General features: G+C 41.8%; 2 long non-coding RNA genes and 1 other non-coding gene across 4 annotated transcripts; 2 read left to right on the top strand and 1 right to left on the bottom strand.

The window, feature by feature from the left end:
- Window positions 1–119,458: 119,458 nt before the first annotated feature.
- Window positions 119,459–125,040, bottom strand: LOC142827640 (uncharacterized). The gene is made up of 3 exons (XR_012902341.1): window positions 124,989–125,040; window positions 123,072–123,176; window positions 119,459–119,851 (listed from the first exon to the last, which is right to left on the bottom strand). It is a non-coding gene; the product is annotated as an uncharacterized LOC142827640 (long non-coding RNA).
- Window positions 125,041–134,975: 9,935 nt separating this feature from the next.
- On the top strand, window positions 134,976–530,221 carry LOC112544035 (uncharacterized). Of its 2 annotated transcripts, XR_012902340.1 has the most exons (6): window positions 378,844–378,954; window positions 380,150–380,184; window positions 461,451–461,574; window positions 466,114–466,181; window positions 526,937–527,011; window positions 530,101–530,221. It is a non-coding gene; the product is annotated as an uncharacterized LOC112544035 (long non-coding RNA). The 2 variants fall into 2 exon arrangements; XR_012902339.1 differs by lacking the exons at window positions 378,844–378,954; window positions 380,150–380,184 and adding an exon at window positions 134,976–135,064.
- LOC112544037 (U4 spliceosomal RNA) lies at window positions 481,765–481,903 on the top strand. The gene has a single exon (XR_003087351.2). It is a non-coding gene; the product is annotated as a U4 spliceosomal RNA (small nuclear RNA).
- Window positions 530,222–576,716: the final 46,495 nt, after the last annotated feature.

Here is a 576,716-nt window from a genome sequence, read left to right as displayed (position 1 = left end):
CAGCCTCAAGTGAATTATGTAAATCATTTCATTATTATTTTTGACACACCTGATGCAATGAACTCAGTTCAATTTAATTATCAAACATATTGTTGCATTCTGTGGAACTTTCAATATAATCCCATTGCTTTTCCTTTGAGACTACCTTTGTGTTGTCTTACTAAAAATAGAATATGAATAAGATATCTTTCAAGGTTCAATAAATGCTATCAAAAGACATCTATAACGCTGCACTAAATAAACACTGAGTAGTTTCCTTAATTATAAAGTATTCTTTGCTTAGCACAATGATTTCAAGGAAAAACTGGCTATTACACAATAAGACTGAAAATTGTACTTCCAAACAAGAGCATTAAAAGCTTTTTGTTCCTTTTGTTTGCTATGGACTGCAACAGTCTCATGTCTGCACCTCCTGAGGAATGAATGACTTGGAAAGTGTAGTAATCAATCCTTCAAATATTTTGATAGATCAATAAAAATACAGTCAGTTTCTAATATGTTCCATAATCAAAATGTCAGTTTACTTTCTTAGTCAGATTTGATATGAAATATTAGCTGTGTGAATGCACAAATAAAGCCTTTGCAGACAAATTCAGCAGTTTTGTTTATATTTTATTTATTTTTTATAGCTATGCATCAGTTATTGATGATACCTAGTTTTCTCCATGGGTTGCGGTGAGTTTTTTTTCCATATTTCTTTATGTAATGAGTAAAATGCATGACAACAGATACTCCATGGAGGGGGTAAACAAACCCTTTCTAAAAGTTGGCAAGAAAGAAATGACTTTTTGTCCTGCTACTTGTTGCAAGTGCAGAAATTTGCTAGGTTGCTGCATTAGTCAACTGCATACAATGAATTCATCACCTCCCAGTATACTAGTAGAAAGGGATGTGTCAAGGGCATTAGAGGTTCTGTCTGCCAGTAAGAGTCAGCAAGGGTCTTCAAGGAAAGGTCTATGATTGAGGGAAGAACCATCAGGCTGAGTGCTGTTTTTTCATTTACTCTAGAACTTTGCTGAAATGATCCATATGCTAGATCTTTGTGCTTGGCTTTGGCTAAAGGCAACTCTTGTCGTGTTTTGTGTTTATCCACACAGGAGCACTACCCTTTCATATTCACTTCTCTGTGGTGCTCCACACACAATGGTATTTTAACTCTTCCCTATCCCGATTGGCTTTTTGCACACCCTGATAATGATGGCGTAAGGAAGAAACCTGGGTTGAGTGTTCCGTAACTGTCCGCTATGACATTTCTTGCATATCTTTTTCTGAAGTGGTCTTAGACTATGAGGCTACGTCTACACTGGCCCCTTTTCCGGAAGGGGCATGTAAATTTCACCTATCGTCGTAGGGAAATCCGCGGGGGATTTAAATATCCCCCGCGGCATTTAAATAAAAATGTCCGCCGCTTTTTTCCGGCTTTTAAAAAAGCCGGAAAAGAGCGTCTACACTGGCCCCGATCCTCCGGAAAAAGCGCCCTTTTCCGGAGGCTCTTATTCCTACTTTGAAGTAGGAATAAGAGCCTCCGGAAAAGGGTGCTTTTTCCGGAGGATCGGGGCCAGTGTAGACTCTCTTTTCCGGCTTTTTTAAAAGCCGGAAAAAAGCGGCGGACATTTTTATTTAAATGCCGCGGGGGATATTTAAATCCCCCGCGGATTTCCCTACGACGATAGGTGAAATTTACATGCCCCTTCCGGAAAAGGGGCCAGTGTAGACGTAGCCTGAGGGTTTAGAATGAGGGAATTACAGAGACAGATTAATCTGCAACAGGGTTTCTTGCTCCTTCCTCTGACGCTTCTGGTGCTGGCCATTGTCAATCCAGGTTACAGGGCTACTTGGACCACTATTCTGGTCCATTGTGACAATTCCCATGTTCCTGTTTTGATATGGTTATACTTGATATTTGCCATAGAGTATATTACCTTGGACACTAGCATCTGCTTTTTCTACCATATAAGATGAAATCCAAAATGCTTGATTCATATATGTATTGCATGCCCATGCAAATACGCATTTACAGTTTTCTGTGATGTTTGTTTATACTGTACCAATTTAACATAAATTGCTCACAAAACACATCTCTTCATTGCTCAAGAGGAATCTGAAAATATTCAGTTAGTTACATGTCATGTGCTCTCAAGCTGAATTTCCCATAGCTATTCTATCTAATTCATACCAATTAAAGGTAGGGACCTGGGATACTTTCATAGTAGTATTGCTTTAAAAATCTTGAAATATATTGTCCTTGATTTACGATTTTTCTTGTATCAATTAGGCAAACATCCGGAGACAGTTTATACCATAGATGCTAAATCTCTGCATACATTACTCAGGCGTAACCACATTTAAAGTCTGTGGAATTTAAGGCTGAGTAACGGCTGCAGAACTAACCCTTATTTAGAAAACAGATGATAGTCATGAAAAATTTAAATCAGCATTGCCTCATAATTGGAGCCTAATTTTGTAATGAACACCACATGGGTCACTTCCCATGCCTGCACAGTGTCCTACTGACTCCTTATGTTTGAATATATTGATGTATGTTAGCGTGTCTTGATCTTTACCGCAAGCAAACTTGTAATCTGCATAAGACCATTGTTGTCATGTGGTTAATGATAGCATAGATTTCCCTATTAAAAATGTGTTTATTGTGTGCAAAACAAGAAAGCTGCATTTTACAGTTTTAGGGTGCATGCTGCATTTATGTCACTATAATTTCAGGTTAAAAATACATATTTACAGAGAATCGAAGGGGAAAAGTGACCCAGGTGACAACCATTCAAAGCATATTATGGTCCTTGCAGTTCTGAAGCTGCCTAGGTCATCATGTTGTCCAAAACCATGGCTGTCTATTTCCTGACATTTTTGCCATTCCTGCTACACTAACTGAATTATTATCTTTTGTGAGGGTGATTTATTTTACAATAAATTGGAATAACTGTGCCAGTGGGCTCCCTACTATGCATTAACATTCAGCTACAAAGTCCCAAACATCTGGATATAAGATTTTTTTTTTGTTCACCAGACACTCTTCATAAATATTTAACAGATAAAATAATTAAAGAATGATATGATTCACCAGCTGTGGCACCATCCTACAGCAGCACATTTTCCTCTCTGATTACCTGACTCTCCCCCCCTCCCCCCCCCATGCATTCTGACCCTTGTCCTTTGTGTAATCGCCTACAGGGTAAGTCCATGTAGAAGCAGCTCATAATCAGAGGGAACAAGCAACATTTAAAGTAAATAAACAATCCAAGGTCATTTTATGTTGCATTCTAGTCAATTATCATGGGGTAAGAGAGGGAACAAGGAATGAGACTCCTGAAGCTAATGTCTGTAAATAAATAGGTTGATGTGAAAGATTTCGGTTGTAAGCACTTCAAGAATTTTCTTTATAAGTTACCTGAGATCTTAAACAATTGTTGCACTAAAACTTGTCTTCATGCCTAAGGAAGCCTTTCACATGTTACACAGTTCTTGAAGGTTATTTCTTCCATGCAACTCAACTTCTTGATGAAGTTTGGGACAGATAATCTTTTTGTTTATAGGTCAACTCCGAGCTCTTTGCAAAACTGAAAGTCACACGCATTGTGTTTTTTAATGCAGTATTTAGATGAATAAATTTAAGACCAGAAAGGACCAGTAGATCATCTAGTCTGACCTCCTGTATAACAGATGCCATTAAGTTTTCATCCTTTTGCCCATGCAGTGGACACCCACCCCCTCCCATGCCCCCCCTCCCCCCGAATGTGTTACACACAATCTGTCAATTTGTCCTTTTACAAATTTCAGCCTTTTCTCAGAAACAGGTAAACTTTGCAACTGGATATAAATGCAGTTGTCCCTGCTCTTTATAGTTGCAGTCAGCATCTGTCTTTGAGTTCACAAGCTGGGGAAGAGAGGCCTGGACTTCCTTCTCTTGCAATATACTGGAATTTTTGAACTTGGCATATTGATGAAATTAGTTAATTGGGGCTGGCAGGTGTGATTTTCACCCCATTAGGTATGTCACATCTGGCCTAAAGAATAGCTTTCTTTGTCTCTATTTAGTTGTGCTATTGAGTTTCTCATTCAAATTACACAAATTGTACGCATTGCTGTTTATACATATCCATTTAAGCCCTGCTAGATGCATAGGTCTTTTGCTGGCCTTCTGCTCAAGAACAAATTTTATCCTCAATTTCTGTAGATTTTGGAAGTAAAATTTCTTACTTATCTGGTATGTGATTTGTAAAGGGTGACCACATGAGTTGCTCTCTTGCATTTCAACCTATTCTAAAACTGCAATCATGTTTGCTTATGATAAATTCCAGTAGACTGCATGAATTCCTCTACAAGGGACTCCTGTATATCTTCCCATAGTACGAATAGAGAGTATAATTACCTTTCCCTTAATCCCAACCTTAGGTGAGTTCTGGGAGCGTATTCTAGTTGATCCACAGAGTGAGGCTGGAGGCCTTGCTTCTGACCTGCACTAGATAGATTTTAAATGATTTTTGCTGCATTTAAACCAATAGCATTATTCTGGTACAAAACTGGAAAAACATACTAAAAATTCAGCCTTATAGAGCTGTAATATGAAGTCCAATTAGCTATAAATGATACTCTAGTGAAAGAATCATAACATGTATTGCTGAGATCAGACTCCTTTTGGTTAATTTTACCAATATCTCAATTTAGATGGGGGCATTATTTGGAAGTTCTCTTTTTTTCGAAGTACTGTAAGCACATCCTGCATAGTATGAAGAGTAACAGCTTTTCATATGCCAGCTGTGAAGCCCTTTGCAGGCTTTTGAGAAGGAGAAGCAGATTGGCATTCAGTTCTTTATTTATAATCCTTTTAACAAGATGGCATGGGTAAAAGTTCAAATTAATGAGTTGTAACAGAAACTTCATTTTCTCTTTTCACAAGTCATCACCATGAATCATTAAGCTGCTCCTGCTTTTTAAGAACCCTGATATTTTTGATGAATTGGATTGTTAAACCGAAAATTAGGACTGGTGCTGGAGTGCGGGTTTTCAGAAGACTCACTCTCTAAACATTCCATCTGCAGTGGCCCCTGCTTCCAAATATCAGCATCTGCCAGCACTTACTAAAGTGTAGTATCTGACATAACGGCAGAATGTTGTTTTCCTGGGATAGACTGAATGCTCTGGATGGAAGTCCTAACTAATGGGTATTTGTGTCCAATCCTACAGAATGGAGACAGAGTTCCTATATTGTTCCTTTGTAAATAAAAGTTGGCCTGTTTCTTGTAACTTTCTGCCATGTTTGCAGCACCAGTCATGCCTTCTACCGGAAAAAGCCGATTCCCTTCCCCCTTTCCCCCTCCCCCCGATCTGTTCAGCATGAGGGCCTTTGATAAAAGATTTGTATTTCCTCTGGAAAATGAGTTTTCCTTTCTCTGTTTCATATCCCCAGAATGTTGCATCTGGAATGGTATTCTTTTGCTTTAGGGAGAAACGTCTGACTAATATCAATCTTGTAGTAGATGGCAGGAAATCCGGACAGAAAATGGCTTTCCTGTCCCTGGAAAAATGTTGATTTTTGCAAATTTTCCCATCCCAATTTGCGAGAAAAAGTTGAACTCTCAACAATTTTTCCAAACCAAAATTCCAATTTTTTTCATCATAAAGGCAGAGGGGACCAATGTGATCGGTTAGTCTGACCTTGTGCATAACCGAGGCCATGGGGCTTTCCTTAATTAATTCCTGTTTGGACGAGAGCATATCTTTTAAATAAATTGCAATCTTCCCACCAACTTTGGTAAATTGTTTCAATGTTAAGTTACACTCCTTATTTACAAATCTATGCCTTATTTTTAATCTGAGCTGATCTGACTTCATCTTGATCCCTTTGGCCTTTGATAGAATTTTAGCTGCTAAAAATTCATTATCAAATATTTGTTTTCAATGTAGTTACTTACGGATGGTGATCAAGTCACCCTTTGTCTTCTTCCTTTTGAAGCTACATTGACTGGGCTCCTCAAGTTTCTCACTACAAAGTATGTTTTCTAACCCTTTAATCATTTTGTGGCTCTTCTCTGAACCCTCTTCAATTTATCAACATTCTTCTTGAGTTGTGGATACCAGAACTAGACACAATATTCCGGCAGTGGTTGCACTAGTGCCAAATATAGAAGTGGTGTAACTTCTTTCCTTCTAATTGAGATTCCTTTGATCATATGACCAACGATCATGAACTTTTATCTATAACATTGCACTGGGAGCTCTGGAATAGCTGATTATTGCAAGTGTTTCATGTCTTGCACCTATACCTAGGAGTCCCCAGAGAGTTGCCATGTTCTAGCCTCCAAAAAATGGCTTCTGAAATTGGATGAGCCGAGAAACTACTAAGACCACAGCCCTAGCCAAGGCACCATCTATGGGAGGTCTGACAAGGATTTCCAGGCTCCACCAATTTTTCCAGCCATACACTATAGGTCAGGAGGATAAACAGGAAGTTTTTTCCAAGCAACAAATGGCTTCCTGGTGTGACTGCATTGGATTTTGCTTGTGTCTGCCTCCTATACCCAACGTGGTTCCTGCTGTTTGCTCTGCTCTTGGCTCTTGACTTATCCCAGCTTTCTCTACTGTTTTCATTATGTCTGAGGGTTACTTTTCTTCCCGTGTCTTCTCTTTGCCTTTGTGGAGTATCTTGCTAAAAATTGCACAAAACTCAAATTGCTGGATATTGGCAAGTGCCCACTGATGTCGGACGCTGGTCTGGAGTGCCTGGCCCTGAACTGCTTCAACTTGAAATGCCTGAATCTGAAGTCATGTGGGTGCAACATAGGCCAGGGCCCACAGATTGTAGCTGCAAACTGCTTTAACCTGCAGATGCTGGACTGTGAGGTTTCTGTGGATGCTCTGCATTTTGTTAAACACCATTGCAAGCCTTGTATTATTGAGCACACCAATCCTGCTTTTTTTGTGAAAGAACACCCTGCACCTGTTGATTAAAAAAATTAATATAAAAATGTATAAACACATGCTCTCATATACAGTACCCATCTCTTCTCTCTATAGATCATAAGAGTCAGCTTTCTTGTATGGTGCTGATGAGGTCTGTTTTTTTTTAAAGAATATATATTTTTTAAATGATCACTTTTTTTGTTTGATTGGGTATCTCTGGAGATGCTTCCTTAACCCAAAAGCAGTGAGTATTCCACAGCACTGTTACAGTGCTATTGCCCTGGTAACTCTGCCCATTTCCTAGCACAGATATGTGATTTGTCTCAAGAACTGCCCCCTTCCGCCCCCCCAATTTCCTCCAACATGGGTGTTGCAACACCATCTTGTCTAAGTAGCATCTTCTTGGAAGTTTCTTAACCACATTCCCGCAATCCCCGAGGGAACTTTGGGTGGGATTTGCAAATGTGTTGGTGTTGGTCTGGCTTTGCTCCCACTGACTTAAAGCAGTTAAAGTTAATGGGAGCAAAGTTAGCTAGCACCAAGCTCATTTGAAAATCCTGTCTCTAGAGGGATACTTCTTCAATAGCCTGTATGTGGTTCACTAATGTGCTAACTTACTACCCACATTGCAACAGGCCTTTTCTGTTTGGTTGGAAGCATCCTCCGCTAGTAATGTACTGGGGACCATTGGACCTCTGGCTCCATTTAGCATTTGAGAGGAAGGATTATTTTTATGAAATGTAGAAAGCAGCAGATGCTCCTTTCCAGGCCACAAAGAGGAAAAATTAACATTTTATTTAGATACAAATTGCTCTGAGAAATCCTATTTTGTTACTACAATATGAACTGGACACCATTGCTACACATGGTGTCCAGTCTGTCTGGCCGGGAGAGCTGGCAACTCAATCTGACATTTGGCCTCTGACCTTCAGCTTCAATTCTTGGTCCCGACTCTGGCTTAACTCCTGGCTCTGGTAACTGACCCTTGGCTTTGTTCACCAATTTTCATGCTTGCTTTGCTCACTAGACCTAACTGCCTATATCCCAGTCCATAACAGGTATCCACCATGACCTCCACACCTTTTTTATCATCTCCACTACCCAGGATAGAGCCCCTGGCCTACATTTTTTGTTCATAGATTTATACATTTAATGTTTGGCTGCATTCAAATGCATATTGTTTGCTTGTACCCAGCTTAACAGGTAATCTAAATCGCTCTGTATCAGTGACCTGTCCTCATTGTTATTTATTTCTCCCCCAGTTTTTGTATCCTTGGCAAACTTTATCAGTGATGATTTTGTGTATTCTTCCAAGTCATAGATTAGAAATGTTAAATAGCATCAGACCAAGCATGGGTCTTGCAGGACCCCCTCTTGAGAAGCATCTGCTCAATGATGATTCGCCATTTACAATTACATTTTGAGACCTGCCATTTTGCCAGTTTTTAATTCATTTAATATATGCCACATTTAATTTTAGATCACTCTAGTCTGGGATTTACATAGTGTGTAGACCTTGGCTTGGTTCTTTGCATAAGGGTGAATTTCTCCTGAAAAAGAATCCTGTTTTGTTACTAACTGTACCCAACATATGCTGCATGCGTTTTAGTAGGTCATGCCTAGACTTTTATTCTGAATCTAGATAAGATTTTATCTAGATCACCTGGAGCATGAATTAAAGTAGAATTGCTTTTATCCAATAAATGAGAACAAATGGTTGTGAAACATTTTAAAACTGAGTCCACATCTGAATGCTTTGAGGACAAAACTGACCCCTTTTGAGGGTTTTTTTTTAAAGGCATCAGTATCATGCCTATGCACCATTCACCTCCTAATTAGGGGGATTTAAGTGGTGCATAGGATTTGTGCTGGAACTCTACACAGGGGAGAATTTCTCCCTAAGCATATTGTAGGTAACCCAATGCGTTCTTGTCAAAAACAATCTGTGCAACCTCCTTCTTACTAACTGGTATCTCCCTGGCATGCAAGTAACTGTGTGTGGATTGAAAATATTAATCCTACTTTTGTGTAGTCTTTTGTTTTTAGGATCTTAGTTAATATTTTATAGCTAGCATTTAGCAGAGATATCTGATGATAGCTACAACATTTTGTTGAGCCCTTACCAGGCTTTAAAATTATGATCACTATTGAAAGTATTGCCTAGTTCATGGTGAGAGGCATTTCATTTCATTGTAAAGGTTTTATGACTCTCGTCCTCAAGTGGTGTAAATGTGTTTTAGTTCCATTACCGCCCATGTCGCTACACTGATTTGTGCCAGCCGAAGATCTGCTTCCACAAGTGCAGGCTTATATTTCTCTTGGTTTAACTCCTCAAGCAGTTCATTTCTGCCTCCCTTTATCTCATCTAGTATTGTAGCCACTTTGAAGTCTTTTGGTAATGTAATTTTAGGAAAGTAACTTAAAACTTCTTTTGTTCTGAAGAGAATCAGGATTTATACAGGTTCACATATCAGGTGCAAAGATTCCATTTGTGGTTGCAATAATCACTTTGCTAATTATATCTGCATTTGAGGTACCAGTTGAACTTTCTAATTTTCTTTAAATGCCAGGCTGGAAGCCTTGACAGCCTTACAGCCAGATTCATAATGGCTTTACTGTGCTCTAAATAAGGCACACTCTGCTTTATTGTCACAGATTTGTATTAATATCCTAGTTCACCTTACAAAGGTTTAGAGCCTCTCATTAGCTAGTTGATCCTCATAGTCTTATTTTTCTTCTTTCTAAATTTGCAGTTCAGTAAATTGTGGATTTTTTTTCTCTAACAGTGTTCTTTGATTATAACTCTTCTAAAGAAGTATTTTTTGTTTGTTTGTTTCACAGCGGCCTCATTATGTTTGTACTGAGCCTCAGCTGGATCCGGAAATGGACTTCAGTCCATTTTCTCTTGTGTGTAAGAATATTTTTTTTCTCTGAATACAGAGAGTTCATTCTTCACCTATTTGATCTCCCTTGACTGCCATCCAAATTTATTATTAAATCTTCAGGTGTATGAGCACTGAGAGCTGGGATCCCTATTTGTCATGCAGTCTTTCCTTGAAGCAATGAATGTGGCATTATGAGGAAATCTCTGCTTGTAAAAATGCTGAGCAGAATTAGAATAGTCTTTTGCTAGATGAATTAAAGCTTCTTCAAAAGCCACCAAACTCTTGCTGTGAGCAAAGTTTTTAAAGACCCTAAAGCCTGGTGATACTTTCGACTGTGATGGGTTTTTATTTGTTCTGTCAGTTTGAACTTTGGGGAACAGATAGATAGTTGCCTTTGCCTCATGTATAACTATCCCTAACAATTGCTTCTAGGCCATTGTTCATAATCACCTTCAGCCCCTGCCCCCATTATTCATGTTCGCATAAAATTATACATCTGATGCACATATTCAATGTGAATGATATTGTCAAACATGTCAAGATTTCTATACTTAAAATAGATAGATCTCAGAGTCATCTTATACCTTTTCAGATAATTTTCCTTAATTTTTTTATCTACCTTAGCATTGTCTTCCTCCATAGTATTAAAAACCTGTGTGGTGTTCCCAGTTAATATGATTAGGAGGATAAGCATCTTCTTATCCTCTCAGATTTTGTGCATCTCACAGTCTCTCAAAGGTGGACTAGTACTCTTCTATTGAGCCTCTTTGTAAATTGAGCAGACTTTCTCCTACTTCCTGGTGTTCTGGAGGGGTGTACTCATTGGATGGGAAACCTCCTTTTATTGCTCCAAAACTCTGAGCTGCAACATGTGAGCTTCCATCTTTCCTCAGGCTGTGCCCTTTCCTCATCTTCAGTGTTGGTTTTCACTTTTGCTATTTGTTCCATTCATCTTTGATGGGCTCTCTCCTTGACCTGTTTGCTGGCTGTTTGATTTTGGTGGTGTCTCTCCTGCAGCCTCTTTGTTGGTTTTGGCTGTTGCTTGGATTGCCTCATTCCTAACAATCAGGGCAGTTACTGGAATATATTGCCTAGGGAGGTTGTGGAATCTCCATCTCTGGAGATATAAGAGCATGTTAGATAGACATCTATCATGGATGGTCTAGATGGTACTGGGTCCTGCTGTGAGGGCAGGGGACTGGACTTGATGACCTCTCGAGGTCCCTCCCAGTTCTAGTGTTCTATGATTATGTGATTCTGTTCTCCTGTATATGTAATTCTTCCTGTGCTGTCAAGTTCTCCGGTCAGGACAATTCTATTGCAGCAGTCTCTGTGGCATCAGAGGCAGGAAGGTCCTTGTATGACTGATCAAAACTTATGAACCAAGCACTCTGTTTCCAATCTGGGTTTTTATTTCTAAAGAAATTCCTCTTTTCAAGCATAGATGCTCACTGTTTAGATTCACTAAAAAATAGGAGTGCTAAGCTCAGAGCAGACTCTTAAGAAACAGAGCACAGACTCCAAATTGGTTGTGTGTTCTATAATTAGATTTCTCCAACCAAATATCAAATACGAACTCTTCAAGCACTACAACATCTTTAATATGAAGGCAGATTGTCCCCTTGGTACTCTGGTCTATTTAGTATTTTTGATAGACAGTCCTTTACACCCAAAATCGCAATATTGAGGTTACTCCCAGTCCTAAAGGGCCATTCACTTATGTCAGGTCAATTGTACCTTACATCTCACACCGAAGACAACACTTGAAGCCAATCCTGTAATGAACTAAGTAAAGATTTATTAATGAAGGAAAAGCAATAAGAGTTATTTACAAAGTTAAAACAGGTAAACAGGCACACAAATTAACTATAATCATAGGTTCCAAAAAGTAATAACTCTATAATGTGCAAGTTCTGAATGCCCTTTAGGGTGAACTCAAGCTAAGGAGCTTGGGCATCACTTGCTTATGCTTAGAAATATTGCCATCTCCTAACTCCAAGTAGCACAGTGATAGTTCCCTTTTGTTCCTTTCCCCCAGAGTTCAAACTAAAGGAACAAGTATTGGTGCCAGTCTCCACTACATGGGTGTAGGCTACCAATAATCTGTCCTTTGTTTCACAATGGCTCATTTGGTTTCAGTGTTCCTTCTTGTACATTGGACCAAAACTTTATTGCTTCTTTCCTGTTTTGTGAGTTACACAATTACAGAGAAAACAACAAGCAATCCTATGGCACCTTAGAAATTAACAATTACAGAACTTTAAAATCCAAAAGCTCAATGTAACTTTATACCACAGATTACAGATGTTATAACTGAGATCAATACATAGAGCATCCTACAAGCATTTCCTCAAATCTAAACACTAAACACATACTCTTCAATTTATCATCTGTTTTAATAATCCTAACAGCCATGCTGGTTTCTAGCTATGCATATATCCGTGTTTATTGAGGCCTAGAGGCCTTGCCATGAGTTGGCACCTGGTCTACCCACATCATTTTAGAAACTTGGGGATATGTATCAACCTGGGCAATCTTAATTCTGGATTTTACTATTTTTGACTGCTTGGCATTGCAACTTTAACAAAATTATTTTAAAATATTTTAATGGAAATTCCTATGTACCACAAAAATTCAGTCACCTATAACTTTGAAACCTATAGATGTGAACAGTCCAAATCAATTCTTCGTTCATATAATTTACAGTAATACAGCTGAATAATGAGCCTCAGAAACATGCATGCAATTTTATGGTTGACTATGGAAAAAAATCACTTGTACTTGTGCAGTTAGGAGTACACAGATAACTTTCAAACCTGTGGAGGAGAGTCATAAGTTCTCTTCGTAGAATTAAATTAATAGAAAATGCACCTATTACTTGGATAAAGTAATATTTAAATTTTATTAAGACAGTTTGTATGTATTGGATACCCTTCTTCATAAGATATATAGCCAAACAAGACATTAAAAAATACACTATTAATTTATCCCTGTGTGCTTCTCTGAGAAATAGTTCATAAGACACTGTGGTAATAAATTATTGTACCAAGGCATCTCTCTCAAAGGGGTAGGAAGAAATATGCTGAAAATAGGATGAGTAATAAATATATTACAGTGAAATTATTGAAGAGTAAGTCTAAAATATGTAGTGGCCTGTTATCATGATGAAATTAGGGTAAGTATACAAGAAAAGGGGAAGGCTCCCTTCCCCCCCCTCCCCCCAGTGAATGTCAAATATGTGTAAGGGTCCAGTCCTGAAATCATTTGCACATTGTGGTCTCCTTTTCATATATTCTTTGGGTAAATTCTTGTTTTCACTGACCATAATGATTAATCATTCACTGATGTTGTTAGAGTCAGGACTTCACCTATAGACTCATGGTATTTGACCCTGCAGTTCTTGCATGTAGGAAAATAACTGGTGATTGAACTAATCATTTGGCAAGACATCCCATCTTGAATTAATGGCTTCAAGAGCCAGGATCTGCTGCATTCTTTGATAAACAGTTCCAGTGGCTAACTACCTTAGCTCTCAAAAATTGTTCTATATTTCTCTTCACTCTGAATAATCGATTTTTAAATGATATCTCAGGCTGTACATTTCAGAAACCTCCTACTTTGTCTTGGGGAAGTTTTATTTTTGGTTGGCCAGCTAGCTGCCTCCAACTCTCTGATTCCCAGGAGGATTCAAGCATTAAAAATCTCTTTCAGAAGTTTTCCAATAAATGTAATCACTGTAGTTCCTGATTTCTCTTCTACCTTTATTGCACCATATGCCATGACCTTGTTTCTCTAACTTTGATTTGCTAGTTCAAGTCTTCACCATGCATATTTTTTTTTCTTGCTAAAAGTTCCTCATCTAAAATTATTTTTACTCTTCAATAATATTATCCTCCAGGGAAGACGTGATCCTCTGCTTCCTTCAATAACATTTTGGCTCCATATTCAGGATATATATTTGACCTTTTATATCTCCTACATATAATGACATTTGTTTCATTATCTTTTGTAAAGATGAGTGACCTTTTAACTACCCCTCCATTATTCATCTCCTGTTTTCTTTCTTCTTCCTCTTCTCCTGCCAGAGAGGTAAGCAGTGTTTGTTGTTCTTGTTCTTGTTCTTGAAGGCTTGGGGTGAAATCCTGGTCCCATTTGAAGTCAGTGGCAAAATTCCCATTGACTTCAATTAAGCCAGGATTTCACCTACGGTGGTGATCTTATTGAACCAAAATCTGTTGCCACAACATCTTGATACTTTCCCCTCTGTTTTCAATTTAATTTTCTTTTTCCCTGTGTTTGAAAATAAGTCACTTAATGGGTCTTCTTGTCAGGTGAGGAGATGTAGGAGACTGTAACAAGTGATGTTATCATCTTCATGGAGATATGAACTTTTCACTAATGTCTGCTTGATCCTTTCTGGAAAGACATGTACACAAAGAACAGTTGAACAACTTTCTAACTCCATGGTAGTCTGCTTAGGCAACCACATACAGTCCATCTAAAGAAAACACTGAGTTTAATTTTAGGAGTATTTTTAGCGCCTGACTCTTCTTTTACTCATGATCACTGCTAAGGAAAGCCTGCAAGATCAAGCCTTTACATTTCCTCTATATTTGAAAATAGAAGAAAAATGCCACCACCTCAGATGCTATTTTTAAAATCCTTTTGATTTTAGGCAAAATACCCCACCCCTGATAATGGATGGAAGCAAAATTGAGCCTGCAGAGTAACTTTGAAACTTACAGGTGGGGGAAACTAGACTCCAGACACCCCTAAGCTTATGTACAGTATGAATGGCTTTGGGGGTAACACTTCTGTCTTGAGTTAATCTCACTGGGACGATGAAGTTTGTTAGGATAATATTTTTATTTCTGTTTGCTCACTCAGAACACTGAGTAAAATGGCTCAGTGCAAAAGGAATCTTTTACTTGAAGGGAGTGGTTTAGAGGGTCTTAATGTAAACAATCTGATGGAATCAAGGCAAGTGAGCATAGCAGCTTATGCTCCATGGGATACAACAGGATATCCCCATGTCCTGAAACTGCAGCTGACACCAACATCAGCTGGCCAACAGCTGTGCTTGTGCTGGTTCTCTTTCTAACTTCTGTCAATAATGAGAACTACCTTCTTCAAACGGTGACTGCATGCGCAATACTCCAGAATAATTTGAGGTTTCAAATTATGAATGGAAAAAAATTAAATGCAGCCTATTTTTGAATATAAAGTGTTACAAATCTGCAGGCCTTGATTGTTTTGAAATAAATTCAAACCCAGCAGCCATTGTATCTGAAGATAGCTGAGCATTGGGCTTACATCTACAAAGAGCAGCCATCCCCAGCCTCCCTGCAGTGCTGAGTGTACCAAATAACCGGACTATGTTTTGTTGCCAGAAATTTCTGTGTTTTTACCTAACCTCCTGTAATACTCTTTGTTTCATTAAAGTATGCAATTGCAGACAGCTGTCAAGACAGTTGTGCTCTTCTAATGTCCTGTCCCACACCACAACTGAACAACCAGGGCCAAATTCATCCATTGTATAATTCGACTACAGTCAATCAACTTGTACCAGTGATTAATTTAGTGTGTTGTATTTTGTTATTTGTTGGTTGTTTTTTTTTTTTTGTGCTAAAGTCTTCCATGGGTGAGTGGCACCAAAACACCACCCTTCCAACTCCACCTTTATTTTCAGTTTTCTTTTCTCCGGTACAGAGTTGGTACCTTTCATTATTCAGGCATACAACCAACCAACCCTCTGAGGCACTGGAAACCATCATAGCAAGGATATTTTTTTGCATTCACCTTTTTGTCCAAAAATATATTCAACACATACTGTATATACTTTTCCCAAGCTCCCTTGCATAAACAAGAAATCTTGCCAATAACTGAATTAATCTACTAGGTGAGGTTAGCTATGTGATGGGAACAAAGTTCCGACTTGTCCCTTCTGCTTCTTGAGCCGATGAGAGCTCTCAGCATGTGTGTTCATTTTATCCATAATTCATCACATGAAGCTGCTTTAGTTGACTGTTTTGGTCAAATCTGATCTTCTCAGATTCTTCCATCCTCGTTAATGACAAGAGGTAAACAGTCTAATTCTTGTTAGTTTATCCTCAGGGGAGCACTATTTACTTGTTATCCCTTTTCCTTCCCAAAAGCAAATGTTAGCATGGCACAACATCCTATTTAAAGAGCGTCAAAGAGTTTAATCCGAGAGTATTGGCAGGTGTGGGCTTAAATATTTCATTTTTGTGTTCCATGAGGGGTTATTTAAGAATGAAAGGGCTCCTGAAATTCTGGAATGTTGTAAGAACTTGATTGTAACAAAGTAGAGAAGGAATGACAGGCCCAGGCCCATAAAGAGCATTGAAAGTACCGGGAAGATATACCTAGACCTTGCATTGAGAAGGTGTGTTTCTAGTGGGATCACAAAGGGCTTAGACTTTGGCTTGGTCCTTCCCCTACTCTGAGCAATTTATCAATGACCTGGAAGGCAAGGTAAGATCACTACTGATGAAATTTGAAGGTGACACAAAAGTGGCAGAGAAGTAAATAATGGAGAGAACAGATCACTGATGTAGAATGAGTGCAAGCAAGCAATATGTATTTCAATTATGTCTAAATGCAACTGTATACATCTGGGAACAAAGAACGTAAGCCATACTTACAGAAGAGGGGATTCTTTCCTGGGAAACAGTGATTCTGAAAAAGACCTGAGAGTCCTGGTGGGTAATCAGCTGAACATAAGCTTCCAGTGCAACATTGTAGCCAAAGAGCTAGTACACAAACAGGAAAATCTTGAGTAGAAGTAGAAAGGTTACACTACTTCTGCATTTGGCACTGCTGGAATACTGTGCCCATTCTGGTGTTAATTTTGGAAGGATGTTAATAAATTAGACCAGTGTAATTAAAAGATTTGAAACATGCTTTAAAGTGATGGACTTGAACAATCTCAATCTATTGAGTTGAACAAAAAAGAAGGTTTAGGAGTGATTTAGTTATAGTCAATTAGTACCTACATGGGAAACAATTATTTGATACTGCGCTCTTCCCTCTGGTAGAGAAAGGTTGGACAAGGAATCCAGTGGCTGGAAAGCGAAACAAATTCAGACTGGAATTAAGGTGCATATTTCTCACAGTGAGAGTAGTTGTTCCAATGGTTAACTTACTAAGGATTGTGGTGAATTCTCTATCTGTGGTAATTTTTAAATTCAAGACTGGAAGTTAAGACATGATCTAGGAATTATTTTGTGGAATGTCTAAGACCTGTGCTCCACAGGAAGTCAGACTGGATGATCACAGTGGTCCCTTCTAGCCCTGTAGTGTGTGATTCAAGGGAGAAAATGTTTATCCCTTGTGTAAGCTTGTTGGACAGGGGTCCTTGCCTGGATGCCTGCTCAGTTCAAGGAACTTGGCCTGCAAGGGGAAGAAAATTATACTACATAAAGACTCTTTCATGGCTGAGTTAACCATTTTAACAGTCAGAAGGCTAGTCCTCAACATTTGGCATGGTAATAATTGCACATCTAAACTGATTAGGTGACCCTCTTGTTCTCTTGGGCATAGGTATTACTCACAGCAAGGCGCTATTCTTAGTATTATCTTCAATTACAATCTGCTATCTGCTGACGAGCAGATCAAACATTCTCCCTGGAGAGCAATACCTCATGGTGAAGGTCTGTTAGCAGAGTTCCCCAAGAATCAGGGTATCCCTAGTATAGCCTGTTGGCTACAAATTTCAATGTCTGTGCTCTTTATTTTTGGTGACTGGTATGGAGACCAAGCAATGTTGGACAAGGAAGTATATGCCAATTCCACGGTATTTCACCTGGCTTATGCATTTTTCTCCTCACATTGTTTTGTAAGATCCTAAACAAAGCTGCATGCCTGGGGAAGCACTATATCTTATTTGTCCTGAACTAGCAAGCAAGACCTGCTGATGGTTTTTCCATGGGGAAAAATCCCTCTTGATTGTCTATCAAAATCTCACTGTTAGCAGCTTCCTGTAATATCCTGAGATCCAGGTGCTCAATGGGTCTCACACAGCGCATAGTCAATCTGTGGAACTCCTTGCCTGAGGAGGTTGTGAAGGTTAGGACTATAACAGGGTTTAAAAGAGAACTAGATAAATTATGGAGGTTAAGTCCATAAATGGCTATTAGCCAGTATGGGTAAGGAATGGTGTCCCTAGACTCTATTTGTCAGAGGGTGGAGATGGATGGCAGGAGAGAGATCGCTTGATCATTACCTGTTGGATTCACTCCCTCTGGGACACCTGGCATTGGCCACTGTCAGCAGACAGGGTACTAGGCTGGATGGACCTTTGGTCTGACCCAGTATGGCCATTCTTATGTTCTTGTGTCTCAACCTGGGTCATGAAAGGACTCTCCCTAAGGAGCTGAGTAACTTCAGTAAGGTGGTACGCTTCAGTAAGCGTTATCCAAAGAGCAAGTGTGCCTCCTTTGCCTTCTAGTAAGTGTGGCTGACTTCTTCCCCTGAGGATGCAGGACAAAGAGTTTTTATACTTGAGTTAGAGCTGCTGGTGTTCAAGAGGCATATGTGTATGGTATATGAGCTGAATTCTGTTTTTTTTTTTTTTCCTCACATCCTTCATACTCCAAGAGATACAAATTGCTCCAAGGCCAACCTCAGCTAGGCCACAGAACTGATCTCCTGCCTAGGTTTAGGTACCTTTCTAAGGGGAAATTCAGCATGTGTACACTTTGTCTGAGCACCAAGCTGCCCTGAAAGGGATTGTGCCTCCTTGAGTCACAATCCTTCCCCAGAGCTTCCTGTAGTAAAATGTGATTTTTCTCTATTCCCAAAATAGGGCAGACTCACACTGGTAATAAGGAGATTTTTTTTCCCACAGTAAGTATGATTAATCATTGGAACAATTTATTCAGGGATGTGGTGTATTCTCCATCACTTGAAGTCTTTGAATCATGTCTGGATGTATTTCTATAAGACATGATATAAGACATCCAGTAGTTAGGGATGGATGTGGAAATCACTTGGCAAAATGCTGTGATGTGCAAGAGGTAATAGAAGATGGTCATAATCATTCCTTCTGGCGTTAAAACTTATACAATTGTATTGGGCCTATTTACTCAGTACATAAGTCTTGCTTTTATGACTGTGTTTCGAGAAGGAAGCTGGTTAATGAAGATGTGAACAAGTTACATGAGATTGGTAGCTGCTAGTCTTGGCAGGTGGCATGGTTGAGGAAGAGTATGCAGCTTAATACTGGTTTCTTTTTTGGGATTTCTAATTTTTTATATTAGACATACATGGGGGGAAGTGGATTGACTTATTAAAAAAATCAAAATGCACATACGTATGAGTTTCCTCTTTCTTGAGGTAAATTGGAGATGACTTTTTATTAAGTTACCTTTAAGGATGAAGTCTATCACACTCACTCACTGGACCAGATTCTCAGCTGTTGTGAATTTGTGAGTTCCATTGACTTCAGTGCAGCGATGCCTGCTTACACTGACGGAGGAAGTGCATTCATTCAAAAAACAAAATTGAGTGCCTTTCAATCTATCCTCACCTCCCGCCCTTTAGAATATATTGTAGTTAATTATATTGATTTAATATTTTTAAAAATGCACAAGCTGTGCATTTACTGCAGGAAACATTATTTGGGTTTAGAATAAATTTTCCACTGCCTCTTTGCCATTCTTCCTCACGCCTTCTGCCGGAAATGCATCAGAATACAAAAGAGAGGCTAATTGACAGGTCGGTGGAGGCTGAAGGTATGCTGTGACCTGAAATGAGGACTGTTCTCATAATGAGAGACAGCTGAAAGATTATGTATGTGGAGCCTCTAAAATAAATTTTCTGGCTCTTTTTCATGAGCCAGCAGATGGTAGCAGAGTCTATGGATTTCAGAGAAGGCAAATGTACATTAAATACTATAACTGCCCTTATTCATTTGCCATTCATCTTCACTTGTCAGCCTCTTCATAAGTGCCTTCTGTAGTGCTGACCTTGAAATTGCATCATTTAATCTGTAATCATATATTGCCAACATTTCTCCTTTTTTATCACTTATCAACTGCATTAATTCTGCTGCCTTTCAGACCAATAGCTTTAGGCAACTCTGTGTGGAAAAGAGATATTCATAAAATGTAACATACAGAAGAGGAAGAGCTGACATGCCTGAGAGAAAGGGAGGAATTTTAAAGGAAGAGGGAATGAAGGAAAAGAGAGAGGTGTGGGCAAAGATTTTCTTTTCTTCACCTTCCTGCTTAAAATATACTTTGAATTGTAAATGGTTTTAGTATTTCTATCACCTGAGAACAGCCCCTGAATTCACCTCCATACAAAGACAAAGAAGGGAAATCCAGGCCCTGCCCAAGGAGTTTATTATCTAAAGTGTGGCACAAGATAAGGTGTGGTAACAGAAGAGCCTGAAGAAGGCTTTGTCTATGAGGTTTATACATGTCTATATAATGGGTACTTAAGAGTGTTTCTAGTGAAGTAAGCATCCTGGAGACTGGGTGCAGAGAAGGGATCTGTGAGACCAGGATGGGTCTCTGGTGCATGAAGAGAGGGGAGGAATTGAATTTGGCCTGCTTGACTAGCTGGGACTGAGTCAAAACTCAGAAACCAAAAGCTGCCATACATTGGGCAATAGGCAGGTTGGAAGTTGTATCAAGATCTGAACTATGAACCATGAGCTCAGCGATAGTGATATTAAACTATACTCCACCAGGATGTGGGATGAAGCACTGAAGGATCAAACTGCCTAATATGCCAAGAAGATTAACAAAATAGACCACTGCGTACCTCTACCTCCTTCCTTGTGTGGCATTGGCAGTGTGATAGAGAAGCATCACAAGAACCGTATCTTGTAGGTATGTAATTAAGAAGGTAATATCTGTGGGATGGTTTGGGGACAAAGGGATGGCAAGTGCTAACTGCTAGTTTTTTATGACACCACAATAACTCAGGATATCTCTACGAAGATGTTACTGGAATAATTACAACACTTTCTTTGTTTACATACATATGGTATGTGGACCCTAGCAAGAGCCTATAGAATTACTTCATTTCCTTTTTAGGTCTGTCATAACCTCCTCAGACTCTAGGTGGTACTGTGTAATCATTGTATTATGTCTTACCTTTTGTAATGGTTTCTTACTTTTTTGAGCCTCTGCAAAATGAAAGGAAAACAGAGCAGCAAAATGAAGTCAGCAAGAAAACTACCAAATTAAAAAAAAAAAAGGTCATAGATTTTTGTTTGAGACGCCATATTTAGATTAGCTTTCATTTTTTTGTATAATGCACTAAGTATTCTAATAGCGCTTAGCATGTTAGGCTCTAGCATTAATGAGTTATGTTCTAGTGAAGGTATCATTTTCATGAAATTTACTGGCAAAAACAAAATGCAGAATTCCTTAAGAAAAATATTTTCCTTCATTTCAGTTTTCATTTATTTCTCATGTCCTGCTGCATATACGTTTTAATATCTATATGCACACAGGCAGGCACAGATGCATAAGCATACAAGATACAATAGTGTACATTAATATATACAGTCATCTCTGTATGAATAGGGATGCCCTATGCGTGAATTAATTTTATTACAAGGAGAAACATCAGTGGGAACATTTATTTTCAAACAGGGAGAGAGATGCGTACACACAGAGAGTGCTTATTTACAGAAGATTTCACATGACTATTTACTAGAGAATTCAGTGGGGGGAAAAGGTATTTGCCTGCTGATCATGTGGTGCATAAACTCTCTCGCTCTCACTCTCTCTCTGTGAGAATGTCTTTAACCCTTTGTGTCATTCAATTTTTAAAGGAAATCTGGCTCTGTTGCAAGAGACCAGGCTAAATTGCATGTTTTCCATGATCTACAATAGCGTTTCTCATCTAACACATAGCAGTTACTGTGTTGTGCATTTTTAAAGAAACAACAGAACACTAATCTTACCACCTTAGCATCTTATACCCCCAAACTCCTGAATTTAGAATTAAGATTTCTCAGGTGAAATACTCAGCAGCACAATTGTATTAGAACTCATGGAAAAACTCCAGTGACCATTAAGACTCGCATCCAGACCAATCACAGCTTGTGTGCCTTCCTACCCAAACACTGAGTCTCCTCACTTGCAAACAAACTTATTTCACACTTCCAGCACACAACTATGCATACACATCCCATTCCCGGTAATTGCATGCAAAGGCACAACCTGAACTCTGAACCTAGCAAGATGAAAATAGCTTTTAGACAAAACATTTGTCTCTTGAATGTGATCCCCCTCCTGTAAGTAAGTGTGTGTGTGTGTGTGTGTGTGTGTGTGTGTGTGTGTGTATTAGTTAAAAGGGAAGTTTATATTGGAGGTGAGGAATCTGTGTTGATCTGGAGGTTAATGATACCTTTACTGGTGTTTTTGTGAATGTAGGAATTTCCCTGCTTAACTAACAAATAAACAAAAAAGAAAACACTAAATCAAATCCTCCTACTCCTTGCATTGTGGCCCCTACTCTTGGGCACTGCCCCTTCCTCCCCCATGTACTTATGCTTCTGCTATTCTTCCCTGCATAGGCTCTTCTATCACTATCTGAACACCTGCCAGTAGAGTGTGAAGTGACATGACTAACATCTGTCACACGTGGTTCATTCTCATCATATCTCCAAAAGGAGAAATGCATGTGTAGTGTAGAGTTTTCTAGTGGTAGGGGTGTTAGTGTACGTTTTTCTTTAGGAAAAACTCAGCCCAGCATTTTTCATTATCTAAGTAATTCTGAAGTATTTTTATGACCATATCACATATTCAAAGATTTTTCTGGATATTCAAAACATTGCGATCGGATTTCCTTCCATGACTGAACACTAACAAAATCAAACACAATGCAAAGAAAAGCAAATAGCAAGGTTCTTGTTGTTTCTGATAGAAAACAGGAAATTATAATTAGAGGCGAAAGGGAATGCATGGAGAAATGGCTGTTATGTGCAATCAGCTATAATTCAGTTTTGGAGAGGAGAATGTACAGAGTTGTGAATTTTGGGCAGTGGCTCTAAAAACAATTCTCATTCTTATTCTCTGGCTTTTTCTAGAATCTTGAAATCTTTGGAATGTGTACATCTGATAATATAGGCTGGTATAAAGCATCTTATTTTTCAGTCTTCAGTGCTGAATTCACTAGGTGGTTGTTTCTCATTCTAACTGTAGCAAATGTGAAAGCTATTGATCAATACTGCAAATGGGTGATTAGTGTTCAGTGGTTACCAAACATCAGTGTATGAATTTATCTGGCTCAACATGCTTAACATTGAAGGAAATGATAGGAAACAAGGGATTAAATGGACTGAAGAAATAAGAACAGATAATTACTCTTAAGTCAAATGTAAAAGTTTGCAAAAGCTGTTAAAAAGCAAGATGGAAAATATTTGTGGTTATCTCAAGGTTCATAAAGTAATTTCTTCAGAGTCTTTCACATGGAATATGCTACAGTGAAATGTTGTCTACCAAATTGGAAGTATTATTGGTTTCTACAATGGGGACATTTTTTAAGCCATTCATATTCAAACCATACCTGTGATGATTAAATCTCAGTTACAGGAACAGTTCTTCCATATCAGTTCAATTCAGGAAAAATCTCGGTTTGTATCTGATATGCCCAACTTTACAAAAGCTAGTGCTTTTGTAACAAGCACATACAGTATAGTTGTACTTCCATTTTCAGTTATTGGTTCTGTTGGTAACCCATCTACTATATATTTGAGAGAGTTTGTCTGTCTGAGGGTCTGTCTATTTGTTCAAGAACAGTTCCTAAACAGAAAGAGCTAGTGCCACCAAATGCAGAATACAGTTTCTTATCATAACTTAAAGCAAGGTGAGGGTTTGATTGTGCCAGGGATATAGGATGTGCCTGGAATGAGATTGCTTCTCATTAAACCACAGAGAAAAGAGACAGATTCACCAGGCAGGTTAAAGGGGCTGGCTGGGGACATGTTTCCCCCTCTCCCATCTGGGACTTCCCCAGCCCTGAGCCTCTTATCCCCAGGTGCTCTTTAGGGAGGACAGGGGGCTGATGTGCCCCCTCCCCCCCAATTCATACAAGGACATTACAGGCTGTTCTTCTTTGTAAGAGATGAGGGGAAAGTGCACAATTTGCTGCATTCTTTGCTCTGGCTGCGACCACAGGAGCAGACGAACCTGGACTTGCTCTAGCTGGGGGACATGTACCCCACCCCCAGCTGTGCCCACTGGAGCTGCTTTTCACCTGGCTCCAAGCTGTTGCATTGAAGGCTAAGGTAATGCTCTCTTTCTCAGGAAAGCCTGCATACTGAACCCCTCATCCGCAGCCCCACCCCAGAGCAATGATTTAAATGAAGCACGTACATTTTCATTTTATTTAAAAAAATAAATCAAGTTAAGGACCCGAGCAATTCGAGGTAAATCTTCTAGTATTAAATATAGAGAATATGTATCAAGCTAGTGAAGTATTTCAAAATGAAAAAAATAGGTGCAATCAGTGTATGTGCTTATGCATATAGGGACATGCACAAATTACCATACTGGATGAAATTCATGATCTGTCTAGTTCAATATCTTATTTCCCACAGTGGTCAGTAATAGATACTTCAAAGGCAGGTGCAAGAAGCAGTTAAGAGAACCAATACAGGATAATTGATTTGCTATGGAAGTTTTAGCCTGACCTCTAATAAAGATTGACTTAAACCCTGCAGCATCAGTATTTACATCACTTCCAAAATTCTTTTTAAGCATTAACTCTTAAAATTGTCAATATACTTGTTTTCCATATAAATGCATAATCTCACTCTTAAAAAAGAAATAACTCTGCAACGTAAGTGGTTTTTAGGCTGGCTTTGGATAAATATCTACAAATTAGGATACTTATCTGAACATCAGAGTGTAAATCACATAAGTAACAGTATTATTTGTGAGATTTCCACTACTTCTTTATATCTAGCTTGGCAATATATAGCGAGTAATACCCTGAGTGAGAGGCTGTCTGCTTCCTCTCTTTGGTAAGACCAGGACTTAGAGAGTCACATGTAGTACCGGTGGTTTGTAGTATTAGGGAGAGAGCTTTCTGCTACCATCTGTTTGTGATCTGGAGGAAGACAGAATGAGCAGACCTTATTTGCCAGTTTGTTACCCACTATCTCAGTGTGAACTTCTTAGTGGTTGCTTTTAAAATTCATGTTAATTTTGTGTGTAAGCGTAGTGGAATATTGTTATCCTATGGGTATGTTTAGACTAATGCCTCTGCCGACGGAGGCATGTAAATTAGACATACCGACATAGTCAATGAATATCCCCTGCTTCATTAGAATAAAAATGGCCGCCACGTTGTGCCGGCTAAGCTGTTTGTCTGCACAAACCGGCAGTCAAGACAGGGATTGGTCGACGAGGAAAGTCTTTGCTGACTGCTCTCTTACGCCTCGTGAAACAGCTGAGCCGTCACAACGTGGTGGCCATTTTTATTCTAATGAAGCGGGGGATATTTAAATTCCTGCTTCATTGACTATGTCGGTCTGTCTAATTTACATGCCTCTGTCGGCAGAGAGAGATAATCTAGACATACCCATCTGACAAAAGGGAAGAGGAACTATATTTACTGTGATCTGAATGGTTAGTTGCTTTACTAACCACACCTCAATTCTGCAGTGCTGGGCGGTGGAGCTTGGACCCAACCATGGCAGAGAAGGAGAGGAAAGTAGTTCCTTACTTATGTTGAGGAGTGTGCCGTTTGAAATTGTTAGAGATACTGGGAATTAGGGATAGTGTTCTACTATTCACATAAGCATGTATTTGTTTTATTGTTTTGCCAAATTAATGTTGTGTGTTCTTCAGTGAAGTTCTCTTTGTTTTAGTCATAGAAAGGATGTGTTGCTCCCAGAGAGGATATGTTGCCTGTTAAGGTAACCTAGAGAAGGTATTTCATTTTCCCCTGGTGCTTGGTTGAGCGTTTGAGCTGGTGGTGTTTTCAGCATTTAAAAGGAATCTCTAGATACCTGAAAGAGCTCCGTGTTGCTGGGAACACCACAAGGCAGAAGGGTAACACAGAAACGTGCTTTTAAAAAATCCCAAAAGGTGTCATGCATTGCAAAAAGGTCACATCAGTTTTGGGACAGGCGTGAAAAATGAGCCAGCTCTTGGTTTTAGGTGTACATTTCCCTCGTTATCGCACCATGCTTCTCCTTATCACAGAGTGACTAGATTTTGTCATGTATTTCACAGCAAACTTCCTGCCTGAGCACTTAAATGTAAAGTGGGAGACTTGAGTTCTTTTAGCCCACCTAAGAGATTTGTCAGAAATTCTAAATCAGCTCCTGAGGGCATTTAAAACTAGATCAATGACACTGTTAACTTCTTTGCTCTTGATATTAAAAAAGAAAAAAGGTGGGGTGGGTGGGTGGGTGGGGGGGGGGGGGGGGAGAAGAAGGCATATAAAGGATTAGAGGCCAGTTGGATAAAATGAGAATTTGGTACTTAGGAGAGTTCCTGTGCTGCACTGGGAGGTTGGTTGTGGGCAGGAGAAGCCAGAAAATAAAAGAGAAGGAAGGAGAGGGGTGAGCTGCAGGAAGAGACGTGCCAAGCATGCAGGGAGCTAAAGCTGGAATAGAGGGTTCAAAGGCTGTAGGTTGCATGCGGATTGTATTGGTACTGCTGCTAATACATGTTGATAGGTGGATCTGAAAGATCCACTTCACTGAGGTTGTAGTCATATAACTAACAGCAGAGCTTAGCCCAAAGTGAGTTAGGACCAAACATGACTTTGTATTTAATTAATTGCCCAAGAACAGATTTAAGTGACCTGATTTCTGATGTTACACTTCAGTTCCAAGTTGAGCTCAGAGTGATGGTGAGATAGGTCCTCTGTTGGTATGCCAATCTTCATTTCTTGTCCCCAGTGGAGCAAAAATCTCTTGGTCTGAGTTGAGGCCCCAGGGCTGGAAGTATAGCGGAGTTGATAAAGATGCAGCTGTCTATCATTCTTACTTAGCTAATAAGCAGCATTAATTCCGGGTGATATTATTCTAAACCGAACTCTTTGGAGGAATTAAAAAAGAACAAAACCAAAAAAAACCTGGATAAAGAAATTAACTTGTTCATGCAATAATAAGAAAGGAGACGCAAAACTGGAGACTGGTCTGCTGGAAAGAAATCTCAACAGCCCAATAAACTGTGTGTTTTTATTATTTGGTATTCATCACATAAAAAGAACACAAATGAAAAGTCCTGACCTTTTCCCGGGCAACAGCAAAGCTCTGACAGTAGTCAATAGTTACAGCTAATAGTTGTGCAATTTAAGATCTGCAGTATAATGATACATTTGTAAACAGTCCCCCCACAGCAGAGCAATGTGAATAGCAAACCAGTGGCAGCAGGTATAAAAATAAACATCTCCTTCCTACCAGTTGTTATCTCTCTTATAATTAAAATTTCTCTGAATTATCCAGGAGACCACGATGAGTGAGGAAAGGGAAGGAGTCGGGGAAGCACCCTCTTGTTGATGGCATGTGTTGTGCTAAACCACTGCTATCCTATTATTCACTTGCATAAGAGTTCAGGGGTCTCAAAAATATAACAACTATTTGGAGTATACTTTGGGGTTGGGGGGGTGGGTATATGACTGTGATATGTTTGTTGTAACTGGGCATCTAAGACTATCCAGATGGAGCATCAAGCCTGAGGAAATTTAAAATAATATTTTATAGTAGTTATTTTTTCGGTTAACTGACTTTTCAGCTATTTCATTTTTAAAAATCATACACAGAACAAGAACAGCTTCTTTCCTTTTTTAAAAAATTGAAGTGCCTACCAGCTTTCCTGTGGGTAGAAGCTGGTAGTAGCTATTTCAGGACCTGCACATCTGGTGCCTCATAAAGGGATGTGCCAGACCCATCAGAAATGTTTAAAACAGTGTTTAGACCAAATACCCACTATCAATTCAGGTGTAGAGAGAGAGAGAGAACCCAGTTAGAATTAATTTCAGGGCCAAACTCTAGCAGATGTTCAATTACTTCTTCAACTTGCATTGAGTACACTGAAAGGGTGCAGTAGGCTTCATATACATAAGATTTCAAAACTCTTTTTTCCCCCCATCAGTACACAATGCCAACTGCAATAACACTGCAACTGCAAGCTACAATCCACCCTAAGACGCAAAATCTTTTTGTGATGGGCGTACTTGTATGAAGTTTAATATTCCACTGTGATTGCGCCTCACAACTGAAAACACTGTGGATTGTGTTGGTACGAATGGGCCAGTTACTTTTGCCACAGCCCTCCAGCACAACAGAAATCCTTCCTATCTGCAAAATTGTTCCTTGCAGTCTACCTATTTAAACTGTGTTTAGACAACTGAGAAACACAGCCCTGGCTGCTCTCACCTATGCTACGAAGTACTGAACCAAGACACTCTGGCATCCATCTAGTGTGTCGCTACATCTGTTGCAACCATAAAAGCATAGAAAAAAAATCCAGTGTGAAGAAATCTTTTGAAATAATGAACATGTTTAAAAGACGTGGGGTAGCTATTTTGGGCTACTTTTGTAGCCCGAAATAACCTTGCTGTCTAGACGTACCCTAAGCGTGCTTTTGAGAAAATAACCCTCTTATAGACAAGTGCCCTGTGGGTGAAATGGAGAACCTAGTATTGAACTGGTTACTGTTCTTTCACATTCAGAAGATCAAAGAAAAACCTTTTTGCTCTCCCCTCCTCAGGAAAAAATGTAGCTCAGACCAGTAAGTGAAACAAATGAGATTCTACAACCTCCGTTCTAGGAAATGTAATGTCTTTAAATAATGTAGAAGAAAAATGCTTCATTTTGTCATATTTTAATATTCCAGAGCTGAGGGTGATAACGACACATCAATCTCAAATTAAGCCAGCATAACCTTGGGAAAGTCTCCTTTTACTTTTGGAGGTGAATTAAGAAAAAGCTGCCCTTAAGGGGATGAGGAAGTGAATATTTCTTGTAGAGGATGGAGGGAATAGTAGGATTCTCCTTTTCATAAATGTGGCAAAATATTCAATAAGAATGGCCTGTCTGTAGGATTTCATCCCTGTGGGCTGCTCCTTTCCTTGCAAACCGTAGCTTGAGCCCAAAAGATAAAAAATGTGAAAATATTTGAATTCATAGGATTCAGAAAACTGCTTTTTGATGCAATAAGAACAGTAAGGAACCTTTCCCAACCTTGAACTATATCTGGTTTTTATAGTGCATTGAGGTATGTAACTATTTTACATGTTTTTGTATACTGTACCTTTTAAATCCCTAAGAACTCTGACATCTACCAGGAAAAGCAAGCCATTCTGGATAAACCATTCCATGTTCAGTTTAAGGCAGATTTATCAAAAAGGAGAGTAGCATACCATGCTCTTTCTTGGAGTCTTTACTTTTTATTTGCATTGCTATTCTCTTCAAAGGTTGCTATCAGCTAGAAAATAATATTCACAAGGGAATATTGTATGCATTCTGTTTATAAAAATGATTACAAATACCCCTTAAGATGACTAAATTAGTACAGGTCAGTACAGGTCAGAAAAATGTGACAAAATTTTTATGAAAAATTATGAACTTTAGAAGTTTTTGTCCTACTCTACTATATCTTAGCATGTTTGGGTGCGTCTACACAGCAGGGCTTAACTCCAAATAAGCCTCACAAATTGAGCTATGTCAATTGTGTAGCTTATTTCCAAATAGCTTATTTTGAAACTGGGAGCGTCTACACAGCACTTATTTTGAAACAGATCACTCTTCCTCTGACTTCCCTTACTCCTCATACAATGAGGGTTGCAGGAGCTGGAGTAAGAAGTCTTCCAGCTTGACAGTATTTCAACATTATTTCGAAATAACTGCCTGCTGTGTAGACACAGACTAAATTATTTTGAAATAATGTTAGTTATTTCAAAATAATGTTGCTGTGTAGCTGTACCCCTAGTGATGTGTAGTTTCAGTGGTTTTATTGGTGCTTTTTTTTATCTGTAACAGCAGCAGCACAGAAAACGGCTAGGAAAAAAACTGATTATTGGGTGATGTCAATCTTAGACCTGACCCAAACTCTATTGTAAACATCACCAGAGGAAAACTCTTCGTGCTTTATTAAAGGGAATTGTTTTCCAACCAGGATCTACTTTTGCCCAATATAGAAATTTGCGACTCGCTGCTGTAGCGCCTCCTGCTGGTGACTCCAGAAGTGAACTTAGTCCAGCCTCAGAGTTCCCTCACCTGGCAGTGTCTTGCCTGCTGTTACCTTTATGTCTGTCCTCCACCACTCGTCCAGACCCACATCTCTCCTAGACCACAGCACCCTTCCCTAAGGGTATTGCCCACAGCAGTATTCTGGGGCTTCCCCTTGTAGGGAACTCCAGATCCCTATATCCACCTTACCTAGCTAGTGATGAGTGACTGAAAATGTCCTGGAAATCTCTCAAGCACTTACTCTCGCATGACATTTCTGCTTCTAATAGAACTGGAAATACCAGGAGGACACCCACCTTACCACCACATTATCTAGCTGTTGCCATGGGGCAAACTGCAGTTTGAAATGGCCACTCATTGGCAAGGGAGTATGGGCCTGCTGCTTTCTCCTGTCCTGGTTGCTCCTCTGCAGCCCTAGTACCTTCCTGGGCCCCTGTAGCTGGGCCTCAGAGTTGGGTTTTTTCAGGCCTGGTCTCCTCTGGCTCACCCTGCCTTCCTCCAGTACTGCTTTGTCCAAGGTACCCCTTGCTAGCAGGCACAGCTCCTTCTTCCTCCAGAACTAAAGCCAGAGGGAGCTCCTCCTGGTTAGCCATCTTTTTTTATACAGCCCTGCTGGTCCCTGATTGGGTGCCACAAACCCTCTCCCATTTGGCTCCTAGCCATAATCCTCTCCCAGGTCTGTTTTAGCCCTTTATACTCCAATGTGGGGCAACTGCCCCATCACACCCAAGGGAAAAAAGCAACAACCCTAAACCACCCTCATATTTCAGAAACTTTGCCGAATAGTTTCCTCTTTATTTCAATGTCACTAAAATACTAAAGTAACTCTTTGCTACTTGTACGCGGGGGGAAAAATGTATGTTTCAGGCTAAAGAAAAAATGTTGATCTTCAAATAGAAAAAATGTCTGTGTGCTTGCAAAAACATGATGCGGTCAGCAACGTTGTCCTCCTGGTATTTCCAGTTTTATTAGAAGCAGAAATGTCATGCGAGAGTAAGTGCTTGAGAGATTTCCAGCCCATTTTCAGTCACTCATCACTAGCTTTTCAATTTAATGAGTAGTTTTCCCCATCAATAATAATAAAACTTAGCACTTGATGTATAGCATTTTGAGAGAGCACTAGTGATGTGTGCTGAACAGCTCTCTCTGAGCACTATGTGGACTCAGCATCTTCAGGATCAGACTCTGTCTTGTTAAGCCGTGAATCAAGTTTCAAGAGTATGGAAACAAAAAAGTTGGTTGCCTTCCCACCAAAAATATTTAACTTATTAGAGACTGTTGAATCTCATTCTCTATACTTTATATTCAGTTTCTCATGTAAGCAAAGCTAGCCACTTGGTTTAGACTTCATAGTCCCAAGGAAGAGTTGCATGAATAATTTAGAACAATTTATTTCACGAATTAGACATCTATCAGGGATGATCTAGAAGACGGTGCTTGGTCCTGCTGTGAGGGCAGGGGACTGGATTTGATGATCTCTCAAGGTCCCTTCCAGTTCTAGTATTCTATGAATTTTGCCTTTTTTTTGGTTAATGAATTGTCCAGAAGAGAATGTCACTTTTCTAATGCATTCATTTTTTAGAATGATTCAGTGAATAGTTTTTGGTCTGTCACAGGTCATCAGTGTTTTGATATTTGATATTCAGGCAATTTTGGTTGGACACATTGACCATACCATATATATATGATGCTGGACTGCAAGGGTATAGCTCTTAGAATAAGGTGTTCAGTCCAAATCATTCTAAATAAAAGCAGTATTTCTTTAAACTTTTTTAAAAAAAGAAAACTCTTGTCAGTAAGCTTGTTTTCTAGAGACTTCATAGTCAGTCAATGCAAAATGGGCATAAACCTTGTTGAGGTGACTTTGACTACACATAAAACTGCTGTAAAATTGGAAGACTAAACCAATACATCATAGTGTAGAATGTGTGCAGAGTTGCCAAAGTTCAGGGTGAGTACACCTGATTCTCAGTTATAGTCTTTGATCACCAAAATCAGTAGAGTCTTCTGAGTGGGAAGTAGTGCAAAAAATCTTCTCTCTTATTTGCAGAAATCTTCAACAGGAATTCATGCTGACTCTTCCTCCTCTGCTGAAATCACTCAGCTAACTGGTGAACTAACAACTCACATTAACTATTCAAATAAAACCAACTCTGTTACAAGCAAAAATAAATTGAGAATAGCAAAATATAAATCACTCTTTCCACCTCATCACATTTAAATAAAAGAAAAGTTGGTGAGTTATATGGTCTGAAACAATTTACCTAAAGCATTTGGCTACATCAAATAATATCCAAAGTATTCAATTAAAATAAACTAGTTTTCCCTCCCAGTTTCATTTTCTGTATTAATACTGCCAGGGCTTTCCTGTTAGATGATTAGCAATACCACTAACCTACTACATAATGCTTCAGAGTTAGGAAAAAAAAACCAGCCTGCTTCTGTGGCTCGCCTTCTACTGTCCTATGTAGGCCACATGACCTTTTGCAAAACAACTGTGCAGACAACTGGCTCTCAATGGACTCTGAGTCCAACTATAGGGTCTTACGCTGCAACTACAGGGACCTATTATCACATCTAATTTCAGAAACTTCTGGGTGTGGAAAAGCAATGGGGGGGGGGGGGGGGCATGCAGTTGGGGAGGAGGGGACAAAGAGAAGAACTTAGCCCAGAGACCCCTGCAAGAGGCCTCAAGATCTTGCCACATCCATATAAAAAAAGGAGCATTGGAGCAAAGTCCTCCAAGTGGTCTAGAGAGGACATGCAGTACAGCAGTCAGTCAGGGGATGCTATAAGGAGCTAGCCGAACAGAGTTGCAGGCTAGTATAAAAGGAACTGTACCGCAGAGAGGGAGCGAGAAAGAACTCTTGACTGGCTGCTGAGCCAAGAGCCCTGAGGTGAAGGTGAAGCATTGGCAAAGGTTGGGACAGTTGGGAAATGGCCCAGGGAACTGAAATCAGTTTAGCTAAAATGACATGGCTGTGTAAGGCTGCTCTCTTTAGGGTCCCTGGGCTGGGACCTGTAGTATTGGGCAGGTGGCCATGTCAATTGCCTAGACTAGGACAGTGATAAAGTTCCAGAACTATTTAGTGGCCCAGCTGGAGAATTGCCTTCAATGAGGAAGCTCTGGATACTAGGGCCAAGACTGTTTAAAGACTGCAGAAGCACCTGACTGAAAGGAAGCACTTGTGAGAGGTATCACACCATTGCAGGAGTGTGAATTGTGCATCTGCCTAGCACAGTGACCCAGACACAACTCATTCTTACCCTGCCCCCATAAATATTTTTGAGCGTGCACCTACAGTGCCCCGTAACTCGCAATAAGATACGCAATTTGAGCTACGCAAATTGCATACCCTTATTTTGATGCTATTTCAAAATAGCTTATTTCGTCATTTGGTGCTGTCTACACAGCACTAAATTTCAAAATAAAGCACTTTTCTGAAGTGTCCCTTACCCCTCCTTGAATGAGGTTTACAGGGGCGTTGGAATAGGAGCCTGAAATAATGAGCTTGCTGTGAAGATGCGGGATAGCTATTTCGGGGTACTCCAGTATCCTGAAATAGCGTTACAGTGTAGTTGCACTCTAAGAGATATCTCCCTGTTAGGCACTGGGTTAAATCATCATCTATGCATGCCCATCACCATACTAAACTTCAAAATGACTCTATAGCACTTGGTTAAGTGGTTAAACTGGAGAGTATAGCTACTACCCTCTTCTGTTCCCATGCAGGGGCGGCCTGAGGTGGGCTGCTGGCATCTGGCGCCCCAGGCGGAATGCGTGATTGGTGTCCCTGCCTCCACAGCCCTCAATGGCGTGTCATCATTATTGGGCTCCCCGTTTAACATGGCGCCCTAGGCGATGGTCTAGTCGGCCTATACACACGGGCCGCCCCTGTTCCCATGAACATCTACAGCTTGACCCCAAAAGTCTTATGATCACCTCTCTGTTTAGTGCTTTAGAAGCAGTTGCAACTTCCAGATGACACAGTCTACAATATTCTGCCATCCTGAAGGGCTAATAACAGGTTCAGAGGATTCAACAGGAAGTCAAGCTTACAAAAGAAATGAACAGTCATTGGTTCATCCTAGAGATCAGGATGAAGTAACACCTTAATTATTGTATATATCATATCATATTTGTATTTCTCATAGCATTCCATACAACCCATCTAAATAAAACAGGTTTCTTAGCTAACACAGAAATGTATTCTCTGTGTGTCTATTTCTTTTGTGATGTGAGAGTTTCTTAGCAGAACTGCAAGAGAAGCATAATTGGTGTTATACGGGGTAGTTAATAGAAGAGCAGAGTTGAGTCTTAATTTGTTGAAAAGCTCCTGAGTAACAAATATTCATTCATGTGGCTGTTGAAGACATAATTACATATAATCTGAATCCCTTATGGAACAAACTGTCTCCTGATCATGCATATACAGAGCTAATGTTAAATATTTTCCAACCATAGGTTCAGTGTGTATCTGGACCATCACATGGGCCAAAATATATGTAAGCAATGTGAATAAAATGATAGGAAGTTAGGCTGGATACCTGCACATTTCAGTCCTGAAATCCGAGATCAAAGATGAAGGGATGGAACATACACACCATGAAGGGGCATTGAATATGTTCTAAAGTACTTTGCTGGATTGGAGCCTTTGTGAGCTCTCAGATACAAGCTTGATGATAACTAAAAGTGTTTGAGATGCAACAGATTAACATGAATTATTTTCCAAATTACTGCGATGTTACTGGTGTATCTCTGCAAGTGTCCTGCCAACAAGTCTGCAGACTTGTAGGGTGGGGTGGGGGTAAGGAGTAAAATACATAGAATTGAAATAAATCTGCTATATGCTTAAGGAGAGTCTTGAAAAGTTAGAGCCAGCTCCTTGATGGAAATCTGCAAGATTTCATTGACTTCAGTGGAACTAGATCAATTTATAACAGCTAAGGATCTGGCTCGAAGGTCCTGTCAGCCCTGTCTTAGCAAGGATCCAAGGGTACTTTTACGTAGCGTGTCTGCCATTTTGTCAGAGGTTCTGCTCTTTAATGAGGAAAAAAATCCCTTACCCCAATATTTTGTGTCTTGCCTGGATTTCTCTATCTGACCACCCAGCAAACTGCATGCATTTCAATATGGCTGTGTGTGTGTGTTGCTTGTGAGAGCCTTTTTGGGATGGGAGGAGCTATAGAAATGTAAAATTGTATCTGTCACACACACTTCTCTCTCTCTCTCTCACACACACACACTCACACACATATGGAAAGGGTCTATGGAGCAAAAGAAAAACCATCTGTGAATCCCCAAAACATTGAAGCTCTACTGCCCAAATTAATGTCTCTGCTAAAACAAAGAGAATGATGCAATCCCATCCAATGAGAAAAGAGGTATGTGGCACAGAACAGAGCAAATGTAAGAGGATAAGGATATATTTTAAAGTATTATCAAGAATGGAAACTAAAGTGTAATGTTAATGGGGTTTGTGGTCATAAAACTACACACTTCTCTTCCCTCCATGCCCCTTTCCGCTAGATTATGGTGAAGTTTAGAAACAGAGAGAGTGCACACTTGCAATTACTGATAGTTGGGACACATCAATGAAAATAGTGGAACTTGGCTTTGTCATGTCAAAATTCAGAGTTCTTCCAAAGCACTGTATAGAACAGTTCAGCCTATCAGATCATCTAAGCAAGCCATTGCTGCAGAGCTATTATTTCTGCCTTTTATTATGTGCAGACAATTTCCACTGTGCATAAAGCAGCCTGATTCAGGAGTATCAGATCAGAGATCATCTTTTTTGCACCCAACTGCTAACACTGCAGTAATAATTTTGAGGTGTACATTTAACCAAAGTAACAGGGCGGTGATCATTGCAGAGGACTCTCTTTACTTTCTTATTCAAAGTCACTACTGCTGTAATAATAGCATTGATCTAATGCTTTCGCCCACAAAAAAGAGCGCCAGGTAAAACTAGAAATATTTTTTATAGCTCTCTAGTGGTCTGATCCAAAACTCAGCAAAGTCAATATTAAAACTGCATTGACTTCAGTGGACTTAGATCAGGCCTTAGAGAAGCCTGTTTCATCCCAGGAAATGTATAATCTGCATGGCAGTAGCATACTCCCTTGAGAGGAGACTTATGAGCTGTTATAATATCTGGACTCTATTCTACACACCACAAACCACACACACATGAATATTATCGTATCCTCCAAACTCCTGGGTAGCACTTACCAGTATGAAATATGCAGATAATTACATAGATAGTCACTGATCCTCACAGCGCCTCTGTGGCTTAGATAGATGTTTTCTCTCTTACAAGTGAGAAAACTGGAGCAGAGGAATGTAGTGATTTACTTAAGGCCACATATCTGGTCTGCTTCAGTGCTGAGGATTAAATGCAGGACTACCTATTACTCAGACCTGTGTTTTTTTTTCCCTCCTGGGAACTCATGCTGTGTTTCTCCATACCTGTACTCTATTAACAGTAGTTATTTATTTGTGACAAACATGGAAAAGTTAATTTGACAATGGCAGATTTCTGAAGCTGCCTTGTCATCTCAGTTTATGATCAGCCAAGTATAGCTTATTCTATGATGTAGTTCTTCAATTGGCCCACTGTCTTGTCCCTACATATTCTACTAGTGAGTTTTGGCAATGGCTATGATCTGAGCAGTATGCTGCATATGAAAAAACCTAATGAATAGATGAATGGTTCAAAAACTTCTTACTATGTGTCCTCTGCCCTGTTACCCCAAGTCTATAATTCCAGCCTTGGGGATAGGGAGGGGAGATGGAGCCTTCCCTGCATTCCTCTGACTGCAGTGGCTCCTGCACTGAGGCTGTGTCTAGACTGGCAAGTTTTTCCGCAAAATCATCTGCTTTTGCGGAAAAACTTGCCAGCTGTCTACACTGGCCGCTTGAATTTCCGCAAAAGCACTGACGATCTCATGTAAGATCGTCAGTGCTTTTCCAGAAATACTATGCTGCTCCTGTTCGGGCAAAAGTCTTTTTCCGAAAGACTTTTGCGCAAAAGGGCCAGTGTAGACAGCATAGTACTGTTTTCCGCAAAAAAGCCCCGATTGCGAAAATGGCGATCGGGGCTTTTTTGTGGAAAACCGCGTCTAGATTGGCCATGGATGCTTTTCCGCAAAAAGTGCTTTTGCGGAAAAGCATCCTGCCAATCTAGATGTGCTTTTCTGAAAAAGCGTTTAACGGAAAAGTTTTCTGTTTAAAAGCATTTTCGGAAAATCATGCCAGTGTAGACGTAGCGTGTCAGGGCCTGCCTCGCTGCTCCAGGCATTGTGAGTTAGCAGCCAAGCTACACCTGAATGGTGTGGTGATCCCATGCACCTGGTTGCAATTTGGAATGGAGAAATGGTGTTGATGAGAGGAGATTGTTGAATGGTTATGCTCTCCAACAGGGGCAGCTCTAGACTAGCTGCCAGCAACTGGAGCCCTAGGCGAACCATACAATTGGCGCCCCCACTTCCAAACCCCTCAATGATATTGCACCACCATTTGGCGCCCCATTTAACTTGGCACCCAAGGTGACTGCCTAGTTCACCTCTATGGACTGGCCGCCCCTTCTCTCCAGTCCCTCCCTTCCATACCGGGTGGGAGAAATATGTGTTTACCCAAAGCCTGTGCAACCCAGCATTTGGGGAACACTGCAATATATGAATGTGCTAAAATCGAATGGGCTGCTTTATGAAGTTACATTGTAACAATCAGATTGATACAGTTAAAAGGCAGCTAGGGGTTTATACTATATTGGAGAGATCACAAAAGAACCCCACATTTAGAAAGAAGGCAGCATGGGAATAGGAGGAAAATTTTTCCACCTTAAAAAAATAAATTTCAAAAATAAAACCCAAACCAAAAACTGTTCACCAGCTGAACTCAGCAACTCATCAACAGCTGTAGAATCAGGAAGTTGCATGTTTAAAGGAACTCACTTTCTATACTACAGACTTAGCTTAAGTGTTTTTGGATGGGCCTGTGTAATAATCCTTTTGGCAGTCTTTCTCCCTCATCAAAATGTAACTGAACCATTTACCATTATCTCTGTATTGTGGATAGGACCAACCAGAGAATTTTGCAGAAGATTGTAAGATGATTTTGGGGACACAAGCTAAACAAAACAGATTCGTGTTGATAAAAAGTGAGCTTCACTTCCCCCCTTGGGCTTCTGGTGCAGAAGTGGAGTCCTTTGTGAGCTCTGTGCTTAGCTGCCAGTATTCTAAAAGGTTTTTCAGAGACTCATTCTCCAGATAACTTTCCTAGTCCACTGTATTTCAGTAAACAGAAATCAGAAAATTGTAGAAACATAAGGCTGGAAGGGCACTCAAGGACAAGAAGTCCAGCCATCTGTACTGAGGCAGGACCAAGTAAACCTGGACCATCCCTGAAAAGTATTTGTCTGACCCGTGCTTCAAAACCTCCAATGTTGGGGATTCTACAACCTCCCTTAGCCCAACTACTCTTATAATTAAAGAACTTAAAAAAATAGTAATGGTCCTGTAGCACCTTAGAGACTAACAAAAAATATACTATCTATATATTTTTGTTAGTCTCTAAGGGTATGTCTACACTACCACCCTAGTTCAAACTAGGGTGGTAATGTAGGCAACCAGAGTTGCAAATGAAGCCCAGGATTTGAATTTCCCGGGCTTCATTTGCATAAAGCCGGGCGCCGCCATTTTTAAATGTCCGCTAGTGCGGACTCCGTGCCACGTGGCTACACGTGGCACGGACTAGGTAGTTCGGACTAGGCTTCCTAGTCCGAACTACCGTTTCTCCTTGTGAAATGAGGAGTAACGGTAGTTCGGACTAGGAAGCCTAGTCCGAACTACCTAGTCCGTGCCGCGTGTAGCCATGCGGCACGGAGTCCGCACTAGCGGACATTTAAAAATGGTGGCGCCCGGCTTTATGCAAATGAAGCCCGGGAAATTCAAATCCCGGGCTTCATTTGCAACTCCGGTTGCCTACATTACCACCCTAGTTCGAACTAGGGTGGTAGTGTAGACATACCCTTAGGTGGTACAGGACTACTGTTGTTTTTAAAGTTTTTTTTTTTTTTTTTTTTTTTAAGTTAGGCTAATAGGGCTACCCCTCTGATACTGTTATAATTGTAAAGTTTCTCCTAATATATAACCTAAACCTCCCTTGTAGATTAAGCCCATTACTTGTCCTATTTCCAATGGACAGGGAGAACAATTAATCACTCTCCTCTTTATAAGTGCCCTTAACATATTTGAAAATTTTTATTAAGACCCCCTGCAGTTTTCTTCTCTCATGACTGAACATGCCTAGTCTTTCCTTATAGGTCAGCTTTTCTAAACCTTTTATTATTTTTGTTGCTCTCCTCTGGACTCCCTCTAATTTATCCACATCCTTCCTAAGAAAATGGTACCCAGACTTGGATACAATACTCCATCTGAGGCCTCACAAGTGCTGAGTAAAACAATGCTCTCCCATGAATACGGCACTCCTGTTAATGCATCATTAATACATATTAGTCTCTTTTGCAATTGCATCACATTGTTGACTTATAGTCAATTTGTAATCTACTAAACCACCACATCTTTTCCAGCAGTACTACCACTGAGCCAGTTATTTCCCATTTTCTAGTTGTTCATTTGATTTTTATTCTTAAGTGTAATAATTTGTGCTTGTCTTTACTCAGTTTCATGGTGTTGATTTTAGACCAATGATTTTAATTTGTCAAGTTGTTTTGAATTCTAACCCTATTCCCCAAAATACTAGCAACCCCTCCCAGCTTGGCATCATCCCCAAATTTTATAAGTGAACTTTTCATTCCATTTTTCCAAGTAATTAATATCAATATCGAATAGCATTAGATCCAGGTTAAATCCCTCTGGGGCCCTACTAAACACATCCATACAGTTTGACAGTGAGCCATTGATAACTACTCTTTCAGTATGACTTTTCAATCAGTTTTGCACTAGTCTTATAATGCCTTCATTTAGCTCGCATTTTCCTAGGTTGCTTGCGAGAATGACATGTGGGGCTATCAAAAGCATCACTAAAATCTATATGTATTACATTTTTCAGCTTCCTTTCATTCAATAGACCAATATCCATGTCCAAGAAGGAAATTAGATTGATTTGGTATGGCTTGTTCTTGAGATATCATGCTGGCTATTCTTTATCCTTTAAGTGCTTGCAAATTAATTGTTTAAATAGTTTGTCCCAGTATCTTTTCAGGTATTGAAGTAAGGCTGACTGGTTATATTTCACTGGGTCTCTTTGTTTCCCTTATAATTGATACAGTGGTGCTGGTAAACCACATGCTAGCTTTTGCCAAGTCTGTAGGTATCAGCTGAGCACTGACAATTTCATAGCTGGAAGCCAGAACAGCTAACCTATATGTTAGTATTGTTCAAGAGGTGTGCCAGACTTGTAAGAATGTGTTTAATATTAAAGTAATAGAATGCTTGTAAGTGGCTGCATGCATTAGTCTTGTTTGTAATGTCTGTGATCCAGGAGTCCACATTGGGTTGATGAAATCTGATTATAGAACAAATCACCAGCTTGAGGTGTCTGCCCTGAAGTTAGCACTCAAGGTCATGAACTTGGCCAGAGAGTGTGATAGGCACTATGTTTGCCCATTTCCAGTCCTCTGGAATCTCACCCTTCTCCGTGAGATCTCAAGGATAGTTGCTAATGATTACGAGGGTGCTTCAGATAGTTCCTTGGATGAATTTCATTATATCCTGCCAACTTGAATATGGCTAATTGCTCTAACTCATCATTAACCTGTTCTGGACTACTACTCTCTATTTTGGTTTGTGTTCCTTATGCGCCATGTGAGGTGGAACTCATTTTGTGTCTTAACCTTTCTGATTTTGACCTTACCTGCTTTCACTGCTCCTCCTTAGCAATTCATCCATATTTCTTCTTCTTTGTCGATTTCTTTCTTTCTTTCTCCTTTTTGATTTTAGGTCATTAAAGAGTTCCTGATGGAGTCATATTGGGCTCTTACTATTCTTCCTATTTTACTTTGCATTGTGATACTTTGCACTTGTACTTTTGATACTGCATCCTATTTTTCTCCCTAATTACCTCTCTAGCTTTCACGTGCTGAGCTTTGATGTATTGCAGCCCAGTTGGAGAAAAAGCATGGTGTGTACTGCATCTGAATTGAGATTTTTCTTTTGGAAATATTAAGGATTCTGAATCTAGGTGTCAGAAATCTTGACGGGGGGGAAGCTTTGGTAGTTGCACCTAGTGGTCAGAACCATAGTTCAGAGCTGGAATCAGGAGTCCAGCGCAGGACTGGAGTAAGAATGAGGCCAGAGAAGGATGAGGAAATAGGGTGAGAAACAACATCAGGGCAGGGGCAGGACAAGGAACAGGCTTAGAGAGAGCAGGGCTAGAACAAGCTAAGGCTTGGGGAGTCTAATGCCACCATCACTCAGGAGAGAGTTCCAGGCCCTGGAGTGACACTAGGCAGACTGAGCTGCTATTCCTCCTATGGGGTTTATATTCAGGACATGAATGATTAACTGGTAAGCATCACCCTGTCCTGGGAGTCACCATACCAGTTCCTGGCTTGTGGGTTGGCAGGAGCCCAGCACAGGAATGGGTCATCACCTTGCACTAGGCTCGGCACAGAAATAACATTCTGCTGAACTTTTCTCAACTTGTCCGTGAACACTGGGTTTTTTTTGTTTTTTTGTTTTATTCTGTCCATTACTATATTTCATGAAAATGGAAGTTGGCAAAGTGTGCTATGCTCTTTGGAACAAATGAAAAAAGATGTCAAAACTTGTTAAGGTCAGTGAGCAAAACAGTGTGGATTTTAGGATTACATAGTTTTAACTATTATGGAATTATTAATTTAAAAATCTATATATGAATAAAGCATCTGGTGAATGAATAAGAGTAATTTCTCTCGCTTGGATAATTTAAATACCAGCTGTCTCTGTCCTAAACCATATTTTATCATAAAAGGTTTTACAGAGTCTGTCTGATGGTTGTGAGCATCTAGGATTTATGGATAATGTAAAGTCTGTCTATACAAAGATCTGAATCTCTGTTCATAATTGAAAGATACCTCTAGTGGCTGGCTGAAAACAAGGAGAAAAGGTCCATTTGAGGGGGGAAAAAAACTTCACAGACTTTCTAGTTTAAAGTCTTCTTAGAACGCTGAGAATCAATTTGTGATTTGGGAAGAAAAGCTAAAAGATAGAAAATATTGTTGGTTGTTCCATTTATCCAGTAAGTAAAGAAATGATGTCTCTAATTTCCTACAGTTGTTGCTGAGCAGCTCTCTCTGAGCACTATGTGGATCACAACTTCAACATGAGTCCATACTGCAATGATGTTGCAAAAAAAGCAAATGCAATATTATGTTGCATTACCAGAGGCAAAGCATGCAAATCACAGGAAGTGATAGTGCCATTCTATTCAGAGCTGATTAGGTTTCAGCTGGAGCACAATGTCTAATTTTGATCACCAGTGTACAAAAAGGATGCAAAGAAATTAGGAAGGATCCAGAGGCAAGCAATTAATAGGATTAAAGGGATGGAATGCGAGCCATAAGAACAAATGGTGAAGGAACTGGGTATGTTTAGTTTGGAAAAGAGATTGAGGGCATATTTTATTGGTCTTCAAACATTTGAAAGGCAACCATGAAAGATGCAGAAAAATGGTTCTCTCTTGCCACAGTGGGTAGGACAAAAGGCAATGAGTTCAAACAATACTGTATCAGATTTAGATTAAATCTCAGGGGGGGAAAAATCCTATTTCTAAACCGTAAGGTAATGGCACACATCTGCCTACGAAAGTCTAGGAAGCTCCTTCACTCAAGATTTTGTAAAGGAGGTTGGATAGCCATCTGTCTTGGATGGTTCATACTCAAATCCTGCCTCTTGGCCAGGAGTTAGAATAGATGATGCTTGTGGTCCCTTCAAAACTTATGGTTCTGAAATTCTGTGATTTCACAAAAGGAAAAACTATGTAGCACTTTAAAGTCTAACAAGATGGTTTAATAGGTAATGAGCTTTCGTGGGCCAGACCCACTTCCTCAGATCATATTCTGGAAGAGAACTGGCATGACCATATATACCAAAGGAATACAATGAAAAAAATGAACACATTATTAAACCGACAAATCAGATTTAGTACAGAAGGTGGGGTGAAGGAAATGGAGGGAGGGAATAGCTATTTATGATTCAATGAATGGCTGGCTAAGCAGGGGTGATAAGTAGGGAAGCTATCTTTGTAATGGTTAAGGTCATTAGCATCTTTAAGACCCATTCATAAAGTATCAAATTTAACCATGAAAGAAAGTTCTGAAGTTTCCCTCTGTAATCTGGTGTTAGTCTCTTTGAAGTAAGATGCATGTAGTAAGATCATTAAGACTATGTCCAGGTAGGCTGAAATGAAAAGCAACTGGTTTTTCCTTGTGAAGATGTCTGATGTCTGTCTGATTTGTGGCCATTAACTTTTTGGCGAAGTGTCTGAGAAGTCTGTCCAATATACATATCAGAAGGACACTGTTGGCACATGATGGCATAAATTATATTTCTGGATGAACAGGAATATGTGTTCTTGATCATATAACTGACATAGTTAGGTCCAGTGATGGTGTCACCAGAGTAAATATGTGGACAAAGTTGACAACGGGGTTTGTTGCAAGGGAAAGTTCCAGAGTTGGTATTAATGTGGTATGTTCTGTGGTTGTTGGTAAGAATGTTCCTGAGGTTAGGTGGTTGTCTATATAGGAGACTATGGTCTGTCCCCCAGATCCTCTCGGAGTATAGTATCCTGTTCCAGTATAGGTTGTAGGTTATTGATAATGCGTTGGAGGGGTTCAGGTTGGGGGCTATAGGTGATGACAAGTGGTGTTCTACTGTTGGTTTTCTTGGGCCTATCTTGAAGTAGATGGTTTCTGGGTATTCGTCTGGCTCTTTCAATTATTATTTTTTATTTCCCCCGGTGGGTAATTGAGATTTACAAATGCTTGGTAGAGATCTTGAAGTTTCTGGTCTCTGTCAGTAGGATTAGAGCAGATGGGGTTGTACCTAAGTTTCCATCCTGAGGTTGATGCACTGCTGTCACATTCTAGGAATTCAGGTATCTATCTTTTGCCTACGTCCCAAAGTGATCCACAAATCAGGGCAGATAGGCATAAGGCCTGACCCAGTATGCATTCTTAGATGCCATCTATTAGCTCAGAAGGCCAGATAAATAATTTTCTTCAATCTGTAATACCTTGGTTTGTAGGTGCTGACTCTGCCAGTGCTCCAGCACTAGAGCATCCACAGCAAAAAATAGCAGGTACTTAGTACCCACTGGCACCCAACCCCCACCCCCTCCACTTTTGCCCCCTGGTTCTCTTTACCCACTAGCAGCCTTGCTGATCAGCTCCTACCACTCCCTCCCACTGTGATCAGCTGCTTGGTAGTGTGCAGGAGGCACTGCGAGCAAGTGGGAGAGTGGGGTTGGGAGTGAGTGGCTCAGGGGAAGGAGCAAGGCAGAGAAGAGGTGGGGCAGAGGTGGAGCAGGAATGGGAAAAGGTGGGATCTGGGGAAAGGCTGAAGTAGAGGTGGGAAGAAGCAGGACAGTGGTGGAGCATTGGAGGAGGGGGTGGAGTGAGGGTGAGGACAGGCACAGACAGGGGGTTGAGCACCCCCCTACCCGGGGAAAGAGGAAGTTGGCACTGATGCCTCGGTCTAATTTTGATGGTAGCCAGAGGTGAATGTGGGCCAGAATGGGCAAGTACAGCATACCAGTAAGAAGTGACTGCTGGTGTGGGTCTGTACTAGCTGATGTTATGTTGCTTTAATGTCACTACCCTTTTGGCCCTCCCCCCAGTGCTGGTCTTGCTGGAAGGGACCAGCACCACTGCCATAGTAGTATTTTAATGTCATGGATTCTTTTGCCTCTACCTCTACCCTTGGGCTGCTGATGGGGTGTGGGAGGGAGAAAAGGGCAGCTGCTCTGGGGCCTGGCAATTTCAAAGGGCTCATTGGGCTCCCAAGTACCAGAACCTCGGGTCCTTTAAATAGCTGTTGGAGTCCTGGGCCGTGTGCACCATGCAGTACTGGGGGAGGCTTTGGGTTAGATTTTTAAATTACTTTCACCCCTGGTGGTGGCTTTAGTATGAGGGTGCCTGATAGGTGTGACAATCAGAAGAGATGATCCAGAGGTCCCTTCTAGGCTTCAACTCTATGATTCAAAGAGAAAAATCTGGTGGGGCTCCCTAAGGGTACGTCTAGACTACATGCCTCTGTCGCCAGAGGCATGTAGATTAGGCTACCCGACATAGTAAAATGAAGCGGCGATTTAAATAATCGCCGCTTCATTTAAATTTACATGGCTGCCGCGCTGAGCCGACAAACAGCTCATCAGCTGTTTGTCGGCTCAGCGCGAAAGTCTGGACATGCCAGTGTCGACATCAAAGGTATTTGTCGGCCACCCAGGTAAACCTTCTGGGATGAGGTTTACCTGGGTGGTCGACAAATACCTTTGATGTCGGCAGGGGAGCGTCCAGACTATCGCGCTGAGCCGACAAACAGCTGATCAGCTGTTTGTCGGCTCAGTGCGGCAGCCATGTAAATTTAAATGAAGCAGCGATTATTTAAATCGCCGCTTCATTTTACTATGTCGGGTAGCCTAATCTACATGCCTCTGGCGACAGAGGCATGTAGTCTAGACGTACCCTCACCTGTTGAACCTGTTCCATGGTGGGTAAATAATTACAAGTCGTGGAGCAGGGAGACTGGATCCTGGATCTTCCCAGCTCTCAAGCTTTCACCCCTAGGCTATTGAGTCTCACTTTTGCTTTTGGCAGTAAACTGGAAAAAGGAAAGAGTTCTGACAATGTCAAAATATCCTTTCTCAACATCACAAAACATTGTATTTCAGTTTTTCATTTTGCAAATATTTTATGTTGATACTTTCTGATATATATGTTGTAAGTTTAAAAATACTTAAAAGTTGAAATCAAGACAATATTTTGATGAACTTGAAACAATTTTGTTGTGTGTGAAACTTTCCTTTGTGGAGAATTTTTAAGCTTTTTGGTTTTGTTCCAATTTGCAATGAAGCCAAATTTCAAAATTTTGAAATTATTAGTCAAACTTAACTTCTGTTCTCTGCACAGCTCTAAACACAAAAGAATATTTGAGAAAAAAGTGGGGAACAAGAAAGAGATGACCAAGTAAAATTCTAAGAGTGCCCTAGTGACAATGCCAAAAACCCAGGATGAGATTCTTTGATCTAATTTGAAAAATAAAAGGATTTAGATTTAGCAGAAAGGATGCAACTTTCTGTGGTTTTTGGTTCTACCAAAATGCAATTTTTATATTGTTTTATGTATCTGATCATTCTTGTTCTGAATGTAGAACTAGTTTTAAAAACACTACGAACATAATATAAGAGTACTGTTTTAAATTACATCATCTAGTCTATGTATGCAGTCTTCTTATAGCTGAGTTGGACTTGGGTTATTGGATAGAAAAGAAGGGTGAGGTAATATCTTTTTTTTATTGGACCAACTTCCGTTGTTGATAGTTAGGCCAGTAAAAGATATTACCTCACACAACTTGTCTAATTTTCCAGTCCATTAAAAAAGAACATAGTTCATGGAAATTTGAAAAAGTTTTCGCAATTTCATAAAACCTAATTCTGGCTGACTATTTTCTGTTGTAGAAAGCAGTCTCTGAGATATTCCTGTAAATCTACATATGATTTTTTCACTATGATACACATTTGCTAAAATTTCTTAACAGGACAGCATTTGTTTGTCTAAGTTTCAGAAAAGTCCGATGAAAAAATTAATTATCTTGTAATTTTGTGTTGTAACTGATTGCATTGAAATGCTATGAGCTGTATTTCCACTGAATTTTTCTAAGTGCTGTCTGTGAGATAAAACATGAAGACTTTTATATTTTACATGAAAAGAACATTAGCTCCCTTTATATGAAGGAGAGGTTAATTCATTTCTGGACTGTAACAGAGGTTAAATGTAAAGCTTGAATGTTCTGGAGATCATCCCAAAACAATAATTCTCTCAGTGAAATAACTCACTTGAATTCCAACCAGATGAAATGGAAGAATTGATGAGACAATGTCTGTAAGCACTGACTGTTTAACAGTTATGAGGCAAACCTTATTAACTCAACATTTTTCAGACTTTGAAGTATGTCTTCAAATTGTGCGTGAGCTTAAATACCTTCCTTAGACACTGTATACCTGAAAGTATGTCCTCAAATTACTATAGCTTATTGAATGATCATGTCTTGTTAGATCACTTCCAGAATTTGATAGGTGCAAAAATTTCATTTGGAGACTGTTATATTGACATGCTAGTGCCTAACTATCATTTTAGTGATAATATCAGTTGAATTAGCAAATAATCTACACTGAAAAAATTAGCCATTGGTTTTGTTCACAAATGACTTGCAAACATTCCTGACATTTGTAATATATTGGTTATTCATAAATATTCACTTCAATGTTTGGATGAGCAATGGTCATGGATTTTTGCTGATCCATTGAAGTATTCACTATTCAATAGTTAGACTATGGGATTGATCTTCTATTTCACAGAGTATTCTGCTCCATGACAGAATATCTGATTCCTTTTTTTTAAAGCAGAATAGTGACTGTCAAATAGCAGGTAATGACTCTTGTTGGTTGTTTTTTATGCACAGACTGATAGTTGTATGAAGAATAGCCCTTCCTCGAGCATTTGTGTGGACAAATGCTTGTGAATAGTTGGGTGAACAAATATTGAACCTCAGGGGGGTATGAACATGGTTGAACTAAACAGTAATTTGGAATACAAATGAGGATTTGAAAAAGAAAAAGAGGGGAAAAAGAGACAGGCAAAATATCTGTCTCTGGCAGCTGAAGTGCAAACCCAGGACATACTGTGAATCAAACAACAAGAAAGTGATTAGGAGACAAATTTGAAGATGATGTGGGTTATTTTTTAAATATTAGCACCATCTTATAAAATTCTGTTTGATCTTTATCTCTAGTAGATGTTTAACATTCTCCTTGGTCCTAATGGAATGGAGAATCCTTCATCATCCTCATATGATAGAAATAAATAATCCTGCTTCTTTCCCAACAAAGTAACAGAACACAAATTTTACTGAACACATCTGCTTTTCGGTCATTAGGAACAGTTTACCATTTCCATTTAGCAGTGGGTCTATGCCATTACTAAGGTTTCTTTTGTTCCTTGTAGTGGTGCTGTAGCCTGTTCCAGCAGGGAGAGGGTTACAAGCAGGCCAGACAGAGCCTGCAGAAGCCCAGCCAATCCAGGAAATGAGTCAATCAGGACCAGGCTGGGCCCTATAGGAGCTTAGGTGAGCTCACTCTCACCCTGATCAGCAAGGGAGAAGGAGCTGGGTCGCAGAAGGGGAGGGAACCAGTAATACCTGGACAGAGTAGTGCTGGGCAGGCTCAGGGAAGCCAGAGAGAAGCTCTAATCTGATGGTGAGTAAAACACCACCCAGAAGTCAGCACACTCCCTCTGACAGAGCTAATTCCCAGTGGATATGTCTATACTGCATACTTATTTCGAAATAAGCTATTCCAGAGTAGTTATTCTGAAATAGCTTAATTCAAAATAGTACGTCTACACTGCAGGGAACCCTCAGAATTAGTCAGAGGCAGGCTTCCTTAATGTAGACGTGCTATCTCGATTTAGAGCCCAGAAGGCACTGGGGAGGAATAACTTAGAATGGCCCTGGTGAGGGGCTATTTCAAAATAGTAGAAGTGGGGCATCTACATCTGCCTTATTTCAAAATAACTATTTTGGAATAGGCTTTATTCTTCATAGAATGAGATTTACAGATTTCAGAATAAACCACCAGTTACTTTGAAATTATTTGAAAAACAGAATGACTGTGTGGACGCTCGCATAGTTATTTTGGAATAACGGCCATTATTCCGAATTAACGTTGCTGTGTGGACATACCTAGTGTGACCAGCTAGAGGTGCCATGATGGTGAGTACAACATTGGCTACGTCTGGTTTACTGAGTTTTTCCAGGATACTGGAGGCTTCCCAGGAAAAACTCCGCCGCGTCCAGGGAACGTGTCTACTCTTCTGACATTTTTTGCAGAAGAGCAGATACGCTCTTTCAGAAGCTCGTGTATTCCTCATTTCACAAGGAATAAGGACTCTTCTGAAAGAGGAGGTTTTTCCGAAATTTGGCCCAGTGTAGACAGGCCAAATTTTGGAAAAGCCTCTTCTGAAAAAACTATCGGAAAAAGTACCCCCATTTATACTGCTTTCTGGGCTTACTTAATTAGCACACCAATCTATATTGTGTGCTAGGGAGAATGAGGCCGAGAACAGCTGAAACGGGGATAAAGACTGTAGGTTTGAGTTCTGTTTTGAAAGATTTTGTGTGAGATTTTAGTAAACCGGATCTGTGAAAGGTCATTTTTGGGCTATCTAGACTATGTGGATTTCATAAGGGGCGCTGAGTAAAGGGGAAACTGAAGCAGGCCTTAGAGGGCGTGTCTAGACTACAGAGTTTTGTCGACATAAGTGAACTTTTGTCGACAAAACTATACCTGCGTCTACACTACCGCTGAGTTCTGTCGACATAACGTCGACAGAACTCAGCAGTTTTGTCGACGCTGGTAAACCTCATTTTACGAGGCATAACGCCTTCTGTCGACAGAAGGTGTTATTGCATGTAGGGTTGTGTCTAGACGACAGGGTTTTGTCGACAAAGCAGCTTGCTTTGTCGACAGAACTGAATGTAGTCTAGACGCTCTTTGTCGACAGAAGTTTTGTCGACAGTATCTATCGACAAAACTTCTGTCGACAAAACCCTGTAGTCTAGACGTACTCAGAGCTACAGCTAAAGGTTGCCCAGCTAAAGGTACTACAGGGGAGGCACCCTTGTTAGTATCATGTTGTTGGTTCCACTGGGTACCATCGGCTGCGTCTACACTAAAAGGTTTTTGTGCAAAAGCGCACACCTCAAGCACATTTTTGCGCAAGAAAATCTACAGTCAATTGACAGAACAGAGGTCTTTTTGCGGTGTAGGTATACCTCCTACTATGAGGCATAACTCCTTTTTGCGCTACAGCTCTTGTGCAAAAAGGCACATGTGGATGTTCCACACAGGTTTCTTGCGCAAGAGCATCCATGCAGTGTGGACACTCTCTTGCGCAAAAGCGCATTGTAAAAGTGGTATGCTTTGAGGTGTGGACGTGCTTTTGTGCAAGAAGTTTTTGCATAAGAACTCTTCCGCAAAAGGCTTCTTGCACAAAAACCCTGCACTGTAGACATAGCCATTGCCTCTGGAGACATGCCAGACAACATCCTAATTTCATCCGAGCTTGCATATTCTATTTTTGCTCCAGGGAGACAGCACATTGTCCTGTTCTTTTGTGCTTTGCTGAATTCTTCATCTATTTCTAACATGGAATCACCAGCGTAATACTTGTCTTCCTAGGATGCTTCAAGAATGTCTTTTTGCTAGCTGCTTGTGTCATACTACAATGAAACCCATCAGGTAGGTCCCTCGTAGATTTTTGATTTATTCTTCCACAGACAGGTTCCTTGTTAGACAAATCACTGAGTAGCTCATAACAATCTGATATTTTCATCTGGGTTATCTTTTCCCTCTTGGTCACAAATCCCGTCACAGGGTCCACATAGGTTAGCTCTCTCTCTGTCTGATACAGTGTTCCTTAAAATAGGACATGTGCCTCTGACAGGACCATGCCTTTTTTGAATAGAACAACTAATCGAGTCTAGTGAAAGGGACTACAGACCTGAACCCCCACAGATGGAAAACCGATAAAGGAAGACTGTCCAAGTGGGTGGATGGGAGGGAAGATTCTCATCTACACTTAGAAAAAGGGGCTAAAATTCAGATTGATACAATTGTTTTCTCAAATGCCATGCTCATGTCTAGTCACTAGGGCCTGGTCTACCCCAGGGGATAAGTTCAAATTAAGATAGTCCACTTAACCTCTGCAAGTAACGTAGTTTAAGTCGAAGTATCTTAACTTGAATTTTTGTGCTGGCCACACTGCGGGAAGTCAAGGGGAGTACACTGTCCCTTCGTCTTCCTTAGTCTTTGTAGAAGCAGGACTACCATCATTGACGGGAGTGCCCTCTCAGTTTGAATTAGTGTGTCTTCACTAGACCCACTAATTTGAACCCTGGAAGATTGACTGCGGTGGCTTCGATCTTATTTGTAGTGTAGACATGGCTAGGTTACCAATATCAAAACCTAGAATTTTGCACACACAAGAGCCAGTCAAGAAGCTGTCCCTTACTTAGTGAATCTCATTGATTTCATGTGAGTAATGGCTGTCCACAGAAACAAGAGTTCTTTAGCAATTCTGACCAAACAGGCAATGAATGCCCAAGACTCATATCTGTGATTTAGGATTTAATTACCAAAGCTTTACAATTTTTATTTATTTGCATATTCTTGGCACATCATTTTCAAATATGTTCAAAATAAAAATCTATTAAATCAAACATAAATTATTAGTCTTGTTTTTACAATACAAATCACTGGAGTGGATTAATAAAATTCCTTGTACGTACAGTATATTTGGTTTCCATTTAAAAAAAAATCCCAAGGAGAATCAGAGTTAGATCACACTGAAGACTTTATAACACTCAGTTTTACTACAATTTAAATTTTATTTTCCTGAGTTAATCTGCTCATGGTCCAGAGGACACTATATTCTGTTCCAGATGATTTATTAATTTATTACCATGAAACTGGCAATGTAATGGAGACGCAGAGCACATACTTACTGTGAGATATCACAATAGGATCTCTACTACTCAGGGATTTAATTCTTACAACTTTCACAACTTCTTTCTGTAAAGCTCCTCAAAAAGTAGCTATCTCCATTCTCAAAAGATACTTTTGACAACTGCAGAAAACACTACCGGTGAGTTGAGGCACAAAATTCCCCCTCCTCTGCATACACTCCCTTATCATGATAAGGAAGTTAAGCTTTATTCCACAAGATATTGGACTAGTCATGCACAGAATATCACCAAACTCTCTAGTATGCTGCTGTGGTCTTCTTGAAAGAGGAAATCTGATCATGCCGCTTGATCCAGGTTGGAGATTGTTGCCCTTTCAATGGCATAAGACACAACAGGAGTGGGTTGAGGAAAATCACTTAGGAAAGGTCATGAGATTGAAATGAGGGCTACTTAATACTTATTGGCTGTGTCTATACTGCACCCCTTTTCCGGAAAAGGGATGCAGATGAGACAAGTCGGAATTGCAAATGAAGCAGGGGATTTAAATATCCCCCGCTTCATTTGTATAAACATGGCTGCCGCTTTTTTCTGGCTCGGGGCTTTGCCGGAAAAAAGCACCAGTCTAGATGGGGATCTTTTGGAAAAAAAAAAGCCTTTTCCGAAAGGTCCCTTATTCCTCTTAAAATCAGGAATAAGGGACCTTTCGGAAAAGGCTTTATTTTCCGAAAGATCCCCGTCTAGACTGGCGCTTTTTTCTGGCAAAGCCCCGAGCCGGAAAAAAGCGGCAGCCATGTTTATACAAATGAAGCGGGGGATATTTAAATCCCCCGCTTCATTTGCAATTCCGACTTGTCTCATCTGCATCCCTTTTCCGGAAAAGGGGTGCAGTGTAGACACAGCCAATTGTGTTGGAAAGAGATGCATAAAAACATTTTCAAAAGTACATAGCTGACATGACTACCTAAATCCCATTGACTTTAATATTATTTCAGTGCTTTTGAAAATCTTACTCCCCCCAACTTTGTCTTCATATGTACCACTCCTTTCGCCTAAAATCAATCATTTTGACAGAGACTCTTGACTTATTGTATGTCTATTTTAGGGTTCAAAGTGAGCAAAGATGGACCTTAAATGTGTGTGCTCCTCAGGTTCTTCAGAATGGAAGATTTTTTTGTGAATTTTTTTGACCTACCTCAACTTTCCAATTCAGAATGTTAATTTGTGTTTTTGGGACTGTAGGCAGTCTAAAATCGTAGCTTTAAGCAAAGTGTCAAATGTGTCATTCCAATTAATTAGGTATTAAATAAAAAACAGGCATCAGAATTAAGTGTCAGCAGTGTTAACTTTTGCCTCTGTCCATTTTTGCCAACAAATCTGGCTCTGATGCTTCATTGTGGATGGATATAGTAAATATTAGAGGTGAAAAGGCCTGTAGTCTAATCCACCCCCCTATCAGGGCAGGATTGGTTCCTTTAATATGTTGTCTAATACTTTGTACAAACCCATTATAAGTGACTCAGGATATGGCAGTATCCACCATGGGAGACCATTTTGCAGCCTAACAGACCTCATCAGTTAGACATATTTCCTTATTCCAAGGTAACTTTCCTTGACATTTTCTCCAAGAGATAGAGTGGACAAGGTCATAAGGCCCTGGCTGGAGGTCCTGCCACACCCTTCCCCAGAGAAGCAATAGAGAGGTCCTTGTAGCAGGCTAGAGTGGCTGCAGGAAAAGCAGCCAATTAAGGGCCAGGAAGGCCTATAAAAAAGGATCCGAGGAATAGAACAGAAGTCAGTTCCTCTGGAAATCTCAAGATGTGTAGACACCATAGAGGGCTCTGAGATGGGCCCCAGATAGATATGTACCCGTATTTTGCACACAGGTTGTGTGACTCAGCCAGGGGGCTGAGTTGCCAAAGAGGCTTTGAACTGAGGACATGTCTACACTTCATTCCTCTCTCTTGAGAGGAATGCAAATGCAGACACAGACACACAAAATTGAAAATGAAGCGGGGATTTAAATATCCCGCATTTCATTTTCATAATCGTGTTATGGTGCTATTTCGAAATAGTGCTATTTCGAGAGAAAAAATTGGGTTATTTTGTGATAAAACCTCCTCAATGAGGAATAAGGGTTATTTTGAAGGAAGGGTTTTATCTCGAAATAACCCAGTTTTTTCTCTCGAAATAGCGTCATAATGCAATTCTGCAAATGAAGTGCAGGATATTTAAATCCCCACTTCATTTGCAATTTTGGGTGTCTGCATTTGCATTCCTCTCTCTCGAGAGGAATGAAGTGTAGATATACCCTGAGAGAATGCAGGCACACACACTTGGCTAGAGAAGGGTGCTTGTAGGAGGTGAACGCCACTTCATTATACCATCCCATTACTTATAAACCAGGTCTTACATTCAGCCTTGTAAAGTGAGCAATAAAGAAAAGGAGTCACTATACACTTGGCTGCAATGAGAGGCAGAAGCAGCCATCAAGGGGGGGCAGGGAAAGGGCAAGTAGGGATCCCCCAGGAAAGGGAGCAAAATTAGTTAGGCATGAGTATAGCTCTATCAGATCCCTTTTTCACTTCCCCCAGTATCTCTGCATTTCAAAGTCTGATCCGTTCTTTCTGTGAAGTATGGAAAGATAATTGAAGCCAAAACATTGAAATAGGAATTGCAGACTAGCAGGAGCAGCAGTGACATCTTTGGGTCATAAAAGTTGAGCAGAAGTAGGCAGAGTCAATGGGATAACAGCATGTGGATCATGAAGGACATCAGACACTTTGCAATGATATAGCAGTATCTGGCATGAAGAATTTTATTTCTTCTACATTGTCTCCTGAGGGCAGAAATGTTTGGGAAGATTTGTTTGCACTAGTTCTGTCTGCTCAATTTTTAAGTCGATCTGATCTATAGTAGACTGAAAAAAACCCCACCATAGGGACAATACTATGATTTGGGAGTAAGATTACAAGCAATTAGTTGTAACTGTGAAATCACTAATTGCGGATTAGTGCGCATTGACCGATACGATCAGCAAAACTCAAGATCTAGTTCTTAGATATTAAAGATGGTGAGTCAGAATCCAGCAGACTTTCTTGTGATGCTTCTTTGAAGTTCTATGAAAGTCAAGAATGGAGTAAAATAATTGCATCTTTCCCTCAATGGACAGTCAAGTAATGCAACACTTTTCAAGGACCAGGTGCTAAAATGCAATCTTGCAGATATTTAAATGTGGTGTAAAGCTTTCAAAAGTTTGCCCATAATCAGCCTGTGCCTTATCGACATGTGTGCAGATGGCAGACTGAAAATGTTCTCCTAACCATTCTCCTTTAGCCTATACTGTGAGAGGTGAATATGTTGAAGGAGATGGAGAATGTTTTGCTGATATGTGACTCAGCCAACAGACTAATTTTGGTGGCACAGCAGCAGGCTTAGTCATCTTATATCTGTTCTTTGTTTTTTCCAATATATACCATATGCAGAAAAAAGAGAACTCTTTTGGTCCATTTCTTTTGTTATACTACATTTACACAGATGTAACTCCCCATAAGTTGATGGAGACTCACCTATTTGTATGTAACTGAGAACAGAGTTTGGGCAGCTGTGCGTCTGTTTTTTATTGAGGGAGAAATTGGATAATTTAAAGTCTCTTGTAAGGCAAATGATTTTATGGCACAATATTTATGTACCAGAGAGAAATTGTTCTGTTGTAGAAAGGTGTTTTTCAATGGGCATTTCTGAGCCTAAAGGGTGGGTCAGAGTTCACATGCATGTCAAATCCCAATGAATAATGAAAAAGTTATACTAGTGAAGATTGTTACTGTCTAACAACTGTTTAGAGCAGGGGTTCCCAACCTGGGGTACGCGTACCCCCAGGGGGTATGAGAAGCTTGTCAAGGGGTTATGGGGAATATTTGGTAAATAACTAGATCATCCTACTTGAAATATTCCAAAAGTAGTAGTGTTAGTGAAAAAAATTGTGGATTCTAAATTCTAGAATTTATTTCCTTTCATATTGAATAGGGGGTACGGGAAGGTTTACTAAAAGCCAAGGGGGTATGGGGACTGAAAAAGATTGGGAACCCCTGGTTTAGAGGTTTATGAAAAATTACTAATTTAGTATCAATTCATTTCCTCACTGTCAAATGAGGTAAGATCCACCATTGCAATACAAAGGGCATAGATAATAAGCATAGGGATTCAGCCATTCTCCTGGGCTTCTGGCCTAGGGTTTAGGAGATTCATAAACAGGGGACGGGGAGGAAGTGAGGTCTGTTACTATTACAGGTTGAAACTGTATGGTCTGTATCTCTTTGGTCCAGCAACATAAGTGGTCTGGTAGGACCACCAACGTTGCTGGACCAGAGAGCCTAAGCCATAGAGGTTGCCAGTGACGGGGAGCTCAGCTGGTCTGGTGGCAGGCAGCCTGCAGGGACAGTGGCCTTGGTGGCAGGGAGCCCTGCTGGCCATGTGGGGAGCCCTGTTGGCCCAGGCCAGGGAGGCCTTGGTGCCAAGGGTGCATTGGTCTTAGGGACAGAGAGCCCTGCTGGGAACACACAACCCTGCGAGCTGCCAGGGGTACTGAGCCGCTGGAGGCAGGGAGCCCCTGTAGCTGTGGGCATGGAGCTGCTGCCAGAAGGGGACAGGGAGCCCCAGGGTTGTGAAGCCATGGGCTGCTGGGGGCAGGGAACCCTGCTGGCCGGAGTGGGCTAGTGGCCCAGAGTGGAATCCTGCCAGTGAGACAGACGCAAACTCATCCCGAGGGTGCCAGACCAGGGAGGTCCAAACTGTAGTACAATATCTGTTAGGACTTCAGTCTCTCAGGTTTTCTGTCTGGCTGTCATAATACTAAATTCAAATAGTGAAACTCCACATAAATAGTCTTTTTATAAAGTATGTTTAGTATCTGAACCTCTTTGAGATCTAAATTGATCTCCTCATATAAGATGTTCTTTCTCTATCTGTCGTCAGAAGAAGGTACACATAATACAGTACCTATCTCTAGTTCCACACTTTAACTTCATTATATACTGCATTAAAGCTTCTTATATCACCAGCCATATTCCATTGTGCCTGATTATTCAGTCCTCCTTTATATTAATAACTCTGAATGTAGATCGTTATGCACTTCTGTAGTGAAAGAGTACAACCCAATTTCATTTCCAAAGCGAAGGCCTTTTCTTAACTCTGTATTATATTAAAAATATTTGCTCTTGGATCGCTAGTGTGTGAGTACTATGACTTCTATCATGGTGGCAGGTAGCTTGTATTACCGACAAGCTGTGTGAACAATGACATAAGACTAAGCATACTGCCTTTACATGTATTTGAACATTAGTGAAGGTTTGCATAGCAAATATGTGCTGGTGTATTTCCTGCTGTCCTCTATCTATAAACTATACATCAGTGCAGCTGCACAGCCTTCATGTCTTTAGAAAACCAAAGGTCAATCAGATTTTTTTCTAAAAAACCTCTGCCACTTAACGTGCTCCTCTTAATTGTGTGTGTGTGTGTAATGCTGCATCCTGAGTTTCACGAGAATTGCACACAATTTTAATTTCTCCCACTCTGCTCATTGAACTGCTCCTGAGATGTGTAAGCTAATTTATTATTGTGCAGGTGAGTGCGTTTTCACCTGAATATACACAAGAGCATATTGTGCTGCGGAAGGGGAAGTGACAGTCATACAAGAAAGAAGCAGACTTCACACTTCTGCATAAATACTGGAATTCATGTTGAAGCAAAGGGGGCATAATTCACTCTGACAGCTGAGACATGTAATATAGTGTGTGTGCTTATTGACAAAGGTACTTAAAAAAAACCTAGTTTCCATGGTAACTGCCACAGTACATAATTCTAAGGCTAAGGGGAAATGGTTTTACCAAGATAGGACAGTCAAGATGCCTTAGATACTTTTAATGTTAATACTCCACATGTATATCCTGCTTTTCATTTATGGATCTCCCAGCATCACACAAAAGTGGTAGCCTAGTTGAGCTGGGCTCTCTGGCATGCATTCCCATGACTTCTGTGTCTAAGGGGTTAGAAATGGGATTTTTTTCAGTGGAAGATTTTTGACTTCCTCCCCCTGATCCGTTGCTCCCACAGAGCTCAAGTTGGTTAGGCTCCATTACTGTGCTCAGCATCTGTCATCTCATCTTTTTTCATAAGAAGGTGGTTTGAGGTCTGGGTCTGAGGGATTTTTGAAGGGGCAATGAGAAGTCTGTGTTAACTTACATCTCTTGATTTCTCTGTAAAACTCTATTAAATTGCGTGTGTGTGAAATATATATTATGTTTTCTACGTACATGTAGAGGGAACAATAGGCTTTTTTATAAACTGGAAAATAATTCTCCTTCGACACCCTGTAATGCACTTGACATACAAGAGAATTCGTTCTACTGATGAGTAAGCTAAGGCCCAGAAAGATTGTTAACTGCCCATTGTCAGACAGGAAGTCATTCTGATAGCTGTAAAAACAGCTCATGAGTCCTGACTCAAAGTCCCCTGTTCTGACTATTGAACACATTTCTCTTTATTTTGTCATGTCTGGTTCCAGCAGCTACTTAGACAGCTTTTTGATATTATCAGCTCTTCTCCACCTACTTCTTAGGGCCTGTATACATGAACTTTTTGTTCGGGGCAAGCTGGAATGTGAGTCTACCCACGCTAGCCTGTCACACACTAAGTGTTTGTGTGGCTTCTGCTGCTGGCACTAACAGTCCTTATTGGGGCAACAGTGGGGGGGAAAGGGGCAGTTGCTTTGGGGCCCAGCAATTTAAAAGGGCCCAGGCATCTGGGCTGTTATCCTCAGCAGCAGTGCCGGCTGGAGCCCCATGTGGTATGAAGTCGGCGACATTGAGGGCTGGCTGGGGGAGGTGCGGCATGGTCTTTGTAGTGCTGAGGGCTGGCTGCCCCTTAACTCTATCTCTTCTGTTCAAGGCCATGCCCCTACCCGGAGGGACTGGCCCTGAGCATCCCCCTCCCACATTGCCCAGGGCCAGGCAAAGTCTGCCAGCCCTCTTTCTTTCTTTGTGTGCTTTGATCTACTCCCATTTCAAAGTGGCATTGGCCAATGCGCATTACAGGACCAATACTGGGCAGTAGCAGGCTTCACATGACTACCTACAGTATGTCTGCACAGCAAAGAAAAATAAGGAGCTGGCTTCTGGGACTCAGGCTGCAGGGCTGTTTCATGGCTATGTAGACTTGTAAGCTTGTGCTGTAGCCTGGACTCTGGGACCTGGTGTGACAGGGTTCCCTGTAAGCGGCACACTTGGGTGGCCACTCAGGAGAGATTCTAATGACGCCCAATGGATTAGCAGAGCGCCCACACCTACGTTTTTTGATTCTACTGGTGGTGCACATGCGCACATACCTTGGTGCTCATAAAAATTTGTTCCACAATGGATGGGGAAAAAAATCCACACACAGAAGAAAAAGATTAAAGGGAACATTGCTGTGTGGCGTGAGGGTTTCAGAGCTAGGGCTCTAGTCTGAGCCCAGAAGTTTACACAGCAAGAACCCACCTCCTTCCCCACGTCCCAGCTGATGCCTTGAGGACCCAAGTTAGCTGTCATGGGGCAGCTGCAGGTTTTTCTTTGCTGTGTAGACATACCCCTAGTGCATGACAGGCCAGTGGGGGTAGATTTCAATTCCAGCTTGTTGCAACCTAAATATTCATGTAGACAAATCCTTATGTACCAAACACATTTCTAAAGAGGTACAAAGCAGCAGATACTAGAGCCAGAAGACTCCAGGACTTTCCTATAATACAGTGAGATGCAGAAGTCAATAAACTTGGGTTTTAACAAAAAAAAATCCTCACTAACCATTTTCAGCTCTTGAATATTTTAGTTTATACCCAAATTAAAATATGATTTAATACTGTAAGTAGAAAAGGATAAAGGAGGTTATGATCAAAAAAGGAGTTCCTCTGAAGTACATTCAGAATAATATTGGTAATATGAACTGGCATAATACAGGTTTGTTTTAATGGGCATGAGCCAAAGTCCCCCGTAGTCAGTTTTCTCCAGCAACTTCAAAGGGTTTGGATCAGACCCACGTGGTTAACCCACAGAAACCTTTTCCTTCTCCTAAGTCACACATGAAATGGCTAACAAACGAAGTGATCCAGCTATGTAAGTAGCTCCTTTTTTCCTTTAAATTGAAAAGGGCCCTAGGGTCTGAAAGTCAGATGCTATTTGCCTATTGAAGATTGTGCTACTTTTCTCCACACAGGAAAAATTATACATGTATCTGTGAAGAAGTAGTTTTCATATTAAAATAGATACTCGAGGCCAAAACCACTTCAAGTTTTCAGAGTAAATCGTTAAACATTTCCCTTTTTTACTTTAATATTGCTGACTTTTCTAAGCATTAGCATTGCTGCTGTTAAGAAATAACTCTGTTGATAATATCCTTTCTTAGTTAGTTTTTTAAATATAATTATTATTGGATAGTTAATAAAATAATTGCAAAAAAAATTCTAGGGAATATAATTTGTTTAGCCATCCAATAGCTTTAGATAAAGATCACTGATGGATTTTAAAGCGGTTGAGGACAAATAAGCAAAGAACATACTCACCAATGCAGGTGGTGGGCAACTGCTCCAAGGTCATGTGATTCAAAGGGCACTACTGCAGCAGTGGCTGGAGCAGTGAAATCCCTACCAGAGTGCAGCAATGTGCATGTTAGGCAGCTCTGAGGTTGGGGGGGCAGAGGGAAGCCAGGCACCAGGCAGCCTGGAGAGCTGGCTGCTTCCAGTCCCTTCCCGTCTCAAGACCCCACCGCTTCTGGGAGTGCAGAGCTGGGCCCTCTCCTACCTTGCCCAGGGGCTGTCAGTGCCCGGGCAGGAATATATATAAAAAAAAGTATAAACTGGTCCGGCCATAAAAATTCAATTTTAAATAATTATTTAAGATTGATACTTCATATTTTCAAATCATTATAAACATCTCATTATGGCATTGTTTGCATTGATCATTTGTTTTTCATATATGATATTACCAGTCAAAAGGTACATTAAAATGAAGCTAAGATTGAAAGTACAGATCAGCAATGTAAGGTAAAATATCAGTAATAAAGGGTAAAATCTAGACAAATATATTTAGGATAAAATATTTTAAAATATATAATTAAATTGTAATTATTCCCCAAACAAGTGGTACAAACACAGAAAATTAAGAATAAAGGTTAAATTTTAAAGAAATCCCACATGTTGAAATATAGAAATGGACATGTATGACACCCAATCTTCGTTCTGCCCTGAGTTACACCAGGAAAGGGAGTATAAGTGTGTGGGGGTTGGAGATAGGTGTGAGACTCATGAGCAGTATAAAATATAATTAAAAATCAGTTTGATCTAAACTGGGACCACAAATACTAAAATGCTGTCATTATAAACATGGTTATTGCATGTTTGTCATTGCTTTATCATATGCAAATACATAGACTTTCGTGTGTGTCCAAAGGATATCAAATAAAAGAGAAATTCTAATTTCTCAAATTAAACTTTTTTTGTCTGTAAATTATCATAAAACATATTTGAGTTTCACACATTCTTCTATATTTTTGAACAGTTTATGCAAATCTATATTTAACTTATGGTTGGGTGGTTTTGGTTTTTTGTAAAATACTTGCTTTGACTGTCATCAGTTTGTTCACAATGAGCAATTGGCCTTGTAAATATATGGTATTGTTTCTGCTTCCTCACTGAATGACTGAAGTGTACTCAGAGGACGAGAGAGATCAGATTTCAACATGACCTCTTGAATGCTATTGACTTATATCATAGTGTGAACACAAATTCATTAATATTTGCAAGATTTTTACTTCTGTGGACAGAAGTAGAAAATGCTGGCGCTATGAATATTTATGGAAACAAAAGAAGGTCAAGTTTTTCATTTAAATGATAGTTTGCACCATTTTTAGATACCAGTTTATGAAAACACCGAACCATGTGCTTATATTTAAGCACATAAATATTCCAATGTAATACAATACTATTCATCTGCTTAAAGTTGGACATAGTCTTAAGTACCTTGTGGAATCAGAGCAATTGGGAGGATATTATATAGCCTGAGGATACTGCATACCTAGTGCAATAGGGAATTAGCAGGCACACTTGGGCTATGTCTACATAGCTGCGTTATTTCAGAATAACTAACGTTATTCCAAAATAACAAAGAGCGTGTCTGCTCTGCAAGCCATTATTTCGAAATAATGTCGAGCTGGAGGGCTTCTTACTCCAACTCCTGTAACTCTCATTTTATGAGGAGTAAGGGAAGTTGAAGGAAGAATGCTCTTCCTTTGACTTCCTGCTGTGTAGACAGCACCAAAAGCCGAATTAAGCTATTTCGACTTAAACTATGCAATTGACATAGCTCAAGTTGCATAGCTTAATTTGACTTTAGCCCTGCTGTGTAGATGTACCCTTACTATTTTGTATCTATTCATGCAGAATGCTGAAATATATACCTCAGATATTTCTACAAATTAATCAAATGTTCTTATTTGAGGAAAGTGTTACTATCTCAAGTACTATCTTCATAAATGTGTAAGTTTTACTCAAAACGTTAGTGGGAGCTCTTCTTGAAAAGACTGCAGGGTTTGGCCTTATATCTGATTGGATACCTTGTGGTAAATAAGCATAAGTTTGTTAGAGTTATAGGATTTTTTTTCTGTAATACTAAAGTACTATATCAGCAAAAAAACAAACAACTCCTCTGCCACTTATTTACTATATGAATTGAACAAATTATCCTCCACTGAATAACTGTAACTTCTTCAGGATGGTCACCTGAATGGCTTAATGAAAGGAGAGTGGGGAGGAGAAAGGACTAAAAGTAAAAGACTGAGCTCCAGTGTGGCAAATACATGTAGCTCATTGATGATCTTAAAAACTATTACATCATCTCAGCCACTAAAGATGAAGCATCTCAGCCACTAGAGCCCAAATGAAGGTCTGTGGCCAGAATAATGGATCTTGGAATTATCCTTGAATGGAGACCGCTGCTAGTAAAGGAACGTAGACAATGGATGAAAGTTACTTTTATTTTTAATAAGTACTGACACCATTGAATTGACTTAACATGAAGTTCTGTGAGTGGTTACCTTCAGTTAAAATTAGACATATTCACAATTATAATTTATACTGTGTATTGTATCTATAAACAACAATGTTCCTTCTTGATTAACAAGAATCAAATCTTTCTCTCTACTCTTCTCAGAAAGGAAAATGAGAATACAATTCCCATGAATGTTCACATTAAATACTGGGTATTCTGATTTCCTCCCAATAACTTAAGTACGACGTTTCTGGTGAGCTAGTACAAATCGGGGTCGAAGTTTTACTCAGCAATATGGGATAAGTTAAATGTGATCCTTTGTTGGAAATTCTCTTTCACACAGAAAAATCAAAGCTGCCACTGCCTTCGGATATAGTAGTTTCCAATGACAGCAGCACTGCACCTCAATAATGCAACTGTACATAAATCAAAACTGTACATAAATCAAAACTGCTTTACAGTAAATGGACATTAATTGATGGTAATTCTAAATTTCAGTGGAATTCCTATGGAAATACGCACGAATGCCAAAAGAATTCTCATGATAGATGGTAGAACCATGAATGCAAAGGGAAACAATAATGCTATTATGAAAGGCATTGGCCAAAAATCACTGGAGTTTTTTTATCAGCTTTTTTCTAGATACCTGTTCCTGAACAGTAGCAATTTGTTATGACAGCATTTTCTATTCAGAAGAACTACAAAGAATCAGTCATTTGTCAATATGCATTCATACAATTACATACTGATGCATTCGTTTAACATAAACTGCACTCTGCAGCTGAGCATTAATCTGTTAGCATCTGCCACTTGACATGCTGACTACATGACTTAGAGGTTTCTCCTGCAGATCTCAGAATGTCAGGAGAAATAGTATCTTTTATGTTGTGTATGTATTTCTCCCCTCCTCACTTGTTCCTATTAAAAAGATCACTATTCGAAGTAAATGCAATATGCAAAGTAGAAGCATTTGGGGATTTAATGTTAAAGTTGCCTCGTTTGCAGATACTGATTGAAAGAAAATGGATTACCTGGCAGGGAGTATCCAGAAACCATCCCAGTCTTTGTGTCTCAGTTGCTGAGAAACTTTGACCTCAGGATAAGAATGGTCATACTGGGTCAGATCAAAGACCCATCTAGTGTAATAGTCTATCTTCTAACAGGGGACCAATGCCAGGTGCTTCCGAGGGAATGAACAGAACAGGTGATCATCAAGTAATCCCTCCCTTGTTGCCCATTCTCAACTTCCGGCAAACTGAGGCTAGGGACATCATTCCTACCCATCTTGGCCCATAGCCATTGATGGACCTAACCTCCCTGAATTTATCTAGTTTTTCTAAACTGTTATAGTGTTGGCCTTCACAGCACCCTCTGGCAAAAAGTTCCACAGGTTAACTGTGCATTGTGTGAATTACTTTATTTTGTCCTCTATTTTTCCTATTAATTTCATTTGGTGACCCTTTGTTCTTGTATTGTGAGATATAAATAACACTTCTTTATTTACTTTCTATATACCAGTCATGATTTTATAGACCTCTGTCATATCTCCCCTTAGTCATCTATTTTCCAAGTTGAAAAATCCCAGTCTTACTAATCTCTCCTCACATGGAAGCCATTCCATATCTCTAATCATTTTTATTACCCTTTTCTGTACCTTTTCTGATTCTAATATATCTTTTTTGAGATGTGGCAGCCATATCTGAATGCAATATTCAAGGTGGGCATACCATGGATTTGTATAGTGGCATTATTATATTTATTATCTATCCCTTTCCTAATGATTCCCAATATTCCTTTCACTTTTTTGACTTCCAGTGCATACTGAGTGGATGATTTCAGAGAACTATTCACAATGACTCCAAGAGCTCTCGTGAGTGGTAACAGATAATTTAGACCCCATCATTTGATGTGTATAGTTGGGTTTATTTTCCAGTGTGCACCACTTTGCACTTATCAGCACTGACTTTCACTTATCATTTTGTTGCCCGTCACCCAGTTTTGTGAGATCTCTTTGTGACACTTTGGAGTCTGCTTTATATCTTGAGCAGTTTTGTATCATCTGCAAATTTTGTCATTTTACTGTTTACCCCGTTTTCCAGATCCTTTATGAATATGTGGAATAAGACTGGTCCTAGTACAGACTGTTGGTGGACACAACTATTTATATCTGTCCATTCTGAAAACTGAAATCTGTTTCCTAACGTGCTTAATATGCCAAAAAACCCCAAACCCTCTTCATTCATTTTTAAGCATCAAGAGACTTGTACAACATTCCAAATCATGGAGCAGGTCCTCAAGGAAGGTGGAAGAACAGTCAACATGGATTCACCAAGGAAAAGTCATACCTGACCAACCTGTTTGCCTTCTGTGATGGGATAACTGGGTCTGTGGATATGGGGAAAGTCCTGGATGTGATATATCTTGACTTTAACAAAGTCTCCTAAAGTATTCTTGCCAGCAAGTAAAGTAGTATGGCCTGGATGAATGGCTGTAAGTTATCTAGATCCCCGGTCTCACTAAGTAGTGATCAACAGCATGATGTCTGACAGTCAGAATGAAACGGCGTGCCTCAGGGGTCAGTCCAAGTGCCGGCTTTATGTAACACCTTCATGAATGACCTGGATTATGGGTTGGTTTGCCCACTCAACAAATTCACAGATTATACTAATATGGGGGAAGAGGTATATACGCTGATGGATAGAGAGTCCAGAGTGATCTAGACAAACTGAAGGATTAGACCACAAGAAATCTGATGAGGTTTAACAAGGACAAGTTAAGAGCCCTACACTTAGGATGGAAGAATCCCATGTACTGCTACAGGCTGGGGACCAACTGGCTAAGCAGCAATTGCCCAGAAAAGGACCTTGGGGATCACAGTGGATGAGAAGCTGGATATGAGTGAACAGCATGCTCTTGTTGCCAAAAAGTCTAATGGCATATTGGGCTACATTCATAGAAGCATTGCTAGCATATTGAGGGAAGTGATTATTTCCCTCTATTGGGCACTAATAAGGCCACGTGTGGACCATAGTAGCCAATTTTGGGCCCCCTACTACAGAAAGAATGTGGGCAAATTGGAGAGAGTTTAGAGGAGGGCAATGAAAATGACTAGGGGGCTGACTTATGAGCAGAGGCTGAGGGAACTGGGCTTATTCAGTCTTCAGAAGAAAAGAATGAAGGGAGATTTGATAGCAGCCTTTAGCTACCTGAAAGTGGATACCAAAGAGAATGGAGTCAGGCTATTCTCAGTGGTGACAGATGACAGAACAAGAAGCAATGGTCTCAAGTTCAATGGGGGAGACATAGGTTGGGTATTAAGAAAAATTATTTCACTATGAAGGCAGTGAAGCACTGGAATGGGGAGGTGTTAGAATCTCCATCTTTAGAGGTTTTTTCAGGTGAGGCTTGACAAAGCCTGGATAGAATGATTTAGTTGGAATTGGTCCTGCTTTGAGCTATTTATTAGAGTTATTATTTCTTGTTTTTTAACTGTACTGTTTTTCTACTTTTTATTTGTATATTACACTGTCTTAAAAGAATCGAAGATAGTGAATTGATGTAAATGAAAAATTAATTATAAAGTAAACAGAAAAATAAAAATCTTCGTTTAATCCTAAAAAGAACTATTCCTCTGTCTGTGGTTTCAAATCCTTTAAAGAACCAAACCCAGTTACCGACAAAAATATATTTGGTTTCCTTAACTAGGGTAAGCAACTGGTGTCAACAATAGAAAGTGTATATGTGAACTATACTGTAGCCTATTGTAAGCTGTTTTTGCTGTTGCTTAATAACAATGATTTCAAGAATGCTATGTGCCCTTTTGGGCAGGGATTCTCTTCATTTTAATCTCTGTGAAAGTCAGTGTTTAATAATACCTTCATAATGAAAATCCCATGCATCCCAAGGAGCAGCCACAGCGGGGTTGTAACATGGTATAAAACAGAAAAAACTGTTACCAGCAAAGGCGCACTGGTAAACTAATTTGGAATAATTTAGACTGGGGCTGCTGACTAGATGGTAAATGCCTTTGTCCCAGAAGAAGACCCGGCCTGGAACCCACTGTATCTATCACCAGCAGATTTCTCAGATGGAAATAAACACAGACTCTGATATCAAATTTAAAAGATGTAAACATGTATTGAATACAACAGGCAAGCAATAAACTTGAATAAACACAGCACAACACTAAAGCCAACCCTACACCCTTTTAAAATATAGAGATGTTATGCAGTGTGTAAAGGAAATTATACTCAGTCTGTCCGGAGCTGGTAACCAGCAGCCGAGGCTCAGGACTTACAACCCTGTAGCTGAGAGAGCCTCGAGGGAGGAACACTGAAGAGTCCTTGTTGTTGCTCTGTCAATGGTGTGACAGTCAGTTTGGGTGTGTCTAGACTACTGAGTTTTGTCGACAAAAGTGGACTTTTGTTGACAAAACTATACCTGCGTCTACACTACCGCTGAGTTCTGTCGACGCTGGTAAACCTCATTTTACGAGGCATAACACCTTCTGTTGACAGAATTCTGTCGACAGAAGGTGTTATTGCCTGTAGGGTTGCGTCTAGACTACAGGGTTTTGTCGACAAAGCAGCTTGCTTTGTCGACAGAACTGAATGTGTCTAGATGCTCTATGTCGACAGAAGTTTTGTTGACAGTATCTGTCGACAAAACTTCCGTCGACAAAACCCTGTAGTCTAGATGTACCCTTTGTGAGTAGAACACAAGATGGTCTTCCCAGCTCCGGAGCAGAGGGCATTCACCACAGCAATCGGAGTTAGGTGGTGTGTCTGTTTCATCAGGACAGGTAGCTAGAGTTCACTTACACTGGGCTTTCACCACAGTGGTGGACTGAAGCACTCTGTGGGCAGCAGATGGCAGATCTTGGCCTTCGCCAGGGTCCTTTGGAGAACAGCAAGCTGCACGAACCAAACAATGAACCAGCAGGAGAGGACCAACAGAGGATGGAAGATGGAATGAAGGAACCCAAACTCTCTTGGGGTCCAAGCTTATAAGCGCCTCTGGGCGGGAAAGCAGCTGGAGTGCCGAGTGCAGAGAATGGTGCTGGGTGCAGACAAACTGGTGCAGTGTTCATGGACATGTGTGCAGAGGATGGTTTTGGCAGCAAAAGTCCTCTGTCTGTTGGGTTCCATTTTAAAATCCCATCATGCACCACAACTCCATTTTGAATTGTCCCTTTAGTCACAGTCTCCATTTTGGTTTTAGTGCATTTCTAATCACATTAAATTCCTGCTAACAAAACTTATGACAATGGAAACAAGAATTGTGTGTTAGTAGTTCTAATTTTGATGGTGTCCCCAATAAAAATAAGAGCAGAGACAACGCTTTGCAGACTGGATTATGGGGAGCTTTTTGGATCACTTTCATCTCTTGGGACTTAAAAACTGGATTCTATGAGTGCTCCAGAAGAAAATTCATAAAGGAAGGGATGATGCCAGAATCAGGGATCTGAGGAGCTGCCAAGAGTTCCAGTGCATACAGATGCTAACAGCATCAAGGGTATATGCAAAGAAATATGGCTTGTAATATATTGCCAGCCCCAAGTTCCTGTCAAGTTCTACTGGTAGCGCTAGACAATGAAGGCATATCATGATAAAATTCATCTTCAATATACTTAGAGACTTGTTCTTCCTTCCATCCTTTGAAGCAGAAGGGAGCCAAACCTGCTGAAAGCTGGTGGGCAGTGGAAAGGGAAATGGCACTATACAAGGTTCTGGTTCTGTGGCAGCTCACCACTTCTCTCCCTGACCAGGTCCCAGGAGCAGCTTCTCCATAAATTCTGGCCTCCGCGTGGACACAAAGACAAGGAAAGTGAGGTAAAGCCAGCAAGTCGCCTCACACTGTGACATGCTCCCTTATAGATCCTGTAGCTATCCTGTTGGATCAGGAATTAATACCGTTCCTAAGAACATTATCTACAACTGGTTCTACCTGAGCAACCAGGGAGAGGAAACAGCCAATTGATAACCTGGGAGAGGGGTATAAGCAGGGAAATATTAGGCCTTCATAGGGGTCTTGCTCTGTCTAAATCACAGCACACTGCTGATTTAAGGGGCTAATTCTCTGACCCCTGTGAAGAAGTGGATAAGGGAGGAGTGTAGATGAAGGTTGCAAATCTCACCTTCTCTCCCTCTCCATGGAATGATGACAAGCAATTTCAGAGTTGGAACTCATAATCTTTTGGGAGTCTTTCTTGGGTGTGAGGGGATGCAACCCTTAACGTTAGGGAGACCTACACAGAAACAGAACAGGAAAACCAGAGAGTTTGATTTTTTTTTAAATGCTTACAACAGTTACAGTTTGTCATAGGAAGGAACCCGTACTGTATGTTCTTAGATAGAATAGGGGAGTGTGTGACAGCTCATATGGTGTAATATACATCAAGGTCTTACATTAACAAAAATAAGAAGTCATCAGTGATTATTCACTGAAGATAAATAATCCTCTGAGTGATGGACCACTGCAGAGATGTGTGTTTCATACAGTGGTAGTGCTCTATTAGTAGTTTAATCATACACTGCTTGAGTGCTGTTGGATGGGTGGGTCTTGATAAAATAACATTTTTCAGATTCTGTAAATTCATTTCCAGGTTATGTCCAATAATCAGACTAATGAATAATGACCATGTGTGCTACAAGAAATGAAAACTCTGTCAGAAGGAAAAATGTGGATGGTCTTGTGGGATTAATTATTTAGTAATCTTGCTATTTCCTTAATGTCTCCTTTTCATTGGGACTTAAAGTGCTGAAAGTATTTATTTTCTGGGTAATATGTAAACTACTTTCCATTATATGAAGTTATTATCTTTCTGTGTGGCATGGTGGAGTGCTATCACAACCTAACTTTAGCTAAAGTTGTTTCCAACTACAGCTTCCTGGTTTTGATCATTTCAACTTTCTGAAACTCTCTTTATCCTGACATTTCTATGTTCAGTGAGAAGCTAAGTCAAGTCACACTCTGTGTAGCTATAAGTCAAACAGTGAATTGAATTCTTTGGACTCTTGAGTTATCCCAGCCTGCTCAGGGATCCCTTTCAAAATGTTACACACAAATATGAGACCTGGGTTAAGGGATCTTCCTGATCTTTCCTTTTCAAAATACTTCCTTCTTTTGATGGGTGAAGGCGAACCTGCCTGGAATCTGTTCTGAAATCTTCTACTACTGTAATTGGCAAAGGGCAGATTTGTTTCAGTGCATCACTAAAAAGTTCAGGATTATGGAACTGTGTAAAATAGTTGGAGCAGGGTTCAAGATTGAGCCCAATGATTTAATGATATACACATAACAAATTTAGGTCAAATTCAGAGCGGAGTCTTAGAATAAACTGATGAACATGTTCCTTCTTCTGACTCCATCAGTGTAGATAGTACACCATTTCAGGCTTTTGTAGACTCACCATGACTTCTTTGGCCCATTTTCAACAGAAGTGCAAAACAGAATGTGAACTGATGTTGGCAGACTTGAAAAAAAAAAAAACAATTTGCTATAATCCTACAAAGGGAATTTAGAAAAAGGAGAATGAGTTTTGGATATCTGTCAGCATAGTATTTGATGGATTTAGTGCATCAGCTCTATCAGTTTGTTTAATGATGATTTGTTCTGTTCCAAGAAGGAATGGGAACAAAAGGTGGGTCATAGTTAAGCTTTGGATATAGTGAATAACTCCATTACAATGGCTACACTGAGATTGAGCTTCTGTTTTCAAAGGCATCTGTGCCAAATTCATCATGAGTTTTACTCTCTTAACTTCAGTGATGGTACACTAGGAATTAATCTAGTTTATTTGTCTAGTAAACATCAGAGTGATCTGAATTTAGGTTGTTTTTGCCAGCTGCCAATTGTCAGTTCTTGATTATTTAACATTTTACTAAGCAATTGCCATTTTTAAGTAAACCTATCGAAATGTTTCCTTCCACTGATGACAAAGCAAGTTTGAGTGGTGAGAGGACTATAAAGCTCTTAATCTTTGGATCAACTTTACAAAATAAGAAAAGATGGTGTCTCAGTAATGATAGAATCCAGCCAAATATTATAGAAACAGTTTGGCTACAACTTTTTGTACTATAATCTACAAAAAATTAATAAATAGAAGCCTGATCTACAGCTCAGTGAAACTCCTGGGCAGTCTCTACTCTACTTCAATGGACTTATGATCAGATCCTTGAAGTGTAAAGGAATGGCAGCAAATTAAGACTCTGGAACCAGTGAGATCATTTTGGAAGGACTGTTGATTTCATTCAATTGCGCTTGACAGGTCACAAATTCAAAATTAAGGGTTCTGATTTTGACACAACTATAGTTTGATTCTAGGCACTAGGAGAACTCTGGCCTCTCATATTATATTAGCAATTGTTGATTATGGTTACATAATTTATGGTGTTGATTCATCTCTATAGTGCATTGAATAGAGAACATATCAGGCCGTAATAAAGGATGGTGATTGGTTTTGTTGGCAGCTGTGAGAAAGCATCATTGCTCATTATATGATAGGCTTAATTAGTTTTCTCCTGAATTACATGCACAATATTCTCTTAATCTGTTCATACACAGGGTAATTAATTTCAAAATCTCTGAATTATTGTATTATTGTTAACATATTTCAGATCATGTTGATTCTCAGGGATTGATTTATAATAAAAAAGCCGCTTTGTTCTTTATATGAAAAAAACCCACAAAATGGACACAAAGGCTGTATTCTTTATTAGCAGCAGCATCTACTTAGAATCAGGAAAGAATTCTACTGACAACTGTAACTTTTTTTAAAAAATGTGCTACAGATGGGGAAAAAAGTCTAGGATGGAAATGAAGGGTGGGGTTAAATCTGTGTCTAAAATCTTCAAAGATGTCCAACGAAAATGAGCTACCCTAATCCACACTTCTGCTCCTAAAGCAGTGACCTGGCTTTCAGAAATGCCGAGCACTTGCAGCTCCCATCTGAAATCTTTTATTTAGGCTCATTTAGGAGTTCATACATTTGAAAAATGGGAACAGATCAGAAGAATGCTGGAGTTGTTTGCCCAACTTGAGGGTTCTCCAACACTCTGGTTCCTGCCCATCACTCAGTCACTTACTCCATATTTCCCAAACCTACAAATCAGATATCCAAAAGGCAATACACAGAAACCTGTTGGAGAACACTTTAACCTGCCCAGGTACTCATTAATGGATCTCAAAGTCACCGTGTTGTTTCAGGCCAATTCCACAAGCCAAATACACAGGAACGCATTGGAATTGAACTTCATATACAGGTTTGGGATCCATCACAAAGGTATGAATAAAGACATTTCCTGGCTAGCACACTGTCTTCCATGGCTTAATGACTTAAAAAACCAAACAATGGGCACTTAAGAACAATTTGCACCTTCTCTATCAGCTTCCTGTAACATGAACACTCTAATTCACTATTTTTTCTCTTCCTTCTCCCGCCCCCTTTTCCCCTATTTATTTTGGAACTGGACTTTTAATAACTCCATTCATCTGAGGAAGTGAGTTCTACCCACGAAAGCTCATGATACCATCTACATGTTTTGTTAGTCTTTAAGGTACTGCAAGACTATTTGTTGTTTTTTAAGCTTTCTAGTTACAGACTTACTCAGCTACCCCTCTGAAGCTACCCCACCCAGACAGTCAACCTCCCACTGCCCCCCAAACATCATTGAGGCAGACTGTAATGGAGCCACACACTCTTGAACTGCTGGGCAGAAAGGCTGTTGATTGTGACTGCCTCCAAAGTCCTAGCTCTGCTGGAGGCCAGGAACAGCTCAGCTAGCCTCTTGGGTCTCTTGCCCCTGCTTGCTTACTCTCATTCCTGAGGAATGCAGGGGCTACTTCTTCAAGGGCCACTGCTCCTGAGAGATTCCGTGGAGGGCTTTAGCCCACCTGATGCTCCTGGAAGGGGAGTGAGGTTGCTAGTCATGTGACCTCAAAATCCTGTTTCCTGTCCTTACCATGTGTGTGTAAAATGCTACTGTTCTTCTACTCCGGGGGCATTTTATACTCACTCTGCACACGTATTAATGTTGACATAAAGTGCAAGGCACAAAGAATCAGGCTGCCCATCTCCTGAGTAGTGAGATTTGTTTGTTGTTTTTAGCGGTAAGACAATAAATTACAACGCTGCCTTATAAGTTGCCTGGATCTCTCAGTGAAAAGACAGGTTTTTCCCAAGGGACTTCAGTAGCCTGGATAAATAGATTCCACCTCTGCAAGAAGAGATGCCTTTCTGAAAGGGCTGTCTTAACCTTCCAGGTGGAGCTTTTCAAAGCAGCCTAAAGGATTTAGACACAAATCTCCCATTAACATTAGTGGAACGAATGTTGCTAAGTGCTGTAGAAAAGCTCGCTCCAAGAGTTGTTTCCCTGGCAAGGGAAAATGCAACTCGGTATCCAAGATGAAGAACAATGAAGCAAAATTTGTATTTTCTATATCAGCTCCCCGAGTGATTTGTGCCAAAGTCTCAGAAATTAAAAGAAAAAAAATCCAATCCAGATGATGGGAGGGATGGGGAGAATGTTCTCCAGAGAAGACGTGTCCAAATGACTGCAAAGTGGTAATCACTGTAATGTAACTGAATAGATTTTTGTGGCTGAGTTCTTACTGTGGGAGCAGCATAGCTTTCTGTATATGGCATTCGGCAATTAGGATGAAAGGAGCACTGACTGAAATGGTGGGGGAGGAGAGTAAAGAGTGGGTTTTTTTTAAAAAAAATCTGTTGCAGTTCTTACAATTCAGCATAAGGAATATTGGGAGCACTTATACAAAGCAAATCGAGGTGCCCTCCCTATTTATCCTGTTCCCTCGTGGCAGACTGAAAAGCAAATACATAGGTGGTGTTGTAAGACACAAAAGAGGCATGCATTAGCAACAGAACTTGTGGAAAGAGCACAGCTGGTATGCACAGAAGGAGGTCCAGAGCAATTCTCAGCACTGAAGACTGTCTCACCCTGACTGAGCTCATAGGGGAATAATAAAATGCCAGGAGTTTGCCATAGTAGCATAGTCCATTGCTGCTTTGAAAAATGAACAGAAACAATAGCCAAATAAAAGAGCTGTGTTCCACTAATTGAAATGGCTATCTGCTGTAAATTAAAAAAAAAAAGATTCCCCTTTACATGATGATGACTACACTTATAGAAAGGAAGGAGGAAACATTTCCTTGGTAAGAATCAGTCTGGACAGAGTAGTGTTGCTCTCAGCTCTCAAGCTTATGAGGAGCCTCAATGTCATGACCTTCCTCGGTCAGCAGAGAGAAAAGGGGATTAGGGAGATTGAGAAAGCCTCTTTGAATTCTGTGCTGAAAGCCTTGAAATAGCAACTGTGTACTGGAAAATGTCTCAGTAATTTAATTGGGTAGGTTGGTACCCTTCCACTAGCTATAATGGCACTCTAGAATGGGTTGGTGTAAATGGCTTTAGATGCAATTTACGTGATTACTATCTACAGATGTTTTCGTCTTAGATGAGAAATAAAATATCTGCTTTAAAGACCAGTAACTCTGATGTATACTCTGTCAAAAGAATTTTGCTCTAAGGGGGTAGAAGCAACTCAAAGAAAGCTGTAGAACAAACATCATTTCCTGAAAACGAAGGACATTGTGAACGCCAAAAGAAAAACAACTTTTCAGCCCTTATGTGTAGGCAAAGAGGAATTCTGCTTTGCGAAACATTTTGAAGTTGCAACATTTTGGTTTTGCACCAGGACAAAAACTACAATTGTAGAAAAATTTCACATCCACCTAACTCCAAATCGCAACTGTAAAGATAGTGAAGAGATTGGGGAAAAGGCAAAACAGGCCAAAAGAGCCCTATATTTGGCAATGCTAGACAGAAGCTGATGATCTGGAGCAGGAGTGGGGAACATTTTTTGGGTCAGGGGCTGCTTCCCCACAGAAAAATGTGTCAGGAGCCACGCACTAGCAAACAAACCCCTCATTGACACAGCCCCTGACTGAAGCAGAAAGGCGCTTTCCACACTCCCCTCGCACACCAGGCTAGTAGATTGTGTGTATACAGAAGCAGCTAGTCAAACACCATGCAAAGAAGCCAGCCCATTGTAAGAAAACCGCCAAGGGTCTGAGGCCTTGCACAAATAAACAAGTTTGGATTTGACTACCAAATAGTCCCAGAAATCAATGGCAAAAGGCAACAGTGCAAGCTGCAGCAGGACATATGTATTAGGGCATTTCTAAAGACACGGGATACCTGTAGAAATGAAGCTGAAGATGACTGCAGTATAGTGTCAGACAAATGGCACACCTGGAAGGGCAGGACCAAGGCCAGGATCAGGAAAACAAAGCCTCAACCATCAGGTGGCGTGGTGTAGGAGTGTCCGAAATGATGGATTTGAGCAACAGCAAGGACTCCATCTGACAGAATGAAGGCAACAATTATTTGGCACTAAGTCTCCCTCTAACAGCAATAACAGAGACAAGAAATGGGAGCACTGTGAGGTCTAAGAGCATACCCCTGCAGCGGCCTATATGCATATAGCTAGAACCCTGTGCAGGTACAAATGCATACCCATGGATGTGGACATCACAGATATAAATAGGTTGAAAGGAAAGATGCAACAACCTGCCTGGAACTTTGAAGGGAGGAACATGGAATCTGGAGAGAAAAGTTTGGAGGAAGTGCCAGTAAATTAATGTATGCATGTTTACTTGGACTGATAGCTGCAATTGCAGTACTTCTGTAAGTAGTTCTAGTAATAAAGAGCCAGTTTAGTTTTACAGGCCTGGTGTCTTCTGATGTTATCACCTAGCACACAGTACCTTTCCTCCCTCCCTGGGGAAGGCTACAATCATCCTGACCAGCTTTAAAAACTCAGAAACTTGGAGTGGTTCCTTAGTGGAGAGCCTGGTGTCCCATTGTATAATAGTTAAATAGCCTCAATTTGGCCTGCCTCATTTTTTTTCATTTAATTATGCTAAGCAAGGAAATCCTGCTATAGGACTCAATTGGAGCCCTATTTAAGCATGAACAGGCTCCCAAATAACTGTTGCTAGGGAAGCATGGAGACAGCCTTTTTCAGACCGAGCAGCCCTCTCAGCCAGTACTCATAAGAAGTGGGCGAATCAGTCCCTTATAACCAATCTTCATAACTCCACAAGGGATTGGGAAGTTCAGAGCTCTTTCATTTAGCTGAGGATGTTACAGCTGCTTTCTGCCACCACATAAACCAAGAATCACTGCTCATCTGCAGACTGTGTGTTTGTGCATGAGAGAGAGAGAGAGAGAGTTTTGCCTGCAGGATGGGGAAATGAGCATTTCATTAAGGTCAAATGGTCTCCAATTCTCTTTGTCTCTTCTCCTCTTCCAAGTGTATTAAACATATTACTTTGGTTTAACCAGGAGAACTGTATTGTTTTCCCGCTAAATATGAGCTGTGATTTCACTCAACATCGGTGGGGGTGGGGGGAAGGGAGTATCACTTTAGGTTTAAGGGCATTAATAACCTGAAATTACCTGAAATAACCATGGTAACAAGCTCTGAAGTAATGGCAGTTGCTCATATTACCATAGTAACAGGAGTTAAAAGTGGAAATTACCTATAATCTATCTCTGTTGCTTACAGTGACAATAATATAACATATATTTTGTGAAAAATACATACATATTTTGGCTACAGTAACTGTCAAGAAGTTATTCAAAAATTATTTAAAGATATTCAAAAGGTACCAGTTATTACTGTGTTGCCATGGTTATTTCTTGTTATTAGTCCCCTGAACAGAGTGACAAATAACAAAGGACAATTTTATTAAAATGTAAAATTTAGTAGGTGCCTATATAACAAACAATAATGCCAGACTGTGTTCCTCTTAAAAAGAAAATTATTTACTAAGAATTACATTAGAAATGGAAACTCTGAACCTGTGAGCACTGCTGTTTGTACAGTTTATACTGTACTGAGAGCAACTGACTGCATGCTAATGCTGTAGTGGGTGTGATCAACCATAACTTGGCAATAAGCCACTTTATACAGTAGTAGCATTTTGCCTAACCAATAAGGTCTGTCCATGATAGTAAATGCTAGATCCAAACTACATTGAGTTAATAGGAGTCTTTGCAGTGACTTTGTTTTTACAATACTGTTGTGCTATCATGTGTTTGTAGCATTACTGAAGTGGTCCCCAATGTTGCATGGCTGCCGGGCGCCCGGGGGCAGAGCCACTCACATGCCGGGCACATGGGGGCGGGGCAACGCATGCGCCGCGCACCCGGGGGCGGGGCCACCCAGGAGCCATGCGCCCGGGGTCGGCACTGCGCATGTGCCGCGCACCCAGGGGCGGGGCCACCCAGGAGCCATGCGCCCGGGGTCGGCACTGCGCATGTGCCGCACACCCGGGGCAGAGGCCGGCAACGCACCCCGGGCCGGCACCGCGCATGGGCCGCGCGCCCGGGGCCACCCACGAGCCATGCGCCCCAGGCTGGCACCGCACATGTGCCCTGGGGCTGGGGCCGCCCATGCGCCCTGGGCCGGCCCTGCGCATGTGCCGCGTGCCCAGGGGAGGGGCCGCCCATGCATCCCGCGCCTGGAGCTGGCACCATGCATGTGCCGCGCGCCGGGGGCGGGGCCAGCCCAGATGTTTCAGCGGGTGCACAGAAATCCCACGGCGGGTGCCATGGAACCCGTGGGCACCGCGTTGGGGACCACTGCATTACAGTGATCAATATTGCAATGTCTGTTGAGGTCCTACTTCTGCTATCCTCTTCCTTGAGGGATGAAGTCTAGGCCTATGTTTACACAGCAGCATTATTTTAAAAATTACTAGCATTATTTTTATATGCATCTGACGAAGGGGGTCTTTGCCCACAAAAGCTTATGTTCCAATACATCTGTTAGTCTATAAGGTGCCACAGGACTCCTTGTCCTTTAGCATTATTTTTAAATAACATAGTCTGTATCTACACAGCCGGCAGTTATTTCGACATATTGTCGAAATACTGTCAAGCTGGAGGACTTCTTACTCCAACTCCTATAACTATCATTTTATGACGAGTAAGGAAAGTCGGAGGAAGAGTGCTCTATTTTGAAATAAATGCTGTATAGACAGCACCAAAACTCGAAATAAGCTACACAATTGACATAGTTCAATTTGCCTAGCTTATTTCAAGTTAAGCCGGCTGAGTAGATGTGCCCTTGGAGATTGACTGAAGTTGGCAGAGGGAAGCGTCACTATCCTCTTAAAAACTGAAAAAACTTTTGGGGGGAGTGTCCTAGGATGTGTTGGCTCTGTAAGAAGATTAAATTCCTCTCCACCTGTGCCTAGTTATTTACTTCCTAAAGGATGGGTATGGACTTGGGCTGTTGGTTGGGTCAGATAACTAAGCCTCAATTACAGTATATTGAGGGTGGTGCTTGCTGTAAGAGGGAGCCTACTTAGACAGAGGAAGGCAGCGACAAGAGGAAAGCTTCCTACAATAAAGCCCACCTGGGTGAGAGGAAGTACTAAGAGGCTGTCTGAAGTGGCCAAGGAGAAGGCTCAGTAAACAGTCCAAAAAGGACTGAGGGGAGATCAGAGGACTCAGAGAAGGCCTCTCGAAAGAGGCCTGCGTCCAGAGTGGAACTAGCAGAGCTCCCTAGCTCAGAAGGAATGGGGAAACCAAGAGTAGTTTTCCTGATGCCTATTGTAAGCATGATTGAGAGATCCTGAAAAAGGGACCAACTGAACTTGTGAGGGACTGATACAATAGTGAACCATGGAGGAAGGCCAAAATGCTGTGAGGAATGCTGAGCCCAGCATGAAGGGTCGAAAGACTTTTTTTGGTGTATGATTATCTCCATAAGGTGGATGATGGTGGACTACAGTATCCAGTATCAGAGGGGTAGCCGTGTTAGTCTGAATCTGCAAAAGCGGCGAGGAGTCCTGCGGCACCTTATAGACTAACTGAAGTGTAGGAGCATAAGCTTTCGTGGGCAAAGACCCACTTCGTCAGATGCATGTAGTGGAAATTTCCAGAGGCAGGAATAAATATGCAGGCCAGGATCAGGCTGGAGATGAGGAGGTGGATCCAATCAAGGAGGATGAGGCCCACTTCTAGCAGCTGATCTGGATGTATGAATTCCAAGAGAGCAGAAGCTGCTTTTGTAGTTAGCAAGCCATTCACAGTCTTTGTTTAATCCAGAGTTGATTGTGTCAAACTTAAAGATGAACTGTAGCTCAGCAGTTTCTCTTTGAAGTCTGGTCCTGACGTTTTTTTGCTGCAGGATGGCTACTTTTAGATCTGCAATTGTGTGTCCAGGAAGATTGAAGTGTTCCCCTACAGGTTTTTGTATGTTGCCATTCCTAATATCAGATTTGTGTCCATTGATTCTTTTACGTAGGGACTTTCCTGTTTGGCCGATGTATATCAACCCGCCAACCTGAAGCATATTCTCACCAGCAACTACACACCGCACCATAATAACTCAAACTCAGGAACCAATCCTTGCAACAAACCTCGGTGCCAACTCTGCCCACATATATACACCAGCAACACCATCACAGGACCTAACCAGATCAGCCATACTGTCACTGGTACATTCTCCTGCACATCCACCAATGTAATATATGCCATCATGTGCCAACAATGCCCACTGCTATATACATCGGCCAAACAGGACAGTCCCTACGTAAAAGAATCTTTTTGTCTTGTAACCTTTTCTGGTTTTAATCCTTATACTTGTACTCACTTCAAATCGATTGCTTTGGAATGAAATAAACTTGCTTTATTTTTCATCTAAACAATGCAGTGCCATGTTTGAAAACAGTTTGGCAACTCCAATTAAAGGGACAAACTGTTGGATGGTGACCCTTTAGAGAAGCAATAAGCCTTAACTTTCCTCTGGTTGTTCCTGGAGAGGACTGGAGCATTTCAGAGCACATGTTTTGGCAGGGATATGTGGGGACTGGGAAGAGGGTGGAGCCACTTTACCAGTTCTAAAGCAAGGCTGGTGGAGACTAATGGAACTCTGTGGTATTGCAGGCAGGCTCTAGGATCCAAGGCATGGACGAGAGTTGCACAATACATAGATATAGGCTACATCTACACTACCACAGTGAGTTGGAGTAGACATAGCTGGAGCAGACATAGGTTAGGTCAACTATCTGTGGCAGACACACTAGTCTTGGGGTAGGTCTAGACTGCGGTGGTTTTCCAAGATACCAGAGGGAATGTGTTTGCTCTTCCGCCTTTTTTTTTTTCTAAAAGAGAAAATACGCTCTTTCAGGGAGCCCTGTACACCTGTTGCCGGCAAGAGTGAGTCTCAGGTCTGACACTGGGTTCTCAAAGTACAAAATAAGCTACACAGATATCTGTCAAACACAAGCAATTTATTTCCTGACAGCTAAAAGAACATGATAGGAAAAGCGGCATTTCTAACATCCCTTCTGCTAGCCGGGGAACTCGTTTCGGCTGCAGATGAATTGGAAGACTGTCTCAGCTTCTGAGGTGCCAGTACCCAAAGCCCATCAGTGCGGTCCAAATTGCTGTTGTCTGGTGCAGTTTTAAGTACTACGTCTCTACCTTGTTTGTGGCAGTTTGGAAATTTCCAGGGGTTACTCATTGCTTGTTACAGTACGGTTCAGCTGTACTGCTTGTACTTTGACTTTGTTTACATGATCAGTACATTTAGATAAACAAGATTGTTATGTTCCCACCCTTATCTACAATTCATTCTTGCTACAATGGCATACGTTGCTAGAGGCTTGCTTCTGGCACATCAGTAGTGGGGGTGGGGGGGTCAAAAGGGGAGAGGAATGCAGGCCTCACCACCCCTATACTTTACATGTACAGAGTTCTTCTGCAATTGACCCCTACACTACCTTGTTCTACAAGGAATAAGAGATCCTCCAAAAGAGGAGGCTTTTCCACCATTTGGCCCCATCTAGATGGGGCCAAATGGCAGAAAAGCCTCTTCCAGAAAAGCAATCGGAAAAAGCTATGCAAAAAAAAAAAAAAAAAAAAAAAAACAAAGCTATGAGAGACACTGTCCCAATGACTGACTTGACTCCTCTTTTTGGGGGGAGAGTACCAAAGCGATCTGTGATCAATTTGTCAGGTCTTCACTAGACCTGCTAAATATCCTCTGGTACATAAGTCACCTGAGCATTGATCCCAGCTCTGGTGTGTATGTAGCTCGAGCACATGCCAGCTGCTGACTTTGGTTATCCCAGGAAGAGAGCTACAGTAACAAGTCATTGTGAGGCAGTCAGGGTTTCAGGGTAAGAGGTAGCACTGGTGTGGATTGCATTCCAGAATGTGACACAGGTGCTACCAATTCTACTGATACTTAATAGCAACATAGACATTCTAATCATTAAGGCCAGTTGAAACAGGAAGATTTCACATTGTCCCTTACTTTTAAGAGACCTGATGGCAAGATCCAATTGAAATCTTAAGTCTATTAAAATTATTATTATTTTTAATCTTTAAATATAATTAAATATCCCCATTAAATAATTGTTTGGGAGAAGACACAAAAATATTGTCAGCCCCCCATTTCCATGAGATAAGTGAGAGATTTAACTTTGGTAATTCTTCCAGTGTTTTATAAACTGCATGTATTTATGTAGTAATGAAAAAATATAAACCTGCATATATTTCATTGCAGGGGAAACAAATGAAGCCAAGTCTGAGGAGGCTTGTGTTTAATCATGAAATGTGGAACATTTGGCTGCAGTGAATTAGCCATTTGTCTTACTAATGCAAAGCATCAAGAGAGCTGGAGGCCCAGTGGACAAATTCACGGCTTTGTGTATGTGTGCCCTCCAGGGACCTTGGAATGAATTCAGAATGGGCACAAAAAGACCTGCTCTCTTTGTCCCAGCTTATATCTTTGTCAATGTGGTCCCACAGTTCCGCAATAAAAAACCCCCCAGCATATCAATCAGTAGTGACACACAATTTGGGTCACAAGAAAATGAATAAGGCACAATGAGGTTTTGTTGCAGGATGATTTGTCATATGGCTTCCACAGATAAGAAATCCACTGTAGCTCCCATCCTCGTTATAGCATATCTGCACAATCCTTCGTCTTTCTTCCATACACTTCACAGGGCTTGCCATGCTGTAGTCTTGTGTCTTTTTTTTTTTTAAGGGAGTGAGGGAGTACTTGCTGGGTTTAAATACCAGAACATTTAAAAAAATCTTCTCTTTTAATAAAAGTGAATGTTTTGATTAACTCATTTCTTCTTTTATTAACACAAACTGTACCGATCAAATCAGACCATTTCTGAAAGTGCCATTAATATTTGAAGCTCTCTAGATAAGGCGGCAGCAGCCATATTAATCTTTTCATCTGCATAGTACCAGTGAGATTATCAGCATTCTGTTCCACCAGGCCTTCCCCAAACCCACACATTCCAATCATATATCATGACACTGTTAGATAACTTTTGACTAATTTAATAGACTGTGATTTAATTTCTTGTGAATCACTCCAAGTTGGTGAAGGCATTTTGTCCTGCATTTTGTTTCAACTTGCTAACTATTTATCCCTGTTATGTTTGCAATAGCTGGGCCAGCTTTGATCTAAGATAGCTTTTGACTCACCTAACATTTTCAATTTAGTACACCTATTTCTTGATGATGACATATGGCAATTAAAAATACTTGCAGTGCTTTTACACATTTAGGGAGGACTGTTAGTTCAGGAGTCCTGGCTAAATTCCAGTTAGGCAGCTATATTTTGCCTCTGAAGACATTTCCCTGCAGTTACAAATAGATAGGCAGCAGATCTCAAACTCTGGTCCATGAAGCCTTGTCTGGCAGTATGTAGAATGTAACCATTTAAGAGCCGTGCTTCTGGGGACTGGGAGATGAAGTGGAGTGTTGGTGAGAATCTCTCTGGTATGAAGAACTCAGCATTATGAAAAAGCTGTAGAACAAATCACTTACGTTTTATACTTCACCTTCTGTGCTGAAATGTTGTGTTTCTGCAGTGTGACTGCAGAATCTTTGAATAACTGAGGCTCTGGACAAAATCAATAAAGCTTATACTCTGCTTATGGTGTTTAAGGAACTTCTCCTGTTAACCTGAGTCATAGATATATTTTCACAAGAGGTTCCTGCATCTCTGCAATTGAGTCAACCTGGGGGGGAGGCGAGGATAGGTGTGTGTAGGGGCAATGTTTGAAAAATACTAAAGACCACTTGTGCCACCCTTAATTTTATTCATGTGAGTAGCCCATTGAACTAATTCTGAACACAAAGTTAGGTATGTGTATACCTTTGTAGGATTGAGAATTTAATTTTTACACATTTTTTGCATGTTTGTTTGATTAGGTTGTAAGTGTTTTGGGGGCAAGGACTATATTTTACAATGCCTAACTCAGTAGGGCCTTGATTCTTACTGGAGTTTTCAAGTGCTACCACAACACCAATATATGATATGAATTACTTCTCTGACTAAGTGGAGGAACACAATAGAGGATTGCATAGCATCACAGTAGCTCTCTCACTCAGAGCACAATAATAGCTCTTGTATTATTAGCTCTGAGATGGAGCTGACAAGTCAATCTCTCTAGAAAAATACATCTCTTTTGAAACTGTATTGCAATTAAAATTGGGTGGATATTTGAATAACTCATCCCGCTTGAGGTCCTATTTAAATATTAGCAATCATGAATATGATTAATGAAATGCAAATAGCTTAAATATGCTTCTGGGACATGTTTTAAAAAATTTAAATAGAACAATTTAGATCTGGCAGTTTTCTTTTCCTTTCCTTGTATCACACAACCTCCTACTATGTGTCCACCTCTGTTCCCCCTGGCCTGGGAGCTAGAATTCTCCTTTAGGTCCCCCGCTTCACCCTGCAATCATACAGAGCCCATGATGATCCTTTGTGTGTTGTCATACTCTGTCATTTTGCATTAGCACGTTGTCTTCTAGGTCAAAAATGTGAGATCCACTGCTTGGTTGTATTCTATATGACCCTTTGTACCCAATCCACAGAAAATCTGGGTCTGTTAAAGCCCTTAGCTTGATGGCCTGGCTGTTTAGCTCAAGCTGTAGAGACTCATGTTTTAACTCAGAAGCTTTCCAGTTGAATCCTTGATGGTAGCAAAGATTTTGGCTGTTATATTTCCCTGGCCAGAGGCTTTGCCTCTGAGGAATATTCACGAATCCACTGAATACTAGAAAATCCATGACTTTAATAAGAGAGCGTGTTGCAGAGCTGCAGAAATACTTCCAGGAATGAGTCTTTGTCCCAGAGAGAGTTCAGAAACAGGCAGAAGGGTCTCAGGGTGGTAAACAGGAAGCCAAGAGCCTTATATGAGGCTACAACAGAGAGAGAAAAGGTTAAGGGATACTGGGATGGTTGAGAAACTGGAAATCAAGAGCAACCATATCCCTCTAACTCATAACTTGAATCTGATATGCAGACTTGTGCATAGTCTTGTAATAGGCCCGTCAGTAAAGAGGAACTCAACTATTCTAGCAATGAACCCAGTATGGCTCCAGTGTTTGGTTCGTGATGAAATGATCACTCCTCAGCAGCTGCCTCAGGTCAGCTTTCTCTGTAATGAAACTTTCACCTAGCCAAGCAATGAACATGGAGCACTGCATGCAGATACATGCACAGCAGCATAGATGCAGTTCTGTGTCCCTGACAGGAGACAAGACTGGAGTTTGATTTGTGTATTCGTGTGCGTAAAATATTTATTCCTGTATTTTGGCAAGGGACGGGGAAATGGTCACAGACACAAAAAGTAAAGTCTATGACAAATTTTAATTGTTCTTGCTCCCCTCCTGTTCCTTCAACCCCTGTGGTGAAAACTGGAAGGGCAGATTTATAATAATCTGAGTTTTCCAGACTCATTTTTTTCCTCTTTTAGTTTTTTTAAGTGAAGTGTTATAAATTGGTAGCATTGATAAGCTGGTTCCTCCTCAGTCTAATATCAGATGTGTCTAATGATTAGATAACAGAATAGGGAGTAGCCACCAGTTCTGACCCCAATTCAGCCAGGTACATGAGCACATGCTTAATTTGAAGGAAAGGAGTCTCATGGAAGCTCGTCAGAGAGTGCGTGTGGATAATGTTAGGCACACACCTAATGTTAGGCCTTACTGCACTGACTTGTTGTGTGAGCCAGAGTATGTCTTTGAGTTTGCTTTGGGAAAGGGACATGATATTTTTGGTTCCCTGCCTTATAAAGATACTACTGAAAGCTGTCTGAGAGATGTGGAACAACCTTTACATCTATTGATTTCAACATTTTGCAATATCAGGCCCTTTGTAAGGTTTAATAAATGTTTTTAAAGGGTTTTGAGCTCCTTTGGAGAAAGGCACATTATTCTATAGTACAAACGATTATTAAATGAAAGAGCTGTGTGAATTCCTCTAAGTTGAAACACAGTGAAAGGCCAAAAACATTACCGCCTTGTCTCTAATATACAGACACAGCTACAGCTACACTGCATGCAACAGTGAAGTCTGACTTTTGGTGCATGACTCTGGTGCCATTTCAACAGCAGCACTTCAGATGTGCATGGAGGCCAAAACTAATCAAGCCAGGTTGAGGACATCAGAGTTATTTTTTCAGTTGCTAACCAGTGCTCCCAAAAGATAAGGGTGTAAATGTCAATGAAGACTGTCATCATAGATGTGTTCTGCTGATATAGAGGTAGACTGTTTTTAAGGATCTGCCTCTCTTTTTGTGGGGTAATGACAAAATGCCCAAATAATTTTTTTTAGGAAGTTTTGGTTTGGAAAAGAAAAGTGGAGGTGAAGCTATGAAAGAAGTTTTATAAATAGGCCCAATAAAAACTATAACTGAAAATTGCTTCTAGAATGTGAAGGCCCTGACAAAATTAAGGTGACATGATTAAAATGGATTTTTTAAAAATGATTTCTTGTCCATAGTTGAGAGACAAAATCTTTGTAGGATAAAAAAACCCAACAACCCCAAAACTAAACTGGGTTCCATTAATCTGAATAATGTCTGCCTTGCCAATAGAGCAAGATAAAAGTTACAGTGGGCTTATGCTGGCACAAAGGTGCTTCCAACATAATTGATAGCATTTGAACTGGGTCTGCACAAGTGTAAATGGGTCCATCAAGTGCAAGGCGGTGAGGAATTGGGCCCATGTCTATAAATCCTTATGTTCTGGATCATAAACTACATCATAGGGAGCCTAGGCAATGCCTCATCCCCATTGTACAAAGGGTTAAAATCAGCTTTAAGTTCCCTTACTCTTGTACAAGTCAGAAGCATGCTTGTGGGAAGACAGGTCTTTGTGTGCAGGTGCTCACTGAATTCCAGGAAGAGGAATCTTGTTGTGCATGTTTTGCTAACAGTAGCTTGTTTAAATGCTGATTATCACTGCTGTCTTATTTTGGCAGTGCCACCCTTCCAATTTATGAGCTGATAGCCAAGTGAAGGCAGGAACAAACCTCTTCCACCCTGATGTGATACTCTGGGAGTGGTGTGTGCTTTTTCTGTGAGGCATCTGGCATTAGGAAATGTTGGGGAGAAAATATCAGACTACATGGATCATGTGGTTGGTTCCATTATGATAGTTCCTGTAAAACAGTGTAGACATTGTAATAATAATTCTTACTAAGTGGCACTGTCAGTTAGGGTGGAGGGAGCAAATAAGCCATATAGGAATTGGTTCCACCCTTCATTTACTTGAAAAAGTAAACTGAAACCTTTTTTGTATTAAGGAAAAATTTCCCTTTCTTTAGTGATCTTTGCTGTCCCCTCTGGCATCACTTAAATGTGGTAAGCTTCTGTGTTATGCTGTCTCTGGTGCTCCTAGCTCGTTATCTGAGCTCCTTCGCTAATAGGGAAGACGCAGATAATGGGAAACTGGAATGATCATAGAATCATAGAATCATAGAATAATAGGACTGGAAGGGACCTCGAGAGGTCATCGAGTCCAGCCCCCCGCCCTCAAGGCAGGATCAAGCTCCGTCTACACCATCCCTGACAGATGTCTATCTAACCTGTTCTTAAATATCTCCAGAGAGGGAGATTCCACCACCTCCCTTGGCAATTTATTCCAATATTTGACCACCCTGACAGTTAGGAATTTTTTCCTAATGTCCAATCTAAACCTCCCCTGCTGCACTTTAAGCCCATTACTCCTTGTCCTGTCCTCAGAAACCAAGAGGAACAAATTTTCTCCTTCCTCCTTGTGACACCCTTTTAGATATTTGAAAACCGCTATCATGTCCCCCCTTAATCTTCTTTTTTCCAAACTAAACAAGCCCAGTTCATGAAGCCTAGCTTCATAGGTCATGTTCTCTAGACCTTTAATCATTCTTGTCGCTCTTCTCTGTACCCTTTCCAATTTCTCCACATCTTTCTTGAAATGTGGCGCCCAGAACTGGACACAGTACTCCAACTGAGGCCTAACTAGTGCAGAGTAGAGCGGCAGAATGACTTCACGAGTTTTGCTTACAACACACCTGTTGATACAACCTAGAATCATATTTGCTTTTTTGGCAACAGCATCACACTGTTGACTCATATTCAACTTGTGGTCCACTATGACCCCTAGATCCCTTTCCGCCATGCTCCTTCCTAGACAGTCGCTTCCCATCTTGTATGTATGGAACTGATTGTTCCTTCCTAAGTGGAGCACTTTGCATTTCTCCTTATTAAACCTCATCCTGTTTACCTCTGACCATTTCTCTAACTTGCTAAGGTCATTTTGAATTATGTCCCTATCCTCCAAAGAAGTTGCAACCCCACCCAGTTTGGTATCATCTGCAAACTTAATAAGCGTACTCTCTATCCCAATATCTACATCATTGATGAAGATATTGAACAGTACGGGTCCCAAAACAGACCCTTGAGGAACTCCACTTGTTATCCCTTTCCAGCAGGATTTAGAACCGTTAACAACAACTCTCTGACTACGGTTATCCAGCCAATTATGCACCCACCTTATCGTGGCCCTATCTAAGTTATATTTGCCTAGTTTATCAATAAGAATATCATGCGAGACCGTATCAAATGCCTTACTAAAGTCTAGGTATATGACATCCACCGCTTCTCCCTTATCCACAAGGCTCGTTATCTTATCAAAGAAAGCTATCAGATTAGTTTGGCATGACTTGTTCTTCACAAACCCATGCTGGCTATTCCCTATCACTTTATTACCTTCCAAGTGTTTGCATATGATTTCCTTAATTACCTGCTCCATTATCTTCCCTGGGACAGACGTTAAACTGACCGGTCTGTAGTTTCCTGGGTTGTTCTTATTCCCCTTTTTATAGATGGGCACAATATTTGTCCTTTTCCAGTCTGGATAACTCTCTTGGTAGAGTAGCTGAGCATATGGTGGTAGAAAATACTGAAATGGTCCTTCAGGGCCTCCAAAATGTACCACTTGTTTGCTTCGCCACCATACCAATTGTCATTTTTAGCCGCTTGGTATCACTGCCTTTGCTTTCATAGCTTCATTTTACCAGAGGCTGTTTTTTCCCCTTAAAGAGGTGATTCACTGCTGATATTCCCATATGTCCATCATCTTTTTCTCAGCTGACATTTTAGGTAGCAGATGGTTTACATAGTTGCTGCATGCATGTACCAGATTTCTGACTATTTTAATTTGGCACATTAGCAGTGGATGGCTGGTAAGAGTTGATGATATTAGATTATATTTGAAACAAAGATTACAGTGACCTTTGCAGTGACTCTGGTGTACATGGAACCTCCAAGTTATTTTTTTTCTTTGACACTTACTCATAACATCCCTTTCCTGTAGTGGTATTAGGTATTTAGAAATGGATTTTTCAGTTAGCATTTTCCCTGATTCTGGGTGAAGATCGGATTTTATTTACTCTTCTTCACAAGAATGAAATATAGTATGGGATGGAATCAAGAGTGCAGATGTCATACTGCTAAGGAGCTTGACCCTTTCTTTTCTTTTAATTCTCTTAATTGGTCATTTGAGATAATCATATTCAAAGATTTTGATGATGTTGCATGAATATATTTTTCTCAAGTTACCTGATACCAGAGGAAGAGAACTTTGTCTAGGTCCTCAAAGGGTTTCCGTCACCACCATAACTGAGCATCTGGAGAAATGCTAAATATTACTATGAATGTTTTATAATGAGTGCGGGTTGGAGAGATGAACACTTTCAAACTTTGGGAAACGTTAGATCTGAACATGAGCTCTATGGTTGTTTCTCACCCAAAAGTCTGAATCCCAAAACTTTGAATAAGTCTAAGTGTGTATGTACACTTTGTGTAGACTCCTACCTCTGAAGCTTACTGGATCAAATTCCTGGATCCAAGTACCCCTGAAATTTGGAAGGGTTTCAACAGGATTCAATTTTTGTTTATTCCGTCTGATGAACGGTATCCAATATGGAGGTGTTGTTAAGACCTGGTCTGTTTCATGGGAAACTCCAAGAATTCAAAAACTTTTCATTTCAAATGTGATCAAACCTCAAAATCTCAGAATTTTCCACAAAGTGAAATATTTAATTTAAAGTACTGAAACATTTCATTTTGACTTTCTCATTTCAATCTTAGTTATATTCAAGCCTATTTTATTATAATAGAAAAGGCAAAACTATTCAGTTTAAACACAATTTTTAGAACTTAATGGAATATGGAAATTTGACCAAATTGATACATTCCCGTGAAAAATTCTAATTTTAACACATCGCCTTTTTCTGATGAAATATTATTGTCAGAACATTTTTGAACAACTTTAATGCTGGCTTGCTCATTTAACTTAGAGTTCATTAATAGACCAGCAGCTGCATAGGCCATTAGTGTCAGATTCAGACAATTCTGTCTCTCTGTATTTATTTTATCAATTAAAATTATGCGGACCTCTTTAGATATGTATAATTTTGGTTATTACTGTTTTGGGATGGCCTGCTAAACAACGATTGTCTCTCTTTTTTTAAAACTTAACAGAAAATCTATTTAAAAGAGACATTATCTATAGAACAGTAACTGTCATAAGTTCTATTCAAATAGCAAGAGTTTCATGAATGATTTTCTTTTTAACATACCTCTCAAAGCACTAGGCAACATATTTAAAACATTATAAAGTAAAAATTAAAGATTGATGTGCCAGCAGAATTGCATCTAAAATCCATTATACTTAGTAGAGTTGCACCAGGGTTGAATCTGACTCTGTAGTAATACATTGAAAGCTTCTTTAAATTCAAACTAGATTAAGCATAGCAAAGGGAGCCAATATTATACAGTAAAACTCCAATAGTCCAGCATCCAATTGTACGGCACTCCCAATAGTCCGGCATCAAAATGGCAAGAGCCTAAGGAGTACGCTTCAGCAAAAAACTAGTCACAAGGCAACAACAGCAGCAGCTGAACCGAGCAAAACTAGATGGCACCGAGTCAGTGTGCCACTGGCATCGTGTGACACTGGACAGTGCTTGTGCTACAATAAAAAGGGTTAAAAGCACTTTATATATATATATATATATAAACCATCTTATAGTACCTCCTGATAGTCCGTCATATCCGATAATCCAGCACCACCTAGGTCCCAGAGGTTCTGGATTATTGGAAGTCTACTATATCTCAAATAGGACTGTATAGTGAAGTCAGGAAAAGATCCTACATCCCAGAGCTCTAGCTTGTCCATCAATTTCTATAATATATTTGGGAATAGAAGCTGATGGATAAGAACATACAAATAACTGTTAGGATCCTTTCTGTCTTCATGCATGGACTATTCATTGTAGAATCTTCTGCACCCTCTGGAGGTCTTCCACTTGTCAAAATGGTGGTGACCAATAAGAGCCTCTGACAAATGTTCATAGGGGCGCTGATAGGAATGTTTTTATTAGCCTGCAGTAGTACTCAGGATAGTGTCCATGCAATCTTTACTAACTCTTTCCACTTTCAGAGGGATTGGCTAGCCTCCAGTGAATGTAGTAGAGAGAGAACTTTATATCGGTGGGATAGAAATATATGTTTTGAAAAATACTTCTGTAAATCAGTTATATAAAATCAGCATTGTCCAGCCTATCACTTCAATGGGATGATGGCTTTGGGTTTGAGGAAATAATGTTAGGATCATGCATGCTTATCAAGTGTGGGTTATTTAGGATCAGCAGGGGAACATAAGAATGTCCATCCTGGGTCAGACAAAAGGTCCATCCAGCCCAGTACCCTGTCTGCCGACAGTGGCCAATGTCAGGTGTCCCAGAGGGAGTGAATCGACCAGGGAATGATCAAGCGATCTCTCTTCTGCCATCCATCTCCAACCTTTGACAAACAGAGGCCAGGGACACCATTCCTTACCCATACTGGCTAATAGCCATTTATGGACTTAACGTCCATGAATTATCTAGTTCTCTTTTAAATCCTGTTATAGTCTTAGCCTTCACAACCTCCTCAGGCAAGAAGTTCTACAGATTGACTATGTGCTGTGTGAAGAAGAACTTCCTTTTATTTATTTTAAACCTGCTGCCCATTAGTTTCATTTGGTGGCCCCTAGTTCTTATATTATGGGAACAAGTAAATACCTTTTTCCTTATTCACTTCTACACACCACTCATGATTTTATAGACCTCTGTCATATCCCCCCTTAGTCTCCTCTTTTCCAAGCTGAAAAGTCTCCGTCTCTTTAATCTCTCCTCATATGGGACCCGTTCCAAACCCCTAATCATTTTAGTTGCCCTTCTCTGAACCTTTTCTAATGCCAGTATATCATTTTAGAGATGAGACCACATCTATACACAGTAGTCAAGATGTGGGCGTACCATGGATTTATATAAGGGCAATAAGATATTCTCCATCTTATTCTCTATGCCTTTTTTATGATTCCTAACATACTGTTTGCTTTTTTGACTGCTGCTGCACACTGCATGGACGTCTTCAGAGAACTATCCACGATGACTCCAAGATCGCTTTCCTGATTAGCTGTAGCTAGATTAATCCCCATCATATTATATGCATAGTTGGGATTATTTTTTCCAATGTGCATTACTTTACATTTATCAACATTAAATTTCATTTGCCATTTTGTTGCCCAGTCACTTAGTTTGGTGGGAAATCAATATGCTAGACGATACTTAACAGCCATTTAATCAGTAGGATCTTTCTGAAGAGCAGGCTCTTGATCAGTTTACTGCTGATTTTGTCCTCCTTCCATGGTACCTAAATGTTTCAAGGTACATGAACCTTGAGCTCTGTTCCAGGTTACTTGAAGACAAAAAACATGGACCAATTATATAGATGCAATCTGAAATAATTAGGTTACGGGATTTATTTATAAAGAAAACTCTTCCAGTCCTATATGTTAGGTGCTGTAAATACTTGAGATATGTAATGCAACCAATCACAATTTTGCCTTTGTAACATTAATCCAAATCAACTTAATTATATATAGTAAATTCCCTATTTCTGAACATTTGCATTGAGAAGAAGGTGAGCTTTGCAGTATGCCTGGAAAGTTAATAACTTCAGGTTCTTAAGATACCCCAGGGAAAGCCAATTCTAAAATCAAGGAGCCTTCACAGAAAATGCTCATCAGCTCCTTCTGCTTTAAACTAAGAGGGCTCCTGCTTATGTGCCTCCATTGATCGTAACCATGGCGGTTTTACAAAAGATGTTTTTTATATATCATTGCATAAAAACAGAAACATTAGATTAAAACACAGAATACTCTTTCTGAAAGTTGCAAAATAACACTACTTTATTTCTTAAAATCCAGAGCCCCAACACACATGAACCAAAAACATAGGGACACAAAGTAGGCTTCACCATAAGGCACAGAGGCACAACTCACCTACCTGGTAGGCCCAGATTGTACACTTCCCTCCGGAGCCTACAAACAGGACCAGGAAATCCCTAACAGACTTAAAGGGATAGCTTATAATTATAATACAGTTTTCTGTACATCACAGGAGAGAGACAGTCTATCAAATAACCAAGTTCAAAACCATTAATTCTTCCATGGATTGAAACTAATACCTTGAAAAACCGAGAGCCAGTGAAAATCCAGAGCACTGTTGTAATGTCCCTGGGTGAAATACCTGTGGATGTATTCTGCCCAAGTTACAACTGCAAACGTGTCCTCTTATAGGCCCATGTAAAGTGTACTACTGTATCTTGTGGTGACAAGACAAACACATAGAATCATAGAATAATAGGACTGGAAGGGACCTCGAGAGGTCATCGAGTCCAGCCCCCCGCCCTCAAGGCAGGATCAAGCTCCGTCTACACCATCCCTGACAGATGTCTATCTAACCTGTTCTTAAATATCTCCAGAGAGGGAGATTCCACCACCTCCCTTGGCAATTTATTCCAATATTTGACCACCCTGACAGTTAGGAATTTTTTCCTAATGTCCAATCCAAACCTCCCCTGCTGCACTTTAAGCCCATTACTCCTTGTCCTGTCCTCAGAAACCAAGAGGAACAAATTTTCTCCTTCCTCCTTGTGACACCCTTTTAGATATTTGAAAACCGCTATCTTGTCCCCCCTTAATCTTCTTTTTTTCCAAACTAAACAAGCCCAGTTCATGAAGCCTAGCTTCATAGGTCATGTTCTCTAGACCTTTAATCATTCTTGTCGCTCTTCTCTGTACCCTTTCCAATTTCTCCACATCTTTCTTGAAATGTGGCGCCCAGAACTGGACACAGTACTCCAACTGAGGCCTAACTAGTGCAGAGTAGAGCGGCAGAATGACTTCACGAGTTTTGCTTACAACACACCTGTTGATACAACCTAGAATCATATTTGCTTTTTTGGCAACAGCATCACACTGTTGACTCATATTCAACTTGTGGTCCACTATGACCCCTAGATCTCTTTCCGCCATGCTCCTTCCTAGACAGTCGCTTCCCATCTTGTATGTATGGAACTGATTGTTCCTTCCTAAGTGGAGCACTTTGCATTTCTCTTTATTAAACTTCATCCTGTTTACCTCTGACCATTTCTCTAACTTGCTAAGGTCATTTTGAATTATGTCCCTATCCTCCAAAGAAGTTGCAACCCCACCCAGTTTGGTATCATCTGCAAACTTAATAAGCGTACTCTCTATCCCAATATCTACATCATTGAAGAAGATATTGAACAGTACGGGTCCCAAAACAGACCCTTGCGGAACTCCACTTGTTATCCCTTTCCAGCAGGATTTAGCACTGTTAACAACAACTCTCTGACTACAGTTATCCAGCCAATTATGCACCCACCTTATCGTGGCCCTATCTAAGTTATATTTGCCTAGTTTATCAATAAGAATATCATGCGAGAACATGGCTGGTTGAAACCATCTCAAAAACTAAGTCAAGTTCTTCTAGTTAAGTGCAGATGGAAAAAAATGGATGCTCAGCTACTGCTACTACCTACTCACTTAGGAATGCACCAGAATCTAATAAGATTGCCAGATTTTGAACTCATGTATCAATTACAGATGTACTCCTTGAATCAAGGGGGCCAGAGAGTTGGCAGAAACTTGTAACTTCCCATAATCTGCCACTGTTATCTCTGTTTATCCAGACTGAACTGTGGCCCACTATCCCTTACGTATGTCCTTAGTCTTGCAGAGGTGGATTGTTCTACTGTATTTGCATTTGTACCCTCGGTATCAACACACTGTTTAATACACTGCAGTCTGTCTATCCACACTGTCTTCCAGTATCTTCTGTATTAATAATGAATAGCAAGAGTGACTGACAAAACTGTCTCTGGCAGCACCCCAGGGGAGAGGTCCCTGGTGGCACTACTTTCTGAGACCTCTTGGAAAGACACATATGCAGCCTGCTAGAGAATATATGTTTATGCTTGACAGTGGCTGCAAATGTGTTAATAAAATCTTGTGGTCAGTAGTAATAAAAAAATCTGTTGATAAATAAAAGAAGACCCTTAGGATCATAGAAACTTGATACATTGCTTACAGGAGATAATCCATCAGGACAACCAATGCCGTTTCAATCCTGAATGGCCAGATATAAAATTTGACTGACTGAAACACTAGAATATTCTCTCTGATCTTTGCCAATACCAGGTGACTAGAAACAATTGGAACTGTTAACAAATGTGCTAAGATGACCCTACCCCTCGCAGTCTCCTGCCCTGGGGTAATGTTGACCTGCTCAGCCAACAGAGCCAGTACCTGTTGCTGACCTTCACTAACAATGAAGGATGTGGTTGTTGCCTGTGGGGTATTGCCTGAAGCACCCACAGCATTTCCTAAATCTCACTAAGCCACACTGGCCAAAAATCCAGCAAAATAGATTTAGTATCTATACCCTATAGATGCTGAGCTGCCCCCACTGCTGTAAATAGCACACAGAAGTTATTACACGACTAGAGGTCAATGGGCATCACTCTGGATTTATTCTGGTGTAACAGGTCTTGTCTATAAACCAATGCAACTCTAAATAACATTTCTAATCAGTTTAAAAACTGATTTAATAAAATAATTGAAAGCACTCTGTAGACTCAGAATTCAATTTAAACCTGACTTATGAGTGTCCAGAAAAAGTTTTGTAACAATTTAAATCAGTCGGTTTGAAATCTCACCTTTAATTAAATTGGTGCCACTTCAAATGTAGATAAGTCTTCAGACCCAAATGTGGGTACCTGTCTTGTGGCCTGAGTTTCTGGGGTGACATTTGCCTGAGAAATGAAGAGTCCTATGTTCACGACTTCTTGTTACTGCACTCAAGAATCTTGTTTCTCTTACATCATAGTTATGGAAAATAATGTTTTCTTTCCCTAAATGAAAATGGTTGTCTTTTAGAGTTTTGTAGAAGCATTTCTTGTCATCTAGCGTAATGGCCTTCCATAGCCATTTCTGAAGAAAAGCTCTCAAAATAGGAGTTCCTGTCACTTGCATTACCACTCTGATATTTTTGGACCATATTGTATTTGTTTGAATTGGATTTATACTCCAAACCTCAAAATCTTAGTTTATTTTTCATCATCATCATTCTCATCATGATGCCAAATCCCAAAGGGACATGGCCTCCTTGCAGATTGAGTACTAGCTGGATCAGTCTTTGTTTTAGTCTTTAAGGTGGACTGGTTGGATAGTCAAGTTACATCTGTCACTGGCAATCTTATGGTGCCACTAAAGCTTGTGGTGTCTGCATCTACCTGAGCGGCCATGTAGCAGTATGCCTTGATACACAGATACTTCAGAATTAATTGGTCTTCTTTCTGGTAATATGTCTACACCAAGCAAATCTCCAAAACCAAACTAGTGCTGTTGGAGGTGATTGCTGGGTTTGTCTTCAAATAGCTTCATTTTTTTATCTTGTCCTGCAACTTGATATAGAGCAGTTGATGAAGATGGCAAGATTCAAAAACAACATTCTTTGGTCTGCTTTCCTCAGCAGCCATGTTTCAGTGCTGAACAGAAGACCCAGTATAACTCTGGCTCTGTAGACCCATAGTTTCATAGTCAATTTGATGTCCCAGAGTCCCCAGAGAGGTTACTAAAGGGCTTGACAGATGGCAGCAGCTGATGCTATATGAGTATCCACGTCCTTCACACATCTTCCAACACTGTCACTGAGGCTGCCCAAATATTTGCCAGTGTCTCCTGCTCAATGTCCCATCTGAACAGGTTAATTCTGAGCTGGCTGTAATCTGGAGCGGTATCTGGATTCATAACCAGACCAATGCACACTGCTTGTTGCCCAACCAGATCAGCCACCAGCCGCAGTGATTCACCAAACCTAGCCAACAAGACAACATCATCAGCAAATCTGAGATCTCAGGGCAGAATGATATTCTGCTTAACACCACCAACAGCTGCCTCTTCTATCCATCAACAAATCAATGCTTATATTGAACTACGATGATGACAAAATACAGCCTTGCTGAACTCCCATGGAGATAAGAAACCATTTCATGTACCTGCCACTGACTCAAATACAGTTTTCTGTTCCATTACAGAGTTCTTCTACCAATGATTGTATCTTCCCAGGAATGCAGTGTCGCCTCATCGGATCCTGCAGACTTGCTTGATGCTCTAAATTAAAGGCCTAACTGAAGTCAATATAAAGGGCTGCACACAACTTATTAAATTCAACCATCTTCTCAAAAGGCTGCCTTAAGGTAAAGATGTAGTTAAAACTGGAACAGCCAGGTTAAAAGTGTGGGAATATCAGTAAAAAACAATCCTCAATTGTCCATTGACCGCAGTCTCTCTTCCACTGAAAAGGACTGAAGTTCCAGAACAGCCACTGTCTTTTGACCATGGAAAGAACCAGATCACAGTCCATAAGCTAAAGTTTATAATATCATAAGTTTATAATATCGCCCAACTTGCAGAAAACAGGTGGAGGACTTCATGGCTGATATAATTTCATTTCTGTTTCATAACTATGCAATATAACCCTGGCATTTCAGTCTTTCAAACATTTAGTTTATCTTAGTATGTCTCAGGGCCACTGTTAATGAAATAGCATTTAATAAAAGCCATTGAGCTAAAAGCTATTAGTACAGCTCAACATGAGTTACAGTGATTTGGCAAAAAAGTCATCCAAAATCACAACAATTTCTATTGGGCTTTTTTCACTAGGAGGTGCTTTTAGACCTCTTCCTAGTGGCACAATACTCAGACCATTAAAATTGGCATCTTTCTTGTCATTCTCAGCAGATCAATAGCAATGAACTAGCTTCTTATTCCTAGAGGTAGTCTTTCCAGGACATGTAAAGTTCACTGTTGGGGCAGCACAGGGAAAACTTGCAGTGCTGTTCTCTTTGCAACTGATCTTACAGACAGTCTTGTGATATTTTAGGGCTTAAGCCCAGGCCTTGCATAGTGCATCCATAGAGAAAAAGTGCAAAAACTCAGTCTTCCATGCTAAACATTTGAAATCTTGCTGTTTACAAGATATGTAATTTTTGCTTGAAGTCTCAGATTTTTCCATGGGAAAGAGGCAAGATAAAAATTGGGGGATTTCTTTATGGCTCCAAGTATCATTGTCCAGCATATAATTGTAGCTAAACATAGCTAAGTCATGTAACTTGTTCAATGTAATAATTTATAAAGTGAGATTTTTTTCTAACTGGAATATAACCATTGCTTGGACAGGTAAATTTATTATTATTATTTTATGAATTAAAATGTATATAGCAGTTTGAACTGTTTTTCAGCTTGCTTTTTTTTTCTCTCTTTTTTTTTGTGGGGGAATCTTTTTTCCATTGTCCTATAATGCCATAGTTTCCTTTCTTATGATATCACATTATAGCTCTTAAGCAAAGTAAGCTGTCATAGGATAAGAGGGAAAATCCTTTTCAGGGATCAGTAACTGGTTTAAAGATAGGAAACAAAGGTTTGGAATACATGGCCTGTTTTCAGAATGGAGAAAGGTAAGTAGTGATATTCCCCAGAAGTCTGTATAAGGACCATTGATGTTCAACATACTCATAAATGATCAGTGAGATGGCAAAAATTGCAGATGATACAAAATTACTCAAGATAATTTAGTCCAAAGCAGATTGTGAAGAGCTATAAAGGGCTCTCACGAAACTAGGTGACTGGGCAGTAAAATGGCAGATGAAATTCAATTTTGATAAATGCAAAGTAATGCACATTGGAAATACAGCCCTCCGCTATCCATATCAAATGATGGGATCTCAATTAGCTGTTACCATTTAAGAAAGATATCTTGGAGTCACTGTGGGTCATTCTTTGAAAACATCCACTTGTTCAGTGGCAGTCAAAAAACTAACCATGTTGGGAATTATTAGGAAAGGGATAAATCATAAAAGAGAAAATATATTGCCTCCATATAAATCCATGCTATGCCCATATCTTGTATACTGAGCATAGATTTGGTCGTCCCAATATAAATATATTGGAAAAGGTACAGAAAAGAGCAACAGAAATGATGAGGGGTACAGAATAGCTTCCATACACAGAGAGGTTAAAAAGGTTGGAACTGTTCAGCTTGGAAAAGAGATAACCGAGACTATGATAGAGGTCTATAAAATCATGATTGGTGTGGAGAAGTGTTTACTCTTCATAACACAAGAACTGAGAGTCACCAAATGAAATTAACAGGCAGCAGGTTTAAAACTCACCATAAGAAGTATTACTTCACACAATGCACAGTCGACTTGTGGAACTCTTTGCCAGAGTAAGTTGTGAAGGCCAACACTAAAACCAGGTTCAAAAAAGTACTAGATATGTTCATGGAGGATAGGTCCAGCAATGGCTATTGGCCAGAATGGTCATGGATGTAATCCTACATTATAGGTGTGTCTAGTCTCTGACTGCAAGATGCTGGGATGCTGGGACTGGATAACAGGGAATAGATCACTTGATAAGTGTCCTATTCTGTTCAGTGTCTCTGAAGCATTGGCCACTGTTGGAAGACAGGATACTGGGCTTGATGGACAATTGGTCTAATCAGTTATGGCTCTTCGTATGTTCTAAACTGGAGACAAAATGTATATCAATAGCTTTGAAGATGTACATCAGAGGACATAAAGGTTGCATCCGAGTCAAGAAAAGAATGTTCAATGGTACTGTTCCTTAGTGGAAATGTGCATTACATTAGACAGTTCAAGGGTATTAAAATGCGCACCACAATGTAAGCTAGCAAAGATAACTGTGGCCATTTTAGGAACCACCTGAACTTTTCAAACAAGTGTGACTCATCCCTGTATCATACTACATAGGAATTGTACTCTTATTTCAAAGTTCGCTTATCTATAGCACAATATAATACTGTCTACATTTTTTCTCTCTTTTTCTCTGCATGTATGCATATTAATTCTATAGGCAACTTCGACTGTGTTAAATAAAAAATAAATGTGCTATTAAGCGTTGAAAAACTCAGATACCTATCCAGAAATTGGGAGTGGACAACAGGGGATGGATCACTCAATGACTTCCTGTTCTGTTAATTCTCTCTGTAGCACTAGGCTTTGGCTGCTGCTGCAAGACAGGGTACTGGACTAGATGGGCCATGGGTCTGACCCCGTGTGGCCATTCAAATATTCTTAACAGTATTTTCATCAGAGCACTCTTGCCTGTGAGACTCTGAATGATGGGTAAAGCTCAAACATCTGGTATTCTGTCTTGATTAGGTCGGTCACACAATAGTTTGGATGCTTGTCAGGTTTAACCAAACACTTCCAACTCTGAGCCTATAAATTAGGTTGACAATATAAGAAAATCCTTTTTTGCTTATGAGCAATGTAGTCTTTCCTCTTATATGCTGGTCTAAGAGTATTATATGAATAACCTTTTTCATGGTACTCAGGAACCTTGCATTTCTGGTCCTATAGGCACTGACTTTTGGTTTTGTTGGTAGATACCCTGTCCTGGCGCCTCCCCATCCTCCAAGGCCCCACCTCCACTCCATCTCTTCCCGGCCCTGCTCTGTCCCTTTACCCTGAGTTGAGAAGCTGCCTGCTTTTACCTGTTCCCAACCACAGTCTCCTGCAGCCAGCCAAGCTTGGAGAGCTGTACTTGTCATGTTTGGAATTTCATCTTTTACTTTTAAGTATCTCCATGATGGGCAAAACACAAGGTGTGATTTTATTACATGATATTAATATATTTTGTATTTGTTTTATTGGTACATACTTCAATTACTTAGCATGATATGAAATATTCTGAACATTAATTAATAAATACCAAAAATCACCGTTTTAATGAAGCTCAAAGAGCATGCATTGTGACAGTTTGGGGGATATATCTGTGTCCAAATATGAATTTCTCTGTTTTATAGTATTTGACTATAACCGTGAGAAGATATTTAACTTCTCTTTTTGTAGCAGAAATCATGCTGCCTGGAAACTGAACCATGGCCACCAACAAGTCATCAACTCTGATTAGTTCTACCCTAAGTTAGAGACAGATCTCTTGACTTCTGACAACTTTTAGCCAGCAGTACCATACAGGGTTGCAGGGTGGAAGATCCCAGCAGGACAGGACCACAGAACAGTTGTCACTGTTTCTAAAAATGACATGGTCTTCAAGCATGGGGTGTCATGTCATTGCTAGAACTGGACGTCTTAGCAGAAAGAATGGAGTCAGTGGGGATCTGGCCTCCCTTAAGGATTTGAACCAAACCCAGAGACTCACAATGGAGGTGAAACCAATCTAAGTGGGACTGTATTCAGAAGCTTTGTGTTAAGAAGCCTAATTCTTAACACTTGTGCTGTGTGGGTTGGGGGGGGGGGGGGGGGATGGGGTGCTTTACAAAGGAACTTGTGTTCCTTGCTTGAATGTCCTGTAGTTCCAAAGAGTTAAATTATAATCCAGAATGTCTGTGGGTATAGACAGTGGGAGAGCGCATAAGCTACTGGAATGGCTTGGGAGGTTCAGAATGTGTTTCAGTGTTGAGGGAAGATGGGATTGTGTAATCTTCATGCCAGAGATCGGTGACAGACACTGAATATGCTTAACTGCCCACTTATCTACCCCCAGCCCCCTGTGGGCAGCAGAGAAGCTGCTAGCCTGCCCAGGCTGTCAGCCCTCAGCCCCAGCCTTCTGCAGCCAGCCAAGAAGATGCTGTGTCCCTGATGGCCCCAGCCCAATTCCCTCTACCCTGGAAAAAGGCTCACCTGCCTACAGTCAGAGCCAGGCTGGTAACTGCAACCATTACACACTGGGCCTACGGCTACACTGCCATTTTTTTTGCATAAGAGGATATGCAAACGGCGTGCTCATTTGCATATCTCCTGATTCTTTTTGCGGAAGAGGTTTTGACGCTAAAAAGCCCCATGTAGATAGGGCCATTTTTCTAACTCCTTTTTCACAAGATCCCCTATTCCTCAAAAATTGAGATTTACGGGATCTTGCAAAAAAGTTTTTTTCCTGACATTTGACCCCGTCTATATGGAGCTTTTTAGTAGCAAAACCTCTTCCGCAAAAAGAATAAGTGCACCATTTGCATATCCTCTTATGCAAAAAAACAAAAAACAAAAACAAAACGCAGGGTAGACATAGACTGGGAGAACAGCTGGATTGGCTGCTGGCCAAATAGATGATGAAGGCTTTGCACCAAAGAGCTCAGTGGCCAGATGGGGAGAGCTAGTTGGCTTCAGTGCCTGGAAACAGCTGATGAAACTACCCAAGCAGTAGCTTATTCGCTGTAGCTTACTGGCTGTCAGCAGCTTATCTTTCCCTGGAGCACCCACTATTTTTTTGCATGGGTGCTCCAGCCCCAGAACTTCCACAGAGAAGGCACTTATATCTGGCCCTGAATCAACCCCCCAAAACGTTGAGTCATGATAATGGAAAAAGGAGTCAACTGAATATTTTCAAGACTCTAAAGTGTTTTTATTTCTACAAGAAAAGCAAATATATAGAAATGTGTGGAGGTGAAGTTTTTCTAGAAGTGATTCTATTCTGTGTAAAATACTAGTTTTTTGTGGATTAGGTCCATGGACTGTGCTGGAGTTACTCTGGATTTGTCCAGGAATAAGTGAAAGTTGGACTTTCAGCTTGGTTGGGAGTATTGTGAGAATTGCCTTTCTTACAATATTTGTTTTTGGAGACCTTGTGAAAACCAGCAATTAAAAAATTGTGTCTCTGTACAAGGGAAAATCTAATAAACACTGAATTAAAAAAAACACTTTGATATTTGATTCTTAATGTAACTGACCTGATTTTCTCCATTGCTTATATCCTATTATTTTTATTATCCTGTCTTCCCCAGCATGCTTATTTATCTTTCCCATGTGTTAGCATTCCTGTTAGATTGGAAGTAATTTGGAGCAGGAACTGTCATTTGCAATGTTTGTACAGTGACACACACAATGGAGTCTGGCTGGCTGCTAGGCATTAATACAGTGTAAATGTTAACTAATAGTGAGGTTTAGATTTCTCACCCACCTATGATGGAGAGATTTCACCCAACACAAACCTCTGGATCTGAAAATTCCTGAATGTTGACAGAGCTTACATACAGAATTGGATCCAAACTTTAGGCGTGGGTTTGTTTCCTGTGTAAAACCAATTATTCAGATTAATCTCTGATGGTACTCCTTTGACATCGCTGCAATACTATCAGAGAAGAATCTGGCCTCTTAGGCTTCATCTACACTGCACAATTATTTCAGAATAAGATATTCCAGAATAGTTATTCTGAAATATCTTATTTCAAAATAGCACATCTACACTGCAGGGAAACCTCAAAATTAATCTGAGGCAGGCGTCCCTAATGTAGACATGCTATCTCGATTTAGAGCCCCAGGAGGAATAACTTAGAATGGCCCTGGTGAGGGACTATTTCAAAATAGCAGAAGTGGAGCGTCTACACAGCCCCTAGTCTGAAATAACTATTTCAGAATAGGGGTTATTCTTCGTAGAATGAGGTTTGAAGAAGTTGAAATAAGCTGTCCGTTATTTTGAAATTATTTTGAAATAACTGAATTGCTGCGTAGATGCCTGCATAGTTATTTTAAAATAATGGCCATTATTCCAAAATAACTTTGCAGTGTAGACACACCCTCATTGTTTCCCTTGGGCACATTTTTTCTTCAAAGCAACACTGAAATTCCATGGCAAAGTGGTCTGGGAGAACTGGCCTTCCGTTCTATTGGAACTGTTTGATAAATAGAGTGATAGAGAGCTTCAGAGAAGTGCTTTGTCACTTTCAAGAGGAGTAAAATGTGTTTAATTAAAGTAATCGCTGTTTAGATTAAAATAAATCATTTTAATGCCAAGGGTGTTTTTTTTAATGATTATGGGCTGTCATTCAAAGGAAGGGCAGGAAGCTGATAAAGTACTTAGAGCTTCATTTCCTAGGCTCTTACGATCAATCACTAATGGGATGTGCCCTGCCAAGAAAATAATGTTTGTTAAGCAGTTTTCCCACAAAACCCCAAGTAATTAATTGGACACCCAACATTAAAACAACAACAAACCAATGGTTTGGAGAAGCTTCAAAGAAGCAGGAGCTGTCCAACATATCAGAGGAACCCTTTCCTCTTTTTTCTTTTTTAAAAAGCCGCTCTGCGGGGACTAAGGTTTTCCAAGTGTAGTCTGATCACTTAGTACTTCAGTGTTTGCCAAAAAAAAAAATTGTTATGCATGTGGAGAGGCTCATAATATTAGGGTTTTCACTTATAGCTATATGGACCCATATAGCAGACTGGGAAAGTAGAGGATTAGTGTTTTTCCATTTGTAAGGCCACTAGTACTTCATTCTCTTATCTTATTCTGTCCTAGAGGGTCTCAATCTTTTTAGACTACTGTACCCCTTTCAGAAGTTTGATTTGTCTCTTGTACCCCAGAGTTTCTGCTCACTTAAAAACTACTTACGTAGAAAATCAGCCATAAAAATGTAAGTGTCACAGCACACGATTACTGGAAAACTGCTTACTTTCTTATTTTTTCCATGTAATTATAAAATCAATGGGAATAGAAATATTATATTTGCAGTTCAGTGTATAGTATATAGATAGGGCCCTACCAAATCCAATTTGGTCACTTTCACGGTCATAGGATTTTTAAAATAATAAATTTCACTATTTCAACTACAGGCAGTCCCCGGGTTACGTACAAGATAGGGACTGTAGGTTTGTTCTTAAGTTAAATTTGTATGTAAGTCGGAACTGGTACATATTGTAGGGGAAACTCTAGCCAAACATTTCTCCAGAGCTCAGTTTTATTCTCCCACACCTCACTTCCCTCAGTCCTTTATTCTCAAGCTGAGGTGTCTGCTGAGAAAAGCCGCTCCGCGTCTCCCTGGTCTGCTGGGGGGGGGGGAGGCGCTAGCTTCGCATCTCCCTGGTCTGCTGGGGGAAGTAGCTAGTGCGGGGTTGGTTCACCCCGTTTGTAAGTAGGGATCCGATGTAAGTCGGATCCATGTAACCCGGGGACTGCCTGTATTTAAATCTGAAATGTCATGCTATTATAATTGTAGGAGTCCTAGCCCAAAAGAGAGTTGTGGGGGGCGGATCACAAGCTTATTGTGGTGGGGAGTTGCTGTAGTGCTACCCTTACTGCTGCTGGTAGCAATGCTGTCATCAGAGCTGGGCAGCTGGAGAGTGGTGGCTGCTGGCTTGGAGCCCAGTTCTGAAGGCAAAGCAACTACGAGCAGTAGCGCAGACGTAAGGATCACAGAGAATGGTATTGCCACCTTTATGTCTGTGTTAGTGCCTGCAAAGATGGGCCCTCAGTTACCAGCTGACGCTCTCTGGATGCTCAGCTCTGAAGGAAGCAGCACAGAAGTAAGAATGACATGTTATGGTATTGCCACCCTTACTTCTGTGCTGCTGCTGGTGGGGTCTTGCCTTCAAAAATAGGTGCCTGACCTGCAGCTGCTGCTCTCCCTCTCACCAGCTTTTGAAGGCAGTGCAGAAGAAAGGGTGGCAGTACCATAGCCTCCCTAAAAAAGCCTTGTGACCTTCCTGCAACTCCCTTTTGAGTCAGGACCCCCAATTTGAGAAATGCTGGTCTCCCCATGAGGCTTTTGTAAGAGAGTTTAAAATGACTTGAACCTGGGCTTGGAGAAGCATACATTCCATTAGATTTGAGAGTGTGCAACTGAATGGGTAAGCATTTTAATGTTGGCTGGAATAATTCCTTCTACTGGATCTGATTCTCTGTTGCTTACAGCTGAACTATTCAAGTAAATGAGATTGGGTAGTGATGTCTGGGGGAAGACCTGAGCCCCTGAAGCTGGTGATGCCTGGGAAGCACTGAGCAAGATAATATGGTGATTGTTATAGGACAGTCAAAACCAGTTACAACATGCAAGTTTCAGGACTGAAAACGGATGCAATCTGCAGGGGCTGCTGGATCACAAAAGACCTTTTTAGGCTGAGCTTTAGATACTATTAGTTTGAATAAATAGTAGTGCATCACCTTCAGTCCATTGTATCTCTGGATATCACTGTCACCAAAGAAATCTTGTAGTAGAAAGATGGTATTGGAAAACATGATGTTGAAGTTGTTTGTGGCTGCTTTGGGGGCTGTTTTTAAGAAAGGAGATTAAAGTTGGGTACTTAACTGGATTTATGGAAGCCCTGTGAGTCTGGACTAAGGCCCAATGATGCAAATGGAAAGAGTCCCAGACTTTGATGGCCTTTAGATTAGGCTCCTGGTGAATACCATACCTTTTAGAGTATCATACCTTTTATCTGGATTTCTCATCTCTTTTGCACTTTTAATCTATTCTCCTTTAAAATGGTATTTGTAACTGGGGAGTGGGTGGGTTGTGATGACTGATGGAAGCTTCAAAAGGCAGGGGAGCATTTCTTGTAATGGTAGTTCAGGATTTCCAGGCTTGGAGAATCATGGGATCATAAAAATCCAGATCTGGAAGGGACATTGTGAGGTCATCTTGTACCAGCCCCCTGCACTAAGGTAAATCTAGACCATCCCTGGCAGGTGTGTATCTAATCTATTCCTTAAAACTCCCAATGATTGGGGTTCCACAGCTTCCTTTGGAATCCCATTCCCGTGCTTAACTATCTTTATTCTGTAGTTGAAAGTTTTTCCTAATATCTCACCTAAAGCTTCATTGCTCCAATGCCCCTTTACTACTTGTCTACTTTCAGTGGACATGGAGAACAACTGATCATAATCTTCTTGATAACCATCCTTTCATATTTAAAGACTGATATAAAGTCCCCCTTCAATCTGTTCTTTCGGGGTATGTCTACACTACCCCGCTAGTTCGAACTAGCGGGGTAATGTATGCATACCGCACTTGCTAATGAAGCCCGGGATTTGAATTTCCCGGGCTTCATTAGCATAAGCGGGGAGCCGCCATTTTTAAATCCCCGCTGCTTCGAACCCCGTGTAGCGCGGCTACACGGGGCTCGAACTAGGTAGTTCGGACTAGGGTGCCTATTCCGAACTACCGGTACTCCTCGTTTCACGAGGAGTAACGGTAGTTCGGAATAGGACCCTAGTCCGAACTACCTAGTTCGAGCCCCGTGTAGCCGCGCTACACGGGGTTCGAAGCAGCGGGGATTTAAAAATGGCGGCTCCCCGCTTATGCTAATGAAGCCCGGGAAATTCAAATCCCGGGCTTCATTAGCAAGTGCGGTATGCATACATTACCCCGCTAGTTCGAACTAGCGGGGTAGTGTAGACATACCCTCTGAAGACTAAACATGCTCAGGTTTTAAAATCTTTCCTCACAGGTTAGGTTTTCTGAACCTGTTATCTTTGTTTGTTTGTTTGTTCTCCTCTGAACTCCCTCCTTTTCATCCACATCTTTCCCAAGTGTGGCACCCAGAACTGGACACAGTACTGAAGCGGAATCTTTTCCAATGCTGAGTAGAACAGTGCAATTACCTTCTGTTTCTTTAATACAATACTTCTATTAGTACACCCCAGAATGATATGAGATTTTTTTTGCAGTGGCATCACATTGTTGATTCATATTCAGTTTGTGATTGACTATAATGCCTTGATCTTTTTCAGTAGTATTACTGGCTAACCAGTTATTCTCTCTTTTGCACATTTAATTTTTCTGTCTTAAGTGTAGTATTTTGCACTTGTCTTTTACTGAATTTCATCTCACTGACTTCAGACCAATTCTTCAGTTTGTCAAGGCCATTTGGAAATGTAATCCTCTTCTCCAGAGTGCCAGCAATTCCTCCCAGCCTGGTATTGCCCACAAATGTTATAAACCCACCTTCTGTTCCATTATCCAATTGATTAATAAAATATTAAACAGTACTGATCTTGAGACAGCCCCCCAGCAAGAGCCCACTTGATACTGCTGGCTGAATTTGTGTCTTCTGCAGATGCTTTTTTTAAAGTTGCTATGACTCCTTTCCAAGTACCTGGTGGCAGTAAAGTAGAAATGACTAACACTACAGTCTTTGGGTATATATAAAATTGGTTTAAAAGTTTGGGAAAGGGTGCACCACTTGATATGGAAAGCAATTACTGTACATTGAGCCACTCACAGAGCTGGATTTAAGTCATAAACACAGTACTTAGGCACTATTTCAGATGAAGACAGCACTTAGCTATATATGGCTTGTGCTATGGCTAAAGATAAAATTACAATATTTTAAACATTAGTAGGTGGGAAAAAGCTTTTTAAAAATAAGTGTATCACCTTAGAAACTATGCTGTGATAATTGGCCTACAAATTTACCCTAATTGTAAAAAGTGAGTTGATAACATTTGTTATAGGTTGTGACATTTTAATGGGAAAAGGTGCAAAAGGGAGACAGAGAAAGCAAAGTAACCTGCTGATATAATTCAAGAGCTGTTAAGATCATGTCTGGTGAACAAGAAAAGAATGGGACTGGAAATCAATGGCCCAAAATTGGTGTAAGAAAGCAGGCCTAACTGATGAACAAAATAAGAGGATAGACTTTTCCACCCATGCCTCTCTTTTGTGCTTCTTACAAAGAAATGGTTTGGGTGGGGAAATAAGCAGAGGAATTAGCTATCTGACAAGAACTGCTGACTAGGAGATGGGTGAATAGAATATGAGTAGACTTTCAGCATCATGGGTGCCATCTCCACTGTTTCCTGGGATTCATCGTGTGACTGTTGGCCCTAGTGGGGACAAAGAGAGACAGGCACCCAGATGACCTTGCTATCTCTGCCATCTCCAGATAAATCCCAACCACAACATGGGATATGAGACTGTGTCACTCCATCCCCATGTGTCCTTTTTTCTTCTCTGCATTGTTGTCTTTCTTATCCTTCTCCTTTTGCTTCTGTCTAATATGGGTCTGAATTAGTTGGTCAAGAATATATATATTTGGCAACAAGGCTGTGAGCCTGGGATGAAAGAGGCAACTAAATTCAGTGCCTTAATTAGCTCAAGGTTGGTATGAATTTGCCAGATCTCAGAGAGGCTACTAAGACCAAGTGCCATGCCTGCGTTTTTCCAGTAGTGGGGGTGTAACGGAGAGTCAGCATCAGAGATATATGTATCACCCACCTTTGCTGTTCTTTTTATCTTCTTTTTGTCTGTGTTGGTTTTGTTTTGTTTTTTGTTTTGTTTCTAGCAAACGGGGTTAGACTCACAATGACCTACCTAGCAACATTCCCAATGGCTAGTGGGACAGGCCCTACCTCCAGGATGTGGGAGGCCTGGAATGGGGGTGGGCAGCGTTGCAGTGTTGGGCCTGGCCTGCATTCACCCTGCAGTAGTGACAGCTCCTCAGCTCCAACACTCATGTGCATCAGGCTAGGGGAATGGCTGTGGAAAGGCTTGGGGCTGGAGCGAGGAACAAATGGTAGAGCAGGGAGGGGAGGGGCTGTGAGGGAAGAAGGGGAGCAAATTGCAATGCCCGAGGTGAGGAGCTGAGCCTAGCCAGCCCTGCAGGACAGGAGCTGCTTCAATTGTGATAGGGGCTTTGTATAAGGTGGGATAGCCCTGCAAAACCTGGGACTGTTGGGTAGTCTGCAACAATAACTGCTCTAGCTGTCTAAGCTCACTTTTTCCCACAGGACTGTTATTACTAGCTGAAAGATAGTTCAGTGGGGGTGGGTTGGGTTTCCAATACTCTCTGTAGCTAAAAGGAACAAAAGTGTTGTTAAAATAAATGCCTCATTTCATGCTTTAAGTGTTAATGCTTTAACTGCTTTTCTTTCTGTTACTGAAGCTTTGATAAAAGGCCAAGAGAGATTTTAATAACGCATTTACCATAGTACAAAGCAGGCTGGAGTCTTTGTAAACCAAATCATGAACCCTGCACAAAACTGTTCAACAATGGGTCATATTAACACCTTTGAGGCTCTGAACCCATATATATTCCACCTGAATTTTACTAGGGATGAAATAAATATGATTTTGCTGGTATCTTTTAAAAAAAGGATTCTTATGTACTGCCCCAGTGCTTACATTTCCAGATGCTCTTATGTAGTGGAAATGCTGCTTCTGGCTCTTGAAGGCCTGGATAAGAAGCTAGTTGAATTTCCCATCTCTCTGATTGGGCTCTTAGGGCTTATCTAGACTACACTAAAGTGTCGAAAGAGGATATGCAAATTCCACGGTTTTTTTGGCGATCCCTCCCCTTTGTTGAAAAGCCATGTAAACCTCATTTTCAACAAGGGAGGGGGGGCTTTTTGACAAAGGGGGGGTTTGCCAAAAAAGCCCCTGATTTTGAAAGTGAGATTCCTGCGGAATTTGCATATCCTCTTTTGAAACTTTAGTGTAGTCTAGATAAGCCCTTATATACAAATGTCACTTAAATTGTTGTAAATAGCTGTTTCCCAGCTGAGAACGCGACTATGAGGAGAAAAGGGAGGGCGGTCTGATTCAACTAACATAGGGAGAAAGTGGAGGAAGCAAAACAGAATGCCTCATTCCTCCCCAAAGGGAAAGGGTCCCTGAAGGACCAAATTTTGTCCTAAGCAGTTTATTCCCACATCAGTGTGTTTTCTTTTTGATGAGTTTTCTTGTAATTCTTCATAGTGAGGAGATTCAATGTGGAGGCACCTGCCAAATCTACCATCCAAATCTATGGTTCCCATCATGCCTCAGTCAGCAGGATATCTGTAGAACCTGTACATATTATGGAGCTTGCCAGAATGTAGATACATCTGGCATTCCCATCATTGTACAAGGAACCTGACTGAGTTAATTACAGCAGCTGGAGGAAAGCTTTAGAGTTAAGTTTTCTTTCATATACCTTTCTGCTTTCTCCTATGCTCACCTTTTATGGTGGGGGTGTAGCTCTCTGTAAAAATCCATAACGCCACTTCATTACCCTCTTGCAGCTCTTTCCTTACAACTCGTCTCTTCTGTGTTGACTACAAGGCACTTGACAATGTCTGGATAGCTAGGCTGCTGTATGTGCCACTTGAGACCCCTCTGGCTCAATTCTCAGAAATGAAGAACACCCATAAGTCCCGCTGAAGTCAGTGGGAACTGCAAGTGCTCACTGCCTCTGAAAGTCAGGCATAGCCTGTCTCAAGCTGGGTACCCAAAATTAGTAGAATTGGACCCTTTCATGGAAAAATTTGGCCTTAACTTCTCTGGTGTGATAAGTTCTCAGGATGCAGAGCGGTATATAAGTGCAAAATGTTACACATTATAACAATCAACCTTCCTCCCAATTTCACTCAGCAATCTCCTACCTGTTGAATGGTTGTATTATTTTTCAAATTGGTCCATTCCTTTATCCTTAATTCCTTCTCTACCGAACAATAGAACAAGCGTTTTCTGAAACGGTAGTAGTAGTACAAGTTGAACTTCTATAATCTGGAGTTTGAGTGCTGCAAATAGCTCATTTGTGGCATTTAAGCTCAGGAACTGAGAGGGAAGTTGCAGGGGGGGGGGGGATGGAGGTGTAACACCCCATGCCTGGAGGCCTATGGTTGGTGGTAGGGAGTGCAGCCCCTCAGACACAGAGCTCTGCCTTGCTGCAGAGCTTTGCTCCTGGCCCTTAGTCATGGGGCTCTGCAGCTTCCCTGCCTCTTCCCCCAAGCACCCCTCTTTGCTTGCTCCATCAATGCTAGCCCCTCTGCTTCTGCCACAGTGGAATCTCAGCCGTGGCAGCAGAGATGCCTGCAATGACCTCCCTGGTCCAGCAAATGTCCTGGTTCAGGACCAGTCAGGTCCCAAGGGTACCAGATCAAGGAAATTCAACTTCTAGTACAAGAATAGCTCTCCTTACACATACCACTGGCAAGGCTGTGCCTCCTTAGGGCTCAACTAGATGTAAAGTCCCTGGCAGTCCAATAGCTATAGTAATCAGCTGGGCAGATATAAACAGTACATATTCAGTGGGTAAGTTTTTCTTTAAAGGGTAACTCTAGTGGCTAAATTGGGAATTAAGCTTCTCTTAGAATAGCTCTACTATATACATTTCTGTGTTTTTTGCTATTTATGAAGGGGTAGGGAGGAATAACAGTATGGGAGAGAGGGAAGTATTAAGATAAATATTTGTGTGATTTCTCATATTTTAGTGCTAAGTACATATGCTTTTCTCTTCGCTGTATTTTTTCTAGTTGTCTTAGTACTGAAAGATGCTTGGATGATGCTAGGGAAGGGCACTCAGAGGGAAAGTCTTGCTTCTATTTTACTGGCTTAAGTAGCATGGATTTTAATTGGGAGCAGGCAGTGTCTAGGATGCCGGCACAAAGAGGCTGGCGAGGATGTAAGCAAAATATGTGGTCATGAGGAGAAGGTTGGAGAGGAAGCTCTTCTACTAACTGTCCTCTCTTCACTAAAGATTTTAAGCTTCTTTTGGTGGGGATGAGGATCAATAGTAATTCTGGGCATTGCAATTGCTTTTCAGCTAGAGAGCAATGAGTTAACTTAAGTGTGCAGAAATCCTGTCAAAGTACTGTCTGTAGAATTAGCAAAATGTAATACCAGCAAATCTGCAGTTTACTTCTACAGGCAAAAAGTGGCACTTCCACATGCTGAATTCTAAATCCAGATTAAAAACTGCTCTGTGAACAGTGACTAAATCCTCCGCTTCCTGACTCATACAGAAGTGTTCAGAATCATTCAAATATCTTGTGTAATTCTTTGTTTTAGGAATAGAGACCAGTTTATTTGCCAATCCATGACATTTTTAATATACACAGTGTTGCAATTAAAAAAGTTGGACGCAGCTTTTTGTTTTTTATTTATTGCTGAAAACCTCAAGTGCTAACTTGCTTTGAGTCAGGCATTCCAAAGTAGATCTTTCTTTTCAGTGCCCTGGGTATAGTTAGTAAATCTCCACTAGTTGAGTGTACTATTCTGAGTGTGGTCATGCTAATCATAGGATTTATACCAGACCATGATGATGTTATTTTTTGTTATTATTAACTCTGATTAGTAAACTGTATCAGTCACTCCTCCATCATCACTCCATTTGGCTTCATTTTTCAGCTGCTTTATCCAAACATTTGTTCAAATTTGCCATGTTTCGTCTGGAGCGGTTTCTCTATTTGAGGTGGTATTAAATTATTGAAACAACTGATCATAATACAGCAGTATTCCCAAGCTCCGTTGTAATTTAGCGCAAGACAGGCTCTACCTGCAGATATCCCGTGCCTAATGTATTGGCTTCTTTTTCGAAAGAGAGCGTCTACACAGCAAAGCACAATGAAAAAGTGACGTGCCTTTTCGACAGATGTCCTATCAATGTGGACGCTATCTCGCATCTCAGTTGTGATTACTGTGGACAGAGTGGCCACCAGAGCACCTGTTCATTTTCTTGGAGGCCTCTTCTTTCGAAAAATCACTTTATTCTGCGTCCACATGTGCCTTTTCCCAAAAAAGCTTTTTTGGAAAAAGACTTCTTCCTTGTAGAAAGAAGTTTGCTGCTGGCAGAAAAGTTCCTTCGTTCTTTTAACTTTGTCGAAAGAATGCAATAGCAGTGTGGACGTAAGTGCAGTTTTTCCAGAAAACCAGCCATTTTTCTGGAAAAACTCTGTAGTGTAGGCATACCTCATTTTTCTTAAACAACTCACAAGTGCTATACCTCTGCAGTACAAAGGCATAGAGTTGTGCTTCTTCCATAAATACTAGCTTAGAATATCTGGACTAAGCAGATATTCTCTTGGGATATTGCACTTAAATTACCAACATGGCCATGTTTGTTAGATGGACCATACTCACTTGGGCCTGGTCAACACTACATTGGAAGGTCAAAATAAGTTAATTACATAGCTGGATTCAATGAATCTTAAATTGTATTTCCATGCTGTCCACACAGTGGGAGGTTGACTGGAGCAAACACTCCCGTCAGTTTCCCTCACTCCTCACAAAAGGAGGAGTACTGGACACAGGCCAGAGCTACCCTCAGTGTTCAATTTACAAGTCCATACTTGACCCACTAAATTTAACACCAGAAGATTGACCTCCAGAGTATCGATCTTCCGCGTAGCGTAGATGTGGTCTTGGCATGCAACTCTTACATGACCAAAATGGCCTTGTTTCCAATTGTACTATTACTATTGCTTCTGTACTTCAAGAACAGATTTCCTCTGTGCTGGGAAGATAGAATTGATGGTGCTTAAATTTCACGGTTACAAAAACACCTTCTGGAAAATGATGCTTTAGTGCAGTGGGTGAGAGGCAGTATTTTTCAATCTGTGGTTTCTGACCACTGGGGCTTATGAAAGGCAATTGGGGTAGGGGCGTATCTCATGGTGTTACAAATTTTATTACAGTCTAAATCAAAGAAAATCTCACTGCTCCACACCTTCTTCCTGCCAAGGTCAGTTATTGTCTGCCACTTCTCAAAACACCCCCAGATAAATTAGGCTTGTTATTACTTTCACTATAAAAGGATCGCATACATATAAGGGAAGCAAAAAATATTTAAGTTTTTATAAGGAGCCACTGACTGAAATGTTTGTGAAATGTGAGCTTAGGGTGAGGTAACCTGTACTTCAGTTAGACATGGACATTTTAACATCCGCTGCTTTTCTTTTAATAATTTTTCATTTTTGCAGTAAGGATGGGTGCATTGAATTCAAGAAGCTGCAGATGTACTAGCTGGCAGCCTCAGTGAAAGATTGCTATGTTATGAGCAGGTATTCCACAAACTGCACATGAGAAATTTGCTGACACCAGGGTCTTTTGTAGAACTTCTTAAAATGTTAAGCACAATATATATTTTTTTAATTCTCTCCTTCCCACATGCCACTAGCAATTATACCATTGGCCCAGTGACATTCCAATCTTCCCCATTTTACCTTAATTATGAAAGCTGTGGCCTGCTGTTGGTGCCCTGCCCACCTTCTCGTGGAGATTTCTCCAATACCTTCCTTCCTTCCACAAAGAATTCCTAACAATGTCAAGCATTTTGCCCATGCTGTAGGTCAGTGGCCCCCAACCTTTTAAAGCATGAGATCACTTTTTGAATCTAAGTACAATCCAAGATCTACCTCAAACCGCAATACCCTTGCCCTGCCACTTTCCCATCCCTTCTCTGAGGCCCTGCCCCTGCTCACTCCCTCCTCCCTCCCCCATCCTCACTCGCTTTTATCAGGCTGGGTGCAGGAGTTTGGGGTGCAGGAGGGGTTCAGGACTGGGGCCAGGGTTTGGAATGTGAGCTCCAGCTGGGCACAGCTTAACACAGGTGGCTTCTGGGTGGTGGTGCAGGGGGCTAAGACAAGCTCACCCCTACCCTGACCCTGCACCACTCCCAAAGCAGCCAGCAAACTCTCTCCATCCCTGCCCCCACTCTGCTTTGTGGAGATGGGGTACAGGGTAGAGGGAGGGACACCCTGACATCAGCACCCCCCCTTCTTCTTCCTGTGCCCTGCACAGCAAGGAGGAGACTCCTAGGGGTGAGGGGCACCTCCAAGGCAAAAGCAGCATGGCAGTGCTAAGAGGGGACGATGAAGTGCCAGCACTTGATAGCCTCCTGGCCAAACCTCTCAGGATCACCTGACAAGGGTTCCAAGATCTACCAGTAGATCCCAATCTACTGGTTGGTGACCACTGCTGTAGGTGTATCTGACTTTTTCCCTTCGTTCCAGAGATAACATCACTCTGAATGTTTCATGCATGTGTGCATGAGAATGAGTTGATCAAAGGTTCTGGATTGACAAGCATGGAAAATGATATTCTCTATCCACAAAATAGGCAGAGCACTGGCATTAGCACTACAAGGTTTCTCACTGCTTATGCTACTAGTATGCCTCACCCTAGACCTACTAGCTCAGTCTCCATGCTCATTGTATCTGATCTCTTCTGCAACAACCATCAAGGATGGAGGTGGGAGGGGTAGCTTGTGTGATGGTGACAACTTTCCACTGGGAAATAAAATAATGTAACTGAATTACAGCATTTTAAGTTCTAAGTAAAAGTAACACTGTATTCAGTTCTGGATATCCCATCTCAAAAACTGGATGGTGGGGACCAAGACACAGAAATATTTAACTCCCTAATTGAGCAATTTGCTTGCTTAATTTTAAGCCCATGCTCATGTCCATCCTTATTCAATGAAACACTTAGCACATACTTAAGTTGACTTCTGTTCTTAAGCATTTGATGAATCATTGGTTTAGGAATAGAATCAGACTCTCTGCCACTCATTCCTGGGCATTAGCAACAAGGTAGCATGTTTAAAACAAACAAAAGGAAGTATCTCTTCATGCAATTCAGTCAACCTGTGGAACTCTTTGCCAGAGGATGTTGTGAAGGCCAGAACTTTAACAGGGTTCAAAAAAGAGCTAGATACATTCATGGAAGGTAGGTTCATCAATGGTTATTAGCCAGGATGGGTAGGAATGGTGTCCCTAGCCTCTGTTTGTCAGATACTGGGAATGGGTGATAGGGTTGGGATCGCTTGCTGATCACCTGTTCTGTTCATTCTCTCTGGGGGCACCTGGCATTGGCCATTGTCAGAAGACAGGATACTGAGCTAGATGGCCCTTTGGTCTGATCTAGTATGACTGTTCTTATGGTCAGCCTCCTTTCCATGGTTGAAATTGTAGTACCCAGCTGTGCAGGAATCATGGTTCAGCTCTGGAGTTTATATTTGCATGCTCTTTCTCATTGTCAGGAAACACTCCTGCATGGTTGCAGTCAATATGTCATTCTCTGCATCATCTGTGATTGAAAACATTGTGTATTTGTGTTCCACAAATCTTTACAGGAAAATTGAGTGTGAGGCTGAAATGAACATGCTGGCTCTGCTCTAGGAATTAATGAGGCCTTCTTTTTGTTTCTACCACTTCTAGGGATGGGCATCTCAAAAGCAAAGGAATGCTTTTAGATTTGGTCAGCAATGCTGCAGGTCTGTGCCCCACTTACCTCTCATAAGCCATATCACCATCTAATGAGATGCCTTCACACCTAATGAGAGCATTTCACTAGAAGTCTCATTAACCCTCTATCTGCCTCAGGTGCCTTATTAGTATTGTTCCCCTGTATTCATTTGCCTGTCAAAATAGAAAAGTGAGGAAAGTATCACAATGAATGAAATACGTTATTGTAGAAATGCTGTACTGAGCTCTTTTGGAAAGCTCCTGATAAGAGGGATGTGGGGGGAAGAACAGATGCCATATCTCATTGTATCTTGCAAAACATAGGAGTTGTCTGTATCCTTTTTTTTTAAAGGATTAGGTAAGCTACAAAAATGTGAGGCTTACACAAGCTGCCCTCAGAACAGATGAGCATGAACCAAAGTAGTAAAAATAATGTTATACATAGAGCCTACCACACAGGCACTGACCTGAAAAATAAAATGAGGTAAGAGACATCGGGGAGAGGGGAGGGAAAGGATTTTTGTTTGTTTATTTACTTGGAGGAAAGAAAAGAATGAGTGTACCAGATGACAACAGTAGGATTGTGCCCATGGATCTCCAACAAAACATAAAGTAGGACAGAACCAAAACCACAGGGCAAACTCACCTGCACATTTGAGGAAACTGGATTGAGATCTAGGTGTTGCTCTGGCCCATTTCAGTACTTACTGCTTCTCTGCTATGATTGAGGTCTTACTCATGGCACCCAATTGCTACTTTTTCTCTTTCCTTTAAATAAATCTCTAGGGCTATGTCTAGACTACATCCCTCTGTCAGCAGAGGGATGCAAATGAAGCACTTTGAAAGTGCAAATGAAGCCAGGATTTGAATTTCCCACGCTTCATTTGCATAATCATGTAATGGCGCTCTTTTGAAAAAGCGCTATTTCAAAAGTAAAACCGCAGAGATCCTGAGGTTTACAGGATCTTTCAAAAAAGCCTTCCCTTTTTGAAAGAACCGTGTCTAGACTGCGATTTTACTTTCAAAATAGCACTTTTCCCAAAGAGCGCCATGATGTGATTATGCAAATGAAGTGTGGGAAATTCAAATCCTGGCTTCATTTGCACTTTCAAAATGCTTCATTTACATCCCTCTGCCGACAGAGGAATGTAGTCTAGACACACCCCAGCAGTTTCATTCATAGAGCATGAAGTTATGTGGATTTTAAGCTGCACAAATAAAACTGTATGAAATCCTGTGGACTGCTTTGTCTATGTGACTGAGCTACTTCCAACCTAATTCTCCACATTCCCTGTTCTACTAGTGTCCCTTCAGTAACAGTCCCTCCAGGAAACATGAGCCTGACTCCATTTCCACTGCTTATGATACATTGGCTCAGTTACGGGCATGTAGTTTAAATAACATGCAATGTATATTGTTTAATTTTGTTTTCAGGCATTTTAATGTGATAATGATTGGTTAATATGGGAGCCTGTGTATAGCAGGTTCTGCTTCAGACAAATAGCAAGTCAAGGGTATTGTGATATAATGAAAACATGTATGCCTCTGAATTTTGGAGTACTGCATGGTGTCATTTCTGTTTCCATTGACTATTACTTTCTTCCATTTTCTGCCATGTAGGTATCTGCTATTTCCTACCAATCGCTTTTTGCATTAGCCAAACTGATGTTTAAAGTTTTTTCTCATAAAAAACAAGGAGGGACTTAGCTAGGCACTACTGTGAACAGCCTTGTGACAAGTGTTAGAGTTCTGCAGAAAACATCTCTTTTGGTTGGAGCAAAGTGGAAATGGTAAGGAGTTCCCTCCCACCTTTCATGAGATTGTTGACTTCCTAGTTTTCCTCATATGTCAATCAAGTCTGTTCCTATTTTTGATTAAAATATGTGGCGTCATAGCTTGCAGCTCACATTGGGGAGGGGGGTGGGTAGATCAGCTTGATAAAAAGCACACTACAGCAAGAATTCTGAGACAACGCTTCTGTTCCTTGTTGTGCCACTAAGTTGCTGTGTGACCGCGCTTAAGTCTCTCTGTGTTTAATTTGCCTGTCTGTAAAATGGGAATAGTAACACTTACTCACCTTTGTAAAGTACTTGGATATTTGAAAAATGATTATAACAACTAAGCATTATTATGGTAATTCTTGTAATGTCACTTTTTACTTTTATAATCATTTTTAATGAGTGCACAGATTTTCCTTGGGCCACTTTTCTCTCTCAGGATTTTGACCTTCTTTATTAGTTTATTTGTAGGCATTTCTAAACTGCTCATCACTATTAAACAGCAACTATGTGGAGCTATGAATGAATTTATCCCACAGAATTTGCTTGCAGGAGAAAAAATGAAGGGTAGAAGTTATATTTTTAAACACTAAATGATTTAGTTTCAAAGATTTTCATCAAATTAAATGGAGGATCAAATTAACTGCCAACTGGTGCCTGAATTAAAGGGAAGCACTGTATTAGCAAGAATCAGTTTCCCCAAGCAAATGCTTATGAAGTGAAGTTGGGTAGTTATTCACAGCTGTAAATAGTTATGTCTCCATGATTTTGCCTGTGTCTCTGCTATCTTACTGTCATTTAGGTTTTTTCTTTTCGCATTTCTCTAGAAGACATTAAAATGTGTGTGTTACGTTGCCTGGTGGTTTGCTCTCATAACAATAAGTCCCATACAGCAATACAGTCATCCAGTTTAATTCCCTGCCATCAGGCAGTAACCTAAAGAAAACAAGCAACCTACACTTTGCTGGGAGTAAGATCTTAATGTACAGAGCTTTTGTGGCAGCAATGTAAACAACCCAGCACAGTTCTTCATTACTTTTGAACATACTGTCAGTGTCTCTTGATCACATTCTTGATGTAAGTGATTTTAAAGTAATGTAATTCGACTTGCTAAATGGCTTAGCACACTTTTTTGTTAATATTGCAATTTTAGATATAATTCATTTAAGTACTGGCTAGAACTTTCTTTCTAGCTGTTTGCTAGGAGAGGGAGAAAAATAAAATGAAGTAGTGTGAGATATGAAGTTGCTTGAAGTAAAATACTGAAACTAAAGCAGCAAATGAAGCATAAAGAATTTGGTAACAAAGTACATTAATGTTTACTCTGTTGTTACTTTTTCTGTCATAGATGTAAGCTTTTGACAGTCCTGACCAAACTGCATTCTCAGTAACACCAATTCATCTCCTTTTCCTTTAGGTAATCATTTAGGACCAGGTGCAGCTTAGTAATTAGCAGTTTGTATGGCAAAGTCCAGTCAAATAAGTCAAGTGTCACTGGTAATACTCAACCAATCATTTAGATAGCCACAGTTCATGCTGTACTAACCCTGACTGAAGAAGCAAGTGAAAAATTCCTGTAGAACTCCAAAAATCTCTCTTTCATATGGGTTTCAAGCACAGACAAAATGTGTCTGAGGCAAGTCAGTATCCCTGATGGTGCATCGACTCAGCCCGGCCACTGCATCTGTATTCCTGGAGGATTCCCTAAAGGCTACTACGGTCTGCAGGTTACCTGTATAGACATAGAACGTCAGTGAGACACATGGAGGCATTCTAGAACAATGCCCTGGCTGCTGTGCAAAGGGGAACCTATTTTCCTAGTTAGGACTTTAGGTGAGTTGTAACCGAGAAGTGAATCACCTGAAAAGGGGCTTGAAGCCAGGGAATGGGCTTATCTTATAGAAAGGACTGGAATTTTATAAAAAGACCAGGTCTATTCTTAGCTGGGGCTCTCACCAATCAGAAGAAAGAGGCAAAACTAGGAAGGAGGAGGGTCCATGGGTCCTGAAAGTTCATTGACCAATGCCCAAAGGATTTGTAGTGTAGTGAGGATATTGGAGGAAGTTTTGTGGATCCACAACTTCAGTGGACCTGTGAGCAGATTGCAGTTGGTACTGGGAAGGCTTGGGTGGGTTAGCACGAGTTTCAGGATCTAGGCAGTTGGACTGCAGAGTCTCTTGTCTCAGGAAGGCATGCTAAATAGGGGATTTACACTTCAAAATTGTGCCTAAAGGCTATGATTGAACCCCGTTTGACACAGCCAGCATAGAGCATGTGGAGTCCAAGGCTGTGTCCAGACTCAGGGGTTTTTTCGGGAAAAGTAGCCTTTTTCCGAAAAAACTTCACCTGCGTCTAGACTGCAGCCGCGTTCTTTCAAAATTAAATCAAAAGAACGCGGCTTTTCTTTCAACGGCGGTAAACCTCATTTCACGAGGAAGAACGCCTTCTTTCGAAAGTGCTTCTTTCGAAAGAAGGCGTTCTTGAATGTAAATAGGGCTTCTTCGAAAGAGAGCATCCAGACTCACTGGGTGCTTTCTTTCGAAAAAGCGGCTTGCTCTTTCGAAAGTTCCGCGTGCAGTCTAGATGCTCTCTTTCGAAAGAGCCTCTTTCGAAAGAGGCTTGCAGTCTAGACATAGCCCAAGGTTAGTCTGGTGTGTAAAAGGGAGAGCTCATCCAGTGCTGTAATAAAAAAAAGTTGCAACTGTCTCCATCCAGATTGCTAGAAAGTTTTGAATAAGGTCTTTTTCAATACATTTCTGAGAGATCCTAACTGTCTCACATTCTCTCCCAGCAACTTCAACCTCTGCTTCAGAGATGTCACTTCCTTTTCCACAAAATCAACACAAAATCAACACACATCTTTGAACTAATGTCTTGTCACAGTCTTTCACTATTTCATGCTGTCTGCTACAGTCAGCACAACCGGAATATGCGACTTTTCACACTGTTCTAGCCAGCTGTTTCTAAGCAGCAGGCATTAAAAGGCTACCGAGTTCAACTTTCCCTGAGGCTTTGCTATACTTACAATTATTTTTACTGACGTAATCAACATACATCATGATTTCCACAAGTAATCTGACATAAGCTGCTATTTGGACCTCCTATATGGTGTTGGGGAGATGCCATGGAGAAAATGGCTATTAGAATAAATAGAGAGCAGGGTTGAATTACCTAGGATTCGCAGCTGATGATGTATTGATTTAAGGAAAATATAGACGAATCACTGTAAGAAATGACAACATGAAAGCAGGATGGAAGATAAACGTAAGCAAAACAAATGGGATGTGTAATGGACTAGGAAGGGAAATGTCCAGGTAAGAGTGGTAATAATTTTGCAAGTGCAGGCTAACTTAGTGTACATTCTCTCTCAGTTTCTTGTGATTCTTAATCATAGTTTTAGAAGTGTTGGCCTATTTATGATGGATCATACTGTAGTTGATCATGATCAGTGTAAAATATAAAAAAGAAACTCTATTAAAAAGTTGTGGGATCTCATCAATTTTTACATCCCTTCAGGCTACAGTGTGTCCTGATTCTGATGTCCTAGTGGAGTCAGTGATTATTGTTACCAACTTACATTTTTAATTGAAAGCTTTTTCTTTACCACAATAGCCTAATTTGTTGCTTATAAAAATAAGTAAAAGCTAAAACTAGTTACTAAAATATGTTCTATAGCATTATCTTTCACTGTTGGCGGTATCCCCTCTTACTGTGTGATGGCTTTTCAGTAGTCTATAGGATGTGATGATGTGAGTCCCATTCCCAGTGGATATACAGAACTGTTTCATAACCTCTCCAAGAAATATTTTTATTTTGGCCATAAACTGATCAGTACAGTCAAAATCTTGCCCTAAGGTAATTACTTCTTTGCCAACTAAATGGACTTGTTAGCGGTCTCTAGGCACCTAAAATGGCCTGAGGGTTAAACTCTAGAAAAGGCATTTTTCTTTTCTCTCAGGGTTTTGGCAATGCTTCTCAAATGTTGGCAATAGCTAGCCTATGGTTTTTCAAATTGCCCACCCTTGGCAGACTTCCTGATTTAAGAAGGCCAGCTGTTCATCATTACTTATGGCCCTCATGAAAAGCCAGATCTGCTGGACTCATCATGATGCTAAATTCAAGCTACAGGCAAAGTGGTGTTAAAGTACTTATTCTTTGTGGATAGTTGAAGTTTTAATCTTGATTTTCTTGTTGCTCAGACAATATATTGTAGGTTGGTTTTATACAAAATCCAATTTTAAGTTAACTAACAGTAATTTCTAGCTGATTGCCAATTTAATTGTCCATAGTAGGTAGTAAAAAGATGTGCTGATATTTATGTCAGTTATGAAGTACTAGCACCATTTGCCAGGCATTGTTTGGCTCCTTAAGGAGGGGTTTGGGGCAGGAGGTGGACGGTGTGGGGGTGCAGGAGTCAGGGTTGAGGGGTGAGGAGGGGCTCAGGGCATGAGGTGAGGGATACAGAAGTCATGACAGGGTTGGGAAGTGTGTGGAGGCTCAGGACAGGGTGGATGGCTCAGGGCAGAATTGTAGGGAGTTCAGGAGTCAGGGCAGGAGGTTGGGTGTGGGAGGGGCTCAGGGGTTTTGGAGTGAAGTTGTGAGGTTCGTGGCAAGGAGTGTGGCTACAAGCTGCCTGTATGGCAGTAAGTGTTGCCTTGTCTGGCTGCCAGATCCCCAGGCCTCTCTGGCCATGCTGCTTGGCCAGTGGCTTACCAGAACAGGAACCTTATCTGTGTATGGTGGCTGGCAACATCCAGAGCCCCTCACTCAGCCAGCTACTCTCTTACTTGATGTGCCCGTCCTCCTGTGGTCATTCTACAGTATAACTGTGCCTGTTAGCAAATCCCTCCCTTTGCATTTCATGAGAAACAATTGTATTCCAGGCACACTCCATTTTCCTGGTACATTATAAGAGGAAGCTGTATTCCAAATGTCATGGTCCTAGCTCTTACCATTTAGGAGGCGTTCTTGATCAAATGGATGGACAGACAGACACACACAAACTCTCTCAAATACAGAGTAGATTTCTTCAGTCACAAAGACTGTGCTTTCCATGCCTATGGATGGAAATGAAAAATTCTTCCTGGAGCTCTCTGGTGTATCGGAAACTTAAAATTTCAGGCTATCATTTTACATTTCAGAGGGGTTTTGTGGTTCTGCTTGTAATTGAGGAAGAATGTCAGAATCAATTGGTAAAGAGACAACCTAAAGTAAAGTGGGTAAGTTGTAACCCTCTTTTAGAGAGCAGCCCGCTTTGAGCTCTGCTTTTGTTTTCTTGTGTCTTTATTGATCTGACTTCTAAAAAATAATGTTATTTTGCAACCCTCCAATATCTCATGTTTTATCTAACTTCTCTGTGTATGTGCCATTAACATAGAGCCTTAGCTCTTGTTCTGGAGCCTTTTTGCACCTGGAATTAAGGCTACTAGATTGGGCCCTATTTTTACAAATTCCATTTTGCTACAGGCTTAAGATTAGTAGAAAAATGAGACAGAAGGGAACAGCTGGTAGGGCCAGGTTCAAGGAGTCATACTGAGACTGAAGGGCATTTGAGATGTACTCTCTAAAGCGTTTACCAGCAAAAGACCCACTCTTAGTCCTCACATAAGCAAAAGTGCCCATGATTTTATTGGGAATTTAGCCATTGTACTGACAGCAGGAGCCTGCCCAAAATTAAAATAAGACTATTTGGATACAATTGCAACTAGTTCTCTAACACAGACCCTGAGAACAAGCATATTCTTTTTTCCCAAAATGAGTCTTAAAAGCTAGAAATTGTCTTATGAGACATGTTTTCCCCTAGGATATAGTCAGCAGTTAAGTTCATATGGAAAGTTAATGTATATTTTTAGGAGATATTAAATAGGTAGATGGTACATTTCATTTTTTTATGGTTTAACTCTTTATTTATGTAAAGTGGTATCTAGGCACGGGGTTATATTAGATTTTCAGAACAGCATGTGGGACATTAAGTGCATAACTCCCATTAGTGTTAATGGGAGTTTTGTGTTTAGTTCTCTGTGCCCTGCATGGGAAATACCTCATCGAATCCTACTTTGTGCCTTAAAAAAACAGCCCTGCATTTTTATTTTTGTCCATATGTTCATGTTCCGTGTCTATTTGACCTGTGGCACATCAGCATTTCTTCATAACTATAGACATGATGCTGGCAATCTGCCACATAATGAACAATCTAATGTGTAACTCTTAATGGTTTGGGTCCTAGCTGCCTTAGAGACTCTCTGTCTCCTTATGCTTTGACCTGATAGTTGAGATCAGCTTGAGCACCAAATCTAACACTAACTCTGTACCATCTCGGGTGCATGTTTCATGGACAAAACCCTCCCTGCACCTTTGCATCACACGCACTCTTTGATTTTTGTTTTGAAGACAACCACTCTGAAATTCACCAGTATGCAAAAGCATACATGCCCTGCTGCTCTGGTGAACTGCTCCTGAAAAAAAGAAATCATACAATGGCAACATTATGAACCACTATTAAGGGTGAGGAGCAGGACCCGACTGCTGTTTTTTCTAGTGTTTCCTCCCTTACACTTTGACCTGGTAGTGGTAAAATCCTTAGATTTAAATCTACAGGGGCTGGTGGGTTGGCAGTGAGGTTGGAAGAGGTGCTGATGTGATAGCAGTAATATCGTAATCCTACTTTCCATGAATAGCTGAATATTGGCAATAGGAGAGCCAAAGCCTGGGCCAGAGAAATCAGCTACAGTCCATAAAACCATTTAAATCAGCAGCATTAAACCCACATTCCTAAGAGTTATTAATTCCAACTATTTGTCTCCTCCTCTTAATAATACCCTCTGCAAATTTTCTACAATCAGTGAGGATGCCTTATTCTTTCTGCCCACCTTGGAGATCTGGTGGGCAAAGCCCTTCACTCTGCAGTCACCCCACGCTACCCTGAAGCAGAAGGGGTGATGTCAATTCTGATGTCACAGTGCCCCCTCAGCTGTTTCCAGGCCCACAGCAAAGGGACAAGGAAGGGGAGGAGAGGTAAAGAAAAGAGGAGGGAAAGTTAATTCCATCACACTTTCCCAACCTGTGAATTTTATCAGGGGTATTAGCTTTTATATGGAAACTAGACTAGTCTAGCTGTTAAAACAGGGCCTGGGAGCTAAACTCTTAAATTCAACCTCCAGTCCTGCAGCTGGCTTGCTGCTGAACTAGGGCTAAGTTACTGAACTCTCTGTGCCTCAGTTTCACTGACCCTGCTCCACTTAGTTGTATGGCTTATGTTCAGATTGTGCCTATGGCATTCAGTGATCACAAAGTGCTCAAGATACTTGCAGGAGGTCTTTGTTATTTGGTGTCTGGTTCCAACTGCCTGTGCATAACAACGGAAGGTTCAAAGCACTCAGACCAGACTGGGCCTGGGAAACTCAGGGTACGTCTAGACTACATGCCTCTGTCACCAGATTAGGCTACCAGACATAGGAAAATGAAGCGGCGATTTAAATAATCGACGCTTCATTTAAATTTACATGGCTGCCGCGCTGAGCCGACAAACAGCTGATCAGCTGTTTGTCGGCTCAGCGTGGCAGCCATGTAAATTTAAATGAAGTTGTGATTATTTAAATTGCCGCTTTATTTTACTATGTCTGGTAGCCTAATCTACATGCCTCTGGCGACAGGCCCCAATATCAGTGCTCTCTTTGAGGATTTTTCAGGGGCAGTGGATGTGACTTTTCTCCACTTGGTATGAGTACAGCCACTACTTTCCCATTCCTGGATACTCTTAGAAAGCTGCATGCACTATGCTGCACCTGGTTGCTGCTTCTGGCTGAAATAAGTTGGGGCTAAGTGCCCCCCATGTCCTTCTCTAGGCTTCAGTGAAATAGCTACAGAATTCCTGGTATTTCCTAGCAACCACAGACTTCTGTGGTCATTCTCAGTGCAGGTTGTGGGAGCAAGACTGGTCCTGCTTTCATTGCTTGGAAGTGGACATATTCAGCTTTCACACTGCAGAGCAGGGGTTGGCTATAAGACATGTGCTCAGCTGGTGGAGTCCCTCAGCTAGAAGGTGGTCTCATTCTGACTCAGCATCCTGTTATGATAGCAGATGAGGTCTGAATAAAGATCTTCCTTATGATTTATAGGTAGCCTCCGCATCAAGCAAGTCTCCCTTTGACTCAGCCCATAGCAGTTATGCATACCGTGAGTTTGCTGGTTAGTATGCCACACAATTGCAGTACCAAGTAATAAGATATCCTCAGTTTTCTTGTAAGCGTTGCTACAGTAAAATAGAGATTAGACTATTTTGATCAAGGACTTCAAAAATCATTTCTCAAAACCATTAATTGGTTACGTAACAAAGCATGTAAGACATCTCTTATGCCGTATATAGTTAACATTGTAGAGTTTGTACAGAAGTTACCTCTGGAGAGCTCTAATGTGAGGTATGTTAAAAACTGTTTTAAAATTGTGATCTACATTCTCAGCGAGTTTCTTGAGTCTAGTTGCAGGGTAGGGAGCTTTGTAGGGAAGCCTGCAGTCATTCAGTTTGCAGCTAGCCAGCCAGCCTAAAGTAACCTAGGGCGAGTTATGCCTTTCTGTCTTAGAAAGCAGCTGTTTTATTTCTCTCTTTCTCTCTGTTTGGGGTTCTAGTATGTTATTGCTGTGAATTCTAAGAAACAGAGTTGTGTTATATTGCAGCCTTCCAGTGAGAGTATTTTATGTTCTTATCTAATGTCTGTGTGCACCATGAAATATAACATATTATACAGCAAGAGAGAAGAAGACACATTCATTGTGAAATGTCATGACTACAGCAGGGTCCAACTCATATCAGAATATTAGATCTGAAATGTAAATTAGTTTGTGCACCATCATGTCATAGTCATCTGAGATTTAAAAAAATAAACAGTGTAGATTATAAATGAGTTGGCATGGGTTGTGGTTCTACCTACCCTCCCCAACTATAGTAGTCCTGCTAACACAGCACTTCACAAATTATTCAATTCAGGATGCAAGGCTGAATGGACCATAAATTTTAAGGGTCCTAGGAGGGATATGTTTGTTTTAGACTCTAATTGTGGCAGAATTTTTACAGATGATACAATAAGTTTAGAAATACAGACAGTAATGTGTACTTGGTTTCATGGATATCACTATCAGAAATGAGTTAGTTGGGCATTTAAATGGGAAAATACCAGCTATTTTAGACAGCATATAATCCCAACAAGGACTGACGTTTCCCTTCTAAAGAATGGCTGTGAGGTAGGGTTGTGGTAATAATCATCGACAGGGCATCTGCTTGGTTCATATGTTTTTCAGAAACAGAAGTATTGTTTAGGGTGCTCCAAACGATATAATGGAATGAAATTTAGAAAGGAAAATGTAAGTGGATTATCAGGAACCATTTACTGAAGGTAAAAATCTCCTAGAGGGGGTGAACTGAGGTTCACAATGCAGTGAGGATGTTTAGTGGCTGGTTGCCTGGTTGTCTTCATTAAAATGCACTCATTTTTGTGATGGAGAAAACATGAATTGTCAGTGCTGATTTGAAAAGTATTTGGCAGTTTAAAAACAATGAAACAAAACAGATACACGCATGCCCCTCCTTTCCTGCCATCATAAAGACTTTGATGGAATTAAGTGAACCATACTGAAAGTATACGGTGGAAGCATCTGGTCTGCAGTTTCAGATGAATGCTTTCCATTTCATTGTCTGCTTGCTGGTGTGTGATGAATTTCATGGACTGACTCAGGTTCCTCACAGTGCCTTGCAGGCAAAGGCTGCTAGCCTCAGCAAAGCACTCAGTGTCCTTCACAACAGATTGGCTTGCCCTGAGAAACACATGTGGCATTTGAGCAGAGATGATACAATGGAAAGCACATTCTCATGGTTTCGTGTGTCAGATGAAATTGCCCCTATTCCAATTCAAAAGAACATTCCAGCTAAATGGACTGCACAAAGTGACCCAGCCAAGAACAGGAGAGGTTCTTGGGCTGCATGTAACTCTGAGATAATTGGAAGAAAACTTGCTGGAAATCTTGGCACATAATTCAGAGGCATGAATAATAACCTATGTCTAGTAATCTATTTTATTTGTCTCTAGTATGCCCAATCATCACAATATCTGAATGTGAACAAAGTTAAAGAATGAAAACACTTTTTTTTCTAAAAGACTCTATATAGTTAGCAGAAATTATTAGAGATGGGCCTAATTCAAATGCCCAGATCTCAACATCCCTGATATTTGAATTTCATACTATCGAAATACGTCAACTCTGTTAAAATGTTCACATGAAATGTTTAGATTGCGTTGAATCAGTATTTTTTTTAATGAAAAACTGTTCTGTTGAGAAGCTTCTGACCAGTGCTAGACAGATGTGAGATGACAGAGATGGGTATCATCAGTATATATAATACACTGCAGGCAACTTTCCTCATTAAATCTCCTAATGGTCCCTTAATGGCTTCATGGGCACTCTGAGCAAGAGAGAGTTGAATACTAGGAGGTTGTGTGTAGACTGACAAGTTTTTCTGCAAAAGCAGCTGCATTTGCGGAAAAACTTGCCAGCTGTCTACACTGGCCACTTGAATTTCCTCAAGAACACTGATGATCTCATGTAAGAAATCAGTGCTTCTTGAGGAAATACTGTGCTGCTCCCGTTTGGGCAAAAGTCCTTTTGCACAAAAGGGCCAGTGTAGACAGCTCAGATTTGTTTTGTGCAAAAAAGCCCTGATCGTGAAAATGGTGATCGGGGCTTTTTTGCGCAAAAGCACGTCTAGATTGGCCATGGATGCTTTTGTGCAAAAGTGCTTTTGCGCGAAAGTATCCATGCCAATCTAGACGTGCTTTTGTGCAAATGCTTTTAATGGAAATGCTTTTCCATTAAAAGCATTTGCAGAAAATCATGCCAGTCTAGACGTAGCCGGAGAGTCCAAAATAACCACTCACTTCCTCTCTTGTGGCTTTCTCCTCCTCCCCACAAATAAGCTGAGGGACAGCGTAATTAGAGAGCACTCAGTCAGGAAGGTATGCTCTAGAGCAGAAGGAAGGAGATGGTGACTTGGCAGCAGGCTGGGCTGTTGGGAATGTATGAATTTTCCACCACCTGACTGGGGCCCTATAACCAATAGAATAGTATGTTAAGGCTGGCCTTAACCCTACAATGATGTTAATATAAATCCCAACCCCACACTACCTTCTACATCCTATGACTTAAACTACCAACCAAATAATGGAGGTGCTAATTGTTCTTCTTAGCCTGTTGTAACTATTTGAACTATCTACTCACTGTCTCTCTCTATTTTTTTCGCCTTTCCCTCTCCTTTTTCTCCCTCCTTTTTTCTCTCCCCGCCCCCCTCCTTCCCTTCCCTTATTTATTCTTGGATCTGAACTTCTAATACTCCTGTCATCTGAAGAAGTGGGTTATGCCCACGAAAGTGCATGATACCATCTACATGTTTTGTTAGTCTTTAAGGTGCTACTAGTCTATTTGTTGTTTTTTAAATTTTTCCTGTTATAGACTAATTCAGCTACCTCTCTGAAGCTACTGGCCTCATGCACCCAAATTCCAAAGGTAGTTAAAAAATCCTTTTTTCCCCACTGGCAGTGGGATGTATCTGCATTATCTGCATAGTTCCCCGCCCTCATTATAGAAAATAAAAAATAAATGCTTTTACTGGTATAAGCAAGGATTCACCTAAACTTTTGTCCAGACATTGAACCTAATCCATCATCAAGGATTTCTGAGATTACCTTTCCCCCCTCCCCATTTTTAGCTTTTGTGTACCAATGTCATGGTTTAGGCCAGCAGCCAAGCTGCTGTAAAGGAGGTTTAGGTTGGACATTAGGAAAATCTTCCTGTCAGGGTGATAAAACACTGGAATAAGTTGCCTAGGGAGGTTGTGGAATCTCTATCACTGGATATATTTAAGAGCAGGTTAGACAGACAGCTATCAGGGATGATCTAGACAGTGTTTGCTCCTGCTGTGAGGGCAGGAGACTGGACTTGATGACCTCTTGAGGTCATTTCCAGTTCTAGTATTCTATGAGTTTATGATTCCTTGATATTGCCAACCAAGGTTGCAGATTCAAAAGCTTGGCTGAGTGACCCCACTGTTGGGTGCTTATCCTAAGACAATAGACCTACTGAACCATTGAGATTCACCCATTGATATGCTATTCAAAATGTGTCTTCTAAAAGCATGTACTGAAAATTGTGGAATGTGTATTGCCTTTTATATTTTAATCCTGGAGATGTATTGTGACTGATCAATAAAATGAAATGCCTGTGCTTGGTGCACAGTGAGACTACAGAGGGTATTGTACTGATTCAGACAAAATCTAAAATACAGACTTTTCTTAAAAATGACCAGAAAAGTAAACCAAGATCAAACCATCTTAAATTGTGATTTTACTTTAAAAGGAGCATGTGAAAATGGCCACCCTACTCAATGTATCTTCCCCTACATCATACTGGCTTACATGAAGTTCCAGCTACATGTATTGTGGAATGCTCATATTGCAAGCTATCCTCTGTGGGTGGGCAGAAAAAGAAAGAGTATGAAAATATTCAGATGAGCTATGAGTGTAATATAAAAAGTTACAAGTTTTGCCTTGGAAACACAACCCATTTTTAATCTGCAGGTAATAAGAATGTTAGAAACAAGCTTTAAAAACAGAAACAGTTCAATATTTTTACTTCACCATCCATAAAATGACATGAGCAATTTCTTTCTAATGTTGTAAAAATATTCTCCACCATGCTGACAGAAGGGATTTTTCATTGTTGCAGAGATAAAGGAGGGCTAAATATAAGGGCTTAGAATGGGAACTTTTACTGCTATCTTAAAAAATGGAAGTGCTACCAAGTAATTCTAAAATAAACCTAAAAAGATGTTTTCATTCCCAAAATCACTTGAATTGTAATCTCTGACTTAACAACTGATACTTCAAATAGATCTTCAGTACATAAATATGTGAGCACACAAACCCCTTTCCATTAAATTCTGACTTCAGCATTTAAAACTTTATTGGCCTATGTTTTGCTTTGCTCTTAAGTATTTACAACTGTGTATAGAGAGTTTGTATAGCAAAGTAGCTTTCAGGACAGTGTTTGCACACACATTTGCATCGGCGTCTATGGATTACAGTAAGGGTTTAATAGGAGATCACAGAAGTGGTAAGAAAGTGTATCTTCTTCCCTGCTCTCATGACAAAAGTCAGTTTCCACTGAACTCTTGGGATGTGTCTAGACTGGCCAGTTTTTCCGGAAAATCAGCTGCTTTTCTGGAAAAACTTGTCAGCTGTCTATACTGGCCGCTTGAATTTCCACAAAAGCACTGACGATCTCATGTAAGATTGTCAGTGTTCTTGCGGAAATACTATGCTGCTCCCATTTGGGCAAAAGTCCTTTTGCGCAAAAGGGCCAGTGTAGACAGCTAAGCTTTGTTTTCCACAAAAAAAGCCCCGATCGTGAAAATGGCGCTCGGGGCTTTTTTGCGGAAAAGCGCATCTAAATTGGCCACGGACGCTTTTCCGCAAAAAGTGCCTTTGCGGAAAAGCGTCTGTGCCAATCTAGACGCTCTGTTCCAAAAATGCTTTTAACGGAAAATTTTTCCATTAAAAGCATTTCTGGAAAATCATGCCAGTCTAGACGTAGCCTTGTGGTTTCATGGACCTTTAGGAACTGGTAGCTTTTTAACACTTTCCATCTTCAATGGAACACTGAAAAGAATTCACTTCAGTGCTGATCTAATCCTGCTTTTAAAGAGAAGGCAACATGGGTGCGTGCTGTGCTTAGATGTAAGCATTGATATTTTGTTCCTCAAGCATGAGCATCTTCTAAGAAGTTGATTTATGGTTTATAGACTCTCATGACTCCACATACACAAGACATTAGTAAATACAAAGTTTTAAAAACAAAATTAACTTTTTTTATGAAAATGAACTCAGATTGCAAATATTTAAGGTGACGAAGGCTCCCTGTGATGAAGTGTCCATCCCATACAGGTCTTGAGCAGGTGAAAAGGGACAATTAATCTTATAAGCTATACCTGGAGGAAAGCCAGAGCCTAGTAAAGTGTATTTGAAGATGAAGCCCAGCTGGGCAGGTGCATGTTGGGCTTGAATAAAGCTAGGAAGTTAAGAGCTGCAGTGAGTTGCAGAGAGGAGATTCACAGCCATTTCCTAAAGTTGGGCTGGGCAAAATATGGCCTGTGGGCCACATCCGGCCCACCAAGCCACTGGATCAAGCCTGTGGACCCAGCGGGGAGTCCCAGGTAGGCTCCCTGCTTGTCTCGCCCCACCTGCACACTGCTCAGAAAAGCGGCTGCTTGTCTATTTCTCTTTCACAACTGTCAGCCTGGAAGGGAGGACGGAAGCTACATGTGCTGCCCTTACCCCAGCACAATCCCATTGGCTGGTTTCTGGAGAATGGGAGCAGCCTTTCTGAAGAACAGGCAGCACATGAAGCACCACATCCTCTTCCCCTCTGGCTCATTGTTATTCACACACTCATGTGGCCCTTGCAGCCTGTGCAGGGGCGGGGCAGGCAAGGAGGGTGCCTCAGAAATGTGCTGGCTGGGAGTCACCCAGGTAAGTCTCCTGGCCAGAGCCTGCCTCTAGCACCCCAGCCCCTCCCTTCCCCCAACCCACTGCAGCCTACTCCACATAACTCAAACCCTCTGTCCCCCTCCTGCACCCCAATCTCCTGCCCCAGATCACAACCCCTTCCTTTCCTAGGTCAAAACCCAACCCCCTGCACCCCAGTCCAGTACCCTAGTTCACAACCCCTTCCTTCACCCAAACTTCCTCCCAGACCTCACACTCCTTCCTGCACCTAAATTCCTTACCCCAAGCTCCCTTTTGCACCCAACACCCATCCCAGACCCTGCACCTCCTCCATTAATATCATGGAAGAGTGTGGCCCTCGACCACTTTCCAAAATCTTGGAGTGCCCCCTCCACCATCAAAAATTATTGCCCACCCCTGCTCTAGAAGAAAGGGAGTTGGATAGAGACAAGGATGAGTTCTAGGGGGAGAGAAAGCCCTGGGATCCTGCATTGGACTTCAGAGTCTGGTAAGAAGCTGAGTGTGAGGTGAAGTAGCTTCTGACAGTGGAAGAAACTTGGGCTGGTAAACAGTATTCCCTCTTATTCAGAGTCTGGTAAGAAGCTGAGTGTGAGGTGAAGTAGCTTCTGACAGTGGAAGAAACTTGGGCTGGTAAACAGTATTCCCTCTTATTTTTCCTACCCATAAATGGAATGGCTTTTCTTATGTACTCCAGTGTGGAGATGACGTACCGGGGGTTCTGTGTGTGGGAGAGGGCACAGGACTGAAGCAGAGGGTTGGCATGCAGGAGCATGAGGGCTTTAGCGGGGGTGTGGGCTCTATGGTGTGGCTCAGAATGAGGAATGCAGGGTTGGGAAAGAGAACTGGGGTGCAAATGCTATAGCTGGGAGTGTAGGCTTTGAGGTAGGGCAACACTTGATGGCTATGTCTACACTGGCACCATCTTGCGCCAGAGATATGCAAATGAGGCTAACCGTGGAATATTGCCATGCTTCACTTGCATATCTAATGAGCCGCCATTTTTGCAGAAGAGGCTCTTGCACCAGAAGGAGCGTCTACGCTGCTCCTTCTTGCTCAAGAAAAACCCTCTTGCGCAATGCCGCTATGCTGATGATTTTCAGGAATAACCTTCTCAGAAAAGATACATAGTGCAAGAGGGTTTTTCTTGGCCAAGAAGGGGCAGCGTAGATGCTCCTTCTGGCGCAAGAGCCTCTTCTGCAAAATGGCATCTCATCGGATATGCAAATGAGGCTTGGCGATATTCCATGCGTAGCCTCATTTGCATATCTCTGGCGCAAGATTGTGCCAGTGTAGACATAGCCGATGGTTTTGGGGTGCAGGAGGGGCGCTCCAGGTTTGGGGAAAGACTCTGGGCTGGGGGGGTTGGGCTTTGTAGTGTGACTAAGGATGAGGGTTTTGGAGTGCAGAAGCATGATCAGGGCTTGGAGGGCTCAAGATGGGGCATGCGGTTGGGGCTTGGGCTTACCTGGGTGGATCCATGTTGGGGCTTCAGCTTCAGGAAGTTTGCATTAGACTCAAGGGCTATGAATTTTACACAGACAAACTTTGCACAGATAAATGGCTGAAGAGAAAACCCCAAGCATCTGAGGGGCTGAAAATAGAGTTCAAGGGAAAGTTCTTACCACAGGTACATGATTCAACCACAGAGGTGTCCTGACAATGAACTGGCATACTTAGTAGGCACATGAGATTACATCTAAGGCTAGCCTGTTTGCTTGTCTAAGTATCTTTTCTGGGAAGGTTCTTATTTTTATGGGTTTGATTATTTGTTTTATTATAGTAGGTTTATATTAGAGTATATTTTGGCTGTAACACAAGGGAGCTACAGGCCACATCCTGTGTACTGAGCTAAGGCAAAGTCAGTCTACATATGTTTGGGACCTTTCACCTAGATAGATAGTAATGAACTAAAGCATAAGGTCCATATATGTGTCAGGTCTATTGACAGGTTGTATACTGCCCCTCCCTGAATCAGGACGAGGGCAGCGGACTGTTTTATACTGCCCCATCCTGAACCAAGGGCTGTAATAGGTTTTTATGTGGCATTTTTTATGCTTACAGTTGAAGTTGTGTTAACACCTAATAATGTAACATTGATATAGATAATTTTTATGCTCAGCTGGAAGTATAGAAATCAGATACTGGGAACAATTCTTCTTTTTCTTTAAGGCTTTGGTGGTCAACATCTGAAGAGAACAATGTCCATGTCAGACTCCCAACTGACTCTCAATCATTCTTGTTCCTATTCAGATCAGCCACCAACTATGTTCTGCAACATGTCTGTTTGCTACCAGAGAATCCTGGCCTGACCAGAAGGATTTCTGCAGGAGTGGATACATCTGCCAGTGTCTACATTGCCTCTTACTGCACAAGCCAAGGTAGGATTTGGTCCTTAATGGGGAAAAAGAGTGTAAGAACAATCAGACTTCTGGTCCCATGGCATGTAGTTGTATTTCCATTTGCATTTTTATGTAACACTCTCTTTAAAAGGTTCAGTAAGTGTAGGGGGGAAAAAAAGAACATGGACTCTGGAGAACTGGTGGTACAATAAGCATGTATTTACAGGCCACTACATAGGCTGGCACAGTTGACAGTCCCTGCTGGAGTAGAGATTGGCCATAGGAGAGCATATGATGCTTTAACAGATCTTTGTGGTGAAGTTTCTACAACATCAAGAATCATAGAATCATAAGGCTGGAAGAGACCATGGGAGGTCATTGAGTTCAACCCCCCGTGCCCAAACCAGAACCAATCCTAACTAAATTATTCTAGCCATGGCTTTGTCAAGCTGGGACTTAAACTCCAGGGATGAAGATTCCACCACCTCTCTAGGCACCCCATTCCAGTACTTCACCACCCTCCTAGTGAAATAGTTTTTCCTAATATCCAACCTAGACCTTCCCCACTGTAACTTAAGACCATTGTTCCTCATTCTGCCATCCGTCACTAATGAGAACAGTCTCTCTCCATCCTCTTTGGAACCCCCCCATTCAGGAAGTTGAAGGCTGTTATCAAATCCCTCCTCACTCTTCTCTTCTGCAGATTAAATAAGCCCAAATCCCTCAGTCTCTCCTCATAGGTCATGTGCTCCAGCCCCCTAATCGTTTTGGTTGCCTTCCGCTGGACCCTCTCCTCGCTCATGCCTGGCTTGAGTGAATGCTGTGAGTTATGTTTTTCCCCAATGCTAATTGTATTTCACAAAGCTTAATATAAATGTAAAAGGGGACAAGAATCACTGCAGGTAAGTGTTTATTTCCGTTAGAGTATATGGCTTTGCACTTTGCTGTGTCTGATATACACAGACAAAAAGAGTGGCACTCATAAGCCACAGTGCTTAGGAAAACAAAATAGAGGAAATAAACTGCTAATTAGAAAAAGGGCCTTAATGGCAGTACTTTGATGGTAAACACTGGAATCATCTATGGTTTTCCCAGAATACTGGGAAAATATAAACTGCCCTTTCTATTCCAACTGTAACAAATAAATGTGACTGGGAAGAAACACTACAGATCATTGTGATAGCAGCGTCCTTGTGCTAAATGATTTTCATTTGTTCACCTGCTTCTACAATGTGCTTTTGGTAACATTAAGCTCTTCCGAGCAGTCATTTTACATCTCGAATCTCTTCATTGTCCAATCTCAATTGGATGAATCCACTTCCATGCAGTCACAAATATTTTTAAATTTTCTTCATGCTGCATATTTCTTTCACGTGTATTTAATTTTAATTTGGTAAATATGTGCTACCTGCCAAGAACGCCATACTTACTAGGGAAAATGACAAATTTGGACAGCTTCAGTCAGTGGCATCTTATCCTGTGAAGGTTAGATGTATTCTTGTGTGAAATTCTCTGACTGAAGTAACTGGTAGGTAAAGTTGGAAACACAATTTAATTCCTCTCTAGATCTTTTCAAGAATTCCTCTAAGCTTTAGTTCTGGGGTTGGCCTGATCTTTATGTATAATCTACCTTATAGCAAACTCTTCTTCTTTGCAATCCTATTTCATTTTTTTCCTCGTGCATTTCACTTCTGGTTTTGGCATACTGACCCTTCATGCTTGATGATTATACTTGTTACAATAATCAGAATTGTAAGATGGGAGAGGCTCAGGACAGGGGGTCCCCAAGATGCGGGCCGTGCTGATGCTACCTTCAGGGACCATGGAGGTAGCGTGGGCTTCCTGTAGGGTTAGGGGGAAGTTCTGCAGCCGTTCACCAGGTCCCGGAAGGGTGCAGGCTGCTCTCCCCCCTGCCCCAACAGCGGGCGCAGTACCTAAAATTCCAGTCCATCACAGGCTGGGGACTTCGTTCCCGTGCTGCCTTCCTGTGCATGGGGGAGAGGGTGGGGATCTGGGACTGTGCTGACTCCAGCTGCTCGGGCGGTGCACACTGCTGTGGGGAGCAGAGTAGCAAGGCGCGCACTGTCCCGGCGGTTGAGGCTGGTGCTGTCCAGGACTCCCCCTCCCCCAGCACAGGAAGGCATCAGGCATATGACGTACCAGCATTTCAGGTATCGCGCCGCTGTTTGGGAGACAGAAGCAACCCACGCACTTCCTAGGCCTTGGCGTGCAGCTGCAGGATCCCCAGGTATCGGTCCCTGTCCCCTACCCCCAACTCAGACCCCCAAGTACCCTACCCCAGCACACACCAGCACCCTGTCTTCTGCCCCAGCATGCATTGGCACCATGTCCCAGCAGCCACAAGCACCCTGCCCCAGAACTCTGTTCCAGCACCCACAAGTACAGTTGGGGCCACATTAATGAGGTTTGAGGAGTTTGGAGGGGTTGTGTTTTTGTATCTTACTTGCATGGCCCTGACTGACTTTTCTGTGGGCCAGTGACCCCTGACTCAAAACAGGTTACCTGCCCTTCTCATAAATAAAGACAATGCTGAAACCTTTTGTGTTTGACATAATATTTTATTTAAAAATGCAGCCTGGCCAACAAGCCCCCAATTGGGGCAAAGTCCTCATCTGGCCACAGCATCAAAACACTCCTGTACCCCTCCACCCTGACTCCAAGTCTGAGCCTATCATACATTGGAACCCCCTGTCCTGAGCCTCTCACATCCCCAAACTCCTGCACCCCCACATCCCCAGTCTTCTGCCACAACACTCCTGCACCATCCACACACTGCAAATCTCTGTCCTGAGCCCATCAAACTCCCAATCAATCTGTCCTGAGCCCCGCACACCCCTAACCCAAACTCCTGCACCCTCACATCCACAAGCCTGTAGCTTGCTCAGCACCCCAACCCTCCACCTGAGCCCAGCACTTCCCAGGCTGGAGCCCCCTCCCTGAGCCAGCATCCCCTTCTCCACATCCTCCTCCATCCAAATCCCTCCCAGAGCTTGCACCTCTCACTCTTTCCCACACCTAAATCTCTCATTCACACCCCAGAACCCGCACCTCCTGTCTCAACTCAGTGAGGGTATGGCTAGACTGCAGGAGTTTTTCTGGCAAACATGCCCTTCTGGCAGCCCCTGTATTCCTCGTTCCAGAAGGAATGAGGGGGCTTCCAAAAGAAGGGGGTTTTCTGACAATTAGCCCAGTCTACATGGCCAAATGTCAGGAACATTTCTTCTTTCTTTTTTTCACTGCCAAAAAAAAGTGGCAGTGTAGCCGTACCCTGAGTGTATGTAAGGGCTGGGGATAGCAAGTGATGGAGAGAAGGCGAACAGAGAGGGCAGAGCCTCAAGGAAGGGGTGGGGTTTTGGGGAAGGGATGGGGTAGATCTTGGCTTGTCCTGACATTTAAAAAGTGATCTTAGGTGTAAAAAGGTTGGAGAGCACTGCTGTAGTGTAACTCACTGGAAACTTTCTTATTTTAGTTGGAACGCAGTATAGTTAAAATAAAAACTTGAAGGAGGTACATACACTTATTCAGACCTGCAATATCAAGTAGATGGTCACTGCAATTTTACTCCAAATATTATTCTTCTCCACCTAGAGATCATACTGTGAGGGCAAACAGAATGCTGGAGTAACTTAATGTAGCCTGGATCACTATTCCTTCATCTAAACTGATTTTTGTCATGCTGGTTCAGCTTTCTACATTCATTGCTATATTTTTAGAATAAAACAGAAGATTAACATTTAGTCAGGTGGGATGAAGCATGTGATCAAGGGTTATTTGCAATGGATGACCTAATTGAGATTCCTTTATTAGTTATTTCCAGATGTTTTTAAGGTGTAGAACTCTTGTTTAAAATAGTGTGCTTTCTGGATGTATATCGACTGGATTCCATTGAAACAAACGTTCAGTCTTAGCTATTTCTTGAGAACAATTTTTGTGTTTGGGGAGAGTCATTAAGGCTCTAACTTTTTTAATAGAATTTTTGCTGGGATTTGGGGGTAGGTTTTTAAATGTTTCATGAAGTCACACACTAGAAAAAACAAACCATTTGTTTAATTAGTTTGTCCATTTTGGACACTTAATTATGAAAGCAGTTCTTTATATTAACTGAAATTCCCTTATAGTTGAACTGGAAGCTGGTATGTTGCTGGTTTCCAAGTCATTTGGTGTCACTTTGGATGTGACAGAAGGGTATTGTCCATAGATAGAGGCATTTCCCCAAATCATTAACACTAGTTGGACAAAACATTACGTTAGGAGCTCCATTCCCAATAATGAATGATAAAGATTAAACACACAGAAGTACAAGATTAGACCTTATATTCGCTGCCGGATTACACTAGTCTAAAAAAACATTTTAAACATACACAGTTTATTCACGTGTGCCAAAGCAGCACAATAGCTGTGTGGCTAATCCCTAAGGAGTGCTTATATCCCCATACAGAGATGCTTGAACTATTTTTAGGGACAAGAGTGCTGAGCTGTGTGTTCCTCCCCCCTACCCAGGCTGTTTGCCTCATAACCCCAGGCTGGGGCCTCACGTAGAATTGCCAGCTCTCCCAGATTGGGCAGTCTGGCCACTGTTGCTGCAAAGTGCATCGGTTATGGGAGAGTTGGCAACACTAGCCACAGTTGGAAGAGGCTGCAGAGTCCCAGGCCAAGGTCAGGAGTCGAGCCTTAGGCCAGCAATGGGACCCAGAGTGGCAGCAGAGCTTCCAGGGCTGTGGCCTGGACCCCAGAGATGGTGTGCAGCAGAGTGTGTGGTAGCAACAGGTGGTGGGATCTTGAGGGGTGGCAGGGCCAGTGGGATCCCAGAGGAGCCCCCAGAGGCCAGATCTGGGGACTGGTGGAGCTGGAGGTAGAGCCAGCTCCTGGACTGAGGGAAGCCAGGTGTAAAACCTGGCAGTGCTACAGCACCCTCCCCCATCCCTACTTGCTGTGCCCCATATACAGTCAAGTGCTCTCATGTGCATGGAATAAATAAAATGTATCATAGTCAGCCTTATTTGCACTGTCCACTAATCCAGCTCTGCCAAGTCTACTGACTTTCAAAACCTCTGAGCAGCTTTCTAACAGCTCTCAATTAAATAACAAAAGAAACCAAAAGTGATCTCTCAAAACCAGAAGCATCAGAGCATGCTTTGGGCCTCTGTGCTTGACCTCGGTATCCTAAACTGGGAATTACTACAAACTGAAATTTGTTACACAGCTGTTCATGCTGTGAATTGCAGTCTTCAGAAATGTCAGAGAAAAGGCTCTATATTCCATCTATCCCTTGAATCATCCAGTACAATAGATTTCAGACAACACAGCACCGAAGTATTTCCTTTAAAACTATTTAGTGTCAACAGGATTCAGTCGAATCGATCTCTTCATTGTCACTTGCATGCTATTATCCTTTCTTCAGAAGGTCCTTTGACAAATCCTATTAAATTTTCCCTGAAATGTAAACAGCGATATTTGGGTCTGAAACTCTTCTGCAGTGTGACTCGCTCTTTGATCTAGGAGTGAGAGCTGTTATACATGAGTGTCCCATGTTTGTACTTAATATTCTTTTTAAGCACCAAACTGTTCACTGCAGGATGCAGACCTTTTTCTTGGGGTTCTTGAAGTTAACGCTTCCAATTATGTTGCTGTTGATCTATAACGAGGTAAAAGAAATCAGGAGCAACCTGCAGATATATTGGAACAAATCTTTGAATTGTAATCATGGTGAGTGCAAAACTGGTATTGACTTTAATATGAATCCAATTATATTTTGAAACCAGGTTATATTTAATCTTTATATATATTCAAATTTCAAAGTATCTCAAATCTCTTCCTTCCTCTTTCCATTTTCTGTTCTTCTGGACCTGCAAAACCATCCCCCTCATTGCTCCTGACACCATTTTAATGCACAGTCAATATCCAAAGATTGGACAAACTGGAGAAATGGTCTGAAATAAATAGGATGAAACTCAGTAAGGACCAGGGGCGGCCCGTGAGTCTAGGTGAGCTAGGCAGCTGCCTGGGGCTCCGCTGGCCCGGGCGCCCCGTGATGACGTCACGGCCACTGACGGCCGTGCAGACAGGGGCGCCGATTGCGCTGCCCTGCCTAGGGCACCAGCTGCTGCAGCCGACCCTGGGCTGCTCCTGATAAGGACAAATGCAAAATACTCCACTTACGAAGGGACAATCAGTTGTACACATATAAAATAGGGAATGGACTGCCCAGAAAGGAGTACTGCAGAAAGAGATCTGAGGGTCGTCATGGTTCACAAACTAAATACGAGTCAGCAGTGTAACACTACTGCAAAAAAACCCAAATATCATTCTGGGATGTATTAGCAGGAATTTTGTAAGCAAGACATGAGAAGTAATTCTTCTGCTCTACTCTGCATTGAGTAGTCCTCAACGGGAGTATTGTGTCATGTTCTGGTTGCCACATTTCAGGAAAGATGTGGGCAAATTGGAGAAAGTCGAGAAAAGAACAACAAAATAATTAAAGGTCTAAAAAAATGGCCTATCTGGGAAGACTGAAAAAAATTGGCTTTGTTTAGTCTGGAGTAAAGAAGTCTGAAAGGGGACATAACAGTTTTCAAGTATATAAAAGTTGTCACAAGAAGGAGGGAGAAGAGTTGTTCTTGTTAAACCTCTGAGGATAGGACAAAAAGCAATGGGCTTAAATTGCAGTAAGGGTGGTTTGTGTTGGATGTTAGAAAAAGTTTCCCGCCATTGTACTTAAACACTAGAATAAATTACCTTGGGAGGTTGTGGAATCTCTGTAACTGGAGGTTTTTGAAGAGAAGACTAGACAAATACCTGTCTGGCATGGTCAGGATAATACTTATCTCTACCATGAGTCCAGGTGACTGAACTAGATGACCTTTCAAGGTCCCTTTTCAGTTCTATTGTTCTGTGAAATCCTATGATACTAACAACCTGAAGAAAATAAAGCCATTGCATCCCTGGAGCTTTGTTGTCTGCCATATGGTGCTTTCTAGAGTTTCTACTGTATATACCAGGAACCAAGTTTCTGTTTTATAACCCACACCTTTTGCTGCTCCATTGACGGCACCTAATCATCCCCTTGTGCAAGGGGTATCTCCACCAATCCTAGAGTCATCAAGCCACTGCTGCATCAGTTCCTTGTGCAACCTGTCTCCAGGGAGAGGTGTGTTGAAGATGCATGCAAATCACTCTGCAATCCAGCTGTTGCGGGACACCACAGGCATGTCTGCACTAGGGACACAATAGTGGCACAGCTGTAACTATGTGGTGTGATCTTCCACTTTCACCTGAGAAGAAAGAAAACATTGAGCCCCTTTCTATATCAAGATTGAGTGTCTGAAAAAAAAATGGTATCTTTATGTGAAATCTGCCCTGCCCAGCCTGGATTCATAGGAGGTACTGGAAATCATTAAGTGCTTCTTCATTTTCTTGAAACCTCCTCACTTGATATGTTGCCCTCTCTGGTGTATTAGGTGTCCAAAATTTGGAGATTTTATGGAAATGTTTCATTATTACAAATAATAAGTTAAATCCAAAAATCAAACTGGGCTCTGAAGGCAGCAACATTGGAGCTTCCTGCAACCGGAGAAGGTTTGTTGAGATGGGTCTGATCACCTTTTGAGTGTAGCTGCCATACAGGGAGAGAGGAAGTGCTGTCCCTTCCCAGCCCTACCATGAGAGTGTTGTACAATGACAAAGTCACGTTAACACCTGTGATTCTCGGGGCCCATTTATTCAATCAAAATTAACACAATAGATCCCAGCAACTTCCTTCTGTAATTTAGCGGGTTGCAAGCACCTCTGCTGCAAGAGGGTTGCAAACTAGCATATCGCAGATGAGCTTTCTCCAGGAGATGGAGTGTGTTGCCTCTGCAGCACTCACATCTTCTACTAGTCTGAGCAGCCATCCGCTTCAAGGTTACTTCCACACCCAGGTGTGGTACAAAATGAATAACAAGAAGCTGTCTAAAATAAAGTGCCTGCTCTCCATGATCAGTCCCTAATCATTATTTATTCCTTTCAGAACTACGGCAAAGTGTCCACCCGAGATCTGCATCAATGGTGAACAAATCCTTCAATGCTATTTACAGTTTGAGAACACGATCCTCTTCATTTGTTAGGCTCCCATCCAGCTTGTCTAGCTTCTTCATGCTCTCTGAGTTTATCAGTTGCTTGAGAGAGAGAGTGAATCAAACAGAGGATGCCCACGCTGGAAATACAGTGTAGTCTAGTTGCTGTACAATGGCTCTAGCCGCATGTGATAAATGCTTCTCCTATGTCAGAAAGCAGATGCCTGATTTTACACTTGTAAAATGCCTGAAAGAGAGAGTATTTATTTAACCATTTGACAGGTGCTACGCAGTCCTGTTTAAGGTTAGAAAATACAGGGCCATTGCACAAATCCTTTTTCACTTCTGCTTTGTGGCATACTAAACGGGCTGATCCATGCAATACACTGACAAACCCATTCCGGCCTGGCTTGTTACCAGCAGGGCCATTCCCAAAAGGCCATTCCTCCCCCACCCTGACTCTTCCTGCCCCTGTTTTGCCCCCTACCCCAAGTGATGTAATCTGAGAGGTTACTAGGGGGCCTGGCACCAGCATCAGGGATTAGATTCCCTCCCGGACTCACCAGGATGGCAGGAAGCAGAGCAACCTGGATCCAGGCTGCTGTGCTCCACCAGAACCCACCCATGTTACTCAGGGGAGCAGAACAACCAGGCTAGGAGATATCAGAGCGCAGTAGGCTGGGTCTGAGTTGCTCTGCTTTTCTGTGGCTCTTGCCACCGCTGGTGGCTGTGGGGGGGAGGCCTGGAGCCTGCTCCCAGCACCAGCCTCCCCTCCAGTAGTCACTCACAGCCCCCTAGGCCACACAGGGCCCCCTAAAGCATGGGGCTTGGGGCGGACTGCTTCCCTGAACCATGCAAGATGGAATGGCTCTGGTTACCTTCACTTTGAATACCTTGCTGCAAATGATAGAGGGATGTGGATTTTTTACTACGCTTTTGGGACCTAGGAGGAAAACCAAAGACAAAATTGCTAGTCTTTGAGGATCAACAGATTGCTCCAGTGTGGAATCAGCCTCATGCAACCCATACAGATCTCAAGCAAGGATTTGGAAGGCCAGTGCAGATCATCAATACTAAACATATGGAAAGAAATGCAGAAACATGTGTTTTCTTATGGGGGAGAGAAACACTATCTACTGTCATGTTGGCATGTAGGAAAACGGAGTATTGTATTCATGGTTTAGACATAGAGAATTTAGACAGAAACATAAATACTGTTGTTGGAATGTTGCAACATAGCTGCTGCTTAGAATTCAGAATGTTAACACTCAGGAACCCAAAAAGATATGGAGAGAAATCAGGCTGCTTTCTCAGGCAGAAAGACCGTACTAATCTCACTTTGCTTTAAATTAGCTTTTTTTCACAGTGACTTAACTCACATGCTTTGTAACACAGCCCTCCAACTTGCAAGTGGGACCTAGAAAAACACCCACACCCACAGATGCCCTTCCAGCATAGTCGTCCTATGCCATCTCAAGCACAGGAAGTGGAACATTGACCTTGAACAAAGAAATCTGTAGTCCAAGTGGAAATATTAAACAGCAGACAGGGTCCAGGAAGAAATGGAATATCAGGGGGATGGAGAGAAAAGATACCAACTTTAGTCGAAGGGTCCTCAAGAAGGAGAGGAAGTACAAACAACTTTATATATTGCCATAGAGCTCTCTAAGCCTGATACTGAAATAGAAACTGACTCAGCAAAGTGGTTAACCCTGTGATTAAAGTTAATGACAAGCCTAAGCGCTTTCCTGAATTGGGCCAAAAAGAATTCACTGAAATACTTCTTCCAAGCCCTTTGGGGATAAAATTATCATTGCGGGTGGGGAGGAGGGGATTTTAAAATTTCAAGACAAAGAAAAGATCACCAAATTAACTCAGGAGATGAATTCAGTTTACCAGGGAAGGAAAAAAGCTATTTCACGATGTGTGTTCTGCCACTCAATGAACGCTGTGTATTTCTGCAAAGAAAGGAGGGGGAGAGAGAGAAGGTACATCTGTTGCTCATGGGTATACTGCAAGACTGTAGCCAGCTACAGGAATCAAATTAATTTTTTCAGTAATCAAGAGGAAGCAATGCCATTGTTGGGTCTTTCAGAAAATCAAGATGGATCTAAATAATGAATACGTAAGCCCAGTAGAATTCTTTAGCAAAGAGAGAATCCAAATGAGAGAGAGAGAGAGAGAGAGTAGAACTCTTACAGGCTCAGCTGTATGCCTTTACTATTTTCTTATTTAAGAAATCTAGTAAAATAAAATGTAGATGACGATGAGAGCTCCTATATTAAAATGTGTGTTCCATTTCTAATACAGCAGTCTTTGTTGGGATTAGAGTATGTTTATAAAAGGAGCATGAGAATACATTTCCCCTGTCTTTAATCAATGTTATAATCATACAAATTTAGATACTTCAATAACTGAATATGTAATTAAAATGCCTCAGATTGTTATAAAGAAGAGATAACTGGAGATTACACAAAGTTCAGTTGATGAAGAGTGGAGGGTTCTCTTATGCTCTTTGGGGCAGGGGCAACCTTTGGATTACTATTTGTACAGTGCCTAGAACAATAGGGCCCTAGTCCATGACAGGGGCTCCTAAGTGCTACTGAGCTATTAACCATGTTTCCTTTTTTTGTTTCTCAGAGGTTCAGGTAGCAGGTTTTTGTGGATTTGTGGAATTGGGCTGCTCCCTGGGCATGCTAAGAAAGTTCTTTGTTTAATTGGTACCCTCAAATTTCCTTCCTCCCACGCACCATTTTTGCTACATTAGAATTCTATAACATATTGTAATTAGTTCCTTTATTCCCTGTTTCAGTGGCTTGTCTATCTGGGGCCAGCACAAAGAGAGTCAGGTTCTGAAAGGAGAGGGATATGGGGAATCAAAAGAATCAACTTAGATTGGCCGGGTGCCTTTACACACCCTATTGATCGTTGAGAAGGAAAAGGATTCCTCAGTTATTGTAAGAGCTTGTCTACACTTGAAATGCTACAGCTGCGGCACTAACTATGGCAATGATAGGGGCTGACCTATTAGTGCAGTAAAGCCACCTTGACAAGTGGGAGTAAGGTGTTTAAAATAATATGGAGTGGCATTTGGGATATGCATATTCTCTTTATAAAAAGAAAAAATACCAGATCACTACCTGTATCATGCCTTTTTATTTTGAACAACACAGACCTTATCTGATGGACTTGAAATCCCACTTTCTTGGGTAGCATAAACCTACCTGCTGCCAGAGGAATATCAGAATTAACTGGTTGTTAGATCTTGCCTAATATGTCAGCTGTGCTCTGCATATGACAGAAGACTAGAGGACTAGAATTAATAGGAACATCTCATTAATTTTGGGGATGGGGAAGGGAAGGGCATGATGCATGATTTTTGGAGGCTTGGTATTGGCAAAACTGACTGACAACTGCTATTGACCTATGGAGTCTCTCTCATAAGTCCTTGGATAAAAGTTTTGTAGCTACGAGAGCCCTTTTTTACCTGGAGCCCAGATCTCTGAACTCCTAGACCTTGCTTCATGACATGGAAACTAAACTCTTACTTCTGGAGAAATGGTCTTTCCAGGTCTGGGTCATTGCACTGGGGACAGGACTGTGGTATGGGAAGCCTGCATGGGCATGCTGACAGTGGATCTAAGCACACCCTTCTCTGACACAGAGTTTTTATATAGCCGAAGGCGGGGGCCTGCCTGCATAGCTCTGGGGGTTGGCACAAGCATGCTACCCCGGTGATAGTGGACTGGCTCTGGTTGCAGTCTGCTCCAAAGTGCAGTTTAAACTGTTGGTTTTAATTTATGAAGTTCTCTGTCCTTTATAGCTGACTTCCTAAGCAAACTAGGTTTGTCTAGCAGTCAGAGAACACGACTGAGAGTAGAGAGCTCTGGATTTTGTTCCCGGCTCTGTTCCTCTCTGGGTGACCCATAAACAAGTCACTTTGTGCCTGTTACCTCAATTTTAAAATAGAATTTGTAAAGAGATTTGAGATTGTCAGGAGGCAGGTACTAGGTGATGGCTAAGAGTTAGCACATGAAGGCCTGCCTCTCTCCACGCACACTGTCACACAGACTTGAAAAATATTATAAAATATGCCTAAAACATAAGCTATAATAATAAATAATTACAACTGTCCTATAGAAGTACATTCTCTTTGGTGTCCCTGAAAGCTATCAGTTTTCATTTGTGTGGCTCTGAGGGCTTCAAGTTTGACATGCCTGATCTACATGTTTGTTAGTCTTTAAAGTGCTACCAATTTATTGTTTTTTACATTTTTCCTTTTGTTATAAAGTATCTTTTATTTAAAAAAAAAGTAACCCCAATACCCCCCATTCGAATACAACACCCCTTCTCCAGAGCAGGGACCTTAGCCCCCTCCATACCAATGCAACTATAGGTGAATCTCATTAATCTCTGTATTAATCATTTTCTCATTTTTTAAAATTTTAACTTTGTATCAAGTCCCTTTAGTTTTGTAATAAGTCTTTAGTTTGCTGTTTTATGTCCTTTTATAGAAACTTTGTTTACTTTTACAGAACATAGAAACTTTGTATTAAGCCTTTTTACATAGAAACCTTGTATGTCTTATACCCCCTCCTGCTCCTTTGCTAAACTGATTGTCCTGTTGAGTGAATGAGGTGTGAATGGATAAGGCATGAATGACAAGCATCTCTGGGCACTTGCAATGGTTGGAGAAAGGTGGAAGCCAGATTCAAGAACAATGGGACCTGTGAAGTGGGTTCATTGAAAGAAAGTTGGCCCTATGGATGCCTTGGGTGTAAGCAGCAAGCACCTGCTTTTGGAAGGTCCCTTTTTGAAGGTGAATGGGAGAGCATTAAAAAAAAAAACCCAGAAGAAGGTACCATAGATGAATAACTGCATATGCATATGATGACTCTCTCCATGGCTGTGTCCAGACTCAGGGTTTTTTTTGAAAAAAAGTAGCCTTTTTTCGAAAAAAACCTCACCTGCGTCCAGACTCAAGCCGCGTTCTTTCGAAATTAAATCGAAAGAACGCGGCTTTTCTTTCGATGGCGGTAAACCTCATTTCACGAGGAAGAAAGCCTTCTTTCGAAAGTTCCTCTTTCGAAAGAAGGCGTTCTTGAATGTAAATAGGGCTTCTTCGAAAGAGAGCATCGAGACTCACTGGATGCTTTCTTTCGAAAAAGCAAGCCACTTTTTCGAAAGTTCAACGTGCAGTCTAGACACTCTTTTTCGAAAGAGGCTCTTTCGAAAGTATCTTTCGAAAGAGCCTCTTTCGAAAGAGGCTTGCAGTCTAGACATAGCCCATGAGAGGGAAGACACTATACATCTCTAAGGTACCTTGCAGTCAACATGGGAGCATTGATCCTGCTCCAACCCTCCCCCACCTAACTAATCTGGCCAGCAGTTAGGTGGAACATCTGTTGGTAAAAACACGACATGGGTGTGTGTGTGTGTGTGTGTGTGTGTGTGCGCGTGTGTGTGTGCGTGCTGTATTATATGCATATAAGTATTGACTACTATCTGTGTATATTACCAATAAATGTGGCATTTTGACGTTTCCCCCCAAAAATCCCATGTGGTACTTTTAAGTACAACACAACCATCCCTGCCTCAGAGACAGCCTCCCCAGTATCCCTCCATCCCAAAGTCACTCACCCCCTTCCCCTGAGCCAACCTCCCCACAGTGCTCCCCATCCCAATACACTCACCTCACCCCTGCACCAGAGCCAGCCCCACCCCGTGCACTCCCCCCAGAGCAAGGCACCCCCAGTGCCGGGGGAGCACTCCCTGAATCACATCCTCCCCTCCCCCCCCAAGCCAGGCACGGAGGAACGTACCGTTCTTCAGAGCACTGCTCCTTGCACGCAGCTGGCTGCTTTGGCTTGCACTTTGGAGAGCCGGTGCTGGCAGCCGCAGCAGCACTTAGCTGGCAACTTGCAAGAGCAGCGTAGCGCCTGGGGGCAATTGCCCCTCCCTGCCCCCCCTTCGCTACACCTTTGTCTTTTCTGATATTTTGGGGCCACATAGGCAGGGGTTGTTTGTGCTGCCCATGGTTGGCAATTTAACTTTCTGTGCTTATTTTTTATTATGTGTGTTCCTGTACCCTAAACATTTAACATCTCATAACAATCAGACAAGGAAAGAATCCCAAGTATCACTTATTTTTATTGTTAATTTCAGTAAAAAGGTCCCCTTTATCTCTTGGGGCATTGTGCAATGCAAAAACGGTAGAGTTGGTGCTTAGGGAAGCATAGGAGAGGGAGAATCTGCTGGAAGATAACGCAGTTGGCTATTTCCTAATGTCTGTTAATGAGCCGCTATAGTTTATGAGAAAAAACAATTGGGGCCTAAAATAGAATCGGTGGAAAAACAAGAACAAACTTCCCTAAAGCATGATGAAATAGAAACAACCATCCCACCTCCTCCCATCCGTTTACATTAATTTTTGACGTGAGACTGAAACTGTTGGGAAAAATCTGATGGTTCTACAGTGAAGTCATTTTGTCCTCACTTCCTTAGCACTTGCAAATTAAATCTTGTTTTAAAAAAGTTTGACTCCAAGTAAGGGTCTTAAGGGCAGTAATGCGAAATTATATGGATGTTTAACTGCACCATATCACTGTGCTGTAATTAAGGCAAAGCACCTTACAATTATTTCACCAGCTGGGTTAATATATTCAACATTCATGCATGCAAAATGAATATTTATTTATTTTAAAGAAGCTGTATATTAAAAAAAAACAAAACCAAGTGGATTAGCAGTTCAAGTTCTGAAAGATGAAAAGAAGAGCACAGAAAATCCAGGTATGATCTCACTTATAAACAATACGAAATCTAATGTTGGATATTTACTTGCATAGTTACTCTTACTAAAAATACTTAGCATTTATTGTCTCGGCTTCTTTGTAGACTTTAACTGTTAAATCCTCACAACACATCAGGAGGTTAGTATGTTTTATCCTACTTTTTTCATGGAGAAACTGAGGCAGAGAAGTGATGGCCAAAGGTTTCAAAGCTGGACACCAAATTTGGGGGTGTAAATAAAAATGGCCAGACTTAGACCACAGGTTAGAAAAGTACCTAAGCACATGCATAATGTGTCTCATGTTTAAAGGTAGGGACATGTTTAAAGCTTGTTACAAGAAGGATTAAATGCCTTGTTGAATCAGGGCTTTAGCACGTGCTTCATTTTAAACATATGCTTGTGTGCTTTCCTGAATGGGTTCCCTGCACTGGAGCTCCATAGCTCCAACTGGAGTCACTGAGAGCTGCATTCTTTGTGCACAATTGACACTAATTATGTGTTATAAATAGCTTATTTATAGGCTAACTGATTTATGAAGTCTTCATGCCCGTCTTATGTGTAAACGTAATGAAAGCTTGGATGAACAGAGGCATTGCAGACCCTTCAGTGTAGTTTGAAATAGCTGGTGGTGTCAAACTAGGGATTGGGTTTGTCAGCTCAGACAGAGTAGGGATGGACCACGGTCTGGAGACCTAATGGGAAATATTTAAAGAAGAACTTCTGAATATGCTCCTGAATTAGAAGTACATCGCTTCTGGAGAACCCTTTGTAAATCTGACTGGGGTCCCAGAAGACAATGAGTTTGCTGATGCTACCATCATGAATGGGAGGGGAATAACCCTAGTTCAAGTTGTACCAGAATTGTACTAACAAGTTTGAGGTGGACAGGCCAAGTTCTGTGGAGAAGCATGTGATCTTCTCACTCAATATACTTTTCCCTAAATGTTTAGACAGACCTTCCTATCAAGGCTGTCTTTGCTGCAAATGAGAGAACTGACTTGAGGAATCCCAGTGGAGACAATGGACAGGTAGTTTAGATAAACTCTAAGGCTGTGTCTACATTGGCATGATCTTGCACAAATACTCTTTAACGCAAGAGTACTTGCGTTAAAGTATTTGCGCAAGAGAGCGTCTACACTGGCATGTGCCTTTGCACAAGAGATGTGCTTTTGTGCAAGAGCATCTGTGCCAGTGTAGATGCTCTCTTGCACAAGAAAGCTCCGATGGCCATTTTAGCCATCGGGCTTCCTTGCGCAAGAAATTCATGTTGCCTGTCTACACTGGCCTCTTGCGCAAGAACAGTTGGGCAAGAGGGCTTATTCCTGAGTGGGAGCATCATAGTTCTTGCACAAGAAGCACTGATTTCACACATTAGAACGTCAGTGTTCTTGGGCAAGAACTCCTCGCCAGTGTAGACAGGCAGCATGTTTTTGTGCAAAAGCGGCCGTTTTGACGCAAGATCATGCCAATGTAGACACAGCCTAAGGGTACATCTACACTACAGAGAAGATTGTAGATGCCACTGTCGATCTTCCAGTATTCAAATTAGTGGGTCTAGTGAAGACACGCTAACTCATATTGAGGGGGCACTCCAGTTGATGCTGGTAGTTCTGCTTCCATCAGGAGTAAGGGAAGTGGAAGGGAGAGTGCTCTACCTTTGACTCAGTATGTACAGCATCAAAGGTTGAGTTGAGGTACTTTGATTTCAGCTATGCAATTAACGTATCTGAAGTTGCATATCTTAATTTGACCTTATCCCATAGTGTAGACATACTCTAAGGGTACGTCTAGACTACATGCCTCTGCTGACAGAGGCATGTAGATTAGACTACCAGGCATAGGAAAATGAAGCGGTGATTTAAATAATCGCCGCTTCATTTACATTTACATGGCTGCCGCGCTGAGCTGATAAACTGTTTGTCGGCTCAGCGCGGTAGTCTGGACGTTCTGCGGTCGACATCAAAGGCATTTGTGTACCACCCGAGTATGCCTCCTGGGATGAGGCATACCTGGGTGGTCAACAAATGCCTTTGATGTTGACCCCGCGCGTCCAGACTACCGTGCTGAGCTGACAAACAGCTGATCGGCTCAGCGCGGCAGCCATGTAAATGTAAATGAAGCGGCGATTATTTAAATCACCGCTTCATTTTCCTATGCCTGGTAGTCTAATCTACATGCCTCTGTCGCCAGAGGCATGTAGTCTAGATGTACCCTAAGTGTATGAGGAGGCATAGGGTTGATATGGACTAATGAAATAAAGGTAAAAATTACCTATGTTTTCACAAAGCTTTTACATTGAGGTAGCAATCATGACATTAAAAACACAGACATGGCCTACATCTCAGCTGCTCTTTCACTTCTATTTAAAATAAAGAGTTCACTTTAGTCTCAGGGAGAGAAGAGCTAGTATTCTCTCTCCTGTTCCATTAGTTGCTGTCCAGCTGTGGAACTGTTAAAAGTGGCCCCAGGGGGGAGTGCTATGTAAATGAATTCAAAATTGACATTGTGCTGGCAGGGACAGGTGATGCCTGTGAGAGGTTAAGTGACTGCCATCAGTCTGCCTGATGGATCGACTCCCTTCATCGCAGAGCCAAAAGTCATTGATTTCGCCTGCTCCTCCTCACTGGGATAACCTTCTCCACGGGAGAGCTGTTTGATTTTTCTCCCCACCCACCACTTCCTCCCTGATCCTTTTGTTTATTTTCTTATTTTTGATTATGTCAGCCAGTTCCCTTAATCTCTGCTAATTACAGATAGAAGATAAGGAAGGGGAGTCGATGGCCTCATCAGAAAAACAAAGTGTGGAACAAACAGATTCCTACCAAAATAATCTCCCTTTAGCTCACTGGCTGGGAGAGGGAAGGAGAGTAAAGTGAATTTAAGATCAGGATATTACAGAGAGCTGCATTATTGAAAAGTGATAATCTTTCACTGAATCTGGTCCCTCTTTACTGCAAGACTGACTCAGAATATTGAATGGAGTGATGAGAAATGTGCACAGCGGCCTTAGCTATGTCTACACTACAATCCAGGATGGGACTGTAGCACACATCAACATACCTACACTAGTGCCATTCAAAATAGCAGTGTAGATGCAGGGGCACTGGGTTCAGCATGGGCTACCAATGCAAGTCGGTAGCTATGTTCCCTGGCATGCTTGTATAGCTTGCGTTAAAGCCTATCCAACCACATCTACACTGCTATTTTTAGCTGTGGTAGTGTGGATAAAGCTATCTTGGGTATATCTCCCCAAGCTGCAAATATCCTTTGCATGGGGGTACATACCCTTAGGTGCTGGAGGTGAGCAGGTACAGGGCTAATTGTAACTTATCCTGCTGCTGATTTATCAATACACTGTCACTCCTCATCCTGATTCAACATCTCAGGGTAAAACTGGTGCTTATGAAAAAGAGGGAATGAAAACATAGCATTGGGAATCAAGGACCTGTTTCCTGGCCGTGCTACTGACCACATGATCTTAGGCAAATTGCATCTTTTAGCACCTTAGTTTTGCCATCTCCAAAAGGAAGCTAATGATATTAAACCAAGGACTTGTGGTCAACTCAAGTAAAAACCCAGGGTTGACTATCATCAGCTATAAATATAACTTGTCTGCAGTAAGTTCTACAATATTTTTAAACAGGATTTAAGATGTGTTAGCTAACAACTTAGTAAAACACGGCTTTTCTGAGTTAAGACAAGACCTAACAGAGTTTGTAAGGCTTAAATCTTCAATTTGTATAAAGTACCCTGAGATCCTTGGGTAGAAGTTACCATAAACATGCAAAGTGTGATTCTTCAGACTCCTTCATGGATTCCTCTTGGGCATTTCTCAGTGTGTGCTCAGGGAGCATGTTGACATTTGAAAATACAGGTTTTACAACAGAGTTTTTTTTTAAAGGATCCAACATGTAAATATGTGAGTGTTACTGTGCAACCTTGCTAACAGTCTAGGTTGTAAGAATGCCTAAATTTCTGATTACAATGAAGAACCTATGCTCCCCATTCTTTTTTTAATGATATGCCCCTGATTATAATCCACAGAATCCCTGGTTAATATGGACATTGAGAGCTATATTTTGTTTGAGATCAGTGAATTGGCTAAAATAAGATTCCAAATGTTGAATTAAATACGAACTAAGTCTATTATGAAAAATTTGCTTTTAACTTTTCCTTCCTGTTGTTTTTCAGTTTCATGTTTTTAACCGTTGCTGGAAATAGGAATTCATAGCTCAGTTTTGCAAATTCAAGAGGTTGTGGATAAGCATCTGAACTTTTCAGTGCTTCTCTGAATGGAGCCTCCACTTGATAGTCACTTATCATGGTATATTTATCCACTTGCTTCTCCACTGTTAGCATCTAGTTCTAACGGCTCTATCTAATCTGCCTATTTACTTGCTTTTGAAACATCTATCACTATGGTATCCGAGTGATGGATTCTACAAAAAATATTTCTGCCCCAATAAATATATCAAGACACAATATTATTAAATGACACATTCTTGTCATTCATGGCAATGGAACCCAATCCTGGAAGTGCTGAGCTCTTTTTATAAGGCACAGAGTATTCTCAATGTCAATTAAAGTCCACAGGAACAGAGGATGCTTTGCACATCTCAGAACCAGCTCTTTAATGAGCAAAGAGCAGTTGATGCCTTTTCTGTCCGGAGTCCAATTCAAGGATAAATGAATGTACTGTTCAGTAAAATGTGTTTGGTAGTCTCTGCTTAACCTTTAGTGGAAGACTGTAAACACAATATTGAAAATATAATATTCAATTCAACACAGTCTGAAATGATTGACAGTATCTGCTTTGGAGAAGCCCAGGACTAAGCTAGCATGAACACTGCATTACCTCGTGCTCAAAGAAACGACATCACATCATGAGGAAAGTCATTTGAAGGAGCCCATACTGTGTGTTGGAGTTTGATTGCATTCCAGCTGCCTTCTCAGTGTATGTTCTATAGGCAAGGGAGATGACTTCTGAGTCTGTCAGATTTCTTGAGCTTAGTTATCTACCTCCTGTCTTCTGCCCAACCCATAATAAAAACACAGAAACCTGACAACATTACTAAAATAAGGAAAAGTCTTAGGATTTGTATGTTGCAGATACTAAAATGCCAGTGATTTACATTTTATGGTACATTTGAAGGAGGAAGAGAAATGAATCTAATCTTTAATTTAAAAAATTGCCAAAGTGAGTAAAAGTGATGTTATCGTCGCAGCTTCTGCAGATGCTGTACGATGATGAGCGAGAGCTCCCCATCATCTTAATTACTCCAGTCCCCATGAGCAGTGGTAGTTCTATTAGCAAGAGAAACTCTCCCACCAACATAGCATTGTCCCCATCAGTGCTGAGGTCAATGTAATTTATGTCACTCAGGGGGATGACTTATTTTCACCACAGAGTGGCATAAGTTATACTGCCATAAATGGTAGCATGTACCTCATCTTTTCTGAAGCAAAAGTCTAATTTTTTTTATTTTATTTTATTTTTACATGACAGGTTACTAACAGGACTTCTCTGTTCTGCATGGCAAAAAAAAAAAAAAAAGGTAAATGTTTGCATTAAGAGGATATGACATTTCAGCATGATACAATCCAATAGGTTCAGGTCATACATAAAAACATCAATTTGTCCTCATCCTCCACCTTCCACAAAGACTTGGCTAAAAGGTGAGTTTTTGAGACTGGGTATGCACGGTGGGTCACAGCCTTGAGGAAGTCCAGGAAACATGTATACATGGTGGGATACAGAGTCAGAAATCGTGACTAGGAAGGAATCCTTGTCAAGCAAGCCACAGAGGTGAGAAAATTCAGAGTTGGCTGCATGCTCAGCACTGATTGGGTGAGCAAACCACGGTCCCCCATTAATGGTGGGGAGGGAAGCAGGGACTCTCTGCTGCACTTCATCCGTGGTGTGGGGAGAAGAAAAAAAGGCTGTGTGCTTGGTGTCCTATCAGTGGTGGCAGTTGGAAGCAGTGGCTGCATGTCCTGTGCTGTGCTGATTGTGGGGGGAGGAAAGTGTGTGTGTGTGTGTGTGTGTGTGTGTGTGTGTGACAGACACACAGAGAGAGAGAGAGAGAGCGCACACGTGCTCTGCATCAGTAAGTGGCAGGAGGTGATTTAAAACGAATCCTATTAAAGTACCGATTTCTTTAACTGTTTTTAAAAGCCTAGGACCTCGGTTGAGATCTGCAGCCTTTGAAAGGTGTGGAGAGGAAGGAGCCATGCTGTCACAGCTCTGCTGTACTGGCTGCAGAGTGTGTGATTTGAAAAGGTGCTCTAACAGATCTAGTAGGTTTACTTGACTTATCTGGGAGTAGCAGAGCGCCTACTTTCTGTTTATTCTCAAGTACACAGTTCAGCTTAGAATGAATGGCTGTAGTAGAAAGCACTTTGAGCAAGATGACTTGGCTAGTATTTGCTGAATTTCCTAAACAAGTGGTGTAGAAAGTGTTGGAGCTGTATGGGAACTGACCTGGAAATACATTAAATCCACTAGGTGGAAATGAGAAAGGAAGTGAGAGAAAAATGTGACACCTCACTGCGGAAAAACATTATAATTATCTAGGCTGTTTCAGTGGAAAATATATTCCTAGAGGAGACAAAGGAGTCAGAGCTTTAAAACTATATACCTGACATTGTGTATAACTTGTCATAAAAATTATTTCTGTGAGTTAAAAGACGAGGGATCCCCACAGTCCGGGCCTCACGATGGGAAGGGAAATAAAACAGTAAAGGTCTGATCCACTGAAGTCAGTGCTAGTCTTTCCAGTGACTGAAATGAGCCTTGGATCTCATCTAAGGATCAGTTCAGCTCTGTACACAAAGGGCACCTTCTGTTTCAGTCTGTGGAAGTAGCTCCTGTGTAATCAGAGCAAAATGTTGCTATTCCTGGCCGGTGTGCTGGAGGGGTGCAGAGAAATGATGCAAGGAGACTCTTCTGCCCTAGCACAGCCAGCTGCCATGCAGGGAGCAGCCACAGTATGACTCTTTGCACATCCAGAGCACAAGGGAGTGGCTAATTAGTGAAGCCAACAGAGCTCCTAAAGGGCATGTCTGGACAGAGAGAGTGCACTGGTTATGCAGAGGCAAAAGCCGCAGGGTTGCTTTGAGGCAGTACTTAATTTGTAAAGGAAGAGGTGCTGGGGCTCACACAGTTTTTACAATTGACATGGCAAGCCCCTACGTGTTGGGGCTGTGAACTGCCAAGCCTAGGGGCTTAGCCCTGGTAAGCTCTGGCACAAACTGAGCACTGCTCTGAGGTAATGCACATTACATCTGTTCTGTGGAAGTTATAGCTACTGCTGCTGAAAGCTCTCCTGCCAGAACACCCTGGAAACATTATGCCTCATACTGGATCTCAGCTGGCCTCATGCCTCCAGCCACTGCTGCACAGGCTGTGTGCCTCTTCACTTCTCCTTCATCCCCTTCTCCCTCTATCTTAGTGCATTTCAGGGGGGTTGAACCTTCTCTGAGTTGAGGTGTCAGGGAGCTAGAAAGTTTCATTATTAATGAATGAGCTAATTCTCAAGGAGCTATTGTGCTCTCTGTGTGTCTGTGAACTCTACAATATAGATATCAGTGACATTTTTCTTGAGTAAGAACCTGAGGGTTTGGTCTTCTATGTTTGTCTTGGCTAATCTTTGCCAAGTGTGTACTGTGCTACGTGCATGTATTGTGCATGCAGTCCCAAACCCACTCTTCTTGGTGTAAGACCAAAGGGTACCTTTAAGTATCCTTTACAGCCTCCTAGGCAGGCTGTGCTCATTTGGAACCCACCACACAAGTCAAAACATTCTAGAATTTAGCACCAGCAGCCATGGTGCAGAGATGGTCTGGCCTCTCTCTTTCTCCTTTGGATAAACATACTGGCTTGGGGGCCAGGTCATATGAAAGTCACTAGGGTACATTTTCTGCCATTTCCAAATCCTCCCAAGAACAGAGAGTTAAGCTTGCCTGAGCACTGCTTTGTGGTATTGGAGTAATGCAAAGTAGCCAGTGTTGGAAGAGGTTCTGGCATGTAAAGTGGAAAGTAGTTCATAGTCAATGAGTGCTGCAGTTCCTGCACTGCCCTTCAACATTTCCCATGCAATCAGGCTTCATTGCACTTACCACCCCACGTTATAGGGCATTGGAGACATTCACGGATGCACCTGTGAAAAAACAACTGAAATGGAAATGACAGTTCTATTCCATTCATTTATTACATTTTATTTAGTTCTAAATATGTTTATTTGCCTGATTACAGAATAAAGTTCTGTTTTTGGAATGTAATTTGATGGAACTATTAAGCTTCCAACAAGCTGGCTGATGACCACCATTTTCTGTGACTTTTTGTCACAGAACCTATAATGATATTCCCAAACAATATTCAAAAATACATTGACAAAATTATAGTCCTACACAAACAGCACTGACTACAAGATTCATACCTGGCTGCAAAAGAACAAGGACAGGTAGAACACACTGCATCAACACACACAACTTTGACTCACTATTAAAAAGGTCTTTCAAAACCTCCCTGCCTATAGAGCTGCACAGTGAGTTCTTATTGTCCTTGTATCTGGCAGTTCAAATACAACAGACACTCCTCTTCCCTCCATCTTGACAGGAGCCTTTCCTGCCTAAGCCTCACAGATATTATGTAGGACACAACAGATAACTATAATCATTGGGATATTTTCCTATTAAGGTCAAATCTTGTAAGTAGACAATACCAACAACTCTTCAAATGGTCAATGGCACATTCAGGTATTATTCTGCACTTTTTGATCTTGCGGTTGAAATGCTCCTGTGAGCTTTTGATTTGGCCAATGTACAGTTTTGTGAGCCAGAGAAGTGAGAGATAGGCTGGGCCCACTATGATTATTACTAGCATCTCAACAATCCTAGTGGTAATCCACTGGTCAAGAAAAAAGGTCCCCGCTTATAGCTTTATGTAAAGTCCTACGTTTTTAAAGTTGTGTATGTCATGCATTTTTCCTGACCAGCCTAAAAATATTGGTAAAATGTCCCCAGTGATCCACCAGTGCTTAAGTAGCCTTTTCTGTTGACAGACTCTGTTGCAATGTGGTGTAGTGCTAAAATAGGGATGTGTGTCATCTATCACTCCACCACAGCTCAGGAACCCCATTGCTGCAAAACCGCCCACTATGTTATATACTCTGCCCAAAGTCACAGTCCTGCATAGCATCACCCTGTGCTCTTGCATCACAGCAACCTTTGTGGTGGATTTCCTAATCCCAAATTGATTGCTACCAGTCAGGTGGGAATCAGGCATTGCAAGTTTCCATAGTACAGTCACCATAGTACAGATCTGTGTAGGACAGTTGTTTCTGTCACAGATGGTAGGCATGGTGGAGGGACACATACATAGGTGATGAAAGTAGGGCTCAGGAGACAAGTTCCTAACCCAAGTCCTTTCATGCAGTGTGTCTGGCATGCATATGCCCACCACCACCACAGGGGTGGGGACAGGTGGGTACGTGTGCCCCAGTCTTCTCAGTCTGGAGCAGGAGGAGGGTGGGCATTGCACTTCCTCAGCCTCTGTGTCCCCAGATCATGGGGAGAGTGGGTGGCACATGACTCCAGCCTCCCCATGTTGGAGCACTTACAAGGTGGGTGCTGGGAGCAACAACACTCTGCCCCCAAAATGCCTACAGTAGGTGTTCTGGGGGTTGAGTGGGGGGGAGGCGGGACCTGATTTGGGAAGGCAAGGCCTTCCCCTGCCTATTATACTGGATGCCCAAGGACACATGGATTTTGAAAAGGGATGTGGATAAAATTATGGGATGAGGAAAACTGCATTATGGGAAAATGAGCACAGGCTCCCAGTCAGGCTGAACTACTCATTTCAGCCCCAGGAAACTTTGTAAATACATCTCAAAATACCCAGTATTTTTCATTTTCTGGGTGTTTGACTTGTGACATTAGGCCTGATTTGCATAAATGCTGCAACTGAAGTCGATAGGAGTTTTGGATATTCATCATGTCAACTGATAAGATAGGTCTGGAGGAATGAACACAAGGCTGAGGCTTAGCAGGTTCTTAGTTCCAATTCAGTCTTTTTTGGATTTCCTGTGTGGCCTCAAGCAAATGACTCTGTTTTAGTTTCCCCATCTATGAAATGGGGATAACAACATTTTCCTTTCTCAAAGGCATGAAGGCAAAAATGTGTGAAACTTTAGATCGCATGGTGATGAGCACTGAAAAAACCCCACCAGAAAATTAGTAATGATCTGTTCAGAGCAGGATTTGATTGTTATGTATTAAATAACTTGGGTCTATGCAATAAATAATGAGGATTAAAACATCTGAGTAGCTATTTTATATCCAGAGCCTCATCCAACCTGTGCACTAATGAGGCATGGGTCATGTGGAAAAACTGATTTGTGATTATGTAATTAAAAGGTCTCACAATGCTTCTCCACCAAGGGGGCTGAATGAAGGTTGCACAGACAACCTTAAGTCTGGCATTCCCTAACTTTTGAGTTCTTCTTTTTGCATCTTAAAAAACTTTCTTTCGGTGTATTTTTCTGGTGAGTAATACGGCATTTAATCTTTCTTTTAAAAAGCACCAGGAATTGATTTGGATAAATATTGAAGTGGAAATTATCTCATCAAATGTCCTTCCAATAAAAGGAGGAAAGTTAATATGAAAAAAACCCTCTGGTACAGTTAAATGGAGGAAAGGAAAGCTACCTACTGATTCTGACTACAAGTTGGAACTGGCTCCAAAGGAGTATAGGTTAATTATGATAATCTAGGCTTCAAAAAATTGATACCTACGAGACAAAAGACTAAGCCTACTGCACGGCATGAAAATTACCAGTGCCTCCACTTCCCTTGTAACATAAAAGAATGAGGCAGCTGTGTACTGTTTGTGTACTGTATTTAATGGTTGTAGTATCAATCAGCTATTATTTATGTTGTGATTGTGCCCCAAATGTACTTTTCAAACATAGAGGAAGATACTGTCCCTGTCAAGACTAGCATTTCTTCTATTTATAGCAATTTTATAAATAGTGTAACTAACTCCTAGGACAGGTTAAAAACTTAGGGAAAATATTCCTATAGTCAATGAAATTCACCAATATTTGTTGAATATTATATTAGCCAAATAGCATTTGGCCAAGTAGTAAGCTTGCCAGAAACCACAAAAAAGTGTTTGTTGAATAAATTATTTAGCAAATATGAGTGGAATTTGTCTACAATATTTGCTGAATACAACTTGGCAGGCCCTACTTACTGAACCTCAGTTGCTTTTTTAAACCTCTTTCCCCTCTTGACACCACTCCACTATTTTTTTTTCTCCTGTAGTAGATGCTACTCTGCTTTTTCTTCCCTGAATTATCTCCAGTGTCTGTTTCCTCTTTTTCCTTCTCTTGCACCCTCTTATCTTTTTCTCTCTCCTTTTCTCTGCATTAGGATCTATGTCTGCTCCTGTATACAGGTTGCATCTTCCAAAACTGGATTTCTTTGGTCCGACAACATGGGTGGTCCTCCACCTCTCTCCCCCTCCCCCTCCCAGCTGACAGAGTCGGCGACTGGGGGCTGTGGCAGGGAACCATCTTTAGCCCAGAAAATTCCCTGGTTCAGGACTAGTCAGGTCCCGAGGGTGCCGGATAAGAGATGTCCAACCTGTATTTTTGATTCCTCCTTTCTGCTCCGACATCTCCCCGTGTTGGCATTCTCTCCAAGAGTCTTTCTACCCAGTTTCCCAAGAACTCAGTTCAACTCCAGGTTGCGTCACTTGTGTATCTTAATTTGCTATTTAGAAAGGCTATGATGAGTTGTTCTGATTCAAGCACCAGGGGCAGGTGCTGAAGTTACATAGCAAACCTCTTGTTTTCTGTATATTGACCTATTACATCACATTGCATCATACATCCCAGGACTTGCTAGTTACTTTGTGGGAAGCAATCCTGGTACTGCTTGCTCTATCCATGTGGTGTTCATGCACAATCTGACCTCAACTTTATCTTACACTGAAGCTTGTTGGCTACTGCCAGCATGTTCCTGCTCAACTTAACTAATCATCCAGACTCTTACATACTCTTTTTCGTGGAAACTTAACTTGTCATTCACCTTCCTAACCATGCCCACAAAAAATTAGGCAAGTTAAAATTTCTTATGTCAATCCAAGCGTGCACCCCCAACCCCCAAATCTATTTACCCAATCTTCCCATCACTGTCCTGCCCACTAACTAATCCTCAACCTCTCCTGTGTACAGCTTGGAAACTTTGCCAGACATCTAGCATTCAAAGGACTAAAACCACTCACCGTAGGTCAGTATGAAAGACTGGGAGGAGCTATGCAGAGACAATGTTTGGATGAGAAGCTAGCTCTTCTCCATCAAGCTACTGGGAAATCTGTAGTGCCTTGAGATTCCTGGTAGGGTAGTGAGGCCCTTAGGACTCCATCTTTCACATCCTTCATATTTGTCTGGCACTCATGATCAGGGGAAGTCACCCCCACCTCCTTTTATGTTTGAGTGGAGAAAAAACATTTTCTCTCTCTCTCCCTCTCCCTGTTCCTCCTTTCACTACAGAATCTCCAAGTTGCTATGAAGATGCCTGGGCCTCATCTCCACTGCTTGTCTTTCCCTAGTGTCCTGGCTATTTCAGGGTGGGTCTGACTGCCACTTTATCCCTCCCTCTGCTCTGATGTGTCTCAGTACACCCCAAGCAGCCTGTGTCTGCCTCAGTGCCGCTTAGCACTTTTTCTGTAGGCAGAACAAGCTAAATTTAATTCTTGCCTTCTCACTGTTTCCCACACACTCTTCAGCCAGAGTAGTAAACTTGGACAAGACAGTGGACAACATCCTCTCTGCTACAGCTTGGGGAAGATCTAGCAACAGCTCAGGCACTCGAACTGCCTGTCTGTAAATCTTAGTTTGTTTGTTTTTAATGAGGACTTAGATTCTGAATAACTTAATGGCTATTGCCCAGGAAAGAGTATTGGTATACTGCAGAGTTTTTCCAGAAAAACACTTAGGCTGCGTCTACACTGGCATGATTTTGTGCAAATACTTTTAACGGAAGAATTTTTCCGTTAAAAGTATTTATGCAAGAGAGCATCTATACTGGCATGTGCCTTTGTGCAAAAGCATCCGTGCCAGTGTAGACGCTCTCTTGCGCAAGAAAGCTCCGATATCAATTTCTTGGGCAAGAAAGCCCGATATTTAAAATAGCTGTTACCTTTCTACACTGGCCTCTTGCGCAAGAACACTTGTGCAAGAGGACTTATCCCTGAGCAGTAGCGTCAGAGTATTTGCGCAAGAAACACTGATTTCGTACATTACAACGTTAGTGTTCTTGTGCAAATACTCGTGGCCAGTGTAGACAGGTGGCAAGATTTTGCGCAAAAGTGAATGCTTTTGCGGAAAATCTTGCAAATGTAGATACGGCCTTCGGACCACACTGCAATTGTGTTCTTTCTACAGAAAGTTGAAAGAACTCAGGTAGTGGTAAACCTCTTTTTCTATGAGGAAGAAGCCTTTTTCCAAAAGAGCTTTTTCAGAAAAAGGTGTGTGTGGGTGGGGAAGAGGGTTTTTTTCCCCAAAAGAAGAGGCCTCCAGGAAAAAGCACAGGTGCCCGTCCATAGTAATCACAACTTAAATGCGAGATAGTGTCCAATCAATGTGGACGCTATCTTTCAAAAACTCAGATTTGCTTTTTCTATGCACTTTGGCAGTGTGGACACTCTCTTTCAGAAGAAGTTTTTTGGAAGAACTCTTCTGGAAAAGCTTCTTCTGAAAGAAGCCTGCAGTCTAGACATAGTCAAAGATTCCCCTTCACGTTCAATGAGTGGATTTTCAAGTCGTTGCTTATGATACTTTGCACTTTTTTCAATCTATAGCTTGAAACTTCTTTTCAGTTATTAACTCTCACAAGCTTTTAAGGGTAAGTAGGGGTAGATATTTATTTACTTGTTTTAGCGATGAGAAAAGTGACACATGAAGAAATTAAGTGATGTTCTACAGGTTACACAGGAAATCAGTGACAGAACTAAGGATAGCAGCCCCCAGTTTTCAACACTAGATAACTTCCCTGTATGTTTGTTTCATACTGAGTTTTTTTCCTTGGGTCAAGTGATCTTTCTAGGTTTTGTGTTTAATGCAGGCAGCCGTTTCCAAATACCTCTAATTGTACAGACATGTTGGGTGGAAAAGTAGCACCCTTCCAAATAATGTGCCTCCACCCGTTTAACTTGTCTGCTACAAAATTTGTGAACTAGATGCTAAAAAGTCACATCTCATCTCATTCAAAGTGTTCAGGGAGGGGAGTGAGAAGTTCAGTTTATAGGATTTTTGTCTGTGATGGAGGTAAAGGTTTCGGGCCTTGGGGTATGAATTTTTTTATGTTGTTTTTTAATTTATTGGCTAAACTTGAGCTCAGTGTTGGGGATGGGAACACACTGCACAGCAGTTATTTCCTTATGCACTGGAGAGAGATTTTTCATTTTATTTTCATTCATCATTTACAAGTTGCTGCAATGATTCTACTAAGTCAGCATATTATCTTAAGTTGACATATCATGAATGGGAAGGAAAAAAATACACTCTGAGGTTTACAGGCACACTGCTCACTGCCCATTGATTGACATAAGTCTTAAATGCAATCAGAAGAAATAATATTTTGGTGTTTAAAAACTATTTCAGGTATTTTCTGAGGACCTTGCCCACTGGTCTCATTTTTAATGACCACATCAATATAGAAAAACCACTTGTTTTGCAGTTGAGGAAAAAAAGAAAAGAAAAAGCTTGTGTTTTCTTTACAGCATTTACCGCATCCAATTTGACATACAGCACTGACAGATTACCACAAAGTAGATAAGAAAGCAAAAGAAATATTTGAAAGTTTTCTGCCATGTGGGCACATATGGATCACTGATTTCACACTCTTTGTTCTTTATTGATGTAACAAAGTCAAATATTGCAGGCCTTTATTAACACAAAGTAACTTAGGAAGTGTATATATAATATAGCCGTGCAGGGCCATATATTCAGGAACATGTGATGGAAAATTTAAATGCACATTACCCTGTTGTATAAGCAAAACCTGCAAATTAGTTAACTGCGCACACGACCATCTATCTACTGAATCTATGTAAATATCTAAACTTTTGATGAAATTATTACAAGTGTGTGGATTTGTGGACACTATATGTGTTTGTACAATTTTTTCATTGTCCCATATCTAAAAATGTGACCAATAATTGCAACGCTCCCGTGAATGCATTGGACTCTAATGTTAATAGCTGCATGATTAAATCATTGTATCACATTAGAATATATGTAACTATCAGATATACCCGGTGTTGCTTCGGTCTTTAAGTGAAATAATGGGTTTTGGGCTTTGTTTGGAAAATAAAAGGAAAATGTACATGCCATATTTAAATGACTATATGCTTCAAAAAAAGAAGGAAAACAGAAGTTTGTGCTAATCAAAGAAGGAAAGTGATTCAAGCATTAGCTAGAGCTTGTTGGTAAACAATATTTGCAGTTTTTCTGACTTTTGCTTGAATAAAAAGGGTTTGGGTACAGGAATGAGGGCAGGGGACTGGGAGGGTTGGGAGGACTCGGGGTGGAGGGTGCTGGAGTGAGGTAGAGTTTGGGAGGCACATCCCATTTTCCTGGCATATGCATATCTTATCCTTGCTTTAAGTTAGGAGAGGAGGAAGCTGCATACCAAATTTGGTGGTCCTAGTTCTTATGGTTTAAGAGAAGTTTTGAACAAACCAACTTGCAGACAGATGGACTGATAGACACACAAGCACTCTGATAGATACTTCATGCATGTGGTTAGGCATATGCTTTATATATCAGAGCATAAGTTATAATGTCCAGGGGCCATATCTCTTATGGTGTATCAGCATTTTCTTTTAGTTCTTCCTCAGGCCTTCTCTTAATATGTATTTGTAGCTTTAGAATTTTAATGCAGTGAAGTTAGATCTGATGTCTGAATTTTGGCTTGCAAAGTATCAGTGCCCACTTATGGGCATTTATCTAAGAGACTTGGATCGTATCTAGGTTTTTCCAATATGCAAGGTGGATAGCAGTTGTGGGTATGGATGTGGGCGTGTGAGGAAGGAGGGAGGGAAGAAGGTGGGAACCAGCCTTCTACAGAGTTTCAGACTAGTCTGGGTCACTGTAGCGGTTTGGGTGCAAATGTGGTCAAACTCATTAGTTAGGCTGGTTGGGCATATTACAGAAGACACAAGTTGAATTCTCCTTATGGACAGTCAATACAGCTTCCTTATTCCATCTGTGCATTGGGGGAAGCTTGTGGGAATGGGTATTAGCTATGTAAAATACTCCTGGGACTAGTGCTTATTATGCTGTATAGAAAATAAGTCAGGCCATGGTTATTTTATAGATTGCCACTTTCCACAGTATATGGGTTATAACATTTTAGAATTGCAAAAGGAATCTACAAAATGTGTTCTCTCTCACTTATGATTAGCAGTAGATATTTCCATTTATAATATATGTGGTTAAATCCTACCCTGACTGGAGGAGTGATAGTGAGCCAGATTGTATGCTCAGTTACACTAGAATAACGCCACTGAAACCAATGGAGTTATTCTGGATTTATTCTGGTGCATCTGAGGGCAGTGTCTGACCTATTGTCTTCACTGAGACTGCATAAAACTGTGAGTCAGGACAGGGTTTGCTCCTACACGTGGAATTGGTGTAGATATTTGAATACAGAGATGTATATTTAATTGCCATCATAATTTATCAGCCAAGTGCTAGGATTCAGTCCTTGTTCCACTGTAAACGAATAATCCTTCTGGCCAGAACCATTATGAGGGAAGAATGCTGCATTGACTTCAGTAGATTTATTTGATTTCTGCCTACAGTATATTTTTCTAACTGAATTTTTATTGAATTCATTTTTATTGTGCTTCATCCACCCTGGTCACACACTATCCTATAAATGTTTTAAAAATCAGCCTTGGCCAACAAGTAATGTCAGCACTCACTGTGAAAGCACAAAATACTGACGGCCAACTGGCTGTTTGAGATGCAGAATAATGCCGTTTAGAGCAGGCTTGCTGCTGGTGACCCAGTCAGGATTAATTAAGCTAGAGCACTGGATGCTTGCCCTGTAACCATAACACTTTGGGTTGTGTTCTTGTCAGCTTTCATAAGGTGAATTGTGTCTAGCCTGGTCAATACTTGGCTGAGAGGAAAGAAAACAAGGTGCTACAGAGAAATATTAGGGATTCTGTAGGTAGCACTCAGACTTAGTAATGAATAGATGCTCTGGAATGGTTTTGGAGGTTAATCTGCTGTTCTCTAATATGTTATAAACTCAGCCGTTGACCAGTTCTCATTGCAAATATCTATGGGAGCTGACAACCTCTATTGGCCCTTAGGCAAGGTAGAGGGCGGGGGCGGCTCTGTGCACCCGGAAGAGGCAGCACCTTAGGTGGAAAGGGTGGGGCTAGGGCAACCAGCCCTCTGCACTGCCCGGAACACAGCATTTCTCTCCCCAACTCCCGCCCTCAGAGCTGCATGGAGCGTGCAGTGCTGCACTTTGGCAGTAATTTAAAGGGCCTGGGGCTCTGTCTGCCACTGCTTTCACAGTAGCAGCAGCTGCTGCTGGGGAGCCCCCAGACACTTTGAATTGCTGGGCTCTGGGGCAACAGCTCATTGTGCCCCCTCCCCCTCCTGTCAGCAGGCCTCCAAATCTCATCCTAGATTGTCTTAGCCCCAGTGTCTTGTCTAATGTTTCCCACTGTTGTTTATTTCTGCCCCCCCCCCCACTTTATGCTCTATCATGGGATGAAGAGAAGCTGCTTTAGAATGATGGAGGAGGTGATCTATTTTGAAGTCCTAATCTCAGGAGTGCTTATTTAGTGCACTGTGGTGAGGTTTACAAGCCAACACTAAGACAAGGGCAGGCAATCGGCGGGAGCAGGACTGGGACAGGAAAGCTCCACTTCTCAGGCCCTGCTGGGCAGGATCCTCTGGGGAAGGATCAATATAAAAAGAGCTCCAACAGCCCAAGCCGAGGAGAAGAGAGAAGCCATTTCCAGAGGAAGCTCTGTCCTTAGGCAGGAGGAAAAGGAACATTTTCTAAAGAAGTCTAAATCTCCTTACACTTGGAGACATCACCCCAAGGGTAGAGAGAATCTCATGTGGGGCACGAGAACATCATGTGCATCAGTGCCAAGATGCTGGGAGGGCGGGAGTTTGGTGCAAATTACTATAGTCAAGCAGCAGCCAACATGAGACATCAGATGGGGTAGGAAGTAGCCTAGAAGAAGGGGAACATAGGTGGGCAATGTGTAGGTCGGCATCCTCTGTCACAATTTCAGGTACCTGGGCCAAGACCCAGTGGACTGCGAGAGTGCTAGGAACCTCTATCCACCCCAGATTCCCCAATGCCTAGCTCTGGGACCGGCAGGACTAGAAAGCTACTGACGTGAAAGCTGACTTAACTGAACCTTGTTCAGAGGGGTCCCTGACATTTTGAACTGAGACACACTAGTGCAACAGGCCCTGATCACTAGGCCTTGTAACATAACCCACTACATGTGGTACGGAGTGATTGGTTATTGCCCTTCAGCTCAATAGTAGAAACTTATATGTGCACAAGTGTGATGACTTAGCATGCATGTGTGACCCTTACAATGCAAGTGAGAATTTTAGATATATGGTCCATTCTTTGCATTCCTGTCACCTGGCAGAACTAACTTGGCAACCAAGCAAGTGTGTTCTTGTTGGTTCAGAATCAGGTTGTGCTCTGCTCATTGTCTTTCTCTGTCACTTTTACTTGTCATAGAATCCTAGGGCTAGAAGAGACCTCAGGAGATCATTGAGTCCAGCCCCCTCCCCAAAGCAGGACCAACCCTAACTAAATTATTCCAGTCATGGCTTTGTCAAGCAGGGACTTAAAAAACTCCAGGAACGAAGATTCCACCACCTCTCTAGGCACCCCATTCCAGTACTTCACCACCCTCCTAGTGAAATAGTTTTTCCTAATATCCAACCTAGACCTCCCCCAATGTAACATAAGACCATTGCTCTTTGTTCTGCCATCCATCACTACTGAGAACAGCCTCTCCCCATCCTCTTTGGAACCTCCCTTCAGGAAGCTGAAGGCTGCTAACAAATCCACCCTCACTCTTCTCTTCTGCAAACTAAATAAGCCGAAATCCGTCAGCCTCTCCTGATAGGTCATGTGTTCCAGCCCCCTAATCATTTTGGTTGCCCTCTACTGGAGCCTCTTCAATGCATTCACATCCATTCCGTAAGGGGGACCCAGAATTGGACACAATACTTAAGATGTGGCCTCACCAGTGCTGAATAAAGGGGAATAATCACTTCTCTAGATCTGCTGGCAATGAGCCTCCTAATGTACTCTAATATGCCGTTAGCCTTCTTGGCTACAAGGGCATGCTGTTGACTCATATCCAGCTTCTCATCCATTTTAATCCCCAGGTCCTTTTCTGCAGAACTGCTTCTTACCCAGTTGGTCCCCAGCCTGTAACAGTGCTTGGGATTCTCCTGTCCCAACTGCGAGTCCTGCAGTTGTCCTTGTTGAACCTCATCAGATTTCTTTTGGCCCAATCCTGCAATTTATCTAGGTCACTCTGGACCCTATCTCTACCCTCCAATGTATCTACCTCTCCCCCTAGCTTAGTGTCATCTTCAAATTAACAGAGGGTGCAATCCATCCCATCATCCAGGTCATTAATAAAGATTTTGAACAAAACTGGACCTAGAACCGATCCTTGGGGCACCCCGCTTGAAATCGACTGCCATCCAAACATAGAGCCATTGATCACTACACGTTGGGCCCAACAATCTAGCCAGTATACTATCCACCTTACAGTTCATTTATCCAATCCATACTTCCTTAACTTGCCGGCAAGAATACTGTGGGAGACTGTATCAAAAGCTTTGCTAAAGTCAAGGTATATCACATACACCACCTTCCCCATTCACATTCACATTTCCTACTTGCATGGCACAAGATAAATCCATGGAGAACATTGTAAAACCTTTATGATACTTTTTTATTAGAGGAACAGTCTTCTGAGCAACAATAGGGAGATGTTATTGCTTAAAAATCATCCAACCATGGAGTTAGAAGAGACCACAACAGTCATCTTGTCTAACCTCATGCCAAAATTATGAATCTGTTATGTCTTAATCATCGAAGGTAGATAGCTATCCAGAACGCCTTATGAAAACCTCCAGTGAAGGAGCTTCCATAACTTCCCTAGGCAGTCCATTTCATTGCGCTGCGGATCTTACACTTAGGGAGTTTTTCCTGAGATTTAATCTAAAACGGCTGTACTGTAATTTGAACCCATTGTCTCCTGTCCTGCCCGCTGTGATAAGACAGAACAACTTTTCTCTTTATTTCTTATGGCAGCCTTTCAAGTGTCTGCAAACTGCTAGCATATTCCCACAATCTCTTTTCCAAACTAAATGTATCAATTTCTTTCAGCCTTTGTTCACATGGCTTAAATTGCAGCCCTTTGATCATATTTGTCACTTGCTTCTGGATCCTTTCCATTTTCTTCATATTCTTTCTATACTTTGGTGACCCAAGTAGGATTCAGTGCTCCAGCAGATGCCTAGCCGCTTCCAAGTAGAGCAATACTATTACCTTCCATGATTTGCATGCTATGCGTCTGTTAGTGCAACCCCCAAATTGCATTTGCTTCTTTTTGCAATGACATCACATTGCTGACTCATACATTCTTCTCAGCAGTGTTGCTGCCAAGCCAATTATCCCCCCATTCTGTATTTGTGCATTGGATTTTTCTTCCCTCAATGTAGTACCTTATATTTGTCTTTGAATTTCATTTTGTTGTCTATAGCCCAGTTCTCCAATTTATCAAGATCCCTTTGAATTTTAGCTCTATCCACCAAAATATTTGCCATCCTCCCCAGCTTTGTTACCTGCAAATTTGATCATTATGTTCTCTATTCCTACATCTGGATTCTTAATAAAGATGTTAAAAAATACTAGTCCCAGAACTCTATGGAACCCCACTCAAAACCTTTTTCTAATCTGACATTATTCTATTAACAGTTACTCCTTCTTTTGGTTTTTTTTAAACCAATTATGTATCCATTTAATGACAATTCCACTGAGCTGGCCTTTCTCCAAGTGAGAGTGTATCAAAAGCCTTGCTGAAGTCCAGGTATATTAAGTCGACTGCATTCCTTCATACACCAAACCAGTTACTTTATCAAAGAATGAAATCTAGCTGGTTTGGTATGATATGTTCAGAGTAAATCCCAGCTGACTGCTAGTACTCCTTCAAACCCCAGGTATTTTACAAACTGAATATTTGATACATTGCTCTAGTAGATTTCCAGGTATTGAAGTCAGGCTGACTGGTCTATAGTTTGCTGGTTCCTCCTTTTACAAGATGGGCACTATGTTAGCCCTTCTCAAGTCTTCTGGGCCTTCCCCTGTCACCCATGAGTTTGTAAATATTACTGTCAGTGGCACTGAGATTTCTTCAGCTAGTTCCATCCACATCATGTGATGAATAGGATCTGGCCTTGCAGATCTGAATTCATTCAAATTAGTCAGAAGATCTCTGATATGTTCTTTACTTATCCTAATCTGCGTCCCTTCCTTTTTACTGTCTATGATTCATTCACTAGTTGTCCAATCATGCTATTTTTTTTGCTTGAAGACTGAAACAAAGAAAGCATTGAGCAGCTCTGCCTTCCTATCATCTTCCATTACCAGCTTGCCTTCTCCATTAAGCAGTACACCCGCACTGTCCTTTTTTGTCTGACATTTTATAACCCCTCATATAATGGGTGTATTTAAAAGGCAAGTCATTTTAATATACATTCCCCCCCTCACCCTTTCTTTTCACATCTCACTGTTTAGGTTGGTGAGTTATTAGTTCACTTTAAAAACCTAAACTAAAAAAACCAAACTAAAATTACTTTAAAAACTAAACTAAAATTACTACCTAACTAAGAACCTATGTGCTGAGTTTTCCAAAATCTGATGATAATAATGATCTGATCAAAGCCTTTAAACATGGAACATGAAATAGAAGTGGTGAATTGCAGTCCTAGGGAGGCACCACTAGTAGAGATCAAGAGTACGGCTTTCACTGTGGGTTTTTTCTGAAAGAGGTATGTAAATAGCACTCTCATTTGCATTCCTTCTTCCGTTTTTTTTTCCTGAAGAGGCTTTTCTGACATTCAGCCCTGTTTTACATGGGCCAGATATCGGAAACACCCCCCCCCTTTCGAAAGCCCTCTTCTTCCTTGTAAAACGAGGTTTACAGGGGCTTTCAAAATAGGGTTTTTTCACAACATTTGGTCCCCTGTAGATGGGGCCAAATGATAGAAAAGCCTCTTCTGAGAAAAAAACAAAAGAAGGTATTCAAATGCGAGTGCTATTTGCATACCTCTTCCCAACCCCCCCCCCCCGTCCCCCCGTCCCCACACACACAGAGTGTAGCTGTACCCTAAAAGGAAAGCTACATTTAGAGTTTGAAGCCTTTTCCCCCCTGCAGCTTCAGTGAAATACCTTTGGGGAGTGCTCTGCCTCCTTAACTAGGCTTTTCTACTTATTGCGTGTCATACTTGAGCAAGCATGAGCCAGCTAATGAAATTGCTGAATTTTGTGCACCAGCATAGGTTTATGGTATTGCCTCTAAATGGTATTTCTCTCATGCACAAGTTCATTCTTTAATGCCCTCTCTTTAGTTGTTAATCTGTCCTAATGCTGATTGCATAATCAATTATATTTCTTTTATACTGTCTTATTACTGGAATGCTCCTCTTAGGACAGTAACTGTAAAAAAAATCTACCCTACTCTGCACTTTCCTCAGCACTGTAATTAAAAGTGAGAGTAAGATTCTTGTATTTCTCATGCCAGTTTCACCCCACCTCCCAGCTGGTTATGCATATTTTATTACAGGTGCGATGGCATTCTTGGCTAGGAAAGCTAACAGAAGTCTCAGAACAATTATTATAGAATCATAGAAGTTAGGGAACAGGAATAGATTTATTAGATAGGTCATCCAGTTAGTCTTTGTGCCAATGCAAGTTAGTTCTCTGTACATTTTAGAGCACTTCGCTAAGTCTAATTTCAAAGGTCCCATGAGGTGGCCATTCCACCACTTCCTTTGGGAGATTATACCAGAGGAGAATACAGCTCACAATCCAGAAGTTTTCCCTGATGCTTAGTGTCACAGGTCACCCCCTTTGGGGCGGTAAAGGGGGTCCCCCTTTTCTCGATGTACCCCCGTTATGGCTCACACCGGCCGCACTATTGCTCGCCCTGGTGGCGGGGTGAGGGGTCCGGGCCCACCCTCTCTCCGGACCCCAACCCAGGGCCCTAACACCAGGAACTCAATGCTCCTGGTGGTAGCAGGTGGGATCTTGCCCCTAAACTCGCCTGCTCTCGGGTTTCACGGCCCACCCTGGGTCTCTGCCAACCCTGCCAGCGGGTCTAGTCCACGTCCCACCTCCACCTCCTTACCGGGATCCCTCGTGCTTCCGCGGTATGTCTCTCCCCCCGTGCTGTTCCCCCTCCCTGTGGTGCTTCCCCTCCCTTTGTACCTCCCGCGGCCTCTGCCGGCCCCGGCGCACTTCCGGGTGCCCCGCCCCCCCCCCCGGCGTCACGCTGCCAACGTCAGCGGGCATCCCGGTCGCACCCGGATGACGGCTGGACTCTCGGCGGGCCTTCAGCTCCAGCTCCCCCTGGCTAGCGTCCTCCGCCCCGTTATCAGCGCCCGCATCTCCTGGCAGGATGGAGTGGCAGGGTTGCCTCACCCCGTCACACTTAGTGTGAATTATTTCACAGACCTATCATCTTTCATTGTCAGGAAGCAGCCTAAATTTTGCATCTCAATTTCATTCCATTATTCTTCATTATTTCCCTTGTACCAGCCTAAATAATGTATCTGTCTCCTCAGTGTTTATACGCCTTAGAGGTTTATAATTTGTTATCATTTCTTAGTCATAGCTTTGCTAATCTGTACCTATTTAGATTTCTGAATCTTTGTAAGTGAATCCTTCTATGAGGCAGGCATTTTTTTTTAATTAGGCACCATGTTTTTCCTTCTTCTCTGAATTACCACAAGATTGCACCTCAACAGCAGAAAGATACTGCCAGAGAATTGAATGCAGTACACCAAGTGCAGCCTTGAAGCACATAGAAGGTGCCCCATACTCTTGATTTGTAGTATCTCACCTCTGCATAGATAACCCAAAACTTGCTTTGCACTTTTTAATGGTTCACAACATTGCAGGTTCACATCTAATGTGTTGTTCACCATCACCTCTAGGTCTCTTTCTACATTCCCCAGGGGTCTCTCTACTGAATATTTGATTTATTAGTTGCCATTGTCTAAGGTGGAGCTTCTAGTTTCTGCCCATATTTCTATTCTCTCTAGATCCGCCTGTGGTTTTTCTTTCTCTTCACTGACCTCCTATCCGTGACTTTGACAAACATGCCCACTCTTCCACAGCACTGGTACAAATGAGACTGAACTGAAGACCAGGGCCGTCCCAAGAAGGGAGCGGTGCCTGCCCCCACCTCCGTTTCACTCCTTCCCCAAGTCCCAATCCTGCTCTGCCCAAGCTCCCTCAAGCAATGTGGCCTTGGGATTACCTGGGGCCTGGTGTGGCAGCTGTAGCAGTCACCCTCCTCCCCCTCACACTCACCACGGTGGCAGGAACTGGAGCGGCCTGGCAGTCTGCTCTGCTCCAACTCACCTTGCCAACCTCCCAGCCTTCTGAGCCCGGCTTCTCCACAGCGGGAGGAAGCGGAGCACCCTGAGCTGTGGGGCACTCCACCTGCCACTGCTGCTGCTAAGCCATGCACAGAAGACTAGGAGAGGGAAGTGGGGTGGAGGGAGCATGACAATGAGTGCAGGAGGGGTTGTGACACTGCTGCTGCTGTGCCAGACCCTGAGCCCCAGGCAATCTTGTGGGTCCCACCCATAGGGTGGTTGGGGCAGCTACCATGGGGCCTCCAAAAGAGTGGGGCTTGGAGCGGCTGCCCCTAAATATCCTATGGCTGGGACAGTTCTGCCTCAGAGTGACCTCACTGCCACTTTTCAACCTTTCTCCCAAGTACAAGGTGATCATTATTCTTTGTTTACAGTTCTTCAGCCAGTTTACAATCCATGGGACAGAGCGCTTATATCCAAGTCTATTTGAATTATCCACAAACTGACTGACTTGCTATATGAAACAATGAGGAGTCCTATGGCACCTCAGAGACTTAACAAAATTATATCGAATCATGAGGTTTTGTGGGTAAAACCCACTTTATCAGATGAATTGAAGTGGGTTTTACCCATGAAAGCTCATGATTCTATATGTTTTTGTTAGTCTCTAAGGTGACACATGACTCCTTGTTGTTTTTAAAGTTACAGACTAACACTGCTACCCCTCTGAGGCATTTTTGCTGTATGAAATACTGTAGTAAAAGCCAGTTCTACTAAACCCACTGCAGTATGTATTCCACTGTGTTCCATGGTGCTTAGTGGTAGGCCCTACTGATAGCAACATTTTGTGAATGTGTCTCTACATTGATTGTGCAGGCACAACTAGGACCACATTCTTTATAAGCTGCTACCAATGAGAGAAGTTTATCATTGCCATTAAAGAGGCAAGAAAACCTAGAGACACCGAGTTCAGATTTTTCTGTGGACTACATGAACTCAAATGTCACCTTCTGCCCTCACTTTAAGGCTGGCTATTTCAGCTTCATCTACACTGCAGAGTTTTTGCACATCCACACTATAAGCATCCACACTACAAGTGCATGCTTGTGCAAGAAAAAGTATAGTAAATTGTAAGAACACTCTTCTTTTTGCGCAAGAGCGATTCCTCTTTCTATGAGGAATAAGCCTTTTTGCACAAGAGTTCTTGCACAAAAAAGAATGTGTGGACAGGCAACAGGAGTTTTTTGTGCAAGAAGCCCCTATGGCTAAAATGGCAGTCAGAGCTTTCTTGTGCAAGAGAGCATCCACGCTTCATTGAATGCTCTTGCGCAAAAGCACATCTCTTGTGCAAAAAATCATGGCAGTTCTTGCACAAGAAGCCTGCAGTGTAGATGTAGCCCTGGATTCTGATCCTGTACCATTAAAGTCAATGAGCGCTTTGCAATTGACTTCAGGGAACATAAAAACAAGTCCTTAGACTCTTCGAGAACACTACCATGGAACCAACTGCCCTGATGTATCATGATGTAACACCCATTGGTAGTTTTTCACCACAACAAATCCATCAGATGTTTGTCAGACCAACACCACTCTGTCCAGGTTTGTCTGGATTATCTGTTTGAACTGTTTGCTTAGACCAAATTAAATATTCCTATCACTAGTGCACATTCTTACACTGTAATAATACCAAATTTAAACTAGTTTCTAATGACTGAATTTCACTGTACTGTACAGTTTTATTCTACAGTTTACTAGTTCAGCATATCAGTATTACATTTATTTTCTCTGTGTTTCATTATTGCATTTCTCTATGCAAAGTTTGACACTACAGAGAATGCCATCTGCAGCAAAATATTTCACCAAAGGCCCATTTAGAATCATAATTCAATGTATTAAAATATTTCATCCTGTTATTTCACTAAGCTGCAGTATTTTATCTTCAGCATTTTACCAATGTATTTTATTTTGTGTCTCATATCTACAGTATTTCATTCCATCATTTCATCTCCACTACAAAATTTTACAAAAGTTCCTGTTGCTTTAATAAATTTATTATTTATGTAAATTATGGCAACTTCAGGGCTCAATCTCCCCACTTTTTCCTCATGTCCAGTAGTACTTTATTTGGCAAAGGATCCCTAAGATTCAATTTGGTACGAGGAAGGCTACAGAATAGAACCCACAGTGGCTGTTGCATTTAAGTGCCAACAGATACTTTGATTCTAAAGTGACAGCTAATTGAAATTGAGAACAAAAGAAAGAACAAAACTAAAATATCCCCACGAGAAAGCTGGATGCTCTGCTGCATTGCATCTTCTATGATCATCCGCTCTTGCTGCCAATGAGTGTAAAAACACAAGTCAGAATAGTAGCACTTTACATCCATGCTGCACAGGTATAAGATTACTAGAGATAGTGTAAAGCCCTGGAGAATTAGGCCCAGTGTGTAGCTTCGAATAGTCTTTTCTGAGCTCAAACAATAAAAAAGCCGGTAGAACTTTTCAAGCAGGGAGATAGAAATGTAAATGTTGAGTGCACAGGAAACAAAAGGCACCACAGTGTCGCAGTTATAAACACTATGATGATAAGCCCTGTACCAACACAGTTAAGTTATCGTTAATTTCAAATGCAGTTTAAAATCTAAGCTATATAAATTTTTTTACACAGTATGTTGTTTGCAAATAAAATAGACACTTGGTTTTGGTTTCGGAAAATGACTGTGATCATTTCATTTGTTATTGTTTTCATTTGTACTCACTGAATTCAAACACAGCCTATTAAAACAATGGGACTAAGAAAGAATTTGATTGTTTTAGTTCTTTCTGAGAACCACCATATTAGGGCCTGAGCTTCAAGAAAATGGATGATGACACCCACTATCGATCTTGAGCATGGTGAGGATAGTATTATAATAATCCATACCTGTCAGCTTGACCTTTCACTGATTTGACCTTTACCTTTTCTGGGAAAGCAAAACAAAGGTGCCTACATAATGCTGTAGTGTGTTGGTTGTCACATCTCTTGCATGGCTTGGATTACTGTTAATATTATTATAAAATATGTTCCTTGTCAAACCATTAGGCTAAGTAGTGATCTGCAAAACAGAGGTAGATCGTGACAATCCTGAGTTGTCAGGATGTGCTCACCGGTAGACTCTAAACATGTTGCTAGCTTTGTGGGGTTTCTTTTTATAGCCTAATATACACCCTCTGATTTCACCATATTACACCTGCAGCGGTTTTCCAGGTCCAGGTTTCTGGGATAAGTCAGTCTTCAGCACAGGAGTGCTGACAGTGCCAAGCACATGGGGCAAAGGAGATATGAAGAAATAGCTGGGGTGCAGCAAAGATGAGGTATGCTATGCTGATTTGCATGGGCTGAGAATCTGGCCCTCTTTTCACATCTGCTTGCCCCTACTCCCTGTGAAGAGTTCAATCTTGGAGTGTTGATTTATTGAAGATTTACTAAATTTTACTAAGAAAACAAAGTTTCAAGAATTTTGGTTCAGCGCTAACTAAGTTATAATGTTTTAAAGTTAGCAAACCAGAAGTTCACAGAGTGATGGCTCCACCAGCTACCTCACCATTCCTATGCTTCCCTTTTATTAGCCTCCTGTACCCAGCTATCCTAGAGCAGCAACACCAAGCAGTCCTCCAGGAGCAGTGCAGGACGTCTAACAACTAAAAGGTGCCTTGATTACAGTCTATTCATGCTTGCATGGGGAACAAATATTTAATACTGGCCACTTCAGCTGAGCAGAGAAAAGTCTGACATGATCCAATGGGTCGATATTGAGACTAGAGAAATTCACACTAGAAATAAAGGCGTACATTTTTAACAGAAAGACATATTAGCTATAGGAACAATTGACCGAGGGTCATGATTTTTAAATTGTCACTGATGGAGAACCCATCAAGATTGGATATTTTTCTAAAAGATGTGCTCTAGGAATTTTTTGGGAGAAGTCCCAGGGCCTCTGTTTACAGGGGGTCACACTATATTATCAGAATAATGCCTTCTGGCCTTGGACTACATCTGACCCCTTCTGCTGTGCAAGTGAAAAGGGGGGAGGGAGGAGAAGCAGGAACTTATAAGTTTGTGTATGTCCACAAAGGAGAGTGTGCAAATATATACATGCCTTGATGGGAGGGAGAGAGTCCTTGAGTAAATCTCTAATCGGTACCTCCAAGACTAAAGAAAGATTTGGTAATAGCTTGAAGTGATGTCCAATAAGAACAGAAATTTTTTTCCAAAAGTGAATAAAGCCTCATGTTGTGTCAGATCTATTTAAAAAACAACCCGTCTTACTCATCTCAAAACATGCAATACCTCTCCTCCTCTGCTGAATACACCACGTGGAACATTTTCAAGCACAAAGGAACACTTTAGGAATTCAGAGTGGGTGGCTTATACTGGACTAGTTATGTAGAGTAGCAATAATAATACACAATATTTGTGTGTGATGTGTGCATTACAAGTGGAGCTGGTAGCACTGCTCATATTAAGGTTCCCTGATACTTCCCATAATGAGACCCTTCATTTCTGTTGATTATAACTTTGCCAAACTTAAAGGAGGTTGATTTTTTTTTCATGTCAGAATTCTGCTTCAGGTTGAATTTGTTTTAGAACTGTTCAGCCAAAAGAGTCCAACTAAAGTAGTAAAAAAACAGTTGTTTTTCCCATGTGTCCTTTCTGTCTCTTGTAGTTGCTCCTGCCGTTGGCAGTTATTGTAGCCCTCTTCCATTGCTTGTTCCTCTTTCTTATGAAGATCAGCCGATTAAGTTTGCAGGTCTTTTTCAAGGTACAATGGGTGGGGCTAATTACCCAGCCAGCCAGGCCTCTGCCTCCAGAGGAATGGTATCCTCTTATGCCTTCACAACCTGCCTTTAATTGAATGATATCATGCTATTTTTCTAGGAAATTTTCATTCTCATTCAGTGCACAGGGCATTGCCAATTCCCATGGTCTGTGAACGGAGTCAGGCAGTATCAGGAGGAGACCATTGTCTGTTCCTACTTCATTTGTTACAGGAGCTGAAAGGTGTTTGATGAATGAGGCAGACGTGTGCAGGAAGGAAAAGGATGGTCTCACAGATAAGGCTGTTAAATGTTCATTTGAGGAAGTGACTTTTATCCCCCGTTAGAGAGTTCCTCTGTGATGCTGGGCAAATCACTCAAACCAGATTCCTAGCAGATGGTCACTGATTGTGTGTTCCTTATTTTCTGGGTCCCTGATTTGAGACTGGGAGGTCAGATGTGCTCACCACTCACAGTGGCAACTGAAGGCAGTGAGGAGTTTGTCTCAAACCAAGCACTCAAACTTAGTGAATACTTTTGATCTTAGTTGCTCTGTGCCTCAGTTCCCCAACTATAAAATGGGTTAACAGTCCTCCATTTCACAGAAGTACTGCGAAGCAAATTCACTCGTTTGCAAAAGTGTCAGATGCAACGGTAATACACGTCATAGAGAAAGCCATAAGAAAACACATAATTCTGTCTTCAGAGCAGGTTTTGAAGAGTGTGCAGTAAAGAAGGCCTGGGGTCATTCACTGAATGATACAAAATGATGAGTAAGCACTGACCATCCTATGCATTGAATGAGTCAGGGGTCCTGCTGTAAAATAGCATACCATGAGGCATATACGTTATGACAGCAAATGAAAGATTCATAGACTCCCTTAATTCTGGTATTCCCTAACCATTGAACGCTTGACTTTGCAACCTTAATAATGGTCTTTAAAGGCAGGGTTTTTGTATATAATATGATTTCTCCAAAGTTAAGCATAGGCCACAGTTCAGGCCAGAATAATTTTGCATTTTTCCACTCCTAGATGTAGAGATTGGTTGCAGTGAAAGGATTGGAAAAATGAAGCTCTACCAACTAGCAGCAGCCTAGTTTTTGATTCTCCCGGAGAATCATGGACAGTCATCGCCATACTATTTCAGCTAATACCACAAAAGGTTTTTGTGAGAAAAGTTCAGTTTGATAGTTGAATATACTTTGCAGGTTTATGATGAATAATAACTAGAAATATTAGATTATATTCCATTTTACTTTTTTCTCTGCTACTCTGCACTGCCACTTCCACTCAAATTAAGAGAGCAATGAAGAAGGCTTTTGGAACACCATGTACAACGTAGAGGCTGAATGCATCATATGACTTGCTTGCAAAATTATTTCTCTTTCATGTCTTTGTGTTTCTGTAGCACTTTTATGAATATACTAAAACTTGCCTCTGTGTCTGCTTGAGAGGAAAAATAACAACATCCAGCAAACTCAAGAACGTTTGGGATTTAATTAGCTCTCTTCCACAGTGAGAGATTTCAAAGAAACAGAATTCAGTCCGAAACAACTGGAATTAATTTCCTATGCAATACAGTTCTTCCATGTCTGTTCATTCTACTGCAGCCCTCTTCCAGCTATGACACCTTATCAGCAGGACTATCCACAAAACCCAACCTAATTAAGTATTGTGTGAAATATTTCAACTAGGTTCTTTTACACTAGCGGTTCCCAACCGGAGGCAGGCTGCAAACTGCTAATTGAGCCCTGCCCTCTGCGTAGCATAGTTCCCTGTAAGAAGTGCGCACTGTGTGCACACAAATTCTCTGCCCGCCCACTTCCCCACGCAGAAGCACGGTGAGCGTATGGTGGGCGGCCGCCCCAGTGTGCTGCAACTGGAGCTGGGTCCATGGTGAGGATGTCCCTACTGGGGCAGCCTCACTGTGGCCCCAGTTCCAGCTCCATCGGCTGCTACGTGGCCCAGCTGGCAGGGCTGTGTGGAGGACAGCTGGGGCCAGTGCTGTGTGGAGGGTGGCTGCAGCTGAGAAGAAGATCCTGATGCCCCCAGGCTAGTCTCCTGCCCTGCTTCTCATGTGGGAGGTGCGACTGAGGAACCAGCCAGCCAGCCCGCAAACCCATTTTCCTTCTGCTCACGCTGGCACTGCCAGGAGGCTCCCTCCTCCTTCCCTGCACAGAAGGAGCCTTCCCCTGGCCTCTAGCTACTTTCAGCCCAGCCATCATGCACACACAGGGACCTGCTGCTGCCTGGCTGCACTGACCTCTGTGGACTGGCTCGGGGACCCCCTGGTGGAGTGGCCGGGGCTGAGCAGGGGCTTAGGAAGCTGGGGTGGAGTGAAGGGGAGGCAGGTAAAGCACCCCTCCGCTTTCAGCCCAGCCTCTCCCCGGCTTGGTTCCCTCTTTTGCTTGCACTCCTCACCCCCTTCTTCCCTTTCCCTTCCCGTCTTCTCTGACTTCCCCCACTTCCCTTTACTGTGTGCGCGCAGATGCAATGTCAACGAACACATGACTGCTTAAAAGTAATTTCCACAATTAATATGCAGATATGCAAATAAATCAGTTGTCACAATGAATATATGAATGTTTCTATACTGGTCTGCCAAAAGTTTCTGAATGAGTTTGCCAGCCCGTGTATAAAAAAGATTGGGAACCACTTTTACACTGCAGGGCCACATTGAAATGTCCTTACTCACACAGAATAGCGCCTTCCTCTGCAAATAGTCAAAAGATCCAATTAAATGATTTTTAACTCCCTGTGCACTATTGAAATTGGGGGAGGGGGCTGCCCATCACTTTCCTTCTGGATCCCAGACATAAGCCCCTCTAGTCTTACATGGTTCTGATTGCCAGGGCTGTCCAGGAGAGTGCAGAGAAGAGACTCATCTGCCTAGGGTATCAAGCCTAAGTGCTGCTTTGACTCCATGCAATTATCTTAAACTCAGGTCTTTGAAGTTTGGCTCACCTGCCTTCCTGTCATGAGTCATGACAGGGGTGGGGTGGGGGGGGGGGGGAGAGTGGGCCAAACCTGCTTGGGGCAAATAAAGTTGCCATCTTTGCAAGGCAGGAAAACAGCCATTTCCCCTTACCTCTAGCTGAACCCTATTTTCCCCCCTCTCAGGCACTGCTCCTACCAGCAGCAAGACCCTGTTCTTCCTCTTCTAAGTGCCTCCATCACCACCAGAAGCCAGACCCTCCTTTTCTCTCTGCAGGTATCCCCTCTGCACACTTTTCTGAGCCTCCTCTTTATATATTCCTCCCTCCCAGCCCCATCATCAGTAGATGAATCCCAAGGCCCAAGAGGCTTGACAACCACCTCCTCCCAGCAGCCTCAGCCCCCTACCATCTCCATCCAGGAGACTCTCTGCCTCCCTACAACTCTAATTCCCGAGCCTTACCCCTCTCTGCTGGTGAGCTGTGGGTGTATCTTGCTTTTTGGCATGAGAAGTGCAGGATCCTCAGCTGCCATGTTGGCACCCTGAAGGCCCCCAGGATGTGGAGTGGGACTCGGGCACTGCACCAGAAATGCTGCCAGTGACCCTGTGACCTGTGCATCATAGTGGAAGCAGCCACTGGCATGTGTATGTGTGGGTGCATCAACAGTTACTCATTGCTATCTGCCGGGGAAGGAGTGTCCAAACCTGGTTGGGAGCCTTCCCGAGATCAGGGGCTCTGTGCCTATGTACAGTGTGCACTTTGCTTGGTGTTGGTCAGTGTAGTTCCCCTGACTTCACTCAGATTGTTCTCAGTGTCAGGTACTATGCAGCATAAGTAATGGCCTGGCACTAAAATGGTAACTGCCATGACTCGTTTTCTTGTCACTTGTTTATGCCCTTTGTTAGCCCTGTTATTTAAAAAAAAGAGGCAGGTAATAGATCTCCATACCAAAGTTTATTTGATAACTGTTCCTGTAAAGGGCTTGTGAATAGATGGTGTTCATCCATGTGATAACGTTGGATGGCAGGTGAGTGTTACAAATGTCAATCTAATGCAGCAGCTATGTTTAAAAATGATTGCTTTTAATGGGAATTCGGTGCTTGTGAAAGGTGTGGGATTGAAGCCCAGGATAATTGTGCATGGACTGCAGTTCCCGCAGAGAGCACACTGCTCGCTAGCACTGTATTTGGAGCACAAACAGTGGAACTTTGGAGAAGAATGAATGTGCTCAATAAATGAGGAGCTCTTTAAGATGAGGTGTTACTCTCTGGCTAAATGGTTTCAGTTGCTGCTCTCCGGAAAGTGCCGACTTTAAAAATCGTGGTATGAAATGTTTCCACAGCAGGCAATGTACACCGTCTCTCTTTTATTTTCAGTATAGAAAATTGGAACAATCGTATACATAACAAGCAATAGAAGGAGATAGCCTGCTGGTTAGATCTGGGTAAAACTCACTGGTTTTGACTTGCAAGTCTTTCTGCCCATTTTGCTTCATGGTGCTTTGAATCCCTGTTGCAGTTTCTAATGAACCTGAAAACTCAAATAAATGTTCAGCTGCATGTCTGTCTTCATTGTCTCCACCTGAAACCATTGCTGTGTTCACACTACTTGAATGTTGGTCCACACTCCCTTGGTACCAAGCTAGGGACCTGGAAACATTGTGCACGAAATGTAAAAGAAACAACAAGGTCTAGGAATACCACACCTTTTTGAACCATCCAGGAGTTAGATAAGCTAAACCTCCTTTTGTTATCTGATCCATTGCTTTTAGTGCCTTCTCTCTCCATGTGACAAGCACTGATCCATGACTAATCCTTCTTCAGTTCTTCTGCTTCATGACATGCAGTCATGGTTGTTGCTTGGATTCAACTCTGTTTTGTTTTAATCTTTCTTTCTTCCTCTAAACCCTCCCCCCCCCATCAATCAGGAACCACTCTACTGAACCTAATAGCAAACTAGACACTTTAGGTATTTTTGTTTTGTTTTGTCTGATTTCCTTTGAGATGAAAGTACCAAATTCATTTTTAAATAGTTTATTTTTCCCTCTTAGTGCTTTAGCCCAAGATAAAGCAATTATTAGTAACAGAGGGAATCGCGTTAGAACTTTCCCTTGAACATACAGGTAAATACATATTAAATGCATTGAAGGCACATTAATATGAATTTTTTCTCCAAGCCATTAACTCCCAGGCCAACCTCCAGCTTCCCTCAGGGTGGGGTGCCTTGGAAGCTAATTAGTGAATGCACATAAGCTTCAGTCCTGAAGGACATTGTTCATTTCATTGCTTGTGCTGTGCTGAATATTGGAGGATACTGCTGGGTGATAAAATGCACAGAAGCAGAAGATGCACTTGGCAAAAGAAAAAAAGCATAACGAATGCTCAGCCACCATACAATGATGCCATCCTGCAGTCATATGTTGCAAGATTTTAGTCAACTCAAAGCTGAATATATTTTAGAAACAACCACCAAACAAACTTGAAAATATGTGACAGACTTAAATGCCTCTGGAGTTCTTGAGGGTTTTTACTACCAGCTGTCCATTGGCTTTGAGCCTAATGACTACAGTATATTGAAAAACTGTGCCTGTCATGTCCCAATAATCCAGGTAATAGAATATCATTATTTAAATCTTTTCTTTTTCCTGAAAATGCAGTTTCAAAAAACGTGTTGTCCTAAAAAGTCATACATTTTAATCCTTTTTTTTAACCGATACCTTTTTAATCTCTGATTATTTTGGCTGCTTATTTTTATTAGTCTTTAAAACTCATCGGTCTCTTTTCTGTTAGAGCTGTATATTAAATTTAATCTTTTTTCTTTCCTTCTACATCTTATTTTTCCTAATATAATTTTATTGCTTTAATATTTTATATGGTCCTAAGCAGTAGAGATTGAGCAACACACAATATTCCAGATGCAATTACAACTGGGTGATAAAGAATGGTACAATAACCTTTCTTGTCCTACGTACAATCCTATATCTATCCATTTAAAAAATAATTAGTAAGACTTGTCCATTGAGTTTAAAATGGGTAATTTCAACATTTATCTACCTTTTAAACATGAGAAACAAGAATGGATATTATTCTTAACTTTACAACGGGGCTATATCTGTAATTTTTTTCTTTGTTAAAATATTTTTCCTTTTGGAAAGTAAGTTTAATTTTTATTATTTTTATTAGATGCTCACATGCCTTGTGACATATGAGGCAACTCAATCTTTCCACCTCCATCTGTCTATTGCTGCATTTTTGCTGTGTTATAGTCTGTTTCCATGACAGCAGCATCTTTCTCAATGGTTTTCTTTAAATGTCATCTGTTGTCCTCTTCGTTTTCTTCTTCCACCAGGTGGTATCTAGTCAAGCACTTGCCTAGGAATACAGTTTTTGATATCTATACATGCCCAAACAACTGTCTTCTTTTTTTGAATCATTGTCTGTACAGTTTGCTGGCTAGCCCTTTGTAAAACATCAGTGGAGGTTACTTTGACCCATCAGCTGACACCAAGTATTCCTCATAAGCAACTCTGATGGAATGCGTTTAGTTTCCTATTGTGTTTGTAGCATTTGTCAAGTTTCAGAAACATATAACGCTATAGGCATCACAATGGCATTGTATAAATTCAGTTAGCTTCTTATGTGAAGTTTCTTTTTTACTCAGATATATGCCCATCTCTAAAAAGCTCCATTTGCCCTCCCAATTCTTGCTTGCACTTCTTTATGGAGTCGTCCATCAGTATCAAATGAGTTTCCAAGGTATACAAACTCACTAAGCATGCCATATTCTTCACTGTTGTCCACATATGCAACAATCATAACTGTCATTTTATTTTATTTCTTGATCCTACTTTGGCACCCTCACATTTGACATTGAGGGTATGTCGACACAGCAGCGCTATTTCAGAATAACATCCGGGTGGCTTATTTCAGTGTTTGTATACCTAATTCCACGAGGAATAACACCACTTCTGAAACAGCTATTTCGGAATAGCAATAGTGTGGACGCTCCACTGCTGCTGTTTTTAAATAGCTCCTCCTCCAAGCCATTCAAAATAATTATTCCCCAGTGCTTCCTGGGGCTCTAAATCAAGATTGCACATCCTTGCCTCAGACTAATTTCTAGGCTTCCTTATAGTGTAGGTGCACTATTTCAAAATAAACTATTTCAGAGTATTTCTTCTTACTTCTTATTACCCCTTACTGAGGTAAAGTAAGAAACATAGTACCAATCTTCAAAAAAGAGTGTCTTGTCAAGCTGTTTTCTCTTGTCTTTCTTATCCAGCTTCTTTTCCTTTCTCTACAAACTGCCATTGATGCATATGGTATTCTTCTCGTCATTTCACCTGTGTAAAATAAGTTCAGGGGCCATTTGAAAGGGGTCATATTGCCAGCTATTGAGACTCAAGTTCCTTGTTTCAGTTCAGAACATGAATAGCACAGGAAAAACACCCCCCACGGTCCAATCCTTCACCTACCAGCAACACCTTTATATGTGAAAGAACTGTTCAGGTCCCATAACCATTCTCTCCCTTACTGAGGTAAAGTAAGAAACATAGTACCAATCTTCAAAAAAGAGTGGCGGTGGAGGTTGGCCAGGGGAATTAGACACCAGGCAGCCTAACTTTGATGCTTGGAGTGATACTGGAACTAACTTAAAATTCCTATTTATAAGCACCTCATAGATAGTAGGATGATGAGGAATAGCCAACACAGAGTTGTCAAGAACAAATCGTGCCCAACTTAATTTCTTTCTTTTGACAAGGTTATTGGCCTAGTGGATAGATGGGAAACAGCAGATGTGATATATCTTGATTTTAACACAGTCCCATATGGCATTCCCTTCAGCAAACTAGGTACATGTGGTCTGGGTTCAGTTATTATAAGGTGGTATGGTGGGATATATAAGCCCCACAGGGAAAAGAAAGGGGCTAAGGAACAGCTCTGGGATCAGGTCTCCCCATCCTACTTCTCCTTCCAAGGCAGCACAGTTTAGAGTAGGAACTGCTTGGCAAACAGACAATGGCAGTGAGCTGCCCAGCACTGTGAGCTGCTGAGAGAGAGCACCACAGCAGCTCTTGCTCTCTCAGGCCTGGCTATATGAACCCAGCCAAGCCTACTAAGGAGGAACTTGTAGCTTTCTGAAGGTAGAAAATATGTTTTTGTGTTAGTTATTTACTTTATCTTGTGAGAACAGAAGTGACTGATAGGAAGTAGTCCCAAGAGGCAGCTGCTTAGCAGACCATGGCTTAGATGGATCAGACCCCAGTGGAGGGGTTGGGCCAGAGCTCCCCTGCCATCCCTCAAGAGGGACAACAATTGAAGTCTATCCCTTGGCAGGAAATCTAGATGGGGGTGTGCCCGCTAGGGATGCCTGTGCAGATCACAAGACCCCATCCCCAGGGGGAAGCCCTTCATTGCTTGTTGAATTCTGAAGATTTCCTGTTCACTTGGCTCTTAAATATATCCTGAAAGGTGTGGACTTGGAAGCATGGCCTGGCCATTGGGCAAAGTCACTGAAAGGACAGACCACAGCAGGGGTGGAGCTGTAGGGGAACACCTGGAAGATAACAACTGGCCACACTTCTGACAGACCAGTAGGCAGCACTGGAGGTAAGTGTCCACCATCACAGGTGGGCACACAGCTGATTGCAAGACTGTATTCCAAGAATAGTTATCATCAGTGGTACGCTGTCTAGCTGAGAGGATGTGTTTAGTAGGTTCCAGCATGGCTCAGTTCTATCTCTGGTGTAATTCAAGATTTTAATTAAGAAGAGGATAATGAAGTGGAGAGTATGCTTATAAAATCTGCAGATGAAACCAAGCTGGTGGGAGATGCAAGCACTTTGGAGGACAGGATTAAAATTCAAACCAGCCTTGACAAATTGGAGCATTGGTCTGAAATCAACAAGATTAAATTCAATACAGGAAATCACAAAATACTACACTTAGGAAGAAAAAATTGAATGTACAACCACAAAATGGGAAATAATTGGCTTGGCAGTAGCACTACAGAATAGTGTCAAAGGGTTACAGCAGATCACAAAGTGAATGTGAGTCGACTGTGTAAAGTTACAAAAAAGACTAATATTATTCTGAGTTATATTAACAGGAACATTGTATGTAAGACATAGGAGGTATTGTTCTACTCTATTCTGCACAGATAAGTGTGTCCAGTTCTGGGCATCACATTTAAGGGATGATGAAGACAAATAAGAGACAGTCCAGAGGAAAGCAACAAAAATGTCCTATATTTTGAGAGACTTTGTGTGTCCGTCTGTCTGTTTGTTCAAGAACTCCTCCTAAACGGGAAGAGCTAGGACCACTAAATTCGGTACACAGCTTCCTCTTATCATAACTTAAAGCAAGGTAAGGGCTTGGTTGTACCAGGAAAATGGGTTGTGCCTGGAATGGGATTTCTTCTCATAAAACCAAACAGAAAAGAGACCGAATCATGAGGCAGGTAGAAGGGGCTGGCTAGGAGAGCATCCCTGCCCCATCTGTGACTGCCCCAACCCCGAACCTCTCATCCCTCAGGTACTCTTCAGCTATCCCCACATCGCTAAAGCTCCTCCTCCCACATTCATACGGGAACATTGCTGGCTTTTCCCCTTCGTCAGAGAGCAAGAGGAGAATACCCTGTTGGCTGCATTCCTCACCCTGGCTGTGGCATGAAGGGAAGAGATGAACCTGAACCTGCTCCAGCCAGGGAACGTGCACCCCTTCCCCCAGCTGGGCTTGCTGGAGCTGCAGCAGCCATGGAGAGGCACTTCTTACTTGGCCACAAGCTGCTGAAGTGAGAGACGGCTGAGATAATCCTCTCTTCCTGGGGCAGCCTGCGTACTGAACCCCACATCCCGAACCCCGTCCAAGAGTAATGACTCAAATGAAGCATGCACATTTTAATTTTATTTTCAAAATTAATTGAGTTAAGGACTTGAGCAATGCCAGGTAATTCTAGTGATACATAAGAAAACCCTAACCTATGAGGAAAGATTAAAAAAGCCAGGCATATGTAACTTTGAGAAAAGGAGACTGGAGGCAAGATCCTGACAATAGTCTTCAAATACGTTAAGGGCTGTTATAAAGAGGATTCCCATCTATGTCTACCATAGGTAGGATACAAAGTAAAGGGTTTAATCTGAATCAAGGGAGATTGAAGATAGATATTAGGAGAACCTTTCTAACTATAAAGGTAGTTAAGCTCTGGAATAGGCTTCCAAAGGTGATTGTTGAGTCCTCTTCAGTGGAGGTTTTTAAGAACAGGTTGGACAGCCACCTGTTGGGGATGGTCTGGGTTTACTTCATCTTGCCTCAGTTCAGGGGGCTGGATTTGATAGATCTCAAAATCCTTTCCTGCCCTTCATTTCTATGATTCTATGCAAATTGCAGTGATGAGGACACAAGAAATGGATTGAAACCACCCATGGGCAGTCAGTGATGGCAGGGCTGGGGAAGGCAAGCTCCCAGCTCCACCCCCTCTGCTAGGCTCCCCCCCCTTCCCTGCCCCCAGGAGGTGGGGTGGCATGCCATGTGTGTGCTCCCCTTTTCCAACCATGGGGAGGGGAAAGGAATGGGAAGGCACTCGCTGCAGCCTCCCCAGCCCAGAGGAAGGCGTACTGCTCCACATGGCCCAGCCCAGACTCTTGAGCCCCGGGGGAGGGAGAAGGCAGGGAATGCTGCGCTGAGGGTCCCAGCCAGGCCCAGACTCTCCAGCCCTGGAGCACTGGGGGAGGGAGGAGGCAGGGCATGCTGTGCCACCTGGCCTGGCCCAGCCCAGCCTCTTCAGCCCAGGAGGAGGGCACACCACATGGCCAGGCCTGGCCTTCCAATCCTGGAACACAAGGAGGGTGGGTGCTGGGGGCAGCAACACTCTGCCCCCAGAATGCCTATAGCAGACATTCTGGGGACAGAATGTGAGTAGGGCTATGCTTGGTGGTTTGGGAAGGCAGAACCTTCCTGCACCTTACATATTCGCCTCCTTGCTTCATATAGCGCTGCCACTTAACCATCAACATGTTAATGTTAACCATTTTGTACTGTACGAACTGGAAATGAGCTGGTGACTAAATGTGAAAAATTCTGTAACCCATTTGACTCCTGTGCTGTTCAGTCCTTTTTATAGACTACTTTTTCTTGTTTTCAAAACCAATGTATCTATTACACACAAATTTGTGTTCTATCATAATATTTGGAAGCAGGTTAATAAAGACTTTTGCTCAGACCTTTGCAGATAGTAATCTTGCTCTTAGAAAAGATAACATGGAGAAATGTTCTAAAATGCAGCAATTAGAAATAAATTATTTAAATAGGCTACATCTACACTGTAGCACTATTTTGGGATACCAGATTATCCCAAAATACCTAACTCGCATCTTTACAGTAAGCCCGTTATTTCAAAATATAACAGGCTCACTATTTCAATGTCCCTGTAAACCTCATTCCATGAGAAGTAAGGGACTTTCAGAATAGCAATTTATTTAAAAATTTGGGCTGTGTAAAGAGCACCAAATTACAAACTAAGCTATTTTGAAATAAGATCAAAATAAGATATGCAATTTGCGAAGATCAAATAGTGGATCTTATTTTGAGCTATTGTGCAGTGTAGATGCACCCATATGGTGTTATTTATATGGTGGTGTGACCTCTGCTTCTCCGGGGACTTCTTAAAGAAACGTAAAAATAATAAAAGATGTAGAATGCAAAGTAATAATAGGCTGATAACACATTTAGTAGTGAGATGAAAAAATAGGCTCCTAAATTCACTTGCTCCATGAAACTTTTTTTTTAGCTGCAGGTTTACCCAATAGTGTGAGGTTAGTGGACCTTACTCTTACTGGAACTAAATGATGCTCCCGGGCGGTGGGGCCACTCACGCGCCGGGCGCCCGGGGGCGGGGCCGCACGTCCGGGGGCACGCCAGGGGATGGGGATGCCCTTGCACCCGGCACCGGTGCCGGCATGTGCCCCAGAGCCGGGGCTGGGGCCGCCTGAGTGCCGCGCACCCGGCCCAGGTTGTTGGTGGGCACACACAAATGCCCCAGCGGGCGCCATGGTGCCCGCGGGCACCGCGTTGGGGACCACTGAGTTAGAGTATATCAGGAAACCACAATAACATTCCAAACATATACATGTCACAGAATAATATAAATGTAGTGTGGGAAGGGACTTTGAAGGTAATCAAAGCCAGGCCCTTGAATAGTGGCAGGACCAAGTAAATCTAGAATATTCTATATCAATACAAATTGGCCACTAATCACTGCAAGACACTTTTGTCTTTATTTTAATCATACTATGTGGGAGTTTAGTTTACTACATACACTATGGGGCATGAGCAATGATGTCTCAGTTACACGTGTATTTATTTTAGTCAGAGATAAAAACACATTTGTATCTCTATTTATATACAACTCTGTCTCTATGCAAATATTAATAGCTTATTCAGTAGCTGGCAATCACCCCTGACTGTAAAAACAACAAGGAGTCATTAAAGACTTTAAGGTGCCACAGGACTCCTTATTGTTTTTGCAGATACAGACTAACCTGGCTATCCTTCTGATACTCCTGATTGCGTGTCAGTATTTAACTAATACCTGAGAATGATGTTAGGTGTCACTGAACTCTTTTATGTCTAGATCCTTTAAACCAAGGACCTGGATATCTGAAAATCAGACAGTTTTAAAAGAAAAAAATCAATTTAATGAAACAAGAGGGAATTATGTTCATGCTTTTTCATTTTCTATAACAGCCTTAGTGCCTGTGAAGCTAAGCCCCAGTTCATACTACACATGAAGGCTGTACAATCACCCATGTAAAATACAGACTGTGATTTGTTCATTGAATGCAAAGAATAAGGGAGGAATAGGATTTCAACATATTATCATCGAATAGCTGGATTTAATAGTAAAAATAACCTTGAGCAAAGAACCTGCTAGGTAGATGGGGGTGTATCTTGTTTTTTAACTGGGAAGCCTAAAAATGATGTTCTCTTGGACCATATTATCATTTATGTTTCAAAGTCTGGAATACACAAGTGTAGCTTTACATAGGGCCTGCCCTTGGCATGCTACTGCTTCAAATAATGAAAGAAAAATCTCCATATTCAGGTCCCTTAATATTTTTAATAGTTTTTAATTAAAAATAAATTCAAATTATTATTTTCAGATGAATGACTGTATAGTGATAGACAGCTGTGGGTGTTTGCAATTGACTGTGCTTCAATAAGTCTGTATTATCTATAATTAGAGAGGGGTTAAAACCGGAGCTGATATCTTCCTCCCGCCCTCAAAGCTTGTGTGTGTTCTGATTGGAGGGTTTGTTTTGACTCCTCATGGAATGGGTAATAGTAAAGTCCAGATCCACATGTGGAATTTCATAAAGTTTGGCAGTATTCAGCAAAACAGAAAATATGTGCTTAAATTCAAATCTGTGGGGGCATAACACTTGCTTGATTTAAGCATGAGCTTCAATTAATGGAATTTATGGCTATTCTTAAAGTTAAGTATTTAAGTCATGTGCTGATTTACAGCTTAGCTCTTGGGTTCTGGTTAGGCCCATCAGTATTTGGGGTAGTATAAACAAAAGCAATTATTAAGCCAGAAAAGATTAAGAATGTATTAGCAGGATTTTATACAATTGCTAGAACTTTGTCTTCTTGTTCTTTATATGAATTCACCAAAGCTCTTCTCAGCAATGAATTTCATGGACCATGTGCAATAGATGGAGCACAAATTGCTCATCATAGAATTAAGAGATAGCACTTCTGTAATTTTGAATGTCTAGGTGTCATGAAAGTGGAGGACATCCAAATCACACTAATGACAATGATTAGAATAAAGCTGGAAACTGGTACAAGTTATTGAAAATACTATAATCTCCTAATTACATTTCTATTTGTGGTTCTCTTTGGGTAGCTTAATATCATAATTAATAACCCTTTTGTTTAAAACAGCATGCAATGTACACAACTCACACTGGCTGAGAAGGAGTTAAAAGGAGCTTGAGAATAATGTTAGCTCCACCTTGTTATATCTGGGGTGCATCTACACAGCACCCTAAACTCAAAATAAGATATGCATAGCGCAAATTGTGTATTTTCTTTTGAATCTATTTCAAAATACCTTATTTTAAAATTTGTCATGTCTACACACTGCCAGATTTCAAAATAACATGCTATTTTGCTACATCCCTTAAGCCTCGTGGAACGAGGGTTACTGGGATGCCACAATAGCGCATTTTTTATTTCAAAAAATATTGGGAGGGTTGTGTAGATGCATGATAGCTATTTCGGGATATCTTTAGTATCCTGAAATAGCCGTGCACTGTAGATGTACTCCTGAAGTGTATATCAGGCTCATCCAGGACTGAAACAGAAGTAGTTAAGAGCGGTTGGAGTAAGGAGACCCAGGAGACAGGTAGCCTGGAGTTCACACTCTCTGGGAAGGGCCAGATATGAGCCAGGAAAAGAGAGAATTGTAGGAAGACTTCAGGAGTGTTGTTAATTCCTGTGGTGGAACTCTCAAGATCCAGGGGAGCAGCTCTGTGGGTTAGCTTTCTGTTGAAGAGTAGAGCACTGAGGAGAATCTAAGTTGGATGAAGCCCAAGACAGGTGGGACTTACTTTGTTTGTGTTTTGTCTTTTGTTGGGGTTTGGCCAAGGAGGAGCAGAAGATGTTGTGTTTGCTAATATTTTGCTGGATATTACTTGTTTGGGACATTGATACACTGGAATGGAAAGAACTACAGTGTGACCTTGATGGAAGGCCAAGCCATCACCATCCTAGGCCACTGAAGCCCCGAGGGAGAAGGAGAGTGAGCAAAGCAGCTTAAATGCAGTATAATGTCCCAAAGAGACACTCCAGTATAGTGAGACTATGGCTCAGCACTTCTCATCCAGAAAGATTTCAAGGCATTCAACAAATTGTGCAGGCATGGCTATATTCATCTGCCACTGGAATGCAGCCACATCTCAGGTGAAGGTTGGTAACTCTTTTTGAGCCCTAACATATATCTAAAAGTCTGCTTAATGATTCTTTTGCATGATGAAGTCTCGAGTGAGTCAGAACCACCCTTTTCTCTCTTTCTCCCATGCCTTTTTAAATTGGCCTCAGCATAATTTTCTATCCTTTCAGAGTATTTGCTTTTGAAAGGAGACTGTGTTAATGGTGAACATGTTGTTCTGAACTCCAGCAAAGGAACTCAATCTGCCATTTAATTATTTGCTGCCCAGACAGAAGGAATATGCCAGAGCTTTATATGCTCCTTATGTCTGGAGGTTACATGACAATCTTTCTCATCATTCGACACCAAATTTTAAAATATTTGTCTGGAGACAAAAGTTGACACCATAAAGATTGCACAGAGCACTACAAGATTTAGTTTGTGTCTTAGAGAGGAATGCTCTTTTGTAAACAGCCCTTGTCTTTAGAAAAGACCTTTCTCTACTCCTATAATTTTTTTTTGCATTGATGTCAGAACAGGCATTAAATCTGGGCAGGGATAATGCCAGCTGATAAATTCTTTTACTCATGACCTCATAAATCAATTGACATCACTGCACATTGCTTGGTGTAACAGTATGTCGTTTTTAATTTGTTACTACTGCAATGCAAACTAAGTTTTGCGCCTAATGCCTGCTCTTTGCTGCAGTTTGCAAAGCAACTTCAGCTAAAACAACGCAATGACTAGATATATTTAATGGACTTGTACCAACAACTGACAACACAAAGCTCACAACTGATGCCAATATTAGTGTTGCTGCATCTGGGTAATGGCAAAAATACTTGCATTTTTAGTATGATTTTTTACTAACTTGTAGAATTCTATTAGTAACACATTTAATCATCAAAAGTCCCTTACTTAAAAACCATGGGAAAGATACAGAGAATTCTCAGTTTACTCAGGAGAGTACAATCTCTGATTCTCAACAAATATATTTATAGGTGGGAATACTTCAGGTCTGGATGGTCTTCTTCTTCAGAGTAGTCTGTTGGTGCTGGAAGAAATCTATGTGAATATCCCATCATAGAGTTCTTCCTCTGTTGTTCCATCAGAGGGTGGGAGGGGGTCATGTAGACTAGAGGGAATTAGAAGCAGGGAACTTGTCCTCTAGAGAAGAGGCCTATCCTCAACGTGGTGCATCTCGTAGGAATCCAGCAACTTCCACCCAGAACCAGTATGCCACGATACTAGTTCTACCCCCTGGAGCTATTCCAGTTTCTTTGGCTGGCCTAGGACCCCTAACAGTGTTCTGCAGGAAAGACAACACAAACATCTATGGAGGATGATCCAGATGTTTATGTTGTCTTTTCTACAGACCAATTAGATTAGGAGTTTGCCGCAAAAGAGACTCTTCTCTGAAATAAAGACCAGCAGCAGACAAGAGAACCAGAGTGGAGGATGTACTGCTATTATACTCCCCAAGTACTTTAGAATATAAGAACAGCTATAGCAGGCCAGATCAAAGGTCCATCCAGTCCAGTATCCTGCTTTCCAACAGTGGTCAATGCCAGGTGTTTCAGAGGGAATGAACAGAACAGGTATTGATCGAGTAATCCACCCCATCATCCAGTCCCAGCTTCTGGCAAACAGAGTCTATCTACACCTACAGCACAGGGTCGCATCCCTTCCCAAAGTGGTTATAGTCACCGTGTTTACCATTTCAATTGTATGACTCATCCCACCAACTAGATCAGATTTATGCTCATAAGTGAATGTATAACTTTCTCCTCTTCTTTGTTACCTAGGCTCTTAGCATTGGTCTACCATTGTCTGAAGAATTTCTTCTCTTCATGTCCTTTGATTCTTTGTGATTCTTTTCATTGTCCATGTCTAAAATTTTATTTTGAAATAGGCTATTTTGAAATTTGGTGTGTCTACATAGTGCCAAATTTCAAAATAAAGCACTATTTTGAGACATTCCTTATTCCTCATGGAACGACATTTACAGGGATGCCAAAATAGTGCATCTGTTATTTTGGAAAATATTTTGAAATAACGGATGCATTCTTTGGATGTGGGGTAGCTGTTTCAGGATACCAGAGGTGTCCCAAAATAACCTTGATGACTAGACGTACCCATATTTGGTTTAGAAATCCCTCTTCAAAGGAGGTAAGTGTGTTACTTGCTTCCACTATCACATATTCCTCACAGGTTAAATTCCGAACTAAAGTACCCCCAAGGGTAGAGCTCTGGGGAAGGAGCATGCTATAGACCACTCTGGTTAGCCCGTGTCCTAGGGCCCAGGGGAGTGGATTTATTCCCTAGAAGTACCATATGGAGAATGTGCCTAAGATGCCAAAGACAGAGCCTACCCAGTTCCAGGGGACCTTTGAAGCCACATGTATCCAGTAAATGCATCCAAGCAGAGCTGCTGACAAGCATCCTTGACAACAGGTCAGCCAGGACTGTGACAGCTGGCAATTCATTTTATATGGCTATTTCTTTGAGGGTAACAATTTAGTGTCAATAACAAGCTGGACTGGATTTGCAGATGTCTACTTTTCTTCATGGTGCTCTTCAAGTTGAAGGAGCTTCCTTTACAGCAGGTACACCAATATGTATGCTCACCCTCAGATTCTTCCATAAAACACCTAAGAATATCAGCACATATTGTATGGTCTACTGCACTTCTTTTGCAAAGCTCTTTTCAAAACATTTATCTAGTCTAATCTTCTTACTTCCTTATGCAAATGATTTCAATGGTTCGCAGCCAGGCACTTAAGGTTTTATCTCCTAAGGCTACTTACATCTGGTTTAAATAAAAGGCTGCTCACTGCATGGTCATAGCTAATGTATGCTTTTCCTCAGTTGTATTAACTTTTCCAATTACCACTCTGGATTTTCCAAGAATAATCGGGGAAGGCTAATTTGGAACTCTTAGCTATACAGCAAGGTTGAAAAATCTGAATTCAGTTCTGGATCAAATGGCTGGGAGAATAATATGCCTGGTCTCTAGAGGGAGGCAAGACCTTGAACAACTCAAAAGCAATCTTTCCTGTCCAGTCAAATAGTGTTGGTGTGATCCAATGGAAGCAGAACCATGCAATGAGAAAATTAGTACTTCAGATGTGGGACCTATTGGGATATGTCTCTACTATAGAGGAAGATCGAAGCTGTCACTGTCGATATTCCAGGGTTTGAATTAGCAGTCTAGTTAACACAACTAATTTGAAGTGAGAGGGGCACTCCGGTCAATGCCGATAACCCTGCTTTCATGAGTAGTAAGGGAAGTTGAAGGAAGCGTGTTCTCCCTTTGACTTCCTGCTGTATAGACAGTGCCAAAAGTCAGGTTAAACTACTTAAACATCAGCTACTCAATTAATGTAGCTGAAGTTGCATATCTTAATTTGATTTTCTCCTGTACTGTAGACATACCCTTAGGCTATGTCTACACTATGGCTGTTGTCAGAAGAGGCAATGCAAATGAAGCATGGATTAGCATTTTCTTGCGTTTCATTTGCATAATCTCTTCCGATCCATTTTTGCGCAAAAACATGCAGTGTGGACATTTCCTTTTTGTGCAAAAACCCCAGGGGAGGCCTAAGGATCTTGTGCAAAAAGGGGGTTTTGTGCAAAAAGGAAACGTCTACACGGCATGTTTTTGTGCAAAAACCCGTAGCACAAAAATGGATCGGACGAGATTATGCAAATGAAGCATGAGAAAATGCTAATCCATGCTTCATTTGCATTGCCTCTTTTGGCAAAAGCCGTAGTGTAGACATAGCTTTAGAGAGCAGAGTGGAAAGAAAATAGGGATCCTCACATCTCCAATCAGGGTACAGATAATCACATTTGGAGAATGGAATTAACCATTGAGATGACTAAATATCTTTGTCATAATGTTTTTGAAGGAGGAATAAGGGTGGCCTTGAAGGCTTGGGGCTGGGAGTTGTGAGATCTAGATTCTATTCCTGATTCCTCCCACAGATTCCTTTGTGGGAAAGGGAAATTTAGGAAGTGATTTGGGCCACAATTTTAAAAAGTGACCACTCTGATCCTGATTGTTCAGAAGCGTGTAACATCTCTGTAACTCTGTTTTGGAGACAGTGAGTTCTGTGGTTGTGGAGTACCACTGAAAACCAGACCTTATGTGTCTCATGTTGAGCACTCAGAGTCAGAGCTGCTAGTGGAAAATTGGCCTTAACCTCATGTTTTAATTTCTCAATCTGTAAAATGGGAATAACGATGTTTTCCTTCACATATGTGAAGTAGCTTCATTCATTAATGAGCACAACATTCTGGTAGTAAAGTGTTGAGTGACCTAGCAATGCCTATAAAATAAATATAGCATTGTCACTGAACAGCTGTCATATGACAATGGTTTGTGGGAAGCCAGGGGGATGGTACATGATTATAGGCAGGGTGGGAGGAAAATAGGAAGTGGAATATCAGAGAGTACAGTGCATCCTGTCTTGCTCATAACTATATACAATAAAACTTGTGCTATCTGGCACTTAAGTATCCAGAAAACTTTAGAAACCGGCAAATTTTCTAGGGCAATGTTTCCCAAAAGGTGCAAGGGTTCCATGAAAAAATTCTACTCCCCTGCCCCCCGCATAGCCTGTTGGCAGCTTCCATTGGAGCTTTGCCAGCTGGGGCAGGCTTCTGGGGGTGTGCTGCTCTGGCCGCTCCACCACCCACTGTGGCTGCCCCACCACCACGCATGGTGCATCTCCCTCTCCACCCTGCAGGACTGCCCTGTCCCCTGGGGCCTCTGCTGCCACGCAGCCTCTTCCTCCTCCACGTGTGCAGGTGGCAGCTTTTACAGTGGCCACCCCTGCACGCACCCTACCAGTGGGAAGCCTGACCTTGTGCTGCAGCTGCACTGGGTTCCCTGCTGCATGTGGGAGGAACTGAGCTCCCTCTCCTCGCATCCCGAGGCACAACAGGGTGCTGCCTGGAGGCTTTCCCTGCTGCAGCAGGGTGCCAAGCCAGGTAAGCATCCCCCCTCATGCTCAGACCCTGCACCCATATCCCTCTCATTCCCCTCTCCCTACCAAGACCCTGTATTCCCAGCGTGCTCTGACACCCTGCCCCAAGACCCCTCTTGTACCCTCCCTCCTGGCCTGACTCCCTGCCCCAAGCTGGGCCAGGCAGCTGGGGAGCCTCAGATAACTGGAATTTTTAGATAACCTGGAACGCCCTAATCCCTGAGTGTGCCAGATAACATAGATTTTACTGTAGTACATCAATGGGCTGGTGATGGAAACATGTAGAAGACACAAGGGTGGCTGCTCAGAGCCAAAGAAGAGCTAATCTGAATTCAGAGGCAAAGAAAAATGAGTGTTTGGGATGACAAGTAGCTTAGACAATTTAATGTAGAAAAAACTTTGAAAGTAATGAGGCTAGGGTTGAAAATGATAAATTGGGTGGATTTTATTATATTTCATTTGAAATCCAAAATTGCCCCATATAGTCACGAAGCCCTAGAAAGAATTAGCCATGAAGGAAGTTTAGACATTTCTTTGTACTGAGGATAGGAAAGTTTACTAATGTCACAAATCAAAGCGACAGCTGTGAACATAGTCCAAAGAATGTTAAGCAAGCACTAGAGGGGAAAAGCACTACAGGATACAAATGCTAGATTTAATTGGCTGCATGGTTTTCTTCCATTCTAAAATGTCACTCTGCAACCAGTGTCAACGTCTCCACTCATCTGCTTTCCAGGTGGTAATAAACCTAGCTTTTGTACATGTCAAAATTGGGTTTCTCACTATTATTGTTCAAGATAAATCAGGACATACAGGCATGTATTGTAAAGAATTCTTATTCAAAATTCCATTTGGTCATTCCATTCCAGAAAGTTCTGTAACTTTGAGCTGAGTTTGCTCAAGTGTATTTCCTATTAATGCATTAAAAGAAAAGTAATCCAAATAAGCGGTGGGTAAGGCAACATTAGCAGCTATTCACCTGCCTTACCCCTCCTGAGTCTCAATACTCACTGCACTCAGTCTCATCACTTCTTCAATGAACACCTGTTCATTTTCAACATACAGATATCCTCTTGCATCTCTTTCCAGAAAAATCATATTCAGAAACCACAGCCTGGCTTCTGACCTCAGCAAGCTGCCAACATCTCTTGGAGGTTCCAAAGAGGATGGAGAAAGATTGTTCTCAGTTTTGACAGATGACAGAACAAGGAGCAATGGTCTCAAGTTGAGGTGGGAGAGGTCTAGGTTGGATATTAGGAAAAACTATTTCACTAGGAGGGTAGTGAAGCACTGGAATGGGTTACCTAGGGAAGTAGTGGAGTCTCCATCCCTAGAGGTGTTTAAGTCTCAGCTTGACAAAGCCCTGGCTGGGTTGATTTAGTTGGGATTGGTCCTGCCTAGAGCAGGGGCCTGGACTTGATGACCTTCTGAGGTCTCTTCCTGCTCTATGATTCTATGATTCTATGATCTCACCTATCAGAAAAAAAACTTGAAATGGTTAGAAAGTGTACCTATAAAGAATAGGACAATGTAGCACTTTAAAGACTAACAAGATGGTTTATTAGATGATGAGCTTTCGTGGGCCAGACCCACTTCCTCAGATCAAATAGTGGAAGAAAATAGTCATAACCATATATACCAAAGGATACAATTAAAAAAAATGAACACATATGAAAAGGACAAATCACATTTCAGAACAGGAGGGGGATGCGGGGGGGGGGGGGGGAAGGAAGGAAGGTAAGTGTCTGTGAATTGATGATATTAGAGGTGGGGAGAGTGGGATGTCTGTGAGCTAATGGTATTAGAGGTGATAATTGGGGAAGCTATCTTGGTAATGGGTAAGATAGTTTGAGTATTTGTTCATTCCTTCCCGGAGAGTGTCGAATTTTAACATGAATGACAGTTCAGAGGATTCCCTTTCAAGTGCAGATGTAAAAGGTCTTTGTAGCAGAATGCAGGTGGTTAAGTCATTGAGAGAGTGTCCTTTCTGGTTAAAATGGCAAGAAACTGTTTTTTCTTTGTGATCTTGTCTGATATCTGTTTTGTGGGCATTAATCCTTTGACGAAAGCTCATCATCTAATAAACCATCTTGTTAGTCTTTAAAGTGCTACATTGTCCTGCATTTTGCCTCAGCTACCCCAGACTAACACGGCTACATTTCTATCGCTATAAACAATAGTGAGGGTGGAGGTAAACTTGTGATTTTTGAGGAACCAAATGCAAGAAGTGCAGCCATCCAAATGAAGATTACTGCTAGGCATTCCAGGGACTGAGGAGTATTAGTTCATGGCCTGTAGTAGTTATTATCATTATAATTCCATTTCTGACTGCCATTATTTTCAGCTAAAACTAACCTAGGATGTCTCGTAACTACATCATATCAGGGCAGTTGGGAAAGACACACAACCTTCCACAAAGAATGGTAAGTTCTCAGCTGCCAGGCAGAATCTCTCCATGTTGCTTTCAAGAGCACATGGAGAGAAGCCTTACAGAGAGGCATGTGGTGTTCAAGACATGAAGTCGGTCTTGGTTTGCTCCCTGGGCTAGTATGTATTCACCTAGTGGCAGCAAGTAGTACCTTGCAATGGAGAGCACATATGTTGTCTCTGCTCAGAGAAGTGGCAAAGCACACACTGACCATAGTGGCCAAGTGCACCTTATAGATTCATGTCTGGCACTTGAAGGTTTCTTTTTAAGAGAACACTTTAACCAGCATCTCTATTCTCCCTTCCTATACTTGCTGGCACTGTGACATAATTTGACATCAAGCTGGCACAGCCTGCACGAGGCTGCTCAGGGAAGGATTATCCCCACCTTTGGGCTGTGTCTATACTGCACCCCTTTTCCAGAAAAGGGATGCAGATGAGACAAATCAGAATTGCAAATAAAGCGGGGATTTACATTTTCCCCGCTTCATTTCTATAAACATGGCTGCCTCTTAAAATCAGGAATAAGGGATCTTTCGGAAAAGGCTTTATTTTCCGAAAGATCCCCATCTAGACTGGCGCTTTTTTCCGGCAAAGCCCCGAGCCGGAAAAAAGCGGCAGCCATGTTTATACAAATGAAGCAGGGAAAATGTAAATCCCCACTTTATTTGCAATTCCGATTTGTCTCATCTGCATCCCTTTTCTGGAAAAGGGGTACAGTATAGACACAGCCTTGATGTTTACATCTCCACATCAAATATTGTGAATAAGACACATACATCCTAACTTAATTAACTTCAATAGCACTGATCCTACAATTGACAGGTAACTTCTTTTGCTGTTATATATACCCCAAATTCTGTTATTTCCACTCCAACTCATCTGATGAAGTGAGTTTTACCCACAAAAGCTCATGACCTAATAAATTTGTTTAGTCTCTCAGGTGCCACAGGACTGCTTGTTGTTTTTACAGTTACAGACCAGCACGGCTACCCCTCTGAGTCTCTTTTCAGGAGTACAGTTTGTCCAGAAGGGCTGCAGCATTGTATTGTAGTTCAATCAAGCAACTGGCTAAATGGTGCAACGTTGCCTTATAATTATCAATCAGCTATCAAATATTGTCCTTTGGTGATCGTATGGGCTATCATGCAACTCTATATAGTCAGAGAACTTTGCAAAGGTTTTTTCCTTATCCTTCTGAAAATTAGACCAAAAGTCCCCTTTCAGGCTTCCCAAAATAATGCTTAGTTCTTCAGAAAGTCATTGGTTGGACTTATAAAAGCTGAGCGATTTGGAGTTACAGCTGAACATGCAGAGATAATCCTGTTTCAGTTATGGCCGTGCAAGTCCCATGTAACTGCTGCAGTCATGTCTATTATGACATAAGTATCTGTCTCCTGGGCTCTATTTTTTAAGTAATTGGGTCTCCTGCTTATACCGTAGTTATTTAAACATACTCCTGCTTACTTATTTGTGTTTTTAATCTAGTATTGCATTAATTATACAGTTTATGGTGGTTTACGTACTGTATCACAATTAGTAAATCACAGTACCTATTTCATTTACATGCTTATTTTTGTATTCACTGCATTCTCAGCCTTTGTAATGGATCAAAAATAATAAAAAATTTATAAACTAACAATACTCCCTTGCCCTTCACTTACACCTCTTTTTAATTTAATTTAAATTATTAATTTCATAGTTGCTCTTTTCATTTTTACATTTTGGAATGTGCGAAGGCCAGAGTCTTGGCCGCAGTTTTCCTGCTCATATCTCATTAGTTGTCATTTTCAGCAACACCTTTAACCCTATTTCACCTTTCTTCCTTGAGGCTGACTTGGGAATAATTTGCTGGCATTTTTCACAGATGCTGATGCATTGTTACATTTTGTGATCAGGACACACTGTTGACAACATGAAAAATGGATTTCAGGAATGAGGTAGATATTATAATGCTGCCAGGGGTGGGTGGGTAGGTCATGTTATGTTATAAATTATCTAACTGCTCTGACTTTTTGAGATGGAATTCCACTGGGGGTGCACTACAGAGAGGAGCCAAAATGCTGTATAAAAGGTTTCCTGTCCAATCTTGGGATCATCCATTTACTCAGCTTGTGAGAAGGACATGCCTTTTAGTATATGCGCCTTGCCAGTTGCACCTGACTGCTGTCTGGTAAAACTCTTCTCTAGAGGCAAATGCCACCCTATGATTATATAGATTTTTTTTAAGTGGCTCAGAAATCGTGTCTAATGTCATTTGAATTCTCTTTGGCTTCCTGACATTTCGAAATAAGCAACATTCCATATGCGGGGGAGGGGAACATTGAGCTATGTGGAAATTATTCGACAGATGTGATATGTGGATTTGTATTTTAGAGACTGAAAATAAGTTTATTTAACTCTTCAACCCCAATATCCACTGTTAAAGTTATATTTTAGTCACAGGTATTTTTAGTAGAAGCCATGGACAGGTCACAGTCAGTAAACAAAATTTCATGACCTGTGCATAACTTGTGTTGTATACCCCTGATGATATCTTGGGGGGCTCCATGGCTGGGGGAAGCCTGGGAGTGCTACAAGTACTCTGGGGAATGGCATGCCACCAGGGACCCCCACTGATGCTGTGGAGGGGCATGGTGTCTGGAGATCCCTGCTGCTGCTGTGGGGTGGGGCAATGCAGAAGTCACAGAGGTATGTGACTTTCATGATAGACATATAGCCGTATCCATCTTGTGCAACCAGTTTTGGTTCCTGGACCCCCTCCACCCCCACCCCACCCCCCAAAAAATCAATTAATCTCTCAGCTCCTGTGAACTGTCCCAGTGATTTTGTTGGAACTACTCAAAGTAGCAAGGACTCCTTCTAGTGGCACATACTGGTAGTATTGAGACTGAGTCTTCCACAACCAAACTCCTTTTATAAACAGTAACCAAATTGGATCACCTGCACATGGTAAACACTGTAATTGGAAGTCATTAGTCAAACTGTGAAGTAGTTATAAAATGCTTATTTTTTGGAGACTTAAGAAATAGCTATGGCTCCAGTTAAATCAGAGAGAAAACAAACACACATTGCTATATCAAAAACCCCAAAAGTATTCTCTCTATATTTAGCTGTCATAGCTATCATCAATCCTTCACCTATGAGAGTATGCGTACAGCACTCATAACGTACTTCGCTTAGGAAAGAAAAATCATACACACCATTACAAAATGGGGAATGACTGGGTAGATATTGGTACTTCTAAAAAAAAAAAGATCTTGGGGTTATGCTGGATGACAAATTGAACATGAATCAACAATGGGATGCATTCATGAAAAAAGCATGTGGTTGTCTTTGACTTGATAACACCAACCTACACTCTGGACCTTGGCAACTGTACAAAACATTTAAAAGATTAGTTCAATAAGGTAGTAGATATACTGTAAGGTCACACAGAGCCTTAAGTTAAACATCTGGACAAATACATCAAATAAGGGTGTGAAACCCATGCTGGGGAAAATCACCATAGTACCTTTGACTTCAACAGAGCTTGAACAACATTGGATCACAACCCCTTTTGACTATTACACATATTTTCTACATTTTTCTTTCCTTTTGTCAATCCAGTGCCTTTCACAGGTGATACATTTACATAAAAAAGAAAGTATGTTATGCTACAGTAATTTAAATGATATTTGTATATTTCCTGTAGTCATGTACAAGCCTAGAAGAAAATGTGATAATTATCAATCTGAAGTTTATTGTGTGTTTCCAAGTAATACACTATTTAGCTTTACATGTAAGTACTAAGGACTTTCTAAATATATTCTGTTTATACCAGCTCATTTTTAGACCTGTCAAAATAGCTGGCTTTATTTTTTTATTTGCTGATTGAACTGAATTTTTTTTTAAATGTTCAAGTTAATTACACTGTTTTCCTTGACCTGAAATGGAAATGTTTCATTTTTTTCAGTTTTGTTTAAAAAAAATTACAAAAATACAAATATGTATTGAATCAAAATGCTTTCATTAGAAAACAAAACCTTTTGATATTTTTGGATTTTTCTCTTTCTTTTTTATGATACAATATGTTGAATATGACCCAAATTTAAAAAGATACAGTTTTCAGCCATAAAAAGTTTTCTCATAAAATTGTAGTTTGTATATGGCTAGAATTTTCCATCCTTAGTCACACTGAGTAGTACCTTTCTCCTTGTATAGTCCCATTAAAGTAACAGCCCTGCTCATTCACAAAGGTACTACTAAGGGTATCAGAATCTGACCTTCTACTCCATCAATCTAATCTGAACTGTAAATGAGTAAAACATATATCCAAAATAAAACGTATGAGAACATGCACCTCGGTTAAATTATCATTGCTGTTAGAAACTTCGCTCCTACATGTCCTAACTCTTAAACACCTCTTAAGGGCTCAGTCCTGCAAACACTAATGGTATGTCTACACTGCCGGGTTTTTTCGGACGATATGCAAATTGTACTCTCATTTGCATATCTTCTGCCGATCCTTTTTGCGGAAGAGGTTTTTGTGATAAAAAGCCCCATGTAGACGGGGACATTTGTTGGAAAAAAACCTTTTTCACAAGATCTTGTAAACCTCATTTTTTTGAGGAATAAGGGATCTTGCGCAAAAGGGTTTATTTTTCCGACAAATGGCCCCATCTACATGGGGCTTTTTAGCGGCAAAACCTCTTCTGCAAAAAGGATCGACAGAAGATATGCAAATCGTACTCTCATTTGCATATCTTCTGCCGAAAAAAACGGCAATATAGACGTAGCCTAAAGGATGTTAGTAATTTTATTCAGGTAAGCAGTGCCCTTGGAACTACCTGAAAGCCTGTGTTTACAGGATTAGGCCTGTAGTGCATTAGGGTTTGCTTTCCACCCTGTTCAATATTGAATTTTATTCTTTAAGCAAATGTGAGAGAGAGAGAGAGAGAGAGAGCCTTCATCTTCCTGACAGCAAAGCAATTAACAGCCTTTCACCTTCAATCACAATAAGAAGCAGTTTACAAACCGGTATTAGCAAATCCCTAAAACTACACAATAACCAATATTTTATTGTAGGCATTTCCTATTGCTCTTATAAGACTCCCACGAAAAAGGCAGGCTGCTTTTCTGTTTCATAGAATCTTTTGTAAACTGTAATTTTCTAATTGAAAACACTACACTACTATGCTTTTAAATACAATTCTTACCACCTCCATGATAGGGGATTGCATTAACTATGCTGGTTGCACATGCTGGCATTTTTACTACATGCCTGCCTCTTTTGCCCTGTTAAAATGCACTACTATGGGAATTGACCTGTCTGTGTTTGGAGGAATAGCAGCATTCTGGTGGGTGCTTTTATTGTCAGCTTTATTCCTCACTGATTCATCTTCTCTGTCAGAGACAAAGTCATGAAGCTTTGTCATCTGTGCCGAATCACAAAGACTGTGTCACTGGTAGGTTCCCTCCATAGCTATTATATCAGTTCTAGCCTCAGAAGCACCCCCCTGTGCAACAGATTTCATTCTCTCCATCTTTTAAGTCGGTTGTCTTATTGTCACTGATAGATCAGAACCCCATTCAATCTGTTTAATTGGGAGTCCCTAATGAAAGGGTATCATGGCTTTGAAGTACAAGAGGGTTTAATGCCCCTATTTGAGTGGTGGGGTGTTTCATGTTTATCTTGAGTTGATAGATGTCTTGCATGTCTTCTCTCTTTTTTTTTTCTTTCTCTTTCTCCACTGCATTGTGCCTATGGAAAACAGATCTGTTAGGGTTTGCTTTGTTGCAATTGATTGTACTAGACAGACTATGCTGTAAGAAAGTAGGTAATTGGCCTAATGAAAGGAATTGAACTTTCACCAGAGCACTCACTAAGTGAGTCATGAATCAGATATTGCATGAGTCACAGGACTTCTTCCTGTTGCTTGTAATAAATGCCTATTAATTCCCTCAGTGAGTTATGGTTCAGTGACTAGCCAGCGGGTGGCAATGGAGGGGCTGAAGGGACACTGATCTAGGTTTTCTACTTAGTGGTTGGAGCTGAATTCCACTGATCAAAGGGAAGTAGTTGGAGCAAGCGCCTCTTCACAGTTTCAAATTATGGCAAATAAGCCCTTTAAAACTCACAGAGTGAAAGGAATCCAGTTTCATAATTGGCTTGATGGAGAATAAAGAACGGCTTTGAGTCACTTTTACTTTAGAACTTCAGGAAGAAAGGTGATAGTTAGCAATCTGTACACACACAAACTCACCAATCAGTTGCCCTCACCCATCTTGCAAGGTAGAAATGTGAGGGTGTCTACCTGTTATTAGTCCTTGATTGACGTGCTTGTAGCTTTCATTGGCAGATGTATCAGTTTGTCTCCAGGAGGCAAAATAAGCCATTCAAAATATTGGCTACCAGAGTGGAGGCCTGTACTGAACTTAAAAGGATATTCATAGTTTACTGTTTTAAAGCCAGCTTGAAGAAGTGCTTCTTTTTTTGCTTAGAAAAATGTGGGTATTATAGTTGGCTATAAATCCTTGGTAGAACACAATGACAGATGAACAACATAGTGTGTAAGAAGCAAGACACATAAGAAAATGGTGAAGGATTGTGCCAGGATATGCTAAATGCTGGCTAGTAACAACATCAGCACCATTTAGATTTTGCTTCACATACTTTGGTTTAAGTAATCACGCTGAAAAGGGCAGTTGTGAATATAAGAACAAAATGTCCACAAGCCATAGGCAAACAACCCTACAATTTGCTGATCCCTACTTTAGCATGCTTCTCTGTGCACTACTGACTTCCTGTGGAGTCAATGGAGATCACCATAATTAAGGCTGAGTGACAGGTAGGTGTTAGGCCCTATTTTTAACTCTCTTAACTTACTCACACAACCTTTTTAAGCATTACGTTTCTCAACCTTTGTTTCAATTCAGGGCAGACTCTTTTTTTTCTAGTGCTTGTACTTTATCAGACAAAAGCATCCAGAGCACGGTGGTTTGGTGTGGTTTTTAATTGCTTGCTTTTCCATTTCAGAAGATGGTTCAAGCTTTTCTCAGTATGTTTTGTTTAAATTATGTGTAGATACAACAAAATAAATTCAAACTGGTCCTCTTTTTTTCCTTTGAAGGTCATAGGAAAAAGACAGTTATTGATATTTGCTAACCCTCAATGCATATGCAGAAGGAACCTCCTGACTGGAACTAAGAGAAGTGAACGATACTTCAGCTTTCCCATGTACCCTGACATCAAGCATGCTTGCTTGCTCAGGCAGTCCAGATGTCAATCTCTGCACAAGAAAGCTCTCACTAAAACCAATTACTTAGCTAATGGGGAGTAAGTGATGGAAGTGAGATGCTGCCATCACTGAAAAGGCCTTCTGTTCATTAAAACAAGTTGAGGCAAAAAAGAGAATCTTGCCAAAACCCATCATTGAACCAGGTGGCTCAGATTCTGTCTAATATTGTCCTAACCTAGCTATGTCAGCTGATGCCAGTATCCTCTCTGGTTGAGCCTGTGCAAATGTAGCTGTGTTTAAGTGCAGCTGCAATAAGGCTGGGAGGAATCTATTTTTCCTGTCTTGAGAGAAGCTCATATGTATTTTCCTTTCCTGGATCAGAATGAAAAAAGTCAACATTTAGAAAACTTTTGCAAACTGGGAAATAAACCCATTTGGGGTCAATCACAACATGAATTTTGAAATGTTTTGATCAATTGGTATTTAGGGGTACAATTTGGTGTGGGGGTGATCATGAAAACAGAGTTTTGACAAGTTGGTCTTCCAGGGTCTCATGCTATTGTGCTGATCAGTTGTAGTTAGTCTGTTTTTTCCTGGCTCTGTTAGCTAAATTAAAAAATGGTGAGGTGTCCTTGGATAAAGTGTTTGTATTTGGGGAATTACTATGCCTCTCCTGGCAGTTGATGCTCTAACATCTCATTTACACATGTGGCTAGAAAAGCTGCAACCATCCGGACTATTGGATGGGTCCAGTTGGATGAAATAACAGGGTCTGAATGCCATCTTCATATCTCAGCGCCAGATCTGTGAACCTTTGTACATGCATCAGTAAATGGAGTTTTTGGCCTTTTTATGGGAAGGTTAGGAGATGGTCAACTGTAAATATATATCTAGTCAAATCTGAGGTGAAGATCCAGAGTGAGTCACTGCAGTGCAATGATGTCATATCTGTCTCAAAGGCAGAAAGTAGGTGCTCATATGACATCAGGGCTAGTTTCCATGTAAATGTGGAAGGGTCGGAAGGGTGTGTAGCTAAATCAAAGATAGTAGCCTCCTATGTCATTGCTTCTTTTACTTGACACAGATGCTGAGCTAAATCTGGCTCTCCTTTCTTTATAGAACAATCCTATTCTAGTCAACGGTATTATGTGCATAAGGAAGGTGAGAAGGATTTGGCCTGCTGTGATCACTAACACTGTGGATGCAGTGACCTTCAGTGTTTTTATATGGTTGTAATATGAGTTAATCCTTTCCACGCTGGTGGAGATTTAAAATTGAATTTGCGATGAGGCTTAAACCCCCCCACCTGGAAGACAGAGGAGAGAATACTAAGCTATGCTCTGCGTCTGGGAAGTGATTGCTCTCCTGATCTGGGAAGTGAGAGCTGGGGAAAGGGCCTGCTCCCTGGGGAAGGCCTGTAGGAAGGGGTTGTGGTGGGGATTGGGTGTGGCCAGAAAGTAGAGTGAACAGCTGTGGTGGGGCCATAGAATGAAGAGGAGTCCTGAGCTAGGGTCTGTAAATACCAGGGAATGAGAGGGCAGAAGGCTAGATGAAGAGGCACTTGGGCTCGTAGTAGGGAAAAAGTCCTGGGCAATCAGCACCCAGAGGAGGACAAGTTGGAGTCAAGCTCAGCAGGAGCAAAGAGCATCTCTTTTTAGAACTGAGTCCATCATGGGCAAAAGACTCTTTGCTTACATCTGAAAGGGCTCAAACTGTTGTGTGACATGGCCAGTGCTCTGGAAGCTCTAGTAAGGCAGTGTAGGGAAGGCAATAGCCATCATAGCTGAGAAAGTGGCCACCAGAGGGAGTGTGAGAAGCAAAATCCGTTGCAACACTGAGGTGGAGACAAGAGGAGGCAAGGACAGTCCCTGCTGGAGGAAAAAGAAAATCTTTGCTGCTGCAACAAGAAATGTTGCCCCCCAAAACTTAAAGGTGCTGTATTTTGTGGCTTACATTAGTGGTTTTCAAACTTTTTTTTTCTTGACCCTGTTGAATAAAATTGTTGATGACTGAGGCCCCACATAATGTGACTAGAGTGTGGGATCTGGGATGGGGCTTAAGATAAGAGCTTTGAAACATCGGGGGGGGGGTCAGTTTTGGGAGGGGGTAGGAGGGATTTACCTTGAGCAGCTCCTGGTCATTGGTGGAGTAGGGGTGCTAAGGCAGGCTTCCTGCCTTTCTGGGCACTGCAGACCATGCTGCATGCCAGAAGCAGCCAGCAGCAGGTTCCCAGCCAATGGGAGTGTGGAGCTAATGCTCAGGGTAGGGGCACTGTGGAGAAACCTGTGTGCTCTTCCTTCCCTTCCACCTCCACCTAGGAGCTGGGCCTGTGGCTGTCTGCTTCTGGGGCACAGCATGGTCTCTGGTGCTAGGAGAGGCTGGTAGTCTGATGTAGCACCCCGACTGGTCACCTGATCCCCCAGAAGCAATGAAACCCATTGCCTGACATTCCACGACCCTAAGTATGAGACCCACTGGCTTACAAAATATGCAGTGAATCTTCCTAAAGTGTTCTGAAAATGAAAACTGTTCAGAGACCCTATACTCACTGGGGGAACTTGAGTAGGTCTATTGAAATCAGAGATTACTGGGGTAACCTGTTCCATGTCGTGTCATCTCCCCTTCCCTCCCCAGTTGATTACTTAGCAATATTAGGATAAGATGATGTAAAGCAGCATAACTCTCAGAAGGAAGTGAATCTAACCTGACTCGTAGCGTCTGAATCTCAAGTGCTACAACTGCTAATAATCTTAGATACGATCCCCTTTTATAAATGGAGAGACTGAGGCAGAGAGGCTACAGTGGCTTTCACAAGGCAAAAGTGGGAGTCTGTGTTAGAGTGTAAAGTTAGAACTTAGCTAGTAGCCTTGTGATTGATGGAGAAAGCCACAAATACGCTTCAGCAAGCTGAACCCTAATGAAAACTCTTTGGCTGTGTCTATATTGCACGCTTCTTGCACAAGAAAAAACTTACTGGCTGTCTACACTGCACATGCATTCTTGTGCAAGTAAATTTACAGCATAGCGTCAGAAAACAGGGCTTCTTCCGAAAGAGTTATTCCTCTCCCCATGAAGAATAATCCCTCTTGCGCAAGAGCTCTTCCACAAGAGGGCAGTGTAGACAGGCAACATGAATTTCTAGAGCAAGAAGCCCCTATGGTTAAAATGGTGCAAAAGCACACGGCAGTGTGGATGCGCTCTTGTGGAAGATTTTTTGCACAAGAACTCTTCTGCAAAACAGTTCTTGCACAAGAAGCCTGCAGTGTAGACGTAGCCTTTGGGTTTGTCTGGCTTCTTTATCAGTTGTTTTACCCTGATCTGGTTGATGAGGTATCCTCACTACTGTTCCAGAGCTGTTACAAGAATGGTGTCAAATTGTAGTGGTGTGGCCTGTGCTTTAAGGGCCAGAATGCCTGGGGCATTCCACTGGCATGGGGATCGAAGGGATCAACTGGCATGGGGTGTGTCCTCCTCTCACCACGAACAGGCAATGAGAAAAGCCACTGAGAGCTGTAGCCCATAATGAGCAGAGTAACAGCTTTGTTTTGACATTTTGACTAAGTTTTATGTGTAAAGAGTGCCTAACGTGTGGTATTAGTCCTTCCTGGGAAGGCAGGCCAGCAGTTTCTAGGTGTGTGAGTGTGGTTGCCTTTGTGTGGGACTGGGACAGAAAAAAATACACTACCTTTTTTATGCAGTCATGTCATGCTAGTACAACTGTGTAGATTACCATCTTTATTCTGGTAAATTTTAACCACTAAAATAGTTTTAAATGTTTCTGTCTTTGAACTTGACTATAAATAACTTGATGAGCTATTTTCTCATTTCATACTTCCGTCTGCATTATGGGCTCATCAAGGCAGGAAAGAAATGCAGAAGGAGGTTTAAGTGGAAGAGTAATCAAATTCTTCATAAAAATGATCTTGAGTTATGGAATTCTATTGGTTTTTAAAATCGGGTCTGTAAAGGAGGAGATACAAGCTTCTTTGTCTGTGAGCCGGCAGGGCTGTAGGATGCTTGTAGATTGTTAATGTGCATACCTGTAATATAGTCTTTGTTGCGGGTTAGAATTTCACCCTTTGAGCTTGCTTTTTAAACTCCTGGTTCTCTAACCTTGCAGTTTATCCACTCCAGAATTCAGTTATTACAACTACATGTGATACTAAAATAAACAGGAAGCACCTTCAAGTTGTCATTAAACATCTTGGGTCAATAAAGCACTCAATTTTCACCCTTAGCATCTGGTGAGCTCAGGATAGAGTTATTATTGCATAAACAGGAAGCATGCTTATTGCCCTGCACTGGAAATCCAGACTGAAGATTGACCTATAGTATGGATTCAGCAGTTGAAAGATGTATCTTTCTGCTGGAAAAGCAAATCAATCTGCAAGACAAAGGGAACCTATATGTTGAATAGTTTATTGTAGTCTATTTGAAGACTCAGGGAATAGGAAGTAACCCTCACCCATCCCCATCCCCTGAAAAGGGCATAGTCTTGATTAGATGCCCTTTACAGAAAATAAATTGTGAATTTCTAGATTAATTATGCAGTTATGTATGTTCAAGCATCTATCTTTATTAACGTATTACTTTAAAAAAAAAAGCAGGAAGCATCTACAAGTCTTCTAAATTGTACAATTACCAATTTAGAAGCTGCCAGCCAGAATGATGATATCCTATTTAAGTGATACTCTCAAATTTAGGGAACAAAAGAGATACGAGGAAAAAGAAAAGGACTTTTGTTGTTTTCCCCCAACATATGGATTTCGTAGCTGAATTCAGACTAGTCGTGTAATCTGGGGAGATGTATTGTGCTATTGGTATCATTCTGACAAACCACCAAAATAACCTTTAAAAATTGCATGGCGTGTGTCTTTAAATGCCTTCTGAGACATTCCCTAAAAATAGTTTACAAAGGAACAGAGTCAAAGTGTTGGGGAATTGCCCTCAAATGCATTAGTGAGTCTATTCCTGTGGCACTTAAGCCAGCCAAAGTAATAAATATAAAATGGTAATTTTTCTCTGTGAACCATGCTTGCAGCTCCCACATGATTTCATTCCCACCCAGGAGTAATATAACACTGCCTGCTCATACAATCTACTGGATTCATGGAATAAGGCAGCATGTGGCTGCTACTTTGTTAAATGTGCTCAGAAGTAGTCAGCAATTACAATTAATCCTTCTTTTGCCTGAGCCCAGCACATCCGTATTTTTATATCACAAGCGGCACTGGATTTTAAGTTGCAAGGAAATTTACACCAAGTAATGGATTAGAAGAAACAAAAAATGAAAAATAGATTCATGTGCACTGTTGGCAAAATGAGATCGTGCTGTATTTGCTGTCCTAGATTGTGTGTGTGTGTGGGGGGGGGCGGCTTGGTACTTCATTGATTTGGGGGTAATAGGAAGTGTAAATACTGAAAGCAGGCTTTCAGAAAAGTGCTGCCCTTCCATTTCTCATATCTTTATCACTCCCCGAACTAATTGGCCACATCTCCAATTGGTGTGAATTGGCATAAGTACATTGACTTCAGCAGGATTGTGGAAACGTACACCATCTGAAAATCTGACCTGTTGTGCTATGTTCTACTGGACATACACTGTTTACTCAAGGGCAGAGTCGTCTTTGCTTAGTTTTTGTCAGTGCTGCTCAGTGAGATCTTGGGGCGCTCTGGGAGTGGTCATCTACACAGCATGTGTGGAAGCCAAACCTCTCCTTGCTGAGGGATGATCATTATTGGCAGTGCATGTTGTTCATTCTTAGACGGGTTTGTCATTCCTTTGCTTTGGCTTCCTATGACAGTAATTATTTAGATTCAAGTTTGGAAACCAAGTCTTTGTGTTAAGCTCTGATGATTACAAACTCTCTCTAGTTATGGCAAGATATATGCCTGAATCTGCATGGTCCCTATAGAAGTGGACTGAGTGTTTTTTTGAATTGCAATCACTCCCAATGCCTGAAGTCCCTAAGTGCTGCAGGTGTTTATCATCTCTGACAATCAGACCACTTTTATGTAAATGCCTGAATATATCAATATAGGGATCTAATATGCGGGACATAGCTTTGAAAACTTCATCCTGTGTTGTTTGTTATACCATCTTAGAGTACATACACTGGGTAAAGCTACTGCAAAACACAACCCAGCTATTGCTGGGTCACACTGGTGTAAGTGTGAAGAGAATCAGGCCAGTAGTGTTTAAACATAAAATGATTAAATGTACTGAAATTATATAAATTGCTGTTCCTAGTTTTACTAGATGTTAGGCCAAGCATAGAACATAGTGTAGGGCAGATGCACAGATATCTTAAATTGCGCTGTTGCCTGCTCATTAATGTGCTTGTGTTTCTGATAGCTCAAATGGATATCTCTGTGAGAATTTTTTATACATCCTGCCTGGAATGTTTTTATTTTTTTAATGGAAAATACAGTTTCTGTAAAATCAAACATTTTCCTTACAAAAAAAAGTGTATTGACAATATGATTCTTTCCCCTATCAGAGACTGGGGAAATCTAAGCAAAGTATTTTGGGTCAAGTCAACCTGAATTGAAACACTTCAGTTTAACTGAATCAAATGAATTATTTTGATTCTGTACAATATTGAAATGTTCACCTGAGCTGTTCAGGTGTGTCATAGACAACTATCTTCTTTATGGCCGGGTCTCCTTGTCCCATAATGGAGCCATGGTCTCCTCTTTAGGGAGCTACTGGCATGTATAATAGGTATCTCAAAACTATAGATATCATGGGACAATTTGGGATTCAAGCCCATAGAGGAGAATGGAGGTATGATGCCCCTGAACGTTGACCGCCTTGAGGCATTGAGGCAGCTTGAGTAGATGTAATTTTATATTGAGGCAGAATGTAATGTTTCAATACAAGATTAAAACCAAGGTGGAAATTTCAGAATTTCATGTTGGCTAGTAATTTCAAAGTCGTGACTATCTCTAGCACTGAATCAAATATTTTGGCCTTATGTTTTCTGTATCAAATGTGAGACTTGGTTTTTGGAAATACTTTTCTTTTCACTCTGCCAGCAAATCCACCTGCCAAGGAGATCAGATATGCTCTGTTTCTCAAATAATAGTAAAAAGAATCCTGCATGCCAAAAGGAATGGCTTGTCATGTGCAGGCAAGTGTGGGTCCTCCCTCTACTGCCATGTCTCCTACTGCGTGTCAAGGAGACTTCACCTCTCCCCAGTGACAGCTGAGAGAATTGGGTCAACATTGGTGGTGAGTAGTAATTTGTTGACCCATCATTTTAAGCCACTCTGCTTCTATCACCTCTTCCAGTCTGTGGCTTCCGCATAGCATATAGGGCTACTTCCACTAAGGTCAGTTTGGTCTCGCCTGAGTGGTGAATCATGTGTATAGACCATGGTAATTCAACCAGCCATTATGCCTGGCACCACTGTCTGAAAAGGAGGATTACTGGAGAGAGATGGCTGCCTCAGGGGGAGGCAGAAAGATACAATGGCACTTGTGCATGTCAGCCTGGAAGGAACATTTGCTGAGTCCTCAATTCTCTCCTTTCCTACCAAGCAGCAGTTGCACTATTCATTCCCCAGTCAATTTTCTTCCCAGGACAGGACACACTAATGAAGGGTTATGAACTCCTATGGGATGTTCTGTATGCAATGCTGTAGTAGCCTAGTTATTTTGACAGGGAAGTCTTCTTAAAGGATCCTATCATCACCCATGAGCCATGTGGTTTATAGGGACCTAGCTAAAGACTTCCTCTGCCTCCTGGAGTCATTGTTCCAAGTTGCTTTCTGTTCCTCTTACTTCTGGGTTAAAGTCCCCCTCTCCTCCCCCCCAGACTTGTCAGAACAGTTGAAGTTCACACAGATTTTATACATCTCAACATGTTTATCTTTTTAAAGGTGATGCCCTGAGCATCAAGAGCTCTCGCTTCCCTTTGCCCATTGAAGGTATGTGCTGGAGTTGGAGATGGGGAGGTGAAAATAGTCCACTCTAAGGAGCTCTGTGAGCATTTCACCTGCCTTGTCACTTTAAGCTGCTGTTTTTCTCTCTGGCTGGGCAGCTAAGGAATAGCTTGAAATGAGTCTCAGTCCTTCATCGGAATCCTTGATTGTGACTTTCCGTACTCTTCTAGACAGCATATAATTTAGCATTCAGACATTTGTATGATTTGGGGGGCAACACTAAGAATAATTTGACTGTGTGACTCTTTAATGGTTTTGGTAAAAAAGTGCTTCTCTTTTGCAAGTTTCACTAGGAGTTGTTGGCTTTGTTGTGTTTTCCAGATTTCCCCCTTCAGGGAAGCTATCCCACTACATGCATTTTATAGAATATTGGTTAGACTGTGAAATGACCTGGATCTCTTGATCAACTGGGCACAAGCAAACAATATTCAATTTAGTACTGCTAAATAGAAATGTATACACTGAGGGCATGTCTACACTTCCGCACTAATTCGAACTAACTTAATTTGAATTAGTTAATTCGAACTAAGCTAATTTGAACTAGTGCATCTAGACCTAAAAACTAGTTCGAATTAGCGTTTTGCTAATTCGAACTAGCATGTCCACATTGAGTGGACCCTGAACCGAGGTTAAGGATGGCCGGAAGCAGTGCCGGTAGGGCATCAGATTAGGACTTAGAGCATGGAGCTGCTGTCTCAGGCTAGCCGAGGGCTGTGCTTAAAGGGACCCGACCCCCACCCCGGACAGACAGTTCTCAGGGTTTCCCCGCTCGCTTGTCTAACTCGATGAGGGACAGCAAAGCAGTCCTGGCTTGGAGTGCCCTGGATGGCCACACTCGGCACATCACAGCACTCGGCCATCAGCTTGGTTGCACTTGCTGCAGGCTGCCATCCGGGAGGGGGGGATCAATGGGAGGCTGCAGGAGAGCTTCCACCCCGAGGAGCCCGCAGAGCCACCCCAGTTCTCCCCATCAGGGGCTCGTACCCCATTCCTCCCTCACCTCCTTCCACTTACCCCTCCCTAGCCCCCCTTCCTGATGTACAAAATAAAGGACACGTGTGTTCAAAAATGAAAACTCTCATTATTGAACAAAACTCGGGGAGACTGGGAAAAGGAGGTGGGAGAGGGGAAGAGAGAGAGTGGGAGAGGGGAGGGCAACTAAAACAATCAGGGGTTTGGAACAGGTCCGATATTAAGAGAGGATAAAGAGACTGGGACTTCTCAGCTTAGAAAAGGGGAGACTGAGGGGGGATATGATAGAGGTCTATAAAAGCACGAGTGGTGTGAAGAGGGTGCATAAAGAAAAGTTCTTCACTAGTTCCCATAATAGAAGGACTAGAGGATACCAAATGAAATGAATGGGTAGCAGGCTTCAAACTAATAACAGAAAGTTCTTCTTCACAAAGCAAATAGTCAACCTGCGGAACTCCTTGCTGCAGGAGGCTGTGAAGGCTAGAACTAGAACAGAGTTTAAAGAGAAGTTAGATAAATTCATGGAGGCTGGGTCCATGGAGTGGTATTAGCTAGGGGATAGAAATAGTGTCCCTGGCCTCTGTTTTGGAAGGCTGGAGATGGATGGCACGAGACAAATGGCTTGGTCATTGTCTTTAGTCCATCCCCTCCGGGGTAGCTGGTGTTGGCCGCTGTCGGCAGACAGGCTACTGGGCTAGATGGACCTTTGGTCTGACCCAGTACAGCCATTCTAAGCTCAGGGCTCATGGTCGGGGGTCTCACTGGACCACCTTGATTTTCATGTAAACCTGCTCCTGGGTGGCCAGGCTGGCAGCTCTCCTGCCCTAGACGGCCACTTTCCTGTGCCTAGTGTGTGGGTCGTGGATGAGGTCCACTATGTCCGCACTAGACCAGGCAGGCGCCCGCCTCTTGCAGCCCCGGGCAGGCTCCTGGGAGCCGACAGCCTGGTCCCAGGAAGAGGCAGAGGGCTGGGTGGCAGCGGGTGGCTGGCTCATCCCGTGCCAGGTGCAGGGTCTGCTGGCTGGGTGCTAGTAGGCTTGCACCTGGCACAGGCACCGTAGCCAGACCACGCCCCTTTAAGTGCTCCAGAGCTGGGAGAGGGGCAGAAGAGTTTCCCTGGTGGTGCCCAGAGTGGCCACCAGGGCAAGCTGGGGAGGGCTAGCCTGCCACTAGTTCAAATTAAGTGGCTACACAGCCCTTAATTCGAACTACTTAATTCGAACTAGGCATTAGTCCTCGCAGAATGATGTTTACCTTGTTTGAATTAAGCGCTCCGCTAGTTCGAATTAAGTTCGAACTAGCGGTTTGTATGTGTAGTGCCTATCAAAGTTAATTCGAACTAATGTCTGTTAGTTCAAATTAACTTTGTAGTGTAGACATACCCTGAGGAACAAAGAATGCAGGTCATATTTACAAGATGGGGGTACTCTATCCTGGGAAGCAATGATTCTGAAAAATTGTTAGGCGTTGTGGTAGAAAATCTGCTTAACATGAACTTCCAGTTTGATGCTATAAACAAAAGGTTAATGTGATCCTTGGGTACACCAATAGAAATCTCAAATAGGAATACAGATGTTGTGTAACTTCAGTATTTACCCTGCTGGAATACTGTGTCCAGTTCTGGTGTCTGCAAGGCAAGAAGGATGTTAATAGGTTCAGAACAGAGCCACAGAATTGATTAAAGGATTGGAAAACATGCAGTGGAGGGCAACCAGTGTCCCATGAGCCCATCAGGGTTCTGGGTGTGGCCTGCGAGACATTTTGTTGCCCACACGCAGGGTTGTCGATTCCACTGGTTTCTATCATGTAGTTCTATTCAGTGTAGTTCTATTCAATTTAGTACTGCTAAATAGAAATGTACACACTGAGCAAAAAAGAATGCAGGTCATACTTACAAAATGGGGGTATTCTATCCTGGGAAGATATTGCTTAAGTGACATGCATGTAAAGCAAGAGTACGTGAAATGTCGTCTGGTTGCACACAATATTAAGTATGAGAACTGTGTGTTCCTTCTGCATCCAATCAAAGTGCTGCTGTGGTTCAATTGGCTCACCTCGCAAATTCTAGGTATGCAAGTGCAGTTAGCAAAACTATCCTTCTCTGGTAGACTGTACAACACACTGACTTTGCTGCTCTTCCCCCTCCCCCGTCAATCCCACAAGAGGAAGACTTCTATGTGAACCCGTACTAACGGTCGTAACGAGAGTCTCGACTTCTACATCGACTGCTTCCACAAATGTGCTTGAGCTGACATTGTCAGCAATATCATATAACATCAGTCATACAGAATGCAATGCTACACACAGCCTCAAAAACAATTCTAACATCATAATCAAAGAGGCTGACAAAGGGAGTGCTGTAGTCTTCATGAACAGAACGGATTATGAACAGGAGGTGATCAGACAACTCACCAACACCAGATTCTACAAACCTCTCTTCTGTGATCCCACTAAAGAATACCAAAAAAACCTCTGAAAAACTGCTCATGAAGCTCCCTGATGATGCTCAGAACCAAATTTACACTAACACCCGCCTCCCTCAATCCCCAACCAGGAGTTTTCTACCTGCTATTCAAGATACACAAACCTGGAAATCCCGGACAACCCATCATCTCAAGCACTGGCACACTTACAACAGGATTATTTGGCTATATTGACTCTCCCCTCAGACCCTATGCTATCAGCACTCCTAGCTATCTTCGAGACACCACTGACTTCCTGAAGAAACTACAAAACATCAATAATCTTCCTGAAAACACCATTCTGGCACCATGGGTGTAAAAGGTCTTTACACTGAGGGTATGTCTAGACTACATGCCAACAGAGGCATGTACATTAGGCTAGCTGGCATAGGAAAATGAAGCGGCGGTTTAAATAATTGCCGCTTCATTTAAATTAAAATGGCTGCCGTGCTGAGCCGATCAGCTGTTTGCCGGTTCAGTGTGCTAGTCTGGACGCTCCGCAGTCGACATCAAAGGCAGTTGTCGACTGCCCCGTTATGCCTCGTGGGATGAGGTTTACTGGGGCGGTCGACAACTGCCTTTGATGTCGACCGCGGAGCATCCAGACTAGTGCGCAGAGCCACTCAGCGCGGCAGCCATTTTAAGTTAAATTAATTGGTGAGTATTTAAATCGCCGCTTCATTTTCCTATGCCGGGTAGCCTAATCTACATGCCTCTGTCATCAGAGGCATGTAGTCTAGACATACCCTGACATTCCACATGAAGATGGAATACAGGCTATCAGGATCACCATCCCCGATGACAGCACTGCACACCTAATTACAGAGCTCTGTGACTTTGTCCTCACCCACAACTACTTCCAATTCGGAGACAATTTGTATCTTCAAGTCAGCAGTACAGCCATGGGCACACACATGGAACCACAATACGTATACTACAGCACAATTCAATGATGAACAAATTTCCACCACCCTGTACAGGAAACCTTCATGCCTCTAACTTCCATTCCAGACACATTTCGCAATCTATTGTATACAGCGAAGCCCTACAATACAACCGGATTTGGTCCAATCCCACAGACAGACAAACACCTACAGGATCTATATAGAGCATTCTTAAAACTGAAATACCCACCTGGAGAAGTGAAAAAACAGATCGATGGAGCCAGAAGAGTAGCCAGACATGAACTATTTCAAGATAAGCCAAGAAGAGAAAACAATAGAATTCCACTTGTCATCACCTACAGTCCACAACTTAAACCCTTCCAACACATTATCAACCATCTACAACCTATCCTAGAAAATGACCCCTCACTCTGAGGCCTTGAAGGGAAGGCCAAGACCACCCTCTAACTCCAAACAAATTCTTTCCAATAACCACGCAACACACCTCCATCATAATCATCCAGGAACCCACCCCTGCAATCAACCCAGGTCCCAACTCTGCCCATACATCTATACTAGCAATTTCACCACTGGTCCCAACCACATCAGCCACCAAATCAGAGGCTCATTGGACTGCACATCCACTAATGTGGTCTATGCCATCAAATGCCAACAATGCTCCACTGCCATGTATATTGGCCAAACTGGACAGCCTCTACAGGAAAGAATTAATAGACACAAATCAGATATCCAAAAAGGCAATACACAAAAATCTGTTGGAGGATACTTTAATCTATCTGGACATTCCTTAATGGATCTCCAAATCACCGTGCTGTTTCAGGCCAATTCCACAAGCCAAATATACAGGGAAGGGCTGGAACTTAACTTCATTTACAAGTTTAATTCTTATGCAAATGGTATGAACAGGGACATGGGCTGGCTTGCACATTGCCTTCCACATCCTAATGACTTAGCCAAGCAACCAAACAATGGAGGCTTATCAGCCTCTTGTAACTACTTGAGCCAAGTACTCACTGTCTCTTTCTCTTTTCCCCCCCTCCTTTTTTCTCCTCCCCCCCCTTTCCTTATTTATTCTTTGATTTGGACTTCTAATACTCCAGTCATCTGAAGAAGTGGGTTGCACCCACGTAAACTCATGATACCATCTACATGTTTTGTGAGTCTTTAAGATGCTACTAGACTATTTGTTCTTTTTCAAGTTTTGTCTTAGTTATGACAGTCTTGCAACCCACTAAGATGAAGGGGGCCACTCATGCAGGCCACTCACTAGCCTAGGTTGCCCATAGCTGCTTTATATTGGTAGACTCAAGGAACTCAATCTATTTAGTTTAACAAAGAAAAGGTGATTTGATCAGAGTCTCTAAGTAACTATATAGGTAACAAATATTTGACAATGGGTTCTTCTATCTAGCAGACAGAGCTGTAACAAGATCCAGTTGCTGGAAGTTGAAACTGACCAAATTCAGACTGGAAACAATGTACATTTTTTAACAGTACATAATTAACCATTGGATCAGTTTGCCAAGAGTCATGATGGATTCTCCTTTACTGTCAGTTTTCAGAACACAATTTGATGATCTTTGAGCAGATACACACTCATTCAAAATAAATGATTTTTGGAGAAGTTCTATAGCTTGTTTATTCAGGACATCACTTCAGGTTTTTGGAAGAAGCCTTGGTGAGGTTCAATCAGTATATTCTTTGTTAGTCTGAAATGCTAAATGGAAAGTGTGTGGGGTTCTTTTTAGTGACTTGTTTAAGATCCTAAACTAATCACAGAAAATATGTAGATTAAACATATAAAAGTAATTTTAAATTAGCCATTCTAAAAGTACCATTGTTAAAACGTTAGCCTCTTTCCTATTACCTTGAAACTTGGTTCTCTTTTTCTTAGAAACTTTGAGTCCTATATAAAACAGTTTTATGCACAAATTAAGTTCTATTGGCATTCATAACTTAAACAAATTGCATTAAAATCCTTGCTCCTTCAACTAACTTGAAGTTTAGAGGTATGTGTTTCTTTTCCTGTGGATGATGGGATCAAAATATATTGGCTGGGTTAGTGTTAGGGCAGTGCCTCTGGCAAACAGTTGAAGTGTAAATAAATTGCCTTTGTTAATCTCACATTTGTGGTTCAACTCAACACCTTATTTTCAGAAGGCATAAAAGTTAAATGAAATGAGCAAAACTCATGTAGCAGCATCTCCATATTTTAGACATTTTATACTTGTGCAGTTTTCATTGACCTTATGACTCAGGAAATCTTTACTAACTTTAGAGAAATTACTTGTTGAATTAAGGACTGAATCCTGCAACCGCTACCTGGAATCCTATTGACTCCGAGTTGAAATGGAAGATATGGTTGAGATAGTACCCTGTTGCTTATCCCTACAGTCATGTATTTCTTGAATGTAATAATTATAGGGCTGCTACAAGTAGGACACATTCCAGAACTAGATATGGACAGATACAGAGCTTCCTTCTCAGAAAGATGCATATCAGTTGTGATCGCTATATGATCCTTTAGTCCTTTGCTGGGTTATGAATGTTAGTTTTTATCAGGTATGTTACTTGTTATTTAGCCACTGTGTGATACTGTGTTAACAGCTGAGCATTCTAATACAGCCACCCACTTGGTGTGATGGAGGAGGGTGGTTTGGCTAGACTGGCATATTATCCTATGCACCATATAAGATCCAGGAGCTCCCCTCCTGTGCATCTTACCAAGTCTATAGGACTTGCTCAGGCATGGGTGGCAAAGCCTTCCCAAAAGTGGGGAGCCAGTGGCACTCACCTCCTCTGTGGCCCCACCCCACACTGCCTCTTTCAACAGAGGCCTCATCTCTTGTCCTTTACCTGAGGCCACACCCAAGTCAAAACAGGCCTACAGCTGCAGAGCATACTCCACTTGCCTAGGTTGGGGGGTGGGGAGGCTGAGAGCAGCCCTTGGCCCAGAACCCTCCTTCTCCCCACGCAGAGCAAGAGGGTCCCCACAGCTGCCCGCACCACATGGCTGGGCAGTGGTTTCCCAGCCAAAGCCGGTTTGGGATAAGAGCTGTGTGTGGTGCTGTGGACCCTTCAACATCCCTGGGCAGGGGATATGTTGAAGAGGCATGGGCCCTGGGCTTCTCTGGGGCTCCCAGGCAGGTGAAGGGCCCCTAGAACCCTGAAGCTGCCCATGTTTCCAAGACAAGATCCATCTGCTGGCCTGGTCAGGGGGTAGAGCCTTTGAGGGGCAAGAGCGGTGCCCATTCAGGAAAGTGCACATGTGGGGGAGGTGCAGGATGCCATTCCAGCACTTAACACAGAATCAAAATGGCATCCTCTGCACAGCATGACCACAACCTCTTCTGTATGGTGTGTGTATGCTGGCAGAGGCCAGAGCACCTACACTAAAAAGAAAAAAAAATCCTGGTGTAGGGGGAGTGAGCCTGACTTTTTTTCTACAAACCTTGTGCCATTTACTAGCTTTTATCTTAGGAAGCATGAAATAAATTAAGAAAGGTTTCTGTAGAATTCACTGAGTGAATTTTTAACTGCACAGCTAAGTAAGCTAGGTAAGGACATTATGCTGTCATGTGCATAGTGCCTTCCTAGTTAAAAACATATGAATGTTCTGTTTTCATATATTCCTTCCTGGGCAATATCAAAATACACCTTCACTGGCACATTCAAAGGCACTCCTGTTCAGAGATGTCATCTTCCATGGCAAACTTCACCCTTCAGACTTTCTCCATTGTTCTGCCTGCCATCCCAAATATAGACACTAACATGGAGTCACACAGCTAGCAGAATTCCCCATCCAACAACTGAACTTCCTTTGTTTGCATCATACCCACTACTGAAGGTGAATGGTGGGATGTGAATGAGAACTTTTGTGTTCTTTAGAGAGTCAATGTAGCCAGGTGATCAAAAAGGGAACCAAGCCAGAAGGAACTGTGCTAACTAATTGTAGTGCCACTTAGTCTTTTTTTTTTTTTCCAGTACCAATTTGTCTGGTGTGTGTCTGTATTCAGATTGGAATTATGCAGGTCTATTAGATCTGAAGAGTGCTCTCTTTTTGAAATTCCAGGTACTTGTTCAAGCCAGGGCTTTCAAAGCAGCGTGAGGGAGGCACTCAGAAATCCTGTTTAACAGAAAATGGAACTGTATACACAATTCCTAAAGCATGCCGCTGTGGAGATGTTTGTTGAGACAGAAAAGCCTAGAAATGGATCTACAGTAAATTCCAAAAGACAAACTAATCTTAAGGGTTTCAATTCCTTCTCCCAAGTCTGCTGCTCTAGCTTTTCATCTCAAGTATTTAATATGGGCCATAAAGTTGTCATGAGTTATAAATCGGTGAAATTATCACTCTAGAACATTTTAATCTAGAGAGAGCCAGCAATCTCTGTAATGGACATAGCCGTATTCTGTAAGTGACTGTGTATACAGAATTATTTGTGTGACCAACAGTAGCGTGTAACATGGTTCACAAGACAATTTACTTTGTAAAGGCCACACAATTTCACCTGAGTTCTTTTGAGTACAGAATCAATACTCTCATTGGAATTTAAATTAGAATGTAACCAGATGGGGCCTGCAGGTTTCTAAATTTATCAACTCCAGCCCAGTCAGATATACCCAGAGTGCATATTTTTAAGTTAGATATAACTGCCTTGGTCTCTGTGTCGATTCCAATAGTGTTGTTTTAGTGACTCAGTTGTCACTTCCTCCATCATCCCATAATATAGAATCAGCCATGGGGGGGGGGGAGGGGGGGAGAAATTGCTGTGTTTTCTTGAGCCTTACTGTCCTCCATCTCTTCTTTAGTCTAAACAAGGTGCCTTATCGTGCAAAAATCATAATACCCCACTTGTAAAAATTCATGAGATCCTTCTGTTTTGACCATGATGAGCAAGGCTTTCAGTGCATGCATATGAAACAGCCCATCTCCTAGTAAATCATGAGTGATTATGTGCAAGAAGCAACATGGATCATAAGAGGCTTTGACCATAGAAATATGTTCTCAGTCCATTGAAATTCTGACCACAGATGGATTTCCAGTTGTGTAAGACATTCTTATGTGCATGTGATACAAGTGTAGATTGAAGGAATTCTGGAAGGCAGCTGATATGTAAAATCAGCTGTAGCTTTTGGGATCCAAAAGGCAGAGAATCTTTCCCAGCTAATTAAAATTATTCTTTCAAGCCACATCTTTTTTGTAATAAATAACATACAACAGACATGTGTGATAGACGATCACTCGTTGCCAAGTATGATCATCTTCCATGGGAGTCATGGACCCTCAGGTGGCTGATAAGGCCAATCATTGAACCACAAGTTCTATTACAGTGAGGACAGATGTTTTCAGATACAGCAGGAGTCTGTTGACCATGACTGGAAACCAGTGTCTCCTTCCTCCTGAGCATCTTCTGCTCATCAGTGGGCAAATTCAAAATGCAGGAAGTCATTACGTAGGACTTGTCTACATTTTTCATGATCCTGGATGAGTATTTCCCAAGTGTCAACATCAATATTGCACTTCTTTAAGTTATCCTTTAGCAAGTCCTTATAACACTTCTGTTGTCCTCCCATCATCATTGTCTCAATACAGGCGGTCTTTGCCTCTTCTAGAATACTGATATTAGTGTGCCTGTCTTCTCATTTGATTTTCAAGATCTTGCAGAGGCAGCATTTGTGATATTTCTCAAGGACTTTCAAGTGATGTCTGTAGATTTCAGATCCATACAACAGTGTTGGGAGAATGATGGCTTGATAGACAAGAAGTTTGGTGTTTGTTTGAATATCATAATCTTCAAAAATCCCGTGCCATAAATGAGCAAACGCTGCACTGGCGCAGCTCAGACGATGCTGGATTTCCACATCAATCTCTGCCCTGGACAAAAGACAACTTCTGAGGTAGAGAAAATGATTAACATTCTCCAGTGCCTCTCCATTTATTTTAATAGATGGAACACATGGTACCTCATTTGGAGAATGCTGATGGATCACTTTGATTTTTTTGGTGTTGAGGGTGAGACCAAGACATGCATAAGCATCAGCAAACACATTCAGGACAGCCTGAAGACCTCTCTGAGTGGGCAAAAACTGCATTGTCATCAGCATACTGAAGTTCCACTATACATGTGGTGGAAATCTTACTCTGAGCTTTCAGCCTGCTAAGCCTAAACAACTTTCTGTCCATTCTGTAGATGATTTCAATGCTAGCTGGGCGCTTCCCAGAAATTAGGTTGAAAATGACTGCAATAGAGACTTCAAACATGGTTGAGGTAATGATACAGCCCTGTTTGACTCCTGTTGTATGACTCCATTGTTGGCACATAGGCGCTTACAATAGTTACCGGTTGTTTTTTGGTGAATCTCAATTGGAGTGCCATAAACGGCTCCTTGATGCCTATAGGCAGCTCAGAGAGGCACCTTATGAGCTTACAGAGTGTATATTCATTAATCAATAAGCAGTTCTGTTAAAGAAGAACTGTGATGATCTCCTGTGAATAGCTGACAATTTGCAGCATCTTATGGGACATGCCACCTCCCAGCTGAGGGGAAGGAGGCTCTGTAGCTAGTAGAAATAATTTATTATTGAATTAAGGCATTTTAAAAATCATACCATTCAGACACTGCTTTTAAAGTAGCCCAAGACTTTTCTGCTTGGCATAGAGGGAATCTTTCCCTGCAACTATGTTGCTTTTATGTTGCATTGGCTGACTCTTTTTCAGAGATTTGTTTGGCCTCCCATTGCATTCTAGAAGGTCTTGCAGCAGCAGTAGGCAATTTTAATTTTGCATAATGTTTTCTGACTTCCTTGATAATACTGGACCTAGTTCTCCAGAGCCTTGTGTCCTCCACTCCTATGCAAAGTTAGTGAGATGTTATCCTTTTGATTTGGCAAAACTCTATGCACATTTGTCATTTAGTTGTGACAACAAATGGGGACATCAATCAGGCTCAATGTGTATAGCACATGATTGCACAAAAGTTTCCGTACAGACATTTTTACAGTGGTCATTCATGTAGTGGCCTAATTTGGTCTATTTTTAAAAAGCGAAGCAAGAGGGAAAAATTCAGAGGGAGTTAAGTGGTTTAGAACACTGTTCTAAATCCTCAGTCTTGTAATGCTTTCCCTTTCCATGCTCATGTAAGTTTCCCATAGTCTTTAATTGAGGAGGAATCCTTATTTACCCAAGTAGTTCTATTAAAGTCAATGGGACTTCTTACACAAAGACTATATCCATTTGGGAAGGGCTGCAGGAGTCTAATGACAAACTTTTTAAAATCCCTCTCTTAGTTCAGCCCTCTGTTATATTTGCTACTTTTATATAGGCTATACAATTCTGAACAGAGAGGGAAATTAAAATGACTAATTTAAAAAACTTGCAGTGAAGGAGGAACAAAAAGAATCAGTAGTGTTCTTATTACACATGAAAGTTTAGGCTTGTCATTTGCTCCCCCCCCCTTCAATTTCCTGACTCTTATCTCACTCTTCCTCTATCTCTTTGCCTAGTTCAAGACCATTTCTGTAAATCATCAACACAATGGCAGTAAAAGATGAGATGCTCCCCATAATATCTCCATCGATCCTGGAGATGACTGTTGCCAGAGAGAAAAGACAAAAGAGGCAAGAAAGTTACTCAGTTAATTGCCACAGCACTAGAATGATTTTCAAAGAAACCTGAATTAAAAATGCTTTTTTGAGAGAGATCCTACATTAATATATATTAGTGTGAATTCCCTTCATCTGTTTTTCTTTGTCTTCCTTCTCACTGCCTCAGTGAACCCTGGGAAAAAATTGAAATTCCCTTTGACAAAAAACAAGAGCCTCAAAGAGTATGTTTATGTTACGGCTGCGTTTGTGCCTCCCAGCTTGGATAGACAGGCATGGACCAGCTCTATTCCATCTATCATTCTAAAAATAGTAACATAGAATTACAGCAGGGGCACTCCAGTTCCCCTGGGTCTGAGCTCAGGTAACTAGCCCATGCTGTTGCCTATGTCCTGATGAATGAGGGGAGATTATTTCTCATACATTTTCAAGTGTGCTAGATCAAAAAGAGCTGGCACATCTGTCTATCTCTGCTGGAAGGCACAGTAACAGTTTTTCAAAAGCTAGCATCTTCCTGTGAAAAAGAGATGCTGCTATTAACTGTGGGTGCAATTTACCTTAGAGTGAATCAGTTAAAGTAAGAATCTATCCAAATTGCCAGTCTTTCTAGGAATAGAACTTAAGCCTTGAGTATTGTCAGGGCTGTTCTCCCCCCTCTCTCTGGCACTCTGACAGCAGAAGGTGGGGGCCTATGAGAGACCTTAAAAAAACCTTGCCTCTATAAGCTTCTGCTTACAAAAACTCCCCAGAGTCACAGATTCACTGGCACTGGGAGATGGACACTTGATGGTGGCAGCTTAACTCCTTTTAAAATCTAGGAAGAATCACTTCAACTTCTTCCAGAGGAGTATCCCGAGCTCTTTTATCACAAGAGAGTGTGAAAAAGAAAACAGAAAACAAACTGCAGTTGCACAAGAATCAACTCATTGCCTTAAAGGGTGATTTTATTAACAAAACGAAAAGATATACTTGATAAAGCATACTTGGTTGCTAGGTGTTACAAATCAACTGAGAAAAGAGCAGATTAAAACACAGAAAAATGGTATCACTAACACAGCTTAGGTATAGTGAATGAGTGGGAAGGGAGCACATAGATGTCACACAGAAAAGTTTAACTAAACAGCAAAATAAAAAAAAAATATCCTGATCTCAACTAAACATACATTTCTCTATCTGCTCATGATCTATACTGATCCATACTTCAAGGCCCAATCCATTCCCATGCCCAATATTTCTTGTAGGCATGGTAAATCCATTTGATTACTTCATCTTGCTTCCTCTAACTTAGAACTCACACACAGAGCAGGCAGTAGGTATATATTTACACTTTAATTTTTAGCATTCTCCCCCTTTGGTTCTTCTGGCTCCCTGCCAACACTCTTAGCGATCTGAGTTTAACCCTTTAGTCACTGAGTGCTGGCCAGCACTCCTCCTTTCTATCACAAGTATAATTACAGAAGGCTCATCCCATTCCCATCTCACTTATCTTCCTGATGCATGGAACCTTTTCAGTGTTCTTTTGGTGAGTGACTTTCTCCCTTGCCTTTCAAGGGACTCTGCCTAGTCTTTTCCTTCACAATTCCTAGGGTGGGACTCTAGCCTAGCCATCCTAGTCCCTCTCCAAGAACATAATCTACAGTTTGTTGTAGTCAATAGAATCATTCCATTGATTTCCATGGACTTTGCTCTAGGCCTCTAGATCCCAGTAGTCACACCTGTGATAGGCTTCCCAGGAGTTCCTCTTTTCTGACACCCCCCACTCCCAAACTCTTCTGTTTCCTTCACCGTTGGAAGACATTTGTAGGATCTAACATATTGCACATTGTAACTGATTGGTCACCAGTTTGCATTCCTATCTGTCACACTCTGGGGTTTCTCCAGAAGCGTCTCACTCCACATGCATATTGCTTGTACTTGGGCATGTGTGAGGTGCAAAAAAACAGGGAGTTTGTGTGTGCATGTACATGCGCACACACAATTTCAGAAAATGTCACATTTTCATCTCCCTCTGAAATAGTCATCTTGGCTCTCCTTTTAATTAGCAACTGAAATGCAATTACTGAAATAATAAATCTCAAAGTGTGTGTCATTTTCCAGTTAGAAGCAGTTACTTCCATTAAAGACATATGAAAGGAATAACCTTGAAAACTGCTGCATTATACAGGCAAGTATGTCAGAGGATTTTTTCTTGTAGTTCATGTAGCATCTAAATTATTAACTTTCTTGATGAGGTTCACAGAAATTCTTTTAATAAGTTGCTATGATATTAACCTTTTGTGTTATACAAAAATTGCACTTAATGATGTGTAAATGAAACTATTTTTAATCTTTTTGGCTTTAATCTGATGTCTGTATTTTTGGTTTTAGAAAGTAGAAATGGTGAAATTTAGTCATGGTCAGTAAAGCAACTGTAGAAAAACAAAATCTTACTTTTTGTAACTGAACTTCTATCTCTGGGCCAAATTTTCTGCAGTGCCATCAAATTTGGGTCTCAACACTTCCTCAAAAGCATACACCAGCATTTGCCTACTTAAAATTGTACATGTGAACCTACTTTTGGTTTTTAGTATGTTTCATGTCCAGCTACCGAATGATCACAAGCAGATGTCTATGCATGTAGATGCTTGTGGGATTGTTTGGCTGAATAGTCATTAGGAAACTTGCTAATTCATAAGGTGTAAACCAGGCCATATACTGTTTCACTTCATCTCCGCTGATTGTGGTTAACTCCCTTCCTCTCTCCCCTGGCCAGTTAATCACAACCAGCTGACATGGTGTAAAACACAAGTCTTGGTTTATGCTTAGTGCTGTGGTATGTTTAACATCATGTTAAAACTTATTCTAATACATTATGACTTCCTACTGTTGACAAACTCTGGCTGCATTTCCTTAAGTTCTTACTGCTCCTTAATCTTCTTTGAACTCAATTTTTTAAATTGACAAGCACTTATAATGACACAGGAGGTGCAGAGTTGCTATATGGGGCTCCAATGTGACTGCAACTATGTGGAAGAAGAGGATACACTCAGCTAATATCAGTGATAATTTTCAGACTGTGCTCCCTATGGCATTTGGTTGTGGAGGGACATTGCACTCTTTGAAGAAGTTGCTGCTAAAGCTATCAAGACTGATCATTCTGCAAGGGAAGGAGGGAGAGTAATGGAGGAAGAGAAAACTAAAATATGTCTCAAGTTTTTATAGAGCAGCCCTCATTATATTATCTGAGCATTAAGTAAAAAACACACAAACAGGATCCTACTCTGAATATATGTCCTGATGGGGAAGGGAATCCTTTTAACTTATGTCCTCTGGGTTGGTGGAACGAGAGGCAGACTAGACTCAGAGACATGTGGTCAGACGAGAACAATTTAAAACTATGGCAGATTCTTTTCTCCCTGGAATGACTCCAGGGGGAAGAATAGCTACCTGCCTCAGTTATGGTATATTGTTCACAAAGAGGGCAGTCGAGCATAGGTGTCAACATCCCCCTTTAGCCAGGGGTGCTCAACCCTTGCCCCACTTCCTTCCCTGAGTATGTCATATTCTTTGCTCCTCTCTGTCCCTCTGGGAGCATCTGGAATGCTGCAAAACAGATGTTTCATGGCAGTGGAAGGTGCTGGGAGGCAAGGGAAGGAGTTGGCTAGTGGAGGTGCTGGGGGAGAGGGAGCTGGAGGGAGAATTTAGATGCTGGCAGCTGATGAGCACGCGCTAATTTTTCCCCAGGGTTGGTCCAGCCCCAGACCTCTCACAGAGTTGTTGCCTATTCAGTAGATTTTTTTTTAAATTGCAAGATTAGAGTCTCTGCTTCGCTCAGTGATCTTTAAGTGAAAAATTCGGCATGCTCAGTTGGGTTGCAATTGGTTACCTCAGATCACCAGATGAGGGGAGAGCTTTAATTTCGTGCCTCTTCCTCTTCAGCAGAGTTCAAGAGAATTGTATTGCTTTGACAAAAGGCTGCTGTGTTTCTCTCATTGGCATGGCACCTGTGGAGGTGGATTAACTGTCAGTGGGAGAAGCTCTCCTCTCATCATAGTACAATCTGCACTGGTGGGAGGGTAGATTGGTATCAGGCAGTGGACAGCCTCTGTGGGACCCTGAGCAAGATTGGGGGGAGACTCTGTGCTCCTGGAAAGGGTGGGGCTGGGGCCAGCCAGTCCAAAGTGCTGCCCAGAGCACACTGCACACCCTGCAACCTTTAGAGACATACTTGGTGCTCTGGTGCAGATTTTTAAAGGACCTGGGGCACCAGCTGCCACCACTGCTGCAGTAGTAACAGCATTGGCACCCGGGAGCCTTGGACCTCTTTGAATAGACTGGCCCCAGGGCAATTTTTCTCCCTCTTCTCTTTTCTCCCACTTCCACCCTGCCCCAGTCAATGGGCCTGGTTGACATAACTGCATCACTCATGGATGTGGATTTTTCACACACCTGAGCAATGTAGTGAAACTGATTGTAAACTTATAGTTTACTTAGGAAATTTTGCTTGTGGTCAGAAGTATTTGAATCACAGTTGTGGTATTTTCCCAAATTACTCTTCTCTTTTTATTAAGTTTTCTCTGCTATACAGAGGCTTAATGTTTGTGAGCAGGAAGTATTGCCTCCAAAAGGTGCCCGGGGGTTGGGTCCCAAATGAGTTCTGTGTTACATTAAGAGACACCCCTGGATATTTGAATCTAATCCTTGTTGCTACAGATACTACATGACACAATAGTTATGTGTATATTAATAGCTAAACAGAGCTAGCAGTGAGGCCTTCAGTTAAAGTTGCCTAACTTTCTATTAGAGGTTTCAGGGGGTAGCCAAGTTAATCTGTACAGGATAAACTTAAAAAACAACAAATGATCTGGTAGCACTTTATAGATTAACAAAACATATATATGGTATCATGAGCTTTCATGGGCACACCCCACTTCTTCAGATTCTGTTTTCAATTGCTTATAACTTTGCCTAATTTTAACTGTTTAGGCTGGTATTTTTTTATGCCAGATTTTTGGCTAAATGCTTTTGGAAATCATCAGCAAAAATGGCTCAGAAAAAGAGGTTGGAGAAAAATGTTTTGACTGTGGTAAAAAATATATATATTATATCAAGTGTTTAAGCCATTTTAATGCCTCCATAGTTTGGCATGGAGACTTGAAATTTGGCAGAAGGGTTGCCAGGGAGAGATCTGAATATTGCTGTCTGAGGAAAAATCCATCAAATCTGGCACACAGATGCATCTGAAAATCATTTTCATATGCTCAGGAGAGAGTTCGTAGAGGCTGGCAGGAGAGTTCCCCAGAAGTTGTATTTGCTTTGAACATACCCTATCCTAGGGTGTCAGGAACTGAGCAGGACTTTCCCTGCATTTACTCTTCCTGATTGTCAGGAGCTGCTGTGCTGCCAGACATTGGAACTGAAAGCAGGAAGCCTGTTTCTGCCTGACTCAGATATGTGGGGGTGTAGAATGTGACAGAAAGGAATGGGCTGGGGAGAAATTCTACAGGAATGAGGCAGAAGAACCTGTAACTACTGCAGAACATGGAATAGGGACACCATTTCAGACTTTGGTGAGGAGGGGGTGGCAACCTGTGCATGCCACGATGGTGGGGGGGTGGGGAGAGTGAAAGCATGAGGGGAACGGACTGAGGACAGAGACTTCAGCAGTGTTACTGAGCATGCCCAGTACAAGCCAAGCACCAAATGTGGGGGGGAACCAACCCCATCTGCCTTCCCTCCCCCATATCATCTCTATCCAGGGACTGCTGGGCACTGGAAAACTACTTTTTTTGGCAGAAAACTTAGCAGTTACTGACAGGCACACTGTATTTAATTCCTATATAAAAGAACCCACTTAGCTCTAACACTAGCATATTCTGACATCTTGTGGCAAATCATTTAAGGAACACTGGTTAGCCTTAAAATTTTAATATTTATTCTTACTTTGTTACTAACTCTGTGAAGAGAGATCCCGTCAGGACTCTCTGTCCCCAGTCTGGAAGGGGAATGAGGTCTACTGGGTTACAGCAGGGGGAAAATACATTTCAGCTGTATGTAAGAACCTCAGAATGGCTATGCTGAGTCAGACCAATGGTCCTCTTAGCCCAATATCCTGTCTTCCAACAGTGGCCAATGCTAGGTGTTTCAGAAAGAATAAACAGAAGGGGCAATCATCATGATCGATTCCCTGTTGCCTATTTTGTTCGTTTTAAATCTGCTGCCTTTATATGTAATTGGGTCGGGTTCTTATGTTAATGAAGGAATTAATACCATTTCTTTATTTTATTTCTTTTACACCATTCATGATTTTCTACACCTTTAACATAGCCCCTTACCTTTTAGTCATTTTTTCCAAGGTGAAAAGTCCCAGTCTTGCTAATTTCTGCTCACATGGAAGCTGTTCCTTAACCCTCTAATTATTTTTGTTGCCCTTTCTGTACTTTTTGCAAATCCAGTATATCTTTTTTTAGATGGGGTGACCAGATCTGCATACAGTATTCAACATGTGGGCATACAATGACTTTATATAGAGGTCATATGGTATTTTGTCTTATTATCTACTCCTTTTCTAATGATTCCCAATATTGTGTTAGCCTTTTAGGTTTTTAGACTGCCACTTGCACATTGAAAAGATGATTTCAGGGAACTATCCACAAGGATTCCAAGATCTCATTCTGGAGTGGTAACAGCTATTTTAGACCCCCGTCATTTTTGTCTCTCTAGTTAGAATTACATTTTCCCATGTGCATTACTTTGCACTTATCAACACTGAATTCCATCTGCCCTTGTATTGCTCAATCACCGAGTTTTGTGGGATCCCTTTGTAACTCTTTGCAGTCAGCTTTGGATTAGTCACTGTTCACCCCTTTCCCAAGAACATTTATGAAAAGTTTAACAGCAGTGGTCCAAATGCAGATCCCTGCAGCACAACACTCATTCCTACTCTTTTTCCCCCTTTTCTTTTAAGTGGAGTACTCAGCATTGTTTTCATGATGATCTAACAATCCTTCAGTTGCCTGAATGCTCAGCCTCTTATTATTATTAATCACCCTGCCTCCTTTTTCTAACAAACTACTTGCCCCAAAAGCAAAGCTTCAAGCAGCTCAAACTCCATTGCATTTAAGAACTGCCTCTGGAGTGAGGAAATGGGCCTTAAGCAGGCATCAAGTATGAAATCCAGGGGTTTAAAATTGGGAGGGGAGGCTGCTGTCCCCCTCCCCCCGCCTAAGCTCCCCATAAATGGCACCCTTGACCTGGAATAGAACTCAGGTTACTTGAGTGTCCCCATTACTCTGTTCATAGAATCATAGAGCTGGAAGAGACCTCAGAAGGTCATCAAGTCCTGTCTCCTGCATTAATGGCAGAATTAAGCATTATCTACACCAAGGGAGAGCAAGTCCAGCCCCCTGCCCAAGGCAGGACCAATCCCAACTAAGTCACTTTGTCAAGCCGAGACTTAAAAACCTCTAGGGATAGAGATTCCACCATTTCCTTTGGTAACCCACTCCAGTGCTTCACCACCCTCCTAGTAAAATAATTTTTCCTAATATCCAACCTAGACCTCTCCCACTGTAACTTGAGAGCATTGCTCCTTGTTCTGCCATCCATCATTACTATGGACAGCCTTTCTCCATCCTCTTTGGAACCTCCCTTCAGGAAGTTGAAGGTTGCTATCAAATCCCCCCTTGATCTTCTCTTCTGTAGACTAAACAAATCCAAATTCTTCAGTCTCTCCTCATAGGTCATGCACTCCAGCCCCCTAATCATTTTGGTTGCTCTCCACTGGACCCTCTCCAATGCGTCCACATCCTTTCTATAGTAGGGGCCCCAGAACTGGACACAATATTCTAGATGTGGCTTCACCAGAGCCGAATAAAGGGGAATAATCAGTTCTCTGGATCTGCTGGCAATGCTCCTTCTAATGCACCCCAATATGCCATTAGCCTTCTTGGCTACAAGGGCACACTGTTCACTCATATCCAGCTTCTCATCCACTGTAATCCCCAGGTCCTTTTCTGTCAAACTGCTACTTAGCCATTCGGTCCCCAGCCTGTAACAATGCTTGGGATTCTTCCATCCCAAGTGCAGGACTCTACACTTGTCCTTGTTGAACCTCATCAGATTTCTTTTGGCCCAATCCTCTAATCTGTCCAATATCAGAGGGGTAGCCATGTTAGTCTGAATCTGCAAAAGCGGCGAGGAGTCCTGTGTGCATCTGATGAAGTGGGTCTTTGCCCACGAAAGCTTATGCTCCAACACTTCAATTAGTCTATAAGGTGCCACAGGACTCCTTGCCGCTTTTAATCTGTCCAGGTCACTCTGGACCCTATCCCTGCCCTTCAGTGTATCTACTTCTCCCCCTAGCTTAGTGTCATCTGCAAACTTGCTGAGGGTGCAATCCATCCACTCATCCATGTCATTAATAAAGATGTTGAACAAAACCAGTTCAAGAACAGATCCTTGGGGCACTCTGCTAGAAACCAACTGCCAACCTGACATCGAACCATTGATCACTACCCATTGGGCCCCACAGTCTAGCCAGCTTTCTATCCATCTAACAGTCCATTTATCCAATCCATATTCCCTTAACTTGTTGGCAAGAATATTGTGGGAGACCCTGTCAGAAGCTTTGCTAAAGTCAAGGTATATCACATCCACTGACTTTCCCATATCTGCAGAGCCAGTTACCTCCTCATAGAAGCTAATCAGGTTGGCGAGGCACAACTTGCTCTTCGTGAATCCATGTTGACTATTTCTGATCACTCTCCCCTCTTCCAAGTGCTTCAAAATGGATCCCTTGAGGATCCTCTCCATGATTTTTCCAGAGACTGAGGTAAGGCTGACAGGTCTGTAGTTCCCTGGATTGTTCTTCTTCCCTTTTTTAAAGATGGGCACTACATTTGCCTTTTTCCAGTCTTCCAGGATCTCCCCCTATCTCCACAAGTTTTCAAAGATAATGGCCAAAGGCTCTGCAATGACACTTGCCAACTCCCTCAGTACCCTTAGATGCGTTAAATCCGGGCCCATGGATTTGTGTATGTTTAGCTTTTCTAAATAGTTCCTAATTTGTTCTTTCCACACCAAGGGCTGTCTACCTCCTTCCCATACTGCATTGCCTAGTGCATTTGTTTGGGAGCTGACCTTGTCCGTGAAGACAGAGGCAAAGAAAGCATTGAGTACTTCAGCTTTTCCCACATCATCTGTTACTAAGTTACCTCCCTCATCCAGTAAGGGTCCCACACCCTCTCTGATCACCCTCTTATTGCTAACATGACTGCAGAAACCTTTCTTGTTATCCTTCATATCCCTGGCTAGCTGCAATTCCAATTGTGCTCTCGCCTTCCTGATAACTCCCCTGCATTCTCAAGCAATATATTTATACTCCTCCCTAGTCATCTGTCCAAGTTTCCACTTCTTGTAAACTTCCTTTTTGTATTTAAGCTCACCAAGGATGTGCTTGGTAAGCCAATCTGGTCACCTAACATATTTGCTTTTCTTGCTGTACATCGGGATGGGTTTTTCCTGTGTCTTTAATAAGGCTTCTTTAAAATACTGACAGCTCTCCTGGACTCTTTTTCCCTTCATTTAAGCATCCCAGGGAATCCTGCCCATCAGTTCTCTGAGGGAGTCAAAGTCTGCTCTTCTGAAGTCCAGAACATGTATTTTGCTATTCTCCTTTCTTCCTTAGGTCAGGATCCTGAAATCTACCATCTCATGATCACTGCTTCCCAGGTTATCACTCACCTCTACTTCCCCTACTAGTTCCTCCCTGTTTGTGAACAGCAGGTCAAGCTGACATGGCCCCTGGTCAGTTCCTTCAGCACTTGTATCAAGAAGTTATCCCCAGTATTCTCCAAAAACTTCCTGGATTGTCTGGGTACTGCTGTATTGGTCTCCCAACAGATATCAGGGTGATTAAAGTTGCCCATGAGAACCAGGGCCTGCGATCTGGAAGCTTCTCTCAGTTGTCCAAAGAAAGCCTCGTCTACCTCATCCACCTGATCCGGTGGTCTATAGCAGACCCCAACCACAACATCACTCCTGTTGCTTCCACCTCTAAACTTAACCCATAGACTCTCAACAGTCTTTTCTCCCTCTAAATACTGGAGCTCCGAGCAATCAAACTGCTCTCTTACATACAATGCAACTCCTCCTTCTTTTCTCCCCATCCTGTTGTCGGCAAATATCTGTGAACCCCCTTTCCAAGTATATTTCATTCCCTTCTAGTGATTGGTCGATGGAGAATAACCCTGTGCTACTGCATCCACCGTAGTTTGGGGAGGGCCACTTCAGCCACCAATTTTCCTTCATCTTCCAAGGCCTGGAACTGGGCCTAGTCATCTGCAGGGTGCTTGTTCTTAAGCTCTGCCAGCCTGATACCAATTCTGAAGTCATACTTAGCCAGCAGAACCTGATAATTAGCCACATAGAACTCTGGTCCCACTGAGTAAGAAACCTTCCTGCCCTGAAGGGCTAGCAGTTTTGGCACCTCTGCCAGTGGATTGGACTTCTATGACAAGTCCACTTCTCAGCTGCTTGAACCAGTGAAGTTCGGAGCCTGGGTCATAAGCAAAAAAATCTCTTTAGCCAGCATGAAATAGCATCTCTTGGCTCTTTTTGGGGTGGGAGCACAGGATGCTGGTGTGTACCAGAGCACCTGGGGTAAGCCAGTATGGCTTCATTTATAGGAGGGGGCAACCTGGACAGTCCTTGTGGCTGAAGGATATCCAGGAAATGATGCTGAGGATCCTGGACTTCCTCCATTGGAATCTGCAAGTCAGTAACCACCTTTTGGTCTTGGTAGTGCTAGTGGTTGGTGAGAAAAATGGCAAATGGATGACTGCCTCATTCATTGACAAGGTGGCTCTGGCCAGAACAGCAGTTCCAATTCCACATTTTCCACCTCATAGACTGATGGAGCTGACTGATATGTGAGGGAGGAATAAGACCCCTCCCCCCCCACACACAGAAACACACACAATGGAATCTGACATTTATGGTACAAGTGCCAGAGGAGTGAAGTGGGACCAAAACAAAGTAGCCTATCAAGTCTGGGTAAACACATGGGAAGCAGTATCAGGCTTCCCCGGGGAGGAAGGGGGGGTAAGGACGCTTTGGACTGCCAGTCCCACCAACATTTCTGCAGCTGTGAAGAACCCTGAACAATGTTGTGGCACTCCACTGAGTCAGGTGACAGTTCTATTGGAAATGTCAAGTACTAATCTGATGGATTGCTATGGGGCCTTTCCTGCAACAGGAGTAATGGTTCATCCTTGGGCACAGGGATATCCCAGAGACTGTATGGGCCCAAATGGAGTAGAGATGCTGGCCAAGGTAGAAACAAGTTCCACAGCAACAGAAATATCTCTGTACATACCAGAGTCCGTTCCTGTGGAGACTGTGGAGAGCCGTGATTTGATTGTTGGAGCTGGCTGGTTGGCTTATATGTCGGTGAGGTGGCACCAATGAGGTAGCTGGAGCCACCATGTGTCCTGTGCTTCACACGTCGTGATGCTGAGGTCATCAGTGGTACTAACGGGTGCATTTCTCTGCCTTATCCTCCAGTTTAGGGCTTCTTTCATGAGATCTGCAAATAACATCCCACCCCACCTGCCATGGCTCAGGAAGGTAACATGTTTCTTATGCACAGTCCTCTGTGGGTACCTGCTCTTATACCCATAAAAGAGTGTTTCTTATGCTCATGGTGGGGCTTGTCCTTGGCCTTCTGTGCTGGTTGCTCTGTAGCATGGGTTGTACTCAGCGGGCAATATTAATTGACAGAGGGGGTCTAGAAACAGGGAGTTCCTACTTCCAGAATTCAGTCAGCAGCATGACTATCCTCTGCCTCCAGATGGTCTTTGAAAAATAATACAGAAGCATTAGAGATTGCTACCATAGTCCTAGAAATCACATGTAAGGGATACAATTACCTTGCTGATGTACGCAGAAATGTTTGGAGGCAGCTGGGGGGAGAATAAGTTAAAATTGCATATCGAATAAACATGAAATCACTTGCATTGAAGTCTAATAGAGTTTTAAGGATGTATAATATTAAGTAATGGAATAAGAGACTGATTACTCACTGCAGGTGTATCACGGTGTAAAAGGAAATGATGTATCTGAAGGAAAGTTCTAAGGGTTTCTCAGCTTCAAGAAGGCAGTGCACTGAATGTTTTCCTACTTGAGTCAGTAACATATCATTTGTGCCAGTAAAGATTTGTACCACTGGTAAAAAGATTCTAAGTTTCTACAACTCTCCTAGTAACAAACAAGTTAGCACACTAGTAACTTTCTGAAGACGAAAGAGTTAAAATGAAATACATAAGTGCAACAGAGGACTGAAGTTAAAGCAATAGAAGAGAAATTGTCTGAAATGATTTGTCCATTACTCCAGGGCTGTCACAAGAGCCCAGATAAATAATGTGTTTAGTTTTAGCTATTTCCCTTGGTCAGTTAACTTGTAATCCTCCTTGTTCAAGGGCATGTACTGAGGAGTCATAAAGGTTATAGAAGCCATGATTATGTGAAATGAGGTGGAAAACCAGAGGTCTTTTTGGAGAACTTCTAATGTTGCTGATTCCCTTAGCAAAGGTTACTAGCTATTTTCCATGGAAAATACAGGGTTGGGGGAAAGAAACTATAAGAACAATCAAGACTGAGGACGTTGTTAGGAGGACAACAAGTTTTACCACCCAATAAGGAAAAATAATAAAAAAATATTATTGCACTCATGCCAAACTTCTGCTAACATTACGTACACTTTCACTCAGAATACTGTGTATAAAGAATGAGTCTATGTATAAAATAACATTAAGCTATTTTATTCGATTTTAAGATAGCAAATTATTTTAATAGCTTCCTGAGTTAGAAATGTTCCTGCAGCAAAGGAAAGTGAATCAGTGGGTTGACCTTGATATACAATTATTTGCAGAGTTGCCATTCTGGTGTAGGACTGACTTTCTGTTTCAGTCACGTATAATAACTGAAAACTACCATATGTATAATTCAGGCCTGTTAATGGAAATGAATATCTTCACTGCACAACAAGATGATAGAGAGATCCTGATATTACTACTCTGGAAAGAGCAAGCAATGTTTTGCTATTTGAAACTTTGAATTTGATCATGCGCTATGATTTCTAATCCAATATTTCAGTCAAGCTACTGATTGCAAACGCAAGGTTATTTTGTGTAGATTGAAGAAACTGTGAATGAAAAAGAAAATGATGCCTGAGATTATTTTGAAAATTACCTTGGAACAGGAATTATTGCTATGCACATAATATAACTGATTAGCACACACAAATCTACATTACCTCCATGATGGAATGTAAAAAAATGTAGTTTAATTTTTCAACAGTGGTCAGCAATTTTCAGAGCCTCAGTTTTAGGGTGCATTAAGACCACCTGATTTTCAGAAAGTGCTGAGCAAAAAATCCTATAACTCCTTTTTAAGATATCTCAATCTGAGGTCACCCAAATATTGAAGGACCGCAATTACTAGACCCTTTGAAAATCTAAACTATTTTCTGTAACATATTTAAGCAACACGTGAAAAGATGACTCTCTTTAGAGCAATTTAATTTTAATGTGCAAAACTCCACCAGAATTCCACTATAGGTTAGATTGCAACCTGCATGAAGAGGAGGGGCTGGAGAAGACAAAAATGGAAAGTGATGGATACATCTCCCAGTGTTTGTCAGTTTGCTTCTATAAGCACACGTGGATACCTAGCCACTTCTACTCCGCATTTTCTGGATATCCCTATATCGATTTCACAGACAATCTGAAAACAGGTTGTCTTTTGAGAGAGCTTTTTTTTTCTTTCTTGTGGTCAGACTGGAAGTGTTGCAGGAACAGATTAGGTTTCTTACACAATTCTTCCATTTCCATGTCTAGTCCAAATCTGGAAATTGAGAGGGACAGAAAACAAGAGAAGTTAACCTTTTGGGTTGGACCTTGCTCTGTGTTTCAGATGAAAGTTCAGAGACTCTTTAATTTGATATAGACATAAATAAACTGGGCTATACATTATGCAAAGAGAATTTCAAAAGTAAGCACTGATGCTTAGCACTTAAATACCACATATCATCAATGAATATTACATTTGAAATGGAGGTAATCTCCACCTCTAGTTTAAAAGTGCACTATGTACAAAATGGTTAAGACTAATTTTCAGACTAGGCCTTTTAATTTGGATGCCTACAGTGAGTACCTGCAAATCCTATTGATTTCAGTAAGAGTTGTGGAGGTTTTACAGCTCTGAAAATGGGGGTCAAACTGTTGAAAGATGAGCTCCCAGATATTGAGGGATTCAGAATTTATTGTTGCTTCTGAAATTTGACCTCAAGTGACTTGCCAAAAACCATAGAACAAGTCAACAGCTGAGGGGCTGAGAAGGGAAAACATCTCCTGGCTGCCATTGTGATGCCAGTTGTGTCCTTTTTAACGGAATAAATGGACAGGGCCAGGGAATGAAAACTGTTCACATGAACATGTCACTGTGCCACGTTAAATAGCTCAACGAGGTGTGAGGTTGGAATTGAGAGACTTCAGCCTCCTTATTCCTAGGGCAACTATCAGCATCAAATCTTTGTAACCTTTTATTAAAGATACAGAATAAAAGGGAAAACACAAACATTCGAAATGTATAGGAGTTCATTTTAACTACCATTTCCTTTAGCTGTAAAATGTTTTTAATAAGGAAACCTCCCTTTGTGACCATCTTTTAGTTAGTATTAAAGATGGTGGTAACTGTCCTTAAGGGGAAAAGACAGAAAAATTACTGAAGATGGACTACAGCTGCTAGTGCTGCCGCTGTTAAAAGTTGGGTCATTTTTTCCATGGAAAAAAATAAGACAAACACACAAAGGGGGAAAGAACATGCAGCTTCTGTCTCCGGTGCTGACTCTTCTTTGCAGCATTGCTGCTGGAAAAACACAAGTGCAGCAAAAACAGCCTGATCAGCCACTCTGAGCCCTAGCAAACATGTATCACATTTGGGGTGGTGAGGGAAATGCTTTTAGTTGCCTTTTTGGTATTGTGTTCAGGGATGGCTAAGCCAGACTCGCATTAAACAGAAAAAAAGTAAGAAACTGGAGTGAGGGAGAATAAGGTGAGGGAAGGAAACAGACTTATGAGGAAAGGGGGCGAAAGCAGGAAACAGTCTCACTTCCCAGCTGGCTTGAGATTTTGCTGGAGCTGGTGGAAGCTGGGCTGTTACTTGGGTCCTGCTTGCTGGCCCAGTCTGGACAGGACCTCTCTCAGGATCAGGACAATGAAGATGGTATCACAGAGGATCCTGAAGTTTTAGACGATCATGGGGGTGGTGGCCATTATGATAAAGCTCACTCCTTCCAGGTCACCTATCTTTACTGGCCATTTTGACCCCCCCCCCTTTATTAATGAGCCTTAAGGTCTGACACACCAATGAATCTGTCCAGTTTCATTCTCCTTCTGTTTACCAGTCACAATCTAAAAGTCTTTGAATAGAATCAGTGGATCATCTTTGTTTGGACTAATTAGTCTGTTTCCTTTTCATGCCCCTGCTATCAATGTTTACTGTTAGAGGGTATAACACAATGAGCTTCCACCTGCTTTCCTAGAGTGGGGCTCACAATTGGGATTGGTATGTTAGGTCCCAGTTATTACAAACATGCCTCAAGCACTAAGCTGCACTTTTCTGAATCTCAGTAATGTTCCTTTGTTAAAACAAGGCCTGGGTTGTGAGAGAACTCATAATTTCTTTGATGGGATTTGCCTGAGCATAGGAAACTGATGCAGGGAAGCACTGTATAAGTAGCTATGCACGTACTGCAACAGAGAAGAACTTTGCTTCTGGAACTGTGCTGCTTGTTTATCATTTATTGCCCGAAGTGCCTGGCAGAAATGTTTCCATTTGGTCATGCCAGTAGATGGGATGAGGTTTCTAATTACTTTTATTGTTCTTGATACAGCCCATTATTTAGTTTACCTTTAAAAAAATAACCAGTATATTTTAAAACAAAAATTGTATTCACGTCTTTAGATGGCACACAAAGATTGCTACTGGGTTTTCACAATGCCAGTCGCAGGACTGGATTAGTTTCTTTTTTGAGCCTAATTAAGACAAAAGCACATGCCTAGGGTCCTGATTTTTTGGAGTTATGTTGTCAGACTCTTAGAAAGGTGATTGGAGTGTAACTGATGCAGTGGCTTCTGCCCAATTACATAGCCAGCCTGAAACAATTGCTCTGTGAGATATATGAACTCCCACATTCATCGAACTGGCTGCTCTGAGGCGTGCATGTATGGAGGTGTTAGGGGAGTTTACCCGTTTCCATTGTCACCACCTACGCAGAGGAGTGTGTATGTGTAGTGGGGAAGAGGCCTCACTGCTATCCCAACCCCCACCATTGCTTTATTGGACTGATAGTAGGGGGAGACCATGTGCAGCGTTCTCAATGGGATGGATAAGGCTGAATTTTCCCTCTTCCAGGGAAGGTGGGAGCAAACCACAGCCTGCCTAAAGTTCAAAAAGAAGAGAGACGCCAACTTTGTTCAAAGAGGAGCATTTAGTTGTGCCCCTGAGCAATCAGCAGATTGCTCTCAGGTGAGTCTAAAATTCTGGCCACATCATTGGAGTTATTATGTGTGGGTAGTCCCATAAGACGTTCCTGGATGGAGTACTGCCTTGTTATATCCCTGCAGTGTAAACAGCAGATCATTTACACTGCAGTATGGTTATTTTGCTTCTGTTGTACATGACAACTTCCACTCTGATTTCAGTTAACACAATCAAGGCCTTAGATCACTTGTAACCTGGAAGACTTTCTTCAGGTTTCAAATTTACAGGCTTTAGCCTATCAGCCTTTCTAGTGCTGTTACAATGGTAATTGGTATCGGTGTCTGTATTTATCTCCTTTCTTTCAATCCCTTCATGTTTTCTTTGCTTTGCTTTGCTTTTGTGATCTCTTTCTGTTTTTAATTTATTACTTGCTTTCCACTGGTTATGTCTGTAAATATGGGTATCGCAATTAGTTTCCTCTCAGTGTGTATGGGATTTGTGCCTATATATAGTGCTCTTCACTTAATTTAATGACAAGTTAATTAGATCCTCAATTTAATTAGATCAAAACCTTTCTTGAGCCAAATCATTTATATTGGAAAGAGACAGCACAACTTCTACTCTTTTTAGTTTGATCATTTTAAATAGGTACTCTTGGATAATTCAATCACTGAGTATAGACATTTTCGATTTAATAAGAAAGGGCAACATTCTGAATGACAGAAGAAAATGCCAGAAGACCCATGAGAGTGACTGAACAAATGTTGACTTTCTTTTCAGACACTTATTGCAATTATGGCCTTAATCCTGCACCCACAAAGTCCGCCCTGGGAGTTTGGTCACTGACTTCTATAGAACGTGTTCAGGACCATGAAGATCATATGTTTGTTACCTGCAGTATCATGGCATTAGCTATATGGCTGCATATTTAACTGCATATTTGAGTAAAAAATTTCAGAGCTTACTGGATTGAACTACGAGGAAAGCGCTGCTAATCATGAGATTTAGCCACACACATCTAGAGGAGACTAGAACTGCTGAGTGTTTATGAATGGCATTATGACATCGATTTCAAAGCAATGATGAAACAGCTGAAAGCTGGTTGGGGAGGCATCAGTCTTTGGTAGTTTAGTTTCAGCTGGTGGATAATGGGGAAGGTGAACTTTGGTCATTCTGGGTGTGTCTAGACTACATGGCTCCATCAATGGAGCCATGTAGATGAGACAGGATGACAAAGGGAAATGAAGCGGCAATTTAAATAACCACCGCGTCATTTAATCAAAATGGCCACCGCACTGTGCCGAGCAGCTGTTTGTCGGCACAGCACAGCAGTCTAGACAGGGATCTGCTAACCCCAGAACCCTTCATCAGCAGATCCTTTATACCTCATGAAAAAGTACAGAGAGGGGAACAGAAATTATGAGGGGTTAAGGAACAGCTTCCATATGAGAAGAGATTAACAAGACTTGGACTTTTGAGCTTGGAAAATAAATGACTAAAGGGTTGGGGGGTATGTTAGAGGTTTAGAAAAACATGAATAGTGTGGAAAAATAGAATAAGGAAATGTTATTAATTCCTTCACTAACGTAACACACTAATTAAATTCAATGTATAGACAGGAGATATAAAACAAATTCTTTCTTCCCAGTCAGCCTGTGGAACTCTTTGCCAGGAGATGGTGGAAAGGCCCAAACTATAACAGGGTTCCTATCAGATCAAAATAAGTTCAAGGAGGATAGGTCCATCAATGGCTACTAGCAAGAAAGGGCAGGAATGGTGTCCTTAGCTTCTGTTTGTCAGAAGCTGGGAATGGGCAATTGAGGATGGATCATTCAATGATTGCCTCTTCTACTGAAAACCATTTCCTGTTATAGAAAAGAAAAAGCAAAGGGAAGCCTGGAAGGTAAGGTACAATGACAGGAAGTGAGATAGAGCTGGCCATTGTAAAAATTATTCACAATATGCTATAATTAAACACAGTGAAAAATAAATAGTACACAAGTGTATTGGTTTTTTTGAATGACAGGTGCTATGGAATTTTGCACAGATCTATAGTGAAGTAGCACAGATATTTCACCCTGGCTAATACACTTGGTCCTTGGGTTAGTAAGTGTCCTTGCACTAAAATCTGCGTAAAGCTACTTGGAGTCATACGTCTCCAACAATAAAATGTATAAATCCATTTATCTTCCATGCACCTTCAGTTTTTCATGCCACTCAAAGCTATTAGCTTTTAAGAAGGGTTTTCTTTGTCTCAGCCCATCTTCTCCCCCTATTCACTTACGTCATGCAGCGTTGATATGGTGACACTGCAATCTCTTTCATTGCAAAAGTCATTAGGGGTGTAACTAGCAATTTGAAATTTGTAAATATTCTGACAAGTCAATTGCCCCCTGCCCATTTTATACTCATAATCTGCCAAGGTAGACCTTCCATTACAGACAACATTATCACTAACACAGCATGTGCAGTCAGAGTGATATCTAGCAGTAAGTTAATAAAAGGCTTGGCGAAGAACAACAAAAAAGCATCTTCAAACAGCAACAACCTGCCAGTTGCAATAAAAAAAATGTTGCCCCGAGGAAATTAAAAATTGTACACTATGGTGATCATAGCATATGTCTGACTACACCCATGGATGCCATAAATGTAAGATTATGAGTGCACTGCAGTTGAGGCAGAATCTGAGGTGTGACAGAAAGGTCTTACTCAAATCTTAGTGCCTTCAGTAGTAGGAATGCAAATGAAATATTCCGAACAAAATGTGGTATATATTTTTTCCTTCTGGTGTTACATGTTTTCAAGTTTGCCTTGGAAAAGTTCCTCTCTAATGAAATGTGCAGAAAGACTTGTAAATCCCAAAATATGCACAGTGCTATTTTGTGATTATGCATTTTTTTAGTGCTTTGGGTAAAGAAAGAACAGAGCAGATGCTGTTTGAGGTAATCAAAACAAATTGCAATCTTAAAAGATCATAAACATACATCATATTTTCATATTATTCAACAAGATCATTGTCGGCAAAGTATTCTTTTAAAAACAAGATTACCAGAAGTAATTTACCTTGAGTTACTACAATTAACTTTACCTGTTGCTTTGGACTTAAACTTGAATATTGACTTGAATATTTACACTTACATCTAAGGATGTGAAAGAGTCATAGCTGCATTAATTAGCCCATAGTATTTCTAGCAGGTACTGTAGGTCAAATGGGAGGGCAGGAATCTAGAATTCTAACTTTTCTGCTAGATAAAAACTGAAGTGGGTAATGAGTTTGCTCCCTGTGTCATGTCCCTTTCCAGGTTCCCGTGGGAATCTTAATCACCTTTATATGGTTGCTAAGAGGACACTGTAATCAGTTAGATGATAGGAATAGTCAAGGAGAGTGGGTTGGGTTCCAGGCTAACCAAGTGTGTTCCCCAACTCTATATCTTCATCTTGACATTTGGGAGTTGTGGGGGAAATTACCTTGTTTTGGCCAGCACTATTCTCTCACTCTGCCAGAAGGAACACTATTGTGAGTCTGCTAATGAGCGAGAAGTATTAACATTTTCCAGAAGGCTCCTTCCTCTCCCCTATGTGTGTGGGCTGGGGGGATGGGGAGAGGAGGAATATGACTTCCTTGTGGTTGAGGCAAGGAGGTGGAAGAGGAATAATGACTCAGGACGTTAAGTTCCTGTGAGACAGAAAACAAGAAGTGATTGGTGAAGATCTTGAGTGCTATGGACTTCTACTTTCCTTTGAAACTAGAGACCAAGAGTGGAGGTCCAAACCACTGGCATCCCTGGGTTTAGCCAGGCATGGAGAGCTAAACCTCCAGTGGATTTGCTGTAACTTCAAGTCTTTATCCTTGGTCATAGAACCAGGGTTTCCTACCAACACCTCTTTCAGGACACATTGTTGTACTGAATCCAGGAAACACCTTTGTTCTCATTGGTTCTTCACTGCAGATGAAGGTTTAAAACATTTGGCATTTTTCCTGGAACTCCCCTAGAAAGGATGAAGCACTGAGGGCTTGTATACAGAGGAAATGCATCTGCTGTACCAGCTAATATGTGAATTGAAACCAATATAGTTTAACTCTCCATGTTGATAATTGTGTTGTCAGTTTTGCTTTGCCTTTTACAGTTTTGCTTATATCACTGTGCAAGGGGATAAAGCTAAATCAGAAAAGCTAAAGCTTTTTTAGATAAAGCTAAATCTTTCTCTTATTTGGGATAAGTGTGTTCCTCTGAGGAGTTACACTGATATAACTGTGCCATATAATTATACTGGTATAACTGGTAAAATGTTCCTGTACAGAGAAGCCCTAAAACTCAAGAGACGTTGGGTTCATTTTCTAGCTCTGCCACATTTCATGAGTGATCCTGGGCAAGTCTCTTAGGACATGTCTTCATTACAGAGTCTTAGCCAGTATAGCTACACTGACAGAGCCCTTAGTGTAGACTCAGTTTATGCAACAGGGGCTCTGCCAGTGTGGTAACACCAACTGCCTGGAAGTTATCATCTCAGTTGACTAGCACTCATCTGTTGGTGTAGTTGCAGCTATGCTGGGGGTTATGCTGGCATAGCTGGGGACATGAGATTCTTCTTGCATACTCCTAACTGACATAGTTATGGAAGCAAAACTTTCTAGGATAGACTGGGCTTCAATTGCTCTGCCTCATTTCCTCATCTTCTGCATTGTATCTATTCCTTTTCTTCACTGAGATTATTGTTCTTTGGTTTGGGCACTGTCTCTTACTAGTCACATGTCAAGTGCCAAACGCAATGCAGCTTTGAGCTCAGTGGAAACCTCTATCCATGAGTGTATTATACATGAATACAATAAAGTAGTACAGTAAACTTCCGATAATCCAGCACCTTTAGGACCCAGAGGGTGTCATATCAGATATGCCGGAGTACCGGAAGGGGGGCTATGAGGGGTCTGGGATGGGGTGGGGTGGGATGGTGGTTGGCGGGGAACTGCGGCGTGGGAGAGGGCAGCACTGCGAGACCTACCTGGCAACACCCCAGCTGCTCTGCCCCCGGCTTCCCTAAGTCAGCCGCTCCTGAAACTGACCAGTGGCTGACCTGGAGAAGCCGGGGGCAGAACAGCTCCAATTGTCCATCTGGCCGGAGCACTTCCGGGTTCCAGTTGGTGCCGGACTATCAGGAGTGCCGGACCACTGGATGCCGGACAGTTGGAGTTTCACTGTAACATGCAATGGTAAACCTTATTAGCCTCTAAACATTTCATTTCTCTGCATGGCTTTTGTTGATGTTGCTGGAGATTTTCATTCTCTCTGCTTTTCACCTCAGAGCTCAAGGTGATGTGAGCCTTTCATCAACTGGCTCCCAAATGGTGGGTTTTAGATTGTTTGAACATCATATGTCAGAAATGATCTTCACATTAAGAGGTTAAAAAGTGAAACTCCTTACTTGGGTATCTTGGTACACTGGGGAGATATAGCAATGTTTTTAAATACCGTATTTATTAGGTAATTTGAGACCCCTTAGCCATGAATACTATTTACAAAAATTGACTGCTATGATTGCAAAATTGTATTTATTTTCAGTGGTATTGTGATGTTTTCTCAGTAACATTTCATGAACAATGCAGTCAGCTATGAATGTTACAATTCCCTACATCACAGAGAAATTACAGGTTGGGAGGGTCTTGTTCCATTATTGGTGAATAATAACTTCACACAGAGGCCCTGAACCCCAAGGTTTTGATAAGTGTGTGGTAGTGCCTGTGAAGTTGGCTTAAGCAATCAATCTGCTTCATATTCCTCATTTTAACAGTGAATAACGTACAGCATAAGTGGTTAGGTCAGCAACCAGAGAGTCCAGATTCTTGTGTTCTATTCTTGACTCTGCCATTTGCGCCTTGTTTAACCTTCAGCAAAATACTCAGCTATAGACAATTGTTGCCTCAGCTAACCCATTTGTAAATGAGAATAACAAAATTTGCTTAGCTGACCCCTGCTGTGGAACTTGCTTCAATGACCTTTGTAAAGTGCTTTGAGATCCTTTGATTTCAAAAGTATTACATGCATGTCAAATATTTTTAGTTAGAGGTTTTTAGAATCTTACTTAATACCCCTGAAAACAATTGTTCTCCTTCTCAATGGGGATTTATAATATTGAAGACACTCTCTGGATGAGCTCCAACAGCAATGAAGTAGAAACTTGTTCATGATTAAGTGGAACATATGAAGTAAAATTAATTCAATTGCATTTTCTAAAAGACACCCTGAAAGCATTGTTGTTTGCTAGTTCCTTGTGGAATGAATGATGACTTTTGCATATAGATCCAAAAATACAATTTCTTTTATTGGCAAGGTGTGAAGGAATAAAATACATCTAGACTAACACTTAACAAGAAAACACCATTTGATTGAAGTGAACTGCTAGGAAAATGAATAATGAAATTATATCAAGGTGAATTTTGCCGAGGTTTTATTTATCCAAATGGTAAAGATGATAAAAAGTCACTAAATCAATACTATGAATAAAAACAGTAATGAAGGGTTAAAATTCCTTGGGGTTTGATGTCTGTAAGAGTTAGTGCAAAGCCTAAATTAAACAAGGGTAGAATAGCCCCAATTATCAGAAAAGCATCAGAAGAATGGGCTCCTTTAAAAGAGTCCTGCTAGGGCAGATGAGTCTCTTAAAATTATAATTATCCCCAAATGTAGCTGCTTCTGAATGTTGAAAGGTGGCTGCACTTGCATGGGGGCACAAGATGACATAGGGCAGTCATTCCAATGTGTATTTTTGCATTGTTTGTGCTGATTAAAGTCTGCACAGCCAAATGCTGAAACTAGCCTGCAGCCTAAGCAGTTGTCTGGGGATCTCAGTAAGAGCTCTGTGGAGAAGGCATTGTCTACCTCCCAGACTGTTGAGCAACACTGGAGGTATGCAAGAGAAAATGGGCTTTTGGATCCCTGGGCTCATCCACAAAATGTTCTGTTAATTTAGGAACCAAGAATACCTGGAGATGTAATGTGGGGTCCCCAAATCCCACTTTTTAACCTGGGCACACTGATGAATGTTGGTGGCAGGTTTTTGTCTTTACTAAGCAACTGTTCTGTTAAAGATCATTCCATACCCTTGCATATATTGCATGCCATTCTTTTTATAGAGTGGCTTCTACAACATAACTTTTCTTTATTTGACTGACCACATATCTGATGAACTGACTTTATTTGACTGACCACATATCTAACACGGCTACCCCTCTGATACTTGACACATATCTGATGAACTTGCAAGTAATTTTTGAAAGCCACAGAATAAGAATATTTGCTGTGACACCCAGTTATGTGCATAGCACCACTAAGCTGTGAGGCTTCTGATTAGTTCACTCAAATTTAGACAGACATGACATTTATATTGTGAATTTTGCATAGGTGATTTGACTAGTAGAGCCATGAATGAATCTATAACACAGTTTTTTCTTCTTGAAATGATGAGCTTAAATGTAGGAGGTCCTAAACTAACAGCTTCATTTATAGAAACGATGACAGAAGTGATGTGACAAATCCATTTAATATTAAACCTACTCTATTACAGCTCTGTTCTCAGTACAACTTAGTCCATGCATTTCAACCAACACAAGTTCTCTAGAAATTAACTCCTATATGACTTATAAACCTGCTGAAGTTTGATGAGTTAGTCATCTGGATGGATACCCCCCTTGGCAGAGAATTCTAGTAGCCTGAAAAGTTTGGCATTAGCTCCTATAATCTTTTTGATGACTTCTTCATTCAACCCACTTCCTCTAGGCTCTTTATACCTGAAAGATGCTTTTTTGAGTCTAGGGAAAGGTTCTCTCTTCTGAAATAGGTGGGTAAGCTCTGCAGTGGCAAATGGGGAGAGGAGCAGCATGAAGGAGTTTAGATATATACAAACCTAATGTGAAATTAAATATTAGGAATAAAAATGGGCCTCCTGCCAATGGCAGCCATTTTGTTGCACGATAATATCACTTGCCAAAGCAGAAGAATGGGATCCCAGTCTCTCAGATATTTGTAGTAAATCCATATCGATCCTGTTTTAATGGTGATTTAGTAATTCACTTCAGGGTGTTACTATTTAAGGAGATACATATTTGAAAGATTAAACATTTAATCTCTTTCTGATAATACCTTCTGTTAAAGCAGTATGAAAATTGATTTTGTAGCTGACGTAGGATGCCTACACTACTAGTGTCATGCATTCCTACACAGTAAAATCTTTCACAGGATTTGTGAAGGCAAAAGGGAGCTTTTTACTCCTCCCACAGTCCAAAATATATAGCCCAGATTGGCAATGACTAAAACTTATAACTGTGTGATAGCTGAAAGCCTACATAATTTCTGAGCTGTCTTTGTCTTTGACACAAAACAATCAACACAATTGGAGTATCTAAAGAAAAGGAAGGATGAGTTTGTGATTCTGAAACAGAACTAGGTCTCAGATTTAGATTTTTATTCCTGGATTTGCTCTGGACTTCTTGCTATTGCATGTCTTGAAACATTCCCCTGAGACATTGAGTTAGCAATTCTACCAGCTGGACTGGCTAGCTCTCCATGGCTAACAAACATGGGAAAGGGAGCAAAGACCATCCTTGCTGTGACACATGCAGTGAGAGGCCCAAACTGAGATTCCTTGTGCAGCCATTCATTGCAGACTTAGCACTGCATGGAGATAGGCTATCCCCAGTATGCAGTTAGTCCATCCCTGACAGCAATACATACTGCAGTCTATTAAGCAGGGACATTGTGTCTGTGTTGCTCTGACATCCCTTGGAGTTCCTGAGGCCATCTTAAGTGTTTAAATATAACATTGGTGAAAGGCATCAGACAGATGCTGCGTGGAGGAGGAGATGTCCCCAGTTCAGGTCTTTGATTTAATGCCACAAATTAACCCTCAGACACTGTGTCTCAGTTTTCCCCTGAATACAATGATACTTATCTTACCAAGGTGGTGTGAGACTAATGGTTACAGCATTCCAAGTCAGATGAAAAACACATTTTTTTAAAAGAAAAAATATGATAGGGGGAGGGGGTCTGACTTTGTTTTGCAACCACCATGTTTGGCAAGGAACTGTTTTGCACCAGACAGTAAATACACCCATCAGAGCACCAATGGGGATTGATCCATGGATGTTAATTGTTATCTTTGCGTAAGGAATAATCAGCAAACCAATGGCATGCTCAGACCTGCTTTCCCATGTTCCAGAGAGATTCAGGAATACATGGGACCCTCCCATGGGTGCTTGAATCTCCTGAGGGCAATAGGGGCACTCAACATGAAATGAAGGGAGAGTTGCTAAGCGTCCCCCACTCCTCATATTCCTAGTCTGTGATTTGTTTCTGTCAGACTGGAGAAACCGAAGTAGTGGAGACCATAGAGATTAGGAATGTGTGTGAATACTATAGTGTACTTTGCCCTTACTTCCTCTCAGACTAAAGAGGTTGGGGCTTTAGGGTGTGTAGGGATGGAACATCTCCCATGTCCTGTGTGCAGAGCATTGGGGGCTTTCACAGAAAGTGCAGCAGCTATAGGGGAGGAAGAACAGAGCAGAGAATGGCTGGCAGCAATGGCAAATCAGGGCCTGGGGTGACTTTTTCAATCCCAAGAGCACCAAGTGTTCTTTGGCCTTAATAACAGAAAGGAACTCATATTTTAATTTTTTAATCTCTATATTTATGCTGTTTTAAAAAATGTTGTAAGCCGCCTCAAGTATTTTAAATAGAGAGATGGGTTAAAAATACTGTACATAAATAAATAAACCAATAAATAAAACCCAGCATTGTCTAATAAGCAACCAAAAAGACCCACCCAAAGATGCTGCAGAAATAAAACTATTGCCTTCCCATCCAACCAAACAATAGGCAGCTGCAATAAATACATGTTGTTTTAGCCCTCATGTTTCTCAAGAACCTTTCCTGATCCCAACGTTGTGTGTCCAGATCTATAGATTTTCATTTCTTCCTTTGATCCCATTTTATATGTAGGGATCAAAGGAAAAATGAAAAACTATAGTCCTGGGCAGACTTTTTATAACTTCCACAAATTCCTCTCTTTCTACTTTGCCACTGAAGAGTGCAAGCCAAAAATCTGCTTCCGGTTATTTTACTTCATTTGCCCTCTCGTAGGTCTATAGATTTGCAGAGCATTAACCATTCCAGGTAACTTGATAGATTAAGTAATATTAAGGCAAGCATGAGAACAATATATTTTATTTCAGAGAGCAGGCACATAAAAATCTTTCAGGAGAAAACAGGAAATAGAATCTTTTGTAACGGTTCATTTGGAAGTAGCTATAAATACTTCTCTAATGGTGCAAAATGTTTCAAGATGGCAAAAATGTATGAGCTGGATATTCTACAAGCAAGAGTTCCCTTATTAAATAAGACAAACAGGTATCATAAGGGCTTTGTCTCTTTGCCAATAAATCAAAAATACTTCTCTTTCAGGAAGAAAAGCATGTGAATTTAGTTCAGTGATATTATGCATCTAGCTTTTGTTTCAAGGAAGAGTCTGGTTGAAAGGGATAGCCAGATACAAGGCTATTCAGTTGCAGTGCTTTGGTGGGTCTGCTTTTGTGCCTGTGAAACAAATCAGTTTTTAATAGACACAGGGAAGTCCTTGCAAATGGCAAGAAATTGGTGCCTTGCGTGGTTACAAGTTTCAGAGGGATAGCCGCATTAGTCTGTTTCAGCAAAATCAATTAGGAATCCCGTGGCATTGTAAAAACTAACATTTATTTGGGAATAAGCTTTTGTGGACTGGAGCCCACTTCACTGGATGTATGAAACCTGTTTACTGAGTATCCAGGGAGGTTGAAGTGTTCTCGTACTAACTGTTATACTAACATACATGCCTCCAGCTTTCATCCAGAACCATATGATCCATTGTCTCTGTCTGAGGGATTGGAGCAAATGTGGTTGTATTTTCGGGCTTGGTTATAGACAAACACCTACAGGATCTCTCTCAAGCATTCTTTAAATTGGGGAAGTGAAGAAACAGATTGACAGAGCAAGGCAGATATGCAGAAATCACCTACTATGGGTCAGACCCAATAAAGAAAACAAAACGCCACTGGCCATTACTTACAGCCGCCACCTGAAACCTCTCCAACACATCATGAAGGGTCTACAACCTAGCCTAGATGAAGATCCCTCACTCTAGCAGACCTTGGGAGGCAGGCCAGTCCTGTCAGAAGACAGCCCCCTAAACCTGAAGCAAATACTCAGCACCAACTACATAGCACACAAAAGTAACATTAAACCAGGAATCATTCCTACAACACCCTATTTCCAACTCTGACTGCATATCCACCCAATTGACACCATGATAGGACCTAACCGCATCAACCCTACCATCAGGGGCTTGTTCACCTGCATATCCAAGTAATGTGATGTGTGCAGTCATGAGCCAACAATTCCACTCTGCCATGTACAGCCTGTCTGTATGCAAAAGAATAAGCAGACACAAATCAGACCTCAAGAATGGTAACATTCAAAAACCAGTAGAAGAGCACTTTAACCTCTCCAGACACTCAGTAAGGGTATGTCTACACTACCCTGCTAGTTCGAACTAGCGGGGGTAATGTAGTCATCCGCACTTGCAAATGAAGCCCAGGATTTGAATTTCCCGGGCTTCATTTGCATGAAGCCGGCCGGTGCCATTTTTAAATGCCGGCTAGTTCGGACTCCGTGCCGTGCGGCTACATGTGGCACGGACTAGCTAGTTCAGATTAGGCTTCTAATCCAAACTAGCTGTACGCCTCGTGGAATGAGGTGTACAGCTAGTTCGGATTAGGAAGCCTAATCCGAACTAGCTACTCCGTGCCGCGTGTAGCCACGCGGCACGGAGTCTGAACTAGCCGGCATTTAAAAATGGTGCCGGCTGGCTTCATGCAAATGAAGTCTGGGAAATTCAAATCCCGGGCTTCATTTGCCAGTGCGGATGACTACATTACCCCCGCTAGTTTGAACTAGCGGGGTAGTGTAGACATACCCTATCAGACTTGAAAGTTTCAATACTTCAGCAACAAAACCCTTCAAAAACAGACTGCAGCATGAGCTGGAATTCATATGCAAACTTGACACAATCAAACTGGAATCCGTATGCAAAAAGCCACAATCTGAAGAGAGACTGGGAGTGGCTACTTCTCTACAAAAAGTAATTTCCCCCCTTTTGGTATTCTCACCTTTTCACCAACTCTTAAGTGAGCCCCATGCTCCCTGATTGAATTGGCCTCATTACCATTGGTCCTCGTCATAGTAATGTAACACTTCCATCTTTGCATGTGTATAGATCCCTTCATGCATCCGACAAAGTGGGCTCCAGCCCACAAAAGCATATGACCAAATAAATATCAGTGTTTAAAGTTCTATGGAACGTCTCATATTTTCTCTTACAATCAATCTTTCTAGTCCCCTGTGAGCAAGTGCCTGTATTCATACCCTAAATGCCAATGTAATAACCCTTGTACAAAATATGCCTTGTGGGATGATTTGAAATCTAATACCTTGTGGGTCAGTAATATGGCCAAATGAACATAGCAACATTATGTATAAAATTGGAGCATGAAACAGAAATTTGGTTTGAAATTTGGTCTCGTCTTTTACCAGACAAGTTTGAGTAAACCAGTTTTTCAAAGACAAAGGAAAAGCCAATGTTTCTAGCACTGATCTAGTGGCCATTCTCTGGCAAAGAACATAGCTGTGGTTTTGCACACAGCAGGGAATCTTTTTCTCCATCAGACTCTTTGACTCCATCTGGACAGTGGGAAGGAACTTTAACTAGGGGTAACCCACAGGACAATGCATTTTCCAAAGGTGACTGACCTATAAAAGTAAGGGGCAACCCCTCCCCCCAACTTGTCTCTCATTATTCATCTCTTTCACCTAAGACAAAATAAACCATCTTTGGACTTTGGGAGTAGATCCTGGCCTGAGAAATTGGTCATTAGTATTACTGGTTATATGTCCTCTCCCCTCCCCCCCCCTCCACTTGGCCTGCTACTGCAGGACAGGCACTGAGGAGGAAAGTGCCCCTTTCACCTTATGGCTCTTTGACTCCCACCACCCCTCTGGCCAAACCCAGCATACGTCCTGTCTCCCCTCCACACATACCCCGACCCCCCCTCCCACTCACTGAACCCAGTTTCCACCTTCTCTCCCCTCCCAGGAAAACCCAAACACCTCAGTGACTGTACCCAGTCCCCCCCATTTCTCCCCCTCCTCATCCACCCTGAGCCCTCTCTCCCCTCCCAGCCAAACCCGATCCCTCCCCCCACCGGCCCCAGTCTGCTTCCCTCTCCCACCTCTCCCCCGGACTGAACTCTGTCTCCTTTCCCTCTCCCCGCCAAACCCTCGTGTCCTCTCCCCACAGCACGCGCGGAAATGTTAGAGTGCCCTGGGGGAGGCGTGAAAGTATGGGGTGGGCTCCCACTGAGGATGCGCGTGCACACAGCCAGGAAATGGAATGGGCAAGGCCAGGGGTTCATGGCGCAGCTCCTGGAGCGAGGCAGCGACACCCTCCCCTCCCAATCTCTGAGCCGGGGCAAGCGAGGCCCACTCCTCCTCCCGTGCACAGGCCGCACCAGCCAATCTGCACGTGAGGAGCAGAGCCAGCCCACCTTGCCCGGCCCGAGGCCAGTGTTCGCAAACCGGCAGCCTGCGCGCAGCACCCGATCCCGCCAACCACCCCCCCACACCTCGCCCCTCCTCTGGGGGAGAGGCTGGGCAGGCAGAGCCCACGGCGGTGAGTCCCTGCGGGGAAATCTCTGCTCGGGCCAGGCAAGTCCCCCAAGCCAAGTTAGGCCAGAGCTGCGCATCTCCAAATAGGGCAGCCAGGTGCTGCCTGCGCGGCGCTGGGAAGATGCGTGGGGCCCAGGCAGCACTGAGAGCACTGCCCCAGTGCCCAGCCCTCTCCTGGCCCAGCTCGGGCTCAGGCTGTCCAGTGCTGGCTCCTGGCCTCGCCTTGGTGCAGGAAAAGCCGGCCCATGCAGCCTGCACCCCACGGAGTAGGTGTCGCACCTTGCGCCTGGGCAGACAGTGCGGGGGCCATGGACGGGCATGGGACAGGGCCGCCCATCCCCGAAGCTGGCCACGCAGCACCCGGGGGCCCCGTTAATCACAATGGCCGTGCACCCCGCCGCTCGCTCTGGGCAGTACGACGGGACCGGCTGCGCGCAAACCCCGCCCCAGCCCACTGCGCTGCCACCATGTGCATGTACCTGCCAGCTGCTGAGTGCCACGAGCCTGCGGATCCCACCACTGGGTGAACTGCGGCCAGGGCCGGTCACCCACTAGCGAGAGATCCGTGGCGGGAAGCCCGTTTCGTGTCTAGCTCTGCTCTGTGCGCCTGTGACGAGCGTCCACATCCCGGGCCGTCTGCGTCGGCTCAGCGCCACCCGCCCTCCATGCGGGGAGGGGCCGTGCCCAACACCTTTCAGGTGCAGCGCCCTTCCCGGCGCTGCCTCCAACAATGAGTACCCTTTTTCCATGGTACACGTACTTTCTTGGCCTTGGCCGGTGTCACAACCGATCGGGAGTAGGGGGACTCGGGCCCGCCCCCACTCCGAGCCCCAGCCCAGGGCCCTAAGAACTGGGGGGGGGAGATTTCCTCCCACGGTTTGGTTGGTGGGGGTTCAGTCCCTGCAACGCACCAACACACAGGCCCTCCGTGGCTGTGCCCTGGGTCCCTTCCTACCTCCTGCGGCTAAGGGACCATGGTCTCTCTGCTCCAGCCTCTCTCTCCCTCTCCGGGAGCCTTCCCGCACTCCCCTTTCCTTCCGCCGGTGGCCTCCTTTTGAACCGTCCTTCCAGCGTCGTAGTTGATATCGGGGGGGCGGGGCCATGCTGTCTCCAATCTCTGGCGCCATCTGGGTGGGTCTGCCCTTGCTGGAAAGCCACGGCCGAGCCTCCTCCCCGCTCTTCCCCATTGGCTCCGCTCCTCTCCCCGTCCGGTGCGGCCTGCTGCCACTGCACCAGTGGTATAGGGGGCGGAGCGTCTGGCCAAATGCTGCTCAGCTGCAGGCGCAGCGGCATCAGAGCCCCAGAGGGACGGGGATGGCGCGGCCTCAGAGCGGGGAGCTGGAGCATCCCCGTCACAGCACCCCACAACGGGCCTCCAACGCGGGGAAGTTTGGGGCTGGCGACTGTGCTGTCTCACCTCCACCAAGCCCAGGATGTGGAGTGGGGCCAAGGGTGGGCCACAGCCACTGGAGCTCTCTCCCTAGCTGCCCACGAAGTGAGCTTTCCTCCCGGGCGGCAAGGCCCACAGGCGATGGCAGCCGGGACAGGCTCTCGTGAGCGGTGGGGCTCCCGGGCTGGCTTTGGGATGTGACAGTGACTCCCGCTGCGTGGTGCCTGGAAAGGGCTGGGATCCTGCACCAGGGTCCAGGCCCCCATCAGCTGTGCTGCGAGTTTTCCCTGGCTGGCAGGCAAATCTCCCCTTCCTCTGTAAAGGGGTAGACTCTGGCCACAGTGCCTGTTCCAGCTGCAAGCCTGCCAGCACAGAGCCAGAGTCGCAGCCCCTGGCCCAGCATGAGCAACCCACTGGCACCCCGCCCTCCACCACTCCCCAGGAGCAGGCTGGCAGCTCCCAGGAGCCTGCCAGGGGCTGCAAAAGGTGGGTGCCTTCCTGGTCCAGTGTGGAGATCATGGACGTGATTGAGGTTTGGGGGGAGGCTTCCAATGTCCATGATCTCCACACTGGATGCAGGAATGCAGCCATCTGCAGGAGGATGGCTGACAGCCTGGCCACCAAAGACCACATGCGGACCCAGGAGCAGGTGCTCATGAAGATAAAGGCGGCCTATTCCAAGGCTTCGGGGGCAGATCCCAACCAGGGACTGACCCAGACCGCTGCCCCTATTATGATGCCCTGGACCGCATCCTGGGGGGTCAGATGATCGGTGCCCCTCCCCCAGGTGGTCATCGACCCTGGGGCAGAGGGCCCTGACCAGGGCATGGAGGAGGAGGAGGACGATGGCCAGGAGTTGCAGGAGCCTGGAGGGAGCGTGGCACTCACCCAGGACCCCTAAGTAATCAAAGCAGCCATGTCACAGGTGTCACCCAAGGCCGGGGAGGCCTCGACATGTGAGTGTCATCACTGTCCCCTTATGCGGGGTGCGGGGAGACCAGGGCAACTGCCTTCTTTGTCCCCATCCTATCGGCAGCCCTGAGTGGAGGGACCAAAGTCAACATGACAAACTAGGAAAATGTTCTTTGTAGCAATGGTTTGAACTGATAAAAGTGGAGCCAGGCTGTGAAATAGCCAGAGGTGAAGTCAGAGCCTGGGTGAATATTCTAATTGTATGGAGGACGTGGAAAGGCCATATCTTACAGATGTTCTACGGAAAGAATCTGCAAGATTTAGAAGCAGACTGTATTTCTATATCTAGAATGAGGGCCAAAACAAAGATGATTCCGTTTATGGTCTTGAGTGACAGGTAGGATGATGATCTCCATATTGATTGAGCCAGGAAGGCGGGAAGGGACTTACAACAAAAGATAAGAGTGTTGTATTGATTATAAGCTGACTGCTGGGAAAGAGGTCAGTAAAATAGGCCAAGATCTTGGTTTAGGCAGGAAATGGGTCCAGAGTACAGTAGTAGTTATGTGAGTCATTAACATGGAGATGATAGTTACACTTGTGCTTGCAAACGAGATTACCCAGAGACAAATAGTAGAGGGTGAAAAAAAGGAGACCAAGGATGAAGCCTTCTAGAACAGGGGTCAATAACCTTTGGCATGTGGCCCATCAGAGAAATCTGTTGGCTGGTTGCAAGACACGTTGTTTACATTGACCATCCATAGGCTCAGCTGTCAATAGTCACAGTTTTCTGTTCCAGGCAAATGAAAGCTGCAGGAAGTTTTTACACGCAAGTGGATTTTGGAAGATATTACATTACATAACATAAGTCCTAGCTTGATGTGCATATTATTGCAGCACACTTTTATAAAAAAAATGAAACCCAGCACTTTATAGTAGGGAAACAAGAGTGTAAATATAGAGTAGTGCAGCCTCCTTAGTTACTCTCCTAATATTTGTTATAGAAGACAAATGCTAGCACTTTCCTTTATAAGGTCTTGCAAACAGGGAAACCTTAAAGGAAAAATCTCTGGAATTTCATTTTAATTTATCTGAGGGGACCACTTTTTGTGTACAGTAGAAACAACTCTTTCTGTCACGGTTAATACTTATCCTGTTACCCATTGTGTCAGTTGGCAATTCCCAGCAGTCAAGAATCAATGTGCTGCCTCTGTTGTGTACAGTTGCACCAGCTGCTTCATACGATGGAAGGCATCATATATATTATCCAAGACGTGCCGTGTGAAGAAAAAAAATGATGAACACACAAATCAGAGAGGTGCCGAGATGGCTGTAATAGCAGCCACCCTGTTTTTGAAATGCAAAACAACAGAAGCTTTCACACAAGTAGTTAACGCTGTTAGTGGGATTGGGCTGGAACTGCGTATTACCAACAGTCAATAGAATTTAATCTATTTTCCACATTTTCTTACTGTAATTTGGACTCAGCATGGTCTGAACTAATAACTATACTTTGAGATATTTCTAAGGCAAGCATTATAGCAATACAAAGAACGTACCAAATTATAATGAATTTAGCCTTACAATACCCCTTTCAGATAAGGAAGTATTACCAACCCTATTTTACAGCTCAGCAAGGCACAGAGGTTATTTTGTAACTTGTCTAAGATCATACAAGAAATGTTTGTGGCAGAACTGGGCCTGTGATGCTTCATGTCAGCAAAGCTGTTAGGTGTATACTATTTAAACTTCTAAAACTTGGTGACAGCACCTTGGAGTCCCAGGAATGGAGCAGGAGTCAGAACCCCATTGCTGTAGACATTGCACAAAACCAGCCTAAAAAGACATTCAGTTCTCAAGGAGCTTACAATCTACATCTAGGACAAGAGTTAACCAGTAGATCCAGACAGAGAGGGAAGCCCAAGGAAGATGAGGAGAGATTAATAAGACTGGGTCTCTAGCTTGGAAATGAGATGACTAAGGTGGGTATGATCTAGGCATATAAAATCATGACTAGTGTGGAGAAAGTATATAAAGAAGTGTTGTCTACTCTTGTATATAATATAAGAATTAGAGGTCACTGAATGAAATTAATAGGCAACAGAATTAAAACAAAAGGAAGTATTTCTTCACACAGTGCTGTCAACCTGTTGAAATCTTTGCCAGAAGATGTTGTAAAGGTCAAGACTACAACAGTGTTCAAGAAAGAACTAGATAATTTCATGAAGGACAGGTCCGCTAGGTCCATCAATGGCTAATAACCAGGATGGGTAGGAATAGTGTCTTCTGTTTTTCAGAAGCTGGGAATGAGCAACAGGAGAGGGATTGCTTGATGATCACCTATTCTGTTCATTCTTTCTGGAGTACCTAGCATTGACCACTGTTGGGAGATGGCTAGATAGACCTTTGGTCTGGCACAATACAGCCATTCTTATGCTCTTTATATTCTTAAACAATGAGACAGCATGGGGTTTGTCTATTTTGAAATAAGTTATTTTGGAATAGCACATTCACGCTACAGGGAAGCCTAGAAATTAATCTGAGACAGGCTCCCCTAATGTGGATGTGCCACCTTGATTTAGAGCCCCAGGAAGCAATGGGAAGTAATTACTTTGAATGGCCCTTCGAAGGAGTTATTTCGAAATTGCAGCAGTAGACTGTCCACACTACGCTATTTCAAAATAGACATTATTCCTCATTAAATGAGGGTTTATTATTCCAGAATAAGAAGCCCATTATTTCAAAATTATTTTGAACTAAGGGACTTGCTATGTGAATGCTCACCTTATTATTTCAAAATAACATTGTAGTGTAGACTTGCCCGTGGTAGGTAATGGCCTGAGCACGACACTTGCCTAACTATCACTAAGTTGTGTGGGTGGTGCTCTTAGCTATAGACATGTGATTTGTCCCTTTTGGGCTTCAGTAGGAGCTCCCATATGCTTACATTTAAGAAGGCTGTTTAAGGTCAGAATCCAGATTATGATGCTTAGTTATCATAGGCTCTATTCCAGGCTATGGAGAGAAGTGTTTTATCCTGTGGATGCTGATTTTTATTTCTGTTCCCCACTATCTTGACTACTTCTGTCCCAACCTCTGCAACCTGCCCCCCAACTTCCTGTCTCATCCATAGCACTCTCCATCCCAGTCAGTCCCATCCCTTCCTGACTCCTCATCCTGAATTGTGACTATTCAGCAAAATTATAGTCCGCCAAAACCAGGGTCCTATAATAACATAGAGGCAAAGGGCTTCTAGCTTCTCTGGAGTCTGATGAAATACTCATTTGCTATGCCAAGAAGGATAAATGGGAGGGAAGGAAACAGACCTTCCCCCCGCCCATGAAATAATCCTAGTAAACTGTTCTCCCACATCATCTTCTCCTTTCCTCTCATGTGCCTCCTGCTGTTGCTTCATAAGAGGGGGTGATGATCCAGACAAATGGCAGTAAACGACTTCTCTCTGATATTAAACTAGTCCAAAAATTGTTTTAAATGTTCAGGCTTTATCCAGGTCTACTCTCCATAACCCTGTTCAGGCAGGCATCACACAATCTGGCACAACCTTGGAATGCAAAAGATGTCCCATTTATTTTTAGGAGTAGGCTACAAGCTTCATAAACTTAAGCATGGAAACAGTCGTAGAATTCAGAAGTTGGTATGCATTCTAGTTCAGCTTGCAGTTCAGATATGTGTGCAATGATTGCTTTGTTTCATTAACACCATATCCATTCTATTGCTGATCAGTGGGTTTCTTGAAGTAAACATCCTCCTTTTTTGATACAGTAGTTTGAAGCTTCTACAGTTTAGCTAAACATCTTCTATTTTTGAGAGAAAATATAGCAGATTCTGAGGTATGGTTTTGTCATTCTTGATGCTTGGGAAGTTAGGAGCATACAGTCATGCCTTTAAAATGTTAATGGAAGTTGTGAGAATAAATTATTGACATTATAGACTGTACCTCTTTTAGTCTGAAATGTGACATTTTCAGAGATTGTCAAACTTTCTCAAGCAGTTTGCTTAACCAGGTACTCCTCTCTTGTGTTGTATTTGTTTTTTCATCTCAGAGAAAACCTTTTAAGATTTTTCAGGAAGTTCAAGTAAGTAATGGCAGAGAATCCCAGCAACATTATGTCTCCAAACCAGTTTAGATGTCATTTGTCTTCTGTGCTTCATTCACACCTGAGTGAAAGATCACTCTAGGAATTAACTCAATCTATCCAGTTTTAGTGACAGAGTTCAGATTCTTAATTTTTTTTCCTCCCTCCCATCCCACCACCAAAACATTAAGAACAGCAGGAAAGCAAGAACTGGTACTATTGATGGCACTGGATTACTAGACACAGCTAATTATATTCTAATGTATTAGCTCCTAAAATTTATATACCAATTTTAAAATTGGAATATAAATACCAATTCTAATATTACCCTACAAATATGTGTGGTATTGCTCAGGGAATTAACCTGTTAAATAAAGCATGTTCATTCAAAATGATAAATTGGAATGAGTTAAGGGAGTCAGCCAAGTTAAATGAACAAACTTCTTTATTGATTCTTGTCAAAGCTGTCTATGAATATGATGAAGCATGACAGGAATTAATTATGCAATGATTCCTGAGGCTATGAGCTCTGTGGGTGGATGAGACCACAATGTGAGTATATATGAATCAATTTGAAAATGCAGGTATGTGGCACAACCAGAGTTGTCAAGGGCCATATGCTGTTAGTAAAGCCTGCAATTAGAATGCAGCCGCCATAAGAGAAATCCCTTTTTTATAAGCTAGAGGCCTTACTGCATTGCAACTTATTAAATCCTTTATGAACATGAAGTTCAAGATGAGTAGGCCTGTGGCCATGAAGCAATGCTGTTCTAAACATACAAGACTAAAACAAACCTGCATAAATAATATTCTAGGCTATGTCTAGACTGCAAGCCTCTTTCGAAAGAGAGCGTCTAGACTGCACACGGAACTTTCGAAAGAGCAAGCCGCTTTTTCGAAAGAAAGCACCCAGTGAGTCTGGATGCTCTCTTTCGAAGAAGCCCTATTTACATTCAAGAACGCCTTCTTTCGAAAGAAGCACTTTCGAAAGAAGGCGTTCTTCCTCGTGAAATGAGGTTTACCGCCGTCGAAAGAAAAGCCGCGTTCTTTCGATTTAATTTCGAAAGAACGCGGCTGCAGTCTAGACGCAGGTGAAGTTTTTTCGGAAAAAGGCTACTTTTCCCGAAAAAAACCCTGAGTCTGGACACAGCCCAAGTGAGATCTGAATGTATTAGAGCATTTGTTGAAGATAACAGTTCACTTTTACCCATTTTTGAAAGCTTTGACTCCTTGTTCATGTTTTCAGCTGACTAATGTTTCTTGCACCTTTCTGTGTCAGACCACCCCAGCCCTGCCTGAGAAGGGAAAAAAGATGATTCAGTGGATGAGGTTCAGTTCCCTATTCTTCCAGTGTGACTAGGCAAGTCACTTAGGGCATGTCTACACTAGGAAATTATTTTGAAATAACAACTCCCCAAATAACTCTTTCAAAACAATCTTATTCCCCAAGGAAAGCAGTACAGATTTTGAAATAACCAGTCCATTATTTTGAAATAACAGGCTTGATGGTGTGGATGCTCTGCTTATGATTTTGAAATAACTCCCTAGTGTAGACCAGGGCTTAGGGCAGATTTTTAAATGTCTTTTTGATGGCTAAAAATGCAGATAGATACCTAGACACTTCTGAAAACCCCTCTAAGTGCCTGTTTGTATCACTATGTGCTTAAACACTTCAAAATCTGGCTTTTAATTCTGGTGCCTCCATTTCCCATCTGTAAGAAAATAGCACTTCCCTTCCCCATAGGAGTACTGAGGGAATAAATGCATTAAGGAAGATGAGGTGCTCAGATAATACACTGAGGGGAAGCAATATCATTACTAGAGAGAGATTTCTTTTATGGTGTCTACAGAAAATATTTTTATATCCCAGAATTTCTTTGTAAGAGATTTAAAAATGTAATATTCTACAGAATACATAATTGAACTGTCTTGTTTTACACATTCACGTTTTAGCATTTGACAATATTTTTCTCTGTATATTACTGACTTTCCTATAGTGTTGATACAATATCAAATGTTTTCTTGAGATTCACATAAGATTCTGATCACACACTTATTTTTAATGCCAAGTGGTTCCATTCCATATTTCATGCAGTGTAAACTCTCTCACTAACTTCATTTGGCGCCTAGGGTGCGTGAGACACAGGGTCAGACTCCTTTTCAAAAATTCAGCTTGCTAGCCATAGACCCGCTGAATTTGTGCTTTCCTAACTTGTTCTGTATCCTTGGACCTCAACGAATGTCTTTACAGTCTATGCCAGACCTGATATTTTTTGAAAAGGCAAATTTTAAAATTTTGGCTACATTTCAATGAAAGTAAAAGAAAATAATTTTGAAAGAAAATTCACAATCATCCCTTCCTTTCTCTCTGCCTTGACATTTTTCAATTCCTCAAACTGAACTGATTACATGTCATGGAGGCAATGTCTGTATTCCTTAGTCAGCCAAAATACCCCATGTTCAATCCAAGTTTTGGATACATATGGTCTGCAGAGCTAGATTCTCTTTTGTTGTTGTTGTTGTTCCATCCTTGTGTTTGGATGCTATATGTCCAGTCCTAAATCTAGTAAAAAAAAGTGACATTTCTTTAAACAAAACTTCATGGCAACTGGCAAACAAATCTTTTATACTTTTTAGTGATTTTTTTCTGAAGCACACTTGCTACTTTTAACTTTTGTTGCGATGAATGAAAATTGAAATTGTGGGTCACAGTGGATGGGTAATGGAGTCTGGGGTCCACGTGGAAGCTCCACATTCTGTGACATGTTTTTGTCATAGATTATACCGGTAGTGCTCATGCTATTAATACTAGGACTGGAATACAGCATTAGTTCTTGGTAAATTTTGGGGAGGATTTCTTGAAAGTTTGTCCCCAAGATGGCAAACTTTTAAAATGTCAGTGTATTGAAGTACTACCCAGTGTCAGCTTCAGATTCACTTGCTTAAAACATCATATCAAACCTCTAATGGAATCCTAGAAATGTAGGGCTGGAAAGGACTTCAAGAGGGTATCAAGTCCATTCCCTTGTGCTGAGGTAGGAGCAAGCATACCTAGGACATCCCCAACATATGTTTGCCCAATCTGTTCTAAAAATCTCCAATGATAGGGATTCCATAGCCTTCCTTGGTAACCTTTTCCAGTGCTTCACTGTCCTTATAGCTAGGGGGAAATTCTAATGTCTAATCCAAATCTCCCTTGCTGCAAATGAAGCCAATTACTTCTTGCCTTACCTTGATGGAACAACCAATCCCCATCCAATTTTGCAAATGATTGTCATGGAAAGAAGACTGTTTATCATGTCTCCCCTTAGACTTCTCTAGACTAAACAGTTTTTTCAATCTTTTTCTCACAGGTCACTTTTGATAAACTTCTTATCATTTTTGTTGTTCTCTTCTTGCCTATTTCCAACTCGTTCACCTCCATCCTAAACTGTGGTACACTGAATAGGGCACAGAACTTTAGCACAGTTTATTGCCAAGTAGTCTGGAACAGTTAACACTCATGTTTTATACATGACACATCTGTTAATACATCCCAGAATGACATTTGCCTTTTTACAACATCATCATAGTATTTGATTTGTGATCAACTATAGCCCCAAGATTCTTTTCAGCAGTACTGCCACCTAGTTAATTATTCCTCATTTTGTGTTTGTGCACTTGATTTTTTTCTCTTTAAGTGGAATACTTTGCCCTTATCCTTATTTTTCAAACCAGTTCTGCAGTTTATTATATTCAGTTTTAATCCTGTCCTCTGAAGTACTTGCAATCCTCTCATCTTAGTGTCGTTTTCTGGTTTGATAAGTATACTCTCCATTCCATTATCCAAATTATTAATGAAAATATTAAAGAGTACCAGACCAAGGAGATACTTCTATGGGACTCCACTTGTTGCATCTTCCCAGTTGGACTGTAAACTTTGATAACTACTCCTTTCAGAATGGTTTTTCAATCAGTTATGCTTCCACTTTGTGATATATTCATCTTCTAATCTTATTTTCCCAATTTCTTTGAGACTATCTTGTGGGACTGTCTCAAAAGCCTTCAAGTCCAGTACATCACATCTACCATTCGCTTCCTATCCAGGAGGTCAGTTGCTTTCTTCAAGAAGGAAAATGGGTTGGTTCGTCATGATTTGTTCTTGACAAATGCATGTCAGCAGTTGCTTACTATTGTACTAATATAATCTGCAATTCTTTCAATGTGCGCTTAGCCCACACCAAAATTTAGCAAGACTTTGCATGCTGTCTTATGCTACCACAGCATAAAATTCAATAGTTATTTGTTTACTAACCCATATGCAGAAATTTTAATCTAAAAAATCTCATAACGAGGCTACAATTCTTAATTGGATACTGTAGGGTGATTACAGTTCTACTTAAGGGATATAATTCTTAAGTTCTTTAGGTCTTTAGAATCTCTTAACATTTCTATAGAACCCTATTGGTTTCTTGCCTATTACAATTTATAGATTCTCTTTTAATAAAGACAACTGTTTAGTCAGGCGGTATCCGATGGTACATTAAGGCTCTCTATGTACCCTATTGGTTTCTTGCCTATTACAATTTATAGATTTTCTTTTAATAAAGACAACTCTTTAGTCAGGCAGTATCCAATGGTACATTAAGGCTCTTTATGTGCCCAGCAGTCTCAATAAGGTCTTATATTTTTTATTGACTTCAGTAGGCTTTGACTCTGGCCCCTATAATAGTGTCCTGTATCTTTTGGAATGTCAGTCTTTCCTTTTGTGTGGTCAGCTGCCACCATCAGAATTAGCTAAAGCACTCACTGTATGTTCAAGAAGCACAGAGATGTACCAGACTTACAGGTTTGCTGAGCCATCTGACAACATGCTTACTGTTGCTATGACTTCCTCCACTCTTCATTTCTTTTCCCAAAAGTAAGTGCACTAATACACTATTTTTTCAAGGTTATTGTTTTTAAAGTTTTGTCCCCTTTGCATTTGTAGAACTGTACTTCTAACTTGTTTGTTTTACTTTATTTTATTTATATTTAGTTAGCTCCTGTTTTCATTATTTCACCAGTCTTTCTGCTTGGCCTATTTGTTTCAGCTCTGGCACTGATTCATGAATTAGTCATTGAAAGACAAGGATCTTGTTGACTGCACTGTCAAGTCTCCAATTACATGTGTGAAAGTTTGAAGTTTCCCCTCATTTTTAATGTTACTGTTGCCCCATGAAACCAGCTAATGTGTTGTTTTCTGGTCTTAGATGGACAAGGTGGCTGAGGTAATATCTTTTATTGGACCAACTTCTGAAGGTAAGATGGGCAAACTCTGGAGTTTACACTGAGTTAAAATCAAAAGTTTGTATGTCTCATCACAGAAGTTTGTCCAAATAAATATTATCTTACCTATTTTATCTCTCAACTTTCCTGGGACTGGCACAGCTACACCAATTCTGTACATGTCAGAGGGTGCATCTAGAATCTCTGTAGTAGGTTCAAATCTGTTCTTATTTCAGTACATCTGATTTCCACATCCCTGATATCTCTGTAATAGATATATCTTAATTGAACCTATAGTGCCCATCTTTGTAATAGCTAAGGTCAACTACTATAACAAAGTATAAACAGAAGAGTAGAACAATGTGCTCTAATGTTTTGGATATTGGCTGTCATCTGTATTCTCTATTTCCACCGATTGCAAGTTTCAGAAGTGCCTCCTAGTTATTCCTACGGTAGGGCTGGAATGGCCAGGCCATTTAAAAAGAAAAACTGAAAAGCATTTATAACACAATATGTTGAACTGACTGAACTACAATGGCTCCTCTTTCCAATTGTTTCTCAAGTCCAGGATTTTGAAAGGTGGCTCGCTGAGCAGACTGTCACTAACCTTTCAGTGCTGAAGCAACTGAGATATAAATCTGAATTTAAATCAGTGTTTGCTTACCCATAGGGCACTAGATTAGAAGGGAGTGGGAATTACAGAGTAAAAGAGAACAAACAATGTGCTGTCAACCCTTCATGATCCCAAATCTTCCCACTCATTCATTTCCACCCCTGTATATAACTTTTTGTATTATTATCATGCTTAGGAGCCCTCATCAGGAATCAAGACATGATTATGTTAGGCACTGCACAAGTACAGAACAAAGAGATTGCATCTCGCCCAAAAGGATTACAATCTGGGTATAACAGACAATACATGGAAAAACTTAAAAACAACAAATAGTCTTGAAGCACCTTAGAGACTAACAAAACATGTAGATGGTATCATAAGCTTTCATAGGCACAACCCACTTCTTCATTAAAAGTCCAATACTCCATTCATCTGAAGAAGTAGGTTGTGCCCACCAAATCTCATGATACCATCTACATGTTTTATTAGTCTCTAAGGTGCTGCAAGACTATTTGTTGTTTTTAAGTTTTTCCAGTTACAGATTAACTCGGCTACCACTCTGAAACTTTTGGACAATAAATGGTTATGGACAAACAGATGGGTGAGTATAAGGAAACAAAGAGACAGTGTTGGTTAGCATGGTATCAGCACACCAGCTCACTCTCGCTGTGGTCAAAATGTATTGTGGGCAATGCAGTAAAGGAGAGTTTTAAGAACAATTTTGAAGACAGGTAATGAATTACTTTTGTGCACATTTATTGGGAGCTTCTCTGAAGCATGAAGGGCAACATGGGAGAAAACATGAAAGTGATTGTGTAGAAAATGTAGCTCCTAAGCAAAGGAGGCTGGCACCATTGGCTGATGAGATGGGCTCTAACATCTGGTGATCTTGAACTAAGAGAAGATAGGTAGGGTAGGGATAGGCCAGGAAGGGCTAAGAAAGTGAAGTTAACTAGTGGATCCTTAACAACTGACATCTTGCTCTCGCTTTGCTGTCAATCATGGGAATGGTTCAGGTAGACAGTGTTCCAACTGAGATTACAGTCCCCAAGTCCACAAAGCTTTTTTCCCCCCCATTCCTCTGGCAGAAGGTCGCAAATGAAGGTTGTAGGGTGGTTGGTTTGAGTCCCGCCCTCCTCCCCTCCACCTAGGAAGCAGACAACACAGGCTGCCCTAGGAGTTGGAGCTGGTTGTAGCACTTGGAAGGCAGGATAAGGGGCACCCAGAAAGTATGGAAGTGGGGTGGGTTCCTAATTGGCCTAGGAGATAGGGCATTCGCCTGGGGACTGCAGGGTCTGGAGCAGAGGTGAGCAATAATTTTAGAAGGGAGGGGCCCTTCACAAATTTGTAACGTGGTCCCAAGCTGCCTTGGAATGTGTGGGGCCTGGATGTTTCTTGTGCTCCTCGGCCCACAGATCCTGATTGGTCAGGGGGTGGAGGAGCATGTGAAGTGTTTGCGCCCCTGTCCTCTGGCACCTAGAGAGAACAGAAGAAAGGGAAAGAATAAGAGGAAAGAGAATGGGTGGGCGGGGGGGAAGAGAATGTAGCAACTGTGTCAGTAAAAGATGAGTTGAACACATGGAAGGACACGTCTGATAATGCATTGATAATGGGTTTCATCATAAGATGGCTGCAACACTAGAGTTAGATCCACAGTGTTGGTGTGCTGCACCTGCACCCTAGAACAAATATACTTCTAAAACATCAATGCCATCATGCAATTTGGAATCACTAGTACAAACTGATTTTTGTGAGAGTAGCAGGGGCAAATCAGATCAATATTTAGTCACTGGGAGAAAATGGAAACCTGAACCAGGCTTGAGTTTGCCAATGCTATGAAAGGTATTTTCCTTTTGTGGACACTAAAGCAAGTCATAATTAAAGGGGTAGGTAGTTTATTCATTAGTTAGAAGTCATTGGCAGCCATTCTGTTGGCTTTTAGAACACCTTTTGCCTGCTGTATAATGAACATAATCTATTAGACATAAAAGTTCTGAAACCTCATTTTCCAGACAAAGACTGTAATAGGAAGAGAAAATGGCACATATAAGTCCATTCTTCTGGTTTAGACTGCAACAAGCATGGAGAAAAGGTTATAAATTTAACTTTTCTCATTAAAATCTCAAAAAGAGTAATTTTGTTGGCCTCTTCTGATGCCATAAATGTTCCTTTCCTTAACCTCAGCTACATTTTTTAGCATTGTGTCAAATTGATGATTGGGGAAAGGTCCTTTCTGTAACAATTTGATTAATAAATATGTAGACTGGAGATAGGCTGTAATTGTAAAATCCATTCCCCTGCAGTTAGGTTAGTAAGAGGTGAACTGATACGCAGATTTATAAGTATCTACAAAATTCTACTCAGGTATTGAATTCCAGAATGTTTATCAACATCCGTACCTGTGTTTGCACCACGCATTGTCTCGGAAGCCTTCCACATCACTGCCTATTATGAAAGCAGAAAAAGCAGGAGTAGGAAAATTAGGGTCTCCTTTCCTAACCCATCTGTGATCAGAGCAAGAAAAATAGGTCATATAATTTAGACAGATCCTCATTGCAGCACATAGGGGTTAATTTCATATTAGCCGGCAGTAGTGCCTAAGCATCTGAGGAAGACTTATGACCAGAGATAGCACCTGTCAACAACACATGATACAATAAGGGCAATCAAGTCTAATGCTTCAGCTGTAAACTGATTTTTGCTGCTGATGAAGAAGACTGACTTATCCCCCACTCCCACCCATATGCCATTATGTAAATGATTAGATGCATTTTTTCTGAGTCAGAAGTATTTGCTAGGAAATAGCCAATATCTGATGTTTCAGAGACAAAGGCAGAAAAAGTCACTTATTAAATCAGTGGCATAACAAATACTATGTACCTATATCCCATAATTATTGAACAGAAACAGTCTAACCCATTTGGAAGGTGGGGGAGGTTACCACAAATTAGGCTGGATTATCATGTCACCAAAAATTAGTCCGTTTAACGGATGCCTTTGTCAACACTCAGCATGTTAATGCCAGCCATGAGCACAGAGGTCCTTTTCTAAATTTGGGCTCATTTAGCAAGGAGTAGATGGCCAGTCTCCAGCAGACTACTGTTTATCTAAAAGTCTTTCACTGAAAGCTTGTATAAAATGGATTTTCTCTTCTAAATGGAACTAGAGTAGCGATGGTGATTGACACATTTTGCACTCAGCTGAAAGAGATTTTAATATATCTTGGAGCAGTGGGTTGCAAAAGTTTGATAGTTTCCCTCCAACAAGTGAACAGGAAAGAAGAGCCGTTCTTTATTTGCTATGTTTATTTTTGCAAGCTTAGTGGCTGAAGGATGCTTCCAGTGTAAGCTGTTTACTACTGAGGACAGAAGATTTGCTTCTGTATGCCATTGCATAATTGTATCCCTGCAGGGTAAGAGTCAACATAGCTCGGGGAAAAAGCCAACATAGCTTTTGCAAAGGGAACACGTGCCTCTCCAATTTACTAGAATTTTTTTAAGAGGCCAACAACAGTTTGAATAGGGGTGATCTACTGGATACAGTGTGCTTGGAATTTCAGAAAAAACTTGACAAAATCTCTCACCAAAGCCTCTTAAGCAAAGTGATGGGATAAAAGAAAAAGCTTCTCATGCATTAGTAAATGGTTAAAAGAAAACAAAGGTAAGGATAAATGGATAGTTTTCATGGCGGAGAGAGATAAAAGATGGGTCCCACAAAGATATGTACAAAGACTGGGGCTATTCAACATATTCATAAATGATCTGGAAAAAGGGGTAAGCCATGAGGTGGCAACATTTGTAGATGAGACAATACAACTCAAAATAGTAAAGTCCAAAACAGACTGCAAAGAGCTACAAGGGGACATCACAAAACCGGATGACAAGACAGGAAAATGGCAAATGAAATTCAATGTTGATAAATTCAAAGTAGCACACACTGGAAAACATAAACCCATCTACACATATAAAATGATGGCACCTAAGCTCTTGGGGACACTTGAGAAAAAGATCTTGGAGTCAATGTGAATAGTTCTCTGAAAACATCCATTCAATTTACCGTGGCAATCAATAAAGCTCACAGTGTGTCAGGAACAATTAGGAAAGGTATAGATTATAAAACAGAAAATATCACAATGCCACTTTATAAATACATGGTACACCCACACTTTGAATAGTGCATGCTGTTTTGGTCACTCCATCTCAAATAGGTACATTAGAAGTGGGAAAAGTATAGAGAAAGGCAACAAGAATTATTAGGGTTATGGATCAGCTTCCATCTGAGAAGAGATTTAAAAGACTGGGATTGTTCAGTCTGAAAAATGCATGATTGGTGGGGGGATATGATAAGAGTCTATAAAATCACAAAAGGTGTGGAGAAAGTGAACAAGGAAGTGTTATTTACCCCTTCACATAACTCACAAACCAGAGATCACCAAATGAAATTAATAGGCAGAAGGTTTTAAACAATCATTAAAAAAAAAACTCTTCACACAACTCAGTCAACCTGTGGAACTCCTTGCAGGGGACGTTTTGAAGTATGACTGGGTTCAACAAGAATTAGGCAGTCCTCCACGAGTTATCAATCAATGACTATTAATCAAACTAGTCTGGTATGCAACCCAGTGCTCAGGGTGTCCATAAATTTGTGACTGCCACAAGCTGGGACTGGATGGCAGAGAATGGAGCACTTAATGAAATGCCATGTTCTATTCGTTCCCTTCGAGGCACCTTGCACCAGTCACTATTGGAGGATAGGATACTGGGCTAGACGGACCATTGGTCTGACACAGTGTAGCCATTCTTATGTTCTCAAGGATTCACTTCAGCCTTTTTTATAATAGACTTGCAATCTTTCCAATTTAAAATGTCCCATTTCTGATTTCTATGTGGCATTGCATTCTTTATTTGTACTAGATCTGAACACCAAGGAGACATTGAATGAAATGGCTAGGAAGGAAAGTGAAGACTGATAAAAAGAGAGCACTTTTTCATGCAGCCTATAATTAGACTGCGAAACTCATGGCCACAATAAGTCATTGAAGCCAGAAACTAAGCAGGATTCAATGAGAAACTGGACATATATATGGATAACAATATGCAGAGTTATAGTAGTTATGCTAAAAATACTTTGGAAGCAATATTAAACTTCATGCTCAGGGTTTAATTCAACCTCCAATTCTTAGGAGACTTATATGTAGGATAATATGCTCCTTAAGGGTCTAATGTTAGGCTTCTTGCCACTTGTTCTGAAGCATGTGGTGCTAGCCATTGTTGATGACAGGATACTGGACTAGATGGATTTGAATCCACATGACAATTCCTATGCTTCTGTGTAAACTTCTGTGCACTCTCTCTCTGTTAAAAGAATATCAGTAAGGCTGCCAAGTGAAGCACTCAGAAGTTCATACGGATACCAGTACTAAGGCTGCCCGTGCAAGCTTCATTTCTCCCCTTTGTTTGGATGCATAATGGTACAGTCTTTATTTACATAATGACATGGTGTTTGTTCCACATCACCCCGACATCTGCACAGCCAGCTTCCTGGGCAAGGTGGGGGGCAGGGCAGCTTTGTTTTTTCCAGAAGGGGTGGGGCTGAAGGCAGCCAGCTCCTGGTACTACCCGGAGTGGGCTGTGCGGTGCCCCCACTGCCCAGGCCGTCCTGGAGTGCACAGCCCTATCAATTTGGGAGCTTCAAGGGAATGGAGAATGTTCAGCAAGGCCAGAATCTCCAGGTATTTTAGCTGTTACTCTTGGGCATGTCTGAGTATGTGCAAACTGCAAATTTTAAAAGATCTCAAACTTGGCTAAAATTGGGTAACTTTTCAGTAAGGCCACAAAAGACACATCTCACACACACCACATACCCCCACACACTGCCCTCATGGCCACATTTTAAGTCCCTCCTCCAAAGCATAGAGCATCAGAGCTTTTCAAAGAAAAAATCTCAAGAATTTAACATGGGCAGAACAATGTGTTTTTTCCTTAGCCTCATTCTCAGAAATAATGGAACCATATTGGCTGCAATTTTCCAGAATAATTCAGTGTGAGGCAGACATGCAACATGTAAAATGGTTAATTTTTCAGCTCAAATGGTTAATATTGGCCAAAGTTATGAGTGATTAAAGCAGTGTCTTTTCATGGGAAGAGTTTGGCAACCTTAGTAATAGACTGTGAGACCAACCCCCATCTATACTAATGCAAAAACACACTGTCTTAACAAATTATGTTAAGAAAAAGAGAACCAAAACAATCTCTGTGTCCACATGAGCTCTGTAATACACACATCATCACATATAATACATCTTTTGATTTTAGCCACCAGGCCACACAACCTACTCTAGACTTTTAGCACAACTGTATAACTGTAATTGATCTGGGTTTTTTTTTTCATTATTATTATTGTTGGGTGGCTGTCCACAGGGGAGTACAAACAAACAGCAGGATTAACCTACTTGTGCTACAAATGTCAAGGTTTCCCTGTGGAAATAAAACTGCAAGTCTGACTTTTTTTTTTTTAAATCAATATAGTAATCCTTTAAAGACAAAATATGTAGCAGTCAATTTCAAGTATCTGCCAGTAAATAAGAATATTATAATATTAAAATGTCTTATATAACATTGTTGAAATTCGCTGCAGGTGAAGTTGCCTAGTGAGGTGAAGCAGGAACTTGAGAGAGACAGGTAGATGTCTTTTGAAAGTGTTCTACAAAATCACTTTGAGAAACATATTAACTGGCCGCCCTGGCTTGTTTATTTACTGGTGCCATGGCCACGGAGCCTCGCGGCTCCCATTGGCTCCGTTTCGTCCTTTGCAGCCAATGGGAGCCACAAGGCTCCGTGGCCGTGGCACCAGTAAATAAACAAACCAGGGCGGCCAGTTAATGTGTTTCTCAAAGTGATTTTGAGGAACACTTTCAGAAACACTGTTCTAATGTATAATTCAAGACACTCAGATTGTTTCAGGGAAGGCAACTTTGTGTTTTCTAAACGATGAGACAAAACATGTTTAAAATATAAATATTCTTTAACACATTAAGTATTTCATTAGCATTATTAATTACTTTTATTAGATTATTTGTATAATATGGTTGGCTTTCTCAGACACATACATTTCAAAAGTAACTTTATTAAAGCTTGTACATATCCACAGGGTAATGGGTGAAGAAGAGCAAGAAGAACCATTTTGCAGGCAACATTGGACTACATCATTTAATTTTTTGAAATCTTTGAAAATTAAACTGTGTAAAGTCAGAAATGCACACCTGGGGAAGGATGAGCAGCTGGGAATGGAGGATTTACAGATTAGGACAAAAAGAGACATGAATGGAATGGAGGAATGAGAGGATTAATTAAATGAAAAGGGGGACTAATGGATAGTGAGGGTGGATATAATTGGTGGGAGACAGAATTGATGGATTAGGGCTAGCAGGTTAATTGGTGTACTGAGGGAAAAAGACCTGATAGTGGAAGGGGTAGAAATGGTTAAATATATGTGGAAGTAACGGATGGATATGGGTAGGGCTGTGTAGCCTTGGTCCCACATTGAGATTTTTAAAACTTGCATTACAAGTCCTATATATAGATGTTATGCAATTTTTTCCCTCTGGCTTTTACTGTACCTATGTAGACAGTCTGGACAAGACAAACTGCCTGTTAGTTTTGCTGTAAAATGTCTTGTGACAGATTTGGGTAATGTCTTTTATGATCTCTGAAGCAGGGGAGATAGTGGGGAGAACAAACTTTGTATATAAGCATAATGAAACAAGGATTCTAAATGCAAGTGCCAGCAAAAGCTAATTAAGAGAGTTTGCTTTAATCCCTTTAATTTGGTCCAGATGTGCTTGCAAGGGAGAATGTGGATTAGTGAAACCTGGAAAGGTCAAAGGAAAAGCAACATTCTCTGATTTACAAGTGGAAATACTAGGGTGAGAACTACCTGCTTTTATAGCTCTGCAATTGTAAGAGTAGTCATTGATTTTACTCAGCATTTTGGAAGAGCATATGATAATGTAACAGGAGATCTTATTGGAGTAGTGATAGAAATATAGCCGTGTTAGTCTGGTGTAGCTAAAACAAAAAACAGGACTATGTAGCACTTAAAAGACTAACAAGATGGTTTATTAGGTGATGAGCTTTCATGGGCCAGACCCACTTCCTCAGATCAAATAGTGGAAGAAAATTGGCACAACCATAAATACCAAAGGATACAATCAAAAAAATGAACACATATGAAAAGGACAAATCAAATTTCAGAACAGAAGAGGGATGAGGGGGGAGGTAAATGTCTGTGAGCTAATGATATTAGAGGTGATAATTGGGGAAGCTATCTTTGTAATGGGTAAGATAATTAATGTCTTTGTTTAGACCTAGGCGTAAAGTGTCGAATTTAAGCATGAATGACAGTTCAGAGGATTCTCTTTCAAGTCTGGTGTTAAAGGTCTTTGAAGCAGGACGCAGGTAATCAAGTCATTGAGACAATGCCCTTTCTGGTTGAAATGGCAAGAAACTGTTTTTTCTTTGTGATCCTGTCTAATATCTGTTTTGTGGGCATTGATTCTTTGGCAAAGTGTCTGAGACATTTGTCCAATGTGCATAGCAGACGGACACTTTCGGCACATGATGGCATAAATTATATTTCTGGATGAGCAGGAATATGTGTTCTTGATCTTATAACTGAATTGGTTAGGTCCAATAATGGTATCAGCAGAGTGAATATGTTACTGGAGTAGGTATCTCCAGCAGTGACTTCCTAACATTGTAGGAATATACTGGCTAGTAGAGAACACTCAAAATGCCTGTGCTGATGGGGTTGACAGTGGTTAGTGGACTTCACCTAGGTTTCATGAGACACAGTGTCACATTACAGAAACCACTGCTGCAATCCACTTTGATTAGTATCTTTGTTGGCAATATCTGCAAATGCAGCAAGGTCTTTAAAAAGCATCATTAAATATCAACATCCACGTTTGTCATCTACTCTGTCTCTTCCAGGGACTGAATGGTTGTTAAGTTCAAATGTCGTCATTGCCCTTAGTGACTGGCCTGTGAGAGATTTGTCTTAAATAGAAAATTAGATCATGTTAGAACACAACTGTGAGAAGCAGGTCCTGTCGTGCTGATCTTGGTATGAAAGAAGTCAGATTAATTAACAGGATAAATGTAGTTCTGTAATCAGGACCAAGTCATGCTTAACATTGTGTCAGCTGGTCGCAGGTTAAATACCAAATTAAGTGTGACTTTTCTGTCTCTGCTAGTTACAATGTAAAATTTAAAACAGGTTGAACCGCTCTAGTCCAGAACTCTCTGGTCTGGAAACATCCTTTGTCCAGAATGATTTTAGTTAGCTGGATGCCCACTTTTCATGGGTGTGGCCAAGTTTCTGCGATCCCATAAAGTTTGCTACAGCCACCAGTCTTGGCGCTCAGTGTTCTGTGCTATTATTTACATCTAATTTATCACTAAATATCCTCTAACAGCCCTATAAGCAGTGGAAGTGTTAGTAATGCTGCTAGATAATATAGACCACCTGTGGTATGGAAAATTCTCTGGTTTAGAACTGGTCAGGTTGCAAAGGTGCTGGACTAGAGGGATTCAACCTGTTTCATATGTATTAACTGGTTTCCAAGTTTGTATTCTACAAGTCCCAAAGTTAGGGCTGAGACACATAGGTGGGGCAGTATGGAGAAGTTTCCATCTTCCATTGGTGATACTCATACATTACCTACTCTGTAAACAGATGAAATCTTCTGATTATCTCCCCAATAATCTTTTCAAGCACTAAATGTATATTATATTTATTAATATAAGTAAAAATAAACAAAAATGGACTATAATACATTGTGTGGCTCATTGAAAAATTATGTGTTGTCGAACTTGACAGTGACAGTAGTACTTCTCTTTAAACAAGAGTCTTAAAATCATAGTATCATAGGACTGGAAGATACCTTTAAAGATCAGCCAGGACTAAGTATTATCTAGACCTTTCCTGAGAAAAGTTTGTATAATCTGCTCTTAAAAATCTTCAGGGACAGAATTTCTACTACCTCTCTAGGCAATTTATTCCAATGCTTAACCTCCCTTAGTTTTTCCAAATATCCACCTTTCACCTCCCTTGCTGCAATTTAAGCCCATTGTTTTTTTGCCCTTTCCACAGAGATTAAGGAGAACAACTTGTCACCCTTCTCCTTGTAACAACCTTTTAAGTGCTTGAAAACGGCTATCATGTCCTCTCTCTTCTCTTCTCTAGACTAATCAGACTCAGTTTTTTTCAGTCTTCCCCCATAGGTCATGTTTTCTAGACTTTTAATTATTAAAATAATTTTATTATTATAAAATAGCATTTTTCCTTGTCCCTATTATAACAGCCCATGTTCCCCACAGATTCTGACCCTTATCCCAGGTCTCCATATTTTTTACATACCTACGAGTCAAATTGTTGTGTGTAAACAAGTTTTCAGGCATATTTATTCCTGTCAAGACTGAATTTGCTGCAACTTTTTGCTTTCTATTCATTGTCCAGCAAATACAGCAGGAACATACCCAGAAGCTGTAAACTTTGAATGAGCACAGAAGAATATACACACACAGTAAATTTTAAACTCCTAAAAACAAATATGTGTACAGACAGCTGATTCTAAGAATTAGTCTCTCTGATTCAGAGAGCAGAAAGAATACCATATTACCCGTATATCTAATCCAAGTCAACCAGCAAAGTTCAGTTGTCAGTTCTTAGATGCTGCTTATTTGCACTCAATTGCTCATGAGCAACTTCAAATCAAGAAGTATATGTGGATATTATTTAGCATATAGCTTTCAATAGGGGACAATTCTAAGAGGTCCCAAAATAATCCATGAACAGGAAAAGCTATATTTTCAAGTATATATCCTGTATAGTTGGTGTACTTGGCTCAGATAAGGAGCAATGTTTCTAGCCTACGGACATCAGTGATGGATAATTGATTGGAGAAGCCCTTGAAGATGGAGGGGGAGAAAGAATAGAATCCAGTGGGATCTCTAGAAGGGAAGAAACATATATATGGAAACATGATTGCTTTTGCCACCGGGCACTGGAATAAAACGGACTATTCTAGTGTAAGCTGTTCCAATATGCTTGGTTTGTATGTTTTAATTTGCTTTTGTGTGTGGTGGTGACATTGCTTGTCCCTAATTGAATATTATTTCCGGGTCCAAAAGTGATCAGCTCTCTACACTGGGTAAAAATGACAAGTTGCCCATCATATGCTTCTGACTATGAGGTGCATAGATATATGGGTTCATCTAAACCCGTCTGTACGCCAGGATGTTCCTATTAGCACACTGTAGGGCATTTTGTTCCTTCTGAATCATAAACGGGGTATAATCCATGATCTAACTCTGAGAACAGGAGGAGATACTGTAGAAATAACACAAGCTAACCATCAGAATGATTCATGAGGGGGAAGAAATCCATCTCCATGACAGTGCTCTGTGACTTTTCCAGTCTGTCACCTCTCTTCCTCCAAGGATCTGCAATATACTGAGTAAAAAGCAATCTCGTCAAGAAACTTAATTAACGCCTTCTAACATCATTATCAGCACTTCACAGCACTGCAATCCCCGCTATTGTGTGGGGTCCTCTATTACCAAGTGTTATTGATGAAAACTCTCCCTTGTGAAAACCACTTATGCAATGTATGTGGTAACTTGTGCAGCATAATGGGCTCTGGGGGTGCCACTGTGGCTGGAAACATGGAAGGGGGTGTAAAATAATAACACACAAACCCTCAGTTTTGTAGAAGCCATTTACTATTGTTGTGAAAGAGAAGTGAGTTTAAAGAACAGCTCTGAGGCCAATTTTTCCCCTCTGCTCAGTGCAGTGCTCTATGAGGCATCTTCTACTGCGTACAATGACACTAACATAAACAATTAGCAGATGACTGGTGTTTATACAGTATTTAGTTTCCCACTGAGTTGTAGTATGTTATGTCTCTTTCTGTAAATGTTAGGCACCCTTGATAGATCACCAGGGGAAAAATAAGGACACTTCTAGTATCCTGTTTTGAAGCCACTCATCATATAAAATAATTATCATAATGTATGCAATTTTATTTTTTGTTCAGCTGAAGCTTCTTTCTATTGTTTTCCTTGGGTAATGATCAGAGGCCCAAAGTCTCCCTTTTTCTTACCATTAATGTTCACTGAACCACATTTAATTAAGGGAATGTATATTGACATGCATAACATAATCAGGTCAGCGACTTGAGCTGAAATTGATTGAGTGCAGCTCTTTCACACTTATTTCAATTTATGACCGTTCTGATGTAGATGGCTAGTGAAAAGGTTTAATTTCCATTTGTGTTGTTTGCACAATCTTTATAATGTAAGTATTAATTGAACATGCTCTGTGTCAGCATGGAGCAATCAAGCTTGTCCAGTTTTCATAAGCGGAGGTCGCAGGTCAATTTTGAGCAAGTTCCAAGCAATCTCGTTAAAGAAATGTATTTATATTTGATCAGCTATAATAGGAAAGTGTATGGATCTGGAAAATTAGCATTAGGCCAATGATGTAGCAAGCTTCTTGGAATTGCAGCACCTACATCAAATTTGCTGCTGCTCTCTTTTCTTTAATGTTGGGTGTAGGATGAAGTTTATTCTCATCATCCTAGTACATGCATTCATTTCCTTTGGTAGGTCATCTTGAACATTCCTTGCACAACCATCTGGGGTCTGAGTGCTGAGATTCCTGCTTAAATTGTATTCATAATTTTCTCACAGCACAGTCTAAGTCCAAATCATTTTGATCTGACAGCCCCATGGCAATCATGAGTCACGCTGTTTTTTCAATGTATAAAATATGCAGAATTCCCCACCTGCTGGGTAATATTCTCCACATATTAAACCACGGCAGTATGCGGTGCTCTTTCTAGAATGCTTATTTTTCTAGTGAAAGAGCACTTCATCCACATAACTGTCTTTATTGGTTTATGTTTGATCAGCAAATGGATATTTTTGTACATTGCATCATGTGCATAAAACACATTTCTTCTCATTGTGCTCACATAATGATTTTGCAAATGTTTATAGCCTGAATAGAAAGATGTAAGTAACTTTGCATTTTGTCCACAAGAGTTTTGTGATTTATTTATTTATTCATTTGCTTACTGGAGGGACAGGCCATTAAGAAACACATCTCATTTCCAATTTAGATAGCTCATAAATTCTGCTTGGTTGATAAATTAATGGGAAGGTCTAGGGATTTCAGTCTGGGAATTTGTCACATTAAGCATCCTGTTTTCCCTTGAGACTTTAGTGACTGAGAGAGGAAAACACAGTGTGCTCTTTCAGAAATGCTACTTGAGGAACTAAGTGCCAGATTTTTAAAGATATAGAGGCACTTCCGGGAGGTAGACGCACATGTGATGGGGTTTTCAAAAGTGGAGGCCCTCCTGTTGAGTTAGGCACCTAGATACTTCTGCAAATCCCAATAGCAGTCTACTTGCATCTTAATGTTCCTAAATATCTTTAAAATCTGGTCCCCCTTCCCACCCCCCCGCATCCTCCTTCTGTTCTGCAATGTGATTTGTCCTTTTCATATTTGTTCATTTTTTTTAAATTGTATCCTTTGGTATATATGGTTGTGACTACTTTCTTCCACTATTTGATCTGAGGAAGTGGGTCTGGCCCACGAAAGCTCATCATCTAATAAACCATCTTGTTAGTCTTTAAAGTGCTACATTGTCCTGCATTTTGCTTCAACTACCCCAGACTAACACGGCTACATTTCTATCATGGTCCTAAGGAGTTTCTTATACTGAGGAGCATATTAGACTTATACAGGAGAGACAGAACTAAGGTCAATTTAATAGCATGGCGTACTTTCCTTATTCACACTGATCACAAAGATCTCATCTCTTGTTGATATACCCCATCCAGTGCTTAGTTGTGCTCTCTCCTTATATGGACATTCAGAGCAGTCGGAGGAAGTAAGAACTTCCCTCTCCCCTTTACCCTGCTTCCTTTTACAGGGCCCGTGTAAAATTGCGCACGTTGCAGCCCCAGTGTTTGTGGGAGTGGGACATCCATGTCCCAAATACTCTTCACAAGGAGCAAATGGGCAAGGAGTGTTGAGAGGAGCACAGAGTAGACAGAGTGATCGCTTAGTCCCTCCTGCTCCCCCTCACTCCATGCTGCTCAGTAGAGCTGGCTGCAGCATATGCGGAAGAGCATGTTCCACCCTGAAAATGCATGTCACAAATTACTGCCCAGGCACAAACAGGAACCCTGCCTCAAGCACTCCTCCAGTAGCACTGGAGCTTCTGCATAGTCCCTACCTGGCATAATTTATTTTCCTTTTGCTACACCCCATTTAAGCCGTTAGCAATCAGGCTTTCTTATCCCTTCACAGTTCTCTTAAGTACCCATCTTCAGACATCCTGTATAAAAAGGATCAGATATTGGTGGTTCAATCGGTGGCACACTTCCCACCAAATCAGTCCAGGACCGCTGTCTCAGCGTGGGTTACGTGGCACTATAATGTTTGAGATGCCAACTCAATCTATGTCGTGCCCTACATCTCAGTTGGAGACCTACCTTCCAACTATCTAATTGCACTCTGCAGTTTCAATTAGATATACTATATTCTTCTTTACTTCCTGTCCTAAACTGCTCCTAAAATAGCAACCATGTTCCAGCCTAGCTACAACTGCATTCCAGTGATTCCTCCTAATAATTTGTCAATTGTATTAGGATGCCTTGGGATGAAAGAGCCTATACAACATGTAAGAGAACCTCATTAATACTACCCCAGAGGGGAAAGGATGGTGAGTCATGGGAGAAATAAAACAGATAGAGGATCTGGCCTGCAGTGGAGTATGAGGGCATGAGGCACCTGAAGTGCAATTCTGATGATGCACCGCTGCTGCTCAGATAGATGGACGTCAGAATTCAATTGGCCCAAAACTTAAAAGTCTTGGTTTTCCTGAAACCACATTTTTCATCGAAACAGACTATTCACAATCAATTCAGCTCTACAGGATACTTTAGTCAGGCAGATATGCAACAATACAATTAATAATCTTGGAAAATCTGTGGGGTGGGAGTAGGGCTCACCATGTCAGAGGAGTCAACATTTTGCCTCAAGTTGTATCAGACACGAATGCAATAGCTGGTTCTCTGAGGGATGGAAGAAAGATGGAACAATCTCTGAAATATGTAGAGAGACGAGCTTGTCCCTTGCTTTAATAGAAGTTGGCCCAACAAAAGATATTGCTTCACCTACCGTGCATATTTCCTCTGTCATTTCATCAAAAATTTCCTGACCAAAAAGCCACACAAGGGATATGAAAACTTGTCCCATCTTTCAATTTGTTGTCTTAGAGTTCTAATAATGTCAAGCCTGGACCTTAAGCCATTGCCTCATATTCTCTAGCATTTCTCACCTAAGCCTGTCAGTATTTATCTAGAACTATTGTTCTGGAAACTTAGATAAAATATCATGAGAATTGGGAGGATAAGGCTTCCGCTATTTCCTGATTTAGTCTGGGTTGGAAATATCACACAGAGGGCATGTCTACACCAGGAATTCTTTCAAAATAACTGAATTCAATATAACAAAATCAAAATAGCATGTCCCCACTATGGGGAAGCCTTGAAATTACTCTGAGGCAGGTTCCATTATGCTACCTCGACTTAGCGCCTCAGGAAGCACTGGGGAGTAATTACTTCAAATTACTCTCGGGAGTAGTTATTTCTAAATAGCAGAATTGGAGAGTCCACACAAAATAAACATTTTTCCCTTGAAAAGCAGGAGTACAGATTTTGAGAGGCTTCCTTGTTGTGTTTGTTTTGGTCCAAATTAAAACTAGGAAATTTGGATTAGGGAGTTTAAAAAATAACCATCTTTTTCACTTCAGAAGGGGTGTTCTTGACTTAGAGATGGTTCTCATTTGGGATATTAAGTGAAATAGCTGAGCTGTTCTATTATTCTCAAATTCTTTATACTGAATATAGCCACCTACCCACATGGGAGATTTCTGAGAGTAGTGACTGAGCTTTCAGAGGGCAAAATTCATGTTCTCAATCACCATAGTGATAGATGCTGTATAAGAACCTGGAGAAATAGATGGACATGTGTCCTGATGGTATTTTAATCAGCCTTGAGTAATTATGTGATGTTACACTGGGATGTATCACTTCAGAAATATGCACTGCCCAGAGTATTATTCAAGCATTCTTGTAGCAATAATAGCTCATCTAATGAATTTATCTAACCAAATCCACAGTTCATGTAACACTCATTCACCAGATTCCCTAACTAGTCATGAGCCAGTTGTATCTTCAGAAGACCTGCATAGCATCCATGTTAATTTCTTTTTGTAGCTGTTCTAAAACCCAAGGAGAAATAGTAAAACCTAACTGAAATTCCAGGGCAAAGCCTGCCGAGTAGCAGTCAGCTTCTCTATTGTGCTCTCCCTAGACATTCTGAGTTTCTACTGACATCAAGAGCAGAATACAGATGGACGATTACCATATAATCTGATGATAATTCTATACTAAATCTTCTATTTAAGTCCCTATCCTGACAATACTATTGACATCAAAGGGGCAAGGAGCAAAAAGGGTAATTTAAAATAAACTGGGTTAAAACAGGAAGTTGGGCATCTTGTCTGTTGGGTTCTCTTAGGAGGTGAAATAAGAGATTTGAGAGAAAAAGGAATGTAAATAATATTTGTACATTATTCTCCCATATCTTATTTTTGAACCTACATGAGGCTCTGAAATGGAAGAGTTTGTCGTGAAGAGTTCAATTTGTTTCTCAATAAAAAAGATTAAGAACTTCAATTAACTAAATCTTTTGAAGACACTTGGAAAATTATTTTTAAGCATTGTTCTGCATTCAAGGAAAAATGAAACTTAAATAAGATCTTATGGTAAGATAAGAAACTTTTCCTGTTTGGTTTTTCTCATTACAGCTCTAGGCTTGAGAATGGAATTCTACGGAGGCATTTTTATGCTTTTAAAAACCTTTGCTATGAGAGTGAAGGCAGCATAATTTTATAAAACTAATCTTGCTGCTCTTATCCAATTTTATAGTTGGATTGGCTGAGGCTCAAGGAGGTCACCGAATGAGGTGAGTTGCTCAGGTCATATTTAAACCTAGTAGCTCCTTTTGTCTTGACCTTTTTCTATAACCAGTAGCTCACACTAAGTTATTTAACTTAATTGGGATGTTTTTGACATGCCTAATATTCTCCAAATTCACCAACTTTCCATTAGTTTCTGCTATTTGCAGGCTTGGTAAAAAAAAATTAAAATTACAGACAAGTAAAAATCTAGTAATAGGTGGAACACGGTCAAAAAGTCAACATATAAGGAAAGTTGGTGCTCCATGGTGTCTGGTTTCTGTGACTAGTAAACATCTCCTTTGACCCAATTCTTACCTCCTTTATATCAGTTTTAACTGCATTGATTTCACTGGAGTTATTCCCAACTTAATATCCATCCATACAAAATTACATAAAAATTGGGCCCTGTGATGGGGCAGAGGCGCCCCGCACTTGGGTCCCGCTGGCGGCCGCGTTCCTGTCGCAGAGCTGTGCGCGCCGCAATCTGGGAGCCGAGCGGCACCGGAGGCAATATACTGGTGGTGCGCCGGCTGCTTGCAGGCGGCCGTCTTGGCAGGACGCCCGGGCCCGGCAGGGGTTCCGGGCGCTGTCGTGGCGGCGATGATGTAATCACGTGGCCCCGCCGCCGGCCCGGAAGTGGGGCCATGCAGGAAGGGGTGGGAGCCCCTGGGCTGGGAGACGGCACGGGGATTTAAACCCTGGGAGTCGCCGGAGAGAGGGGAAGCTCAGAGGGAGCCCCCCCACAGCAAAGAGCAGTGACGGATGAGACCCAAGACGAGGAGGTAAGCCCACCGGCTAGGATGGAGTATCAATGGCGGAGAGAGGAAGTAGCCCAGGGTGGGCAAAGGGAGCCTGCGGGCTGGTGAGTTACGGCGGACGCCCTGCCAGCCAGACTGGATGGCATAGTTGTTTGAGTCCTTAGGGACCTGGGCTGGGGTCCATGAGAGGGGGCGGGCCCGGACCCCCCCCTCCCCACCTCGGGGGGCTAGCAAACTCTCGACTTAGAAGAGGTCCTACGGGCCAGTGGTGAGACAAATTGGACACTGGAGGGCAATTCAAAAAGGTGAATGGAGCACGGGACCAGGGGAAGGACGGTGGTGCCAACAGGGCACCCTGTAGACTCATTTACAGGCCCTATATGAGTAATATTTGTTTACATTCTGGAAGAAATATGAATATTTGTGACCAGATAATCTAGCTGTCTTAACTTTGATTTTAAAATAGAGGGCAACAAGATGAGGGAAAGCCCTTCATAGTAACACAAAGAAAATTAAGCAGTTTTTGTGTGAGAAGTAAATTAGTGTTGTGGATTAGAACATAGCTAAGAGACAGAAAACAGAGCAAGAATAAATGGTCCATATTAAATAGGTAAAAGTTCTTTGCTAGGATTGGCTCCAAAATATGGTGAGTTCTTAGCATCGCCTGCAGGACCCAAAGACCAAGGTCATTGTCTTTCATCTCAAACCCTACCTTTTGATGCTTCAGGGGGTAGTCGAGTTAGTCTTTACAGGATCAACTCTAGTCATCTGAAGAAGTGGTCTGTGTCAAGGAAAGCTCATGATACCATCTATATGTTTTGTTAGTCTATAAAGCGCTACCTACCTATGATGTGTGCCAAGTGCCAAATTTGTGTGTCTTTGATCACCAGGACAGTTGAGTGTGTGTAGTGTGGGGTGTTGGATGAGCAAGTTTGGCTTCCAATGTATATGGCTCCGATCCAGCCAAGCACTTATCCCCATGCTTATCCCTATGTATGTGAGGAGTGACATTGACTTCAGAGAGACAATTTAAATGTTTATATCTAAACTTGTGATTAAATGTATTGCTGGATCAGCACCAGAGGGCTCAGATCTTGTAGGATCTAGGCCCAAGCCAGGATAATTTAAATCCAATGGGTATTCCTAATATGTTTCTACATATTCTACTCCTAATATGTTCTGAAACAGGACCTTTTTTTTTTTTTTTTAAAAGGGAAGCACATGCATCAAGATGGAACATTATGCAAATTATAAAATAACTGCACAAATTCTCATTAACTCACCCTTCAGCTCCAGTGTTATGCCCACACCAACTGTTGCCTTAGGGTGCATCTACACAGCAGGGCTTAACTCAAAATTAGCTATGCAAATTGAGCTACGTCAATTGAGTAGCTTATTTAGAAATTGGGAGCATCTACACAGCACTTATTTTGAAAAAAAGCACTCTTCTTCTGACTTCCCTTACTCCTTGTACAATGAGGGTCACAGGAGTCATACTAAGAAGTCCTCCAGACAGTATTTTGACATTTCAAAATAACTGCCTGCTGTGTAGACGTGGACTAAGTTATTTCAAAATAATGTTGCTGTGTAGGCCTTTAGAAAATGCAGACCCACCCTTATATAATTGGTAATTTTTTTTTTCTGGTTTGTCGGACATCACATTGAAGTGCAGCTGATGAACATGATGCTACAGTAATACTTCATTCAATATTAGAGTACATATACTTGAAATTTTTCTCTTCCAGCGGCAAAGGTGTGTTAAATTGGATGAGCTGCATACTTATATTTTAATTGTTTAAAATGATGGACAAGTTGCCAAAAGATCTCAGGTCAAGTTTCTGTTAAGTCACTAGAATCTGTTTTGTTTTGGACTTGAGCATAAGTAACAAACATCCCCATTTTCCAAAGGAAATAAGCATTTCTTTAATTGTAAAAGGAAGCAAAAAATGACACTTGTGCTGGCCCAGTTCCATTCTAGACTGTTTTTTACAACAGCTTCAGAACAGTGAGCCTAAGGATTTAGCATTAGTGGCTTCAAATGGGAGGAGACAGCCTTTAACAGGTGTGGATTCATTTATACATACACTATGCTGTGTTTTTGCAAGAGTAGAACAAAATCCTTATGCCTTCCTTTAATTGCATATTGTGTGATACCTAACAGCAAAAATAATTACTAAGTGTGAAATAAAACTGACTATTTGTGAAGCTTAGTTCTGTCATCTTATTTATTTTTTCCAAAGACACATTTCTCCCCATAAAAATGTGAAAGAACAGATAAAGGCCATCGGGCTCAATTCTGCTTCTCATTGTAACCATGTAAATCCAAATGAGCTCCATTTTCCTCAGTGAAGCTATTCCAGGTTGCTACTCTTAGTAAGCAGAATCTGGTCCCCATACAAATAATTAATAAATACAGTTCCTAGTGCAAAAGCATCAAGGAGACTTATGGGCCACTAGAGAACAGTCAGGAGAAAAGGGTTGTTTCTGAAGCAATGAAAGGTTTATTTTAGATATCTTGTTCTTGAACAATGGCCGCTACTGCTTTGAATGACATTCTCCTGGTATCTGGGTATGATGGAAAAGGCAACAAAAGTAATTCCCAAAAGTTGTTCTACTAAGTTTTAAATTTAAAATTGCCTGATCCAAAGAAACAGGTTTCAGAGGAGTCTACTGGGTGGTCCAAATGCATGCAAATAAAGAGTATAGCAATTTTGGAAGGAGAGATGATGCTCCTTCTGGCTTACTTCTTGGTTCACTTACAGCACTAAAAAATGCTAGCAAGAAGTGTTTAGAAGTACACAAGGTATGTCTGCACTACAGAGGAAGATTGAAGGTGCCGCTGTCGATCTTCTAGAGTTCGAATTAGTGGGCTAGTTAAGACAGCTAGTTTGAAGTAAGAGGGGCACTCCAGTCAATGCCGGTAACCCTGCTTTCATGAGGAGTAAGGGAAGTTGAAGGAAGAGTGTTCTTCTTGGGACTTCCTGCAGTGTAGACAGTGCAAAAAGCTGAGTTAAGCTACTTGGACTTCAGCTATGCAATTAACGTAACTGAAGTTGTATAGCTTAATTCAACTTTGTCCTGTAGTGTAGACGTACTCACAGAGAGAAATGCATTTCAATGAATTGTAATGTAGTTTTAGTGAGTGTGCATTCTTCTTCAGAGCCTTAAGATTCAAAGGTGCCCAATTATTGTTCAGTGTGGTGGAAATTCTTTTAGCAGTACAATCAGAAACAACAGAACTACCAGATGTCAGAATGCAAACCCTTGCACAAAAAGCTACTAAATGCCTTCTTAACACCTGCCTATAAGCAAAAGCCAATATAGTTCCGAGGAAAGCAACAAAGTAAAGAGGAAAAACAAAAGAGAGAAGAGAGAGTGGGAGATAGTACTGTCCATTTTCCAATCCCAATCCCATGAAATCACTTTTGTCTGAAAAACATGTGAGCATAACCTACAAAGGCTTACACATTTGGTATATATTAAATATGAAATGCATTTCAAGTATAATAAATTGCTCTCATTCTTGTTTGTAATTATGCTAAGCTTAAATAACATCCCTTTCCATACTAGAATTTATACTTTCCTCTGGTATGTTTACCACCTAGTTTATTACTGAATTGTATGGGTTTTTTTTAATGCATACCGAACTGCCAGCATTGCTTTATCTTTAAAAATTGTGTGCATTTTTAAAGGGAAAAAAATAAATTATTTTTTAATTAAAATGCATGCATTGGTTTCCCATCACTTCTAAACTGATATTCTATGTGCTGTATTTGAATAAGCTCATAGGATTTTTGGTTACTGGGATTTTGTCTCTTTCTGTGTTTGGTAAAGCATTATTCATCCTTACACTGTTCTATCACTCATAAATATAACATTTGTGAACTTTTCAAACAAATAGAAGGCAGGTTAAATTTCAGTCCTCTCTATGTGACAGTGCCTCCTGAGGGGGTGAGAAAAATGTAATAAATTATATTTTGAACACTTATAACCTAGTCTGTCAGAAAAGGTCGCTACAGAAACTGCCTAAATAAGTTTATTTTGGAAAAATTTGTTTTTCTTTCTAGTTATCCCTGAACTCATCTAGCTCCTGCTGTTATTATAACTGAATGCTTCTTAAACATTAATGAATTTAGTCTCACAACAGGCTTGTGAGTTAGGGAAGTATTACTATGCCTCCCTTTCAGCAGAGAACTGAGGCACAGACAGATAAAGGGACTGAGTTTTCTGAGGTGCTGAGTGTCCATAATTCCTGTTTTCTTCAGCTGGAGTTGCGGACTCCCAGACTACGTCTACACTGGCCCCTTTTCCGGAAGGGGCATGTTAATTTCAGAGATCGTAATAGGGAAATCCACGGGGGATTTAAATATCCCCCGCGGCATTTAAATAAAAATGTCCATCACTTTTTTCCGGCTTTTCAAAGTAGGAATAAGATCCTCCGGAAAAGGGCGCTTTTTCCGGAGGATCGGGGCCAGTGTAGACGCTCTTTTCCGGCTTTTCTAAAAGCCGGAAAAAAGCGGCGGACATTTTTATTTAAATGCCACGGGGGATATTTAAATCCCCCGCGGATTTCCCTATTACGATCTCTGAAATTAATATGCCCCTTCCGGAAAAGGGGCCAATGTAGACGAGCCCCCAGTGTGTCTGAACTGGTCACTAAAATGCTTGCCTAAGTTCCATAGGAAGTCTATGGCAGAGCCAGAAATTGGTTCCAGATATCTTGAGTCCCACCCTAGTTCCCTTCACACTAGAATAAGTATGGGCTTTCACTTTAATACAAATACTAAATACATAATATTATTTGTTATGCAAAGTAGTGCCCACAGGACCCAATCAAGAGCATGATCCTGCTGAGCTAAGTGCTGTACAAACACACATTAGGAAACAGCCCATGCCCAGAAGAGTATACAATCTAAACTGACAAACGTTAGGACAGCAAACAGGTGCAGAGCATGTAAATGGCTGGTCTGAGATCACACAGCATATCAGTGCTCAGTGTAGATATGATACTAGGAGAAATCCTCCAATGCTAATGGAAGCCATTATTCTGCTTTACAACAACTTATGTAATTCACCAGCAGAGCACAAAAACACTTGTTGATCATGTATTGTGGTCTAGAGTGGAAACAGACAAGTAAACACCTTTTGCTTGCTTTGCACTCTACACTGCGTCCCATATGCAGAGGATTTGTTGTAACACTAGTAAATAGATGATTAATTTGTTTTTGTAAAGGAAAGATATTACATCAGCTGATTTGAGCAATAGACATCCAAACAATCTTTTTTTCCAAGGAGACAAATTTGAGATTTTTTTTTAAACAGCTAGAAAGGGATGTGATGTTCTGGTTTGACTCCTGCATCACTGAGGGTGTTTGTTTTGCTGAAGAAAAAATAATTATAAGTGAGGCTGACTTTTCCCTTCTTACAGAACTTGTTCTCAGCCTGTACATGACACTTTCCCAGAGAGCTCCTATGCTCGGGTAGATGCTCCGTACTACATGACTCAAACAGCAAAAGGCTTAGAGTCAGCAGCACCCTTCAAAAAGATTTGTGGGTGGGGGAATGAAACCCAGCAGTAGCTGCAGAAATATTTCCATGTAGTTCCCATTCCTAGTTTCTCATGTACCTATTGCTGCTCCTCTGACACAATTTGAAGTTATTCAAAATGTAACACTATTCAGAACCATCTATCCCCCTACATTCTAAGCACTACTCATTTACCACATGTGTCCTCAAAACCACTATAATTCCTCAAGAAAAAGGGGAGAAAAAAAATCTTTTGTATATTGTGTAATATATGGTGACTGGTCTTTACTCTTGTATATTAATGTCACAGCAGATCAATGTATCAAGTATTTTCTTTCTCTCTCATAATTAGAGGTCTACTTCAAGCAAGTTGCAGCTACTATTTTGTTACAGGGAATATGTATGGGGTAGAGAAGGGCCTGAGCAACAAATGTTTGGATTTGGATCTAAACATCCCCAATGTTCAGGGGTGTTCAAATTTAGGTGTGATATTGGTAAACAAAGTGCAAGCTCTGGCCAAAGATGTAGGCGTGAGCTAAGAGCTAACAATCTCACAGCTGGAAAGCAAACCAGCTCACCCATGTTAGTTTTGTTCAAAATAAGTATTAGTGTCATAACAAAGTGTTGAGTGTTTAGACCAGAAGTTCTCAAACTGTGCCAGTTTAGTGGGGCCACCAAGGCTCGGGGCCAAAGCTGAAGCCAGAAGATCTTCAGTCCTTGATGGCTGGACTCAGGCTATAGGCTTCCCTTGCCTACAGGTTATGCCTTGCTTTGCCCACGTTATCTGCCCTCCATGTTCCCAACGGAAGTTAGGCACTTAACTTCCATTTGTGCCTTTCAATATTTTCCCACTTTATGAGCATGGGGAAAAATTGCATGATGGTGGAAGCAATTTATCGGGCAGCTTTCCAAATACTTGATTTGCAAGATCCTATATTAATATTGCTAGATATTTCACTAGTATTACAAAATGCAGTTGACAGTAATTAAAAGAATCACGTACATGTAAATGACCTTACAACTGTCTTCATATTAAGCATGAAGCCTAAAGGGGAATCATGTCATGCAGGAATGATGCCATTGCTCAGAGGTATTTCCAACTAACTGAAAGCATGGAATTTCTCCAATGTACCATAAGTGTTCTCTGTGTTCAGAAAATTGTCAAATGTGTATATATTCTATTTTCAAAGAGTGCCTTTCCTTTCATATATGAGGTAGTAGAAGATCTACCCAGTGTTGCTTGGGTCCTTATCTCAATTAATTTTTGGTTTTTGAAAAATAAAATGAAAAAGTACATACTTTATTTAAATCATTTCTCTGAGGTGGAGCTGGGGATGAGGAGTTCAGTATGCAGGCTGCCCAAGGGAGAGAGGACTATCCCAACCCTCTCTCACTGCACCAAGTTAGGGCCAGATGAGATGTGCCTCTGCAGCTCCAGCTGGCACAGCTGGGGCAGGAGTGCATGTCCCTGGCTGGGGCAGGTCCAGGTTTGTCTGCCCCTGTGCTCCCTAACCAGAGTGAGGATTGGAGCAAACCATGCACTTTCCCCTTGCTCCATGATGAAGGGGAGCAGCCACCAATATTTCTGTATGAAGTGGGGAGGGGTGGGAGCTTTAATCACCCCTGTCCTCCCTAAAGGGCACTGGCGGGGGGGGGGTGAGGCTTAGAGGGGCGGGCAGTCTCAGTCTCTGGAGGCACCCCCAGACAGCCCTCTCATGTGCCAGGTGATGCTCTCTCTTTTCTGTATGGTTTTCTGAGAAGCAATCCCATGCCACGCACATCCCAATTTCCTGGCACAACCAAACCTTTCTCTTGCTTTAAGTTATGATAAGAGGAAGCTGTGTACTGAATTTTTCAGATCTAGATCTTAGGACAATAGTTCTTAACCTGGGGTAATAACACAGTGAGGGGTATTTTGGCATATTTCAGGGGGTAATACATTTAAAATGCAATAGGTGTGCAATTTTGTTCAACATAATGTATGAGGAAACGAAATACAATAAAAATGTAATTTTCTTTTTGTCTATTGCCATTTTAAAAAGGAGCTGGGGTAATTTTGGTTTATTCATTAAGCTTAAGTGTTAACAGTGCAAAAGGGGTTAAGAACCACTGGTTTAGGTGTTCTTGAACAGACAGACAACTCTTAAATATATAGTAGATAACTAGAATTGGTTTTTACCCATGATTTGGGTCAAACTGCATTTGGATGGAAAAATTGGAATTCAATGAAAAATACAGAATTTTGAAATTGTTAGTTAATGTGTTGGAAACATTTTTAATTAATTTGCATTTAAAACTAAATGGCTTATTAAACTTAGGAAGTATCTGTAGTTAGTGGATTATACTGATTGTTTCTGGTCATCATGTTCTCTAAGATTTTAAAACTAAGGGCATGTCTACATGAGGAAATTATTTTGAAATAACTACATTTGAAATCATAATTCCCAAAACAATATTTCAAACTAAGCTTATTCCCAAAAGAAAACAGGAGTACAGGTTTTGAAATAGTCATCCCATTATTTTGAAATAACAGACATGGTAGTATGGATATTCCACTTATTATTTCAAAATAAGGGTGGTTATCTTGAAATAACTAAATTTGAAATAACAATTCCCAAAACAATATTTCAAAATAAGCTTATTCCCAATGGAAAACAGGAGTACAGGTTTTGAAATAGTCAGCCCTTTATTTGAAACAACAGACATGGTAGTGTGGATGTTCCACTTATTATTTCGAAATAAGGGTGGTTATTTTGAAATAACTCCCGAGTGTAAATGGAGGATAATAGTTTTCATTTTCTCGTACATCATTTTTATTCTCTAGGCTGCAAAGAGGAAAATAAGCTTTCCTTCTTGTTAAGTTTCCAATTAGGTTCTCAACAGTGAAAGAACTAGGCACTGAACTGAAGTAGGTAAATAAATTGAAATTAAGAAAATATTTTCTCTGCACCTGCAGAAGAGGCTATTGGTATTAAACACTGGTTTAGCACTTCAACAAGCTCTCTATTTCCAGGTACATAGCCAGTAACTTCCAACATTTCAGTGATCTGATAGTCTTTTAAAATTTCGACAGCAAACTTTGACTGCTTGAATATGATAGTGTTATTTAATTTAATAGATCACTGTGAATTTAGGCCCCCACATAAGTTTTTATAATTTCAAATTGGTTTATTTTTAAAAAGAAAAATGAAAAAAATTACATAATATTTATCCATGTCTGTGTCCACTTTAATTTGATACAAGGGTGAGTAAAGGTATATAGTGGCAGCCACATCAGCCAGTCTCTACTGACCTATTCAACCCTGGGAAAAATCCCTCCATCTTATACACAGAATAAAGCTGGATGAAATAAAATAATTATACATTTAGGTCTGAGATGTCATTGGGATCACAACTGGCTCAGCAGAGAAGATAACGTCAATTTTGGCTGAGCCCACTTAAGCATGAAGTTGGACACTTTGTGGAGGTGCAGTTAATCTGTTGACTCATCCTGACAGTCAAATCAAGTAGGGCTCAGAAGTTTAAAAGTCTCAGAACTATAAAAGGCAGTCATATTTTTGGGTTGGAGAGAGAAGGGGAGTGACAGGAGATCCTGCATGCAGAAACCATATAGACAGCCTGTTCAGAAGGGAGCTTGGGGGCAGAAGCTTGTATTTGTAAGTATAGCCCTGCCCGGTGACTCTTGCAGTAGAAAAAGGAAATAAGGTCTTCATCAAAAACTCACCTTGAGGTTACAGGTAAATAGAAGGCAATAAATGGAGACAATTTGAGAACCCAGCTACATTGGCATTTTTTTCTTTTGTCAATAGATGGCACTTTTGAGGTATCTGTCACTTTGAAATGTTATCATGAAACAAAGGAAAATGCCTGAAACAACCACATATTAAAGATGTTTCTTATCTCTCTCACCCATTGGTAGCAGAATGGCTTTTTATATGGATGGAGTTACTGTTTGGAGAAAGCTTAATCAAATATGTAGGCTTTAAATTTTGAGGCTGTCCTGAACTTCCAGTAAGATGTTCCATAGTTTGGATTCTGCTTCTAACAATACTCCATCTTCTGAGCCTATGAGAGTATAACTCTGGGTCTCTCCAGGTACTTTGTCCTTTTGCAGCTCAGTTGTCTCAGGTACAGAAGTATCTGACTGACAATCCACTTGGTGGTGTTTTGCTAAGACCTAGCAGGCTATATGGTCCCGACTTGTCTTATCTCCCTCTGCTTCTAGAGGTTTCTATTTTTTGCATTAAAGATCCCTACAATAATTTTCCTTGTTACTTTTCCAAGTAGTTCATACTCTAAAAGAATGTGAAAATCCTTTCACTAAACTCTACCATAAGTGGCACAAAATGTTTAGATGTTTCCATGTCAAAGGTTTGAGTGCACCAACCAATAGCAGAGAGAGCTCTACTGTGGTGAGTGTGGCTTGAAAAGATGACCTTGCTTCCTGATATAAGTCTTCAAGTTTTATTATAATGGAAATTAGGATAACTGGAACACAGGGACTGCAATACTGTCTGTTTGGATACTGTTGTAAACTGTTATACACACATAAAGATACATCCTGGAAGACACAGCACCGAGTTGACATCCCAGAGGTCAATGTGACCTTCATAGGCCTAACAAAGTGTCAGCCAGAGACAGGATAAATGGAGGAACAGTTGAAAGTTCTTTATAACTGCCTCATGAATCAGAAACATTTCACAGAAATGTGCCTTGAGGATGCAATACACTTGAGAGTGGGCACCTCCAATTTTTTTAAACTCTTGGAAGAAAACCTGGGATTAAAGAGATTCAGATGAATGTATTGGAAGATTAGAGCATTTTAGACCACAGAAGGTTATTCCCTGCTGTAGACCAATATTCATGTTCATATACACAGCACAAGAAGAGGCGATTGATCATTTTGTTTCCAGACTTTAGCTTGAGCCTGTGGCTTTGGAGCTGTCTGGGTGGATTTTCTCAGCATTTGCAATTGACACACTGTAAAGGAGATTGCTGTGAGAAAAAGACTAGAGTAATGGTTTGAGATATTGCTGGGTTCAGGGAAACAAAAGAGCATTGGGTCTTCTAGGGGGGAAAGTTTCCCTTTAATGTTGTCTATAACAAAATCCACAGATCTGATCAGAATCTGTAGTGTGTAATCTCTGTGGATGAAAAGGCATTACAATGCTGTTGTGATTTTGCACAGGAGCACGACATGAGTTACGTGAGCGCTCCTGTGTTTTGTTCAAGAATTAGATGAACTGAAAGAGAGAGAGGAGGTGATCTAAAAGTGAGAAATGGAAAATAAGGGTCCAGCAGCAGAGAGCAAGCCAAAAATCTAGAAGGGCACAAGAAGAATCTGCTATAGCGCTAAGAAATCTGCCTCTCAGAGGTGCTGTGCCCCTGACCCAGCAAAGTACTTAAACACATGAATAATTCAATGGGGCTAATTGAAGTCAATTGGGCTACTCACATGCTTAAGTACTTTGTGGGATTGCAGCCTATATTTAGATGTGATTTTTTAAAAATCTGTTTTATAGGATGTTCAGTGACATAATGTGTTCACTATAGTCATTGCAGTTTTACTTTTGCACAAAAAAAGTTTTTTAAACTCTAAAGTGTTAAAACGTTTAGACATTTTACTAAAATTATTAATATTTTCTGATTATTTTCCCACAGCTTAAATTTCATTGCTTTATCTGAATCACCAATATTATTTTTAAATATACTTTTCTCCTTTGGCATCTCTTGTTTTGAATGAAATGTGCTTAAAATTTTGAATGTATTGTAATCCATAGAGAATTTTGTATGTGTATTAAATAAATTAGATGCTTAAAAGGAAATGATTTATGAAAAAGTATTAAACTAATCCATCTTGGCATAGAATTTATATAATGAGTATAGTATTACTAAACATTCACAATCCATTATTTACAGTCATGTATATTCTGCTATATTCTTAGTACATGTGTCTCAGAAGTCAAGAAAGGACTCACCCAACTTTTTTAATGAGGCACTTGCTAGACAAAGTATTCGTTAAATCAATCACGTGTGTCAAAGTGAGAATGAATAAACAGTGCTGGATATACCACTGCATGGCTGGAAAACCAAATGGCAGATTCAGAAAGGACATTGATTGCTATGGTGATCTGTTTGACCTCCATCCCCTTCCATTACTCAAAAGGAGAATGCTTTCTGTATTCCTTCATCTGTTGGGGAAGCCAGGGGAAATCTGCAAGTTCTAAATACAAAATGTCTACAGTTACTGTATGGGTGCACAAATCAAAATGAGTTTGAAAATATTCTGCTTCCATTCATACTTCCCAGGGTATGTCACTGATTTTATTATCTGTGCAGACTGAGCAAAATTAAGGACTTGATTCTGAACTCCTTACTCAGCTAGAACTTCTATTGAAGACAATCAGAGTTTTGCCTGTGTGAGGGATACAGGATCAGGCCGTAAGACTGTGTTTTATTCGCTTAATTTCCTCTTCTGAGGAACAGAATATTATTTTGGAATAAGAACACACTGTCAGAAATTATACTAACTTACATTATATCCTTCATTCATAGTGATCTTCCACTGCTTTATAAACTGATTTAAAAACAATAGGCCAAATCCTGCAGTATTAACTGGGGAAACTGCCACTGACTCCAATGGAGAGTAAATACTGAAGAATATGAAGCTGAGAGTCCAGTCCAGTATTTCTGAAAAGGGGTACCTTCCAAGAAAGGGACTGACAGTATAAAAAGGAGGGAGAAATACCCCAACACACTCCTTTTTCTCTGTCCATTGATTTTATTGCTCCAGAAAGGAGAAAGGAAAGCAGCCATTTAATTAGCAAAGGGGTCCTGACCTGATAAGTTTGGTCACCTATGGTACATCTACACTGTGGCACTTTTTTGGGATACTTCTGGTAACCCGAAATAGTTATTTTGGGTCTCGACAGCACACCCATTATTTTGAAATATCTTTTGAAATAATAGGCCTGCTATTCTGAAGTCCCTGTAAACCTTGTTCCACGAGGATTAAGGGACATTGCAGAATAGAGGTTTATTTTGAAATTTGGCGCTGTGTAGATACTCGAATATAAGCAACACAATCAGCAAGTTGAAGAAGCATCTCTTGAATAGCATTACTGTATTCCTTTGCTTGTGTTGTCTACCCATCACCAAACAATCAGACATCTTTCTCATTGAGAAAATTAACCGCCATTAACAACTCAACTTTTCCCCTGGAGTACCGGCACCATTTTATTTATTTATTTATTTATTACAAAAAAAGCACTGATATATATATACTAGAGCTGCTGAATAATTACCAAGGCTTGACAAATAATACAATCTACTCACCTGTGGCAGTAGATTGTAACCTGGAAGAGCTGGGTTCGGGCGATCGGTGCATGCGCCGATCACTGGATAACACGGCTGGCGAGCAGGGCTTGCCACGGCTCGGCGAACCGTGATAATTACAGTTAACTCAAAAATTAATTGTGATTAAAAAATTAATCCTGATTAATCAGTCTTGCTCACAGTTAATAGATGACCAAATTAAATTTACTTATTTTTGGTTTTTTACATTTTCAGATATATTTCAGTAACAACACAGAATACAAAGTGTATTATGCTCACATCATATTTATTTTTATTACAAACATTTGCATTGTAAGATGATAAACAAAAATGCTATTTTTCAATTAATCTCATAAGTATTGCAATTCAATCTTGTTATCTTGAAGGTGCAACTTACAAATATGTGGGTTTTTTTAATTACAGAACTGCATTCAAAAACAAAACATGAAACTTTAGAGACTACAAGTCCATTCAGTCTTATTTCTTGTTCAACCAATTATTAAAGCAAACCGGTTTGTTTACATATATTGGAGATAATGCTGCTCAGTTCTCATGTACAATAATGCCTGAAAGTGGGAACAGGCATTCACATGGCACATTTGTAATTGTCAAGTATTTAGGTGCTAGGTATGCAAAACATTTGTATGCCCTTCATGGTCCAGCAACCATTCCAGAGGATATCCTTCCATGCTTATGATGCTCATTAAAAAATAATGCATTTATTAAATTTGTGCTTGAGGGAGAATTGTATGTCTCTTTCTCTGTGTTTTACCACATTTTGCCATGTATTTCATGTTATGCTGACCTTGGGTGATGACCTAGCACATGCTCATTTTAAGAACATGTTTACTGCAGATTTGACAAAACTCAGGGAAGTTACCAATGTGAGATTTGCATAGATAGCTACAGCATTTGAACTAAGGCTTAAGAATCTGAAGTGCTAGCCAAAATCTGAGGGGGACAAGTTGTGGGAGTCCTAACAGACCAACATGCTGATTTAGAAATTACAGAACTTGAACTACCAAAAAAAGCAAATCAACATTCTGCTTGTTGCAGCTGACTCAGATAATGAAAATGAATGTGAATTGATTCACAGAGCTTTGGACCATTGTTGAGAATTCATCATCAGCATGAATGCATGTTTTCAGGAATGGTGGTTGAAGCATAAAGGGACATATATATCTTTAGTGCATCAGGTGCAAATGTCTTGTGATGATGGCTACAACAGTGCCAGATAAACACCTGCTTTCCTGTTCATGTAACAAGAAGCAGACAGCATTATCTCCTGTAAATGTAAACGAATGTGTTTATCTGAGTGATAGACTGAACAAGAAGTAGGACTGAGTGTACTTTAAGGATCTAAAATTCTTCATTGTTTTACTTTTAATGCAGTTTTTGTACATAATTCTAGATTTGTGAATTTTATCTTCATGATAGAGATTGTGCTACAGCACCTGTACTAGGTGAATTGAAAAATATTATTTCTTTTTTACAGTGCAAATATTGTAATAAGAATAAATCTAAAATGAGCACTATGCCTTTACCCCAAGCACCAGCTCTGCAGCTCCTGTTGGCTGGGAACAGCAGCCAATGGGAGCTGCAGGTGCAGATCTGCCTGGACATACCTCCAGCCAAGAGATCAGGAGAGGGATGTTGCTGCTTCTGGAGAGCTACCAATGGTAAGCATCAGCTGGCACTCTCACCCTTTCCCATACCCATCTTCCTGTCCTGAGTGTCCTTGCTGCTGCTGGGAGTTGGAGGGGCATGGTGGGCTGAGACTATCCTAACAGTAGCTGCTGCAGCTGCACACCTCTTTGCCCTTGATTAAAACAAAATTTCCAAGTGCATCATTATTTGCATTCCAAATATTTTCCGCATGCAGGCTCTCACTCCATCATTAAATCCAGCCCTAGAGTTGAAATTTAGCAGGAATGATCAAAGGGAACATATTGAGGGGGCATGTGTGGCCACATGCATCCCACATTTGCTGCTTGGTTTGTACTGAGCATGCTTACAAAGACTGAGCATGCTCAGTAACACTGTTGAAGCCTGCTGCCCTCACTCTGCCTTTCCCCACTCCCACTCCACTATTGGCAGGCAAAGATTGTCTCTGGGAATAATCTTACCAACCCAAGAATTGCTTAAAACCAAAACACTTTTTAAAAAAATGAGTATTCAACAAGACCATGCCAATGGTAGGAACTGGCACTAAACACACTGGAACATAGTGTGTTCTGACCACGTACCCATCAGACATTCTTGCCATTGGCATGCTTGCTGTGCCAGAGGGTCTCCAAGCAGACAGTATGTCATTGGCAGTGTTCCATTTAGGGGATTCCCTATTTAAGGGGAGTCACCAACTGTCTTGTGAAGGTAGTTTTCTGTTCCTTGCATTACTGGAAAGAGGCAAAGGGCATGGATACACTTGCCACTGATTACTAGTGACCTGACCTGGATTTGAAATATTGAACGAGAAGACCGTACTGCATTTCTAACAAAAATAAATACAAATAAAATGTTAAAGGTATAAAAATTCCATTTGAATCGCTTAAAATAGATTTATGATAATCCAGTGGATAATGAAAATACCAAATGGGGTAGATCATTCATTTTAAGAACATTTAACTTCGTAATATTTTAGGAACATGGCTGTCTTAATTTTCTCAAGGATAAAATAAACTACTGTGGCTGCATTGCTTTGTTTTTGTGCCCAATGAAAATGGCCTCAGGATTTTAGCATGTGACGCAAATGTACATTTGCAGGCACTAACCTGACAAGGCAAAAGGTCACTGCTCCTTTTTCTGTTAAATGATCCTGGAGCTAAAAAAGGTTGATACAATTGTGTCAAGTCCACTTTTTAGAAAGTGTCTAAATGTGTATTAATGGCTCCAACTACACCATTATTCCACCTACTCCACCACAAACTCTGATGTGGTTAATGCATGATACTTCAGGGGAAGGTAAAAAAAAGCTTCTCTAATACAGCACATTCAGTGCATCCCAGTTTAAAATACATTCCCAAAGTCTTCCTGCAGAAGTGAATTTCATAAGTTGACTATAAGTTGCAGATATCTCCCCTTTTTTGCTTGCCTTCAACCTACTGCCTTTCAATTTTATTTAATGTGTTTTTGTTCTTCTACTGTGGGATGAGGAAAAAGGGAACGTGTGGTCAGTTTTCTTTGTACCTTTCACATATCTGCATGTTAGTCACATCTTCCTCTTATCCTTCTTTGCAGCTTAAATGTAGACAGGACTTCATATACTCCAAGATTCTGTGGCTGCAGAATCTATCCGTAATGGCAGAAATCTAGAGTGGTATCTAAACATTAATTTAAAAATAGCCCTTACATCTTCTCTTATATTTGAAAAGAACCTGAATGTTGAACCAGGTGCAAGATGGTGCAGTGTTATCTGCCTGAGTCTGCAGACAGTCTGAAATAAGTGGTATGAACAGGAGTGCAAGTCACCAGTGTGATTTGGTCTCACTACATTTAAGTCCAGCTTGCTGTGGAGTTCATGAGGCCTTATATGTTACATGATAGATTTAATAGTCTCCTTTATAACTAGCTCTCTATTTGAGCCCAAGCTGTGGAGGAAGGGAGAAGGGTGGAATGGTATCACAGAGGAAAGCGAGTGCACCCTTGCAGGAGGCTATTACTTGTGCAGAGGCAATGAGGCATGTATGCACAAACCATGGGGCTGGGAGTTGTTATGAGATCCTTTACATTTCTCCACAGCTGGATGGCTTATTGATTGGGACGGAGTTACATGAGTACTAGAAGTAATGTGTGTGGCAAGTGTTTGAGGGCTATGCTTATTTGCCTTAGAATAGGGGTAGAGCCTCTGGTTGAAATAAAATAATCCTCCTGTATCATCACTGTAACTCATGTCTATAGCTCTGTGTTCCCCTTGGGAGCAGTGGCGCAGGGACACTTTAAAAAGTAGGGATGCTGATCCCACTTCCCCATGTCTGCCCCCACTCCCAGCTGAGGCCAAAAGCAAAGCCCCAGCATGTGGGGCCAGCAGTTGTGGTGCATAGAGGTGGCAGCAGAGCCTCCTGGTGTACACGTCTCTCACCAGGATCTCAGCATGTGGAGCTGGAAGCAGAGCCTCCAGCTCACAGGCCTGGCAGCCAAAAATGTAGTGTGTGGGGCAGCAGCAGATACCCAAGCCATTAGACCAGGAGTCTGGGGGTGCTGCAGCACCTCCCCATTTACCCCTAATTCCCTTACCTATGGACTGATCCTAAACCTACTGTTATCATTGGGAGTCTTCATTGACTTCAGCATTTTTTTAAGTGAAGATGTCCTATTTGAGCAGGATGTATGTAAGGCCTTGTGTCTGCTTACGGGAAGATCTATGCTGCAGAGATTAATCTCTCAGGGGTCTATCAAGCAGATCTAAGAAGGATCCACTGAAAAGACCACTAAGCATGCTCTCATTGACTCCTGTACTCCAGCAGGTCATGAGGAGCAAGGGAAGTTGACAGGAGAGTCAGCGAGGATGCTGCGGAAATTTGAAACAAGGTATGTCGACTCCAGCTATGCTAGTTCGATATTACACCTTAGTTTAGAGCTGGTCTGAAATTTCACAAGAGAGCTTGTTCTTCTGAGACTTCTAGCTCAGTTTTGTGGAGTCCAAATGTTTAGATCGGCAGTTCTCAAATTTCATTGTATCGTGATTCCCTTCTGAGAACAAAAATTACTACATCACCCTGGGAGGAGGGACTGAGCTTCTGACCAGACAAAGGACAGGGAAGTCAATGTGTAAGCCACACCAGCCTGGGTAGGGGAGCCTGTAATTTGAGCCCTGATGCCCAGAGCTGATGCACTCAGGCTTTGCCTCCTCCTGCCCCCACCAGATGGTGTGGCTTGGGTTTGGGCTCTGACCTAAGTTCCCTCTAAGCTGTGCGGCTGTGCAACCACACAGCTATTTTCTGAACTCTGCTTAGAGGTTCAAAGCTCCTGCACACACAGAGAGCTCAGCTGACTGGTGGAGAGTGGGGCATCTGTAAGCAGCAGCTCAATGGATCTGCCATGCGCTGAAGAACTGCCAGAGCAGATAAGAAAATGAGAAAAGCAGGGAATAAGTGGCTGGGGAAGGGAATGAGTGAGTAATTAATTAATTGGTTTGGGGGAAGTCAGGTGAGGGGAGTTTGGAGAGTCCCATTTGCCCCAGGAGACAGAGAGAGAGAGAGAGGAAGAAATCCAGCAGTCACTTCAACCCACTTGGACTCTTTTAGTACAAGAGTGAAGGGGAAATCAAAAGATTCCCTACGTTTGTATCTGGGAGCAAGATAAGCATATGATTAATCTAGAATCTTTGTGTTATATGGAAGGGAGGAAAAGGTAATGGTGAACTCAGAAATGGAGAACTCTCATTCTGGGTTCAATCCTGTTTCAGTGCGCTCAACTTCCATTTACAGTTCTTGGCTGGAAAGTGTGGACTCTTGGCACTTCATAGGAAATACTCATCAACTCACATGACAGGGCCCTAAAAAGTATTACTCAGTTTTTGGCTGGAAACCAGAGACGACACAGATGCAAGGAACTAAAAAGGTGATGTGGAGTTAAATGCAAGAAAGAGCTGGATACTTGGTAATAAGGGGTAATAGAATGGTAAAGAGAATTAATTTTTTTTAGCCTAAAGAAATGTTTGACTAAAGGGACATAATTCCATATAAATACTTAAAGGTTATTAACGCTAGGAAGCAAATTAAGTTATTTACTCTACATTAGACACAAACAGCAAGATAGGGAGCAATTGGCAAAGTGAAAGGACAAATTCAGCTTAAAAACTGGAAAAAAGTTTCAGACATTAAAGCACAATCAGTCCATGGAACACTTTGCCTAATGAGATAGTCATGGCAACCTCCACAGAGGTGTTCAAGTTGAAAATAGATACATTTCAGGCTAAAATAGAGTGGCATCTTTGATGATCGCTGGGGGGGAGGGGTATTTAACTATCCACACAGATAATAGGCTTGTAAGGGACTGTAAATCCCACTTCTCTGCTTTCAGCCAAGCCACAGTAGGATTTTTTTCAAACAGCTGCAGATCTAAGGCTTGGGAGTGGAGGGAGGAAATTCTGGCAGACTTATAGGAGCCACTAGGACTAGGGAGGTAGTTATGAAGAAGGTAGGAACTAGTAGCCAGTTGTGTCAGTGTAACTGGGGCAATAGGGGTATTTCCCTTCCAGTTAGTCTGGAGAAGCATCCTTACTTGAGCAAACCCCACTTTTGTTTAATCATGCCTTAATTAGGGCATGATCATATTCTAATGCATTTGTGATGAATAAATAGTGCTGAGTGAACAGTGGAACAAGGTTTCTGGGAATATTCATTCACATTCAGAAATGAATTTGGCTTTGATTTATTGGTTGTGATGTGCAGCCACAAAAAGGTGGTGCAAACTTTGGAGTCCTTGAGGTTTCCTGTACCTATGTAAAGCACATATCAAACTCCATGCTCAAATATTCACCAAAAGAGTATTTCATGTAGGCTATTAAATTCCTTTAGATTTTGTGCTGGTTGAGAGGGGTTACATAAATCATCCAGAAACAAAGCCATGAGATTTATGTAACTAAGCATTGTAGCGTGAACTCTGCATTTTGAATAGCTGTAACTGCAAATGCAAGAACTCCTCATTGATGTGTAATTTCTAATTATTACATTCAATAAATTAATAAGCTCTCTGAGGAGAGGTCCACAAAGTGGGGGAGGAAAGGTGAAATTCACGGAATGCATTTTTGGTGATTTATTAGCTCAACTCTAGTATTTAGTATAAGTAGACAGAATGAAATCTTGGCTGTATTGAAGTCCAAGGAGTTTTGTCAGCGATTTCAATATGCTGGGATGTCATAGTACATGGTGTGACTAAATGTGGGGCTAGGTATCAGGGGAGGAGGAGGAATGGAGAGCTCCTGTGCCATTCTGCTCATTCAGGGCTGGATGGTTCTGAGTGGTCCTGGAAGCGGTGGGTTAGCTCTTCTGATGATGTAAATTGATGTAGCTCCATTAAGTCCATTAATTTTTTCCAGTTTGTACTAGGAGAGTGTTCGGGTCTCAATGCTCTGCATTGTTCCCAATATGGACCACTGTGCTGCCTCCCTGGAGCCAACTGTCAGCAGAATGTGTGCATTGGTTTGGGGGGGTGAAAGCGTTGCCCTGCACCCATGCTGTTTGACCATGCCTCACAAACTATAGAGCACAGCTGGCTGTGTGAGCTGGACTTCAGGTCCAGAGCTCAAGGGACCGCTACAGGCTTCTCTTTTCTCTTATACCAGTTTTACTCAGGTTTAAGATCAGTTGAACAGATGCCACTCTGAATTAATCCAAATGGTCTCCAGTGACTTCCACAGAGTCTATTGACTTTGGCGGAGATGCTCCTGATTTTGGCCAGTGTTTAAAGTGAAAAGAGAATCAGACCCTAGGGTCCAAATTCACCATTACCTTGCACCTCGTAAGTCATAGCCCTGTACAAAGCGAGTGTGAACACCTGCCATCCTGACTGGGTGATGTTTTACACTCAGTCAAACAGATATGAATAACAGTACAAGTTGGAGGGCAATGATGAATCAAGTGCTAGGTATATAGTAGTGGATTAAGAGTCTTAATGCACCTTCTCCTCCCATCCGTTTCCCCCCCCCTCCCCCACTCAGGCTATGTCTACACTAGAGAGTTTTTGCGCAAAACCACCCATTTTTGTGCAAAAACTCACGAAGCGTCCACACCTCAAGCACGTTTTTGTTAAAAAAAACCCAAAAGAACAAAGGGGTTTTTGCATAGTAGTTATTCCTCTTTCTATGAGGAATTACTCCTTTGTGCACAAGAACTCTTGCACAAAAAAGTATGTGTGGTCAGGCAACAGGGTTTTTTTAATGCAAAAACAGGAAAAAGCACAGGTGCCCTGGTAGCCATTCTGTGGATAGCTATCAGTGCTTTCTTTTAAGAGAGCATCCATACAGTATGGATGCTCTTGTGCAAGAAGTTTTGTGGAAGATCTCTTCTGCAAAAAGCTTCTTTCACAAGAAGCTTGCAGTCTAGACATAGCCTTATACTCCCCAGCGTACTCAGGCAAGACGGGGCTAAATTTTGTCCATGGTGTACAAGCTTTGAAATAGCTTTTTGTTCAGAACATGCAAATCAGCTTAGCTATTCTACTGATTTTTTTTAACTATAGGAACAAGCGGACTCCTTGTTTTAATTGTTGTTATTGCAGCCATTCTGCTCTTTGCCCACTTAGAGCTATAATAAGAGAGGGGAAATCAGACTAAATGGTGGATTAATCATTTTTTTAAAAACACAATCATCTTGGCCACTCTTGTTCATTTTTAAATCGTATTGCTATATCAGGCTTAACAAAGCATGCTGCAAGCTCATAAAGAATACAGAAAGCTACACAGGTTAGCCGACCCTTTAGAAAAAGGCAAGATATGTAAAGGGGGGGAGAATTAGCTTTTTAATATCCTACTTACTTCATGCTACATGCATCTATCAACAGATGAGAGAGGCAACTTAAATCTAGACAAGAAGAAGCAAAGTCAGAGATGTCCTACTGTGATTTTAATTAAGCGTATAAATATCTAAGATGGAAAGAAAGAATGTAGGGGTAATACAGAGATACTAAGGTAGTGGTAATGTATTCACTGGTTAGTATTGTAAAAGATGATTTGAAGGAAAATCAACAGGGAGAAACAATGCCATTTTTAAAACAAAATCATAGAATGTGCACTCATAAAGTTACTACTGGACTGTTTTCAAACATGAATTTTGTATCCTTGTATATACACGGTATACTATGTAGTTACATCTGAAATTACCGACAAAATTTAAATGCCGTCTCCTGTTGGATTGACCACTTGAGCAGGGGGAGAGCAAGAACTAGTATAAGTGGTGTTTTGTCATTGGTACTCTGGTCCCTTAGTCGAAAGTGCAGGGTTATGTCTCTTACAGGGACTTGGGCTCTGTCACAATATTGATCAGAAAATGCATTGGCTGAATGAGGGATCAAGGTGCCTCAGTGTAAGTTACACCCTCTAGACAAGATATTAAATCGATCTAATTTCTGACTGTCTCTTGTAGCTGACTGGGTAGAAGTTAAAAATCTCATAGTATCTTTATAAAAAGAAGGGTCAGAGATAGCTGCACTGTTCTGGCTGACAGATCCTCTATGAATAAAATTGATTCTAGCTAGAACTTCCAAAGATCCCAGTCAGCCATTTCTAAGCACTTGAAAGCTACCTTGTTTGCCTGCACTCTACTGTCTCTATCTTACTAATTATTGTAAAGTGCTTTTAGGATACACTGAGTGTGAAAGGTTCTATATAAAACCAAATCTGATCTCCTCAGCTGAGGAGGAATATGAAGGCGATTGCAAGGTGAAATGAGATATATAATTTGGCTCTGTCCACAATGGAGAGAGCTTGGTGGAAACTCAGGACAGTGCATATAGTCAGATTACTGGAGGATTCTGCTAAAGCTCCCCAGGGCAGTAAGGTAAGTACACCAGGAAAGGTCTTTACAGATAAAAGAGGTTTGTAAGGTGAGAATTTCGATCATGGGAGATTTTAATGACTCAGACATTGATCAGGATAACAACTATGAACAAACCAAAGAACAGAGCATGCTTCTGGAGTTATGAAGGGCTGCTTTCTTATGCCATTTGTTTTAATTGCAGCCGACACAATCAGAGGGTATTCTGAACAAAACAGTAGATCTTTATTCAAGTATGGTAAATAACTTATAAGACTGACTACTCAGAAAGCCAGTCATTGAGTTACTTTTCATGGGTATATTTGATTTTGAAGCAATATGAAAAAATCACCTAATACATTTGCCTATTAAATTGTGTTACTTTTCATGAGTATATTTGATTTTGAAGCAATATGAAAAATCACCTAATACATTTGCCTATTGCATATAACAGATCTATGACAAGAGAAATGGAAAACATACCAGAGTTACATCTAGATTGAATGCACTTCAAAAGATTCCCCCATTCTGAAAGTCCCCACCCTTACCAGTTCCAGAGTATTTCTCCAGCTTTAAAATGGGGAAATACATAAGGACCAGTAAAAACTTTCAGGCTCATGACAATTTTAAATATGTCTATAATAGGTTAGTGGAGACAGAGTAGTACTACTATCTCATAACGAATTATCTATGACTGGTAACCAAAGTGAAATTAGTCAGTTGTCCTATTTCAAGAGAATGGGTATCTATGTGACCAAGAACTGCTCTCCAATCTGGCACTTCTTAAACATTTTGTGAGCCACACTAAGGACTGCATGAGTATGGAAACCAAACAGACCCTCCCCTTCAGAGAATGCTTCCAAATCTTTACTGAGGTTGATTGGTAGGACAGGATATCCTACCAGTGTCTGCTGTGTACCTGTTCTGTGGCTAACCTGATAGCTTCTCTCTTCAAGTCTGTCAATCCAGCCCCTTTCACTGATAGTTCCTTTTCTTACAAGCTTTTTTTTTAGCAAAAAGAGATCATAAAGGGAATTAATTCCATTATGTCTGAGCATGAGAGAGGACACGTAAGCTGAAGTGGGTAAGCAGAAATGCAGAGAGAAGGAAAAAGAACAAAGTATCTAGCAATATGCTCAGAAAGAAATTATATAGGGCAAACTGATAGAGAACTCTCATGGGATTTTCCTTCCCTCTGAACACCTCAGTGGGCTTTTCTGCAGAAGGGAGCAATGTGGCTCTCTTTGCCTGTGGTTTCTCATCTGTAATATGTTGATAAAATACTATGGGATTTTCAAATGGAAGGGACTGTCTAATCACAAAGTATTGCTGTTATTCCTGCGTTCTTGTTTCCCACTGCATACCATATACTTTGTGTGCATGCACATATACAGTGTTGATCATTACAAAGTAATGAGCAGTGGTATCTGGAGTAACGTACCACAGGAATGTGCTAACTGTGGTTAATGCATCTGTTTTGGCTGTGGCCACATCTATACTGTACATATCTTTTGCCAGCATGTAATATTGGGCAGCCCTCAGACATGGGTTTAAAATAGAGAGTGAGGCATGGCTTAGGGAAGTGGAGTCCTAAAACTCCTGCAGGATTTGGGTATGTCCTCAAGTACATACCCCACATGACTTTCCACTTGCCCAAGCCATGTCTTCTGTCAACACTGCTGCTGTTAGCCATATAATGTCTCACTGTCTCCCTGCTCTTGGAGCCTTTCCCTGTTTGATAAGGACCCTGGAAGCAGGGAAAGGCTCTGATAGCTCCCCAGTGCACAGTCTTTGCCCACTGAAGGAAGAATTCTGGCAGCTCCCTACTGCTGAAGCTGTAGTCACAAAGCATCCCCTTCCTCACACCAACACTGAGAAAATAGAAAATACAAACCAAACAGTACCCCACAAAACCTGCTCCTGTTCTCCGTTCCAGTTCACTTTGAGCTTTGGTGATTGTCATTACGTTCTACAAACTGTCCCAAATTCTAAGAGCAGAGATTACTGGAAACTAGTAAAGTTTCAAACTGAATGTTTTTCAGCAATAAATGGGATACTTAAGGCCCATATAATGTCACACCAGCATTGTTTAGTAAAAGAGAGCTACAATATATAGCCAGTAATTATTGAGTGTCTTCCTAAGTACCCAGTATGGCAATAATATTAGAAACCATTTGCATGGCATTAGGGAGGGAATACTTTGCCATTGAAAAAGCATAATTTGTTTAGCAAAACCCACGTATGAAAGGGGAGTGTTAACTAACTAACCTGGAGTATTGTGATCATATTAGTGCAATGAATATTACTTGCTTAGAGTTGTATCATGCCATCAGTTTTTAAGCTGAACTCCCTACTGAAATTGTTGAGGATTTGTACTTAAAACTGGTTTCAGAGGGGTTGCCATGTTAGTCTTTTTCAGCAAAAACAACAAGGAATCTGGTGCCCCTTTAAAGACTAATACATTTATTAGAGCATAAGCTCTTGTAAGATACAACTCCCTCCCTCAGATGCTTGAAGAAAAAAAAAGGGAGGGATATAGAGATGACATCAGTGCACATCCACTCTGATTTAATTAGCATTGATGTTATACTCCCATTTCTGTATCCCTTCCTTTTTGCTTTGCTTTTCTCTTTTGGTATCTAAGAAATGAGCTGTATCTCGTGAAAACTCATGCTCTAATACCTGAATAAATGTGTTAGTCTTCAAAGTAGCACTGGAATCTTTGTTTTTACTTAAAATTGACTGCTTAATATAGCCCTTGGATTTAAAAAGCAAACGAGCCCAGAGTACTAATTTTGATAAGGTTCAGAGTCATGGCATAGAAAATGAAATAATTTTCTGGGAAAAAAATGGTCTGTATTGGGGAGAAGTCAGGGGTCACAAGAAATATGTCTTGCTGTAAGAGGCTACCAGTCAAGTGTTCCAAGGTTCCCCAGACAGGGAACTTCTCTTCGTTATACATGTCTGAGTCCATGAAAATATCAAATGTGAGTGATTCTAATTTGCTAGCAAGGCTACTAGTGGTCTTTCAAATGTTAATGTGGGACAGCCTAACAACAGGGAGGATGTGCACCAGCTTCTGGGCAGCAAACCAAGTAAGTTTAAATGGAGCAGCCATCCTGCATACTAACAAGGAGGCAAATTGTCTCTTGCATGATTTATTTTCCCACAGGGAACTGGAAGCTCCACAAATTTGAACTTGCAATTTCCACTCGACTGGATCATTTGAGGGAGATGGGGTTTGCCTTTCATGAAACTGGAAAGATCTTCATCATTCTCTCCCTCCCTCCTGTCCCCCATCTGCAGCTCTCTCAAAAGCCAGTGAATTTGCATAGCGATCTGTGCAGAAGGACAATAACCCCATACAACATTCCACTCTGCACCCTGCTACAGCTCCATCTTGTGGACAGCGTGTTCTCATGGGCTACTGTGGCGTTCTCCTCTAGCCCCACCTCATCTCATCCTCAACCCCTCACTCCTTGTTCCCCTAGCTGGACTCTTAGGCTTTTTTTCTCTCCTCTGAAGAAGAAATAGGGAGCGTTAACCTTACGAACAATTTACCAAGGCTTGTGGTGGTTTCTCCATCACTGGAAATTTTCAAATCAACTTTGTTTTAGGGATTTTTTTTTTAAAGCTCTAGTTCAAAAGGAATTACTTTGGAGAAGTTGTGTGGCCTACATTGAAGAGGAGGTTACATGAGATGATAGTGTTTGTCCATTCTCACCTTGAAATCTATGCAAAAAAGATGGGCTAATGTGGTCCCAAGGAAAGAATGGAGGAGGTAGTGTATGAAATTTCTTGAAGACACATATCAGTGAATGCATTAAAAAAGGTATTGGGTTGTAGTGATAAAGGGACAGAATACAAGTGAGATCGTATGTAGTATGGGTCTTGTGGTTAAAACACAAGAGTGAAAGTCAGGTGATCTGAATTTACACCCATCTCAATTTCCTGTATCACCTGGAGCAAGTAATTTCACAGCACTGTATCTTTCTTGTTCCAAATATAGGCCTAGTTTACAGGTGCACACATGAGAATAAACTCAATACTATTTGTAAAATATTTTGAAATATTGACATAGAGAGCTCAGTAAGAGTGCAAATTGCTCTTTTTTTTTTTATCCATTGCTTTTTAAAAATGTTTCATCCTGTTCTGGGGCCATTTCTTCAAAAGCCTAATGTCTTAGACCTTGGAAGGGGCAGTCAAACATCAATTGGTTTTGGGGGAAAGTGGAAAAAAACCCCTCTGAGCTAATTCTCATTGCAAAAGAGAAGATTTCGAGGTGACCTCAGAGAAGTATTCAAAATGCTGAAGGAATTTGTGAAAGCAGAAGATGATAAACAATACACATTGATGAAGGATTCAAAATATAGCTTGAAAAAGAACTCTGAATAGATTTATATTTCATTCAGGGTACAAGCAGACAAAATCGGGATAATTGACTGCGGGGAGTGCCTATCAGTAATTAATTTTCAGGCTTAAAGGGGATGTCTCCCTAGAAAATCTTTGCTCCTTTTAATGAAAAGATTTGTAGCATGGAGCTCAGATGAAAGAGCAAAAGTTATTTATTTATTTATTTATTTATTTAAATGCCAGCTCTTGATACTGAAATTAAACACAGCAGGTAGAGAGGTCCTACACAAATTTGAAATTATGTTTTTTGTGTCTGCATGCGCATACTGACTGGAAATGTGGAAACTGTCCGGGATTATATAAAATCAACCCCTATAAACTTTCATGGGAAAACTCAAACTGACCCTTTTTAAGATCCTGAAATGTTTTCCACTTTGGCACAGGCTCTGGTCTGGGAGGGGAATAATGTGGGGAGTGTCTTCCTGCTTCTCAGCAGTGGGCCAAGTCTGTGAGGGGTATGGGTTTTTGGGGGGGGGGGGGTTGGTTTTGCTTTTCACTTTTATGTGGCCCCCACCTGATTTTGCTGTGGTTCAGCAGCCCCTGATCCAAACAAGGTTCCTCGCCCCTCGTATAGGTGTTGGAATTGGAGGTGGTAGTGGGGCTGCTGCACTCCCATGGCTTGAGATGGTTTTCGTTATATACAGAGTTTACAGTTTGGTTCTGTGGCTCTCCAATGCTGATTTCACTAGGAGGTTTATTTAAAGAATGAAAGGAAAATATGGCTTTTATGTAGTAGCTAAACTTTTATTTATCTATAGTTCAGTACAGCATTGTATTCATCAGCCAGTGCAAAAATCAGCTCCCATTTTGAACTACTGATATTTCTGCCTTTTGTTTCTTTCCCTTAACCATACTCTTTTTTATTTCTTTTTTATCTTTGTTTCTCCTCTGTTCTTCCTTCTATATTTCCTTCTCTACAGTAACTCCCAATGCCCAGTGGGCTTCACTCCTATTCCTCTCCCTATCACATCCACTAACATGTTAGTGATGAAATAGTTAATGGTTTAGGTGGTGAGAGGGTTAGTGTGTGTCTTAGTCATTACTGTTTTATGAAACATTGAGATTCATGGGAAACAGAAGAGTTCATGCCTCTATAATTGTTTTGGGGGCTCTACAGAATCAGGAAGAAAGTAGCATGTTGGGGAGGTTTATTTGCTGATCAATAAACTGGATTTAAAAAAAATGAAAGCTGAGATTCTGAATATACCAATTACTCCACCTATAAAATAGAGATAAAAATAATTACCACTTCTGTAAAGAATGTTAAGAACTATTGAAAAGTTTTATACGAACCTTGGATGGGGTATTGCAGAAAAGGAACTGAAGGTTAAAAAAGATCACAAACTAAATAGAATCAATAATATAATACTGTAGCAAAAAAAGCAGACAGTATCATCATTCTGGGATGTATTATCAAGAATGTTATAAGCAAGACCTGGGACACAATTATTCCATTCTATTCAGCACTAAGAACTGCCTCAGCTGAAGAGCTATGTCAGATTCTGGGGACCACCTTTGGGAAAGATGTGGATAAATTGGAGAAAGTGATTGGAGAATTATTAAAAGTATTGAAAAAATGACTAGTGAAGCAAGATTGAAAAAAAATGGATTTTAGCCTGGAAAAGAGAAGACTGAGGAGAGACATAAATCTTCAAGTACTTACATGGTTATGAAGAGAAGGATGATAAATTGTTCTTTTTACCCAGGACAAGAAGCAGAGGGGATAATTTTCAGCAGTGGAGGTTTTAGTTTAGATATTAGGAAAAAATCCTAATTGTAAAGGGTTAAGAACAAATTACATAGGCAGATCTTAGGATCTCCACCACTAGAGGTTTCTAAGAATAAGTTAGACAAACACCTGTCAAGAATGGTCTAGATCAGGGGTTGTCCAGGAACTTTTTCAGTTCCTGTACACCCTTGGCTTTTAGTAAACCTTCCTGTACCCCCTATTCAATATAAAAGGAAATAAATTCTAGACTCTAAAATCCACAACTTTTTTCACTAACACTACTACTTTTGGAATATTTCAATTAGGATAATCTAGTTATTTACTAAATATTCCCCGTACCTCCTTGACAAGCTTCTCATACCCCCTGGGGGTACGCGTACCCCAGGTTGGGAACCCCGGTCTAGATAATAGTTCTGCCTCAGCAAGGGAGTGGATTAGATAACCTAGCAAGGTCCCTTCCAGTTCTACATTATTAGGATTCAAATTATTTTTTATTATCATTGTTCGATGATCTGGATCTGATCCACTGATTGAATGTTTGGCACCTCCATGTTACAGTAAAAAAAATGCAAAATTGTTCATAATGCCATGTCATTGTTTTAAAAAATCCTTTTTGTCCATCAGTAGAAAAAAATATTGCTGTTCTGATAGCATCACAGGTCTGAAATAAACCATTCAAAATATGGCTACTAAAGGTCAGATCCTTACCTGTGTAAATTGGCATAGCTCCAATGATGTCAAAGATCTGGCCCTAAAGTTTTCAAGCCATTTGAGCTCTAAAATAATGTGGGGTCACCTCTTCTTGAAATTAATGGAATTATAGTATCTCTACACCAGGGCTCAGTTTGCTTCATTCTAGCAACCCCATCATTGTCTACTGACTTGTAGTGAACAGTAAACTCAGAAAACAGTGCTAGGTAGGGTCAAAGGATGACAGGAAATTTTAGATTATAAATTCAAGGTAGGGTCCATTTCTTCTGTCTCTTTACAGAGCATTGAATACACTGACATGTAAACCAAATGCAGCTTGTCACACAAATTGAAATAGAAAAAAATACACATTCATCAATACTTCTCATGCAGTATATTTTTGAAAAAAAGTAATGCATATAGAAAATCTCATACTCGCAAGAGAAAATAAAAAAATAAATATATAGAAAATATGGCATTAAATCCATATTATATTACAGAATTTATAAACTTGTTTTGCTACAGTATGAAAAAATGTTTTAATGGTGTCAAACCTTTTCCTTGCTTGAAATCTAGTGATCAGAAAAGTGACTCTCTCTAAAAATGTCATTGGGCTCAATCCTGCTCTTTCTGATGTTGACAGCAAAATTCACTGACTTCACATGGAGCTGCTTCTGGCCCAAATTTATTTTCTGTTGATGATTTAATATCAAATTTGCTCAGTTTATGAGGAAAGGGATTCTTTTTTCCAAACGAAATTTGAGACTGGGCACTGAAAATCGAGCTATGTTCCCTTATGCCTTTCACTTTATCACTGCTAATAAAGAATCTGTAGTTGGGGACTTAGTTGACAACTTTGTCAATGATGCATGAAGCAGACTAGAATCTAGCTCACTGTTCCATAGCTGAACCAGCTCTACAGCATGAATACAAACCAAAACTTTTTTCTTTTTTTTTTTTCTTTTTTTTTTTGGGCAGTAAAACAGATGGGACAAGGAGACACAAAGTTTGCAGAGATGTAGACATCATTTTAAATACTTATATTCAGTTTCTAGGATGCTGCGAAGGCCAAGTCTATAACAGTTTCAAAAAAGAACTAGATAAATTCATGGAGGATAGGTCCATCAATGATTGTTAGCCAGGATGGGCCAGGAATGGTGTCCCTAGCCCTTGTTTGCCAGAAGCTGTGAATAGGTGACAGGGAATGGATCACTTGATGATTAACTGTTCTGTACATCCTGCCTGAAGCACCTGACGTTGGTCCCTGTTGGAAGACAAGATACTGGGCTAGATGGATCTTTGTTCTGACGGAATATGGCTGTTCTTATGTTCAAACACTCTGCCTAGTTTTTAGTTCTTTTCTACCTGGTATGCAATTTTTCTGCTTTTTGTGTATATAACATAATCTTGGGCTTCTGCATTCTTTATCACTGCTGAGTCCACAAATCAGTTACTCCCTTTAATATTCACTACTTATTTGTTTACTTGAAGTTTTTTAGAACTTTGGCAAAGATGTGTCTGTCTGAAAATATGGTCTTGGATGCTCTTTGCTTCACACTTGGGGAGTGCTTCTTTGGTTAATAGGTTAAAATATTCAGTAAGGTATTTCTTAGTGGTTGACTCCACTCAACTTTACCTTGATCTTTTCACTTTGCTGGTCAAGCTGAAAGGTGAACTGCCAGTTTTTATAAGCAAGAGTCTGATCCCTACCTGGCATAAATCGGTAGTTTATAGGGCTATGCTGACTGTTAGCTGAGGATCTGAAATAAAATGTTTTAGGGACCAATTGACTGAGATGAGTAGCAAAAAAACTGGAACTTTTCACTTCTAAAGTGTCAGTCTAAATCCATCTTAAGGAGGGTTGGTGGCAGTATGATGATTTATGTGAAAGTGGTTGCTCTATATATGGTTCCACGTGGAAAGGTGTCCTCTTCACAAATAATACCATAACAATTGCTAGTGACTGACACCCATATTGGTAGTATACATAGAGAGAGAGAGAGACCAAAAGCAGAGTAGTCAAGGATTCTAAACTCTCCTTTCCCCTTAATTTAAGAGAAGGTTGAGATATTTTAGTGGAACAATTTGAGAAGATTGATACTGATGCTAGTATTTAGTGTCCAGGCCTCATGATCCAGTCAGTACCTGTCACAAAATAATAATATACTGCTGTTACTAAAATGTTTAATTCAAAGCTAAGGTTTTGGGTAGAGAGGACCCAGGAATAACTAAGGTTAATGTCATGAAAGTTCCTCTGACTGCCTCCTTCAGTGGAGGAGGGATTAGAGGAGGTGGCATGGAAACAACTCTTAATTTCATGGATCCTGGAATCCATCGGGAAAGAAAGTTCCAGCCACATGGAAGACCTACCTCTCTGGGCTGGTTCCCTTTCTTAAGAACCTAGTAACTGTTTCCACTGGCAATTTCTTCCCCCACACTTTGGGGAGGGCATGGCATGAAGCAGAACGTACTCCCGATTACAACATAATTCATTTCCATATGATTCAATGGGGAGCATGTTCCATGGACTGACTGTTTCCTGGAACTTCCCCAACTCCGAGTTGCAGACCACTGATCACATACAGACCTGGGTTTTGTGGGCTCTGATGAAAATGCAACAGGAAGAGCCAGATCTTTTCCCCATTTCTGTGGGGTTAGGGACCTTTGTAGTCTTTATTGGTCTCTTTATGCCTCATGTTAAATAGGATCAAAAAGCCACAGATCCTTAACCACTGGGATAGTGGAAGGATGGGGGAGCTCTACGGGTTAGGGCTTGCACTGTGGGCTTTGAGGACTGGGCACTTGCTGGACTACTAATGTTTCATTTGCATGTCTATATATTCATCATTTGCATAATGAATATGCAAATATGTAAATTGAATGCTGCCAGTCTGCCAATAGTTTGAGAGTGGGTTTTCCAGTCTCTGGTATCAGAAAGGTTGGGAACCATTGTCCTACACTACAAGAGTTCAAAGGAAAAATATTTTTAAAAGGAAAAGGTAAGCGCTTTAACAAAATAAGAAAACAAAGGAGTCTAATGAAAAAGCTAGGCTTGTAATGGAGTGTACGCTTGGCTGTGATGTGGGTAATCTGGACTCTGGCCTTGAACTATGTAGGAAGTATAGCTGGAAGCAAAATGGTGATGGACTGGAGTCTAACAGGCAGAGAGAGACAGCCTGGAAAGAGCTGCTTCCATCAAAAGGATTGTTTCTATGAGGTAGGTTTTTTGACAGGATGGGGGAAATGAGCGGACTCCAAGAGAATCCCATTTTCCTTACCACAGAACAGCCTGGAAACACTAGAAATGGTGTGATTCTGCTGGAATCAGTAGGGAAGAAAGAAAAATCACCATAGTTATTTCTGGGCATTCCCTCCAATGCTTTGCAGGTGACAGACCCAGTGAAAGCATCTATCTCTGGTCTGTGCTCAGTAAGCAGAAAATGAAATGGAAGAATCTATGTGACAGAGTGATTTCAAACCACTTAGAAAAGTATGCCTTAAACCCGAGGCGAGCCCTCTTGACAAAGTGGGTAGCTTTTAATAAAAGCACAACCCCCAGAATCCAAAGGGAGCATGACCCAAACAGCAAGTAGAACCCCTCTGCAGTGCTTGCTGCTCTTAGAAGGACTACAGATCCCCAGGACATGTTGTTGAGATTCCAGTTTACCATGGGTATTCTCCTCCAAATTAAAGCATTCCTCCCAAAATGTCAAGTGGAGCAAGATTTGGAATTGCATTTTCCTTCCCACTTGAAATTTCAAGCAGGAACTGCAGTTTTCCTTTGCTCTCTGACAGATGTGTGAACTGCAATTCCTTGCTTTCTCCTGGCCCAGGAGAGTCTGTTACAGCTTGAACCTCTCTAGTACAGCACCCTCAGTACCTGACTGGTGCCGAACCAGAGAATTTGCCAGGCCACGGGAGGTCAATATTGTCTAGTAACATTACCAACACTTCCACTGCTTACTGGGCTCTTAAAGACATTTGAGGTAAATTATAGCTAAATAACAGCACAGAGCACTGAGAGTCAGGACTGCTGTCTGTAAACAGACTTTATGGGACCACAGAAGACTTGGTCACACCCATGATAAGTGCACATCTGGCTAACTAAACTCATGCCAGACCATAGATGTTGCAGGACCAGAAAGTGCCAGAATAGAGAGATTCAACCTGTATATGAGATTCATTCAGTTTACTTTGGGGTGTAAAAACAAAGAATTTGGCTTATATGAAGGCAGTTTACATTTAAGTATGTAAATGGCACCTCTTTGCCAAAGCAGGTTATTTAGAGCATCATCCCCAGTGCATGGCGCCCACTGGGAGTCCCCATATTCTCATAATACTGTTGAAAACTCTTGTCATGTTCAGTTTCCTTTGAGTGTGTTAGGATGTATATTTTTTTACAGCAGAGATCAATAGTAAATGATATCTCTGAAAAGTGGGATTTGAGGGATTCTGAAGGAAATCAGAGGGATCTGTATTACACCAGCCATTGTTTCCTTTAGAGGGTGATCTCACTTAAGTCTATTGTTTTCAAGCAGTAGCTACTAGTGTCTGTCAGAAGCCACTGAGGTATAGGAGGTTTTAACAGGATAATGAAAAAAAAACATTACTTTTGCTTCATGATTATGTGTCCAGTATAGCTCTTCCTATATTGCCTTGGAAAAAAGAAGGCATCCGAGAAGAAACAGGTGACCCAGTAGTGGATAGGGTAAAAGGAACTGCTTTATTGCCGACGCACATTTACCTCAGACATTCAAAACAACGTCTGAGTGGCAACAATCTGGTGCCAGTCATACCCTTTTATCTATTTTAGTGTGTTAATTCACACGTCTATCACTACTTTTCCTAAAACCTTATTTAGTAATGCTAACTCCCATAAAATGAATATCAATAAGTAGATGATGAATGCAACCACACCCACCCCAATTACTATTTACAAAATTTCTCATTAAATCAACACTTTGTTCACTACAAACTTTCTAAATCAGCAGGTTACAGAGATTACAAGAAATTTAACCCTGAAGATATTTTATACAGCGCCTATGAGGATAAGCAAAAGACACCACAAAATACAGCAGCTGCATGCTTATCTATTTTTCTAGGCTGCAAAAACAGAGAGAAAGAGCATGTTCAATGGTAATACCTATTGTGGCTGAACTCCTTAACCACCATCCCTGACCCCTATTCATTTTACATTTCCCAACATAAAGTTACCGTATAATGGTTCAGTGACTAATTTAAATAATTATGTAATAGTTAGCTCTTCTTCTTTCAGTTGGAAGGTGTGTCTGCATGTCAAGGAGAGCATGGATCTCTATGTATATGTTTTAGACCCAAAGTTCTCACAATTTGGCAACAGGAGGATTCCCATTTTGATTATATATATTTTGCAGATACCCAATTTGCCTTTTACTTTTCCCCAGAAGTGTTTACCCCCTTCTCAGCGTCAAGCCTCATCTGTCACCATTCCACCCCACTTCTTCCCACTCTTGCCCCTGCTCTTTCCTGCCTCATTCCACTCCCTCTTCTGAGCAGGCCTACTCTTCCCCCTTCATTCCAGCCCCTCCTGCATGCCACTGAACAGCTGCTCAATGGCATACAGGAGGTACTGAGAGGGAAGGGGAGGAGTTGATCAGTGGGACCAGCAGCCCCAGACATGACTCATGAACCCCCAGACCCAGTCTGAGAACTGCTGCTCTAGACAGTAAACCAAACAGGCTCTTTCTGTTTTTAAATGTTACTTGATAATGGCCAAATATGTGCTGAACACTTCACAGCTGTGATTCCTGCACAAAAGAGCTTACAATCTGTTTCACAGATCGCCCCATGAATGGGAACAAAAGCAAGGGGAGCACACAGGGTATGAAAAGATTAAGGTTTTATGTCACGACATGTAGCTTCTTTATGCAGCAGCAGTAGAAGACGTGATGGAAGACTGGGGGAGGACTCTTGAGGAAAAGAAGATGTGGTGAGTAGGGTAGTGAGAGAGGAGACGGGGTGGGAAGGCAGCAGAGACCTGGCTGGATTCTCCAGCTGTTAATTGTCAGACATTTTAAAATTTGGACTTTTATGTGATGAAAAAATAATTGTAAAAAAAGTCCCATTTTTGCTAGTTGTTTTTTGAAATATTCTGTCAACCGTAGTTTTAAATAATGTTTTTTTCTTAGCAGTATGCTATTAAATGAGTGCTTTTCGTTGTGTCAATCCTAAAGAGAGCCAAGTAATATAGAAAAGAAAATCAGAAAAGGCATGTCATGTACACTCAATGGTTAATGACTGTAGTGCAGAGGGATCAAATTAATGATCTATTGTAGGTCTGTGGCTTAATTAGTGGTCAGGTGCTTTTATTTATATAGATATATAAATAGATAATATAGAGAGCTAGCAGAGGTTGTGCAAGGGTTTAATGCAGATAATTGCACCGCATCTGTCACCCAAAATAAAGGTGGTCTGTAAACCTGATTCATCTGTTCCAGTCTATGTATCACTATAGAGCATTCAATACTCACAGCTAGCACTGAAGTCAGGGTAAGGGCATTCAGCAACTTGAAGGATCATAGGGTCTCTAAAAAGTTTATTTCAAGACCAAGTTCATCCTTCATTAAGACTATCTCATACCATATACCATATAGCTCTAAGGCAGGTAATTAAAATAGAGGAATGTAACTATTAACTGAAGGCCTTTTGCTACCATATGGGTGTAATTCAAAATCATGTGTGTTAAAAAGCAGAAAATGGGGTCTCTTGTTTATATGCACTGTATCACAGTGAGCGATTGTAACTCCAGCAGCCAGAACTGAGCCTGGGACCTTTGGAGCTTAGTGTATGGGCCTCTACTGCATGAAATAAAAGGCAACTGGCTGTAGAGCAGACTCATTCTTTTTCTCTGGAAGTGGTTTCAGTGCCACTAGTTGTAACAGTGAACCACACCCAGGAGATGTGTGGTTTACACAACAGTGCTGTTAGTACCTGTTCCCCCAAGTTCATGCATAGAACTGTCACCCAGCTAGAGGCACAACCACATCTGTGTTACTGCACATAACTGTTACTCCTACTTTCTGTGATCAAATGTCACACCCACAGCAGCAACAGCATTTTTGTGCTTAAGCATTCCATCTGGCTCTCCCCGCGACCGATGATGATTCAACCTGATGATAATCTAAACAAAAAAAGCTCTTAGACAATCTCTGTTTCCATTCCTTCACCCTGGCTCAATAGTGATAGAAATGTAGCCGTGTTAGTCTGGGGTAGCTGAAGCAAAATGCAGGACAATGTAGCACTTTAAAGACTAACAAGATGGTTTATTAGATGATGAGCTTTCGTGGGCCAGACCCACTTCCTCAGATCAAATAGTGGAAGAAAATAGTCACAGCCATATATACCAAAGGATACAATTAAAAAAATTGAACAAATATGAAAAGGACAAATCACATACATCCCACTCTCCCTACCTCTAATATCATCAATTCACAGACACTTACCTTCCTTCCTTCCCCCCCCCCCCGCATCCCCCTCCTGTTCTGCAATGTGATTTGTCCTTTTCATATTTGTTCATTTTTTTTAATTGTATCCTTTGGTATATATGGTTGTGACTATTTTCTTCCACTATTTGATCTGAGGAAGTGGGTCTGGCCCATGAAAGCTCATCATCTAATAAACCATCTTGTTAGTCTTTAAAGTGCTACATTGTCCTGCATTTTGCTCCTGGCTCAATAGACATTCAAGCTTCAGAGTGACACCCAGACAAAGTGACAATCCTGGCAACATATTATACAGATCCTTTTGTTTTCCTTGAACTTATTCAGGAAGGTAAGGTTTCTAGGAGGGGACAAAAGGGTCTTATCACCTGGAGTCAATAGCAGGATTGAGGCTTTTAATGTATATCTTGTTAAATATGTGCCATCATATACACATCATATTCATTGTGGCTGAATTAACATTATCGTGAGAAAAAAACACATTTTTATTTTCTGTTAATTGGTTGTTTACATTCATAGCCTAAATGTAACATTAATTAGGGCTTTTGTATATTTAAACACAGAGGATCTAATTTTCAGCTAGGTGTAAATCATAATAAGTCCACTGCCAATGGTATAATGATGTTGATTGACACAAGCTGAGGATCTGGCCTCATATAAATGTGTGTGTCTATAGCCATCTCAAGGTATTTCACAATCTAGAACAGAGGTGGGCAAAGGGGCTTCCACGGGCTGGATTCAGCCAGCCAAGCAAGTGGATCTGGCCTGCAGCTGTCCTGCCGCTCCCCCAGCCCCAGGCCAATTGAGACCTGAGGACAGGGGAGTGTGAGAAGTTTCCTCCCCTCCCCCTGCCAAGAGCACACGGGGACTAGAGAGAAATGCCAACTGTTCTAAAATTGCTGACATTTCTCTCTAGCCACCACGCACCCCTGGCAGAGTGGGAGCATGGGGCGAGTGAGTTCATGTGCTCCCCCAACCCCAGGGCCTGGGGGTGGGGAGGAGCATGAGAAGTTTCCTCCCCCTGCCCGGGGCACATGTCATCAGAGGGAACTTCCAACTGTTTTAAAACAGCTGGTGAGTCTCTCTGGGGATGGAAGAAAAACTTCACGTGCTCCCTCATGCCCAAGCCAATCAGGATCTGTGGGGGGAGCACAAGAAGTCTCCTGGCCCCGTCCTTTCTGCCCGAGGCCCTGCCTCTTGCAAGGCGGCCTGGAACCACTTCAGAAATTTATGACGTGACCCCTTTAAAAAAATTATTGCTAACCCCTAGTGTAGAGGAACACTATACAATGGAATATGAAATGAAGAAAAAACTGAATCAAATGGAAACTTCAGGGGTAATTTAGTTTGGCAAAATTGAATTAGCTTACCTAAATTGGGACTGGGCTAGGACTGCTATGGTAATGATAGACTATTTACCATGTAATAATTCTGCCAATATATTGTGATTATCAACTTGATTATCAGATGATTAAATGATCAATGGTTACTTTTATAACTTAGGACAATTCTCATTGTGGCTTTTAATTTCAAATATTACTGTGTATTACAGTAACATCTGTGTGCTATCTGTTCCTTTTAGCACAGCTCCAATTTCAAGTTTCAGTAAAAGAAAAAGCAATTTAATATAATCGTGGTCATTTTATTTTCTTCAATAAAAGCAATCATTGCCTGTAACTAGTTTCAGAATGTTGCAAGTAACTTGCAACAGTTACCAACTGTCTGTTAAAAGGAATCTCCCAAACTTAGCAAATGTCTTCAGAGGCTTTTTTATTATTATTATTTTTAGTTTAAAATCTGAGAAGCACAGGCGCTACAAGACAGCTGGCAATCACTAAAGTAAAATGTAAGGTATTGTTTTGAAAAGTCTCAGGTGGGTGAAAAAGAAAAGACTAATTCTTCTTCTTCTAGCTTATTAAAAAAAGAACATGAACATTAAGTGCCTGATTCTGAGCCCATTGAAATTAATGGCAAAATTTGCACTGAGTTTAATGGCGACAAAGGATCTTAAATTACACTTGAGTTTGATCGAAGGCAACCAATTGTTTCATATATTTAAAAGCATCGTTCTTAATGTGGAGTTGTCTGGCTTACACCCTGGAATATGAAAAGTGAGGCATTGTCACCACTTGCCCTGCAAATGTTTAAATTTTTACTTTTGTGGCTTCCAAGTCTGGCTGCTTACAAACCATGTACCAGTGTGCAGGCCACAATACAAGTGTTTGTACGTAGCTGTAGCCCTGGATCGGCAGCTCTGACCACAGCTATCTGTCAGCAACACTCCAGTCATATTCTAGCTTCTGGCAGTCTGGGTGTCTGCTTACAAGCTGACCCCATGAGTCCTGAATTTTCTCCAAAACATCTGTTTTGCACTTCCCAGCTTTCTCTCGGACAGTTCAGATATTAAAAGTCCATTGCCCCCATAAAGGGTCAATATTCAACAGTTTGCTATTTTAACTGGAGTTACCAAAGAGATTAGCATAAACAGAACACTGGATTAGTCTGGATCAGAGGTTATCAGATTGTGCGTTGGAACTCCAAAGAAATTCACAATCCCATTGATTGCTGGTCCTGGTGACCCAGGTAAGACTCGTTGGGACCCAGGACTGAAGCTAAAGCTCAAGCTTACCCCCACCTGGAGCAGTGGGGTTTGGGCTCTGTCTTCTCTCACCTTGTGTCAGGTAGTAACTTTGTTATCAGAAGGGGGTCATGGAGCAATGAAGTTTGAAAACCCCTGGTCTAGATTCTAGTTAAAGAAACTTGTTTTATTTTTAAAGTGAGAGATTTTAAGTGAGAATAAGTATAAGGGATTGAAGTCGGAAATGGTTACAATGTAAATAAAGATAATACTCTTTCTGATAGCTAAAACTTAACATGCTAGTCTTGGTTCCAGGTTAAACCCTTACCCAGCAACATCGCTGACCAAATTCTCAGGTCAGGATCACCTCATAAATCAAAGGGTGAGAGAGAGGGATAGAAAACCTCAGCCTTTCATTTATAATACACTTAACCTTTGAAATGTATTCTTCTGAAGGATACCTCTCAATATAAAGTTTATTCAAATTATACAGAAGGCAGCATGGAATCTGGTGGGAAAGGAGGCTCCATGTTCTTTCTGCTCACCTGTGTTTGCTGAAATGCAAATTTCTTTCCTGGAATCTCTTCTCCCTGCTGTCTCAAGGACCCTGTTTACTAATTACATGTAAATTGAGATACACACACATATTTTTTTTTATTCCAGCTACATCTGTCTGGACAGGGTTGTATGGTTCAGAGTAGTACAAAGAACATTGTAAAAGGAGACTCTGTAACTTTACATATAATGTTGCTCCATACATTTCATTAAGATATTATTGACTAGTAAGATATTAGTTTCCAAAAGATACCTCATAAGGCCTATTTTGAACAAAGATTATTAAAGTACTGGTCACAGGATTATAATGCATTGAATACCAGATACTGTGATTGGGATTCCTGTGCTCTGTCTTTGAAATTGGGAAGAACATGCTCAACTTTAAGCATGTGATCAAATGATTCTCTGAATAGAGACGTATTACTTAGTGGAGGTCTAGATTTTTGGCTCAGCCACTGATTCTATTTGTGGCTAGTGCAAATCAATTAGGGTCCAATCCTCCTAAATGCTGAATAACATCAAATCTCACTGGTATCAGTGGAAGTTCAGAATCCTTAGCATCTGCTTACAGGATTAGGCTCAATGCCAGTTTCCCCATCTGTAACAGAGAGATAATAACCCTAATTTCTCTCTTGGGGATGTGGGGAGGCTAAATCAATTGATGTTTCAAATGCTTTGTGATGGGAACGCTACATAAATGCAAGTCGTCATAAAATTAAAGCATCGTTCTTAAAAGTGAGTGTGGTCAAGTGGGAATTGCGAGTCAGAATTCTTGTACTCTATTCTTGACTTTGCCAGCAACTCATGGTTGGCCAGTCTAGTGAAGTACTGAGCACTTTCTGTTTTGATGAGGCCTCTAAATCTTCCCTTTTGAAGAGGAAGCATGGATCATTACAATATTTTTTAAGCAGCACTATCCCTTTAAACTCCAAGTGCTTATATTTATCTGTCTGAAAAATATGGTCAATACTTATCTACCTCACAGGGATGGTACAAGGATTAAGAGATTAATATTTAAGCACGTTCAAATATTTGGATGAAAGGCTAGAGATTAGACTGCCCCAAAACGGTGAAGAGGCACTGTCCTCTGTGCAGATAATTCTTGTAGGGAATAATTCTGGACACTCTGGATGCAGGTGAAAACAAGCAGAGGATTTATTTCACACAGCTGGTGGAGTGTCCCTCGGGTTAACCTGGTGAACACTAGTTAATCAAAACATTACAATAGATTTATATAGGCAGCAGATGGGCGGAGTAGAAGCAATTTGATAGGTCTGATGGCAAAATGTAATGAGCACATAAGCCAATAAACTACAAAGCTTACACAGCATCTCCGCACATTGCCAATTAAACATCTTATCAATAATAAAGGTAGTTATTCCTAACAAGCTAAATAAGTCAGCATAAACAAAACAGACATGTTATTGGTAACTTTGTCTGCTGAAATTATGATGCGTCTACTGCGGGGTGATACTGCCTCATGTTGGCGTAGTCCTTGGGTTCCAGGTCTATTATCTAGGGTTAAAGGAAGACAGTGAGAACAGTTTCCACAAAGGATGTTTTGGTACCAGCCAGTGTCTTATCAGAGTGAGGCCCTCTTGGAATGTGGTTGCCAGAGCGACCAGGGTCATGTTAACTACTTGTGCTATGCATTCCCAGGCCTACCCCGAATTTATGATAGCTTGCGGGTTCTTAGCAAAATACCATGGACTGCCTCAGTTTACCCCTACAGTTCTTGTATTCCATGAATCCTTAAAAATCCCTAGAATTTGCAATTTTATTTCATAGTAGGAGACATGGTCCCATGTCAGGGGTGGCCCATGAGCCTATGCGATCTAGGCAGCTGCCTAGGGCACCTCTGGCCTGGGCACCTGATGATGACATCACGGGGTGCCGGGGCGCCCCGTGATGATGTCACGGCCATTGACAGCCGTGCAGGCAGGGGCGCCGATTGCGCCATCCTGACTAGGGTGCCAGCTGTTGCAGCCAGCCTCGGGCCATTCCTGCTCCCATCCTAAATTTTATGTGAGAGTTTAAGATTTTTTTAGAGGTTTCCTTCATCCTCACACACAGGATTTACCAAAAGGAAAAGTGATCTGGCACACACATGATTACATATCAAAGATGCCAGGTCAGATATAGAATCTGACTTCTAAGTGAAGTCCCGTTGCTTTTTGACTTTTCTAGTTGATTCTGACTGACAAGGTTATGGTAATCAAATGACTTACCCTTAGTCACTCACTTTATATTATGATAAGATTGACTCCTGATCAGACTCATCAGAAACAAAAGGGTGCAAGAGCCACGTGGGACTTTTGCATCACTTCATAACAAATGAGCACTATGTTCCTCTCATTTCACCATCATGAATATTCCTCATAAGAGAGACATTATAAGTAATTTGATGTTCTGTAGGATCAGGTATACTTCTCATTTCACAGCAATGCTTTTCTTATGTAATGAAACATTTAGGGGACTGATCCATTGTCATCATCAGAAGGTGAAGAGAGAAACTTTTGGATTCAGAATTTTAAAATATACTCTGAAAAGCACAATCAGTTTTTGGTTTTATAAGGAATTCATAATGGCTGCCTTGCCTAAGTCTTCAAGATATTGAATACTTTTGGGAAGCTGTTTAGCTGATACCAAAATCCTGAAATATGAGATACATATTATCAGTCAAAGAGCTTAAAGGAACATTCAGTAAAGAGACAAGCAAGGGAAATCTTAATGACGGAAAGGGCAGTAGCAATGGAAGTGCTCAGGGGTGTTTGAAAATCAGACTGCTTATTCATATTCATAAGCCAGGATTCAGGTGTGAAATTCTGGTGCTAGTGAAGTCAACTGAACAACTCTCTACTACAACTTAGACCAATCCATTCTGGAATGGTCACAAGTCTGTTGTATGTGGACCCAACCACTGGGTCCCATGTACTTCTAAATAAATTTAGTATAGTCCCTGTTTCTAACTCTGGGTTTCTAGGACATATGCCCAAATTCAAACATCTAGGCTATGTCTACACTCGTGGTCTCTTGTGCAATGCCGTTCTTCCTGAAAAGTAGTAGGTGTAATGGCATTGTGCAAGAGGGTTTTTCTTGCGCAAGAAGGGGCAGTGTAGACGTTCCTTCTTGCGCAAGAGCCTCTTCTGAAAAAAAAAGGTGGCTCATTAGGTATGCAAATGAGGCTCGGCGACATTCCATGCTTAGCCTCATTTGCATATTACTCGCGCAAGAAGCCACGAGTGTAGACATAGCCCTAGTCTGATACCTTTCCTTGTATTATGGGTCTTCTGCAGTACATCCACCAAGCCACAAAAATTGGTGCCTTGGAAATCCCCACCCTTGCCCCAGTTGCTTATATATGCTCCCCCCAAGTTCCACTGAGCTATGCAATCTGTCTTCTAGTTTAACCCCTTTGGGAAATATATGGCAAGTAGGCATAGAATACAAGGATAGCAAAGGAATTTCTTAACCCCAGACACTTCCCCTCTTAAAAAGCTTTAGAGAGTTACAGAGCTTTGTAAACTAACAAATCTTGAGATGCATCCTTCCTCCATGTCTGATCTCCCTTCTTATGAAAGTTTGAGGTTTTGTCTGTTTCAGACTGAGCAGTGACCTTCCTGCCTGTTCTCTTATCAGCCTGGTCATCTTGCATGAAACAGTGTTGGTTCCCTCACAGAGTATTGCCTCTTCTTAAACACTGTCCCTTTTTGCTCCACTGTCATGCTGGTCCCTTCCTCTCTCCAGGCTTTTGTGCGAAGAGTCCATTGTTCCATGAGGACGGGCTGGTAATTGAGGAAACAAATGCCTTTGACCACTGTTTAGGTGGCTTCTCAGAGACTGTCTTTCAAAGAGTTGTCTGTTATCTTTCCTGGTCAGCAGTTTGTTTGAATACGTCATATGCAGGAAAGTTATAGCCAGGTTGGTACCAGGATGTCAGAGAAACAAGGAGGATGTGTTAATATCTTTTATTGGGCCAAATACTGCTGGTGAAAGAGACAAAGCTTTTGAGGATCTGAAGAAGAGCTGAGTGTGGCTCAAAAGCTTGTCTCTCTCAAACAGAAGTCAGTCCCCTAAAAGATATTACTTCACCCACATTGTCTCTACATCCTAGTAACTGCCTTGGGTAAGGTTAAACGTGTGTTTATCACATAACACAATGGATGTTCCTCATACAAAATAGATATTACAATACAAAATGGAGTTCACGGATTGACATATTCCACTGTCTCACATTCCCATTGAAACCAATGGTTCTAGGATTTCACCCCAACTGCCTAACTAGAAGCCACTCAAGTCTGAATAAAGCTGGCCATAAAGTTACGTAAGACAACAGGATGAAAAGCAGTAGCTTTGGTTTCATTCTTAATAGCGAAGAGCCAGAATCAAAATTACAGATGGGAACATCCTTGAATTTTGGGAGCAATCAGATCTGGATTTGGATCCACACTGTGGGATTTGGATCCATCTCCAATTTGTATCTGCCTGCTCTAGCACTGAAACAGGAACTTGAACTTGAAAGCTTTAGGGTTTTTTGGCTCCATCTCCACATTTAAACTTTTTTCAGTGTTTGGATTTATAGCACATTTGAAAAGTTGGCACTTTACAAGACTATAATAAGGGTTGTAATTAGAACATGCTGGAAAAATCTCAGCCAAAGTCAATAGTTACTACTTTTTTTTAAAGCACAAGCTTGTCAAATGCAACAGAGAAATTTTCTTCATGATTATTTATTACAGTAATTACAAAAACAAACTATCTAGGAACAAAATTAAATTTGTGATCTTCTTTCCACAATGGTCTTAGCAAAATGAGGGAAATCAGACATGAGGGAACATGTATTTTCATCCCCTCCTCCCTGCCCAATGCATTCCCCATATACCTAGAATGAATGTAACAAAGCAACAAAATTGGATGGTTACAAAATTAGGCCCTGATCCAGCAATGGGGACTACCGAGATAGACAATAGCACCTGAATGGTTCTTACTACTGAATTGGGCCTCATCAAATAATAGGAATGGCTTGGGATATCTTGTCTATGGGATATTAATGAATGACCTACTGCAGCAAACAGAAAAGTGATGTCCCAGACAAAGGAACTAGTCTGATAAGCAGCAAAATTAACAGAATATTGAGGTGTCTTGCAAAGTGTTAACTTCTAACAAGGAAGCTTAAGGCTCAAAGGGTGCACTTCTGCAAACATTAATACAGACTGCCATTAGCCAAGGGAAATACTTTTTGAGGCTCATTACTTTAATTGGTCCCTGTCATCTAGTTAAAAAGGAGAAAAGAAGAACTGCTCCTGACAAAAATTAAGGCTCTTAAAAGTGCTATTTGTTGCCGTAGCACTTCAAAGTGCTGTTTAGAGCATTTTCTGAAATCTTCTAGATAGGGAAGAAATTAAGTTTAGACTGTTCACCCCCCACATCCCAGTATTCTACATAGTAGCAGCCTTGAGCAAACATATCCAGAGACTATGCACAACTGTGGGTTTGTAATAAAATATTTGGGTAACATAATATAATTGTCAGTACCTAGTATGTGTGGATACCACTCCCCCTCTACTGGATAGAATCAGAAATACTAAACTGAGTGTTACAGTATTCGCCTTTATTTCAAGTAGTAATGTCAGGAACAGGACAGTTTGAACCTGTGAAGTTCCTAGATGGCTACAGATTTGTTGGCTGGTTTTTTTTTACCTTTGTGTTAATGTCTTTTTATATTAAAATCTTCTCTTGGAAAACATGGCATTCTTAGGGTACCTCTACACTGCAACACTATTTCGAAATAAATAGCGCTATTCTGATATAACTTAGTCCGCATCTTCACAGCAGGCAGTTATTTCAAAATAGTGTCAAAATACTGTCAAGCTGGAGGACTTCTTACTCCAACTCCTGTAACCCTCCTTGTACGAGGAGTAAAGGAAATCAGAGGAAAAGAGCTCTACAGGCAGTCCCCGGGTTACGTACAAGATAGGGACTGTAGGTTTGTTCTTAAGTTGAATTTGTATGTAAGTCGGAACTGGTATATATTGTAGGGGAAACTCTAGCCAAACATTTCTCCAGAGCTCAGTTTTATTCTCCCACACCTAACTTCCCTCAGTCCTTTATTCTCAAGCTGAAGTGTCTGCTGAGAAAAGCCGCTCCGCGTCTCCTTGGTCTGTTGGGGGGGGGGGGGGGGCGCTAGCTTCGCGTCTCCCTGGTCTGCTGGGGGGAAGCAGCTAGTGCAGGGTTGCCTCACCCCGTTTGTAAGTAGGGATCCGATGTAAGTCGGATCCATGTAACCCGGGGACTGCCTGTATTTCGAAATAAGTGTTGCATAGATGATCCCTATTTTGAAATAAGCTATTTTGAAATAAGACACGCAATTGACATAACTCAGTTTGCGTAGCTTATTTTGAGTTAAGCGCTGCAGTGTAGACTCACCCTTTGTGTGGTGACAAATGGGTGGAGTTCTGTTCCATACAACTTTCAATACTTGTGAGGTTCAAGTTCCCACAACTGTTTGCTTCTGGAGTAGTGTTAAGAGCAGTTGACTTAGGGTTGGGGGTTGGAGGTTACTTTCTTGTCTGCCAGTGACCTGCTATGTGAATACAAACAAATTATGCAACTTCTCTGTGATTTCCATTGCCCCATCAATAAAATTGGAACAATTGCCTCATAACAATTCTTATTGTGATGCAGACCTATTTGTTATAAACACTTGGAAATCCTTGAATGAATAAAAGGTGCCCTATACGTAAATTATTAATATGGACTATTGACAGTTCCATTTACAACACAACCACTCTTCAGAGTTTATTGCAAAGTTATTTTGTGCTATCCCCACCAGCACGCATATAAATTTACTTACAGGAACAAATGCATGTGAATCTTAATAAAGTAAGTGGCAAAGGTTTTTCATTTATGACCCTGGGTGCTTAAAAAAAAAAAAGCTGTTACTAAAATTCCCTTCTGTTGCAGTTTCTTGATCAATACTATTAAGCAAAGTTTTTATTCTGCTTTCTAGGTCACTTAAAACCTGTAGCAAAATAAACAATATTGTTTTGGTTAATTGTCCTCATCCAGGAAACATTGGCAGCTCCCCTGGGTCACTACAGCCATTTATTTTATGTTGTAAAAATGTTTTCTTCCCTTATGTGAAAATGCACCTAGCTTCATTATGTGACATTCCAGTTCCACAGTAATAAAGGCTACCTGTGGATTTTTTTAATGTTGTAAATATTTGTCACACTTAAAGGAACCATGTAAGAGACTTACCTTATATTTTATTCTCCATTGTTTTGTGACGTCCTATTAGAATCTTGAAACTAATGTTTTATTACCTACTGTTCTTGCTCTTTCATTAGGCATCAATTTGTCCTTCCTTTTTCTCATAGAATGGTGAATATTGCCTTCTTTTTTTTAGGAGGCAAGTGCCAAGGCTGGGGGAGAGGGGGAGGTGAGGAGATGAGTGGTAATCCTGTGGCAGGCAGGGGGTTGAAGAGGTGACCAGTGAGCCAGTGGTAGGCAGGTGACTGGCGAGTTAGCAGCAAGGGGAAGAGGCAGGTGGAGGTCTCACTGCAGGTTGGGGGAGCTGGCAGGGGAATGAGGAGGTGAGAAGTGGGATACGTAACTTGGAAGGGTTGCCACAAGGCTGTAGACATAGGGGATGAGAAGGGACATCGGGGGCAAGTAGGAAAGGATAGGGACCTAGGGCTGAGTGGGGGTTGTGGTTGTGGCAAGGGACTGGGTGAAGTGTGGGCAGGGCCATCAGAGCCCCAATGTGTCTTGATATTTTACTGTTGTCATCTGATCACCCTATAGTTAGTCATTATTGCTCTTAATGTAGCAATGGAAAAACTAAAGCACAGGAAAATTAAGGCAAAAATGTCACTAGCCAAGCCCTAGCTCCAGGGCATGGGCTATTGCTGCTTATGTTGCAGATTAAAGGAGGGCAGCTGCAGCAAGGCCACCACTTCACTTCTGTGCAGGTAGGTGGTATGGCAGAATCTTGACATCCCCCCCTCCCCCCAATGCACCAGCCAGTGCGGCTGAGCTAGCACGGAAGGGGAATGAGTCTATGCCTGGGAAAGAAGTAGCTTTGATTATTCCCCCACCCTACAGCATGGAAGGCAGTGAGGAAAGATTATGGCTCTTGATTTGCAGTTTGTTCTCTGGTTTGCTGCAGGGGTTGTGTGTACTCAGGGCATGCTGTAATGTTGCAATTTAGGGCTCAGCAATTTGCCTGGGACCATATAGTGCATTAAATGGGAATGGAATCCCAATTCCCTGCTCTAAGCACTGGAGAATACTGCCGCATCGGCTAATGCTGGTAAAAATGCTAAACACACACAATTCTTTTCTTTATAAAATGTCTCTCCAACAAAGAGAAGAGGTAGGTTCAGATCCTAGCTGTGCAACACACTTCCCGTGTCCCCTTCATCAAGTCAGTTTAGCTCAGTTCTCCATCTGAAAAAAGGGGGGGGGGGGGAAGGGAGCAATACTTCCTTTCTCCCACTTTTTACTTGTCTTTAATTGTAGGCTCCTCAGAGCTGAAATTGCCTCTATCTGTGTATGCAGTACGTAGTACAATTGGGCCCCAATTTCCATTGGGTCTGTTAGGTGTTGCAATAATGGAAGTAATAAATAAGTGGAGTTAAGCTGATAGGGGCCATGTTCTCTAGACAGGGCCCTGAGAAACCCATTGTGAGAACTGCAGAGGGAAAAACTGGATACATTTTAAAATGAGAATTATCACCCATAAAGCCACACTGGATTTGAAGAATGACTCTCACAACCATTCTTTCAAAACCCTTCCTGCCTCTTGCTTCTGGTTTGCTCTCTTTTTTCATGGAGCGTAACATTTTCTGCTGGGTTTGGGAAAGGAGAGAAAGATGATGCAAAACTGGTTCTAGTCCATAATATCATCACCCCTGAAAACAGGCTCTAACCTCCATGTCTCCACTTGCTGGATGATCAACGTTCTGATGATGAATCTTCTGCGGTTGAATTCAGTGGATCTAATAAAGACATGCTAAATCGAAATCCGAGGGCACCCCTGTTGGTACCAATAATCCTTGCTGTGAGGATTAAGGGAAGTTGATGGGAGCATTTCTCCTATCGACCCCACTGTGGAGGGCTGCCCCAGAAAATTGGTGCAAGGTACATCAATTTCAGCTATGTAATACAATTCATGTACCTCAAGTTGCATATCTTGCATCAGTTTTTCTCTGCCAGTGTAGACCTGACCTAAGAGCCCTCCTTTCTTGACCTTAATGTTGGGAGTTAGTGTCAGCTGATGCACAAGATTGCCCTACCTCAAAATTCCCCCAGGATGATATAAAATGTCCTGGTTATGCATAAAATCCACCCAAGAGTTAGTTATTTATCTTGTAAATGAACAAATGGCTAAATTAAATTTCTTGGAACAACTGTTAATTTAATTCAATTTCTTTGTTATAATCTGCTTGTAAATATGCATGCATAATCTTAATTTTAGACTCTTCAAAGTCACAACTTGCAGTATAGATAAGTTAATGAGCTTCAGCAGAGCATAAGATAAGCTCCAGAAATATAAAGTCCTTTAAGAGTGCCACATTTATGCATCACTCAGCAACTAATTCCATTTTTAATGATCTCGCTGAGATGTACAAACTACATTAATTTTATGAAATGATTTTTGGTATTTAAACTATTTCTTCTTTCTCTATCAGAGGAATTGACATTTTAGTTCCCCTGTAGGTTAATATTCCAGAAGGAAGGGGGAGAAGAGGAGGAGGACAGATCTTGCTAATGTTACCTGTTCATTCTAAATAAATGTACGCTTGTGCATGAGAGAGATTGGTATAACTGCATATTCTCACTTCTATTACATAGGACCACATCACAAGGAAGAAATGCCAAAAGGACAGACTAATGACATTTTTTTTTCCACATATTGGATACTACATTGTGAAGAGGATGGCTAGGTCCAAATTAAGGATAATTGCAATTAACTGAGTGCAATTTGGAAAGTAAAGTCTACTAGAAATTATGGTCAATTAATGAGCAGTACAATAAGACTTGCAGAAGGGCTGTTGACTGGAAAGTAGTTAATTGGATGTTTCAGTGTCATTTATCTTCTCTTCCTCAAAGCAAACTGATCAAGCAACTCTAATGATATCCAAAGTCTGGAAACAAGAGAGACTCAGGATCCTATCTTGTTCTGGTCACTTCACTCTAACTAGTTTGATATGAAGGATTAAGGTACAGATCCCTAAACGTTTATACACCTAACTACACATAAATACCTTTTGAGAATCCAGGCCTAAGAGTTTGTTCTCTCTAACACTTACTTATCATACCTGGTAAGAGTTTGCTGGGTAAAACTCTAATTCATCTCTAGTGCTGAGAGATCGTATAAAATAGTATTCTAGTAAGTGTCTTTGTTAAAACAGGGATATTTTAATGGTAGAAATTATATGTATGTTAATTGTGCTGGTCATCCAATTCTTATATGTGGCAATCTTGATAAAATGGCACAGAGTTGAATTTAAGGCCTACTTTAAGCCTTCAGAGAAGAGTTTGGTAGTGCCAATGCCTTGTGGGAGTAAATTTTACTCAAACAGAAGAAGAGACCATGCCCTTAAGAAGTCTCATTCTGAGCCAGGATACAACAGACGGTATAATAAATAGGAAGGTGGATGGTTAAGGAAAACAGAAACGAGAACATATGTTAATATAGGCCAGTTATCCGTGTAGTTGAATTTCTCTCTTTGTGTGTCAAGGTTATAAGCTATTAATAGCAGTTGAACATGATAAATATTTGAAGTAGCTGCCAGCTATCTATCTAGCAGCTATCATTTGGCTTTTTGTAAAAAATAGCACTCAGACTTGCATGTGGGAGGTGGGTTATTTGTCACAATATCACTTAAGATAAAATCTAAAGGAAAATTTTAAAAGGAGATAAAAATAAAAAGCCATAGAAATAATGGCTTAAAGTGTTTATTTCCTCACTGTAGATGGCCAGCTATATTACTGTGCTAACTGCACAGTCCAGAATATCTAGAATGCCTTCTTTCAGAACCAGTTATCCCATTTTTTTCCAGTACATAAACTGAGTAATTTAGCAAAGTGTGAGCAGAGAGGAACAAGAATGAAACATCACAAATCAACTAGGTCCCCCCCCCCCCTGCAACTTATTTAAAGATTGATAAATCAGGCTTGTGAAGTGAAGAAAGTAAGTGTAAGAAATTATAGCCTTGGCCAATTGGGGAAATATACAGAGTTATGTTTCAGGTGAAGAGGAACAAGATGTTCAGACTTACAGAAAGTATTTGACTCTCTGGCTGTGAGAGCAATAGCCTCTGTTTTGAATTGTCTATTTGTCAACTTGACATATCAAAAGAAAGGAATAATGCCTCTTTCAGAACCAGCAAGCAATTTTTCCAGTGTCGAGTCCACCATATGCCTCCTGCTTGATCCAAAACATGTAACGATCATTTACACCCCATCAACAAGATAATGATATGTTGTCTTTGGAGGCTTTTACAGCATCAGCCAAGTGGTAGGTAGCAAATGGCTACCATACTGCTGCCCCTATTCTTATAGAAACCTGCTGCCTCTAATCAATTTACCATTGTCCAATTTTTAATCTCTTTTTCTTAGAGGCAGTACACTCAAAAGGCTTTTATGTTGTTCTATTTATTATCCAACCATCAATCCTAAGTCAGGAAAATAGCACCAGTTTCCCACATACCAGGCAGTATTCACGCACAATTGTATTTAGAGATTGTTAAAAAATGAAATGTTCCTTATGCTATGGATTAAAATGCCAAATTAATAAAAATCTTATTTCTAAAATAAAATGTACATATTTGTTTAAACTAGTGTAATGTCAAATTTATATACACAATAGATCAACAGCATTGCAAAGATAGATTGATTAATGTTGGTGATAATTTAGTGAAGGGGCTGGATCAAAGAACATTCACCATGTATACAAAATGGAACAATTAATTGGGTTTATTCTTCCCCTGTCTCCAAACACTGTATGTTTCAGATATCAACCAAAGCCTGTAGACATGTTTGATGTGATATGGCAGCCATTTAATTTAATGCTAGATATTTTAAAGCAATAAATTCTTGATCAGCCTTTAGGCTTGTGGCCTACTTTGCTGTAAGGTCCTGTTTGCCTTTCTAAACCATATTTGCATAATGCTTATGTTACAGTCTAAGACTTCAGGGCGGCTTATTGGAGGTACGTTTTATGTGTCATCTTTTATTACTGCTCTTATGTCCTTGTGAGACATTGCTGCACTATTTTGGTTTGGGTTTGATTTAGTTCTTATTGCCTTCTAATTTGAAAAGATCATATGGTTTGTGCAGTAAAGAGATAATGAACAACATGCTTTAAGATGTCATTTGAATAGTTCCAAAGAATGTCTCAGGAGCCTGAAGTAAGAGTAACAAGAACTCTGGTCCTAATTATTTAGGAGAATATGAATCAGCAGCTGTGCAAAGGTGACATCTATATCTCAGGGAATTCTGTGAGATGTGATACAGCAGGAATAGGCAAAGAAATTGGTGTGTTGCTCGAACAGAATGAGTGCAAGATCACAATGCCTATCAAAATATGATAAAGAGGTTAGATGCTTAGCTCTTTCTGAAAGTCAAGATCCTTGAATGTGTCTCCATTTAGACATCAAAACACATTGATCTTTTGTAAATCTTGCCAATGGATTTTCCTTTTCAGTTTCTATTTTTATGAACTTTGCATATTTGTTTTTTGGTTACTCTAGTGGCTTGTTAGCCTCTTTGGAAAATGAGTTATAACTTTTTAAATAGATATCAGAGGCTTCATTAGCAAGGAGTTTAAAAAAATCACAATAAAAAGGCTATTAAAATTGAAAGTGTGTTTCAATGAAGTCCTGCTAATACCCATAACTGAGAGAAGCTTTCTTAAAAAAAACCCCATAAATTAGAAGAGTGAACAATTATGGATTAAAACCATTAGAATAATGAACAATGAAGACTTCTGTCCTTTGCCTAATGGCTATCAAATGCCATAATACCAATGAAAAATGTTTGCAATGCATTCCTATTTTTTTATTTACATCATAATGCACATCTACACAGCAGGGCTAACCTCAAAATAAGCTATGCAACTTGAGCTGTGCTAATTGTATAGCTTAAATCGAAATAGCTTATGTCAATTTTTGGCACGGTCTACATAGCAGTTATTTTGAGAGAGAGCGCTCTTCCCCGAACTTCCCTTACTCCTCATACAATGAGGGTTTCAGGAGTCAAAGTAAGCAGTCCTAGTCCTCGAGCTTGAAACTATTTTGACATTATGTCAAAATAACTGCTTGTATGTAGACACGGACTCTGTTACTTCAGAATAACATTAGTTATTCCAAAATAACGCTGCCATCTAGACATTGCCATATAGTCCCATACTTCATGTAAGCACACATAAAAGTTACTTGTTATCCTGTTGGTATTATGTGAAATCAACTTGTGAAGAGCAGAAATCATGAACTTAGAAGTGATACATGCCATAATTTAGAGGGGGCAGTATGAAAAGGGTAGCAATTCAGTTAAAAAGCCTTTAAAAGAACTTTGCTGCTTTTTTGAGGTTTTTCCGTGTTTATAATTTGTAATTATTTATTGAATAATTGCACTCCATCTTGTTTTGTTGGCTTTGGTTAAAACATAAAATGGAAATCCTAGCTAGAGAGTATACTCCTCACCAGCAATTTAAGAACTTTTGGAGGTTCTGCATAAATTACAATAAGACCATTGCATTTTTTCAGTGCTGAATTCAGTCTCTCTCAAGTTTCTTGGAACATGTACAAAACATTACTAGAATGTTGACCTAATGAAAAAGTACCAGCCTCATGTTGATAAACTAAAATCTAAATGAGGCATCCCCTGCAGTTTCTTGTTCCTCCTTTTGTTGCTGACTGGGGAGGGGGAAGGGAAAGGAAAGCAACATTATGTCCAAGTAGTGCTAAAGCAGAACTGAGTCATAAAGGTGTTATATACATAAGAAAGGTCATACTAAGCCAGACAAATGTCCAATCTACTCCATTGTCCTGTCTTTTGACAGTGGCCATTGTCAGATGCTTCAAAGGGAGTAAACAGAACAATATCAAGTGATCCATCTCTTTTGACCAGTCTCAGTTTGTGGCAGCCAGAGTATAGGGTTCAGTCATTGATGGACCTATCCTCCATGAACTTATCAAATTCTTTTTTAAACCCCATTATACTTTAATCTTTACAACACCCCATGACATCAAGTGACATGGATGACTATGATGGTTTAAGTACATGTGTGTGAGAGTGTGTGTACGTGTGTTTAAACCTGCTGCATATTAATTTCATTGGCCTACACATAAGCCTCCTTGAACTTTGCACTGTGCATAATGCCTGTCTCCCCTTCCTGACATCCATACTCGATTAACACATACAAGTAATGTCACGTGTATGTTCTATATAAGCAAGCAAGAAGGAGCCAGATCTCATTTGCTCTGCAGCAAGGCCATCAAACTTTGGAATCTATGTATTTAGCACAACATCTACATATCTGCTGCATGCTTACCTGGATGCTAGACTACAACAGAAAACAGTCAGCATATGATTCCGTCTGGACCAAAAATAAAAGCTGAGCAAACTGATACTTCAATACATATTACAACAGTAGGGGGGGGAAGGGTTACCTCTACGTAGAACTTTTTATCATAGTCTGCAATAATTCCTCAAAGGCATCCTAACTCTTTATACAGATGTCAGATCGCCCACAGTATCTTGAGACTTAAATCTGGTGCTAACAGCCCTGACTTAAAAATGATTTGAACCTTTAGCATCTTGTCCTTTGTTACACCTGGCCACAAAAATGTGATTTTTTTTAGTAGCTATCACTTTGACGAGACATGTGGGAGAAATAGGGGCACTTATGCTGGATCTCTGTATATGACCCTCTTTAAGGATAATGTTATGCTATGTACACATTCCAAATTCTTACCCAAGGTACATTCACAATTCCATATCAACAGACCCATTCAGTTTCCAATTTTCTTTCCTAAATGCATGTGAATTTGTTCAAAGCTAAAATGCACACTCTGGACATTAAAAGGGCTCTGGCTTTCTATCTGGACAGAAAGAAACCACTTCGAACTTCTCCAGAACTCTTTGTCTCCATAACAGAATGTTGCAGGGGAGCATCCATATCCATGCAGAGACTAACTAAATGGATATCGGTATGCATTCACCTATTCTACCATTCTACTCAGCCACCATCAGCCATTTGGACATATTCATTTAGGTCTGTATCAATGTCCATGGCATTCCTAAACAAAATTCTATTGATAAATATCTGCAGGGCTGCAACCTGGGCATCCAAATTAAGGATGTTAAATATCGAATAATTTACTAGTCGAGTAGTTGATGGAATTTCCATCGACTACTCAACCAGTTGATAGGCACTTCCTCATTCCTCCTTTGTACAAGAGCCCCTGCTGGAGCTGTTGTACATTTCAAAGGAGGAATGCGGAATGCCACGTACAACCTGGAGCCAGCGGGAAGTCCTGCTGAATCCAGGCTGCACGTGGTGTGCCAGCTTTGAAATGTATGTGCGGGCTCTTATGCATTTCAAAGTGGAAGTGCCCCCATGAAGCCTGGGGCCAGTGGGGGACTCAGACTCAATACAGCACTGCTGCTTTGAAATGCCTCTCCGACCCTGGGTTCTGCATGCATTTCCGCAGGACCTGAGATCAGTTAGGGACTCCCCAGATGATCCCAGATTCTGTGGAAATGGAGCCTGGGATCAGCTGGGGAGTACCCAGCTGACCCCGGGCTTCATGTGGTGCTGCCACTTTGAAACACTGTGGTGGAATTTCAAAGGGGCAGCACCACAACACAGCTGAGCCTATGATCAGCTGTGAGACACTGCCTCTTTGAAATGCCACCACAGTATTTCAAAGCGGCAATGCCGCACGAAGCCCAGGTATGAGCTCTGGGCAGCACTGACACTTTGAAGTACTCTTTCTTTCCTCCCCTCCCCCCCCCCACACCTTTGCTACCTTTATCTAATAGAGGCAGCAAGGGACGGGGGACTGACTAGTCAACTGGACTTTCCGAAAAGCTTTGGCTTATTGGATAGTCGATTAGTCAACTAGTTCTTAACATCTTTAATCAAAATATACTTTTGCCAAAGACAGTGGTATCACACAGTGCCCTAAAGCAGACACCCACGTTGGTCATGCAGTATTTTCCATCGTTATCTGACCTACTCCAAAGTCCCTACCATCCTAAAGGACACTGACTTAGTCACCTGAAATAGAGGACCCACAAGCCCATCTCTCTCTTGAAGAAGAATTGTGCTATAATTGAGGTGCTTCAAGATGAGGGTTCCTATGTGTGTTCCACTGCCCACCTTCTTCCCCTTTGTGCCAAAGTTCACAGTGGGTGCTGGAGCAGAGAAGAAACCGAGGAATCAAGATTGGACATTTCAAACCCCAACAGTGCATCAGGCAGGAAAAGTTCATATATGACTCTATAAAATTATCTGAGTTAAGTCAGAGGGTTGCACCAACACCTGAAGTGTAACATCCACACGGACTCTCTTTTTGAAGAACCTCTGTTGTTGCACAAGGTGAGTAACCTTCTCGCGTGTCTCTAAACATTTTTGTTGCCCTTCTCTGTACCTTTTCCATTTCTAAGATGTCTTTTTTGATATGGTAAGATGCAGTATTCAAGGTGGGGCATACCCTGGATTTATAGAGAGACAATATGATATTTTCTGTCTCATTACCTATCAATTTCCTAAGAGTTCTAATATTCTTTTTGATTTTTTAAATGTTGTTGCACCCTGAGCATATGTTTTCAGATAAATATCTACAAAGATTCCAAGAACTCTATCCTGAGTGGCTACAGCTAATTTAGACCTCAATTTGTGTGTACAGCATAGTTTTTCAATGTTCATAACTGTGCACTTGTAGACATTGAATTTAAACAATAGGTTAGATATCACAGTCAATACTTCTGCAATTTGGTATTTGAGTTCCTTCAGAAATCTTGGGTGACATCCACCTGGTTCTGGTGACATCATTACTAGGGCCCTACTGAATTCACGGCCCTTGTTGGTAAATTTCCTGCTCATCAGATTTTTAAAATCGTACTTTTCATTATTTCAGCTATTTATATCTTAAGTATCATGGGATTGTTATTGTAGGGATCCTGACTCAAAAAGGAGTTGGCTTTTAGGCCCTAAGATTATTGTACAGGGGTTGCGGAACTATTATCCTTCCTTCTGCTCTGTTGCTGGCTATGGCACTGCCTTCAGAGCTGGTCAGGTGGAGGGCAGTGACTGCTGGCCAGAAGTCCAGCTCTGAAGGTATAGCTTCTACCAGCAGTAGCTCAGAAGAAAGTATGACATGGTGTAGTATTTTGGTCTTCACTTCTGCAGTGTTGCCAGCAACTCTGAGTCCTCAGTCATCAGCTGTCACTCTCTGACCACCCAGCTCTGAAGACAGCAGGCCTGAAGGAAGGGTGACATGGTACGGTATTGACACATTTACTTATATTCTGCTGTTGGCAGGGCACTGCCATCAGAATTGGGCACCCAGATAAGTTGCCAATCTACAGCTGTCGAGCTCTGGAGGCAGAGCAGATTTCACAGTTTGTGTTGTGTTTTCTAGGGCTGTGAATTTGGTAGGACACTATTTACTACTGTTTAATTTTTCTACTTGTTCCCACACCTCCTCTATTTGTTACATCAATTGGGGACAGTTTCTCACATTTGTCACATAAAAAGAACAGCTCAGGTGTGGGAATCTCCCTCACGTACTCTGCAGTGCATACAGATGCAAAAAATTCATTTAGTTTCTCTTCAACGGCCTTGTTGTCCTTCAATGCTCCTTTAGTACCTCAATTGTTCAGTGGATCCACTGGTTGTTTGGCAAGTTTCTTGCTTCTGATGTACTTAAAACAAAATTTACTGTTTAGTTTTTCTCTCTTTTGCTAGTTATGCCTCATATTCTTTTTTGCCTACTTAATTATATTTTCACACTTGACTGCCAGAGTTTACAGTCCTTTCTATTTTCCCCAGTAGGATTTGACTTACACTTTTAAAAGGATGCCATTTTGCCTCTTACCTCCTCTTTTTCCTCTGTTATTCAACCATATAGAAAGAAAATTATCACATGGAAGTAAAGCTAGCATATAGCCAGAGGGTGCGGGCAATGATCAAAGAAACATTTGAGAACCAAAGGTTAAGTAAAAGCTGAAACACATCTTCTGTGGTGGATAAGTGGGTACAGCACAGGAGAATAAGGGGTATTATTGTCCATCACTCATGCCCCTTGTGATTCATACATGAGAAACCTCCAGAATCATATTAAAAACACTGACAAGCTGATGAGATATCCTACAAGAGTGAAGAAAGCACAGATCATAGGAAAATTAGTGAACAAAGAAAGTGAAGAGGACCTAAGGCAAGTAAACCTAGCTATGACTGTGAAGGGAGGAGGAACTCTGGAAGTGTTGACAAGCAGCTATGCTGTTAGGGTATGTCTACACTACCCTCCTAGTTCGAACTAGGAGGGTAATGTAGGCATACCGCACTTGCAAATGAAGCCCGGGATTTGAATTTCCCGGGCTTCATTTGCATAAGCGGGGAGCCGCCATTTTTAAAACCCCGCTGGTTCGAACCCCGTGCAGCGCGGCTACCCGGGGCTCGAACTAGGTAGTTCAAACTAGGATTCCTATTCTGAACTACTGGTGAACGAGGTGTACCGGTAGTTCAGAATAGGAATCCTAGTTCGAACTACCTAGTTCGAGCCCCGTGTAGCCGCGCTGCACGGGGTTCGAACTGGCGGGGTTTTAAAAATGGCAGCTCCCCGCTTATGCAAATGAAGCCCGGGAAATTCAAATCCCGGGCTTCATTTGCAAGTGCGGTATGCCTACATTACCCCGCTAGTTCGAACTAGCGGGGTAGTGTAGACATACCCTTAGAGAGTAGATGGGTGGGAGGGATTCCAGGAACCCTAAAGCAACAAAAATAATGGATGCTGAGAGGCTAGACCCATGAGAAGTAACTGCTTGATGTTGAAGTGTCTCTTCCCAGAATCTTTTTACATATAATAAATGGTGGTATAAATAGCACCCCCGCCAATAGATGATGCTGTATCGTTACTTTAGTGTTAATGTGTTGTCTGTTACGGTATTGTTGTATCTGATGGCAGAAGAGGGGCAGGGCAGAAGTGAGACTTAGTAGGAAGTTTGAGTCCTGCCTGTGTGGACTGAAATTGTCAATTTGAGCATCTCATTCATTTCTATAAGCAAGTATTATACTTTATTTGTCCGGGGAAAACATTAGCCATGTGCACATGTTGTTTGTTATAATATTAAGCATTACAAGGATATTCCATATTTTCATACTGTATAGATGGAGAGGGTTACTTATGAATAACCACATTGTAATGGTAAACTAATATGAAGGGAAGATAACACACTGGTAGTGTATACTGTATTATTACTACCACGAGGAAAATGTCTGCATTGCTTGTATAAGTACTAAGTTAAGCAGATTTTCAACTATGCTAACCTGAGTGCAGTTAACAGTAGATTAAGTATTTGAGTATTCATTTTATTAAATAAAGGTTTTAATATTAGAATTGCCTAGTTAAGAGGGAGCAGAGTTTTCTGGGACTCCTGCTGGCAAAAATGAAGAACTTCAAGTTATGCAAAGCCAATTGATTTAACAGTGCAGGAAGTTCATCTCCGTTGTTAATTGTATTAACCTAAAAAGGATTCAAGGATTAATTAGAAATAAGGACCGGGAGATGAAATGATGGTTCCCAACGGAAGCACTAGTACGTAGTATTCTTGAGTTATATAATTTGTTCTAAGCTCTTAACTGGTAGCAAGTGGTCACACATACCTGATTGTAATCCTAATTGCTTCTTTCATTCTTATTTTAAATTTTTTGTAAAAATTGTTAATCATATTCCAAGCCTGAAACTGTCCACCAAAGACTTAAAGAGATAAAAGCAGAATAATTTTGAGCAGTCTAATTTGAGAGGAGGTTATACTACCATATTATTAAGATGAAACAACATTTTGCTTAAAATCAAGAATAAAACATCTCTTCTTTGACTGAAATGACATAGAAGTCTTCTGTTCTGCAGGTGCTCATTCTCTCCTGGGGTAAAGCTTAAGTAAAAAGGGAAGTGGTGCCTGATTAAAAGGAGGAGCATGCTAATTTAAATATTTTCTAAAGGGAAAATCGGAATAACATACAGTCCTGGAAATGGAAATTGGGTTTGGTCCAGAGGACTAACAGGCAACGGAAAAGGGTATAATAAATAGGCAGACAGCTTTTACATGATACATTTAGTTGCAGCATGGAAGGTGCCACGGATCAAAAGGAGATCAGCTTTCCATACTCATTCCTTCATGTGAGCTTTTGAAAGCTTACCTCCCCATGTGTGCATGGCTCCTTTGTACAACTCCAACAGTAAGTAACATTCTTAAAAACCCTATCATACTCTCTTTTAAAAAAAAGTGTTAAACATAAAAGTAAACCATCGGAATACATACAGATAAGTTTTAAAAGCACAAAAGTGCCTCATAGGGATCGTGTTTTTCTAAAAAAGAGAGAAAGAACCCTTTAGATCTTTCTTTTATCCAAGCTCCCATTGGAATGACTAAGAAATCTTTCTCATTCACATCAATGCAAACATGTATTTGAATATTGAGCAACAGGTATTATATTTTCTTGGTACTTACAAGAATTGGGCGTATTTTACTGCTTGTTGAAAGTTCTGCTACTGCATCACAGTAATAGCAGGAAAATTCAGCTTACACATTAACAACTCAGGATCAGGTCTAGACACCCTTACATTGAGTGGTACTGTGAATACTCCCATTGACTCCGGTAGGGCTATTCATGAAGGAAGGTTCTACCCAGTACGAATAAGACTGGCAGAATCTGGCTTGATGTTTTCAAAACGATGTACTATAAGGACAATCAAATCAGCTCAGATATAAAAGAAGACACAAGTGTTTTTGTTTTAATTGAACCTGGAGGAGAGTTAAAGTTCAGTTCACATTTATGATGATCACTTTTCAGCTTTGTGCAACTCTGTGATTTCTGTGATGGAACAAATATTGTTCAGATGGCATGAGATACTGTCCTTTTGGTATTTTTAGTCTGATCAGAAGCTGGAAGTTTGAAACATTTTCAGTACTTATCCAATGCCCATTGTGGTCAGTGAGTTTTCTGAGTTTCCTTCCTGTGACTTCAATGAGCTTATCATTTATTAATTATGTTATTATTTACTTGTATTGCTGTAACTTCTAGGAGAACTAACGATGGACTGGGACCCCATTATTCTAGATGTTATCCAAACAGATCATCGTAACCGCACAGATTTTAAAATGTAAGTGGGAAACCCAAAACATGGATTCAGACAATGGGGACTGCAGGTAAACAATGAGATGATATTGGGCAGCATGATAGACAGTGTTCTGAGCATACCAGCCACCCATTTTCAAGTTTTGTTTTTGTTGGCATCATGACAAATGAGTTTAAAAGAGGGATTTGAAGGTGGATAATGGCATTACTTTGTGGTGCTTGATGGGTGCTTCCCCCAAGTGTTTGGGAAAGCACAAAGGTGTTTGTTGGAAAATTTGACAAATAAGTGATCGAGGCTGATGACCTGCCACAATGGGAAGTGGGTGTTGACATCTCAGTACTGCACAAGAGATGATGGCCAGGATGGGAATCAGTTGTGAAGGGCCTTGTAAGTGAAGACAAGTAGCTTATGATTGATAAGATAATCTAGAGGAAACCAATGGAGAGCAACAAATAACGGGGTGACATGGTCAAAGTGACAGCGCAGCAGCATTCTGATTGGCTATGAACAGGATATGATGTCATTTCTCAAGGGTGTTGCAGTAATCAAGATGCAAGAATATGAGAGCATAGGTGAGAGTTCAAGCTCTGTGGGTGGAGAAGAAAGGTTGTATATTGAAGATCTAAGTTATAAGTCTCTGTGACAGGGAAGATGGTGATGTTGTCCACAGTGATTAAAAAATGAGGTGACAAAGAAGGCTTGTGACAGGGAGATTAGGAGCTCAGTTTTAGCTGTGTTGAGCTTGGCTGATGGCTAGACATTCACAAGGAGCTATCAAAGAGATGGGCTGAGATTTTAAGTTCTCTCAGGCTGAACCTGGCTGCCAGAGATTTTGAGCTCTTCAACATGGCTACGTCTAGACTGGCATGATTTTCCGAAAATGCTTTTAACGGAAAAGTTTTCCGTTAAAAGCATTTTCGGAACAGAGCATCTAGATTGGCATGGATGCTTTTCCGCAAAAGCACTTTTTGCAGAAAAGTGTCCGTGGCCAATCTAGACATGCTTTTGCGCAAAAAAGCCCCGATCACCATTTTTGCGATCGGGGCTTTTTTGTGGAAAACAAATTTCAGCTGTCTACACTGGCCCTTTTGCGCAAAACTTTTGCGCAAAAGGGACTTTTGCCCGAACGGGAGCAGTATAGTATTTCCGCAAAAAGCACTGATTTCTTACAGTAGGAAGTCAGTGCTTTTGCAGAAAAACAAGCGGCCAGTGTAGACAGCTGGCAAGTTTTTCCGGAAAAGCAGCTGACTTTCCGGAAAAGCTGGCCAATCTAGACACCGCCCATGAGTACTTATCTGAGCTGAACTGCCTATCCTGTGCAAAGAATATTAGTCAAATGTCTTACATTAAAATAACTTTCTCATATGGAAAAGACACTGGGATCATTTTGTCTTTGGATTAAAGGAGCTCCATGGGCAGAGCAGTTTCTGTTCATTTGCTAAAAAAGAGAAGAAGACTACTCCCTCTTTTCATTGGTTTGAGTGAGCAGCATTCTTTCTGCAATCCTGTTCCCCCTCTCCTTCACTGGTGCAGTGAGCTCTCCCTCCTCATTCAATCTGCTTAACCACTGATTTTGTCTCATTTGAATACTGCCTTTCTGCCTTCCATTGCTGTTCTGTTGCTTATGTGTAAGGAATTGGTTGATTTAATTAGAAGTAGGCCTGAACCAAAAATGTTTTGTGAGAGCATATATTCAGATGTTGTTTCTGTTTGTTTTCTGAACTTAGCCTTTTTACACTTGTGAAATGTTTTAAAGCCGATGAAATACTATAGTGCACATGACTAAGAGGTGTGCAGTCTTAATTAACAGAATAATTCCTCTGTGAGGGCTCAACTCTGACCCAGGTAAATCAGTTGCAGAAAGATTGGGCCTTTTGTAGTTTTACTCCAAAGATTTAGCCATTGGAAAAAGCCATTAGGAAAAAAAAGAAGCTGAGAAAGCAAATTTAAGAGAGTTAATCAAATTCCCTAATTTGAAATAACACGGTGTGCCTGAGTGATCTCTTTCCTATTTGTAAAATGGGGATGATAATCCCAACTTCATTGGAAAGCACTTTAGAATCTAAAGATGAAAAGGACTAGATACAAACTAGTTATCAATTATAATTACTATTATGAATTATTGCCTCTTTCAGGCATGTTATAAATACATATCTGCATTTCTACCAGCTGCCTCTAAATAAGGAATGAAAACTCCTTACCTGATATAAATCAGCACAGCTCAGTTAACTTCACTGTATCTATCCTGATTTATACCAGCTCAAGAGGTAGGCAGGCACCTACTAATGCCTGTGCATCTGTTTTCGTGTGTGAAAACTGGGCATTATTCCGCATCATTTATCCCTTCTCACTCACAATGGCTAGCAGAAGAATTCCCAGTCCTCTGAAAATTCCTTTTTTATCAAGTTGTGTCCTGCCCAGACCTGCAGTCTTTCTATATGCCATAATTTTTCCATGGAAAATTTGAGCAAATCACTCATTCAGTGGTGTTTTCTTGTTATCCTGCTGAAAACAGTTTGCCTAACCTTTTCATTCTTATCAATAAAAAAATTGTCATGCAAGAGATGGATCATCTTTGTTCCATTCTTCCTGTTTTCTTAAATTATTTTAATTTTTGTGTCAGCTGGACAAGATTAAATCACAGGTAGTAATTTAAAAATAAATGAGACTGGATATTAGCTGCAGTAATATTTTTTTTGAAGCACACTGTGGGATGTTAATCTTTTTTATTATTATTCCTAGTTCCTTTCACTTTACATATGGGGCAATATTTAGGCTACTGTGTTCAAGCAAATCCGTCAGTGTGATTATTTCCTCATTGAAATGCTCTCTATTGTGCCTATTTGTTTGATGTGTTTTCCTTGTACCTTATATTTCTGATGGCTTTTGAGCAAAATAATCATTGTGTCTCCCATATTATTTCTTTTAATCTCCTGAAGATTAAATGTGTTTATTTTAAAACCTTTTTGATAGTGTCTTCACAAAATCAGCTATTTTATAAAATTGGGAATAATGAATCATGGAGATGCAATTTTGATAATGACATTTAAGCAGCTCCTATGAGGCTAGCTGGCAAAATAACTGGAGATATATAAGTATCTGACATACATACAGTGAGAATAGGGAAAATATTGTAATTATATGTAGGTTATGAAGCCCCTAGAAAAATGCACTCTGCAAAAGAGCAGCTGAATTAATGATTTATGGTCTTCAGGGACGGAATGAATCAGGGGTCTGATACTTGGATATGGACTAAAGTCCTTTATTTTGATCACCAGTTCAAACCCAATCTAGATAGTTATGAAATGTTGCTAATATCTAAAAGTTCTTTGGCAGCTTATTTGAAATGCAACTATTGGACATGTACCTAAATCACACTAGCTATTCAGCAGAGAAACCAATAGAGCTGACACATTTTTTTCATGAAAACTCGGTTGAGTGAAGAATGGCTTTTTGATAAGGTGTGAGGTATAGATCTGGAGGAGGTGACTCTGGGAGTGGTGCATGGCTTTCTCCAGGAATAGGGAATTGGAGATCACACAGGAGGTCTGGCTAAGTCTGGCTGTACAGCTGGGCTAATTGAGGAAGCATTAATAGAGCCGTGAGGAGGGAGCTTGTAGAGACTCAAGGAAGATCATCTTGTGTCCCTGGCTCCAGCAGCTCCCCACCTAGGTGGATTGTGGTGGGTTATGGATGGGTCAGATACCTTAAAGAAAGTAAAGGACTCTGAAAGCCAGCCCAGTAACCCAGCAGCAAGAGATGGTGCAGAAAGGTGATGCTAGACACAAGTAGATCATGGTACAATGGCTTTGTATGTTTGTAAAGAATTAAGAACCTCCAAACAAATTGAAATAGCCAGAGTAAGATGTGCCGTTTCTTTGTGTCGAACAATTACTTAAACTAGTTCCATGTTATACTGTTGTAGAAGCTATTTTATGTTTAGCTAGAAGCCATCTTGTATAACAGAAACCATTTCAGCTTTTTGTCTTTGCACGTAGGCCAGAGTGAACTTTCTATCACCCCATGCTCCAGGCCAAGACAGATGTGCTATTGGAATGTGTTAATTGGGCTGGTTCAGAGAGGAGAGGTACTCCCTCATACCTGTCCGCCGTCTTGTTGATAAGGCTTTGTTTTTCCTAGTTTAATTGATTATTTCTGTAATTGGATGCCCTGACGTCAGACTGTTTGGTTAAGGGTATAAAGATACTAGGATTGATTATATTAAGCAGCCTTACTGGGCCCGGCTTTGCTGAGACCACGTTTGGCTCGCTTTGCTTTTATTGGCCAATAAAACTGTCTGTTTAGCCGCGTAAACTGAGTGAGGCGTTTGCTTCGACACTGTATTTGTTCTTGGTGTAATAAATCCGATTCATTATTTTTACTAAGATGAGGCCTAGTCTGTGCTACTATTTAGACACCTGACTGCTGTTTCTAGGAGTGACAATAAGTAATAATTTCCACAATCTTGAGAGTGTTGCTGGGTCTCCAGTTCCTGGAGAGAGGAGACTAAAACCTTTTAAATGTAAATGTAAAATATGGTGCCAGCAATGGTATCAGATAAAGAGTCACTGGATGGTATATATGTGTGTGGGTTATCTATTCACCAGAGCAGGAGCAGATTGTCCTGTAGTAGACTTTTGTAGGATTTACTCATTGAGTTGTGTTGGTGTATTTCTTTTCCTTTTCCTTTTCTGCCTTTTTAGAGGGCTAGTACTTTTAGAGATCTCCTTTCCAGAAACAATAATTTAATTACAGATGCTTGGTGGGACATAGCATAGTTAATCAAGGAATTACAGCAAGAGGGACCACTCTGATAGAAAGGAAAAAAAGAAAGCAACATTTTCTGTCAAGAGAAGTTAGCTCAAGCCGAGTCTGAGGCGATGTTAACAGAGGAACTTACTGGGTGGGCGGGAGAGCTGTCAGCCTGAAGAGAACAAGGACTTTCCAGAGTTGGAGGAAGCTCTGTTGACTTGATTTGGCCAGTAATAGCTGAGAAAATGATTACAGCAGTGGAAAGGTCAGTTGACTTGACGTACCAGAGATAGTGACAGTTGGGAAGTTTGAAAGTTCAAAAATGAGTTGGCAGTGAGCGAGGCCAGGTTGCTAGGCAAGCAAGCGGGGTGGTTTGGCCCATGTGATTCTAGTCACACAAGTGGAACTTTCCAGTTTGTTAGAGAGAAAAACGGTGAAAGAGACACTTGGCCCAGAGCCAGAATGGGGAGCTGGAACATACCAACTTAACAGCCTGTCTAAAGAAGAAACTTTCCACACCACAGTACTAGGTACAGGGAACAGAGTAGTACTGACTCATGGAAGCCTTTAAACTATTATCAAAAGAACTGAAATAAATAACATATAAATGACCTTAGAAAGACATTTTAATTATGACGTTTCGGGATTGAAAAATGCCAGTGAACTACACCAAGTTCAACATGGAATAACTCAAGGATTTATGTTCTCATAGAGTACAGCTTATGGGGATCATGGCAGGTCTCTGAAGTGTTAAGACTAGAAAGGCTAGAAAAGTCAGATTTCTTAAGTGGTAGGAAATAAGGACTAGACAATATGGCAGGTGATGAGGACATTGTAGCATGAGAGCTAGAGTGACTGCAGATTGAGAAAAAGTAAGAATAATATCAGCATGAAGCACAGGAAAAACAAAAAAAAACATCAATATGAATTGGCAATGGCCAAGTTACAGTACCAGAGAAAGGGGCTATGTGTGGAGTAAAAGTGTGATCCAAATTGCTTCCCAGTTATAAGAAAGAGGAAATTTCTAACTGTATTTGAAAAAAATACATCTGATGCATTTCTAACTGTATTTGAAAAAAAATCACAATATTCATTGTATGAGGACACGTTAGTTCTCCAGTTAACTCTAGTTTTATCAGATAAAGATTTAGAAGTATTTGTATGAATGGACATTTGGGATTGAAGTGATTACAAGCAACTGAAGTTGGCATTGTTAAGAAGCTTTGGAGGGGTAGCTGAGTTAGTCTGTAACTAGAAAAACTTAAAAAACAATTAATAGTGGGTATAACCCATTTATTCTGAAGAAGTGAATTGTACCAATGAAAGCTCATGATGCCATCTACATGTTTTGTTAGTCTTTAAGGTGCTACTAGACTATTCGTTGATTGTTAAGAAGGCATGAACTGAGGATGGAAACATACTGCTTGAAGTTCTGGGGGGGAAAAGGACAATTATGTAGAATTGTGGGTTTAACTCCCAGCTATGTTAGGGTATATCTAGATTGCCAGGCTATTTCAGGATACCCCGTGACCAAGGAACACGTCCGCTATTCTGAAATAATTTTTTAAACAACAGATGCACTATTTTGGCATTTCTGTAAACCTCATCTCTACATGGGATGTCTCTACACAGTGCCAAACTTCGAAATAGCCTATTTCAAAATAAAAACTAAATAAGATATGCAATTTGCATACCATGTACCGCAACTTGCGTATCTTGTTTTGATTTTAGAGTGCAGTCTAGACATACCCTCAGATAGGTGACTGGAAGTGACACAGACACACATAGTAGAGGAAATAATCTATTTGAAAGGTCAGAACTAGTCCCACACAGGTCAAACTGTTTAACTAGAAAGATATGTTCAGTGTATCACCTGGGAGAGACATATTGTGTGCAATAGTTTGCTGTAAACTAGAACCTAGAGCTACCAGAATGAGCTCTTTAGAAGCATAGTTTAGATGACAAACCCTGTGAGGTTGAAATATTTCTAAAGGGTTTCATAGACATTATGGTCATACCTGATTTTAAGAGTTGTAATTTCTATGTTGTATTTTTGGCAATCTGTGAAATAACCATCAAAAGAAAAATCCTCAGTTTCTGGCATTGACTGTAATATCTTCCTCACTAATCCAGAACTTTCTTCAATAGCTTTTTGCCATATTTAGCAAATATGTTCAGAATGCATGGGTTAAAAAGAGGGGGAAAAGCGGATGCTTCTTAGTGGCCAAAACAAAACTTAGAGGGGGAAACTTTCAACTGAATTGGACATCTAGGGTGCATCTACACAGCAGGGCTTAACTAGAAATAAGCTATACAAATTGAGCTACATCAACTCTGTAGCTTCTTTTGAAATTGGGAGCGTCTACACAGCACTCATTTTGAAATAGACCACTCTTCCTCTGACTTCCCTTACTCCTTGTACAATGAGGGTTACAGGAGTCAGAGTAAGAAGTCCTCCAGCTTGACAGTATTTCAACATTATTTTGAAATAACTGTCTGCTGTGTAGACAAGGACTAAGTTATTTTGAAATAATGTTGCTGTGTAGATGTACCCCTAGTGGGAACAGGTGAGTTAGTGGAGAAAAGTTCATGCTGATCCTGTTCTGATAGCTGTTAAAGAAATTCCATTTGCACCAGGTACTTCATCGTTTCATAGGAAATAACCTCACTAGAGCTATCTAGATTTGTTGATCTCAGAAGAAGGAGGTTCTCATTTCAGCAATGGAAAATATTTTCTCAAGAAGAGAAAAAAACTCATTTATCTCCAGAAGAGCACACAGTCTGGAGATGTATATTAGCATTTGCCCACATACCCAGCTTATAATTTAGATGCATAATGAATCAGCTATTCTGTGAACGGAAAAAGTGACTTGGATTCATAGCTGTGAAATGTGGCTCTTTAAACATTGAAAATTGCAATAAACTAGAGGGGTCTCATTGGAGCCTTATAAGCCCGAACCCTTTTTATTTTTCACTTTGACAATTAGAAACTCCAGGGGTAAACTCCTGGTGCTACTTATGTGAATGGCAAAACTTCCAATAATGATATGTGTGTATTTAATGTCATATATGTGCCAACACTTGGGTTCATTTTGTACATTGAAATGTAGCAAGTTATGGGACCAAAAGCAAATTATTGGTCATAGAAACTATATAGAAAGGTCCTCTGCTGGATTGATAACTGGTTAAAAGACAGGAAACAAAAGCATAGGAATAAAAGGTCAGTTTTCAGAGTGGAGAAGATAGCTAGTAGTGTCCCCCAACAGTTCTTCCTGGGACCAATCCTATTTAACCTAATTATAAATTATCTGGATAAAGGGGTAAACAGTGAGGTGGCAACTTTTGTGGAGGATACTAAACTGCTCAATACAGTTAAGAACAAAGCAGACTGTGAAGAGCTTCAAAAGGATCTCACAAAACTAGGTGATCGGGTAACAAAATGGCAAATGAATTTTAATGTTGATAAATGCAAAGTAATGCACATTGTAAAAAATAACCCCAACTACACATATAAAATGATGGGGATTAATTTAATTATATCCACCCAAGACAGAGATCTTGGATTCATTGTGTATAGTTCTCTGAAAACATCCACTCAATGTGCAGCGGCAGTCAAAAAAGCAAATAGAATGTAAGGAGTCTTTAAAAAGGGTATAGAGAATAAGACAGGGAATATCTTATTGCCTCTATATAAATCCCTGGTATGCCCACATCTTGAATACTGCATACAAATGTGGTCACCTCATCTCAAAAAAAGATATATTGGCATTGCAAAAGATTCAGAAAAGGACACTGAAATGATTAGGGGGTTGGAGTGGGTACCTTGTGAAGAGAGAATAAAAATTCATGGAGGTTAGGTTTAGAATGGGTAGGGATGGTGTCCCTAGCCTCTGTTTGTCAGGGGCTGGAAATGGATGACAGGTGAGAGATCACTTGATCTCCCTCCTTCTGGGGCATCTGGCATTGGCCACTGTCGGCAGACAGGATACTGGACTAGATGGACCTTTGGTCTGACCCACTATGGCCGTTCTTACGTTTTTATATAACCATGTTCCCTGCTAACAGTGTAGCAAATGTTCTGCAGAGATCCAAGGCTTTGCTCAAGTTGTAACTTGTGTGTGAGCATGAATGCTGTCCAAGGGTATCTACACTGCACTACCATAGCAGAGTGTAGAATACATATGCTGCATCCCTCAACACAGGTATCAGTGAAGATCGTGAAGCACTGCATAGGCAGGTAGAATAAACTTTAGGGTATCCCAGAATCTTAGGGTATGCACTCTACAAGGCCCAGGAAGTGCTTCCCATGTCTACCCTGATGTTTTTAGAAGTGTTGTTTCCTACAGCTAGAGCCTTTCCTATCACAAATAAAAGCTCCTGCCACTCCTAGAGGCAGGAAAAGACTCCAGCAGTGGGAAGGCAGAAGCAAAAGGTTCTATAAGCTCCCCACGGCTGGAATCTTTACCCATTGCCTACTTGCTGCCAGAACCTTTCACTACTGCATGGATTCAGCCTATTTTCATTGCGGTGAGCAATTACACATACACATCATACTACTGCCAGTGTAGGCAGCAATTCCTCTCCAAGAAAAGTGCATCACAGGAATTGTTTCTGAAATCGAGTGGAAAATGAAGCTCTCCATTTTGTGACTGAGTTCTCTGAAATTTAAACTAGAGCTGGTTGAAATATGGAAAAACATTTTTGTGGGAAAAAAATTAGATTTTAAAGTTTGTTGCCATTATGCAGAGTTCAGCAAGAACAGCATAAATATTTTTAAGTACATCAGAAACAGCAAGCCTGAGAGAGTCAGTGGGGGCACTAGATGACTGAGGTACTATAGGAACACTCAAGGAAGTTAAGGCCATTGCAGAAAATCAAAATAAATTCTTTCCATTGGTCTTCACTGAAGAGCACTTGGTGGAAATTCGCACATCTGAGCCATTCTTTGTAGGTGACAAATATGCACAACGGTTTACAGATGGAGTCATGAAATTAGGTTTCATCAGTAACTGGTTAAAATCAAACAAAGGATAGGAATAATTTTCAGAATGGAGGGAGTTGTCCTGCTGCTATCTGTATTGGAACCTGTGCTGTTCAACATATTTGTAAATGATGTGGAAAAAGGAGTAAAAATTGAGGCAGAAAAATGTGCAGATGATACAAAAATACTCAAGATAGTTCAATCCAAAGCAGACTTAGAAGAGTTTCACAGGGATCTCACTAAACTGGGTAACTGGCAACAAAATGATAGATAACATTCAATGTTGATAAATTCAAAGTAATGCACACTGGAAAACGTAATCCCAACTATATATTCAAAACGATGGGATTTAAATTAGCTATTACTATTCAAAAAAGAGATCTTGAAGTCATTGTGGGTAGTTTTCTAAAAATTACAGAGAAGAGCAACAAAAATTGTTAGGATTATGGAACAGCTTCTGTATGAAGAGAGATTAAAGCACCTGAGACTTTTCAGATTGGAAAAGAGATGACTCAATATGATAGAGGTCTATAAAATCTTGTGGAGAAAGTGAATAAGGAAATATTATTTACTCCTTCACATAATACAAGAACTATGGTCTCCTGATGAAATTAATAAGCAGCAGATTTAAAATACACACAAGGGAATACCACTGCATACAACACAGAGGCTATGTCTATACTGCATCCCTTTGTCGCAAGAAGAATGTAAATGAGCCTGATCAAATGTGCAAATGAAGCATGGATTTAAATAGACCGCACTTCATTTGCATATTCACATCCAATCGCTGTTTCAAAAAAAGGTATTTCGAAAGTGAAACAGCAGTCTAGATGTGGTTCTTTTGGAAAAAAATACCTGTTTCAAAAGAACCTGTACTCCTCATTTTTTCAGGAGTACAAGTTCTTTCGAAAAAGGGGTGTGGTTTTTTCAAAAGAACCGCGTCTAGACTGTGGTTTCACTTTCGAAATACCCTTTTTCAAAACAGCGATCAGATGCGAATATGCAAATAAAGTGTGGGATATTTAAATCTGCACTTCATTTGCACTTTTGATCAGGCTCATTTACATCCATCCATCAACAGAGTGATGTAGTTTAGACAAGCCCACGGTGAACCTATAGGGATGTTGTGAAAGCCAAAATTATGTCAAGAAAAACTGGGTAAGTTCATGGAGGAAAAGTCCATCCGTGGCTATCATTCAAGATGGTCAAGGATGCAACAACATTCTCTGAATGTCCCAAACCTCTGATAGAATCTGAGAGTAAATGACAGGAGGATGGATCATTTGATATTTGCCCTGTTCTGTTCTGTGCTCTGTGGGGCACTTGACATGTTGGAAGACAGATTACTGGGCTAGAAGGACCATTGGTCTGATCTAGTATGGCCATTCCTAGGATGAAGACAACAGTTGTATTGTACAATTTAAACTAACTCGTATTATTCAAATATAGCTGACTGCTCTTGCCAGCCTGTAAGATGAATTGTGCCAATAGCTAATTCAGCTATAATCCTTATTAGCAACCATTATCAGCATGATTCTCCTTTGTTGTGTAGACAAGAATTAGATTCTTCTGTGCTGAATCCCTATTCTTGCTTCTTTATGAGGAAGGGATCCCCTTGCTCCTACCTTTTTGACAACATCAAAGGTTCCTCAGCCAAATCAGTGTAAAGTAACAGACTTTGTGACAACCATCCTACAGTGAAAGCCGAAGCAAAGAGCTTCTTGACTTACTGATGCTGTCATCCTTTATAAAGCAGTGAATTGTTTCAGAGACTAGATGATGAGGAAGTGTGTCTAAGCCAGAGGAAGCATCTAAATGAACAGGCCTGTCTATTTTTGTCTACATTCCAGGAAGTTCTGGCTTCTGTGCTTGCCCCTAAAGCAAAGGTCTTGTTCTGTGGATGCAGACATCAAAAAAGGAACATTTGATAGTGCTGCAATAGCTGCCTGATTACTAGTAAATTGTCATTCTTCCTCATGTACATGGTAGTTCATAACCTGTAAACAAGGCAGTTAGGCTCACCTGACGCATCTCAAACCATTTCATATAAAAGCTTTCACAGATGAAAGTGCTGCCACAGTTTACAAGATGGAGTATTTCATAATCTGGGATGTATGTAAGACTCATGGCTTTTGACATGTAGGGGAAAATAGCCAAATGGCTCCACTCTTAGATCTTGAATTATTGATTCCTGGAAACTGAATCTGCAGGAGGTTGCAGATGGGGTGGTGAAATATACATCTTTTGATTTCCCTTTACATAAAGCAAAAGGTCATCTACTTCTCAGGCTGAGAACTCCCAAAAAAGTCAGTGTCCATAATGGCAAACTGTGACTGTCCTACCCTTTGGTGCCATATATATTCTATGAAGCATGACAGGACTTTTGCCAGATGTAGGAATTTAGTTTTGTGAGTACTGAAATTGAATGACATTGGAACTGGGTATGGATAGAACTCAGAGAAGTTTGGGATTTCCCCCAAATCCCGCTTTTCACACTCCAGAGACTGAGAAACATTCTATAAATATATTAGGAAAAGTTTCCCCACAGCCACGAATGGAACATACTCCAGGCCAAATGCTCCCCTGCCTTACCTTGAGGTTTGGTGGGGATATGAAACAAACACCTCTCCATGCACAGAATGGTAACAACCTACCCTTCTGCTCCACCCCCTTTGAAGATAAGATCAGTTTGTGTTTTTGTTTATTTACTGGGTAATCTGTTTTGACCGGTTTGCTATCACTTCTAATGCCTTAAAATCTATTTTGATGTCATTAAACTTACATGGTTTTAATCCAAACCAGTGTGCATTTGACTAAAGTGTCTGGGGAAAATATCAGCTTGGTTACCACAAATGTGAATGAGCCTCTTCACACTGAGGGAGAGTTAGACCAGGTATTCAACCCATATAGTAGCCAGGGTTTGATCCTAGGTTTGATCCGAGGATGATAAGCTGATGGTTGGAGAGCCTGTGTATAACTGCAGCTGGATGTGGCCCTACCCTTGTGAATGCTGGCGAAAGTGCCAACTTGGAGGGCTTTACAGCTTGTTGCAGCAGCAGTGTCAGAGTGAGCTCAGGCTGGTGGGTCAGAGGCCTCGGTACACCAGTTTCAGGTGCCACCACAAGGGGGAACAGATCACATAATCTACAAATTGAAATTAAATTAATCAAAACAAATTTTTCTGAAATTATCAAAACAAAATGCTTCTATAATATTGAATTTTTTGTCCCAGAATTTTCATTTTGCATATTTTCAAATTTTGGCCTTGTTTCTATTCTAAGTAATTTTTTTTCAAATGCTTGGCATTTCCCCGGAACAGAAGTTCCAGTTCCTGACCAGCTCTACCTGCTAATATATTTAGTTTCAGTTTGAACCTCATCAAAACAGTGTGTGCAGAGGGCAGTTGATAGTATGAATTTACAATGCACTGTACGTTCAAATACAGTGCACTTGCATTGTGAGTGATTGCGAGTTGTTAGCATGACTTATGCTGTGTGCTGTCAATTTAGTTTCTAATGAACAGGTGACAGCACCATAATTAGCATTAATTAACATAGACATCTCAACAAAGAAGCTAGATTGTGTGAAGTAGAGGAGACTGTGATGCTACAGCCTATGTTGTTCCTGCTTAGTATACAAACAGATCGTTTCACTGTTGAGAAGTGTCAACCGAGCATATCCGATTAGCACGAAATCACTACAACATCACAAGAAATACTAACAGAGACTGCCTTATAACTAGCAACAGCAACAAAAAAAAGCAGTGGGGTTTAATAATTAGTTTCAGATGGCATTTTGAGAGACTTAAAGGCACTGAACTGTAACGAGCCATACAGTCCAATGTACAGGCAGCCAGGATTGTATTAGCAGTCGACAATATTAATTATTTAACCACAGCATTCGGAATAATTTATCTAAAATATCCAGAATATAAACCTAAAGAATTTAACAAAAGGAACCAGAATAACTTGCATTCCAAAAGTTTATAAGTGCTAGCAAAACAAGAGCTTATCCATACAGGAAGACAAAGTTAATGTTTGTAGTTCATTGTTCCAAAAACTATATTTATTTTCATTTTTGTTGGTTATTCAGTGAGGGTATGCCTACTCTGTGTGCTTATTTTGGAATAAAATAAGAAGGCTCATCAGGGGGCTGTGTGCATCTGCGAGGCCCTGAGAGAGAGTTTCAGCTGGGAAGGGGAAGGGTGGTGGAAGGAGAAGTGGGGAGGTGAGGCTCAGGGATGGGTCTGGACCTGGCGCCTGCCTCGAGTGGTCCTACTGCCTCCTGTGCGGGGCCCTTAGCGGCCACAGTGGGGCAAATGGCAGAAGGCGGGGGCAGGAGCAGGAGTGGTCACCAGGAATGGCCACCAAGTGGTAGAGGGTGATGAAAGCTGCGCACATGGTCCGCCCCTGCTGCAGCAGCTCCTGCTAGGTGTTTCAGTGTAGCTCCAGGTATGCCTCTAGTCTGCAGTCCTGCTGGTCTAGGGAGTGCTGCAGGGCATGCAGGCAGGTGATGTGCTCCCGCTTCAGGTCTTCCTGGGCTCACTTTGGCCTGTGGGTCATGCAGAGTCAGGAGAATGATGTAGGAGATCTGGCTCGCACCCCACTCACAGCTGGTCCAGCTGTGGTGAATAAAGAGAAGGGCAATCATCCCAGGAGACACCGTGCATGAAACCTAGTCTTCATCTCTGAGCCAACACTGAAAGGTCTCGGGTCAGATGAAGGGGATGTGCTTCCAGCAAGGCCTCCTATGGCCTGGACAGCAGATCCTTTCCTGCAAGGGCACAGATGTCCTAGGGGGACTTTCACTATCTCTACAACCCAGGGACAAGCAGTCATGGGAATGTGCCAGCCAGGCCAGGAACCTGCGGGCGGGAATGGGAAGCCAGGGCTGCTTGGCTTCTCTCCATGCTGCACTCACACCAGGTCGGGCAATGGCAGTGTCCTGCAGAGAGAGAGGATTTGTATCCTTGCCTGTTGGAGGAGAGGGGGACAGGGTGTTGGGGGGAGGTGTGTGTGAGCGGCAAATACCACCTGCCAGAGAGGGTGCTCCTGCAGTCCCCCTCTTATTTGTTTCCCCTCCCAGCATGCTCCCCTGGCAGGTGCTCAGAGTCCTCCGCCTTGCCACTGTGTATCTTGCTAGGAGCAGATGCTGCCCCAACAGTGCGGGCATGACCGTGTGCTATGTGTGACACTGCTGTGTATGTGTGTGTGTGTCTCCATGTCCCCAGCCTCCTTATAGCGGCTGGGAGTTGGGTAACAACTCCAGGGCAAGCATGGTGGAGCTGGTCATAAGAGCAGGTCCGCAGTGCACCACTGGCCTTGGCAAGGGCTTGCCTGCTTTCCTTGATCTTCATGCACACCTGCTCCTGGGTGCTCACATGGCCCTTGTGCCCCAGGCTCTCACCTATCCGGCCATAGACATCCACATTCCTGTACCTGGTGCAAAGATCCTGGAGGGCTGCCTCCTCTCCCCAGACCTTAATGAGGTCCAGGATCTCCACACCAGACCAGGAAGGTGTGTGCCTCTTTCATCCCTGGGCAGGGTCCTGGTATCTGGCTACCTGCTCGGCTGCAGCTGTGGAGGGCTCGGATGAAGCACAGGGATAGCTGTGATGGCTGCAGGGCCTGTTGCTGTCAGTGAATCCTGTCACTGTCAGGGCCTGCATTGTGCTACAAGCCCTTTCCCCTGTCACTGCAGCTTTAAGGGCTGCAGGGGAAGGGGAACTACAGAGTTCTGATGAGTGTGGACAAAGTGGCCAACAGGGCACCCGTGGGAAGCCCTGGAGGCCACTTATTTCAAAGTAACTCCAGCTGTCCTGTCCATACACACCCTATTTCAAAATAGATGTTGTTCCTTGTAAAATGTGGGTTACAGAATTCGAAATGAGAAGCCCGCTATTTCAAAATAATGGGTTTGCTGTGTAGATGCTCACTTTGTTATTTCGAAATAACGCTGCTGTGTAGACATACCCTTAGGGAAGATGAGGCGTTTCAGTCGTACTTCATTAACAGCCAGTTTACACAGTGTGACAAGCTGACACAGTTTGCTTTGTCATTTTGGAAAAACACAAGACAAACTGCTTTATTATTTGCAAGTCAGAAATGAACCTGCCACTTGCAATTGCAGATCTCCTCTGCCATCCAGCCGTCACCACATTCACCACTTGTAATTCTGCCTTCATCTAACCTAGCAACATTGGACTACACATTTTGCCATGGAAAAAACAAGCCCTTATTTCACAGATGCCTTGTAATCTAGCTCTGTAGGGGATATTAAATATAGGACTTGTCTACACACAGTTGTACCACTTTAACTACACCAGTATAATTAAAGTGGTACAACTCCTCCAATTGTGGACACAGTTATACCAGTATAAAGATTGTTTATGCTAATACAGATTCTCTTGAGTATGGAGGGGAGTAAGCTATAACTGTAAAAGGCACTTTTATACCAATATACTATGCATGTACTAGGAGAAAAAATAGAATAATTATTACAGACAAAAAAAATCACACCTCTAACCAACCTAGTAGCACTTGTAAAAAAACTGTATGCAGCTCAAGACTAAGACTTTACCAGTGAAAGTGCATGTAATTGCTAGGAAGTATGAGAGCCACGCAGTGTTCAATGTTACATTCACTCACACAAAGAAGTCCCGGTCTCCTTTGAAAAATGACTCTGTAAAAATGACCCCTTCTTTTACAACGGGTTTGCTCCCTGTGTGTATTCATAGTTATGTCTTTATTGAAAGAAGTATTTTTACAGTTCTGAATTTCTATTAATATTCAAGAACTTATACAACAGAGGCTACGTCTACACTACCTCTTTTTTGCGGAAGAGGCAATGCAAATGAAGCACTCATTAGCAACTACTTGTACTTCATTTGCGTATTCTCTTCCGATGCTTTTTGCAGAAGAGGTTTTTTCGCCAAAAAAAACAGTGTTGACAGATCCGTTTTGCGCAAAATACCCTTTTGCGCAAGAACCCTTATTCCTCAAAAAATGAGGTTTACAGATTCTTGCACAAAAGGGTTTTTTTGCGCAAAATGGACCCGTCTACAATGCTTTTTTTTTTGCGCAAAAACCTCTTCCGCAAAAAGCATTGGAAGAGAATATGCAAATGAAGCACGAGAAGTTGCTAATGAGCGCTTCATTTGCATTGCTTCTTCTGCAAAAAAGAGGCAGTGTAGACACAGCATAAGAGAATTTGATTTGGATTCTGGTCTGGTTCACAAATCACAACACAATTGTTATTATAAGTTTTTATTGCAGGGCCAAATTTTGCCATGGTTATACCTGTACAAGCCAGTATGTAGGTTATATAAGTGTAGCCAGGGGATGAATTTGAGATAAATACCCAATGAATATATCGTGCTGAGGAGTGTATTCAACCTCAGATTCATGATACTCCCTGAAACATCAATAGGTCATTTAATCCAGTCCCCTGCACTTGACAGGACTATGTAGTAACTGGAGCATTCATCACATATGTTTGTCTACCTGTTTTTAAAAATCTCTTATGATGGAGATTCCACACCTATGTAGCAGTTTATCCCAGTGCTTAACTACAGCTGCAATTTAAGCCTATTGCTTTTAGTCCTGTCCTCAGAGGTTAAGGAGAACAATTTTTCGCCCACCTACTTGTAATAACCTTTTATGTACTTGAAAATTAATCATGTCCCCATTCTGTCTTCTCTTTTCCAGACTAAACAAATCCATTTTTTTCAACCTTCCCTCATGTTTTCTAGACCTTTAATCATGTTTGTTGCTCTCCTCTGGACTTTCTCCAATTTTTCCACCTCTTTTCTGAAATGTCATGCCCAGAACTGAACACTGAGGCCTTATCATCATGGAGTAGAGTGGAAGAATTCTCATGCCTCATTTACAATACTTCTAATACATCCCAGAATCATGTTTCTTTTTTCTGTTGACTCATATTTAATTTGTGATTCACTATAATCCTCAGATCCCTTTCTGCAGTGCTCCTTCCTGGGCAGTCATTTCTCATTTTGAAGGTGTGCAATTGATTCTTCCTTCTGAAGTGAAGTACTTTGCATTTTTTTCCTTATTGAATTTCATTCTATTTACTTCAGATCATTTCTCCAGTTTGTCCAAATCATTTTGAATTTTAATTCTGTGCTCTCAGCACTTGCATCTCCTCCCAGCTTGGCATGGTACTTATGCCATCATCAAAATTCTTTATGCTGGTATTGAAAAGAACTCCACTTGGGTATGTCTCATTGCAGGACAAGTAACGGTAGTTTGAATTAGGAGCTTTAATTTGAACTACCTAGCTCGTGCCGTGTGTAGCCGCGGGCAGGGAGTTCGAACTACCGGGCATTTAAAAATGGCGGCGCCTGGGAACATGAAAATAAAGCCCGGGATATTTTAATTCTGGACTTCATTTGCAAGTTCGAATTAGTACATTAGCCACCCTAGTTCAAACTAGGGTGGCTAGTGTAGACATACCCAAGCTTGATAGTCTCCTCCAGCTGGACTGTGAATCATTCTGTGGGAATGGTTTTCCAACCAGTTATGAACCTACCTTATAGTAACTCCATCGAAGGGTGCATCTACACAGCTCCCTAAATTCAAAATAAGATAAGCAATTTGTGCTATGCAAATTGCGCCTCTTGTTTCAATTCTGTTTTGAAATAGCTTATTTTGAAATTTGGCACATCTACACAGTGCCAAATTTTGAAAAAATGCACTATTTCGAGACATCCCTTAATCCTTATGGAATGAGGGTTACAGAGATGCTGAAATAGAACCCTGTTATTTCGAAAATATTTTGAAATAATGGGCAGCTTGTATCCCAAAATAGCCGCACAGGGTAGACATACCCTAAGTTATATTTCCCTAATTTGTTTATGGGAAGGTCAAGCAAGACAATATAAAAAACATTCCTAAAGTCAAAACATAACACATCTACTACTTCCCTCCATCAGCAAAGCTTGTTACCCTGTCAAAGAAAGCTGTTACATTATTCGCAAACGACAACAAGCGACACACAATCTTAGCCGCGCTGAACACCATGCCATCCAGAGTCTCAAAAACAACCTGGACATTGTAATCAAACCAGCTGACAAAGGAGGTGCTGTGGTCATTATGAATAAGGCCGACTATAACCAGGAGGCAACCAGACAACTCTCGAACACCACATTTTACAAACCTCTCCCCTCTGACCCCACCTTGGACTACCAAAAGAAACTACACTGTCTCCTTAAAATCCTCCCCACAGCTACTCGGGAACAAATCCTCACAGAATCACCTTCTGACCCCCGACCAGGATTGTTCTATCTACTTCCCAAGATCCATAAACCTGGGCACCCCGGACGTCCCATCATCTCTGGTATTGGCACGCTCACTACTGGTCTATCCAGCTATGTAGACACTCTTCTCAAACCCTTCGTAACCAATACCCCCAGCTATCTCCGAGACACTACTGACTTCCTAAGGAAACTACAAAACATCGATAACCTCCCCAATAATACCATCCTTGCCACCATGGATGTAGAAGCTCTATATACCAACATCCCACATGAAGACGGATTACAAGCAATTAGAAACACTATCCCAGAGGACACTACTGCCAACCTGATAGCAGACCTATGTAACTTTGTTCTCACCCACAATTATTTCCAGTTTGAGAACAACTTATACCTCCAGATCAGCGGCACAGCCATGGGTACACGCATGGCCCCACAGTATGCTAACATCTTTATGGCTGACCTAGAACAACGTTTCCTCAACTCCCGTCCCCTTTCACCCCTCCTCTACCTACGGTACATTGATGACATCTTTATGATCTGGACACATGGCCAAGAAACACTGGAGATATTCCACAGAGATTTCAACAACCTACACCCCACCATCAACCTCAGCCTGGACCATTCTACACGAGAGATCCACTTCCTGGACACCACCGTACAAATCAACAATGGAAAATTAGACACCACTCTCTACAGAAAACCCACCGACTCATACAGTTACCTACATGCATCCAGCTCCCATCCAGAACACACCACACGATCCATCGTCTATAGCCAAGCCCTTCGATACAACCGCATCTGCTCTAACCCCACTGACAGAGACCAGAAGCTTCAGGATCTCTACCAAGCATTTATAAATCTCAACTACCCACCCAGAGAAATAAAAAAGCAAATTGAAAGAGCCAGACGAATACCTAGAAACCATCTACTTCAAGACAGACCTAAGAAAACCAACAATAGAACACCACTTGTCATCACCTACAACCCCCAACTTAAACCTGTCCAACACATTATCAATAAACTACAGCCGATATTGGAACAGGATACCATACTCAAAGAGGCTCTGGGAGACAGACCCATAGTCTCCTATAGACAACCACCTAACCTCAAGATGATTCTTACCAACCACCACAGGACATACCACACTAATACCAACCCTGGTACCTTCCCTTGCAACAAACCCCGTTGCCAGCTTTGTCCACATATTCATTCTGCTGATACCATTATTGGACCTAACCAAGTGAGTTATAAGATCAAGAACACATATTCCTGCGCATCCAGAAATATAATCTATGCTATCATGTGCCGAAAGTGTCCGTCTGCTATGTACATTGGACAGACACTTCGCCAAAGGATTAATGCCCACAAAACAGATATCAGACAAGATTACAAAGAGAAAACAGTTTCTTGCCACTTTAACCAGAAAGGACACTCTCTAAATGACTTAGCCACCTGCATTCTGCTACAAAGACCTTTTACTTCTGCACGTGAAAGGGAATCCTCTGAACTGTCATTCATGTTAAAATTCGACACTTGCCAACAAGGACTTAACAAGACTTTGAACTTTCTTACCCATTACCAAGACAGTTTCCCCAATTATCACCTGTAATACCATTAACTCACAAACATCCCACTCTCCCTACCTTTAATATCAGCAATTCACAGACACTTACCTTCCTTCCTCCCCCTTCCCACCCCCCCCCCCCCCGCATCCCCCTTCTGTTCTGCAATGTGATTTGTCCTTTTCATATTTGTTCATTTCTTTAATTGTATCCTTTGGTATATATGGTTGTGACTACTTTCTTCCACTATTTGATCTGAGGAAGTGGGTCTGGCCCACGAAAGCTCATCATCTAATAAACCATCTTGTTAGTCTTTAAAGTGCTACATTGTCCTGCATTTTGCTTCAACTACCCCAGACTAACACGGCTACATTTCTATCACTGTTACATTGGTTTGACATGATTTGTTCTTCACAAATCTATACTGACTGGTACTTATAACCTTATTATCTTGTAGGTATTTGCAAACTGATTGCTTAATTATTTGTTCCATTATTTTTCAAGGTACTGAAGTTACGTTGACTGGTCTGTAATTCCCCAGGTTGTCCTTTTCCCCTTCCTACACTCTGACACTATATTTGCCATCTTCATGTTCTCTGGAATCTTTCCCATCTTTCATGACTTTTTTGGAAATAATCACTAGTGACTCAGACAGCTACTCAGACAGCTTCTTAACTATTGAAGGATATGTTTCATCAGGTCTTGCTGACTTGAAGACAACTGAATTGTTGAAGTAACTTTTTCTTTCCTTATTTTGTTCTCAGAGCCAACCTCATTTTTGCTGATGTTCACTATGGGTATGTCTACACAACAAAGTTATTTCAAAATAACAGCCGTTATTTTGAAATAACTATACTAGCGTCTACACGAGCCAACTGCTATTTCTAAATTAATTCAAAATAGCGGAGGGCTTATTTCGAAATTGGTAAACCTCATCCATAAGGAATAGCACCTATTTTGAAATTGCTATTTCGAAATAAGCGCTGCGTAGACACTTATTTCGAAATAGGGGGCCTCCAGCCCTTCCCAGGGTGCCCTGGTGGCTATTCTGGGCACAAACAGGAAAACTCCTCTCCTCCCTCCCCCTCCAGGAGCCCTTAAAGGGGTAGAGTCTGGCAACAGTCTTTTGTGGCTAGCACCAGGCCTGCCAGCCCAAAGCCACTCTGCTGCTGCCCCTGACCCAGGCTGCAGCATGAGCCAGCAAGCCACTGGCAGCCAGCCCTCCACCACTCCCCAGGACCAGTCTGCCAGCTCCCAGGAGCCTGCCAGGGACCGGAGAAGGCGAGTGCCTTCCTGGTCCAGTGTGGAGATCATGGACCTGATTGAGGTTGGGGGAGATACCACCAATGTCCATGATCTCCAAACTAGATGGAGGAATGCAGCCATCTACAGGCGGATGGCTGCCAGCCTGGCCACATCTGAACCCAGGAGCAGGTTCAGATGAAAATCAAGGAGTTGTGGCAGGCGTATGACAGGGCCCCTGTGGTCAGTATCCTGTTTACCAACAGTGGCCAACACCAGGTGCCCCAGAGAGGGTGGACCGAAGACAATAATCAAGCGATTTGTCTCCTGCCATCTCTTTCCAGCCTCTGAAAAACAGAGGCCAAGGACACCATTTTATCCCCTGGCTAATAGCCTTTTATGGACCTATCCTCCATGAAATTATCTAGCTTCTCTTTAAACTCTATTATAGTCCTAGCCTTCACAGCCTCCTCTGGCAAGGAGTTCCACAGGTTGACTACATGCTGTGTGAAGAAGAATTTTCTTTTATTCGTTTTAATCCTGCTACCCATTAATTTCATTTGGTGTCCTCTAGTTCTTCTATTTAAGGAACTAATAAATAACTTTTCTTTATCGGCCCGCTCCACACCACTCATGATTTTATAGACCTCTATCATATCCCCCCTCAGTCTCCTCTTTTCTAAACTGAAAATGTAGAATGTTTTCTTCTTACCCTTTATCAGAGGGGTAGCCGTGTTAGTCTGAATCTGCAAAAGTGGCGAGGCGTCCTGTGGCACCTTATAGACTAACCGAAGTGTTGGAGCATAAGCTTTCATGGGCATCTGATGAAGTGGGTCTTTGCCTACAAAAGCTTATGCTCCATCACTTCGGTTAGTCTAAGGTGCCACAGGACTCCTCGCCGTTCCTACCCTTTATGTCTCTAGCTAAAGAGCTCAGATCCTGAAAAATCCCAAATGTTCAGAAAGTATTTGAGGTATTTTTGTGTCTTACTTGACTGGCTGTAGTTTTCAGTATGCATCAATGACAGTGTTTTCTGTTGCTTTCATCAAGAGCTCTGCCACTAATGATCCAGATTTATGGAGGCCCACTGGGAAAAAAAACAAGCAACTATACATTTGTTTTTGCTTGAGAAATATTTATGTGCAATAATGAGGGCTTCTATGGGAAGGTCAGGCAGGAGGAAAGCGTCACAAGATTCTCCTTATGGATATTCTGCCTATTCTTTCATTGCAATGTGAGTATTATCCCAGCTCCAAGAGAAACAGATACTGGGTCCCAAGTTTTGTAGATTCCCCCAATCTCCTAAAGTCAGAAAGCCATCTGCAAGGATGCCTCATAGTTGCAAAATTCTGGTACCCTTGTGATTTATTGCACTTTATTCCCTGGTTTACACTAGGGAGTTATTTCAAAACAGCGCTCCTTATTTTGAAATAATAAGCAGAGTGTCCATACTATCAAGCCTGTTATTTCAACATAATGGGCCAGTTATTTTGAAATCTGTACTCCTGCTTTCCTCAGGGAATAAAGCTTATTTCAAAATTGTTATTTCAAAATAGCATTAGTGTGGCCGATCCACAGCTTCTAATTCAAAATAATTGGCCTCCAGAGACCTCTCACAGCTGTACTTGTGACTGCTCTGGCCACACCTGCTATCACCACTGCTCCCCTTCTCCTGTGGAGCTTAAAACTAATGGCAGCAGCAGAAGGGCTTGTGGTAAGCTTTTCCAGTCCCATTCCATATAGCAGCATCCCAGGAGACATGGCAAACCTCAACACTGCTTCAGAGCCTCCCATGGCTGCCCTCAGCTGCCACTGGCCAGGGATGTAGGTGAGCTCTGGCCTGGACTGGTGCAGAGATCCTTGTCCTCACTGAGATTTGTGAGGAGGAGACCAACCTCCAGGATCTGCACACCAGAAAAAGAAATGCAGATGTTTACAGCCAGATCCCTGCCTGCCTGGCTGACAAAGGTCACACCTGAAGCTTAGACCAGGTCCAGATGAAGGTCAAGGAGCTCTGGAGGGCCTGCCACAAGGCCAGGGAGCAGAGTGGATGCTTCTGGGTGGCACCGCACACCTGCTGCTACTACGACCAGCTGGATGCCATCCTGGAAAGGGGGTTGGCCACTTACCCCCCACATTGTTGTTGAGTCCAGCCAGGGTTGCAGAGGAGGAGGAGGCCAGTCAGGTGACCATGCTTGCCAGGCTACTCCTCATTCTGGAGCCAGTCCCCCCGCCTCAGAATGTCTCCCAGGTCTCAGACAATCACGGGGAAGGCAATTCAGGTGAGTTCTATAACTTTCCCTATCTATATGTTGGGGCAGGCAATGGGCTGCAAGGGGCTGCATGCTCCTTGATCGGCCTTCTCGCCATGGGGGCAGTCTCACAATAGCCTGTACATGTGGGTGTACATAGAGCACCAGTCCAGGGCACTTAGCCCCATGATACTCTCACACAGGAAACCTTAGTCCTTCTTACAAGGTTCCTGGAGAGGCCTGCCTTACTCCGACTTCTGTGATGGGACACCTTCCCACGACACAATACCACTAAGGAATCTGGGATCATGGAACCACACAGCAATGCTGCATGCAGCACAGGGTCATGCCTGCACTTGGGCAACATACACTCCCGGTGAAGTGCGGCGATGAAGAGAGATGGATCCCATGCATGGGAACCTCCTGTGAGGAGGAAGTGGAGGGAAACCCAGTAGTGCTCTCTTCAGCAAGTGTCCTCTGCCACTCACACAGACCTCCCCCAGCACACACTCACCCCCCTCCTCCAGTGGGCAGAGAGAGAAGTTCTTTCTCTTTGGAATGCCACCAGTGCTGGACCCAGTGTGTGCTGGACACAGAAGGAATCTGAGCCACCCTGTCCCCCCATCCTAGCCACAGGCTCCTAACATGGCTAGCACTTTCCCATGCCTGCTTGTCCCTGGACCGTGTGTATAGTGATGCTCGCCTGGGACATCTGTGCCCCTGCTGGAAAGTGCCTGCTCGTCTAGCAACATGTGGCCTTGTTTGAAGCATATCTCCATCATCTGAACCAAAAACTTCAGTGTCAGCTTAGAGATTGGGGCTAGACTTCATACACAGTGTCTCCTGGGATGACTGCCCTTTTCACTCTTCTTCACAGCTGGGCCAGCTGCGAGCTTGGCACACCTCCTATGCCATCTGCACTACTCCATGTGATTCACAGGCAGAAAAGAACTTGGAAGGCCACCTGGGACCAGCACATGGTCTCATGCTTGGGCAAGACCACCAACCACCTCCTCACATGTCCTCCCCTCACCCTTGGCTTTCCCTCCCAGCCCTCTCAGGGACCACCGGGGCTCCAGAACACAGGGCGATGGGACCTCTCAGGTAGCCAAAATCTCCTGAACAACCCGAGGCAGGCACCAGTCCCAGCCCCATCCCTGGGGCACCCACTCTGTACCTCCCCTCTTGCCCATTCCAGCTTTTTCACCTATTCCCTCCCCTGTTGTATATCTCCCCCTTCCCCCCCAATAAACAGTCTTGTTTTTTCACAAATGAAGCCATTTTTATTTGCGGGGAGGGGGGAAGGTGGGAAAGGAGATCAAGAGAAGGGCGGGGTGGCGGAGGAAGAGGGAACACAGGGGCCCCTTGTGGAGTGGCATGGAGGAGAGTCTCATAGCTGGCCTCACACGAAGCTCTCCTTCAAGGCCTTCCTGGAGAGCACAGCCCCTTGATGTGTTCTCTGAATGGGTCTGGTGTCCGGCTGCTTGTATGCCCTGGCCAGCCGTTAAGCCTCTGACCCCCACCCTGACAGGAAAGTCTGTCCTTGCTCTTACATAGGTTGTGGAACACACTGCAGGCCACCACCACAAAAGGGGCCGAATGCATGCTCCACCATCACGCAGCACCTGCTGAGCCTGGCATTGAAGTACTCCTTGGTGGGGTCCAGGCTGCCTGGGGAGGGCTTCATGAGCCAGGGGAGCAAGGGGCAGGCTGTGTTGCCTAGGATGCAGATAGGCATGTCCACCTTCCTGTCTGTGATGGTGCAGTAGGGGAAAAAAGTGCTGTGTGCATCTTTTGGAACAGGCTGAAGTTCTGGAGGATGCAGGCATTGAGCACCTTTCCCAACCACCCAACATAGATGTCAATGAAGCATCCCTTGTGGCCCACAAGGGCCTGCAGCACCATGGAGAAGTACACCTTCCTGTTGATGTAGTCTGAGGCATGGTGGTCAGGAGGGGAATGGGATGTATGTGCCGTCTCTGCCTCGCACACACACACAATTGGGGAAGCCCATGGTGGCAAAGCTATCAGTGATGGCGTTCACATTGCCCAGACCCTCCATGACAGCATGTGGTTGATGGCCTTCATTACTTGTATGAGCACGGCTCTCACTCTGGACTTCCCCATGCTTAACTGGTTCCTGACTGAATGGTAGCTGTCCGGTGTGGTGAGCTTCCACAGGGCGATGGTGACATGCTTCTCCACAGGGTCTCAGCTGGGTGTCCTGTCTCCTGAGAGCAGGGTGAGCCACTCACAGAGATCCAGGAAGGTGGCCTTCTGCATGCAGAAGTTCTGGAGCCACTGCTAGTTGTCCCATAGCTGTAGAACGATGCAGTCCCGCCAGTCCAAACTGGTCTCCCAATGCCAGAAGCGGCATTCCATGATGTCCAAGGAATTGAAGGGCATGTGCAGCAGTAGGAGCACCAGGACCTGGGTGAGGAGGGCCTCTGGTTCAGGCTGGTCCTTGTTGTGCTGGAGCAGCATGTGAGCAGTGTGGAAGTACTGTGCCACGAAGCGCAGCAGGAGGCCCGTGAGCCTGGCACTGCTTTGCAGCAGCTCTGGCTCCATGTTGTAAACGCTGTGGCATCTACTAGGGCATCCAGAGCACACTGTGTTTCTTTTGTGTCCCTCGTTGGGGGGAGGCAGTGGAGGAGAGGCATGTGAGATGTGGCCGTAGAGAGGAGCCACAGAAAGAAAGTGTTACAGCATGCCTGACCAAGCAGCCACAGAAAGTATCTGCCCTCCTGTCACCCTCCCCAGAGTGCTTCTGTGGGCTCTAAGTCCGAGGCACGCTCCAATCAGCGTGGACGTGCTATTTCAAAATAATTCCAACTGATTTTGATGCTCTCCCCTTCCCCCCCCAGTAAGCACACAGTAAGCATGCTGCCCCATTGTAGGGACATGCTACAATTTTGTTATTGATTTTACTTATTTTGAAATAATTTCCTAGTGTAGACATGCCCAACAGTGCAAGCGCCCTAAGACCAATTCAATGGAGGGGGCTCGAGATGACTAGGATGCACTAATTCTGTGGCAGCAGGTTGCCAGGACAATATATTTAACCCTTGATCCCTCTGCCCTTCTAATACTGGAAGTTAGTGTATCACTCTTGCTCTGATTAAATCCATTGTTGCTGCTGATGTTGCTAAGTTTACATTGTCAATAGCAGGCCGTGGTATAGCCCAAAGCATGCTGGATCCAAAGAGAGACAAAATATTATCCTTACAGGATGGCCATAGGGAAGATGTCTTCCTTAATCCTTAACGTGTAGCAAAAGGTATAGAATTCATACAGTCAGCATAAAATACCTTTTACAATATTGTACTGTGCAATCATTAATAATAGCATTCCAAAGTACCATTTCCTGAGTTAACAAAAATAGTATGGCTTATTATTAATATCACATGTTATGGATATTGACATGTGGAATGATTAATAATACAACTTTACTGCTTTTATTTTTTACTTTAGTTTCAGTTCATATTTTAGTCAGGCCTATTAATATTTTCTGTGTGTAGGCTATCTGATTATATTGACACATTTTAGTTCACTCAGAAACAATCATGCTATGCACTAAGAATCAATGCCTGACAGCGCCACAACTGAGCCCATGGAATACTGAATGAAACTCAACAGAAGTTTGCAAACTTCACTGCACCCTGACCCCTTCTGACAACAAAAATTACCACACGATCCCAGAAGAGGGGGTGGAAGCAGAAGGGCCAAACCCCAAGTGCATCAGTCCCAGACAGGGGCCTGTCACCCTATTCCTGTCACTCAGAGTTGAAGCCATTGACTTCAGGCCCCAGCAACTCTAAGCCAGCCCTAGGGACCCCATTATAAGTGGGTCATGACTGTGTGGTGGACTACCTGACTCCACATCACCCAAGAAGTGCAATGGCACAGAGATATCAGTGGGAGCACTCTGCCACCTCTTAGGGGAATACAACACATGCTCCCTTCTATAGCCAGATGTTCAGGTGGCTGGAATAGAAGGGGGACTTTATGCTGTGGACTCTCCCCACCACTTTTAGGATGGCTAGCTTGTGTATTTCTTGTACCAGATAGATTTCAAGGACTTGGGGCTTTGCCTGGCACTTGGAGAAGAGTACTTGTGTGTCATTCTGCTTGTATACCGTCCTAGGGAGGCATATGCTTTGGTCTGTAGTTCAATGTGGGAAAAGCACACATTTATAGCTTTAAATGATTAAAGAATAAAGGTAAGGAAAAATTCTTTGTGGTCTGTCTGTTTACTTTCTTTAGCTATTAATAGTAGTGTGACGGTATCAGGGATACCATTCCTCTAGGGCCAGAAGCTTACAGCTAGCTAGCTGGCTAATTAGCCCTACCTCCTGCATCTGAGAGAGAGAGAGAGAGAGAGAGCTGGAACTTAATTAGCTGACCTAATAAAAGAGGGCAGCAGGAAATGGAGGAGGGGACTGTAATGCCTCCCAGAAAATTGAGGTCTGTGCTTCTAATGGACTACTATTGCAAAGCCAAATTGCTCCAGAATCCAAAGGGCCAGATGGGAGACTATCTGGAGACTTAATGCAGAGTCCCTGAGGTAAGAGGCAGGGAATTTAGGGTTCCTGGGGTTCCTGGCATGAGAAACAGGACTGGGGAAGAAGCTACTTGGCCTGCACAGACTTTTCAGAGGAAAAGCTGCAAAATGTTTGATGATTCATAAGGATTACAATAAAGCAACTAACCCTGCTGCAAACTGCTTCCCTGGATTCCCAGAGAGTGAGCTGACTCAGCAAAACTTCCTCTAAAAAGGAGAAGGGTGTTTATCAGATAGGTCCCAACTCTTTTACAAATAGGCCTGTCACTATAGTATCTGAAGGCTAACAGAGATTACATAAGCAGACAGTACCCTCTAGTCTCTCCATATTGTCTTTCAGGTAGGTAAGCTTCAGTGTTTATTTTTTCTTCTTCTTATCTCTTCGCTTACTCTTCTTACTCCTTCTATGGAGAGGAGAAACCAAGCTATTCCTGGATTTCTGTTCAGAGAAGGACATGGCAAAGAGATGCAACTTCTATCTCACTCTGAGATTCTGGTTTTAAAGCAAGTGGAGGGGTTGTGTTATATTACAGTGTTTCTCAACTTCTTTTTATAAAGTACCTCTTTAAAAAAAAAAAAAAAGTACCCCCAGTAGCTACAGTTTTCAGACACACACACAATTTTTTTTTACCATTGCAACACATTTGTTTAAACAACTTAATCATAGCTGGGCAGGTGATGACATTTTTGGGTGTGAAAAGTACAAAAATCATAAAGAGCTGTAAAACTTAAAATAAGAGTTCAGTTTTCTCCAAATTTCAGTTGTGTTGACATGCCCCCACCTCCAGACTTCTCTCAAGTACCCCTAAGGATGCTCATACCACTGGTTGAGAAACACTGTCATATTAGCACATTACAGCACCTCAAACTGTGAAATGCATGAGATTTCATAAACTATTGGGAGGCAAGATTAAACCAGACAAGGGAGGCTACCAAAAAACATACTGCAAGCAGTAATGTTGGCAGATCAGTGGCCCAATTCCCTTGAGACAGAATTGAATCAATGCCCCCTCTATGGTGTGAAGAGAGCTCAATCTTTTGAAGGTCATAGAAAGCCAAGATCCTAATCACTTGCATTCCTTGGTGATCCCATGACACTTTTTGTAAACCTAACATTGTTGAAACTGGTGTTATAGCCCAATATCTATTTGGAAGATTGTATTCAGCCAACTGAAAACAAGTCCTCTTTTCTTTTCAGTTGGAGAAGCTAATCTGCACATCTGACCTGATCTAGTAAGTAGTGTTTGTGTGATGTTACTCACGGTGTCACATATGCCTGTAGAACTGATGACATTTTTCCTATATATGTAATTTGCATCGTAATCTATTTACCATATACTTTTCTATCGTACATGAGCTTTACATGGTATAATGAATTCTATTTTATCATCTTTCTTGTAAGGCTCTGAGAAATGGAATGTTACATATTACTGATACTTATTATTTCTGCAAAGAACTTTGGGATTGTGACAAAGGGCACTATGTATATAATTCCCTAGAATGCATAGTGACCTCTTCTGGGGGCCTATACATTGTTTAGACATCATACAGTGAAATACATTATGAGAAAATGTAGCTATTACTTGAAGCCATGCAAAAAGTACTAAAAATCATAACATGAGGACTTTATAGCCACTCAAATAAAAAGCAGCTTCATCAATTTAAGGCTTTTAAGGGAAGGAACACTTGGGATCTCTCTAATTTTTATTTACTCTTTTCTTAATGGCTATACTCTAAAAACAGTCTTCAGGTAAGAAGGGACAAATTTAGCTCCTTCCAAATAGCATCAATGACTTTCTGGACAGCTAAGCCTCCTGTGTTGCTAGTTTTCATGCTTTTACAGCTCTTGGAAATGGTGTGAGGATTTTCTGGACAACCAGAATCATAATCCATGCTTACCCTTCTGCCTCAACAAGAGAGATCCTTGCCACAGGAGTTTTGTCTGCCTCACTAGTAAATTCCTCAAAGTTCTGCCAGTCTCAACCTTGCCTCGCTGGTAACATTGTGCAAACTCCAGCTCCAGGAGCTTCTGGAAGGAGCCAGATATTTCAGAGGGACACTCTTTCATTGGACAAGCTCAGAAATTGCCAAGTTTGCTGTCTGTGCTTTTTTTGTGATGATACAGACCAGTAGAACTTACCAGCACCCTTTTTGGGGAGCACTTGCTCCACACCACTTTCTCACAGCACAGTCCCCACCCTGACTTACACCTTCTGCGGGAACAACAAGATGAAAAACGTGCTTTTTGCTTATGCGCATGCTTATGTTGACATGATATAGGAAGAAAGGCGGAAGAGGCATATTTCAAATTTGCTTTCCTGAAGAAATGAGTACTGGCACTTTTTTTTTAATTTTTAAAAAAAAGAAAGCACTGGCTGTCTCCAAAGCTAAAGAATAAAGCCAACCATCTGGCTAAACTGAGGGCATACACCTCGTTAAATGTAATAGCACAGTGATGAATTTATGGTAAAACAATGAATTTATTGATAAAGAACAGGCTGAAGGGGACACTAACCAGAGATAATAGAAACAGAAAATGGCTATAAAAGAGAAGTCTAAACTTGTTTTCTAGGGACTAAAATTTAACAGCTTCCAAACATCTAAAGCAAATTTATCACCGACAGCTACATTCACTGTCACTAACCCATGCATGTAGGGATCTACCATTCATAGGTGCAAAGAGGTATTTCCTCAGTGCGGGATGCCAAAATGGCTCTTTGCTTCTCCTTATATTTCCCCAAACTCATTGTTTTATCCTCAAAGTCAGGATGACCTGCTGCTGTTCTTTTCCTCTTGGTTTCCCATCTCACTGTCAGTTTTTCATTGTTTTGGCTCCACAATACTTCTCTTACATTAGAGGCAAGGAGATAACTGTCTTCCCTTACATCTGGGAGAGAACCTGTTTCTTAGTTTGTTTGGTCACAGACTTTAAAGTATAACAGCAGTAGGTATGTATAATTCCTAATATAGTGTTAATACATGTATTTCACAAATATATTAATCACCAGTGTGTCATGAAAGACCTTATTCAATGCACTTTTATAGTACAACTAGAAGCGTTACCTGGCATTGATTGTGTGCTTAACTCAGTTAGTTTTTGCTTTTTTGCTTTTCTTAAAATCATTGCTCTGGCTGGGGATGAGGGGTTCTGCATGCAGGCTGCACCTAGAGAGAGAGGCCTTCCCCGGCCCTATCTCCTTGCAGCAGCTTGGGGCTAAGTGAAAAGCACTTCTCTATGGCTGTTGTGGGTGCAGCAGCCATAGCCAAGGGAGGGGTGAATTCCCCCCGGCTGGGGCAGGTCCAGGTTTCTGTACCCTCTGCGCTTCCCAGCCAGAGTGAGGGATGCAGCAAACTGTGCATTTTCTCCTCATTCCCTGATGAAGGGGGACAGCCAGAAATGTCCCCGTGTAAATTGGGGAGGGGAATCTTCAGCCCTCCCCATCCTCCCTAAAGGGCACTGTTGAGTGGGAGGTTTGGGGCTGGAGCGCTCCTAGATGGAGTGTGTGCCCCATGCGAGCCCCTTTCACCTGCCTCGTGATTCTGTCTCTTTTCTGTGTCGTTTTATGAAAAGCAATCCCATTCCAGGCACAACCAAATCTTTCCCTTGCTTTGTATTATAAGAGGAAGCTGTTTACTGAATTTTGTGGTCCTAGCTCTTACCATTTAGGAGGAGTTCTTGAAGAGACAGAACAGTCAAACCCTCTGAAATACATAATAGAGATATTTGATACAAACAATTTCATCAATTGCTTATTTTTTGGGTTTCAGATTCCCCTGTTCTTTTCCTAGGATGTCTGGACCTTGACTGTTACATAGATAATAGAGCTGCTCTATTCCAATAGCCATTTAAGACAAACCAGTGAAGGCTTGTGTATGCTGGGAAAATTATCCGTAGCTGCACCTGTTGTCAGCAGAGCTAATGCAGTATATCACTTGTTCAGGCCCGCCAACAAGAAATGGTTATCTGACAACTACAAAAAAGGATTTGTGGGAGCAGATCACAGCACCTGTGTAGAACCCTGTTGAAATCAGTGTGATTTCAATTAATCACAGCATCCTGGCATTAGATTGTAAAACTGTCAAGTCAGGGATGGGTCTCACTATCTGTTTGTCTAGTTCGGCACTTATCCTGATGGGAACTTCTAAATACCACTGCAGTATTATATAATCATAATTTACCAAAGAAGGCAAAACTGTTTTGAAACCAAGGGTTAACTTAATTCCTCGTATAGTTCCTTTATCTTCAGTGGATTTATATAAAGGCATGAATTTGGTTTCTTGAGCCTTTGTACCCATCTCAGACTGGCACACAAGACAAGAGAACTGAAGTGCTTATGAAGTTTTCTCTTGGGGGACAGTGTGCCCTCCTGGGGGAGGAATTAATCTTTTAGTATTCTTTCTCTGATTGTTCCCTGATTTGTCTTAATAGAGTGACTGAAGCATCCTAATATGCTGGGTTCTACAGAGAACAAACTTCATGTAAATAACCTTTGCTTCACTCTTTGCTGATGTCTTCATGAAGTGTGCTTGTATTCATATTAATGAGGACTAATATTTTACTAATTTACTCATTAAAAATCCCATACAACACCACCGATAATTCCCTTACCTCATGGGGTTTAGCTCACTGTAAAGTGGAGTGTGTGTGTGCCATTTGAATGCAGTGTATTTAAGAAATCTAGACTTGAGGAGAAAATCTCTACAGGATATCAAAGCAAATTCACTCTGAAAGGTTTTGCTATATCAATAGATGTAACACAAGGGCTGCCTGTTGTTTCACAAACAATGAATCTTCTCCAGCCTATAAATAATGTAAACACGAGTCTCAGGATTTTTCAAAAATTCTGCTAGCTTCAGGCTACCTACCCAGCATGCCTTCTTGTTTACAACTACAAATACAAATGTACATTTTACTTGTTTTTCAGTCAAAGCATTAGCTTTTCAGACTTCTGAAATTAACCTCTGGTGCATATCAAGCATGGCCTTTTGAGCAGTTTTGCTTGTATAGAGTTTAAGCAACATGAGTAGTGTAGGAAGCATGCTCTTGAACTGTTGAGAGTTAAACTCCTCAGAACTTAAGAGTGCAGCTGGAATGCCTTCTAGGATTAAAGCTAACAAGATATTGCAATCAGCATACACTTGGCACTTGTCAGACACCTGCTGTTCAGGTAAGCACTCCAAAAGAAATGTAAAAATGTAAGAGGAAAGGGCATGAGTTTAAATAAATGGGGCAAACAATTTTAACAGTGAGGGAAATTAACCATTGGAAGAACTTACCAAAGGTCGAGGTGGATTCTTCATCACTGGAAATTGTAAAAGCCAGATTGGAGGGTTGGTTTGTCTTTTTGAAATGTGCTGTAGTATAAATAGGAATTAATTCAAGGAAGTGCTATGGTTCTGTTCTTCAGGAGGTAAAAGTAGACCACTATGGTCCCTTCTGGCCTAATCTATGAAAATATGGACACAAAGAGAAATGGGTTTGGAATCATCTCATGTCCGCAGATGCTGGTCCATGTACGATATGCACGGCAATCTGGTATTGCTGGCACTATAGACTTTCTTTAAAACTATTAATCATTCCTCTTTAGACGTCATCTTTCAGAGCACAGTAATAAACATTAATACTTTATACTGCACCACAGTATAATTGTAGGCAATAAATAATTACCCCAAGTTAAATTGAGACTTCCAGTTTAGGGAACTGAGGGAAGATGGCAATGATTCATCTGAGGCTTGGATGATAGGACATCCTTCTTGCTCATTTCATTATTTTAAAATTAATTCTGCTGTAAGGTCAGAGGCTCTGAAGTTCACATAACAGGTAGAGCAGGGAGAAAGAGGGCTAGGGATGTGGGGGGCAAAAACTCAAACTTCACTATACTGCTGGGCTACAATATGCAAGAAACTTATTGTAAAGCAGTAAAATTCAGATCATGGCTGTTGAGTCAAAATGACTCTTTAACGTGTCTCCTGTGGCTCTTTGCAGGACTTGATATTAAAACACTGATATAATTATTAACCCTTCTAAGTTATTAACCAATCAGGATGGTTTTACTATGTTATTAACCAATTAAATTATAAACTCGCACTAAGTTATTAATTAATTTGCTGTGACTAATATATAACACTCCACTGTTTAAATATAAATATTACTATAATAAATAAAACAATTGATTCACACTACTGTGGCTTTCATGGGTAATATTGACTGCTAATTTGACTCCTGGAGTATCATGGACCCTCCCCCCCATGGCTTTAGAAATGACTTTTGGACACAGATATGCCTAACTCAAAGATGCTTTGGACAAATTGTCTCATGTAACCTATCAATCTTCATGTCATCATACGCTGGATCTGTTTAACTCATTTTGGTGTATGTATCATTCTTGTGTGTAAAATTAGACATATGGAGTCTGGAATGCGTTATGGTTTTAAATGTGTAAAGGAAAGCCATCAAGGGTGTTTCCAATGCTGGGATGCCTAGGTATCTGAGCAATCATATGCAGATAGCCTTTTGTCCTTAAGTCTTGGCAGTGGTTGGTCTTAGGAAGTCACATGATGTCCCTGACTGGTAGGGACTGGCCAGGTAACTTCTTTCACAAAAGTGGAAATCTTAAAACAACAGGAAACTAGCAGGTCTTTGTCCCTGGCTGGGGGCACTCCCAAGAAAGGGATCCAAAGATCCCAGGGTGAGGAGTTGGCCTAGTTTGAAGGATTAGCTGGAAAAGGAACAGTTTTAGGGTGAGTTTGTAATTAGTTCTGTAATAAGTTTGTACTAAGGTTTTAGTGTTAGAATTAGCTAAGCATTTTCAGTTTTAAGTTTGTAATCTACTTTGCTTTGCCTGTTCTCACTTATTACCACTTAAATCCTGCTGCTTGTACTTAGAAAATAAAAGTGATTTTTATTATCAAACCTAGTGTAAATAATGAGCTGGGGAGCAATTAGTGTGTATATTCCCACTTTCATTGTTAAAGGGGGCTTACTGAAATAACTCACTTGGGGTTCTGATCCCATCCTGGGAGTGGTATCCTGGGAAGCTGGGCTCTACACTGCATTTTCCTTGGATCTAAAGAGATTCAGTGTATGTATTGCTTCTCGGAGAAGGGCATTCATCTCAGCTTTGTGGCTTGGCTGGGGGAGACCAGGGAGCTGGCCCAGCAGGACAAGGTGGTGAGGAGCCCTAGAGAGCAGGAAGGCGAGTGTCAGTGGCTTTGTAAGACCCCAAGCGGTCTTCTGTGACCACACCCCATCACACACTGGTCTAGAGGGACCTGCCCCATTTTTGGTACCAAAGATGAAGTAGGGAGGAACTAGACAGACCTTGACCTCTGCAATTTCTCCATTAATTTTTGGAGCAAGATGTTACTTCCCATCTCCTTTCCCCTTCCACAAAACATGAAAGCAAAGGAATTTACACACAATTGATAGTCCCCTGATCTAGTAAACATTTTTTTTCTTCATAGAAATGTCACTTAGGTGAGAGTGATCAGTTTCAAAACATGTGCAAATATGAAAAAAGTGGGGCAAGGTAATCTTAATGTAGCAGACTGATAGCATGGGGGTTTTCAGTTCCAACTGGTCACTTTCAGTCTGCACCAGGATGGCAGTAACTGACAGTCATCACCATCTGTTTGCTGGCCAGTGATGTGTTTGAAAGGAGTATCCATCCAATTCTTAGCCAAGTTCCCAATTTTTAGTTTACAAGTGGCCACATCACAAAGAAGCGCACCTGCACAATGAATGGCTTATGTTGGAAGACTGATTAGAGGCTGTGACGGGGCAGACAGGCCCCGCACTGAAGGAGAGGGGATAGCCCAGGCCCAGCTGGTGGAGAAAGCCCTGCCCCTTCAGCCCTGCCAGGCATGCTCCCAGCAGAGGCTGGATATAAAAACAGAGGGAGCCCTGCAGCCAGGGAGGCCACAGGATGAGAGAGTAGACCAGGCTGGGTCAGTGTTTCTGCAGCAGCTGAGACCAAAGTCACCGCCTGTGCCTGACCCTGAGACAGAGCCAACAGCCACCAACCCCAGGGAGGCAGGAGCATGCCTGCGACCCCGGCAGGTACCAACGCAGAGGCGAATGGCCCCAGGGGAACCGGGGCGCGGTAGGAATTAGCCCAGGGCAAAGGACTCAAAGCGCAGCTCGGTGCATATTGTCTGGATTCCCTGCCGAGCAGGCAGGAGCCATAGGCCCTGCCTAAAGGGCCCTGGGCTGGGACCCGGTGGAGAAGGAGGGCCCGGGTCCCCCTACCACCCATTTTCCCTGCCCCGGATAATCAAGCCCCGGGCCAGGAGAGGCTTCTCTGAGTGGCTAGTCCTCCAAAGCCGTATTTACACTAAAAGAGGGGCATGAACTTTGTGTTGAGACTGGTAAAGCCGTAGTTACCCTAATAGAGGGGCATGAACTTTGTGTTGAGATTGGTAAAGCCGTAGTTACCCTAATAGAGGGGCAGGGACTTTTATGTTGGGACTGCTAAGGTTGTATTCCCCCTGATAGAGTGGGCAATGGGACCTTGAGAGGGAGATGCACCCTACGCCAGGGGCATACTCCATGACAGAGGCCAATAACTGCATGGACATGGAGACTGAAATTCCCTCTCACCCCTACAAATGACCTTTCAGATCAGAGTGGAAGTGCTCTGATGGGGAAATTACAGGTGTACCTAAGAGATCTGTTCTGAGTGTTGAAAGAGGCTGTGCATTTTAAGGACTTCATTCTTGACTCTGAATATTTTGGCAGTAGAAATTTAGCACATTGGCCTAAAATGCTTTCATGTGAAGACTAACAGCAATCTATTCACTTCATTCTTTGACCCAACAGTAGCTTTTATCTTAGGTTATCACATTCTAAAGCAATCCAAACTCTTTTTAAAGGGAAGAGGACTGCTATGTATATACATGTAGTGTACTGTACTTTATTTGTACATATTTGACAATAGTCATTCAAAACCAGTTACTTTTTGTGCATATAAATTAACCTTTATTGAATTTCCATTCACTAGGCATGTACCTAGTAGAAGAAACACATGAAAATACCCCATTTCCTCCATCCAGTTTATAACGTATTATAAGTCACAGTCGTTCCTGAGACTTGCATATGACAGGCCAAATTCAGCAATGATGTGCACATAGGTGTAAATATTGGAATTCAGTTACACTTCAGTGTTAGTTTAGAAAAGGGCACACTTGACAAAGTAGCGGAACTTCCAACAACTTGTCATTCAGGAGGAGTATAAAACTAATGTAATTTATAATAATCTGGTATTCCATTGGAGCTAAATTATCACTGAGGACAAACAGTTACAGTATCCTCTTGATGTCTTTGGCTGAATTTGGCCTGGAAGTGAAGTCAATGTAATTATTCCTGGTTTAAACAAGTGTCACTAAGACTGTCATCTGTATTTATCCACACAAAGCTACAGCAGAGGCTGAAATACTAGGCGCTTCTCCCCACTGTCTGCTGATGCAGCTTCACCCTGACAGCGAGACCCATTCTTGCTCATAAGATTCACTGCTATAGTTTAGTCTCCATGCCCATTCAATACTTGAACTGAGATGTCCCTGTCAAATTATTATATCTCTCAGATTAACAGTATGAAAGAGACAACCGTAAAATAGCTATAACTGGTTTAGGACACACAGTAACTCATCTCGTCAGTAACACAGACTGCCAGAAGTCTATCATTCAGTTGTCTACTCTTCTCTGGTCTCCCATGGCATACCATGACAAATTTTGAGTGTTTGGTCTTCGTCTATAAAGCTGGCCAGTGCTCTAGCCCAAAGTACCCCACAGATAACCTCTTCCTGCATGATGACCTCCCACAGCCACTGTATTTCAGTGGAATGATGGAACTGTCCACTGTGGTAATGAGATTCTTGGGTATTGAAGACAGGAAGTTCTCAGCAACTCTCCATGGAATTTATTTGTGAAACAGATCATGAACGTCAGAGCAAAATGCAGAACTTGCTTCTTCCCACAAACTACAGAAGACAGCCAGCTAAAAATGAAGTTGAGAGAGAAGTATGTCTTGTGTGTAGCTTATAATTTCTGGAGACAGTCACTACAGCAGTGAATACTTTGTAAGGCAAATATGTAGATACCACCAGTAGCACTGGTGTTTGGGGAATGTGCACAGCTGTCTTCTACAACCCAGAATCTACACTATTAAGGTCAATAGGAGCTTTGCCATTGAGCATGGGATCAAATCCTAAATAAACTGAATTGAAGCTACCAAACTACAAAAAGCCATGAGATGGAGTGGAAACTTTCCAGTACTACCGTGGGTATTTTGTTGTCGTTTTTGTTGTTCTTTTGTTGTTGTTGGTTTTTTTTTTGTTTGTTTGAAAATTCAACAAGCTCATATTTACATTTCTACTGTGAAGGAAAAAATCCTACTAAATAATACTACCGTTTTTCTTATAAGCACACATTTTTAAATATTTTTTGAACATTAAACAGTTTGGAAGTCCTGATGTTAATCTATGCTAAGGTTGTTCTGTCCTTACAGTGTGTGGACTGGTTCAAAATGAATCATATAGCCATTATTGCTTTGTTTGTTTATTGCATTAATGTCAAAATTATAAAGCAGGGGTAGGAAACGTAAGGCCTGGGGTTTGGATGTGCCTCTCCCTTCCCTCCCCTCCCCTCCCGTGCTGGTGCTCTATCCCGCTGTGGAGTTGGAGTACACAATATCTACTAGCCAGGCTCTGGTGTGCGAGGGAAATATAGGGAGTGTCTTTCTCTTTCTCAGTCAGGGGCCACATCAGTGAGGGTATGTTGGGTTTCTTTGCTTCTCACTTGTGTGAGGCCTCTGACTGATTTTTCTGTGTCAGTAGCCCCTGACCCAAAAAAGGTTCCCCACAAATTGGGTGAAGTAATATATTTTCTTGGGCCAACTTCTGTTTGGGGTGAGAGAAGCTATTTTGGGGGGTGGGAAATAAATAAAAAGGTCCAATTAAAGATAATTACTTCGTTATCTCTCTAATATCCTGGGACCAACACTGCATAAATCTATGAAAAGACAACCATGCAATATAATGTATCCAGTAGCAGTGAGGCAATGACATATTTTGTCTGTGAATAGGCAATGTGATTAAGAACCTTTTTATATATACACATTTGAAGCTTTTGTATAATTGATGATTTCTCTGTGAATAAAACACTTTTCCCTTGCCAACTCTGCAATCAAGTCTTGCTTTCTGGCTTAGCAGACTAATGTTCTCATCTCATAGACGTCCTTGCTCTGCAGTGCGGGGGTCTGCTTCTTTGTTGCTAGTGTCGAGCAAGCAAACTTGCACATTGCAGTCATGCTGGTATTTTTCTCCGGAAGGCCTGAAATAAATGGTCTGTAATGTTCCCTCTGGCTTAAATATTAGATTGTCCTGGAATCAGGGCACAAATAAGTCAGCCACACTGGGAGCCTTGAGACAGGATCAGGTTTTTTCATCATCAATGTAGTTCTTGTAAAAATGTTAAAAGTGCACGCAGAGAACTAACTTAGCCAATGCAAGGCAAAAACCAACCATACATCACAAAATATTAAAATTAAAACTTTAGGGCTGAATAATGTGAACAGCGGCTTTGATTGTGGGATCTTTGTTTGTTCTTAGGGGTCTTATATGCTTGGGAGGCAGTATTGCCTTACCTGAACTAATTTTATTAAATATTGAGTCCCTTCAAAGGGACAGCCTGGATAAATGGCATGGATATACAGTACTGAAATGGGAAAGTATAGAATGATTTTTTTTCTCCCCTTGAGGGAGAGGACCATCAAAAGCTGCAGCATCAATCTGTATGATAGAACTTTTAAAATATAGGGGAGAGGTGAGAATGTTACACAGTTTTATAGCTTGTTTGTAAGATTTCTATAGTGTTGGCAATTTATGTAGGAGAATCTGCATTAACACTGCTACCTACTGCTACTGTGATTAGCAAATCACAGTTTCAGAAGTGATATTTTCTTGCTCTTTGTGCCCTGAGGGAAGTCTCTTTGCATTACCCTGCTATCTGCTTGAATTAATCCTTTTACAGCAGAGTAAACATGACCATAAAAACAAAGAACGTTTTCAAGCCAGAGGACCTGCATAGAGGCTTCTGTTTATAGTGAATTGAATTCAAGAGTTCTCATCTGCTTTTGTAGAATGGTGCTGCATTCACTGACTGGTTACCATTCTTCCGAGGAAGCACATCCTATAGTACTTTAGAAGAGGTGTGTTTCACAGGAGATGCAGCAGGAATTTTCACAGTGTTGATTTTTTAAGCCAGTGAAGGCAAGGAAATTGTTTTAATCTCTGACTGTAAAGTACAATGTACATTTATGGTACTATACGTTATCTATAATACATGTAATGTTTCACAAACTAATACAGTGTACACCTCTGCTGTTTAAAGGAGGCATGTGGCCTACTGATGGCTTAACCAGCAAGCTGGGATTCATAAGGACTTTTATACCATGGTGGGTTTTAAACTAGCTATTTCCAGTCAAGAAAGAGATCTTAGCTTCACCATGGATAGTTGTTTGAAAACTTCTGCTCAATGTGCAGCAATGCCAACCTAAAAAGAACTATTAGGACAGGGAAAATACAACGACTAATCCATGGCAGGCCTACACTTCAATACTGTGTCCAGGCATTGTCACATTGACTGTAGCGGAACTGGAAAAGTTTCAAAGAAGGGCAGTGGAGATGATAAAGGGTATGGAATGGCATCCATACCTGGAGAGACTAAAAGATCAAAACCAGAGAAAATTAAAGGGGAGAATGATAGATGTCATAAAATCAAAAATGGTGTGAAAAAAGTAAATAGAGCAGTATTTGTTAAGCCTTTCACAGAAGACAAAAACAAAGGTTTATCTGCTGAAATTAATAAAGGTTATGTGTGTGACACACGCCTTTCCCAGCCCAGAATAGGCATAGCACAGCGTGTAGGCTGTCAGTTGTAGATTTAGAAAACCCAGGTTTAAGTCCCTGCTCTGAATAAGGTGAGGGCTTTATCCATCAAGCTAGAATTAATCTCTCTCTTTCTCCGGACCAATAAATAATAGATTATTTTCACAAAATAGTACAGCTCCAAAAGGAAGTAGATCCAAGGTTTAGGAATTTGTCTGTGAGGGAAGACACAGTCTGCCTGATTCAGAACAGTGACTTAAACCTGGTATTTCACATCCAAGGAGCAAACCCTAACCCCTGGCTTGCTCTGGAATAGGGGTGTCTCTGTTTTCTACTCTCACCTCCAAGAAAAAAAATCAAATGGTCTTTGTTTTTGCCCAAAAACAAAAGTCAAAGCCTTGTCTTTTTTTCCCCCAAAATTAAATTCTTTTCTGGCTAGCCCTGCATTTAATCATCAACAGTAACAAGAATTTAAATCTACTGGTAGGACACCTGGACCAACCTTCTCTCATTCTGCAAAAGGTAGGCACCACTTTGATTTGGAGTATTCATCCCCAAATCAACCAAAGTCTACTACTGCAAGAAAATCTGAAGTGGTGACAGTAGCAATCATTGCTCTATAAAGAAGCGCCTTTGGAACGTCACCATAATGTTCCTGACATTTGAATTTGGAAAGGCCCCTGTATTTATCTTATGCATTCACATACAGGCCAACTATAGGTGATCTGAGCTTCACAGGAGAAACCGAGGGAAGAAGCATGGATGGTTGTCAAAGAACAAAACCGGCATATTTTATTTTGTTTCTAAGAGGATATTACAACCAATATTAGTATGCTGTGCATGTGTGTGAGAAAGTAACTATATAATGTAATTTAAAATACCTGTCAACATTCACATTTTTAAGTAACTGTCTGATTTCATATAATTTTAACTGTAAAGTTCTGCTGATCAAAGCTCACAGCCATAGCAGCCCCCGCTTGGTATCTGAACTAGTAAGTATTCTCCTCATGATAGAACACAACAGGTGGCAGCCAAGCAGAGCACACTGGCCCATGGCCTTAGCATTCATTGTAAATGATCCCAGGATCATGCAGAGCTGTTTCTTTTCCTTCCCTGTGATTCCGGACACTTTTCTGCTCTTCTAGCTGCTTTCTGCATAGCCATTATTGAAGGACTGCCGAATTAGAGCATACATTCACAGCCATGGTAGATCTATAATTTCATACAAATCAGAGAAACATCAGTCTTTTTGTTTGAATTCATAGCCTGGGAACCTGATGAGGTTGGAGACTTGAAAGGGAGTGTTTGAGAAGCCTTATGATTGACTTTGGTTATTTAGCTCTAGTTATTTGCATCCGAAGAGCATTTTTTATTAGCTTCAGTGCAGTCCACACTTATCAGCCCTGCATCAAGGATGCAGAATTGAACTGTTCTGTATCTTTCTGTTACAGGACATGTAATTAGTGCTTGTCTAAATGTATAATGATCCAGTTAAAAAAAAAACCAACGTGCATACCTGCAAAAGTTATGTTTAAACTTAAAATGTTTGATTAAACTGCAGTTACCAAGAACAAGGCCCAAATCTGAGCTGCCTTTTCCCCTTTTTATAATGATGTAGATTTACAGGCATTTACAAAAAAACCCTACCACACAATGATTTACTGCTCCTTTCCCTTTTTTAAAAAAAGCAAAATAAAGTCAGTAACAGCTGCAAACCACTGGTAAGCAGCCCTACTATAATAAACTTATGAGTGTGGCCAATGAAGAAAAAGGGGTTGCAATCAGGAAGCAAACTTCAATTTCAAACTTCAAAAGCATTATTATTGTAAGACAGTCTTCACATCCATACAAATATCAGAATGTTTTTAATCTTCATTACATAAATGAAGCTGTGCCGTTTTTGTCTACACTAGATAAAGACCTTGAGTCTCATCTAAATGTCAGTTTCTCACCAGTGTAATTTATTTCTGATTGGGAATTTTTTTACCACCCCCTCCCATCTTTTTGTGGATTCATGCAAGTTTTGAGAATCTTCTCTCAAGATGGGTGTATCTACACGGTAGTGTTAGCTTGAAATAAGCTAAGCAATTTGAGCTTATTTATTATGTTGAGCTCATTTAGAGCGAGTCTGTTTCGAAATTTGGTGCTGTCTACACAAGCACCAAATTTCAAAATAGACTGCTATTCTAACAAGTCCCTTAATCCTCATGGAATGAGGTCTACTGGGATATTGAAATAACATGTCCATTGTTTTGATTGCTTTTCAGAATAATAGGTGTCCTGCAAAGATGCGGAAAATGCTATTTCGGGATACTGGACATATCCCAAAATAGTGTCACAGTCTAGACATACCGGAAAGGTTTTGAGGTTCAGAATGGAATTTCTGGCTGGGAGTAAGTTGGACAGAGGGAGAGGACTTCCTTACTCCCAATAGCAGTCAGATGACACACCTGGGATGGGGAAGACCTGAGTTCAAGTTCCAGCACTACTTCATTCAGGCAATGTCTCTCTCATCGGCTGTGTCTACACTGGGCCACTTATTCCGGAAAATCAGCCGCTTTTCCGGAATAAGCTGTGAGCTGTCTACACTGGCCCTTGAATTTCCGGAAAAGCAACGATGCTCTACTGTACAAAATCAGCTGATATTCCAGAAAAGCTACGCTGCTCCTGCTCGGGCATAAGTCCTTATTCCGGAACACTGTTCCGGAAAAGGGCCAGTGAAGACAGCCCAGTAGTCTTTTCCGGAAAAAAGCCCCGGTCACGAAAATGGCGATCGGGGCTCTTTTCCAGAAAAGCACATCTACATTGGCCACAGATGCTTTTCCGGAAAAAGGGCTTTTCCAGAAAAGCAGCCTGCCAATGTAGACTCTCTTTTTCGGGAAATACTTATAACGAAAACTAGTCTGTTCTAAGCATTTCCGGAAATTCATGCCAATGTAGACACAGCCATCCTGTGTAAAGTCCCTGATCATTTCCAGCTGTTCTGGGCTCTTTCTCCTTGAAACCCTTTAAAAGGTTTTGCTTTTGTCCCACTGAGAGATGGAAAAATCATTTTCCTGCAGTTTTAGTTTAATTCTGTTGGCTGCTACAGTAATTTATTCACTGCTCCTTGGACCATTTACTGGGGAGCAATGTTAAATCCATACGCAAACCAAGTGTGTTACAGCATCCACCTGGGAACAGGGTCTATCAGCAACCAGGGCTGCTCAGCTGATGTACTCAGCAGTACTTGTAGGCTAAAGGGGCTTAAAGAGCTTGCTTTAGTGAGCAACCAGGACCCTCATATATCATATAATCTTTTCTGGTGCAGAAGTTCTGCTGAACATTCCATTTTATACAGTCCTATTGCTCAATAAACCTCTTCTCCACTATACGTAGGCCTTCTCACAGTAGGGCAAAGGGGGCAACTGCCCCGAGGCCCAGTGATTGAAAATGGTCTGGAATTCCCTGCCACCACTAGTGTGGAAGCAGCAGCAGATGGAGCCCCAGGTTTGTTAAATCCCCACCAGAGCCCTGCATGGTGCACTCCAGGCGGTGCTCAGGCAAGATACATTCTGGGCAGTCCTGAGGGTGCCTGCGGGAGGCTATCCTCAGTCCCACCTCTTCTGATGGAGGCTATGCCCCTCCCAGGGAGCACAGAGCTGCCCCTCTTCCTTGCCCAGGGTCCTGGTGAGGCTGTCAGCCCCGCTGGCTATACCAGATTCCCTGTTCTCTTACATGGTTCAGCCCAAGAGTGTACTTTTTCAGTTTGATTCACTTTCAGTTTTAACCTGGTAGCCATGCTTGTTATTTCCCTGTCTGCTCAGCAGAACATTTAATTTAACTTGTTCAGAGATAGGAGTAAATGAATATTAATCAGATAAATATTGCTCCAAACCTTGGCCTGTCCCTCAAACTGAGCCCAGATCATACCTTTTCTGAGGTTCAAAAAAGCTTCTACAACTTAAAGTAAAGATTTTCACATGTGCATCTGCACTTTCTGATATTTGGCTCCATCTAGAAATAGAAGTTCTTGACATATAATGAAACAACCTATTCTCCTAGGATTTCCATCTTTTTGCCTCTCTTTTTGTTTATCTGAAATAGATTGCACTGATATATTCCAGTTATGAAAGTCTTTGCAATAGGTTACAATGTTGCCCAGTCATTTATAATAGCTGCCTTTTGATTACTGTTTAGTTCTTTTTCTTTATTTCTTTTTTTGTGATATTCTTTGTGTTTGTGTATAGACACTTCAGTGCATTAATCCCCTTATTCTTCATCTTGCTTGAGAAGAATTCCAGTTCCTGTATTACATTACATTTTACAATACATGTCACATTATTTGATATAGGGAGTGCAGGGAATTTTTGCCTATGTAGTTTAAATTCCCCTGAACAAGCCTTGTCAGTTATGATGCCTGGAGGTTGGTGCCCCTTCTGCCTAAGTGGTGTCTATCTGAACAGTCATCTCTCCTCTCGGATGTCACTCTGGTACTCTAGGGACCAGACTCTCAACTCATATAAACTGACATAGTTCCATTGAAGTCAGCTGAGGGTCTGGCCCTAGTAATCTAGCCTGCTCTTCTCTGCACAATTGATGCATTCAGCAGTTGAATTTCACCCTCTTCTCCTCTCTTCAGTTGTGCTTGGCAACACAAGTATGTTGAAGATGATCACTTCTTTCACTCTGCATGTCATTTGCTCTCATGTGGGCTATAACAAGTGTGAATTCCTCAGGATTCATGATACGCTCTACCCTTCTGGTCTCATTTCTTATTCTGACCTCCAGATTGTAGCATGCTGTCTTGGTTTTTTATTATTATTGTTATTACAAATTGCCAGTTCTTCACCACAGATATCACTACTCAAGGGCAGAGGTCTCATCTTTCTTTTCATAGGCAGTTACTCATGGGCAAAATCTCAATACCCAACTTAGAACTTCTTTGAGCTCATGCTAAGGCTTTCTTGAAAGATGGCATTCAGGTGAGGGCAGTGGGCTGGGACACAAGACAAGGGTTCAATTTCTGACTCGACTGCCAGCATTTCTGTATGACAGTGTTTCTTAAAAAGATCGGGGGGAAAAGTTATTGGGGGGGGAAAAGGGTCAAGGGAAAGTTATTGAGCAAAATAAAAAAAAAGGTCACCTACCCCTTTAAGGGTGGCCATTTTGAATTTCTGTTCTCCATTGCACACCTCCATGGAACACAGTTTAAGAAACACTGCTGTATGACCTTGGGCAGATCACTTAATCTATCATGTACTTCAATTCCCCATCCCTTAAAATGGGGATAATAATTTCCTCTCAGGATATGTGGAGGATAAAATCCATTAATGGTTTTTAAGTGTGCAGAAACTGTCGTGATGAGGGCAATGTAAGAAGGGATAGACTAAATTGTATTCATAACCATTCATATATTCAACCTTTAAGGTCCCTGAGAATGTCTTCTTTCACATTCCTATTTGGTGCCACTGTTTTTCACTGTAGATATCAATCATTGTTTAAGTCCCTCCACTTTATCCTCCAGAAAGGAGATAGGTAGCCTTCTGGCTTGGATCAGAACGGGGAACCATCATACAGTTTTGGTTCTTTGGTCATTTTCTGCCCCAGATGCTCTGTTAACATTTTGCCATGTTTTCCACCAGATAGTTGACAAACAAACTTTGTCACCCCAACATTGTATAATTTTGAACATCAATACCTTCCTTAACTAGTCTGTCCAGAAAAATACTACAGCATCGTACTGAAAAGTTCACATGGGATAGAGTGGCAGTTGATGGCAACAGAAAAAAAACAGTTGGTGGTTGTGTTTATAAATAACCTTAAAATCCTCACAAAACACCAAAGATTAACTGACTAAAGTTTAATGTACAATTTCCCAGTCATGAAATCACCAGTGTCCAAAATATTATTTATTCCAACTAGCTCTAGTTGGAAAATGTGATGATGAGATTGTGTGTCCTCCCCACCCCTAGCCACCTATACAAACACACGCGTACTCAGAAAATTCTGAGTTTTTGGCCAAAAAAAATAAAAATAAAAATAAAGTATTTTGGCTGAAATATTTCCATTTCAAAATGCAGTTGTGGTGCCTCATGGAAGTTTTAGTTGAGACTCCCCGGTTCCATTATAGGCCTCTTTGGTCAGATTGTATCTCCCATGATCTAACACAGTCGCCCCTCTTGGTGAGGTGTAGAGTTGCATCACCTCAGTCATATGACCACAGTGCATTTTTTTTTTTTAAGAGAGAATCTGGCTGGGGAGTCTGGCCCATAGAAGAAATGAGTATGAGGCATTGTGATGGGCTGGACTAGGCCCCAACACTCCCTACAGGAGGCTGGTGGCCTTGCTGTACCCCATCCCAGCTGGAGGAGCAGAGAAGAGGTCCTCTAGGCACTATAGAGTCGCTGTCTCTGCGGCAGCCAATCAGGACCCAGCAGAGGAATATAAAAGAAGCTGCAGGGCTGGGACCTGGCAGTTCTTTTCAGGAGCTCAACCCAGCCAGGTCTATACCCTGACTGGGAGATCAGCACTATGGCTAGCTCCCAGTGTGAGATGAACATAGATCTGGGTAAGACCAAAACCCACACCCAGTGGCCAAAGACCAGCCACAAGCAAAGACTCACTAGCACCATGGACAGGGCTATTCAGGCCCTGGTTCCTGGACTTTGAGGGTGACCGGACAACCAGGGAAGGATCCTGCACGGCACCACCTGGCCGCAGTAGGGCACTCACCTGCAGGTGGACCCGTTACAGGCATTCATAATATAATTCCCATGAGGTATTACTGAAGCATTTCAGACACTCAGTATTTGGTTTTGGTCAAAAAGTATGGTTTTGAGGGGTTTGGATTTTGAGTGGAATAATTTAATTTTCCACAGTTGAACCCTAGTTTGGACTCCCATAGTGCTCCTCTATGCTAACCCTTTCTGTATTATACGCAAAAAACTTTCCTTACTCAGGGCAGGGAGAGTGTTCCCTTGTATCCAAGTGAATTAGGTTCATCAATGGTGGATCTCTTGGCCAATCCCACAGTACAATTAGAGAGAATGGGAAGTGGGCTGTTGTTTGATGATTGCCCATAATCAGGCCTCCCGACAATGGGAGCAAAGAGGGCAGTTGCCCCAGAGACCAGTGATTCAAAAGGCCCCTGAGCTTCCAGCCAGAGCCCTAAACTCTTTAAATCACTGCTGGAGCCACTCCTGGTGGCTCAGACCTGCCTTGGGAAGGAGCATGGCATGCTCTGTGGGGGCATTGAGGTCTGGCTGCCCTGATCCCCACCCCTTCTGCACAAGGCCTGGCCCTTCTTGGATGGCAGAGCGGATCCTTCACCTCCTTGCCCAGGAGACTGGCAAGTCTGTCAGCCACCTGCTCATAGTTGTGGAAATCTCTCTCCACAAAATAGCTTCAGATCTAGACATTAGTCTAGTTTGTTCCCCCTCCACTTCTCCCCATAGTTATTTACAGTGTGAGGTTCTGTGTTTGTAGTGTGTTCAGACTTGTTTCAATGCTAGCAATTTCATTGGACATGTTTCCTACTAACTGAAAATCATGTGCAAGGGTATCCAAATGACTTCTGAGGGGTGAATTTGTGTGTGCGCATGTAAATTAAATAATTAAATTCTTGTTGAGCCAATATTCTGGAAAAACAATTAATATAAGAATAGAGAAAAGGATGATGAACTTGAGAAAAACCATTGTATGGAAAATAGCAATATGTGGGCATTCATCATGAGTCCAACTCAAATTTATTTGCAAATTTTAATTGTAGGACACACCAGTATCTCAGACATGTGAGTATGTTCTCTTTTTTTTCCATGTGTGCTAGACTATGCACATTTTTAGCATCACTTGTCATCTCAATATTCTGCTCAAATACTGGAATATGGGAGGTATTTGTAGTGGGTGACAAATAAATCCACTGGTCGTTTTCACCATTTAGTTAAAGGTGCAGAAATAATCAAAGAGCTGCAGTAAGAAAAACAAATGGTCAAATATCTATTGAGGCAGGAGGTTTCAAATTATTGGAACTCTGCTCATTATAGGCTGTTTGCTCAGTAACTCTGTAACAGACATTGTGCTTAACTATGGAAACCAGTATAAAATTACCCATGATGCATGAGACCTGATTCACTGTAATTGTGTACAATTGGCAGAGAACAAAGAACATAAGAATGCAAGGGCCTTTGAGGCTAATTCCAGAGAGATTCCTTTAAAAAAAAATCAGAGTATTTGTCTGAAGCTATTAAAGTGCAGCACTAATTAGTTCACTGAAACAGCAGCAATGTGTAAATAGTACTGTTGAATCAGCAAATGTGCTAGATTAATACATAAAATGCTAGCAACCCTAGTGCTGTGAATCTTATGAGTCACTTATCCAGAAACTAGATCACCACAATATGGTTATGCTTTTTTCCTTCTGTTCTGGGATATTTTGTAATTTTTAGAGGGAAAATGTACCCATTTTGAGGAAGCACGAGCAAGGGAACCTAGGTAGCCACATGTGGTGTTCCCACGAAGAATGAGACACATAGCAATGGCACTTAAAAAAAACAAACACAAAAATCCTCCAGGTATGATCACAGTAATTCTACATAACATCTATTTAGGACTTTTCATCTGAAGATTTCCACAGTGAAATACCTGTAAGTAATCTGAGTACAGTTGGTATATCTATGCTGCAATGAGTGGTGTTATTGCATCATAGGAGATATACCTTGCTAGCTTTAATCTAGCGGCATGGCTAAAAATAGTAGTGTAGTGTCAGAGGCATGGATTAGCAATGCATATACATGCCCACTGTCCCTGGTGTCCGTGTACAAGCTGTGCTGAATCCCACTTCACCACATCTACGCTGTGCTTTTTATCTTGTGCAGGTATGTCTACCAGCACTGCTGCTGCCCCTTGGATTGAAGCATAGGCATATACTTGATAATGGATACACCTATGACAGTTGAAGGGCAGTGATTTTTTTTTTTTTGCCTAAAACTAGCAAGTGCTATGCAACAGTCTAGTTCAGCAGGTGCAAAACATTGTGCCAAATTCTGCCCTGATGTACAACCTGTCTAACATCATTGGCTTCACTGGAGTTGGTTTGGGTATTAACAAGACAAAGGTATCTAATTGAAACAGTTTAGTCATCAGAGGCTCATACTAATCAAAACTAAATGCCATTTGACATGTTTCTTGGGCTTCCAGACCTCTGAAGTGAATTAGTTTTTTTAAATCACTTTATATTAGTTTAACCCCATGATCCCCGAAAAATGACATTTGCATTTTCAAGAGTGACCTGATACTGATTCAGTCCCAATATAAGTGAATATATTTACTTGATCTCAAATTTTGCGTTCAAACTTCACGGTACTGTATTGATTACTATTGACAGATATGTTTGGTTAATGTCTTTGGTTATGAGTAATGTTGGCATGTTGTATAAAGGGGGGAGAGAAAAAGTCAAGACTGTAGAGTATGAGGTTTAGATCCAGGATGACTGATGTGCTAGAGAGAGAGTGAAATGTTGTACACTGGGAATGGAAGAGCTGGCAGAGTAAGGAACAAATAGCGTAAAGACGCCTTTTTCTGACTTGGAGTTTCATTGATCTCCATTCTGAACATCTACTGTCAAGATCACACAATGTTCTGAACTCAATTTCTAAGTGGGCAAACACCTTTTTATTTAGGTGTTTTTGAAAAGATTAGTAGACAAGCAAAGACGCGTGTTATCCTGAAAATGCAGGGTCTGTTCTAAAGCTTTTTCAATAGCAATCTTTTTACAATGTGCCCTATTTCTTTCACTCCCCCACCTCATCCTCTGCATATTTAAGGTCTGTCTGCCTCATCTTCCTTGTCCCTTTGGACCCATCCTGCAACCATCTATTTTTCAACTAGATCAATGCATTCATGAGCAATGGCTGTAGTAATCTCTGCCCCTTTCTCTTTCCCTGGCCAAGCCTCTACAGTGGTCCCTTGGACACAACTCACTGTGCTTCTTGCTTACTCACCCCACTCCAGTGAAAAAAAATATGGACAACCCTGTGTTTCCAAAGTGTCTTCTCTTGCCATTATTTAATGCACTGTGGCTCTCTCCTTTATTTTGTCAATTTTTTTCCTGGCATCTTATGTGTGTATTAAGGTGTTTTTGCCACTGTTTATATTGCGGAACTCCTGTAGCAGCACTTCATGCAGGGATGTGCTTTATAAATAAAATGAGTAATGGTAGCAGGGAGATCTGCTTGTTAGATTTGAAATATTGTCACATGAAGTGCCAGGAAGTTATCTAACACATCCTTGTCTTCGCCCTCATGGTAAGATATTAGAATGCACTTCTACTTCCTTAGGGACAGTTGCCTCCCCAAAATTAGTTCAGAGGAAAGAAAAAGAGATATGTAACTTTTTTCAAATGAAAATAATGATGTGTCTCGTCCGGTTTTGCACAGAAAGCCCATGTTATCTTGCCTTTTTTCTCTTGTACCAATGAGCAAATCCGACATGGAAAGTCTGTTTCTTGGAGTGAAAATCCCATTTTACTGATTTTTATTAAAATTTTCCGGTTTTGCCTCTGGGTTGCATGAGGGTCCATTAATTATCTTGCTGTCTCCAAACCTATCTCCAAACAGTAGGGTGACCGCCTATTTTTAATAAAATTGCAGAGTTATAATTTTCCAGCTCACTGAGTTGCTAGTGTTTAATATATTCAAAGGCCAGTGCCAGGCTGCCCTGTCCCCCGCCCCTCAGTGCTGAGCTGTACTGAGGAGAGAGATTAAGAAGAAAGCATATGGAGACAAAGAAAGGGAGCAGGAGAGGAAAAGGAGAGAGAACATAAGTGAGGGCTGATGAACCTGCTACATGACAATAGGGCTAGATTAGAGTGATAAGGCGGGTGAGGTAATATCTTTTGATCGGACTAATTTCTGTTGGTGAGCAAGACAACCCAATACAAGATATTATCATACCCACCTTGTCTTTCTGATATCCTGTGACCAACATAGGCACTATTAAGCTACATTGTGCTGCTTGAGATTATTCCTGTAGGCACAACACTGGGCAACCTGCATGACTCCACAAGTAACACAGAGGGCGCCGTGCTTCAGAAATGCCTTACAGTTCCTTTCATGCTCTCCTCTTGCTCCACAAGGGAAAAAGTTACTCTACTCCATCATAAATTCCAAGGTCAGAAGGGACCATTATGATCCTCTGTTTCAGGGGTGGATAATAAGCGGCCTGCAGGCCAGAGCTAGTTCATCAAGGTAAGCCCTTGGCAGCTGCTTGATGATTTATTTACCTGCATGTCTGCAGGTACAGTCACTCACGGCTCGCATTGGCTGCACTTCACCATTCCTGGTCACTAGGAGTGTGCCTAAACTACAGGGTTTTTTTTAAAAAACTTCCCTGCGTCTAGACTGCTGCCGCATTCTTTTGAAAGTAAATTGAAAGAACATGGCAGTTTATTCGACTGTGGAAAACCTCGTTTTATGAGGAAGAATGCCTCTTTTCGAAAGTGCTCTTTTGAAAAAGGTGGTAAGTAATGCAAACTGTGCTTTTTTGAAAGAGAGCATCCAGACTGCCTGGGTGCGCTCTTTCGAAAAAGCAGCTTGCGGCTTGCTTTTGAAAGTACTGGTTGCAGTCTAGATGCTCTTTTTCAAAAGTCTCTTTTGAAAAAGCCTCTTTCAAAAGAGGCTTGTAGTCTAGACATTGCCTAGGAGCTGTAGGAAGTGATGCAAGCCAAGCTACCACTCCTGCAGCTTCCATTGGCTAAGAACAGCAAACCACAGCCAACAGATGTGAAGGTAAATAAAGTGTCTAGCGGCCTACCAGGGGCTAACCCTGATGAACTGTATCAAATCCATGGGCCACTTCCGGCCCATTCCTGATCTAGTCTGATATCCTGTATAACACAGGCCGTAGAACTTCTCCCAAAATAATTGCCAGGGCAGATCTTTCAGAAAAGCATTTAATCTTCACTTCAGAACTGATAAGTGTGGAGAATTCACCTTGATCCTGGGTATGTAGTTCCTCTGGTTAATTGCTCTCACAGTTAAAAACGTACACCTTATTTTCAGTCTGAAATTATCTAGCTTCAGCTTCCAGCCATTAGATCATACCATACCTTCCTCTGCTAAATTCAAGAGCCCATTATTAAATATTTATCTATATAGGTACTTCTAATCAGTAATCAAGTCCTCTCTCAACTTCCTTTTTGTTTAACTAAACAGATTGAGCTCTTTGGGCTTGGAAAAGGTGAAGCATACTTGCCTATTATGTCTAGCAATCTACTCTCCCCAATGAGTGTGTGTGTGAGGAGGGGCAGGTGGGATAGTAGAGCAGTCTGCACCTTCAAGGGCCCATGGAGCCAGGGAACAGCCAGCCCTGACTTAAAGACAAGCCCAGTAGTCAGTGTTGGGAACAGCCTGATCCAGCTAAGCAGCAGCTAACAATTGGCTTTTTTCCCCTAGCTAGAAGATACAAGTGAGGACTAGCTTTGTCAGGAAGAGATAGGAGAGAAACATTTCCCTGAGCAGCAGTAAGAGCAGGTTGCAATGTGGCAGGTAACCTGTTGGGATGGGTCCAGCCAGCCCCATCCTTCTACACTGGCAGCAAATGCTGCATCTGGTGGGGAATTAAAAGACAGGGAAATGACTCACTTAGTGGCAGACTTGAGTAGATCTCCAACCTAGAGCTTTAGCAGTGCCTGCATGTTATGACTTCATCATGTTCCTGGAGGCAGACCACTGCCCTGCACATGTCCCTGATTAATGTAGCTGTTGGCCGCCATACAAAGACAGATGTTTCTTTTTATTTTTTAATTTTTTAAAAGAACAGAATGTTTTCCATTCCTCCTAATGTACGATGGTGTCTGTGAGATGCACAGGATAGAATATGAAATAGTCACAATAGTGCCTAGGAATCTCTCATTCATTTTAAGACAAACTGATATACACATCTCTTTGTGGGTGACTAATGTTGAAGGTGGATGGCTGCCAGAGATGCAGTGATTTCGGCCCCCCCCCTCTCCCATTTTTGATAAATACACAATTACAATCATTCTAGTTTTAAAGTGTGGTGCTTTTTTTCACTAGTTGATGAAGGTTAGCTGTCAAAAAAACTGGCAAATGATGCCTATTTTCAATCCAAATTCTCCTTCACAGTTACAGTTATAATGAAACACAAAATCTCAAACCAGTAATGGAAGAAGTGGTTAGCATCTTAAAAATGAGCTTTAGCCTGCTTTGAAAAATCTGGTGGCCCATTATGATGCAACATTTCTAAAGTATGTATGATTCTTCTGGCATATTTTGGTGTTATTATGCAGTATTATTCGGAGCATTGCTCAGAAATGTGAATAATCTATAGCTGGAGACACTGAAAGAGCTGAAATTACAAATCAAGGAGAACTTTCATATCTGGAAGTTCTTTCTTATATGAGAAAAACTTCGGTCTATGCTTTAAATCAGGGGTGGTTTTGGTCAGAGGTATGCTGATCCACAGAAAAATCAATCGGGGGCTGCACACAAGTGAGAGGGAAAACCAAAAACCAAACCCTCACTGACATGGCCCCCGAGTGAGGGGAGAGACACTCCCCACATTCCTCTCACACACCAGAGCCTTGGGGGCCCCAGCCTAGTGGATTTTGTGTGCTCTAGCTCTGCAGTGGGGGAGAGGGGCTGGAGGGCCAACACAGGCTCCCTAATGCTGGGGTGGGGGAGGGGGAACCATGAGTTAACAGTGTGATGCTGCTGCAAAAAAAGCAAATATGATTCTAGGTTGTATCAACAGGTGTGTTGTAAGCAAAACTCGTGAAGTCATTCTGCCGCTCTACTCTGCACTAGTTAGGCCTCAGCTGGAGTACTGTGTCCAGTTCTGGGCGCCACATTTCAAGAAAGATGTGGAGAAATTGGAAAGGGTACAGAGAAGAGCGATAAGAATGATCAAAGGTCTAGAGAACATGACCTATGAAGCCAGGCTTCATGAACTGGGCTTGTTTAGTTTGGAAAAAAGAAGATTAAGGGGGGACACGATAGTGGTTTTCAAATATCTAAAAGGGTGTCACAAGGAGGAAGAAGAAAATTTGTTCCTCTTGGTTTCTGAGGACAGGACAAGGAGTAATGGGCTTAAAGTGCAGCAAGGGAGGTTTAGATTGGACATGAGGAAAAAATTCCTAACTGTCAGGGTGGTCAAATATTGGAATAAATTGCCAAGGGAGGTGGTGGAATCTCCCACTCTGGAGATATTTAAGAACAGGTTAGATAGACATCTGTCAGGGATGGTGTAGACAGAGTTTGGTCCTGCCTTGAGGGCGGGGGGCTGGACTCGATGACCTCTTGAGGTCCCTTCCAGTCCTATGATTCTATGAGCCTTGGAGGCTGGATTCAAGCAAGCCAGGGGCCGCATCTGGCCCCTGGGCCTGAGGTTCCCCACCCCTCCTCTAAATAGAAAATAAGCTACTTGATCAAAATGTTTTAAAAAGGATTCTGTCAAAACTGGCTGTATAAAATGCGATCTACTTTGCTTTTTTCCTTTAAACTCTTTGACTTTGCAATCCCCACACATGTACAAAGTGCCTCACTGTTTTCACTGTACTGGTCTAGACACTACTTTTTCAAGTCATCTTATTCAGCACCTTCTTCAATCATTACTATTGAATATTTATATTGTGATAGTCCCTAGAAACTCCAACCGGCCTTGTCCCTGTCATGCAAGGTGCTGTATAATTAGCATTTTTTGATTGCGGTGGGAATGTTCAGTGCATAGTACTACTCAATATGAAGAAAGGTGACAGAATCTAACCCTAAGGGTACATCTTTAATGCAACGTACAGGTATGTTTTAAACTATGCGTGGGCATATCCAGCTAGCTTTGATTAAACTGGCTTGCTAAAAATAACAGCATCTTCATGGCATCTTGGGCTAGCCACCCCTGTATATATGAAGGGTCCCCATGAGATTATGGTCAGTCAGCTAATCCATGCTGCCATGGCTACATTGCTATTTGTAGCGAACTAGTTCAGTCAAAGCTAGCTCAGGTATGCCTTCACATACCATAAACACACTGCTGATTACAGTGTTAATGCATTCTTACTATGGGTACATCAGTCACTGAGAGCCCATGATCATCCCCACTAATGGGTATACACATGTGCTCTTAAGGGAGATGGACAGAGTCTGATACAGTGACGTAAATCTATTGTAATTCCTTTGAGGCTGATGGAGTTACTCTTGATTTACATTGGAGTAAATGAAATTAGAAACTGTCTCCAGTCTGATAAGGAAGCAGATTTCATTTCAGTCTTGTAAGGGGTTCAGGACAGTAAATCAAACAATTTTTTATTTATGAAAAATGTTGCTAATTCTTTTAAGGCATATAAAATAAATTAACAAATGGCACTTTCAAGCTACTGTGGGTATAATAATTACAAATGTATTTAAATTACGTGAAGAACAAATTGTGGGCTTTTCCCGCCCAGTGCTAATATGGCTCACTGTTTCTGGCCTCTCTGTAGGCAGCATCTTTGATGGATGCAAGTTAAATTTTGTGCCTCCCAAGGGGAAGAAGGTAATTTCATTGCGGTAGGGTCTTTTGCAGACAGGAGCAGTTAAAAAATCATTAGTCATACCAGTTAGTCACAGAAGTCCTAACCACATTAGTGGAAGACTGAGCAAAGGCAGATTGCTGATGGCTTGGGTTGTGTTATCTATTGTCCATATTTCTCTCTAATATCAGACAAGACTTTACTGGCATCACATAGAGATTCAGAAATCACATGCAAGAGGAATCCTTTTTCTGTGAGGCTACATCTAGACTGCAAGCCTCTTTCGAAAGAGGCTTTCGAAAAAGCCTCTTTCGGAAAAGTGTGTCTAGACTACAACCAGTACTTTCAAAAAAGCAAGCCGCTTTTTTGAAAGAGAGCACCCAGGCAGTTGGCATTACATAGTGCCTTTTTTCGAAAGAGCGCTTTCGAAAAAAGGCGTTCTTCCTCATAAAACGAGGTTTTCCGTGGTTGAAAAAACTGCTGCATTCTTTTAATTTACTTTCGAAAGAACGTGGCATCAGTCTAGATGCAGAGTAAGGCTTTTTTTTTTTTAAGGCTACTTTTTTCGAAAAAACCCTGTAGTCTAGACAGACCCAGAGATTCTCAGTTTAGACAGTTTGAATTTCTTAGATTTTCTTTTTAGTGGATCTTATTAAATATTTTCCTCTAATGATACATCTCATTTCTAGCAGACTCTTCTTTGTACTTTTTAATTTCTTAGATGCTTTGGCTTGGTAGGATATTTTTCTTCTGCTTGCTAGGCCCCTACTGTTTCTTGTAATTCAACTTTTTTCCTTTGGAAACTTTTTCCCCTTGCTTCTGAGCAGAGGATGACCTTACAAGAGATCTGACCTCCCATGAACAGAAAGTTCATTGTCTGAAGGAGACGACTGTGCCCAGCACAATAGGTTTGTGATCCTGAGCGAGGCCTGTGGATGTTACCATTATATAAAATAATATGAACTTGAGGAGGTGTGATAGAGGCACGCAAGAGAACTCTTTACTTCCAACATGATATTTTAAGGTCACTTAGTTTCATCCAAAGACTTCAAAGCACTTCACAAGCTCCATATAAAGGGCTAGATTGTCTTCACTCCTTATGCAGGTGAAGGAAGAAGAAAGGGCCTCCGTTTTCCACCTTTCTCAACAATGCAAAGGACAAAGTTATCCACTAAAGCCTAGTTCCTGCTGTTGCTCCTGGGAGTGTAAATCACACCAGAGAAGACAAGGCCATGCAGTGGCCAGCACAGCTGGCAATGGGGGAAAGGAACATGAGGCATTATCCCAGAACTGTTGCAGCATGCATATCACCTCTGTGACAAGGCAGTCTGGGAGAAAATTGGCCTTTTGAGGTATATTCCTACCCAGACCTCTTCTTGTGGTACCCATTTCTACATTGCCCCCAATGAAGGCCAGTGTGTAAATGACATAATCTGGATCAAATGTTGTAACCATTTTATAGATAGGGAGTCTGAGGCAGAGAGAGGTTATGGGACGTGTTCCCTGTGGGCTGAGCACTGGTTATGGCATGTGGATCATACACATAATCTGCCTGAAATCACAACAGCAAATAGTCCCACAATTTCTCTCAGGCCTTTGCCACCATAGAGGTTAGCTTGCTGTCTTTGCACATTGCAGAGCTGAGTTTAAAAGGCCTTGATGAGGCACTGGATCAACACTATTCCCCATAAATAAAGACGGAAATAACACATGCTCTGCACAGATGGAATAAGCCAGAGAAGAAGTATCTCCAGTTAAACAGACAAAAGTACATCAATGGTAGAAGCTAAAATGATGGCCATAGGAGTTAAAAGTGAATACAATTGTAACCCCTCCTGTTGGCTATCCCAGTGGGAGGTTATTCAGCATAAGGGAAGCTTGTGACTTCTTACACCACTGTGGGGGGAGGGCTAGGCCTGAGGCTGCTTGGTGTGCTCTGTGTTGTGTATGTGTGACCAGACCCACTCCGACAAATCACCAGGAACAAGCTTTATTCTGTAAAAAACATAGACCAGGAAAACAGTTCAGCAGCCCCTTCTCTCAGCATGCAGCCTGTGTGCTGTTTCTAGCACAGTCCTTGCTGAGACCCTGCTGGGGGCAGAGGGCACATCCTGGCAGGAACCAGGAAGTTCTCCCAACATGCTGCAGTTTGTAGTCCACAACTTGTAGTTCCCAGGGCTGCTGCTGAAACACTCTGGACCTTGGGCTACACAATGATAGAGAAGAAAATTGTACATAAATGCAACATTAATTACCACATAAGAACGGCCATACTGGGTCAGACCAAAGGTCCTTCTAGCCCAGTATTCTGTCTGCCAACAATGGCCAACACCAGGAGCCCCAGAGAGGGTGGACCGAAGACAATGATCAAGCCATTTGTCTCCTGCCATCTCTTTCCAGCCTCTGACAAACAGAGGCCAAGGACACCATTTTATCCCCTGGCTAATAGCCATTTATGGACCTAACCTCCATGAAATTATCTAGCTTCTCTTTAAACTCTGTTATAGTCCTAGCCTTCACAGCCTCCTCTGGCAAGGAGTTCCACAGGTTGACTATACGCTGTGTGAAGAAGAACTTTCTTTTATTAGTTTTAAACCTGCTACCCATTAATTTCATTTGGTGTCCTTTAGTTCTATTTAGGGAACTAATAAATAACTTTTCTCTATCGGCCCTCTCCACACCACTCATGATTTTATAGACCTCTATCCTATCCCCCCTCAGTCTCCTCTTTTCTAAACTGAAAAGTCCCAGTCGCTTTAACCTCTCTTCATATGGGACCCGTTCCAAACCTCTAATAATTTTAGTTGCCCTTTTCTGAACCCTTTCCAAGGCCAAAATATCTTTTTTGAGGTGAGGAGACCACATCTGTACACAGTATTCAAGATGTGGGCGTACCATAGTTTTATACAGGGGCAGTAAGATATTCTGGATCTTATTTTCTATCCCTTTCCTAATAATTCCTAGCATCCTATTTGCCTTTTTGACCGCCGCTGCACACTGCGTGGAAGTTTTCAGAGAACTGTCCACGATAACTCCAAGATCTCTTTCCTGATTTGTCGTAGCCAAATTAGCCCCCATCATACTGTACGTATAGTTGGGGTTATTTTTCCCGATGTGCATTACTTTACACTTATCCGCATTAAATTTCATTTGCCATTTTGTTGCCCAATCACTCAGTTTGGTGAGATCTTCTTGGAGTCCCTCATAGTCTGCTTCTGTCTTGACTATCCTAAACAGTTTTGTATCATCTGCAAACTTTACTACCTCACTGCTTACCCCTTTACTACCTCCCTGCTTACCTCATGGGACAAAACTGACCATTCAAAGCATTGCTGGAGATACTCTAAGCTAAAAATAATCAGGAGAGCAAGACCTTGATCTCCAAATATCTATCTGAAAATCTGCTTCCAGTTTATTTCTCCTTTTACTACTTGGGTTTGTTCAGAATCTATTTTTCATGAATTGGTTTTCCTTCAGGACTGGTCTTCATCAGGGGCAGCCCGTCCATATAGGCAAACTAGGCTCTCGTTTAGGGCACCAAGTTAAATGGGGCATCAAATGGTGGCACAATATCACTGAGGGGTTTGGAGATGTGGGTGCCAATTGCATGGTTCGCCTAGGGCTCCAGTTGCTGGCAGCTAGTCTAGGGTTGTCCCTGGTCCTCATGTAACAAACAGGGCTAGTACATGATCCATCTTCTCACTCTCTTCTTTGCTTAGCCTCATCTATCCCTTTAGTTGTTTTGTATGCAGTTACTTTCCGCTAGATAAGGATGTAAGCAGCGTCTGAATGAACTCTCCCCGGACAATTAGTGATAAGCTGAGGAAGATGGCGTCAGGGGCTGATCTTGTTTGAATGGACACACCCACTCTGCCTAAGTGAGAACAAATGGAGCAGGTTTGCCTAAATGGTTGCTTTTGGTGAGTGTTGGATTGGAAATCACTTTGTTATTGAGTACATGGATAGTAAAGAACTATTGCCCTTGATTGACACAACAAGGATAGCACAACTGTGCTTGTCTTGCTCTGACTGAGAGGTTCGCTCTCAGTTTAACTGTGCTTGCTAAATAGGAGTGCAAATGCCTTGTAGAAATGAGGGGTTGGGGACAGGTGTTTGTGCCTGGTGGTATGGACCGTAAATAAAGGTCCTAAATGCCATTGGAAACTTCCCCTCTATTATATAATGGTTGAACAAATTAAGACTCAATTGAGAGTCTTTTGTTGCAGAGCTATAGAACTAAAATCACTGCATATCAGATCTAAGCATTAGGTGTGCTATGGGGTAACGACTCTGAGAGATGGCTTCCACATGAACTGCTAAAAGGACTGAACATTGTGTTAATTGGTGGAACCTCAAGACATTTCAGCAGAGCAGCTGGTAGAGCAAGCAGGCTGTCTTCCATCTCCGCTTCTGCCCTCCCACGGTGGGAGGTGATCTCGTGCAAAAGCACCTCTGAACTCTGGGTCTCCATTGACCAAAGACGACAACTCTGAGTGGGATATGATGAAGGGAGTAGGGAGGAGTATGTTAAAGGGACTTCAGTTTGTTTGACATTCTCACCACGAGGTCAGAGCTTAAGGCAAAAGACACTGCCCAGTGTGCTCTGGAGTAGGTGGTTTGCTCATGGTCTTATGTTTATGAATCATGGTTGTGGTATTTTTCCCAAATTAATGCCAGAGAAGTTCCTTTAAAAAATTTTTTTTTCTATACACAGATTCAGTGCTTGCGAGTGAGGAAGTACTGCCTCATAATGCACTCAGGAGGTAATGTCATTTCCGCGCCTCCTCCCCCAATGTTACTTAGTGGGGACTTGAGTTGGTTTCTATGTTTGTTGTTTAAAAGGAACCTCTAGATTGAGCCCAGCTGTCATCACTGATTTTACTTGGCTGAAGTGTTACAGGGATTACGTGATGGGAAACATATAGGAGAACAGTAAACCTATTCTTTGATTTGTTTCCTATATGTGAGGGAAAGGAAGTATTTAAGTTCTCTAACAACAAAGTAAATACGGGAAAATATAAAAGAAAATACAATATTTGGATCAGCCAAAACTGCGAGAGTAAATTCAAGAGAACCCAAAAATCAAATTCCGTCCGAAAAAGGGCTACCACGCTAGTTTAGCAAAGTATGGAACATCAAATCTTCTTTTTCAAATACAAAACAGAGTGAAAAACTAGTGGCCCTATGATTCCATGATGATGCTCACAATTGCCTATGTAACCTCAGTGGTGCAAGTGGAATCCATTTCTTACTGTATGGATAGAGGTGGAGCAGCTGACAGGGCACGTGACCTCTACACATGAGCCTCCACATGACTCCTCTCCACCCCACCCTCAGCCCAGAAGCCCCATGCTCCTCTCCTTATCCATCCCCCTTACCTTGGAAGAAGGGAGCTCTGTCCTCCTCCTACTGTGGTTCTGAAGTCTCCAGCACAGTGGGAAAAAGAGCAGAATGTGAGGCCCTGACCTGGCTCTACTCCCCCAGACCTTCCACACAGCTGCATCTGTCTGGGATCTGTACAGCAGCCCCACCAGAGGACAAGGCTGGGCGTGATACAGCCATATGCTGGAGGAGCTGATCGCGTTCTTTTCCTTTTCCAGCTGAGGTTCTCAGAAGAGCCCTGAATTGCAGGGCTCTCCCAGGAACCACAGCAGTGAAAGGTGCAGAACATGGAAGTACTGGGCAACCCCACATCAGCATCTCCTTCAACATGTCTATCCCACCCCTAGCTCTTCCATGCAGGGTCTCCTCCATCTATATAACAGCTCTTCCAGAGGACAGGGCTGGCAGAGCAGAGCTGGTGGTGGTACAGCCATGCCAGAGGAGCTGTCGGCATGGTGCTGCCTGGCACCTCCACATTCTGCTCCTCCCATGTCTTTCCAATATGCTGTACTGACTATTGATATCTTGCTGGTATGCTGTACTGTACTTGCTCTGCTGTAATAACTTCTTGGTGATAACAAGATAACTTCTTGGTGATAGGATTTCTCCCTTCACCCTTGAGTGCAAGGCAAATATCTCTTAGGAGCCTAGATCCCACGACACACAATTGAATTGTGCTGATTTTCAAAATTGTCAACTCACAGAAGAGACTTGTGCAATCACAAGAATATTAGTACTCCAGATTACATTTCCCTCCTTAAAAAATCCTAATGTGGCACTAGCTGTTTTTTTCCAGCTAAGACAATGTGTTTTCTCTTCTCATACTTGTAACCAGTAATGTCTCTGGTGCACATTAAGTGCCACATTTTAGTAGTCTGCATAGTCCCTGAATAATGATGAAGTAAATTTTTTTAAAAAATTGAAATTGACTTTACACTTCTGTTGATGTACACTTCAGTTGCCAAGAAAAGAGCAATTTGGCTGAAGGAACCAACAGAATCTGCTCAATAGCTGCTCATTGGCTACAACCCATGGAGCTGGTTGCCTACATACTGTACTCCCTTAATCACAGGGGGAAAAAAACATTTCAAAAAGATTAATAACTGGTACAGTTGTTACACCCACACTTGGTGACTCAGAAGCACAGATGAGGCCTGAAGAGAGAATTAAGCTGTGTGGGCCACACAGACACATGCCAATACTTAGTCCAATAAAGTCATCTTTTCAGCAATATGAAGGATAATCCTGGAGGAAGAAGATGACAGGGATTATCTAGTATGTTCCCCGCACTGAGATGCGGCCAGTTACGTAGGAGCACCTCCTCATTAGATTCCTATTAAAAGCTGCATCATAGACCTCTCTGTCTGATGTCAGCGATGTTGATTAAAGTCAAATAATACTTAGTCTGGGAATCGTGCCGTGCTGCTGCTGAAGAAGATTCTAAGACTAATGAGCATCCATTTGGTTTAGATGAATTTTTCAGTCAGTCTTTTCTATGAGCAGAGCTAAGGCAATTTGTTATTAGTCAGAGGTGGTGCAGGCAGGTGGCAATCCAAGAGGAGCTGTAGCAAATGTTGTGCCAAATATAGCCGTGCTGCTGTCGACTATGATGAATTTAGGCTAGTGAGTGACACTGGTGTTCCTGAAGCTGTAGTGGCAGGATAGATAGCCAGCATTAGACATTCAAGTTGCATGATATATTTACATGTTTTTCCTTTTATTTATATTTATTTTCTTCAGGCCAAATGTTGCCACCCTTTCTCGTACTTAATGGTACCTTATTCCATGAATAGTTTAACTGATTTTGGTGGGGTCACAGTGATGATATGGTTGGCCCTGAGTGTTTTGTCTGATAAGCTGTATATGATTAATAAGTAATGACTAGATAGCAACTTTCATCCATCAATCATGAAGTAATCCCAACACTTGATTACTAATTATGGGTCTACTCCTGCTCCCATTCAAGTCAGTGGCTACACTTCTATTGACAACAATGGTTCAAGATGGAGCTCAAGATGCATAGGGACCACTTCACTCATTAAGTAACAACCACATCTGGGGTAAAATGTAGTAGTCTTCTAAACAGTGTGACAATGCAGGACAGGAATATTAATAGCATAATGTTGGAGCGGGTCACACTGGTTAGAAATTTTGTCCGAAAATGCTGACTTTGTCAATACCAACATGTTAATGAAACTGATCCATTTACACTAAAGCTTTCAGCAGGAAGATTTCTGGAGTCCAGGATAGAATTTTTGGTCAAAATGAGTAAGTGAGATCCCAGGATAGCAAGTGGTCAAGGCACTCTCGCGTCCCAGTTGCGTACCTTAACCACCAGGGTATTGTCTATTCTGGGATGTGTCTCCCTGCCTAGTTTTTCAAGAACAAATTGGAAAGATATTGTTGAAAGAAAGTAAACCAAAGACCAAAACCTTGAAACTTTTCATAAAAGGAAATTCTTGTTTTCTGGCTGGCCCTTCAAGTCTTCAAGCAACAGAACCAAGGCAAGGCTAAGGGAGATCGAAGAAGAAGTTTGAACCTTATATGTGGTACTAAGCCCAGGTCTGTAGAGTTTCCCTACACAACTGCATGTAGGTAGGACAAGAAGAAATAATGGTAGGTCAGGTAAGGAGAGAGTACAAGTCAGAAGATCCACCCTTATGTGAGTTCTTTGGTGCTTTCCCCATGTGAATGGGATGGCATGGAGCTGCTCCGCTTTTGCCATAAGGACTTCAATCAGTGACACCTTGGGGAAGGAACCTACAAGCTCAAGCATCCTTGACTGGCTAATTCTGTATTTCTCCCAAAATTCTATAACGTCACTCCAAGAATTATCACAGTTTGGTGCAATGGTATTCAAGGCAGGATGGTGATCAAGACTAAATCTGTCTGTTCTTGTTGTGCAAAGGCAGTTCACACATTAATTGGGTACCAGTGGTCAGCTGGGTATGGTATTTTAATATTCAGTCCTATCATAGACATGTATTGTCTAATATACCGGTAATCGATAAATGCACTCATTTTCAATCCCAGACTAATTGCCAGCAAAGCAGCCGGCAGTATGTATGATTTAGTGTGTGGGTGTAAGCAGATATGGCTAATATTTTTCAGATCTTAATATATCTTTTCAAATTGGCAATCTCAAATACGTTTTCTTAAGATGTGAGTTGTCTGCTTTTCTCATACATCTGGTTTTGTTTGTACAGCATTTTATAGGTCATGTTTAACCTAGTTCTGGGGAGCATGTGCCACACTACAGAGATTACGTAATGCACATGGTTATTGCAGATACATAAATATTTTCCATATAGTTTAAAAAAAAACCCTCTGGGATTTTCTGTTTTAGAGGAACTTATAAGACCCGAGGTATCTTTCAGGATAGGTCTACATTTATGGGGGTGTATAGAGCTAGCACGGCTAGCAGTTTAGATAAGGAGGCACTGCTTAGGCAAGTAGAGCACCTTCTGGGCCTGAACCAGGCTCAGTTCTCTACTTTCTTCCACTATTTGATCTGAGGAAGTGGGTCTGGCCCACGAAAGCTCATCATCTAATAAACCATCTTGTTAGTCTTTAAAGTGCTACATTGTCCTGCATTTTGCTTCTCTACACAGTGCATCCCACAACTTTTAGAGATGTGTCCCACTGTCTCTCTGGTGCTGGAGTCTTTGCCAGCCTCGGGGAAAGGCTCCAGCAGTGACAGAGCAGAGGCTACAGGCCAGTGCACCAGCAGCTCCCTGCAGAAGCCTTTGCTGCTGCCAGAAGCTTTCACTGATTCGAGTAGCCACATGTACCCCGAGCACTGCTACAAGCACAGACAAAGTCTCACACGCCGATATGCCTGACTTTTCTTTTCCATTGTTATCTATTGCCATCCTCTCATGGTTTGACTTTGGTTATTTATCACTGTCATCCGAGTATCTAGGAACCCTAGCCCTGGACCAGGATCCTGATGCGATAGGTGCTGTATGAACACAGAACAAAGATATAACTTATCTCCCATTCATTCAAATAGCTTTGTGGTGACTCTTCCTGTTAGTCACTAAGAAAAGCAATTTTGAAACAGCCACCATGTTAGGAATTGAATATTACCCAGAGGCACAGTTGTCAGTAGCCCCGTGTGAATGACTTAACAACCATGCTTTAATGAATGCATTTAACCTCTTTTTCTCTGAACTTCATTGATTAGACTGTTAAATTTTCTAGTGTATTCTTTTATTGAAATTGTTCTAGTACAAATGATTTCTATACTCCAGCTTGTTAGTGAATAGTCTAGGGTGTGTGACATTTGTTTTTCAACGTTAAAATTTGGAATCTGGCTTGGGTTTGACATATAGGTCATGTGGCATATTCCTGTTCTTAGTCTGTATCTCCTAGAATGAGTTTTTTGGGGCGCATATTCAGGATTTCAAATTCACTAACAACACATATCCAACAATATTGACTGTTTTGGTGAGTGTTCCTGCCAGCAGTCTCTTCTGCCAGGATATTCAAAGGAAGCAAATATAAAACAGGCACAAGCACAGTCAATTAAAAATCTGCACCAATATTGGTAGAACTCTGAGGAAATTGTATGTTTGGGCTGGGGGAAGGGGTTCTGCCAGTCTGATCACGGCTTTCATTTTATTATTGATCTTTTATTGGTATTAGCTGCATCTCAGAGTAATCATATACTATGAGTTTGACATCAGAAGCATGCAACATCTTATCCTTGAAAATTATTGCAGCTCATCTATGGTCATCTTGTGCACTATTTAAGTCCCATCTGAATACTTAACACAATGATTACGTGGGCTTTAGGTGCATATGGTCTTCTATGGGCCTCTCTACAGAGGCATGAACTTCACCCTGTAAGACTGAAGGATACAGCTACACCTTTTCTGTATCCATAAACAGAGGCACACAGATGGTTTTATTTTCGCCTGCATATTGCCTCCTGGACTTTTAGATACAACAGAGGCACACACAAAATGAAGCACACAGAGGCCATTGTGTTACCACAAGTTACTGCTTAGCTCTTTATCCAGTTATTTTGCCTTTAAATTATTGGTGGCAGTGCAGATCTGTTTATCTCTTCTGTTGCATAAGATGTATAGATCTGTTCCTGGAGTACATTCCACCCAGACTGTAACCTGAAGCTAAGCATAGCAGTAATTAAAAGTGGACAATGTGCTAAGCTCAAGGAAAGAGGATAATGAAGGGAGAGTTTCCATTTCCAATTTTTGGAGGTTGAATTTTTGTCAATGGTTGGGCTTGTCTTCACTAGGGAGTTGACAGGAGATACAGCTCAAATGCTCCTGTTAGATCTTCTCCTGTCCACACACCAAAGCCATGCCATTTTTGCACCATTTGTGCACTTAAGATCAGGACTATAGAGCAGGCTTGGGGTCTTGGCAACACAACCTATTAGAGGGGCATAGGGTAGCTCTGTGACATAATAATTGAGGGCTACTAGTTTTCTAGTGCTTTACCACAGCATCCTATATCAGCCAACCCTGTGGTCTTTTCTTGCCATCTACCACTACATACTGGCCTAATTAGCATACCTTTCCCACATTCACACTTGGGTTCTACCTCTCTACTCCTCCACATCAATACAGAGCATTGGTGAACAATGAAACCAAGAAGGCATTGTATCTGTATACTGCCAACTGGCCAGAGGCAGTACTGGCAGATCGCTGGTGTGGTGCTCATGGGGGCCCCCCAACTGTGGGAGCAAGAAGCAATATGCCCAAGCTCTATGATGCCATTTCAACAAAGCTGGCTGAGCAGGAATCCAATGAATTGGAATTCAATACCAGGAGAAAATCAAAAAGACCAAGATGCGCTTTCAGAAAGACAAGGACTCTAGCTCCCAGTCTGGCCATTCCCCGGGGATGCACCTGTACTATGATGAGAAGGATCATGTCAGTAGCAGTGTCCCAAATATAGACCCCTGTTGTGCAAAGGACAGTTTAAGTGCTCCCTCTCATTATCTATACATCTAAGAGTGCAGCCCATGTCACTGGGTCAGGTGGACGGCAGGGAACATACAGAGTTTGGAATCAGTGAGTTGGAGAGAGAAAAGAAGTACCTGATACTCATGTGCCCAGCCAGTTTGAATGTCCCAGGACTTGTTCTGTGATGAAACAAAGGCAGTGGAATGGCCTGGCAGTAGCTGTTTTGTTTGTCATTAACATACTTCCCCTTATAGGCTATAATCCCTTCTGTCTCATAGAGGAGGGGATGCACAACCTTTCCGCCTCTCCTCCCCCCCCCCCCACACACATGCACACTCACTCTTCATGTCTTTCCAAGAGCAGAGTTGCCCATTCAACCACTGCACCTCTTCTTATCCAAGAAATTCCTCCTTGGGATCCTGCAGCTTTGACCCTTAAATATTAATTGTTCAGAAATACCTAGGCTCACTTGAAATTGGGTAGGTAATAGCATCCCATGTCCCAGTTCTGCTTTCCTTACTCCATATTCCTTGACTTCAAAAGAACCACTTGCAGAATTGAGATCCTAAAGCATAAGGGAGCATAAGAATCTGGGGTGTTTTTATTTCTCTGGGCTTTCAATATTAAAAAGTGTTAAGTTCTCAGTGCTCTAGATCCGTGGTTTTCAAACTTTAATTCATTTGAGCAGCCCTTAACAAATTTCAAATGGAGGTGCAGTTCTCTTTGGAAATCTTACACAGTCTGCAGGACCTTAAGGGTCTGCAGACCACAGGTTGAAAACCACGGCTTTAGATGAGGGAAGCAAGCCAAGTAGCTACCTTCATGCCCCCTTCACAAAAAGGCAGAGCCAGCCTACTGCTTCCAGACCTCCAGAAGTTTAATCTATCTCAGAACATATGCTCTTGTCCAGTTGCTCATGTTGATTCATGATGAACAGTGAGTGCAATTTGTTCTGCACTATATTTCCCAGCATTATGCTTCAGCCAAGAAACATTTCTAGTTCTTAAGAGAGTGCTGTTTTAACACGCACATACTTTTCTATATATACACTATATAAGAAAGCCAAATTAACATTGAATTGTTCACTGATATCTTTAGGCCAAATTTAGCTGTCAATTACACCATTGTAAATCTGAAGTAACTCTTTGGCTGTGATAGTTATTCTAGCATTACAATGGTATAAGTGACAGCAAAATTCAGCATATTGTAAACAACATATCCATCCTATTCATATATCCAAGACTCTCCTCCTCACTGTTTGAATTTGCTTCATGCTTTTAAAAAATCCAGCATGTCAGGAAAGAAAAGTCATGCTGCCTCTCTCTATGGTATAACACATGAATTATAAGTAAAACAGTGCTGATTTATTGACCTTAGTGACTTGTTATAAAATATAACAAATGCTTTAAAGCTGATAGAAATACATACCTACATTTATCCCCAGTAAATTCTTCCTTTGTGTCTTGCTAGTGCATGTCTATGTGATAAGTAAATGGGCACACAACACCTTGTTTGCATGCATCGTCTATTTTCTGCTTTCTTTCCTAACCACATGCAAACTGCCAAGCTGGAACTTAAAGAACTGTGTCCATAATTTTGGTCTGTTTTCCTATTGGAAAGGTATTTCTGCAGCAGCTATTCTTAGACAAATTTGTGGGAGGTAGTGAGTGAGCCACCTCTGTGAAAAGTTGAGTCACCAGAATTTCACTAATTGCCAGCCAAAAGCACCCTTCTCTTTGCAGGTTACAAAGACCCAAATAACTGCAAAATAAAAGCCCCATAAAACTGAAAACCAAGCAGAGTAAATTGGCTCTCAATATTGAAACCATCAGAAATCGTTGCACAGCTGATAAACAATGATGGACACACCTCTAAATCTAATGCCAGGGTGTATCTCTTCCCATGCCATTTGTCCATCCTGATTCCTCATTGCTATCACTTCTGCTCCATCTGCTTCCCTTTGAGAGTTTTACTCCTCTCTTGTTCTATAGCTTGAAATTTCTTAAGTAAAAGGCGACAGAGGCAGGTAATGGACTACGACTTTCAGTGCTAGGTCACTGGCTTGAATCCAGATAGGTCATTAATGATTGACAGTCCTTACAACCTGATACCAGTTCGGTGACCTCAGTGAAATGAGCTGATGGTCTCAGTCCACATGTGGCGGTCTCAGCAGACAAACCAAGAATTCACATACTATCTGTATAGAGATTGAATGATCCTCTAACTCACACAGGTAGTGGGTTCAGGTCACGGTTGAGGCAGTTTGCACTGGCCTTTGCCTGACACTAATATGCCATCAAATGAAACCACCTTTTAGACTGTATTAAGCCATCAAACTTCTCACTGTTAAACCAACATACAAGCTGGACGAAAACAGAGACTGGACTTTCACACATTTAAATGCTGCTGGTTGAGAGCAAGATGAGCATGATGCTAAAAAGGAAGTTAACATTAAAAACTCCCCAACACTTCCTGGTTTATCTGGGTGACCAATGCAATCCTCATGGTGATGCATTAGAACTGATGAGTTCAGCAGAAGGATGCCTTTCTCTTTAAAAAGAAAATATGCGTGATTCTTTCTGGCGCCTGCCTACACACTGTTAGCAGGCATTTCCAGTACCTAACGAGCTCCTGATGGTTGCTCCCAGCTGTTCTGATCTACTCCTATGCTATTTGTGGGCTGACTGTGGCTAGGAGCCACATGATTGGGAGTGTGTCCCATAGCCATGTCTCTTTACTTATGTCTAGCATTGTAGCTTTGTTTTTTGCTCAATCCGTTTGTAAACACTGGCAAAGAGTTTTCTGCCTCAGGCCTGTGAACTTAAACTTTTGCAGGTTTTTTCGCTAAAACAGCTTTGTAAACAACATATGCAAGCAGCAGTGTGTCATGAATCTGGACATGGGCGGTCAGGCCTATGGCCAGAGAAGTGGCAATCATGCCTAACAGTCAGAGCAGCAGATCAGTATAAGAAGCCATACAGAGTCAGAAAGTAAGCCAGACTGGAATGGACTGGGCATGGTTAGAGCAAAGTTCCAAAATCAAGGCTGGGGCAAGGCAGACACAAAAGAGATCACAGCTGCAGGCATGAGCTTTAAGAAGCCACAGAGCAGTTGATGATGATTGTCTTGAGAGCAGGCTTGACAACTTCCTCAGCAAAGAGGGATGGTCAGTCAGGGGAGGCCTGGTCATGGCTGTGCTGTGCTCGTAGTTTGCACAGACTCTGGGCGGGGCAGCTAGAAGCCTTCGTTTCTGACACAGTGGAATTTCATGAAACCATACCACACAACTCGCATGGCTGTATGCATGCTGGAGGCACCTTTCACTGCCAGGGGTGGATGGATAATGAATAGTGGTCAAGTAATTTATTTGGGGGAAAAGTCAATGTATTGAATAAAAAATCCAGTGAATGTGCTCTGGGCCCTCCTGCTCTCTTCTGCTCTAACTTCTGTGCCAGGAAAGATAATGTTGCAAATAATTAAGGACTCCATCTGCAAACATCTGGAAGATAATATGGTAACAAGTAACAGCATGGATTTGTAAAGAAGCATGTCAAAGCAACCTGATAGCTTTCTGTGTTAAGATAACAAGCCTTGTGGATATGAGAGAAGTGGTGGATGTGGTATACCTAGACTTTAGTAAAGCATTTCACACTGTCTTACATGATCTTCTTATCAATAAAGGGAAATATAACCTAGATGGGGATAAGGTGGACTATAAGGTGGATGCATAACTGGTTGGATAACCATTCTCAGAGAGTTGCTATCAATGGTTCACAGCCATCCTGGAAGGGCATAACAAGTGGGGTTCTGCAAGGATCAGTTTGGGGACCAGTTCTGTTCAATATCTTTTTCAACAATTTAGATAATGGCATAGAAAGCACCCTTATAAAGTTTGTGTATGATACTAAGATGGGAGAGATTTCAAGTGTGTTAGAGGATAGGGCTATAATTCAAAATGAACTGGAGAAATGGTCTGAGGTAAATAGGATGAAGACTAGTAAGAACCAGTGCAAAGTACTCTACTTAGGAAGGAACAATCAGTTTCACACATACACAATGGAAAGTGACTGTCTAGGAATGAGTACTATGGAAAGGGATCTAGAAGTCATACTAGACCACAAACTAAATGTGAGTCTGTAGCGTGACCCTGATGCAAAAAAAGGAAACTTGATTATGGGCTACATTAACAGGAGTGTTGTAAGCAAAGCACAAGAAGTAATTCTATTCTGCACTAATTAGGCTTCCACTGTAGTATTGTCCAGTTCTAGGCACTTCCTTTTAGGAAAGATATGGAGAAATTGGAGAAGGGCCCGAGAAAAGCAACCAGAATGATTAAAGATCTAGGAAACATTACTTATGAGGGAAGACTGAAAGAATTGTTTTTGTTTCGTTTGGAAAAGAGAAGACCGAGAGGGGACATCATAGCTTTCAAGTACATAAAAGGTTGTTACAAGGAGGAGGGAGAAAAATTATTCTCCTTAAACTCTCATGATAGGACAATAAGCAATGGGCTTAAATTGTAGCAAGGGAGGTTTAGGTTGGGAGGGTCTAGATCGTGCTTTGTCCAGCCAAGTGTGCAGGGAACTGGACTTAATGGCCTCTCAAGGTCCCTTCCAGTTCTAGTGTTCTATAATTCTCTGCAGAGGAGACGAATGCCTACTGGAGTAAGAAGATGCTCAAAGTTGGGTTGTGCTGTCAGATTTTGTTTTTTTATTTTATCCTCTTTTGCGCTAAAAGAAGGTAGTCTCACTTTCTCAGTTGCAAAATCTTCCAGCTTTACTGGGAGCCATATCTGCTGTGTCTTTCTTATTTTAAACCTAGGTCCAGGAGACAGGTGATTACAAATGTCTTGGCTTTCATTTAAAAAGATACATTTCTAGATTACTAGCTGAGGAGAAAAAGCTTGAAAACATAATACCTAAGGTCTCAAACACCAGAAGAAAAATAACTCTCCTCTTCCCAGAATTGGGGAGGGGTCTTGCTCAAGAATTTTGAACAGCTTGTGGATAGCAATGTTGCTTTATATCAGATGAACCAGTATTTGGGTTAATTGTTTAGGCTGAACCTCTCTAGTCCAGCACTCTTTGGTCCAGCAATACACGTGGTCCAGTATGGTTTTATTTAGCCAAGTGTCCACTTACCTTGGGTGTGACTAAGCTTCCTATGATCCCAAAAGTTTGTTTAGAGCCACCAGTCCTGGCTTTCAGTGTTCTGTGCTGTTATTTAGCTCTAATTTATTCCTAAATGTCTCAAAGAATCCCATAAGCAGTGGAAGTGCTGATAATGCTACTAGACAATATTGACTTCCCATTGTCCAGCAAATTCTCTGCTTCAGTACTGGTCAGGTCCCAAGGGTGCCAAACTAGAGAGGTTTAACCTATATTTAAAATTCCAAATCAGACTCAAGATGACTTCTAGTCCTGGAAAAATAAACTAAGCCATCTCGTGAATCCTTGATCCAACAGAAACACTGATAATTGTTAATTTAATTTTAAGTATTAAAACTTGTTAGTTAATTAAATGTTATCCAACACTGAAACAAATTTTCAAGTTCAACTTGTACCACCTGCCAGGAATGAAGAAGTAATATGGCAGTGTTGATGCTGTTGAGGAGGATTAGTGGGAGGTAAAATACACCATTTACCTGCCAGCTTCCCATCATCCTTTTACTTAGAAGTACCTGAACATTTTGAGTCAGATCTACTAGTTTATTGCATATGTCTCTCATCTTTACCTCTTTCCAAAGTATATCTTTCATTTAAAAGCTACATTGATCTGTATCCTACAAAACTGGCAGTATTCCCTGTTTATTAATGAGAGAGGCCAGATTCTAGCTCATAATGACACCATGACTACTGCCACTGGATTAATTGTGGAGTAAGTGCCACTCAATATGAGGGAGGATGGTACCTGTGGATGCAAAATGCTTCTCGCATTAGTGCGGAAGATTGAGACTGAGATTATAGAAAATGTTCATTGAAAAAACTAATCACACAGAATCATAAGCTTCCTGGTTTATTTGCCCTATGTCCCACATTTTTGAAGGTTATCCTACATTTTAGATATTGGCAGGCTCAGAATAAGCTCTAGCAGATGGGGGCAGGAGAAACAGGGAGGAATGGGGAAGGTACTATGAAGTCACAGGAAAGAGAATCCTCGTGAATCTGTGTAGTGGATTTGTTTTTTTTACCTTTTGTACCTAAAAAACCCTCGCAAACATGAGAACAGACTAGAGAAGCTTATATTCAAGGAATTATGCTAGGTGATTTGACAGTTACCTGATATTGGAAGATAGCTTCTTTAGACTAAGAAAATGCATTAAATAATGGACATAGCAATTGGAAGCACTGAAAGAAAGAGATGGAGAAGAATGATAGGTAGGAATTCATGGGTTTGATCCAGTACCCATTGGATTCTATAGGACTATTTCTGTTGCGTCAATAGGTGTAAGGTGACGTCCTAAATAAATTTAGTGATAATTAAGCTACAATATATAAAACTAAATATGTATGGAAAGAGATCCATTTGAACTGTCATTGGATCCTTGTCAGATTCCTTTCACCCAGATGTTCCCATTTCTCTGGAGAAGATCTTCCACAGCCATGGATGGGGTGAGGCAAATAACAAGTTAAGCAAAGGATAGTGGAATTGGCTCCAATGTGCAGATTTAGATTGTCTAGAACTCCTTTTTAGGCCCTGAATCATATCTGCATGATGTGAGCTCAACCAAAAGCCAACCCATTTGTTGACAATTAACCAAGAATGTCATAATGGCTGTAAGAGACCAGGTGTATGAGAAAATATCTTTTACTGGATAAACTTCTGATGCTGAAAGAGGCAAGCTTTAGAGATTACATGGAGCTTTTCTTCAGTTTTGTCTTTCTACACAATAATCCTGCCAATCATACCATTGGAAGGTACTATAGAAATGCTGGGCAGAATTACAACGTATTAATATCCTTAACAAAGCATTGTAACCCCATTTAATGCTGGGATTGATACTCCCTTTGGGGATTTTGAAAGTTACATTTATATACATCTACTTCAATACCATGAGAAACTCCATTCAAATTACATGCAAATATGTAGACAATTGCAAGGAGAGTTCTTAAACTACCCTTATAAAAACCCATTAAAGGGTCAAAAAGATTTGTTTAGAATTTAAACTGTGTTCTGTAAAATCCCAAGAAATAGTAAGAAGCAACTAATTCAAATTAATTAACCGGGATTCCATAATACTTGTATATATCATATATTAAAAATGTGCTGGGACTATGCGATTTGCTACTTAAATGTTTCTCCAGGAAGCATTAAATATTCTTCCATAAGTCTCAGAAGTAATTCATGAAAGCTGTATGTAGAAAATGAAAGAACAGCTTGGCTCAGCTTTTTATCAGACATTCAGAGGCTAAATCCTGAAGTCTTTGTTCAATTTTTACTCCGTTCTTGTTCAGTCAAATCTGTTTATTTCACTGGAGAATTCCTATGGAGTAAAAACTGAGGCCTAGTTTACACTACAGTGGAAGATCGAATTAAGATAGGCAATTTCAGCTACTTTAATTACATAGCTGGAGTCGATATATCCTAAATTGAGTTCCCGTGCTGTCCACACAGCAGGAGGCCAATGGGGGCAAACATTCTCATTGCTTCACTTACTCCTTGTGGGGAGCAGTATTACTGGTGCCGAGGGGGGTGCCTTCTGAGTTTGATTTAGTGAGTCTTCACTAGATCAGATACATTGAACCCTTGAATATCAACCACAGCAGTGCTGATCTTTTGTGTAGTTTAGACATGGCCTGAGAGCCCAGCTGTGGTTTTGCCATGACTCCTGAATTAGGAATAACAGAGCTGTAATGTCTCTGGAGAAGATCAGGAGACAAATCTTGACTTGGGGTATAGTCTGGTCCCTGGTAAAGCTGGACACATTTTTTCAGCTTTTTTTTTTCCTGGAAAAATGCATTTTTCTGGGTTCCTAGCTATTTGTTGAATTGGGTAGAATTTGGTGAATAGATTCAGTTGAAAAAAATATTGAAAAGTGTCAATGTTTTGTTTCAGCTGTTTCATTTACATATATTTTGAGTTGAAATAGAATTTAATTTCTAAATCTGGATAGATTTTTTAAAATGTACAAAAAAGGCTGAAAAATACCCAACATCAAAATGAAAAGCCCAGTATTGTTCTGAGTAGATCAGAACATTTTAATTGATGCAAAAAGGATAAAATAAAAATTGTTTCGGGTTAATTTAATATGTTGATTCAAAATGCTTCCCTCCCTCCCCAGTTTTCTGATTCAATGTAAAAAATAAAATAAAATAAAAGGCAATATTGTCAGGTCAGGATCAAACTGATTTTTTTTTAAAAAAAATCCATTCATTTTTCACTCAATTCTAATCCATCTGCTCCATGGGGTTAGCTTGCACAAGTTCTGTGTCTGGTGCAGATTAGTTTCCAACCTATTCTGGCAAGTGGGATAGAGACAAGGACCTTTTCACTCAGTACCAGCCCATCCACTTCCCCATTAGCTAAGCCAGAGAAGATCATGTAGATCTACTGAGATTGTTCTCCATGCCATGCTGCTTCCTGTGATAGAGGAACAATGTGAGTAGTAGCCTTATCTTGAATATGGAACCCAAGATTTTGCTTAATACATTTAAAGGTATCCACTTGTTTGTAACAATAGCTTTCATCAATTACTTCTGATACATGAAAGGGCATTTAATGTTTCCTGCAGATAAATTTAGGCAGCAAACCTTTCCAGCACATTTTCAACATACATCTGCACATGTTATGGAAACACCATTAATTTGGATTAAGAATTTTTTAATACTGTGGTGGACAGCCAAATTTATTTTTCCACAAAAATTAAAATAGCTATAATGAAGAGAGGCATAATAATGCAAGAGAGTTAATTGGATTCTGCAGCAGACTGTGACAAGCTGTCCAACACACATTCACAACTTCTGCTCTGCTTTTACAAGCTAAAGCCACTAACTCGGCAATTTATTGCTGCTTCTTGAGGTTGAAATTAAAGAGAGTATTAATGCTAGGAGGAAAATATATTGGCCGAAATACTTGCTGGAGATGTGAGATCTGCCTTTTGGCTTAGATCAATAAGCAGAAAGCCCAAGGCAGATTGTTATTGGAGTATGGAACTGTTACCTATAAGAATAAAAAATAAGTGTTGCCCAGAGATTTCATTCCCTCCCTACCGCTATGTGAAATATGTAACCATTGGATCCCCATGGAAATACTGGTTTAATTTGGATGAAAATCTGGATTCGCTTTTATTTAATTTACAGTAACAATCTTTCAACAATAAAAACTGCAAACGTCTAGTATATTTTTCTGATGCAACAACAATATTTTAGGATGCAAACTTGGGACAAGGATCATGACTTGCTGTGGTTTGTGCAACACCTAACATGGCTGGGCCCTAATCTTATCTGGGCCCTCTGGGTGTAGCTACAATAGGAATGATTAATAAGAAGTCTTCTGGCAAAGCTAATTCACAAATGATATATCATGGCTAGAACCCTGCACAAATACAAAATTTGTATCCTCACCTGCATCCATATCTGCAAAAATGAGCCACGGCCATAAAGCAGATATCCACTGATTTGCAGGGCTGTAATCATGGCCATAATAATAAGCACCTTCTGGTAATGACGGACGATCATGTATCCCAGATGATTTGGTCATCTGTTTTTAATACCATTGCTGAACTGCTTCTTGATTGACATGGAGATCCTAGCAAGGGTAAAAAAGAGTTACTGGTGAGTTTTTCTATTCTTTTCTTTCTGAGAGCTCCCAGAAGGTAACATTGGACCTTTGGTCATCATCTTCAAAGTCTCCTTTATACTGAGTTCTACAGGGATCTGCTGTGTGATGCCTCCTATTCAATGGATACATAAGGCCATTAGGAGGGCTAGTCAGATGTGGATTGTTGTTTTCAGTATTCAGATGATGCATGGTTTTCCATCTCTTTCATCTGACTTTGTGTGACTGAGCAAATTCCCAGTGCCTAAGAGCGAGATGGCACTGGTGGAAGTGCAGATGGCCAAGACAAGGTTGATTTCAGAGTAATTCAGGTTGATTCAAAAGTAATTCAGTACTTTTTATAGTTCAATTGATTAAGATGGTCATCCACCATTTGTGATACAAGTTCACAGCTTGGTGACCTTTTTGGATTCCCCAGACGCTCACTCTGGTGCGTTTACATAACTTGATAAAGGACTAGCTATAGCCAGGAATGTATGTTTTCATCTGTATCTGGATAGAAGAGAATTAATTTTTCTTTTGGATGTGGATCATGGAACTGTCACCTTAAAATAGATTTCCCATGATGTTCCCAAGATAATGCTCTGAAGACCATTCAGAAATGGCAACTAATTTCGTGGTCTTCTTTATTTCGCTTATAAGGAGAACACCTTATACATGTCCTCCATGATCTGCACTGGCTAAAATTCATTTCCAAGTCCAAAAATAACACTAATTCCTTATATCAAACACTTCATAAATAGAGTGCAAAGAGCTTTGCAAAGCAGAGACTAAGCCTCATTTTACAGGTGGTGAAACAGAGGTGAAGTGACTGGCTCAAAGTCTCTCAGAAGGCTACTCAGTGAGCTGGGAACAGAACTGTAGTCTCTAGAATTCCAGGCTAGCATGCTTTCCAGTAGAACATGCTGTCATGATGTGCTTCATGTGTGTAAAGCCCTAGTAGTTTTAAGCCTGACAACCTGAAACCTTCTCTCTCTCTTTGTATAGTATCTTAGCAACTGAGATTCAGTTTGCTTTTAATGGAATTAGGCTACTGAAAATGGCTCATCAGTAAAGAGCTCTTGAGGCTAGAACATGCATCTTGCATTGGTCCAACAGAACCCAAATAAGTTGATTTTTAGGGTGTGCAGGTAAACTTTCTCCAGGGTTTTGGAAAGTGGCGATAGTGTAAATTTTTTATTAAAGGAGCAGTCACTCCCTAAGGAAAACATTCATGTACTATTATTTGGAATATTGTGTATGTTTCTTTTGGTTTGGTGCAAACGTGCACAGGGTGGAAAGAATAACACATTTTTTAGAAGTACAGATAAAATGACAGAGCAGCCACAATGCCTATAAACACAACCAACAGTACTATTGTTATACATTGAGAGCATGTCTAGACTATATCCCTCTTTCGAAAGAGGGATGTAAGTTAGGTAGATCAAAATTGCAACTGAAGCTGAGACTTTAATTTCTCGCGCTTCATTTGCATAATGGTGGCTGAATGTTCTTTCGAAAAAGGGCTTTTCGAAAATAAAACTGCCATCTAGAGGTTCTTTTGGGGAAAAAACACCCTTTTTTGAAAGAACCTGTAAATCTCGTTTTTTCAGGCATTATGGTTCTTTTGAAATTTTTTTTTCAAAAGAACTGCGTCTAAATGGCAGTTTCACTTTTGAAAAGCCCTTTCTCGAAAGAACACGTGTTCACCATTATTCAAATGAGGTGTGGGAAATTCAAATACTAGCTTAGTTTGCAATTTCTATCTACTTTACATACCTCTTTCAAAAGAGGGATGTAGTCCAGCCATAGCCTTAGATAGCAGAGGTCCATAGCACTGAATGTCTATTACTACACTGCATATGTTTATTCTAAAGCTCTGTCTACACTACCAATGATACAGTCCTACATTGACAAAATCAAACCCTCTTATACTGAGTAGTTGCTGCTGGCAAAGCATATGAAATGCCTTCAACTTCCAGATTTCTTGTGAAACACGGACATTGCTTAAACATCTATATAAGAGGATCAGAAGTACGCAGATTTAATAAATCTGCACTTTAAATGATAGTTTCACTTTCATTTTGCTCAAGATCCTATGCAGGTCCTGCATGGCCAATGCTGCTAAACCTGTTCTCCTTAGGGTGTCTGCCTGGCTGCATCCATTTAATGACTATGGGTATATCTACACTACCCCGCTAGTTCGAACTAGCAGGGTAATGTAGGCATACCGCACTTGCAAATGAAGCCCGGGATTTGAATTTCCCGGGCTTCATTTGCATAAGCGTGGCTCCGCCATTTTTAAAACCCCGCTCGTTCGAACCCTGTGCCGCGCGGCTACACGGGGCATGAACTAGGTAGTTAGAACTAGGAACTACCTAGTTCGTGCCCCGTGTAGCCGCGCGGCACAGGGTTCGAACGAGCGGGGTTTTAAAAATGGCAGAGCCACGCTTATGCAAATGAAGCCCGGGAAATTCAAATCCCGGGCTTCATTTGCAAGTGCGGTATGCCTACACTATCCCGCTAGTTCGAACTAGCGGGGTAGTGTAGATATACCCAGAGTTATCTGCTACTTCCGTGGTTATCTGGTAGCACAGATCTCTTGTTTCACAACTTTTGTGGCAGTGCCTTAGATTTTTTATTTTAACCCAAGCAACCCTGAGCTCAAGGGCAGTTGCATTGTGCTGGAAGCTCCCTAGTGCAGCTTTGAGAATGTTTATTTGCATCTCAGCCAAAGAGGGCACCATCATCTGCATAATCCAGATTGGTAAAAGAGGCTGAACTGACAGTTTGTGGGGACATACCCAAGGAGCTAATCCATTGAACAGCAGATCAGTGCTGGGGCCAAAATATTTCCTTGCTTTGCTCTGGACTTAGTGTGAAACCTGTCAAACTTCTGGGTCCCTCGATGCAACATTGCCCCTGAATCATTAATTAGAACTTGGATTAGCCTCAGGAGGATGTCTGGAATGCTGATACCTCATGGGGCCTTTCACAAGGCTGTTCTATTGACCGAATCGAAGGATGTCATTAGGTCTAAGTTTGCTGCTCTCAAAGGCCAGTTCAAATCACAGCAATGAAGTGTAGCAAATTAAAATTAGGATGTGGTGAATCATTCTAAATGCTAAGAGCATAGGATGGCTTCAAGGATCAGAGCTGATCCTGCGAAGGTCAGAGAACCTACCCTTCTCCTGCCACAACTTGAAGGTGCACAGGAGTCAGACTAAGGCTATTCATTAGCACATTGTAGGGTACACAGCTTATACATGACATGTCAGAGTGAAAATGAACTCTTGGTTTAGACAGACAAATGATAACTGAGCCGTAGAAATCAGGCTTGATTGCCGTCTCACACAGAGAGCAGAAGTCCTCTGGCTAGAGACAGTTACCCCCTCCCTCCCCTCCACACAGCCACTCCTCCATTGGTTGTCTCAGTATAAGGCAAATTATAATAGGTTTTCTGATTAAATGCTTATGTTGGAAAAGGGTAGATATCCAAGGAATATTTCAGCTTTGAATAAGTCCAGTCAGTGGTGACCTAAAATTGTGATTCTCTGGTAGCCAATATAAAATGAGTTGGTGGCCCATGTGTAATCGATATTGCAAAGGTGTCCTCCTCCTAGATAACACTGATGCTAATTGGTATGCTTTTTCTGGGATGTCTCAGCATAGAATCAAAGGATTGAATGTGTCTATAGAATATACAGACACTGATCCCAATGAATCAGAATTGAAGCCTACAGATGTGGGGCAGTGGGGAGAAAACTGCATTTCCTGCATCTTCTTGAGGATAAAGGATTTCATTCTCTCTGAATCAGCATCTTTTACAAGCACTATTTTAAAAAATCAGAGTTTAAAAGCAGCAACAGAGTCCAAACGCTTCCATAAGATTTAGTATTTTCTATCTGGTTAGCAACCTAAGCTCTCCTCTTTCAATGGGGTCTGGTAGAAAAGACCCCAAAATTCCACACTAGAATAAAAAAACCTGCCTTACTGGAAGCTTCCTGATTCTTTAGTATCACAAGAGCAAGGTGTAAGTGATGTCTGAAGGAAGCATCCCTGTTTGCCTAATTCCCAGAGAGCCACAGGCAGCACTTGACAGTCACTTCAGCGCTGTGCTATTTCAGTAATATTGCACGGCAACATCATCAGCAAAGCCTGTCAAGCCAAGAAATGAACCACAATCACAAAAAAGATGGCCAGAAAAGAAAGCATCTCCCCAGAAGAGCTAGTCTGTAAGTTGTGTGGGAAAGCTAATGACAGTTGAAGAAGGTGTCATTTGTTTCATAAAAATGTATAGCATCATAATTTCAATGTTGTCATCCTTTTTGGTGTGGCAGGAAAGACTTATTGGCCCCCAGCTACAGGTCCTCCTGCTGGTGGAAATTTTGATAATCAGAAATGGGTCAAGCTGAATATCATTTAAAAGTAATTTACCTCCTGAACACAATTATGCCAAACATGGCACATCGAGAACAATTTGTAAATGCATATATATGAAACTTTATCATGGACATATCAAACATGCAGCCTTCAGAGTCAAATTGTGGCCCTCAACAGCCAGGGCTGCTGTGTGTTAATGCTCACATCAGGATACCTGTGTGTGATGCTCTATGGAATCTGAGTGACCATTTCTAATATTACTGGTACTGATATTATAAAATAGCAGTGACTCTTGTACAAGTTGGTCCATGCGAGGTATCCGTAGAAACGTTATGATTCACTAAATATGATAATTATGTATGGATCATCTTTGTATTGAGTTATAAATGTGTGGTATCTTTGCATTTCAAACTTGAGCTCTATGTCGGGGGTGACAAACTCAGATTAGCATCAGAACTAGGCCTACTTTGATGGCCCATCTAATGAAAGAAGACAGGGTGCACACCAATGAGACATGTAGGAACCTCATCTGGACAAGGGACCTTCAAGTACTTTTTTCCATATCCATATGCTCTGAGCTTGTCTTTGGAACACTGGATGTATCAGCCACATTGCAAAGGATATAAAAGGACAGCTTCTGCTTCTCCATTTTGTCTTCAGTCCTGCTTCTTATCGCTGCAGTAATAGCTCTACAAACTGAAGCATTGAACAAAGGACCAAAAGGTTCTTCCAAGCTTTGGCTGTATTCCAGAGGGACTCTACAAGCCAGCAGACTCACCATTACTGCTAAGAACCTGATATGTGGACTCTGAGGCTATATCTAGACTACAGGCTTCTTGCGCAAGAAGCTTTTTCTGGAAGACATCTTCCAAAAAAACTTCTTGTGCTAAAGAGCATCCACACTGCAAAAGTGCATCAAAAAAGTGATGTGCTTTTTCGAAAGTCAGCATCCAGAATGCCTGGATGCTATCTCGCATGGAAGCAGTGATTGCTATGGACAGAATGGCCACCAGGGCACCTGTGCTTTTTCCTCTTCTGAAAAAACTCCCTCTACACTGTCCATACATGCCTTTTTGTGAAAGAGTTCTTTTGCAAAAGGCTTCTTCCTCATAAAATGAGGATTACCAATTGCACAAAAAGCCCTTTGTTCTTTCGATTTACTGTCAAAAGAACGTGTTTTCAGTGTGGACATAACTCAATTTTGTCGGAAAAATAACTGTTTTTCCAACAAAACTCTGTAGTCTGGACATAGCCTGAAGTCTTATGTATTTTTCTAAGTGCTGTGACCATTTAACAACTCTCGTCTTGTTCTTTTCTTTAGGTTTTATAATAAACCTTTAGTTTTAGATACTTCAGGATTGGCAGTCAGCATGATACAGGCAGTCCCCGAGTTACGCGGATCCGACTTATGTCGGATCCGAAGTTACGAACGGGGATTTTCTCGCCCAGGAGGACTGGAGCTGTGGGACGCCTGGTCCTGCCGCCTTCCTCCTCCCGGGCAAGGAAAGCTGCTCCCCGTCTCCCTGGTCTTCTGGGGGAGCCAGCAGTCCAGGGAGACGGGGAGCAAAGCCGCGGAGGACCTGGCCGGACCCGCGGCGCTTCCAGCTGATCTGACAGCGGCCACGGGTCCGACCCCGGGTCCCCCGCCGCTTTGCTCAGCGTCTCCCTGGTTTGCAGACCAGGGAGATGCTGAGCAAAGCCGCTGAGCAAAGCTGATCTGGAAGTGCCGCAGTCCAGCCCGGGTCCTCCACCGCTTTGCTCTGCATCTCCCTGGTCTGCTGGGGGGGGACGCAGCTAGTGCCCCCCCCAGCATACCAGGGAGACGTGGAGCAAAGCCCGGGGCCTGTGGTAGAACAGGTGGGGCGTTGATTGGTCCTGCAGCACTGCTCCTTGGCGCTACTGGACCAACCCGGCAGGACCCCAGCTGCTCTGCCCCAGGAGTCCTGATTCAGCCGCCGCTGATCAGTTTCAACAGTGGCTGAATCAGGACGCCTGGGGCAGAGCAGCTTGGTTGCTGCTGGGTTGGTCCAGTAGCGCCGAGGAGCGGCCGCGCTATTGGACCAACCCAGCAGCACCCGAGCTGCTCTGCCCCAGGCGTCCCCAAGTCAGCCACTGCTGAAACTGACCAGCGGCTGACTACAGGAAGCCCGAGGCAGAGTTGCTCTGCCCCGGGCTTCCTGGAATCAGCCGCTGATCAGTTTCAGCAGCAGCTGACTTGGGGACGCCTGGGATTCTTAAGTTGAATCTGTATGTAAGTCGGAACTGGTGTCCAGATTCAGCCGCTGTTGAAACTGATCAGTTTCAGCAGCGGCTGAATCTGGATGCCAGTTCCGACTTACATACAAATTCAACTTAAGAACAAACCTACAGTCCCTATCTTGTACATACCCAAAATACAGGCAGTCCCCGGGTTAAGATCCAAACAGATATTGATCTAGTAATGTGACTAACACTTTGGGGATTAGAAAAACATTTTGTATAGTGAGCAGAAGTTTTAATAACCCCTCACCTTACTGGGTCTATTTGCTGATTGGGTGCCAAAGTGTGTGTGTGTGTGTGTGCGCGCGCGCGCGCTTCTTGACAACTATGGCAGGGGATCAAAAGCACAGTTTATGACTGTTTGGTGACTATAACTACAGTGTTAATCTGCTCTCCTTTTTGCAACCTGCTCTGACCTTGGCATTTTCTTGGGTAGTTACCCTAAGCATCTTGAGTCACAATCTAATTGATTTCATTTTAACGTTACAGATTACTAGAAATGGAAGGAGCATTTCAAGTTGATTTGCTATCATCTGCAATAAAGTGGTTTGGTGGCATTTATTATCAGCTTTACTTATTATGCCAAGAGTGTTAACAAGGCACAGGTTAAGATGTCAGTATCTGGCTAGAAATGACTAGAATCCATCTGCAAACAATGGGCACATAGTTACATAACATACATTACATAACAGAATTCCAATCCCAAAATAATTGGTACAGCAATTCGTGAAGATGGTTGAGTTTTTGTGGTTCTTTATTTAATCTGTCAGGGTTGCTAATTGGAATTTGCACCTCTCAGCACTGGATGACTTTGTGAAATATGTTTTTGCTGTAGATTTAACCAACAGTTCTGCAATGATTGCCTGGTACCATGCTGAAATAAGAGGTGTAAAAAAGTCTGAGTCTGGCACATGGGAGAAATTTCTAAAGGAAGAGGTGTTGGGAAAAGATTGCTAGTTGCTTTCTGTGCACTTGGTTCAGATGAACACTGGAACCTGAAAAACAAATCACAAAAAGTTGTTGAGAGGAATTGGTGAACATAACCCCATATCCACATTTCTGTTCTTGTTTTTTTTCCCCCTCAGAACACAAGAACGCCATTAAATTTCAAATGAAACATTCAGCGTGGCTCAGGATGACTTCCCCCAAAGTAACTAAGGACCATATAGACTTGCTAGGTGCTGTTAAATGCCAAAAGGAGCAATTTTAAAGCTATAGGATGAGCTTGCAGGAACTGTCAACCACTTCTAATATGATGGACCAGAGCTCATTAATAGTATGATGAAATCAGTCCTCAGTGTTGAGGTAACTAAAAATATCAGTTGAAAGGATAGTATGGGTCATGACTTATACAAAAATCAATGCTACATCAATGTATAGGCGCCAATGAAGAACAGACTAAAACTGTGCTCAAAGAAGTAAGTCAGAATGAAAATGACAAGAGTCTGTAAGGGTATATCTACATTAGCCCCCTAGTTCGAAGTAGGGTGGCTAATGTAGTCATTCAAAGTTGCAAATGAAGCCCGGGATCTAAATATCCCAGGCTTGATTTGCATCTTCCTCTCCGATCACCATTTTGAAATTTCACTAGTCCGGACTAACTGCCTGCGGCTACACGTGGCAGGGACCCGGTAGTTGGAATTAAAGCTCTAGTTCAAACTACCTGTTATTCCTCCTGCAAGGAGGTTTAATGGTAGTTTGAATTAGGGGGCTTTAATTTGAACTACCGGGTCCCTGCTGCGTGTAGCCGCAGGCAGTTAGTCTGGACTAGTGAAATTTCAAAATGGCAACTGGACGGGAAGATGCAAATAAAGCCTGGGATATTTAAATCCTAGGCTTCATTTGCAACTTCGAATGCCTACATTAGCCTCCCTAGTTCGAACTAGGGGGCTAGTGTAGACATACCCTAGCAGAACTAACCACAGGCAAGCATTGTTTTCCTTGTCTCCTAGTCCAGATCTCAGCATGATGTTGATCTACATGAGACTTTAGGAAAATATGAGTTCTCTATGGTATCATGACCAGTGTTTGAATGTGTCGGAAAAAAACATATGTGCCAGATGACAAGCAAACTGATATGTTTCTTGTATGGACTACCTAAGCCACCATGTACTGGTAATTTAGTTGGTACTCTATGCCAACCCAGGCTTTTCAGTGTAAAAATCATGGATGAGATGACTGAAGTATAAACTCTTGACAAATGAGAAATTATCACCTACTGCAATTTGGCTAAACACTTTATTATGAGGCTCCCAAGAAAATACTGGACTTATGTTGAAATCCACTTTGTGTTTGACATATGTGCAAAGAAATCAATTAAAAATCTAACATATATTTGAGAAAATTTGTGTGTCTCCTCCCCCCCCCCCCCCCCCCGCTCCCTCCAGTGTGTTCAGGAACTCCTCCTTAAATGGTAAGAACTATGACTATGCAGCTTCCTCTTATAACTGGAAGCAAGGTAAGAGTTTGGTTATGCCAGGACAGTGGGATGTGCCTGAAATGCAATTGTTTCTCATCAAACAGAAAGGGAAGGCTGTGCTAGCAGGGTCAGTTATGTGCCCAATTGACTATAGGGTGGGGGAAAGCAAGTACTCCAGGCTTGGGAAGCAGCTGCTGGCTGGGTAGTGCAGCCTCTGCCACCTGGCCTGGCTTCAAGGAGCAGCTGCTGGCTGACCAGCACAGCCTTGCTGCCCCAGAACAGTCCTGGGGAGTAGTTGGTGGCCAAGCAGCATGGCTCCTGCTGCCCTGGGCTGACCATGGGGAGCAGCCACTGGCCACCTCTGTACTGAGCTCCCCCCAACCTTCTTTCCCAACTCTTGGCCCCCTACACTCCTAGCTCTCTGCCCTGAGTCCCTCCACACCCTCCTAACCCTGACTCCAGCAACCCCTACTCCCCCCCCAGGCCCTGAGTCCCAACCCAACCCATGCCCTGACTACTGAATCCTCCACATCACCAGCCCCGTGCCCTGAAGGACATGAGCAATGCCAGATAACTCTTTCAGTATTAATATAAAAACCCTAATCTTTGGTATTTCACTTGTCCAGTACAAAATTGACTCCATGAACATCTCTAATATCACAGTGAAGAAGCTACTGTCTCATACTGTCATAAAACCTGTATTACTAGCAAACCTTGCAGGGAAAATGCTCCAGCATGTGAAGAATTGCTTGAAGAATTTGTCGTTGTGTAGTGTAAGCTACTGCCTGACTGTGTTGAGTTGAATTTCTTGGTAATTCCCATGAGGAAGTGGATACTAAAATTATCTTGCATGCCGTCAGGGAAATGATGATAAACTCCAGAATTTTTGTAAAAGAACAGATGCTCTAGTGCTTCCTTGGAGATGCAACCCAAGACTTCCACGTGATTCTGTTTGTGTGCCTGATCTTGGGGAACAGAATCACTGTATAAGCCTCAAATTGGTGTTCTTCTCATTTTCACCATGAAATGCTGCCAGACTGTCAAGTTTTCAGGCCCTTTCAGGATGGAAAGACAAATGCCTTCCTGTACGAAAAATTGGATTTAGCCTCTGGAGACTTGGTCCTCACTCTAAAAGTGCCTCAAATGGTTGAGACAGGCACTGATGAGGCCGTAAAAGGACTCGAAACATTTTAATGTTGAGTTTGCCAGTTGAAGATCAACTTCACAACACTTGCAGAACTATGTTGCTGGATGTTTTCCAAGAAGTAGACAAACAGAGATAAGTTGCCATCTTGCTGACAGGAATAAATGTGCCCCTTGTCAGCAGCAATGTATCAGGCAATGGAATCGCTACAGAATGATCAAGGCCGATGGACTGACCACCCCACTTACATGTGAAATTCCATTCCTGCCCTAATCAATTCATCAACAAATCAAATTCTTGGCTGCAAAGACCACGTGCTCCCAACCTGCAGCCTGACTTGTGCAGAAATATGGGGACGAGGACCAGTGTGACAACATGGCAGGCAGTAGTGCCTTAGATGGAGAGGACGCTTATAGTTTCAGTCCTACATGTCAATTCCCTAGAATTACCAATGATCAGTGTCTTTCTCATGGAAAGCAGTGCATCCCCATGATAAAGTGTCATGTCAAGTTCACTTTTAAACATTTTTTTTTCAAATATGTACAGGCAGTCCCCGGGTTATGTACAAGATAGGGACTGTAGGTTTGTTCTTAAGTTGAATCTGTATGTAAGTCAGAACTGGCATCCAGATTCAGCCGCTGCTGAAACTGACCAGCGGCTGACTACAGGAAGCCAGAGGCAGAGTTGCTCTGCCCCGGGCTTCCTGGAATCAGCCGCTGATCGGTTTCAACAGGCTGAATCTGGACGCCAGTTCTTACATACAGATTCAACTTAAGAACCCCAGGCGTCCCCAAGTCAGCTGCTGCTGAAACTGATCAGCGGCTGATTCCAGGAAGCCCGGGGCAGAGCAACTCTGCCTCAGGCTTCCTGTAGTCAGCGCTGGTCAGTTTCAGCAGTGGCTGACTTGGGGACGCCTGGGGCAGAGCAGCTTGGATGCTGCTGGGTTGCTCCAGTAGCGCCGCTCCTTGGCGCTACTGGAGCAACCCAGCAGCACCCAAGCTGCTCTGCCCCAGGCGTCCTGATTCAGCCGCTGCTGAAACTGACCAGCAGTGGCTGAATCAGGACGCCTGGGGCAGAGCAGCTGGGGTGCTGCCGGGTTGGCCCAGTAGCTCCCAGAGCGGTGCTACGGGACCAACCGGCAGCGCCCCAGCTGCTGTACCACAGGCGTCCGGAGAAAAGCCGCAGAGCACGGGGGCAGCAGGACAGCCCAGACGTGCCGCGGCTGTCCCGCTGCCGGCGTCCTCCGAGGCTTTGCTCCCCGTCTCCCTGGTCTGCTGGTCTCCAGCAGACCAGGGAGACAGGGAGCAAACCCCATTCGTAACTGCGGATCCGACGTAAGTCGGAGCCGCGTAACTCGGGGACTGCCTGTAGTTACCTTATTGTTCTAGCTTTATCATGTTTGATTACCATTGTGTTCCTAGGAGAAGTGACTTTTGATTGACATTCAACTTGAAGCATTTCCAGCAATATTGTATTATTAAAATTTCCACCAATTGGAAGGGCTGGAGCTGGGACCCAGGGGAGCAGCAAATCCCTCCCCTTTGCTACACTGAAGGGGTCAATGCCATTGAGGTTATGATTCTGTAAAGCAAATGACATCTCCCTTATCTTTCTACTACTAACTTGCCCCCAAATGAGATTTCACTACACGTTGTTCCTATACAAATAAGGATGCAAATGAACAGAAACAAACAAAAGTGGGTGACATCAGTTTTTATCTCAATCACAATAAAAAGGACACACCCAACAAATGGCTTTGGTGTTTTTGCATATGAGTACTGAGAATATTGCTAACTATTTCTGATTGTTTTTCTATTTTTTTAATACTACCAAATACTACTAAAGCACATCATGTGTTGAGAGGTATGAGTACTACTGCTAAGTGGATAAAAAAGGCTCTGCTTTGTATTAGTAGGACAAGTGATAGTGAAATCATGTACTCTCTGAAAAAGTAGGGCAAAGGAATGGAACAAAGTTAATTTACTTTTGCTATAGTACATTTTGAAGTTATAGCCCACCTGGGATTCTGTTCTACTTGGAACTGGAGGTGTATAAATCAGTATGAACTGCTTTTATTATTTAATTTTTCTGCTTACATTATGTATAGGTAACACCTGACTTTAAAAAATGTGGCTGGTAATTCATGTTAATTATATAAGAATTACCCATAACATGTTATATGATTTGAGTTTTCATAAGTATACTAATATTTATCAGAGAATTCAGGAGCACATAGTTAATAATTCCTCCAGAAAACTAACCATTAACATATTGTCAGTTTTCCTTTACTAAGAACATTTATATTTCACATAATTTGTATTAAACAGAGTTTTGGGAAACATTAATTTGTAGCCATATTTTATCTGTGGAGCAAACAGTATACTTTTATCTTTTAATACAGAATAAGATCATAAAATTCCACAGAGAATGTAATCTTTAACTAAATATGAATTGAGTAACAGCAATAAAATGAATTCATTATAAAATTAAAGGGTTCTATTAAAACTTAGATGCAAAGAAATATAAATGGTAACATTTTTTTAAAACTATTACCAGCTGGTTGTAGTTTCAAAAGAATTAGGACTAGTGATTCGAAATGTATTGAAATGTTCCATATAGATCATAAGGGCTTTTTTGCTTATGTTCCTTTGATAAGAACAACCGTGAAATTATCTTGGACAGGCCTCACAAATGCCTGGTAATTTCCTCCTATTTGAAAGATTGTTTCAAAGTTCTAAAAACTCGGAGTGCATTGGGAAATTATTTGACTTTCCACATGCTGTAGTTGTGCATGAAATATAAAACTCCATACAGTTTAATTCTAGTTTACGAGGGCAGGTTTGATATGTTTTCATACAGAAAGGCAGGAACAAATCACTCCTGGGATACTGAGGAGTACAATCCTGGGTAATTATCTATTGTCTTTCTCAATAGGAAAAGTTGGATACATGTGACCCTTCTCCTCTCTACCATGTTTCCGAAAAAACTTCACTTATGTCCACACTGCAATTGTGTTCTTTCAAAAAAAAAATCGAAAGAACAGAGGGGTTTTCCAACATTGGTAAACCTCTTTCTACAAGGAAGAAGCCTTTTTCCGAAAGAGCTCTTTTGGAAAAAGGCATGTGTGGACAGGGAAGAGAGAGTTCTATCAAAAGAAGAGGAAAGAGGAAAAAGCGCAGGTGCCCTGGTGACCACTCCATGCATAGTAATCACAGCTGAAATGCAAGAGAGAGTCCATTCAGTGTGGATGCTATCTTTCAAAAAAGCAGATCGCTTTTTCGATGTGCTTTGGCAGTGTGGACGCTCTCTTTCGGAAGACATTTTTTTGGAAGATTTCTTCCGGAAAAGCTTCTTCCAAAAGAAGCCTGCAATCTTAGACATAGCTTGATTGACTGATATTTCACTGACATGGTACTGCCATTCTCAGGGAACGGCCTGAGCCTTTTGTGCACCCCGGGAGTGCGGCGCACGCGTGGTCTCGCCCCCTCCTGGTCCGGCAGCCCCACGCGGTACCCCCTACAATGGGGCGCCCCGGGCAGTAGCCCAGTCAGCCCGTAGCTTGGGCCAGCTCAGGCTGTTCTGCTGCAGCATATGTGCATAGACATGGCCTAAATTTGATTTTTAAACCTGTTTAGTTACAGCAGTGGGAAAGGCTTCATGGACCCTTGTATTTGGACCAACCCAGGTTTATTTTGAGTTAGACTTGAGCTAAATGCAAATCAAAGTGTCAACAGTCTTTTGAACTGGTTTAACTAAATCAATTTAAGAGTACACCTTAAATTAAATCAACGCAATTCTGCATGTAGACAACGCCTTGTGGCATTTGTCACTCTGAAGAGAGCTAATTATTACTAGCAAACAATATACTATAGTAAGACTAAGAAGAAAACTATTCCCTCCACAGACTTAATTCTCAGAAGCCTTTCTAGCCCATGCTGTGCTCTTATAGGGAGTAGAGAACAATCCACTAATTAAAGTGGCGTACACATACCTACAATAAACAATGAGGCCTTATTCTGGGTCAGATTCAAAGCACGCGAAATTAAAAATAAATGCTCCCATTTACAGCAGTGAGTTTTGACTGAGATTCCCTATTCTGAGATATGCATGTGACTTCTGTTGCAGTCCAAAGGAGCTGCATGAGAATAACTGAGGGCAACAGATTTATTATAATACAAGAACAGAACATATCACTGCTTCAGATCATGGAACACATCTGCAGCCAGCACAGATGGCAACCAAAATGTCAGCAGCCAATATTCCCTCAGATCTCTCTAACTCAAAAGCTTGTCTTTCACCAACTGAACTTAATCTAATAAATATTACCTCATCCACCTTGTCTCTCTCATGTCCTCAGGGCCAACATGGCTACAACATTACACACATATAAATCATTAGACAAAGAGGTCAACTTTTCAAGGCAACAACTAAAGTCCAATCTCCTTTCAAAGCTACTTATTGCACATAGATTTCATGTGCAAAGGAAGAAAAAAAAGGACAAGAAGAAAACTCTTTCATTTGCACAGTCGCTGTAGCCAAAATATTCAGAAAGCCAAAACAAGAAAGGGGAAGAAAATCAAAAAGATCTTCAAAGTCAATGGCAAATGCGTAGATCCACCAAGCAAAAATTAAATAAATTTGAAACAATTTTGGGGGGAAACAAATTCTTTTTCAGTTATTTGCCAGGACATGAACTCAAGGCTCTGTTTAATTCACCAGCATAAGCTGATGTCATTAAGAGCTGGGAGGATGGACTAATGGCTCAAGGGACTAGTAACATAGCCCTGGTCTATACTAGGGAGTTATTTCGAATAAAACTCCCTTATTTTGAAATAATAAGCGAGGCGTCCACACTACCATGCCCATTATTTCAAAATGACAGGCTGGTTTCCTGCTTTCCAAAATAAGCTTATTTTGAAATGGTTATTTTGGGAGTTATTTCAAATTTAGTTATTTCAAAATAACTTCCTAGTGTAGACATGCCCATAGTTATGAGGCTAAAAATGTGTGAAATTAGAAAGCTATTGTATGTGATCTGAGTTTGTCTTCTCATCATACGTGCTTTTCAAGAAGTATGGAAGTCACCCATGTGCATCCAGGCCTTAATCATTGTTTTAGAGTACTGTATTGTTTTGGTTTTTAATAGAAAAAGTGGTTGAGTTTTTCAGTGTATCCTCTGGTTTAATTATTTGTGGCAAATAAATGATTCCGTGAATTTCATCCTTGTAATTTTTTTCTAGTCACACAGTGCTCATGAACAGACTTCATTTTTTCAGAATGTTTTCTTTTTGTAATTCTTGACTGAACAAATTCCTAGCAGGAAGTTGTTCATGAACTGTTTGCTTTTCACTATTTGTTAATACCTCCTATGAATGGTCATAAAGTATAGATTCTGTTCCATGGAAGACTGAAAAACTTTTCAACAAGGGAATAATTTAATGGCGTCTACTTAATACAGAATACTGCTGGGGTGAAAATCTGGATCTCTTGAAATCAACAGCATAACTCCCATATATCCTAGTGTGAGCCACCTTTTACCTCTGGTTCTTCACTGATACTTTTTCTCACATGCAAATGCAGGTATCTGTATTTTTTTTTTTAATGGCCATTTTCCAAACACCACATGAATGTAAAAGGGGCACTATCATGGTTAAACTGAACTAGCAATTAGGAAACTGAGCTTGTTTTTGTATACTGTCTTGTGGTATTAGTTCCACATTGCATTCCAATATTAGCTATAAACTATCCTTTGTCTACAATTTTGAACATGTTTTTCTTCTAATTGGTGTGCTTTTTTTTTTTTTTTTTTTTTTTTTTTTTTAAGAGTTCCTGGGACTATTTAATCCTCCCTCCTTTTCCTCAAAACCTCACACAATTCCTTTGCTAGTTCAGGACCTTTATTTTTCACATGAAAAAGTGAGATATCAGTAACTGGAAGCCCACAAACTGCTAATGAGGAGGCTATTTCACAGTGGTATGAATTTTTTTAAGTGGGTAAACTAACCTGAATTAAACTCCCAAATGAGAAGTGGGTAAACTCCATTTTTCCAAGTGTACACTTGCCTATTCTTCTGCTGCTTGTGCTATGCATTGTTGGGAGTGAGTAAATGGTCATGATTTCACAAGAAAAGACCAGCCAGCCAATCACAATGTGTGTTTTACACAATTATTATCCAAAACTATGCTGCAGTAGTGTACCAAGCGTTTCCTTTCTAGGAAGCTGTCCCAAATCTTCTCTGGGTAGTAGTGACTAACGATTGCCAGCATTTGATTGCTATTTGGTGGTCTGTGTATCTGTTTGGTGGGTTCAGTAAGGTTCTACTAGGCAGCTGTGATGGATGGGAAAGGTTCCGCTCTTTTCTAACCATCCCAGCATTCAGTAACTAAAGGGTTAAACCCAGGTTATGTAGGAAGTGTTGGCAGGGAGCCAGGAAAACAAATCGAAAGGAAGTGTTGATTTCGAATTGAAAAGGAATCTGCCTGCTGCACTTCTTTTGTGGAAGTTCAAATTAGGAGCTAGGGGAAGAAGATGAAGTGAACCAAGCAGGAATATCCATGCCTAGAAAAGGAATACCCATGTCTAGAAATGGCCTGGATCTGGAAACTACAGTTATGTAAATGATAGGGAATGTTTAATTAGACACAATCAGGTTATTTTCTTTGTTTTGTAGTTTGGTTAAATATTTCTGTTCTGAATCCACGTACCCTCCCTGCACTGTAACTAAAACTGAATCCCAGGGAAGCAATTCTTTGTGCTTTAATCTGTTTTCTCAGTTGCTCATTAATACTTAACAACCAAGTATGTTTTACCAAATATATCTTTTTGTTTTGTTAATAAAGTCACTTTTTTAAAGACTATGATCTAATTCTTGTAGCCTGGAAGGTAATAGGAGGTTTGTGTACATATGTCTAGGGGTGTGTCTAGACTACCTAGTTTTGTCGACAAAAGTCCACTTTTGTCGACAAAACAATACCAGCGTCTACACTACCGCGGAATTCTGTCGACATAACGTCGACAGAACTCCGCGGTTTTGTTGACGCTGGTATACCTCATTTTACGAGGCAAAACACCTTCTGTCGACAGAGTTCTGTTGACAGAAGGTGTTATTGCCTGTAACGTTGCGTCCAGACTACGGAGTTCTGTCGACAAAGCGGTTTGCTTTGTCGACAGAACTCCATGTGTCTGGACGCAAATTGTCGACGGAAGTTTTGTCGACAGTATCTGTCGACAAAACTTCCGTCGACAAAACGCGGTAGTCTAGACATACCCTAGGACTGAGAGGTCATCTATCAGATTATAGTTTGTTTTCTTTTCTCTTCCCCCCCCCCCCCCCATCTCTCTTGTGGTAAAAGAGCTTGGGGTACCCTCCTTCTGGAAGAAGTTCCCAAGTGACTCTTCCTGGGTTCAAGAATAAAGGGATTTTTCACTTGGGTAATGACAGCATACCTCCCAAGATCAGGGAATCTGTTACCTTGGGGAATTTTAAAAACAGAAGCCTCTACAGGCAAGGTATTTTTAAGGACTCTTGCAGGCCCCCACCTTCTGCGCTCGAAGTGCCAGAGTGGGGAACAGCTTTGACAGCAGCTGTCTTCACCAACACCACAAGTGGACCTAATTAGAAACTGGGGCATTTGAAAGAAGCCAAAGACTGAATGAGCCATGAAGAATGGAATGACTCTGCCATTTGTAGAGGTAAACCCTCCAGGTCAGGGTTGAGGCTCATTGCCAATACCCTGTGTGACAGCTTCCACTGTACCTATTGTGTTCATAAAGGATTTTAGTTTCCAGAGATGTCAATCTAGCATCTTTCATTTGCTAGATTGCAAATGCAATAAGTTCATAAACATAAGAGCCATTTTCCATGCTTTCCTGTTTTAGTCTCACAGTTTGATTGGACGTCATGTACTTAACAACACAATGGAAAAAGCAAATCCTGACCTGAGTTCTTGACAGGTAAATGAAGTACAACCTTTTTTTTTTCAAAAAGGGTGCTTTAAAAATCAGCATGTACTTGTGATTTTTATGCCTGTGTGTGAATGTGTGCACGCGCGCATCACACACACACACACACACACACACACACACACACACAGTGTTGCAGGATAGTTTTTCATGGGGCAGGAGAAATAATTTTTGAAAAATTTCTCAAAATAGTCACTATTTTTTTCAGATAAATCATTCAGCTCACTAATTTTTAGTTATTCACTCATCTTTCATCTTTCACTTTTGTGAAAGGATATGAGATCCATCATTTTCTTGAGAAAAATATATAAAATGAGCTTCCAAGGAAGGAAGAAATTGACATCACTGGTGGATGGAAAGAAGTAGATAGTATCTTACTCCAACTCCCAAGTTATAATTTAAAAAATGGAATTCAGCTCTTGCTACAGAACGGGGTAGAGGGGGAATTTGTTTTTTGTTTTTGTTTTTTGCTTCTGAATTCTGCCATTCATCTTTGAATGCTAAATGGAGCACATAACTTAAGCATGTGAACACAACAAAGCCCTATAGCTTTTATTTCATCAACAAACAAGAGTTCAGAGCAACTACCTCAGAAATTCATACAATCACAGTTCAACTTTTGTGATTACTTTAGATTTCAAATGATAATATCCTTCCCTAGACATATTATTATCATTAGATTAAAACATTTACATATATATTTGTTATCTTGGAGAGATAATTAGATATTTTCCATTCAATGAAATTTACATGAATGTCAGATAACTTTCAGTGTGTAATTTTCTAACTGCACATATTGGAAGCTAATAATATCCATGAACTTTACTTTTTGTTATCTCTGAGATGTGGATTATACATCCTTTTAATAAGAATAAGGAAAATATACAGTCTTAGCACTATGTTTCAATATAATATCCTGGATAAACAATTCCTAGACCTGCATGAACTGAGTAGGTAACTGACTTAAGAGTGGTGGCTTACATTATCTACCAGATTTTGGCTCTTGGTTCTTCACTCCTGTAGGTGCTGAGAGTACCTCATTTATCCTCTATGAAAAATGGGTCCATCACTATGCATAACAGCACCTCCTCTGGCTGTAATTAGCTCTTTCAATGCCCAGTGGTTTGAGAATCACAGACTGAATACCGATATCCATACTGTTCCACAGAATTGTATATGCTGTTGTTGCATTTTGGAGATGTCTTGCGTAGTACAGTCCATGTGTCCTAAGTACTCTGCTCTGCCAGTCAATGCATGAGGAGTTGTTAGGGGTGCTTATCATGCTGTCAGCATTCTTCCAGCTGAGAAGTACAACACAGGGCTTGAGAATTTGGGAGTTAAAGGAAGGAGAAACTGGGATGAACTTCAGGTGTTCGTCAGTCACACAGAGTATAAAGGGCTGAGGAGGGGGGGCTTGCTGTAATTGCTCTTATGTAGGGATAGTGTTGGAGTATAAACAGCAATAAAGACAGTTGGTGGAGAGACCCTCCTGGGTAAGGCATGCTGCTTAATTCTCAATGAAGACTTACCAGGCAGGGATTCTGGGAGTTGAGGAAGGAAGGGACCTGTTCCCAAGTGGGGCCTTGTCTGGGATTCAATTCTCGGTTAGAGTCAAGAAAGCTGAGCGGTGGCCTGTGGGAACACAGGGTAAATGGGGAAAAAACTGGAGAAGCTGCTGCAGTGGTTGGTGGATCAGCAGAAGGATGCTGCAGGCACTCCCAACAGACAGTGACCAATGGGGCTGGCAGGCAGAGTAGCAGCAACTGTTTCAGGAGTGTGTGAAGGAGCAGAGCCAGGTTCAGAGGGAGTTAATACAAAATGCAATATGTCCTGCTGTGGGGAATGGAAGTTTGGGGTGGGGACTGGGGAAGACTAATGCCCTCTTACTGGTTTCTGAAAATCACTGTGGGCTGGGATAAAGATCATGGGTTCTACACTTAGCCCTCAGCTGCCGGGAGAAGCCCAAGATGCTTCCATGGTGCTGAGAGAGGAGCAGACCAAGAACTATTTGCTCAAGATGGAGATACTTTGTTGCCTTTCATGGTCTCTTTTATTTTCCTTCTATCCCTTTAGTTCTATTGCCATTCAATGCTGAGTTCAATTATTTATATCATGATAGAACCCACAGCACCAGTGTACTAGGTGCTGTAAGATAGTCCCTGCACTGAGCAATTTGTAATGTGTATATAATCTAGACTGTCCTCTTATTTACCTGTAGAGCCCAATGTATGCCTATGGCTCTGTGATGAACAATTAACTAATAAAAAGTGAAATAGTTAGATAATACCTACCCAATTTGGGGAGGATGTGATGCGAGACATAGTCCTATTTTTTGTGACTCCCCCCCTCCTTGTTTTCCTCCTGTCTTAGGGCACCTCTGTTAGCTTTTCCTCCTCTTTTTTTTATCTATTTTATTACCATCATCTGCAAAATAAGACACAAATTATCTGAGCACTTAGACATCTTTAGATGTTACAGTTCAATAGCCATTTACTCCATTTTGGTAAATTGTGCACAGCAGTCTGCCACGATTAAATGAAAGCGTCATTCCAAGTCTCTGTAATATAAGGGTATAGATTTACTTTGCTCAGACTACTGTATATCTTTATTAAATGCATGTCATCACACCATAAAAAAGAGTTGGCTCCTAAAACAGACTCTGAAAAATGGTTTAGTTTGTTTTATTTCCTCCTTATACAACTCTCAGAAATGCCTAAAGCAAGTGTCTAATTCTAATGAATGCTCGGTGAAATGAGGGCCTGCTGTTTCTGTAGGTATACAGCATTTGAAGGCACCTGACTGCTAGATGTAGTTAAAAAACAGACTCCTGTGCCTTCAAGCCTTCTCAGTAAATGCCATTCCCAGTGCATAAAAGTCCAGATTGGTACACAATGGGATCATTCCAAAGAGGCCTGAAATTCAGCTAAGCCTAACTGGAAAGAGCTGATTTTCATCTCACTAAATAATGTGATATTTTTGCCTCAGGTGAAGAAGAGCAGGCACATTGATTTGAAGCTGCTATTGGGCATGTTGCCAACATTTCCATATTAAAACAAGGGCCCACACTTTCTCTACTGTAGCTTTCTGTTTCAGAGCAGTACCCTTTTTTCTCTGGGGCCAGACAGTGATTCAAGTGGAAGCTCAAGTCTGTCACTATAGAGACTTCATTGTACACTTAATTATCCATACTCCAGCAATCAGCTAAGAAGACAGCCAGATGTTTGCCTCTGTCTGACCAACAAGCGTTCTGTATCCTGACTGCCCATTCTTGGAACAATCAGAAGACGAAATGTCTGGGTCTGAATTGTCCATGTACAACTAATTTTATGTTAAGCAGCAGTCTAGAACAGTGTTTCCCAATTGGTGCTCCGTGGACCCCCCGGGTTCCGCAAAGCGAAAGTAAGGGTTCTGCAAGAACGTGGCATTGCCCCGCCCCCTCTTAAAGAGACAGAGTATTTTGCAGGGTTTTTTGCTCAACCAATTCTGGCGGGGCTTTTTTTTTTTTTTTTTTTTTTTTTTTTGGCCAAATTTTACTCTGGGAACCCTAGGGGTTCCTTGAAATTATTTTAAGCTGAAAAGGGTTCTGTGGCCAAATAAAATCAGGAAACACTGGTCTAGAATGTGAGATCTATACTTTTCCCCTACCTGTTCTCTTAAGCGGCATGGTTTAGTGGTTTATATACAGGACTAGGAGCCAGGAACCTGGTAAAAGGCAGAGGCTGTTCAAGTCAACCTGCAAACCTTAATTATGCTGGCTCCTTCCTAGATGACAGGTTCTGAACTGTGGGTGGGTGCACATGAGAGATCTGGGAGGGCCTGACAAGTCTTCCTGTGGTTCTGCTAGAAATAGGAATGCCAAGGACCAGGTTGCAATACAGCTCACTCAGGTTTAGCCTGGCTGCCTCTCTACCATGAGAGGGGTGAGGAGGTGGTCAGGCCAAATCTGGAGGAATGATATTCTGACCTGGCATGTGGGATCACAGTACCACTTGGGTTTGTCCCTTCTGCCCTAGGCAGCAGCCAATTTGAGCCACAGCTAGAATAGCCCCCAGTAAATGATGAACTCCTCCTGAGTTGTAATTTCTGCTCTGACACTGCATTATCTTCTGGCATTGGGCAAGTCATTTTATGCTGCCTTGGTTTCCATATCTATAAAATTGAGATGATATTTGTTTACATATTTCAGTCTGTTTTCTATGCAACAATATTACTCAAAAGCCAAAGCCATTGAAGATGTAGTTCTCAACCTTGGACACCCTCTGTACCCCATTCAGGACTCTTGTCTTGTGTACCCCAAGTTACATCTCGCTTAAAAACTGCTTGCTTACAAAATCAGACATGAAAAGACAAAAATATCACAGCACACTATTAATGAGAACATTGCTTACTTTCTCATTTTTTACCATATAATTATAAAATAAATCCTTTGGAATAGAAATATTGTATTTACATTTCAGTGGATAGCAGGGGTTGGCAGTCAGCAGCACGGACCACTTTTCGCGGCTCCCATTGGCTGGGAATGGTGATCCTTGGCCAACAGGAGCTGCAAGGGGCTGTACCTGCTGATATGCAGGTAAATAAAGCACTTGGCAGCCTGGTGAACTGCATCTGACCTGTGAGCCATTTATTGTCCACCTCTGGTGTATAGTATATAGATCAGCCTGAACTAGCCATTGGCTGTAAGAAATTTTAGCTTGTGTTTGACTCATGCTTTTTACGTGGCCTGTTGTAAAAACAGTCAACTATCTAAATGAGTTGATGTACCCCTGAGAAGATACCTGCATACCCCTCCTCCCCCAGGGGCAGTACACATACTCTTGAGTGACAACCACAACATTAGAGTAGCTCATGGTTGCCATGAGTGGAAGGACAACTTTAGGGACCCTATCTTGCAAGACAATGAGGACCTCCTACAACGTGCTGCACAGCCTGAGCTCTTCAGCACCTGGGAAGGGTGAGAGGACTCAGCACCTTGTGAGAGATTGCTGAGTATCTCTCAAGATTGGGCCTTAACTCTCTGCATCAGAGTATCTCTGCTTTCATCAGTAGATGTCCCTGTGATAAACCAAACAATCTGAGGGGAGTCCAGAAATACAACTAAGGGTAAATCTAGACTGCACTCAAATTGCATATCTTTGTTCGTTTTTATTTTGAAATTTGGCATGTCTATGCGGCACCAAATTTTGAAATAAAAGCACTATTTAGAGACACCTCTTATTCCTCATGGAATGAGGTTTACAAGAATGCTGAAATAGTGCGTCCGTTATTTAGAAAATTATTTTGAAATAGTGGACTCGTTCCTTGGATGTGGGGTAGCTATTTTGGGGATACTTAAGGTATCCTGAAATAGCCTTGCAGTCTAGATGTACCCTGAGACAATACAGGCACCAATGCTGGTTTGATATAATAAATCATAACTGAAAAGAGAAAAGAAATGTTGGGGTTATGTAGTAGTCTGTTCAGTAAAGAACTGAAACCTAAAAGCCATAATTTACAGACAAAATGGAAAAATGAGGCGTTGTCTCTGTGATAGTGTTAGCTGACTATAGGGAACACCAAAATGAGCAGCCTATTTATTACATTACATCTGACATTATGAGAGCCCATGTAATGTAATTACCCATAAAGTCCCAATAGTCTGCCAATTCCTTCTCACAGGTGTACTTGTTTTTAACATAGCTTTCATAGATATCCATTACTTCCAGTCTTTTGTTTGCCTTTGTCTGTTCTCTGAACTTTATTAAGAAGAGTTCTTTAGCAATGGATAACTAAGGGAAATAATTTTGAAGCCAGTGAGAATCCTGGCTTTAAAAATATATTGTTATTCAGCTTTCTATTTAATCCTTTATTTAGCCAGGACATTTTGATGAATATATATTTTATCTCCCTCATCAGCAAGATGGTGTGGAAAGGAATTCTTGCAGACATGGGGCCAGATTCTGAGCTCAGTCAAACCTTACATCTGACATGATTCCTCTGACTTCAGCAGAGTTACTCCGGATTTATACTGTTGTAACTGAGAACAGAATCTGGCCTCCAAACACATTTTAGTACTGTCTCTGCTTATAGTCCTCACACACAGAAATACAAATGAGCAGCAAGAGCCCCAAAAAGACAAGGACAGAGATTATGATCAGCCACACACTGGGGCACTAATGACTTGGAAACCTCATAATTTATATGTTTGGAATGAAGAAAATGTGCTGAAATTTATGAGTAATGTTGTTGGCTTGGGTTTTCAGTTTGACTTCCTCCCTCCTGCACCCACTGTCTCTGCTTTACAAATCCCAGATTTAATGAAGTATAAGAAATATGAAGAGAAAGCTGTAGGATCTGTAAGTAGCAAATTCAACACAGGAAGTCGTATCGGAAAAAACAGGCCCGTTGTGATTAAAAAAAAAAGATGATAGGAGTTTTTCTATAGAATCATAAAACACTAGAACTGGAAGGGACCTTAAGAGATCATTGAGTCCAGTCCCCTGCCCTTATGGCAGGACCTGGTACCATCTAGACCATCCCTGATAGATGTCTGTCTAACCTGCTCTTAAGTATCTCCAGTGATGGAGATTCCACAGCCTCCCTAGGCAGCTTATTCCAGTTTAACCACCCTGAAAATTAGGAAGTTTTTCCTAATGTCCTACCTAAACCTCCCTTGGCCCTTACGAGGCCAACAGGAGGGAGAAAATGTTTTAATGTTAGCTCCAACATTTAATGTGCTCTGAAAATCTAATGTAGTCAGTGAAAAAATATTTTACATATTAGGTGGTAAAGATGAGCCTGTCAAGTGCAACTTGTCATGTCTACGGTGTTCTAGAATGTGTTTGGGCTGGTCTGCCCTAGGACCTTTCGCAGAGCTAAGTCTCCTGTTGTAGACAGTACTAAACTGCTGGAAGAATTCTTCCTTTGACCTAGCTACCCCCTTTCAAGGAGCTGGATTAATTATGCAAGGGTAGACCCTCTCCCCCTTCCCCCTCCCACAGCTGGCATAGGTACTTATACACTGAAGCATTGCACCAATGATTTAAGTGTTCACATACTCTTGGTTACAACAGCCTAGCTAAGACTTCTAACCTTTCATTCTCAGCTTGAGCCATCCCAGGAGAACAAGAGAAGTGCAAAAGCCAAAGATGTAACATGCTAGAGAAAGAAATCCAAATATAAAGGAAGAGATGTCACTTGTTTAAAAAATGAGGGGGGAAAGGACTTGAGACAAAATATCAAGATAGTCCTAAATAAACTGAGTCTTCCTCCCCATTGGCACGATGATACAAATATTCAAAAGAGCACTCAATATAAAATAACGGGGATTAGCCAATAATGATTCAAAACCAAATGGCTACCTCTTTTCTGTTGGCATCCCAGGCAAGATGAACATGTGTCAAATAAATCGTTTAGCACTAAGATCATCTGGTGAACATTCAAACTCATTTGATTATGGAGCACTAAGTGCATGCATCTGGGAAGAGCAAGACTCCACTGAGACTTGGATAAGCTCTGAGAGCGTGTGTGGTGTGTGGTGTGTGTGTGTGTGTGTGTTTGTGTGTTAGCCATCATTTGACCATCTCATATCATTAAGTGGCTTTTTTTTTTTAAAGCACTGGCTACTAGCATTCATAGGACTAAAAATGGAGGGAAGAAAATCCCTTTTTAATCCTCCATCAATCTTATTTCATTACTTGACTTATTATTTCAAGATAAAAAAGAATCATATAACTTTTTCTGCCAGAAGCATCATGCCCTTAAAACACCCACCTACCATGTGTGCTGCACAGCAAAGCTGCATTGTTATCCTGGGCAAGATCACTTCCAGAAAACAATATTTTCAAGAACAAGGGCCCTCTTCCCTTTGATAGAGAAACAAAATGTGCATCAGGAAAGAAAATCTCTTAGCATGCCACTGGTCTGTTGAATGTTATTTCTTATATGAATTCTAAAGTTATAATGACCATCATGCAGGGGCAAATCTTAGGAACTGGTTCAGAAATTGATTATATTTATTTAGATAAGCTTAATAAACACCACATTTGGCATGCATTTAAAAAACACCAGACTGCAGAAAACACAAAAGCAAAAACTGACCAAAGTGGCATTCAGTTTTCCCCATTTTACTGCATATCACAGCAGAAGCAACATAGGGCAGTGGCCAGGGAATGGCACCTCTCTGCCATAAGTCTTCTCTGGGATGTTGGGGAAATAACTTCACCTTTCTCTGTGCTTGTTTAGCCTCCCACCCAGTGCTTGTTTTTGTCTAGTTAGTCTATAAGCTCATGAAGAGTAGGGACTGCCTCTTACTCTTTGTACAGCATGCAGAGTGAAGCTAATATCTCAGACTACAAAAGGTTCCAATTTCTTGAAATTTTGATGACAGATTTTTTTCACAAGCCCTCTTCGTTGTCTTGTTTTTTTGTTTTGTTTCGTTTTTAATTAACTGAGGCTATGTCTGCATTATAGGGATCTATCGAAAAAAGGTATGTAAAGTGTGCTCTGCAATTTGCGTACATTTTTCTGATAGTTTTTTCAGAAGAGGCTTTTCTGAAATTTGACCCATCTACTTGGGACCAAATTTCAGAAAAGCCTCCTCTTTCAGAAGAGCCCTTCTTCCTCATGGGAGGAGGAAGACAAGGCTTCTGAAAGAGTGCATCTGCTCTTCTGAAAGAAATAAAAAGCGGAAGAGCAGATGCGTTCCCTGGATACGGCACAGTTTTTCTGGGATACCTCCAGTATCCCGGAAAAACCCCATAGTGTAAACATAGCCTAATAGACTAGTTGAAATGCTACCAAAATTTCAAATGTAGAAAAAAACATCTTTGAGACAGTTGTAAATAGCAGTATTAGTTTTTTGACTGTGCATGCTTGAGAATCTGGAGGAACAGAAGGAAAGCCTGGGAGAAAGAGTTGGGCAGAGACCACCAATGGAAATGGATGTAATACAGTGGACATGCTTGCCAAGGCAACAGCTCATCACAGAGGAGTATTCCATCTAGCTCTGGGGACTGTGAATCTGACATTTTCAATTTACTTTCACTTGCATCCTAATGCATTGATTTTTAGCTTGCTTTTGTGTTGTGGTTTTATATGTTGTGGTGGGCTTTTGGTTGGTTGGTTTGCATACTCAAACTTTCAATAGGAAAAAAAATCCCCAGAGTTTTCTAATTGATTGCAAAATGGCTTAAGTGCTGGAAGATGGATGATACTGAAAGGGGAATCACAGCCACAGTAGGAAAAATACTAAAGGGGATGGAACTATTTGGTGTATCCCCTTTGACTTATAAGGCATGTGGTCCAGAAAGTTAACCCGAGGATGTGGTTCTATCATCTCCTGCTACAGACAATAGAGACTGAAATAATATCTGGTATCCTGGGAGCAATATGGCTATGACAGCACTGCATACATATTTCTCTATTCATATTGTAGTATTTATGAGGAGTTGGGGAAGATTGATTTGGCCACTGAGGATAGGAATGTGAGCATCTGCTGTAATCGCAGTGAAAACAATTAGACTAATCAAGAGTAGGGATTCATAATGATTGCAGCAGTGTTTGCTCCTGGCATATTAAGGGAACTAACAATACCCTGGAGTATAAGAGAAACCTGAACTTTTAAACTCAATCATCCATTCCTCTCCCCGATGCCCATGTCATAAACTTAGTCAGAAGGGGGCCAAAAGTTGACTGTATCCCAGAATACATGTGACATTTGGCAGCGAATAGATGAGGCAGTTCCTTTAAGCTCACCTTTTACAAACAACAGAGCAGCCCCAGCAATTGTGAAGTCATTCCAGGAGATAGTACTCTCAAAGGTGCTGTTGATGGGCAAGGTGCGCTGTCACACTGAGAACCTGATATGCAAATCATGTGACCAACTCATTCATTAAACCTGTCAACACTGTTTGCTACAGGAGTGATGCTAGGTCAGATTTTTTTGTCTTTGTATAATGAGGAAAGGGGAGGAGTGGATATCTTCTCTGCTTCTCCCTTTGTGACACCAGATGTGAAACCTTTTTATGCATCCTTCTAGGGGAGAAGAGGATTATGGTAGCCATTTCTCTTTCCCAGTTCTCTGCTGCTCCTGAAGTGACCTCAGATGTTGACTCTGACCAGCTGAGCATATCTGTTTACCAGCAGTCAGTCTATTTAGCAAAACCCCTGTGACTGGAGCTCTGTTCACTGTCTATGCAGCATTCTTCTTATTTTCCTCAGGGTCGGCACCAAAGATGTAGGCCTCTCTATCTCCCTAGCTAAGCAGGCTCACTGCATGTTTTGTGCGGGGAGGCAAAGGAGACATGGTTCTGATGGGGAAAGTACTATAGGATGTAATAGCTATAATCAAACCAATATAGAAATTACTCTGAGATTCTCTAGGAATGTTTTCTTTTTAATTCTATAGATGTTTGTCATAGATGGCAGGGTAGGGGAGTAGGTCAGGCCTTGCTAATTGGGTATATTTCCCATCCCTTCTTTGTTTCCCGGCAATCCCAGGCCTGTGTCTCAGCTGCCAGACAGCAGGGCTGCTCCAGATCTGAGGCCCTCCATGGCTGGATGCACTGCATATGGCTGAAGCTTGGCTGTTTGCTGTGCCCATGCTGAGTGTTGTATATAGGCGTTTTACGAGCATGACTCCTTAGGATTTTCAGCCAGCAAGTAGATGGTTTCCTCAAGCAGAGATTGTTTGAAATCTAGAAGGGGGAAGATCCTACAAAGCCAGCTGGTTTAGTTCTCCTGATTTAGCACTGCATGAATTAACCATTTCAAAGCTTGTGTGGGTTGAGTTCATACTGTGTATATGGTAAGCCACACATACATGCACTAAGCCACAAAGTGCAAACTGCAGGCACAGGCTTAATATAGTTGAAGAGTCTCTCAGCCTTATGAAATACAACTGATTCTTTTTTCATAATTTTTTATGATCTATTGGGGACCAAAAATTCCAATGTAATTATAGGCAGTGATTGGAACTAGGTTTGGGATCTAGTAATAGACTGTATTCCCCTGTGGAGCAATCATTCATGATTTCAGAGGTTTAAGGAATTTCAGGAATGTATATGAAAAGCTAAATCTTGTAGAGCTATAACCTGCTCATGACCTGAGACACGGAGGACTGTACCTTCTAGTTTAATTCTCATAAAATATGTTCTAGGATGAAGACGTTTTTGATGCATAAATCTTGGGGGCTGAAAATTCACCCTTATTCTGCTGCCTCTTGTATTTATTTCAAGTGATATGCCACAGCCAATGTCTCTGGAGCTGCGATAGAAACAAATGCACACAGAATTCCATTCACATAGGAAATTAAATTTCTTACTATGCTTCTTGATCCTTTTCTTAAAGATCAGATGCAGGTTTGCTTGTCAATCAATCATAAGGCAGTCAAAAACGTTCCTGAAGACAGGAACACAGACTATATTATGCAATAGGGCAGGGGTGGGTAACCTTTTTTGGGTCAGCAACTGCTGACCCACAGAAAAATCAGTCAGGAGCTGCACACAAGTGAGAAGCTGAAGGGAAGCTGGAGAGCCAGCATGGGCTTCCCAATGCTGGGGAGAGTCCTGAGCTTTGAGGGCTGGATCCAAGGCAAACAGGGGCAGGGGTGGGTTGCATCCAGTCCCTAGGCCTTAGGTTCCCCTCCCCTGCAGCAGGGCAGGAACAGCTATTATTACTCCAGCTAATAGTCTGAGTTTAAGAAGATTTCATCCTACAAGAAGTTGCTGACCAGTAAGATGCTGAGTGGAAAAAGATGGCAATAGAATTTTTAAGGTGCTAAAAAAGAAAATATCGTGTCCATTAATCTTTCATCTGGTGTGAGTCTTCTCTCAGTAGAAGAGACGAAATGTGTGGAGCTGAGTGTGCCCTCTAAAGCCTAGTCTCCTTTGTGCTAAATTATGGCTTTGCCATGAGCCTTTGACTAACAGACCATGTGCAGTCATGCAAACCTAGAATCAGACAGTGACTCGGGATCCCAGCCTGGTTCCCAGGTCCCTTGCAGTCTGGGAGGGAAGCTATCTGTCCCTCCCCCTTGCAGATTACTTCAGCTGAGCCAGCACAGGGGGTGCTGTGGCTGGAGCATTGGTGGGGGAGGAAACAAATCCCAGGCTTGGTCTGCTCCCAACTGGGAGTAATTGTGATGCAGCAGCCCCATAGCGACTGTTCTCCCCCTCACACTATAGGTAGCCAGTGCAGGAGAGTAAACTGATGTTGCTCTGACCCTTAGCTTAATAACAGCTTTAGAATATGTGCCAAATTTCTTCCTGGTGTAGCTCCATTGTCTTAAAGGGATTTTTACCAGCAATTTATCTGGTTGTAAGGGCCAGAATGAGGCTTTAAAGGTGACCTGCAAAGGGGAAATCAATTGCATTTGTGTCCTTCTTTGTTTCTTTATAGGGTATACATTTTAGAAGGCCTGAAAAGGGTATCTTTTTTTTTCTTCCTGCTTTAATGTTATCTTACAGCTATTGGAAATACCAAATCTTATCCTCTGTGTTTTTTATTGTTTATTTTGGACCAGAAAAGGCATTGTCTTAATACTTAATTGAAGGTAGAGAGGGATTGCATCTTTAACTAAGAAGGAATTTTCCCAACAGTTTGTCAGTTATTTGAGTTAAATAGGAGTAAACCAAAGAAACACTAAACCAAGTGCTTTTATCTGCTTGATGCTTTCTGATCTATTTAGGTCCTTGTACTGCTCTCATCCCTGTTGTACCGGAATGCCTTCTGGTAGCACTCAGGAGGCATACCCCCACCAAAATTTTAATTGCTAAATGGAGTGACCCCTCAGACCTCCTCCTAGTTCCTCTGGTTGGCCCTCTCTGCACCTCCTCTCCCCACAGACACCAGTCACCTATGCCTCCAGCTCATCTCACCTTCTGTGTCTGAAAGTTCTATAAGATCAGCAGCCAAAGTCTGCACAGGGACTGTCTTTATGAGTTTGTGTGGCATCTAGCATAAGTGGCACCTTGATGCTGAATGTGGGCACTACTGTAATATATATTTCATAATAATGAGAGCTTCATGCTTTTAGATGGCAGAACACCATTGAACCTGAACGTAAACCACTAGCGGAGAATTCTCCAGAACAGATCATTCCAAACCCAACCCACCCCCTGCCATCCCCTCTAATTACATTGTTGCCCTCTTGTTTAGCTCCTTTCGGTTTAGTTTTAATATGGGTGGAAGGTGGGATTCATTTACCTCTCTGAATTATAGGGCCATTTATTTGCTACCACTTGAATTAAATGGCAACTGTAAAGGCCCCTTTAAATTACAGATTTGAAAAGTAGCTCAGTGACTTGTGGGCACTTCCTAGGACTTAGGGCAGAGGTGACCCAGACTAAGACAGACTAAGGCTACGTCTAGACTGCAGGGTTTGGTTTTTTTTTTTTTTAAATATGCAAATTGCGAACTGCATTTTGCATATCTTTTTCTGCCCTTTTTTTTGAAGAGGCTTTTCTGAAATTTGGCCCATCTACACGGAGCCAAATTTTGGAAGAACCTCCTCTTTCAGAACAGCCTTATTCCTCTTACTGAGAGGAATACAGGGATGCCGTAAGAACTTGCCCACTTTTTCGAAAAATTTTCCTAAAAAGTGCACACGTTCCCTGGATGTGGCAGAGTTTTTCTGGAATACTTCAGGCATCCTGGGAAAACTCTGCAGTTTAGACATAGCCTAAGAGAAAATTCCTTTCCTCAGAGGGAGATAAAGGCTCATTGGTGATGCCGTAATCAAAGGACCAAATTCCAAAGGACCGTGCAGAAAGAGGGACAGAAAATGGTTCAGCTATGGATTTGAGGAAGAAGGTCTACCAGTTGCTGCCCGAGATACTCACAATGGAGTGGGAGGAACAGGCCTGCTAACTGTTCCCATAAATAAATATGAAGGGCCCAGGTATTCTTTGAAGATATCAGGAGATGAGGGAGAGAGAAGGCCATCGAGCCTAACGGTGAGGTGTAGGAGTCAGCCGAGGGGGGAGGGGCAGGGGTGATGTTTAGAGGGAATGGATAGAAAAACTCACTAGTTTTTATTCCAAAACCAATTAATTTTGCTGGGTTTGCTTGAGAGTGGTTTGGATTTAAGAATACAGACATGAAGCCCTGGAAACCAAACTCGCTGGTTCTAGTCAGAGAAATAATGTGAGCCGAACTCAGGATTTCACGCTGCTGTTCATGGAAATACTGCCTCCACAATGTGTTCACTCAGACCGACCAGTATTTACAGGGACATTTCTAGTAAAATGCCTGCAGACCCCTGAGTATGACAAATGCTACAAAATGAGGCAAATTAATTTCTTGGTTCTCTTGCGGGATGCTGGAGAGGTATTTTGACAGAATTTAATAGTCGTATTAATTTGATATGCTTTGGAGCATTAACGTGCGAGAGCTCTTTTTCACATGGATCCATAATGTTTATAATAACCCTTATGCTATGCTAGTTGCTACCGCCCACATGAAAGAGACACCACACAAAGATGCCTGAAATTATTTGTTTAGCTATGGAAAGTCTGGCATATTGCATAGCAAATAAGGAGAACTTCCCAAATGCTGCTGATGTATTAACTCCTTCTGCAATTTCAGATAGTTATGCTTGTCTTCACTTCCTGTCCTAAACTGTGTAGTGAGCTTAGCCATGTCAAACAGCTACTGCTTGTCTCCCAAAACTGACTGCATTTGAGTGGGTGAGGATTTTCCTTTATCTCGGGACTGTGTTTCTTTGGGAAGGAAGGTGCTATAGAAATGCAAGATATTGTATTGAATGTCAGTCTGGCCAGGTTCTTGAATTGTATTCAATCCTCGACTATTTCATCTCTGCCCCTGCTGAGTTATGTATTGACTTCTACGCCTTCAGATTCCTATAGAATATGTATTTTTTTCATTAGCTTTTATGCTCCTACGCTGAAAGCAGTGAATTCAGGATCCAGTCACAGATGATACTCTCACCATGAAGCGAGCATGAAGAATGAAGTCACAACTCAGGATCTACAATACGTTTAAAGAAAGGAAGTGAGTGAAATCCTGGCCCCACTGATATCAGTAGCAGTAAATCCATTCCATTCAGGGTATCTGATATATGCATGCCCTATGCCTTGCCTTTGCTTAGCTTCCATTATTTCTTTCCCAACCCTCCACATTCCACTCCAAATTCAGGAGCCTTTCTTCACCTTTCCCCCCGTTTTAATGAATTCATGGTCATAAATACCTCTGATCACCGTACTAGCTAAGCCAATATTTCTGGCATCAGCCATAGAACCTGAGGCTTGGTTTGCTCTACAGAATTTAACTTAAGGCACCTCAAATCAACCTAATTGTGTAGGAATCGACACTACAATGTACCTCCTCCCACTGTATTTCACCTGCTGCAATGAACTAATTAAAACAGCTGAGCAAGAAGAGTAGTGCTTAGGGCAATGTGGTGTCAGTATAGCTATTGGATTGCTTACAGTGACTTTAGTGGCTTCCTAGTGGTGTCTCACAATGCTGCACCATGACCACTTCAGTCACTTTTTTGAATTCCATTGGCCAGTGGCCAGGTGCATGCCCCTTCTCTTTTAAAGCTCTGGGAATGTTTGAAATTCCATTTCCTGTTTGTTCGGTGTGGAGAGGTCACATAGACACTGGCCAGCTAACTATCCTGTCTCCGTGTAGCACGTAAAGCTTCTGTCTGAGGTACACCAGAAATAGTGGATCTCCTGGATCTGTGGAAAGCCGAGGCTGTGTCAGCCTGCACATTGCTCAGAGATAAAGTCCTTCGCAGCAGGCTGCAATTAATGGTCCTGTGAACTTTGTATCATAGCAAACCCCACAGTGGATTTGCCAACTCCAAATTGAACCCTGGCTGATTGCTGCCAATCTGGCATTGTTTTGTGGAAGTTGGCAAACCCCACAGTGGATTTGCCAACTCCAAATTGAACCCTGGCTGATTGCTGCTAATCTGGCATTGTTTTGTGGAAGTTGGCAATCTCCACTCGCTTCTCCACCAACCCTTGTTTTGGTGTTGCTGTGTCTTTTGGCTGAGGTGAGCTCTGTACAGTGCCAGGAATGTGACCTTGCACACCAGAAAGTTTTGTGGCCACTATTTGTCATCCCATACCTGCATGATGGTGCATTCCTTTCTGTCACCGCTTGTTTCTCAGGCCTATAACTGGTGGCCTACCATGTGCAGCTGTTCCACAAATGCCAACATTGTGACATTGCCAACAGCAATCCTGATTTTTTTTTTTTTATGGTGCACAGCACGGCAGATAACAAGGCCTCATTATCAGACTTGTAGCTCATGATACTGCAGGATCAGGTGCATTGGAGTCATAACACTCAGCACAATAATGAAGAGCAATGCTGGATCCATGCTTCTCAGAGATGGTGGATACGCAGGATAGTGGGGTCTTTGAAATGTGACACAAAACGTAATAACGGCGAGGAGTCCTGTGGCACCTTATAGACTAACCGAAGTGTTGGAGCATAAGCTTTCATGGGTAAAGACCCACTTCGTCAGATGCTCCAACACTTCGGTTAGTCTATAAGGTGCCACAGGACTCCTCGCCACTTTTGCAGATTCAGACTAACATGGCTATTACTCTGATACTTGACACCATGCAAAACGTAATAAGATGCTCATGGAGTGATGGGATGGTTAAAACTATATGATGGGATGCTGAATCCAGGTTCCTGGTCACCTTTTCAGGATTTGTTTGCACCTAGATATTGCAAGCCCTTCCTAAAATACTCCATGATAGATTGTGTCAAGAAAATGCCCAGTGAGATTAGCTACCTATGGAGCACTGCTCTCTGCATCGATGCAAGCCCTGCTACTGTAGACACCTCACAAGGAGCATAGTGCGATTATGAAAAAGGGGTTTAATTACTGTGCTGGCTGTTCATCAACATAACTTAATTTGGCTTAATTGTGTAGTGTAGACAAGGACTAAGACCTGCAGCTTCAAAACAGGCCTTTCCCATCTGAACCTTGGGGTGGGGGAGCAAAAGGCACAAGGGAATATTCTGCAACACTGAATATACTTACATGAGTAATCCAGTAGGTTTACGTGCCTGAATGAAAGCTGCACAAATTGCATCAAGCTTCCAGACACAGGCCCTAAGTGAACACATACGGAGTATTGGCAAAGGGTCATGCCCATCTAAAATGTTGTTCTGGATCCAGCCACCTGAGGTGTTGATTGCCCATAGTGGATGTTAAGTGCATTGTGCTCTGAAGGCTCTGAACACGGGGCAGGATATAGCCTTTAGTCCAAAAAATTACACTATGAAGCAAATTAATATAATATGAAGTAAGGAAAACAGCTCCCACCCTAAAAAAGTGTGTTCTTCTAACTGTAGAAGAAAGCTGGCCTGATGACCAAGCATTTCCATGGTAGGCTTTGGGATTTATGATGTGGTGAGAAGGTAGCCTCAGCAAAACTTGCTATTCTGTGTCAGTACTTTGAGGAAGGGCCGATGCTGACAAATGTAAAGGAAAAGACTAAAGCAGAGGGACAGACTTAAAGAGGCAAAGTTGCTATTGTCAAGTAAAGCTGAGCTGCCTCAGTAAGTCATAGAACCATAGAGCTGAAAGATACCTTAGAAGGTCATCAAGTCCAGCCCCCATGAAACATCCTGGCACAAATTAGCAGCTTTACGTGATGTTGTGCAGACTGCAACCAATAGCAAAACAATATATTTCAATAAAGTAGTCCTACAACTTGTAATAAATGAATTTCTTTGCTCGTCTGCATTTACCCTTGGCAAATTCTGTGAAAGAGAGATCGAGTGATCACATAATGTTTGTGAAACTAATCCTATTCAGTGACATGCAGACTGACATGTTTTCTTTCTGAAAAGTGTATCCTGCTTCCCCATCATTCCCAGCTGACCATCTGCTCCCCTTTCTCTCACTTTCTCCCATCCATTAACTCCAAGTCTCAGGCTGTGGGGTTTGTTTTCTTGGGGGGGAGGGGAAGGAGAAGAAGAGGGTTGTTAATTCTTCCCAGTATATTTCCATGGCAAGCTCCATTCTTGTAATTTTCTACATTTCCTCACAGACTAGCCAGAGTTTCAACCGGGCAATTAAAAAAACCCTTTGCAACTATGTTTCCGTGCCTAACAGTATGCCACAGAACTAATGATGATCACAGTACAAAAGGACAAAGGGAGATAGAAAATATAATGAGTTACAGTGGGATAACACACTTATCCCTGCTAGAGAGGAAATGAGCTATAAGGGTGGATAGTTAAAAAGGTCTGGTGTTTTGTATTACTGTGTATTATTCTGCTCCATACTTACTTTAATGTAAGTGAGGATTTGCTTTAAAACGATATTTTAAATGTCTAGATTTCAGCAAAAATCACTACAAATTGGCTGCTTTCCTCCTCTGCCAACACAAGGTACAACCAAGTGTTTGATTATTTTACTCACCTTAATTTCTGAAGTGGTCACATCTTCCTAGAAAGGATTGAGTAGAAAAAGGCATTTAAAGCCAGGACTTTTTTCTACTTATTTTTATAACAACCACATAATTCTTCCCTATCCTTCAACCACTTACTGAGATTTAATAGTTGTGGCAATTTTAACTGATTCTTTGCATAACTCAGAAACATTTAAAAATTACCCATGTTTCACTAGTTAACCTTTGGTCTTTCTAGTTCAATCCTCAGAAAAACTCAAAACTACTAGTCCCTAGAGTCTCTAAAACAGAGTATTTGTTGAGAAATGTGAAGTATTTGTTTACAGTGTTGACATGTCCTCATCAGTTATGCTCAGGCATTTTTCAACAAACATGTGTAGGTGTGTGGATATATTTACACGATGGGATTTTCAAAAGCTTTCCACGTTACCCTAATTCTGTTTCCAATAAGGCTAATAGTAAAATTCACATTGAACTCAACAGGAGACAAGGCTTAGTGTTTTTAAAAATCCCATGCATAATGTCTGAAATAATGTGTCTTTAAAGTCATGTTTATATTTTCATATTTTTGTGAAGGGTATTCTGAAGTTTTTCTTTCTGTTTCACTGGTTCTATAGTATTTTTATATAATTATTACTTTGGGTCATCATTTGTAATGTTGAATATAGCCATCTAATTGTTAAGACTGTATAGGTCTTCAGAAATTATTAAACATATAATTATTTAAATGCACAAAAACACTGAATTCCAATTAAAGTAGCATGAATTATTTTTAGCCAAAGCCTTTTTTAGAGAAATGTGCAGTATCTGATCAACTGAAGAATTTCACTAAGTCATTTCTCGTTTGTCTAATTGTTTCAGTGGGAAAAATATCTGAAAAAATTGAAACATTTCACCTCAACATTTTTAAAACAAAATGTTTTGAGTTTGCTATTTCATTTAGAAATAGCAATTTAGAAATTTCCTTGAATTTGTTTTAATATAAAAAGCTAAAAGCTCAAAATCTAAACTAAAAGTTTCATTTGGAGGTTATTGAAGTGTTTTGTTGGACCTACAAAAGTTTGTTCTTCATTTTTACATTCACCAACATTTTGCAAATATTTTCTTTTAGGATCAACTTGAAATAATTTATTATATTTTTCAGAATTGCCAGAAAACTGAATCAGTCATTTGCAAAGCTCCAATTCAGACTTCTTGTGGTCAGAGTAAAAGGTGTGTAAATTTTCCCTTTTCATAATAATATAGAATAGGACGTCTGAAAGAGAAGGTGATTTCTAACAGTTGAGAGAGTGCCCAAGTCAGGATTACCTGTAGGTTTAGGTCTTGCCTATACTAGGGAAATGCATCATGTTAACTAGCCCATTGTATCAATGTTAAATGTGATTTTGGTCTTAATGTGGACTGTTATCTGGTTGTGGTCAGGTTAATACATTTTTAAATAGTGCTGCCCTTGTCCAAAATAAGGGTAAAATTGTGTTTAATATACTGTATTAGTTAATACATTTACCTACAAAATTCATTTTCCCAATATCAACAAGGCCTTAGTTGCCTGTGTTATCTAGGAATGGACACAAAACATAATCATCCTCCATGACAGGATAAGTTTCTTTGCGCTGAAAAATATAAGTTCATAAATATACCACTGTTTGCTTTTTCTTTTGCATTTTTTTCTGCAACAATAGAATGTCAGATGCCAGTATTTGGGGAAACTCAAGGAGAAGTAGAGAGGTTATTTTACCTCTGTATTTGGCACACGATCCAAGATCCGGAAGCTGAAGCTAGATGGATTAAGATTGGAATTGAGGTGTAAATTTTTCATATGGAGAGTAACTAACCATTGCAACAAATTATCAAGGACCAATGTGGATGATCTTTGGCCTGTACTATACAGGAATTCAGACTAGATCACCTAGCCCACTAAGAGCTCAACTGTCTCAGGGCCTGGGATTCAAACAGGACCAGGCTCCCAGCTGCTACCACAGCTACTGCAACAGTGGTGATGGCCAGACGGCCGGGCTCTTCAAATTGCTGCTGGAGCACTGGGTGATCTGCTCCAGGTGGCTCTGAGGACTGGTGGGGGATGAGGTGCATCACAGCGCTCTCTGGGCAGCGCTGAGGGCCTGGCCCCAGCCTGCCCCTTCCACCTGAAATCCCACCCCTTCTGGGAGCATGGAGTAGGCCCCCCCCACACACACTTTGCCCAGGAACCCAGCAGGTGTGTCAGTCCCCTGTCCATCACTCAATATGAGTAAATCAAAGCTGGATGTTTTTTCTAAATAATATGCCCTAGGAATTACTTTCAGGATGTTCTTTGGCCTGTACTATACAGGAATTCAGACTAGATTTCCAACCTTACAATCTGGGAATTGCAAGAGATCAGTGGAAGGAAGCACATATTTAATTCCAGAATCTTATTCAGAGTCCAAACTCCCCCATTATTTTCAGAGTCATTGAAAGCCCAGCTGGTTGTATGCTGGTTAGGAGAGTGCAACATACTTCTAGTTTCCCAGCCCCTTCACGTTGTCAAAAGGTGGTGGAAGTTCCTTGGGCCCTCTCCTCCCTTGTGCGCACATCCATGGATTGGATTCAGCCTCATATGTTTTCCATGGTTGTTCATATGGTCTTTGTGATGCAAACTGGTGGAGAGGGGTCATCTCAGCTGGTACCCTTCGAGGAAGAGTCAGTTGAGAAGCCAAGGACCAAAGAAGCCATAAAATCTGTTAGCTCTATATGTGGTGCCTCTAAACCAGGACTGAGGCACTTGTGCAGGTCAATTTCCTCTTCAGCTGTTCTTATTGTCCCCATGCTGTGGATAAACACCAGTTGTCAGTCACCAAGGCAGCCAACTTGGCCTCATTAACAAGAATTGGGTTCTCCCTGTTTAAAATATATGTTAAAAAAAATCTGCCCAGTTGCTATTATATGATTGGCTCCCTGAACAGCAACAAAATGGTGGCTGCAAATAAAGCTGTCAGACCTCTCAGCCCTTCTCTTTAGTTTCCTTGACAAATGTCACGCTTGGGCTTGTTTGTTTGATTTTTATGTACAAAAGACCAATTGCTCATTTTAAAAACGATGCATGAGTAAACTTTGTAATTGCACACGGGAGGGGCCCTAAACATTTTACGGCCTAATGATACAGCTTGCAAACATGAGAACATGATCATTACTGTGTAACTCCACATGCTCTGCATAGCTGTGGCTAAACAGGCTGCACAGCAAATGAGAGGTGCTGAATAACTTCAACAAGGCACTTGATGCTTTCTAGAATCTATTGGTCATATTGGGTCTGAACACGGTATAGATGTGAAAAAGGGCAAGGTACCTTCTTTTCCTTTGTGGGCTCTTGGAGCCAGCACACAGGATGCAGCTGCCAAAATTGAAGCATCACAGTTCTGTTTAGGACTAGAGCTCTTGTAGACACTTGCCTCTCTGAAAGTAGCAATGAGAAGGGAAAACCAGAGCTCTTCCTCTCCTTCACAACAGCCATTGGAGCTTGCAGAGTGGAGATTCCGTGCTACCTTGCTTGGCTGTGTCTTACCTAGGAAATGTAACTGTGTTTATACTCGACTTTTAGCAATCAAGTTGGCTGGCACAATGTGAAAGGGCTAATATAAGCAAGGTGAGATTGTTCAGTATCATACTGGGCTGGACTCAGTAGGGTTTTTCTGTGACTAGCTGACACATTGCTGTGCATTGTTCAGTCAATCAGTCAGTATTGTGCCACCTAACCCATTTGTTAAACTTCATAGTGAAGACAAATCTCAAGGAGCTAAAAAAGAGGCACCTCCCCTCCCCACTCCCCAGAACTCTGTGAGACATTGCCCAGACATGTTAGAGTGCTTTTCAGTATGCACAGTTTTCACCAACCCTGCAAATATGCACTACTCTGCAAAGCCAACTCTGGTGCTCAGAATCACCTTGCTTTGACCGGGTTATCTATTACACTACAAATAATTTAGCATCTAATTAGTCCCTCTGTAAACTATTTGGAGCTTTATTAGATAGGTCTTTAACATAAACTATGCCTGCAGTAGGAACATGAACCATTGAAAATTGAACTAGTGAGACAACAGGGACGTACATACACTAAAGATGCAGCATAGTCACATTAACTAGGCTGTTTTAATTTCAGTTAGAGGTGAAGATAAATCAGCATTCATATCTCCCTTCCTTGACTTTCTTTTACTTTATTTTCTATCTACCCATGGGAAACGGTGGATAAGTGAACATTTTCTTGTAGTTATAAACATTTTTTCCTTTTCTATTTTGGAAGAGATGACAAGTGAAGAAAATTGCTGAGAAAAAATGGAAAAGTTGCCACACTTGCAAAAGGAAAAATTTGCAAAATTCCAAAATGTTTTGGAAATGTTTCATTTTGAAATGCTCGTCAAAACATGAAACATTTTCTTGAAAACGGATGGATGTAGTAGAGTAAAATGCCTTTTTTCAAAGAAACTCCTATTATTGATTTTAAAGGTTTTCAATGAAAAAATGTTGGCCAGCCCCACTCCAGTGCTGAAAACTTGCTTGGAAAGTTAAGGCTCTGTACTGACGCTGCTGAAAGCCCTCAACTCAAGGTTCATTGTGTAAGGCTGATTGGAGTATAGATCACAATAGCCACTCTATACTTCCCCAGAGTCCATTGGTGGTAGGCAGCCTTCTGAATTGCTCCTTAATATAAGGACTACAAAGATCAGGTTAAACCACCATTGTTCATGACCTCTTCACCTCTATCCTTCTTGCAAGCACCAGAACAGACTAGTTGAGAACTAGGCATACCAAAGCCCTGGTACACCTACAAACAGCAGTGAAAACTGACGAAAGGGGAGGGTTTTTTTTTTAATTTAATGCTGCAGTCCACAAATTGAATTTTCAGACTTGAGCATTGCAAACGTTACTCCAGGCTTGACATTCTTAATAACCCGGTTACAAATTAATAATTTTCACCTCACTGCATAGATAATATTTTGATAAATTGTCCATTGAGCTGTCTGCTTTATCCAGTTCCGCTCTGTGTATTTTCTGAATCTAGACAACCCAGCCTTTAGTATAAGTATGATAGAAAAGCCATTAAAAACCCTGTGTCCCCTAACGCAGCATGTTTTGCTGAAAAAATGATTGCTGCATGGCTAAATAAAAATAAGAACATATGTTTACAGGGCATGTCATCCTGCTTCCTTTTTGTCAGTCTTCCCCTCTCTCTAAGCATCTATTTAGCTCCAGACTGGGCAAGATGCAGGGTAGAGGCTGGATCTGACCCGCCTAACACTTTGATCAGGCCTGCAGACTTCATCTGGGTGTTTTCTATTTATATCCTGCTGCCCATGCCACCGAATTTCCAGGTGCTGACTCAAGTAGCAGGATCCAATTTAAATGGCTCATGGTCATGGGGTACTACCCAGGCAGGGCCCATTGCTGCGAGCCCTTTAAATAGCTGCAGCAACTCCAGGTGGTTGCTAGGCAACATGGTAGCAGTGGGGCTGGGAGCCGCAAACTCTTGGCTGTGGTTTTTAATTCAAAGCCTCTGGCCCCAGACAACTCTGGGGGAAGGCTAAGCCTCAGCCCCGTCCCTTCTGCCTTAGGCCCTTCAATTTCCGGGGTGGAATTGGACCCTGACCATGTACCAAAATTCATGTAGAGGCCCCCCTGAGAAAATTATTGTCCAACCCTGATTTAGATATTTATGCAGTTTGGGTATTGTTTTTCACTTCCTGTACTAAACTCATGTTACATCCGTGCCAATGCCAGAGGCAGCAGAGTGGCCGGCATTGATGTCCCCTCTGGTTCAGGATCTGTCAAGTCCTGAAGGTGCCAGACCAAGGAGGTTCAACCTATATATCAGATGTGATCATTGCTTGCTGATACTCACATATTAAGTGGTGCTATTGGATGGCACTCATGGATGCTGTGACTCCCACTCTGTAACCGTGCCTCAGTGAGTCATAGCTGAGACTACCCAGTTCAGGATACACTGTTCATTATTGGAGCAAACCCACCCATATTCTTCTGTAAGATATACCAAGGCAGTAATAAAAGTAAATTTCTGTTTCTCCACAATGGTCAACAAGAAGTCCAAACTGCAATGTCTTTGGGTATTCCAACACTTATTTCACTTATGATGAGTGGTTAGTTAAAACCAATTTTATCAATGGGATCATCTGATCTCAAAATATCAACTACATAGTCATGTCAATATATAGCTAAGTTATTATCCAATAATCACACTGTTGCCAGTCCTTTAGTATCTTAATATCTAAATGTTTGTTTATAAGAGAAAAGGAGGACGGTGTTTTCCTTGACCCTTTTAACTAATACATACACTCATTGCAAAGTCCTTGTATTAGGTTTGAAGATGTAATGGAATAAATGGCTTGTAAAAACATTGGAAGATTCTCAGTCCATTGGTTGGAATGCTCCTTTGTATATCCATAGTCCAGAGTGGGGGAGTGCACAGGAATAAAAATTTGGCCACTTTTGGAGGGTCTCTTTTTGTGTCACCCATGGCCATAGGTGCTGGGATCTCTCCACCCCTGCAAGCCTGGAGCTGGAGAAGTTTACTCTCCCTCAGCAGTTGGAGGAGGTCTGTGCCTCCACTGACTAGGGGGGTCTCATGCTTTTGATTGCTTCCCCTTGAACATATCCCTGGCCCAGAGATTAGAACAAGAAAGAGGCAAAATAGAGATGGTCTCAGAGTTTTAACCCATGTACAGGGAATAGTCTCAGTCTTAGTTTGTGAAAAATTACAGGCACAAGATGGAGTCTGGGATCACACGAGCTAGTCACATGGCCTTGCATGCTTCGATGATTCATAGGAGCATCCATTACCCATACTCAGGCCAAAGTGTGCACAAGACGACTCACTGTTGCCAGAGGATGTAAATTAGACATACTGACAGTACAAATGAAGCGGAGATTTAAATCTCACACACTTCATTTGAATAAAAATGGCCACCGCGGTTTTGCCGAGTCAGCAGTTTGTCGGCAAAAAGTGGCTGTCAAGACAGGGATCGGGTGACAAAGAAAGTCTTTGTCAGCTGATCCTGGAAACCTTGTTTTACAAGGCATAAAGGATCAGCCAACAAAGGCTTTCTTTGTCGCCCGATCCCCATCTTGACAGCCGCTTTTTGCCGACAAACTGCTGACTTGGCAAAACGCAACGGCTATTATTATTCAAATGAAGTGTGGGAGATTTAAATCCCTGCTTCATTTGCAATGTTCATATGTCTAATTTACATACTCTGGCGACAGAGAGATGTAGTCTTGACATACCCTAAGTGGGGACCAACTTCTTCTACGGTTTATTGTGAGTTATGTTTTCTTTTATTGGGCCATTAACTTGACTAGTCCATTCACAATCTGCTGTCTGACTTCTATGTGGATTTTACTTGGTGGGTATTACTGTGAACAGGCACATTGGAAATCCTAGTACGTAGTCAAAATTCATAACTTCAGATACATAAATGATACATGCATAGAAACAGGGTAATCATAATAATCATAGCTTTTCTTGGGACACTTTATATGACACTTTGTATACGATTTGTTGCAGTTGTCTAACTGGCATTATTTATTATATAAATGGTCATATTTCAATCATATGGCTTCACACACTCATAAGAGACTTTCGTCTGCTTTCTGTTGTACTGCTTTGGCTTTTGTCACTTATTTAGAATTTGCTTTCCAAGAAAGGACAGTCTTCTGGGGAAATCCCCATGACTGAAAGACAAGAAGCTTGATTCCTGGTTGGTAGCACTGACTTCTTCATTGAATCTGGGCAAATTATTTAGCTTCTCTTTCCTTCCACTTCCTCAGGAGCAAAACAGGGACAGTAAAACCTTATTCACAGGAATGTTGTGAGAGTTAATGCATTAATGCTTATAAAGTGCTTTGAAATTCTTCCTTAGATGGCAGGCACTTTCCAACTGCAACATTCTGCACCTCTACCCTGTCACTACTGATGGGCTCCTTCCCTCCCTAAACTGTTTGGGATTGCATTTTTTCCCAGCCTAGTTCCATAGGTCTTTATTTGCACCTGCTAACCTGCTGGCTTGGTGGCATTTGACACTTATTTGTCCCCTTTTACAGGTGTCAATGACCACAGCAATGTGCAAGGGGATGAGCCAATCAGCCCTTGTTTGTAGGTGACAACACAGTGCAAGACTAAAAGATTTTGGCATGCCAGTGGTGCTATATGCAATCAAAGACTTGTCCCTGTTCTCTCTTTCCTTCCCCTTGAATGTTTCTGAAATGACACCCCTTGTAGGTCTGTGCCCACAAAAGACCCCAGGAACCTGCCCTGCTCAGGCATTTGTCTCCATTAAGTCATGTGCAAAGATAAGGGCATTCCTGTAATCAACAAGACAGCACATTGGATTTTAAAATGATAGATTTGCAGGGGTGGCTGCTCATTTGCATGCATGAGATGTGGACGTGGCAGTGGAGGTGTTGTAAATCACCAAAGAGCTACTTGACAGTGCCATTCCTGAGCCTGGTTTAGAATTATTAATTAATTCAGGCCTAGGATGGTTTGTTTGCATATCAGTTGCGCTAAGCCATGCTGGAATCCCTGTAAATAATAAAACAGCCTGATTAGGCCTAGTCATTAATTAAGTGTCTTCACTGTGAATAAACAGAGAAATCTTTCTGTTTGCGAGGGACCCTGTGACACTGTGATAAATATGCAGTCACAGCTACTCCTGTAACAGAGTTTGACATCTTCATCCATTAATAGCAGCTCTTTTCCTGATGACACTGGGTTCAAACCCCATGACAGATGATACATCTGCCTAATTCTGTTCCTTAAAATATACCACTTAGGAGGTTTCAGATTATCTAGGTTGAGAAAAAGAGCGGGGGTGGGGGGCTTGATAAAACTCTTAACTGAAGTGTTCAGTCATCTGTATGGGTGGTATTTTATGGATACAACAATTAAGAGGATGACAAAAAAAATCCTGCTTTTATTGTTCCGTTAATGTAAAAGTCAGCTATTGCTTATTTTGCTAAGAGATAGACATTTAAAACCTAATTACTCTTGCCTCTGAGACTGGTGTCCAAATTGCTATTTGTGGTTTTAGCATTATCTGGAAACAAACCTAGAACAAGAACTGCAGTAAAAGTTTACTTCTGTATTACTATACTACTTTTTCTAACTTAAGATACTGTTAAGGACAATCATATCTCATGCTTCAGGACATTAACTGATCATTGTAGATGACCAAGCAGATTTTTTCACCTTTGAATAGCACTGAACAGGTGGTTAGGTGTAGTACAGGAGGCTTTCCTCTTTTGAAGATTCCAGTATTGGTGACCTCTGCAGTCAGGATATTAAACTAGACTGATCCATTAGCTGAGTAGATATGACAAGTTTTATTTTCATGTTTAATATTCATATTAAGTAATGCAGGGATCTTGTTTCTTGGAAAACATAATTTAATATTGGTTCAATGGCAGCTTAAAAATCTAGCCAATTGCCATATCTTATATTCATCCATTCATATAGCCATCTTCCTGCCCTGCCTTTAGCAACAGCATGGTATTAGTGATGCTAATGAGACTACAATTGTCTTCCAAAGAGGGTGCAGTCACTACTTGAACACTTATAGCAGTCATTTTATACATAGAGGCTGTGTCTACACTGGGCCACTTATTCCGGAAAATCAGCCGCTTTTCCGGAATAAGCTGCGAGCTGTCTACACTGGCCCTTGAATTTCCGGAAAAGCAACGACGCTCTACTGTACAATATCAGCTGCTAATCCGGAAAAGCTATGCTGCTCCCACTCGGGCATAAGTCCTTATTCCGGAACACTGTTCCGGAAAAGGGCCAGTGTAGACAGCCCAGTAGTCTTTTCCGGAAAAAAGTCCTGATCGTGAAAATGACGATCGGGGCTCTTTTCTGGAAAAGTGCATCTACATTGGCCACAGATGCTTTTCCAGAAAGAGGGCTTTTCCGGAAAAGCAGCCTGCCAATGTAGACGCTGTTTTTCCGGAAATATTTATAACGAAAACTATTCTGTTTTAAGCATTTCTGGAAATTCATGCCAGTGTAGACACAGCCAGAGAGTAAAGTGGAATATTAAGCATGAAAATGTGAATGGGTGGAGAGAGATACTGTACTTCAGTTCGATGGATCTATAAATATTAGGATTTTCTACATTTAGCAAAACTATCACTGCAGTATTCAAGTGCCGTACAACATTAAAAGATACCACTGAGTGTATCTGAATGGCTATGTTCTCGCTACCTCCTCTGTTTTGGAGAAAGGATGCCAATGGTTCTTAAAGAAGTTTTTATGAGGCCAGTGTTTGAGAAACCATGTCTTCAGGTCAACAGTCTAGCTATCTGTTGCCTTGAAAGCAAATCTCCCATTTTTTGAGGTCACTCAGACTGTTGCTGAGGCCACTAGAGATTAAACCTCTCTAGTCCAGCACTCTCTGGTCTGACAACATCTGTGATCTGGCATGATTTTAGTTAGCTGAATATCTACTTATCAGCGGTGTGGCCAAGTTTCATATGGTCACATACTGTTTGTTTACAGCCACCAGTCCTGGCTCTCAGCATTCTGTGCTGTTATCTAGCTCTAATTTACCTCTAAATGTCCTCTAACTGCCCACTAAGCAGTGGAAGTGTTGGTCATAATATTGATCTCCCATGGTCCGGCAAATTCTCTGTAACAGCACTAGTCAGGTCCTGAGGGTGCCAGACTAGAGAGGTTCAACCTGTAGTAACTTCTTGAGTCTTTAGGTTTACCTAAGCCTGGTCAGTCAGTTATGGACAGAAACCTCATCTGGGACAGAAACTGTTTGTATATTTGTCTCAAGCCTCTGCTAGCAGAATATAGTCAAAGTAGCCACTGTGGTTCTTTGAGATATCTCGGATCTTAGCAGTTGTTGCTAAGCAGATCTTTGCTTCTTTCCAAATAGTTCCAGTCTAGAGATTATTGCAACATTTTACTCAGAAGGTGAGAGAGGCAAGGATAATTAGGGCAATGTCTGCATTAGAATAGAAATGTTGATGCAGACCAAAAAATTGTTATTGGCTAAAGCCAGAGCATAAAGGAATAGCTAATAACATGCCTAAATTCTCCCCTTTCCCTTTGTGTTACAAATGGCAGTTGTACTCGTTCAGTGAGCAGCATTCATTGACATTCTGCCAAATCTTCCCTCTGTTTTCCATCAGCCACCAAAATTACCTCAATCACGTCTGGATTAATTTGCAGCCAACTAGCTCTCATGTAAACCTTGGGTTCAACTAGACACTGGATAAGTCATTCCGCTGCTCCATCAGGGTGACATCAGCATATTGAATAAATTGTAGCCCATATCTCCTTCTTATGTATGTATTCAACAGGATGAATTATTATCAAGACCACCATCATAACTTTCAAGAAAGGCCTACGTCAGGGAAGCAGATGCCAACAACTGCTAAGATCTGAGATATCTCAAAGAACCACAGTGACATAGTGGGACTGTGGCAATCAGCTGATGTGTTTGAGTTAGAGCTCCCTTGAGATGAACAGGAGGAAGCTGCTAGCAAAGCATGACTTCCCATCTTTGGAATATACTCCCTGTACAGCTGCCTGGATCTGCACTATGGATTTGTTAGCCTATTGGCAGTGCTGCACGTGTGGTTTTTCTCCCTTGACCATTGGGGAGCAGATGGTCAGAAGATATGTGGAGATGTATGGGCTTATTTTATTATCTGGTTGATAAGTATTTATTAGGGTGGGTTGAGCAATCCTTTCTTGTGCAGCTTGGAGTATGTATCCCTGTAACAGAGACAACATAGCTGGCTCTGAGTTCACGCTTCCTGATGCCTCAGGTTTCCCTCTCGGGCTCTTCTATAATCCCACAAAGGCTTTCCTCAGTCCAATGATACCCCTTCTTGGGGCTGGTTTATTAGCACAATGCTCAAATTGAAAGCAAAATTCACTCTGGTGATCTGAATTTTTAAACAGGTTCCTTGGAATGAGAGTTGCCACTTGGCCACTATTTGACTGGTCTAGCTGTTTTTAATGGATTTGTCAGTTGTCAGAAAAATAATTTAAATAACTGCTCGGGGTGGGAAGGTTGTTTGAATCTAAAGTTTTGCATTATTATCATTCTATTCTGAAATATCTGATGTTAAAAGATGCTGTGTCCAGTTATAGATGCTGCGATAATGCTATTAAAAATAATAAATTGCTGGAAATGGCAGAATCAAATGCCCAATACAAATTCTAGAAGTAGAATCAATGGGGTTTTTTTATGTACAAAGTTCAGAAACGTTAACATTTAAATATAGAGTTAAAATATAGAATCAATGTAGTTTGGACAAAAATAATCTCAGTGAAGATGGAGACAAGCAAAGTAGCTTGAAGAAACGTGACCAAGCTAAGAAAATGTTGTCGGTATGTGTTCTTTCATTAGATGCTATCAGTGACTGTTGAGGGGGAGGTTGTGGAATTGCCTTGGGATTGTGCCAGACTTGCCCTGTGAAGGAAGAGGTACCATTTTTTGGCATTTCAAAGATGGCAACCCTACTAAGAATCCAGAATACTCATGCAGCCCTTTGTTCTCAAGTGAACAGCAACTCTCAGGGCTTCCTGGGGTCTCTCTCTGGGGAGAGAATTCAGTGCTACCTGCTCCTCATATTGCCTTACTTGCCTATACTTGAAAGGCCTGATTTCATCATATGACATTCTTCAGTCTCTCCACTAGGGAGGTAACTTAAGTGTATCACAGGTGGCACTGGCTTCAACTCTCCTTAATGAAGCCAGCCACTCTGTGACAGTCTTGCTCACAACACAGAATAGGCACTGACAGAAACTTTTGCAAAACTAAAGAAATAAACAAAAATACCTACACTAGGAAGCTCCCTTTTCTCACGTTAGCTCATAGAGAGCGCATTCTAATTCCTGTTAAAACTGATGGAAAGCCTCTTGTGTTTCATGAGCTTTGAATCAGGACCAGAATTATAATATTTCTTACATTGAGTGGAAATATAGTATTGCTGCATAGTCATTATAGAAAATACCATAATTCACCATGAGATATCCTATTTTATTTGATGGAACAGAATGGCGTTACAGAGAAATGTCAAGGTAACCTCTGCCAGATCTCTGAACAATTAGTGTTTATTACCTCTGCTTGATTGTTTTTTTCAGAATATCCACTAGCATCCCTGAAGCTGTAGCTTTCAGATAATTTATGCCCTTGACCCACACAAAAAAAAAATTCGTGGGTCCACTTTTCATACACAACCAATTTTTCCAGGAGTAGAAGTAAGCATTATACTACTGTAGCAACTGATTCTGGAAAATCAAGACATTTCCAGCTCTGTGTAAAGCATTGGAGATTTTTCACTGTAATCAACAAAAAATAAAATAGACTGCAGACAAATCCATGAAAAATGCAGATTTTGTTCTGTTCTCCAGATTTTTTTTGTAAATAGACATTTTAGCACTTCTGGCTGTGAAAATAAGCTTCCCGATACAATTGATAGACAGGTCATTTGCTTGATTCTACAGCCAACCAGACAGAAACAAAAACATTGAAGACCTGACCCAAAGCCTACTATAGTAAATGGGAAAATACCTGCTTACTTCAATGGATTTTGGATTAGGCCCCAAAAGAGATGCTAACTTCCTTCATTCATCTTAACACAGTGTGTTACTTTCTAAGCCTAATGTCCATTTAAATACCATTTCAGTTAAAACTACAGAATTGTAAGGTACTAATTACATCTATCAAATTTACTTGTCCAAGGCAAACTGGCACATCCTTTTAAATAGATGTTGCACAGAAAAACTGTTCCTTGAACACATGCCCTTTCTTGTAGCAGTAGCAAGAGCCATTAAATATAAATCCAGGACAGCTGTCTGTGGCTTTCTCTACAAACTTGTGAAAGAATAAACAATTCTACTCAGAAAGGAGCCAGGTTCAGCTCAGTGCTTCTCAGTTTTTCACCTGCCATTGAGAATCTGTGTGGGGAGCTCTTTTGTTAAGATCCATTATCTTGTATTGTCTCAAGAGGAATCAGATTTTATCTCTTGCTCGTGTTTCTGATCTCTAGGCCCTATTTGTATTATTCAACTGAACTTTCTGGGGTTGAGAGCTCCTCCCAATTTATTATCTTCTGCAAATTACATTAATGTGTTTCATTTACTCCTTTTTCTAAAGCAGGGCTACTCAACATGCGGCCGGCCTGCGGCTTGTTTGTTTGAGGCCCACGGGTAGGAGCCAAAACAAAAAAGTAGTCAATATGATGGTCTTATGTTGATATGTGCTTTAGTAGTTAAATTCCTGGACTGTCATTGCTCCTTAAAAGTGCTGTCATATGGGTGGAAATTGGGTAAATATTGCATTTTATTAATATCAGCAGAACTGACTTACATGGGGCCTGTATGTTGTATAGCCTTGCCTTAATCTTTGTATTCATAGAATCATAGGGCTGGAAGAGACCTCAGGAGGTCATCGAGTCCAGCCTCCTGCCCAAACCAGGACCAATCCCAACTAAATCATCCCAGCCAGGGCTTTGTCAAGCCGAGACTTAAAAACCTCTAGGGATGGAGATTTCACGACCTCCCTAGGTAACACATTCCAGTGCTTCACCACCCTCCTAGTGAAATCGTTTTTCCTAATATCCAGCTTAGACTTTCCCCACTGTAACTTGACCTTCCTCACTGTATTCATGCCCATCAGTGTGAAAGAAGCTATTTGCATATATTTGCATATATATTTGCATGTACATGCAACCACACTTAAGTTGAGGCCCTCAGCATGTGCTGAGTATCATTGTGGTCCCTGGGGCTTCCAAAGTTGAGTAGCCCTGTTCTAAAGTATTAATGAAGAGACTAAATAATGTCCCAATCCTATACACCCCATTGCAAGATTGTTGCTTAAAATTGGACCTAACACATACCTCTGTTTCTAACTAGCTACCTTCCCCCATTTTGATACTTTGCCATTAATCCTTACCCGTTGTGATCATTACAGTTCAGCCAGGTTTTAATCCACACATCAGTCTTCAGGTACAAGCCAATTTGCATTAATTCCGAAAGTAAGATTTCATCAGACACTGGAACACAAATGCTTACTTCACATCCAAAGGTCTGACTAATTAGGTGTGTTTGATCCATTGAAATCAACAGAGTTACACAGGCACAAATGTGGAGTAACAAGTGGTGAATCTGTCAAAAAGTCAGCACTAGTCTGGCCTACATTGAGTTTTATTTTATACATTTCCCACCAGAGCTGTTATAGCAGTGTACTAACACTGGTGCTTGCAAAGATAGTGTAATGGTGTTGAGTAGGTGCTGGTGGTTTTACCACTGTGTTGCCCACTCCTGCTCAGAGCAAAATTAAACAATAATGTAGGGCTTTTTCTATACCACGAAATCCATTACCATTAACAGCAATAGAGCAAGACGAATAGAAGGATAAAAACCACATTTTCCTACTGAAACATAAGTCCATGTCTGTAGCAATCTTAGTGGTTCATGAAATAACAAACCATTGAATGGGAATACATTTTTTAATAAAAAACTGGCAAGCATCTCTGGTAAAGTGCTGCACACAACCAGTTGGTATTCCCAACCCCCTTACCTCCATGGTACCTCTTCAAATTCCTATGTTTATGAGATTGTCCTTTATGAGGAAGCATCTCTACATTATCATCTTCTACAAACATAGGGTATGTCTACACTACCCTCCTAGTTCGAACTAGGAGGGTAATGTAGGCATACCGCACTTGCAAATGAAGCCCGGGATTTGAATTTCCCGGGCTTCATTTGCATAAGCGGGGAGCCGCCATTTTTAAAACCCCGCTGGTTCGAACCCCATGCAGCGCGGCTACACGGGGCTCGAACTAGGTAGTTCGGACTAGGCTTCCTATTCCGAACTACCGGTACATCTCGTTCCTCTTTCCACGAGGTGTACCGGTAGTTCGGAATAGGAAGCCTAGTCCGAGCTACCTAGTTCGAGCCCCGTGTAGCCGCGCTGCACGGGGTTCGAACCAGCGGGGTTTTAAAAATGGTGGCTCCCCGCTTATGCAAATGAAGCCCGGGAAATTCAAATCCCGGGCTTCATTTGCAAGTGCAGTATGCCTACATTACCCCGCTAGTTCGAACTAGCGGGGTAGTGTAGACATACCCATAAAGACTAGGTTGCCTTTAACTGAATGCACTTGACTTTTCTGCATTTGCGATCTGTAGCATTTTGCAAAATGATTATTTTTCTCATCTTTATGACACAGCTTCCCAAAGGTAACACACTGTTTGGGATCCTGCTGTGATCCACACTTTCCATGTGACTATCTGTAGCCAGTGTTTCCCCTAGCAGTAGCACGGGTGGGCAGTAATGTAGGCAAGGGAAGGCACAGCCTTCCCAACACTGCCAATGTGACTGACCGTCCAAGGCTGGGGCCACCGCTGGGGAAGGCTGGAACCATGGCACAGCAGCCCGGCTCTCCCCAGCATCCGAGGAAGAATGGAACCGTGGCACGGCAGCCTGGCTCCCCCCGGTCCCTGGGGAAGGCAGTCCAGCTCTGCAACCTGGCTGCCGGGGGGTGGGATGGGGCCACGTTAGGATAGAATGGCTTTCCCCAGCTGCTGTGGAGAGCCAGGCCAGGGGCATCACAATAGCCCCAACTCTCCACATGGCCAGGCAGGATCAGGCTGGCTGTGGGCGGGCTTGGCTCCAAGGGTGGGGCCTCAGGCAGAGGAGGCAAGGCTGGATTTTGCCTTCTCCCATGAGGAGCAGTTTCATAGCGAGAAATTCTATTCCTGGCTTGGATCTGTTCTGTCTATATTCTTTTGCACTTTGCACAGTGGCAGTATCGTAGCCAATGAGGTTAATCCGAAGCGTGATTATTGCTAATTGAAAACTTTTCCCAATACGCCACCATGACGCCTTGAAATATAGCCAGCAATGGCAATTTTTAACAGTCTCTAGTGCATGGTTAACCCCCTCTCACAAATTCAGCTTTTTTGCTTGTGCTTTCACCGTTTCTGCTGCCCTGAATATTTGGAGAGCATTTTTCTAAAGCTAAGTCTCCTTCACATAGGATTTGCTTTTTTAACACCTTGTCTTCAAGGCCACGAATGATTCTATTTCTGACTAGAGACTCTGTCAGGTCACCAAAGTCACAGGTTTTATGGAGTTTCCTAAATTCTGAGACATATTGGTTTATGGTGTTGTCAGTTTTTGCATGCATGTAAAAAATTTGTCTCTCCCAAAGATTTCATTCCAGTTTGGCATACAGTGTTCCTCAAATGTAGTTTGTATTTTACTTAACTTCATGCTTTCATCTTCAAACTTAAAGTTGATATAAATATTCAATGCTTTCTCCCCAACAACATGCAAAACAATTACAAATTTCACATAATCATTTTTCTCCTCTGCCCTTATAGGTGCTCAATATAATTCAGATCCCTGAATTTTTCCCAGTTCTTGCAAACATTGTCTAATAGTCACAGACTGGATGGAAGTTGCAACACATCCATTTTTGGCTTTTTCCCCCTTCTTAGACTAGTCAAGTTACTGTTGAGCTCTTCAAATACATGCAAAAGTCCCTAATGCTCCATGTGCTTCTCTGGTGCCTCCTTTTTTTTCTGTTCTCAATTGCAAACTTCAAAATCACTGCAGTTTTCTTCTCTTTCAGCACTTGTGACACTATGTAATAATTTTGGGGTTTGCTAAATAACAAACCTGTGAATTAGAAAGGCATAAAACTTCAATAGAAAACTCTGGAGAGCATCTCTGGTTAACGCTGCATTTGGTGTTCACAACCCCCTTCTCCATGGCTCCAAATTCTGACCTTCATAATACTGTCCCTTTTGAGGGAGTATCTACATCCTTCTACATACATATCTCTACAATGCCTATGGTATGAGTACTGGTCCAGGAATATCAACATACTATTTTGGCAGTTCTCCAAGGATAGACACAGTTTGTACCAACAAATGAGCACTTTAATTGGTATCGTTCCCCTCCTTCATCTCCCACAACTGAAATAAACTATTTTGGTAAAAATGCAGTTTTGCTGGTATAATTGTGTCTGTACTAGATCTGTTGCTATCATAATTATGTTGATTAGGATTCACACATCTTTACACTCTGGCTGACATAGCTATGCTGGCAAAAGTCTGTCGTGTGAAGGAAGAGTGCTAAACCTTTCATGGACCTCGGAGACCTCTTCAGTGCAGTACTTTGTGCCACAACTTTTCCTTTCTCAAGTATTTGTTGAAGGTGATTTCCCCAGTGTAAGTGACTTGAGTTCTAGCCTGTCTCCCTGTTATGCATCCTCCCTCATCCACTTCCTAGCCTGCTATTAAGGCACCGAGCCATTGGGCACAGCATGTTTTACACTTCTCAAACTGACCAGAGCCATTATGTGGCATCCTCTCCTGAGAGCTAGAACATACTATCCAGTTGCCTAACCAAGAGCTCAAAGGTGACCCTTCAAGCTCCACAGTCGCTTAAATACACCCTCTCCCTCTCCAAGAATGGCTACAAAAGTGTGAGCCTTCTGATTTACAGTTTAACTCTCTCAGGTAGCCTGTGGTAAATGTAAAGTAAGCAGTGGGCACAGACACTTTGCCCAGAGACTAACCTGCTATTGCTCTTTGGCAGTATGAGACATAAACAGATATATACAAAATAATAAAGCTTACATTTATGTCTATATCTCAGTTTCTTTGCTACTCATTCTTTGGGCTGGAGCCAGGACCCTCTAGGCTGTCAAGGTCCTTTTGTTGCACAGCATGGTTTATGTACTGAAACATGTTTTCTCCCCTGAGTTCATCCCCTCTGACTTTGATCCGTGCCTTACCTACATCCTGCCTAAACTTCTGCAGTCACACCCACAGCTCTTCTGTGAAGCACTTTGTATTTGGTTAGATACCTCTCTCTCCTAGCATCTTGAATTTTGGTACTATATTTTTGTATCTTTTCACTTCTCAAGAAAACCTGTCCCCACAGAGAGGTACAGTAAAATGGGCTTCCCCTAAGATGCAATTACTCGTTAGCATAGCTTACCATGTGGTCAAAGCATAACTGTTAAAGCTAAGCACTATCCATTGTCCCAAGTCTGGAGTACTTCCTGTAGGACCTCCTCACGATGGTGGTATGCATATAGACCTTTTTGGCATGAAAACCGGGGTGCAGCAAGAATGCATTATTGTCCCAGCTCTGTTCTTCATCTGTTTAGCAATCATTCTGGTCCTCATTAAAGACCACCTCCCCAAAGTCTAAAGTCCCCAGAGTCCATTACTGAGCTTCAGCATGCTGATGACTTTGCCATCCTCTCACACACTGCAGTCCAGCCTGGCATTTTTTGCACTAGTTTACTAAAGCCTAGCACTCTCACTCTCAATACTGAGAAGACTAAAGTGCTCTATCCGCCTGCTCCAGGCCTTGCACGTGACCCACCACAAATCACCATCGAGGGACAGACTTTGGACTCTTTTACTACCTGGGTAGCCAATTTTCTCCAAATGCAAAAATTGATGTAGAGATCCAGCACAGGATCCAGTGCATATGAGCTTTCTTTGGGAAATTGCTCTGGCATGTTTTTACAGACCCTGCAGGACACCGAGATCCAGGTGTACAAGACAGTTGCTACTCCTACGCTCCTTTTTGGTTGCAAAACCCAGGTGACCTATTGACAGCACCTCAATGTTGCCTCCAGAAGACCATTCACATCAAGTGGGAGAAGGATGCATTAACACCAGAATCCTCATTGAAGCCAATGTCACCTGCATTGAAGCAATAATCATCATGCACCATTTCTGCTGTGCTGGACATTGAATGCAGATGCCAGTCTCTCATCTCCCATAACAAGTCCTCTCTTCTCAGCTCACCCATGATCTGAGATCCTGTGGTGGTCAGAGGAAATGCTGCAAAATCACATGGAAAGCATATCTCAAAAAAAAGTGATGTGGACATCACAAGCTGGGAGGAGCAAGCCGCTAAATGACCCCAGTGGTGCCACATCCTCCATTAGTCAGTGGTCCACTTTGAAGAAAAGCGCCTTGCCATTGAAGATGGAAAGAGAGAGAGAGAAGGAAGGGGGGAAAAAAAGCTTTCTCCCAGGAGGTTGCTGGTCTGTCAGGAAATGTCTATTCCTACTGCAGGTGAAGTTGCGGTTCCAGAATCAGCCTCCTGAGTCAGAATCATCTCAGGATGCACTTGTAAATCAGTGCTAGAGATTATCCTCTAACTGAGGGATTGCCAATGATGGTATGTATACATAAGCTATCCATGATGCAGGAATTTCCAAATAACTTTAGAATAACTTTGCAATATCAGCTAGAATCCATAATGTTTGCAAATAGAGCCCCCAAGTCCTCACAGTTAAAAACTAAAAAATAAATAAAATAAATAAAAGGCCAGATGACACAATTGTAAAGATGCTTGAATTCTGTCTATACTGCATCTTGCATTGTTAGCAGCACAGATTGAGTTGCACTGGTGCAGAAAAGTGATTATAGGTTTTCCTATTATAGACAAGAGGCCTGATTCTGGACAGCACTTACGCACATGCATACGAGCCATCCTGAACAGAGATGATTTATTGAATCAGGGCCAACGCTTGTCTGCATTAATCTTTCCTTCTATTTTGTTTGGGGTATGAGCTCCCTCAACTGACACTTGCATCTAAATTGCTGAGTGTAAATTGTGCTGCATTACTCTGAAAGCTGCGGGGCATGTGTCTGGTATTTGTGTATCTGTATCAGGAGACCTAGAAAGCAATAGAAAGGCACCACTAAATTCACAGGAATGTAGAGAACTTTCACGGAAGTCACAGTGAGGGGGAGATGCAATCTGGTTGATGGTGTACTTGCAAAAATATTTATGCCATAGTATAAATACTGTAAAACACTCTTGATAAAAATATCATTTTTGAAAGCCCAATGAATTAAAAAAAGCTCATTTTTAACTAACTGGCAGTAGTAAGAAAAAAAGATGAATGTTCTGGGTGCCACAAAAAGTAACAAAAAGCACAGGGAATCCTACAGCAAGAAAAAAGCAAAGCCATTCAGACTTCTCCAACAAGCTTCTCTGACATATGATAATATTGCCAAAATACCTGTACCATGATATTGGCCTAAGAAGGCATGCAGGCTACTAATAGTATTATGAAAGAAGGTAGGCACCTTTAATGCCATGGTTACTCCATGGATGTTGATGGAATTATACGGGGGGTGTCAAGTAGCGAGCCAGGCCTGTTATATTAAGGAAAGAGGAAAGGACAGAAGGAAGCAAAAATAGAAGAGCAATGGCATCAATGTGATAGATTACTGGAGATGAAAAAAATCCCTAGTACTCTATCCTTTAAAAGCATGTATTCTGTTCTCTCCCTGACTAGGTGACAGAACTATCTTAAGACTGGAACAAAAGCAGTCTAAAGAAATGGAAAATATCGTAGCCCTTTTTTTCTTGTGTAAAAAAACAAAACAAACTGGCTGGCTTTATCATCGATATTTAACAGAGTGTCCAATCAGAGCTACAATACATGCCTCATGGTGGCAGTAATCAGAGACATTCTGCATGGAATAAGGTCACAATCTCTGAAAACAGCTGCAATCTTATTAGAAAACACGCGAAGAAACAAATAATTGCATAGTCTATAAGCTAGTCTCATTCTTCAGTACTGATTACAAAGTACTTGCTAAGCTGGCTGCCAGACACCTGGAGTGAATTTTTGTTCTGGAAACACCAGCTGACCAGACAGCATATATGACCAGCAAAATGAATATACACTGTCGATAATGTTCGTTGTTTATCCAGTACCTCAATCTTGTTTCACTCAGAATAACAATCGTCATTTTTAAATTAATAACTAATGCCATGGTCTGGCCCACGAAAGCTCATCACCTAATAAACCATCTTGTTAGTCTTTAAAGTGCTACATAGTCCTGTCTTTTGTTTCAGCTGCACCAGACTAATATGGCTACATTTCTATTACTAATGCTTAGCCTGATTCAGAAAAGCACTCAACGCGTGCTTAACTTTACATGGGATTGCCTGAGAGTAGTTTTATTGAACTCAGTGACCTACTCATCTGCTTAACATTAGTGCTCCGCTGTATGAGGGCCCTACACAGAAGCTTGCATCTAAAAGATTTCAAAGTGTAAATGAACATTAAAAACTATGAGCCCAGTCTTGCCAGATGCTGAGTGTCCTCAATGTCCACTGGAAGCATATGACAGGATCAGACCAGATGAGCCAATTCTTACAGGACCAAATTAACGAAAGTATTAATTGTCTCTTCTGGTACCTAAATCCAACATTAAGACACCACTGAGACCCTTGAAGCCTCCGCTCAGTTGCTGCCGAACTCTAGAGGCATTTAAAATGTTCTAAATGGTTAACTCTTCACTAGCAGGGGTGAACAAAACTTCCCACATACTGATGCTGCCCCACAATTAATAAACAGCTCAGGGACTTGGCTTAGTCTGAGTGCTAGAGGGACTCTAAAAGTAGGTATTCTCGGTCTGTCTCCCCAGCAGGGGCTGATCTAGCAGATGTGCTCAGAACCCCGCTAACCAAGACTAACGATCTGTGGGTGTGGCTAGTGCACACATCTAGGCTGTGGGACACCTCGTTTCAAATCCCCACTTGGCCTTTTGGCACCCACATCAATGGGAGTTAGGTGCCTATGCACCTAAAGGAGCCAACAGCCTTGCCAGGCCCCTGGGCAAGGAGGGGGCAGAATCGGTTCCATGCTCTTAGAAGGAATACGGCATCAGGTGAAAGAGGCAGGGCCAGGCAGGTAGCCCTCAGTGCTGCTCAGACTATGTCCCCCTTCCCTCAGCACTGCCTGCAGTGTGGCACCCCTACCTCCCCAGGCATCCCTAAGAGTCACCTGGAGCACAAGACCTGGTGCTCCAATGGCGATTTAAAGGGCCTCTGGCTCCAGGTGCCACCACTGCTGCAGTACCAGCAAAAGTCGCCATCCTGGATCAACAGTCCCCCAGGCAACTGCTCGCTTTATCCCTTCCTCTCCCCCTCCCACTCCCCATCCCGTTGACGGGCCTCTATGTTCCTGCATGAATCTGGGCCCTAAGCCTTGCTGCTTTCCTCTGTTTCATGTGGGAACTTAGGTCTCTCCCTGCTCAGTCTGCTGGCTTCTGAGAGTGCCTTTTGTAGGCACCTCACTTTCCCCATGGATTGTACGAGGAACCTGGGTACCTAACTCAAGGGAATGAATTTCATGGGGTGACATAGCATGTCAGAGTTAGACACTGCAATGCCTAAAGTCCCTTTGTGGATCTAGCCCACGTCCTTACTTAGGTAAAACTCCCATTGGTACTGAAACACAGCCACCATTGAGGACTGGAGAAAATGGCAGCCTTTAAACAGTACAAGCTCCTAGTATGTCCTGGCTTCCCTATCCAGCACTTTTCTTGTTTGTGATCAAATGTAGTTCGAGTGGCAAATTGGGAATTGTGAGCCCATCCAGAATAGCCATGGGATGCTGCAACTGGCCATCAGGGAAATTCAGTCAGACCTTCCCACACAGGGCAGATCTCAGCAGTGCACAAGTCCCCTACAGAAATGTGGGTTGACGTTGGAGGCTAATAAGGCAAATACTGCCTATGCAGATCAGTTGACAGTGAAAAAGCAATTTTTAAAACTGTCATAAGACTCATCTTTGTCTCCCAGGCATAAACTATCTGCGTGAAAAGCACTGAGCTCTCAGTTCATCCCACCACTGAACAAAATAGATGCAGTGCTGAAGTGCTAGTTTCCCGTCTCCCCACCACTGATGAAAGACTGAATGCCTGCAGCCATCCTGCTGAGATTCTCGTACTTATTACAAGCTCTGCTGTTCCACCAAAAGCAGTATTCAGATGAGTTAGCCGCATGATGTCAGCCTTGTTTGTGAGTGGAAGAAGGGCAATCCACCAAGTTTGTGGCTAACAGAACTAAGCTCCCTCTTTATTTGCTGGGGAATTAAGACTTAACAGGGTGGTCTCTGGAGGAGTTTGATGTGAGGGGTGAGCTGTACACAGCCCTGGTCTATAAAAACAAGCTAGCTCCATTTAGCTGGGCACAGGGTTGTTAGCATTCACACAGTGAGAAAATTGCAGTAGTATCAAACTGTCAGTTGTTCTGGAACAACTGGGGGGGGAGAGTGGATTGGATAACTCCAGTGGATATACCTATAGCATTACAAAATGATACAATGTGTGATGCCAGCAATACAGAGGCTCAGTATTTGAGTTTGGGATCAATGGAGCTATGTTGGTTTACACCCTCTATAGTTCTTAATTAAAAAACACACATTTCAATTTACAGAGCTCAGGATATGTCCACCAGGGAGACTCAGGGGCTGCAATGCCTATTTTCCAGGCACCCTGCTGCCTAGAGGAATCCACGGTCCTGAGTTAGGATCCCAGGATCCCTATGTACAGCATGGTGAGAGTTAGGCACCTAATCATCGGATCCGCAAAAGCCAGCAAGTTGAGGGGCATAAGCAACGCATGAAAACATTCTTTGTGCAGGGGTGGGGATGCTGAGCAAAATGTAATCGTTTCCGTGTTCAGGCACTTAAGTGCCATTCAGAACTGAACAATTCTTAGTTATGGCAGTACAGTGTCTATCCTAGCCTGGGGCATGGGGGGAGCCACAGGGAATGGAGTGTGGGAGAGCAAGCTCACCTATACTCAGCCTATAGCGGTTGTCTCTGCTGCCCACTTTAGCCTGTTCTCGCTGCTCACGGATTTGGAGGAATTTACCGCACTCCCCTATGATGGACAGATCCTTCGTGTGACACCCCACTCCCCTGCTGCCATGGTGCTCTTGGATGTGGGGCTTTGGTTAGGGTTGCCAATCTTCTAACTGCAGAAAACTGGACACTCTTCCCCCACCCCTGCTGTGTGGTGACGGTTAGGCATTTAGTCCCCCTTGTGAATCTAGCCCTGGGTATTTCTCTAAGTCAGGGGTGGGCAATAATTTTTGATGGGGGTGGCACTCCAAGATTTTGGGAAGTGGTCAAGGGCCGCACTGTTCTGTGGAGGGGGTGCAAGCTCTAGGAAACAGATTTGGTGCAGACGGGGGCCTAGGTAGAGGGCAGGGGTGCAGGAAACAGTGTGGGGTCTGAGAGGGAGTTTGGGTGAGGGGGGGTTGTGACCCAGAGCAAGGGTTTGGGGTGCAGGGTCTGGCAGGAGGTATGGGTGCATGAGAGGATTCTGACCTCTCATAGGGCTGCAAGAGGGGGTACAAGGCCTGGGAGCGAGTTATGAGCTGGGTGGGGTGCAGAGGGTTTGGGTGGTGACTTGGGATTGGGAATCGTGGAGAGGCAGGCTCTGGCTGGGAGGTGCTTACCTAGGTGGCTCCTGATCAGCAGCCAAGTAGGACCCCGAGGCAGGTTCTTTGCCTTCCAGAGCCTCAGACTACTCAGAATGGCTGTCTGCTCCCTCTGTGTGCCAGACAATGGAAGCTGCAGTGATTGGGCTGCACACAAAGTCTCCTCCCCTAGTGCCCAGCACAGAGAGGCACATGGAGGGAGCAGCCAAGCGTTTTGAACAGCCTGGGGAGCTGTGGCAAGCAGAGAGCCTGCCTCAGGGTCCTGGCAGGGTGAGCTGGATCCAAGGACTCAGTGGGTTGGATCCAACCCACTGACCACTGTCTCTGACCTGCTTGAGAATTTTGGGAGACAGATGGCTTGACTTGAAGTTCTATTGCCTCCTCTTAATGATAATATATAAAGTATTGAACCAGAATTCCTGCACAAGTAAACTTGAGTTCCAGTGTCTCCTTTCTTTGGCGATGAAAAGGGATTCAGGGATTCTGGTTGTTAGAGCAAATGCTAGATGTTATAATTCTAGGGGGAAATCCTGGCCGCATTCACATCAATGCAAAACTCCACTGACTTCAGAGGGGTAGAGTGTCAATGGAGGATAAGTTTACCATGAAACCTAGGAACTCCATCTAAATGAAGAGGCCTTCACTGTAGTGCAGTCCTGACCTTTGTGTAGCTGCTCGTGTGGTTGCTACTTAGCACACACCTTGTCATTGTGGTCTGAGAAAGGATGCCTTGCAGCAGCTCCAGGAGAGGGATACCTAAAGGGAAATGCAGATTGTCTGAAAGGAAGGCTAAAGAAAGGATGCAAATGCAATGGTCAATTTTCTTTTTATGATTGTTACTGAGACTGTTAGTAATCATGGTGCTGATAAAATGCCTTCTCCTGTTAACAGTCCTAATAGAGTCCTATGCAACCATTTATTTCATGGTTAAGAAAGAAATTAGCAGCCATTGTAGTTTAAGGGGTGAGGCTGAAGCATAAGCATTCAGTAATTTCCAAACCAAAATGTGAAAAAGGGTCACAGTTACTGACCTTGTTTAATAATTTCCTTTGCTAGAGTTGAGAATTACTCACTCCCAAAATTACCCCAGAGGAGGTCAGCAGTTTGCATTTTCTCACTGAAGGTGCATCTACACTGCAGGGCTTAATTCAAAATAAGCTACACAAATTGAGCTATGTCAATTGCGTAGCTTATTTTGAAATAGGGAGCGGCTACACAGCACTTATTTCAAAATAGAGCACTCTTCCTCTGACTTCACTTATTCCTCATTCAATGAGGGTTACAGGAGTTGGAGTAAGAAGCCCTCCAGCTTGACAGTATTTTGACACTATTTTGAAATAACTGTCTGTTGTGTAGACACAGACTAAGTTATTTTGGAACAGCGCTAGTTATTTCGAAATAGCGTTGCAGTGTAGTCGTACCCTGAGTGATTATCAGCTTTCCTGGAAGAGATCTTCCAAAGATTCCTGAGTTAGAAGTAGAGCAAACTGTGGCTGACACTCTCCAGCAGGCCCTGCCCTTTCTCTCTCTTGGGTAGGTATCAAATGCAGTAATTAGAAAATGGTAAGTCTTGTACAACAGAGTGATGTATCTTGGAGCCCAGCCTTGAACGTGCTCCTTTTCTATGACACAAAAATACAATGGAATCTTGGAGAAATGCTTATCTTTATAATACAGCACCTTATTAAGATTTTAGCAAACAGCAAAACATTTTAGTACATAAAAATGGCAGGCAAGTTATAAGAAATGAATGCATTATCTTGAAGGTTGTGTCAGCATCGGTGGTTTGTATCTGATCAGAACAAAATGTTGTTTGTAGGGTTTGTGCCTGATCCCATAAGGTTCTCAGTCCCTCCTCTATGGTGCTTGAGCTCCTTCATCGAGTTAAGAGGACTCAGCGCCTTGCTTGGCCAGGTCCAAAAATAGCAAACTATAATGCAGGAGGTGACAAACACATGCATTTCCAAAGAGGAAGGAGACTGTCCATGAATCATAGAGAATTTTTCTCTGTTTTTTTAAAAACAATAAAGAGTTTGAAATTACTCAACTCTGAATCTCTATTTAGAAATTCAAATTTTGGCAAAGATACAGGGGAGTGGGCGCCTCCCAAGTGCTATCACAAGTCACCTATTATCCTTCAATTTGCACTTTATTAAATGCTGCACAATGGTTATCTTTAGATGAAAGAAGAGAAAGATGCAATAACAATTTATTTTCAACTTAGGGTGCTTCTAGACTGTAGGGGTTTTTTTCGGAAAAACTTCTCTTATGTCCACACTGCTATTGCATTCTTTTGAAAGAATGAAACATCTTGCTATGAGGAAGAACACCTTTTCCAAAAGAGCTCTTGTTTGTGTGGACACGGAAGAGGGAGTTTTTTCGAAAGAAGAGGCTTTCAGGAAAAAGCACAGGTGCCCTGGTGGCCATTCCATCCATAGTAATCTCATCTTAAATGCAAGATAGTGTCCATTCAGTGTGGACACTATCTTTCAAAAAAGCAGATCACTTTTTTGATGCACTTTGGCAATGTGGATGCTCTCTTTTGGAAGAAGTTTTTTTTGAAGATCTTTTCTGAAAAAGCTTCTTTCGAAAGAAGCTTGCAGTCTAGATGTACCCCAACTAGCAAATAAAGCCTTTCTACTTCTGTATAATGAATTTGATTACAAAGCTTTAGTCTTTTACTCTTCAAATGCGTGACCAACTGGCCAAGGCTAAAAGGGAAAGGAATAGGTGCAGGTAGGAGGGAGAAGCAATTTTAGATATTATGCCAATGAATATTTAAATCCATTTTAGACAGGAATTTGAAACTCTATTTACACACTGTGGGATTCACATACATGTTTTACTGACTATTCAATGTCACCAAAATCAACAATAACATTAAATTATGTTTTAGGGGCAAAAAAAAGGAGGCTCTCTATCATTTTTATCACCTTGGTGTATGTATGTGCATAAATATTTTGTAGATTCCTTACTAAAAAGAGAAGCAGCAGAATTGCTAATATAAAAAGTGCCGTGGATCCAAATGTTTATGAGTTCACCTAATCTCCTTGACCTTCTATCAAGGTCAGACCCATTCATCTGTATTAGAAATACAAACTCTGAGAATGAGCTATTCCCACAGTGCAATCTGAACAGAGTAAAGCTCCTTTAAGATATAATTTGAATGTAATGTCTTGTCCAGGAAATAAACAAAGCATCATAAAAAATATATTTAATGATACACAGTGAATCAAGAAAATGTACCATGTGCCAAAGAACTGTTTAATCTTAATGGGTTCCTGTCTATATATATTGCAACATGTTATCAGTCGAGCTGAGCTCATCATAATACTTTTTTTGGTAACATCATGATGCAGTCTTTTAACTGGAACGATTAATTTTGATTTCTGTTCCCCATTGCTTCATATTGGAAAAGACTGATTCAGAATCTTTGCCTGTATTTTGCAGGGTGATCTGGCTTCTCTTTATTCTTATTGCATGCATCAGACCTTACTCTTAGATACAGGTATAAATCCAAATCCCCCAGAGCTTTTTTAATACAAACTGGTCTTGCACATGAATAGGAAATCCATGTCAGATATTCCTACTAGTTTTTCTTAATATTAGTATCTGAAGCCTTCCATGCTCCTTAAAGTAAAATGAAACTGATTTCCTCTTTCACCGCTGCACAACGTCACATCAATTTTTATAGTACACTTTTTCAGGGGGACAAGCATACTTCAGACTTACTCAGATTTCTGACTTTGCTGTAAATTGTTTCTGCCAGTGCCTGTCTGCCACTTGAATCAGGCAATATCTTCACGTTTTTCAAAAGCCTGCGTGACATCAAATGCTATTCATACAGTGCACCGCTGTGGCAGATCTAGATTATGATGTTGTAAGGAAAACCGGAGAAAAAGATGAAATGCCGAAAAAAATGCTCCACAGAGTTCTCATAGCTCGAGTCCCACCCTCTTTTAGTTCATAAACCCATATTTGAGAGCTCTGTGCTATCATGGCCTATAAGGTGGGGGTGTGTGGGTGGGGGGCAGGAAAATCAGTTTTGTCTTGCCTGAGTTGACAATTTAAACCTCTGACTCTTTCCTAGCATATCTGCTCTTATATTGTGGGCCTGATTCTTCCTCTCAGTTACCTTGCTTCAAATCAGAATAATCACCATTGAAATCACAGGAGTTTAAATCAGGAGCAGATGCAATGACAATTTTATATTGCAGAGTGTTCTTTCTCTCACTTGGCTTTAGTTAATTTAAAAACATGAAATATTGTGCATCAGGTTGATAGCAGTGCCCTTTTCCTAACTTGATTCAGTTTTCAAGGGAATAAGAATCTTCATGGCAGTTGGAACCAAGTCCATTAATACCATGTTAATTTAGCCTCAACGGAAAACTGATTTTTGGGGAGACTTCTATAGGTCAATGTCATTCTTCTGCACGTACAGCTGCCAAAACATAGAGAGATGAGTCCATGCTAGGGAAAAAGCCTAGGTGCCACCTCCCTTCTTTTAGCGTCGCTCTCTCATAGCAAATAGTGGTAACTCAGAAGAAGATTTAGGAGGATCCTTCTTTGGCATGGAATTGCCAGAATGGCTCCCAAAACCAAAACCTTTACAGCTGGTGCAGATAACATGCCAGACAGATAAAGCTTGGGCTATGTCTAGACTGCTTTTTTGAAAGAACATCCACACTGAATGGCCACTATCTCGCATTTAAGCTGTGATTACAATGGACAGAGTGGCTACCAGGCCTCCTGTGCTTTTTCCTCTTTCCTCTTCTTTCAAAAGAACTCCCTCTTCCCCATCCTCACACCCCTTTGTCCGAAAGAGTTTTTTGTGGAAAAAGGCTTCTTCCTTGTATAAATGCCAGAAAAACCCCTCTGTTCTTTTGGTTTGTTTTTTTTTTTTCCAAAAGAACACGATTGCAGTGTGGACGTAAGTGAAGTTTTTTCAGAAAAATGGCCATTTTTCAAAAAAAAAACCCTCAGAAGTGTAGACATGGCCAGGGTATTCTTTTGCCTCAGAGATGTCCAGCAATCCCAGGCTATTATAATGGCTGGTCAGATCTATCTGTAGACAGTGAAGACAAAAGAACTTTTCAGGTTTCTCTAACTTGTGACAGACAACTTTTCCAATACAGAGCAGCCCAAGATTGAGGGAGTGCAAGAAAAATGATTAAAACCCTTTTAGTTGCATACCCACCCACCTGATTTGTGCTGAGCATTTCCCAGCGCCAGTGAGATATTATTCTGGGACATGATTGCTTTTCACATTGTTGCTAGAAGTGCTTTGTTCCAAAGCCAGTCCGAGGAATTGTCTTGTATCACTGTTATTTGCATGCCATCCACCATGAGTAGCAAGTAATATACATGTTCTAAACATGATTCATTGCTGAGGTATGGGAAGAGAAGACAGACATCAGTATTTGATGACATTGGCATCTTTCTTCTGTAACACACAACTCTCCCAGATTGCTTTTATAGTGAACTTTCGTAGCTTAAAAGCTGGTTTCTTACTGCAGAGGGAATTAATATTGCTGCTGATTTACATGCCCTCTTTATATAAATACAAAGTGCTATAAACAATGTCTTAAGTGTCAGCAATGATTCCTGCAGCTATAACTCTGTGCAAATCTTCAGCAGAGCTTTTTTTTCCCTTTCACCTTTGTTTCATACAAAATGTTCTGTCCTCAGTTGTTCAAGTGGAGCTCACAGTTTCCCCCACAGCTTCAACTTGTCTGCTTTAATCCCTCTATTTAAAGGTGAGATAATCAGCTTTTGTTTGGTTGGCTTGGATCTAAGACAATCTTTGGACTTAAAACAAAGAGGAGCCTACACTGAGGGAATTCAGAGTCTCTACTTGCCTGCAGAGAAAGGAGATGGCCTTTTTATTCCTTTTCCAGGACTGAAAATTCTCATGCCCTGGAAACCCCAATGGTATAACTTAGCATTGCCCAAAGACAAATGCTCCTGTTATTAAGTGAATAAGTTTGGGAGGCAGGCTCTGAAATGTGCTAGAATAGTTGGCACGGGTGAGCATCTTAAGAGAGAAAGAACAACTGCTTTGTTCATCAAGCCATGGGACGCAAGGCTTCTGGCCATGGATCTGTCTTTTAATTCTTCTGCATGGCACCATTCTTTTCTGTGTATGGGGTTTTTGGGGGGGAGAGGGTCAGAGGAAGGGTGATAGGTAGGGGAAATGAATTTAATGCTAGGGAAAGGTGCTGGATTGAAAAATCCTTGAGAATGAACTCTTTTCTACTCAAAAGAGGTACGGAACAAGCTGTAAAAATGCAAATCTCCCCGCAGTGCCCTGCCACAGTGCCTTAGTCCTGGCCTGGAGGGGGGAGTGTGTGTGTGCATGGAGTGGGGGGGGCTCTATTCAGTCTCTGGGCCTTGACTTCTCTGCCGAGGCTGCTCACCATAGCATGAATTGATGACAACTGTGATAGGAGGTTGTGAACACCTGTTTGTCCACCTGGAACTAGAATAAACCATCCACTTGGTTCACAGATATCATATCACGTTTGCCAAAATTTTCAGTTTTTCGTTTAGGAAAAAAGAACATGTTTTGAGTCAGCTCAGACATCCAAATGCATATATGTATGGTGTTACACTGCCCCATCGGGGTTGTAGTTAAGAGAAATGATGCCCCTTTCTCCCCATCTGCTGAGCTCCCTGGCTGGACTATATCCCCCGTGAAGCAACACATGATGACTCCCATCTGACCAGCATAGTGCGTCATGGGAGTCATATGGCTACAGGTGCCTCCTGGAAATATAGTTTAGCCAGACAGCATAACTGATGTCCTCAGATCTGAACTACATGTCCCATAAGGCAATGCACCACAAGTGGAACAGCCTTTAAACCAACATTTCACCATTTCCAATTATTATTTGGGGGGAATTTTTTATTCGGTGAAACATTTTGAAAGTTCAACCTACCTTTCCTCTCGCTTTAGGAAAAAAGCAACCATTTAAATATTGGCCTGTCCTGCAGACTGTACTTTCCGATTTTCACTCTATTTTACTTACTACCCTGACCTAGTGTTTAGATAGCTTTTAGGACAATGAGGCCCTGATTCTGATTGGGACCACTGGACATAGCGCCACTGTGAATACTGAATGTCTTTGGTCTTTATTCACATAAAATGGCCAGATTTTTTATTCCCTTTGAAGACTGAGTGTGGGAGGATGTTGCTCATAACATATGACATAACTCCTCGTCTTTCATTGATGCAGCTATCCGTGGCCAAGAGAAAACGATATCTCAAGAATTTTCAAGCAAGAGGGAGGTGACACAAAGCATTTGGTGCTGGAACTAAGAACAGCAACTGAGGCCAGGTTCTACTCCCTAGTGCAGGCCCTGTAATGCCGATCTTGCAGTGTGAAGGACCCAAAAGAGTATGACTGTGGTACACACTAAGCTTGGCCTCTCACTCTGGTTTGAACTCATGTCCCTCTTCCATCATGGGTCAGCGCCTGAGTTTCTGTGGCTATGTCTACACTATGGCTACGTCTTTATTGGCAAGATTTTGCACAAATAATCTTTAACACGAGTTTTTGCATTAGAGTATTTGAGTAACAGAGCATCTACACTGGCACGTGCCTTTGCGCAAAAGATGTGCTTTTGCGCAAGAGCATCCGTGCCAGTATAGACGCTCTCTTGTGCAAGAAAGCTCCGATGGCCATTTTAAACATCGGGCTTTCTTGCTCAAGAAATTGATGTTGCCTGTCTACACTGGCCTCTTGTGCAAGAACAGTTGCGCAAGAGGGCTTATGCCTGAGCGGGAGCGTCAAAGTATTTGCACAAGAAGCACTGATTTTATACATTAGAATGTCAGTGTTCTTGCGCAAGTACTCGTGGCCAGTGTACACAGGTGGCAAGATTTTGTGGGAAAGTTGCCACTTTTGCACAAAATCTTGCCAATGTAGACGTAGCCTATGAGTTTTCTTGGCAAAAAATATACTAATAAAGGAATTTGCAGGAGTCGTGATCTCATTTGCACATTTTCTGCTGATCCGTTTTTGCGCAAAAACAAGTAGTGTGGATGGAAAAAGGGCGTTTTGCACAAAAAGAAAATGCCCATACTGCTTGTTTTTGTGCAAAAACCCCTAGCGCAAAAACGGATCGGCAAAAATGATGCAAATGAGATTGCAATTCATGCAAATGAGTCCCTCATTTGCATATTTTTTACTGAGAAAACTCATAGTGTAGACGTAGCCTCTATGACTTGGTTCCAAGCTCTGTCATTTTGGAAGCCGTGCAAGCTGCAGTCACACGTCACAAGGTCTGCAGAACACAATATGGACTCATTAGCATACCTGTGAGATTCAGGCCCAGCAATTGTAAGCCCAGGTTTACAATGCACTGTGGACTCTCAAATAAGAGCTTGGCTACAGAGCTCAAGAGCCCAAAGACATGGGTATATATATAATGATAGAACACTAGAACTGGAAGAGCCCTTGAGAGGTCATCAAGTCCAGTCCTGCTCTCATGGCAGGACAAAGCACTGTTTAGATCAGCCCTGATAGATGTCTGTCCAACCTGCTCTTAATTATCTCCAGTGATGGAAATTTCATAACCTCCTTAGGCAATTTATTCCAGTGTTTAACCACCCTGACAGTTAAGAAGATTTTCCTAATGTCCAATCTAAACCTCCTTTGTTGCAATTTAAGCCCATTGCTTCTTGTCCTATCACCAGAGGCCAAGAAGAATAATTTTTCTCCTTCCTCGTTGTAACACCCTTTTAGATATCTGAAAACTGCTATCATGTCCCCTCTAAGTCTTCTCTTCTAAACTAAACAAGCCCAGTTTCTTCAGTCTTCCCTCATAGGTCACGTTCTTTAGACCTTTAACAATGGAGTGAAAACCTACCTAAAGGGGTCAAAATGGCACTGTGGGAATTTTCCTGGCAGAGGAGCAGCAGAAATGACGCTGCAGAGGAGCTGAGTGACACACTGATTTTTCAGTTCAGTGGCCAAAAAGAAAAAAAACTGGAAAAGATTGGCAGTTTTGAACTGAAAACTTTGGGTTGAACAAAACGTTTTGAAAATTGTTTTGATTCGACATTTTCAAAACGATATGTTGATTTAATTTGACATTTTGTTTTGAAAATGTCATTTTGAGATGAACCACTGAAACAAAATGTTTTGACATTTCTAGGGGGAAAAAAAGCTCTCTTTTTTTTTTTTTTTTTTTTTGGCTGACCCTGTTTGCCAAATTCAGCCTGAATTCACAAATGGCTTTTGTGCCCCATCACATCAGACTCACGGTCTTAATGTTCTGAAACCGCTCTGAGTGAAGTCAGGCAGGACTCTCCCCTTGGGGCACACTTTCACCAGCGCAAGAAGGCTCCTTGGTTTCAGCACTTCCAGGGAATTCAACACCCCAGTCCACATCATGAGCTTCCAACAGTGAGCTCATGTGGAAGGGATGCCTGGGGAAGCCTTATCCCTGCCCCCGCAAAGATGCCATGCACCCCATCTTCACAGTCAGCAGCAACTCTCAGCTAGCATTATAAAACAGAAAGGTGTATTACATGACAGAAGCACAGCGTAAAACAGGTCTTGTTAGCACAGAAATCAGGAAGTCTTGGAGGGGATCCAGCGTTCCAAACCAGGAGACTAATGAGTTTCCACCAGCTCATCCTCAGTCACCCCAGCTGCCCTGCCTCTGGGCTTTGTCCCAGGCAAACAGACCACCTGGTCTTTTGTTCTCCATCACCTTCGGCTGATTCTTGCGGGGGGGGGGGGGGGGTGGAGGGGGCAGGGCAAGCCATCAGTTGCCAAGATATAGAGCAGGGGTGGCCAACCAGTTAGAAACTAAGATCCAAAATAGCTGTCGATAAAGTGCAAAGAGCCACGTATTATATAGATATATAAAAATAAATATCTAGATAGATAGATAGATAGCTCTCCCCACTCTAATCCAATGCCCTCCTCCTCCCCCAGAGCCAGGCATTCCTAGGCTCTCCCCTCCCCCCGCTCTAACCCAATGCACTCACCCTTCCTCCAGAGCCAAGCACCCCCAGCCTCCCTGCTCTAACCCAATGCACCCACCTCTCCCCCAGAGCCAGGTATCCTCAGTCTCCCTGGTCTAACCCAATCCCTTTCCCCTCCCCCAGAACCAGGCAACCCCCCCCCCCCCCCAACCCAGTTCACCGGAACCACAGCCTCAGCCATGCACTTCTCCCTCCAGGGGCTAGGGTGTGTGCGCAGAGCGGCCATGAGCAGTCCAGGCATTCAGCTCTGAACTTAGAAAGAGCTGCATTTATTTGAGCAAAGAGCTGCATGTGGCTCTAGAGCCACAGGTTGGCCACCCGATACAGAGTGTCAGCAATTCTCTGTGCCCAGGCAGCCAGTTGGCAGTCACAACTGCCATATAGGAGTCTGCAGTGATCACTCACCCTTATCCCACCCCTTGATACATTGGGGAAACTGGGGTGCACAAACACAGTATTGTGAAAAAACATCATGAACATTTCTACTTCATCACCCCTCCAAAATGCATTTTTGGCAAATTTACCATTTGTGGGCCAAATGTGCCCACCACTATTCAGTGCTGCTGTTCACCTCCACCCTAACGGTCATGTGTCTATCAGCATGACCATAAAGATATAAGAGGGCGAGTAGCCAGAACATAAAGCTTACAACAGTGGAGAAGATTCTGCCATGGAAGGCTAAGGTCTGACCCTGTGCTAGTACAATCTTATGGTTATAAAAACTTAGAAGCTGAAAGTTTTATAAGTAAAGATTCTTATGGCAGTTTCATGTCCTGTATATTTTATCATCTGCACTTACACAATACAGGACACATTTAACACAAAAAAATAAGAGGCATAGAAATTTCTCCGTCTGTGGAATGCAGCCAATTTAATATCGCTGTAGAAACCTTAATTTTTGCACTGTTTGACCTTTTATAGTCTACCTGTACAACTTTTTCATTTCAGTAACAGAGGTTGCATTTAATATAAACTACCATGTCCCACATATGGTAAGAACATTATCCATTTTTCGAGTGATGCAAGCTGTTTTCTACAAAGCCAAGGCTCACCTCTGATTTTCTTTTAACATGTTTTGTTTATAGTGATGCAATGTGATAGTAACTAACAACAATATGAAACAAAGCCCTGTTAAAAGGTGAAGGTCTTATCAACATAATGACATTGTGACAAGACATCTACTTTAGTAACTTGGAATTTTCCGGTCTGTTAAAAATTTAATGCATCAGTTACTGAAATTATGAGACTTTTGTGTCTCTTAGCTGTACTACAAAGAGTGACCTTCTGCCCTGGAAAGACAAAAAGGAATAATGAGCTAAATTCAGTACTGGTGTAAGAGGATACCATTCCATTGATTTTAGTGGAAATATGCCAGGAACAGAGTTGAGCCTCTTGACCTAATTCTCCTTTCATGCACATGTAAATCAGGAGTAATGCCACTGACGTTGTACACAGCTAGGGTCAGTAAGGGCATGTCTACACAGCAGGGCAAAAGCTGAAATAAGCTACGCAAGTTGAGCTACATCAATTGTATAGCTTAAGTCTAAATAGCTTATTTCGGCTTTTGGAGCTGTCTACACAGCAGGAAGTCGGAGAGAGAACACTTCCTCTGATTTTCCCTTACTCTTGGTAAATTGATGGTTACAGGAGTCAGAATAAAAAGTCCTCCAGATTGCTATTATTTCAACATAATGTTAAAATAACTGGTTGTAGTGTAGATGTGGACTGTTATTTCGGAATAACATCAGTTATTCCAAAATAGCACTGCTGTGTAGACATATCCTAAGTGAAAAATCAAGACTGTTGGTCATTATTCTCAACTGCTGTTCCAGAGCCTGCAGCCCCCAACCTTGAAGAGGTCTGGGTGAATATATAACCCTTATTTCAATTCCATGAAAGAAAGAATCTCTCCAACATTATCAAATTCAGTTAATAGATACACTTCTTGTAGCATGTAAGGTACCCCCAGCATTGGCTGTGTCTAGACTGGCCAGTTTTTCTGGAAAATCAGCCACTTTTCCAGAAAAACTTGCCAGCTGTCTACACTGGCTGCTTGAATTTCCGCAAAAGCACTGACTTCCTACTGTAATAAATCAGTGCTTCTTGCGGAAATACTATTCTGCTCCCGTTCAGGCAAAAATCCCTTTTGCGCAAAAGGGCCAGTGTAGACAGCTCAGATTTGTTTTCCGCAAAAAAGCCCTGATCACGAAAATGGCGATCGGGGCTTTTTGCGGAAAAGTGCGTCTAGATTGGCACGGACGCTTTTCCGCAAAAAATGCTTTTGCGAAAAAGCGTCCGTGCCAATCTAGACGCTCTGTTCCGAAAATGCTTTTAATGGAAAACTTTTCTGTTAAAAGCATTTCCGGAAAATCATGTCAATCTAGACGCAGCCATTGTGTTTAACTATGTGTTCCACTATGGTATTCTCCAAAGATTCAGCTATTATTTGGTATTCTTCAGCTCCCTATTGATGCCTAAAAATGAGGAAGACCAAAATAAAAACAAGAATTTTTAATGAATTATGTTGGCATTGTTATGGAATGGTTGTTACATAACACGTGCATAACATTTTACATCTGTTTGCAGATGTATTCTGGTAATTTCTGGCTGGATGCTAAAATCTCTTTTCGCACAAGAAAGAAACTGATAATCAATGCCACTGAATTGCTTCATTTTGCTGAGGATGGAAAAGCAACTTGAAGCACTCGTTCCATTTATAATAATCTATAACATTAAAAAATGAATCAAGTATCATGGTTTGAGCATTAACTGATAACACCACACTGCCAATCGAGGGGTGTGATTTAACTTTGTGAGGGCTTCATGTTTGACATGCCCGTTTTAAAGTATAATTTTAAAAGTTGATTTGTAAACATTAGGTTTGCCATGGTTGGTGCCATGGTGTTTATGGGAGAACGGGCTTTCAAATGGTACTCAGCTTGAGCCATTTCTAATAACCGAAGGACCTAGGGTTGGGTGGGAACAGCAAGTTCCCCCTGCCATCTGAGCTAGGTTGATATAATTGAAATAACGATTCTGTATATTTTTATAAATCAAAAGACATCTCTCTTGCCTTTCTGTTATTAACTTAAAGCTGCTCCGAGGCAATTAGGGAACTCTCCTGACAGTGGTGAGAGACCCCTGTTCAAAACCCTTCTCCCCATCAGGCAGAGGGGGGACTTGAATCTAGCCCCCCCCCCACACACACACACACACAAACACATACCAGGCGACTGCTCCAGTGCTTTAGCCTACCTAACTCATTCTCTCAAGAAATATCTTAGGCACCTAAACTCCAGGAGAGGGGCCCTTCCTGTGGATCACAAGCAAAGATAGGCTCCTCCCTCCAGCATAGACTCAGACACCACACTCAGGCTATCTCTACACAGCAGCATTATTTCAGAATAACTGGTGTTATTCTGAAATAACAAAGAGTATGTCTATGCTGCAAGCCATTATTTCAAAATAATGGTGAGCTGGAGGACTTCTTACTCCAACTCCTGTAATCCTCATTTTACCAGGAGGAAGGGAAGTCAAAGGAAGAATGTTCTTACTTCGACTTCCTGCTGAGTAGTCAGCTCAAAAAGCGATTCAACGTAGCTGAAGTTGCATAGCTTAATTTGACCTTTGCCCTGCTGTATAGATGTGCCCTCAGGGCTTGGGATTCACCCCTCGCATTGGCATCTCCCATTGCCTAGATGAGATAGTGCTCTGTGTAGCATGATGGCTTCTGTGAATCCTATTCTTAGATGCCTATCTCTCCCCATGCCTTGTACAGGGAGCCATGGCACTTAAATCATGATCGGTGGATCCCATTCTTCTAAAGATTTTCTAATCACCCAATAGCTAGGTGTTGCAACAACTACTTTTTGTGTCAAGGAGTCCTATAGGACCTTATAGACTAGCAGATATATTGGAGCATAAGCTTTCGTGGGCAAAGACCCACTTCGTCAGTGGGTCTTTGCCCACGAAAGCTTATGCTCCAATACATCTGCTAGTCTACACAGTGCTACAGGACTCCCTTGTCGCTTTTGCAAATCCAGACTAAGGTGTGTGTGTGTGAGAGAGAGAGAGAGAGAGAGAATCCAGAACAAACATCACAAAGTCAATACTCAGATTTTCCAGACAGGGAGGTTTAGCCCCAGCAGTTGAGTGCAGGAGGCTCCGACTTCTACCAGTTGAATTTTCCCTCCGTCTTTCCTCACGTTCAAGAGAGCTGTTCTAATCTGACCTTCTGTGGTCCTGATTGGCTCCAGTCACTGCTTTCCTCAACATGCCTCAGAAGGCCTTTCAGATTAAACCAGAGCAATTATATCCTGTCTTTTCTGGCCAATTGTTGCTAAGGCAACCCAAATGATTCCCAAGTGACTGCACTTTCTGGTGCTCATTTTATTCCCAATGAAAATGGGAAACAAATTCAAAAGGAAAGATGCTGCAGCATAGAGATCCATGAAACAATGAGAAGAAAGAAAAACAAGACGAGTTTCATTCTCCATTTGCATCGTATTAACTCACTTAATCATGCCACATACAACAGCATGAGTTATGTATGTTACAGAATGTTTCCCTAACGTATGCACCCCTCAGTATACCAGACCACCCTGTCATAAACATGTGTTGGCATTTTACAGGAAAGCACACAGGTCCTTTTCACAAAGTATTATCCTGAGTTCATAAACCAGATGTCCCACCACAGCTTCACATCAAGCTAAGTAATAGCTGCATATCTTTTTGTGGGTGTAATAGGGAATTGGTGAATGCTGTTTACCAGTGGTATATTTATGAAGTTTCTTGTTTCAGGAAAATCTTGAAGCTACAGGCTGATTCTATGTTTTATGTTTAGCAAATGATCATTCAGGTAGAAGAAAAATATACAGAGGAAGGGAAAATTATATTCTTTGGCTGAGAAATTATTAGATGTTTAGATGCAGAGAAGAGCAAACAGTCTAGACAGGGTAAGGGAAAATTCCTTGGCTTTGCCTTTCCAATAAATCACTTTTGCAGATAGAAAAATGACAAGTGCTGTAAATCCATTTGTCCAGATAGTTTCAGCTGGAATAAAATGCCATTGTTAGCAGTGCTACTAAACCACTTCCACCTTTGGAGGCTCTTTTTTTACATCTTCAACGTGCGGGCATGTTAGGGAGCAAAGAGCCCGTGCAGATGAATTCTTTGCTGTTGCTTCTTCCTATTGAGCAAAACTGTGTGGTGTCTCTGTACATGGCATCACAGAAATGGTATAGGCCAGGATGTAACACAATGCCTATCGGTGTTCCCTGTAAGCTGTGCACTTGTGCGGCCACTCTGGAGAGATTTGGATGCTGCGCAGCTGACTAGTAGGGCACTCACAGCTAGTATTTTTATGTCTGGTAGTGCCATTTGCATGTGCCTTGCTGCACATCAAATTTTATTCTGCTCATGGATGGAAAAAAATCCTCACATGAATGCAAAAGATTAGAGGGAACAGTGGTGCCCTTGTAGACTTAGTGGGGCAGAAACACTGTAGTTCGCTGCAGCTACAACCACCTCTCCACATCCTCTGAATTGGCAGATGTAGCCTGTCCATTCAATTGCATATGATGAATGTGGACTCTGTCTCCTTACCATTTTAGGGTTTTTGTGAACTAATACTTCACTCTCTCAGGGTCTTTGAGCTTTTTCAAGCAACTAGGCAGCAAGTCTATGATATCCAGTATTGAATATACTAAACATCCCAGAGTGCAATATAATGAGAAAGGGCCTTCTCCCATGAGGAGCTTCAGCTGTGGAATTCACATCCCTTCAATACCTACAGAAGACTTTTCATAGTATATCTCAGGGTGTGTCTAGACTACAAGGTTTTTTTTAAAAAAAAGTCACCTTTTTCCAAAAAAAAATTCACCTGTGTCTAGACTGCTGCCATGTTCTTTCGAAATTAAATTGAAAGAATGCGGCAGTTTTTTTGACAGCAGTAAACCTCATTTTGTGAGGAAGAATGCCTTTTTTCGAAAGTGCTCTTGAAAGAGACTGCCTCGGTGCTCTCTTTCGAAAAAGCGGCTCACTTTTTCTAAAGAAGTTGTTGCAGGCTAGATGCTGTCTTTGGAAAGAGGCTTGTAGTCTAGACGTAGCCTAAGAGGTAGGTGCTTCCCCCTCCTATGCATTACATCTGTGGGCTGCAGAGTTCATTTTTCTGATTTTTTTTCAAACTTGATCCCCTGTGTGATTTATGTGGGCATGTTGTCTATTTTAGTAATGTGTGTGTTTTTAGGCCAAGATTTTAAAAAATGAATCATAGAATCATAGAATACTAGGACTGGAAGGGACCTCGAGGGGTCATCAAGTCCAGTTCCCTGCCCTCATGGCAGGATCAAATACTGTCTAGACCATCCGTGATAGACATTTATCTAACCTACTCTTAAATATCTCCAGAGATGGGGATTTCACAATCTCCCTGGGCAATTTATTCCAGTGTTTGACCACCCTGACAGTTAGGAACTTTTTCCTAATGTCCAACCCAAACCTCCCTTGCTGCAGTTTAAGCCCATTGCTTCTTGTTCTATCCTCAGAGGCCAAGATGAACAAGTTTTCTCCCTCCTCCTTGTGACACCCTTTTAGATACCTGAAGACTGCTATCATGCCCCCCCTCAATCTTCTCTTTTCTAAACTAAACAAACCCAATTCTTTCAGCCTTCCTTCATAGGTCATGTTCCCTAGACCTTTAATCATTCTTGTTGCTCTTCTCTGGACCCTCTCCAATTTCTCCACATCTTTCTTGAAATGCAGTGTCCAGAACTGGACACAATAGTCCAACTGAGGCCTAACCAGTGCAGAGTAGAGTGGAAGAATGACTTCTCGTGTCTTGCTCACAACACTCCTGTTAATGCATCCCGGAATCATGTTTGCTTTTTTTGCAACAGCATCACACTGCTGACTCATACTCAGCTTGTGGTCCACTATAACCCTAGATTCCTTTCTGCCGTACTCCTTCCTAGACATTTTCCCATTCTGTATGTGTGAAACTGATTGTTCCTTCCTAAGTGGAGCACTTTGCATTTGTCTTTATTAAACTTAATCCTGTTTACCTCAGACCATTTTTCCAATTTGTCCAGATCATTTTGAATTAAGACTCTATCCTTCAGATTAGTCCTCCCAGCTTGGTATCATCTGCAAACTTAATAAGCGTACTTTCTATGCCAATATCTAAATAGTTGATGAAGATATTAAACAGAGCCGGTCCCAAAACAGACCCCAGTGGAACCCCACTTGTTATGCCTTTCCAGCAGGATTGTGAACCATTAATAACTACTCTCTGAGTACAGTTATCCAGCCAGTTATGTACCCACCTTATAGTTGCCCCCATCTAAGATGTATTTACCTAGTTTATTGATAAGAATATCATGTGAGACCATATCAAACGCCTTACTAAAGACTAGGTATACCACATCCACTGCTTCTCCACAAGACTCGTTATCCTATCAAAGAAAGCTATCAGATTACTTTGACATGATTTCTTCTTTACAAATCCATGCTGGCTGTTCCGTATAACCTTGCCATCTTCCAAGTGATTACAGATGATTTCCTTAATTACTTGGTCCATTATCTTCCCTGGCACAGAAGTTAAACTGACTGGTCTGTAGTCTCCTGGGTGGTTGTTGTTTCTCTTTTTATAAATGGACACTATATTTGCCCCTTTCCAGTCTTTTGGAATCACTTCTGTCTCCCGTGATTTTCCAAAGATGATAGCTAGAGGCTCAGCTACCTCCTCCGTCAGCTCCTTGAGTATTCTAGGATGCATTTCATCAGGCCCTGGTGACTTGCAGGCATCTAACTTTTCTAGGTAATTTTTAACTTGTACTTTTTTTATTTAATCTTCTAAACCTTCCCCCTTCCCACTAGCATTCACTATGTTAGACATTCCTTCAGACTTCTCGGTGAAGACCGAAACAAATAAGTCATTAAGCATCTCTGCCATTTCCAAAGTTTCCTGTTACTGTTTCTCCCTCCTCACTGACCAGAGGGCCTACCCTCTCCTTGGTCTTCATCTTGCTTCTAATGAATTTATAAAAAGTCTTCTTGTTTCCCTTTATTCCTGTAGCTAGTTTGAGTTCATTTTGTGCCTTTGCCTTTCTAATCTTGAACCTGCATTCCTATATTGTTTGCCTATATTCATCCTTTGTAATTTGTCCTACTTTCCATTTTTTATGAGACTCCTTTTTTATTTTTAGATCATGAAAGATCTCGTGGTTAAGCCAAGGCAGTCTTTTGCCATATTTTCTATCTTTCCAATGCAGCGGAATAGCTTGCTTTTGGGCCCTTAATAATGTCCCTTTCAATAACTGGCAACTCTCCTCAGTTGTTTTTCCCCTCAGTCTCGATTCCCATGGTACCTTACCTATTAGCTCTCTGAGCTTACCAAAATCCACCTTCCTGAAATCCATTGTCTCTGTTTTGCTATTCTCCCTTCTACCCTTCCTTAGAATTGTGAACTCTATAATTTCATGATCACTTTCACCCAAGCTGCCTTCCACTTTCAAATTCTCAACCAGTTCCTCCCTATTTGTTAGGATCAAATCTAGAACCGCTTTCCCCCGGTAGCTTTTTCAGCCTTCTGAAATAAAAAGTTGTTTCCAATTCAGTCCAAGAACTTATAGGATAGTCTCTGCCCCACTGTGTTATTTTCTCAACATATATCTGGATAGTTGAAGTCCCCCATCACCACCAAATTTTGGACTTAGTGATTTGGGGTGCCTCAAGTTTTGGGAGCTCAATATGAGATAATCAGAAGATACCTGATTTTCAAAAACATCTGAATAGCCATTCTGTGAAAAATCAGGACTCGTGAAAGTGTCTTGAGTTGGGGACCAAACACTGGAGAATCCAAAATCATTAAGCTTTTTTTTAAAAAAAAAAGAAATCTTGGCCTCAGTTACTTTTTGTGAAATTTCTCAAACACTTTTAGGCATGGTCAGTTGTCATGAGAAGTTAAAGATTGTTTCCATTAGTGATTGTCAGTATTTTGTAGCCTTGCAAAATTCTCCTCACCCACTTGTCTCAGGTGAGCATTTATATCTGTGAGCAACTACTTATTTCGTTAGTTTCATAAGTGTCATTCTCATGGTAAGGGAGGGTGAGGAGATTTTGTTGTTTGGGTGAGGCAATTTTCGTAACAACATTCTTTAAATGTTAACTGTTATTTCTTTGGGAATATCACTAATTACTCTTGTATTACTTTCTTCATAACTTTATAGTCATCTTCAGAGCTAGGCTATACAAGACAAGCATGCTATACATGCTGTGTTTTATTATACCCACACAGAGGATTATTTACCTGTAATTCATATGTTATTTCATTGAAAGTTAAATATTTACATTTCTTACCCAAGTGCATTGCTGTTAGTGTGATGCATGCACTTGGAAGTGCAAATTACATAGTAATGCTAGCAGCAATGCCCCCCAAATGGCTGTTAAGCAAGCCTACATTTTGGAAATATAGCCCTAAGTAACATCAATACACTTTATGAACAGCTTCACGGAGTTATGATCATCATATGCAACAGTTATGATGCTGTTTATCTGAAAGATACATTTTAAAAACAACATCTCATTTAATGGGTACATAAGAATTTTAAAGATGAAATGTTGGTGTTCTATAACAGCGAGGAAGAACATAGCAGCTTCTCTTTACCCCAACGCTCCCCCAAACTAAGGGAATATTAGGAAACTGGGTTTGAGAATGCCTATGTTTTAATTCAAGCACTATTAAACAGCTCTACCGATCATCAACAAATAGGGTGCTGTGGTTGACGGTTGTGACAAGTTTTCTGTTATATCATTGAATCACAGAATTGTAGAACTGGAAGTGACCTCAAAAGGTCATCTAGTGCAGGGTCCTGAACTCTAGGCAAGACCATCCCTGAGCGTGTTTATCTAACCTGCTCCTAATATGTCTAATACTAGCCATTATGCCTACAACTCAACCAAAAACTAAACCAATCTGCCTACATTTTCTGTGTGATCTTATCTCAAAGGAGAATTTTGGGTGCTATTTGAGGGTAATCAAATTGTTTATGAACTATGACATCTTTCTTGCAATGTGGCACCCAGAACTGGACACAATGATCCAGTTGGGGCCTACTTAGCATGGAGTAGAGCAGAAGACTGTTTTCTCATGTAGCATTAACTGCCCAATAGACACTAATTTGTAGTTCCCCAAAAGCTTGTGCAGCTGATTTCATCAATTTTTGAGGTCAGAAAAGTTCATTGTGATTGTCTACAGCGTCAACACTCGTTCTTTAAGAGCTGGGCAGAGAGACAAGCTCCTGTACGGGAGGAGTTCTGTTTCTGGGTGGGTAGGAACTTAAGTTTTTGTTTTAATATCTGTTCCTCAGCACATCTTTGGCTGAAGAGAAAGCGCGAGTTTTCATTGTGAAAGTCTTGCCTTTGAGCCATATTTCTCTTATCATTGGATTTAGCTTTTCTCAGGACGGATAAAGTAACCCCAATATTCATTTCCGTGACTATTCAGCAATATGAGGGAATTTTGCCAGGCGGTGACTCGATTGAAATAAAATGTAGATTCCCCTGTTGCCAGCATAATCATAATCATTTTCATGCAAAGCCTTCCTCTATAATAATTTATTTTAAAAACATCCTCCATGTATTATTTTCAGATATCATAATTAATCAGGAAGGTGTAGGCTAAACACTGATACAGAGTTGCTGTGTTAAATGGAGAAACAAGCATAAATTATATCAATACTGTGCCCAAAAAGAATTGCAGAGATAAGGAGAGATGAGCTGACTCATTTATTTCACCTCCTCTTCTGCTGGTAATAAAATAAGAAATAATGAATAATGCATAATTTTGTTTATAAAGAACAGGCCATTAGTACTCATTGCCCTCGTTACCTCCATAAAAGTTCCCTTTCTGTTGCTGTATTGTGTGAACTTTCATTGTTTCATCCAAAGCACATTTGATGGAATCTATTAAATGCATCAGGGGGCTCTACTCAGTTCCTAATGGTCAAGTGGTCCGTCAAGTAGTCCCATGTAAGGCAGCTGGACTGTTCATATGAACAAGGCTGCTCATGTGACTATGAGTTTTCAGACTGCAGAATGAAAGAGAACCTAAACTACCCTCTCAAAGCTACAGGGTATCATCCCTCTTGGGCACAGTAAAGGTACAGTATGAGGTCAGTGAAGGAAGAAAGCCTTCATTTCTGCTCCCCACACTGTATCTGGAGAACTTCCATCACCAAAGTTTGCAATTAGGTATTTTTCATGAATATCAAATGTGTATTTTAAGAAAGAAAAAATATTGGCGGAGGTTAACTAGGAGATTGTTTTTCCCCATTCCCTGATATACTGCTGGGGAAATTCAGTGCTGAAAAATTAAAAATTCTGGGCCCAATATTTTAAAATTCTACAAAATTCTGCAATTCTGATGTGACAAAATAACACCATATAATCGTGCCAGTTTCAATTATTTTGATAATTTATTTCAAAATATCTATCAGCAACTATAATATCTGTAACAATACACACAACATAATTCCCCCAGGCATAGTAAGTTAAAAAAAATCCCTTATGACAGCCTAGTTCCTGCTTCTTAGAGCCCGGTCACAGCCACATTGCCTCTCCTGAGAGTTCAGTCACAGGAATTGCCCTTCTCCCCTGCCCAGCCACTCACAGATTTGACCCTCCTAGAACCCAGGGATGGGTGAGGGAGAAAAAACCCTAATGCAGAGTCTTAGACTTGCACAGAATTTCCTCCTGTGTCCTGCCATCTCCATCCTTCAGGGCGGGGGAACCCTTCAGTTCTTTCCCCCTGACTTTGTCTTCTATTTGCAGGCTGGGCTCTGCTGGGTCCAGTAGCCCTTAGTGGCATGGCCAACATCTTTGCAGTCCATTTCTGTGAGGAAAAAATTTCTGAGCACCCAAGATTTATTTCTGTAAAATTCTGTATTGTGCAGGGCTGCAGAATTCCACCAAGATACTAAGGCCAGATTCACAAGTATGCCTGGAGTACTATGCATTGCTTCAGTGTCACAAAGCAGTCATACGCATACCTTCACAGCATTCCTCAAATGCAGCCACCGTGGCCACATGCAGCCACAACAGCCTCCTGGGGGACACAAAGCAGAGGCCCCTCTCTGCAGCACTTTGCTGTTGTGCCTGGATGTGCTGTCTTGGTGTTTGCTGGCACCACCAGCAGGGAATTGATGCCCTGAACTACACAGCCTCCGTTGTGCTCTGGGCAGTGCCTCTGCAGATGCATGGAGTCAGTGTATGTGCTTGGTGGGGGAGGACCCTTCTATGCCATAGGTTGCCAATGAGTTCATGACCCACCTTTGGGGAGACAGAAGGACTTTGGGGTTCAGTTTACTGGAGTGCCAGGGGCAAGCTTTGAGTTTCTACTCCTGGACTCTGGGTTTGGGCTTCAGCCTAGGGCAGCAGGGCTCAAGGCTGGAAAAATTGTCAGTACAGCCACCAGCAGGGGTCGGTAGTTTCACTCTGAAGCCACCAAAAATTGTGAGAACCCCTATAAACCAATCAGTTAAGCAGGGTTGTGGATGCTTTTTGTCACCAAAATAGAGCAAAGCAGCCAGGGTGTACTGACAAATTTGGCTCCTAATTTCTATAACACAACAAGACTCCATTTAAAGCAGTATTCAAGCCTGAGTTATAATCACATTGTAGCAGCAGCTGTATTATACAGTAGTTCCGTTCTCTGTCTCCCATAGCCGAGAGCCCTGGCATTTTTATACAATGTGTATCATATTCTCTTTTTTATTCCACCTTTAAAGCTGGATAAAAGACTCGTGTCGTTGTGGTCAAATTACTGTGGGTGCAGCTAGACTGCAGGGGTTTTCAGGATACCAGAGGTACCCTGAAAAAACTCCATCGTGTCCAGGGAACATGTTTGCTCTTCCACTTTTTTTTGCAGAAGAGCAAACACGCTCTTTTGGAAGCCCCTGTATTCCTCGCTCTACAAGTAAGAGGACGCTTTTGAAAGAGGGTTTTTTTCCGACATTTGGTCCAGTCTAGATGGGCCAAATGTCAGAAAAGCCTCTTCTGACAAAAGAATTGGAAAAAGCGCATTTTGTGTACCTTTTTCTGACAAAAAACTTCTAGTCTGGCCATACCCTGTGTATTGTATTTTCTGTATAGCAGCTCTTTGGTGGGTGCCATTTTAAATGTTTCTATTAGAAAGGTATAAAATACTTCAGCAGACTAGTAGTAGCTGTGAGTTGTTTTATGGAGGTTGTGGAATTAATTGATTTGAGGCTCTGCAACTGTCAGCAGTGAGAATTGTGTGATCATTTCGCGGACTTGAAATTTCCTGTGGAGTACAAATTTACATCAACAAACTAATTACATTACAGGGAGTTCTTAACAAGTTTATCAATTATTTTATGGGAGCATTTTAAAACTGTTAAGTGGAAATTTGCGTTCTGCATAAAAATTGATCTCACTTTCAAAAGATGTAATATCTCTTGATCAAATTTGTAATAAAAACATTGAGATGACTCTTGTGGTTTTCTTAAAGTTTTAAATGCAGATTTTGCAGTTTGATTACTGCATAGGATTGCCAAAGGCCAGACATAATAAGATTTTCTGCCCACATAGCCTACTTGAGTTTAAAATCTTTGAGGTCTTCCCATTGCTGTTCAAATCTGTTCATGAGCAAGTCTGTTGATCTCATATAAAATTCTCTTCTGCATGCCCTTGAAATCTGAGTACTGGGGAAAGCGTATGGGAAGCGTTTCCATATCGACATTTTGTAGTCAAATCCCATAGCCAAGATACAACAATGTTAATATTCTTGTTTTAAGATCATCTCTTTCAGCTGGGCACCATTGACCAAATCCCTTAATTCCAGTCTACTCAAATGTACAAAGACAAAGAGTATCATCAAGCTAGACATCAGTCATTGAGCGAATGCTTGGTTTTAAGGGTAGGGCATAGGACTGAGACTGGAGAGAGCTGGGCCTTGCTATCCCAGAGATTTTTGGTGCGACTTTGGCAAGTCATTTAATGTCTCTGCACCTGAGTTTCCCTGTCTCTCTCTGGCTTGTCTAATTAGACTTTGGTTCACCAGAACACCAGTTATCTTTTACTACATGTATGTACAGGGCCATGCCCAAGCAGGCTTCTACATTTTATTCTAATACTACTAATGAAATAGCTAAAATAATAGCTCTCTGCTGCCAGTTCCACCCACTATGTTGCAAACAAATTAATACACTCAAAGAAATCTCTTCTCTCCTCATGCTTCCACCCCAGCTCAAGACCAAAGCCTTAGAATTGGAAGGCCACTAATGTGTCAATCCAGAACATGCAGCTCATGGGCATTCCCAGGATACAGTCACCTGCCTCCCTACTCTTATCCATGCTTTATAATTGTCACCATAGTAAACTCACAAATCTTGAATAATCTTAAGAAGGAGCAGGGAATAGGCTTTGTTTTGATTTTCTGCACAGCGGAGAATTTCACACCAATATGATTCTGTGGAGAGCTAGTTTAGCAGCCAGAAGAATGCTTCCTCATAAATAGAAGGCATCCAAAGATTGAGATATCATAAACTGATACATGTGCTTAAAACCTAGCCAATTTAGGGAAAGCATCTTCCCATGTAATGAACAGCAGGATGAATATAGAAAAAATATAATCATTTTCTTGGGAATTTATGACTACTAATATTCTTCCACTAATATTTTTTTCTTGTAAATGTGGTGTGGTTTATGATGTGCTATGCTTTTATGTGTACTTTTTATTCATGTTATGTTCTGAAAATATAAAATAGCAAGTAGGGAGGAAAAATGTAGAGTGCTCTAATATTGACTTTACTTGATATTTTAGCAAAAATGTGTCAGAAGCTTTAGAAGAAGAAACAAATGCCATAAAATGTAAGCCCCTAGACAACAAAGTCACAGACTGAATGTCACAGACTTGTGGAACTTGAGTACCGAACTTGCGGCCAATTATACACTGGCATATTTAAACCTTTTGGATTAATGTAAAGCTCCCAAATAGAGGAAAAAATGAAAATTTAATGATGTCAGCACTTAAATGGAAACCCCAGTGTAATATAAAATATAGCCTAATGACTGCTAGTAATTGCAAAGAAGGATAAATCATTGAATACATTTACATGCCTTAAATATAATTTTTTTAAAAGCCAGTTAACAAGCAAACAACAAACTGATAGATTGATATCTTTGTGTCATAAAATAGGACAAGAGAAGAATGAAATCCTGATTCTATTGTAGTCAGTGGAAAAACTTCCATTGACTTCAGTAAAAAAAATCAGTTCTCCCTACTATATAGGAGGAGAACTCAAGACACTTCACAGTTATAGAATGCTAAATTCTACATGACACTATAGGTGGGGAATAGTTAATTTAACAGTTCTAAAGTTAACTCACCAAAATTATTTCTTTATGGGAATTTTGAAAATGTCTGGTCTGATTCAGCCATACTTTGCATCATCGTATATGCTTAAATATCTTATGTTTTTACTCTCCTTAGATCACTGAGCCCTGGTCTACACTAGGGCATTATTTCAAAATAATTCCCCTTACGTCAAATTTATAAGCGGAGTGTCGACACTACCAATCCCGTTATTTTGAAATAATGGGCTGCTTATTTCGAAATCTGTACTCCTGCTTTCCATGGGGAATAATGCTAATTTTGAAGTAGCATTCGTGTGGATGCTCTGATGCCGGAAAAAAGCGGCAGCCATGTTCATGCAAATGCCGCAGGGGATATTTAAATCCCCCGTGGCATTTGCAATTCCGACTTGTCTCATTAGCATCCCTTTTCCGGAAAAGGGTGCTAATGTAAACACAGCCCTTTAGAAATAGTATTCCTGAGTTGTCTGCATTTGCCTAGATACCTGAATAGTGGATCTTTCAATGTTCCTGCGTGCTTCCCAGACCCATGCCCTAGCGTGCACATTTGCTGGGCTGGACACAGATGTACTGTTATGTATATGCGTATACCCACATACTTGCTACTGCTAGAGGTATGTGGCATTACTGCTACCATTTCAAGGGTAGTAGGTTCTGCGCATCACTCAGAAACACTGTAGGAACCACTTTGTTGTGTGTTGTTGGTACTGTCCCCTGCCTTCACACATTTGCTAATATCAGCTCCTGATCAGGTTGGCCCTCACTGTTTTTCCCCCAGCAAAACCAGATAGAAGACATGGATCAACAGGACAATAATCTAATTTTGCTCTTGATCCTCATTGAAAGACAAATAGTTATGCCAAGGAGGGCTGCTCAGCAAGATACTGGATGGAATTGTGACAACATTTTCTGATACCCCGAAGATGGCTAACCTTCAAGGTCAATGACAATTTATTCAGCTCGCACGGTACAGATATGATTTGTGCCAGAATTGGCATAGTATGCCCTTTGGTTGACTCTCGCTGCTGGCCCGGGAGAGCCAACATTGTATGATGGGATTACGTCATTTTGGAAACTTGGGTTGACCAGCAGTAGAAGCAGTACTTCCAAATAGACCTTCAGGAAGCAATGAGATGATCATGCACCAACCCTTCTGCTTCCATAACCCTTCAATAAGAAAAGTCCCTGAAAAAATATCTGGATTTCAGAGGGTGGGATTTCAAAACTGTGCCAGAGCCACTGATGGCACCCATAGTTCAAGAGTTCACCCACCACTAAGAGCAAGTGAGTCAGTGAACCAACATGGTTACCATTTAATCATTCTGCCAGGCTTAGTGAACAGCAGAGGCAAATTCATGACTACAAGTGTGGGAAACACTGGAAAGGGTGCTAAGAAGATCAGGGTTGCATGGGGAGGGTGAAAATGGATTTAATTCCACAGAAATAATGTGGTTCTGTATGGCATGTCTGTGTAAACCATTATTTTGGAGGACCACATGCATCCACTCCTGCCATGGCTCATGAAACTAAATTCCAACTTGGGTCATCCTGAAAAAAAAAGCAAATCAATTACAATTTAACTGGAGAATGTGATGTGAATGTTTGTTATGCTGAACACTTGTTGGTGCTGCCTACCTACCTGTGTGGCTGCCAATGTGAAAATCAGCATTCATATAATCACCACATTTGTGAGAGAAAAGGGGAGTGAACTCAGGGCAGATTTGATTTACAAACTTTTTATGGGCAGCGAGATTCCATCCATGTATACACAGTTATAAGCAACTAGTGCCTTTGAGAGGAGGAGGTGCAGAAGGGCAACCCAGAGGACCAGGCAGGTGCCATATGGGGGCACCCCATTTAGCAATTACAATATTGGCAGGGCCCTAGAGAGATGTGCACCTCCTGGGAGCTACCACAAGTCACCTATGCTGCCTGTGGACTAGGGAAATCAGGGGTGTCTCTAGTATACACATCTTAATACAGCTGGGAGACAGAGGATAACAGCTGCTTCTGCCGAGGGATAGCTTCACTTCTTGTAAAAGCGATGACGAGTCCTGTGGCACCTTATAGACTAACTGAAGTGTAGGAGCATAAGCTTTCGTGGGCAAAGACCCACTTCGTCAGATGCACGTCGTCAGATGCATGTCTTCTTGTAAAGTTGCTGCAAATACACACGAGGAACCATTGGTACACACTTACGGAGCTACATAGTTTTGTGGGGATTTTGTACCCCTGTAACCAAAGGTCATTAGATATTGCACATATTTTAGGAAATTGTAATAAGACACCCCCATTGGACTGTCATCGTGGGTTGAGTATGTGCTGTGGGGGATGGTGGCCATGCTATTATGGGACCATTATGTAATGATTTTATCTTCACTATTCACACTTCTTTAAAAAACCATCTGATCAGAAGTACTCAAACTTTTTAAACACATTTACAATGGCTTGCTTTGGATGGAAACACTGTGGCCATAGTTGTAGTTTGTTTGGGTTCTTTAGTATAGCTGTTAGAACAGTAATGCCTGGTCTGGTTGAAATTACTTAAAGCTGCAAAGGGTGAAAGGTTGGTTCTCTACTGGGTACTGGTAGGAGCCATTATTGCCGGTATGTTCCTTTTGTCTTTGTTATTGGAGTTTGATTTTCAACATGCGTTATAAAGCCCTTAAGGCATCAATCAACCCCTTTGTGTGCTTTAGACATCTGTTACATAAAAAAACAGTAGTGCTTTAAAAGCACATCACATACTCCTAAAAGCACATTGCCACACACACATCTCTTTACTCTGGACGGTTGTAAGATATTTCTGAACCTTCAGAAAATAGTTACACTATGTTGGCATCTGACTTTTTATATATCATTACTCTACATGAGGCAGGAAGCTTGCAGCCCAATCAAAAACAAAAACCCACCTTCATTTGGAATAAAGACAAAGTAAATAAAGTATAATCATGATTAAAAATGAGGTAGAAGGTTTAATGGAAAGATTTGAAATCAGAACAATGTATTTTTACCAAAGTAACTGCTCACAGCTGAGAACAAAACCCTTGGTTTAATGCCTCTTTATTCATCTCATTGCCATTCTCATCAGTGGGATGAACAATAAGGGACAATGACTCTCAATGATTACTGGAGACAGCTCCTTCAGGGCCAGTACATGCTGGTGCTTCAGGAGTCCTGCAAATTCAGTGTTCTCCTCCTGGTTTGTTTGGGAAGCAGTATCACAGGAACAGAATCCTCTGGTTTGGTGGCATCCTGGGTGGCCACCAGACGTAGCAGCTGATTGCCTGCTTCTAAGGCCTCAGAACCAGCCTGATACCTCGTTCTTTTGGCCACCAATTCAATAAGCCTCATTAGTAGGGAATTATCCTATTTCCTACGGTGTGTCACTCGCTTTATGAACTGGTTCATTGGTGTATCTGGCTGCCTCCTGAAGAATCTGATCCTTCCATAACCCAAGAAACCGAACCTGGTCCTGGTTCCTCCTCTTTCAGCCAATAAACAAGTGCTTCAGGGTCCTTTTCTGTCTGTCTCTGGAGAGCTGCTCCTGCCTTCCTGGTGGAATAGTTTCTGTCTCCAAAGCAGACAGTCCTGTTAATTCAAAGATGAGGGTAGCATTCTATTTTTGGCCTTCTAAAGTAATTTGTCATGGGATAAGAGGGAAGATCCTCTCATGCATTGATAATTGGTTACAAAATAGGAAACAAAGGGTAAGAATAAATGATCAGTTTTCAGAATGGAGAGAGATAACTAGTGATGTCCAGCTGGGGTTTACACTGGGACCACTCCTATTCAACGTATTAATAAATAATCTGGAGAAAGGGGTAAACAGTGAGGTGGCAAAACTTGCAGATGATACTAAACTGTTCAAGATAGTTAAGACCGAGACAGACTGTGAAGAGCTTCAAAAGGATCTCAGAAAAGCAGATAGACTGGGCAACAAAATGGGAAATGAAATTCAATGTTGATGAATGCAAAGTAATGCACATTGGACAACATAATCCCAACTATATGTAAAAAATGGTGGGAACTAAATTAGCTATTACCACTCAAGAGAAAGAGAGATCTTGGAGTCGTTGTGGACAGTTCTCTGAAAACATCCACTCAATGTGCAGCAGTCAAAAAAGCAAACAGAATATAAAGATTCATTAAGAAAGGGATAAAGAATAAAACAGAGATTATCTATTAGCTCTATATAAAACCATGGTATGTCCACCTCTTGAATATTACATTCATATGTGGTCAGCTCATCTCAAAAAAAGGCATTTTGGTATTGGAAAAGGTTCAGAAAAGGGCAGCAAGAATGATTAGGGGTTTGGACCAGCTTCCATATGAATAGAGATTTAAAAGATTGGGACTTTTCAGTTTATCATATCCCCCCTTAATCTTCTCTTTTCTAGAGGTCTATAAAACCATAATTGGCATAGAGGACATGAGTAAGAGAAAGTTATTTACTTGTTCCCATAACATAAGAACAAGGGGGGTCATCAAATGAAATTAATAGGTAGCAGGTCTAAAACAAACATAAGGAAGTATTTCTTCAAGCAACGCACAGTCAACCTGTGGAACTCCTTGCCAAAGGATGTTGTGAAGTCCAAGACTTTAACAGGGATCAAAAAAGAACTAGATCATTTCATAAAAGATAGCCCCATCAATGCTTATTGGCCAGGATGGATAGAATTGGGCTGTCTAGACTGCACCCCTTTTGCAGAACAGGGATGCAGATTAGACAAAGCGCAATTGCAAATGAAGGGGGGATTTAAATCTTCCCCGCTTCATTTGCATGAACATGGCTGCCGCTTTTTTCCGGCTCGGGGCTTTGCCGGCAAAAAGCGCCAGTCTAGACGGGGATCTTTTGGAAACTAAAGCCTTTTCTGAAAGATCCCTTATTCCTCTTAAAATCAGGAATAAGGGATCTTTCAGAAAAGGCTTTATTTTCTGAAAGATCCCCGTCTAGACTGGCGCTTTTTGCCAGCAAAGCCCCGAGCCGGGGAAAAAGCAGCAGCCATGTTCATGCAAATGAAGCGGGGAAGATTTAAACCCCCCTTCATTTGCAATTGCGCTTTGTCTAATCTGCATCCCTGTTCCGCAAAAGGGGTGCAGTCTAGACACAGCCATGGTGTCCCTAGCCTCTGTTTGTCAGAGGCTGGAAATGTGTAACAGGAGCGGGATCACATGAGGATTACCTTTTTTGTTCACTCTCTCTGGGGCATCTGGCATTGGCCACTGTTGGAAGACAGGATACTGGGCTGAATGGACTTTTGGTCTGACCCAGTATGGCCATTCCAAATTCTTATGTTCTTAAACATGCAAGAAATTCCCCCCACATATCATAACTTTGCAATTAAAGACCACAATTCTGAAACTTTCTAGCATTCCAGGAATGCAAGGTTCAACTCTGCTCAGTTCTCAGACACTTTTGCAGCTCATAAAGAAGGAGCTGAGTTTAGCAATGGTAAGAATTGTAATTACTGTTTGCAGAATGGTAATTGCTGTTTTTAATAATTTAGCATGTTTATACTGTCTCAATGGGGGTGGGGGTAATTCCTTTCAGGAGTTGTTTTACCTGTTTAAAATATCTTCCCTTATGGCTTGCCCACATTTTGAGACGAAGGTGGTTTCCAAATGGGAAAAAAAAGCTCCCTAGTCCAGTGGAGGAGATCTGAAGAAAGGTTTCTGGCAATGGTTGCCCCCCTGCATTTGCTACATATTGTTGAATGAAGAAGTTAAATCAGCTGTGAAAGTGGACTGAGCATATTTGTGCTTCCAGTGAACCTTAAGAACCAGCAGAAGTTTTTGTTTTGACAGAAATTTGATGAAATATGCTTGGGAGGAAATTTGAATGGAAATTGACTAAATTCTCACTAGCATAGGAAGATTTCATGCTAAAGGAGATCTGAACAGGGAACCACCCCCACCTTACCACCCTCTGCCTCTAGTATAGCCTAAAAATCCTACCCCTGTGTCTTCCTAACAATGGTGAAATGGACAGAGAAAAAAAGGGAGGCACTGCAACGTCATTAGGTTTTCTGAAGATTCAGCTCAGCATCACAACCCTTCCCCTCAGACAACTAGAAAGAGACATTGCACTATTTTTATCCACCAGACCAGATCAGTAACCCCCCACTTTCTCCCAGCGTGTACAGGATTGCTCGTGTGAGGAGAAGGCACAAAACCATGGACAATGACAGTAAAGGCTTTATAATCTTCTAAAGGAATAATAAGACTGATGCAATTAACTTTTCTTTTGACAACCAACTGTAACTTTTCTACAACTTTCTGTTACCTGTCCCATCTGGGCTCCTTCTTCCCTTCCTCCCTCTCCAACACCCATGCCATGCCGCTCCAGTTTGTAAGATGAAGCACTGAAACTGTAATCAGCCAAGGGGGAACATAGTGTTATAACTACCTTTTCCTTAGGCAACCAACTGTACAGTTTTAAACAGCGATGTTATGTTCTTTTCCCCAGCCAGAATCTCTCCAACCCTTCTCCTTTCTGGCCCAGGAGACCCTAGGACCAGCTCTGGCTGGCTGCTCACTGAGAAATGCACAGAAACAAGGGCACATTGATTTTTCCTTTATAAAGCATTTGAAAAAAACTAGCTTTAGAAGCCATCTGCCTAATTGTGCTTCATCAGAAATCAATACGAACATTGATTTAGAACTCTGTCTCACCGGAGGACCATTTTGGGGTGGAGCAGGGCTGGGGAGGAGTGAGGAGAGAATGGTGAAGGAATTTGGTAAGGAGAGGGGACAGAAAAATGCGGTGTCCTCCACATCACATGCTATATTATCCAGGGACCAAGAGTCAGTGCACAGAGCTTCAAATGCCCTTGATCTTAGAATTGGGAATTTAGCACCAGAGCAAGGTGGAATAGTAGGGTACAATGTAATTTAACAGCTGGTTCTTGTCACAGCTGTAGTAGGGCTTGTGCAGCATTCTGCACCTCTACCTGTTCCTTGTCTTTGGGTTTTCTGGAGTGTCTGTCACACACTCCCTGCTGCCTCCTCATGGATATCGTCTTGGACAATGGGACCAGTGGAACTGAAAAGGGGAACATGAGCCACTTCAGGTTCAATATGGGAATCTCCCCACAGAACCCGCTCAAGCAGAAGAGAGAGGTGCCATGTGCCCTATCAGGCCCGTGGTTGGAGTCTCTGCCTTTCAAGTGCAGAAGCTTCAAGTGAGTGCTTCATGTGTCCACAGGACTGGGCCAGACTCTGCTCAATGCCAGCCCACTCCTGCGTCTATGAAAATTTCCTGGTACAGGTGAATATTCCTGCTAATGTCCACACATTGATCAACTCTTGGGTATCCTCAGCTGGCCAACCAGCTTCCCCCCTCCCCCCAGAGGTGGATCCCTTCTTACCTATAGACTGTAGCAAAATGCTGTTCCACTGAAGCAAAACAGTGCAACATGCCTCTACCAGTGCAACGGGATACCAGGCCCTAGGCTGTGAAGGGTCAGGTAGTAAAGGGCTCAGTGTCTTGTGGGAGTGGAGGCCCTAATGAAACTTGAGTCCTCATACTTGCCTCTTATCCCTGGTGATACAGCAAACTGGAACAGGTACAGGGCCATGCCACAGCCTAAGGAATGACTCACTCGCAGCACTCTGGCATGCTTGTTTACTCACCTTGAGATAGGTTATGGACAATTGTGACACGTATCCATAATGGAAGCATACACAGTCACTAGTCTAGAGATAGAGGGCCAGCCTGTGTTTATAAAGGGCACCCTGTGTGAACTTGTATTTTGGCACTACTAGTCCCTGGAGGCTTCCCAGTCCCCACCCAGCCTCCCTGCCCTGCCATTACTTCTCACCCTCCAGCCCAACTTATCCCTATTATGTGCACTGCTTTGCATTATATCCTGCTTTATGCTATTCAGCAGTAATGCAAGGAACTTACAGTATTGTATCCTGTAGGACATTGGTTTTAGCCATTAACATGAGCCTTGAGGCCTATGAACATTGGCATGCCTAAACGTTAGTAACTCATAAGTCATGAGGAACTAGAAGTATGGTGTAAGGGAGAGTTTTGTCCCTATTATATCAGCTGCCCACAGAACACGAGCTGACACTTCTGGAAGGTTCTGGATGGAACATCCAACCACAAAAGTGCCATGGCAATGAATTGACGTATATGGTAACAGGATAAAATTATAAACATACTAACCTATACAAAAAGGACACCTTAGAGGGGGAGATAGGCAGAAAGGCAAACCCCCTATTGAATATGCATTAACATGGTACCATAATATAAAGGTGGCATCTCGGGTGAAGATATAGAGATGCTGGCAAGGGCCAGAATGACAGCCTCTGGTGAAGATGAGGAAAGTGACAGTAATGCGGCAGGTAATGGCTAACATTTTGGGTTGTTCTGCAAGGGATGTCCAAGTGTACTTTCCATATTATCTCTATCTACCTTGCTGAATTCGCATGTGTAACTTTACTAAATGTGTAAGTAAATTATTTATTGGTTAATATAAAGGAGTTCCTCTAGTGTGACTGTTGTACCTGTGTACATTGGGGTTCCCAGCGATAGAATGATTGTAATAATAATTTAATTGGGCCTAATCTTGGCACAGGAACTTGTCAACCTTGAGTACCATGCCCTGAGCAGCAGATTGGTCTGCCCACCTCTAAGGCCAGTCTCATTTGCACTTATTCATGGAATGGTCAGTCAGTACTTTACCCCACTGGGTTTTATTTCAATCAATCCCAATACATGATTGCAAGCAGTTAGCGAGACAAAGTGGGTGAATTTCATTGGAACAACATCTGTTAATGAGAGCGACATGGTTTCCACCCACACAATGCTGTTCTTCAGCACTGGGAAAAGTATGAGAAACTAGCACAGCCTATTACATTTTCCCCAGGGAGCACCTTTGTCAGTGTCTTAGCTGAGCCTCATCAAAAGCCCACTGATGTTAGTAGAATGGTCTTGTGACTTTTGAACAGGCCTTACCCAGACCAGTAGTGTGAGCTAAGACCTAATTTGCAGATTTGGCAAAGGGCCTTTCAAGAAAACATAAGACAGCACAAAATTCATACTTAAGCTTGAAGGTGCCAGAGAAATTAAAGTCAAGACTCCTTTTTATAAACACCACAAGCGAACATTCCTTTTATTATTTTTTAAAAATCAGCGATAACATGACTGAGCTCTTGAACCCTCAGTAAAGCCCACCCTCCTGGATTAATCAATACAATTATTATAGCCTGGAATACTTATGACATTTTATTGAGTGCAAGCTTTCTGTGATTCAGGCCTTCTATTACAGGTCTATACACAGAATGTTAAAATAATTCAAAGTAAACTCAGATAGGAAAAACAAATATAATGGCAGAGGGAATACATTTTTAAAGCAATGATGTGATTTAAAAGCTTATGTCCCATTTTCAAGTCACATAGGGATTTAGGTGAATAAATCACTTTGAGACTTATTTGTGAATATGTATGATACAGTTTTTAATTACATTTGCAGGATCACATACTTTTCTCCTTCAGGACCCCTGCCTCATCCACTGCCCAGAACAAATGGTGCTATTCAATTTTTTTTTTGCACTCTTCATTCAATGTGTGATATTTAACACGCATTCCAGACTAGGCATGGCCAATAAGCAGCCCATGGACCCGATGCGGTTCACTAGGGTTAGCTGCTGGCCGGCCACCAGACACTTTATTCACCTGAGCCTCCGCAAATATGGCTATTCATAGCTCCCAGTAGCCGCAGTTTACCATTCCCAGCCACTATGTGCTATGGGAAGTGGCAGCCCAGCCACTTCCTGAAGCTCCCAATGGCCAGGAACGCTGAGCAGCCATGGCTGTGGACATTCAGGTAAATAAAGCATCTGGCAGCCCGCCATCAGTTAACCCTGGAGAACTGCAGCCATCCCTTGGGGCACTTATTGCTCACCACTGTTCAGAACCTGCACTGGATACAAAATTATTTATTTCCTCCTGGGCATTTCCATGGTGGTGTCCTCCTAGTATTTCAGAGCTTCACAAACACTAATTAATTTATCTTCACAACACCCCTGTGAGATTGTGTTTTTACTGTCACCATTTTACTGATGAGGAGCTGAGGCCCAGAGAGTTTAGAGCCCACATTATCAGATGTGGCTACTAATTTGGGGAACTCAAACTGAGACACCTGAGGCTTGATTTTTCAGTGAGCTTGGCATTTACACAACATGTTCAAACTACAGCACCCATTGACTTCAGCTGCAGCTGTAAGTGTGCAGCACTTCTGCAAAGATGGCCAGGGTTGTCTCATATTAGGCACCCAGAAAATGAATACTCATGGTTTAAAAGACTTACTTGCCTTGCGTGACGTAAGAACTCAGTGGCAGAGTCAGGAATACAATCCACTTCTCCAGGGCAGCACTTCACTGCTTTAGCCAGGAGACCATTGTTTCTCAGACTGTAATCCCCTGCCTCAGACCCTACACACCTTCCAAATTCCAAAGAAACTCTGGGATGCTGTTCAGTGAGTTTAAGAACAGCTCTCTTAAAGCGGCCGAATAGTTTAACAAAGCCATAGTGCACAGAACAGAATGTTGATCAGAGCAATGGAGAACCTAATTCCTGTCTGCTTTAGGGGCCTCTGAACCAGTTGAACAGTTTCCCAGGGATCCTGGTCTCTGACAACTCAACTGTACTGATGATCCCAACCAGCATGAAATTGTTCAGTTTCACAGCTGTTCTGATCTTTGGCAAAGGAGCCATTCCTATTTTGGCAGATTTTTCTCTGGCCTAACACAAACTCCATTTGACTAACCTACCTCCTGTAAATGTGGGATTATTTAAGTAAGGGGTTCCCAAGTCTGAGCTCCTCTCTGTGAGCTGGGAACAGAGAGACTCTGATACTTGGGGTGGTTTCAGAAAACCATTCTCTATCTTCTCATGTTGGCCAGGATAGAGACGACCCTGCCCCTTTCCTGTCTCCCACCCATGCACACTTACTTAAGCAAAGCCTCCTCTATTCCCTATGTGGTCTCCAGCAGTGTGCAAGAAGCTCCAGTCTCACCCGTCTCCCTAATTCCGATGCTTTTAGGGGAAAAGAGACGTTCAGATAATGTGGGGAGATGAGGCGAGGGGGCATCAGATCTGTACAGTAGAGAATGTGAACTGGGGCCTCAGCTCAGTCCCTCTCCCAACAGCCGGACCCTCCCATACATTTTTGTCCCTTGTAATGGATCTGCTAAGCAGAGCTATATACTGTGTTTGCTTGCCATGCAGATGCTTCTTCCTAAAATAACTCAGTCATTTCCTGGTTCAGGACCCTTCTTTGGCTTGTCGAGGAAAAGACAGAGAGCTGCAGAGAAGGCAGATGCAGCGAGAAATACCAGCAATGGTAGGCAGAGTTACACATGGAATAGGCTGTGACCACCCCAATTACAGGTGAACAGCAGTGGCTGCAAAGGGAGCCCCCCCCACTCATGAGATAGTCTGACTGAGCCTGGAAACCAACACGCACCTATTTGCTACAATAGAGATTGGACTGTACAGCGAGCCTTGACCCTTGATTGGATTGGGACCCACACTGGAATTCCTCCACACAGCTAATCCCAGGCCTGGCCTTAGGGCAAAGCGAGCAAGGCAGTTGCCTGGCGCCCCATACCTTCAGGGCCCCGTGCCACCCAGCTTCTTGCTCACTGCCCTGGCTGGGAGCCACTGAGCCACACTGTGCAGCCAACCAACATGCCGCCTTGGCCCCGAAAACTCTTTGGCCGCACCTAGCTATTTCTCACCTGAACAATAACTGTTTAAACCTCTGCACCCAGGGTATATGCAGCTTTTCCCTTTTCTGCTAGCCCTAATAAAATACCCTTTCAGTGTATCATATATCTTAGTAGTTATTGAGACCCATCAGGGCTAGCGCCTACAAGGTTTAGCTGCTGGGTTTCCTTGCTCCCAAGGAGCAGTACATGTGACACACTACTGCTACTGGCCAGTCCACTAAAGCAGTGCTTCTCGACCAGGGCTATGTGTACTACCCCTGGGAGTACGCAGCGGTCTTCAAGGGCACACATCAAGGTATCTAGATATTTGCCTGGCTTTACAAGAGGTTACAGAAAAAGCAGTAGTGAAGTCAGTACAAACTAAAATGTCATACATTGACTTGTTTACACTGCTATGTATACTATACACTGAAATGCAACCACACTATTTATCTTCCAGTGGATTTATTCTATAATTATCTGGTAAAAATGAGAAAGTACGTGATTTTTCAGTTATAGTGTGCTGTGACACTTTCATATGTCTATGTCTGAGTTTGTAAGCAAGTAATTTTTAAGTGAGGTGAATCTTGTACACCAGACATATCACACTCCTATAAGGGGTACCATGGTCTGCAAAGGTTGAGAACCACAGCACTAAAAAAATGAAGGCAAGAATCAATAAAACGAGTGAAATATTGTTCCATGTGTCTAATATTTGGAAGGGGAAGAAGATATAGCTACACACTAACATGAGCTTGTATAGCACTATTGTCCTTCCCACTTTTTTGACCATGCGGCTCCAAAATGCAGCAGGAAGCTGAGTGCATTCTACCAGCATTGGTTAAGAAGACTATTCAGAATTTCTTGGAGAAATCATGTAAGCAATATGGAGAAGCTGTACCACACAGATCACAAGACAGAGTGGCCCATATTAGACAGATGACGATGGTAGTTTGGCCATGATGTCAGATCACCTCTTGTGACAAAAGTATCAGGTACATTGTAGACTGGATTTCATCTAGAGGGAAGAGAAGATGTGGAGGCCAAAAATATGACCTATCATAAGACAACTCAAGAGGATGCTGACATCCTGGAGACAACTCCTGATGGAATCCAGCATCTTGCTCTGGATAGATAGTAGTGGACAAAATGTGTAGCCTCACACGCTCCCCAGGCCCAAGAGAGTCTACGTTTGCGAGCCCTGAGCAGAAATGACACTGGGAGAGCTGCAGGAGTCCAGCAGTTGATTCAAAGGGGAAAGGTAGCTGCCATAACTGCTGTGCGTGCAAGTTGGTGGAAGCATCCCAAGTGGAAGGCTGAGCCCATCAGCAGGCTGTCTGGTGCAGGTTTCCACTTCCCCTTTTAGGTCCCTTGTGTGGCGTGGGTATTACAGCTCTCTGGGCCCACACACAACAGGGTGCTGGGGGTGCTTCAGCTCTATGCCCTCACACCTCTCACATCCACCCCCTCTCACGTCTGTCCTCCCCTTCAAAAAATGTACCATTGCCTGCATTCTAGTCCCTGAACTGTTTCCCCAACCTCTCCCTAGTTCCTCAACCTGCAGGCCCAAGTCCAACACCTGTCTGAGGGGCACAAGGCTGAGAGGGTGAACTGAACTAGGCTGGATAAGCAGAAAGACAAGAGCCATGATTCAGGGACAGTGGAAGAGGCGAACAAGCAGCCAGTGCATTGAGTTGCTACGGAAATCATTTTCAAGAAGCCAGAGGCAGGGGAAAGCTGGGCTGTGGGTACATGATGATGCTGAGAATTTTTTTTTTTAAACCCAAGGAAATTAAATGTCCTCCATCTTCATTAACACAGTGGTAACATTGCCCTTTCATGCCCTTTGCCCTTCTAGAACATCAAGTTCAGTGCTGCACAAACCTCTGAAAACCAGGCAGTGTTAAGGTAGCACAAACATAAGGTCTCAAAAATAAGAACTATAGAGAGCATTTAGGTACTCATGACACAACCATAATGCTGCCCTTTATTGGGCGTGATGCGCCAGCACATTGATAACACACTCACATAATAACACAAACACACTGCCATTGCAGCTGCCACCAAACACTCTGAAAACAGAGCATGTGAGGCCTGTCGGAGTTGTAAGCCTAACAGCTTTTCTGTGCTGAGGCTACACTGGATCCTGGAGAACAAACAGGAGCTCCCCTCACCTAGAACACACCCAGACAGAGCCTACTCCACACAAATCCACTCTAAATATGTACCATTCCCTTCATCCTTTTCCTGAGGAGTCCTTGTACCACATTGCCTTCACTTGTCCTTCATCAAGCCCTGGAACATGCCTTTACGTTGTCGATAATCCCTGTGCCTGCTAATGATGCAGTCTGCAGAAGTCGGGGCTGAAAGAAGGCATATTTGATCCTTTGATGCACACATGCACCTCTCCTTATGTCACAGTATTTTATGCCAGCTAATCCCTCCACCATGCAAAACAGCTACTCGTAGCACACGGAAAGCAGTACATGCAGCACAATGCTGGAATTGAAATCTGTGGCTTGCAGCACCAACAATGGCACATTCTCTTGGAGCTTTCTCATAGGCTACTTAATTTGCCCTCCATCTTTATTGAATCATCCTTAGTGATTAGTGTCAGCACTAGGAAACAAAGTTCACAAGGGCTAGCACATACCTTACCTTTGTATGGCTGAGTTTTCAGCTAGATAAATAAGTGTTACCATAACTCCTTGTCTCCTTTCAGATATTTGAGTATCGCTGACATCGATGTTCTAGAAGGGCATGAGGCACCACTGAGCAACCTTAAAGATACCTTAACGAGGTACTTAAATATATAGGAATACATGTACAGCAGTGTTATCTGCTGTCAAGAGACTCACAATATTGATGGTTTTCTTAAAGTTGCAGCATTTTGAGGCCTGTGACTATGTGAGCATCTCAGCTTTGCAGAAAAAAAGTCTTGAAAAACATGAATCATAGAGGATCAAAAACTGAAGGCAACTAAAAAGAAAGACCCCCAAATATATACGTGGGGGAGAGCATTAAGCAGGCAATAGTAACCAGTGTGCAGCCCTCTGCCCGTTCCCAGTGAGTTCCCTTGGGGGTTGGAGCAAGCTAGTGTGAGCCATTCTTATGGTGAAGATTATTTCCTGCGCCAGTGCTGCCTCCCTTGGGGCCTTTATGCTACTGAAGGCAAAATATGCACACACACATATTTGAGGGTATTTTTAGTTGCTTTCTCTTTTTTGATCCTTTATCTATAAGCTGTCACCCCACGTTGTAATTTTTCAGCAGTTACACAGTTACACAATAACAGGTTGCACCCCTAAAATCCCTGGGATTCTCTGGTCTGGCAACATTCATGGTCCTGCATGATCACAAATGTTCCAGGATGAGAAAGTCCCGGAGCTACAAGACAGTGGGGGGCCTGGCCAGTGCGCGGCTCATCTGGGCTGCAAGGGGAGACAGGGAGCTGGTGTGTGGCTGAGCTGGGCTGCTGGAGCCCACATGTGACTCGGTTGTGCTGGGGGAGGGAAGGCGCCAGGAGCAGGCACGCAGCTCAGCTGGACTGGGGAGGGACCATGAGCTAGTGCAGAGCTCAGCTGCACTGTAGGTGGAGTCAGGAAGTCACCTGGGGAGGGCGGGACTGAAATGACCTCCCCTGTTCTGGAAAAATTCCTTATCCAGGACCAGTCAGCTCCCAAGGGTGCCAGACCAGGGAGGTCCAACCCATAACCACTTTTGTCATCCCTAAAGGAGGGGCTTTAATTTGTGCTCTGCTTGCAGCGACCTCTGAACCATTAGGCAGGTGAAAGTAACCATTGTGGAGCCTGCTGCCCCTTCTCAGCCCTTGGGGGAGTGAGAGTGAGCTAGTATTGAGCCATTCTTATGGTAGAAACTATTCCCAGGGCCACTGCTGCCTCCCTCAGAGCCCTTACGCTGCTGAAGGCAAAGGTGAGAGGCAAATTATAATAATGAGTTGGACTCATTATGTCTGACATATGAAGCTCTCTCTAACAGTCAAGAAGCAAGTATAAAACAGCTAGTTTTATATTTTAATGACAGACCAATCAATGAGTTCCAAACGTTTCAGTCATTACATTGCATGGCACTATACACATTGTGACATGGCTTTCTGATACATCCATTACGCTGCTGCTATGAGCTAGCTTCACACAGGAGCTTGGGCACAGTGGCACTGAGCATCACCACACCTAGCTTTTAGCCATCTATAAAAACCTATAGCCTAAGGTAATCATCTAGGCTTCTCCACAGTGAACTGAGAGAGGCAGGCCCTTGAGCATGGAAGTCCCTAAAGCAGCACCAGAGGTAGTGTCTCACCTAAGCAAGTCAATGGGAGAGGCCAGCCCAAGATGTATGCGCTAAACCCTATCCCACTCTTGGAGATGGGACCCTAAGTCCAAGCTGCCTGGGATTCTTGGGTACAGATTCCCTCTTGGAAGTAGCTAGGTCATTGCGGGAACGGGCCCGACTTCAAACTTTTAGCCCCATCTCTAGCATAACTACATGGGAAGTGGGAGACACCCAATTCAAGTCCACTTGAGGTGGTATGTCTACACTACAGTGCTATTTCGAATTAACTTAATTTGAAATAGTTAATTTGAATTACGCTAATTCAAAATAACGCATCTATACACAAAAACTATTTTGAAATAGCATTTTGCTATTTCAAAATAGCACGTCCACACTGAGTGGACCCTGAACCGAAGTTAAGGCTGGCCGGAACCAGTGCCGGCAGGGCATCAGGTTGGGACTTAGTGTGTGGGGCTGCTGCCTGAGGCTAACTGAGTTCCATGCTTAAAAGGACCCCCCTCCCCCAGACAGATAGTTCTCAGGGTTCCCCGCTTGCTTGTCTACCTCGATGAGGGACAGCAAAGCAGTCGTGTCTTGGAGTGCCCTGAGTGCCTGCACTCGGGACACCACAGCACTCAGCCACATGGAGCCAGAGCTGCCCCTGGGCATGCCGGTGCATCTCATGGGGTCGTTGCCATCAGCCCGGCTGTATTTGCTGCAGGCTGCCATCCGAGGACTCCATCGGGGGCTGTCAGGATCCAGGAGGCCCTGAGGGAGAGCGTCCACCCCAAGAAGCTCTCAGAGCCTCCCCGATCCTTCCCACCAGAAGCTCGTGCCCCATTCCTCCCTCACATCTTTCCACTTACCCCTTCCTAGCCCCCCTTCCTGATGTCAAACAAAAGACACGTATGTTCAAAAATAGAAACTGGGTTCATTGAACAAAACTGGGGGGGGGGGATGAACCTCTGGGGAGACTGGGAAAAGGAGGTGGGAGAGGGGAAGAGGGGGTGGAAATGGGGAAGGGGAAACCTGGGAGGAGGGAGCTGGAAGGGAGAAGCAAGGGAAAGAAGGGGGAGGGGAAACTCAGGGCCCAGGGTTGGGGGTCTCACCGGACCAACCTGACTTTCATGCAAACCTGCTCCTGGGTTCGCATGTGGCCTTTGGTGGCCAGGCTGGCAGCTATCCTGCCACAGACATCCGCATTCCTCCATCTAGGGCTGAGATCATGGAAGTTGGGGGCATCCCCACCCAAACCTGAATAAGGTCCATGATCTCCACCCTGGACCAGGAAGGCACCCGGGAGCTGGCAGATTGCTCCTGGGGAGTGGTGGAGGGCTGGCTTCCAGTGGCTTGCTGGCTCATGTTTTGGGGCCACAGGGTCAGGGGCCCCGGTGGCCACTGCTGGCTCTGGGCTGGCAGGCTTGGAACTGGCACAGGCACTGTGACCAGGGTTTACCCCTTTAATGGCTCTGGGGCTGGGGGGAGAGGAGAGTAAGCTTTCCTGGTTGTGCCCAGAGTGGCCACCAGGGCTCCCTGAGAAGGGCTGGAGGCCCCCTATTTCGAATTAAGTGTCTACACAGCACTTAATTCGAAATAGCTATTTCGAATTTGGTATTACTCCTCATAGAATGAGGTTTACCAAATTCAAAATAAGGACTCCACTATTTCGAATTTATTTTGAAATAGCGGTTTGCCTGTGTAGACGCTATTAAAGTTAATTCAAAATAACGGCTGTTATTTCGAATTAACTTTGTAGTGTAGACATACCCAGGGAGAAGAGAGATTTGAACTAGTACCTGTCTCATCTTAGGTTAGTACTATAACCACTGGGTTGTGGAGTATCAGGGGCGGGGGCGGCCCTAGACTAGCTGCCAGCAACTGGAGCCCTAGGCGAACCATTCAATTGATGCCCCCACCTCCAAACCCCTCAGTGATATTGCGCCACCATTTGGCGCCCCATTTAACTTGGCGCCCTAGGTGACCACCTAGTTCGCCTATATGGATGGGCTGCCCCAATCAGGGGGAGCACAGTGTCTCCTGTTTAAGCTGTTCCACATGGATTAAATACTTTAAAAAAAAAGTAGTAATTCAAGCATGTAAACTGGTGCAAGAGGCAGCTGCGTCTGAGCCAAGTATGCTAACCAATAGATCACAGGGTCATTCCCTTGCTTTTTCACACTGTGCTTTCTGTCAACAGGCAAGACTGAGAAAGCCTCACATGAGCATATATATCAGAGCCTTGTGGTTAGGGGATTCTCTTGAGTTAGGGGTCTCAGAGGTATAGCTGTGTTAGTCTGTAACTTTAAAAACAACAAGTAGTCCTGGGGCATGATTCTGGAATTTAGACCCCTAAAGTGGCAGTTAAGTTGGGTGCAGAAGTCTTCTTGAGAAGGTAGCCCCTATAAGACTATACAGAAATATGAGAAAAGCTGTCTCTGTGGCAAATCACTTACTCATGTACTTAAAGTTACATACCTGTTTGAGTACTGCTGAAGAGGAATGGGACTGCTCGCATCCATTAAGTTAAACACCTGCGTACATTATAAGGACTTAAAGATCCACTCATGCTTTGTTGTGACCATAATTATAGTTGCCATATGACTTCTGCTTACATGTTCTTAGGTATCTGAGACTGTGCGGACTGATACAGTATGTAAAAGCAGAATTGATTTCCAAAAGTAGTGAAAAACAGCTCAGAATTCACTGTATATTTATACTAATAATCACAGCTGTTATTTGGGAAAAGAAAGCACCCTTTACTCAGTGCAAACATACGTGTTTGTGTTGCAATGTCTGTGCATTAATTTAGACCGTGGAGCAAACCATTATTTCCCAACCAACAAATTCATGCCAGCATTTCCTGGTGGGAACAGGGGCTAGGTCTCAGATCAGCCTCTCCAGCCAGCGAAAGAAGCCAAAAAACAACCTTGACATCTCCCTCCCAGGAGAGCTGTTTTCATGTATTGCCATCCTTATGTGTATAAAGACTTCAGTGCATAACCCTCCTGCTTCACCAAAATGATAGTAAAACAAACACTCACTTTTTCCAGTGACAATAGCAGTAAAACACATTGTCATCTAGTTTAAAATCATTCCTTTAGTTGGGCATATTGTGCTGAGTGTTTATTTATGGCGATCTAACACAGTCTCAGGAACTCTTTTTACCCTTATTCAATAATTAATTATGATTGCCATCTATGACAGTCATTATAGCTATAGAGGAACTAAAGATTCACCAACCTTTCACTTTAACTGTTCCAAATTATGGATCCTTAAGCATGCACCTTTTTTTATGAGACAACTGTTGAAAAAGAGAGCCAAAAAGACCAGCACTGTTTGCTACCCCTCTCTGTTAATACACGAGGTCTCTGCCATCAGACAAATGAGCCATTTAGTGATGTTTTAACTCTAGAGCTTAGGGAACAGCCCTGAGCGAATGAGACAAATCTGGTGATCTGCAGCTGAGAAAGTTGGAGCACTTCAACCACATGAGGGCGCCTCTGGACCCAAGTCTGAAGAAATGCTGTTGCTTACACAGTTCACTAAGAGAAGCAGCAGCAGGCAAGATGAATGCTCCCAAATTCTGCAGTGGTTACTACGCAGCTAAGTTGCTGCCTGGAAGGCAGTTTTTTGGCATTTAGTGGTGCCCTATGACACCTAAATTATCATAAGGTCAGAGAATTCATTGAACTCTCACAGCACGTATGCACTTTTAGATTCATTTGTGGCTATTCAGACCAAGCCTTTAAAAAAAAAAAAAAAAAAACCTACTGTCGGCTGTAGGTAAAATGATAATGCAAGGACCACCAATAGAATCCGAAGTTGTGTTAATAAGCTGCCGTGCTACTGTATCAGAATCAGACAGCCGATTGCTCCAAACAAGCAGTTTGCTGTGCCAGCTAAAGAGCAGCTCTGAGAAGTTAATAGAAGCCAAGCTGCAAGCTGTCGTCTACCCTGCCATTTTTCTGATGGCTTCCCGCTGTTGCTGTCGCACAGGCGTGGCTATGCCCGTGCAAGCCATGGTGGGAGCCACTGAGGGTCCAACAGCCACCTATGGATGAATTTTCTGGATAGGAATATATGACATGGTTGTGAACAACCTTGTGGCAGCCTTGTCTACGCTGGTGCTGCCAGTGCTAGTGTAGCCGGGGGGCGGCAGTAGAATCATGGCAGTGCAGACAAGACCTGAGGGGATTTAAATAAGCTGATGCTTGAAGGTCATGATGTAGCCTGGATGTTTTTACAGGAACCCTTGGTAGCTGGCAGGAGCGTCATCTCAATTCTGCTCCTGGGAGAGGGCCAAGATTCCAGTCTCCGGACTGCTACTGCAGGGCAGAGGAGAAGAGGACTATAAAGGGAACATGGGGTAGAGATCGCTTTCCTCTGAGACAAGGGCCAACAGCTGTCACTGTGAAGGTGGAGATACGCAGATGAAAAACCGAATTGAGTCTCTTCCCAGAGCAGGAGGAGCAGAGTCAAAACAAGGCAACTCTCCTTTAAAACGACCCCAACACCACACACACATACACCATAATTCATGCTACATCAAAGCAGTGATTACCACAGCTTCCTGGCTGTCTATTTCTGTTTATTTATGGTGCATTACACATCTTAATGCTATTCTCATGCCATGGTTCAGCTGCCACTGTTCTGTATTCAGGAGGCAAATAAATGCATGGCTGGGATGTATCATGTGTTGTTCCCTGAGAATAAAAGGCAGTGAAAGCACATCCCCTTTCAGGGAGCAACAGGTTAGGGCTGTTAATAGCACCTCCCATAACTGCTTCCATCCCCTTGACTAGAGATGGGGGAGAGGCCACAGAGCTGTCCTCCCTCCCCCCAAGCTGACTTCTTAAGCTTGGCTGGATTCATAAGAATTGTTACATCATCTTTCTGCTCTGTAATTGTTTCAAACCATAGTGAGCTGCAGGGTGGTTTTTTACATCAGTCTCAGAAAAGCACTAAACTTACTTGCCTGTGAGCCCTGCTTTAAACTGACTTTGAATTCCTGTCGTCAGCTCAGAGGTAAAAACTGCCCACTGCAAAATTACCCACTATACCACATGGGCCCAGTCACCTTCTATACAGCAAGAGCAATGATGATTTGTAAGTAAATGCAGTGGCTAGGCCAAATCAAAGAGAGAAGATTTATTTTGCCTTGCTATAAAACATCCCAACCCTCCCCCCTAAGCCTGACTTCTCATTACCATTACTCTTCTTGTGAAATGAAAGTCATTTTGTTTATGCCATGGGAAAAATATATAATCTCTTTAAGTACATAGACAATATCAACATAAAACCAATACCATGGAAAAAGGAAAGTGATACAGAACAGGCAAAGGAAACAGAAGCTATTGTACGTGCAACCCTGCTGTGAGTGACACACACGATGTTGCTGAACACATACTGCTATAGCCTGGTGAGTAGGAGTGATGCTTTTCAAAGGCTCTTTTTACGTACCTTAGTATTCTACCCCTCTTTATGGCAGTGCTGATTGCACCATTAGCTCATCAGAGCTTCTGTTTGAAGCCCTCTTTCTGCAGTCAATTTCTCTGTATGCGAATGGTGCAAGATTGATAGCTGTGTAGCCTGACATCCTCAATCCATAGGGCAGGTATGGCAGAGGCATAGATGAGGGAAATAAGGGTGCTGGGGATGCAACCATATCCCCTGGCTTCAAGTGGTTTCCATTATTTACAGTTTGGTTCTCAGATATAACAATTGTTCCAGCAGTCCTGGGCAGAGGACATGAAAGTTGACCTACTCTTGTCTGCTTACCAGATCTTGCCCCTGAACTAGAGCGATCATCTCTGGTGGGCAGCAGGGAGATTCAATCTTATGCCTATTCAACCCCTGGCTTTTCTGCTGAGCATCCCAGGAAGAACGTCAACAGGGATGGTGGGCTTTGAGTTACAGATATCTGCCCGCTGGGGAAAAGTCCAGGCCTCACATTGTTCACCTAGGACAGGGTTTCCCAACCTATGGGTCAGGACCCAGATATGGGTCGCCATTACATTTCAAAAGGGTCGCCAAGTGTCTCCCCACATGGCTGTGCCCTCCCTCCGCTCCCCATTTTTTAATTGCCTTGGGTTACTAAGTCTTCCTGAATTGTCAAAATGGGCCCCCATCTGGAAAAGGTTGGGAACCACTGACCTACGAGAACAAATGCCCATCAGATGGCAGCATCTTTCCGGCACTGTGGTGCAGGGTCACATGCAATCCAGTGACCTATGAAGGAAAGTTTCTGGATCTCATTCTAAAGCCTTTAAGTCAACCAATGCCTGACGACACCCTATTTTCGGAAGCTATTACAACCAGAAAAATGTGGCCTGAAAGGCATGAACCTGGGAGCACATTTTGTTTTCATACTGCTGGATGTTTGTGCTTTTCACAGATGCAGAAGGAAATGCAGGAATTTCAGATATTTGCTCCACTAGGCTGCTTTTTTTAAAAAAAATGACTTCAGACCAAATGTTGATCTCCCACCACTAGAGATACAGATGAACTTCAGTCAGTAAGATTACTCCAGATTTATACTGGTGTACTTGGAAGACAGAATGTCAGGAGAGTGCTCAGATCCAGTGCAGAGATATCCTGCTCCACCCAGGCATCTCTGCAAACTTTCCCTTGCTGCCACAGACCACACTGAGTTCCAGCTGTGGAGTTAGCAAACCACAGCTGAGGAGAAGGCAGGAAGGGAGGGCTGAGGGAGTGGGGTGGAGAATGTGCAGCCTGTCCAAGCAGCTTGGAAAAGCTGGCAGGGAATTAATGCAGCCTGGGACTGCCTTAATTCTTCTGCCAACTCTCTGCACTGGGGAAAGTCCTACTTTAAAGGTTTTGGGAATAGTAACTCCTGGGAGAGCCCTGGTACCATGGCCCCTACAGAACTAAAATATGAAGGAGGAGATGTCAGAGCAGTTCAGAGGAACAGGGCCCGTGCCTTTTAGAGGCAGAAATGTTGCCCATTTCTTTTTGGGAGCACTACTGCCCAGAAGGAGCAAGCCTACAGAAGCCGTTGCTGAGGTTTCCACCGTCCAACAGGGTGCACTCTGGGGCAGAGGGCAGAATCTGAGCTATCATTTTCAAACTGACTTCTGCAGGCCCTTCTTCCATGATGTGCCTTAATCTAATACAGAATCTAGGCTGGAGAAGGAAGGGGCATCAAAATATATCCAGTATGATTTAATATGGAAGAAGAAATACTCCAGCTCTGTGATAACATTTGTAGAACAACGTGGTTTTTGTGCACAAGCTTTAATGTATATGGGCAGCAGCCACTGTGCTGACAGTTACATGGTAAGAGCTCCAAGGGAGCTGTTACAGGCTGCCAGGTCAATAATTGAGGGTTTTAAAGAAAGGTCTTAAGTATGCATTTAGGCTAGAGACTGTAATGGTTCCAAAAGAGCTGTTAGTGTCTATTGGCTCAATAATCTAGTCACAACTGGCCAGTTTCAGGGCTGCTCATCAGCCTGAACTTTGAAATTCCTCGTTCTTGACTTTCAGCTCCAATGTTAGTGAAGTACGGGGCCTTCAATTTTGTAGCCATCTTAGTATGATTGGATTTAACCAACCAAAGAAAACCCCCAAACAGATTTTTGGTTCCTCTTTTTAAATTCAGGGTTGTCCTGGATCTGAAACTGACTGAAAAGGCCCTTTCATGCACCTTAGTTAGACCTTAAGACAAAAGGAAAACAGAATAGAAACTAAAAGAAAAAAATCCCCATTACAATAGCAGCCTACGTTGAACAACTGAGTTGTGCTTTCTCTTGTCCCGTGAGTGAATCGCCCCCATCCCTTGAGATAAGAAACAAGGACTGAGCGTCCTTGATGGGCAGCATCCATTTATAGATCAAGCAGAATCAGGGGACACACAGGAGACAGACACATGATGATGGTTAGAGGAAAGAGCCACCTTGATTTATCGTGCAATATTTAAATGTGTATGGTAGTGCTGGATCCAGAAATATTATATCCTCTTTATCCTCTATGACAGATTACACACAGACTTGGCAAGCTGGAAATAACTGTGTAGGCAATTCCCTGAATAGGAAAGGTGTTTTCTTTTTTATTAAAAAGGTGTTTGTTTCATCAAGACCCTACCGTGTGCTATTAGTAATATCTCAAATCCAGACTTGCTGCGTCACCTTTAAAATTGATAAGGCCTTGACTTGACTATCTACATTCCCTCTATATGCTGCAGGAAAAATGTTAATTGCCCACAGAAGAAAAATAGATACATGAATATTATATTCTAGTCAGATCAGTGACTCACAGTGAGGAAAATCCAGGATTAGAAAGAATACAGTATTTGGCTTTCTATCACAGAGCCCCACACATGCTACTGTTTCCCATACATGATGGCTACGTCTACACTGGCCACAATTTCCGGAAAAGCCATGCAAATCAGGTAAGTCAGGATAGGGAAATCCGCGGGGGATTTAAATATCCCCCGCGGATTTAAATAAACATGTCCGCCGCTTTTTTTCCAGCTTGGGGAAAAGCCGGAAAAAAAGCGTCTAGACTGGCGCGATCCTCCGGAATAAACCCTTTTCCGGAGGGTCTCTTATTCCTACTTTCAAGGAATGACATTTCTTAGAAATAGCACTGCTTCTCCTAAACAGTTTGCTTCTGAGGAAGCAAAAATTTCCGAAGGGCAAACACTCTGTTAGCAAATTTCCAACTAGCTCTGCACTCCTGACCTGTCCTGCAGGAAGAGAATGAAACCGTCGTTATACTACAGTACAGCTACGCTGAGCTGCTGGTGCCAACGGGCTTTAATGACAACGTAGCCCTTGAGGCTCACCCTAGCTCAGGAGATCTTCTAGTGTCCTTGAGCCTATAACGTGGCTTCTATATCCCTGTCCCTTCTGTTGGATCAGAGCTAAAGAAAAAAGTTTTTTTTACTCCCTAATGCCTATCTGTCCTATTGGCCCGTAATGGACTATTGGCAACCATTGCACATTAAAACAGCTTTCAGGCATCCCTGAGTTATGAGCGGTGCCCATTTACCCAGGTTCAAGGGAGTGTGTAGCTGTAAAATGGCTTACGCATTGCAATTTTTGCATTTGTAACACATAACTGGCATAAGGAGGGGGCCAAACCTGATTGGAGCTTAGGGGTGCTACTCTAATATCATAAAGAGCCATCCCTGATGCAAACCTGAGTTTTCACTGATTCATTACGTTAACCAAAATCCATTTAGACACCTAAGAGCAAGCAGCACATTAACAAACTCACCAGCTCATTATTTTTATGCCCAGGGCTGGATGTAAAGGGCTCTTGCCACCTGCAGCAGCAATAAACAAGTGCTCCTCTTTCACCCAAAGCTGGGCGAGGAAGCTCACTGTGTGTTTTGTGTGAGCTGTGAGTCCCCGCTTCATGCCCAGAACTCAGACAGCCTCACACAAACAAGAATTTCTTGGGTTTTAATTCCTCCCTCCCAAATTCTTTTCATTGAGGGATGAGATGTGAACTAAGTGCATGGCTCACCAGTAGCCCATGTAACATCTGGGCTTTAGCAATAGGCACTCCCAACTGTATAATTAAAGATAACAGTAATTTTGCTGCAGGATTCACGGACCTCTTAGTTAGGCAGTGCCATTCTCTGCTGCACTGGAACAGTGATTTTTTTTTAACTCCCCAAACCCTAACCTGACTGAGTCATACATCTTATCACCAAAAAATTAATTAATTCCAGTACAATTACCTTGCCATGCAGTGAGTAGCGTCACTGGGCAGTCATCACATGAGCCCAGCCTGACTCTTCTGGCTAGTCGTTGACTGATGTCGCCTGCTCCTGTGGAGAGCTTTGCCATTGATTTTAGTGGCAGCAGGAACGTGGCCTCACTGACACATGTGTATGATGTTATATTATTTGCACCTAAACAATCACTCTGTCCATTCCAGCTGAAATCATGCCCCCGTGCTGCAGTGTTGGACAACTACTCTGCGCCATTTTGCGTCCGTTCCAGGCAGTTCAAAGATGTAAAAAAATATAAACACAATGAAATAACTTTTTAAAAGATCCCAAGATCACATGTGAACCTCAGTGCAAAATAGGACCGCACTAGATAAGCTTTGCTGAGCTTCTGGCGGTAGGTGTAAATCGGAAATGAAATCTTATTTTTTAAAAATTAATAACATTTTTATTAAATATTAAAGAGCAAGGCTGCATTCCATTTCCTTCAGTATGAACACTAAGCAAAATCAAATATATGATTCTTCTCCCTTCAAGCGGGTTGTGACAAAAATACCAATTTTTAACAACTTGTCATTTGAAATTAGTATTTTTAAAACTATATTAAAATGGGCATAATAAAATACACTACATAGAGGTAAGTGTGCCTCTCAAATATGCATGACACATGGGGGTGTGTCATATATATGGCGACCCTACCTCCCGGATTTTCTGGGATAGGCAAGAATTTAAATACTGTATCCCAGTGTCCCCATCAGCTAGTAAAATGTCCCATAAAGCCTTGCTAGATGTGGCTTGTGGGGACGAAGCAAGCCAGAAATGGTTCTGTATACTGCCATTTCCCTTCCACTGGCTGGCACAGACTCACCCCCTAGTACGGTGCAGTAGCAACAGTCTTCCCCTCCTCTCTCCTCCCAACAGAGCATGATGTAGGCGGCTCTTTTGGTGCTTTGCCAGTGGGCAGCCAAGGTGGCTTCCAGTAACATGTAGTTTCTGGAGGCCTGAGCATTCTCCAAGTTCCAGCGTGCCACCATCCAGTGAGCTGCTGCCACCCTCTGTGGCTGCCCCACCATTACGGGCTACATGGGCCTGTCTCTCCCCCCATAGGACTGTCTCTGCCATGCAGGGCCCCTGTTCTTGCCACACTGTCTCCTCCATCTGCAGGCAACCACTTGTTAACAGCTACTGCTGCCACTGCCGGATTGGTGGGGGGTGTACCGGGTGGGTCTGAGGCAAAACCTGGCAGAGCCACTCCATACCTTGGCACCTTGGAGCTGTTGCTCCGGAAGGGGCTGTGCAGAGCCTGCTTGAGGCACTGCAGGGTGGGGAGCACTCAGGCTCACCAGGTGTGCTCCATGCGCTGCCGCTCTCTTTTCCCCGACGCCTCCCCACCCTGCTGGGAGAGCGGCAGTGCACGGGGCTGCTTGCTCTACCTCTCTCCGTGAGCTGGGCATGGAGAGGAAGGCCAGGGCTCTCTTCACATACACACCCTCCCCCCTCCCCATGTCCTCCGATCCAGAAGCATCCCCCTGCCTGCAGCAGGTGGGGAGCTGTTCCAGCCCCCTCTGGTTACCAGTTAATTGGAACTGGCAAGCATTATCCATTAAGAGGACAAATGAAGTTGTCCCATGGAATTGAGAGAGAGTTCTGGATGACCCCCAGGCCCTGAGTCAAATGAGTCTGCATCTACACTGCAAAGTAATAGGTCTCGGATCCTGGATCTTATCTTGGATTGAGGTTGAACCCCTAGCACTACAGTGTCATGGGACCTTAGGTCTAGGGTCTGGGTTAATGCAATTGCAATAGAGTTGCATGGGGGGGTTCCTATAGGGCCCAAACCTATCCCTACTGGTAGAGGACAGTGGGAGGTGTTCTTAGAGGGGTCACATGACATCGTTTACTTCTGGTCATGTATCCATCTTGACCCTGGAAGTACTACCCCCAGGAGTGGGACTTCCTGTAGCAGGTTGGGCAGGGCCTAATAGGTCAGGGGGCATGGCTAATGTGTCCCCATTTTTGGTTCTGAAAATATGGTCACTATAGTCATAAGGTGCCGAAGACTGGGATATTTGGAAGCCTGGGGTGTAAAGTTGGTGGCTGAAGGGTAAGAGTGGACACTCTGAGGGCAAGGGGCAGTAAGGACACATATCAGCTCCCCTCCCCATTCCTTGGAAGGGCTGCAGAAACAGTAAGAAATGAGTCTTTTCCCATGGATACCTCTCTCTCTCTCTCTCTCTCTCTCTCTCACACACTCACACACACACAAAATAAGAGTGGAGACCACTGGGGTGACCAAGTAAGGGCAGAAGCAGAGGGCTTTGGCAGGCCTGGATTGCCAAGTTTGGTGGAGGAAGGCCCCAGAGCTTAGCTGTCCAAAGGACAACCTCACCCTGAGAGAACCACCTGAGAAGTGCAAGCTCCCCCACAGGCCCTTTGCATAGTTTGTTCCATGGGAGGGGAGGCTCTGGCCAAAGGTACTGGAGGCTCCAGTTGCAAAGCCTGTTGCATTAGAAGGTACTGTGGAAAGACAGTGCATAATTTCTTTGTAAAACAGTTCAGAGATTCAGAGTGTGTACAGCACTAATATTGTAATTACTGGTTTGCCTTTTTCAGCCTTAGTTCTTTTTGTACTCCTGCCATTTAAAGTTATTGTTCACTTACTGTAGCTAATTCCCTTTGATAAGTTTAACAGAAAATACGGCATCCTGAATATTTGTTATTCCAACCCTATGGCTGTTGGTTTCTTGCATAAAGGCAACGCTGGGCTTTATCCATCCATAAAATGAGAGTAACGCCATGGCTGCCGTGGGTATCAGTGGGCAGTCTTGAGCTCTGTTCATCTGGCTGGCAAAATGGAAAAACACTGGCAGCTTAAAAACATATGGATGGTGTATGCCAGCTACAGCTCTGGCTTGACCTGATCCTGCAATTTAGCAAAAGAGAAATATAATTTGGAGAAAAAGAAAAGAATCATTAAAGTATTCTGGGTCTGGGAGGGAGAAATCTGTTTGTATTTTTCCTGGCACTTTGCCTGTCAAATTATGATCTTATTTGCAGCTCTAACGGGATTGCTTATTATCACTCAGAAAATGTAGCAAAAGCTGGCTTCTTCCCCATTGCACTGACCACAGGAGGGAAAAGTTGTTCAAAAACCTGAAGGTTAAGGGATAAATAGCTCAGATAAACTAGACACCTTTCTTAATTCACAAAGCAGAAGTTGAGTAAGCTAGAGAATTTCCAGCTGATTTACAGTATTGCTTATCTTCACCCTAAGGGTGCTAGCTCAGGAGGAAGTGTGGAGGAGGACTCAGAGAGTCATTATATTTCAGTTAAGGCTGGAGATCAACCCAGGCCAAAACTCCAGATTTTACTACTCATCAACTGTGGGGCTTGAATTTTGTAGATGGGCTCTATTTTTTTAATAAGCCCAATCAAACTACCAAATCTGATCATGCTGTGCTAAGCTGTGAAGAAATTCAGATCTCACACCTTAGGTCAGGGGTCCTGAGAAGCATACGGGTGAGGGTCCCAGGTTGCTGAGTGCCTCTAATCTAGATTGTGGCAAGGGAGCAGGAGAACATGCAGCTGCACTGGTCTAAGAACATGAAAGTGACTATGTCTGAGCCAGGCACTCTCTCTCCTGGAACTGCTCAGTGCGCTCAGTGGGTGTGCAATCTGCTCCATCCATTGGTCTCAGATTTGGGAACAGATTGTTCTGCCTAGAGCACCAGCTCTGCCATGAGGAGTTGCAGAGGGTGGGTGGGGTCAAAGCCTGCCCACTCCATAGTCAGCATTTTGCTCCCTGTGGAGCTCAGGCCTCCTTTGTAGGAATCTATGCACATGCAGAGTGGCTCATTCAAGCACATGGCACCGAGCACAGCTGAAGAGAAGAAGGGGTGTGGATGTTGCTCTTTTAGCTCTGACTTGGGGCTTAGAGGAGCTGGTGTCCACTGGCAATAGCATTTGTGGAAAAACAGTGTATTTAATGAGACCAGTGAAAGGCTGGGCTGTAATCCAGCTGCCATCTTCATCTCCTTCTAGCTGGGGGCCAGGTTGCCCCCTCCAGTACAGGAAAGAGGGGAAGAAAATGGCACAAAACAAACTGCACCGAATTTTCACCTAATTATTTAATTGACAGGGGAGTTGGCAGCATTTGCCTCCCCATGGAACAAACATTGGATTCAGCCTCCAGCACCTGCATAACCCCTGCCTCCCATTTTTTGAGGAGTAACATTGGTTTGACCCACCGGGTTTGATTCGAACTACCGCCTTCCAGAGCGCACTTCCTGGTTCGAATCAGCTGGCGAGCGGAATAGTGCGTGGGCAAGATTATGCTAATGAAGCACAGGATATTTAAATCCCCACTTCATTAGCAATTTCGGTCGGCTACATTTGCATCCCTAGTTTGAACTAGGGAGCAAGTGTAGACGTATCCTTAGAAAAGAGAAGACTAAGGGGGGATATGATAGAGGTCTATAAAATCATGACTGGTGTGGAAAAAGAGAATAAGGAAAAGTTATTTACCTATTCTCACAATATAAGAACTAGGGATCACCAAATGAAATGACTAGGCAGCAGGTTTAAAACAAACAAAAGGAAGTTTTTCTTCACTCAGCTCACAGTCAACCTGTGGAACTCCTTGCCAGAAGATGTGGTGAAGGGTAGGACTTTAACAGGATTCAAGAAAGAGCTAGATAGATTCATGGAGGTTGGGTCCATCAATGGCTATTAGTCAGGATGGGTAGGAATGGTGTCCCTAGCCTCCATCTCAAACTGAGTGACAGGGGAGGGATCACATGAGGATTACCTGTTATGTTCCTTTCTTCTGGGGCATCTGGTGTTGGCCAATGTCAGCAGTCAGGATACTGGACTGGATGGACCATTGGTCTGATCCAGTATGGCCGTTCTTATGTGACATGTTTTCTTCTGGCACAGTAGCTCCAAGGAACCAAAGCGACACTAACAGATTCAGCTCTAGGAGATGTTGAACATGATCTGAACTAGCACCTGAAAGAACCTTATACAGCAATCCAGCTAGCCCAACCCTAATGCACTCTCTCGCTCACACACACACACACACACACACACACACACACACACACACACACACACACACACACTACCCCGCTCTACATTTTCTCTTTTGCCCCGAGTTTATTTCCTCCAAGAAAGCAGGTTCTGCTGCAAGAAACGTTAGAAAAACAAGAATAAAAATGGTATTAAGCATTTAAAACCTCCATATGAGCCCTGAAATCATACCTGACCTTTCAGCAGTTTAGATTAGAATACTCATCCGCAAATACAAAGAGAAGAGCAGCTTATTTCTTTAAAATAAGACAGAGTAAGCATGAAAGAATAAAGCTGAAGGGAAAAAATCACTGTTTGTCCCTCGGTTTATTTAGGACCCAAACAATGAAATCATTGGGGCTACGTCTACATTGGCAAGATTTTGCGCAAATACTTTTAATGCAAGAGTTCTTGCGTCAAAAGTATTTGCACAAGAGAGCATCTACACTGGCATGTGCTTTTGCGCAAAAGCATCCGTGCTAGTGTAGACACTCTCTTGCGCAAGAAAGCTCCAATGGCCATTTTAGCCATCAGGCTTCCTTGCGCAAGAAATTAACGTTGCCTGTCTACACTGGCGTCTTGCGCAAGAATAGTTGCGCAAGAGGGCTTATCCCTGAGCAGGAGTGTCAGAGTATTTGCGCAAGCACTGATTTTATACATTAGAACGTCAGTGTTCTTGTGCAAGTACTCGCAGCCAGTGTAACTAGGTGGCAGCTGCTTTTGCGCAAAATCTTGCCAATGTAGACACAGTCTGGGAGTTTTGACAAAGTAATAAATGCATGTATTCCTTTAATCATGAATATTGTGGCAGTACAGAGAAACCCCTGACAAACCCAGGCCTCCTTGTGCTAAACATAGTCAAAATACATGATAATAGATGGTCCCTGCCTTAAAGGCATTATAATCTAAATAGAAAAGCCAGACAAGTTAAATACTGTACTGCCATCCCCATTTTACCGATGTGGAAGCTACAGCACAGAGAGATTAAGAATGGGAGATTCAAAAGCCTTGGTGCTGGGCATCTTTGGCAAGCCATCTGGCAAGACTTACCAAGTCACACAGATCATTCATGGCAGAGGTGAGTGTTGAACACTGATGCCCTGGAACATAAGAAAGCACCTTAGTCAGAAGCCCCACTTGCTTTCAAATGTATCATGGGGGCAATTGGACTTTTCACTCTAACTTCATGGGGACAGAGACCTTTTCTTCAGGCATAGCTGTACAGCATTTAGCATGGTGCTGGCCCTTCATTCATTCATTCATTCATTCATTCAATAAATAAATACTATTATTATTGATAATAGTATGACTCAGGTTAGAAAACTGACAGAACTACTGAGTTGTAGATTTTTTTCTGTCTCAAGCTAACAACATCTCCATTAAATGAAGGCAAAGTGTTTGAACAGGAGCAAGGACAGAACTGTAAATGGAGGAATAGGCATACTATTAAGCTGCAGCATATTATGACAAAATCCGTGGTTAAAAAAATCATAAAAACTAGTGACACGCAGAGTACCAGAGTAAGCAATGTGGTGGGCATGAAACCAATAAGAACCCTTCGCTCTGTAAAACATTCCTGGAGAAATTTGCCCTACCTCAGTATTGATCAGATCCTGTGAATTAAAATGGGCATAGCTAGGCTTTTAGTCAAAATCATCTAGCTGCGTAGATGACGATGTCAACTGACTCTGGCTTTCATAAGCCAAACAAACTGCCCTGAGGTAAGCATTACAGTGACACCAATCAGATTTAGTGACTAATATTTCCTACTTCAGAAAAGATAAAGACGGAGATGTGGTTAAAATTAGATCCCATTGCCAAAGATGACTTGAGAGAATGGCTGGGAAGGAACATGATCAACATCAGGTTTTCGAATGAGGGACCAGTGGCTTGATTCTAAGTGACACCTTCCAACCCAGAGATGAAATTTTCTGGTTGTGTTACACAGATGGATGAGCATTTGAAACCAAAAGAAAAAAAAAGTAGGAGTTGTTTGCTGCCCTGCAGGAAAATCTACCATTCAAAGACACACCGGTTCTTGGTATTTCATTGTAGTTGTTTTGCACCCACTACAGCCAGAAATTTTTCCTCGCTATCTTTCATCTTGGCCCTCTTCCTTCATTTTCATGTAGTGTTCCCAGTCTGGTTCTGAGAAATATCACAATCTCTTATTCTGTTTTTCATTCCATTCACCCACCAGAAGCTTTCACTTCACTTTGCTTGCCTGTCCCTCTGAAAGAAACATTTACAGTCCCCAGATCTGGCCTTGAATAGTCTGAGTCAAGGGAGTTACCCTACTGACAAACTGGTGTGTGATCAGAATCAAGCCTAGGGAATGAAAAGGAAAACTTTAAAAGCTGGGTTCATGCTACTGACATCAGTGGAATTAATCTGGATGTAACGGAAACCATTATGTGCTGGGATTTTATTTAAGCCATATTTGCTCATAGAAGATGACCCTCTTTTAGAAAGATGGAGACCCCCACCCCTTTCTGTCTTCCCTAATATCATCTTTCATCGGGGTCACTGCTAACATTTCCCAAACTGAAGTGTGGTCAAAATTCCATGTCTCACACTTTTTATACCATGCCACTCCTTAGCTGTCACACATTCATATCTGTCTGTTCAGTGTGCCCCAAACTCGGCAGAAATTACTCACAGACCGGAAAACAAAGTATTGTTCTTCAGTGGAGTCCTATAGGGATCAGTTCTGGGTCCAGTTTTATTCAATCTCTTCATAAATGATTTAGATAATGGAATAGGAATGTGTGCTTATAAATTGAATAGATCATGCCAAGCTGAGAGAAGCTGCAGGCATTTTAGGAGATAAGATTAACATTCAAAATGATCTAGACAAACTGAAGAAATGATCTGAGTTAAACAGGATAAAATTCAATAAGGACAAATGCAAAGTGCTCCACTTAGGAAGGATTGGTCAGTTGCACATGTACAAAATGGGAAATAACTGCCTTAGAAGGAGTACGGTAGAAAGGGATCGGGGGGGGGGGGGGGGAAGGGCATCATAGTGTCTCTCAGGCTAAATATGAGTCAACAATGTGACACTGAAAAAAAATCAAACATTGTATTGGGATATATTAGCAGGAGTGTTGTAAGTAAGACACATTGGCTACGTTTACACTGGCATGAATTTCTGAAAATGCTTTTAACGGAAAAGTTTTCCGTTAAAAGCATTTTCGGAAAAGCACGTCTAGATTGGCAGGATGCTTTTCCGCAAAAGCACTTTTTGCGGAAAAGCGTCCATAGCCAATCTAGACGCGGTTTTCCGCAAAAAAGCCCCGATCGCCTTTTTCCGCGATTGGGGCTTTTTTGTGGAAAACAGTACTATGTTGTCTACACTGGCCCTTTTGCGCAAAAGTCTTTCGGAAAAAGACTTTTGCCCAAACGGGAGCAGCATAGTTTTTCCGGAAAAGCACTGATGATTTTACATGAGATCGTCAGTGCTTTTCCGGAAATTCAAGTGGCCAGTGTAGACAGCTGGCAAGTTTTTCCGCAAAAGCAGATGATTTTGCGGAAAAACTTGCCAGTCTAGACACAGCCATCAAGTAATTCTTCCACTCTACTCAGTACTGATTAGGCATCAGCTGGAGTATTGTGTCCATTTCTGGCTGCCACATTTCAAGAAAGATGTAGACAAATTGGAGAAGTCCGGAAAAGAGTAATAAAAATGATTAATGGTCTAGAAAACATGACCTATAAGGGAAGATTGAAAAAACAGGGCTTGTTTAATCTGGAGAAAACTGAGGGGGGGAGAGGTATGATAGTTTTTAAGTACATGAAAATTGTTGCAAAGAGGAGGGAGAAAAATTGTTCTCCTTAATCTCTGAGGACAGGACAAAAAGTGGATGGACTTAAATTGCAGCAAGGACAGTTTAGGTTGGACCTTAGGAAAAATTCCTAACAGGGTGCTTAAGCAGAAAAATAAATTTCCTAAGGAAGTAGTGGAAATGCCATCATGGAAAGTTTTTAAAAACAGGTTATACAGACACCTGTCAAGGATGTTCTAGACAATACTTAGTCCTGCATGAGCGCAGGAGACTTGAGTAGATGACCTCTTGAGGTCCCTTACAGTTCTATAATCCTACCTGAGCACAGGAAGTTTGAAGCCGCTATCTTAAGTTGCATTCTGGTACCTTTTCATCCCTCCTGAGACATGAAAAGGATGGAAAGCAGCCAGATATCCTCATATTAGAATCCCATGGTGAGGCTCAGTAGTTGATACAAGGTCAGCACAGTGACCCTACAACATCTCTTACCTTGCAGCAAGAATGTTAAACAGTTAATCAGTAAGCATACCGGTAAGCATGAGGCTTACTGGTTTGCTTACTGGTTAACCAGTTAATTGGCCCTTGCCAAGTAAATTCTGGCCGCAGCCAGTGAGCCAGGCTAAAGAAGCTAGTGGGCTGGGTGTCAGTATCCCACAGATGCAGCAGTGCTTCTGGCAGGCCCTTATGGATATGGAAGGACACTGTGGATGCAGTGGGACCAGGAAGCAGGACCTAAGGCAAAGCTATTAATCGGTTACACACTATCATTTAACCAGTTAACCGCTTTAACATCCCTACCTTGCAGTGTCTAATATAGGGACTTTCCAGGAATCTGTTGGGAAAGGCAGAGAGTATGGCTTGAATGAGCTGTGCTTTAGCTATTTTGGGCTTCTTGATAGTCTCCTAAGGCCAGCAATAGCCTGGCAAGAAGTTAGACTTGCTCCTGGGGTAGCTATAGTATATGCCAGGGCCAAATTGGCCCCTGACAGTCTGAGAAGAATGAGGTGCATGGCTCTGACTTGGAGCTGGAGACTTTTAATGGAGCTCAAAAGGACTGAATCCAATAGGAAAGGCCTGGAAACAGAAAAATGGAGCTTTTGAAGAAAAATGAATGTGAACAAGAGGCAGAACCCAGGTGGCAGAGCAAGAGAAAAATGACTAAATAATGAAAACTCTGTGAGAGATAGGCTCAGAAAAAGACCAAGAGAGCAGGCCTGGAAACAGCGCAAGAGAAATCACTAAAAGCAGAGGGCAAAGCAATAGAAGCAGAGAGGGGAAGGGTAAAGCCCTGAGATCAAAAGAAGCACTTTGTAGAAGAAGTAAGAAAAAGCAAAAGTAAAAAAATATGTCATGGAGAGATTCACTCCCAGGACAGTTGCTGAGATTTTATTTCTCTTAAAACATTTTCTATGAAAGACTCATGTTGTTTAAAATCAAAATAGGTAATTGTTTGAAATATGTACTGTAGTTTGGGAGATGGGAATTAATTAAAAAGCTATTATGGACACAGTCTATATGTAATAAAAATATACATTAAGTGCCACATTTTCAAAAGAGCTCTGGGTCACATTTTCATGTTCAGTACCTACAACTGGACCTGTTTTCCAAAGAGCTCAGCTTCCATTTAGGGACCAAAATAAACAATCACATTTTCAAAAGATTCAAAATGCTGAGCTCTTTTGAAAATCTGACCTGAAAAAAAATTTTTTTGAGCAGTTGTTGAAGTAAATCAGGGATGCTCAACATTTCACAGGATCAGGCCCTTACTGAGAAACACGTGGCCTACTGAATCCAAACTGCTGAGTTTTAATTCATACTTGGACATGACACAACATTATCTTCCTCTGTAGGCTTGCTCAGGTCACTTTTAATCTCTCTGTCTCAGTTTTCCTTTTTGTAAACAAAATTTAATGCTAGGTGCCTTCTTCAAAGGAGAAGTCAGAAGGAATAATGCTTTTTTTTTTTTTTTTTTTTGCAATGTGCTTTGAAAAGCACTATGTACTGGCTAATTAAAATTATATTAATATACATTTCCAACAATGATATGCTAAAACTTATCTCAAGAGTAAAGTGAATTGATCATTTGAGGATAGTAAAATCCCCTCATGATTTCTGAAGGTTTTTGCAATGTAGAAGGATAGATGCCTTTTCATTTGTCATATGCACATTAGCCATTTTATTTTTATCACTGGGAATTATTAGTTAGTTACTACTTCCTTTTATTCAGGTAGGCATGGGACCTAATACAATAAGCTTTAGTTCACCTGTTTCAGTTTACATGCAGTGATAGTCCACTCTCTGAGAGTTGCCCTGAGAGAAGATCCAGTGTTTTCAGTTACAACCATTGGTGTAGATTCAAGGACTTTAAAATTATTTCATGATTAACATCTTGCATAAAATGACTCTCCCCCAAACCTTCTGTCTGTCTTCCGTGGTTTATATGAGTGTGGAGTCTAATGCTTCTCTAACAAGATTTGTCTTGATTAAGATAAAAGGTGGGTTTGGGGCTTTTTTAAACATGAGCTAGCACAGTCCAAAAACCAGCTTTTCATCCTACTCAAGACAAACCTGCAGTGAAGATCAGAAATCACAGCTGTGAGGGAGGAAAAAGAGGAGTATAACTGTTCAGTCAGTCCTCCTGCAAAAGCAGGGGATTCTCCCTGATAGAGGTCACATTGACAGCACTTGATCATACCCAAAAGGCCAAGTAACTTATTTACAATGCATTGGCTTATAGTGACCTGATCCACCACACGTGCAGCTGCCTCTGGCATCAGCTGGAGTCCTTTGTACAGCTCAAGGACACACTGTTGTCTTAAATAGGAGATGTGCAGAGCACATGTGTTGTTTTATTTCCCAAATATTGCATGTGTCCTTCAATCTATTTTTAAAATTAATAATGTATGAATTGGAAGTTAAAGAACTGTGTTTTTATTTTCATCCAAACATTCCTATAGCTATTTCTCAAGGCACAGTGGGTAAGAAGCATTAGCCAAAGGCATGGCAGAGCTGTTTGAATAGTGCTGTGTTTTATACCCAACCAGAAAATGTAAAGAGGGGCACTGAAACGAAGTGCAGTCCTGCTGCCTATTAACTTGAAAGTGGGAAATAAGGACATATTTTTAATCACCCATTATGAGAGGCACAGATAGTTATCTGAGGTTGTTTCCACTTTGAATTTGATTTTATTAATTATCAGGTACTCAACTCGTTTGGAATGTAAAAAATAAAATTGATGTTCTCCATCTTCTTTCAAAAATACACCCTAGTTATTGGCTTCAAATGTCTGCTGCATGAATCACAGTTGTGTGTCATCACATGCATTCAGCTGTGCTGTCACTGTGCAGGATGAAATCCAAATCCGGATGAAAAGGGAAACCCAAACAAATTCATCTACATTCCTCATGACTCACTCTGCTCCTTATCACCAATCATCCCTCCTGTGCAGGAACAGAGGAAAAAACAACCACCCCAAAATCTAAAAACTGAGGCTATTTTACAAATCTAAAGCAATCAGAAGGTCTTTGACTCAGAATTGTATAACGCAATTGGTTAAATTTAAGTTCTTTTGCTCTCCTCCCCCCACCGCAATCAGTTTGGAATTCTAGCACTAAACAGCAAGCCTGTCTGGCTCACATAAAAGCTATTTTCTTGCTTTCCTTTTTTTATTTTTTTCCGTCAATCGACAGTACTTGCCTCCGGTGCCTCAACAGTAGCTATGACTGTGTCTTAATGAAAAAAGATGTATAAAATATTACCATAACCTCAGAGGCATGAGTGAAGCCCTTATTAGAATTCGGGACCTACAGCTGGAACTTCCAGCTTGGGGTGGGAGATAAAGTTAACTATTGTTAGCTCACAAGTGGCTCAGACTTCCTGGCAACTGAAGTGAATTACTCAGCCCTTTATGCCCAGCTTCAGAAACAGTCCACTGTTTCACAACAAAAAAGGCATTCAGGCAGGGAAAGATGGTCTCCCCAGGCCCTAGAAAGCTAGCTTTAAGACAGCAAATCAACACTAGAGCCTCACAAGTGAATGACCACTGTGGGAAAGGGTGATGATGTCAGCCTGAATGCATTTCCAATGTTTTTGTCCCACTTTGCCTTTGCTCTCCCTCTCTTTCTCTCTGTCCCCTTCCTGTTCTTGTGGGGGCATTATTAAAAAAGTTTAGAATGCCCATCAACTCCAATGGCCCACTGCAACACTGTTGCCATGGCAATGCTTTTCAATGCTTTTCTTTGCATAAAAAAACCCCACAACAACCCAGGGGAAGGGAGCTTTAAAAAAAAAGAGAGAGAGAGAGAGAGAGAGAGAGTGAAGAATCCCAGAGAGAAGGGTGAGAGAGACAGTGCCAGTTTGGAGCAGCTTGGAGTTAGAGCTGGGAGTGGGAAGAGGCATGCTGTCAGGGGGTAGGAGTTGGGGGAAGATTGGTGAACTCAGCAGGTATTTGAGGGTTTTGGAAAAACAAATTTGTAATCCTTCACACGCTACCCTTTTGAAAAGTTCAGCATTTCTGAGGACCTATAGAAGAATCAGAGTAATGTTTTTAGCTAAGCCTTCAGAAAGAACACAGCTGTGCTTTGGCAAACATACCCAATTACATAGTTTAAAAAAAGCCTTTCAAAGGCTTATCGCTGCTTGCCCACCTCCCTTTCCCTTCCTCCCCCCAAAGACTAAGGGAGAGCAGAGGGATGTCCCAAAAATGCTTTTGATCCTGAGAGCAAATGACTATAAAACAAGCTGACATATTTGTTGGGAAAGCCAAAGTTCTCTGGGTTACTGTGCTGTCAAAGTGCAGCCTTCAGTACTGAGTGCTGAGAAGCGTCAGTTTAAAAATGGCTGGACACAGTCATTGACAAAGGGGGAGAAGCATTCATTGCTTATGCTGGTCCTTCTGTATGTGATACAGCGCTACCTTCATCCCAGTCATCAGCTTGCTCTCCCTCCAAAAAGAAATGTCCTATTAACTTCCTTCGTTCTGAAATATAGTAGGTAGTCCTATGGCCAGTTCAGGAAGCTGAACTGGAGGCAAGCCTGTTCGGAGGCAAAATTATAGTCCAGCAGCCATAGGCGACAGGTGCCTGTGGAGGAAGGGGATGTCCCACATAGAGGAACAGAGATGGGGCATGAGAAAGCACCCCATTTAGCAATTAAGATTTTGGCCAGGGTACAGAGGGGGGCAGTGCACTTTCTGAGTGCTATCACTAGCAGCCTATGTTAGCAGCATTGTTTTTACATTCGCCACTGTGATAGTAGAGGGATTTAGCACACATTGCTATATGATAGTTTTGGCGTTCAGCATGTTTTAGAATACAAATATATGTGCTGCTTATGGAACCCACACACCACTTAGACCACTTACAGAGAGAAAGAATGAGTCTGCTCTACAGCCTTAGCTGAGCAGCACCTGGTTTTTAGCTCAAGCAGTAGAGGCTCATGCACAAAGCTCCAGAAATCCTAGGTTTGCTTCCACCTGTCGTCATTAGACTTCCAGGTTCCATATTAATCCTTTCTGTCCTCTGCACTAATTCTGACATCCTTTCTGCAATTGAAGCTACATTGGCACTAAATAAAAAAAGTGCAATTTTCATAGACTCATAGAAATGAAGGGCTGAAAGGGACCTTGACAAATTATGAAGTGCAGCCCCCTTCTCTGTGGCAGGACCATGTGAACCTAGGCTCTCCCTGACAGGTGTGTTTAACTTCCCTCCCCCAACCCACCTCCTGGTGATAGAATTCCACAGCCTCTTTTGGAAGCCTATTCCAAAGACTGTCTTTGTAGTTAGAAAGTTTTTTCCTAATATCTAACCTAAATCTCCCTTCCTGAAGATTGATTCTATTAGTTTATCATGCATATTAGCTCTCCTTCTGTCAGTACACAGAGGAGACAAAGTACTGTAGTTTCACTGTGAGGTACACTAAGCAAGGTCAACTGCAGGCAGGAGGTATACTGCTGACTTTGCCTTGCTACCTCATGGTAGACACTACAAGTATCTTGTCAGTCACCACTTAGATTTTACAGCAATATAACCTCTTATCTTGAGGTAAAAAATAAACATCTTTGTGCAAGTGAAGCCAACCCTGAGTAGATGAAAGACAATTCTGCCTCCCCCAGTATAACTGCCACTCACTGCCCCAGCAGACAAGATATGCTCTTAGGGCAACATTCATTCCTGAGCACACTCTACACGCAAAGCACTTTGACCACTCTGTGACAGACTAACAATATCCTTTAATACCCTGGACACACCGTATGGAATTAAGAGTGTCTTTATTGAATTAAGCGAAACCTTATTGAATTAGGTTAATACCTTGGGGATACATTGTATTAAAAATGCAACTGTCTCAGTGTTATTGTATGTACCTTCACTAGTAGGGAGCGAGGGATGCTAATGTACTTCCTCTGTTATCAACCCTTTAAAGTCACCCCCTGGAGGGATACACATCGACTAGTTTGAACTGGATTCTCCACAGACCAACAGACCAAGAAAAGGACTTTGGGATAAAGAACTGGGTCTAAACTGACTCAAGGCATTCCTCCTGATCCAGCAAATGACCAGGACTCAGGGTCCTCGGGTCCCAATCCTTTATTGGGTTGGAAGGACTGGGCTTGCCAGAATCCTTGCTATGCTGAATTCTGGTAACATTATTAGCATGTAGGTTCTTTTATTGTTTTTAATATGTTTTCCATAAAGTTTTGGGGGTTTTTTTTTTTTACCTTCAGAATAAAGGAGGCTTACATAGAAAGAGCTGTGAGGTAACTGCAGCAATACTTATGTTATCGGTCTCTGAAGAGAATGCAGGCAGGTCTGTTCAGGCAGCTTGTCTTTGCTTGAAAATAGTGAAGGCAGGGAATTGTGGCACCTGGAAATATCCTGGTCAGAAGGGAGTGAAGTGCAGATCTTCATCCAAGTGAGACAACAACAAGGGAGCCAGAATCTAAGAGCAGGTGCCCTTGCTGGACCACTGGGGGAAATACAGGGGCAGTTGCCCTGAATTGTGCCATACTCAAGAAGAAATGTCTATGTACAGCCAGTCCCCGAGTTACGAACGATCAATTTACGACCATTCGCATTTACGACCAAACCTCCCATTAAGCGGACGTAAAGGCGGTCCCCGAGGTATGAATGCGACACGCGCTTACGAACAGTGCAGTCGCAACGTAACTCAATGGGGTCCGACTTACAAACATTTCACGTTATGGCCAAGTGTTTGGCTGTAATGGTGCTTGTGTTCCTAAGCTCTTAAGCCCTTTACAAAATCTCCCACTTAAAGGTGACCCACAATTGGCCTTGTGCAATTTTCATTTCTTTACAATGTATAAAGCGGGCCTACAAAGTTTGATTATTTGATGGGCTTTTTTTCCTCCTAAATTTACCATAGAAATTTCAGGAATGTTGAATCTGTTCTTTCCTGGGTTTGCTAGGGGACCTCCTATGAGTCTTGTCTATATAACCCACACACCTATATAATCTACACACCTCTGTCCCCCACTAGTGGCATCGAGACTTTAAGAGATATATGGCTTTTTAACTCATGCAGTAGAGTCTCATGCATTTAACTCTAAGGGTACATCTACACTGCACCATATGTCGAAATAAGTTGCACAATTTGAGCTATGCAAATTGTGTATCTTATTTCTATGTTATTTCAAAATAGTTTATTTCAAAATTTGGCGCTGTCTACACAGCACTTATTTCAAAATAAATCATTATTCCAAAACGTCCCTTACTCTTTGTGGAATGAGGTTTGCAGAGACATTGGACTAGTGAGCCCATTGTATTTCAAAATAACAGGCGCGCTCAAAAGACACAGAATAGCTGTTTCGGGTTACCTCCTGTATGCCGAAATATTGCTGCAGTGTAGATGTAGCCTAGCGATCCAAGGTTCTATTCTGCCTGCCACCACCTATTGGTGTTACACCGGTGTAATAGATGGAGCTAATAATGGGCTGGTTGAGACTATGGGGTATGACAAGTGCTGCATTGGCACTTCCTTGTGTTGATGCTGCAGGCACAAAATAAAACTGCTTCACGTTTATGTAGTTCAGTAAGGGAGTGTGGCTCATAGAGATCCATGAGAACATTAGGCATCAGAACTGCAAGCTTCATAAGGCAGTTCAGGCAGACCCCTGGATTAACATTAAAGCTGAAACCAAACTTTTTCACATTTCTGAATGAATATTTTTTCTGACGTTTCAGTGTTTTGACTTTTAGTCCCTCTCCAGGACTAAGATAAATGATGGAGCAGCAGATTTTCCTGCAGCACAGTAATATGGAGGTTTGGTCAACTCTACTTGAAGGCTGACTCTGAACATAAGTCTGTCTCATGGCGATGCATGTTTGTAACTGGCTTGTGCTGCAGCCTCTGGCATGGCACTGCTCTCTTCCCAGTAAGCATCCACCATCACCTCTTTTTCCCTCAGCCAGGAACTGCTTTATCATATCAGGGCTCAGACCACTCAAGTTTTAGTCACTTTGGATATTGTGTTTGAGAAGAAGGAATGCATCAGCTCAGTTTGAACCAACTCAATGACCTAATCCAAGATATTTCAATTGGGTAAAAACCTTCAGAAATAAGCAATTATGAAGGCTGAATGCCAAAACTAGATTTGAAAGGCTGCTGAACTTTGTCCAGAAAAGATCAGAAGAAATCAAAATGTCTCTCTAAGGGTAGCTTCTATTAGGTATGTTTTAGAGTAGTCTCTTCTAAAACTTCCATGTCTTCATTTCTATCATGCAGTTTGGTTGTGAATATTATTGATCACATTCTGCTAAAATGATCTTTGGGAATATAGTTATTTACACTATGACAGGAGGTTTCAATTTATGGACAGGCTTCCTTCTGAACAGAGGGAAGAATAAAAATCAATAATGAATGACTGACAGTTGATAGCTCATACTTCTGAAAAAGTAGGTTTTGGTGAATTGGAAACAGCAGCAATTACCCTGCTCATATTTATGATGATATGGAGCTAATTCTGGCTTCAAGCATCAGGGTTACCCAGGCTATGTCTAGACTGCAGAGTTTTTCTGGGATACCTCGGAAAAACTCTGCCACACCCAAGGAACACATCTGCTTTTCCAAAAAATTTTTGGAAAAAACGACGCGTTTTTTCAGCATCCCTGTAAACCTCGTTTTACGAGGAAGGGATGTTCTGAGGAAGGGTTTTTTTCTGACATTTGGCCCTGTGTAGATGGGCCAAATGTCAGAAAAGCCTGTTCCGAAAAAAGAATTGGAAAAAGATACGCAAATTGCGCTTTGCAATTTGCATATCTTTTTCCAAAAAGCCCGGCAGAGTAGACATAGCCCAGAGAGGTCCAAATCACAGCCACAGACCTTCCCTTTGCTGAGCCTCATCCATCTTTGAATTAAAAAGCTCATTGCCCTTAAACACCCTTTTGCCTCTTCCTGAGCTCTGGTGTACTCAGCATATTTCTCCTGGCAGAAAATATGATGCTATTGTTGCAAGCCCAGCACAATCTCCCCAGAATCTTTTTCCATTTATCCCTACCTTTTAATAACCACCTCTCTTTTTACAGGAATCTTGGAATGGGATCACCTCAGAGCAATGGGTCTTAGACATTGTCAGGCTTCCTCCTCTTTTTCACTTTTCCCATTCCTTTTTGGCAACACCTCTCACAAGATAATGTTGAAACAGTAAGTGTGTTACTGCCTGCAGGGGCTCACAACTATGAGTGCCTACCCGAGGGCAGGCTGTCAGAAATAGGGCAAATACCCCAAGCTGTTAGAAATTGATTTAAATGTAGTGGGGTGCTGAACACAAACAACAGTTTGTCCCTGGACCCTCCTCCTTAAGGGGATTCCCATCCACTGCTACTCCTCATGTTAAGGGCCCACCTCCTGGCCATGCTAGAAGTCAGAGCCCTGCTCTGGGCAGCACACCTCAGAGGGTGAGGGCACAGTTTGACTAGGTCTACACTGTACTCTAAACTTGAAATAATATTTTGAAATAACAGGTGGCTTGTGAAGGTGTGGGGTAGCTATTTCAGGATACCTCTGGTATCCTAAAACAACTTTGATGTGTAGACATACCCTTTGGGCCCTGCTTTTGTGCTCTTGGTCTCCCTGCCCACAGCAGATGGAAAGTCTGGGGCCCCCCACACTACCCCAGGCTTCCTGAGTGGCTCTTATCATGGCTAAGCTCCAGCTTTCAGCCTGATCAGGAGGCGGGTCCTCAGGGTAAAGGGAGGAGCAGTGGGTGGAGCCATCATTAGGGGCCAGTGGCCTTCCCACTTACAAGCAGGTTCTGCTGCTCCTGAAGCCCAAGGAAGAAAAGCACCTGCGACACCTGTGTCTTTGAACTGGACCCAAGGTGGCAACCATTGCAGCACACTGAGCATTGCACCCTTCTGGCAGGGGGGTGGGTTGCATTACACATCTTGCTGCAAATTATCTTCCTCAGTCCCTGCCTTCCTCTGGCAGCTGGATCATGCTGACAGAGGGGATTTGCTCTCTCACTTTGCCATCCCATTGACCTGAGGGCTTCTCTGCATGATGACCCCTTATTGCTAGGAGAGGCAAGCCCCATGCCAGGGCACTGGAATTGGAGGAGGAAGGGGAGGACAGGAAATCCACGGCCCTCCTACTTTTCAAAAGAAACTTGCTTAAGGGCAGGCAAGAGCAGGGATCACTGCACCATCTGATTCATCTGCAGGTGGCAGATGTGTCCGGTTCCAGGCAGAGGGAGCCCAGCTCAGGGAAGAGGGGTTGCAGTACTGAGAGATAGAAGGGATGGATGTGTAATATGGAGATGCAATGCTTCCAAGGGTGCACACAGAGGCTACGTCTACACTGCAGGCTTCTTCTGGAAGAAGCTTTTCCAGAAGAGATTTTCTGGAAAAAACTTCTTCTGAAACAGAGCATCCACACAGCAAAAACACATCGAAAAAGCCATCTGATTTTTCAAAAGATAGCGTCCATGCAGTATGGATGCTATCTCACATTTAAGTTGTGATTACTATGGATGGAGTGGCCACCAGGGCACCTGAGCTTTTTCTTCTTGCCTTTTCTTTCAAAAAAAGCCCTCTTTCCTGTCCACACAAGTCTTTTTCTGGAAGAGCTCTCTCGGAAAAAGGCTTCTTCCTCGTAGAAAGAGGTTTGCTGCTGTCAAAAAAACCCCTGCGTTCTTTCGACTTTCTGTCAAAAGAACACAATTGCATTGTAGACGTAAGTGTAGTTTTTCCAGAAAAACTGCAGTGTAGACATACTCAGAGTCTAATGCTACTATCTCCCCGTCTCCACCCTATTTATGTAAGCCCTAGGCTGCCCTGCTCTGCCTGTGAGGAGGAGGAGGGAGAACTGGAAAAGGGGGTGCTAATTGGAGGGGGAGGATCCCCCTTGGCTGAGGCTAGTGTGCAGATCTCACACTGCCATGGAAGTGACTCTCAGGCCTGGAACCATTATCCTGCTTTGCACAAACCAGAACTCCAAGTAATAGGACAAATTTAACAAAGGCAATCTCAAAGCTATCAGGGGAACCCTTCCTGATAGTCTGCCCTCTGTCTTAGGCTATAGAACAGGCTCTCAAGGGAAGGGCTGGAAACCCCAAAGACAGAGTCTTTTAAAAGGATCCTGAACAAAACAGGCTGTAAGGAGCAGCCCTGCATAGCCGGAGAGATAGGTCAAGCCGGGATGACCACAGAGGGTGTTTTCTCCCCTAATTTGAATAATTCCATTCTGCTACTCTGGAAGTACAAATTATGGGGCTAACACCCTGGAGCCCTTTGCACTTAGATTGTAAATGGATGCTCTGACATGTAACTCCTGCCAGGCCAATAATGTAGTCCTGCTGTAAGTACAGCCATTTGCAGGAGGTCTGGTGTTTAAGCTGAATCCATATGCGCAGGGATTGAGTGCATCCCTACTGTCATAGGCGTATGCATTCTGATATGGCTCTCCTGCTCTGTCGACCCCAAGGTGCTTCTCCTGTGGATTTTTGGCACTCACACCCTGGAAGATATAGCTCTTTGGACTGGTGCCCTGGGGAGATGATGACACTACACCAGCAATAGAAATCCTGAAAATAGGGCCCTAGTGTGCTGGTCACTTGGGTCTGTTAATGTGAGTCCTCCGTTTTCGTCTGCAATGTTGCTACAGACCTGTTGGACCCAGGATATTAGAAGATAAAGCCGGGTGATGTAATATCTTTTATTGGGCCAACTTCTGTTGGTGAGAGAAACGAGCTTCCTAGTAGAGCTCTTCTTCGGTCCTGTAAGCTCAACAGCTTCTTTCTCTAACCAACAGAAGCTGGTCTAATAAAAGATATAACTTCACCCACCTAGATTTCTAATGGGAATCCTGTCAACATGGCCCTGTTGGGAGCATGACTCTTGGCCACTCGAGTCAGAGTGAAAATCTTGAGGCTAGTAGCCTGTTGTTTAGATCTTATTCCACTCTGAGCCTGGGAGTTTTAATTTTGGCACATGTATCCTGATACCAATCCATGAAGACAGTGAATGCGGAAAGAAAGTGAACACAGAGCTGGCCATAGTCAGTGGGGCAATGTGGTCAAGAAGCAAGGAGAAACTAGGGTTGCAAGGCCAGGCTTAGGGCAATGTGGGGGATGGCAGTGTAACTATCACTAGCCAGATTTGAACCTGGGAGCTTAGTGTAGGAGCCTTTGTCACTTGAGCTACGAAGCCAGCTGGCTCTCAGCTTAGGCTGTGGAGCTTACTCATTCTTATCTCTCGCTGTAAGTGCTTTACATGGGATAGTGAACCTCACTAGGTGTGTGGGTTACAGTAGCAGGACTTAGGGGTGATGGAAGAGGATTCCTCCACTGCTTTGGCCTCCACCCACCCACCCACACTTTTACAAAGGTTCTGGCATCCAGCCCTTGATGCAACCTCTCTCCTTCCCTCTCCCAACCACCTCTCCTATGGATGACACCAAGCCCTCAGGTCTTGCAGGACTTGAGCTGTGGGGCTGAAAATTGCAGTGTAGTCATAGGGCTCTGAGAGGCAGAATGACTGCCATGAAACTGGCTTTTTGCTGGGATCCAGAAGGAAGTGAACTGCATTCTACAGTTCTGACCTTCAGCTGTAGATGAGGCTCCAGGCTTCTGCTGGGTGTTCAGGCTGCCGGGGCTCAGAGCTTTCACTTTCTGCAGCGGTTTGGGTATCCATTTGGGTGGCCAAGTTGGCTGTATGTTAATCTGCCACTGCTGATGGCATGTTCTATAATTAGATTTCAGCAAGCCAGGAACATATGTGAACTCCTGGATCACTAGAAATTTTATCATAGAGTCACAGGCAACCCTCTTAGGTGCTACAGTTTATCCTGCTGCCCAGAAAAACAGGACTTAGTGATAATGGTCACATACCAACCATCACACCACATTTAGGTTGCTTCCAGTCCCAAGAGACCAGTTTCCGATCCCCCAGATCAATTAGAACCCTAAACTGATCCTCTACCAAAGGCAACACCTGTAGCCAGTCTTGTAACAAACTACCTGAAGGATTATTATCTAGGAAAAAGGAAGGAGAATTATGTACAGGTTTAAGCAAGCAAGCACACACACACACACACACACACACACACACACACACACACACACACACACCCCTGAGTTGCCTAAGAGCAACAGTGCTAGTGATCTGTCTTATTCAAAGAGTCTTTCAGGGCAGCCCCAGGAGGCAGCCCTGAGGAGCTCTGGCTTCCGATTATAGTCTCTGGCACTCAGAGTTCAAACAGCCAAAAGATGTCGTTTATTCTTGTCAGGAATTTTTATCTCCTTCCCTCAGAGTTAAAGATGATGTGGCGAGTCCATGTGCATGTTTCCTCTCCATGGCTGAATGAGGAGCAATCAACAATGTCTTTTGTCCTCTGATGTTCCACAATGGATTGCCTGATGTCTCTGGGCCTTCTTTTGTTGGGCAGAGGATAATACCTCCTGTGGCAAAATAGCCTTTTTGAGGGCTCAATCTACACTGGCACTTTACTGTGCTGTGACTTTCTGGCTCATGAGGTGTGAAACAACACCCCACAAGTACAGCAAATTTCAGGGCTGTAGAGCACAAGGGTGAACCAAGCTACAGCCCTGGGAGCAGTGCTCATAGCACGGTTAGCTACTCCCTTCGTGGAGGTAGTTTACATAGAGCGCTGGGAGAGCTCTCTCCTAGGCTGTGTCTAGACTACATGCCTCTGTCGGCAGAGGCATGTAGATTAGACACATAGGCAAAGGCAAATGAAGCCGCGATTTAAATGATTGGGGCTTCATTTACATTTACATGGCTGCCGCGCTGAGCCGACAAACAGCTGATCAGCGGGCTAGTCTGGATGCTCCCCCTGTCGACATCAAAGCCCTTTGTCGGCAGCCCCGTTATTCCTCGTGGAATGAGGTTTACCGGGGATGCCAAAAAAGGGCTTTGATGTCGACAGGGATAACGTCCAGACTAGCGCACGAGCTGACAAACAGCTGATCAGCTGTTTGTCGGCTCAGCGCGGCAGCCATGTAAATTTAAATGAAGCCGCGATCATTTAAATCGCGGCTTCATTTGCCTTTGCCAAAAAAACAAATCTACATGCCTCTGTCGGCAGAGGCATGTAGTTTAGACGTACCCCTAGTGTTCCTGCTGTGGCCTCACTTTCAGTTGACAGCACTGCCATGGCTGCACTCTACTTTTAGAAAGGTAGACAAATCCTTGGTAATGTTTCTTTCCTGTTTTACAGTTTCAGAGTGAACACTGTTACAGTTACAGTGCAAATGCTTGAATAGTATCTTATTATATAATATGGGGTGATATGGATAAAGTTAATACATGCAACAACATACAAATATTTCATAGAGTCTAAACACTAAATACATTCTTATAAGATAAATGCAAAACAAACACACTGGTAATCAGATCTGGTCTCCAGCTCCAAAGCTGTCAGTTCTTAGCTCATGCCTCCAGTCTGGGCAAAAGCTACCATCTGGGCTGCCCACATCATACCCCTCTCATGAGATACCATTGAAGCAACAAATAGACTCTCTTCTACAACTCAAAACAGAGGAAGATGTTTCCCCACAGTTCCAGAGAGGGAGCTTTATTCCCATTATTTCTTCATTATCTAGAAGAAAGGGGGTTGCCAGACCTTCAACATCTCAACACATCGTCAGCCATTTTTGAAGATTAGAATTATGCCTGGCCTCCATAATCCTGTTGTTAGACGCACAAGATTAGAGCTCCCTCGACCTTCAGGATGACTATTTTTTTCTATCCATATTTCTGAATCCCTGCAAGTACCTGAATCCTAGCAGTAACAGGTCACTATCAGTTCAAGGTCTGGCCCTTTAGTCTTTCCACAGCATCAAGGGAGTTTATTGGGTACTTGGTAGTTGCAGTAGCTCATTTAAAAAGACTGGTGAGCCAGGTGAATCTATATCTCGACAATTGTCTGATCCAAGGAAGGTCACACAGCAGATGACTGAGTGAATACAGATAATCTTAACACTCTTTGCCATACTGGGCCACAGAATAAGTTGAAGAAAAATCCATACTGGTTCAGATTCAAAACAGAGCTCATAGAAGCCATGTTAGATTCTGTATGAGAGTGAGCTCATCTTCCACAAGAAAGACACCAAGTTTTAGTGAACCTCATCAATCAACTGTATGCTCACCCAAAGAAACAAGAGCCTAGCTTTAGACTTCAGGTGCATATGCCTCCCTTTACCTATGTGACACAGTTAGCCAGACTTCACTGATGATCCATGCAAGGGTGGTTGAGATCAACAAGTGAAGCTACCCAGGAAACCCCACAGGGACGTTCTGACAGCGGTCTTTCAAAATAGCCTCTCCTTGTTAAACTAATGGAAAGACCCATTTCTGGTATGCCACAGCGTACCCTTCTCTGCTCCTCTGTCTACCAGGATTTTGGTCATGGATGCTTCCTTTCATTAAGATAACCATCAAACTCTGGGTCTGTGGTTCTGTCAGGAAGTACATAGGCACATACATATCCTGGAAGTCAGAGCCATCCATCTAGCAGCCATCCATCTTGCTCCAACAAGAGATACACATTCCAATGCTGTCAGACACCACAGTTTTGTATTGTTTCAACAGACAAGGAGGAGCCATGACATCTCCGCTCTGTTAAGAGACCATTCATCTTTAGTATTGGCGCATTTGCCACCAAAACACACTGCAGGGCTGGCTGTGCATCTTCCAGGCAAAACTAGCTTTCAGATCACTTTAGCAATCAGTTCTCAGACAACCACAAGTGGTTGATGAAGGACTATGTTTTGAAGAGGATATTTCACAAATACAATACCCATCAATAGACCTGTTTTACACAGACCATAACAACAAATGCCTAGTATTCTGCTTCAGAGGGCACTAATCTAAGTGCCATGTCAGTTGCTTTGCTTATCCCCTGGACTGAAGGACTAATGTATGTCTTCCCCCAATCTCCATGATACTAAGGATTTTGAGAAAATCGAAGCAAGGTGTTACTGATGATCATGACAAATCAAGGGTGGGCCAGACAATTTGGAATTTGGATGTGGTGAACCCCTCCACACAGCTCCCCTCCTCACTTCTAAGCAAACAGAAATATTGCAGGTAGTCCTCAAGAGTGGGAGCCATGGGCACTAATATTTGAAGATCACCCTCCTCCTTCCTTGCTACTGGGGAGTCCTACTCTTCTGGACTCTGTTTTGGTAAAAAAAAACCTGAGGGACAGACCCTCCTTTTATGTCGTTAATGGAAGGACTCTAGGGAAAAGGTGCAGCTCACATAGACGCTGCTGGCCAAACAAATCCAGTCTTGCACACTATGGGCACATACACACCATGAGGTAATCCATATAGATAACATGTCTCAGAGAATCACTGTTACTGTAAGGAAGTAGTTGTTCTTTTCTGTGCTTGGATTTTGTTTTGTTTCAGTCATCCGGTGTGTTAGTATAATATTTGTGGTGTTTTTTACACTCATATTACTATCACATTTCACCAATTGCAATTTATATTTGCCCTGCTTTTTCCCCTTTTATCTTTCCTTGTTTTTAGAGTTTTTTTCCAGTTTTTTATTGTATAGTATATACATTTTATATATTATTGTGTACTAATATTGAATATTATTTATTTGTTAAATTTCTTTCTTTCTTTTGTGGAGCTGTTTGATTTTATGTAAGTAATAAAATATTAGAACATAAAAGAATTTCAATGGAGCATTTCTCTTCATTTCAGTGAAGACAGCTGATATGGGAATAGCACAAACTAGCAAGCATATTCTGTCCTCTTTCCAGTTTTCAAGTCAGTACAGTTGTCAACCATCGGGGAAGCTTCATCAGGAACATGGAAACACCAGGGCCAAAATTTAAAACTTGTGAGCTTTGAAAGTGGCACTTCAATCAATGCTAAACAAAATGGGCTGATTTTCAGCAGTTCTGAGCACCCACAACAGCTACTGACGTCAATAAGAGCTTTTGCTGATCAGCATCTCAAAAAATCAGGCTAATTTCAGGACTTGAGGCTCAGACTTGGCCCCAGAAAGAAAGACAACTTAGAATCAGCATTCACATCTGCTTATTCTGCAACAGCATCAAACATCCACCTGCTGGACACCAAATCTCCCATAGATACCCAGAGTAAATTCACCTCTCTTCACACTGGACAAGAAATGAGGACTGTCCCTTCCCTACGAAATCCCATCGCTCTTCCATTTCTCCCAATACTGGTGGAAAAATAGGCAAAAATGAATGGCAGATGAAGCTGAGATGGGAAAGTCAGACTAAGAGGTGCAATTACTTGGATGTTAATCACCCATCAGAGGCAAATAGCTGCATGGGAAAGAAAACCTATAGAAAAGACAACCCCTGGAAGACACAACCATTGGGGCATATCTAACAGGAAATCTGGAAACATTTTCATGAACCAAGCTTATGTCAGAGTTGGAAGCTTTGTCAGGTGTTCAGATGCTGACAAAACCTTATAGATGGATGGACGCATGCATGCATACTGCTTTGAAGAATTAAATATATATTTGGATAAATTTGCTTCCATTAAATGACAACTAATTTCAGAATTTTCAATTTCCAACACAGCCTGCCAGAGATAGTGAAATCGTTTTTCTCTCCTCTCTTTTTAAATGCTCCGTTTAGTTACTCCTACAGGAATATAGGAACAAATAATTTACATATAGCAAACGCTCAATGCACTGAACAATGTGTATAACCTAAAGCAATAAAATACACCCACCCTCTAACTTAACATAATTAGCAGTGCCTATTAACTAGGCCAATACTGCAAGCAAGCACAATATGAGACAGAATATCATATGAAACAAGTAATAACCTAGGAAACATGGTCATGTGTGTGAGAGAGAGAGAGAGAGAGAGAGAGAAAAGAGCAACAACGACCATAATTTTATACTCCTAAATTCAAACCTTAAAGAGTCACTATTATCATTTGGGGCTAGTTATATAATAAAACAGCTTTGAGAAGAACACTGACAGAATACTGACAGCTAGATGGGATGTGGACCTTAAGACGTTGAGCTTGCGGCTTGCCAATACATTTTCTGGAGGTCCTGCACACCAGTCCAAATATGAGGAATGCATGGAGTCTGGAGGGCTGGGAAAGGGAAGAGAGGCAGGTAAGGAAAGGCAAAGAGATAGAGAAGGTTGAAGAAGGTCTATTAACATGGAAAGAGAACAGGACAGGGATATAATGGCAGAAGTATCACACTAAATTCCTGCCCACATGAAACCCCATGACAGCATAGTAGCAGCAACACAAAATCAAATACCCGTTCATCATTATGTCAGGGAAGTAGCTAGTTAATTGAATGAAGAGTTTGAAAACCCCAGTGAAACATCCTGAGCTCAGCTGGTAATTATTTTCAAGCACCTAACCTACTACAGCCAGTGTTAACATCTCACTGAGCCGTAGTCAGACAATCAAACATTGAGAATGTTACTCCTGTTTAAACAGCTTCCAGTGAAGATGACACAGCCCTATTAAAGGCATTTGCATATTCCCCACAGAATCCACAGGACTCGTTCAAGTTTTCATCCACAGTCTTGGCTGCCAACTTCCTCTTTACAGTTCTCATCCCTTATTTTCCCTGGAAACCTAATAAATGAAACATTAGCCCAGCAGATTTATTCTTTCCTGTTAGAAGAAACTCATTTTGGCAGAACTAGTAAATAAGTGGTGTATATGCAGCCTCTTTCACAAACAGCTTTTATTCCCATTTATTTATTTATTTGTTTGTTTTTAATCCTGGCCATGCGTTAATGCCTCAGTACAGGAGAGAAAGGAAGTCTTTGTTCTCCCATTTGCTGTCCCTTTTCAGGCAGCACAAGCAGATTTTAGTACTTTCAATAGCAAAAATCAGCAAAGGAATTGACATTGGACTTCCAACATCAGCATGTAGGGGAGTTTTCCATGTCGGTAGCAGCCCTCCGTTCCTAGTGTTTTGGCCTCCCCTTCTCTAAAGGCCCCTCAATATACTCCGTTTTCTTCAGAGTCCACTGATGTTATTTAACGTGTTACCAGGAACAGAGGAGGCTTGGGCAATATTATATCTATTGCACTTCTCTGCTTTCTGTACCTCACCTTAGCAATTTACAGAGACACGGGGAAGAGTTCTGTCTTTGAGGACTTTTCAGAAAGCATTACACAGAATTAAACCTCAGGACTATAGTATGTAAAACCCTGGTAAATTGATGTTAACAGTTCCTAGTCAGCTGTAAACAGAGAATACCATACATTTGCATAGTAAAATAAACATTTTAGTGCACACACGAAACAATACAAATAGCATAAAAAGTGAAAATAGCATTTGGAATACTATGAAAAACTTATAAACAAAAGCGATTAGACAGTAAGTATACTGGTGTTTCTTATACACTTCCCTGCTTTTGTTTGTTACCAATAGTCAAAAGTAAGGTTTCAACATTAGGGCTACACTGCAGGCTTCTTGTGCAAGAAGCTTTTTGTGGAAGAGATCTTCCACCAAAAACTTCTTCTGCAAGAGCGCATCCACACTGCAAAAGAGCATCGAAAAAGCAATGTGCTTTTGCACAAGACAGCATCCACACTGTATAGACTGATTGCCATTAACAGAAAGTTCTGATTGCCATTAACAGAATGGCACCTGTGGCACCTGTGCTTCTTCCGATAGGCTGTTTTTGCACAAAGAAACCCTGTTTCCCATCCACACACACCGTTTTGCGCAAGAGCTCTTGCATAAAAAGGATTTATTCCTCATAGAAAGAGGAATACCTATCCTGCAGAAACTCCTCTGTTCTGTCAATTCGCTGTAAATTTTCTTGCACAAAAATGCACTTGAGGTGTGGAAACTCTGCGGGTTTTTGTGCAAAAATGTCTGTTTTTGCACAAAAAATGCTGTAGTGTATACGTAGCTGAGGGATACAAGGTGGATGAGCTAATATCTTTTATTGGACCAACTTCTGTTGATGAAAGAGAAACTTTCAAGCTACACAGAGCTCTTCTTCAGTTCTGAGATAGGTATCCCAAGCATTGTCACTAAATTCATGGTGTAACATAAGTAGTTAGTACATATTCTAAGGGACCATTCAAGATAGAGGGGTCTATTAAGACTGCTGCAGTCATGGGACAAAAACAAGCCTAAAGCCTATGGGTGAAAATTTTTCACAAATGATCACTCTACAGTGCATAGCAATTTCAAATGATGAGCCTTGAACTGAAATTCATAATTCGGCTAGATACTAAAAATTATGGACTGATCACAGAGAGCACTGCAGAACTGGAATTCATCTACCAATTTGATATTGATACCCTGGGGCTTGTATAAAGACATTAACTAGTTAACACATTAAAAAGCCAATTTCCTCGGCCTTTGACATCCACATTTTCACATCAAAAGCTATGAATGTGAGACATCCAGCTCACTTAATTAGCTTAATTAACATGGGATTAACATGGGTCCTACAAATGATGGGTACTTTTTTTGCTTTTATGTATATATCTTGGATTCTGTTATTTCCATTCCAACTCATCCAGTTAAGTGGGTCATACCCACAAAAGCTCATGAATTTATATATCTTTTTGTTAGTCTCTAAGGAGCCACAGGATCATGGGATTAATGCATTATTACCATAGGCCCAGACTGCTAGTTTCACCTCAAAGGTACTCCATACCCACTCTGCCCCAAGGCCCTTCTTGCCCCTTCCTCTGAGGCCCTGTACCTGCACTGGCTCTTCCACCCTCGCTCCATTCCCTCCCTGAGGCCCCCACTCACCTGCTGCTCTCTGCCCGCCCCCAACATCCTTCCAGAGCTGTCCCATCAGTTCTTTGGTGGTGCCACCAAACAGCTGTGGCTGGTGACCACTGAGCATCCTTTGTTTTTTTCCCATGGGTGTTCTCCAGCCCCAGAGCAGCCATCAAGTCAGTACCTAGGCTTAATACAACAATCTGTAACCCACTATGTTCCTCTTATTTGTCCTATGACTATAGAGGTGTTAATTGGCCTCTCCACCTTGAATGGTTCCTTAGACTACGTACTAACTATTCATGCTAAACCATCAGTTCCACCTTGTGTGAAGCTGTAGCCTTGGTGTACTTTTCCCTGAGACTTCTGGGTGTCTCAAAAGCTAGTCTCTTTTACCTACAGAAGTTGATCTAATAAAAGATATTACATCACCTACCTTGTTGTGCTAATATCCTGGGGCTGAGATGGCTACAACGCCACTGCATACAGGTTTCAACAACATTTTCTATACTTCAGCACACACATCAAGATATATTCCCCTCTGATCTCCGCTCAGAGTTGATTTCTCAGTCTTTACAGTGTGACCACAGTATACAGTGTGTGTGTGTGTGTGTGTGTGTGTGTGTGTGTGTGTGTGTGTGTGTGTGTATGAGGCAGTGTCTCAGTCCTTTCAAACACGTCAGAATCCTGTCAGCAAAAACACAGGCTGGGGATCTCCAAAGCTAGCAGCAGTCCAGGCCTTAGGTTAACAGTTGCTGGTGAAACAGAAGTCTGCACAGAGTGGCACAGAGCTTGGGATCAGCATATCCAATATTCATTCCTGCATCTCGGTAGAACCCCAGAAGCCCAGCTAAGTCAGGCAAGAATTGATAAACCCTCACTTCACTATATGCTGCCCCATCCTCTCCATTTAACAGGGACACTTCTGTGCTGCCATATAAAGCGTGTAGGTGACACATTCATCTGCCAAAGTGCAGTGCTGCCAACTCTCATATTTTTGTCATGTGTCTCATGATAATCACTGTTTTCCTTAAAAAGTCCTAGTGTCTGGAGTCGAGATGTGATGATTTCAGCCGGTAAGTTTCTAGCCATAGTGGCTGTGAGAAAAGTGTCAAAATGTGACCCCAGTACACTCAAAAAGTTCAACGAAGAGATGGCAAACAAAAAGAACACCAAATCTTATTATTTTTACACAACCTCATGATTTTTGGTGAGCCTGACTCATTATTTTTGTTAGTGTTGGCAATACTGAAAGTGGGACGCTGGAGAATGGCATGCTCCTTTCCCATACAGGAACAAAGAATCCTAGGCTATTGCCTCACTCGGGTTTCATACCTATGCAACTCGATTGACTTCAATAGAGATAATCCTTATTTACACCAGTATGAAGCAGAATCCACAGCATACACCGCCTTTGTTATCCCAGGGGCTCTGACTGAAGGCCAGACTATTAATTGGAAGCCCTTCCCTCCCCACCCCCAACTCCATTGTAATGTAATGTACTGCTACTAGACTGCCAGGCACTGGGGCCAGGAATCTAGTACATATGGAAATGCACCTGGAACCCCACTATAGCACCACAAGCACTAATAATGCACCTAGTGGAAGAGCAGAAATATGCAGTACTATACCTTTTCATGTTCTTCTCTGATTGGCATCTTTACATGCTGCAGTGTTAGAGAGTGTAGAGCTATGTTGGGCCTTGAGTGATGGAAAGTTGTTAAATGTATGCAGTGAGTTTTGTTACACTTTACTGCTTTAGTACATGTTTAGCCAGGTACAGTAAGACAACTAGAAGCTGCTACTCTGAGAATGTTTTATGACTCACATAGGTGCTGATATCATATGGAAGGGCCTCACAACAGCATAGCTGACAAGGACCAGTTGATGTTTTCTAATAGGGACAAACTGTCTGGTAACCCATGTTGTTTATAAGAAGATTTGTAACTACTGAAATGTGCCATCAGTAAAGTGAAAGGAAAATATCACTGCCGTAAAAATCTTAGGCCTGATTCACCACAGTGTCACGCCAGAGTAATACTGGTATAATTTAACTGAAATCAGTGGAATTACACTGGCATTAAATTGGAGTAGTAAATCAGATCTTTCATAAATGCAAAAATAGATGGCTAGGAGATTAACACCAGATTGTGATCTAATAGGAATATCACAATGTAAAGGGCAAGAATAAACACAATTCTGTCCTCTCCTGGGAGAAGTCACAGCAAAGATCATGATGTGGAAAACTGATTGCCCTGCTCCAGTTAATGCTTATGTATTCTGTAATAAAGTGGGGTTTTCTAAATGAATTCCTCACTGCATGCTTAGAATTCCTGGGAGCATTTTAAACAGCTCTGCTCACAAAAAGGTTTCTTGAAATCAGAATCTTTGTGTGTGCGTCAAACAAGTTTGGGTCCCTCAAGACTATTTCACTACTCATTCCCTTATGCCATGGCTTTGCCTGCATTCTACACTTTTCTTATAATTCTTTATGCAGCATCAGGCTTTTCAGCTGGGGAAAGGGAGAATTCAACGGACCCAGCTCACAAAGGCTACTGAAATCAGAGCCTTTACATATGTTCCAAACACGGCAAGGTTGCCATATATTGTCAACATAAATTTTCACTTGCAGATGGCTTTTAAAAATCATCATTCTAAGGGGAAGACAGCGTTGGACCCTCATCTTTTTCTGTGGATGTGCATGACATGCGATACAATGATGTCTTCAGGCTGTTTCTGCCTTTTTTCGACAATCTGGCTTGGCTCTGAGCAAGCTCTGACATGTAGGCCATTTGGCCCCTCCCAGGAGTCAAGCCAACACTTGGAATGAAAAATTGCAACTGTGAGTATTCTGGCATTAGCATCAGCGTCATCTGGGGTTTGGGTAGGAAGTCACATATGTCTCAATAAAAGCAAAAACAGCCTTTGGGAAGTTTGCCATCTAAGAAGTTCCCTTTTAAATGATCAGATTTACAGAGGAGCCACATTTTGTGGGAATCTAGAGTCCACTGACTTGTCTGTTCCATTGGCAGTCAGATGGTGACTTCATTATTGCCAATCCAAGCCCTGACTGCAAGCTCTATGGTCCATTTTGTGCCCTATATCATCAGAATGTTTTCAGCAGCTTTCTTTTATATATGAAGTGTGGTGACAATGGATGGATAAAGAATTTGGAAGAAAGTATAGCTATTGTTCCACATGGGCTACTAGCATTTAGATGCTTAACCAAAATAACAAAGGATCCCTGTCTCTCAATGACCCTGCTATAGTCCATCTGTGTCCTTCACTCTTTATAGCCCTTAATTCTTCAAGATCCGTGTCCCTATCACTCTCCAATAGACCTCTATTTGTTTATTTCCCCATAATGTTGCAATACTGAAGTGATATCCACTAGGACTCTCCAGTGAGCTACGCACCACAAAATGTGTAATATTTGAAGTCAGTAGCAGACATGCTGGAGACTGTGAGAGTTTGTATGTATTGCAATAGGAGTTCAAAGGCATAGAGGAAAAGTGGTTCCTAAAGGTTATGGACTTTACTGGTAGGGAAATTGAGGCGCAGAGTGACACAGTGACATTTGCCAGGTAACTGCATCAGAAACAAAACTAGGCCTCTTGGGCTATGTCTACACTCGCGGCTTCTTGTGTCAGAAGTATGCAAATGAGGCTAAGCATGGAATATCGCTGAGCCTCATTTTCATACCTAATGAACTGCCATTTTTGCAGAAGAGGCTCTTGCGCCAGAAGGAACGGTCTACACTGCCCCTTCTTGCGCAAGAAAAACCCTCTTGCGCAATGCCGTTCTTCCTGAAAAGCAATAGATATACCGGCATTGTGCAAGAGGGTTTTTCTGCGCAAGAAGGGGCAGTGTAGACAGCTCCTTCTGGCGCAAGAGCCTCTTCTGCAAAAATGGCGGTTCATTAGGTATGAAAATGAGGCTCGGCGATATTCCACGCTTAGCCTCATTTGCATATTTCTGACGCAAGAAACCATGAGTGAAGACATAGCCTTGATGTCAGAACCCTGTGCTCTGTCAGCACAAGAATATGACGTAATGTTTTTAAATATAGAAGTAAAAAAAAAAAAAAATCAGAACATCTGGCCAGTGAAAAGAGTTCTATAATATTTCCTTGCAAATCAACTGCTTCATTGGGGCTAAGGAGTGCAACACCAGGAAATAAAGTTAAATACTAGCTGTGTGAACACCTCCAATAGAATGACCTAGCATGACAATTTTGCCAATATGGCATCTTATATGTATAAGCACTCAAAAAAAAAAAAAAACCTATGTTAAAATTATGTTATCAAGTATTCAGATGTTAGGAAATGCCAGAATTAAAGCTGCATGCACAAACTTAATTGGCTCCCTTCCCTTCTGTATATGCATTATGATAATCATTAATTAAACCATCACATGTTCTTTTTTCAAGAGAACCTCTGACTCATTCAGGGTATGTCTACACAGCAAAGTTATTTCAGGATACCAGAGGTATCCTGAAATAGCCACCCCACATCTTTTGAATGCGTCAGCTATTTCAAAATATAGCAGAGGCACTATTTCATTATCCCTGTAAACCTCATCGTACGAGGAGTAAGGGATGGCTCAAAATAGTGCTGTATTTCAAAATTTGGTGCTGTGTAGACAGCACCAAATGATGAAATAAGCTATTTTGAAATAGACTCGAAATAAGATATGCAATTTGCATAGCACAGATTGCGTATCTTATTTCGAGTTTCAGGTGCGGTGTAGATGCACCCTCAGTGACCAGGATGTGGGATAGTGCTCACTTTGTTGTTAATTATTTGTATTAGTGTAGAGCTTACCAGCCCTAGTCAAGGCCAGGGTTTAATTCTGCCAGGCAATGTATAGAACAAAAAGTTGGCCCCTACCCCAAAGAACTTACAAACGAAGTGTGACACAAGAGGGATACAGAGTCATACTACACAGGCTGACAGGGGAATACATGGAAACATTGCTGGTCAGCCAGATAGGCTGTGGTCAGAGATGACACATATCTGCTGATAGCACAGCCAGCACACAATTAAAAGGTTGGCCATCCTTGGAAAAGCTTGAGTCATGTCCCCTTTGCAAGGCAGGCTCCTTCCCTTACTTTCAGTCTCTACTCCCAGAAAGCAGTGGCCTTTATCTGCAATTCCCAGGTCTTGCTCTTGACTCTCCCTGAGGGTACATCTTGAAGCTCACCAGCTCCTAACACCTTCTGCACAGGGAAGGGGTCCAACTGCAATATGGGCCACCAGACCCTGGCAGAAATCTGCCCCATCTCCATATGTCA

Source organism: Pelodiscus sinensis, chromosome 3 (assembly GCF_049634645.1).
Source record: "Pelodiscus sinensis isolate JC-2024 chromosome 3, ASM4963464v1, whole genome shotgun sequence".
Classification (NCBI taxonomy): domain Eukaryota; kingdom Metazoa; phylum Chordata; order Testudines; family Trionychidae; genus Pelodiscus; species Pelodiscus sinensis.
Note: the sequence above shows the minus strand (reverse complement) of the source record. Positions and strands in the feature narration are given on the sequence as shown.